Below are 548,183 nucleotides of genomic sequence, written 5' to 3'. Positions count from 1 at the left end.
GAATGGAGTGACTCTAAATTGCGCCCTGCTTGTAACTTTCATGTATGATTTGCTCCCTTGTTGTTTACCAGCCCTTTTAAAACTACATAGTAGAAAGAAAATATTTTAAACAATGTCACATCCAGACGGTGATTTCTCAAAGCTTCAAATGCAGGCTTTAATCCTTCTCCCAGGTTAGCCAGACTCAGGCTGCTGCACAGCACTGGGGCTTTTCAGACACATTAAGGATTCTGGACAGGCTTCACCCCAGACACCCTTGTGCTCCTTGCCATTCTAATGGTTGCGTTTTGTCTCTGGGTGGAATCTTCTCACATTTCATTTAGGGGAAGTGATTTGTTTCCAGGCTACAGCTTCCCAAAAGCTATGATCACATGGGTTAACCGACATTAATTTCCCCATGCATCCTGTTCTGTAGTCTATGGAGAAGGAAAGCAGATACTGCTTAGGTTTTCTGTCTTATGTCCTTTTGTGTTTTCATCAACTTTTTGTTGTGCAGGAAAAGATTAGGAAAGTGGGAATCAGGGTGGCAAGAAAAGGAGAATGAAGGGAAAATAAATTGCAGGGCAGGGCTTTTTCCTCATCTTTTTTCTTTTTTAAAATTTAGCCATTAGAGACATGAAGAAAGCTAACTCAAAATTCACCAGGGCTTTAGGACTGCAGGGCGAGGATTTAGGCAGCGTATTCCTTCAGGCTTTGCTATACCCACACATACCCTGAATTAAACATATAAACCAGGGGATGAAGATGTGTGAAATTACACAGACTCACGGAGGTTTCTCCTTCTCTTTTAGGGGCAAATAAATACATTACACCTAGAAAAGTCTTTTTTTTTTTTTTTTGGTATGTTTATTGTAACTTAAATATCCAAAATATTCATGTAGATTTCTGTACCCTTGGCCATAAGAAAAATCTGCTTGGCAGTAGGAGTGTAGAAAGAAAGATTCATTTTATAAAATCTGGGTCAGAAAATATTGATCAGAATTGTCAGAACTTGATAGTTTAAGATTTATTTTAGTGATCCTAACTAGTTTAAGATAGTTTCACTTTTTTGATAAGAAGTTTAGGGTTATGTAGTTTATTTTAGTTTTTAAGATCAAAAGCATATATTCCAATTTTAAAATTTTCCTTGCTTAAATTAATCATTTTCTTGGCAATAAAAGTGTACATTTGTGGGATGATTTGTATGACATGAATAGTCATTCACCTTAAATTAGGAAGCCAAAGCCCCAGTGAGACAGGCAGGGAAGGACTCTTGTTTCAACTTATTTTATCCAGTGAAAATGTCAGAAAATGAGATCCAGATTCTGGGTTCCTTAGCACTTCACCATCCACCCACCCACTTCACCAAGCACTTTTGTTTGTTTTAATACCTAGAGATTATCATCATAGAAAAGAGTAATGTAATTCTAAGTAGACTATCACTAATACTTTAGCCATAATTACAAATTAATATAATTATAGTCTTCTGACATCTATCACTCATTCATATATCCACTCACTCAACAATTATTAAGTGTCTATTCTGTGCCAGATTTGGAGCTACATACCAAGGAGAGAAATTGAAACAATTTCTTATCCTCAATAAGCACAGAGTCTTTTTCTATGATGCTGGCAAATTAATCAGAAGACCAAAATAGCAGTCAAAATATTTCATTCTCAATGTTTCTGATCGGACAATAGTTAATAATTCAATAACTCCAGAAATTAGGCAGTAATTATCCTAAAATCAGTTTGGTTTTGCACATGGTATTTTAACAGATCTAGACATGGAGAAACATACAGTTATTAATGGAATGGCACTTGAACATCTGTTGTGTTCCAAGGAGTTATTGGAATATTAAGTGTAAAAAATAATCAGGCATTATACATGTGTAAAATAATATTGGTACAGAAGAAAAGTCAATGGACTTATTGAAATTAGGGGTTCATATAATTCTTCTATTTCTCTGAGAGCTGAACATTCCCAAGAATAAAGGCTGTGATGAAACAGCGAGAAAACCTCTAGACTTGGAAACACGTGTTTGGGTGTGAGACCTAGGCTTTATCATTTACTCTGTAAGAGACTTTGGGTATGCAATGTCACATTATTTTGAATCTGAGTTTTGGATTTTTTTTAGTGGTCCTAACAATAACTACTTTATTAAGTTACAGAGAGAACAAGGTGAGGTGCAACAAGGGAAAGCACTTTGTAAACCATAAAATTGAAGAGATTACTTATATTAATAAACAATAAGTATAAGGGTATCTTATGAGCACATCTTTTTCCTGCACAGTCTTCTACAATGCACAAATACTCCTCCTTAATATTTTTTCATTTTCCCCTTCCCTCTAATGCTTGGTTAATTGCCTTAATTAAAATCTACTACCTGCCCGTTTTCTTCTCCATTCCTCTTCATTGTATTTGTAAGTCAAAATTTGACATTAGTTATCACTGATATATATAATCACAAGGTTAGCCATAAAAGTAAAATCATGACAATGTGAATTTTGGTGCAGTAGTGGAGATCTCAAATCCTAGAATCTTTGAAGATGTTTCTTCCTAATTCTCTCATATTTGGGTCTAATTAAAACTGTATTTCCACATACATTAGATTTTCACAGTAAATGAAAATCCTATTTACCAGTAATTATGAACTCCTTCCCTAATGTACTTGTATTGCAACATCATGGTTTTCTGTCAGTTTTTGTTATAAATATAGAATGTTTTCTAAATATTTTGGAAGAAGTAGATTATTCATAGGGCTACATCAGCAGTTTCTTTTTTAACTAACCTGAGAACCTCCCTCTCTGTTCTCTCAGCATTTTGCTTTTACGTTTGTTATAACATTTAGCACACTTGAATTACAAATTGAATGTTTATCTTCTTTTTTTTCCTTTACCTTAAAAAATTATTCAGGATAGAAATCAAAATCAAGTTTTTACTCATCTTTCTACCATCAGTGCTTATCCTAATGATGGCAATGATGTCCAATTATGTTTGTAAAGTAAGTTATTTTCACTGGCAATGTAAAATTCACGTACAAGTAGCTTTTCAATGACATTTTTAAAAAGTGGTTTTTTTTTTGGTAAATAGGAAGCTTTCTATATGGCTTTTTTGGTATAGGTTGACATTTATATATCATAATCAGATTATTTTACTAATAGTTATTGAATTCTTATTGGGTTTTAGTAGAGGCAGTAAGGAATTTACAATGAAATATTCACAATATTAAAACTACACAATTTTATTAACACACATGAGCATTTGTGCAGATTATTTCAGTTCTATGCTAGGTGCTCCATATAATAAACTTTGTTATAAGAGAATATTAAAATGAAACCTACAGAAGTCAAAGACTGCAAACTTTAGTAAACGATATAAAAGTTGACTTGGATAAATGAAAAAGCATTATGTATTATCAGAAATAAAGCCTCTATATTATACTAATATCAATTCTATTGAAATTTTTTCATAATATAATGCCATCCCAATCGACATTTTAATATGACTTTGGCAGAGGGTATTCTTCACAAAATGATTCAAAAGTTTATTTGAAATAGTAAATGAGCAAGAATAACCCCAAACTTTAAGTTTGTAACAAAGTACTGGGATTGCCAGGCGCGGTGGCTCACGCCTGTAATCCCAGCACTTTGGGAGGCCGAGGCGTGTGGATCACGAGATTAGGAGATCGAGACCATCCTGGCTAACACGGTGAAACCCCATCTCTACTAAAAATACAAAGAAAAAAATTAGCCGGGCGTGGTGGCGGGCGCCTGTTGTCCCAGCTACTTGGAAGGCTGAGGCAGGAGAACGGCGTGAACCCAGCAGGCGGAGCTGGCAGTGAGCCGAGATCGCGCCACTGCACTCCAGCCTGGGCTACAGAGCCAGACTCCGTCTCAAAAAAACAAAACAAAACAAAACAAAGTACTGGGATTTGTACTAATAGATAGTAAAACATATCATAATTCTAAAATCTTTAGAATAGAGTGGTATTACTATGAAAGAAGCAAAAAATAAAATATATCATAAAATCTAGAAAGAGAACCAAGTATGCTTGGTATATGATGAATATGTACGTTAGTATATTATAAAAATATGCTGCAAATTAATAGGAAAATTATATATACTTAACAACAAGATGTTTTCTCATAAAAATTCTATACACATAATTAAAAGGTAAATAGTTGTAATATACAGGACCTTTGTTAATAAGAAAAAGATCAATGTTCTAACAGATAAATATAATAGGCAAATAGCACACAGAAATTTGCAAAAGAAGAAATACAACTGTACCATAAACACATGGAAAACATGTCAAATTCCCTAATAATCAAATATATAAAAATTAAATTAATTATGATATATTTGAATATTAATAGCAATGTTTAAAAATAAATTCATTTGGGATTAGTATATATGTAGAAGGTGGGTTTGCTGAGCAGCTACAAAATATGAAGAAATTTAAACTCTTCACCATTTCTTGCTGCTTACAAAGAAAAGTAGTTTTTAAATGTAATATCAATACAAATAATGAAAAAAAGGCAAATGAAATGGCCACATTAAATAGAAACAAAAGTATGTGATAATGTTTTTCTGGAGAAAAAAATAAACAATATTTACTAAGATCGCTAAAAGTAAGCACTCTCATTGGTGTGTCCAAGTCACACTCCTAGGAAGCTTCCTTAATTAACTAATTAAGGATGAAGACAAATATTTATCTAACAAGATGTTCTACAGAACCTTGTTTATAATGGAGAAAAATAGAATCTAGTTAAGTGGGCATCCGTAGAGGGATTAAACAAATGATGGTAAAGCCTGCAAGGGAAAACTTCGCATTTAATGACATGAAGGGATATCTATGATATGATATGGCATCTGGAAAACAGTATTTATGCTATATAAGAATTTTGCAAAAAGTTTCATTACACTAGGGAAGGGAAGTATAATATACACAATAATGTTTTTGGTGATTATTTCTAGGTAGTAGTTAAGACTAGGTAAATATATGTATTTTCGAACATTTTTAAATTAAAAATGTATAATTGTATAATTAGGAAAAAGTCTATTATCTTTAAATAAAAATAAGACTGACTACTATAATTAATTTTTATTTTTTATGAAAATATTTGCTCTTTGCAAAAGTTCAGACAATGTATGTGTTGTTTTATGATTCCTGTCCCTAAGTTCTACTTCCCAGGGTTTATTATGACTAATTGCAGTATATGTACATTATATATACACTTATCAAAGCCATCATCCTCAAAGAAATTTTCTAATTGCTTATGTGTGCAAATAATTTGATAGGGCATACACAGGTTAGCCAAGTTGTAGACTGATAAAAAATTTAGAGATGGCTGCTTTCAATGTTACCCTTGATGTTATAGTCAAAAGTGTTATTGTGCTTTCCCTTACTCATATACTTCTCAGGCATCCCCTCAACCACAGAGCACACTCTGTCATTGTAGATTATATCCCTAGATGATAAAGTAAGCAGAATTTTTTGGGGGTGTGGGCTTCAGTCCTTCCTTTCATGACGTCTGTGTGCCTTTCTAGCACCTCTCTAGGAAACCAGTGCCCATATGAGTTAATCTCTTAAGCATGACCATCAGTCCTCTGCACCTGCTTTGACAACTAAGTCTTTTAAAATGTTCTGGAGAAATTTGCATTTCTCCAGAAATTCCCTGGGAGAAGCAACAAACTAACTAGTTTAGACATTAGCTGAAATCTGAGTAAATTATTGCTCACTATTACTTCACAGACGGCAATGAAGCCCAAATAACACCAGGCATGAAACAAAATGAGGCATTTTGTGGAGATGATAAAGTAAGATAAATGTAAAAAGAAAAAAAAAAAGGAAGAAAATCTTTGCTTTACTTCTATAAAATTGTATCTCAATGTCCATGAATTGTGACAGGATATAATTCTAAATTGCCAATGTAATTGTTCATTTATTAAAAATGAAAACTAGGGTGTTATTTAATGGGTATAATTTCATAAATGAGCAGCATTTTTACAAGTCAGCATTTGGCATCGTGTACTGATATTAGTGACTTGGCTGAAAAATGTAATGTATCTGGCAGCTTCAATTTAAAATTCACCCAGATTATTTTAGCACAGCCCAAGTAGATTTTTTTCTAGAAATTTATCTCTAGATTTCCCATTTATTTGTTAAGAGTTGTGGGTCTGATACAAAAACAAAGCACTGTACTACTTCAATACTGGACATGCCCCTTCCCCAAATTCACGTCTTAGATGAGAGTACCCGAAATCTTTCTAAAAAGTCAGCATCTTTAGTTCCCTGAAAATCAGGTCACTTTGTGGAAAGAAGATGCTGGAATGGAACATCTTGGCAATGAAAACGATCAATTGGCTTTGAATCAGAACAACATTTTCTCTTCATTTAATTAATAATCACTCTTGACTTTTCTTCAATGGCCTTTTTTATTTTTGTTTTTTATTATTTATTTTTATTTTTTTTTGAGACGACGGAGTCTCGCTCTTTGGCCCAGGCTGGAGTGCAGTGGTGCGATCTGGGCTCACTGCAAGCTCCACCTCCAGGGTTCACGCCATTCTCCTGCCTCAGCCTCCCGAGTAGCTGGGACTACACGCGCCCGCCACCGCGCCTGGCTATTTTTTTGTATTTTTAGTAGAGATGGGGTTTCACTGTGTTAGCCAGGGTGGTCTCGATCTCCTGCCTCGTGATCCACACGCCTCGGCCTCCCAAAGTGCTGGGATTACAGGCGTGAGCCACCGCGCCAGGCCCTTTATTGGCCTTTATATGGAAAACGCACCACTGAGCTAATCCAATGCCAGGTCTATGATGTAAGATGCTTTTATTATTCTGACTTTGTAGTAATATGAGGAGTGAGCAGCTACTTGTGAATTCTGAAGGAGGCAGTGTGCAAGCTTCCATTAACACCAATGAAGTTCCTGAAGAAAAGGAAATGTACTTAGTCTTATGTCAGGTAATGATGATGAATGGCACTCAGTCACACATTTATCTCTTTTAAAAATGGAACTTCTATCCAAAGGCCGAGAGGTTGTTCCTTTATAAAGCATCTACTATGTGCCTGGAACCCTGGACAAGGAACAGTGCAGACATGAAGGAGAATAAGATCCCCATTCCCAAGAATGTCACATAAGGCTGGAGAGAGGAAGCGAAATAATTGTGATATAATGAGATTTTTATTCTATTATAGATATAACGGCAAGTCTTTCACTGGGAAAGGGTTTAAGACATCTCCACCAAAGTGCTGAATAAATTGGGAAAAGGAAATGGAAAGAATTGGTGTTTTAGGCTATTGGAATCACATGAGCAAAGCCACTATTGAAAAGTTCTACTTGGTAGAAAGTAAACACTCTGCAAGACTTACCCACCTGAGTAGCAATGGAGCCTGAGATAATTGCATAGTTGCCAGAGGTGTATGGGAAAGCTCATGTTTATCTTCCCATGTTGCATATCAGCTGCATTTGCCTGTTACTTTTTGTGCATTCCCCCTGAGGGTTGAGTGGTCTCTCCAGTGTGCCAGATTTTTCTCTCCAGGTTTCTTTTATACTGCATTTTTGGGGATGGTTGCTGGTTGCAGTTGGCTTTCCTGCTCAGTGGTGTTTTTTTCTACCATGTTTGCTGGGGGTTGTGCCAACTACAAGTTCTGCTGCTTCTTAATTAAATTCTTAATCTCTATAGGCTTATAACAGAAAGTCTTTAGTTCTTGGCTGCAAGAAAAAAGAATGTAAGAACAGCAAATAAGACACAAAATGAAACCATTCATAATTGTTTTAAAAAAATGGGAAAGCTAGCAGCTGCTCAATTCCATTTATTTCTGTTATCTGCAGAATTTCTCATGGAAGGCAAGAATAATCACTATACTCAGCAGCTTGGGAAATGCAATTTTATATAATACACAGACTTCATAAAACTGCAAAATAACAGGAAGTTTAACCATATTTGAATGCAGGGAAAAACTGAGACTGGAGAAAAACAGTGTCTGAATTTGCCTTGAAATAGTAATATGTCCAAAAAGCTTTCAGTATTCACAGACATTCATCCATCATTGCTTGTCTTACTGAAGATTTTATTAGCCCCCATTCTTAGATGAGGAACTAAAGAATTCAACATGTTCAAGTTCATATAGCAAATCAGCAACCATAGTCAATAACTGAATTCTGATTTTACACTTCCCAAGCCCATGACTTATTCCCCCGTGTCACAGCTCTCATTTTTTCCCACACTGTGACCTACCAGATGGCAGCCACAGCTGAAGCCAATGTCTGAATACTCATGTGCGGTGTCTTTTTTTTTACATAGATGCAATGTGATATTGCCATTTCCTTTATTAATATGAGTGCTGCTTCTATTGGGAACATTTCTTTCTATCCACCTCCTAGGAATATTTTTCTAGTAAGATTTAGTGTTTTCTAATCTTGAGCATCCAGATGATGGAATACCCATCAAATTTTGTCTTCCATTTTCTATTACAGATATTTTCCATTGCTTTCCTTTTATGGGCTAGCGTCAGTGATTTTCTGTCACAGAGCCTTTTTTCCCCACATTTATCTGTTTTCCTTGTCCTAGCAAATATAAGAGCTTTATAATTAGCTTCTCCCCTCCCCCCTCCCCCTCCCCCCTTTCTTCTTCTCCTCCTCCTCCTCCTCCTTCTTCTTCTCCTCCTCCTCCTTCTTCTTCTTCTTTTTCTTCTTCTTCTTCTTCTTCTTCTTCTTCTTCTTCTTCTTCTTCTTCTTCTTCTTCTTCTTCTTCTTCTTCTTCTTCTTCTTCTTCTTCTTCTTCTCTTCCTTCTTCTTCCTTCTTCTTATTTTTGTGAGACAGCATCTTACCCTGACACCCACGCTGGAGTGCAGTGGCATGATCATGGCTCACTGCCCTGGACCTCCCAACCTCAAGTGATCCTCTCACCTCAACGTTCTGAGTAGCTGGGACTACAAGTGCATGCCACCATACCTGGCAAACTTTTTTGAATAGACAGGGTTTCGCCACGTTGCCCATGCTGGCCCTGAACTCCTGGTCTCAAGTGATCCTCCTGCCTTGGCCTCCCAAAGTACTGGGATTACAGGGGTGAGCCACTGTGCCTGGCTATCTAGCTTTTTCAAATACTATAACCACATCTAGGTATTTGGCTCTGTGTCCTGTTACCACACGCCACACTTCATCTATTTCTATATTTATCTACCTCTTCTTTTACCCAATCATCACTAGATAGTGCTTATACACAAGGAACTATTCCAGATGCTATGAAGGAGACAAAGATTCAGACACCAAGTTCTTTATTCTGTAAATTTACAGTCTGCTAGTTCAGCCAGGACATTTATTTGTCCATTCACTTATTCAATTATTCATTCATTCTGCAAATTTTTCTTGAGCAGCCAGTACATATCAGGTCCTGTGTTACATGGCAGTGAACTAAATAGTTGCTGCCTCTATCCATCATGGATTGGATAACAGAGTGAAAACCTATGGTTTTGTTGCCAGGCTGACATGGGAAGTAGACTTCTTAGGGAACTCATAGGAGTGGCACCTCCTTTGTAGATAGGGAAGGCTTCTTGAAACAAGATATGTCTGATACATGAAACATGAGCAGGAGTTAGCCAGTTGAAGGCAGAAATAAGTGCTGCAGGGAGAACATACATAAAGGCTCCGAAGAGAAAGAAAACTTGCTGCATTTGAGAATCCAAAAAAAGTTTAATATGGCTGCTTCTGGAGTGTGATGGAGGAGCTGGTGAGAAATAGGCTTCAGCAGAAAAGTGGGTTGGAATTAAAGAAGTATTTTCTATTTAAACTACTTAAGATATTAGAACTGTTTTTTCTCAACTATATATATTCACTGTATTGAGGAATTATTGCTATACAAAAAGCTATGCATATTTAATGTATACAACTTAATGAGTTTGAAGGTAAGTATATGCCTATGAAATCACCATCACAATCAATGCCATAAACCTATCCATCACCTCTAAAGGTTCCTTCTTCTTCTTTTATTATTGTTATTATTATTATTTGTGATAAGAACACTTAAGATCAACCCTCTTAGCAAGTTTTTAGGTGTACAATACAGTATTGTTAACTGTAGGCACCATGCTGTGTGGTAAACCTGTAGGACCTATTCATCTTGCAAAACTGAGACCTTGTGTCTTTTGACAGACACCTTCCATTTTCCCCTCCCCAGCAGCTGGCAACCACCATTCTACTCTCTACTTTTATGAGTTTGCCATTTCTAAGATTCTTCATATAAGTAAGTGGATTCCACAGTATTTATCCTGTGTCTGGTGTATCTTAGCATTATGTCCTTCAGTTTCATTCAGATTGTCACAAATGGCAGGATTTCATTCTTTGTTAAGGTTGACTAGTATTTCAATTGTATATGTATACCACATTTTTTTTTTAATCCTTGGGTCTGTATTTTTAAAGCTCTCTCTGTCTCCTGGGTAGAGAAAAAATTAGATCAGTGGTTTTCCAAATGTTTTTGGGACCAATAGAATCAGCATCACCTGGGATCTTGTTTGAAATGCAAATTTTCGATCCTCTAGATCCTCAGAATCAAAAACTGTTGGGATAGGAGCCCACCACTATGTGTTTTAAGAAATCTTTCAGATGATCCCAATGTATGCTCAGGTTTGAGAATAGCTAGACTAAAGAGGAACAAGATTGGGGGAAAAGAGACTATGTAGGATGCTGGGACAATGACTCATGTAAAATTTACCTACGCATAATTTTAATGTGAGCTAGAAGACTCCAGTGTCATGTCAGAGGCACAGATCAGCTGCCATGTTTGTTCAGAGAAAGCAGGTCAGGCTGAAGGACAGGCTTTTTAGAGAAGGAATCATTGAACTGAGCCTATAGTTTTAACTCTTAATTTACTGTCCTATGTGTTACCTTTTCTGACTATATTCGTAATCAAAGTTTTGAAAAATTGTTAACTGTCATTCCACTGGCTTGATATAACTAGTGACCACTGAGTTATGCATTATCCTAGTGAAAAATTTCCCAACTAAACATTCTATTGTCATGAAAATTTGTGCAAAATCAATTAACTTTTATATCCTTATGTACATTGTTAATAAAAATTACTAAAATATAACTTATGAATCATATCTGAACATTGCACACCTGTTTTTAATGGCTCATGTATATATAACCTAATAATGATGTCCTTGGCATTCACTGGAAACTCATGCTTGCTAGAGAAATTAATTGTAACACTGCTCGTGCAAAGCATTGTACCTGTTTTTTCTCCCTCCCTCCCTCCCTCCCCTCCTTCCGTCTTTCCTTCCTTCATTCCTTCCCTCACTCCTTCCCTCCCTCTTGTCTATTTGAGTTGTGATCATTATAAACTTTTAAGCAGAAGCTACTCTCTTTTAACTGTGTAGCATAGAATCGGTACAAAAAATATATTAAAAATTACATGCTATTTTTCTTGTGTATAGTAAGCTGGAATCTTTGCAAAGTTTGCATTTCTTTCATGCACCCATATTTTCTCTCTGGCTCGCCAAAATAAAATCTACTTTTTGCTTTTTATTCCACATAATTAGCACATATTTTAATAAACATTTCTGACATTTCTTAATGCCTCATTATACTTGATTTGTTATCAGCAGCATCTGCAATATTTATTTCTAGAAATAGTGACATTGAAGTTTGGATCATCCAAGTCTTAAAAAAGAAAAACTCTGGGACTTAATGATTGTATATGCACCATGTGTGTTTAGCTTTCTTTTTTTCTCAATTTAAATCTTCTAGTATAAAGTAAGACCAATGTAAAATATTCAGAAAAATCCTGTAAGAATTGAGCCTAGGAAAGCTGAACAAAGAGTGAACTTTGCCAGGCCTTTTAAAAAGCCAGCTGTATGCATCTGCTTGTTAACATGTAGCATTATTCTGAGCTGGGAATTGTGTATGCAATTCACAGTGTACATGGGCCGTTTGTCCTGGGAACATATATTGTGACTGCCAAAACTAAATAGAGTTAGCCAGTTCCCATGAGTGGAATATGATGGTCCTGAAACAAAGAGAAAAAACTGAAAATAAAAGTGACTGCTCTGATTGTTAGGGTGGAAAATGAACTGGAAACAGAAGAAAAATATGAACCGAAACTGTTTAACTATTTACAAAACTTTTAAATTTAATGATTGCTAACAATGACAAAATATTGCAGTGTACCATTTTTCATTTTGGTAAATACTTTGATAAATAACATATTTAGAATATTAAAAGTAATATATGATATTCAGTGATGTAGTATAACAAGCTATGTTATGAGTAAAAATATTTGTATTTAGTTTAAAATTATAATTAACACTTGTAATTGTTTATTTATGCTAAATATAGAATGAATCTTAGATTCTTTTGAATGACAGATTGATTAAGATTAGGTTCAGAGGCATACAGCAGAAACAACCAACCAACCAAAAAACCCAGAGAGTGCAGGCTTAAATAAATAAAAACCTAGATAAGCAGTCTAAAGTAATTGGCCCAAGGCTGGTGTGGCAACTCCAAGAAGTTTTCAGGGCCTCTAACTTCATACTCTTTATTCTTGACATCTCTCAGTTCTACTCTCTTCTTCAAGGTTGAAAGAAGCCTATGGAACTCATTATCAAATCTCTATTCTTGAAAATAGGATGGAAGAAACAAGAAATAAAGGAGCCCCCCTCCAACAATTCACACCCTTCTTCCCCTCATATGCAAATATTTGCAAATTACCTTACCCAGATGCAAATGTTTCACATAGCTGCAATCATATTGTATATGTAATATTGTACTTTCTTCTTAGTTTATAACCCAAATTTTTAATTTAATTCATAATTTCACCTATTAGTCAATCCTCATGCATTCAGTAAGTATTAATTGATTATGTTCCTTCTATGTAATGCTAGGTGTAAGTGGTGAATAAGATGTGGATTCTCTCCTCATAAAATTTACATATTTAGGGGTTAATAATCTATATAGATTACAGTTCACAGGGACATGACCTTGGACATAGAATGCCATGATATTGCAATGTGTGTTTGGCATTTATGTGTCAATTTTCCATGGATCCTGTTTGGGAAAATATGACTCCTAGTGAGAAAATGTTGATCATGAGTCTCCACTCAGTGGACGGGGATGGAATGATGCTTCAGGAAGAAATGATAAGCTCTGCTTCACAGGTCACACAGATCACACACAGAATGTATGCATTCATTTTACTAGTAAACAAGATGGTTTACTACTGATCAGCCAAGAACTCATTTCTGGGATTACCAGACTGCATTTGTGTTTTCTTATCATGTCCCTTAGTAACAATGACAGAGAGTTGCTGCAGTACCGATGATTGCCTTGAAGGCCTTCCTTGTTTTTCCCTTCCTGGGATAATTCCTTCAAATCTTTCATGATTTCTTGGAGTTTGTCTGCTTTTATTACTGCCTGCCCTTCCAATTATGACTGGGAGTTCTTATAAATGGTTCCACAGACTATGTGGAAGAAGATAACTTTGGATGATTATTAGAGAAAGTAAGGGATGTTGTTGTGCAAGTGAAACAATATTGTGTTTAAAGAATTTACAAAATTTATTTCAAGCTTAGCTGTAAAATAAAATACCTTTGCTTGTTATCTTTTGAGTAGATAGTGAACAAATAAACCAGTAATGAATTCTTAGTTTTCTAAGTTAATTTTTATTTTGGAAATTTTTTAAAAATTACAACATTCATAATTACTATAGAAAATCAGAGAAAGTTGCTAAATAGAGATGAAAAATAAGATTGCCTATAACTCAATTATTCAGGGAAAACCATTCTAAATATTTTAATGGTTTATATATTTTAACTACCTCCCTATATACATATAACATTTTTTAACACAAATTGCTTATAATTTGCCACCTGTATTACCTACTCTTATCAATCAAAATAAAACTTAGGCATCCTTCCTTACCAGCAAATATATATATTGTAGATTGTTATTTTAATGTCAACATTACTTTACTATTTGAATGAAACATTATTTATATATAGATAGCCATGTTTATTTTTTGTACTATAAATAAAACTTTAATGGAATACTTATAAATAAATGTTTACATACTTGTTAATATTTCCTTAGGAAATATTTTTAGAGATAAGATTTGTAGATTAAGGACAGCACACATTTTAGTACTTTAAAACATAAAACCAAATGGTTCTTCAAGAAAGTTGGACCAATTATAGCAATCACATCCTCAACATGGCATTTTGTTTAATCGCTGGGGATGTTTGAAAAATGTTAACTTATTTTAAAAAATTTTTATTTATTTAATATTAAGATTGAAGATACCTGCCTATTTTTGGCTACCTTTTTTGCAAATTGTTATAAGATTTATTTAACTATTAATTTTTAAAGTAATTTAGTCTTTTTGTGATAACATCAATATCATGCCTTTGCATAACAGGCAGTCCACGCATATTTACTTGAGAAGAAATGAAAACAATTGAGACTCTTATATCACTCTAAGGGTATCATTATAAAGAAAAACATTACTGAAAAGCTTTAGAACTGCCAATTAGTTTTATTGATGGCAGCACCCAAAAGGAACATAGCTCCAGATAGTTCCTGCATTGTTTAATGTCATTTAACTAGACAGTGAATAGAGTTATTTGTAATTTAATTTAGCGTAATACAACAGTACTGTAAGTTGGGGAAACTCTCTTAAAAGAAATTAGGACAGATAAAAGATGAAAAGATGAGAGTTTAGAATTTAATGTGAAGAGTAACTATCATTAAATGAAAAAATTATGGCATTGATTAAGTAGCTCCATTTTAGACTCTTGGATGGAAAACTCATGTACACATTTCTTGGATGTTATTTAATATGTTGGCACTTTCTACTATACAAGAGCTTTATAGGCAATTTAATATCCTGAGACGATTTCTGTGAATTTTATTTGTGACTGTAGTACTTGTTTTTCTATTGCCCGGAGACCAGCAGTTTTCCAAAATTATGCAATGATTGATACCACAGGATAATTTAGTCTTTCTTATTATGCATGTTCACTTAATATGTTACAAAGTTGCTCTTAGAAATGACCCTTGTGCCCGATGAGCTTTAGAAAAACATAAAACAATCACAATTTCTTTGAACTAGCATTTTAAAAACCACGTTTGGTTTCTATTAATTTTATTTTCAATAAGATAGATTTTCTTCCTGCTGTACATTTGATGATACATAAATTTACTAGCAATGTGACATACTAAGTGAATATGAAATGTAGCAGGTGATTACAAACCACCTGCTAATACATTAGGTACTATTAATACATTAGGTACTAGTACCTAATGTAATAACACTGGTATTAAAAATAATTGGTTTTTGGATTCATTTCCTTCAATAATGACTATATGTTGCATTTAATTCACTGTCAGTTTTCTTTAAATGTAGGTAATTGCTAACTCATTGAACCACTGCCTTTGTATAAAAATATGATGTTGTTAACTTTGGACTAGGAAAAAAAAAACATGACAAACATGACAGAGGAAACCTGGTTCTTGGAAATTCCCATGGGCCAGGTATGTCTGCTATGTATCCAGGTGAGAAGCCCTTGCAATCACATCAGTGCATATCACAATGTAAATAGGCAGCTGTTTGCTTTCACCTATAAAAGGAGAATGCTTGTTTGGTAGTGAAATGTTATACATTCATATTTGTTTATCCAATGTCCAATTTCACTTTTATTTTCATATTAGTGGAAAGCAATTTTGAGAACATTGAGAGTTATTTTGCTTTTTTTTTATCAGTTCATCTTGATTCAAACTATACTGAATTTTAAAATCAATTTATTTCATTTAATTTGAAAGCTGAAATTTGGTATATAAATTATTAAGAGCCATAGAACTATCAACTGGCCACTATGTCAAATTTTTCTTTAGGAATCACTTTATTTTTTCTAAAGACTGTAATTGAGATAAACCAGTAGAGTGTTTGGCTTTTTTAAATTCCTTCCTTGTGCTTATATTCTATAAAGTATCTAGATTTGCCTCCTGTTACATTTAAAATGCATTGCCATTAACTGTTGAGATAACGTGGATCAGTCTCAATCAGATAAGGGATATGGAATTTTCAAAAAGTTTATGGTATCTGTTTATGGTATTAAAGTACATTTGTGTTTCCAAAACTGGATTTGCAACCTTAGGTGCTACAGCCACAGCCCATCTTGTTAATATGCTCTCACCCTTATTGAGCCGTTTGGCTGGGAAATTGCTAATTTATCTCCCTGTGCACAGCTGGGTAACGTTCAGTGCAGAGAGACAGCCTGTGTTTATTGGTGATGGAGGTGAAGGAGGGAAGGAGCAGGTTTGGGGAACTCAGATCTACACTACTTTTGAAACTGTGTGGTATGCAAAATCTAAAGAATTTACTGGCCTGGTAGATTAACTACTTATACAGAGAAGAGATAATGGAGACCCGGCATGCTTTCCAGGAAACAGGCAGCTGGGAAAGAGGGAGTGACTACTCCCCAGCCAGCCTTGCTGAGAAGTGCCCTCACAGCTGAGGGCCATGCAAAGAGGATGACAGAGCTGAGTAAGGCAGATGGGATCTGTTAGCCACCGCTGACTCTAACAATAGGCCAAAAGGGAAAACTGCCACTGTGTTTCCAGACAGTGAATGAGAGGGGCTGGCTGGCACCGCAGTCCCTGCATAGAATTTTAAAGGAGGAGTGGGCTGATCTGTGAGGGAGGGATATCATAAGCACAACTCAATTCAGACTTGTGCCATTATCTTGGGCTGGTGGGCTGTTAATTTGGGTAAAGAGTCTGTGTTCACTGGTGATGGGTGTCAAGAAGGGAAAGATTATGTTTAGGAAAGTCAGATCTATGCTACTCTTGCTCTGCCTTGTACTCAATACCTACAAAAAAAAATAGTTTCCATGGACATCTACATCTGTTTATCCATCCATTCTTTCCTGAACATTTACTGAGTGGCCAGCCAATACTAGGTAAACTACTAGGCCTGCAGAACAAAAACAATAAGACCCAGCTCTGGCCCAAACCTCTCAAGATCTAGTAAAGAAAATAGACATATAAAACAACAACAAAATAAATGAATAAATAAAGTCAAAATGCAGTAAGTTGTACTAACTTCAAACCACAAACATGCTAGAAATCCTGACTATACCCTTATACCTTGTGCTTTTATTTGTAGACAATGATTGAGAGTCAGGTTTTAGTGGCTCCATTGGCTATTCATTGAAATAGCCCACCTGCCCTAATTATTGCCCAAGAAAACAATGACTTAACTAATTTCACTAATAAAGTGCCCTATAAATCTTCTAATACCACATGAGGTAAGAGACATGTATCCATGTTTGGACAGATGAGGACACAGAAAAGGTAGATAACTAGCTTAATGTCCCACTGCTTGTTTTATTTATTTTTTGAGATGGAATTTCGCTCTTGTTGCCCAGGTTGGAGTGCAATGGCTCGATCTCAGCTCACCGCCACCTCCGCCTTCCCCATTTAAGCAATTCTCCTGCCTCAGCCTCCCCAGTAGCTGGGATTACAGGCATGCACCACCACACCTGGCTAATTTTGTATTTTTAGTAGAGACGGGGTTTCTCCATGTTGGTCAGGCTGGTCTTGAACTCCCAACTTCAGGTGATCCGCCTGCCTCAGCCTCCCAAAGTGCCAGGATTAGAGGCGTGGGCCACTGCGCCTGGCTCCACTGCTCGTTTTAATAAGTTTGTAGGAGAGGATTGAAATGCATAATAATCATAAATACAAGTCAACATAAGGTGATGAGGACATTATTTTGCTAATTTTAGAGGAGCTGTTTCTTGCAATAAAAGCTTCTGAGTCAGAGAAGGATGATATTTCCCACTAGAGGGAATGGTGATGGGTAGATGGAAGTGGATGGAAGAGAACAGCACTGAGGCGTCATGTGCATGAGAATTGAGGGTGGGGGCTGGACACGATCCATAACAATTACTCTGTAGATGGTAAAAACCTCCAGATGATTTTTAAGAAGTCATGCTGAATAAAGTACCCTATAAATCCTCTGAGCTTTCCCTAAAGGAAAACTCACAGTAAAGATATATATTATTGCTCAAAGTTGTTTGACTGATAGTTCCTTACATGTGAATCAGTACAGAGATCAGGCCACAGGGCTGTTTCACTGTATGCCAGTCACATGAACATTGCTAACAGCATGTTGCCTGTAAAAAACAGTTTGGAAGTGAGAACACCCAAGTTACACTCCAGGTTCTGAGCAAGACATGTCCTCTTTCTGGGCCTGTGGTCTCATGAGAAGTTGGATTTTAAAACCTTGACAGAAGATTTCAGTGGCCATAGACAAGAAGAAAAGATAATCAGGCTAGTGACTCAGATCAGGGCTCATCTGGTGTGTGTTCTTTAATTTTCGTATTTTAGAATGCTCCCCTAATAAGCACCATATCTGAGCTGGAAAGACCCAAGCAGAGTCATCCCTATGCCTCCAGGGCTAGGCATAGTCATAGGAATATCATTTCTCCATTATAAAGTTCCAGTAGGAAAACACAATGGAATGAGGGTAAAGGACCACCTCTTCCAGGGATCTGGAAAGAATATGAAACAAGGGAAAGACGTGAGTCAAGTCTGCTTGACTCTGACTTTATAATATTATTCCCATCGAGTACATTTCTACGATGACACTAACAACAGCATTTTTTGTAGATATTATACTAAGCCTCCTTGCATTTGACCATGAATACTGCAAGATCTGGGGGCTTAGCAAAAGAGACTGTGTACACTGAGAGCCCATGCTGTGATGGACATGGTGCTACTCACTCATGGTGTCATGTGCTTTACTTACCTCTCAATTATTCTTTAATACTAAACACAGAAAGGGTAAGTAACTAGCTTAATGTCCCACTGCTTATAAGGTCAGATGTGATATAAAAACACTACCTTCTAGCCCTCAAGCCTGTGTGTGTTTGTTTTATATCATCCCATAAGAATGCTTTTCACATAAGGCTACTGCGTTAGTACCTATAGCGCCCACTGAGATTGTAAACTGAAGGAAAAGTTTATTAGGATACTATAGGATTAAAATTATCATGTACCTGTCAGTCAGATATTATACCCTGCTTGATGAAAAGGCACAGCAATTTTATTATGGAACAATATGAATAATTTATCACTACACAGTCATGTGTAAATATCATTCGTGCTTATTGCGTTAAATAAGATTTTCATGTCAGCCGCATCTAAGAACTATTCTCGAGCTCATTTCAATTTATGATCTTAGATGACCCTGCACAGTTATTTTAAAACCGTACAATCCAATAAATAAGTATATAGAGAAATTTCTTCCATGACCAGACTTTGAGAAGGAGGAAGGAAAAATCTCTGCACTATTTACATCTATATATCTCTAATTCTTAACACAGTGCCTGGAATCTTGGTGGTGACAAATATTTTGTTTTCATAAAGATAGAGGTTTGCCGGTTGCAGTGGCTCATACCTGTAATCCCAGCACTGTGGGAGGCCAAGGCCAGTGGATTGCTTGAGCTCAGGAGTTCAAGGCCAGCCTGAGCAACATAGCAAAACTCCATCTCTACAAAAAAAATTTAAATATTAGCTGAGCATGGCGGCACATGCCTATAGTCTGAGCTATTTCGGGGGCTGAGGTGATAGTATTGCTTGAACCGGGATGGTGGAGGTTGCAGTGAGCTGTTATTGTGCCACTGCACTCCAGCCTGGGTGACAGAGTGAGACCCTGCCTTAAAAAAAAAAAAAAAAAAAAAAAAAAAAAGTAGAGGTGGTGGTAGGGTGTGAGTGCATGTATTTTCTATCATGTTCTCTTAAATACGTTTAAATTAATGTCACTGAGAACAGATGCATTTGGTGAATAGCGTCTCACGTTAGGTAATCAGTACAGCAGTTTTTAAGAGTGAAGGCCCTGAAGTCAGACTGCCCGGATTTGAATCCCAGCTCTATGATTTAGGCAAGCCTGCTTGTTCCTTAGCCTGTGATGTGGGTTAATAATAGAACCAATGTTCTATCACAGAGTTTTTGTGAGGATAAAATGACTGATGCAAGTAAAATACTTAGCTGAGTGATTAAAACATGGTAGGCCTCAATAAATGTTCAATTTTTTATTAGGTGAAAGAATTAACCTTAGATTCACTGTTGGCCAAAGAAATGTCTCACAGTGCACTATCATTAAGGATATAGAGAAAAGTAACTTCTAGTCTGATCCAAAACATCATATTCTGCCCTTGTTTTCTGAACCCCATTTCTGAAAAAGAGACCATGGCAATGAGAAAAAAAAAATAGGGATTAAAGCATACTTTTAGGAATTATTACTTTTTCATTATTACTTCATTCTCCCTGATTTCTAAGTCGAACTAAACCCCAAACCTTCTCCAATCTTTTGATCAACTCTAAATTTAATCCTTTCCATTTTAGCTGGATTTGTTCTAAGAAAGGATTGTTGAATTTCAGAAGACAACTCAGTCTTCACTGAACATGAGGGTATTAGATTTTTTTTCTTTTCTTTTTCTTTAATTTCAGGGACTCCTCATATCAAAATATCATTCTGGAATTTGTGAAAGAATAAAAAGTAATATTTAAAACAAAAAGTGTCTGTCAAAAGTGATATGAGGTGGATACATTAATTAGCTTGATGAAATCTTTCTACAGTGTATACATAGATCAAAACATCACATTGTACCCCATACATATACACAATTAGTATCTGTCAACTGAGAAAAAAAAAAGTGATGTGGAGGTAAGGTGATAACTCCATGAATAGAAAAAAAATCTACCATGCTTTTAGCCTGTGATATGGGTTAATAGATGTATCAAGATGTAAAACAGCATCATTATCTTTTTATAAGAACCTCATGTTTCACAATGAGGAAATAAAGTACCCAAGAAAGCATTTTCCTGCCTAGAGTTTTTTATATAAATAAATATATTGCCCTTTTCCTGTTCTTCTCCACCAGAGTTAAACAATGGACACTTAGAAGGGAAATGATGTCAACACCCTTGATAAAAATCAAGCTATGCTGGAGGAAACACAATAGAAAAAAAACAGAGCTTTCTAGCTTCTGTAGTTTGTTATGGTAACTCCATGAACCTTTATTAAATGTAAAGCATAATTTCATTATAGCCCCATGCTGACTTAAGTTCACTATGGATGCACAGCTTTTGTATTCATATCTTTTAGCAAAGATAACTAGGATATCCAAAGCAAAGATAATTGTCTTTGGCAGCTAGAATTCGTAGCTTTGAATGTGTGTAACTCTTTTTTTTTTTTTTTTTTTTAAGTTTGAAATTTGACTAGCATTCCAATGCATTTCATAGCTATTCATTCTGGGAAAGGCCATTTCTGCAGAGTTTACAGAATGATTGTGGAAAATATCTTGAAGACCATTTATCAGTTTAATGATACCAAATAAATGCTTGGCAGAACATCCAGACTATAGATAAAAGATAGTATAAAATATGTGAAGATTGCAAATTTGCCAGTGGCAAATTTGCAGTGTTAGAGTGGGATGTATTGCAAATTAATCTTATTTTCAAGGAAGTGATTTCTTCCATGAATGTTCTAGTTCGTTGAATGAGCATAGAGCTAGATAACCTATTTTGCCGGTTCAGAAAACCAAGGTCAAATCTCTTTTTAGTCTTTAAGTTAATGTCTTGACTCCTCTCCTGCTCTTGTGCAAACTGTTTTGAAGAATAAACTATTATAATAGTGATAAGCTTAACATATTTTGCCATCAATATTTCTGTTATTAACTGGATGTAGTAATTGAAGGAAGCCCTCCATTGTATCTGAAATGAACTGTTTAAAATCTTTCATATAATCCCCACAACAAAGATTTAATCCTGGTAGTCACTGCTGTTTTTCAGGCAGAACAATGATGTAACCATGTGTTATAAAGGGAGGAGAAGGACATTGTTTAAAATGAATAGTACCATAACATCACCAGAGGTGAGGTACCATCACTCACTCACCACAAGTCCGAAGTATCCAACTGGGAGATGTAAAATGCTTTACATACTAGAACTCTCTATTCTTCATTGCATGTGATATCAGAGGTCTTATTTTAATCAGAGCCCAGGCAGTATGGAGGACTCAGTCTCCACTACAATATAAGAACTCAAGGAAGCAATAAAGGTAAGAAAACTACACTCTGAGGAGCTCTTTGTGTTAGTTTAACCAGATCTTCCTTCTTTCCAGCAGTCTTAGGTCATACAGAGTCTAAAACACTGGTTCTCACGACAAAAATAAAATGAAATATTGTCTTTGAGATAACCTTGGAGATTGCTCAGCTGGCTCAATCCTTTCTACGCATGAAGACAACAGGGTACAAAATAATAATAACAGCAATAACTATACATAATAATAACTTATGTGATAAATGGATTTAGTCTATTTATATAATGAATGAATGAGCAGTTAAAAGGAATAAAGAAAAAAGTAAGGCTTAATTCATGTCACATTCTGAGACTAAATTCAATACATTGTCTCTTATCCTACCTTGTTTTTGAGCTCCTTCAATTTCTGTTAAATCAATATATAATTATTTAATTATAGCCTCATACAAAGAGAGAGGGAGCAACAGACTTCACTATTGGGTTTTTGCCTAATTTAATTATGACTGTTAAGTTTCAAATCAGAAAAACAAAACCTAAAATATATCTCAACGTGATAATAAGAAAATTGAAAGAGGGGAAAAAGAGTTTGTATTAGAGTTCTCTAGAGGGACAGAACTAATAGGATAGATAGGTATATAAAGGGGAGTTTATTAAGTATTAACTCACATGATCTCAAGGTCCCACAATAGGCCATCTGCAAGCTAAGGAGCAAGGAAAGTCAGTCTGAGTCCCAAAACTGAAGAACTTGGAGTATAATGTTATCCCAGCATGAGAGAAAGATGTAGGCCGGGAGGCTAGATCAGTCTCGTTTTTTTCACATTTTTCTGCCTGCTTTATATTCGCTGGCAGCTGATTAGATTGTGGCCACCAGATTAAAGGTGGGTCTTCCTTCCCCAACCCACTGACCCAAATGTTAATCTCCTTTGGCAACACCCTCACAGACACAAGCAGGGACAATACTTTGCATCCTTCAATCCAATCAAATTGACACTCCGTATTAACCATCACAAGTTTATCCCTTGTCAACTTGAACCCATACACATCTCCTGAGATCATACATAATCTTCAAATAAAGACAATAATAAGGTAATAATTATGCCTAACATAATACAACAATACTTTGTACAACCAGAAACACACCAATCCCTAACCAAAATACTATTACATAAAGTTAACAATACTTAAATGCTGAAATGAAATCAATAAATGAAATCACATAATAAAGAAAAAAAGAAAAGAAAAAAATTTTTAGTGCAAACGTATACACGCACAAACATATTTTTAACAAAAGAAGAATAAAATACTCATGACAATTACAGTCCTCATTTCTGCAGCTAGTCACGTGTTTATAGCTGGTATTGATGACTACCCTCTTCTAGTACCCATTCTGTGTTCCCTTTGCCTTCAGCAAACACCTCAGCAGGTAGTGTTTTTTTTTCTGGTGGAGTGACCCAAACCTTCATTTCTGAAGGGTCTGGGCCATATGTAGTCCTGCCTGGATTGGGTTGTTGTAGTTTCCCATTGACCTTAATCACAGAGCATGGTAATACACTAGGAGTGATGGTGAGTGGTGCCATGTCCACTTCCACCCCTCGATTCCTGGACCCATGAACCCTGTCTATGGGAGATACAGTACCATATATTGGATGCTGATTCAGAGCATACAAGGCCTTCTGGAGAACTTTGCCCCAGCCCTGCAAAGTATTGTCATCTAGTTGCCATTTTAATTGTGACTTCAAAAGGCCATTCCACCATTCTATCAATCCAGCTATTTCAGGATGATGGAGGAACATGGTAAGACCAGCAGATTCCATGAGCATGAGCCCACTGCCTCACTACTTTAGCTGTAAAGTGAGTGCCTCGGTCAGAGGCAACACTGTGTGGAATACCATGATGGTGGATAAAGCATTCCGTGAGCCCACAGATGGTAGTCCTGGCAGAAGCATTGTGTGCAGGATAGGCAAACCCATATCCAGAGTAAGTGTCTATTCAGGCAAGGACAAACCTCTGCCCTTTCAATGATAGAAGAGGTCCAACATAATCAACCTGCCACCAGGTAGCTGGCTGATCACCCCAAGGAATGGTGCCATATTGAGGACTCAGTATTGGTTTCTGCTGCTGAAAAACAGGACACTCAGCAGTGGCCATAGCCAAGTCAGCCTTTGTGAGCGGAAGTCCATGTTGCTGAGCCCATGCATAACCTCCCTCCCTGCCACCATGGCCACTTTGTTCATGAGCCCATTGAGCGATGACAGGGGTGGCTGGGGAAAGAGGCTGAGTGGTGCCAACAGAACAGGTCATCCCATCCTATCCACCTGATTATTAAAATCTTCCTCTGCTGTGGTCACCTGTTGGTGAGCACTCACATGGGAAACAAATATCTTCACAGTTTTTGACCACTCAGAAAGATCTATCCACATAACTCTTCCCCAAATTTCTTTGTCACCAATTTATCAATCATGCTTCTTTTAAGTTCCTGACCATCCAACCAAACCATTGGCTACTGCCCATGAATCAGTATATAATTGCACATCTGGCCATTTCTCCATCCATGCAAAGTGCACAACCAGGTGCACTGCTAGAAGTTCTGCCCACTGGAAAGATTTTCCTTCACTGCTGTCCTTCAGAGATGTCCTAGAAAGGGGCTGTAGTGCTGCAGCTGTCCACTTTCTGCATATTGTGCAGAACCATGTGTGAACCAGGCCCTACCTAGTCTTCTCCTCCTCTGTGAACTGATCATAGGGAACTCCTCATGAGGCCATCAGTGCAGGCTGGGGGAAAGAAGGCAGGGTGGCAGAAGTGGAGACCATGAACATTTGAGACACTTTCTCATGTAACTTACTCATGCCTTCAGGACCTGCTTGAGTTTGATCACGTATATACTACTTCCATTTGATGATGGAATGCTGCTGTGCATGACCCACTTTATGGCTAGGTGGGTCAGAAAGCACCTAGTTCATGATTGGCAGTTCAGGTCACATGGTGACTTGATGACCCATAGTCAAACGTTCAGTTTCTACCAAAGCCCAGTAACAGGCCAAGAGCTGTCTCTTAAAAGGAGACTAGTTATCTGTAGAAGATGGCAGGGTCTTGCTCCAAAATCCTACAGGCCTCCACTGTGATTCACCTATGGGAGCCTGCCAAAGGCTCCAAACAACATCCCTATCTGCCATTGACACCTCAAGTGCCATTGGATCTGCTGGGTCATATGGCCCAAGTGGCAGAGCAGCTTGCACAACAGCCTGGATCTGTTGCGGAGCCTTCTCCTGTTCTGGATCCCACTCAAAATTGGTCGCCTTTCAGGTCATTCAATAAATGGGCCAGAGTAACACACCCAAATGAGGAAAGTGTTGCCTCCAAAATCCAAATACGCCCACTAGGTGTTATGCCTCTTTCTTGGTTGTAGGAGGGGCCGAATGGAACAACTTACCCTTCACCTTAGAAGGAATATCTCAACAGGCCCCACACCACTGAACCCCTATAAATTTTACTGAGGTAGAAGTTCCCTGAAATTTAGTCAGATTTGTTTTCTATCCCCTGGCACACAAATGTCTCACCAATAAGTTCAGTGTGCTTGCTAATTCTTGCTTACTGAATCCAATCAGCATAATGTCATCAAGGTAATGGACCAGTGAGATTTCTTGTGGAAGCAAAAAGTGATCAAGGTCTCTCTGAATAAGATTATAACACAAAGTCGGAGACTTGATATACCCCTGAGGTAGGACAGTAAAGGGATATTGCTGGCCTTGCCAGCTAAAGGCAAATTGCTTCTGATGGGCCTATGGACAGGAATGAAGAAAAAGGCATTTGCCAAGTCAATGGCTGCATACCAGGTACCAGGAGATGTGTTAATTTGCTCAAGAAATGAAACCACATCTAGTACAGCAGCTGCAATTGGAGTCACCACTTGGTAAAGCTTACAATAATCCACAGTCATCCTCCAAGATCCATTTGTCTTCTGCACAGGCCAAATGGGATAATCAAATGGGGATGTGGTGGGAATTACCACCTCTTCATCTTTCAAGTTCTTCATGGTGGCACTAATCTCCACAATCCCTCCAGGGATATAATATTGTTTTTGACTTACTATTTATCTAGGTAGATACAGCTCTAATGGCTTCCATTTGGCATTTCCCACCATACTAGCCCTCATCTCACCAGTCAGGAAGCCATTGTGGGGGTTCTGCCAGCTGCTAAGTATGTCTATGCCAATTATGCATTCTGGCACTGGGAAAATAACCACAGGATGAATCCAGGGACCCACTGGACCCACTGTAAGTCAGACCTGAGCTAAAACTCTATTAAGTACCTGACCTCCATAAGCCCCTACTTTAACTGGAGGACCACAATGATATTTTGGGTCCCCTGGAATCAACATCAGCTCAGGGCCAGTGTCCAGTAATCCCTAAAATGGCTGATCATTTCCCTTTCCCCAGTGTACAGTTACCTTGGTAAAAGGCTGAAGGTATCCTGGGGGAAGGATGGGAGAAATATTAACAGCATAATTTGTCAGTAGTGTAGTGGGGTCCTTCCTCAAGGGGACACTGCCTCCCTTTCAGACTATTCTGATGCTGCTTTGTCTCTGCTGTCCATTATAGTAGCTCTGCTCACCTTGCCTTTGATGGTTGTTTGCCACCACTTGGCCCCTGCCACCTCGGGATCCAATTATTCAAATTGTATTTAAATTTTGTAGTTGAGTGACTGTGGTTCCCACTGTTAGATCTGACATACAGAGAAGATCAATTACAGTACCCTTCAAAGATGCAGGTGCTGCCCTCACAAATCTATTTCATAAGGCATTGGTTAAGGGTATATCTTCTGGACCCTCCCACCTGGGATGAGTAGGTCTAAAATGACTAATCCACACTACCATCCCAGTCTCCCTAAGTCTTTGGATTCCTTCCTCTATATTAAAACAAAGGGAGATCAGGCATTTCCAGCTCACTCACAGTGGGCTATCTTTTAATCCATATTTCAGCTAACCAAGAAAATAAACTCTTAGAACCTTTTTTTAACTCCCTGAGCTGCAACATGAAATAGAGTCCATATTTATTGGGCCCAAATCAATAAATTCAGCCTGACCCAACTCTATGTTCCTTCCACCATTATCCTACACCCTTAATATCCATTTCCATGCCTGTTCTTCAGATTTTTGTTTATATAAATTAGAAAACTTTAGCAGTTCTTTTCAAGTGTAGTGCACCTCCTCATGGGTCATACTCTCAACCTCACCTCTAGGGCCTGCTGGGACTTCAATCTAGTTATAAATCTAGAAGCAAACAGGGATATTGGGGGTGGCTTCTGAGGAGAATCAACATTATCTTACCTGGCAACTGCCTCAGGGGAGGCCATCACTGTTGCCTCAGGCAGCCCAGGGTTTTTCTCCTCAGACAAAGGTGGAAAGTCTGATGGCAGCATGGGTGGGGGAGGGGATGTTGCCACTACCAGGGATGGGGAAGCTGCTCCTTCTGGCAAAAAAGGTTCATTGGAGTTTACAAGCTCAGTGTCCCCAACTTCATCAGGGTCTTCCCACATGTCCCCATTTCAAGTTGCAGGGTCCCATTCTTTTCCAATCAATACCCTCACCTTAACAGCAAACACCTGGAGAGGCTATGCATGCACCTTTCATTGCAGGTCAGCCACTCCCATGATAAGAGCTTGTGTCTCTTTTTCCACAATTTCAGCTCTTTCTCTACAGGAGATAAGACTCTCACTCAGGGCAATTTTGGCAGATTTGAGACTTAGTATCTGCTTCTGAAGCCAGGAAGTAGAATCCCTGAGTTCATCATTTTCTTTCATCACTTTGTCCACTGAACTTAGGAGCAATCAACCAGCTTCATTATGTTCCTTGGTTCTCCACATGTGGTCAAAAATATTATGTATAGGCTCACTGAACTCCTTGCCTCTCACAAGTGGTGAATCAACATTTCCAAATGTACTTATTTTGCATAACTCTCTAAACAGTTCATGCCAAGGACTGTCAGTGTTTTCCATACTGTAAGAAGTAGAGTCCTTATCATTTTGGGGTCTAATTATATTAAGCAACCAACTCCAGAAACCCCAAAAACAATGAAAAAAAAAAAAAACAAACCCATCCTTAATATTCTGTTCCTCTAGAACCATTCCTGCTACCAAAATCTGTATTAGTCAGAGTTCTCTAGAGGAACAGAACTAATAGGATAGATATAAAGGGGAATTTATTAAATATTAACTCACATGATCACAAGGTCCCCTAAGCTATCTACAAGCTGAGGAGCAAGGAAAGCCAGTCTGAGTCCCAAAACTGAAGAGCTTGGAGTCTGATATTCAAGGGCTGGAAAGGTCCAGCATGGGAGAAAGATATAGGCTGGGAGGCTAAACCAGTTTACTTTTTTCACATTTTTTCTGCCTGCTTTATATTCTAGCCACACTGGCAGCTAATTAGATGGTGCCCACTCAGATTAAGGGTGGGTCTGCCTTTCCGAGCCCACTGACTTCACATGTTAATCTTCTTTGGCAAACCCTCACAGACACACCCAGGATCAATATTTTGCATTCTTCAATCCAATCAAGTTGACGCTCAGAATTAACCATCACAGAACTCATAAAGGATCCTGGGACCATTCCTCATGGAGGTAAAAAGCTCAACTGCATTGCATCAGGGAATTTATTTTCTGAGTGTTATTATTGACTTAATCAATGTTTTGTTATTCTTAAGGAATTGGCTACTATACTACTATTGTAGCAAGCCTACAACCCTGAAACTCTTAGGACAGATTTACTGTGTCTGAATTTTCAAGAGACTCTCTTATTCATCTCCAGAGACTTTGAAATTGGAGAGAGAGAGATTGAGGATAATTTCATCCAAAACATTTTTTCCTAAACTATTTAGAAATACCTCTAGAATTATATAAAATTTATTTTAAAAAAACACACCATAAACCTGAAAATATATAGAAGTAGCATAACTTGGTGTGGAAGAAAGAAAGAAAGAAAAAAAAGAAGAAAAAGAAAGAAAAAGAAAGAAAGAAAGAAAGAAAGAGAAAGAAAGAAAGAAAGAGAAAGGGAGAGATGGAGGGAGGGAGGGAAGGAAGGGAAGGAAAGAAGGAAGGAAGGAAGGAAGGTAGGAAGGAAGGTAGGAAGGAAGGAAGGAAGGAAGGAAGGAAGGAAGGAAGGAAGGAAGGAAGGATGGAAGGAAGGGGGAGGGAAGGAGGAAGGGAAGGGAGAGGATAAAGAAGGAAAGAAAGAAGGAAGGAGGGAAAGAAGGAAGGAAGGAAGAGAGAAAGAAAGAAGTAGTATAGTAGCCAAAGAAAGGAAGAAAGGAAAAGAGAAGAAAGAAAGAAAAAAGAAAGAAGAGAGAAGAGCAAAGAAAGGAGTCATATAATCCCACAATTCAAAATGCTACTTGAAATTGGCATCTAATAAACCTGTGGTAAATTGCATTCCAGTTACTGGCCAGTCCTGTAATCTTAAACCTCAATCTACATCTGTCTGTGGATGAGAGGCAATAACCTCTCTTTGTTGTGGGTATTAACATAATACATGGAGATTGCCTCATATAGTGATACATTGGCTACATTGTAGCCTTTCAAAAGATAATTTCATTTTTGTTATTTTGTCTGCTACAGATATTCTGTAAGAGGGTAAAGATCCTCTAATTGTATATGTGTGAACATAGACAATGAAGACAAAGATATAGAGCATCACTCTGAGAACTCCCTTGTTTTTCAGATCATATTTGAAGCTTTTAGGGGTTTACTGATAGTCACATGAACTAAGGGAAAGCAGTGTATCTTTCACATCTAGTAAACATCTAATTTTAAAACAGAAAACCATGATCAATTCTTAAAAGAAAGAGAAATCAATGTAAGAATACATAGGAAACTGGTAACGTTGCCTCTAGGAAGGAGGAATGGGAGATAAACGTGGGGATGGTAGAGTCAATTTTCACTTTACTCCCTTTTATATTTTGGTATAGTCTGTACACATTTTGGCATAATTATTTTAAATGGTATTTTAAAAAAACCAGACACTGAAGAGAAATGGCATTTAAGTAAATCAGCACAATGTATTCCAAGCAGTCAGGTCTTCTACAGTTTTGGAAAAACTGTGCTTTGCAGGGAATCAGTTGGGAGTAGAAAGTTTTTCAAGCATATTTTTCACAGACATGCTTTTTTATGAATCAGAGTATCTCTTGTGTATTCAAGTAACACTCTAAACTGTCTTTAAAATTTATGCATAGAAAAGTATCATCAGAAGCAGCTAAGCAATGATTATTTAACTAAGTAGCAAATATTTTTAATAGAACAATATGCAAAGCTCTTGGCTAGTCCTTTGGTGGAGAGGTACTGGAAGGAAGTTGTAAAAGATACTATAAATGTGTTTAAGATATAAAATAATCTTGTTCTGGATTATGAAGCAGTGGGGAAGATGAACACATTTTAAAAACCACTATAAGGTATCCTGCAATATGTTTTATAAATTCATAGCATTAATAAATACTATATGACATGGAGAGAAAATGATATTTTTGTGTGTAGAGAAATTTAAGAAAGTGTCTTCGGAGAAGTTGTTAGAAGAACTGATACCTGATGGTTGTCTATGGAGTAAAGGGCCTTGCAGACAGTAAGAGCAGTTCAATTAAGGAGCTGAGGTTGGTGAGCACAGGGAGTGCTTAGACAGGAAACCGTACGAGGGTACCAGGGGAGGGCAATACATTAGGAGACAGGCCAGGTGTGGTGGCTCATGCTTGTAATCCCAGCACTTTGGGAGCCTCAGGCAGGTGGACCACCTGAGGTCAGGAGTTTGAGACCAGCCTGGCCAACATGGCGAAACCCCGTCTCTACTAAAAATACAAAATTTAGCTTGGTGTAGTGCCCGGCGCCTATAATCCCAGCTACTCAGGAGGCTGAGGCAGGAGAATCGCGTGAACCCGGGGGACAGAGGTTGCAGCGAGCCTAGATCCCTTTACTGTACTCTAGCCTGGGCAAAAGAGTGAAACTCCGTCTCAAAAAAATAAATAAATAAATAAAAATAGACAGACTCCAGTCAGGAAAGAGCCAAAGAGCCAAACCGCATCAGGATTTGAACATCAGGTTGAGGACTTTGAACTTTTTTCTAGGAAAAACGGGAACATTTGAAGATTTTTCAGCCAAGTTAACACTATCAGATGATAACTTTGTGTCAGTTTAACAGAGGAACTGGCATGAGGAGCAACTCAGGACTGTGAGATTAGAATAGGCTTTTCAGATGGTACCTGAATAGGAGCCTCATTATATGTCAATCATGGCTCTGACTGGTCCTGCCAAAGCAATAAAATGTGGGCCTACCTGGGGGGACAACTCCAAAACAGGCACGTCTCATGCCTCTTCCTTTCACATTTTTTTTTAATCTGGAATTTTTGTTAACATCATGAGGAGAAACACATGTCTGGCATCATTCATGATTACCTTAAGTGAAGAGGTGATTCAAAAGCAATTGACTCTGTTACACGGAGCATGACCACAATTATGCTGGAGGTCACGGCTATTTGAATCAATAAAAGAATATGAGTTGAGATGTTGCTCCCTTAGGAGTTTCAGGAGAGTCCATTTTCAATATCTACACTAAGGTTTCTTCTAATTAAGGAAGATTTTTCTTTTGAAACTGGGGTTTTGTATAACAAAATATTATGCAGTAGCTTCCAGGGATAATTTCCTAAGGTAAGGTTTTAGTTAGAGCTTATGACTTGTCTTATAAATTAGATATTTTTTTTTTCCCAATTCAAGAAGCTAAGAGTTACTTCTGGAATTCTTTGGAAGAGCTATACTGGTTAAGTGCCTGGCTCACAGTCTAAAAAAATGCTTTTTTTTTGTTTAAGGAAGCTCAAGCAGAAGCCCTCAGTTCTGATTTGCCCACGGTGTCAAACATCAGAGGAATTTTCCAATGGGCCTTTATGAGTTTTATTTTCGCTCCAATTAGGAAGATACCTGGGTGTTTAATGGGCACTTTTCAAGCTACCGGAGCAGAGCTAGAGCAAATGACCTCATTTACTTGGACAAATAAAGCAACAGTGTCACAGATGCTTCGTAAAGCTTCACATAATTGCAAATGGGAGGTAAGGGAAATATCAGAAGAGAAATTTGGATCAAAGAACATTACATCCATATATGTAGCTGTGTTTCTTCTACCACGAGCTTTCAAAACAATACACACTTACCAGCAAAGACAAGAGGAAAGCTATTTTCACAACAAAATATTCATTAAGAATATTCATTTTATTTAGCTGGAACTAGGTTACATTGTCAGTGGAATTTAACCAATTTCCAGCAATATGATTTTTCTGGTCATCAAGGGAAACTTTGTATTTGAGTTCTGATTTAGACCATGGATTCTTAAGAGAGGAGAACTTGAGTGTTCTGTTCATGTTGTTTTTAAAATATAGGCTATTTAAAAAGTCTCAAATCCCCTTAAGAATTAAGTTGCTGCCAGGGATTTCCAGAAAAAAACAAAAAAAAAAAAAACAGAAATAAAACAGTGAAGCTTGAAGAGCTTATAGAAAAAGTTACTTGGGTATAGTTTAGCTTTCATACCAGGTGGTCATTGTAAAGGATAGGACTCTCCTGGAACGGTGAAGAAGTAAGAGAAAACAAAGGCTTTACCAGAAAGAGAACTTCGGAGAGGTTTGGGCAAATCTGGGGAAGTAGTGCTGCCTATAGAAAAGATTTATGCACCCAGGTGGATATCTCTCTCCTACCTGAAGCTACATGGAGCAGAAAGCTGTAAAATTTTAAAAATCCAAGCAGAGTGAGCTAAGAGAACTCTGAAGGTAATCAGAAGTCCTAAGGAGGCAACTTAAGGTCTGGTTTCTGATCAGCTGTGAGTTGTACTTAAAAACTTCTCCCATTCAGAGAGTGCTTTCAGTGAGGCCTGATTGTGTCACAGCTGTGATAAAGCAATAAAGTGCCAGTGCCGTGAGTCCACAGTGTGTCTATGAATGATTTTAAATTTAGGAAGGCACCCTAAATGAGTTAGATTTAAATTTGCGCTTGTTGATAAGAATGAAACTTAATAAAACTTTTACTTCTTTAAAAGGGTTTTCAATATTAGCACTTATATAAGTAATATGAGTAAATGTTTAAAATGTTAACTGCTAACTGCTGTTTTGTTATTTTAACAAAGGTATTGGGTGGGTAGGAAAGGAATAGAAGTGACTAAAATTTAAGGCTGTGATCAGTGGTGCATGAAAGTATACTCGGTGCCCACTTTTATCCAGTGGCAGCCACCCATTTTATGCCTGCGGAATTTATGTAAAAAGTTGCTGAGTCTAATAAGCTCCAAATTATGGAGAGAGGGCCGAAAAACAAGACGTTATTTGGGACAAGTGTAAGAAATGGTAGCTGTAGCTATTCCATGTCTCTGAAGTGTGACAAAGTCTGAATTCCAAAGTTGGTCATTTCAAGTACTTCATCAAGCTGTAATTTAATCTCCAGGGTTTCTCTCTTTGCTTTTAAAGGACTATTCATTAAACTAAGCCTATAGCCATTCTGGAATAATCGAATTTGCTCAGGACACATCATGTATAATACTACCTCACTTTTTTCCCAACTCCTTTATATTGGTGTTAGGTTACTGACCCTCTGAACATCCCTGTAAGGCACATATCAATGGTCCCATATTAGTGTTGAAACAGTTAAATAACAGACAAGTTGGAAGGCTGTGCTACAGTAAAATTTATGACATATATTTTGTATATTTTGGGGGATGGATATTTTTCTCTTTTTTTCTTACTTAGCATGACATGATGCATGACAGAACAGAGAGAAGGGAAAGTAGACAAATTCATTATTTTTATTTAGTAGAGGCCATACTAAATCCCCACAAATTTCTAAACTATTTGCTTTGGTTTAGGTTTCCAGACTATGAAGAAACCTTACAGAATTGCCATATGAACAGCAACTATTTAAATGTTCATCTTTGTAGCCACTAATTAAAATAAAGAGGAAAAATTTAACAAACGTTTATTTTTGGAAAATACATTTAATCTGAAATAAATATGTAGCCTACTTTATTTTTTAAAAAATAGTCTTCTTAGGAAAATAAGTCAAATTATTTTTGTTTCCTATCATGCAGGGTTGAATTCAGGTTCCATAGGTAGTATGGAGGTTTACACAAGTAGAGATCTTAAAGCAAAGTAAAAGAAAATTACAAATACAATATGAGCTATATGCAAATATTTACTGAAAATAAGAAAAGCATCACAATAAATTTCAAAATTTCCCAAGGTCACAAATACAATCGGCATCAAAAATCCAGAAAAAGCATAACATTTGTATTAATTTATTGTCTGTCTCTAACTTTTTCTGTGAAATTTAACATTGCAGTAATGTGATATTTTCTATAAACAGAATAGAAAGAAACTTTTGTCTTTGCTTTATCACAGTTGAATGAGAATTTTTGTTCAGTCATTTGGAGAAGTTTCTCTTAGCTCCATAAATCATATCAATAATGTTATGTAGGATTGCTGTCAAGTACATGGAAAAATCTCTATCAAATGTCTTTCGTAGAAGAACTTGCAATTTCAGGTGCATTTTTGGGTTTCTTGTGCAGTGACTAATCTTATATGCTCTTTGAATGAGCATGATTGATGACAATCAAAGGACCTCCCTTTGAGTCCAGGAGCATTAGGAGGGTACTTGGAGCTATTTCTGCATTCCAACAGGTAGCAGTTGCTTACCTGTGCATTGAAGTGGTAGTGTGCCACATAAATGTATTCCACTAAACCCAAACTAAAAGTATCCCCAACTTAACTTCTGTTTAGCCAGATTCCAAATGTGAGTGTGGCCATTCCAAACCCCATGGCACTGAGGGAAGTCAGTATGGAAAGTGACAGCAGAGCAATTGTGGTTAAAATGTCTTATGATTGGAAATTTCACAAAAATTATAATGATCTTGTAAACATTGCTAGGGTACCCTTAATGGAGGAGCCTGCATAAGTGAAAGGCTAAAATCATTGTAAATTTACCTCTGTTAAATTTAACAAACTAATAAAGCTACAGATTTGTTTAGAGTAAAATTCAGAGTACTAATGTGGGTGAGAGTTAAGATATATACTGATGGGCATTCTTTTGTTATGCAATAAATAATGATGTGAGTTGATTCCAGTATCATATTTACTGTAGCAGTATGATATATGAGTGAGTGTTAATAACACTGAGATTTTTTAAAATTTTATTATTATACTTTAAGTTTAGGGTACATGTGCACAACGTGCAGGTTTGTTACATATGTATACATGTGCCATGTTGGTGTGCTGCACCCATTAATTCATCATTTAGCATTAGGTATATCTCCTAATGCTATCCCTCCCCCCTCCCCCCACCCCACAACAGTCCCCTGTGTGTGATGTTCCCCTTCCTGTGTCCATGAATAACACTAAGATTTTTATGAAGGGACAGTAATTTTTTTTTAAGCTCAGTGAATTCTAGTGTTAAGTAAGCCCCCCAATTTTTTTTTAAGCTCAGTGAATTCTAGTGTTAAGTAAGCCCCCCAAATTTAAGTGTTTTCAAAGGCATTATCTACAGCTGAGGTTAAGGAGTAAATGGTCAATTAAATAATAAAATGTTTAAATGTTTGTCTACAATAGTGAGAAATTTTGAGCATTTTTCTGAGTATAAAGTTAATCCTGAGACGGCAAAAAAAAAATTAAGAAAGTACAAGTAAACTATCAAAAGGCCAAATATACAAGGCAATATGTTTTGGGACCTCTATGAAGAAGATCACATAATGCCACTTGGTATATAGTGTTGCGGGAAGTCAGGGACCCCGAACGGCGGGACCCTGTGCTGTGCCGCGCAGTTAGGCAGCAGCAGCCATGGAGCAGTAGCCGCCGTGGGAGACAGCCATGAAGCACTAAGAGGTGGAGATTCTGCACGCAAAGACAGGGGAGAAGCTGTGTTTCCTGGACAAGGTGGAGCCCCACACCACCACTGCAGAGATCAAGAACCTCTTCACCAAGACCCCTCTGCAGTGGTACCCTGCCCACCAGTCCCTCCGCCTGGACCCCAAGGGCAAGTCCCTGAATGATGAAGATGTTCTGCAGAAGATGCCCGTGGGCGCCATGGCCACACTCTACTTCCAGGATGTGGGGGCCCAGATCAGCTGGGTGACGGTCTTCCTAACAGAGTACGGGGGGCCTCTTTTCATCTACCTGCTCTTCTACTTCTGAGTGCCCTTCATCTATGGCAACAAATATGACTTCACATCCAGTCGGCACATGGTGGTGCACCTCACCTGCATCTGTCACTCATTGCACTACGTCAAGCACCTGCTGGAGACGTTGTTCATGCACCACTTCTCCCATGGTACCATGCCTTGCGCAACATCTTCAAGAACTGCACCTACTCCTGGGGCTTCACTGGGTGGATGGCCTATTACATCAACCACCCTCTCTACACACCCCCTACTTACAGAGCTCAGCAGGTGAAACTGGCACTCGCCATCTTTGTGATCTGCCTGTGCTTGGCGACTTCTCCATCCACATGGCCCTGTGGGACCGGCGGCCCGCTGAGTCCAACACCCAGAAGATCCCATACCTCACCAAGAACCCTTTCACGTGGCTTTTCCTGCTGGTGTCCTGCCCCAACTACACCTACCAGATGGGGTCCTGGATCAGTTTTGCCATCATGACACAGTGTCTCCCAGTGGCCCTGTTCTCCCTGGTGGGCTTTACCCAGATGACGATCTAGGCCAAGGGCAAGCACCACAGCTCCCTAAAGGAGTTCTGGGACTACCCGCCCCTGCGCATGCCCATCATCCCCTTCCTGCTCTGAGCACTCACCCCTGCCGAGGCCCAGCCCCTCACCCTGGTGGCATTCTACGGGAGGAGTGGGGCCCACAGCTCTCCAGCACCCAGAATAAAGCCCGCCTGCCCCAGTAGTTTCAAAAACTAATTATATATATATATATATAAAATTAGCCGGACTACATGCCTGTAGTCCCAGCTACTTGGGAGGCTGAGGCAGGAGAATCGCTTGAACCTGGGAGGCTAAGGTTGCAGTGAGCCGAGATTGCACTTTGGCCTGGGGGACAAGAGCAGACTTCATCTCAGCCTCCCGAGTAGCTGGGATTACAGGCACCTGCCACCACGCCCAGCTAATTTTTTTGTATTTTTAGTAGAGAAGGGGTTTCACCACGTTGACCAGGTATGGTGGCTCACACCTGTAATCCCAGCACTTTGGGAGGCCGAGGCAGGCAGATCCCCTGAGGTCTGGAGTTCGAGACCAGCCTGGCCAACATGGTGAAACCCCATCTCTACTAAAAATACAAAAAAATTAGCAGGGCGTGGTGGCAGGCACCTGTAATCCCAGCTACTGTGGAGGCTGTGCTGCATGGGCTAGTGGAACCCACCCCCAATATTTCAACGTAGGTTCTTTCTATTTTCCCTAAGTGTTGGCAGATCTGAGAAATAAAGAGAAAGAGTACAAAGAGAGGAATTTTACAGCTGGGCTGCTGGGGGTGACATCACATATCGGTAGGTCTGTGATGCCCACCTGAGTGGCAAAACCAGCAAGTTTTTATTAAGGATTTCAAAAGGGGAGGGAGTGCAAGAACAGGGAGTAGGTCCCAAAGATCGCATGCTTCAAAGGGCAAAAAGGAGAACAAAGATCACATGCTTCTGAGGAAACAGGACCAGGGCAAAATCAGAAACTCCTGATAAGGGTCTATGTTCAGCTGTGCACGTATTGTCTTGATAAACATCTTAACAGAAAGCAGGGTTCGAGAGCAGAGAACGGGTCTGACCTCAAATTTATAAGGACGGGGTCTTTTCCCCACCCTAGTAAGCCTGAGGGTACTGCAGGAGACCAGGGCATATCTCAGTCCTTATCTCAACTACATAGGACAGACACTCCCAGAGCGGCCATTTATAGACCTCCCCTGAGGAATGCAATTCTTTCCCTAAGGTCTTAATATTATATTCCTTGCTAGGAAAAGAATTTAGCGATATCTCTCCTACTTGTGCATCCATTTATAGGCTCTCTGCAAGAAGAAAAATATGGCTCTTTTTGCCCGACCCTGCAGGCACTCAGACTTTATGGTTGTCTTCCCTTATTCCCTAAAATTGCTGTCATTCTCTTCATTTTCAAGGTGCACTGATTTCATATTGTTCAAACACACATGTTTTACAATCAATTTGTACAGTTAATGCAATCATCCCAGGGTCCTGAGGTGACGTACATCCTCAGCTTATGAAGATAAAAGGATTAAGAGATTAAAGTAAGACAGGCGTAAGAAATTATAAGAGTATTATTAGGGAAGTGATAAATGTCCATGAAATATTCAGAATTTATGTTCTTCTGCTGCAGCTCCAGCCGGTCCCTCCTTTTGGGGTCCCTGACTTCCCGCAACAATATAGATAAAAATCTTTTTGCTTGCCATTTAGTAAATAATGTCTTCCATGAGATGGAAAATATAAAATGTTTAATAATATAGTAGTCTGAAAATTACTACTCCCAAAGGGTTTTGCTCATTATTTTGTGTGATGTAAATATAAACACAAAAATGAATCAGATTACTATTTCTTTCTAAATATCCTTTTCATTTTACACTAATATATGTTCTAGAGTCTAAAAGGTCATCATTAGCCTCATTCTCTGACTTTTTTGGGGGGGCTTGTTGCTCATTAAAGGACAGTGAACAAGACAGGTAAGTACTAATTGCTCAATTTTCTCAGTGATAATTTTCTTATTTTGGTTTATTCCTCTCAAAACCCACGTCCTTTCATCTCTGCTCTACCTCAGACACTAGGATCATCAATGTGGAGGGACATAATAGTGTAGGGATGCCACCAGCTTAGGAATCAAACAGACCAGGTCCTGAATCTACCAGACTGTGGCCAAGGGCAAGTATCCTCACTTTCCAATGTTCTGTTTCCATGTTGGTTAAACTCTACTGCAAAGGGGATAAAAGAGGAATGCACATGTCCAACATAGTGCTTCCTGTGAAGCAAATGCTGAATGAATGAATGAATGAATGAACAAATTCACGTGATTTTTTTTCTGTTTATATGGTAAATAAACATCACCTAGGATACATTCATTAATCTATGCAAGTGTGCTATTTATTTTGTGATATGAAAGTGAAACTTATTTATTGTGTCTATAAGTATTGCATAATTTTTATTCAATAGTTTCTCTTCTAGTTCTCAGTGCCATATGGTTTTAGCAGATCAAATCACTGAAGCAAACTCTTTCTCTCCCACTCCTCTTTCTCTATCTCTTTTTCTCTATTTCTGAAAGCAAAAGGAGAGAATTGGAGTAAAAAATAAAACAGGAATATAAAAACTTTCCACAATTAAGAAAACAGCTAAAAGGTTTTATTTTCTTTTATTTGCCAAATTTGGACTTACAATAAGGAAAAGGAGTGCTGTTCTCTCAGTGTATTTCCCACATTAGTTGCCAGGGGTAACATAATGTGAGAAACAAACAGGAAATCAGTGGGGCACAGGCTTGCTCTTGTATCCTAAATCTTCCTTCCACGCCACATGTTTACAAACATGCTGTGTTCCTCTTGAAAAAAGCAGACACAGACACGCACCGACTTCAAGGCTTTCTATTGTGTGTGAAAAGGTTTCGTTGAGGAGCTCCTGCTGTCAATTTTCAGACAATGCCGAGGGGGAATGTCAGCTACTGACTACAAACTAGCTTGAGCAGAAGATTAGAAGTACCCCTCTAGTACTCCCAAAGGGGTATCTAATCTCTGCATACAAACTCTTTGGGTTTATAAATATATGTATTTTAAAATGAATAGGGACACAAGATTAGGATTTGTTATGGAAAGGGAAACTTGGCTTAAATGGCCATCATCTGGGCCAAAAGATATTGAAATTTAATGTTAGTGTCTTTGTTCCTTGGAGATCCTGCTGTGGTGCATTAGGAGGGATTTAGTCTCAGAAGTCAGTATGATAATAAAGGACAGCTTTGTTGAATGTCTGCTAGTCCTGTGACCGTTTACTGCTACTTACACAACAATGGCAAAATTCCTCTACAACCTGCGAGGATCCACAGTGTAAGAATTTTTATTATTTCCTTTCCTTGGGCTCTTCCAATTCAGGAGTCAAGTGTAAGTGGCACCAAAAAAAAAAAAAAAATCCATATTCTCTGCCTCAATGTTGTCCCTTAACTCTGTAGTCAGTTAATTAAATACTTATTAAAAGACTTGACATAGGTGCTTCTAGCAAGGTGCTCCTAATAACTTACCCATCCTTTTTCAGTCCCATGCACCCCACAGAGGTGTCTTCTGTGCTGCTCTAGGGCTGAATCCTCAGCAGTTGTAAAGCTTAGAGGGGCTGGGGAACCCAGAGGGTTAGCAATTCAGGCTTCGCTAAAATTCACCTGACATACTGCATTTCTAGTACTCCCAGAGGGGTATCTAATCTCTGCATATAGACTCAGAGTCCAGGTGACAATTCCTACTCTTCAGTATCAGGGCAGAGAAGTGGGGGAAGACAACTGGGAGGAAAGAATATTACAAGGTGGCCTTATGTAGAATTGGAAGCAGCCTTGACGGAGGTATTTTAGGGACAACAAAAAGAAATTAAACATTTTTTTCATGCTGCCAACAATTTTTCAATTTCTTTGGCTGAAAACTTTAATGTATGTATTAATTCAACAAAAATTTCTTGTACACATATGCCAGGCACTGCCCTAGACACTAAAGATGTAGCAGTAAAAAATGCCAAAAAGGTGTTTGTTTTAAAGAAGCATAATCAAATCGAATGACTTGAACAGTAAGTAAGCTGGATTTTTCAAGCAATAATATGTTATTGGGAGTGAATTTATTAGCTTTTCTTTAGAGAAGGTTTTAGGAGTAGTATAAGACAAAAATGAAGAATTGAGTTCTGAAATCATCTCTTGATATTTGAGTGAGTGAGTGAGTGTGTATGTGTGTGTGTGTTTATGAATAAAGGAGATTTGGAGTCTAGAGATAAATCCTTCCTTATTTGTCATTTTTATCAGGTCATTTATTATTTTGTCATTTTATCAAACCAAGCCAACAGAAGAGGTTGACTTTGGACTTCAGTGAGACTGATGAAAGCATAACATTGAAGATGGCAAATCTACACCGATGTCTACACTTACAGACACTTTTGAAAGAAAATATAGGATTCTTATTGGAAAAATAGCAAGAGACAAATTTGCTTCATTGCTACCTCAGAAATCAATGCTTAGCATTCCTTATATCAGGAATCCAGTTGATTTGTTTCTATGTCAGATGGTCTTTCTTTCACACTTGCTCCTTATAGTGAAAAGTGAAAATCCAGCAGAAAGTCTTAAAACTATAAATTTCGCACATTCAAGAGGAATTCATTTAACTCTGCCTATGTTTCTCCTTTCACTCTTGTAAATTGCATACATCTATGAAGTAGAGAAAAAAAAATTTTTCATTTTTAAATATAGACTAAAATGTTTTTCTTAAATTATTCAACATTTAAATGTTTTTACTAAAAAAGTTATAAACTAAATATTTACATAAGCAAGTAATTTTGAGTGAAGATAGCTAGTAGATTATATAACAGATGTTTTTATTGATGTTTCAGGACATAAAAATGGACTTCAACCACTGAAGTTTTAGAACTAAGGAGCACCAATTCTCCTTTTACACTTATTTTCTGTACCTTGCATTTTGTCATTTCCTCAAATAAGATTTAGACGGTTTTTTCTTTCCTATTTGTATTTTGCGACTGTTGAAAAAGATAGTATCTTTTGTAGATATTGTAAGTACCCTAAAATGAGACCATGACTTCTGTTTCCTTTATATTCCTCATAACTCCTGGTACTCAGTAAAACAGGTCACATTTGTTGAGTGAGTTTAAGTGAGTGAATGGAATAACTATTGTGATGCTCATGTGGAGACAGGACAATCAACTATAGCTATAAAACTGGAAGATTCTTCTAAAGTAAGATTTCCTGGGTTACAATTTTTAATCTTAGACATTTGAATCAATCATAATCACTTGAGCGACGTAACTATAGTCAACTAAACATATCACATGGAGCTTAAAGAAATCCAATTGGTGTTAAAATATGTAATATATAAGTTTTTCAGCTGTTCTTTTTCTGGAATTGGAGGTTTAGGTGAGTGGGTGTAAAAGGAAACAAAGCAACATTGCAGAACTTTAGGATTAGTAGTATGAAGAAATAATTTATGAGAATAAAATAAATAGAATATGAATTATCCTTTTGTGTTCCAAAGAAAATGCCTTAGAGAGGTTATGAATAAAGAATACTCATCAAAGCAGAAAAATTCAAAAGGATGCAAACTCCACAATTTCATTAACAGTGCACATGTTTTTATATCGGCTGATATTTTCTCTGCAGATGTTACTTTGAAAGTTTGGACTTCTGCTAGACCTTTGCCTCTAATGCTCATGACTTTGGTCTAATCACTGAGACATGGTTAGGAAAGACCAGCTGGAAGTTGTTTCTGGAGATGGAGCTTTATGTTTTCCCAAGGTGAGTGTAACTTTTTTGTTTTGGTATAGAAATGGTCTTTTGTAAAGCAACCCAGTGTAGTAAAGTTGTGGTATAAATCTGCTTGAGCATTCTCCTGGGAAATAGTAGAGCAAGCAGAATTAAGTTGACATGTTGTTTCCTCTACCTGCACCTGACATTTACTGACTTCAGCTCATATCTTGTTATGTTTATTGTTGTACGCCAGTAGACCCCAAATCATTAAATAATTGGTTGCTGCACACAGATAAAATGATTTGTGATTTCCCTACATACATGTCTCATCACTTCAATGGAACAAATTATCACAGAATTATTTCAATTTATTATAAGGTAATTGAATATTGATTGAGGAAATGTAATAAGAAGGAAAAAAATTAATAGGAAACATTTATTTTTAGAAAGAAAACTGCTTTCCTCCTACCAATGCGTGGTATATCTTCCCTTGTGGAATTCTGATCAATGGACAATTACACTGACTAAGACAAGAGGGTCTTGGTCATACCCTCTGTTGTGGCTACTATTTAACATTACACCCAGTACTATTGGTATCATGAATAACATAACAGCAACAACGAAAATAAAAATGGATGAACAACCAAGGAAATGCTGACAAGATTTTCATTCAAAAGTTAGTTGAATCACAAGGTTTGAATTCTAGCCTTGTGATTTACTAACTATGAAACCATGGGCAAGGTTTGTTCTATCAGTTTTCTTTCAGTTTTTTTTAATAGAAAATAAGAAGATAGAAGGTTAATAGCTATTCTTTATGCCTCAGAGTAAGTTCAATTTATATCACCAATGAGAAAAAAATCTTAAAAAATTGGCACATACCTGTAAAATATTATTTAGTATTTGTTACATGTAGTTAGTAAAATAAAATATAAAGTTTATAATTTGCAATATTAGCATCATACTTGCTGTTTTTCTAGGAAAACATAATCTCCTGATACTAATTAAGTCACTTAATTCTGGCATCTACAATATATTTGTAAAATAGAATACAACAAAAGAGTACATCCTATCATTTCAGAGACATCATTGCTATCATGTTTTTCTAAAGTGTCATTTAAATTATTTTTGGTTAGATTTAAACATGTTCATTTTTGGAGTTTCTTCTCATTCTAAAAATCCCTTTTCATGTGGAGGCTTTTATGAAAAAACTATATATAGTCATACACCATATACAATGTTTTGGTCAACAAGGGACCGCATATATGACAGTAGTTCCATAAGGTTATAATGGAGATAAAAAATTCCTGTCACCTAGAGACATTGTAACCATCATAATGTCATAGCACAATGTATTACTCACATGTTTGTGGTGATGCTGGTATAAACAGATCTACTGTGCTGCCAGTTGTATAAACGTATAGCACATACGATAATAAGCAGTACATAACACTTGAAAATAAACCAGAAACTATGTTACTGGTTTATGTATTACTGTACTATAAATTTTATCATTATTTTGGAATGTATTCCTTTTTACTTGAAAAGTTAACTGTAAAATAGCCTCAGAGGAAGGCATTGTTATCATAGGAGATGATAGCTCCATACAGGTTATTGCCCCTGAAGACCTTCCAGTGAGACAACATGTGGAGATGGAAGACAGTGATACTGATGATCCTGACCCTGTAGGCCGAGGCTAACTTAGTTAAGATGGGGCCATACTTAGTCCAATATGGCTGGTACCCTTATAAGATGGCCATGTGAAGACAGCGACACCAGAGAGAATGCCATGTGACAATAAAGGCTGAGACTGGAGTTGTGCCACTGCAATCCAAGGAACACTGAACACTGCCAGCAAATCATCGGAAACTGAGGAGAAGCAAGGAAGGATTTTTCCTACAGGTTTAAGAGAGAGCATAGCCCAACTGATACCTTTGTTTCAGACTGCTAGTCTCTGGAACTTTGACACAAACATTTGTTTTTGTAAGCTACCCAGTTTGTGGTATGTAGTTTGTTATGTCAGCCCTAAGAAACTGGTACCTGCAGCCACGTCAGTAACTAACATTCACTCAGTGCCAAGGTGTGTATCATGCGTTGAGAATTCTCTAAGTCCATAAGGCATTTCCTAGCATTAATTATATTCTATGGACTAAGACACTGAGACTAATAGAGGTACATTAGTTGGCCCAAATTTTCACATGTAGTATGTGGCAGAATTTCATCAGAGTTGTTTTTGATCCTTGAACCTGAGCACAGGAATCATTAGTCCAACTTTGAAGATGAGGAAATTGAGAGTCAAAGAGATTGATACACCCTTTGCCTTATCTTTCTGAGGTTAAATGTATTCATTTCCTGTGGTCTTTTTCTGGTGGCTATAGACCCAACATTTTTTTCTGTTACTTTTTTCTTTTTCTAAGCATATGCCCCTCATTTTTGGAACCTCAAACTTAGGGAATAATCTGATATAACTATAATCAGTGACGGGTTAGGAAGAGGATGACTCTGCTGTTCACACATGTATTTCTTTAAGCATTTCAGCACTTTTATGGGCCAATCTTGAACAGTGAGTGAGTTTAATGCCTGTTTTTTAAATGACATGAACAGTATGATTATAACAATAACCATCATTTATTGAGCACTACTAATGTACCAGGTTCTTACATACATGACTTTTTAAAAATCTAGCAAAGTCCCACAAGTTCATTACTATTATTTTATTTTTAATGTAAGAAATAATTGAAACTCAAGTTTCAGTTATTCTCCAAGGTTACATAGTAGCAAATGACCCAGAAGAGATTCAAATCAAGTTTAGCAGAATCCTAAAGTTCAAGTAACTGTTATTCTAATTCTCCTTCACTAAATAATATTACTATTCTTGTACTATTAACAAAATGAGACATGCATGGAAATTTTTAACTGGATCATTTTTAGACTCTAAATTCAGAGTTACAGCCATGTATCTGATACTGATCTGAGAGTGACATTGTGAGGGTGGTGTCTGCTGGAAATACCCGGACCAAGTTTGCAGGTCAAAATGTACATCAGTTTCTGGAACACAGAGGAAAATGATAAATCTATATTTTGCCCCAACACTGACCCTTGAGAACTAAAAGTCAAGAGTATGACTGCAGCCTTTCCCTTAACATTAGATCTGATGGAGAAGGTTTAATGACCCTGAAATTTAAAATGAAAATTTGTAAAACTCCAAGAGATGAGCAATGTCCATGTTTAGTAAAAGGAGAGGAGCGTTGTCAAAGAATATAGAAGAAGCTCAACTATGAGGGACTTCTCTAGCATATTGGTGTTAGAAAAGAATAACTAAGAAACGGAAAACTCAAAATTGTGCCTCTTACAACTTTTTATGCCTGCTGATAGAGTTTGTATGTTGTCCCCTCTAAATCTCATGTTGAATTGTAATCCCCAGTGTTGGAGGTGGGGCCTGGGGGGAAGTGTTTGGCTCACGGGGGTGGATTTCTCATGACTTGGTGCTGTCCTCATGATAGTGAGTGAATTCTTGCTAGATCTAGTTGTTTAAAGGTATGTGGCACCCCCCGCCCCCCACTAAACTCTCTCTCTTGCTCCCACTCCTGCCATATGAGACGCCTGCTCCCCCTTTACTTTCCATCATGATTAGAAGCTTCCTGAGGCCCTCACCAGAAGCAGCTGCCAGCACCATGCTTCTTGTACAGCCCGCAGAGCCAATTAAACCTATTTCCTTATAAATGAACCAGTCTCCAGTATTGCCTTATAGCAACGCAAGAATGGCCTAATATACCTGCAAATATCTTGAAACTTACTTGTATATACTAAGAGATATACCTACCTCACTTTGAAGACCACTGTATTAGAGGACTGGACTATCAAATTTATTGTGAGAGTTAAGGCGTCACTTAACTTCTTTATTCCTAAATTTTTTCATAAGTAATATGAGAATAATAGTTCACTTCTAAAATTTTCATTGGCATTAGATAACAATCAGAGAAAGTGCCTTTCTTTGCTTGTTTCATAGTGTGTTAGACCATTGTTGCATTTAAACAAATACCTGAGACTGGGTAATTTATAGAGAGGAGAGATTTAATTGGCTCTTGGTTCTACAGGCAGTACAAGAAGTATGGTGGTGGCATCTGCTTCTGGTGAGAGTCTCAGGCAGCTTTTACTTATGGCAGAAGGCAAAGTGGGAGCTTGAGAGTGGGGAGGAGGTGTCACACACTTTTAAACAACCAGATCTCACAAGAACTTTTTTTTTTTTTTTTTTTTGAGACAGAATCTTGCTCTGTTGCCCAGGCTGGAGTGTAGTGGTGAGATCTTGGCTCGTTGCAACCTCCATCTCCTGGGTTCAAGTGATTCTCCTGCCTCAGCCTCCTGAGTAACTGGGATTACAGGTGTGCACCACTATGTCCATCTAATTTTTGTAATTTTAGTAGAGACGAGGTTTCACCATGTTGGCCAGGCTGGTCTCAAACTCCTGTCCTCAAGTGATCCTCCCACCTCAGCCTCCCAAAGTGAGGGATTACAGGTGTGAGCCACCATGTCCGGCCCTCGAAAGAACTTACTATGGTGAAGACAGCACTGAGGCGATGGCTCTAAACCATTCACCAAAGATCCACCCTCATGATGCAAACACCTCCCACCAGGCCCCATCTCCAACACTCGGGATTACAATTCAACATGAGATTGGTAGGGACAGATACAAACTATATCATACAGCAAGTGTCCATTAAAAATATTATTTAATATTATTAGTATCATAAGGTCCACAAGTCTCTTTTTATAACAAACATAAGAATAGATACATAAATGCAGATGAAACAGGATGCATTACCATTCACACATTAGACCAGGTAGATTTTCACATTGATAGATTATTAGCTCACACAGTAGAGATTCATAAGAAAGGATTCAACCCCTTCAATTTCTTTTCATGATTGAAAATATTGGGTTGACACCATTAACTTGTTTTTCTCTTCTCATTGAATAATTCGCTATAATTGAGACTCACAATAGAGGTTTTACGACAATGTCTTTCAAGAGGCAGGTAAATACATTAATGATTGTGAGATCCAGTTATTGGTTTATGACAACATTTTTCAAAGTTAAATAAAAGAGAAAATCATATTAGAGTGTGTAACTCATGGTAAAGGTGAGTATTTTTTCATAAAACATATGTATTGATTATGTGTGAATATAACAAGGTAAATGTATCTCTTACAATTATTTTCAGTTAGAAAAAATCAAAGGGCTCTGTTTATAATCGTTTATGCCAAGGGGACCTAAGTAGAGTCACACAATGTATGATACATGTTCTCCTCACCTGAAAGCAGGAGACTTCCTCTGTGACTCTGGCCTGAGGCTTAAATAGTTTACATTGGTCACAAGATTAAGACAATGAAGACTGATATATATATATATATATATATATATATATATACATACTTATACATGTACACACATACTTGTAAATATGTAATACTAGATCCTTTACAGAGTATTTTCCTTTCAAATATCTCATTCTATTAACCCCATAACACATGCTAGGTGGGTCTGGCATCTACTGCATGCTTAGGAAATAAATTCTAGAGGGAAATGAATTACACAGGGCCACTTAATAAATCACTATGGGACCAGAACTAGAAACCAGACCTTTTGACTTCTACTGTAGAATTCTTTATACTAGTAGCTCTCAAATACTGGTCACCTAAAGAGTTACGTGAAGGGTTTTAAAAAATACAAAATCCTGAGTACTTTTAAGTTTTAACGGATGTAAGAAGAAGAAAAAACCTTGCATTTCTGCCTCACCATGTTTGAAGCATGAATGAAAATGTAAACTAACATTTATTCACCCATTGATTTTAAATTTTTCTCAAAAATTTATATCAAAACAAGGAAACATAAAAGTGATTGAGACATTTGTACCTTAAATTGTGACATATTCATTCTCAGAAGAGTCGTGACTCTTATCTTTGCATGTGCCTTGAAACAGTGTAGATCGATAGTGGGTAATAGAAAAGTTAAGTACCACTCTAGGAATGGACTTATTCAAGGGATTGCATAGGCTACAGAACACGTCCCTTCTATACTCTGTAAGCAGAGCTTATTGCCACAGTCTATGAGTTTGTCAAAGTGAATTTAAGCAGCAAATGCTCTTTGTTTCCCACCCAGCTTTCCTGCTTCCAGGGCTCAGCCTTTAATTCTTCATCCCCACAATATTTCATAGTTTTAGAAACTTGGCACACATAAAAAACATGCTAGAGTAAGTATTTTTTAGCAGTGTTTTTTCTTTTGATTATACAGTAGGAAGATTTTCACAGATGTTCAGCTCTTCACTCACTTCTGTTTCCTTCTGAACTCTTACTGCTAATTCAAATGCACATTCATCTATTGAAGTCACTTTAATTTTCTAACAAAGAACACACTTCAACAATTCTCCTCCTCATCATGCCCACACATTACAACTTCTCTGTTGAAGTGCATATTTACATGAAAACACCAAGTAGGGATTTTAATCTTGGTTTAGTTACTAATTTGTTGGGTGCTCTTACTCAAACTTTAAACTCATTATGCCTTAATTTCTATATCTGAAAAACGACATGTGTACAATAAAGAGTTTTTAAAGGTCTGTTTTAGTTCTAAAAATCCGTGATCCTCAGATTAGGAACTAACAATTATATTCTGAAATCTTACATTTGGTTCATATGTAGATTTAAGAAAGTATCAAAAACTATATAACAAGTAAGATAAGCTGATGGTTTGACAGGGATGAATAGTTGAATGGGTATGTAATAAAGCAAGTATAGTAAAATATTAATGGTAGGTGGAATGTACAAAAGCACTCACTCACTTTAATTTTTCTCTATGTTTGAACATCTTTACAATGAATCATTGAAAAATGCTATTGTTCATGTATATATATAATTAAATCTTTAATTCTCTGTATATTTTATATATATATTATATATATATATAATTAAATATTCTAAAAGCTACAGCTACTCACAAAGTCATATTTGGGATTCTTTAAAATAATTACACACACATGCTCTCCAAAGCATGTCTTTCCTGATTTGTCCAGCGTATTAAGAAATAAAAACTACAGTTTTTATTTCTTAGACTTTGCTCCATAATTCCAAGAGATCCAGAGGATTCCATGGTGATTTCAGAGCATGTCAAATTCACTGCAGCTGCAAAACACATGGTTTGGGCAGCTCACAGTGGCACTTTGAAATGTGATCTGAATTGATTAAAAACTTGTGATAACTACAAACTTTATTTTAGGGTTCATGATGTTTGGAATAATATGGGAAATAATATGATATTATATTGCTTACTGATTCCTATCATTTAAAAAATTTTCAACCACCCCAGTTGGGCATGATTAATTTATGTTTCCTCAATTTTTTTAATGGCATATGCATATCATTTAAGTTAAAGTGAACTAAATGAAACGTTATTTTGTGAATTGCAGCATTTTGTTGTCTGAGTAATAAGGCAGAGAGAAAGGCGGGAGGGAAAGAGAGAGAGAGCGGGAGAGAGAGAGAGAGAGAGGCATTCTCTGTACTAGTACATTGAACATGGTATAACTTTATCCTGTGGAGGTTCCAGAAAACAGCCTTAGCTTGCTGCCTTGAAAATGAAGCTTTAGATGCAGTGGAAATATTAGGGCTTTGCTGGTTTCAAGGCTTCCAAAGAGGAATGGCAGTGACATTACCTGAGAAGACTAAACTGTGGACATGATAATAGCCAGAAAGAGAGGCTAGTCTGCATGGCACAAGTAAAAATGCCAAGGAGAATTAGTGGGAATACCCAGCACAACTGAAAGCAGAGGCTGGGATATATAGTGTGACCCAGCAGAGGATGGCCACAACTGGAGGGCAGGAAAAATTAGCTAATACTGTGAGTCAGCTGAAAACACTTATTTATATTTCAGTGAAATAATCCTGAAGACATACTTGAAATATCTGGAAGTTGCAGGAATGAAATATGTGGCAATATTAGGAGGGACTAAGAACCAGTGATACAAAACATATGCGCACACACACACACACACACACACACACACACACACACCCTACATGCACATCTGTCTATATTTCTAATATTTAAAACAATTTTTAATCTGAAAATTGGCAAAACACATAGGCCATTACTGGATAGGTCCTTAACTGAGGCCATAACCTGTTCTTCAGTTTTGTCCTGTCTCTCCTACCTAATTTGTTCATATGTTCTTCTGAGTCTTCACCTAACACTTGTGCCTGGCAGTCCACGCAAGACTATAATTCTTTATTTTATAGCTGATTTCTCTTGCAGATAGTTCAGCTTCTTCATATAGCCTCAAACTTCAGGTGGACAAATATTATGTAAATGTTTTCTCACTCTCCCTCTTGAGGTTCCACTTGCTACTGCTCAGACGTGTACATTGCAAAAACTAGAGAAGGTATGATGTCTTTGAATATCAAGTTGTCTGCTGCCAAAAACGTCTCATCTTACTAATGTCCTCTATTCAGTGGAAAAGAGTTACTACTTGTCTATGGCTTTAGAAGGTAAAAGTAACTTATTTGGAAGAAAGGTTCAAAATGGCTGACTAGAGACAACTTGCACTCACCTCCTCCACAAAGAAGAACCAAATTAGATAAATAGTAGATTATCTTACTTTGAATAGCACATCTAAGAGAACACCGTGGAAAGCAGTAGAGACGGGAAATACCTGAGGCATGGCAGAAGAGCCAAGTAAGGCAGCCTGCTTACCCAGGATTGGCTGGGAGCCTGGAAAGTTTCCCCAGTACAGGGAAAGAGTAAGTGAGGGATCCCCAGTAGCCCATATTCCCATCATGGACTCATGCAATCTTATCCATTGGAGAGCCCCTCAACTCTCATGAGCCTTGAGACTAGTACAGGGAGCTGCCTGGAGTGCTCATGACAGCATTGCTCCGGAGGGGAAGCTCAATTGGGTTCTACACACCTGCCTGAGACTCAAGCAGCTGCAGTATGATGCCATTTGTCATTTTGAGAGTCCAGTTCCCACTAGACTATATACTGACCTGGGGCCAAATAGCCCCTTCCTCTCCATATCCCTGGAGCCTCAATGACTTACCTTTACAGCCACCCAGAACACTTCAGCCACACATTGCTGAATGAACCCAGCAGTGTGGCAGAGTGATATGGTTTAGCTGTGTCTCAACCAAAATTTCATCTTCAATTGTAGCTATGATAATTCCCATGTCTCATGGGAGGGACTCAGTGAGAGATAATTGAGTCATGGGGGCAGTTCTCTCCCATGCTGTTCCCATGATAGTGAGTAAATCTCACATGATCTGATGGTTTTATAAAGGGGAGCTCCCTTGCACATGCTCTCTATGCTCTCTTGCCTGCAGCCATGTAAGACATGCCTTTGCTCCTCATTTACCTTCAGCCATGATTGTGAGGCTTCTCCAGCAACGTGGAACTATGAGTCCATTAAAATCTCTTTTCTTTATAAATTATCCAGTCTTGGGTGTGTCTTTATTAGCAGCATGAGTACAGACTGATACATTAAATTGGTACCAGTAGAGTGGTGTGCTGCTGTAAAGATACAAGAAAATGTGAAAGCAACTTTGGAACTGAGTAACAGGCAGAGATTAGAACAATTTGGAGGGCTCAGAAGAAGACAGGAAGATATGGAAAGTTTGGAACTTCCTAGAGACTTGTTGAATGGCTTTGACCAAAATGCTGACAGTAATATGGACAATAAAGTCCAGGCTAAGATGGTCTCAGATGGAGATGAGGAACTTGCTGGGAACTAGAATAAAGGTGACTCTTGCTATGTTTTAGAAAAGAGAATGGTGGCATTTTGCCTCTGCCCTAGAGTTTTGTGGAACTTTGAACTTGAGAGATGATTTAGGGCATCTGGTGGAAGAAATTTCTAAGCAGCAAAGTGTTCAAGAGGTGACTTTGGTGTGGTTAAAAGCATTCAGTTTTATGTATTCACAAATATATGGTTTGGAATTGGAACTTATGTTTAAAAAAGAAGCAGAGTATGGAAGTTCAGAAAATTTGCAGTCTGGTAATGTGATAGAAAAGAAAAATCCATTTTCTGAGGAAAAATTCAAGCTGGCTGCAGAAATTTGCTTAAGTAATGAGGAGGCAAATTTTAATCACCAAGACAACGAGAAAAATGTCTCCAGGGCATGTCAGAGACCTTTGCAGCAGCCCCTCCCATCACAGGTCTAGAGGCCTAGAGGGAAAAAATGGTTTCATGCACTGGGCCCAGAGCCCCCCTGCTGTATGCAGCCTGGGGATTTGGTACTCTGCATTCCACCTGCTCTAGAACTGGCTAGAACAAGCCAAAGTACAGCTCAGGTCATGGCTTCAGAGGTTGCAAGCCCCAAACCTTGGCAGCTGCCATGTGATGTTGGGCCTGTGGGTGCACAGAAGTCAACAATTGAGGTTTGGGAATCTCCGCCTAGATTTCAAAGGATGTATGGAAACACCTGGATGTCCAGGCAGAAGTGTGTTGCAGGGGCAGAGGCTTTATGGAGAGCCTCTGCTAAAGTAGTGCAGAAGGGAAATGTGGGGTGTGAGTCCTCACACAGAGTCCCCACTGGGGTACTGCCTAGTGGAGTTGTGGGAAGAGGGCCACCATCTTCCAGACCTCGGAATGGTAAATCCATTGACAGTTTGCACAATGCACCTGGAAAAGCAAGACACTCAATGCCAACCTGTGAAAGCAGCCGGGAGGTGGGGCTGTGCCTTGCAAAGCAGAGCTGCCCAAGACCATGGGAACCAACCTCTTGCATCAATGTGACTTGGATGTGAGACATGGAGTCAAAGGAGATCATTTTGGAGCTTTAAGATTGACTGCCCCCACTAGATTTCGAACTTGCATGGAACCTGTAGCCCTTTTGTTTTGGCCAATTTATCACATTTGGAATGGCTGTATTTACCCAATGCTTGTATCCTCATTTTATCCAGGAAGTAATTAACTTGCTTTTGATTTTACAGGCTCATATGTGGAAGGGATTTGCCTTGTCTCAAATGAGACTTTGGACTGCAGACTTTTGAGTTAATGCTGAAATGAGTTAAGAGTTTGAGGGACTGTTGGAAGGCATGATTGTGTTTAGAAATGTGAGGACATGAGATTTGGGAGAGGCCAGGGGCCAAATGATATGGTTTGGCTGTGTCCCCACCTGAATCTCATCTTTAATTGTAGCTCTCATAATTCCCATCTGTTGTGGCAGGGAACTGGTGGGAGGTAATTGAATCATGGGGGCAGGTCTTTCCTGTGCTGTTCTCATGGTAGTACTTAAGTCTCATGAGATCTGATTGTTTTATGAAGCGGAGTTCCCCTGCATGTACTCTCTTGCCTGCTGCCATGTAAGACATGCCTTTGCTCCTCCTTCACCTTCCACCATGATGTAAGGCCTCCTCAGCCATGTGGAACTGTGAGTCAATTAAACATCTTTCCTTTATAAATTACCCAGTCTTGGGTATGTCTTTATTAGCAGTGTGAGAACAGACTAATACACATGGTCTGCAGCACTCTAACCCACAGAGTCCCACACCCTGGGGAACAGGCAGCAATGCACCAGGGAGGCTGCTCTCAGGACAAAGAGAGCCAAATCATGTGCTCCCCAGAGTCTGAAAGCCACCTTCCTGGGATCTCTGCCACTGACAGCAATCCTGCCACTCCCAGAAGCAGGATTGCCATACACTTGCATGTATCCCAAGGATGGGCTTTCCCTGCCCGCGACCACCACTGTCACTGCTGCCACTCAAGCATGCTGCCTGGATGCCTAGAGATTATTCTGCCCTTGCTAACACAGCCTGATGCCATGCACACCATTAGGTGGACCTGAGGACAGGCCTACTCAACCTAGCACTGCACCTTCCAGTACCTGAGCATGCTGCGTGGGGACCTGAGGATCACCCTGTTGTCAGTTACCCCGGGAACATGTGTGCATCACCAGAGGGTCTAACAATAGACCCCAAACACCCCCAGCACCCAAGCATGCCATCCAGAGGTGTTGGGATTGCCCTGCCGTGTCCACTATTGCCAGCATCTTTGCAGTCTTCCTAAGGGCCTGAGATAAACCCACTCGGCCTGTTGCTACAACGACCATTGGCACCCACCCACATGTACCACCTGGGGACCTGGGGACTGGCCTGCCCAGCCATCTTAGCCACTGCTAAAACCAGCATTACTGTCTGAGGCACAAGGGTTGTCCTGCACTGTCACTGCCATTGTCCATATCATGCATACTGCCCAGGAGCCTAAGGTTCTACCTGTCCACCTAGGCCACTGCTACCACTTCTGTCACCTGAGCAAGTAGTCTGGAGTCCCAATAATTGTCCCATCTGGACCTGCTAACACCTGCATATGCTGCCTGGGGGCCCAAGAACAGGCATACTTAGCCCACTGTTGCCACCACTGGGGCCAAGAACAGGCCCATTCAATATCCCCATCCAAAGCAAAGCCTCACCACAGCCTCCACTAACAACTATAGCCTAGTGCACTGAGGAAATCACAGATGGCACTGAGGAAATCACAGACAACACTGAAGCTGCTTGAAGTTGAAGAAATACTAAGACTACATTACTGCATGCACCCTATATCAAAGCTGAAGTACCCTACCAACCAATATTATTAGTACATCTTTCAAGAAAACAATCTATAAATGCCAACCCCCCAAAATGGAAAAAGTGACTGTTATACCAGAGGCACAAATATCAATGAAAGGACACAATAAAGAGGGAAAAAAAGGTAATATGAGAACTCCAAAGAAAAACAATAATTCTCCAGAAACAGATTCCAATGAAAAAGACATTTGTAAGATGCCTGAAAAATAATTTAAAAAAAAATGATATTAAAGAAGCTCATTGAGATACAGGAGAACAAAGAAAAACAATAGAAAGAAATCAGAAAAAAATATTCAGGATATGAATGAGAAACTTGCCAAAGAGATAACTATCATAAAAAGGAGCCAAACAGAAATCCTAGAACTGAAACTCAGTGAATGAATAAAAAATACAATTGAGAGCTTCAACAATAGCTTGAAACAGTAGTTTCAGAACTTGAAGATAGGTATTTGAAATAATCCAGTCAAACAAAAAAAACAAAAGAATAACAAAGAATGAAGAAAGCCTATATGACATATGGGACACTAAAAAAAGATCAAATAAACAAATTATTTATATTCCAGAAGGTGAAGAGAGAATGAAAGGGTTCAAAAACCTATTTAACAAAATGATAAATGAAAACTTCCCAAGTCTACCAAGAGATTTGCACATCCAGTTATATGAAGCCCAGCAATCCCCAAACAGATAAAATCCAAAAATGTCTCCACAGTACATTATAGTCAAAGTGTCAAAAGTCAAAGACAAAGACAGATTCCTACAAACAGCAAGAGAAAAGCATCTAGTCAAAGATAAAGGAAACTTTATCAGACTAACAGCAGATTTTTCAGCCAAAGCCTTACAGTCTTGGAGAGAATGGAGTGACATATGCAAAGTGCTGAAGGGATAAAATACTGATAGCTGAGAATACTACATCTAGCAAAGTTGTTCTTCATAAGTGAAAGATAAATAATGTCTTTCCCAGGAAAAGAAAACTGAGAGAATTCATCAGCACTACACTAGCCCTACCAGAAATGCTTAAGGAAGTCCTATACCTGGAAGTGAAAGGATAATATCTACCACCATGAAAACACAGAAAAGTATAAAACTCATTGGTAGAGCAAACATACATGATGAAGAGAAAGGAGTCCAATGTTACTATTACAGAGAACCATACAATCACATTGATAAACAGTAAGAGAAAAAGAAAGGAATAAAGACTATAAAAAACAACCAGAAAACAATTCAGAACGTAACAAGGATAAGCCTTGACATATCTAGAATAACCTTTTATGTAAATGAATTAAATTTCCCACTTGAAAAATTAGGACTGGCTGAATAGTTTTTTTAATGATCTAATTATATGCTGTCTACAAGAAACTCACTTCACCTCTAAAGATACATGTAGACAGAAAAAAAAAAGGATGAAAAAAGATATTCCATGCAAACAGAAGCGAAAAGCAGCAGGTGTATCTATTCTTATATTAGGTAAAACAGACTTTAAGTCAAAAATAGTAAAAAGAGACAAAGAAGGTTATTATGTAATGAAAAAGGGATCAATTCAGTAAGAGGGTATAACAACTCTAAATATGTATGAAACAATGGAGCACAAATATATATATAAAGCAACTATTATTTGATATAAAGGGAGAAATAGACTCCAATATAATAATAGTTGGGGATGTCAATAACACAGTGTCAATATTAGACAGATCATCTAGACAAAATATCAATAAAGCAACATTGGATTTCAATGGCACTTTAGACCAAATGGACTTAACAAACACCTACAGAACATTTTATCCAACAGCTACAAAATACACATTTTTCTTATCAGCACATGAAACATTCTCCAGAATAGACCATATATTAGACCACAAAACATGTCTCAAAAAACTTCAAAAAACCAAAATCACACTAAGTATTTTTCTCAGACAACAGCATAATAAAACTAAAAATCAACAAGGGCAACTTTTGAAACTGTACAAATACACTGAAATTTAATAGCATGCTTCTGAACAACCATTGGGTCAATTAAAAAAAAGAAATAAAAAACATTTATTGAAACAAATGAAAATGGAAACCCAACAAACAAAATCTGTGGAATACAGCAAAAGCAGTGCTAAGAGGGAACTGTATAGCAATAAATGCCTACATCAAAGAAGTAAACAGACTTCAAATAAATAATCTAATGATGCACTTCAAGAGACTAGAAAAGCAAGAACAACTCAAATTCAAAATTAGTAGGCAGAAAGAACAGAGTAGTATTTCTAAATGAAATTAAAAAAAGGAAAGGATCAACAAAAAAGGTTTTTAGAAAAGGTAATCAAAATAAATAAACTGCTAGACTAATCAAGAAAAAAGGAAAAGACCCAAATAAACAAAATCAGAAATTTAAAAAAAGAGAAATTATCACTGATTTTACAGAAATAAAAAAGATCGTCAAGGACTGTTATGCACAACTATATGCCATAAATACCTGGAAACATACAATCTATAAAGACTGAATCAGGAAGAAATAATCTGGACAGACAAAGAAAAATTAACAATATTGAATCAGTAGTAAAACGTTTCCCAAAAGAAAAGCACAGGACCGGATACCTGCACTACTGAATTTTACTGAGGAAAAACTATCATTAATTCTCCTGAAACTATTGCAAAAAGTTGAGGGGAAGAAATTCTCCCCTAACTTATTCTATAAGGCCGGAATCTTCCTGAAACCAAATCCAGACAAGGACACAATAGAAAAAGAAAACTAAAGGTCAATATCCCTGATGAACATAGATGCCAAAATTCTCAACAAAATATTGGTAAACTAAATCTAACAGCACACATCCAACAGATAAAACACCATAATCAAGTGGGATTTATTCCAGGGATGCAAGAATGGTTCAACATATGCAAATCAATCAGTGTGATATATCATATCCACAGAATGAAAGGCAAAAACCATATTATCCTCTCAACAGATGCAGAAAAAGCATTTGATGACATTCAAAATCCCTTCATGATAAAAACTCTTAACTATAGCTAGGCATAGAAATAATATACCTCAACATAATAAATGCCATATACAACAAATTAACAGCTTACATTCTACTGAATGGAAAAAAGCTGAAAGCCTCTCTTCTAAGGACTGGAACAAGTTTGCTCACTTTCACCACTTTTATTCAACATAGTACTTGAAGTCTTAGTCAAAGCAATCAGCAAGAGAAAGAAATAAAAGGCATCTAAATTGGAAAACAGTACTTCAAATTGTCTTTTTTTTCAGATAGTATCTTAGACTTTTTAAAAACCAAAGGAATCCTTAGGTTTGATAAATAAATTCAGTAAAGTTACAAGATACAAAATCTGTATACAAAAATCAGTAGCATTTCTACTGACCAATAATAAACTAACAACAACAAGCCAATACCATTTACCATAACTACACACACACACACACACACACACACACACACACACAGAGAGAGAGAGAGAGAGAGAGAGAGAGAGAGCTAGGAATAAATTTAACCAAAGAGTTGAAAGACTTCTACAAAGGAAACAAAAACACTGATGAAAAAATTGAAGAACACACAAATGAAAAGATATCACATGCTCATGGATAGGAAGAATTACTAACACCCAAAGCAATCTACATATTTAATGTAATTATTATCAAAATACCAATGGCATTCTTCCAGAAATAAAAAAACATAAAATTTTTATGAAAGTACACACACACACAAAATAACCAATAGCCAAAGCAATGATGAGCAAAAAGAATAAGGCTGGAGGCATTACAATACCCGACTTCAGTATGTATTACAAGGCTATGGTAACCATAATAGCATAGTATTGGTATAAAATTAGACACATAGACAAATGGAACAGAATATAGAACCCAGAAATAAATCCATGTGTTTACAGCCAACTGATTTTAAACAAGGCACCAATAGTATATACTGGGAAAATGAAACCCTCTTCAATAAATTGTGCTGGGACAATTGGATATCCATATGTAGATGAATGAATCTAGATTCTTATCTTTCACTTAAATGAATTCAAACTGGATTAAAGACTTAAACATAAGACCCAGAACTCTAATACTGCTAGATGGAAACATAGGGGAAATATTCCAGTACATTGGTCTAGACAGGATTTTTTGGCTAAGACCTCAAAAACACAGGCAACAACAACAAAAAATAGACAAATGTGGCAAGTGTAAACTAAGATTCTTCTGCACAGCAAAGGAAACAATTAAAAGAATGAAGAAACAACATGTTGAATGAGAGAAAATATTTGAGAACTACTTATCCAACAAAGGACTAATATCCAGAAGATTCGAGGAACTCAAACAACTCAACAGGAAAAAAATAATAATCCCATTAAAAAATGGGCAAAGAACATGAGTAGACGTTTCTCAAAAGAAGATGTACATATGCCAACAGGTATATAAAAATGCTCAACATCACTAATGCAGGGAAATGCAAATAAAAAGCACAATGAACTATCATCTTACCCCAGTCAGAATAGCTATTATAAAAAATACAAAAAATAGCAGTAGCTGGTGAGGATGTCGAGAAAATGAAACTCTTAAACACTGTTAGTGAGAATGTCAATTAGTACAGCCCCTATTGAAAACAGTATGGAGATTTATCCAAACAACTAAAAACAGAACTACCATATGATCCAGCAACCTCACTACTGGGTTTATATCCAAAGGCAAGGAAATTAGTATATCAAAACGATAACTCCACCCTTATGTTTATTGCAGCACCATTCACAATAGCAAAGATATGGACTTAATCTAAGTGTTCATCCATAGATAAATGAATAAAGAAAATGGGGTATATATACATAGTGGAATACTATTTGGCCATAAGAAAGACTGAAATCCTATTATTGGCAGTAACATGATTGCAACTGGAGGTCATTATGTTATGTGAAACAAGCCAGGCACAGAAAGAGAAATGTTGCATGTTCCCACTCATATGTAGTAGATAATAAAGTTGATCACATAGAGGTAGAGAGTAGAATCATAGATACCAGAAGCTGGGAGGAGTATGTGGGTAGGAGGAGGGGGATGAAGAGAGCTGGGTTAATGGGTACAAAAAAACAGTCAGATAGAAAGAATAAGTTCTACTATTCGATAGTAGAATGACTACAGTGAACAAAAATGTATTGCATATTTCAAAATAGCTGGAAGAAAGGACTTGAAATGAGCCCAATAAAAATGATAAATGCTTGAGGTGATGGGTATCCTAAAACCTTGATTTGATTGTTACAAATTCTATGCATGTAACAAAATATCACGTGTCTATAAATATCTATAAATATTATATATCAGTAAAAAAGCAACTTGCTTGGAACTGATTTTTTTTAAAAACAACTTATATTCTTCCAATCATACCATCTACAGCTGATAAGGGTCTATTTGCAAAAAAAAAAATAGTCTCACTATGGCTTTGTTGTTAAACAGAGTCATGACTACTATGCCTATATAACATTATTGTATATTTTGTCTTATTTGATCCTTACAATAACCCTGTAACAAAGGTAGATCACAGAGTGTGTTATTTCCTATTTAGTTGAAGAACAGAGAGTTCTGTGAATTTTCCAGGGTTACCTCAAATTTGCTACTTAGAGGTATTGGACTTTTAAAGATGTGGGCAGCTGGTTCTGACTATTGCCTTCCTGCTGGTGAGACAAGCTACTGTCTATGGCTGAGAATATTGATTGAAGGCTTGACAGGGAAATGAGTTATAACCACTGTTTTTTTTCACTGCTATTTATATGGTGAAAGCTGGAAGCCTGGCTCTTATGGCAAAAATAAAATAAAATAAAATAAAATAAAATAAAATAACTGCATACTTTGGGAATTCCTCTATTAGTTGACTCAAGGCTTCTCACTAGAAGTCAGTAATGTTTGCCTGTGTTCCTGAGTGAGAACCCAGGAGAAAGTGTGTGGCTATGATATGGGTAATAATCACTTTTAATGTCCAAAACTGGGGGACTGATATTCTCCTAAATAGGACTCTCGTTTTGTTTCCCATCTGAGAAAATGGTAATACTATTATTTTATTGCTCAGGCCATGATTCTTAGAGATATTCTTCACTCTTCACTTTGTTTTTATACTCAATGACTAATCCATCAGCAAACTCTGACAGCTGTATCCTGAAAATATATTCAGAATCTTACCAATTTTACTACCTTCATACTAAAATCTTGGTCCAAGACAATAATTATTTAAATGACCTCTTGAATGATGTCCTTGTTTCACCTTGATCTTCTTCACTGTGTTCCAGGCAGCATAGCCAGAGAGATCATGTTAAAACAATGGTCAGATCCTGTTTTTTCTCTGTATGAAACTAGCAAATGACTTCCTATCTCTCACAGAAGCCTGAATTCTAACAATGGCTGACAGCTTGTAGGTCATCTGCCTCTTCCACTTACCTATCCAAATTCATCTCCTACAGCTCTTCATCTTATTCACTCTTCACCAGGTGCACTGGCCTTCTCTCTGCCTCTAATATGCCAATATGCTTCTGCCTTGGAGCTTTGGTACACATTGTTCCTTCTGCCTGTAACCCTGTTGTACCAGATAGCTGCATGGGCCACTCCCTCACTTTTATCAGTCCAGATCTTTACTGAAATATGACCTACTCAGCAAACCTTTCCTAGTCACCCTACATAAACTTGCATCCACAAGCACTCACTGCTGCTCTGCTTTTACTCCTTAACATTTCTCATCACCTCACATATAGTTTCTTGCTTGTTTAGATTGTTTATTTTATGTCTCACCTAGTAAAATAGAAGTTGAATGAAGAGAAAAATATGGTCTGTATTTTTCACTGTTGCAGGCCCATCACTCAGCACAGTTCTTGTGCATAGTTGGTGCTTGATAATTATTTGTTGAATGAATGCACTTGTTGAATGAGGAATTAATCTTCCTCATTTGGAGAATTAGGGTCTTTATTTTCTTCAGACTTTCAAAATAACAAGCCAGATATAAAATGGACCAAGCCTATCATTCGTTGTCTTAGGTGCTGAGTAAAATTATGCCAAAGATAGGCATAAAAGAAACAATAGAAATATGGAAATTGGTGATGAAGATATAATATCATGTTAAATAATATTTTTTATCCATTTAGCCCTTAATAATTTGCAAAGAAATTTTATATGCATACTAAATTTAAATTTACCACTCTAAGATTTGCAGGAAAAATAAATTATTTCCTTTTTGTAAATAAGAGAATAAAAATTCAGAGAAATCAGATAATTTGTCCAGAATCATACTACTAATACATAGTAAAGCTAAAATGAATTCTTAGGATACACTTATCTTAAGGCTGAATCAGTGTTTCTTTCACTTTTCTCCCACATATATTTGAATTGCACATTTTAACATCAATGTTTTTGTGTCAGGAAAATTAAAACTTTTTAAATCAAGACCCAAAATGTCCTTAAAAAGATGGGTTAGTTCTCGCTGAGACCCATCACCGTGACTCTACATAAGACACACCACTGGGACTCACCACGTGCCATGTGTGAGTACATTTCAGTCCATATGGGGCAGGCAGGTGTCCAGATGGGCAATGCTAACCTGTTGGGAGCTCTACTGCCTGGAACATGAGATTCAAACTGATGGGCAGAAGCCCAGTGAAAAGACTATTGGTGAAGGGGATAGTCAACCTTCACCAGCTTCTTCTGTGAAACCAGTGCTAGAAAACATGTGTCCTGACTGTTTTGTGGATCTGGAGCCTATGGCCATTGATGAAATCTGAAATGGCCTATAACAACAGTTCTTCCACCCAGAGTAGCTCATCACTGTAAAAGAGGATGCTCTCAACAACGATGTCCGTGGTCACTATACCATTGGCAAAGAGATCAATGACCCAGTGCTGGACTGGACCTGGAAGCCGTCTGACCAATGCACAGGACTTCAGGACTTCCTGGTGTTCCACAGCTTTGACAGGGGCACTGGCTCTGGCTTTACCTCACTCCTAATGGAGCAGCTCTCTGGTACAATGGCAAAATCTAAGCTGTAATTCTCCAACTACTCAGCCCTGCAGGTGTCCACAGCCATAGTTGAGCCCTACAACTTCATCCTGACCACTCACTCACACCACCCTAGAGCACTCAGCTTGTGCCTTCATGGTGGACGACAAAGCCATCTATGACAATTGCTGCCACAACCTGGACATTGAGTCCCCAACCTACACCAACCTCAACTTCCTCATTAGCAAAGTAATCTCCTCCACTACAGCTTCTCTGCACTTTGACAAGGCCCTCAACATGGATCTGACAGAGTTTCAGATCAACCTGGTGGCCAGCACTCGCATCTACATCCCCCCGGCCATCTATGTGCCAGTCATCTGCAGAGAAGGTGTACCACAACAGCTGTTTTTGGCAGGGATCGCCAATGCCTGCTTTCAGCCTGCCAGCCAGATGGCAAAGTGTGATGGTATGGCACTTTAGGGAATATGGCTTACTGGTATGGCAAGTGTATGGCCTACTGCCTGTTGTACCACAGAGATGTACCCAAGGATGTCAATGCTGCCATTGCCACCATCAAGACCAAGTGCAGCATTCAGCTTGTGTACTGCTGCCCCACAGGCCTCAAGGTTGGTATCAACTAACCGCTGCCCACTGTGGTGCCTGGGGGTGACCTGGGCCAAGGTACAGTGTGACGTGTGCCTGCTGAACAACACAATTGCCATTGCCAAGGCCTGGGCCCACCTGGACCACAAGTTCAAGCTGATGTATGTCAAGAGGGCGTTTGTACACTGGGAAGCTGGTGAGGGCATGAAGAATGGTGAGTTCTCCAAGGCTCAGGGAGGATATGGCCACCCTGGAGAAGGATTATGAGGAAGTAGGCAACGACTCCTCTGAGGATGAGAATGAGGGAGAAGAATAGAACAACTGCCTGGAGCCTATTCATTATGGTTATTGCAAAATCCTTTGGAAATAAACAGTCTCCTTGCATGGTTTAAATAAATAAATAAATAAATAAATAAATAAAACAGAAGGATTTAGTAGCTTCAGCAAAACAGAACTTAACACCCAAAAGGATAGATATACATTTTAAAATATTTTGTAATTTGCATTGCTTTACACAGAGAAAGCATAGGAAAATATGTAGATTTTGCAAAGGGTAATTGATGGGCCTGTTTTTTTCATGTTGCTTTCAGGAATGTGTGGGCAAACAGCCTATCTCTAGTGAAAAAAACATGCAGACTATTGCTACATTAATATTCACATCCAGAACATGAAATCTGAAAACAAAATAACTATAAAATTATACCACACAGCAGCTAAATTAAAGAAGCTGAGTATACAGCTCCATATATGCTCACTATAAAGAGAATATTTTTGCAAATTAAAAATATGTGAATAATTGTCATGAAGAAGTAATTGCTTTTAAAGATAAAATAATTGGAGGCTGGTTTTGTTGTCAAATTACTCAGAACTTTGTTGGTGCTTCTAAGGATCAGAGCTTAGCAATGTTTTTGAACCTTTGCTCTTTCCCTATACCTTCAAAATGTTGTTCAGGACTTTCTATTCTAAATGCTCTGAGGAAAGTACTGTTGCTCCCCTTAAGGATCAAATGTAGAAAAAACCTGAGTGGCTGGTGACAAACTTCTACATCCCCACAACTATAAAAATTAACATGTGGCAGTAGGTTATACTTTATTACTTATCTTTCTGAATAATTGTTTTAAAATATTATTTAATGGTGGTCTTTTGTTTTATTTAGGAGTTTATTTTTGTATCCTAACATAGTAAACAGTAGCACATATAAATACACATAGAGTTACAGGGCGTAGGAGAGAATCAGACTTTATTGTCAACTAATGACTATACACTTGGTATGCATTATTTTATAATTCAAAACAATACTTTAATGTGGGTATTCATATCTGTATTTACAGGAGAGGAACGTGATATTCAGAAATTAAGTTTACATAGTTACTAAGGAACAGATACAGGGTTTGAAGTTCATTTTATCTCCAGAGTGATTAATCTTCCAAATATACCCTTTTTGATCCCATAGTGTTTGGAAGATATGATCTTCCAACCAACTTGGGAATGACTGAAACCCTTAAAGGCATCTTGGCAAATGACTCTTCAGCAAAACAAGTCTTATGACCAAGAACTTATTGAGGGCCAGAATATATTGTTAAAGCTAAAATAATTAACAAGTTCTTATGTATATTTAGCCTAATTTCATCTCTGCCAGTTCCCGTCTATCATTTGAGGTCATACACAACAATAACTCTTCTAGTTAATTGCCTTTCAACTAATTGAAGAGAGCTAGTTTTCTCTTCTTTAGGTTAAGTATCTACAATTCATTTTAAATAATTTCTTAGCAAATAAACTGCCAATCAATTATTATCTATATCTGATAGAAATTCTGATAGGAACTCTGAGAGGAACTCAGAGACAATTTTAATGTTAAACATTTAATGTCCATTTCACTGATGAAACAACTGAAACCCCGATCAACTAAGTAAATTTTAAATTAAAATTAGGCTACCTTTTCTCTAAGAATAAGAGTCTATTCTTGATTTATTTGGGTATATTACATGGCAAATTGAAGATCAGTGAATTCACATAGTGAAGATCAGTGAATGCCTTCTGAATAAAAGTTTTTATTAATAACCACGACAGACACTTTGAAATCAGTTATTATAATTCTAGATTATGTTTTCCCACTATTTCCTAGGGCTGCTGTAACAAATTTCTACAAACTTGGAGGGCTTAAAACAACAGAAATCCCTTCTCTCACAGTTCTAGAGTCTCGAGGTCATAAATCAAGGTGTAGGCAGAATCATACCCCCTCCTAAACTTCCAGGGTAGGATCCTTCCTCGCTTCTTCCACATTCTGGTGGCCGCGGGTGTTCCTGGGCTTGCAGATACAGCACTTCAATCTCGGGCTGCATCATCACTGATGTTCTCCCCTCGCGTGTCTGTCTCTGTGTCTCTTCACTATGACATCAGTCATATTGGATAAGGGCCCACTCTACTTTAGTATGACCTCATCGAACTAATTATATCTGCAGCAACCCTATTTCCAAATAAGGTCACATTCTGAGGTACCAGAGTTAGGACTTCAATATATTTGGAGTGGAGTGGAGGCCACAATTCAACCCTCAGTCAAAAGTTAATTTAGGATGTGGAATATGTAAGGAGGGAGACTAAGTCTGTTTCTCCAAATCATTTCTAGATTTCATAGACCATCATTTATTTAACTTGTAATGTAGAAAATTCAAACATCATGAAGGGCTCTTTACCTGAAGTACACTGTACCTTCTTCGATAGCTAAGTTTTAGAAAGTCTGAGCACTTCCTGAAACTCAATTAAGCGTGTCTGTGTGTCTGTGTATGTGTGTCTGTGTGTATGTGTGTCTGTGTGTATGTGTGTCTGTGTGTATGTGTGTCTGTGTGTATGTGTGCATTCTCATGAGACAGCATTTTTAGCTTTCGTCAGAGTCAAGTGGTCCACCACTCTCCCAAATAGGAGAATCTAAAATAGACAAATCAAGACAGCTCTAGGTAATATAATGAATTTTGGCAAGGACAGATCCCCATTACTTACCCATTAATTTTCCAGTTTTAACTTTCTGTTATAGGGGACTATGTTCCTTAAAACTTTTAATTTCAGTGCACATCTAGAGCCTGTGATTTCTTTCATTCTATGCTTTGTAACTTTTTAACCACTTTTCCTTTTTTCATGATATCTGTCTCATTATTCATTCATTTCCTCATAGTCATAAGCTCAGCTTTGCAAATAATAGTTAGATTTGTGATAATCAAACCTATAATGGAATTTAATACTTGACACTGAGCCAGTGTTATGTTTCATTCATCAAATATTTGGTTGGGCTTATTATGTTCCGTCTAGACATTGTACCGGGAAATAGAGATAGAAAAGATTTTTTTTTAATACTGTTCCTTTGACCTCGGGAACTCATAATTCATCCAGCATTTAAAACACTTTATGGTACATATGAATCATCTGGGAATCACGGTGAAATGCAAATTCTGATTCAGTAGGTGAAGAGGGAGAATTCTGAGATTCTAGGCATCCAATTAGTTACCAGATGGTGCCTATGCTGTTGGTCTACAGGCTGTATTTTATATAGCAGGGTTTGGTACAATCTTTCTCAACCAGACCTGGAAGAGAAGTAGGTTCTAATGTCCTAATAATATATTTTCTGTAATGAATTAATTTTATTTCAGTATGCCTAGAATGGTGTGTGATATGTACCATCCTTAAGAGAACTGTGAAAATAGTCGTTAAATCATGTTTTGTTTCTTCTGTGCTTGGGTTGAAGCTCATATCAATTAGGATTAAATTCAGGTTTAACCAACCAGAAGTCTGTGCAATGATTTAGATACACAAGAATTATCTATCTTAACAGAGAGAAGCAGGGGTTAGTAGTCCAGGGTTCCAGAGAATTTTGTTTTTTTCTTCTTCCGTTGTTCTCAGAGTGTACAGGCCAGGTCTTGTGTATGTTGTCTCAGGTTGTAACATGGCTGCTGCTCTGCAAGCTCACATCCACTATCCAGGCTGAAGCCAGAAGAAGTGGGAAGAGAAAAACCAAAGGACAGTGCCCTCTGTAAACCACTTTTAAAAAACGTTTCTCAGCAGGTAAGCTACTCAATCTTTGAGTGTAGAGCTGGATCACATGGTCAGGTCACTGCTAGCCAGAAGTGTGTGTGGAACCTGAGTATTTAAGCCCTATCTGTGGAGTTTTCACAGTAGAAGATGAGAAAGCAATTGTAAATGGTTCTGAAATAGGCAGTCCAGAACTATGAGTTAACTGCACTCATGGAATTGGCATGCTTAAAAGCTAAACAGGAATCACTCATGCTAAAATGTACAACAGTCATGTAAAACAGAAATTCTTTTAAAATGTTCAAGCTTTTTAGAACCTCAAAGTTATAATTTCAGGAACTGCCTATTCTGATTAGATACAGGTTTGGCTGTGTCTGAGACATCCACCTAATGCAAATAGAAGTGTGTTTCTCCTCTTGGTTTCCCAGAGTAATTTTCTTAGTTCTGCAAATTTTTTTGTATGTAGAAATAATACCTTAATTCATACATGAACACATATATTTCATTTTTTACCTATAAAATATCAAAATCTTACATAAGAACATGAAGTTGTAAATAATCTTAACATTGTAAGTACATTGTAGACAAAATATTTGGAATATGTTATTCTATTTATTTATTTATTTATTTATTTATTTTTGAGACAGTCTCGCTCTATCACTGCAGTGCGTTGGCGCAATCTCGGCTAACTCCAACGTCTGCCTTCCAGGTTCAAGCGATTCTCATGCCTCAGCCTCTCAAGTAGCTGGGATTACAGGTGTGTATCAGCACACCCAGCTAATTTTTGTATTTTTAATAGAGGCAGGGTTTCACCGTGTTGGGCAGGCTGGTCTTGCACTCTTGACATCAAATGATCTGCCCGCCTCAGCCTCCCAAATTGCTGGGATTACAGGCATGAGCCACTGTGCCTGGCCTGGAATAGATTATTTAAATATAGTTTTTCTTTTTCATTTTAAAATCAAGTTCTGATATTTATAGCTGGTTGTCTATTTGACTTTAAAAGTCCACAAAATAATAGTATCAATATATAATCTACCATGACTTAAATAATTAATGTATTTTAATACCATTTATCCTGCTAACCACCAGTTGAGGTCCTTATGTTTTCTATTTTCCTAATGAAAAAACTGAAGTTCAAAGAAGTTAAGTAACTCCTGAATAACACACAGTTACTAAATGTCAGAGCTGGATTTGAAACCACTTGGGTTTGAAACTTTCCAATGCCCCTCTCTCTTAGAAGGGATGTGTGGAATTTTCTCTTATTCTGCTTACTAATTACCTTCATGAAATTCATGTTATATGTGTGGAAATAGCAAGGACCCATTATTTGTGTGCATTCACTTTAAAATTAGACCTGATTTTAACAATTAAAAATATGAGCTAGGCTTACTTGTTGGAAATTAGAAATGTATATATTTCTTAACACTGTTATTAGTAATAAAAATTAGAGAAAAAAGGAAAGAGCAGAAGCATCAGGTAAGTAAACAGAGATGTGGGTGACATGTAAAGAAAGAAACTCAAATTATGAATGAATTGCCATCTCTATGATATATAAGTAAAATAACATTTTACTTTAAAAAGTAACCAGGACATTAGGACTAAATGAAAATGAGCCATCAGCAGTTCAAGCATTTTAGATAGTAAATGAAATGAAATATTTAAATTCACATTTAAAAATTATAATTTTTGGTGGTTTTAGGTACAGACATGGAGGAAATCTGAACAATCTGATTATACAGAAAATCTAAATTTTCCATATTTAAAAAATTTACCTCTACAATATAATTACTCTAATAATTAAAATAAATTTTAAATACACTAAATATTTTTCTCTTTCATTCCATTCCACAAAGAATCATCAAGCACCTACTATATTCCAGTCCTTGAACCAGGTGCTAAGGCTGTACTGAGATGTACATGGTCCTAATCCTGCCCTAATAATTCAGTCTACTCGGTCATGAGATGAGAAAACAATTCAAGCACAATTCATGGGGCCACTAGGGGAGCAAACAGGAAATTACTTATTTAAGTCACTTTCAAAAAATTAATAACCTTCAAAATTAGTAACCCATTTTTAAAATCCATTCCAAATGAATAAAATATAAGGCTTGAAGTCTATAAATGGGTAAAGTCCAATTTTCCTGAAAACTTTCCACTGCAAAATGAACACGCTGGAGGAATACAGACACTGAGGCCAGCCTTAAATGAGTTAAAAGGTGTTGCATTAAAAAAAAAAAAAAAAGAAGAAGAAGAAGGAAGTTTTGGTAGTTAAGAGAAAGGATAAACAGTTTATAGTTTCAAAGTTCTTCAACTTTAGAAGACAGCCATAAGAAGGGACATAAAAATTGGATGTGTGTGTGTGTGTGTGTGTGTGTGTGTGTGTGTGTGTGTATGTATACAGTTACATGTTTGAGCAGGAAGTTTGGCAGGCAGAATCTAAGAAGTGAGGAAGCGACTGATTGCCCCTGGGAGTTGGCAGGAAACACACAGGCCGAGGATAGGAATTAGAAGTATTTGATAGCTCAGAGGAAATCATGGCACAGAGAGGGAAATAGTGTAAACACAAGGGTCACGAAATAAAGACAGAGCGCTTGGCTCCCTGGTGGATGCAGGCAGGAACAGAGGCCATAATCCAATAACCCAGTGTACAAAGCACCTCCATCACCGAAGCAGCGGGCTTGGCAGGAAGCATAGATCATACCATTATGTCCTCATTTCTCTCCCCTGTCGGGAACAGACTTTATGACTAAACTTCAGATAGAAGACATTATAGGAAAAAAATTGTGGGGCACAGTTTTAGAAAAAGAAGGAAGATTGCCTTGAGCCCGTTTCACCCAATAACCTTTATGCTACAGATCAGGTTTTGAAGTTAATGGTATTTATTTTGGCTTTTCATGATTGGAACCTGTGATGTGAATTTTGATATCGATATCTAAAGAATAGACTGAGGCTTTTGACTTTTTTTTTTAATTAAAAACTGATTATCAGAGATAGTTATACCCTGAAGCTAATGAAGGTAAAACATCTGAAGGTAAAACATCAGGGTCTCTCACTTGAATTTGGTCTTACAAGACCCTATGCTCAATTTTGCATTTGTAATTTTAATTCCTTTTCAAATTGTATAAAGAATATCCTTTATAGAGAGATTGTTACAAATGCTCTACTTGGCTCATTTTGTCATTATTGACAGGTTTCGTGGGTGGGAACATTTTTTTGCCAGGTCAACGAACCCAAATTTCTACATTCAAAGTGAAAAGGACATGAAATTTCAACTACATTTCTAGAGGAATGAAAAGTATATTTTAATGTATTACATAAAGAAAACTGATCAATCAATTTTGAAATGCTGCAAACTGAAATTCAACAGGAATGAATACTTCAGTTGCTCAAATACATGAGGAGAACTGTGATTGATATTTGTTGGTCTCTGATGTTTTGGCACTACATTACCAGAATATATTTAATTTCTTGTACAAGCAAATATAATGTGTAAGAAATAATTTTGTAAATCAGTTTAAAAATCCTTACTTTGATTCTTATGCTACATTTTATTTTAATCTAAATGAATCTGATACCTCATTTGATTAAATATTCTATCACATAAGATGTTTTGGGCTGCAGGTAATAGAACACACAGGTCAAATGACATAAATTATAAGGGAATTTGTAATTTCACATAATAGGGTGCCAGATACGGCTAGATAGGTCTGTCACAGAGCCACAGTTTAGTGATGCCGTTGTTATTTTTTCATCTGAATTCCTCCCCATCATCAGCATTGTCACCCTCATGATCTCAATTCAGCTGCGATGGTTCCACAAGGCACAGGCAGGCACCACCAACCCAGTGAAGGAAAAAGAGGTGATTTCTTTTGAGTCTCTGTTTCTTTTAGTAGGAAAGCATTAACCCAAAGCCTCCTTCCACTCAGGTCCCAGTTGGTCAGCATTGGTTTCATGTCTTGCCATAGCTGCCAGCTTTCCCAGTGGGCTGTGCCTGGCATTTCCAACCTCTAACAGGGCAGGTGGGCTTGGCAAGGAGAGTCAGGGGAGTTGGGGAATACAGGGAACACAATCAAAGATTGCTACAATTTGCCTTTATTCAGGGGCAAAATTACTTATCCATTTGCTTAATTTTGGTTTGATGGGGTGAGATCTTTATTTTTTCTAGTCTTTTGGGAATATTCTTCAGCTTGCCAACATCTCTGTATTTTCCCCATCTGAATATTGTATTTTTTTATTTCACCACCTAGCAGCTCCAATGGCCACAAACCTTTTTCCAGATTTGTCTGAAATGTTCGGGCTTTTTATATTGATGAAAGTTCCTTTTACCTATAGCCTTTGGCCAAGCTATAACAAATCAACTAAAGTGTGATTTTATATCCCACTGTAGGCCAAGACAGTATGCTGCTGGTTACACAGCACAGGATGCTAACCATTTTACACACAATTGCTTGGACACAGGCCAGGACAATTGGCAATTCCTGTCTCTAGTTCAAATGCTAAGCTGCTTCCTAGAAGAGGTCACAGGAGGTCAGAGGATGTTCCCAAAGGACTTTCCTGTTCAGACTTATTGAGGAATATCAGACTAGCTCCAACTCCAGTTTAGGTGTTTAGCTGTATCTCCAAAGTCTCATATATATTCAAAATGTTTGGGCACTGCTCCTGCACCTACAGGTGAAGGTCCAGCTCCACCCCTTATTTCCTCTAGAAAACTTTCCACCAGCATAGCAGGCCTCACTCAGCTGACTTCTTCTGAGATTATATAATACTTTGTGTCAATATTACTCATTCAGCACTTAATCCTATACCACTCAGCAACACCTTTTTTCAGATATTTTATACTCAAGGATTTTTGTGCCCTTTCCCTAACTACATAATAAAAACTTTCAGATCAAAGACCACATTGTTCTATTTCTCATCATACTGTCTATGTACCTCATTGTCTAGCATAAGACATACATTTATTGAATGAGTGAGTACAGGTTGCAGTAAAAGATAACATAAGGAAAATGCTTTAAAGACTAACACAGTATCATGTGGCAAAACTACTAAGAAAAACTCAAAAACAACATATAAACAATAATTACTATGTATCTAGTCAGTTACTGTGCTAGGAAGGGATATGGTGGTGTCCTAAAGTGAGCAAGACCTCTGCTTCTGAGGAACTTAAAATCCAGTAACAAAGAAATATAATGAATAATCATGAGTAAAATGCAGAAATTAAAACTGTGATAAGTACTATGAGGAAAAGGAGTCTGTACCATATGTTGTACGGTAGGACCTAACCTAACCTGCGGGTGAGGAATGACTTTCCTGAGCAAGTACCATTTGACTTGATACCTGCAGTATGAGAAGAAGATAATTGGATTCAGGTAAGGTGTTCACATGCAAATGTAAAGTTGTGACTGCAATCAAGGGCAAGGTTGATGATGGTAGAAAATGAAGCTGGGAAGAAGGTGCACCAGAGATGACTAAACTAACTGTCCATCAGAATCTGTTTCCCCTTTGAGTAACAGCATATAGCTGCCCAGTCAGAGACTACATTTCCCAGTCTCCTTTGCATCCAATGTGGCCATGTGACTGGTTTCTCTCCAAGGAAACATGAGTATAAGTGATGTTACCACAACCTAGACAGGATTTCAAGGCAGCGGGTATATTTCCTCCACAGGCTCATTCTCCATTCTGTGAGCTCTAATGGTGAGAGCAGTGTGATGCTGGAAGGTGTGTGATCAAAGAGGTTTTACCATCTTCAGCTTGGGATGCTCAATGACATCTTACACATGATCCTCTGCCAACCTGGAGACCTTGTCCTGCTTTGTTATATTAGAGAGGGATAAATTTTCATCTTTAAATCATTGAATTTTGGAGAGATTTTTGCTAAGTTTGCTTATCCTAAATAATGCTAGGGAGTTTGGTCTTTGTACAAAAAAAAATGAGAAATTATTTAAAGATTTTAAACTGAGAGATATGTGATCAAATCAATATTTTGAAAAGATTTCTCTGCAAAGCCAAGGCTATATTGGGGAGCAGTGGGAGGGAGGGTAAGAGAGAATTAGGGGAAAAAATCAACAGAAAAGGTTTGCAGAAGTCCAGGTATGAAAAGTCTGGGGCAGCGGAAACAGAGAACTGGCTGAACTCAGTAGGTGTGAGGTGATATTGGTAGAATTAGGTAACATGTTGAATGGGAAAACTTGAGAGGGAGGTATCTACAAAGACTGCAGCTTTTTTTGGCTCTGAGCACTGGGCAGTCGGTGAGGGTATATTCTCAGAAGGGAAACACAGAGGAAGATCCTGAGTTAAAATTTGAACATATGCACAAATAGATGTTGTTATCATGTACAAAGCACACTCCCTCCTTCCACAAAAATGAAAGGAGAGTGGTGCAGCCTTTAGGAGGTGTCCCTCTGGAGCAGTGTGCTAGAGTGGTTAAAGTACTGAAGCTGGGTCAAATCAGCTCCTTAACTAACCAGCTGGCTCATCTAGGATTGTTGTTTAACTTTAGGTTCTTCAATTTTTATCTGCAAAATAGGGAAAATAATAGTACCCGTTGCATAGGTTTATAATGAAGATAAATGAAAAAATATGTATAAAGCATGTAGAAGGATACGTGCATCTTAGTAAGATTGCATTGCTTGTTACATCTTATGCAGCCCAGTCATGTGCTCTTATATTTTACCCTGGTTTGTAAGTATCATCAACATATCATATGCTATTTAGGTGACAAATATATATTCAGTTAAGGTATTGTTAATTTTAGGATGCATGCTCTATATCAATAATAAGTCTGGCTTGGTCACTGAATTCCAGCTGGACACTAATGACCCAATTTCTTGATACTCACACTCAGCAAGTTTGATTTCAGCCCTGATTTTTAGATGAACACAAATTCTTAGCCCTTTCATATAGGGCTCCACATTTAAGCCCTGTGATATAGATAACTTTTGGTCTTCCATAGTCACTTGAGTCTTACTTAACCTGCTTCCATCAATTCTAAACCCAATATCCCCTCTACAAATACTTTCTTTATCTAATGTCTTCACTCTTTCAACTTGGTTAACTTTAATAAATCTTTAATTCTTTTAGTTACTTTCTTCTTAAATGAATCCATAGTCGTTCCAATCTTCTTCTTGCAAGCAGCTTTATACACAGTATCTCATTCCCTATCATTCATCCCATTAGCTTTCTGTCTGGTGCAGCATAGAATTAGTCTCACCTTACATTCATTTCAGCATGATTAAGAGAGAGGAAGAAAGGAAGAAAAAGAGAACAACTAAGGGGGAAAAGCAATATATGCTTTTCATTAAAGTTATTCCCCTAAATCCAAACATTTCAATGCTTCATGAACATTGTAATATAATATTTTAAGGCTATTCACAGGGAACCCTTTTGAATTATCAGTGATGTTCCCCACAAAGCAATTCTCCACTTTTTCTTGGGAAAAAGGTTTTTCCAGAATATGTCCTAATGCAGATTTCACCTTTGTGACATACACCATTTTAGACTGCTGGCTAATTTTGTCCCAAAGTGTCACTTTTTTTCATTCACTGCATTCTTATTTTATACCCATATGAACTTTTAAAGGTATATATTCATGTAAGTAACATAATACAATTAAACTATCATAAAATTCCAGGGAGTTTATAAAGAGTGCAGATGGAGCAGAACAGGATCCATGTAGTTCTGATTACTTGACTACATATCCCCCTAACATCAGAATAATATCACATCTTCATAGCACAGCAAGATGTACTGATAAATAAATAATTTTTAATTTTTCTTTACAGAAATATTCTACAGGCACCTTTCTTTTTTGAAGGCTATAACTTGCAGAATTGAAGTATGCCAAATTCACTCACTCCTTAATTAACTCCTTCCATTCATTTGTGTAATTATTCATCCATTCACTCATTTTACCTAAAATAAAATACTATGCAGAGTGGGCTTCAAAATATGTGAGATATTTCCCTATTTTGAGGACTTCAAATGTATGTATAAATATATATACATATATATATATGTTTTGAGAATCCATGACATGTCAAATCCTGTACACATCACTCCACTAAGATAAATGTTATTTCCCCCGATTTTCTGGAGGAAGAATCTGAGGCTCAGAGAAGTTAAATAATTTATACAACCTCACCCAACTACTTTACTAAGCAGCAGAGTCAGGATTTAATGAAGCCATCTTGGTCTCATTCTAGAGTACATGCTCTTAACCAGCACACATTGCCTCCTACTTAAAAGTAAAGTTTTAATAAAATAAAAGTAAAGTTCAAATTTACAAAAAAATGTAGAAATGCTCACAGCAGATTCAAAAATCTGAATTCTTTATAAAATTCATTAATTGGTTATTTAATTATGTTTTATTTCCCTTTTTTTCTCTGGATATGTATGGTGAGAGGCATTATTTTCTGGTAGATGAATCTAATTCATTTAAGACATGTTTTATAATAGAACTTAGAATACTTCTCCTTTGTGCCTTTCACTCTTACATATCCTTCAGATTCCAGCTCAAAAGTCACTCTCTCTAAAATTTTCCCTGATCCCATTCCCAGAGAGCACAAATCCTTTCCTTCACCATGGAACCTTCACAGCATGAAGTTCAGGTGAGAATTATAGCACTAGATCATGCTGGGTCGGATTTGTGTCTGCCTGCATCTGTGTGCTTATCTTTCTAAAGTGCATATGAGCCCAAGAGGGTGAGTCATGTTAGAGACTCCTTCTTTCATAGCACCAGAAGCATTGTTTTCTATATAGTTCTAAGGAAAGGCACTAGTGGGCTTTTTGACAAAGGAAGGTTCCTGGGTCCAACTTGAGTGGGATGCCCTGGCTACTGTAATAAACCAAACTAAAATGTTAACCTCAGGAAGAAAGATACATTTGTATTATCTGCCTATACTTGCCTTGACATAAAAATGAGCATTGAGAAAAGATTATCTGATGGTTACATTTACTCCTGAGTATGAGTGTTGAGATAATGACTAAAAGAATGTGTATGCCTAGGAGAATGCTTTATACACAATTTAATAAAGTAATATAAACACAAAAAAAGGACATTAGAAAAAGTTGATTGTGGATATGGAAAACTAACGTAGGTTTATGTAAGGTATTGTTAAAACTATTTGTTACTTGACACTGAAAAGAAGAATGTCTTTACTTTTAACATGTTAAAGTTTCATATGTTAAGAATTCATGAGGTATTTTCTGTAATCAGACTGCCTGGGCTGCAATAATGTTTTACACTGCTTATTAGCTTAGAAATTTACTTCAATTTTCCATGTTATGCCCACACATAGTGTTGTTGTCAAGGATAAATAGAAATAATGTATGTAATATACTTGCTGAGCGCCTGGCGTATGGTAAGCTCTGCATAAATGTTAGCTATTATTAATGTAATTTTAAGTTTCAGGTTTAGTTATGTGGGTTACTTAGCATGCTGTTTGGAGGGTGAGATTAAAAACAAGACCTCATGAAGTTAATTAAACATCTACATTATGAAGGATGATCAAGTTATTGAAATCTTGGCAAGCAACATTTCACCTTTACTTTATGCTACTTAGCTTGATGTTCTTTTTAGTTTTGTTTAAATTTGGATACATAAAATGTAAAACTCTCTACATTTGGTAAGAATAGGTTTTGATGCTTCCTCAGGTCAGAAAATAATCAAGACTGAATGTTGAGGTGTTGGGAGTAATGTAGTAGAGAAAACAGTGCCTAGAGAAATATATCAAACTGCCATCCTCAAGCAATAATTTTTTATTCATTCATTCCAACACAGGTTTTACAAGAAACAGACTATTAGGGAGGCAGGATAATAAAAAAGGGATTGTACATGAGAATAAAGTCCAAAGCTTCTGAAATTAAGTAAACTCCAAAACTCTCCATGAAGAACCTGTAGCATTAGGAGTTTTTCTGCAAGCCAGGCATCCATTTATCTGGTGTATTAAGCAAATCTTTACACCAAATTGCAGAGTTAGAAAGAAAATGTTCTGAGAAATATGTAGATCTTCTGAGAGTTCTATATCCAACCTTTCTACTAGACCAGCTCTTTGCCAGTTATTAAGTGGTCCTAAAATAGAGCCCCATAAGTCATAATCAGGATAAACAGAAAACACTGATGGTGGGACCTCTAAGTATATGTGTCAAGACAATCTAGCAAGAAGCAAAGAATAGTAACAGCCATGAGAGAGACAGGAAATAGAAAAAAACAAGAAGAATTTCTTCATAAACTAGCTTAAATTTTTGACTGCATATTCTCTGTGAAGTGAAACTATTTCCTGTTGAAACCAAAACTCAAATAGAAGATATAAAATTCAAAGACAAATGGATGTACAGTACAAGGAAATCAAAATTGAATGTCAGACCATAAGGAATAATAATGATGCTCTGTGGAGATGGCAAGAGCCGCACTCAGGTGGTGACAATGGGGTCCCCCAGTGGGAGGTTACAACAGAAGAAAAAAGAAATGGGAAAGGCTGTGTGGAAGCTGATGGGATGTGTTGGGGAGCATTTGAACCACTCCTGGGCTCTCTCAAAGTTAACTATTCAGATTCTGAATTGGGTTGCATGTCCTGTGTTAGCAGTAAGTGATAAAAACTGGTTAAATAATGTTTACATTCAGTAATTCCTGAATAATATAACTGTTTTATTTAAAAGGAACATTCATAACACTAAAAAACGAAAACCAAAACAAACCATAGAATATTATACATTAGTCTTATTCATATGTTAATTTTGTCTTCCAAACATTGTTCATTAGTGGCTAGATCTAAATATCCAAATACAACATAAATTCTCGGATTCAGATAGGAAGTGTACATCTATATTAGACTCTGAATGAGATTTTGGTGACCACCTTATCGCAGTAAAAATTCACCCTGGGCACACACTTAGGAAAGGGCTGCTTCCTATATGTCAGAAAAACCTTTAATTAGAAGTATTTACTGCAGGCTCCTTGCTTCCGATTCTCTTTACGGAGGAAACACAAACCATGCAGCATTCGTATTTATTGGAGAAAAGCAAAGATTAGAAGCTTCTCCTAGTTCAATAGAAAAGGAAATAAGGAGCCAAAGACATTGACTGGCAGAAATTCAAATGAATGGGAAAGTTATGTTAAGAGATACAGCAGGAGGATGTTAAATTACAGAGAAATGCTTTTTTTGTGTTTATTTTTTAACAACTGAGATAGAGTTTTAAGAGAATAAAACATTTCCAGTTATTTAAATGTCCTTGGTGCATAGCCTTCATCTCCATAGAGATTATAGATTCTAGCCCCTTTCACGTTCAAATACTTTTCATCTCTTGACTTCATTTTTTGCTTAATTGTGTCTTTGAGAAACAACTAGAGGATTCTGAGGTTTCACAATGATATCTAGGTGGTGTTGCTGCACTGATATTTACCCATTGCAGTGAAACCTTTCCTCATCCATCATGAGGGTCATGGCCAACACTGCTACAACAAATGACAGGTTAACGAGAGGAAAGCATTCCAAATTTATTTAATCATAATTTTACATGACACAAGAACCTTCAGAACAAAGGCCCAAAGATACAGAGAAAACCGCCGATTTTTATGCTTAGATTTGATGAAGAGTGGATAGCTGTGTAGAAATCTGATTGGACAAAGAGGGTATGATCTAATAGTAGTATACTGAGTGGGAAAACCCAGCAAGGCCTGTCTGTTTGGATTTTTCTTGGCTTCTTTGTGTAACATTCTTTCCTCCTGGGTATGGATCAGTATCCTTTCTGGAATGGGGCTCTCATAACCTACTGTTCAACAAGGTAGGTCAGAAGATTTCTTTAAGGCCAGCTCTTAACAGAAAGGTAGTGGAAGATTACAGTAATACTTTAGGTCTTATTGCTGGCCTTGAGAAAATGGGGTTCGGTTTGTATTGCCTAGAGAAAGAGGAATTCTAGTTTCTATGGCTTGCCTAGAGGGGGAAATGAGGGGCAAGGGTCAGGAGGGCAGGAGAAAGTCAGAGAGAAACTGTTTCTGAGGCTTTCACTCTGAGGTTTTGTTTTCTGAACCCCAACATTCCACAGCAGTTGGTTATTAGAAATCAAAAGCCCGGTGTCAAGTTTATCTTTGTTTGTCTATTGAACAAACAAGTTCATACTAAAAGACTTAATTCTTGTAACCTTAGATTGTGAAGCTTAAACAAATGCATCTAAAAGTCTGAATTTTAAAATTCTGACCTTGGGTTAATAAGCTTGAATCTAGGTGAGGATGGTATTTTAAACATGCATGCAGCTTTGCAATCCCAAGTAGTCTTCAACTTTTTTAGTATTCTAGTGTTGCAGAATATACTCCATTTGAAAAAAGGGGCCATGACTTTGAATTTCATGTCTCCAAGCCAAATTTTACGAAGGTCCCTTATTAGCTCACTGCCCTGTGTGAGACCCATAATCTCTCCCTGTAGACTTGTTACATTTGAGAATATAGCAAGGACCACAGAGTCTGCCTAAAACATTTGAAAGAAAAGAAAATCATTTAAATGGGGTTGATATCTCATATCCATAAGACTTTGATTTAGTCTTATAAAGCCTCTCTTCTCCCAACCAATTTCCTTATTTTGTTCCTATTTATCATCCAGCTGCATCTTATTAATTATTTTTTAAGGAAAATATCCTGAAATGAAATTACTGGGTCAAAGAACTCACACTTTACATTATGATACATATTCTCAAACTTACCTCTAGAAAGTTAGGGGTGCAAAGTTAGACCCCAACCAACTTGATATGAGTACGTTTATCACCTTAAATTCTGCCTGCCAGGTGTGGTAGCTCACACCTGCAATGCCAGCTCTTAGGGAGGCAGAGGTGGGAGGATAGCTTGAGCCCAGGAGTTTGAGACCTGCCTGGGCAATATAGCGAGACCCAGTACTACCCCCCACCCCCACCAAAAAAAAGGAAAAAAATTCTGCCTATCCACAGATATTCGGAATAGTATTTCTCCTTCTAATGACTAGTAGTCTCCATCCTTTGCTTATTTTTGTAATAGGGGAGTCCACATTTTTTTTATTTTTAGAAACTCTTGATATAAGATTAATTAGGTCTCTGTCACATGTTGCAAGTGTTTTTCTATTTTGTTGCTTGCTTTTCTATTTTGTTTATAATTTTGTTTATAATTATGCTATATAAATGTTAATATTTATGTAATCAAATCTATCATTTTTTCTTAAGTATTTTCTCTTTCTGACTTTAATATATATTTAGAAAGTATTTTCCTATCCTCATGAATGTAAAAGAAATCCTTCACCCATATTTCCTTCTACTTATTTTATGATTTTTATGGGTGTTAGCATAGAATAATTGTTAAAAACATTGACATACACAAATTTGGATTTGAATTCTGCTCTATAATTTTAAGGTGTGGGAATTTAAGCACATTATTTTATACCTAAAATGGAGAAAATGATTTCTATGTCTTCTTGCTATGAGGGCATTAAAGGAATAACATCTATAGAATAGTTCATGGCCCAGCATATTATAAGTGCCTACAGGAAGATATTTTAGTATTATTATCCCTTATATTTGAAAATTTCATTCAGCTGTGATATATTTTCCGATGAAAAGTCAGAGGCATCTTTTCTAAAACAAAATACTTTTTCATCATAATTTTTTCTGATACCACCCTATGTTCTTTAGAAAAAAACTTAATTCTTACCTTGGCACGAACAATATTCATAATCTTCCTTCAATAGGAATGCCCAGTCCAGGTCTCCTGCAACTCCTTACTCCTATTTTATTCTCTCATTACACAGAATTATCTACTTCCTCCTGGACAAGACTTGCACTTTGACCCTTTTGTCAAACCCTTCACTCTGGGGTTTTGTTTTCTGAGCCCCAACATCCTATAGCAGTTGATTATTAGAAATCAGGAAACCAGGTGTCAAGCTTATGGTGATTGTCTATTGAATAAACAAGTTCAAACTAAAAGACTTAATTCTTGTAACCTTAAATTGTGAAGCTCAATCAAATGCATCTAAAAGTCTGAATTTCAAAATTCTGACCTTGGGTTAATAAGCTTGAGTGTAGACAAGGACGGCATTTTAAACATGCATGCAGCTTTGCAATCCCAAGTAATCTTCAACTTTTTAGTATTCCTGTGTTGCAGAATATACTTCATACGAAAAGGGGGCTGTGACTTCTCAAAATGATTTCCCTGGAATCCTCTGCTTTATTCCCTGGACATGTTAGAATCATCATATCAGGCCCAAATCAAGAGTCACCTTCTCTTGATGGAACTTTCCGTTGTGCCTCCCCCGCAACCAGGATTACCTGCTCCCTCCTCTGGTTTTCATGGAGAGTTTGCCTCTCTCCTATCTCTTATAGTACACATGGGCATCACTATTCCCCACTAGATCATGAATATCTTGTTGGAAAATATTCTGTTGTGCTTTTCAAACTTTTCTGCTCAGTGTCTGACACACAAAGTAGGAATGAAAAATATTTGTCAACTTCAATATACAATTCCTGCTCTATTTAAATACACCAACCACAATACTCAGAGATAGCTCTCTTATGGGAAACACATTGTATAAATGTGTGTCTAAAATTATGTATGTACATAATTATTCTATGTAAATATTCGCTCATTACATATGACACCTCGATAGGTTACATTTATCAATTGATTGCATCAATCATGAAAAATGTTTTTGGCAATTTCATTACGTCTTTTGGGCTACAGAAAATCAAGAGGTTTAACACTTTTAGAAACAGGTATATTTTGTACGAATTTTCAGTTGGCAAAAGCTTTAAGATACATGGAAAATGAATGCTGAGCTACAGTTGTGAGAATTTAGCCTTGTTGGCCTTGTGTTCAGATTACCGTGCCACTTCCACTATTGTACACTGAGATCTAAGATGAACTGTAACTGGTCTGCAGAAAAATCCAATTAAATTAACATTTAATGAACACCATTCTGTACCCAGACATTATCACATAGGTTACCTTTTCATTTTCTTTCTTTCTTTCTTTCTTTTTTTTTTTTGCCTGTACTTTCTGTGATGCTTGCTTGAGAGATAGTAAAAAGTTGTTTGTTTGTTTGTTTGTTTGTTTGTTTTCAAATAAAGGGATTCCAGGGCAAAATAAGTTTGGGACGTAGCATATCCTAATTTCTCTCCTGAGAGGCTCACTATCTCCTGAACACAATAAGGGTTCTGAGAAGTCTGACAGCTTATAGAACAATAATTTAACCCATTATTCCCCAAATATATTTGAAAGTTGAACTTTTTCTTTCTAGCGCATACATACTGCCTATATTGGGAAAGCCTGACAGAGATTATTTTCATTAACCTTTCCAGCAATTTTGTCAACAAGTATTGAACTGAAACTCCTGCCTTAAAAAAAAAAATGGAGAGCTTGAAAAATGTCACTTGGCTATGACAGAATAGAATCCAGGTCTCCTCATTCCTATTCTGAGACTCTTTATACTTCAGGTACCTCCTGCAAATTATTAAACCACTGTGGTGATTTTCTCATCTAAGAAAACAGGTTGTTGCTCTGGACATTCTCAAATATACTTTTCCAGGCTTTTATCCACCTGGAATAACCCCATCCACACCCCATCACCACCATCACCTTTTTATATTCTCATTTTCCCAACATCATGCTAGAGTCTTGTATTCTCCATGAGGTCTTACTGTAACAACTTAATCTTTTCTTGTATCCAAAAATCTCATGGAATTCTCTGAGTTCTTCATTCTGGCAGTGATTAGATATTGCCTCATGTAATATAACTAATTCATGTGTGCCTGCCCTATTTCTCTAATATCAGACAGTTTGTCTTAATCTTTGTGTTTATCTGTCATCATCATCATACACTCTATATAGCACTTATTGAATGAATGAATGAATTTGTGCAGAGGGAAATGACTAAGTGAATGATGGAATTGTGGACACATGACATGGACAAAGTGTCTTGAGTATGCATCCGTTTAATATTTCAATTATTAGTATTTTCACAGAGTGGGGAAAGTAGTGTACACTGGTAGGGAGCATGGACTTCTTACTAGATCAGTAGGTCTCACACTGTAGTATTTATCAGAATCCCCTATGGGGTTTGTTAAAACACAGATTGCTGAGTTCATTCTTTAATGCTGAGTTTCTCATTCAGTAGGTCTGGGATGGGCCCTGAGAATTTTATTTCTAACAAATTTCCAGATGATACCAATGCTGCCGGTCCAAAGCTCATATGTCGAGAACAACTAAGCAAGGATAAATTTAATTAGTTCAGCAGCTGAACTTGCTCCTTTCTGCCGTCTGACTGAGAAACGCTCTTAAATATTTAGCCTTCGTCTCATTATTTTATAAATGAGCTTAATATACTTAAGTTGCAGAATTATGATGATATCATATATTAGAATGGGCCAGACATAAAAAAGTCACTATTACATATGAGATTGCTTCCTTTCCTCCTTGCTGAGGAAGTGGCTGAGAGTGTTTCATATGGCAGTCCTTCCTTTTTCTTGTCTCCATAAGTTCTCAGAATTTATACTATACTATTCATTTATAAATGTGCCCATGTCCAGCAGCATTTGCCTTGGAACCAAGATATTGAATAACAGGAGCAATAACACAGACCTCAGGCACGGAATTCATTACTCACAGCCAACGGCAGTTCTTAGTTCAGACTACAGTCAGTTCCAGTTACAAATATTCCTTGCTGAAGCACAGGCTTCTGCTTCAAAACAACTCAGAGACACGGACTGCTTTCTGTTTTATCTCCTCATATAGCAGCGATAGTGCTTAAAGTTATCCCCAATCTGATGCCATTCCGTCTCACTCCATCAAAAGGCACAAAGGAGCCCTATCTTGGCTTTATTACGGCATCCTTTCAACAGACCCTTTGCTTGGGAAAGAATAGAGCTGAGCTTAAGTGATACTGCCTCACTTAGGAACTTGACCATTAGCAAAATTAATCGTAAAAGAGAAGCTATAGTAGTTTTAAAATTCTCTGATGAGAGATTTCTCTTAATTTTAAGTGGTTGGATTACATGAATATATGCCTCCTTTTAAGCCTGGATTATGAAAATGGTCTCCTTTAAAGTTTAAAAGAAAAAAACCTTCCTATTTTGTTGGGCTGTTTTACTGTCTAAATTATTATATGAATTATATATGTTTGACTCATTCACTCCTGACAATCAGAGACTATATTCACTCTGTTCCCAGTTGGGTTCTGAGGTTGAGCCTAAGATCTGAGTCATAATCATGCACATTAAAGTTCAATGCCATTATATTTTCTACATTCACAGAAGGCCAAAACTGGAAATGTCCATAAGTATCAAGTAGCCTTGCCTGACATTAAGTCTTTCAGGCTCCCCTAGGAGGAGTTAGAACAGTGACAGAAAGGACTTGGGGCTCCTGCCACATAATACAGTTTCTGAAGATCAGGTGTGACCTCCCTACTGCTCTTGGAGAGACATTTCACTCCCTGCTTGGGAAAATTAATTATTCCCACTTGGCTTAATTTTCTGAGAACTTTTCTCCTCAGATTTCTGGCAATTCTATCCCCACTCATCAGCACGACAACAGGGCTGAATAAGTCTGAAACACTGTCAGTGATAGATGAGTGGGCTTATATTTTGGTGACTTTGCTTTCTACACTTTGGCATACAGCTTCTTTTCATCAAAGAGGTAAAACAAACCATGGAGAACATGAAGAGAAAAACCTTTTGTCTCTCATCTGACACCAGATGGATCACCCCAGTCCCTGCCAGTAGCAAGATCGGTAGAATATGAGAAAGGGGAATCAGGATCACTCAGACCTTTTTCTCTGCTACTGGGCAGCCAATGCTTACTGGAGGAAATAATAAAATCATATGTATTGATTCATTCCAGATAAATGCTCTCTAATTTAAACTAAGCCTTCTAGGCTGATGAGTAATCATTTTATTTATCTCCTGTTGAATCATAATTTTATTTTCTTTTTTAGCTATTTCAAAGTGTCTTTACTCTTAATGTCTGTAAGCCTAGCCAAAACCCTTCAAATTGCTGAATAATTTTTCTCTAATTTATCAAGATTATTAAGACTATTTGAAAGATGTCTTCTCGGCTTTCCTTGTTACTATCCCTGTACTTTTTATTCACCATCTCTTTCTGCATTGTATTGGTCTATAAAATCATAAACTGTGTGGCTTATAAACAACAGACATTTATTTCTCACAGTTCCGGAGGCTGAGAAGTCCAAGATCATAGCAGATTCAGTCTGGAGAACACTTTCTCGTGCATAGATGATGCCTTCTTGCTATGTCCTTGCATAGTGAAAGGGCCAAATCAGCTCTCTGGGATCTCCTTGAAAAGGCACTAGTCCCATTCATGAGGGCTCATCATTTATGACCTAACCACTTCATAAAAGGCAGTGCCTTCTAATACCTTCACTTTGTAGGTTAGGACTTTAGCATATGGATTTTGGGGGCACACAAACATTCAGGCCATAGCATGCATATCTAACACACTTCTGAGGACAAACAGCATTCCCATTTTCTTTCCCATGGCTCTATGTGTGCTCTCAATCCAACCTTCTCATACTTTCTCTTTGACTGATTTGTTATTTTCTTACTTTGCTTTGTCCTTCTTTTTTTGCTCTTTACATCCCCATTTTTGCTTGGGAAAGAATCCAGCCGAGATTAAGTGCTGATGTCTTACTTAGGAAATTGATCATTAGCGAAAGTAATTGTGAAAGTGAAGCTATAGTAGTTTTTACTCATGATCATATCAAACTATCAGTCTTAAAATAATTTTCCTCCTTACTTACCTCTCTCTCAAGCTCTTCTTCAGTCTCTCTGCTTTCTTCCACGTCTAAAACTGATTTATGATCTAGCTTCTGCCCCCATTACTGTTTGATAACTGGCATGTTTTCCAGTCTACATCGTCTTACTCTCCGCTGAATTTAGCCATGTAATCTCCTAGCTTAAAAAAATTCTTTGATATTTTAGCATTTATTATTGCTTACAAATTTTCATCTCTCTTTTTTCTCATTAATGTATTCTTATTCAACATCTCATTTCCTAAATGCAAGTATTCCCTTAAGATTCTATCCTAATCCCTATTTTTGCCTTTCTTCACTTCCTCCTTTGATGAGCTCATTCATCCTCATTTTTTTGAGCCGTTTCTACTGGACAAGTAAAAGTCAGTCTCTCTGGCACTCCTCTCTGTTTAAATTCGTACCTCATGAGCTACTCTAACTCACAATGTTGTTAAACAAATTACATCTTTTTCAAGCAACCTCTTCTCTTGGTTTCTAGTTTTGATCATTCAATGCTGTTTTTCTGTTTATGTCATTATTATTTCTCTACTAGAAAGTAAGTTACATGAGGACTAGCATTTTCATCCCTCAATCCTAACAACTAAAATAATTCTGTTATGTGTTCATCACTACATAAATATATGCCAAATTACTGAATGAAAAAAAAAATAAATAAATCCTGATTCTCTAGGCTTGAAAATGTTCAGCCATTTCGACTCTTTTTTCCACTATGCACTAATCAAAACGGCAGCCAAGTTGCTTGAGTTTACTTTTATAGCATCTTTTGTGTCTGTACTTCAAATGCAGTTATTTTGGTGGTTGAAATTTTTTATTATCTCTTGCATAGCCCTTTGTTTTAGCCTTATAATTGGTCTTCCCAATAGTCAGAAAAAACTTCCTCTTCTCAAATTCTCTCATGCACTTAAGATATTTATTACTTGTGTTAGATAGCATAGCTATTACATGCACTTTATAATAGTTCTGTAAATTGCACTCTCATAAAGTCAGTTTTATCATGATAATCTCTTTATCTCTCAGAACACTTAATGTATGTTTCTTTATTTTTAAAACAAATAGTTGATGAGTAGATGTCAACGAGTAAACACCACTGGCAGAGTAAACTTCTTAAAGCACAATTATAATTTAGTCACTTTTTTACAGTTAGGGCCTTTAATGGTTCCTCATTGCCTCCTGAATTAAGTTTAAACTCCTCAATCAATAATTTAACCTCTTCCCTCGATTCTATAATATGGTCCAAAATGACCTTGCCAAGGTTATGCCTCTTTCTTCTCTTATACATCTTGTACTGTAACCATTCTGGGCTACTTCTCCAATTACAATCCTCATTTTGTTCAGATTGTTCCCTTAAATAACAACCTCATCTTTGCCTCTGCCTCCTAAATCCTGTCTATTCTTCATTTATCTTCAAGAATTCAGTACTTTGGAAGTAAAGGTGAAACAGATAAGAGTGAGAAGATAAGGAAAATAAAGAAATTGAGGACTTATTTCCTTGGATTTATCTTTTGCCAATTTCCTGCCTAAATCACTATTACTGTTCTACTCTTTGCTGTGGACCCATAGCTAGCTTTTAGCCTACACCGTGTTTAAAATACTCTAGTTAAAATTCTGTAGCCAATATCATGGCATACAGGTCTAGGTTTCTTCAACCTTAAATCAGTTACAATTTTGTAGGAGAGATTGGCAAGTAAAAAATAAAATGTAGTCTGCATCAGTGAACAAACATATAAATTGGGGTTGGAAGAATAGGATATGCATCTGGAAAACCTTTTTCTCATAAAATTTTATGTCCAATTTTCTTCCATATATAATTTTCCTGATTTTCTTTTCTATGAAAAACAAACAATATCTTTAGTCCCTGGGATGCTGGCAGCAGCATGAATCACTATCTTATCAATGAATTTTATCAATGTTAATATTGTAAATAAATTTTTACATAAATATGGGCAGTATCATCTGCTCTGAGGTTGCAAAAAATATACTCAGGGCATTGTCTATGCATCACAGATATTGATTTTATAGGATATAGTTTTAGAGTCAACTGGAAGCCCCATAATACATTAGTCAATAGTTATTTGTAAGTGGCCACTGAAGCATGGCCCTAGGTGGCAAAATGTCAGTTGCAAAAAAGGTAGGCTTTTTTGTTTAAGTGCTTACAACCTGAAACTTTAATTCACAGTCCTACTCAGGATCTGTTGTGATCAAAGCTCTGCATGCCAGTTCTCTACTCAGAAATCTGTTAATTAACACCTCTTCACAAGTAGAGCTGATTTTGATTTTCTATGAAGGAAAACATAGGTCATTCTAATTTTCCTTCTGCTTCATTCATTCTTTTGTCTTATAATCTTCCTGGCACAAACAGGTAGGATCAAAAGCTGCACCAGTTAGTTAACTTCCATACCACCTTAAGTCTGCCCAGATATTTATGTCTGCCTACCAGACAAGAATTTGCTTTCTACCTCACCCAAGAGTATATTCTATTATGTATCATAGCTACAAGGATGTAAGCTGACATTCTAGGTAGGATGCTAAACAATGTCAGAGAAATACTATAAAGCATCTTATTGAGAAAACCATATGCTTACTAAAGATTAGAATAGCATAGGCAAGCCAAGCATGGCCACATAAGAGAGGGTGAGTGACTGAGGAAAGAAAGAAGTAGAAATCAAATGACTTAGAGCCAATGAGTTACCTAAAGACAATAAAAATTAAACAGCACACATGAATGTTTGGCGATTATGTAAAAGGTGCAAAGCTATGTGTAAACCTAGAGCTTCTCCTATTCAAGTTTTCTTAAAGTGATCCGATTTATTTTCATGTGCTTGATTTTGAGCATAGTTGGCTCCTTTTCATTCATTTATAAAAAAGGCCCGCATAATGAACACTGCACTGTGATGACTAATCTGAGAAAGAAAAAGGGGCCACTGGCTTAGCAATGCCTACCAGATGGCAGCTGGACACAAACACCTCCAGGTATCACAAGGGAATACAAATAATAGTTTATTGCAGGTGATAATACCACTTAAATAATGCAATTTATGACTAACAGATTTGAGAATAATTTAGAGTTCTAGCATGGATGCCTATTTGGCATTAACTGAGACCTAAATAAACAAAAATCAACTTTGACTCATCAGGGGAAATAAATTACATTTAAATCCATTCTTCTAAAATGAGAGGAAGGCATTCCTAGATTATGGCTAGCACTTTTGTGCATCAGAAAAATTAGCCTGTAAGCTGCTCTGACGAAGCTCTGAATAACTCAAATGAATAGAGCCTCAGTTCAATTTGAAATTAAATGACCATTTACAGTTTTGCTGGCATCCACGCTATGCTGGTCTTTTGACAAGTGTCTATTTATTTATTTATTTACTTATTTATTTATTTATTTATTTAATGACTATACCATACAGCATGCCACACAATCAAATCTTCCTCCACCTCTGCAATGTAGAACTGTTACTGTCTAGGTTTATTGTGATATAAAGCTATCCAGGTCTTATCAAGACAATAGTTAGGGCTATTCTAACTCAAAGACTAGTTGAAGTAGTGCTTTAAACACATGACCATAATAATTGTTTTTCTTTAGTATATATAAAACCAAGAAAGAAAATATTTAAGGGTAAATTACTCAATTTCAGTCTTGTCTTTCTGTTTTGTTATCTTCTTTAAAAATAGATTCTCTTTTACTACTTTGATTAACTACAAATAAAATAAAATAAAAATGAGAATAAAAATATTATGTAACATTAATGTCTGAATTCAAAGAGATATCAATATTTTAAGTTTTTAAATTCTAATTTTTATGGGAGGGATTTGGGGATAAAATTGTAAAGACATTATTGAAAAATAGCGATATCAAATATTAACAAAATTCCTAATCTGTTCTGCAAATGTGTGCACCCTTGGTAAGCAACTTTACTCTGTTTATAGTTCAACTTCGTCTAAGTATATTACTTCTGGCTTCCACCTACTGAGCATGCCAGCATGAGTAATGAAAGTTATTGGTTTAAGAATGTTCACTGGAATGTCTACACTGGCAAAACTAACAGTTCCTGCAGCCTCATCTTCTGTGTATTTCGAGCTGAGTTTGTAAGCAGATCAGAGGGTCTATAAAGAGTTCAAACTACTCTTCTAATATTGTTTCCAGTTTGCACATTAAGTTTATCCAAATGTCTAAGCAGGCTTTGAGGCTCCCGATGAGATTTTTGCTTCTCTCTGTGACTATCCTTATGTCACAGTATAAAAAGATAATTATACCTCTCAATGAGCATGGCATTTCCTCATTCTCAGGCCTACTTTCCAGTTTCATAGAATGAATTTGTCAGCCTAGTAAACTAATACGGAAAGAAGTAGAATCCTTGAATTACATACTAAGTTCATTCCTTACTTCATAGAGGAGGAAATTAAGAGCTATAATGGTTCTGTAATTTGCTTACTTTTTGTTTATGTCGAAACCAGAATTGGAGTATATGTTTCTTAATTTTTAGTCCAAATTTATTTTCATCTTCCCTATCTTTCTCATGTTGTTTATGTTATTGTGATTTTATTTATTAGCCTATTTTTTATTAACAGCAGGAACATGTTCATCGTGAAATAATATTTATTAAAAACATGATTTATATTTCAGTCCAATCAGTCAAGCATGTCTGAGTAATTCAAGGTACAAATAAGGCAATTATGTATCCAAAGAAATGAAGCCAATTGTTTTCTTTCCCTGGGGAAATAGTTGTTCTTTTCAAAAATTACCAATTGCATTTAATTACAGAAAAAAAATTAAAAATATGACAAGCATGTAAGAAGAAAAAATGTATGCATAATCTACCTTTTAGAAAAAAAAAAAGAAAAGTTTGTTAAACTACTAAACTTTGCTTAGAGGAGAAACACTGCATGGTTTTCTTACTTAATGAGAGTTTAAAACATATATGGTGTGTTAGCGTCTATGGATGCCATAACAAACGACTATAAATTCAGTGGTTAAAGAAGACAAATTTATTTTTTTTCTTTTTTTTTTTTTTAATTATACTTTAAGTTTTAGGGTACATGTGCACATTGTGCAGGTTAGTTACATATGTATACATGTGCCATGCTGGTGTGCTGCACCCACTAACTCGTCATCTAGCATTAGGTATATCTCCCAATGCTATCCCTCCCACGTCCCCCACCCCACCACAGTCCCCAGAGTGTGATATTCCCCTTCCTGTGTCCATGTGATCTCATTGTTCAACTCCCACCAATGAGTGAGAATATGCAGTGTTTGGTTTTTTGTTCTTGCGATAGTTTACTGAGAATGATGATTTCCAATTTCATCCATGTCCCTACAAAGGACATGATCTCATCATTTTTTATGGCTGCATAGTATTCCATGGTGTATATGTGCCACATTTTCTTAATCCAGTCTATCATTGATGGACATTTGGGTTGGTTCCAAGTCTTTGCTATTGTGAATAGTGCCGCAATAAACATACGTGTGCATGTGTCTTTATAGCAGCATGATTTATAGTCCTTTGGGTATATACCCAGTAATGGGATGGCTGGGTCAAATGGTATTTCTAGTTCTAGATCCCTGAGGAATCGCCACACTGACTTCCACAGTGGTTGAACTAGTTTACAGTCCCACCAACAGTGTAAAAGTGTTCCTATTTCTCCACATCCTCTCCAGCACCTGTTGTTTCCTGACTTTTTAATGATTGCCATTCTAACTGGTGTGAGATGGTATCTAATTGTGGTTTTGATTTGCATTTCTCTGATGGCCAGTGATGATGAGCATTTTTTCATGTGTTTTTTGGCTGCATAAATGTCTTCTCTTGAGAAGTGTCTGTTCATGTCCTTCGCCCACTTTTTGATGGGGCTGTTTGTTTTTTTCTTGTAAATTTGTTTGAGTTCATTGTAGATTCTGGATATTAGCCCTTTGTCAGATGAGTAGGTTGCAAAAATTTTCTCCCATTTTGTAGGTTGCCTGTTCACTCTGATGGTAGTTTCTTTTTCTGTGCCTTCATGCTAAAAACTCTCAATAAATTAGGTATTGATGGGATGTATTTCAAAATAATAAGAGCTATCTATGACAAACCCACAGCCAATATCATACTGAATGGGCAAAAACTGGAAGCATTCCCTTGGAAAACTGGCACAAGACAGGGATGCCCTCTCTCACCACTCCTATTCAACATAGTGTTGGAAGTTCTGGCCAGGGCAATTAGGCAGGAGAAGGAAATAAAGGGTATTCAATTAGGAAAAGAGGAAGTCAAATTGTCCCTGTTTGCAGATGACATGATTGTATATCTAGAAAACCCCATCGTCTGAGCCCCAAATCTCCTTAAGCTGATAAGCAACTTCAGCAAAGTCTCAGGATACAAAATCAATGTACAAAAATCACAAGCATTCTTATACACCAATAACAGACAAACAGAGAGCCAAATCATGAGTGAACTCCCATTCACAATTGCTTCAAAGAGAATAAAATACCTAGGAATCCAACTTACAAGGGATGTGAAGGTCCTCTTCAAGGAGAACTACAAACCACTGCTCAAGGAAATAAAAGAGGATACAAACAAATGGAAGAACATTCCATGTTCATGGGTAGGAAGAATCAATATCATGAAAATGGCCATACTGCCCAAGGTAATTTACAGATTCAATGCCATCCCCATCAAGCTACCAATGACTTTCTTCACAGAATTGGAAAAAACTACTTTAAATTTCATATGGAATCAAAAAAGAGCCCGCATCGCCAAGGCAATCCTAAGCCAAAAGAACAAAGCTGGAGGCATCACACTACCTGACTTCAAACTATACTACAAGGCTACAGTAACCAAAACAGCATGGTACTGGTACCAAAACAGAGATATAGATCAATGGAACAGAACAGAGCCCTCAGAAATAACGCCGCATATCTACAACTATCTGATCTTTGACAAACCTGAGAAAAACAAGCAATGGGGAAAGGATTCCCTATTTAATAAATGGTGCTGGGAAAACTGGCTAGCCATATGTAGAAAGCTGAAACTGGATCCCTTCCTTACACCTTATACAAAAATCAATTCAAGATGGATTAAAGACTTAAACATTAGACCTAAAACCATAAAAACCCTAGAAGAAAACCTAGGCATTACCATTCAGGACATAGGCATGGGCAAGGACTTCATGTCCAAAACACCAAAAGCAATGGCAACAAAAGACAAAATTGACAAATGGGATCTAAAGAAGACAAATTTATTATCTCACAGTTTTGGAGTCTCACAGTCCAGAATGAGTCTCGTTGAGCTAAAGTCAAGGGCAGGGCTGCACTCCTGCTGGAGTCTATTGGGCAGAATTTATTTCCTTGTCCTCCCCAGGTTAGTCTTGAGAACATCTGCATTCCTTGGTTTGTGGCCCGCTTCCTCCGTCTTTAAAGCAAAGGCCAGTCGAGTTCTTGAATCACATCACTCAGACCTTCTCCATAGTCATATTTTCCTCTGATTCTGACTCCTCTTCTGTCTCCCTCTTTCACTCTAAAGACTCTTGTGATTACATTGGTCTTGCCCAAATAATCCAGTATTATCTTACCTAGGTAAGGTGAGCTTACTTCCATCTGCAGCCTTGACTCCTTTTTGATATTGATGTGGTTTGGCTGTGTTCTCACCCAAATCTCATCTTGAATTGTAGTTCCCATAATCCCCACATGTTGTGGGAGGGACCCAGTGGGAGGTAATTGAATCATGAGGGAAGTTGCCCCCATCCTGTTCTTGTGATAGTAAGTTCTCATGAGTTCTGATGGTTTCATAAAGGGCTTCCACCTTTGCTCAGTTCTCATTTTTCTCTCTCCTGTCACCATAAGGTATATACTCCTAGAAGGATGTATTTGCTACTCCTTCTGCCATGATTGTAAGTTTCCTGAGGTTTCCTCAGCCATGCTGAACTGTGAGTCAATTAAACTCTTTCCTTTATAAATTACCCAGTTGTGGGTATGTCTTTATTAGTGGCATGAGAATGGATTAATATACACATGTAACATAAGAAATTCATAGCTTGTGGGGATTAGGACATGGACATCTTTGGGGAAGTCATTATTCTGTCTACCAGAAAATGGGGTTCATGGACCAGAGGGGCACAAATAAATATTCTGAAGACTTATTAGTCTATCATAACTTCCACAAATTTCATAGCTTAAAACAACATAAATTAATTTTATCACAATTCTAGATGCCAGAGTGCTTAAATCAGGGTGTCAGCAGGGCTGCACTCTTTCTGAAGACACTAGGGGAGAATCCTTCCTTCTTTCAGTGTCTCCAGGCATTTCTTGACTTGTGGCTGCATAATTTCAATTTCTGCCTCTATGTTTATGCGGCCTTCTCTTCTCTGTGTGTCAGTACCTTCCGTGTTTCTTCTAAGGAGACTTATAATAGAATTTAGGGCCCATCTGGATAATCCAGGATGACTTCATCTTGAGATCCTTAACTTAATTATGTTTACAAAGGCTCCTTTTCCAACCAAGGTTACATTCATAGGTTCTGAGACATGACTGTATCTTTTGGGGACCCACTGTTCAATCTACTACAGAAAGTTATATTATATGTTTGAATGCAGGCAGGTCAATCTGACCACAATATGTAGTTGTCTTAACTGAACTGTGAATAGTGACAGAGGTCACCAAGCTATTGCAATGTTTCATGCAATGATAGCATGAAATAATTCTGTGGTGCAGAACATAATGAAGACGAGGGCCTGTATCTAAGATATATTTTGAGGTAAAAAACTACAATGACTTGAGGACCAGTCCGATTCCAGAAGTTTTCATTTCCTTTGGACATTTTTATTTCTTTCTTTATTCTATGAAAGACATTCACGAATCCCTCAGCCCACTGCAAATGACAGCAGAGAGAACATAGGTGGACAACCGAACAGAATGTAATAAGTGTCAGCAAAGACTCAGAGATCCAAAACCACTGGAACCACTCAATTTTATTTAAGTAATAGAAAAAGATTGAAGTTCTGAGACTGAAGTTCTTTCTTTATCCTATGTCATATCATATTTTCATTAGCAGACATATCTTGCATAAATCCATTACTTTAAAAAAGTGTAATATTATCTTTTTTGTTGTTATAAAGGCAATATATGAGATTGAGAAAAATTTGGTGAATACCAAAAGATTTAAAAAATTAGAATCACTGATGTTATAAGTACCCAGAATAAAACAATATTTTTATCTATAAAAATAAAAAAAGAAATCCCTCTCTATCTGTTTTCCAGTGTATTATCACATCATACAAAATAGCTGTGGAAATAGCACCAAATAGAGAGGGAATATTCACAATGATTTGAATTAAACTTCATCAGGACATATGTGAAATACACGATGGAGCACCTCACGTGGAAAGTCTAAAATAAGTTCATCATCCACATTAGCTAGAGCTTAGTTTGAATTTTCACCATAATTAAATAGGTTTCAAATAGTTTGAGTTAATATTATGGTCAAGTGGGATGTGTAACTTTGACTTGAAATCTCTGTGACACCTTGAAAGCTAACCCATCACCTTCCAGAGGCAGAAATTTATATGTAATGAGTAGGCCACATATTGTTAATCAGGAAGACACCTACCATTTAAAGCCATGGAGAGAATAAAGGTTTAAAACATTGGTTTAAAATTTCTTTTGAATGTGGCTAAACTTAGTGACTCATTCTGATGAACAGAGTGCAGAAAGAGAAAAAAAAGTGACGCTATAATAGGGAAACCAGAAGATAGCATCTTAACCAAGTGATCAAAGTTAGTGTCACTAGTAATAAATCTTGTTGATTTTGTGTGTTCCTTGATATCACCCAATAAGAAGAGCACTTCTTATTTGTAGTAGCCTTCCAAAAAAATCAGAACCCCAGTATAATCATATGAAATCATCAGACAAACCTAAATTGAGAAGCATTCAACAAAATATGAGAACAGTACTCTTCAAAAGTGTCAAGGTTATGAAAAGGAAGAAAACACAGTAAGACTGTCAAAATTGGAGGACACAAGGGAAATATGACAACTAGATGGAATAAGATATTGTGGAAGAGAAAAAGACATTAGAGGGGAAACTGGTGAATCCAAATAAAATATGTAGCATATATTTTAGTGCTTCACAATAATTTCTTATTTTCAATGAATACCTCATGGTTATGAAAGATATCAATATTACAATATGTAAGAACTATTTCCATTATATTTACAACTCTTCTGTCAATCTAAAATTGTACCAAAATAGAAAAATTTTAAGCAGTTTCTCTAAAAGACAACTTAATGTCATATGTACATGCATGGCAGAGTATAGAATTTATTTATTTCAAATGTATTTTTTTGGTTCTCCCAGGAAATTCTAGATAGGGTAGCTCATTTTGATGTATTTTCTTTCATATGTATACACAGATTTTTATTTTTATTTTTCCAATTAACATATTGAGAATGTTGTCCATGTTATTAAATGTTCATTAAAATTTCATTTTGATAGCAGGAAAATATTCTACTCTTGATTAAATTTTAAGTTATTTAATTCTATATAATGAGTATTCAGGTTATTTCAGTGTTTGCTTGTACATGGAATTAGATAAACTTTATTCTTTGCTATGACTTATTGGGAAGCAACAGCCCAATAGAGAAGTGATGCTGCTATCTCAGTCATATTACCTTCAAGGGTTTATCAAGACCCAGACATAAAGAGAAACTACCAGCTAAGTCAGATGGAAAAGGGCATGCTACTGTCACAGTTGTGATCATTTAAATATTATTGAGCAGAGACCTATTTCTTAAAACAAACAAACAAACAAAACAGGTCACAAGGGATAGGAAGGACTGTGTATCTGCAGAGGATCTGCAGAGGGGAGTGGAGTAAAAGGAAAGAATGCACTGGTAATGCGTGCTAGTGTGAAACTGTGAAGCTCTATTTTGCCAAGTGACCCTATCTATACCTAATATCTGCTTTTAAAACCAGCTATGATTTATATAGTTCTTCAAAATGTCTTACATATAATTAATCTATTTTAAATTGATTGACTTTATTTTGAAGCACTTTTATATTGACAGAAAAATTGAGCAGAAAGCACACAGAGTTCCCATATACCTTCTTTCCTCCTGTTCAAAGTTTTTGGTGCTATTGACACCTTGCTTTAGTGTAGTACATTTGTTACAATTCATGAACCAAATATTGATACATCGTTATTAACTAACATTTGTAGTTGACATTAGGATTCAATCTTTGTGTTGTACAGTTCTATGGATTTTGACAAGTATATTATTCTTTTTTTTTTTTTTTGCCCCATGAAGGTTTATCAAATGTTTTACCTGTGAAAACTCCAGAAATATATTTAAATTTTCAACAATATTGAAAAACCTCATAGTATTCAATCAATTAGTTAAACTGTGGAAGAGACTTTCATTAATTATAAAACTGAACACGCTGTATTGAGGAGCACAATATTATACAGGCATTGCCAGGGGAACAATACCACTGCGGCAGCCAGGAAGTCTGGGATAACCTTGAAAGAATGACTCCATACTCTAGACAATCCAGACAAATAAGAAAGTAGAAAAAGCTAAGTCATGTTTGATAAAGAAAACGAGGACTGAGATACTTAAAAGAGTATATCAATAAATTTAATATTATGAAATAACTTTCCAAATCAATGATATTAAGAATATAATTTAACAAATGCTGCTCCAATTGGTTATCTGTTAATATAAAAAGAAATCTTTTTTTATACAAACAATAAATTTTAGATTAAGCAAAGAAATTGTTTTACAATAGATGAACTACAAAACAATAAGAAAACAAATATTTACAAACTCTTTCAAAAGTAGAAGAGGAGAGAACAGTTCTCAACCCATCATATCAAGCCAGTATTATCCTGACACCAAAGCCAGATAATGACATCATGAGAAAACTACAGGCCAATATCTTTTATGAATACAGACATCAAAATACTCCGCAAAATACTAGTACATGCAATGTAACATTTTGTGTAAAGTATTATACATATGTACACATGGATATAGAGAGTGGAAAGATAGACATTGGAGACTCAGAATAGTGGGGGCAGAATGGGGATTGGTGATGAGAAATTACTTAATGGTTACAATTTATATTATTTGAGTGATGGATATACTAAAAGCCAAGACTTCATCACTGCACAATATATCCACGTAACACAATTGCACTTGTATCCCCTTAAATTTTTACAAAATTTTTAAAAGAAAAAAATAAAGGATTATACACCATGACCAATTTGGGATTTGTTCTGGGAAAGAAAAGTCGATTTAATATCTGAAAATCAATGAGTGTAATATACCACTTCAACAGAATAAAAGACAGTACATATTTAAATCAGAATCCCATTAAGACAGCATTTCATATCCACTGGGATAACTATAATAATTTTAAAATAATAATAATGTTGCCAAAGATGTGGAGAAATTGGAGCCATCTTTCACTGGTTGTAGAAATGTAAAACAGTGCAGCTGCTCTGGAAAACAGTCTAGCAGGTCCCCAAATGATTGAACACAGAGTAATCATATGATCCAGACATTCTACTCCCAGGTATATATACTGAAAACATATATTCCCACAAAACCTTGTACATAAATGTTTATAGCACCATTATTTATAATAGCCCAAAAGTGGAAACAACTCAAATATTCATCAGCTCATGAATAGATAAATAAAATGTATATCCATATGATGGAACGTTATTCAGCTCTATAAAGCAGTAAGTATGATAAGTGCTACAACATAAATGAACCTTCATGACATTATGATAAGTGAAAGAAGCCAATCATAAAAGACCACATAAATGAAAAGTTGCTGGGAAATTGAAGGCATGCAAACACATTATAATAGAAGTCATACTTTCTATTTTCCCCACGTAATGTGCTAATTTGTAATTCAGAGGAAGGAGAGGATATTTGTAGCTTAGAGGGGCCTAAGGCAGGGTTCATTGAAGAGTTGCAATCCTATGTGAGCAGGACAATAAAGGATGGTTAATATTGGAATGTGTAAAGGTAGGATAAAGGACCAACCAAAAAGAGAAAGCAACATGATTAAAGGGTAGCATATGTATCATCCCTAAGTTTGGTCCATAGGTCATGAAAGCAAATAGTATGAAATGAATTTGTAAATGTAAATTCACACCCAGTTAGGAGGTAATCTAGCTTTGAGAGTTAGGTCAAACACTGCCAGTATAGATCTGAAATCAATGGATAGCCATGGGCATTTCAAGATGGGAGCTGGGAGGTTTTACATGATTAGAACTGTGGTTTTGAAAGATAGACAAGGCAACTATGTGCCTGGGAGAAAAAGTTGAAAAACTGTGCACAGTAATTGCTATCAACCATGTTAAATACCCTACGTTGGAAGATCAGGCTAAATTGGACATGCATTAATGGTCAGTGCCTGTTCTGTTTCCATGAGGCTTTGAATAAGAATGGAATTTCTTTTTACATCAAGCAGTTTAAACAAATGAAATGTTGCAGAAAACAACAACAAAAACAAGGTCAGAAATTTTATTGAATCCCTAGACATCCACTAAATGGGAAAAGCAATGACCTTATTTTCTAAGACTTTTTCAAAACTTGCCAAGTGGAAAGCTTCAGAATATTCTAATTATTTGTCAAGAGCACAAAATTTGTTATTCGTAAAAAGATCAGTGTTATTTAATTGCTACAACTGGGACAGGGCCTAATAATATCAGGTAAATATTTTACAGTACAGAAAACATCTTTTTTTTATTGCTTTCTAACCTATTTGACACATTTGAATGAAAAAGAGGACCATTTTATTTCCTTTATTAGTTAATGCATTAGGGGCTTACCCGCTTAAAGAGTTTATTCTGTTGTTTATTTGTCTTTTCTTCTAAATGGTCTTACTTATATCTCTGTTTCTGTAGTTGTCTGCCTAAAATGTACATGGTGATATAGCCTAGAGTGAGGCCTACTTAAGGTGCTTATGAAGGTGATAACAGATTTATTAGAATGTAGAATATAATATTGTACATAAAGCTACCGAATTTTTCTTATTCAGGAGACTCTTCATTCTAAGAATGAAAATATGTGAAGATATTTTAGTAAATATAAGCTTTTATTGTTACTCTTTTTCAGGAGGGGAAATTTTTAGCTTTCATACATCTTATAAAATAATGCTAAGAGGGAAACAAAAAAGGGGACTTATGCTGTATCATAGATGATTCATAAATAATTAAAGAAATGGCTAAAACTCATCTACATTTTTAATACCTTGTTCTTCCAAATGAATATTTAGAAATAATAAACTCCAATGTAAAGTAAGTTTACTATAAAATTGTTAATAAGTTGTGTTGTTTCTTGAACCACAAGTGATACCAGTGTAATCTAATGTACTGGATGTTGATTATTTTCTGTTCTCAGAAGAAATGATATAAAATTTTTTATATTCGTAGTAATTAGCTCACATTTTTAGGCAATGAGCAAATAAAAGAAAGCTGACTTAATAATAATCACAGAAAAAATAGACGTTAAAGCAAAATAACTTTTTAGGGTTACTACATAAATGATCAGAATTTAAACTCACAGAAAACATGGAACAATTTAAATTCTATTGTCTAAAAATTAGCCTCAAATTATATGAATTAAAAAATGGATAGATTTACTGGGAAGCTTAAATAAATCTACCAATATATATAAAGAGATTTCAGCAGTCTTCTTTTATTCACTAATAGTACAAATAGCCAAAAAAAATTGAAAATATAATTTGAATAGTAAAAATATTGTTTATTGTAATAGAGATACACAGAATTTTGTGCCCCCAAATAGAGTAAATACACTTGTCTTAAATATTTATAGCTCATTCACAAAATTGATCATTTTCTATGCCATCAAGCAGGAAATAATAAATTTCAAAGTGCAGGTATCATGCAGATACATGTTTCTCAGGATGAGGAAATCCAGCTAAAAATGTGAAAGAACAACAACTAAAAAAGATAAATAAACCCCCTTATATTTGGAAATAAAAAAACTTGTAACAATTTATGATAAAAGAAGTTGACAAATTTCAAAACTAAAAAATATTTAGAAATAGCTAAATATGGCTGGGTGTGGTGGCTCACGCCTGTAATCCCAACACTTTGGGAGGCCAAGGCAGGTGGATCACCTGAGGTCAGGCTTTCAAGACCAGCCTGGCCAACATGGTAAAATTCCCATCTCTACTAAAAATACAAAAGTTAGCTGGGCGTGGTGGTGCATGCCTGTAATCCCAGCTACTCAGGAGGCTGAGGCAGGAGAATCACTTGAACCTGGGAGGTGGATGTTTCAGTGAGCCGAGATCACAGCTTTGCACTCCAGCCTAAACGACAGAGCAAGATTCTGTCAAACAAAAGAAAAAAAGAAAAGAAAGAAGGAACTAAATATAACCACATTGTACATCAAAACTCATGGGAAAATACAAAAACAATGCTTTGAAAGAAACATATAGCCTTAAATATTTATACTAGAAAAGAAAAATAGCTGAAAAAATAATAAACCAAATTATAAAAGGAACACAAAATAAACCCAAAATTAGAAGGAATAAAAGGAGCGGATCAATGAACTAGAAAGACTTGCATACCAAGGACAAGATTGTTCACACCACTGTCCATAATATCAAATACTTAAAAAACCACAAACACTAATCAATAGAAAAATATACACATAAATTGTGTTATAGTCAGAAATTCAAGTATTAAACAGCAGTAAATATGAATGAAAGAAAGCTACATACAGCGGATTGGAGAAATCTTGGTATTTAATCTGTCACATAGGATGAATTAGGGAGTATGTGAAAGGAAGAAAAAAAAAGCTACCAAAGACAATCTATAGTACCTACTACTACTATAACATTTAAACACAAGCATTACATTTTTAAATTAGAATTATGATTTTGAAATAGTTGTAGATGTACATACAAGTGTAAGAAATAGCACAAAAGTTCCCATGTACCCTTCATGCCATTTCTTCTATTAGTAATATCTTGCAAAACTGTAGAAAATCACAACCAGAATATTAAGGTTGTTACAAACCATCAATTTTATTCAGATTTTACAAGTTAACTTGTACTTATTCGTGTGTGTATACTTAGTTTAATAAAATGTTTTTACATGTAGATTTCTGCATCCAGGACTACAGTTAACATACAGAACAATTCTATCCCAAGGATTTCCTGTGTTGCCCTTTTGTAGCCATACCATCCCAGCCTCATCACTAAACCCTAGTAATCCCTGCTCTATTCTATACTTCCATAGTTTGTTATTTCAAGAATCTGATATGTAAGTAAGACCATGCAGTACGGAGGCTTTTGGGATTGGCTTTTTTCACCCTTATTCACCTGTATAATTCTGTAGAACTCCTTGATTCATCCATGTTGCTGCATGTGTCAATGATTTTTCTATTTTGATAGCTAGTAGTAGTCCATGGCAGAAAAACAACACAGTTTGTTTCATAATCACCTTTAAAGGGAATCTGGGCTGCTCCCAGTTTTCATTTATTATGAATAAAGTTGCTATTCTTCATAGATAGGGTTTTATTTTTCATAAACAAAAGTTTCCATTTCTCCGGGAAACATGTTTCAAGTGTGCAATCGCTGGGTTATATGGTTATTATGTGTTTAGTATTATATAATAGAAAAATGCTAAACTGTTTTCCAGAGTGGCTGTTTCATTTTACATTCCTACCAGCAATATACGAGTGATCCATTTTTCCACATCTTCATCAGCATTTGGGCTTGTCAGCATTTTTTATTTTAGCTATTCTGATAGGTGTATAAATGTATCTCATTGTGACTTAATTTGCATTTTCCTCAAAGCTAATGATTTTGAAAATCTTTTCATGTGGCAAATCTTTCATTCTTTTTTCTAAAATTTTATAATTTTACATGTGAGTCCATTATCTATTTGAGTTAATTTTTGTATAAGAGTGAGGTTTAAGTCAAGGTTTTTTTCTTTTGCTTATGGATATACAATTACTTCTGCATTATTTGTTAAAAAAAGAACAAGAATCATGTCAAAGATGGGATTCCCTAGAAAATAAAATATGTGAAGGAGATATCTGTATACAAAGTGAAAGAATAAGGAGTGACTGGAGTGAGATATAGTCTCAAAAATAGCCTTAATAGCCCCCAGAAAGAACTCGAGTTGGGATATCTCTGTAGACTGGTACTACATTGGAACACTAGAGCCAGAGCTGTATAACTCCCAGTGCCTCCCCATCCTCACGCACTGGTTCTATGCATGCTGCCTCTGAAAAAGGAAGTGACCTTGGATGAGGAGACTCTCAGGCAATTCCAAAAGGGGGAAACAAGAAGACCTGTCAATCACCAACACCACCAGCACTTGCCTGAATGAGTTCTTCTGTCTCGAGTAGATGATCCAGGCAGCTAATTTCAGCATCCACTGGAAATAATAAATGCAAAATTTAGAATAGGTTTTCCTCTGGAAGTGGGCACGATAGAGGAATGATTTGGTAGAGGAGCCCTCAGAACTGTTATTTATAAGGATCTAGTGTTTAGTTTGGCCAGTGGATTAATATTAATAGGAATTCATTATATTATTAAATGAGTAACTAAAAATGTGAATAAACCAAAGATTAATAAAAGAAGTTTATATTTAGACCAAAGATAATAGTTTGTCATGTACCAAAAATCAACACATCAAATGAAATATAATTTAGATAAATAAACTTGTTTGTGATTCTCCTTAAAGACAAATTTTAACTTTAGAAGCTGAAGCATTCCATTATTCAATTGAATTGCTTCCCCAACATATCTGGTGCTGAAGTAACTTTCCTATGTCTCATGTTTCCTCTCACCTTAATACCAGATGAAAGGGCTTTAACACATTCCAAAGATTTATACACAATATTTGCTATTTTCTATTCAGGAAACCCATCTCACATACAGAGACACACATAGGCTCAAAATAAAGGATGGAGGAAGATCTACCAAGCAAATGGAAAGGAAAAAAAAGCAGGGGTTGCAATCCTAGTCTCTGATAAAACAGACTTTAAACCAACAAAGATCAAAAGAGACAAAGAAGGCCATTACATAATGGTAAAGGGATCAATTCAACAAGAAGAGCTAACTATCCTAAATATATATGCACCCAATACAGGAGCACCCAGATTCATAAAGCAAGTCCTGAGTGACCTACAAAGAGACTTAGACATCCACACAATAATAATGGGAGACTTTAACATCCCACTGTCAACATTAGACAGATCAACAAGACAGAAAGTTAACAAGGATACCCAGGAATTGAACTCAGCTTTGCACCAAGCGGACCTAATAGACATCTACAGAACTCTCCACCCCAAATCAACAGAATATACATTTTTTTCAGCAACACACCACACCTATTCCAAAATTGACCACATAGTTGGAAGTAAAGCTCTCCTCAGCAAATGTAAAAGAACAGAAATTATAACAAACTGTCTCTCAGACCACAGTGCAATCAAACTAGAACTCAGGATTAAGAAACCCACTCAAAACCACTCAAGTACATGGAAACTGAACAACCTACTCCTGAATGACTACTGGGTACATAATGAAATGAAGGCAGAAATAAAGATGTTCTTTGAAACCAATGAGAACAAAGACACAAGATACCAGAATCTCGGGGACATATTCAAAGCAGTGTGTAGAGGGCAATTTATAGCACTAAATGCCCACAAGAGAAAGCAGGAAAGATCCAAAATTGACACCCTAACATCACAATTAAAAGAACTAGAAACGCAAGAGCAAACACATTCAAAAGCTATCAGAAGGCAAGAAATAACTAAAATCAGAGCAGAACTGAAGGAAATAGAGACACAAAAAACCCTTCAAAAAATTAATGAAACCAGGAGCTGGTTTTTTGAAAGGATCAACAAAATTGATAGACCGCTAGCAAGACTAATAAAGAAGAAAAGAGAGAAGAATCAAATAGACACAATAAAAAATGATAAATGGGATATCACCACCGATGCCACAGAAATACAAACTACCATCAGAGAATACTACAAACACCTCTACGCAAATAAACTAGAAAATCTAGAAGAAATGGATAAATTCCTCGACACATACACTCTCCCAAGACTAAACCAAGAAGAAGTTGAATCTCCGAATAGACCAATAACAGGATCTGAAATTGTGGCAATAATCAATAGCTTACCAACCAAAAAGAGTCCAGGACCAGATGGATTCACAGCCGAATTCTACCAGAGGTACAAGGAGGAACTGGTACCATTCCTTCTGAAACTATTCCAATCAATAGAAAAAGAGGGAATCCTCCCTAACTCATTTTATGAGGCCAGCATCATCCTGACACCAAAGCCGGGCAGAGACACAACCAAAAAAGAGAATTTTAGACCAATATCCTTGATGAATATTCATGCAAAAATCCTCAATAAAATACTGGCAAACCTAATCCAGCAACACATCAAAAAGCTTATCCACCATGATCAAGTGGGTTTCATCCCTGGGATGCAAGGCTGGTTCAATATACGTAAATCAATAAATGTAATCCAGCATATAAACAGAACCAAAGACAAAAACCACATGATTATCTCAATAGATGCAGAAAAGGCCTTTGACAAAATTCAACAACCCTTCATGCTAAAAACTCTCAATAAATTAGGTATTGATGGGACGTATCTCAAAATAATAAGAGCTATCTATGATAAACCCACAGCCAATATCATACTGAATGGGCAAAAACTGGAAGCATTCCCTTTGAAAACTAGCACAAGACAGGGATGCCCTCTCTCACCACTCCTATTCAACATAGTGTTGGAAGTTCTGGCCAGGGCAATCAGGCAGGAGAAGGAAATAAAGAGTATTCAGTTAGGAAAAGAGGAAGTCAAATTGTCCCTGTTTTCCGATGACATGATTGTATATCTAGAAAACCCCATCGTCTCAGCCCAAAATCTCCTTAAGCTGATAAGCAACTTCAGCAAAGTCTCAGGATACAAAATCAATGTACAAAAATCACAAGCATTCTTATACACCAATAACAGACAAACAGAGAGCCAAATCATGAGTGAACTCCCATTCACAATTGCTTCAAAGAGAATAAACTACTTAGGAATCTAACTTACAAGGGACGTGAAGGACCTCTTCAAGGAGAACTACAAACCACTGCTCAATGAAATAAATGAGGATACAAACAAATGGAAGAACATTCCATGCTCATGGGTAGGAAGAATCAATATCGTGAAAATGGCCATACTGCCCAAGGTAATTAATAGATACAATGCCATCCCCATCAAGCTACCAATGACTTTCTTCACAGAATTGGAAAAAACTACTTTAAAGTTCATATGAAACCAAAAAAGAGCCCGCATCGCCAAGTCATTCCTAAGCCAAAAGAACAAAGCTGGAGGCATCACACTACCTGACTTCAAACTATACTACAAGGCTACAGTAACCAAAACAGCATGGTACTGGTACCAAAACAGAGATATAGATCAATGGAACAGAACAGAGCCCTTACAAATAATGCCGCATATCTACAACTATCTGATCTTTGACAAACCTGAGAAAAACAAGCAATGGGGAAAGGATTCCCTATTTAATAAATGGTGCTGGGAAAACTGGCTAGTCATATGTAGAAAGCTGAAACTGGATGCCTTCCTTACACCTTATACAAAAATTAATTCAAGATGGATTAAAGACTTAAACATTAGACCTAAAACCATAAAAACCCTAGAAGAAAACCTAGGCATTACCATTCAGGACATAGGCATGGGCAAGAACTTCATGTCTAAAACACCAAAAGCAATGGCAACAAAAGCCAAAATTGAAAAATGTGATCTAATTAAACTAAAGAGCTTCTGCACAGCAAAAGAAACTACCATCAGAGTGAACAGGCAACCTACAGAATGGGAGAAAATTTTTGCAACCTACTCATCTGACAAAGGGCTAATATCCAGAATCTACAATGAACTCAAACAAATTTACAAGAAAAAAGTAAACAACCCCATCAAAAAGTGGGCAAAGGATATGAACAGACACTTCTCAAAAGAAGACATTTATGCAGCCAAAAGACACATGAAAAAATGCTCATCATCACTGGCCATCAGAGAAATGCAAATCAAAACCACAATGAGATACCATCTCACACCAGTTAGAATGGCAATCATTAAAAAGTCAGGAAACAACAGGTGCTGGAGAGGATGTGGAGAAATAGGAACACTTTTACACTGTTGGTGGGACTGTAAACTAGTTCAACCATTGTGGAAGTCAGTGTGGCGATTCCTCAGGGATCTAGGACTAGAAATGCCATTTGACCCAGCCATCCCATTACTGGGTATATACCCAAAGGACTATAAATCATGCTGCTATAAAGACACATGCACACGTATGTTTATTGCGGCACTATTCACAATAGCAAAGACTTGGAACCAACCCAAATGTCCAACAATGACAGACTGGATTAAGAAAATGTGACACATATACACCATGGAATACTATGCAGCCATAAAAAATGATGAGTTCATGTCCTTTGTAGGGACATGGATGAAATTGGAAATCATCATTCTCAGTAAACTATCGCAAGGACAAAAAACCAAACACCGCATGTTCTCACTCATAGATGGGAATTGAACAATGAGAACACATGGACACAGGAAGGGGAACATCGCACTCTGGGGACTGTTGTGGGGTGGGGGGAGTGGGGAGGGATAGCATTAGGAGATATACCTAATGCTAAATGATGAGTTAATGGGTGCAGCACACCAGCATGGCACATGTATACATATGTAACTAACCTGCACATTGTGCACATGTACCCTAAAACTTAAAGTATAATAATAATAAAAAAAATTTAAAAAAATATTTGCTATTTTCTAATTTGCTTATCTATCCTTTGAGACGCAATACAGAAACTTACATGTAATCAGATCTGTAGATCTTAAGAATTAACGAAGCAATGTATAATTTCAAAGCTTTATATTTTAGTATTTTCTTGCCTTTTCAAAAGCAAAATCATGGTTTGACTTTCCTGTTTCTTAAACATGAATTCAGCAAAAATGCATATGGGAAAATCACTGAAACTTTGAATAACCAAGATTCTTGCCGATAATTTCCATTACAGTCAAATTCCGTAAGCTTCAGTCTGCAAGTTTCAGTCTAATTTTTTGCTTCTGGTTGACTACAGTGAAAGCCCATGAACTGTCATATATTAGCTAACAGCAGTTCTCTCAGGAAAAAAGTCATTTGCTCTCTGAAGTATGACTCCTTAGACAGATGCTGCTGTGAGTGTTTACTCTGTAGTGTTATAGTTTTCCTGTTAGCTTGGATTTTTCTTTACTCAAACACTTGTTTGATATTGGGCTCCGGGGGAGGTGGGGAGAACGGAGACAGGATAAAGTTCAGATTACTGTGAAAACACAATTTTGACAAGGAAATCAAATTTAGTCATTTTCAATTCCACGTCTAGATTTGTCTAGAAACCCATATGCTATGAGCTCCAATTTCTGACTTTTCATTCTTTGAAGCCTATTTATGATTTGCAGACATACCGAGAGTGATCTGAATGTAAAACAGCTTTCAGAGTAATTGTTTCTGCAGTTGTTTTGTTCCTCTGTAAAATGCATCCCCCTGTACTTCGATTGTAGAGCCAATCAGGTGCTCCCCTAGCAGAGCACAGGCATGATAATGCTTGCCATTCAGCTATATGACATTTGATGGCAACAGACAGAATTTGTACAGAACCTCCACGTTTGAAGTTCCCCTAGTGCAAAGAACACTGCGGTTTAAGGCATTGCACAAATGTTACAGTAACAATAATAAAAGTATGCGATATTTCCCCTTTGAGGAAACATTAACAAATCTGCTAAATATTTTTATATAAGTAATTTGTTGTAATTTTTTTTCTATGGTTTGGAGCATAGAAGAGAAATGAGATTTTGAGTAGAAATCTGGTATATAACTCCCAATTAATTCTCACTCTACTACTATGCAATAGGTGTGATTATTGTCATTTTAAGAATGATGACTGAGGCTAGATAGGCTTTTTGAGGGGGAAAAGAGAATGATAAGGTTGCTAGTTTGGAATTCATTTTCTCTCTCATTAAACTAGGATTTTGTGAATTGTTACTGAATGACACAGATTTTAATAGGTATGAAAATACAACAAGGTTTAGTTGAATGATAAAATGTTTGAAAAGTCTAGGTTCCATGCTACTCATATTTTGCTGCAATACTTTAATAGTATGATACAGCTAAATGCAACCCATCTTCCAAAAAATGTAGGGTGCCCTTTTTTAACATCTAAAAATCTCAAGGCAATACTATTCCAAGGCGTAGAGTTTTGGAAAAGTGATGCTTCTAAAGTATACATACTTCTCAAGGAGGCTGTCTTTGAAAAAAAAATCAGCTGATTTGCAAAGCAGAGAGTCACAAAATCACTTTTTCCCCAAGGTATAGAGAAAACATTTACTTTGGAGTGACTGCAAGTATGTGCTGAGACTTGCATGTAGTTTGTTCTTAATATTTTTTTTAACCACAGGAAGGGATTAGGTTTCATATATCCTTTCAGATCTTCACATCTTTAAAGGAAGGCAGACAAAAATAGCAGGGTATGCTATGATTTATTCTCAAGTGGATTGCTATTTGAATTTTATAGCCATATTTGTTTTGGTATATAAGATTATACATACAATACCAAGAGGTCCAGAAAAGACTTCAGAACATGGCAGGGCCTTTGATAAAAGAAAGCCAAAGTGTTCCTCACAGTCCTTTTCATTATATATATATATATATATATATATATATATATATATATATATAGACATGCCTTTGTTGCTCATGCCTGTTTTCCTTTCACCTTCCATCCTCTCTTGCACAGCTACAAACATACATTCATACACATACAAACAATTCTTATGTGCAAATCAGTGAAATAAAATGTAGTTTTTGACAATATAGGTAGAATTATTTTTTGGGGTTTTGGGGAACAGTCGGTGTTTGGTTACATGGATAAGTTCTTAGTGGTGATTTCTGAGATTTTGAAATCTCTAGTTTTGAGCATTTTAAAGGAAGCTGCTACACATTTTTATCATTCTTATATATTTTATTCAATTTGACTCAATCAATACTTATCAAGCATCTACCACGTTCCAGGACTTATAGTAAAAATGAAGAGGTCAATTATGAACAAGACAGATAAAGTCCTGGAAGACCTAGGCATTAGGATTAAGCAGGACATTGAACTGAAATGGAAGTTTCAAATATTTTGGAAAAGATGAAATTCAATACACCAAGGCATTGAGTTAAAATGGAATTTAAAGCTGCCTAAAGATGAGGAAGACCCATTTAATTTATTCTTAAACTGACACAAAAGAATGAATAGGAATAGGATGAGGATGAAGTAATAGCATCCCATGCAAATATCCCCTAAACACAAAAAGTCCCAGAACTATATAATAAATTTCTTATATAGTGCTTGAAAACTGAAAGAAGTTTAGAAGATTTGTAGCATCAAGGACAAAGGTAAAGTTACAAAAGATGAAGCTAGAGCTATAAGGACCAACTGTCAGTAGTTTTTAAGGATTTTTGATATTAAGAAAATGGGAAGGTACTGTACAATTTTAAGAAAGCAAGAAAACAATGACATGATCAGATTTCTGTTGTTTAAAAGATCCCTCTGGCCAGGTGCAGTGGCTCACGCCTCTAATCCCAGAACTTTGGGAGGCCGAGGCGGGTGGATCATGAGGTCAGGAGTTCGAGACCAGCCTGGCCAACACAGTGAAACCCCGTCTCTACTAAAATTACAAAAAAAAAAAAAAAGAAAGAAAAAAAGTTAGCAGGGCGTGGCGGCATGCACCTGTAATCCCAGCTACTCAAGAGGCTGAGGCAGGAAAATCTCTTGAACCCGGGAGGCAGAAGTTGCTGTGAGCCGAAATTGCGCCACTGCACTCCAGCCCAAGAGACAGTGGGAGAATCCTTCTGAAAAAAAAAAAAAATCCCTCTGATTTCTGGGCCATGAATGAACTAGAGACAGCAATCATAGACATGAAGAGGGTGACTAGAAACTGTGTACAATGGTTGGCTGGGCTTGGTGCCTGTAATCACAGCACTTTGGGAGGCCGAGGCAGGCGGATGACTTGAGATCAGGAGTCCAAGACCAGCCTGGTCAATCTCTACTAAAAAATACACAAATTAGCCGAGTGGCATGGCGCATGCACGCCTGTAATCCCAGCTACTTCGGAGGCTGAGGCACAGAGGCTGAGGCAGGAGAATCACTTGAATCCAGGAGGTTAAGGTTGCAATGAGCCGAGATCACATCGCTACACTCCAGCCTGGGTGACAGAGCAAGACCCTGTCTCAAACAAACAAACAAAAACCTACAGTGGTAATTTTTTGAACTTCAGTGATGATGGCATAAGAAAGAATATTAATATTTCAGACATATTTCTGAGGTAGAAAAACCAATCTAATAAATAATTCAATGTGAAATATCAGAGAGAATGAAAACATTAAAGATTGCTTGACGTTTTGGGTTTGATTAGGTGGGGAAGGTGGTACTTATTGTAGTGAAAAGGAACACCGAATGAGAAATACACCTCTGTGAGATGAATTTGGTTGGTAAGATGTTGAATTTTAGGTTATTGACCTATATCCAATTTAACTAGTGCTTACGGAACCAATGAGAAGGTACAGGAGTGACTGTGACTCCCTCATTCATTCTCATTCTGTCTCTGATGCTATTCTCCACCCTGTCATTCTCCAAGGACTATTAGATTTAGGACTGTAACATCTGTTTTTATTTGATATTTGAGGCAGTGTTAATTCTGAATTGAATTCCAGTGCTGAGTATGATGTACAAGCACACAACTGCTTGTCATTCGTGAGTGCTGACACTCCCCCAAAAAATATCATAGAAAACCCGGTGTGACTAAGCAAACTCCAAGAAAATGCATCATTCTTTTTCTTCTAATCCAGTATTACTGGTATGTATGACATCTTGACTGAGTATCTTCTTTATTCTAAGAGGGAGAAAAAGGTAGATATTCTTTTACATTTTAGCTTTATTTTTCTTCGTCATAAAAAAGTTTGCATTTTGTTTAATTTTTCTTCTAAAAATATCAGATAACTTAGCAGGCATATGTACAGGTTTAACTTCATTTGAGGCTCCAAGGTGACCAGTCATGATTGTGATGAATGTACTGGCACAGGTTTAATTAACTTTGTGTCCTCTGCTGTCATTTATAAATTTAAACTAATATCTAATGGATGTAATCAGATAAGCTAAATTTGTCCAATTATATTCCAATCTGAGGAAAGCCCTTAAAATCAGGTGTTAAACAATTACCTCCAAGACAAAACCAGAAGTAGCGTGTAATTCGTAGGATAGGAAGTGGTAATACCGTCTTCTAGTAGCTGTAGTTCTTTACGTCAACTTCAGAACTATCTACTTTGCATTTAGGACGTCTGTGGTTAAGAAACTGCGGTTCCTTCTACATGGCCAAAGGACCTCTGACATTAAAGCTGCAGAGACTCAGTGAGAAACTTAAAAGAGAGTAACAAAACTAATGGAAAGAATTACTAGAGGTTGATTAGTTCTTATCTTTGACTTTTTCTTTCCAGGGCTTAAGAGATCTTTCCTTTTTTTATTGAATAAGAGATAGCAGTGGAAAAATAAATAAGAAAAGTGTAACGTTAGAGGAAATACTTCAGAATAAGAGAAAAGAAAAATAAAAAAACTTTTAAATATCCTACAGTTTTATCACTATACTATTATGTTCGAGTCCATAAAATGTGTTTGATGTTTGAAAAAATAGTGTCAACCGTTGGAGTATTTAGTAGACAATGTAAACTTGGCTTTACTTTGTCCCGGGACAGACTGAACTCATGTGAAGCCAAATTTCAGATCCAAGTACAACTGGAAAATTGGAACTTCAGTCTTGTAGCTAAGGCAGGTTATGAAGTCAGTTTAATTGCCTGCAGTAGTTGCTGTTTCTGTAACCTTGACGACAACCAGAAACAACAGTAAATGTAACCATTTAAGGCTTTTAAACCATCAAGCTACCAAGATTGTATGGAAAGATTGTATGGAAAAGTGAAACTTCAGTAAAGGAGACCAGAGTGGAAGAATTTTGGAGATGTAGCTCTTTTCTGATAGATACTGAACATTCAAACTTAGATTTCTTATTCAGAAAGATCTCTGGGGTTCTACCATCCACTGACTTCAGCTACATGGAGTATTTAATGTTGACATGAGCCTTTGATAGTATAGTGCTTTCTAAACTGGCGGCCCATTGCAAAGCAAAAGTTTTTTAAAAATCCTTACCTGTGTGACTGTGGAAATTTTTGAAGATAGACACCACTTATTTACCAAATAGATCAATCAAGATCATAAGGTTTTTACAGAACAAAAATAAACACTTGAGAATCCATAATTGGGACAATGTCTATGTTTTCAGTTAATTTTTAAAAATGTATCAAAAATAAGTGCAGAAAGTCACTTTTCTAATGTATCAAAAACCTTATAGTAAAGAGTGTGGTCACTAAACCCTTCTCTTCTTTCAGACATATTCTCCAGAGGAAATAATTTTAAGTGTTTCTTCTGGTAGTCATTTCTATGTTTCTAAATAATATACTTACATTGTTATTTAGTGATTATCAATTTGGGTATTTGTCTAATGACTCCTGTTATGCTAGATAAAGATATAGCACTCTCCTCAAACTGCCTTGCTCCATCCTCCCGAATTATTAACTAGTAATTTGTTAAATAATCATTGTTTATTTCAGCATCACCATATTCTATTGAATATATACACTATATAGAGCAACATATTCTACTATAATATTTTTAATTGTAAAATCTTTTGTTTTCCTTAAATTAATAATTCCCTCTTTTTCACGTATCTGGCTTTCTCTCCCTCTCTCCCTTATCCCGTCTCTTTTGTCTCCTCTTTCTCACTCTCTCACTCTTTTTCTCTGTTGGTAAACATCACCAAATCACCCACAATAATCACCAACAAATTATTTCTCATTTTATCGTGTACTAACTCTCATTTTCTTACAGCATCCCTCCCCAAGCTAAAACTGCCTTGGTTATTTTAGAAATTTACCAAACTTCCAGTCTTCTAAGACTTCTCTTAACCATTCTCCTGTGTTAATTCCACCCATTGTTGGACATGAGGTCTTTCTCTTGGTATACACCACTACTTCTAATCACTCCCTAATAAGAAGTGTATAGAGACAAGATTCATGGGTCCTTATATAGCTATATTGTCTTTATTCATTACATATACTTGAATCAAAATATGACTAATCTAGAATCATATTTTTCAAAATTGTCAAAGCAATTCTGAAGTTTGTGTCATTTACCTCCTTGTTTTTAATAATAATTGTATCAAACATGCTTGCATCTGTAAATAATTTGTTGCATAGTTTTGCCATTTTTGAATTCTAAAAAGTGGAAACATGAATTATTTTGCAGCTACCTCTTTTCTGTCAAGCTTGTTTTTGAGGTTTATCCACATTGGTGCATATAACTTTAGTTCTTGCTTTTAAAAAAAATTTTACTGAGGTATAATAATTCCAGTGTTTAAATATACAACAACTTATTTACTTATACTGGCATTCAAAGTTTGAGTGGACTCCAGGATTTTGCTATCACAAACAGTGCTGATCTGTCTACAATAGTACAACAGTATTGTAAATGTCTATCTTTAGTGTTTTCAGCATATATAAAAGAGTAGAATTGTGGGAACATTTGATAAATACATGTTGAACTTTAATAGGTAGTGTGATACAATTTCCAAAGTATCACTTATACGACCACCTGAAGTTTCTGTTGATCCACGTCTTTGTCAGTACTTGACTTTAGCTGATTTCTTAATTTTTCTTAATTTCGGGACATAGACATTGTCCCAAGTATGGATTCTCAAGTATTTATTTTTATTCTGTAAAATCCTGCTAATGTTTATTGATCTTAATAAAATGGATTTTTTTGTTTTAATTTGTATTTACCCATATGATAATGAAGTTGAGCATCTTTTCATGTTCCTGGGCTCTTTGCATATCCTATTATGTGAAAGATGTCTTTATAACTTGCTAGTTTCAAGTTATTAAATTGTCAGTTTTTTATTTATATGAGTTCTTTATTTTAGATATGACACAGTTGTCAACTAAATGTGTAGCATATTTTCTCTCCAGCATACAATTTGTTTTCATTCTCTTTATGTTACTGTATCGTGAAAAAATATTCTTTAATGTAACTTAATTATAATGGATTTAGTTAATTCTTTTAAAATAATCAATATGTTTCCTTATTATTTGCTTTATGACATTTTCCACCAGAACTTCTTCTTTATTCAAAGGTCAAAATTAGGATAAAGTCTTTTCAAAAAATAATTAAAGTTTTTTTTTGCTTTACTATTATATAGGCATACCTAGTTTCATTGCACTTCATCCAAACACACTCCACAGACACTACATTTTTCTTTCTTTTTAAAAAATTTTGGGTTTATGGCAACTCTGTGTTGAGTAATTCTGTTGACAGCATTTTTCCAACAGCATGTGCTCACTTTGTTTTTTTGTGTTATATTTTGGTAATTCTCACAACATATCAAATTTGTTCATTATTACTATATCTGTCATGGTGATCTATAATTCGGGATCTTTGATGTTACTATTGTAATTGTTTTAGGGCACCCGTATAAGAAAATGTGCTTAACTGATAAATGCTGTGTGAGTTCTGATGTTCCATCAATCAGCCATTCCCATCTCTTTCCCTCTCCTTACACCTTCCTGTTCCCTGAGACACACAGTATTGAAATCAGGACAATTACAATGGCCTCTGAGTGTTCAAGTGAAAGGAAGAGTTGCACATATTTTACTTTAAATCAGAAGCTAAAAATGATTAAGTTTAGTGAAGAAGGGATGTTGAAAGCAGGGCTTGGCCTAAAGCTAGGCCTCTTGAGCCAACAAGCAAGCTGTAAATGCAAAGAAAAAGTTTTTAAAGGAAATTAAAAGTGCTACTCCAGTGAACAAACAAATGATAAGAAAGCAAAACAGCCTTATTGCTGATATGGAGAAAGTTTGAGTGGTCTGGATAGAAGATCAAACTAACCACAACATTCCCTTAAGCCAAAGCCTAATCCAGAGCAAAGCCCTAACTCTCTTCAATTCTATGAAGGCTGAGAGAGGCAAGGAAGCTACAGAAGAAAAGTGGACACTAGCAGAGGTTCATTCATCACATTTTAGGAAAAAAACCCTCTCTACAACATAAAAAATGCACGGTGAAGCAGCAAGTGCTGATGTAGAAGCTGCAGCAAGTTATGCAGAAGATCTAAGATAACTGATGAAGGTGTCTACACTGACAACAGATTTTCATTATAGACAAACAGACTTCATTTGGAAGAAGATGCCATGTAAGACTTGCATAGCTAGAGAAGGGAAGCCAGTGCTAGGTTTCAAAGCTTCAGGGGACAGGCTCTTTTGTTAGAGGCTAATGCAACAGGTGACTTTAAATTGAAGCTAGTGCTATTTACCATTAAAAGAATACTGGAGTCCTTAACACTTATGCTAAATCTACTCTGCCTGTGCTCTGTTAATGGAAGAACAAAGCCTGGTTGACAACACACCTCTTTACAGCATGGTTTACAGAATATCTTAAGCCCCATATTGAGAAGTACTCCTCAGAAAAAAATTCTTTTCAAAATAGTGCTGCTCATTGACAATCACCTGCTGCCATTGACATTGTAACTGATTGACAATGTAGTTCATTGACAATGTAACTATGACAGAGAGGTATAAGCGATTAATGTTGTTTTCATCTCTGCTAACACAACATGCATTCTTCAGCCCATGGATCGAGCAGTAATTTTGGCTTTCAAGTCTTATATTTCAAGAAATATATTTTGGCCGGGTGCAGTGGCTCATGCCTGTAATCCCAGCATTTTGGCATGCCTAGGCAGGCGGATCACGAGGTCAGGAGATTGAGACCATCCTGGCCAACATGGTGAAACCCCGTCTCTACTAAAAATATGAAAATTACCTTGGCGTGCTGGTGTGTGCATGTAGTCCCAGCCACTCAGGAGGCTGGGGCAGGAGAATGGCTTGAACCCAGGAGGCGGAGGTTACAGTGAGCCGAGATCACGCCACTGCACACCAGCCTGGTGACTGAGTCAGACTCCACGTCAAAAAAAAAAAAAAAAGAAAGAAATATATTCAATAAGGCTATAGCTGCCATAAGATAGTGAATTCTCTGATGGATTTGGGCAAAGTCAATTGAAAACCTTTTGGAAAGTAGTCACCAGTGGAGATGCCATTAAGAACATTTGTGATTCATCAGAGGTCAAAATGTCAACATTAATAGGGACGTAGAAGTTAATTCCAACCTTCTTTGAGAGAGACTTCAGTGGAGAAAGTAACTGCAGATGGGGTGGAGATAGCAAGAGAATTAGAATTAGAAATGAAGCCTACGATGGGACTAAATTGCTTCAATATAATAAAACTTGAATGGGTGAGGAGTTGTTTCTTATGGATGAGCAAAAAAAGTGGTTTCTTGAGATGGGGTTTATTCCTGGTGAAGGTGATAGGAACATTGTTGAAATGTTCAAATCCTTTGAAACAACAAAGGATTTAGAATATTATGTAAACTTGTTAATGCAGCAGTGCCAGGGGTCTGAGAAGATTGACGCCAATTTTGAAAGTTCTGTGTGGAGGTAAAATGCTGTTGGTAGCATTGTGTGCTACAAACAACTGTTTCATAAAAGGAAGAGTCAATCAATGTGGCAAACTTCATTGTTTTATTGTAAGAAATTGCCACAGCCACTGCAACCTTCAGCAATCACCATCTGATCAGTTGGCAGCCATCAACATTGAGGCAAGATCCTCCAAGAGCAAAATTAGAACTCACTGAAAGCTCAGATGTTCATCAGCAATTTTAGCAATAAAACTTGTTTAAAGTATGTATGTTTTTTAGACATAATGTTATTGCACTCTTAATAGACTACAGTATGGTTTAATGTAAATTTTATACACATAGGGAAACAAAAAATTTGACTCGCTTCTCACTTTTTCAAAATATTCACTTTATTGTGGCCACCTAGAACTGAACCCACAATATATTTCTGAGGTATGCTCGGAATTCATTTAAAATTGATTCCTTAAAATAATATGAGATGAAAATCAAATGTTATTTTGCCTACAATGATAACCATTGTTAGCACATTTTATTGGATAGTTCATCCCTTCCCTCTACTCTGCAATATCTGTTCTGAATAAATGAATTTTTTCACATACAAATATTGGTTTGCTTCAGTACTCTGTATTTGTATTCTATTGGTCTAATTATTTCTTTTTTCACTAATAGCATTTCACCTTAATTATCAAAACTGTACAAGAGATTTTGCTTTCTGATGGAGTTACTTACTTTATATTCTATTTCTAGGTTTATATCTTGGTTATTTTTAAAACTTGATTCAAATTCAAATTTTAAAATCAGTTTGTTGAGTTGTACCAATGCACAGTCCAAACTATTGGGATTTCGACTGCATTGGGAATTGCATTGGAGATGTGGAAGACTTAGAAATACGATTTTATAATACTAAATTTTTCTTTTCAGCAAGACATTTTTTGGTATCTTTCAATAAAGTTTTATAATTTTTAAATAAAGAATTTAAACATGTTTTGTTAGATTTATTCACAGGTAATTTACTTTTTAAAATGCATCTAATAAATATTATAGTATTAAAGTACATTTTCTACTTGTTCCTGAAGTAACAAAATCTAATTTTTAACATTTTTAATTGAAGCATAATGTACATTTAGACAGTGTACATACAACACAATGAATTTCCACAAATGTAGTTCATCCGTGTACTATCTCCCAGATTAAGGAATAGTTGAGATCAAAAGCACCCAATAAGTTCCTTACATGTTTTCTTTCATTATTAGAAATGCTTCCCCACTTTCTGCTTAAGGATATCCACTATCTTGATCCTAAAGGGCATTTCTTAATGTTGGTTCTTTGTGTAGTTTATGTAATTGGAAATATGCTATATGTGTTATTATGTGTCTAGCTTCTGCTCAACATCATATTTTTGAGATACATGTTTACTGTTGCATCAGTGTTAGAGCATTTATCATTGTTGCAACACTGTTAACAACACTGTTAACAATTTAACAATGTTAAGTTGCTATACAGTATTTTATCCTGTGACTATATGAGAATTTATTCATTCTACTCTTGATAGGTACTTGGGTAGTTTTCAGCTATTAGACATAGTGCTTCTATGAAGATTCTAATACATGTCTATTTGTGATTTTTTGCTTGCATTTTGCATGACATACAAAGAATGGAATTGTTGCATTATAGGAAATGTGCATGTTACACCTGCAACAGCCGGTTTCTGAAAAATGTATACTAAATTACCTTCCCACCAACAATGTGTGATAGTATTGATTGTTCCTCATGCTCACAAACACTTTACATTTTCAAGCCTTTTCACTTTAGCAATTCTGGCAGGTGGGAAGTGCTATCTCAGTGTGATTTTAATTTGCATTTTCTGATAAACAGTGGTGAACATTTTTTCATGTTTGCCATCATTTGGATATCATTTCATAAAGTATCTTTCTGAAATATTTGGCCCATTTTTTCTATTTGGTAATCTGTGTTTATTTTTTTATTTATTTAAGAGTTTATTTAGTATTCTAGATCCAAATATTTTGTTAGATATATGTATTGTAAATATCTTCTCCTATGCTGTGGGCTTACTTTTCACTTTCTTACCAATGTCTGTTTATTAACAGAAATTCTGAAATTAATAAAATTCAATCTATAATTTTTTGTAAGCACTTTTTGTGTTATTTTTATTTATTTATTTATTTATTTATTTATTTATTTATTTATTTATTATTGAGATGGAGTTTCACTCTTGTCGCCCAAGCTGGAGTCCAGTGGCATGATCTCAGCTCACTGCAACCTCTGCCTCCCAGGTTCAAGCGATTCTCCTGCCTCAGCCTCCCGAGTCACTAGGATTACATGCATGCGCCACCATGCCTGGCTAATTTTTTGTATTTTTAGTAGAAATGGGGTTTCACCATGTTGACCAGGCTGGTCGTGAACTCCTGACTTCAGGAGATCTGCCCACCTTGGCCTTCCAAAGTGCTCGGATTACAGTTATGAGCCACCGTGCCTGGCTGTGTTCTTTAAAAAAAAAAAAAAAAAAAATTACCCACTCCCATACCATAAAAATGTTCTCCTATGCTTACCTCTGAAAATTACATAGTTTTACCTTTTATTTTTGTCTTCAAATCAACTAGAATTAATTTTTTTGTGAACAGCCTCAGGTAGGGATGAAAATACATTTTTTAAAAAGTGAATAGTCAATTGCACAAGCAACACAAAGTAAAAATATCAAACTATGCTTTTTCTCACAGTATTGAGGTTCTGGTCTTGTGTGCTTCTGTTTCTTAACTATTCTGTTCCATTGCTGAGTTTTTCTATCCTTGTCCCAATACCACTGGACTGTCATCACATCTGGTATTGTTAAATCTTCCATGTTTTTTCCTCAGTATAGCCTTTGTTGTTCTTGGCAACTTGCATTTCTATATAAATTTTAGAACTGTTTTGTCAATTTCTGCCATACGAGAAGCTGATATTTTCACTGGGATTGTTTTCAAAATGTAAATTAATTTAGAGGACAATTGTCATCATTATAATATTGTCTTTTAACTCATGAACATGGTATATCTCTCCATTTCAGTTTCAAAATTTTTTCTTAATAATGTTTAGAAGATTCAAGTGGAAATGTCTTGTGAAACTTGTGATATATTTATTCCTAGGTATTTGATATTTTTGTGCCATTTAAGTATTTTTATTTTAGTTTCCATTTTTATTTCTTAACAAGTACAGAAGGTAAAATTAGTTATATTTTGTATTGTGTGCAAGTCAAAATGTTAAGTTTGCTCATTAGCTCTAATAATTATTTCTAGTAAATACTCATAGATTTTGTAGGCTCACAATATCTCCAAATAATGACAATTTAACATTTTATTCACCAATGTTGATGGTTCATTTATACTATTTTTCTTGACTTAATTTACCAGCTAGAATTTCCAATGTACTGATGAATATAAGTTGTTATAGTAGATATCTTTGTCTTTTTCACTTTTTCAGACTCAGGGGGACTATTTTAAATATTTATAAATTGGTATAATAATTGCTGCGAATTTTGGTAGATATTTCTTATCACATCGAGGAGTTCTCTTCTTACTCAAGTTTACTCAACACTTTTTGGTTTATTTTTTAGAAATCATAACTGGTGTTAGAGGTTTGCTAAATTCTTTTGCTGCTTCAGTCAATAATCTCTTGATTGTATTTATGTGGTGCTTGAGATTGACTGATTTTTTTCAAATGTTGGACTAACCTTATGTATCTCACATATTGTAGCTACTCTTTAGAGGTATGATGGATCTCCCCACAAAGTCTGGTTCAGGTGTCAAGACCTACACACCAAGAAACGATGAGAAGAATTATCATTCACATGAGACTTTCTGGGGCAAGCAGAGTGGCTACCAAACAGGTCTTAAAATGGCTTGAGAAATCCAGGTAAGGAGATTGGCTTGAAATTGTTATGGTGATTAGGGGATGGGTCTAGGATGAAAGTTCCACTCATGGTTTGAATTTTATATCAGCATCAAAGAAGAAAAAAAGCCCTGGTTTTCTTATTAGCTTGTCCCTATGTGAGGCAAAGGGGAGAGAGGGAGGAGTGAAGCCTAAAATCTATGAAGAGTTAAACATCAGAAAATAGAGTCAGACTCTTTGTTACAACCTGGATATATCTCACTGATTCATGACATATTTTCCTTTTTTATAAACCAATTAATTCAATATGCTGAGAGTTTACTTACATTTTTAGCATCTTATGTTTAGAAGAGAGGCTGTTCTGCAATATTCCTTTCTTGTAAGAGCCTTCCAAATTTTAGAATTAAGGTAAACTAGACTCTTAAAAGGAATAAGAGATGGTTCTCTCTTTTTTTCTTCTCTAGAAGATTTGTTTAAGATTTATCTATTTTTGTTCCTAAAATGTTGGAAGAGTTCATAGGCAAAACCATAAAAGCCTGAGGTTTTAATTGTAGAAAGGTATAATAATAGTTTGAATTATTTTTGTTAGAAGACTAATATTAATATTTTTTACTTCTCTTTCAGCCAATATTGGTGAGTTGTATTTTTGTGCCATTTTTTTCAAATTAAATTTATTCATATGAAGTTGTTCATAATATTCTCCTGTTATATTTTAGCTATTTGTAGAATCTACATTCTTGATATTGGTAATGTTTTGTTCTCTACTTATACCTTGAACAATATTGCTTAGTTAGATCTTCATCAATTGTATTAGTTTTCCTTGGTCCAACTTTTGACTTTATTCATTTTCCCTTTTGAATACTTGTTTTCTATTTTATTAATTTCTGCTGTAATTTTGTATAATGTCTTCGCTTTTCCAAGTTTGAATTGCTTTTCTTTTTCTTCCTCAAGAACATAGTGTGTTTCATAAACGTTGTGATATGGTTTGGCTCTGTCCCCACCCAAATCTCATCTTGAATTCCTATATGTTGTGGGAGGGACCCAATGGGAGGTAACTGGATGTGGGGGCCAGTCTTTCCCATGGTGTTCTCTTGGTGGTGGGTGGGTCTCATTAGATATGATGGTATCATAAGGGGGAGTTTCCCTGCACAAACTCTTTTTTCTTTGCCTGCTGCCATCCATGTAAGATGTGACTTGCCCCTCCTTGCCTTCTGCCATTATTGTGAGGCTTCTCCAGCCATGTGAAACAGTAAATCCATATTAAACCTCTTTCTTTTGCAAACTGCCCAGTCTTAGGTATGTCTTTATAAGCAGCATGAATATTGACTAATATATGTCACATGTGTACTTGAAAAAATGTATGAATCATATTGTTATTGGATGCAATATTCTTCATAAGTCCATTAGGTCAAGTTTCAAATATTTTTGTTTATATATTGTATATTCTTTCTGATATTTTTTCCTACTTGGGCAGTTAACTAATGAGTGAGATATATTAAAGTCTAGGTGTCTGCTGATTTGTCTATTCCTCTTTTAGTTCTGTCAAATTTTGCTATATATGGTTTTAAGGTATGTTTTATGTGATTCAGATTTAGGATTATGGTATCTTCAGTTGATCCTTTTTCATTACAAAATGTCCCTGTTTTCCCATAGTCTATTTTGTCTACTATTATTACAGCTTTATCAGCTTTATTTTTGTTGATATTTGCTCGTGTGTTGTATTACTTTTATATTCAACCTTGTATATTCTTATATTTAAAGAGTAACTTTTCAAAGCACCATGAAGTTGGATTTTGTCTTGTTTATTCTAATCTGACAATCTTTGAGGACTACAAAGAGTAGTCAATTTGCTTCGAATGTAATTACTGACACATATAGAGTTCTATTTAGCCTCTTACTACGGTCTTTAATTTACCAGTTTTGAGTTATTCTTTCCTCTATTTTTGCCTTAATCAATCATTATTTACTTATTATGCTGTTAATTTTATTTATTTATTTTTAATTTTTTCTGTGATTATCCCAGAGATAATAGCATAATCCTTGCTCTAAAGGCTCATGGTATATCCTGCTGTACCATTTAGAGGTTCATAGTCCCTAATTTTTATTGAGAACATAAATCAAAAATAATTCCAAATAAACTGGGTTTTTTTCCTTGTAAAGTGAATATTTCATTAACATTCGGATTCTTTTAAATGGAAGTGTTTTGGCTAAATTTCCGATGAGTTAAATCTCTTCCTGTGGTTACCCAAATGTGATAATTGCCATTTTTTTCAAATTACATTTAAGTTGTTCATAATATTCTGTTATATACCCAAATATCACATTTGGGTAACCATGTGTGGTTTTCACATAAATTTTTAATATAAACTTTTTCATATAAAATTTTTTTCCTTATGCTTAGATTCCATTATTAAAACAATGAAGGGACTTCTATTTTGTAATACCGTTTTCTGTGTAATTTAAATTAGGTCCAGTAGAACTACAAATGTTATACCAAGTTTATACTTTTGATTCATGTAAAAAAAAAAAAAAGATTCCACTCTAATCCTGATTAGAAATAGTGGAATAAAATGATTTTTCAGTATTCAAGAATCTATTAATTTAAACAGAATATTTCTTTTAAATTTCTATTTAATTACCTAAACTCACATAGTTTCCAACAAAATAAATATTTCTCATCATAAAATGGTTCTAATTATGTAGCATATCCTAATCCCTTAGAAAAATAGTTTAACACTGTAGAAAAGATAAATGGCCATTAAAAAAGAGAAATGGAGGGTCCAAGATGGCTGACTAGGAGGAACTAGTGTGTACCACTCTCACAGAGAGGAGACAGAATGGCAAGTAAACAATAGCTCTAATGTGGGTTTTCCAGTGCTCCATGTTGGGTTTTATCAAGGAAGCAACAGTGACCCACAGAGAGCAGACAGGAGCAAGGCAAGACAGCTGCCCACCTGGGTTTGGAAAGAAGCCAAGGAAGGCTCCCCAACATGGGGAAGGGGTGAGTGAGCAAGAGCCCCCAGGGACCTACACTCCTGCCACAGACCTTTACAATCCTGGGCACAGACAATCCCCACTGACCATCCCCTGCCAGCCCGGAGGCCTCCAGACAGACACAGGGAGCTACTTGGAGTCTGGGCATAGCCACAGCTCAGGGCCCATGTGGAGCCCAAAGGGCCTTGGATCCCTGAGTACCCTGGTCCTAGCTGCTATAGGCCCATCAACAAGGGAGGCCAGGCTCTTTCATGGCCCTCATGACAGGGGCCGCATCCATGGTGGCAACTTGTGGAGGCACTGCAGGCTTCACCTGTGCTGCACCTCAACCAGGCAAAGCCCACAGGCCTGGGACTACAGCACAGCCATACCACCCCTATTTTAGCACTCCTGTCAGTCATGGCTTTTCATTTCTCTGGGACAGCTCCCAGAAGTGACCCATGGGCCCACTGCAATTGCTGCTGCCACAGGCCGACCACTACTACCCTCATGCTGGGGAGGGTGCAGAGAGCCCCAAAGCTATAATGAGTCTCTAGCAGGCGGTAGAAAAGCAGCCAGACTGTCTTCTATATGGGTACCTGCTCCTTTGGCTTCTCACTGGGCAGAGCCTCCCAACCTGGATCCCCAGCTGGATCCACAGCTGCCCTACATCCATCTGTTCTCTTTAGTCAGTGGTGGCTCTGCATCTCTGGGGTGGTATTCCCAGAGATAACCAAAAGGCTTTCTTCCCTTTGCCTCTGCAATGGTACACCCTTATTTCCCTCAGGCTAGGAAGGAAATAAAGACCCTGATCGCTTTGCTTGCACCTTCAGCATGCCACAGCTACCCTACAGAGAGGAAGTCAATCTCTTCCCTGAGAGCCCCCAACCCCCTGCTTTTCAGCAGATGAAGCCTCCAGCTTGAGCCCCCAACTGAACATTCCCTTTGGCAGTGGCTCTGTGTCGCTCTGAGGTGGATTTCCCAGAAGCAACTGATAGCCCCTGTGCTACTGACAAGGCCACTGTAGTGCTACCCACCCTTGCTGCCACCAGGCTGGGGAAAGATCAAAGAGCCTGAATGCTTTACTTGAACCTCCAGCACACCATAGCTGCCCTATGGAGAAGAGGCCAGACTATCTTCCCTGCAAGCCCCTCATACCCCTTGCACTTTACCAGGCAGCACCCTCCCCCGCTACCACCAGTTTGGGCCTACAATGCAGCCACCCCATCCCCAACTGAGTGTTCCAGTTGCCAGTGGCTCTGCATTTCACTGTGGTGGAGCTTCCGGAGACAAGTGACATGCCCTCTGCCATTGACATTCCCAAGGTTTCCACACTTGCTGCCCCCAAGCTGGAGAGAGAATAAAAAGCCTGAACTTTTTATTCAGTCCCAAGCTGAGGTCTGTGGCAAACACCTGAGTGGAAGAGGAACCCACACTTTCAGAGCACTGAGATGGAACGTAGTTGCAAATGTGAGGGAGTACACAGGAGTCGTGCAGCTGAGAAAGAGCCTATATACCAGCCAATACGAATAAACACCAACTATTGGATTGCAGCCCAAACTACAACATAAAAAAGTACTTTACTAATATATGCTGCTATGTAAAAGCAAGGGCAGGAATTCAGCCACAAATCCCCTGCACAAAGCCATGGCCCTCTGAAAACATCCAGAAACAAAATCAACTAATTATACTCAAATTACAACATAGTTAAAGGAACATCAGCCCACACAGATGAGAAAGAACTAGCACAAGAACTCCAGCAACTCTAAAAGCCAGCTTATCTTCTTACCTCCAAATGACTGCACTATCTCCCAAGCAATGGTTCTTAACCAGACTAAAGTGGCTGAAATGACAGACATAGAATTCAGAATCTGGGTGGCAATGAAGAACATTGAGTTGAGGAGAAATTTAAAACCCAATCCAAGGAATCTAAGGAATCCAGTAAAATGATTCAAGAGCTGAAGTACAAAATAGCCATTTCAAGAAATAACCAAACTGAGCTGATAGAGCTGAAAAACTCACTACAAGAATTTCATAATACAATTAGAAGTATTATCAGCAGGATTGACCAAGCTGAGGAAAGGATCTCAGAGTTCAAAGACCGATGCTTTGAATCAAGTCAGACAAAAAAAAAAAGAATTTTAAACAATTAAAACCTCAGAGAAATATGGGATTACATAAATAAACCAAATCTGCAACTCATTGGCATCCCTGAAAGAAAGTGAAAGAGAGCAAACAATTTACAAAACATATTTGAGGATATTGTCCATGAAATTTCCCTAACCTCACTAGAGAGGTCAACATTCAAATTCAGAGAGCACTTGTGAGATACTACAGAAGACAACCATCCTCAAGACACACAGCCATCAGATTCTCCAAGGCCAACATGCAAGAAAAAATATTGATGGCAACTACAGAAAAGGGGCAGGTCACCACAGGGGAAACCCATCAGGCTAATATTAGACTTTTCAACAGAAAACCTACAAGCCAGAAGGGTTTGGGGCCTATATTAAGAATCCTTAAATAAAAGAAGTTTCAACCAAGAATTTCATGTCCAGCCAAACTAAGCTTCATAAGCAAAGGAGAAATGAAATCCTCTTTAGGCAAGCAAATGCTAGGGAAATTTGTTACCATTAGACCTGCTGTACAAGAGGTCCTTGAGGGAGTGCTAAACATGAAAACAAAAGGCTGTTCCTGACCTCCACAAAAACACACTTCAGTACATAGACCACTGACACTACAAAGCAACTACACAATGAAGTCTACATAACAACCAGCCAGCAATACAAGGATAGGATCAAATCCACACATATCAATATTCACTTTGAGTATAAACAGTCTAAATGTCCCCCGCAAAAAACAAAGAGTGGAAAGTTGGATAAAGAAGAAAAACCCAGTGGGTCTTCAAGAGACCCATCACACATGCAATAACACTCATAGGCTCAAGCAAATAGGTGAAGAAAGGTCTATCAAGAAAAGACTGTTCAAACTTTAAACCAATAGCAACCCCTGCTCTTTTTGATTTTAAATCATTATTTAAACCTATGGTGATTAAAAAGGACAAAAGGGCATTACATAATAATGAATCATTCAATTCAACAAGAAGACTTAACTATCTTAAATATATATGCACTCAACACTGGAGTACCCAGATTCATAAAACAAGCTCTTAGAGACATACAAAGAGAGTTAGAAAACCACACAATAATAGTGGAAGACATCAATACCCCACTAATAGTATTAGATAGATCACTGAGTCAGAAAACTAACAAAGATAATTGGGACCTAACTCAACAATTGACTAAATGATCCTAACAGACATCTACAGAACACTCCATCCAAAACAACAGAATATACATTCTTTTCATCTACACATGGGAGATACTCTAAAACTGAGCACATGCTCAGCTATGAAGCAATTCTCAACAAATTCAATAAAAACAAAATCATGCCAACTATACTCTCAGACCACAGTGCAATAAAAATAGAAACCAATACCAAGATCTCAAAAAACTATATGATTACATGGAAATTAAACAATCTGCTCCTGAATGACTTTTGAGTAAACAATAAAATTAAGGCAGAAGTCAAGAAATTCTTTGAAACTAATGAAAACAATGAAACAACATACCAGAATCTCTGAGATACAGCTAAATCAGTGTTAAGAGAAAAGCTTAAAGCACTAAACCCGCAGATCAAAAAGTTAGAAAGATCTCCAATTAACAACCTAACATCACACCTAGGAAATTGGGGTGGCGGGGGGGGGGAAGAGCAAACCAACCCCAAACCTAGCAGAAGAGCTAAACTGAATAAAATTGAGATGCAAAAAAAGCATACAAAAGATCAATGAAACTAAAAGTTGGTTCTTCAAAAGAATAATTAAGATTGATAGATCACTAAACTAATTTTAAGAAGACAGAAGATCCAAATAAATATAATCAGAAATGACAAAGAAGACATTACCACTGACCCCACAGAAATACAAAACACCCTCAAAGACTATTATGAATACCGTATGCACACAAACTAGAAAATCTGGAAGAAATGGATAATTTTCTGGAAACATATGACCTCGCAAGATTGAACCAGGAAGAAATTTAAACCCTGAAAAGACCAATAACAAGTTCTGAAATTGAATTACTAATAAAATATCTACTAACTAGAAGAAGCCCCTTTCCAGAAGGTTTCACATCCAAATTCTACTAGACATATAAAGAAAAGCTGATAACACTCCTACAGAAATTATTTCAAAAAATTGAAGAGGAGGAATTCCTCCCTAACTCGTACCATGAGGCCAGTATCATTCGGATACCGAAACCTAGCAGAGACATAACTAAAAGAGAAAACTTCAGGCCAATATCCTTGAGAAATATCGATGCAAAAATCTTTAACAAAATACTAGCAAACCAAATCCAGCAGTACATCCAAAATATAATCCACCATAATCAAGTAGGCTCTATTCTTGGGATGCAAGGTTGATTCCACTATGCAAGTCAGTAAATATGATTCATCAAATAAAGAGAAGTAAAAACAAACAAACAAACAGGAAACCCACATGATCATCTCAATAGACACAGAAAAGGCTTTCAATAAAATTCAACATTCCTTTATGTTAAAAACCTTCAACAAACTAGGCATCAAGGGAACATGCTTCAAAATAAGAGCCATCTATGGCAAATGTTATACTGAATGGGCAAAAGTTGGAAGCATTCCCCTTAAGAACTAGAACAAGACAAAGATACCCACTCTCATCACTCTTATTAAACATAGTACTGGAAGTCCTAGCCAGAACAATCAGGCAAGAGAAAGAAATAAAAGGTGTCCAAATATGAAGACAGTAAATCAAATTATCTTTCTTCACAGGCAATGTAATTCTATACCTAGAAAATCCTATGGTCTCTGCCCAAAGGCTTCTATATCTGATAAACAACTTCATTAAAGTTTCAGGATACAAAATCAATGTACAAAATTAGTAACATTTCTATACACCAATAATGTTCAAGCTGAGAGCCAAATCAATAATGCAATCCCATTTGCAATAGACACAAAAAGAACTAAATGCTTAGGAACACAGATAACCAGGGAAGTGAAATATCTCTACAGTGAGAATTAGAAAATACCACTGAAAAAAAATCAGAGATGACACAAAGACATGAAAAGTATTTTATGCTCACAAATAGGAGGAATCACTATCATTAAAATGGCTATACTGACCAAAGCAATTTACAGATTCAATGCTATTTATATAAAACTACCAATGACATTCTTCACAGAACTAGAAAAAAATTATTTTAAAATTCATATAAGTCCAATAAAAGGCCTGAGTAGCTAAGGCAATCCTAAGCAAAACAACAAAGCTGGAGGCATCATGTGACACAAAAACAATATTATAGGGCTACAGTAACCAAAACAGCATGGTAGTGGTACAAAAACAGACACATAGACCAATGGAACAGGTTAGAGAACCCAGATATAAAAACACACACCTACAACCGTCTGTTCTTTGACAAAGCCCGTATTATCAAGCAATAGGGAAAAGGCTCCCTATTCAATAAATGGTGCTGCACAGTTGTTTAGCCATATGCAGAAGATTAACACAGGATCCCTTCCTTCCACCAAATACAAAAACCTACTCAAGATTGATTAAAGACTTAAATTTGAAAACCTAAAACTATAAATGCCCTAGAAGAAAACCTAGGAAATACCATTCTGGACATCAGTCCTGGCAAAGATTTTATGATGAAGACTCCAAAAGCAACTGTGACAAAAACAAAAATTAACAAGTGGGAACTAATTAAACTAAAGAGCTTCTGTGCAGCAAAATAAACTATCAACAGAGTAAATAGACACCCTACAGAATGGGAGAAAGTAAAGTATTTGTGAACTACGCATCCAACAAAGTTTTAATATCCAGCATCTAAAAGGAACTTAAATTAACAATTAAAAAACAAAACAACCAAATTAAAAGTGGGCAAAGGCCATGAACAGACACTTCTGAAAAGAGGACATACATATGGCCAACAAGCATATGAAAAAATGCTTAACATCACTCATCATTAGAGAAATGCAAACCCAAACCATAATGCAATATTGTCTGACACCAGTCCAAATGGCTATAACTAACAGCCACAAAATAACCCACACTGGCAAGGCTGTGGAAAAATGGGAATGCTTATATACTGTTGGTGGGCATGTAAATTAGTTCAGCTACTGTGGAAGGCAGTTTGGAGATTTCTCAAATAACTTAAAACAGAACTACCGTTTGACCCTTGCAATTTCATTATTGAGTATTTACCAAAGGAATGTAAATCATTCTACCCTAAAGATACACATGTATGTCCATCACAGCCCTATTCGCAATAGCAGAGACATAGAATCAGTGTAGATGCCCATCAATTGTAGACTGGATAAAGAAAATGTGATACACATACACCGTGGAATACTATAAACCATACAAAACAGCAAAATCATGTCTTTTGCAGCAACATGGGTGAAGCAGAAGGCCGTTATCCTAAGCAATTAACATAGCAACAGAAAGCCAAATACCACATGTCCTCAGTATAAGTGGGAGGTAAACACTGAGTACATATGGCCACAAAGAAGGGAACAATAGACACTAGGGCCTAGTCGAGGGTGGAGACTGAGAGGAATGTGAGGATCGAAAAACTACCTGTTGGGTACTATGTTCAGTACCAGGGTGATGAAATAATCTGTACACCAAATCCCCATGACATACAATTTACCCATGTAACAAACCTGCATCCTCTGAACCTAAAATAAAAGTTGGAAAGAAAAGAATTTTTAATAAAAAAAAATAAAAATAATTTAAAAATAAAAAAGAAATAATTTACTTCTGCAACTTATCTAGCATAATAAAAATCAAAAAGGCTAGTTAATCATAATTAGAACATTAATGCCTTTGGATCTTTAATAGATTCTACATTTTTATAATTATTCAAGGCCAGGTGTGATGGCTCACTCCTGTAACCTAGAACTTTGGGAGGACAAGGTGGGCAGATGACTTGAGCCCAGGAGTTTGAGACCAGCCTGGACAACATGGTGAAACCTCATCTCTAAGAAAAGTGCAAAAATTAGCCGTAGTATGCTCCTTTAATTCCAGCTACTCGGGAGGCTGAGGTGGGAGGATCATCTGAGGATAAAGTGAGCTGTGATTGCACCATTGCACTTCAGCCTGGGTGACAGAGACCCTGTCTCAAAAAAAAAAAAATTATTCAGGTATTCTTTATGTGCCTTAAGGTAAACCACTGGAGATGCTTATTTTATAGAAGTATAATATCAGCTTACATTTTATTTTATTTTAATAATTTATGTCTCATGAACAAATTTTTGAAATGTTGTATAGCTATTATTTTTTAAATTTTTTTTATTTATTATACTTTGAGTTGTAGGGTACATGTGCACAACGTGCAGGTTTGTTACATATGTATACATTTGCCATGTTGGTTTGCTGCACCCATTAACTCATCATTTACATTAGTTATTTCTCCTAATGCTATCCCTCCCCCATCCCCCGACCCCATGACAGGCCCCAGTGTGTGATGTTCCCCATCCTGTGTCCAAGTGTTCTCATTGTTCAGTTCCCACCTATGGGTGAGAACATGTGGTGTTTGGTTTTCTGTCCTTGACATAGTTTGCTCAGAATGATGGTTTCCAGCTTCATCCATGTCCCTACAAAGGACATGAACTCATCATTTTTTATGGCTGCATAGTATTCCGTAGTGTATATTTGCCATATTTTCTTAATCCAGTCTATCATTGATGGACATTTGGGTTAGTTCCAAGTCTGTGCTATTGTGAATAGTGCCGCAATAAACGTATGTGTGCATGTGTCTTTATAGTAGCATGATTTATAATCCTTTGGGTATATACCCAGTAATGGGATCGCTGGGTCAAATGGTATTGCTAGTTCTAGATCCTTGAGGAATTGCCACACTGTCTTCCACAATGGTTGAACTAGTTTACACTCCCACCAACAGTGTAAAAGCATTCTTATTTCTCCACATCATCTCCAGCACCTATTGTTTCCTAACTTTTTAATGATCGCCATTCTAACTGGTGTGAGATGGTATTTCACTGTGGTTTTGATTTGCATTTCTCTGATGACCAGTGATGATGAGGATTTTTTCATGGGTCTGTTGGCTACATAAATGTCTTCTTTGAAAAGTGTCTGTTCATATACTTTGGCCACTTTTTGATGGGGTTGTTTGATTTTTTTCTTGTAAATTTTTTAAAGTTCTTTATAGATTCTGGATATTAGCCCTTTGTCAGATGGGTAGATTGCAAAAATTTTCTCCCACTCTGTAGGTTGCCTGTTCACTCTGATGGTAGTTTCTTTTGCTGTGCAGAAGCTCTTTAGTTTAATTAGATCCCATTTCTCAATTTTTGATTTTGTTGCCATTGCTTTTGGTGTTTTAGTCATGAAGTACTTGCCCATGCCTATGTCCTGCATGGTATTACCTAGGTCTTCTTCTAGGGTTTTTATGCTTTTAGGTCTAACATTTAAGTCTTTAATCCACCTTGAATTAATTTTTGTATAAGGTATAAGGAAGGGATCCAGTTTCAGCTTTCTACATATGGCTAGCCAGTTTTCCCAGCACCATTTATTAAATAGGGAATCTGTTCCCCATTTCTTGTTTTTGTCAGGTTTGTCAAAGATCAGACAATTGTAGATGTGTGGTGTTATTTCTGAGGCCTCTGTCCTGTTCCATTAGTCTATATCTCTGTTTTGGTACTAGTACTATGCTGTTTTGGTTACTGTAGCCTTGTAGTATAGTTTGAAGTCAGGTAGCTGATGCCTCCAGCTTTGTTCTTTTGGCTTAGGATTGTCTTGGCAATGCAGGCTCATTTTTGGTTCCATATGAACTTTAAGTAGTTTTTTCCAATTCTGTGAAGAAAGTCATTGGTAGCTTGATGGGGATGGCATTGAATCTGTAAATTACCTTTGGCAGTATGGCCATTTTCACAATATTCATTCTTCCTATCCACGAGCATGGAATGTTCTTCCATTTGTTTGTATCCTCTTTTATTTTGCTGAGCAGTGGTTTGTAGATCTCCCTGAAGAGTTCCTTCACATCCCTTGTAAGTTGTATTCCTAGGTATTTTATTCTCTTTGTAGCAATTGTGAATGGGAGTTCACTCATGATTGGGCTCTCTGTTTGTCTGTTGTTGGTGTATAAGAATGCTTGTGATTTTTGCACATTGATTTTGTATCCTGAGACTTTGCTGAAGTTGCTTATCAGTTTAAGGAGATTTTGGGCTGAAGCAATGGGATTTTTCTAAATATACAATCATGTCATCTGCAAACAGGGATAATTTGACTTCCTCTTTTCCTAATTGAATACTCTTTATTTCTTTCTCTTGCCTGATTGCCCTGGCCAGAACTTCTAACACTGTGTTGAATAGGAGTGGTGAGAGAAGACATCCCTGTCTTGTGCCAGTTTTCAAAGGGAATGCTTCCAGTTTTTGCCCATTCAGTATGATACTGGCTGTGGGTTAGTCATAAATAGCTCTTATTATTTTGAGATACATTCCATCACTACCTAGTTTATTGAGAGTTTTTAGCATGAAGGGCTGTTGAATTTTGTCAATGGCCTTTTCTGCATCTATTGAGATAATCATGTGGTTTTTTTCTTTGGTTCTGTTTATGTGATGGATTACATTTATTGATTTGCATATGTTGAACCAGCCTTGCATGCCAGGGATGAAGCCAACTTGATCTTGGTGGATAAGCTTTTTGATGTGCTGCTGGATTCAGTTTGCCAGTATTTTATTGAGTATTTTCACTTCGATATTCATCAGGGATATTGGTCTAAAATTCTCTTTTTTTGTTGTGTCTCTGCCAGGATTTGGTATCAGGATGATGCTGGCCTCATAAAATGAGTTAGGGAGGATTCCCTCTTTTTCTATTGATTGGAGTAGTTTCAGAAGGAATGGTACCAGCTCCTTCTTGTACCTCTGGTAGAATTCAGCTGTGAACCCATTTGGTCCTGGACTTTTTTTGATTCGTAGGCTATTAATTATTGCCTCAATTACAGAGCCTGTTATTGGTCTAGTCAAGGATTCAACTTCTTCGTGGTTTAGTCTTGGGAGGGTGTATGTGTCCAGGAATTTATCCATTTCTTCTAGATTTTCCAGTTTATTTGCGTAGAGGTGTTTATAGTATTCTCTGATGGTAGTTTGTATTTCTGTGTGATCTGTGGTGATATCCCCTGTATCATTTTTTATTGCATCTATTTGATTCTTCTCTCTTTCTTCTTTATTAGTCTTGCTAGCAGTCTATCAATTTTGTAGGTCTTTTCAAAAAACCAGCCCCTGGATTTATTGACTTTTTAACAGGTTTTTTGTGTCTCTATCTCCTTCAGTTCTGCTCTCATCTTAGTTATTCATTGCCTTCTGCTAGCTTTTGAATGTGTGTGCTGTTGCTTCTCTAGTTCTTTTAATTGTGATGTTAGGGTGTCAATTTTAGATCTTTCCTGCTTTCTCTTGTGGGCATTTAGTGCTATAAATTTTCCTGTACACACTGCTTTAAATGTGTCCCAGAGATTCTGGTATGTCATGTCTTTGTTCTCATTGAACAAGAAATAAAGAACATCTTTATTTCTGCCTTCATTTCGTTATTTAGCCAGTAGTCATTCAGGAGCAGATTGTTCAGTTTCCGTGTAGTTGTGCGGTTTTGAGTGAGTTTCTTAATCCTAAGTTCTAATTTGATTGCACTGTGTTCTGAGAGAGAGTTTGTTGTGATTTCTCTTCTTTTACATTTGCTGAGGAGTGCTTTACTTCCAACTATGTGGTCAATTTTGGAATAAGTGCAATGTGGTTCTGAGAAGAATGTATATTCTGTTGATTTGGGGTTTGAGAGTTCTGTAGATGTCTATTAGGTCTGCTTGGTGCAGAGATGAGTTCAAGTCCTGGATATCCTTGTTAACCTTCTGTCTCATTGATCTGTCTAATATTGACAGTCGGGTGTTAAAGTCATCCAATATTATTGTGTGGGAATCTAAGTCTCTTTGTATGTCTCTAAGGACTTGCTTTGTGAATCTGGGTGCTCCTGTATTGAGGGCATATATATTTAGAATAGTTAGCTCTTCTTGTTGAATTGATCCCTTTACTGTTATGTAATGGCCTTGTTTGTCTCTTTTGATGTTGGTTGGTTTAAAGTCTGTTTTATCAGAGACTAGGATTGCAACCCCTGCTTTTCTTTGCTTTCCATTTGCTTGGTAGATCTTCCTCCATCCCTTTATTTTGAGCCTATGTGTGTCTCTGCACGTGAGATGGGTCTCCTGAATACAGCACACTGATGGGACTTGACTCTATGCAGTTTGCCAGTCTGTGTCTTTTAATTGGGGCATTTAGCCTATTTACATTTAAGGTTAATATTGTTATGTGTGAATTTGATCCTGTCCTTATGATATTAGCTGGTTATTTAGCCCATTAGTTGATGTAGTCTTTTCCTAGCACTGATGGTCTTTACAATTTGACATGTTTTTGCAGTGGCTGGTACCGGTTTTTCCTTTCCATGTTTAGTGTTCCTTCAGGAGCCCTAGTAAGGCAGGCCTAGTGGTGACAAAATCTCTCAGCTTTTCCTTGTCTGTAAAGGATTTTATTTCTCCTTCACTTATGAAGCTTAGTTTGGCAAATATGAAATTCTGGATTGAAAATTCTTTTCTTTAAGCATTGGCCCCCAATCTCTTCTGGCTTGTAGAGTTTCTGCCGAGAGATCTGCTGTTAGTCTGATGGGGTTCACTTTGTGGGTAACCTGACCTTTCTCTCTGATTGCCCTTAACATTTTTTCCTTCATTTCATCTTTGGTGAATCTGACAATTATGTGTCTTGGGGTTGCTCTTCTTGAGGAGTATCTTTGTGGTGTTCTCTGTATTTCCTGAATTTGAATGTTGGCCTGCCTTGCTGGGTTTGGGAAGTTCTCCTGGATAATATCCTGAACAGTGTTTTCCAGCTTGGTTCCATTCTCCCTGTCACTTTCAGGTACACCAATCAAACGTAGATTTGGTCTTTTTACATAGTTCCATATTTCTTAGAGGCTTTGTTTGTTTCTTTTTAATCTTTTTTCTCTAAACTTCTCACTTCATTTCATTAATCTGATCTTCAATCACTGATACTCTTTCTTCCACTTGATCGAATTGGCTACTGAAGCTTGTGCATGTGTTACATAGTTCTCGTGCCATGGTTTTCAGCTCCATCAGGTCATTTAAGGTCTTCTCTACACTGTTTATTCTACTTAGTCATTCGTCTAACCTTTTTTCAAGGTTTTTAGCTTCCTTGCGTTGGGTTTGAACATTCTCCTTTAGTTTGAAGAAGTTTGTTATTATTGACCTTCTGAAGCCTACTTCTGTCAACTCATCAAAGTCATTCTCCATCCAGTTTTGTTCAATAGCTGGCAAGGAGCTGCAATCCTTTAGAGGAGAAGAGGTGCTCTGGTTTTTAGAATTTTCAGCTTTTCTGCTCTGGTGTATCCCCATCTTTGTGGTTTTATCTACGTTTGGTCTTTGATGATGGTGACCTACAGATGGGGTTTTGGTGTGGATGTCCTTTTTGTTGATGATGATGCTATTCCTTTCTGTTTGTTAGTTTTCCTTCTAACAGTCAGATCCCTCAGCTGCAGGTCTGTTGGAGTTTGTTGGAGGTCCACTCCAGACCTGTTTGCCTGGGTATCACCAGTGGAGGCTGCAGAACAGCAAATATTGCAGAACAGCAAATATTGCTGCCTGATCCTTCCTCTGGAAGCTTCGTCTCAGAGGGGCACCCGGCTGTATGAGGTGTCAGTCAGCCCCTACTGGAAGGTGTCTCCGAGTTAGGCTACACAGGGGTTAGGGACCCACTTGAGGATGCAGTCTGTCCATTCTCAGAACTCAAACACTGTGCTGGGAGAACCACTGCTTTCTTCAGAGCTGTCAGACAGGGACATTTAAGTCTGCAGAAGTTTCTGCTGCCTTTTGTTCAGCTATGCCCTGCCCCAGAGGTGGAGTCTACAGAGGCAGGCTGGCCTCCTTGAGCTGTGGTGGGCTCCACCCAGTTTGAGCTTCCTGGCTGCTTTGTTTACCTACTCAAGCCTCAGCAATGGCAGACACCCCTCCCCCAATCAGGCATGCCGCCTCACATTTCGATCTGGGACTAGCTGTGAGCAAGTCTCCATGGGCGTGGGACCCACTGAGCCTGGCACAGGATATAATCTCCTGGTGTGCCGTTTGTTAAGATCTTTGGAAAAGTGCAGTGTTTAGGTGGCAGTGTCCTGATTTTCCCGGTAGAGCCTGTCACAGCTTCCTTTGCCTAGGAAAGGCAAATCCCCCAACCCCTTGCACTTCCCAGGTGAGGTGATGCCCCAGCCTGCTTTGGCTCACCCTCTGTGGGCTGCATCCACTGTCCAATCAGTCCCAATGAGATGAACCAGGTACCTCAATTGGAAATGCAGAAATCACCCGTCTTCTGCATCGATAACGCAGGGAGCTGCAGACCTGAGCTGTTCCTATTTGGCCATCTTGGAACAGACCTTGTGTAGCTATTAAATAAATTAATCATGAATCATGTTTATCAGTTCTATAAATGGAAAAATTTGAAAGTATTTGCTTCTCCTTTCCAACTTAAAGAATAGTGGTCATGACCTAATCCAGGTATTTTGTCTGAAAATGGAAGGTGTCATTTTAGTGTTTGTTTCTTGCATTTTTTCTAAGAGAAATATATCTGAATACAACTGTATTATAAACCTTTGTTATGTAGCAACTTTTCCTAAGGCTATCAGTAGAAATAAATATGATATGATAATATGATGTCATTTAAACTGAAAGTTGTCACCAGCTGGCACAATGGAAAAGAAAGGTTTTGTTAATCCTATGTTATTTACTTATTTTTATTACGGCTCACCCCCCACCTCATCTTATCCAAAAGAAACATCACAAGCATACAAACAAAATAGTCCCTCAGGCAGAAACGTTAAAATATTTGGACTTTTTTTCTTTTCCCACATGACTATTTTTTGGATGCTTTATAGTTGTCCTTTTTTTTTTTAGGAAAAGAGACTGAAATTTAAATCAGTCAGCTTAGAAAATTGTTAGTAGTGACAAATTCAAAAGAAATTCACCTTATTGCCAAATTCATTAGTGTTCCTGAGCCCTCCTTCTCTTGTTTCTTTAAATGATATAACTTTATTAAATACTTTTATTTTACCTTCTCTACCTTTAACATTTCATTATGCCAGTTTGCATTCTCTGATCATTCAATTTCTTTACTTTACTTAGATTCCAAAATATGGATAAGACACTAAGATTTTGCCTTTGGTCATATTCTCATTTTCTCTTTTCACGTGCTCTTCAGAATTTCTTATGGTCCTCAGTATCAGTTCTTCTGTTATCTGTGTTCCCTCTCAGCTCCTGCCCAGAATCATTATCTAGATAGTCCATATTAATCTCAAATTCAACCATCCTCAACAATTAATCATGTCTGCCACTCCTAATTTTAAAAATATTATTGTTCTTTTTTCTCTTGTTGACCTGTCTGCCCTCTGAACAAATAGGAATCCTGGAAATTTAGGCTAATTTTTGGCCCTTCCCTAATGGGTCATATTTCCCAACTTTTGTCAATTTTTATTACACAATTTCACTCAACTCCAGTTCTTCCTTTTGATTTACACTTCTTTGCCTAAGTTTAAGTCCTTCCTATAATTTGTCTGAACTATTATAATTGTCTCCTATCTGTTCTTGAAGATACTAATCTCTACCTTTTCATAGATGCTCCATGACATTACATTTTCTAAAGAATAATTTTAATAATGTCATTTTCTCTTCTGAAAACTTTAGGGGCTTCCAGGTACATGCTGAGTAGGTAAATATCATCTTATATTTTCTTGAAGGTACAGAAGCCAGAATCAACATTATGAGTGGCCTAATTCTACTCCAATTCCTGCGGTGGACTCTTTCTGGCCTGAATCAACTCTACAGATTTATTTTCCTCATCTGCTGAGAAATGTTGCAGTGTTTAGTACAGGAGATAGAAACCATTTTAGGCTTTTTAACAAAGAAGTTATTTATACAGATTATTAGATGCTTGTAAAATTTTTGGAAGGGCTAGAGACAGGGAGATCAGAGAGCTGTCACTAGGTGTCAGAGTAATAGCACTACAATTGTCATCCAGAGATCAGGAATCAGTGGAAAATGGTGATCAATTTAATGGCTGCCACCACTCCAAAAACCAGTGACTAGAGAATAAAATGTAGAGTACAATGTCCTCAAGAACCATTGACACAGGAAAGGGAATGGCTTCTGCCTTCCTTCTACCTTCCAAAATTTATATGGTTGGATCTCATTGGCAGAGAACCTCAATCATATTCATAAGGCTAGTGGTCAAGGAGTCTGGAAAATTTATAGTCTAACCTTTCAACCCATGCAATATAAAGGAAATATTAAAGATGGTCCACATGGATTCTGGATGCCAGAGGTCAATATCCAGACCATGAGGTTGGCTTGATGACTTTAGTATTCTGTTTCAAACATTCCTTACTTTAGAACAGCTAGTAACAGTTGTGCCAGCTGTGCTGTGCACATTCAGACACTACTGCCCAGCCTTCATTCTGGCTCTCTCAATATTATAGATGGAATTAATATAAAGAGAGGTCAAGTAATAATATTTTGAAAATATGTAATCCTAATGGTTCTATGTCAGCTTCTGTCCAGTAGAACTAAATGTAAGTTGCATAGGTACCTATTTAGTAGCCATATTTTAAAAAGTTGAAAAAAACAGATGAAATTAGTTTTAACAACATTTTATTTTAATTATGTATTTAATTCCAGTATATAATGTAACATAATAATGAAATATTTTACATTATTTTTTCATACTATTGATAATATAGTGTATATCTTACACTTAATTTTTAAAGTTTTTAATTTTTGTGGGTACATGGTAGGGGTATATATTTATGAGGTACATGAGATATTTTGATACAGGCATACAATGTGTAATCACATCAGGATAAATGTGGAATTTATTACCTCAAAAATTTATCCTTTTTGTTACAAACAATCTAATTACACTCTTAGTTATTTTTATATGTATAATTAAATTATTATTGACTATAATTGTTGTGCTATCAAATATTAGTTCTAATTCCTACTTTCTTAGTGGTAACCACCTCCAGTCTCCCCTCCCCCATTACCCTTCCCAGAATCTGGGAACTTTCCTTCTACTCTCTATCTCCATGCATTCAATCATTTTAATTTTTAGCTCCCACACATGAGTGAGAACATGTGAAGTTTGTCTTTCTGTGCCTGGCTTATTTCTCTTAACATATTGATCTCCAGTTCTGCCCATGTCTTCCAAATGACAAGATCTCATTCTTTATTATGGCTGAATAGTACTCCATTGTGTATATGTATCACATTTTCTTTACCCATTTATCTGTTGGTGATCATTTATTGTGAATAGTGCTGCAATAAACATAGGAGTACAAGTACCGCCTTTGCTGGGCAGAAGATTTTTAACTTGATGCGATCCCATTTGTCCATTTTTGCTTTGGTTGCCTGTGCTTTTGGGTATTACTTTAAAAATATTTGCCCACTTCAGTGTCCTGGAGAGTTTTCCCAGTGTTTTATTGTAGTATTTTCATAGTTTGAGATCTTACATTTAAGTCTTTAATCTTTCTTGATTTGATTTTTGTATGTGGTAAGAGACAGGGGTCTAGTTTCATTCTTCTGCATATGGATATCCAGTTTTCCCAGCACCGTTTATTGAAGATACTATCTTTTCTCCAAGCATGTTCTTGACACCTTGAAAATGAGTTCACTGTAGATGTGTGGACTTGTTTCTGGGTTCTCCATTCTGTTCCATTAATTGGTCTATGTGTCTGTTTCTATGCCTGCCCATACCATGCTGTTTTGGTTACTATAGCTCTATAGTATAATTTGAAGTCAAGTAGTGTGATTCCTCCAATTTTGTTCTTTTTGTCAGGATGGCTTTGGCTATTTTGTGGTTCCATATCAATTTTAGGATTTTTTTTTCTATTTTTATGAAGAGCATCATTGGTATTAATAAGGATTGCATTGAATCTGTAGAATGGACATTTCAATTTAATATTAATCCTTTCAATCTATAAACATGGAATATTTTTCCATTTCTTGTGTCCTCTTCAACTGCTTACATCAATGTTTTACAGTTTTCATCGTAGAGATCTTTCACTTCTTTGGTTAAGTTAATTCCTGGGTACTTAATTTTATTGGTTGGCTTGTTTAGCTGTTGTAAATAAGATTCCTTTCTTGACTTCTTTTTCATATTGTTCACTGTGGGCATAGACAAATGCTTCAGATGTTGGCATGTTGATTTTGTATTCTGCAACTTTAATGAATTTGTTTATCAGTTCCAACAGTTTTTTGGTGGTAGATTTTTCCAAATATACAATCATATCATCTGCAAACAAGAATAATTTGACCACTTCCTTTTCGATTTTTATGCCCTTTATGTCTTTCTCTCTTCTGATTGCTCTAGCTAAGACTTGCAATACTATGTTGAATAACAGTGGTGACAGTGGGCACCTTTGTTGTGTTCTATATCTAATAGGAAAGGCTTTCAGTTTTTCCCATTCAATCTGATACTAGCTTTGGGTCTGTCATATATGGATTTTACTATGTTGAGGTATGTTCCTTCTATATCCAGTTTTCTGAGATTTATTAATATGAAGTGATGTTGAATTTTATGAAATGCTTTTTCAGCATCAATTGAAATGATCGTATGGTTTCTGTCCTCCTTTCTATTGATATGATGTATCACATTGACTGATTTGCATATGTTGAATCATTGATTTGCATATGTTGAATTTATCCGTGGGATAAATGCTATTTGGTAATGATTAATAATCTTTTTAATGTGTTGTTGAATTTGGTTTGCTAGTATTTTGTTGAGGTTTTTTGCATCAATATTTATCAGCCTTGTTTTCCTGTACTTTTCTGTTTTATATGTGTCTTTGTCCATTTTTGGTGTCAGTGTAATACTGGCCTTACAGAATGAATTTGGAACTATTCCCTTCTCTATTTCTCAAAATTATTTCAGCAGGATTGGTATTAGTTATTATTTAGATGTTTGGTAGAATTTTAGCAGTGAAGCCATTGGGTCCTGGGCTTTTCTTTAATGGGAGAGGATCTCAAACTAACAGATTAGTTTGTACAGTTTTTAGATTTCTTCATAGTTCAATATTGGTAGGTTGCGTGTGTCTAGAAATTTATTCATTTCTGCTAGATTTTTCAGTTTATTGGCATATAGTTGCTCATAGTAGCCCCTAACGATCTTTTGAATTTCTGTGGTTTCAGTTGTAATGTCTCCTTTTTCATCTCTGATTTTATTTATTTGGATCTTCTCTCTTTTCTTGGTAGTCAGGCTAAAGGTTGGTCAATTTTGTTTATCTTTTTAAAGAACAATTTTTGTTTCCTTGATCTTTTTATTGTTTTCTGTTTTAAAATTTCACGTACTTCTGCTCTGATGTTTATTATTTCTTTTCTCCACTAATTTTGGGTTTGGTTTGCTCTTGCTTTTCTAGTTCTTTAAGATGCATCATGAGGTTATTTATTTGAAGTTTTTCTTCTTTTTTGGTGTAGGTACTTGCAAGTATAAACTTCCCTCTTAGTACTGCCTTTGATGTATCCCACAGGTTTTGATATATTTTGCTTCCATTATCATTTGTTTCAAGAAATTTTTCAATTTTCTTCTTAATTTTTTAATTGACCCACTGGTCACTCAGGAGCATATTGTTTAATTTTCATGTGTTTGTATAGTTTCCAAAATTTTCTCTTGTTTTGATCTCTAGTTTTATTTCATTGTGGTCAGAGAAGATGCTTGCTTGATAATATTTTAATTTTTTGAATGTTTTATCACTTGTTTTGTGACCTAACATATGGTCTATCCTTGAGAATGATCCATGTGCTGAGAAGAACATGTATTCTGCAGCTGCTGGAGAAAATGGTCTGTAAATATCTATTAAATCCATTTTGTCTATAGTGCAGATTAAGTCCAATGTTACTTTGTTGATTTTCTGTCTGGAAGATCTGTCTAATGCTAAAAGCATGGTGTTGAAGTCTCCAGGTATTATTGTACAAAGATCTATCTCTCTCTTAAGCTGTAATAATATTTGCTTTATATATCTGGGTGCTCCAGTGTTGTGTCCACATATATTTACATTTGTTATATTCTTTTGCTGAATTGACCCCTTTATCATATATAATGACCTTTGTCTCTTTCTACAGTTTATGTCTTGAAATCTATTTTGTCTAATATAAGCATAGCTACTCCTGCTCTTTTTTGGTTTCAGTTGGCATAAACTAACTTTGTACATCTCTTTATTATCAGTCTATGTAGGCCTTTATAGGTGAAGTGTGTTTCTTGTATACAATAGATAATTGAGTATTTTTTTTAAATCCATTTAGCCACTCCATGTCTTTGGACTGGAGAGTTTAGTCCATTTACATTCAATGTTATTATTGATAATAAAGACTTCTGCCCTTTTGTTATTTGTTTTCTGGTTGTTTTATGGTTTTCTCTTCCTTCTCTCCTTCCTTTCTGTCTTCCTTTTAGTGAAGGTGATTCTCCCAGTAAGACCCTTTTTTAGCTCTTAACTACCAGAATTGTAACATATTTGTATGGTTTTAAGCTACTATAGCTATGGTAACTTCTTGCAGCAGCAATGAGAAACTAATCCCTTAGTTTTGAAATTAGGTCTTACCAAGTTAAGCAAATTTACTAACTGTTATGACAACTGAGTATTCTAAAAATATAGTTCAGACTTCTAAGTCCTCCTAGTCCAGCCTCTAAGGAGCCTGGAAGTCATCACTTCATCCTAACAAGTTAAAACCTGAATTAACTGAAAAATTAATAACTCTTCTTATAACTATCAGAGAAGTGAGGTCACAGAGCCCAGACACCTTATATCCCGACCTCAGAAATCATCAGTACTCCAGTGTCTAGCCTTTGAACTTGTGACTCACATCTGTAGGCCCTCAGGATCTCAGATCTATGGCCTCAGACTGAGAGTTACACTATTCTATTCCCTAGTTCTGAGGTGTTTGGACTTGGACTGAGCCCCCGTACCAGCTCTCCTGGTTCTAAAGCTTACAGGCAATCTATTGTGGGATGTCTCAGCCTCCATAATCAAGCGAGCCAATTCCCCCTAAAAAATCTCTTTTTATATATTTCTCTATATATCCTATTGGTTCTGTCTCTCTGGAGAATCTTAACTAAAGTAATAGCCAATGCAATGTTGAAGAAGAAGAAGAAAGTTGGAGGACTCCACCTCCAAGTTATCCTCTCACCTCAACCTCCCAAGTAGCTGGGACCACAGGAATGTACCACCATGCCCACCTAGTTTTTGTATTTTTTATAGAAATGGAGTTTCATAATGTTGCTTAGCCTGGTCTCAAACTCCTGGGGGCAAGCAATCTACCTGTCTCAGCCTCCCAAAGTCATGGGATTGCCAGGGTGACTCACTGTGCCCAGTTTTAATAAATCCAGATTTTTGACCTAACATAGCTGAAGCACCATCTGTCATGATAGAAATTAATTTTTGCATATCCTCTTGAAATTATTCTTTGGCAGATGTAGGAAGTGTAAAATATCTATACTATGAATTTGATATTTTGTGCTGTGAATTGAACTTTCTTTATAAGACTGGAAGTGTTTTGACACAAAAAGCACCCAAAGTGTTAATTGGGCAGTACTGCTTTTATCACACAACTAATCTAAAGCTAAAGACACGTTCTTGCAAATTTTTAAACTTTGAATAAAAACACCATTGATATTGTTAGAAAATTTCTATAGGTTATTGGTTTAAATAAGGTCTTTCACTGTGAAACATCTTTTTTAAAAGAAGCTTCATAATTTCATTAAAAAATTTCTATAACTGAAATTACAATTTTATTTACCATCTCTCTATCTAAAAAAATGTTGTATTGCATTTGTCTGCAAAAATCTAAGCCATTTTCATCTGGCCAAAGTTACACTCTTAGTTCCTGTTAAAAATTGTTTAATATTTTTGTTAGACATTAATTCTGATTTCATGTGGTTGATTTTGTAGATTTTTTCTTTTTTGATATCAAGAGAAAACTTCACATCAAAGTTACTATCTACTTGTTGACATGTAATATTTCCCACTTTATTGTCTTTAAATTTTTTACACCACAATAGTATACTTTGGTTTGTTTGTTTTGCTTTCCTACAGCAAATTGCAATGGCCAATGGTTATGAAATATGTGCCATGCCTCCTTCCAGCATCTTTTTTCCTTTAGTATTCTGGACATAGTATTAGCACCACCATTTTCACTTGATTCTGTATCAGTTATATGTCTTCATTTTAAGTAAAAATAATTGTCCATATTTTTAAAAGTATAAAAATAAATTAACATATTTACTATATAAAAAGCATTAAAATTTGTCTACCACTTACAATTTACACGGATATCACTATATTTCATAAAGTCCTCATAAGATATTAATGTATAATAATATTAGGTGGTGATTTTCTATGGCCTTTTTATATATCTTGTAGCAGATTTTGTCCCAGACCATCTTTTCAAGGATGTTCACATAACAGACAGCCTTGGAAGCTAGAGGTAATGTCTCCCTCTGAGTGAGGGGGAAGATCTCTTTCCTGACAAAGATAATAGTTAATATTTCCCTCAAGGGCAAATGTTGGGCAAGTTTGCTAGCAGCCCCACTTTATAAGATTAGTAGTTTCCTAATCTCAGTGTTCCTCCGTTGGGAGACAGATCCACGGAGTGCTCAGCATCCACCTGGGCTTACTCTACATTGCCCCCAGGGACTTTGGCAACCAAAAGGGCCAGCGAGAATATGAAGCTCATGTGGTACCTCTTATGCTGTGTCTTTGGTCTCTGCAACTTTTCAGAAATCCTGAGAGCTATTCAACCTTTTCTAATAAATTCCGTTTCTACTTGAATTAGTCAAGGTTGTTTCCTGTCATGACTGAGAATCCTGATGAACAGAGCTCTAAAATGACAACCTTGAATTTCTTTATCAATATTCCACATATAGAGGGTGTGGGCCTCTACACTGCACACATATGGCTTGCCACTTTCAGGAAAGTTATTTACAAAAGATGAATGATCCTATTTAATTTTTTTAAGAGACATTGTCTTGATCCATCACGTAGGCTGCAGTAGCTAAGTGTGTAAATCCTTTTGGGCTTGTTGTTTTCTTACAGACCATATCTGTGGAAGTGTGGAAAGGAAACCCAGAAGGTTTACACAGTTCTGCTTAGGAACTGTTTGATTCCTTGACAAAAAACACATTGTAATGTTACAGTGTTATATAGAAAATGTAATTTAAACTGAACCACACTGCCGACACCAAGTACACCAATGATGTGTCTATGTGTAATGGCATCAATAACACACATGCCTATTATCTGCACTAAAATACACCAATAATATTTTAGACCATTCATGGCTAAAGGAAACAGTCAATGAAACAATAAAGTTGTGCTAAAAAGAAAAAAATTCACCCTGCTTTGTGTTTTACATTTAAATTTAAGCTTGTTAAAATTAAATAAATTTTAAAATTCTGTTCTTTACCATATTTGCAACATGAACTTAATAGCCATATGTGGCTACTGGGCTTTTATTGGATGGTATAGTTCTGAATTGTATACTCCTTACTCTAATTGCTATTATCTATTTATCTATCTCCCCCATACACATGTATCTATACACACATACGTACATGCAAATGTATATACACATATGTGCTCTTCCACCGTTTATCAATATCTTAATTTCATTAAGCATTATCAAACATTTCATGAGGTCGCTTTCATTTTATTTCAAGTCTTTAATTACAAGCATCTACAGACAGAATCATTTTTGGAATAGGAAGAACAAAACAATATAAGAAACGGAGTATGTCAGATTAACTGATAGGGTTCTTCAGATGTTGGTACATTGGTTTTTTAAATCAGGACATATCAAGTTTTTTTATACAGTCATATCAAGTTTCTATGGGAACTACATTTTGAGCCTGAATACATATTATTCTCAAATTTAAAAATCTTGCACATTTCTTATCCAAACAAGCAATGGATTCAGAACTAAATAGGCTCATTAAAACCATTCTATGCCTGTTTCCAGGCGTGGTGGATTAGAGCAATTGCAGCATTATTTGGTATTATTGTCAGAATAAACTGAAAACTACTCTCATGTCTCTACTTAACAACTCAGTGCTCTTAGTTTTATGTAATTAAATGCATGTTTAGTAATTAAGTAAGGTCTGGGCTCAGTGGCTCATGCCTGTAATCTCAAGTACTTTGGGAGGCTGAGGGAGAAAGATCACTTGAGGCCACAAGTTTGAGACCAGTCTAGGCAACATAGTGAAACCCTATCTTTACAAAAAGAAAAAAAAAAAATTAGCTAAGCATAGTGGCACATGCCTGTAGTTCTAGCTCCCTGGGAGACTGACGAAGGCAGATCCCTTAAGCTGAGGATTTCTAGGCTGCAGTGAGCTATCATCACCCCGATGCACTCCAGCCTATGTAACACAACAAGACCTTGTCAAAAAAAAAAAAAAAAAAAAAAGGAATTAAGCAGGACCACTCATCATTTATCAGTAAATAACTTTCCTGAAAGGAGGATGTGAAGCCATATATGTGCAATGTAGATGCCCACACACTATATGTGGGATATTGATACGGAAATTCCAAGATTGATGTTTCAGAGCTCTGTTCATCCGGATTCTTAGTCACAACGGAAGGCAACCCTGACTAGTTCAAGTAGAAAAGGAATTTATTAGAGAAGTATTGGGTAGCTCTCAACATTTCTGAAAAGTTGCAGAGACCAGGCTTGGGAGCGATTAAACCAGAAACCCAACCAAACCCATGCCAGAGAACTGATCTGGTGAGTTCAGCACGGACACTGTTGCTGGCACAGACAGGGCAGCTTTTCCCATGAGCCACAAACATTGACTGCTGTCCCTAAAGCAACTGTCACTGCCCCTGCCCTTGCCAGAATGAATTCTGCCTAGTCCAGCTTCCTAGTTCAACTGGCCTTTGAGTCAAAGTCTAGGATGGGTATGTCCGATAGGTTGCCAGTTTAGCTGCAAGAGATACAGATTTTCAGACTCAGTTCTGGGGTGCGGAGCCCAGTTTCATAATGTAGGGGAGTTCCCTAATACGGGAAGGAGGTTTAGATAGAAAGAAAGTAAAGAGAGAGAAAGAAAGAAGATAAAAAGAAAGACGAAAAGAGAAATCAAGAAAAGAAAGACATTTTTCATCACAGTGCCCTTTTTAAAAGATAAAAGAAAAGCTATTCCCTTAACCTTTATATCAGGATGATATGGCATAATGGTTTGAGATCCTAATGTCTCAAAATGAACTTACTCATGTCAAGTGTATTGAGTAAGGTTGTTTACTCCTCAAAGAAATAAACATGTGTAATGGACTGAGGTGATAACACCTGTTATTGCCCAGTACCACCAGAAACCTGAAATGAACCAATAGAAATTGAATTCAAGATGTGGCTGAGATGATGAGAATAGGCACATCTGCGGAGGGCCAGGCAAGCAGCAAGAATCTGACTTGTCCAAGACGCATTTAGACTCTGCTCATAAGAACTCTGATGCCTTCTCCCTACTTGGAGTCAGCAACCAGAGGCTCTGGCCAGAGAGAAGCAGTGACTTCCCAGCTGATTAGTGTCTGGAAGACTTTTGGACCCACTGAACCCCTCTGTCAGCATGCTGGTCTTCCAAGCCATCATTGTGGTTTGTTGCCCCCTTTTAAATTACTGCCTGTGTATTGAATATTAATTGCATGATTGACACTGTGTGAAAGTCTCCCAACAAACTGTGAATTTGAACATACCTAATTGGCTATTGAGTCATTGTGAAGCCTCTCAACTTTGGTAGGAGTTAGCACAAACCTAGCACAACATAGAAACATTTTGCACCACCAACTTTCTTGGATGTACAGTGTTCAAATATCAGATCTTGGAAGAAGGTGACTAAATTAGCCTCAGAGAACCTATTACTTCCACTGATGAGGCTTTTCCTTTACAGGAAATGGTCTACATTTTATCAAATCTATTTTTTTTAATTTTCTAAAGTAAACATAAATACCTTTCATTATATAGAAGTGTATCTACTTAAAAATATATAATTATTTAAATTTGTTCCTAGGCTTCTCTTGAATTAAGTTATTATGCATATGCCTTTTGTTAATATTTCAAAGAGGCAGTTTGGTTTCATGGAACAAAAAACTCAAGTCAGAAAGACCCACTCTTTATTGGCCAGATATATGACATGAACGGCAATTCTGTCAACTACAATGGGGGAAATAGTACCCATTCCCAAAGATTCTTATGAAGGCTAATTCACAGTGCACATACCAGGTACCAGCTCCTAGAGAGCTAAGAATGAGTAAGATACAATTCTCTCAGTGTTCAGAGTCTAGCAGGAAAAACAGGAATGGGTCCCAGCCAAAATGATGCTGGGACATAAGTTATTCCAGGAATATATATATATATATATATAGTTATACAGTAGTAATTTTCAAGAAGGAATGAGATAAAATTTAATTTCTCTGAAGAATGTGTAGGAGTCCCAGTTTGCTAAACAGAGACTATAATTCACTAAATAGAGAAATTGGTATGTAGGAAGAATAGGAAGATGGATTGATACAAAGAAGAAAAATGAGAATTCCAGAAAGGAAAGAAAGCAATCAAAGAAACCTTCAAGGAACTTTCAAGGAACATGTGGGGCTAGTTTGTGAAGGTTCTTTTTGTCATGTTTCACTAAAGCCTGAATACCAGGTAAAAAATAATAACAATTGAGTGAAGGAGAACATGCAATGGAGGCTGAGAGGGACAGTAGCCAAAGACTCGTGTGTGCCCCCACCTAAAGCGGGGATCACCTAATGCAACATAAGGCAATTGTTGCTCCATGAGGACTCAAGTCCAATACAGTCAGGCCTTCTGATTTTATTCAGAGAAACAGAAATATCTGGATATTTATGGGAGTTCAACAACTTGTCAAGAGTTAGCAACAAATTCACATCTTTTGAAAACAGCAAAGTATCAAATCTGTTCGTTGATTGAATCCAGTTTGAGGGCCAGCAGGCTTCAAACTCTGCTCTAGACAATAAATGTCATTGGGGCTTACAGCCAGGTACTGATGTGATCTCACCTTTGCCTAAGTTGCATGAGAGATAGAAAGAAATCATACTTGAATCAAGAGGATTATATCAAAATCTAAGGAAGAGCTTTAGAAGTGGCAGCAGAGCTAAGCAGAGGATAAGATACAAGGTATGGTTTGGAGGTCAAACCCATAAGACATCACAACAAACAAAATAGAATAGGTAAGAAGGAAACAAAGATGGGTCCAAAGTCCTGAGATTTAACTAACTGAAGCTATGTTGAAACTATCAACTATAAGAGTGAAATCAGCAGGAGAAGAAAAATTGAGATCCGGAAAAAATACACTGAGTCCATTATTTAACATCTTACATTTGAAATAGAGCTGCCCAGGTAGAGACATTCAACAACCAACTAGTAATAAAGGTTTGGATTTCAATAAAGAGATGAGGCATAAAATTTGATATTTTCATTAATTAATTTTAATTGAGGTATAATTAAATGGAGTAAAATATATAACTAGTAAGTGTAGAGATCAAGAGTTTTGATAAACACCCACAACTGTCTTACCAATATTCCTATCAAAATTCAGTACATTGCCATTAACTTTGAAGGTTCCCATTTGATCTTTCATAGAAAATCACCCTCTTCTCAGGGGCAATAGCTATTCCAATTTCTATCTCCATAAATTAACTTTGTCTGTTGTTAAACTTCATGTAAATGGAATCATACAGACTTCTTGGATCTGTCTCCTTTCACTCAACATGAAGTTTTTGATATTTAATTTGTGTATTAGGAGTTCATTCTTTAAATTAATGTGTTGCTGAGTAATATTCTGTTGCATGAATATACCACAATATGTTTATCCATTCTCCGCTTGATGGATATTTAGTTTGTTTCTAATTATTTGATATCCTAAGTAAAGTGGCAGTGAATAGTCTTTGCAATTACATGTAAAGCTGCAGTGAATATTCTCACACAAATTTTGGGAGGACACAAACATTTTCATTTCTTTTGAGTACATACCTAGTATCAGAATTGCTGTATCATAAAGTAAGTGCATTTCCAGCTTTGTAAGTAGTTGCCAACATGATTTTCAACATGACTGTATCATATAATATTCAGAAAAAATTAATGAGAGCACAGTTAATTTGTGCCCTCTGTAACACATAGTCTCTACTGTCAATCTTTTTAATTTTAGTCATTTTGTGGGGTGTGTTGAAGTAGCTCATTGTAATTTCAACTTATGTAGCTAATAACCAATTACTTTGATCATATTTTTGGTGCTTATTGGCCATTTATATGTCTTATTTTTTGAAATGGTATCTAGGTCTTTTAGCCACTTTTATTGTTTTAAAATTATTATTTATTTGTAGGAATCTTTTGTTGAACACATACAGAGAGAGACTATTTCCTCATAGTCTACAGGACTTTTTGTTTTTCTAATAATATATTCCAATGAGCAGGTTTTTAAAACTGCTATAAAACGAAGTTAATTCTTTTCTTTCACGTTTTGTGATTTTAAAATTTTGTGTAAGAAAACATTTGCCTTCCCCTAGGTCACAAAGATATTCTCCTATGCTTTAACTTGATAGTTTTAGCTTTTTCATTTGTTTATAATCTATCTCAAGTGAATAGTTTTATATTGTTAGGTAAGGGTCAAGGCTAATGCTTTTTTCACATATATATCCAGTTGATCTAGCATCATTTCTTAGAAAGATTGCCCATTAAATTGCACTGGTGCCTTTGTCAAAAATCAGTTGACCTTATATAGGTGAATTTATTCATGTACTTTCTATTCTCTTCCATTGATCTATTTGCCTATCCTACATCAATATCACACTCTCTTAATTAATGTAACTTTGAAAATATAGATTTTGTCATTGAGGTATAGACAAGCTAATATGTCTAGAAAAAAAACCCACAGGGAAGAGATGAAAACCAAGAAAGGAAAAAACACTGATGCTCATCAAAATAATATGGAGTAGCCAGAAGAAAACTTGCCAATAAAAAAGACAGGGTGCTCAGAAAGACAGGGGGAAACCACAAATGGAGTATGGATAAGGAAATCAAGAAAGAAAAGGGTTTTGAGAAGGAAAAGTTTCCAGAAGGTTTTCATGCTGCAGAAAGCTATACAGATTTTGACAGTTTTGACAAAAAGTCGTTGATAACCTAAGTGAGAGCAGTTTCAGGAGAGATGATGGCATCATGGCATATATTTATCTAATGAATATCTACTGCCTATGCATACTGCAAAGTACTACGAACAAGAAAGATATAGTGGCAGGCTTTCTGAACTTTATTGTCCTACAAATCCATAGATTTTATATTCCCATGAGGAAAGAAAAGAATAAGAGATGAAGAGAAAAACAAACCCAAGGCAGAAAAAATTTTTATAGGTCAACATGAGAGACAGAAGTAACATTTGGTGGTTTTATGTGAAACATGTTGAGAAAGGAATTTTGTTTGTTTCAGTTTCAAGGCAAGGAATAGTTCCATCAGGTTTTAGGCCAAGGGGAGGATAAGAGCAGGAAGAGGGGGATTGAAAAATATTCTGGGGAAAGTGGAGTAATGATGGATTGAGGCACATAAAGAACATAAGGTGAGATTCTCTCAAAAAAGCAAAAATAAGGATTGAGTTTTGAAAAGGAAGATTTATTTATTGCTTCCTAAGGCAGCTAGAAAGTAGGAAGGGCAGAGTAAATAGGAACAAAAGTAAAATTGGGAGGAAGAACATCATTCATGGGCTGTCTGTCTTTCAAGAAAGAATTTCACTGAAAGGTCTAAAGTGAGAGACCTACAGAGACTGATGAAGGGCTGAGAGAGCTCTTATGGGGAATAATAGAAGGAACTGATTGGCATAACAAAAAGGAATGGTAAAAAGTACTAAAGACTCACCAAAATGTAGACAGTGTGCACTAAGATGCAATCTTAATATGCAGATGAACGATTTTCTCCAGAGTCCATTACTGTCAGGGCAAAGGAATGGGAGAATTGGTGGTGCAAGGGAAGAGAGATCCTAGATCAGATCAGCTTTGAAGGGTATGTGTAGTACAAAGGTAGGAGCTGGAGAATTTGATTCTTTTGGGAATTGTATTTGAAATAATCGCCAATAAGATTTAATACAGAAGAAAAGTAAGTTAGGAGATCAACTAAGAGATATTTAAGGAACTTGGGGTTGGGAAAACAAAACAAAATGCCAAGAGAAATGTAGAAATATGAATCTATGATCCAATGGTGTGCTGAAGCCAGTCTGTACCAGCTAAAGAGAGCTGATTGTGGACCTGTCATCCCACCTCTGTAGTCAGTGACATTATGGTGATAACTTGCAATTAGCCCCAGTGCAAGTATTTGCCACATGATAATCAGCAAACATTATAAATCAGGCCCTTACTTTTCTATTTCCCTACCTCAAATACCAGTTGCTACAGGATACCCCTGCTGTTATCAGATAGTAGTATTTCCAATTTTCTTTTTCCCAGTGTAATAACTAAGTTAGGATATGATTAGGGGAATGGAGATAGTTATTATAAAATATATTTTTAGTTATAATTGTAAATATCTTATGAATAATGGCACTAAAGTCATCTAAGATGAGGTCGGGAGGAGAGGGTGGTGGTGAATTGAGAGTGAAGAGTCTCCAATGTGCGGGAAAGACCATGATGTCATTGAAAACACTCACGATGATGAAGAGAAGATAGGAGACTTCAATAACATGAAGTTAATAAAATGGAGAGGTTAATAATGGTGGTGGTCAGTGAAATGATTATTTGAAAGGCCACAATAATGAGTTAGAAATATTAATTGAGCTAGTATAAGTTAAATTTCACACTAAGTTCTTTTGCCAGTAATTTCAAAAGCGAGAAAAGGGATTATAACTTGAAACTCAAGAATATTTACTCCACTCAGACAAGATTTCTATCTTCTATTATAAACACTTTTCTCTTTAATTGTGGAAACTTCCCAACACTTGAAATAAGATAATCTACCACCCATTAAAAAGCTCAATTTTCACCCTTACATCTATTTTCATAAATCACTTCACGCCTGTAATTGGTACATTCTGCTTAGTATTGAAAATACTTTAATAATATTTAAAGATTATCATGTTGTCTGCTGACAGGCCTAACATGTTAAACAGAAAGTAGTTACCATCTGATAAGCTAATGAGAAATTAAAAGTCCAAGCATTAGAGCCATGAGATTCTCTTTCTTCTGTTATATTATTTTCCCTGTAAAAGAAACATTCCTCCAATGTTCTGTCTCATGTTAAAATACAGTATAATTTATTGAATAATGGGAGAGAACGATTCAAAAATTACCCACAAACTGGATTTGCTTGTGGAAAGAGAAACAGACATATTCATTTTCCCAAACACATTATTAGAATCTTAATAAAAACAATGGGGGAAATAACAAATAAAACCATGTACATCTTAAACATAAAATAGCTAAAGAAGAGTTCACACACATCCCCACGTGAATTATACTTCCTTAAGGACGTTGAAACACCTGGCAATTTGCTTGGAAATGGACATAAACAAAGGACATGCTGTTGGAATTTGATCTCAAGAAACCTTGAGAAAATGCACTTGGGAAAGCTTTTTGTACTTTTAACTATCTTGTGAAACTCACATAAATAAGACTCATTCAACAAAATTCCTAATATAATTATCTGATGTTCACTTGAACTTCTCACTGTCTTTGTGAAGCCCTCAGTCCCTTCAACCAAATGTTCTTAATAATCATTTCAATATACCAAGTACAAACATATGTGCATTGTTAGAATAAAACTATGCTTGTTCATTTCAAGATGGTGAAACAAAACCCACAAAATATATCCCTGAACTCCAGCTCATGTTTAATACAGTAATGTGTTTTTACACTATCTCCCTGATACATTACTCTTTTCTCTCCTCACTTCTGGGAATATGAAGTCTCAAGCATGCGGGAAAAGAAAGCTCCCACCTTTTTTTCCTGAGCCAAGTTTACATTCAGGACAAAAAGCAATGAATTGTTTCAGCCAGAAAATGTTCAATCTCCCAGCTCTAAACTTGTGGTTGTAGACAAGGGGTGGTCCATGCTATAATTCTTGCTAGAAATTTCCCAGCAAGATTTAATGAGTACTTAAACACTCTTTAAAAGTTTTTAACAGTGAGGCAGGTTGGGTCAGGGAGTAGAGAAAAAAGCATGGAAATAAAAAAGTCTCTTAATTTTTGCCAACCTCTATACTTCTACTCTACTGATTGCTTACTGATCAAGAACCCTAATTACTGAACTTTCAAAGCTTAACCTGAAGCTTAGAAGGCTTCTGAGCAGTAGAAATGCCAGACCCCAATACAGAGATGTAGAAGAATTCACCAGACCTCAGCCTACAAATATCAGTGAGTGCTATCCACCTTGACTGCACAGAGTAGATGTATGCAGCAAATTCTCCAGGGACCTTGGGCTAGCAGAGTATAGTAAAAGTAATACAGAACTAGGAGTCAGCAAGTCAAATATCTCTGCCACTCACTAATTACGTAACCATGGAGAAGTTACTTAGACTCTGTGCCACGCTCTAGAGGTATGAATTTGAACAATTAAAATAACAATTATGTTGACTATTGACTATTAATCTTTACATACTGATACATACATTTGTATGTATTTGTGTGTATATATGTGAGTATACATGTGCATTTGGTAGCTTTGGATGCTCTTTTCTCTAGTTTTCTTCTTATAAAACAATCTTCTAGATTATGTAATTTAAGACTCACAGCTTATAATTCACTCTTACACTATTCAAATTAACCTGATAATGATTTTATGGTAATAGTTAACATGGGATTGTTTTGATGAATAGAGTATTAGAAATGTTTTTCTTTTCGCAGAGATTTGAAGTTCAGGATAGAAAACAGCATCAATATTATCAGGTATAACCCTTATTTTTATAATATAGACCCATAATCTATGTTATAAAAAGGGGAAGTTGGTTCTGTCATGAAGTGGAGAACTATCTAGGTGTCTTAAACTGATAACACACCTTTGCCTCAAACATCTGTACAATTAAATTAAATTATTTTTAACTTATTTTTTAATGAATACCTACAAAGTAGTTTATGTGTTAATTTGGAAATCATCTGACTTCCTCCTTTTACTCCTGAATGACTATCCCATTATTTAAGAGATTTAGTAAGCTATGAGATGTTGGGAATTATTCTGTGCACTGGGGATTCAGTGATTGAAGAAGAGAAAAATTTTTGCCCTCATGAAGTAATTGGAGAATTGTCCTTGCACTTCCCAAGTACAGCTACTTTCTAGTTATTTAGAATTGTTCTAACATTTTGTACGTATCTCTATTAATTATTTTCAGAATGCACAAGCCACGAACCCCATTGCCAGACTGCTTGTTACATGGCAGGTACACAATTATATTTATAATATAAAAAATGAATGATTGAGCAAATAAAAATAAAAACAACTAAGAGTGGAGAATGATTAAGTCGCTATTTAGAGTTTTATTACAAATGAGTTGCAAAGTAAGTCTATGTATTATTTGGTGTCTAAGCTGAAAATTGAAGAGTTAGTAGGAGTTGTCCACAAAAAAAGAAGAGAAGGGAAGAAGGAAAAATTTGGGCAGAAGCCTGGGGTAAAATTGCCATGATCGAAGAATGTAAACTGGTTCAATGTGGCTGAAGATAGAGTAATTGGTGGTGATAGTGGTAAGGAATAGAGGTATACAGCCCTTTGCAAGAAGCTGGCAAATGAACACATAGTGACAGCAGAGTACAGAGATAGACGGAATCTGAATGTGGAAAAAAACACCCGAGATCTAGAAGGTCCAGAGAGACAAATTTCAAACAGATAAATAAGTATTTCAACATGGAGAAATTATTTAATTAGAAATATGGTGAAATGAGTGAAAATCCCATATATGCCTGTCCTGCTTGAATATATTTTATTGAGATTTTCCAGATATAATGCTCATAAATTCTTAGAATATCAGGATTTAATGGGACTAGAATGAGCATTTAATACAACTGCAGCCTTAGTCTAGGATATGATGGTACATTTTCAAGCAAATTATGTGTCCTTCAGGTGAATTACTTATGTAAAAAAGTGGAAGTATTTTTTGTCCTTAGTCATTTATTTGAACTACTTAAAACATTAGTAATATTTTTTCAAAATTACGTGTAAATTTATGAATTTCTAGTCCTTCATAATACATTTACTGAGAAGAGAAATACACATGTATCAATGCATTGACTCAAATAAACCTTCTAATCCTTCAAAGAAGTAGAATATAAATAAATTTCTCAGTGCAACTAGTAACATAATTTATTTTCTTATTAAAAAAACAAAGAAAAATGTTGGAAGTTTTCATGAACATGCATAACTTTTGTTAACATCTTATGAAGGAGTAATTCAAAATATACAATGTCATCCACAGCACTTCAACTGTTTATTGAATATATACATCACTATATATTCCAACCAGGTTAGTGGATTATGTAGAAGACAAAAAAAATCAAACACCAAACATTTGACAAGAAAAATGCATATTGTTAGATGTATGCAAACAAAGATCTCATAAATTCCCAAAAGCTAATAATTGCTTCAGTTACATAGAAACAAATAAACATTATCACATAATGAGCAACAGTCCATTATTTTAAAACTTGAGCCAAAGTCAATTGAAGTTATAATCTATCTTACATTGATATAGGCCATTGATAGTTTGAATTGAACATGAAAATTTTGATGGTGTGATTTTAATTTGATATAAATTTAAAAGCTCTGGAATTTTGGCCAGGCACGGTGGCTCATGCCTGTAATCCCAGCACTTTGGGAGGCCGAGGCGGGTGGGTCACAAGGTTAGGAGATTGAGACTTATCCTGGCTAACACGGAGAAACTCCGTCTCTACTAAAAATACAAAAAATTAGCAGGGCGTGGTGGTGGGCGCCTGTAGTCCCAGCTACTTGGGAGGCTGAGGCAGGAGAATGGTGTGAACCCAGGAGGCGGAGCTTGCAGTGAAGGCAAAGATTGTGCCACTGCACTCCAGCCTGGGCGACAGAGCAAGACTCTGTGTCAAAAAAACAAAAACTGAAGTAATTGATGGTAGAATTTAACATCTAAGTACTTGCTTTCTCATTTTACCCCAACTCTGAGAATAACGATTAGTTGTTTGGGTTAAAGAAACCAAAAGAAGGAAGTGTGAGCAAACTTAGAGTTTGCAGTAAAACTACATTGGGATAATTCTGAATATATTTTTGCCATTTCATTTAGTTTGTTGTCTGAAATGAATGCTAGTATAGCATTTGGCTGTTTAATTTCTTCTTCCCAAAGACATACCTTCGGAGATCAATTGGGTTACTAAATCACTCATGCATTTAATTTGTCTATTCACTTACTTAATAATTGAAAGGAGTACCTACTATGTGCCAAGGAGCAAGAAAACAGCAAGAGACATAGACAAATAATAAAAATAGAAAGTAATGTGTCCGGAATTGGTGGGTTCTTGGTCTCACCGACTTCAAGAATGAAGCTGCGGCACCTCGCGGTGAGTGTTACAGTTCTTAAAAGCGGCGTGTCTGGAGTTTGTGCCTTCTGATGTTCGTATGTGTTCGGAGTTTCTTCCTTCTGGTGGGTTCGTGGTCTCACTGGCTCAGGAGTGAAGCTGCAGACCTTTGCGGTGAGTGTTACAGCTCATAAAGGCAGCGTGGACCCAAAAAGTGAGCAGCAGCAAGATTTATTGCAAAGAGCGAAAGAACGAACGTTCCACAGTGTGGAAGGGGACCCTAGCGGGTTGCCATTGCTGGCTCGGGCAGTCTGCTTTTATTCTCTTATCTGGCCCCACCCACATCCTGCTGATTGGTAGAGCCGAGTGGTCTGTTTTGACAGGGCGCTGATTGGTGCATTTACAATCCCTGAGCTAGACACAAAGGTTCTCCACCTCCCCACCAGATTAGCTAGATACAGAGTGTCAACACAAAGGTTCTCCAAGTCTCCACCAGATTAGCTAGATACAGAGTGTCCACTGGTGCATTCACAAACCCTGAGGTAGACACAGGGTGCTGACTGGTGTGTTTACAAACCTTGAGCTAGATACAGAGTGCCGATTGGTGTATTTACAATCCCTTAGGTAGACATAAAGGTTCTCCAAGTCCCCACCAGACTCAGGAGCCCAGGTGGCTTCACCCAGTGGATCCCGCACCAGGGCTGCAGGTAGAGCTGCCTGCCAGTCCCGTGCCGTGTGCCCGCACTCCTCAGCCCTTGGGTGGTCAATGGGACTGGGTGCCGTGGAGCAGGGGGCGGCACTCCTTGGGGAGGCTTGGGGCCGCACAGGAGCCCACCGAGGGGGTGGGGAGGCTCAGGCATGGCGGGCTGCAGGTCCCGAGCCCTGCCCCTCTGGAAGGCAGCTAAGGCCCGGCGACAAATTGAGCACAGCAGCTGCTGGCCCAGGTGCTAAGCCCCTCACTGCCCGGGCCAGTGGGGCCGGCCGGCTGCTCCGAGTGCGGGGTCCGCCGAGCCCACGCCCACCCGGAACTCGCGCTGGCTCGCAAGCACCGCGCGCAACCCCGGTTCCCGCCCGTGCCTCTCCCTCCACACCTCCCCGGAAGCTGAGGGAGCCGGCTCCGGCCTTGGCCAGCCCAGCAAGGCGCTCCCACAGTGCAACGGCGGGCTGAAGGGGCTCCTCAAGTGCCGCCAAAGCGGGAGCCCAGGCAGAGGAGACGCCCAGAGCCAGCGAGGGCTGTGAGGACTGCCAGCACACTGTCACCTCTCAGTAACATGGTAAGTTAACGCTGTCTTGTAGAAAGGAGAATGAATTGCCTATAGTCCCAGCTACTCGGGAGGCTGAGGCGGGAGAATGGCGTTGAACCCGGGAGGCGGAGCTTGCAGTGAGCCGAGATCGCGCCAAAACACTCCAGCCTGGGCGACAGGGTGAGACATAGTCAAAAAAAAAAAAAAAAACAGAAGAATGAAGCAAGTAGGAAGCAATTCTAGAACTTCTTACAAGTTAATATGAAATGACAAAACATGCTTAATTATAGGCTTTTTACATTGCCTTGCTCTGTGACACACAGAATCAAATTTTTCCGGTGCCCTTTATAAACCTTTATAAATCCCTTTCCCTTCTCCTTAGCTTGAAGTTATACCATCCTACTTTACGGTTAATAACACAAGGAAAAGGCCTACAGGGAGAAGAGAGGGAGAAGACTGATTTTCATTAGTTTGTAAAATGATGTACCTAAATGGTTACTGAACCAGGGAGTTCTGCCTAATACTCTCTGGATCTCCTGATGGGGTAAATACTGGTGGAAAATGGAACACAGTCACAGACTGTTTCAGCACTTATGAATGATTGGACCTTTTCATTATTCTCCACTCCCCATAACACACACTCTCCACTCCCCACAACACACACACACACACACACACAGTTTATCATGCTATTAACACTATTTTTTCATTTAAAATATAGAAATAGTGTTAACATACAAATTCTTTATATATTTTGAACTCTTGTCTATGTTCTTCTAGCAGCTGGAGGCTTCTTCTAGCAGCTGGAAGGCAGATGGCTGCAAGGTCAGGGCAGCTGGCAGAGAGCCCAGTGAGGTGGCTGGGAGCATTGGCTATCTAAGCAAAGACAAGGAAGTCTACAAGGATAGCGATAATATTAAAAAGAGGGTTCAAAGAAGTAAAATGGGGTAATCGTATACAGGGGAGGGGTGGTGAGGAAGAAGGAAGGCGTAAGGAAAACATCTGGATCTTCAGCATGAAGAACTAGGTGAATAATGATTCCACCTACAAAAGAGTACAAGCAAAACAAGTTTTAGAAAAAACAAAGCCCATTTACAGACTTGGACTCTTAATTTCTCACAATTTGATAGAGCTAATGAATTCCACCCAGGAGAAATCTGTTTTCCAAAGGAGTAACAGTTATGCATAAACTTTCTCAGCTAACATTGAAAGGTGATACTTTTGTTGAGACTTCAATTCAGGGTCATTATCATACCTAAGTATTCAAAAATAAGAATGGAAGTCTAGGGAGAAAAATAGAGGGAGAATATTTAAAATTAAATATGCAAGTGGCCAAATAGGTATTGTTTGTCATCATCAATTTCCCAAAAGCTTAACCTGTAGAAGATGCTTCACATATAATGGGTGAGCACTTTTTTTTTACTAATAATAACAAACCTTCCACAGTATTTGCAATGGGTTGAGTTCAAAGTACCCACTCATTTTATCCTCACACAAATCTACATTGTAGGCACTGTTGTAATTAATATTTTACAAAGGAGGAAACTGAGGCCAGAAGTCACATACAGAAGTGGGCAGTTCTGGAATTCAATCCTTGACAATCTGACTCTACAGTCTGTGTTATTCACTATACACTAGAATGCCTTTCTCACATTAATATGGAATAGTCTTCATTTGGATGTTCATCTTGTGCTCTGACATCATCTTAAAATGGAATTCAATTGCAGTGGCAAAATTGATGTGGTAATATTAGGTTATTTTATATTTTAAAAATAGTAGGACTTGCAGTATTGATGGCCCGCAGACTTCATTCAGGTCTGGCTGAAGTCCAGCTCTGCCCCCAGACTAGGTGAGGTGGGAGTTCCACCCACAGCTCCTTGTTGAGTCTGCAGTACCAGACACACTTGCATTCAAAATTAGCTTTGGGTGACCATATGTATTGGGTCTCAGCTACCAACAGGGGCTTTCCATTTGTTCCTGGGCCACAGCTACTTTTTATTTGCTTTGAGCATTTTATTTATTTATATAAGTACAGTGTTATTATTTAAATACATATTTTATCTATTAATCTAATAGGTTTGAAACTGAAAGGAATTATTATGCATGGTTTCACTGTCACTGAAAAAATTGTGTCTGATGAAATAAAGCCTAGTTGGTCATTTAAGTAAATCCTAAACTACATAGAGTTAAATATATTTCATTGAACATGCATAGCGTTCATTTTTCAGGGGATTTGCAAAGCGCAGTACTAAACAAACTTATTACAATAGGTCAGGAAGCACATTTGGATTTCAGAAACTATCAAATCGCAGAAGTTGTTTGACAATCTAAGAAACAGTTCTAGTCATTGGAAACCTAAGGATGTACAAAAGTTTTACTATTTTAAGGGGGGTAGAGGGATGGTCTTCACAGGAATCCACAGATATGAAAACAAGACAAGGTTTCTGAACAAATTTCTGTCTAGGTGTTTTTGTTCTTCCTAATACAGACTTATCTACCACTATCTTCTATATTTGGAAGGCTTTAGAAATAGTAAAATAATAAAAGTTAATATTTATTGAGTACTTAAGTACTTTATAAGTTTTAATTTTCTTATTCTCACAAAAAGGTATACAGAAGTGTTAGTCCTCTTTACAAATACAGAAATAGACAATTAGGCAGTTTATATGAAATCATACATCTGGTAAGGAAATATTTTCAAAACGTTTAACTGACACCTTCTTCCTGTGGTGTAATTTCATTAAATTAAAAACATGGGCTATGTTTTCCAAAAAGATAATATAGTACAACTTAAACTATGGCCAACTTAATTTATTTGAATAAAGACCAAAACATACTAAAAGTATAGCAAGCACTCTTATTACTGGAAAAGTAATATGCTTGAGAAGTTTTATGAGAAATTGTTCTGCTGGAAATAGTGAGTACATTTTTTAATGTAAAATAAGAACACATGGCCTGAATTTAGGGTAGAACATTGAAGCAGATACTATTCTAAATTTTGAGCTGTGCATCTATCATAACCTAGAGCAACAAAATTATAAGGTTTACAATTCTAAGTTGTTTCATCCTGTTCATATGTTGATGAACTAAAAATCTTATTTGTTTCTTTCTTCTTCTCGTTAACTTACCCAATGATGTTTTAAGTTATTTAATGTATGCAAGTAGTTTAAAGGTAGTGACTATGGTTTTATCTTTGTTCCTCTAGAGCACATAGGAGACAAATTTGACACTGTGGTCCAGGATAGTGTATTCTTAAGTAGAAGAAAGTCAAAGTTTGTTTTGTTTTATTTTTTCCTAATTTAAGCAACTCAATGATATTCATTACTTTCATTAATATCCATAAAACAGAGATATGTACTTTATTACATACAAAGGAAGAAGTGGTATAACCAATTTTGAAAACAGCATGCCGGTTTCCTAAAAAGTTAAGCAGACACTTGTCATATGACAATTCCCCTTTACCAGCCCTTACCCTCTTAGCTTATACTCAAGATAAAAGGAAATACACATCTCTACAGAGATTAGTACACAAATGTTCATAGAGTCTTTATTTGTAATAATCCCAAGCTGGAAAAAAACCCATAAATCCCCATCAATAGAAAAATAGATAAACTATGGCATATCCAAACCTTGGAATATCACTCAGCAATCAAAAGGAATGAACTCATACATAGAACAATGTAGATGAATCTCAAAATGATTATTGAAAGGGAGAAGCGCTAGACGCACCCTCACCAAAAACAGTGTTCATATTGTATGAATCCAGATAGAAAATATGAACTAACTTACAGTGACAGAAAACAGATTAGCGGTCACTTCAGGGAGAGAGAAAACAGAGAATAATGGGGAGGGGAGGTATTACAAAGGAGCACAAGAAAAGTTTTAAGGGAGCACAAATTTTGTTGCAGTTATGTATGTGAAACTTATCAAATTATATGACTTAAATAAGTAGTTTATTAATGTTAATGATACCTAAAAGCTTTACATTTAAAAAAACTAAATTTAATGAAGAAGAATGACTGTGAAATCAGTAATTTAATATTATTTTTAATAGGCTGAACTGTGTATCATCTGTAAGCAAAGCTATTTCTTTGCCCCCTTAGAATAGCTACTAGAGTACAATTGTCCTATATTCACATTTTTTTCCGGAATGTACTTAACAGATTGTAACTGCCTGATGAATGCAATCTAAATAATTTTTAAAATGCGTTTCTTTTATTTGCCATGTGCTTGACTTACAAGTATATCTTAAAATGTTTTTTTGTTCTAATTTTCTTTTAAACTTCTCTTAAAGTGGATATTTAATACCCACTAATAAGAGAAAACTGCATTTCAACAGTTCTGCCAAAGAGCTAGCTTTCTTTGCCATAGTATTATTAAATTATTGATTGTTCTTTTTCAGAAAGTCAGTTTAAATTACTGTTAGTTTCCAGAAATGGGCTGATTGTACTTGCATTCTTTTATAAACTTGTACAGAAGGAAAAATGATTACCCCATTCTCGAATTTCCCCATTTCCTAATCGTAACCAAAGGATCGTCCTATATATCAAGCTAATGTCTCTCCCTAACAGTTAACAACACTGTGACTCAACAGCTAGAAAATACTTACCCCAGGACTACTTGAGGAGACTATCAAAAATCTTAGAAACCATGGGCTCCACCTAGTGGCATTTTCCCAGTTGATATTATGGTTTTAAATCTAGCATTTAGCTTTCTGCACAAACCATTGTTTTTATTTAAATTCATTTAATAAAATTATAAAATAACACTATTCTACTTAAGTATTATTATTCAGTAGATTTGTGGTTTTAGTCATTTTTCTTTTTATGCAACCTTACTACTATAGTGCTTAGTATCATGCTTTTGATTTGTTTGATTATTCTAAATGGAAATAAATGGGGATTATGTTTTAATAATAAGGAAGTAGAGAGATGTATTAATATATGATAGCATTTTCTAAAAAGGGAATCCATTAGCAAGTCTATATAATTTCTAGTATTATGTCTGAAGTAACTTATAAAGGAAACGAATCTAATGATTGTATCATATAAATTATACAAAGCAGTGATCTCATGATCGTAGTTTTAAGTTCTCTGCAGCTTTTTATTTGGAAACTATTCCTCTTTGAGACATTAAATTTCTTTACCAGAATACCATATTTTTACTTGAAGAGTTGTAATTACGCAAGACTAACATTTAAGCTGAAAAGTCATTCGTTAAATGCCAATTAAGATTTCTGAAGTCATACATTTTGCTTACCAGACAAATCAGAAGATACTCAGAGATTTAGATTGAGCAGCCTATCGAAAAAGCACATTCCATTTCCACTAGCTCAGACCATTAGGAAAATGTGGGTTACCTGACAAGTCAGGAAGGGCTTTTAAATACTCTACAAAACTTCTGAGAAGCATATCTTGAGCCAGGAACCGTGCACTCATCCTCAGTTCCTTTCATCTGTACTTTAAATTGCTTTACTTCCCTCCCTGATATTCCCTCAGGTCATTTGCCAACCCACATACATGTACCTGGGAGTGTTCATGGACACACACACACAGTTTTCCTAGTGCCTCTGATTATAGCTGAAATACATTCAGCCTTTTACCTCATACTAAGCAGAGGGATTGATGGAAGAAAATTCCAGGGCAACCAAGGGTGGAGGCTAGGGATTGGTAAAGACAACGTTCCTGATGGATGCATTTTTTTTTTTTTTTGAGATGGAGTCTTGCTCTGTTGCCCAGGCTGGAGTGCAGTGGTGCTATCTCGGCTCACTGCAACCTCTGCCTCCCGGGTTTCAAGTGATTCTCCTGCCTCAGCCTCCCAAGTAGCTGGGAATACAGGCGCACGCCACCATGCACAGCTAATTGTTGTATTTTTAGTAGAGATGGGGTTTCACCATGTTGGCCAGGATAGTCTCCATCTCTTGATCTCGGCCTTGATCCGCCCACCTTGGCCTCCCAAAGTGCTGGGATTACAGGTGTCAGCCACCCCGCCCGGCCCAATGGGTGCATTCTTTACCGCTTTTCAAAACTGGATTGAGCCTCACAGTCTGCTAAGGTTTTCTGGGGCTAGCAGCCATCCAGCCCTTGCTGCATGGCTCTGGGTGAGTAGAGGATGCAGGCAAATCTACCCTCCCAGGGCCCTGGTGATTGCTGCTGCTCTGAGTTATGTAACTCCTGCTCACAGGCCCAACCAAGCAGAGTGATGATGCTACAATCACATCAGAGATTGTAAATGATGGGGTGATGATGAACAGGGGTTGCATTTTTTTTTTCTGTGTGCCCTGTATAGTTGTAGTCGCTGGCATGTCAGGTGATCAGTAAAGACTGAAATAGAAAAAGAAAAGAAAAGGAACAATTCTTGTCCCCTAGTCCCTGCTCTACTACTGAGTTACTATGTAACATTGTGCCATTTGCGGTTTGAATTAAAACATAAAATTAACGTGTGTAAGTATTTTCCCCCAAAACTAGGATGTGCATGTAAAAAACAATACCCATAAATGTTAATCATTAATAGCTTAGAAGGTGCTTTTCTGAGAGTTGATTCAGGAGCATGCTGACTGCCTTTATGGATTTGAGGGCCTCCCCCACACTTTTTAGGAAGACCTCCAAGGTTTCACCCTGTGGCCAACCATGAAACTTTTGAATACATTCAAGACCTAGAAAGAGGAGGACAGTGCACGCTTTCTTCCCTTCCTCACTTGTTTGTTCAGGCTGATAACTAGGAAATCAAATGTAAACAATTCATGTATGAACTAAAACCAGTGCTCACAGTATTGAACATTTATTTGAGGAAGATGTTAAGAGTCATATATAAAATCTAATCATATGCATATGTTTTGTGGGACACACAGGAGCCATGTGGTTCTTATGGTTAGTAGGGATTTCACATGAGAGTCTAGAAGCTGAAGGCTTTGAATATGGTTGCCATAGAGACAAACAGGCAGTTTATAGAATCCCAAACCAGGAGGATTAATTTTAATAACTTCCATCAAGAAGCAATATAGCTTTATAGTTGATAGCACAGGCTCTGGTGCCAGGCTGCTGTGGTCCAAATCCTTACCGTCTAACAGATTATGTGTGTATACTCAGGACAGTTAATTAATTTTCCTTTACCTTAACGCTATTATCTATAATCTATAAAGCAAGTATAGCGTTAATCCAAACATGCATGGATTATTATGTGACTTAAGTGAATTGAGGTATTTTACGTATAAACTATACATTTATGTATATACATACAAACACATGTGCACACACATAAAAGAGCAACCTGAACCCAGGGAGTGCATAATACATATTATTTATTATTAGTCGACATAGTTATTAAGATTTGTAATGTTTTTTCACTTGTTGGGCAGAAGACAAAATGACTGCTTTTGTTCATCTGAGCCCTCTGGACACTGTATCATTATTTTCTCAGTATACAGATGAACACTGCTTCTTTGCTCCTTCTCCATCTTCTTGGCTCAAACAATTACTAACACTTGTTTCTAAGTAGATTCTAAATTGCAGAGAACAAGAGGCTTTAACTATTTTGGTTGTGAGATACCCCATGAAATGGAAGCTTGACATAAGAATATGGAAGTAGTAATGTGGAAGAAACACAATCTCACTCTTTCATCAACAGGAATTTTAGGGGCCTGTTATTGGCATGACTCTACTGTACCTTTGTTTTCTACTTCAATCTAAATGTCTTTGTCTTTCTGCCAATGGCTGGTTGATTTCTTCTAGTTTTCTGAACCCAAATTGGGAAGCTGAGAATAGCTTTGCTAAGTAATGATGCATCTGCGGGACAAGTTGGGCAATATACCCTCCTGTGGCCCATCTCCAGATTGGCTAAGCCTTGTCAAAGGCCAGCTGCCAGTGCAGGAGTTGTTAAAATTGATAGTGCATCAGAATCACCTGGAGGGGTTGTTAAAAGACAGATTGCTGGCCCCCACCCCTCACAGTTTTCAATTAGGAGGTCTATGAGTGGGGTTTGGGTATTTGCATTTCTCAGAGGCCTCCAGCTGATGCTTATGTCTTTATTCCAGTGACTACACTTTAAACCACCAGTCCAAAAGCAGTGACCCACTCTTTCTTAAGAAATGATTTAGGCTGCTTCCCTCTGCAGTGGAGGGGAGAATGTAAAAGAAACACTGTCCTTGGAAGAGGAAGTCAGTATGACAAAGTATCAAGTAAACTATACCTCAATAAAACTGATTAAAAATTAAAAGCTCGGTAAAACAGGCATTCTCTTTCTTCCTGTAATCCACTGATAGTTGCCCTCAATCAGAATCATGATCTCCTTCACTGCATTCCCTTGTCTCTGAACCAAGGTTATTTAACTTACATTTTTCTGATCTTTTTTTAGAAAATGACTCCATTCATCTACTCTCCTATTACACTTTATCTATTAGATCTCTCTCAAGCATATCTAGAAAGCACTTCAATATTGCAGAGTTTGGTGTAGTCACCTTAAAAACATAGATAGGAAAGTAACACTCTGTTAGTCATTTGTCAGTAGACACTAAAAAAGATGTATAAGTTGAAACATAATCGTTGTTAAAGTTTATAGGAGGCCATTGGTTTAAACTAGCCTCCTGCACTCAGCCCCAGTAGACCAGAATGGACCAAGCCAGAATGGAGTCACTTATGCTTAGTGCCACTTAATCAAACTGAACTTTGAAACAGGCCAGTTTTCCAAAAAACAGGAGATCCCAGTGCTACTACCCTTTACGTAGCAAGGTGACTCTTGGCAAATGTCTCTTCTGAGATTCAGTTTCCTTATCTAAAAATGAGATTAGAAATGTCCTGCTCAATGTACTGTTGTAATAAACTCAAGTAAACAAACGTCCCTGGGACATAGTCAGTTTCATAGTATTAGTTCCCTTCTCTCTTTATTCCCCCTCTGAATTTGAATTGGAAAGATTGTAACGTGCAGAAGCATCAAAGTTCACACTTCATTTTTCACAGCTATACAAAGGCCAAGATAAAGCAACGTAAACATGACACCTACAACTAGACTTCTCAGATTTATGTGTTAGTTTGGTAGGCTTTTTTTTTAACCTCTTATGTATTGAAATATGAAAACTCTTAAGATAATCTGAACATATGTCTTCCAGGGCACTTGAATTACTAAATTAATAAAATGGTTAATATTTGTGGATATCTATTATAGACTTAAAGTGATTTAAATGTTTAACATTTAAATTAAGAAATAGAAAAGAAAAACTCAAAATCAAACAACCTTACCAAATCATGTTGATAATGCACAGGTTTTCGGGAAATTCTCCTTTCTGAGCTACCCCCCACTCTTCCTCAAGCCAATGTTTCTCTGAGCATGAATACACCTCCTCAACAAGATTATAAAACAGGTCAAAAATACAGGAAGACATCTGGAAATGGGCAAGTGTTTCAATAAATTAAAAAATGTATCAATTTTATATTGGCACTTCTGTGTGGTTATTTTCACAGCTAAATGGCTATATTAAAACACATAGATAATAGAGATGAACACCACCACTGTGTAAACATTGAAAGCACACTTCCATGCTTGTAAAGAGCAAGGTCATTTATCTTTCCTGTCAGTTCAAGAGGAACACTCTTGGGTAAAACTTCTCTGCTCATGATGTCTGAAGTTTCTGAATTATGTTTTGAGGCACAGCCTGGTGCAAAATGAATTTGTAAAGTAAGTGACCTTTGTATTTGGTATGTATCAGCTACTACTGCATTTCTGCTCCTTTGCATTTGGAAGCCATTTTTAAACTGAGAAAGCATGTGTCCAGGTTCAATGTTCTGCTCTCTAGATGGAAAATGGAGACAAACAACATGCTTTTGCCCTTGGGGAAACAGACCAAGTTCATAATGAATCCTCCAGTTACATAACTTCAACTTCCTACTGTCATCTCCCATTCAGAAGCCCCTCAAGCTCCTAATATTCAACCTGCACTCAATTTATTCTGTTCCCAATGAGCCACCCCCTCTCCACCTTCAGCCTCACCTATATAATTGCCCTTCAGGAAATTGTGTTGCTGCGCTTTTAGCAGCTAAGCCTGGGAGCATCCCTGGGAACTCTCTCTTCCTCAGACTCTCTCATCAAACCTACTGCCACTTCCATCTCCTATATACCTCCTAAGAGTCTATTTTTCATTGTCAGTGCCACCACCTTTGAACAGCTTCCTAACTGTTCCCCTGCATTCACTCTGCAACCAGAGAGATCATTTATAACACACATTGCTAACAGTTTCCAATGTCTGTCTATTGTCCTGAGGATAGTCCAGTTTCTTTAGATCTGCAATAGGACTATGCCTGTCTCTTGCCTTATGCTTTTTCACTCCTTTCCTATCTTTCTCTTTCTCTCAATATGGAAATCTTCTGTTTATTTGAAAGCATGCTTTTCTCTCTCTTCTCTGGGCTCTTGTACTGGCTGAAACGTTTAACTAGAGGAATCTATATCAATTCATCTGAGTAGTCCCAGAAAAGCTTCCATTTTCAGCAAGATATTATTTCCCTAGGGATGCCTGACCCCTACTTCCTCCACTCAACCATCCCTATTGCCACCCCACTCCTATCCTTACCCATTCACGTCTCCCCATATGGTTAGATAATTTGGTTTCATGGCCTCATACTTAGAAACAAATCATATTTGGGGGTATTCATAATTTAAAGCACACTCCTGAAATAATATTGGCTCATTGTGAAATGTGTTCTGATCCTCTAGTCTCATCTCACATCCAGTCACTTTCCTACACTCTCACCACTTCCCATTTTTATATCGTTTGCCTGCCTCTTTTTACTAGCATTTTAAATACTTTCATTCCCTTTGCAACAGACACTGATGAAGGAGTGATGTTTGTAAAGTATTTCAAAACATCTTAAGATTAAACACAGCATACACAATACTATAGCAGAGACTAAACTTACTGCCCACAACCACTAACACCTATAGGAAGGTCATAGCAGTGATAAGGGTTAGATTCCTTTCTATCTATTGAGGACCTTTCTATCTAAATAGAAGACCTTCTGTATTAAAATCTTTTGTGCACCTCCACCCAACTACCAACAGTCTACAAATTATTTTCGAGGTTGGTATTCACTGACTATGTTGACAGAATTCAAGATTACCCATAGGGTGTGTGGGGCCCCAGACAAATATATTTGTGTGGTCTCTGTCTGTATAAATAATTTATTAAGAACAAAATTCATGGACCCATGTGCAATTTAGTAATTTACTGATTAAGGTTAAGAATAATGGGCAGAGAGACAATGTATTTACATATTTGTTTGTTGTCCAATCACTGCTCATGAAGATTCTTCATTGTGCCCATTTATTTCATTATCTCCTCCTCTTCCACCTCTCCCTTCTCCTTCTCCCTTCTTCTCTTTTAAACAATGCACCATTTCTGGCTAATTTCGTATTTCCTACTGCAAGAAAAAGTATCATGCCATTATTCCAATCCCATGGCTCTTTGGAAGTTGTCTGCATTGGAAACAATATAGCTCCTCATGCCACTACAGTTCCCTAATTCCATTTGGTTATTATTGGTTACATCATTAATCATGATGATGCACCATCCATAGTGCTATCCATGGATACTGGCTCCCACTGACTAAAAATTTGTTAGTCCACTTTATTGTCTATGCCCTCAAATGTAAGTGAATGTTAATTCATTTCTGGTCACATTAAATCTATTTTATAAAGTTTATAGCATAACTTAGAATAATATAATTATATCCATATTTTCTCTTGAATATTTTTGGCTATGATCACTACATTCTTTTTAAAAAATTATTTGTGTATTTATTTATTTAATTTTTATTTTACTTTAAGTTTCAGGAGACCTGTAGAATGTGCAGGTTTGTTACAAAGTCATATGTGTGCTGTGGTGGTTTGCTGCACCTATCAACCCATGATCTAGGTGGGGTTTTTTTTGTTTGTTTTATTTGTTAGTTTGTTTGTTTTATTCATTTTTTGAAATGGAGTTTCACCTTGTTGCCCAGGCTGGAGTGCAGTGGTGTGATCTCGGCTCACTGTAACCTCCATCTCCCAGGTTCAAGCAATTCTCGTGCCTCAGCCTCCTGAGTAGCTGGGATTACAGTTACGAACCACCACACCCAGCTAATTTTTGTATTTTTAATAGAGATGGTTGAGTAGAGTAGAGAGAGTAGAGCCATGTTGGTCAGGCTGGTCACAAACTCCTAACCTCCGGTGATCCACCCACCTCAGCCTACCAAAGTGCTGGGATTACAGGTGTGAGCCACAGAAGCCGGCCCAGTCATCTAGGTTTTAAGCCCTGCATGCATTAGCTATTTGTCCTGATGCTGTCGCTCCCCTTGCCCCTCCATGCTCTGAGAGGTCCCAGTGTGTGTTGTTCCCCTCCCTGTGTCCATGTGTTCTCATTGTTCAACTCCCACTTATGGGTGATCACTATTCTTAGAATGCGATCTGGTTCAATGTTGATTGTACCCCTGCCTCCTGTATCCCACCTTGTCTTTATTTGTGTTGCTATAACAAAACACCTAAGACTGGGAAATTTATAAACAACATATATTTATTTTCTCACAGTTGTAGAGGCTGGGAAGTCCAAGGTCATGGTGCCAACAGACTTGGTGTCTGGAGAGGGCTGCTCTCTGCTTCCAACATGGTGTCTTCTCGCAGTGTCATGTCCTCCTGACGGAAGGAATGCTGTGTCTCACATGGTGACAGGAATTGAAGGACAAAAATGGCTGAACACTTTGTGAAGCCTCATTTATAAATGTCTTAATCTCATTCGTGAGGACTCTACCCTCATGAAAACTTAATCACTTCCTAAAGGACTTGCCTCTTAATACTATCACATTATCAATTAAGTTTCAACACATGACTTGAGGGACATTCAGACCATAGTACTTCCCTAGTTAGGAGACTAAACAAAGACAGGAGCAAGAAGAGGAGTCTCATTTGCAGAAGAAATGTCTGTTTCTCACTTGGCATTGCATAAGACTTATCTGAGAGTGCCCAATGTCACACATCTATGGTAAGAAGAGAAGATACTGATCAGAAGGGCCTGGAGGCTTTATGAAGCAACAGTCTGAAAAGTCCTTGCAGGAAATAGGCAAGGCTATCCTGGAAGGACTCCTAGATACATGGCCTGGATACAGCAAGAGGTGAATGTCCTGGGTGCCTACAGCAGAGGCACACTTGGTAGTGTAGGCCTGCTATCAACCCTACACCCTTGAATCCTACAGACCATTGGCATGACAGCAGACAGATCACTGGCAGGCAAGATTTGATGGAAGAACCATGTATCCGCCGCAAACGCAAGACTCATCCGAGGAGCACTAGTAGCCTAGAGCCCTGAATTCATCCTGTGCCTGATGTGAAAGTCACCCAAAATCAACATTTCTGTACCATTCTGGTGGCCCAATCTCATATAATCACTTGAAAGGAATAGCACACTGACTAATCAAAGCCATCAGCTCATCAGCCACTGTTCCGGAATCGAGGTCCACCCATGGACTCCCAGAAGAACCCCTTAAGTATTAGTACTGGAACTCCTCTATGCACTTGATCCACATAAAGTACGTGTGTGTGGGCAGGGAGGGCTTGTAGAGGATCAGAAAGTGCCTTACAGGAGAGAAACAGAGACCAAGACTAGGGAACCCTTTCTGCTGGAGGGGCATCTAGACATTTTGAAGAAACACACGAAAGAATAGAGCCCCTGAGGTCACATCCAGATTTCAGTTTCTCTTCGGGAGTCTAAGAGACTGTTGTGAGCCCAGATTTTCACATTTTCTTCCTCTGGCTGAAATGGTTGGATTTAGACAGTGTGGAGGCAAACTTACTGTATGGATTAATAACTTTTGTGCAAGTAACAGATATTTGTCTAGCCTTCCTTAAGTCAAATAAGAATGTATCATAAGAGTGTAGAGATATCTAATAAAAATCCAAGGGCAGAAATATGGGTGGAGCACAGAAAAGAACTGGAACGAATGATTTAAAACTGTTCAGATATAGCTTTAGGTATTTCTCATCTCTACTCCTCTTTTGCATTTGTTTTCCTTTGTCCCTCTGCAGACTCTTTCTCTGCTCCTTTGTCCACATGGAAAAACATGGATCAAGCACAGTTTTCCAGTTTATATATTGGAGGTCCAGACTTTTGTAGCATTAGGTCCAAGTTGGAAGTGGTTCTAACTCTAAATTTCTGAAAAAGAGAGTCCGATTGGCTAAACATTGGTTAGTTGTCCACCTCTGGTTCAGTCAGCTGTTTCTAAGGGCAAGAGATGACATGGCAGGTTTATAACACCCAGGGCCACATTATTGTAAGACAATGGGAGGTTGTCACAGAGAAGTTTCTGGAGTCCCTCTTCTCACAGACTTTAGGCTTGCTCTACAAGGCCACCTGCCTTCCTGGTTCTCAGGTGGCTGGAAGTCTCTAGCCATGCCCAATGTATCTAGGTCATCACAACCATCTAAAGAACCCACTGTACTGTTGCAAGACCACAATTCCTCCAGCTTGTCTGTTCCATGAAATACCATTTATTTTCTTCCTTTCAAAAGGCTATAAATAGGAGAAAGTGGGGGGCTGTCTGTTAGCTCTCAAAAAGTATTATCTCCATTTCATAAATCAATGTGAATAGTTCCACTTTTATTTTTTATTCCTATTTATTATCAACCTCCCCTTTTTCCCCTCTAAGACTCTAGCACTAATCACTAATGAGCTAGATCAGAATTCAATCTGCCCTCACCTCTGGCCAGCCCAAGAATATTGTTCCCAAACTAAGGGTCCTTACCTTTTAGATCTCCCTCTTCCTGTAGGGGAACTATTTTCCTATCTGATATTCTGCAAAGTGTCCTAAACATGCTGGGAATGAATAGCACAATGGACTTGGCTATCAAAAGTTTTAAAATATCAAACTGCTATTCTTCCTGTTAATCTCTTCATTCCTTCTGATAGGATAGCTCTAGCAGGCCCATCAAAAACTGCCCAAGAGACAGGCCAGCGGCTCAACTGGCAGAGGTTACTAAGTTTGAACATTCACACAATAACTCTTTGTATGCTGTAATGAGGGGTGATGTGGCAGTCTTCTTTTCCATGCACTATTTTTTTCTTTTGTAATAGAATCTTTCTCTGCTTCTTTAAATTTGTATATCCACATATAACACTTCGGTAGGTAGGCAAAGTAAAGTTCCCTACTGTGGTCTCATGGTAATAATATTGTAAAACAATACAAACAAGAAATGGTTCTACCGTTTCTTCAGGTGGAGGTCTGAAATTTGCAGTGCTTTACTCCAGAACCATAACTTGATAAAATGCAGAGCTACTAGAGGAGCAGATCATCTTCCTAAAGTGCCTTGAAATTCAAGTCCTTTTTAATTGCCGAGAATTCATGTCACTTGTGTGACAAAGCTATAAACATGCATAATCATAAAAACACATTTTGACATCCTGAATAAAATCAATGCCATGTTATTGTTAATTTTTTAACAAACAGATGAGTTTTATTAATAATTTTAACAGTTCAGCCTATGTCTTAATCAATGTTTTCCTCCTAAAAAATTATTTTGCAAAACACATTGGAACATTTTCAACGGACGCTAGTAGAAATATGTCTCACATCATTCTGAAAGCTCAAATAGTATTTGTAAATTTCTTTTGTTTATCATCTACATCTTTTATACAATATCACACAAACATTTTAAAGTCAAGGCCTATGGCACGTACATCTTATGCATATACTCAAGCAGAAACATGAGAGACATCAAACTGGCCGGAGATTCACTTTGCTTGGTATTACATTAGTCTTTTGATAGTATTTCATTTTAACAAGGTAATGCAAACTTTTTGCATCCAGTTTATTGAAAGTTTTTCTTTAAACATGCTTTCTTTCCCACCAAAACCCAACAGCTCTGAGGTGAAGTTAAGGAAAACTGCCACTGCCAGACACCGCTCTCAGCAGCTGCAGAGCTGCCGAATTCTTCATAAATGCTGTGCTTTCTTTCATCACATGTTCTTCATCTTCCCTTTTCTTTCTCTTTCCAGACACTGAAATTTCTTCCAAAAGATATTTTCCGTCTTTGCCAAGCTTTCCATGTGTTAGAGAATAATTCCTTGAACCCTGGGGACTGGTTTTAAGCTTTAAAAATTTGCTAAGTAGTTTCTTTTTTATTTGTTCCCTCTTTTAAACAACTCGATACGGGCATCAATTTGTCTCCTTCCTCTCTCACTCTCGCTTTGTGATGTTCCATATGTGAAAACATTCATTAAGCACTGTAATTTTTTAGCTTCTGTTCTGTAATCCTCAAGTCCCACTTTTTCCAAGATTTCTGAAAATTATCTTATTTCATTCATGCATAAATCTTCACAGAATATGCTGAAAGCAATACAGAGAGCAGATGCTATTTGCTCAAGAAAAATGCAACATTTTGGTGAAATGTAATGCAACTTCCTTTGAAACCTTAAAAACAAATTTTTTTATTTCCCAATATATCCACTAGATGGCAGGGTAGACCTCCATTTTTGTGTCTACGAAAATGTGCTCTTTATGGCAAAGGATTACTTTTGTGTAGAGCATATTGTATTGCTCCGTTTGTTTTCATATTCTAGTCTTCTGATGCTCTCTAAAGTTATTACAAACAAGGACAACAAATGTGATCACCTATTGAGTATATGCTGTAACCAGACACCTTGCTAAGAATTGCCTTATGGTTATAGGCACATATACATTATTAAATAAATTATATTAGGACAAGTAATATATTTATTATATAAGAATGATGATAAGGCCAAGGAGAAATAAAATAATATTTCATAAAATGTTTCCATTTTATGAAATTGACAAAGCAATTTTAACTTTGACAGAAGATTCAGAAATGGCTACAAGCACTTTGATTGCTGTTTCTACTTAAAGGTAAAAGAATGTGCCAAACCAATATGTGGAGAGGGTAATGCTATTTCTGGGTCACATTAGCATTCAGCAGAACTTTGTATTCTCTTCATATGCAAAATGGTTACTTGGATTTTTAGAAATATGGCTTTTTAACAAGTTCGGTACTGCAAAATGTAATGCCTTGATTATATCTGTAAGTGATGGGAAGATGAACAATAGTTTGACTTTTCTGATAAATGGTGCTTAAATATTTTTTGAAGTTTCCAAAGCTGAAAACAGTTTATTATTTTTTAAAATAAAGTCCTGCCAGTGTTTCTTAGCATGTAATTCTAGACACTAAACCATACAAATACATGCCACTCCCCAATAGAGAGTAATTTACTAATTTCATTTAAATCTTAGCTCTAGTAGATTTAAAAGTGTGCCCTACGTAGTTCTGGGGATTCCACAGGCGGCCATGTGGGGTCTCCATAGGCAGTGGGAAGAAGGTCCAGGCTAAGCACTCTCTCCTTTCAGCAGGAGCATGAAGATATTCATCTCTTTCATATATATACTGCGTAACCCCTGTCATTTAAATAAAGAGTTCAGCTGGAGAAAGCACTTCTGCTGTGATTACACATAGGTCAAATGAAAGTTATTCAGTAAAGATTGAGTAAAGATTACTCACTCTAGAGTAAGGATTCTATTTTTGCCAGTGGGAAAGAAAAAAGACAGATTAATTTGGTAAAAATAAAATCAAATTTTTCTGCCAAAAAATTAAAACTCAATAGCAGTCATCATATAAAAAAGCAAACATTTAACTGGATTTGTTATGTTAACCAGTTGTTTTGTTGTCACAGCATGTGGCTATCAAATATCCTCATGACAAAGAAAACTAAGGAAAGCAAGAGATATAAGAAGCAGTCAAAAAATATACACTTATGATTGATAATGGGCCTGGTTCTGTAATAGGAGATTCAGAAGATGACTAACTTATACAAATACACCTGCTCATAGAGATGTATCGACATCCACCTATTCCATGTAATGAAAAAGACAACAGGTAAGTACTGGGGGCTGCAGGACATTGTCTTGAAGTTGACAGCTCCTTAATCCACATCTTTTAGGTTTTAAGTGTTTCTACTGTGCTTCTTTTACATAGTTCAGCTCAAGGGATGAGACAAATCAAGTCACTGCCATTATATTAAACAGAATGAGGTGGCAAGAAATGTACAAACAACATGCAGTAGAGTATGAATTGGCATAATTTTTTCAAAAAGGAAGAGATAGTAAATACCTTAACTTTGGGCCACTAATCAACATTGCTGTAATCGTATGAAAACATAATATGTAAACAAATGGGCTTGGCTATGTTCTCATAAAACTTTATTTACAAAAATAGGCAGACACAGAAGTTGGTCCTCAGGCTATAGTTTGCTGACATAGCTCTGGAGAATCAATTAACGAAAACATCAAGCCTGCTTGCCAGAACAATAATCAGAAAAAAGAAAGAAAACACATCCAAATTGGAAAAGAAGTAGAATTGTCTCTGCCTGCAGATGACATTACATTACATATAGAAAATCCTGAAATCCTAAATCATCCATCAAAAAATGTTAGAACTCATAAACATTTCAGGAAAGTTGGAGAATGTAAAATAAACATAAAACATTTACATTTCTGTATATTAACAATGACTGATGTGAAAAACAATTTAAGACTGGCAAAAATATAATCTTTATATTTAAGATTAGGATTGTATTTAAGAAAATAATCTCATTTATAGCATCAAGAAAATGAACTACTTGGGAATAAACTTAACTGAGGAGATAAAAGATCTATGCACGTAAAACAATGAAACATTGATGAAAGAAATTAAAGAAGATATAAATAAATGGAAAGATGTCCCATCTTTGTGGATTGGAAGAATTAATATTGTTAAAAAGCCCATAATACCCAAAGCAATCCACAGATTTAATGTAATCCTTATCAAAATTTTGAAAATATTTTTTATAGTTATAGAAAAAACATCATAAAATTCTTATGGAGCCGTAAACTATCTAGAATAGTCGAAGCAAGCTTGACCAAGAAGAACAAGGGTAGAGGCATCACACTTCCTGATTTGAAAATGTATTAGAAAGCTACAGTAATCAAAACAGTATAGTACTGGCATAAAAACTGACATACAAGTGGATAGAACAGAATAGAAAGCCTACAAATGAATCTACACATTTACAGTCAACTGATCTTTGACAAAGTTGCCAAAAATCTAGCTAATTAAAATAGCCATCACTTCACAGTTATCTTTTGTGTGTGGTAAGAACACTTAACCTTAGCAAATTTCAAGCATACAATACACTATCAACTATAATCACAATACTGCACATTAGATCTCCAGAATTTATTCATCCTGCATAACTGAAATTTTCTGCCCTTTGATAAACATGTGTCCATTTTCCCCAACCTCTAACCCTTGACAGTTATTATTCTACTTTCTGCTTCTAAATTTGACTTTTTTAGATTACACATATGAAATTAGGTAATGTTTGTCTTTCTGTGTGTGACTTATTTCACTTAATGCCCTGTAGTTTCATCCTTGTTGTCACGAATGACAAGATCGCCTTCTTTTTATGGCTGGATAATACATCGTGTGTATATCATATTTTTTTATCTATTTATCTATTGAGGGACACAGGTTGTTTTCATATCCTGAGTAATGTAACTAATGTTGTAATGGACATAGAAGTATAAATATCTTTTTGACATACTAATTTCATTTTCTTTTTTATATACCTAGAAATTGCATCGCAGGATCGTATGGTAGCACTATTTTTATTTTTATTTTTTCAACTTTTTCAGGAAGCTTCATTCTGTTTTCCATAATGGCTATAACAATGTACATTTCTACAAACAGTGTCTGAGGATTCTCTTTTCACCACATCCTCACCAACAGTTGTTATTTTTTATATTTCTGGTATTAGCCATTCTAACAGCTGTGAGGTGCTATCTCATTTTGGTTTTGATTGTGTTTTTCTGATAATTAATGAAGCTGAGCATCCTTTCATATACCCATTGGCTATTTGTATGTCTTTGGAGAAATGTCAGTTCGGGTTCTTTACTCATTTTTTAATCAGGCTATTTTCTTGCTTTGGATTGTTTGAGTTTTTTATATATGTTAGATATTAATCACTTATCAGATGTACAGTCTGCAAATACTTCCTCTCATTTTGTAAGTTTTCTTTTCACTCTGTTGATGGTTTCCTTTGCTGCACAGAGCATTAAAGTTCGATGCAATCTCACTTGTCTATTTTTCCTTTGCTTGACTATGCTTTTGTTGTCATATCCAAAAATCATTGCCAAGACCAATGTCAACAAACTGTCCCCCTGTTTTATTCCAGTAGTTTTACATTTTCAGTTCTTACATTTAAGTCTTAAATTCATTTTGACTTGACTTCTGTATATGCAGTGAGAAAAGGGTCCAATTTCATTCTTCTATGTGTGGATATCCATTATTTTCCACACCATTTATTGAAGAGATTATCTTTTACCCATTACACAATGAGTAAACACATTATACAATTACACCTTTGTCAAAGATCAGTTGACCGTAAACATGTGGATTTATTTCTAGGCTTTCTTTTCTGTTCCATCTGCCTGTATGTCTGTTTTTAATGCCAGAACCATATGTTTTAATTACTGTAGATTTGTAATACATTTTGAAATTGGAAAGTGTGATGCTTCCAGCTTTGTCCTGCTTGCTCAACATTGCTTAGGCTATGCAAGTTCTTTGTGGTTCCATACAAATTTTAAGAATTTTTTTTTTTTTTTGCCTATAACTGTGAAAAATGTCACCAGAATTTTGATAGGGATTACATTACATCTGTGGATCACTTTGGGTGGTATGGGCACTTTAACAATATTAATTCTTCCAATCCATAAACTTGAGATATCTTCCCATTTATTTGTTTCTTCTTCAATTTCTTTCATCAATGTTTCATAGTTTTCAGTGTACAGATCTTTTACTTCACTGGTTAAATATATGCCTAAGTATTTTTTCATGCTATTGTAAGGGGAATCTTTTGTTTAATCATTGTTAGTATATAAAAAGGTGACTTTTTTTGAGACAGGGTCTCACTATGTTGCCCAGGCTGGAGTGGCATGATCACGGCCCATTGCAACCTCCACCTCCTGGGTTCAAGCAATTCTCTTGCCTTAGCCAGCTGAGTAGCTGGGATTACAGGTGTGTGCCACAATGCCTGGCTAATTTTTGTATTTTTAGTAGAGATGGGATTTAGCCATGTTGGCCAGGCTGGTCTCAAACTCCTGAATTCAAGTGGTCTGCCCACCTTGGCCTCCCAAAGTGCTGGAATTACAGGCATAAGCCACCACACTTGGCCTAAAAGGTGACTTTTTTATGTTAATTTTGTATCCTGCAATTTTATTGAATTCACTTATTACTTCTAACATTCTTGGTGTATTATTTAAGGTTTTCTTTACATAACATCATGTCGTCTGCAAACAGAGATCAATTTACTTCTTCTATTCCAATTTGGAAGAGTTTTATGTCTTTTTCCTGACTATTTGCTCTAGCTAGGACTTGCAATACTGTGTTGAAAAAAAGTGGTAAGAGTGGGCATTCTGGGGCTGGGCATTGTGATTCATACCTTTAATCCCAGCATTCAGGGAGGCAAAGGCAGGAGGATAGCTTGAATCCAAATGCTTAAGATCAGGCTGGGCAACATAGTGAAAGCCCATTCTCCACAAAAAGAAGATTAAAAAAAGAGTGGGCATCCTGGTGGTGTTCCTGATCTTAGAGGAAAGATTTTTTTCTTTTCACCATTGACTGTAATGTTACCTGTGGGCTTGTTATATATGGCATTTATTATGTTGAGGTACACACCATCTATACCTAATTTGTTGAAAGTTTTTATCATGAAACAGTGTTGAATTTTTTCAAATGTTTTTTCTGTGTCTCCTGAAATGATCAAATAATTTTTTTTGGTTGTTTTGAGATGGAGTTTCATTCTGTCTCCCAGGCTGCAGTGCAGTGGCACGATCTCAGCTTACTACAACCTCTGCTCCCGGGTTCAAGTGATTCTCGTGCCTCAGCCTCCCAAGTAGCTGGGATTACAAGCCCGCACCACCTCACCCAGCTAATGTTGTATTTTTAGTAGAGATGGAGTTTGACCATGTTGGCCACGCTGTTCTCGAACTCTTAACTTCAAGTGATCAGCCCACCTCAGCCTCCCAAAGTGCTGGAATTACAGGTATAAGCCAGCATGCCTGATCCTGATCAAATGATTTTTATATTTCATTCTATTAATATGGTGTATTGAATTTAGTGGGTTTTGTATGTTGAGCCATTCACACATTCCAGGGATAAATCCCACTTGATCATCATGTATGATCCTTTTAACATGCTGTTTGATTCCATTTGTTAATACATTAGTAATGATTTTGCACCTATGAGATATTCATCAGAGATATTGGCTGTAATTTTCTTTTTTTAATAGTGTCCTTCTCTGGCTTTGGGGTCAGGAAAATATTGGCCTCATAAAATGAATTTGGAAATATTCCTTCCTCTACAATTTTTTTAGAAGGATTTAAGAAGCATTAGCATTAACTCTTCTTTAATGTTTGGTAGGATTCAGTAATGATGCCATCTGGTCCTGGGCTTTTATTTGTTGCGAGATTTTTGATTACTGATTCAAACTCCATAGTCTTTTAGTCTTTTCAAACTAGTCTTTGCAAATTTTCTGTTTCTTTAGTCTTTTAGTCCTTTCAGATTTTCTATTTCTCTATGATTTAACCTTGGCCTTTCTATGTTTCTAGGCATTTATTTACTTATTGTAGGTTATCCCTTTTGTTGGCTTATAATTGTTCACAGTTGTCTTTTATGATCCTTTGCATTATGTGGTATCAGTTGTAATATTTCCTCTTTCATTTATAATTTTATTTATTTGAGTCTTCTTTTTTGCTTGGTTAGTCTAAGTAAATGTTTGTAAATTTTATTTTTCTTTTTAAAAACTGAACTTTTAGTTTTCTTGATCTTTTCTATTTTTTTCATGTCTATTTCATTTACTTTTCCTCTAATCTTTATTCTTTCTTTCTTTCTGCTCACTTTGGGGCTTCATTTGTTCTTCTTTCTTTAGATTCTTAAGGTATACGCTTAGGTTGTTTACTTGAAGCCTTTCTTTTTCCTAAAATAGGCATTTATTGCTATAAACTTTCCTTTTAAAACTGCTTTTGCTGCATCTCAGTAATTTTGGTATGTTGTTTTCTAGTTTCCTTTGTCTCAACGTATTTTTAAATTTTTTAAAATTTTTTCTTTGACCCACTAATTGTTCATTAGTGAGTTGTTTGATTTCCACATATGTGTAAATTTTCTGAATTTTCTCTTTTTATTGATTCCTAGTTTTATACTATTGTGGTCAGAAAAGATAAATGATACGATTTCAATCTCCTTGTATATGTTAAGAATTGTTTTGTGGTCCAACATATTATCTGTCCTGGAAGGTATGCCAAGTCTGCTGTGGAAGAATGTCTATTATTCTACTGTTAGATAGAATTTTCGGTATATGTCTTTTAGGTCCATTAAGTGTATAGTATTAATCAAATTTGCTGTTTTCTTATTGATTTTCTGTCTGGCTTACCTATTCATTGTTGAAAGTGGAGTGTTGAAGTCCCCCGCTGTTATTGTATTTTTTTCTCCCTTCAGTTCTGTTAATATTTAAAAAAAAAAAAAAAACATTTAGGTGCTAAAATGTTAGATGCATCTATATTTATAATTGTTATATCCTTTGGTAATTTGACCCCATTATCTTTATATGAGGACCTTCTTTGTCTTTTTTTACAGTTTTTTGCTTAAAGTCTATTTTGCCTGATATTAGTATAGCCAATCCTGGTCTGTTTTGGTTATCATTTGCGTAAAACATCTTTTTGTATTCCTTTACTTTCAGCATATGTGCATTCTTCAAGTTAAAATGAGTTTTTTAATAAGCAACACACAGTTGAATTTTGGTCTTTTATCCATTCAGCCACTCTATCTTTCGATTGGATAATCTAATCCATTTACATTTAAAGTAATTATTGATGAGTAATGACCTTCTATTGCCATTTTGATAATTGTTTTCTGACTCTCTTGTAGCTCCTTAGTTCCTTTCTTTCTCTCTTGCTATATTCCAGGCTCCTACAAAGGTACACTCATCATCATAAGTGACAAGACAGTGGTAAGAAAATAAGGAGAGTTTTAAGAGTTGCTTTTATTTTTTCTACTCAGCAACTATTAAGAAAGGTTTATAGAAGTATGTATTGATCTCAGCTCTATGGCTTGTCCTCTTATTTACAAGGAGTTTTTATTTAAAAGTGAAGTTGGTGCTAAGATGACAGAATAATTCAATTACATATTTAGCAGATTAGTAGTTTACGAGAGCAAAACAATCCCTGGGGAGACTTTTTAAATTTATTTTAATGGCAGATTTAATGCAAGGTGGTTGCCTGAAGGAAGCAGCTGACTGCAAAGCATATAATTATAGATTTCCCATTTTACAGGTAACCTTAGAATCACACAGAAACCTCTCAGAATTTCTTTAAGACATGTAACGTGATGACAAGATTAATATTCTAGAGCTAGAAAAAGGTATTTTTATAAGAATTGTTGATCAAGGTTTTAAGGTAAGAATTTAGGACATGGCTGACCTATGAGTTTGAGAACTACTTTGAATTGTCATTTGATCTGTACTGCTTTTGTAATACATCACTTACAAACTTTTGTAAGCTGTGTTTACTCAAGCTACCACAGTTTGGGGGTAAATTAGCTACTTGTAAACAGATAAAACAAACATAATTATTCCATGACCATTTGATTTAGGTGTTAAATGATCCACACACTATGTGTGTGTGTGTGTGTGTGTGTGTGTGTGTGTGTGTTTATCCTCTGTATATATGCATTAATGAGTTGGATAACATTTTACCTCACTTTAGATTATGTAGTTTAATGATTTCCCAACTGAGTTACTAGTGTGGATTCCAAGAAGAGTCCTAAGGGCAATGATGCCTTGGAATCGGGTAACAGTGACTATGTAGGCAGGGTTGCCCAATGTTTTCTCAATACTTATTGCATTTCTGAATCAGCCTTCACTTATAAAGAGAAATCAGTTGCCAGAGAAGTTTGACATATCACTGCTTTAGTTACCCAGTGTTTCAATCTACAGATGAGGACCTAACTTCAGTTTGCTAAGGTATGCCTTGCCCAAGGGAAGAAAACTTTCGTTTTTAGGCATTCTCCAACTAGAAAGAATATTTTTAACCATCTTTAAAGAAAAACAAACACTTTAATAATAAGTGGACTCAGAGATTCAACTTTAATTTCATGACAAAGTAATTGAATGTATTAATCATAACGTCATTGGCTTCTAGATATTTATTTAACTTTTAAAATAGCTGTTCTTATATGAAAATTTTAAACATGCTTATCAAAGAAAGCTTTGAAACTTAGCAATTAGTTTTTAAAAATTCAGTGACTACATGTATTGTGCACATCATTTCATACGCAGAATGAATCGCATTCCTATCTCTGGTCTGTTTCCAAATCCATCCATTACACCACTCCCAGAATAATACCTAAAGAAAAAGTCTGACAAAGTTGCTCTTTCCTGCAAATTATCCTGTAGCTTTTGGTGGCCTATAGGAAGCAGACCAAACTCTTTAACACTGCCCGCAGTACTGTCTTTAATGTGGCTGCTCCTACATAACTCTCCAACCTCATCTCCTGCCACTCCCTTCATTGTGTTTTCTACTTAGGCTACAAAGCACCATTTATAATTTATTGTACACACTTTGCTATAATGGTTAATTGCATAGATTCTGAATCTGGCATACTATGTTCAAATCCTTGCACAGTGACATTTGGCAAGATAGTTAACCACTCAGTTTGAAGAGTAAATATGTCAATATATAAAGAATGAGGAATTTCCACTTCCGGCCATACAATTTTGAAATGAGTGTTAGCGAACTTGACATACTGCTGAAACAACTAGAAAAGTGGGGGAAATCAATTTTGAATATTGAAAAAATGAGCTGCACAGAATTGTGATATCTGTGAGAAGAAAAACAAAAAGGATGATACCCATAATCACCTCAGCTTTGTGCCTGAAGACACTAAATGGACCATGGCACAAAGAGATGAAACTTAAGTAGAGCAGTATAACCTAAATCATCTTATTCTGTTGGGAAGACAAAGAATGTTGTATGAGAAGGTGAAAGTTATGAGAGAGAGTGTCAGGCAGGAGGGTAGAAAACCTGAATAGGGGTCTCCTCATGTCTGTTGCTGAACATATTAATGCAAATAAATACACAGAATGTGATTCTACAATGCTGAACTGTGAAGCAGATGAACATAAACAATTCCTAGAATAAATGCATGGCTGGGAGATATTTGACTTCAGAGCAGACACAGTGGAAAGATTCCAATGCCTCAGAGACCCCAGAAAATTCAAATCTTGGTAGCAGTGTTAACTTAGACCTACTTCAAAGATTAATCTAGTTCTGCCCTTGGAAGGCCTAAAATTAAACCTTGATTAGATCAATAATATTTATAAGTTACTTAACTACCCCTGGAAACGGAATAAGGAAGAGAGTAAAATTCAATCAATATGGTAAAATATCAGCCATTCAATCAATGATTACTATACGAAAGAAGAAATAGAAAAAAGGTGGCCTGTAATCAAGATAAAAATCAATTAACAGAAAGAGATCAAGAAATGACAGAAATGATAAGATTAGCAGAAAGGGGGAATAAAACAACTATTACGAAAGTGCTTAAGAATTTAAACAAGAAAATTAGAAGAATAGAAAAGGAAGATAGGGAAAAAAATCAATGGAACTTCCTAAACTAAAAAAATTACAATATCAAAATGAAAAACTAACTGGATGAAACTGACATCAAATTAAACAAGGCAGAATAAAAGAACAATGAACTTAAGTACATAGCAATATAAGCCAGAAGAGGACAAATATCAAGTTGTAATCTCAGGTGGTAGGAATAGAAAAATGTCTTTCAAACAACATGAATCATACAGAGGATGTTTGTGACCAAAAAGTAATAAATTAAAAATAAATAAGCAAAAAATGAATAATTTCCAAGTTTTTAGAAATACTTCTAAATAATCTAAATACTTCTAAATAATCCATGGTCAAAGGACATATCACAAGACACTTAAAATATTTGAACTGCCCTCACTGACAGCACTCTTTCCATGTATTTCTACTAACGGTGTGTTTGAGGACATTTAAGTTTTCTCTATCATGTTCTTCAAAAATTTATTTCAGCCTGCATCCAGTGCCTGGTTCGAAAACAACTCCCAAAATTTTTCGGTGTTTGTTATAGCAGCATCAGACTTCCATGTACTAAAATTTGTATGAGTTATCTACTGCTGCATAACAATATTACCAAAAAATTAGCAGCTTAAAACCATGTACATTTACTATCTCACAGTTTCTATGTGTCAGGAGACTAGATACACCTTAGTTTTATGCTGCAATCCAAATCATTGATTGCAATGTATTTATTGCAACCAACATGTCAGCTGGGTTGTGATCTCATCTGAGGTTTTACTGGGGAAGAATTTGTTTCACAATTCATGCAAGTTGATGGCAGAATTCATTTCCTTTTGGTTGTTAAACTGAGGATTTCAATTTCTTGCTGACTGCTGGAAACCACTCTTGGAGGCCACCCATAGTTCCTTGCTATGCAAAGTGTTTCTTCCTCAAAGTCAGTAAGGGAAAGAAAGACTCCAGCATGACAAGTGCTACAATCTTTTACAACAGTCATATAATCATGTGCATGTAATTGCATATATCCCATCATCTTTACTGCATTTTGTTGGACAGAAGTAAGTCACAGGTCACACCAATAATCAAGGGGAAGGGCTTACATAAGAGAATGAGTATATATTAATATAAATATGAATTATACACAAGGAGATGGATATATCCATTTATTTATTTAGATTTATATGCCATATTTAGACAAGTATATGTGTATGAAAATGTATATATATTATTATTTATTTATTTACTTATTTTTTGAGATGGAGTTTTGCTCTTATTGCCCAGGTTGGAGTGCAGTGGTGCAATATTGGCTGACAGCAACCTCTGCCTCCTGAGTTCAAGCGATTCTCCTGCCTCAGCCTCCCAAGTAGCTGGGATTACAGGCATGTGTCACTACACACGGCTAATTTTGTATTTTTAGTAGAGATGGAGTTTCTCCATGATGGCCAGGCTGGTCTCGAACTCCTGACTTCAGGCGATCTGCCTGCCTCGGTCCCCCAAAATGCCGGGATTACAGGTGTGAGCCACTGCAACTGGCCTATTTGTATATTTAGTAATGAAAATATCTTCATAGTTATATCTTGACAAAATGCTTTATGCTTCTAATTTCAATCTGCCAAATGAAAGATTTGGGATTTTAATTGATTGGTTGATTGGTTTCACTGGTAAATACAAATGATTTAACATTACATATACATACATGTATACACACACACACACACACACACACACACACATATATATATAACTGCAAAGGAATGATAATGGACTCAGGATATGGCAGAATTCATTGTTAATTTATCATTTTGCTACTGGGAAATAATTGAAGGTAAGTGACTTCAATTTAGAAAAAAAAACTTTATGTGTCTGTTAGATGATATTCAATATTCTAATTAGAGAGTTTAAAGTAAAGGAGAAGCATAATTGAAGTGCAATTAAGACCAGGAAAATCAATCTCTTCATTGTAAGAGTATGAGAAGAGGTTGAGTCAGGAACCTACAAAGAGTGTTTACTAATTAGATAAGCAAATAATTGGCACATGTTTTTCCCTCTGAAGTTGTCACTTCTCCATTGGTCAAAAGATTTCAAACATGGCATGTGTGACTGTTATGCTGCTAATAACTATTCTGGAATTACTGACCTTGCTGATGAACTGGAAACTCGTTGAGTATGGTTTTGTATATCTACGTACAGTATATGTTTGAGGCACCCATTACCACTTAGTCTATCAGTTCACTTTTGATATTGAATGGTGAATGAAGGTATGCAGGAAGACCTCGTCCTATGGTCTACCATTTATGATTGGACCAGAGGCAGAGTCTCACTCTGTTGCCCAGGCTGGAGTGCAGTGGCACAATCTCGGCTCATTGCAGCCTCCACCTCCCAGGTTCAAGCAATTTCCTGTCTCAGCCTCCACATAGGTGGGATTATAGGCACCAGCCACCACGTCCGGTTAATTTTTGTATTTTCAGTAGAGATGGGGTTTTGCCATGTTGGCCAGGTTGGTCTCAAACACTTGACCTCAGGTGATCTGCCCACCTCGGCCTCCCAAAGTGCTGGGATTACAGGCCTGATCCACCGCACTCTGCCTGTATGAGAATATTTTAAGTTTAACTTTGTTAGATCATTAATATAGCCATATTTTCATTTCAGTTCTCTCTCTCTCTCTTTTTATCCTCTCACACACACATGAACACACCCACCAACACACACAATTAGGAAGTGGCAAGATACACAAATTTGAGAAATATATTCATAAGTATGATTTCTATAGTGCCTTGTATAGTAACAATAAATATTTGTTAAATTGATTGTTTTAAAATTTGGAAACTAATTTATTTTTATTATTGCTAACATTAGTTGAAGCTATTACCAAGATTTCTGAAGAACACAGGCAATATTAAAAACAAATAAGTGAACAAACAATAAACTTAAAGTTATGAATCACATTGACTTGGTGATTTCAATGGTCAAATATATAAACATCATAATTAGACTCCTTTTTCCTCATTAATTAGGAAGTATGTCAGCAATTAATGTGATTATGCTTAATATTTTATAAAGTTTTCAGAGTTTTAAAACATTTTTAAAATATTTAAAATATTTTTAAAATTCTTAAGTTTTAAAATATTTTCAGTTTTGAGTATACAAGTTGTGATTAATCGTACATTTTCTATTGACCTTGCAATATATTTTTAAAGCTTTATTAAAGTATACTTTAGATACCATAAAGTTCGTTCACCGTAAGTGAAAGTCAATACATTTTTAGTAAATTTTTAGAGTTGTGTGACTATTACCAATTTCCAACGTTAGAACTTTTCCATCACACTAAAAAATTTCCCTCAAGCCTCTTTTCAGTCAATCTCGGCTTCTACTTTCAGCCCTAAGCAACCATTGATCTGCTTTTTATCTCTATAAATTTACTTTTTCTGAATATTTTATATAAATAGAATCATACAATATGTAATCTTTTGCATCTGGCTTTTTTCACTTGTCACAATGTTTTTGAAGTTTGTTTATGTTAAAACAGTGTTTTATGTTGTATCTAAGAACTCTTTGCCTAACCCAAGGTCTTGACACTTTTCTTTAATGTTTTCATCCATAAGTGTTATAATTTTAGCTTTTACATTTAGGTCTATAAGATCCCTGTTAATCTTTCTGCATGATATAAAGAAAATTCTTAGACGAATATATCTATATTCAAAACGATATAAATTTGTATTGACTTACCTTGAAATGTATTTTTATTTTTTCATTTGTATATATTCAAGGCCAGTACACCAGAAATTCACTTAAACTAAGATAATTATAATTAAAAAAACAGTCTCGGGATAAACTGAGAAGTAGTTCTGTTGGCTTTGTACCACTCCTTATCTTTCTTATTACTTACTTTCTCCTTATTAACCTGTAGGAGAAAAAGAGATCTTCCGGCAGCTTGTTGTTAGTCAAAACCAATACAGAATTTTCTTCTTCCACACTCTCTCAATAGAACATAAAGGTATGTTCTATTTTGTTTCAGTGGAATTTCCTGCTAAAGACAAAATAAAAATTTTCTGAGTACTTAGGGATATTTAGAGTACTTGCTGTCAAAATAGCTATAGGAAGGAATACAACAGTGAAAGGACCTGGAGTAATAAATATAATTGCTAATTAAAATATGTCAAAAATGTATCCAATACTAATAATCCAAGGACAATGAGAAAATTGTCCTAGAAATTATATGACACTTATGAGATATTTTTCTCCTTGCTGCTAAGTGGAAACATTGGAAATTTTGAGGTTATTTTTCTTTCAACTAAGACCTAAGATTAGTGCTTCTTTACATAAGCAGCTCTCCCTTCTTAGTTTATGTCTCTTTTTATACAGGAACCTATGTTGTTAGAATTAATCTGAAGAGTCAATCATCCCACCCACTATAGCAGGAAAGAATGATTAGTAGATGGATTAATAATGGCTGTATTTACCTTTATGAGAGCTAATCATTATCATGCTGATAGGAATAAAGTCATTATTGTTCATGGATAAAAGTAAGCTATTTCAATGCCAATGACAATTTAGATTTACAGTAGCAGTAATGTAGTAATAAAGTACAATCAACATTTTATTGCTACCACTCACAAAATACATTAACTGTTAACCTAAGGAAGTTTCAAGTATGTAATTGTAATCATAATTTTAACTCATGAATTTATGCATTTTTATTCCTAGATATCAGCTGGAGTTATTTTATTTAATTGAAGAAGGACACTCAGCATTTTATTACCTCTTGAAAGTCTGAATAGTAAAGTATTTTCTACAGACGATGAATTCTTATTCAGTATAGCTTGTGGCTTACAAATGATCCATTCATACCATCCACAGCTATTTAAAAACAATATGTGCCTTTGAGTTCTCTGCTACTAAATCTAGGAGACATCAGGAAGAGCAAGATTTTCGATGCAGCTATACAGTCTTCTTTTAGAGTGATGGTTCTCAAAGTGTGGTACCTAGACAAGCAGTGTCAGCCCCATCACTGAAAGAGATCAGAAACAATGGGGGTAGGTGCCCAGCAAGCTGTGTTTTAACAAGTCCTCTGGGTGATTCCGATGCTTAATAAAGTTTTAATAACTATTAATTCTAAGTTAATAATTACTGAGAAATTCTTAGTAGGCAGGCTCCTCTTCTATAATTTGTTCCATATTCTCTCAGTCCTAAATGAACCAGCTCAGCTTCCCTTGGAAGTGATTGCATCTGAGTCTGCATCCTCCATGGGGATTGAGATGGAAAAGATCAGAGTCAGGAAGGAGTACCAAGATGCAGCTGAGGTAAAATGCTGTAATGCAGGAAGGATGATCAGGTTCTAAAATGATGGCCCCTGTGGAAATCCTTGTATTGAAACAGCCATGAATTTCACAACAGTGCATTTCAGAAACAGAGATGAGACAGGAAAGAAACTGGTGCTCGCAGAGGAGTAGTAGCTAAGTATTAATTAATTAGGTCAAGGTGTACTGTTCCCAAGGCCAGCTAGGATGCTTTCCAAAATGGTGGTCTAGTTGTCAGTCTCCAGAGTTTAACCCACGCTTACAAAGGGAACTGTGAGACTTTAACTTTCAGTGCCTGTCTTCTAGATTATTTTCAAACCCTCCCTTCCCACTCTGCCAGGCATACTTTGCCTTTGTTTACTTTCTAAACACTTCTACAGAAGAGTTTGAGTTATGTAATTTCTCTGTCTGAAAGCTTGCAGTGCTCTTGTTTTCTCACCAGCTATTAATATGTACATTCTTGCTAACTTGACATCTGAGGCCTTCTAAAATGAATGTCAATTACCCTTCCAATGTAACCTATAACTGCTTCCCAACATGCATCCTGTATTCACTAAGTTGGATAGTTTACCCTTCCTTGAATACTCTCAATAACCTCTCTATTGTTATTCTGCCTGATTCTGTTCCCTCCAATTCTCTTCTAGATGCCTGCCACATAATACTTTTTGTGGGATGTGGTCTCACTCTCTCACTTGGACCTGTCTAATTCTCTTTGTATTTACTCTACAACTCCTTGTTACAAATTCTACTTATTTGTTCATAAAGTGGTAACTACAGCATGATGGGAATTGCACATCAAGTTATTCAACACATAAAAATTGGGATTATAGAATCTACTTCAAAGACCTTTTCAAATATACTAATGAATGAATGCAATTTTATTGTTTATTAACTTTTAATAGTATTATTCACATAAATATAAGGACAATAATGTAGAAAGTATTCAAAACATAAATTCCAAAAATAATTATTGACAACTAAGTCTCTGTCAAGACATCTAAGATGTCTCTGTCATCACTGAATTCAGATTCTAGTTAGGAGAAATAGAGTAGATTTACGATGTTCCTAACACAAAGAAATGATAATGCTTGAGGTGTTGGACACCCCAGTTACCCTAATTTGATCATTACGCATTGTGTGCTTGTATAAAAATATCACACGTACTTCGTAAATATGCACAATGATTATGTATCCGTAACTAAACATTAAAAAATCAAAAAGAATAATTTTACAGAATGAGAATATATTAAGAAAATAGAACAAAATGATGAAAATCAGTGTGATTTTACAGGAGAGATACTTAAAGCTAGTTTTTCAAGCAAGGTCTCTCTTCAGTGATTTACTCATTCATTTGTTTGTTCATTTATTCAGTGATATATTCATTCATTTATTATGTTTATAGTAGTAAATATTATGTAAAAATAAATCATGGAAATGTATAAAGAATGACTGGTAAAGGTGGGCATTTTTATTTTAGATGAAGTGGTTGGGGATATCCTTCAGAGAGGCAATTATGGTAGCAGGCACCTGAATAATAAGCAGGAGTCAGCACGGATAATTTGGTAAAAGATGTTACAGTGAGCGGACATCTAAAAATAAAGAAAATTACCACAAAGATCAGGAAGTCTTCTAAGGAAATCTGCTTAAGAAATGTTCCTACCCAGCTGGGCAGGCTTTTAGACATTTTGGCTCAGTATCCATGTCCAAAGTTGTGCAGGCTTAAGCAAAACAACCCTCTCAGATTCGGGGGGTTTTGCTTGCCACATGTTGATGGTCAGAGGATGTGAGCGTGGGAAAGTTTCCCGAGTAAGAACACTGTGTGGTAACTGATGAATTCTGCTTCTGATGTGAGTGGATGCTTCCTTGACTTTGTGAGCTTTAAACTGATGCCAAAATCATCAAACTGCATGTATTTCTTTCTATTTTCTCTCCATTTTCCTTGTCTGCCAATGTTGAGAACATTCACATACATCATTTAACTAGACAAACAGGCCCAACAGTAGCCTGTTCTCTGTTACTCCTGTGACCAGATAATTTTCTTATTTGAGTTTCCTAAGTTATTCCCCAGTAAGAAGACACTATGTACTGCAGGCGAGAAGTGTTGGCTCACGCCTGTAATCCCTGCACTTTGGGAGGCCGAGGCGGGCAGATCACCTGAGGTCAGCAGATCAAGACCAGCCTGACCAACATGGTGAAACCCCGTCTCCACTAAAAATACAAAAATTAGCTGGGCGTGGTGGCGGGCGCCTGTAATCCCAGCTACTCAGGAGGCTGAGGCAGGAGAATCACTTGAACCCGGAGGCAGAGGTTGCAGTGAGCCGAGATAGCGCCACTGCACTCCAGCCTGGGCGACAGAGTGAGACTCTGTCTAAAAAAAAAAAAAGAAGACACTATGTACTCTAGAAAATGATCCTTTACAAAGGAATTTTAGTTTTTAGCTCTAATAAATTTAATTGAGATGAAAATAATGCTTCACTATGTTTTACACAGTGAGATCAAGAAATTGACATTTTACAGCAAAGTAAATGTCAGTTAAAATGCTATGGTATCAAATAATTCTTTTCCCATTTTAAAGTGAAAACATATAGGACAGATGTCCATTCTTGATATTTTGAAAGAAAAAAATCAGAAAAGAAAAATAAAAAAAACACTTTTAATTCTACTTAACATTCATTCATTGTGTAAGCAAATAGTATTTCAAAATATCTATATATAAATGTAAGTTTGTGCCCCCAAATGTTGATCCATCTCTCCTTCACTCTCAATTTATTTGTAAAGCAATAAAATTGCTAAAAAACTGCTGCTGCCAATACCAGTTCTCTGTTGGCAAATTTGATGTTATACTTTAAAAATAAGTGAAGAAGCAGCCAACTGAACTGGCAATAAAGCACTCAATAAATAGTTGCTCAAAGAATGACTGACTGACCAAAGCATTAACCACTGGACATTGGACCTTTTTTTCTGTCCCTCCAACACTTTGACCACACACAAATCTCTGGATAAGACTCTTCTGGCACAAATTTTTGGGTAAACCTCATCACATTAAAAGGCAGGAAAGGGGGTTTTTAGACCTACCTCTGCTACAGCAACTTGCACAGTCTTAGATAAGCTCAACCATTTTTGAACTCTATTTTAATGATTTTTAACAAGACGGCATGGTCTAAATGACATCCTGGTTCTCTGTGGTTTTAACATTCTGAGCTCGTTTTCCCTGGCCTGTTTGCATGCAGCTCTCCCTCATTGTGGCTGATTTATGAGGCACATTTACCTTTTCTTCATTTCCCTTCATTTCCAGGGTATTTGTAAATATAGAGGAACGAGCCCAAGGGAAGGAACTGGAGAGGAGAGGAGGGAGAAGAGATGACTCTGAAAGCAAAGTTACACACCTTTCACCACAACACTTAGGAGAAAAAAATTTGCTCTATAGTTTCCATTAAGTTTGAACGTGCAGGCAGGAAAGTATCTTCAGGTGAGAGTATTTAAAGAGGAACTGCTGCGTTCCTCCTACACTTTTAGAAGATTTCTTCAGGCTAACTGTGCAAAGCTCAAAACGTGTTGAAAGCTGCAACCAACAAAGGTTAAGGGTTTTTTTTTTTTTTTTTGAGAGAGCAATATAAAATCTAGAGAGGTTCAGTTTAGGCATCTATCCCAGAATGTAAATGTCTTTCTTTGGTGATACAGAAACAAATACAGCCCAGTGTTTTGAAGATTTTACGTTCATAGTTGGAATATTTAAGGTAAGCCTATAGGTCCATTATGTGTAAATATGAATCTTAATTATTTATTTATTTAGAGACGGAATTTCACTCTTCTTGCCCAGGCTGGAGTGCAATGGCGCGATCTCGGCTCACAGCAACCTCTTCCTCCTAGGTTCAAGCAATTCTCCTGCCTCAGCCTCCCAAGTAGCTGGGATTACAGGCATGCGTTACCACACCCGGCTAATTTTGTGTTTTAGTAGGGATGGGGTTTCTCCATGTTGGTCAGGCTAGTCTCAAACTCCCGACCTCAGGTGATCCGCCCGCCTCAGCCGGCCTTCCGAAGTGCTGGGATAACAGGTGTGAGCCACCGCACCTGCCATGATTATCAACCTTTAGCTGTAGGACTGATTAATGTGTAGTATCTTTTTCAATGAGTGAAAATAGATGCCCTCCTACCATCAGGAGTCTGGTGGGAATTAACTCTACTTAAGACCAGAATGGATCATTTACAATTTTGAGTTAATTTACTGCATTTAATAAAGTCAATTATAATGAATTGAGACAGAGGGTTTGGGGATTCTTAAAGGTTTTGGCCTGTATTCTTCGCACATATCAAATGTGTTCTCTATTTGAAAAAAAAAAATGTTTGCACATGGGTTTTTTTTTTAAAGAACATTTCATACCTGTAATAAAATGAAAAACCTATTGGATATTTGATGAGCTCTATAGCCTATATAATTATAGGAACTCTACACAGATCCATTTTAATTTATACCTCAGAATAGTGAAGAATTGCTAAGAGAAGACATCCACAGCATTAGGACTAGTTTTTCTTAGAGATGAATGGGCATTGCTCTAGGGATAAGATGGTATGCTGGGTTATAACATTTTGGGAAAATGGAAGAAGGTTTGGGGGACAGACTTCCATTATTAGCTTATTGCTCCTAAATTCTTCCTTAGCACAATGAGAATATATAGAGCGTGCTTTGGAAAGGTAGCAGAGTATACCTCCGAAATTCACTGACTTGTGAATCCACACAGGATCAACATGGGAAATCAGACATGGCATTATGTGTCACCCTGAATCACTTCTAAACATTATCAGTGAAGTGAAATGCCTACTTACTCATTACATTTCACCGCCTTAACATTTTCCTGAGAATCCGCGAGTCCCACAGTCTATATTCTTTGCTCTGACTCTACATGACAATAATTAACCCAGTCATAGTGGAGCATTCAGTTTTTCCTCCCTGCCCAACAAGTGAAACAGAATATCAATAGTAGAGTTATTAAATACAGCCCAAGGCAGGACATTTTGGCTGGCAATGTCAGATACCAAACATCCACTTCATAATTTTACTGGTACCAATCGCCTGTAGGTATTGTTGAGGTAGCCATGGTGAAGTAACCATAGTAAAGTAACCGATACTCATTCATTTGTTAATTAAGATTAAAAGTATAGCTCTTTATGCTTCATGAAAAGATAGTTTCACAACTCTGAGTTTATAAGAAATTCAATTCCTTTGGGGTAGAAATGTATTAGAACATAAGTCAATTTTTGTAGAAATCTTTTCAGGAGATCTAATTCAATCTATTCTGAACCTCAATATGGTATCTTCTTATTAGCCATAGAATTTATAAAAATAAATTGGAAGCTTTTGTCTTTAGTTATGGTTATATTTAATAACATCTTGTAACAATAGACATCTTTTGCTTCCAGAAAAAAACTTCAGTAACTTTTGAGCTTTTGCTTTTTCTATTTCAGTTTTATAATAGAATTTGTATGTAAAAACCATAAAACCTAACATAAATCAGGAAAAGGAAGAAAATAAAATCCTCCCTTGACTTTATGTTTCATTAGAGGGAAAACTAGATCACAGATATAGAGTCACACATACTAAAAAAAGTTACTGAAAATATATAATATTGACAGCAAGATGCAGAAGGGCCTCAATATTTAAGGCATGACTATTTATTAAAGTCTCCTTATATGAGTGCCTCCAGTGAGTATGAGGCCTGCAATTGTAACACATATCCCATTTTATTGTAATGTTTTTGTTATGTGAAGTTTCATGCTGACAACTTACTTGCAACCTTAAACTGAAGAACCCACACCAGAGCCCCAGCTCCCATAATAGAAATGTATTGGCAAAGGAGAAATTTGAAATACTATTGTCTGACCTCTTCATTTTACAGATATGGAGGTGAATACTCAGAGAAGTGAAATGAATTTCTATTACTCAAGTAATTCACTGATTTAACAAATATTTATTGAGTAAATTGTGTATGTAAGTCTTTGTGCCAGGAAGTTAAGTTAGAAAAATGAATAAGATAATATTTAAAGTAGAGACCCCTATACTGAACACTAAACTAATTGGGGTAAGAGTGAGGACAATAATAATTTCTAGGATAGAGGTAGGATACCTAGCCAGCTTGACATAATCAAGAAAAGCTGAGCAATCTGAGATGGGACAGGGAGCATAAGCAGGGATTAGCCTGGTGAATACAAGAGAAAAAGCATTCGGAGAGAGAGAGCACTATGAGCAATGGCATGATGTTAGAAACAGCATGCTTCCATGATTTTGATGCTTTGACTGAGTGGGTTTGCTTTAAGAAGGAAAAATGGCCAATTTTATAAAAATTCTACAGGTAGCTGCAAAAGAAGAGGCTGCTAAAAGAAGCATCATGTGATAATGAGAAATATTCTCAGAAGCTGTACATTTTCTGATTTGGTAGATAATTTTTTTTTTTTTTTTTTTTTTTAGATAAAGTCTTGCTTTGTCACCCAGGCTGGAGTGCAGTGGCACGATCTCGGCTCACTGCAACCTCCGCCTCCCATATTCAAGCAATTCTCCTGCCTCAGCCTCCTGAGCCGCTGGGACTGCAGGCACACACCACCACACCCATCTAATTTTTGTATTTTTAGTAGAGATGGGGTTTCAGCATATTGGCCAGGCTGGTCTCAAACTCCTGACCTTGTGATCTGCCCACCTCAGCCCCCCAAAGTGCTGTGATTACAGGCATGAGCCACCGCACCTGGCCTATATTTTTCTTTTTCAAATAACTCGTAAAATGTTTTCAGTGATCCACTTACCCTCACTATTTGCATTAGTTTTTCCACTCCCCATTCTTCTGGTGGAAGAAAGTCACTTGTAATCACTTTTAACTTTCTCTCCTCTTCTCTACTTCCCCAATCCACAGAGACTTGAAGCAGTTTTTAAAGAAAACACTTCAAATCCATTATTTCTCTTTAAAAGTTTGGAACTAGTTTGGAAATTCTTCTATCAGCCCAAATAATCAAATCTGAACAATGTCAGCACTCCAGAATTTGGAACATGTAAGAACAGAGCTTAGCATTACTTTACCTCATTCCAGTCAGGCTAGAGTAGCTACTTACTTCCCTAAGGAGACTATTGTTGAGTGATGGGTACATATGAATGGGATCTGGACATAGGTAGAAAGAACAGTTTTCATCATAAAGGATTCTGGCTTTTAATGTGCCTGATATAAGATTTTTGGAGCAAAGGCCCATGGAAGTAATTTCCTTCTTATGACCCTCCCCTAGAGTTTAAGATTTCCCAGGTGTATGGCTATTAAGACATGGATTTTAGTGTTGAAAGAAAGTACTTATGGCCTAGTTAGTAGGAAACATTGAAGCTGCCACTTAGGAGCAAACCCACTTAGTCATTCCTGCTTTTTGGTAGTGAACAATGAGGAATTAAGCACATGTAGTTTCTAGTATAAGGGCCTTTGCTGTATTTTTCATGATATTTTACAGCTCACTTTGAAGAACCATCACATTTAGTGCAGCTGGAGATCCATTGGCCTTCTATTATAATAATAATATCTATTATTTCTATTAAATTGGATTTTAAGTCACATTTAAAAGCAGGGCGTCTATTTATTTATCCATGGATCACATTAAAGTCTACGAGAGACATTACAGCAAAGATGTTAATAATGTTGGAATCAGAAAAACTTGAGAATGTTTTTTCTCTTAGTCACTTACTAACTCTATAACAATGTTTAAATTAATTAGACTATGTCAAGTTTGGTATGTAGGTTATACTAAATATACATAATTCTCTAGACAACTTTTCTCATTCTAGATATGTTATATTTGCTTTATATTTTGAAACCACATAATTAAGTACAAACAAAATTAGAATAGCAGCCAGACCATGTGGCTCATGCTTGTAATCTTAGCACTTTGCAGGGCCAAGGCCAGAGGATCACTTAAGGCCGGGAATTCAAGACCAGCTTGGGCAACATAGGGAAACCCTGTCTCTATGAAAAATAAAAAATATTAGCAAAATGCAATGGTGCTAACAGGTAGTCCTAGCTATTTGGGAGGCTGAGGTGGGGGCGTCAGTTAGGTCCAGGAGTTTGGGGCAACAGTAAGCCGTGATCACGCAACTGCACTCCAGCCTGGGTGACAGAGCCAGACTCTGTCTCAAAAATAAAAACAAAAACAAAATTGGAATAGTTATATCTACTTGATAAATTAATTAGCATAATACAGTGATGTATTTTTCATGTGATAATGCCTTATGCCTTAAAGTATGCTTTCTCTGATGTTAATATACTATTTTTTTTTTAATTATACTTTTAAGTTTTAGGGTACATGTGCACAACGTGCAGATTAGTTACATATGTATACCTGTGCCATGTTGCTGTGCTGCACCCATTAACTTGTCATTGAACATTAGGTATATCTCCTAATGCTATCCCTCCCCACTCCCCCCACCCCACAACAGGCCCCGGTGTGTGATGTTCCCGTTCCTGTGTCCATGTGTTCTCATTGTTCAATTCCCACCTATGAGTGAGAACATGCAGTGTTTGTTTTTTTGTCCTTGCAATAGTTTGCTGAGAATGATGGTTTCCAGCTTCATCCATGTCCCTACAAAGGACATGAACTCATCATTTTTTATGGCTGCATAGTATTCCATGGTGTATATGTGCCACATTTTCTTAACCCAGTCTATTGTTGTTGGACATTTGGGTTGGTTCCAAGTTTTTGCTATTGTGAATAGTGCTGCAATAAACATACGTGTGCATGTGTCTTTATAGCAGCATGATTTATAGTCCTTTGGGTATATACCCAGTAATGGGATGGCTGGGTCAAATGGTATTTCCAGTTCTAGATCCCTGAGGAATTGCCACACCAACTTCCACAATGGTTGAACTAGTTTACAGTCCCACCAACAGTGTAAAAGTGTTCCTATTTCTCCACATCCTCTCCAGCACCTGTTGTTTTCTGACTTTTTAATGATCACCATTCTAACTGGTGTGAGATGGTATCTCATTGTGGTTTTGATTTGCATTTCTCTGATGGCCAGTGTTGATGAGCATTTTTTCATGTGTCTTTTGGCTGCATAAATGTCTTCTTTTGAGATGTGTCTGTTCATATCCTTCACCCACTCTTTGATGGGGTTGTTTTTTTCTTGTAAATTTGTTTGAGTTCATTGTAGATTCTGGATATTAGCCCTTTGTCAGATGAGTAGCTTGCAATACTATTATGATTTTCTTTTTTAGTGTTTGCATAATAACTGTTTTGATCTTTTTATTTTCAAACTTTATGTCCTTACTTTGGAACACTAACTCCAAACTTAAACACTATTATGTATTTTTATTACACATGAAATGTGTTTCTTCATCTTCTAAGATATTATTTTCATTGTTCTGTATATCAAAAATGTATTTATATTTACCCACATAATTAATATTTTGGTTCACTTTTATCTTTCCTGCATCTTCATCTATTTGTTTTGAATAATATTTCATTCATTTGAAGAATATCTGCTGCTTAAAACTTGTTCAACATTTGTTTAAAATGTGTTTCACTCTCATTCTAGATGGATATTTTTGTTGAGTGTACATCTACATTTTGTTCTTTTTTTAAGATATTTTTCTTTTTTTTTCTTTCATAGCTGAACTGTGTGTGCCTGGGTGGATTAATTTTTTGAAAAGAAATTTTCTGCTTGGGATTATCAGGCTTATTGAATCTGTCACTTAATAAATATATTTCACAATTTCTCAAAATTGCCCATACATAATATCTTACAAGGTTACTTTTGTCCCATCTTTCCCTCTCCTCCTTTCAAAAAGATGTGTATTTTAGGTTTTTCAATGTATTTATCTATATTTCACCCTCTTTTTGGTCTTTTTCATCTTTTGTATTTCCACGCTTAATTGTAGATATTTTCTTCTGATTTACTTTTCATATCATTAATTTTCTCTTCACCTGAAGAGAAGCATCTGACCTGTTATTAAACCTCCCTATTTTATTTTATAGTAAGACTATTGTAATTTTTAGTTTGAGAACATATATTTGGTTCAATTTCCAATCTGCTATATCACCCTTTTATAATTTCCGGATACCTGCTGATAATTTCAAGCTTTGGTTCTATTTCTTTGGACACAGAAAGTATAATTCTTATAGCATGTATCTAATAATGCCATTATCTGTAGTCTCTAGAAGTTTTTATTGGAAAATATAATGCCTGTCTTCCCAAATAGTGCTCTTACAAAATTCTCTAGTGCTGCTGATTCTTCTGGCTTTTGCTTTGTTTGATTCCTGTCCCTTCATGTGCCTGGTTATCTTGGATTTTGTGCTGCATATTATGTTTAAATTTTATTTGTAGAATCTCTTTTCTAAAAACTATAAAAATTTGTGAAAGAAAATAAAGAAGTCTAAATAAATGGAGAGATATGCCATGTTTGTAGATTTGAACATGAAATAACAGTTACAAAGACAATTCTCTGAAAGTTAATCTATAGATTTAATGTAATCCCAATAAAAATCCTAGAAGTCTTTATATTTTGGTCAACATTGCTAGTAAATTATAAAATTTATGTAGAAATGCAAAGAAACTGGAAAGCAAAAGCAATATTTTCAAAGAACAAAGTTGAAGGAGTTTCTCTACCTTACTTCAAGACTTACTATAAAGCTATACTAATTAAGACAGTTGGGTTTGTTGAAATTATAGACATATGGATTGATGGAATAGAACAGAAAGTCTATAAATAGACCTAAACTTTTACTTCATATTGCGTACCAAAATCAACTCAAAATGGATCATAGATCTAAATAGAACAAGTGAAACTGTAAAACTTTGAGAAGAAAATATGAGAGGAACTCTTTGGGACTTTGGTGTAAAGTCTCTTAGATAGAACTAAAAAAAGGATACACCATCCAAAAATGAAAAATTGGACTTCAAAATTCAAATAACAGAAACACAAACTTTTGCTCTTTCAAAGACACCATTAAGAAAATGAAAAGGCAAGCCATAAGTGGGACGATCATGTTCACAGCATGCATATCTAATAAAGAAATATGTAAAGAATTCTTGCCACACAATAGGAAGAATACAAACAACCCAATCTTAAAATGGCTATAATTTCAAAACAGATTATAGGGAATGGGAGTGAAGACAAATTTAAAAACCACCCAAGTATAATGATGTCTTAGTCAGTTTGGGGTGTTATAACAAAATACCATAGACTGGTGGCTTATAAACAAAAAACAAAGCAAAACTTTTGTCTCACAATTCTATAGGCTGGAAGTCCCACAACCAGGGTGCCAGCATGGTTGGGTTTCGGTCCTCTTATGGTTTGCAGACTACTATCTTCTTTTCATGTCCTCACATGGCACAAGAGCAAGAGAGCTCTCTAGAGCACCTCTTATAAGGCACTAATCCCATTCACAAAGGCTCCACTCTCATGACCTAATTACCTTCCAAAGACCACCACCTCTTAGTTCCATCCTATTGGGGGTTAGGATTTCAACACATAAATTTTGAGGGACACAAACATTCAGTCCATTTCATTACTCCTCTGCTCCCCCACAAATTTGTGTCTTTCTCACATGCAAAATGCATTCATTTCAACCCAACAGCCCCCAAAGCATTAACTCATTCCAGTATCAACTCCAAAAACTAAGGTCCAAAGTCTTATCTAGATATCATCTACATCAAATATGAGGGAGGCACAAGTTATGATTTATCATTAAATTTCTCTTTAACTATGAACATGTGAAACAAAACAGTTACGTGCTTCCAAAATGCATTGGTCAGACAAGCATAAGATAAACATTCCCACTCCAAATACAGAAATAGGAAAGAAGGAAGAGGTGAAGGGTATCAAGTAAGTTCAAAACCCATCAGGGCTCAAGAATTAAACCTTAAGGTTCAAAATAATCCTCTGGCTAACTTCTCTGCCCTCCAGACCCCCTAGAGCAGTGGCCCCATTTCCACAGCTCTGCTGAGCAAGACTCATGTGTTCATGGCTCTTCTGGGCTAGAATCACATGCTGGTGACTCTGCTGGTCTTGGGTCATAGCACCATGACTCTGGGTGGTGACCTTGCCCCCTGGCTCTATTGGGCACAGCCCATGCAACAGCTGTGGCATGGAAGCCCATACCTAAGGCATTGAGTGTGAGCATTCTGGCCCACCTGAATCAGAGAGGATGCCCAAGCCTTTGAAATTGCTCTGTGCCTCTGGCCCTTGCACTCTGAGCCTGTGGTGAAGGAGGCAGCCCTGATTATCTCTGAATCACCTTGTGGGGTAAGTGGTATCATCCTTCTTTATTTTCAAGAACAATGCTTGGCTCCTGTTGAGAGGGCTATTTAGGTTTGTGGTTGAAATGGTCACTTGGCCATACTCCTAATCGTCTCTTCTCAACACACTTTCTCAGTGTTTTCAAAGTGGATAGGCTGAGAATTTTCCAAATCTTTAAATTCTACTTCCTTCTCAACATTTCTGTCTTAAAAGCATTTCTTTCTTCTCACACTTAACTATAATCAGGCAAGAGTAACCAAATTGCTCCTTCAATGCTTTGCTTAGACATTTCCTCGGTTAAATATCCAATTTGGTTGCAAGTTCTACCTTCCACAAAACAGTAGAACACAAACACAAGTCAGTTAATTTTTTTTGCTGCTTATTAATAACAAGGATCTCCTTTTCTCTATTGTCCCATGACATGCTCCTCATTTCCATCTGAAGTCTCAGCAGAATGGCCTTACCATCCATATTTTAGCCAACATTCTATTCATGTTACTTAGGTGTTCTCTAAGAAGATAAGCTTTCTCTATAGTTCTACCCTTTTCTTTCTGACAAGATTCACCTTTAAAATTTTGTTCATGGCTATATCGGATTTGTCTAGCATACACCTGAAAACTCTTACAGCCTCTACCCATTACCCATTACCACAGCTGCTTCCATATTTTTAGCAATTTGTTATAGCAGGACTCCCACTTTTTGATATTAATATCTGTCTTTATTAAATTACAATTTCAATAGTTCAGTAATAAGTAACAAGTTTTTGAATTGGGCAGTTAAGAAATACTAGAAATAAAAAAGCATGTTGAAGTATTTGCTGTGGTAAAGAATCAGGTTTGGCTTCCTGTATCATGACTTTAAGACTGGACATAGAACCAATGAGTAGAAAAGCCATATACTGGGATAGAGTGGAGGAAAGGAAAATAAGTTGAATTTTGAATATAGAGGCTTTAGGTACCTAATGCAACATTTACTGATTCTTCCTAGGGAGACTAGTTGGTGATTACTAAAAGGGATTTTTCAGAAAAACTAGAGAAAAACATGAATAGATGGTGTAAGGAAGTCAAGGAAGGAAGAAATGATCAGTAATGTAAAAAATGTTAAACACAGTGTTAATTCTATTTCTACAATAAAGAATAATTATAGAAATGTATTAATAATTTTAAGTATTTCAAATCCCATTGACATTTAGCTAGAATGCATTTAGTTAGAAATGAAATGGTTCATGTTTTGAGTAGCAAGTTTCCATTTTTAAGTTATTTATAAGTCATATGAAAACTAATCACTATATTTGACAGTCTATGGTTACTTGTATGGGATGAATTTCAATCGAGTGGAAGAACCAGAAATAAAACTGTGGCAGGTTTTGTGAATAAGATATGAAGAGACAGAAACAAGAAATATACATATACACTATTCTTTCAATGACATTGATTATAAGTGAGTTACAAAATGAATAAATTCAGTTTCTCTAGTAAGAGGTTATGAAGAAGATATTACAAGGAAAGACATCAGTATAAAACAGTGCTACAGAGATTGATAGGTCGCATAAAGAGAAGGGAGCTGATTATATTATGCTTGTGAATCTAAATCTGAAGATCCTCTTAGTGAGATTTGTCTCAGCAGCATACATTAACAATGAAAGTAGAAACAGAAGTTTAAAATCCACCAGAAATTCTCAGGCTGAGGCTTCAGACTCCCCTTTCTTTGATTTCCAGTGAACTCGAGATGAAAAGTAGAACAGATCTAAGCAGCTTTAAAGTGATGACTGGGGATTTATTTTTAAAAGAGTTGGGTATTAAATTTAAATAGCTCATTTAGGTGTTGATGCCTCCTGGAAATTTTCAAGATAACTATCCAACTTGTAACTTAATTACATAAATAATGATAATTATTTGACTTCCTTCATTATATTCTTAATTATAGAAATACAATTGACACTTTTATATATTTCAAATACCCTTGACATTTAGTTAGAATGCATTTAGTTAGAAATGGAATGGTTAATGTTTTTAGTAGCAAGTCTCCAATTTTTAGGTTATTTATAGGTAATATGGAAAATTTGTAATTATACACTAAGCTTTAAATTTTGTTTAGATATTCTTATTAGCTGTGTAAAAGCAAATAATGACCTAGTCCATTTTATTTAAATACTATATTTCTTGTGATTAAATAGTTTAAAAAGAAAAGAACACAAAGAAAATTTTGCAAGATAAGTAACAATTTCAGAGATTTGAAACAGACCTCTAATCTACTTCTTTATTTTGTATGTAATGAACCTAAGATCAAAAAATGTAAGATAAACCTTCAAAGTCTCCATAACCAATTATAGAAGGGAATGTCACATGAGAAATTCAAACACAGATCTTCAAAATCATGCTCTTTTTCTCAAATGTTAGATACTACTGATAGTTTATTTTTATTTTTGAGATGGAGTCTCAATGGTTTTTTTTTTAATTACATGTGTTACCAAGAACAGAATTATGATTTAGCCCCTGTATTAGTCCATTTTGCATTGCTATAAAGGAATACCTGAGACTGGGTAATTTATAAAGAAAAGAGATATAATTGGCTCCTGGTTCTGCAGGCTGTACAAGCATGTACAGCCTCTTCTGGTGAGGCCTCTGGAAGCTTTTACTCATGGTAGAAGGCAAAGGGAGAGCAAGCATGTCACATGGCAAGAGAGGGAGCGGGGAAACAGGAGGAGGTCCCAGGCTTTAAACAACCAGCTCTCACGTGAACTAACAGAGTGAGAACTCGCTTATCACCAAGATGATGGCACCAAGCCATTCATGAGAGATCTGCCCCATGACCCAAATGCCTTCCACTAGGTTCCACCTCCAACAGTGGGGATCACATTTCAATATGAGATCTGGAGGGTACAAATACCCAAACCACATCAGCCCCCATCCATTAAATAACATGAAACTCTCTAGACCTCACTCCATTAATTTGGAGAGCTATAAACAAATATATTGGAAGGATAAATTAATATAAGAGCATATTTCTCTATGAATCACCTGAAGAGAAGAGAAATATATAAATTACTTTGAGATTATTCAGCTAGTTTCTCAACTTTATCATGAAGTAGAAATATGCCATCAGCAACATCCTTAAGTGTTTGTCTGAAGCAAATCACAAATAGTTGCACTAAGGTGACCATCAGTATTAACTCCCCACATCCATCACACACTACCTGATTCTTCTGTTAGGCACAGTAGTTTTTTTGTTTTTGTTTTGTTTTGTTTTTGAGACGGAGTCTTCCTCTGTCGCCCAGGCTGGAGCGCAGTGGCGCGATCTCGGCTCACTGCAAGCTCCGCCACCCGGGTTCACGCCATTCTCCTGCCTCAGCCTCCCGAGTAGCTGGGACTACAGGCGCCCGCCACGACGCCCGGCTAATTTTTTGTATTTTTTTAGTAGGGACGGGGTTTCACTGTGTTAGCCAGGATGGTCTTGATCTCCTGACCTTGTGATCCGCCCGCCTCGGCCTCCCAAAGTGCTGGGATTACAGGCATGAGCCTCCGCGCCCGGCCGTTTTTTGTTTAACTTAAAATTAGCTCAACAATAAGAATGGAAAGTCTAGACCAAAGTGAATTAAAAAGAAAAAAAAGGAGAGACATGATTTTTTTTTCTTAAGATTGAACCACAGGAGGAGACTTGCAACCTCACGTAGAATTGCTCTTTGACACAATCTTACAACTATGAGGTAGACCAATATTGCTACCTATAAATGTCTGGATGGCAGAGAAGAGGAGGAGATAGAGCCTGGGTACTGGCTGACATTGTTGAGCAAATAAATGAATCACCCAACCCTGAAACCTGCCCTGCCCTAGTTGTCAAGCTGGATGAGCTAATAGGTATCCTGCTGCATAGGTTGGTTTGATACAGATTTTTAGTTACCAAAGCTAAAAATATCAAAGTAATCTGATTCCTTTTTCTCTTAACATCCTTATCTTACTGAATTGTTAATTTTAAAAAATATATCATGGGAAGTTATAATGGGGAGTGGAAAATGAATGAATGCCACAGAATGTCAGATAAAAGATGTAAGTATAAGGGATAGGATGGGCAGTTGTAGAAGGAAAATGAATAAAAGGGAAGAAGAGTTGTGGTCACACAACTGGCTCTAGTGTATCAGTCTAATAGTAGGGAGATGATTAAATTGAGATGAACTTCCTGGATCATTTTTAGCACTGTAACAGCAATAATGTCTCTGGAAACAAGGAAGATTGGCATCAAATGCAAAATAGATTCCTGGACCGGACAGGGTCCTGGCAGGAAAGAGATGGCGTACTCCAAGGCTTTGGCAAAATAATTTAATCAAGGAATGATTTACCAAAGTGTGGGCAGCATTGATGGAACCTGCAAAGAATGGTTACCTAGAGATGAGTAACAGAGAGAGAACCATATCTAGATCTGCCAGGCAAGGAAATGGAATGGTGAAACTGGGGTTTTATAGAAGCTGAGTGGTGGAAGAGGGCTTTCCAACAAGATCTGTAGCTATGCACAGCCACTGCCAGAATCATGGCAAGGGAGGGAAAGAGTGGGCAAATAAATGCAGTGAACTTCCCACTCCTCTGACATCATTGTCTCTGCCAATGCCACACATAGACCAAAATCACTTAAAGCCCAAAGACTCCAGAGGTAGACAGTGCTTAGGGATCAATCCCCCAGGACACAGAGCAGTGAATTGATCTGGGATAGGGCAAACAGAGAATCATCAAATATATGATTTAATATATGACCAAGCATGGCCACTCTGACTTTCTATCGGTTAAAAAAGGTTCTTTAGGGTCTAGTTGTGTTCAGCATTCTGGATAACTCAGAGTTGGCTTTAAAATAAATGGAGAAGATTTGGGGGAAAAAAATCAAGAAGCTTTATCTAGTCCTCTGTGTTACACTGCACTCCTTATAGGGTGATTATGGAGCCATTCTATGGAGTCATTTGATGCTCTATTCCTGTAATTTGTCATTAAAATTTATGGGAATATGGTAGTAACTAAAACTTCAGGGTTTTCTTTTTTTGTTTATCAGTACCCTTTCTAATCATTGAAGCAATAATCTAGTTTAATAGTTAATTATTTAGGGAGAGGTCCTTAAAAACAACCCCTCAAACTCTCAAAAATCTCTTTAGAGGGCAAAAAATAAAAAATAAAGGAACAAATAAACCTCTGTCATGAATACATTTTAGTCTGCATATAACGATGTCAAAAATGTAGATTTCTTTGTTTTTTCATTACTCAAGTAAATTTATTTAAGTCCACATTTAGTTTGTTAACTGAAAAATTATACAATTTATAATTTTGGAAAGGAGACTTTATTTCTTATAAAGGGTTACAGCCTACAGGGTGCCCATTGTGACTGGCTGGGAAGTGCAGCCTCTGGTGGAAGCTCAGAAGCATGGACTTGGAAGGAGGGAGGGGTAAGACAGAAATTTAAGCTGAGCAGGAGCAGGTTGGCTAAACTTGTAGATATTCAACAGGTTGCAGTAGGAGCCATGAATATTTACAAAGGGGGTCCTGATGCATGTGTATTGAACAAATATGCATGTTACATATGACCCATGTTCACTTCAGGGTGGAGATTTAACATTTAAATGTCTTACAATTGGCCTTGTATGTCAAAGATCTTTTCAGAACATGAAGGCATTCAAGTGTACAGCCTCTGTAAACTGGCCAGAACCAGTCCACAGTTGGTGGTTTTTGAATCAGGAGAAAGTTACTAAAATCAGTCTCTTGTCCAATCAAAGCTGTAGTGATGGCTTGTGAAACAGGGGCTCAGCCAGCATCTGGCAGTGAGCTACAATTGCTTTACTATTGCTTATCTTGAGGCCAGTGCTTGTTTAGTTGCTAGAGTAAAAAAATACCTTGTGGAAGTTACAACATAGTTTATTCTTTAAGTGTAGGAGTATATAACTTAATCATTGCCTGGCATAGCCTTAGGTCTTATTTATAATTTGGCGTCTTACTGCCACAGTGTCTGTTCTGTCCATCCTATGATCTCTGTTTCAACGTTAATACTGATCAGTTGTTGTGTCTAAACTGAAAAAGGGAGGGAGTATAATGAGGCATTTCTGACCTCCCATCCTGTCATGGCCAAGAATCCAGTGTTCAAGGTTTCTCAGGGTCCCCTTGGCCAAGAGGGAGTTCAGTCAGTTGAGGGGCTTGGGATTTTATTTTTTGTTTATGAGCCTTATTGTACAAGTAAGTATCATTTAATCCTCTGAGATGTCAGAAAGGTAATTCCTTTCAATGTAGAGTCTCTCCCAATCTCTGTAAATTCTGGAGCCATTTTGGAGAGACAAGCACCAGGCTCTGTATGGCAGGACCTGACCCACACTGTATTTATCTGTGTTAAAATCAGCCTTAGCTAAGATGCACACTTTCTGCTAGCCCTCAGTCCTTGTTGTACTCAGTCTGTTGTTGCATTCTCCATACCGGGCGATACGGTATCTCTTCCGTTCCTTGAGTGCTCAGTGCCGTATTCATACTACTTTCAGACATGTAGGGAAATATGTTCATACCATGCTGAAGAACAGGAACCCTCTCTGAGGACCAACTACCTGACAAACCCCAAACTGTGGCTACACTACATACTTATATCACAGAACAAGATTAGGTACAGGGGAAACCTAGGAGAATTGCAGTCTTCCAAATGACATGGACCACAATGGGTATCCCTGTTCCTGGGCACCTAAATCAGTCTGGAGAGTCTACCTTCTGTACTTCTAAGATTCAGTCTTATTTACTATTGAAACTAGGTCGTTCAGAGAGTGAAAAGAAGCACTCTAAATAATGTACCAGCACAACAATTAAAAGCCAGGTCGTAAGGGACAAATGAGGACCTATGGTCGGTCATCTTATTACGCAGGGACACATTTGTATTTTCTCTTTTGGTTTATTTTATTTTATTTTTATTTATTTATTATTATTATACTTTAAGTTTTAGGGTACATGTGCACAATGTGCAGGTTAGTTACATATGTATACATGTGCCATGCTGGTGCGCTGCACCCACTAACTCATCATCTAGCATTAGGTGTATCTCCCAGTGCCTTCCCTCCCCCTTCCCCCACCCCACAACAGTCCCCAGAGTGTGATGTTCCCCTTCCTGTGTCCATGTGTTCTCATTGTTCAATTCCCACCTATGAGTGAGAATATGCAGTGTTTGGTTTTTTGTTCTTGCGATAGTTTACTGAGGCAGGAGAAGGAAATAAAGGGTATTCAATTAGGAAAAGAGGAAGTCAAATTGTCCCTGTTTGCAGACGACATGATTGTATATCTAGAAAACCCCATTGTCTCAGCCCAAAATCTCCTTGAGCTGATAAGCAACTTCAGCAAAGTCTTAGGATACAAAATCAATGTACAAAAATCACAAGCATTCTTATACACCAACAACAGACAAACAGAAAGCCAAATCATGAGTGAACTCCCATTCACAATTGCTTCAAAGAGAATAAAATACCTAGGAATCCAACTTACAAGGGATGTGCAGGACCTCTTCAAGGAGAACTACAAACCACTGCTCAATGAAATAAAAGAGGATACAAACAAATGGAAGAACATTATATGCTCATGGGTAGGAAGAATCAATATCATGAAAATGGCCATACTGCCCAAGGTAATTTACAGATTCAATGCCATCTCCATCAAGCTACCAATGACTTTCTTCACAGAATTGGAAAAAACTACTTTAAAGTTCATATGGAACCAAAAAAGAGCCCGCATCGCCATGTCAATCCTAAGCCAAAAGAACAAAGCTGGAGGCATCACACTACCTGACTTCAAACTATACTACAAGGCTACAGTAACCAAAACAGCATGGTACTGGTACCAAAACAGAGATATAGATCAATGGAACAGAACAGAGCCCTCAGAAATAACGCCACATATCTACAACTATCTGATCTTTGACAAACCTGAGAAAAACAAGCAATGGGGAAAGGATTCCCTATTTAATAAATGCTGCTGGGAAAACTGGCTAGCCATATGTAGAAAGCTGAAACTGGATCCCTTCCTTACACCTTATACAAAAATCAATTCAAGATGGATTAAAGACTTAAATGTTAGACCTAAAACCATAAAAACCCTAGAAGAAAACCTAGGCATTACCATTCAGGACATAGGCATGGGCAAGGACTTCATGTCTAAAACACCAAAAGCAATGGCAACAAAAGCCAAAATTGACAAATGGGATCTAATTAAACTAAAGATCTTCTGCACAGCAAAACAAACTACCATCATAGTGAACAGGCAACCTACAAAATGGGAGAAAATTTTCGCAACCTACTCATCCGACAAAGGGCTAATATCCAGAATCTACAATGAACTCCAACAAATTTACAAGATAAAAACAAACAACCCCATCAAAAAGTGGGTGAAGGACATGAACAGACACTTCTCAAAAGAAGACATTTATGCAGCCAAAAAACACATGAAAAAATGCTCATCATCACTGGCCATCAGAGAAATGCAAATCAAAACCACAATGAGATACCATCTCACACCAGTTAGAATGGCAATCATTAAAAAGTCAGGAAACAACAGGTGCTGGAGAGGATGTGGAGAAGTAGGAACACTTTTACACTGTTGGTGGGACTGTAAACTAGTTCAACCATTGTGGAAGTCAGTGTGGTGATTCCTCAGGGATCTAGAACTAGAAATACCATTTGACCCAGCCATCCAATTACTGGGTATATACCCAAAGGACTATAAATCATGCTGCTATAAAGACACATGCACACGTATGTTTACTGCGGCATTATTCACAATAGCAAAGACTTGGAACCAACCCAAATGTCCAACATTGATAGAGTGGATTAAGAAAATGTGGCACATATACACCATGGAATACTATGCAGCCATAAAAAATAATGAGTTCATGTCCTTTTGGTTTATTTTATAAGGAAAGAAGGAAAAACTAGCATGGGGTAATTGACTAAATGTGTAATTTACTAAATCTATTCTATATCCTACAATTTCAGATATTAACAAATAAAAAAAATACTTCGCTGTTTGTATCAGCCCTCCTCAGAGACATAAATCAGAATGCCCACCCAATGGATTTTGTAGAATAAAGAAGATCCATTAATATAAGTTACCACAATAAAAGTGAAATGAGCTTATATGTAAAAATTTTACTACAGATTTCCCAAATTTGCCATTAACCATTTTTATCCTTTCAAAGGGTCTGAATCAACTTCTCCCATTTTCTCTGTATCCCAGATAAGATTCATACACTGGATACTGAGATAGCTATGAATGAGAAAGGGAAGAGTAAATAGCAGAGAATCTTTTGTCACATTTGACTTTCTCTTCTACCTTAAAAAAAAAAAAAGCTGCAGATATTCATTATGTGTCTCTTTCTTGATTTTTATTTTAAACTTATATTCTAAAGTTCAGGATTGGAGGTTGCTTCAATGTCCTTGTGTTTAGTAGTATTCATACTACTATTATACTAATATTGCCTTATAATGTATTTTCTACTTGTTTTTAGTTCATTTTCACGAAAAAAAGAAATATGAAACATATAGTTATATGTAATATATGTAACATGCTATTTATAATATAAAAAGTATAAATGTGTTATGTAAAACATTAATCTTATTAATATTTATATCATATAAAATATTAATATACATTTATAGATATAAATATACATATAAAAATGATTTTTTATTTAAAATTTTTAGATTAAAATATACCAAATCTTTTGGCTTAATTATATCAATAAGCAGGAGTCATTCTTCACTAAACACTAACATCTAATTAGCATGAATTTTGAAAACCTTAATTTGTTTCGGCTCATTTTCAAATCTAAGGTTCCTCTTTCTACTTTATGACTCATTTCTATGACATGAAATTTATGTTAAAATCAGCACGGCCTGCGCAGTGGCTCACGCCTGTAATCCCAGCACTTTGGGAGGCCGAGTCAGACGGATCACGAGGTCAGGAGATCAAGACCATCCTGGCGAACAAGGTGAAACCCCGTTTCTACTAAAAATACAAAAAAATTAGCCGGGCGTCGTGGCGGGCGCCTGTAGTCCCAGCTACTCGGGAGGTTGAGGCAGGAGAATGGCGTGAACCCGGGAGGCAGAGCTTGCAGTGAGCCGAGATCGCGCCACTACACTCTAGACTGGGAGACAGAGCTAGACTCCATCTGAAAAAAATAAAATAAAATAAAATAAAATTGGCACGTGGTTTTGATTGGATTTCCTTCATTATGGCAGCAAAGAATAATTTAAATTCCAATAGGAGAAGAGATTCTATATACAATCCAAGAAAAAAAAAATCCGCATTTCAGAAATCTGGAGTAAGTTTACATTTCAATTATACCAAAGCAAGTATCTTTAGACTTTGGACTGATGAATTAAATTTGCCCTCTTCTTATTCCTTCAGAGGGGGACAAAATTAGATTTCAGTTATTTTGTAAAAGTGAAATAACATCTTAGAACAAATGAACAACAAACAAAACCCCGTCAAAGTCTGTGAATCATAAATTAATATAAAAAAATTAGCCTCAGGTCGGAACCAGGGCATACCCACACCTTCCTTCACATTTGTGACACAGAAACTCTACTCACCAACAGGGAAGACAACACGCAGCAACACAAGATAGTGGCCGAGCCCTTCTGCGTTTCTTTCAGAGTTTCTGAAATACTTGGTTCATGGTGCTATTACTAGTGCTACCGCAGTATATAATTATCATAGATGGAAAATTGTAAGGTGAAATTCCCTTCTAATGAAGAGTTATGTAATTAGGGGAATAAATAGAAATGCTACAAGGTAAAATATCTTTGATTAGTTAGAGGTTACTGCTTTATGCCTAGTCTGAAATTTTTTTTCTTTTTTCTCTGTTTCACTCCCTCATTACTTGTGGTTTCTCCTTTTACCTATATATAGATACCACTTTTAAAATTTATATACAAAAATAATCTGCCAGGCAAGAAAGAAAAGTACAAAGTTTGAAATTAATTGCTAGTGACAAATCTATAGATTTCATTTAAGCATCACTTTTCTATTTAATTTTACCGTAGATAAAAATTAAAATATAAGGGAATTACCAAAATAAAATTACCGTTGAGAACATTACAAGCTAAAAATATAGGTTATGTTAATGGTAATAATCAATCCAAAATATATTTTTATCCTCTAGTATGTGCAAGGTGCCTTGCACATATAATTTAGCCAATAAAGCAACATACAAAATGTTTACAGTCTGAATTCATTTATCTTAAATATTAAATGACCATGAAACACTTGAGTATTTAATTAACTGTTTAAAGAAAGGTATATGTGAAGGTGCATTTTCTCAAAATAGAACTATATTTTGTTTATGATTTTACTTTCAATTACTGTTCTGAGGCATTTTCAAATTGTTTAAAACATTTAGTTTAGTATGTAACCTGACATGTTAAACAAGCAAACAAAAAGCCAAAAAGCTATCATCTCTTACTTTATAAAAAAAATTGTATAAAATCATGTTTTAACTACTAGGAACTGTATAAGAAGCCAAAATAAAAGTTAAGTTTTCTGAGGTATGCAAGATGGATATATTTTTCCTTAGGCCAATTCCTTTATATTTTATCCCAGAATGATGGTTAAAATACTGACTTTCTTTTTATATTTTTTCTGAATGTCTTTGTAATATTTGGTACAGGGATTTATTAAGCAATGGGTATTTTTAAAACTGCATATAACTTAGTAGACAAAATCCCTGGATTCTCTTATCTGAAGTCTCAGTAAACAAAGATTGAATTTTCTGCTGATTATGTGGTAATATGAAATAGAGGTGCTGCTTTTGAATCTAGGAATGTTAAAGTAAAATTGGTTATTAGCTACATGACATTGTTGGAGAAGCAGAAACAAATCAAGCTTCTTGTAACACTCTTTATTCCAAGCATCGTGCAACAGAATGAAGGAGAGCAAATACAGCTAACGTGGCTCAACATGCCTGAACAGAGTGGAGCAACAGCACAATGTGGTTTTATTTATTTTCAAGGAAAGGTGGGGAGAAGCACACACAGTAAATGTTCTCATCCTTCATGGGTTCCCCAAGGGAAAGAGAAGCTCCCTTCATCCCTAGCCCAAGTACAAAATCACCTTCATTCAGCCAAGTTTAAAGTAAATTACAAGAGGTGCTTTCTTAGACCAAGTTCAAATACCAGCATTTAAGAGAAGCTGCCTGCCAATCTGCCCGCCCTTAACAAGTTTATTCAATGAAGATGTAAGTGTAGCTTCCTGAAGCCTCAGGGAAGAAATAGAAAAGGCGTTTCTCAGCAAGTGTGTAGATATTACTTTGATGATCACCACTTTAAGTGTGTATGCAACACCATTTTTCTATGGAGAAGATACTAATTCACCCAGGGTTGGGTGGTTCACAAGACCTTATGGGTTGAATAATATAGATATTAAGACACAATATTGCCACTAATGTCATTGACTTATTCTGATATTTTATGTGATCAGAAGCCCCTAATTTTAACAAAGCATGTAGTAACCAATGGTGCTTAATTCATGATGCCCATTAGAAGCCTCTTCAAAATATCTATATTAGGATCCATCTTCAAAGTCTGAATTATTTGGTCTGAGATATAATTCTGACATCATGATTTTTTAAAAGCTCCCATATGATTCTAATTTCACAGCCAGGGTTGAGAATTACTGAATTAAATAAACTTACACGGTTCCCTATGCCAAATTTTTTTTTTTTATACTTTAAGTTTTAGGGTACATGTGCACATTGTGCAGGTTAGTGTGTGGTATTCCCCTTCATGTGTCCAGGTGATCTCATTGTTCAATTCCCACCTATGAGTGAGAATATACGGTGTTTGGTTTTTTGTTCTTGCGATAGTTTACTGAGAATGATGATTTCCAATTTCATCCATGTCCCTACAAAGGATATGAACTCATCATTTTTTATGCCCTATGCCAAATTTTATGCAAGATTCCAGAAGTGAAAAGAATAAGGAAAAAGCAATATTATGAGAATAGAAGATAAAGAGAAGTAGAAAATTTTAAAAAAATACTGAATATGTAGAATGTCCCCTGAAAAGACTGACTGAACAAGATTTAGTTACATGTTGAATGGTTTAGCTCAGGTTTTAGACCAAGCATTTTTGCTAGCAATTTTTTCCTGGTTGCTATAAGCAGTTCAGAGAAAAAAAGTGAGACTGTGGAATAAGCAAGGATCAAGTAACTTGCCAAGGTTATAAGCTTAACAGAAAAGAAATAGGTGTCCAAATATTTGGTTTTTTTTACCAGAATACTGAAGGTCTTTGTGAATTTTTTTTAAGCTTTTAAAAAAAATTTAGTGTTGGTAAGCAGGGAAAATGATAAAACAGGGCTTAACACCAGGAGAAATGTCAGCATCATAAGTGGAGAAATAAATGACATATATAAAACAAGAATAAAGGGCAGGAAGGCATCATATATCAGGAAGAAATATGAGAATATTTAAATTTAATAATTCATTTACAATTTCTGAATAGGAAATTTTATTAAATAGCCATGGGTACAAGTTAGTAAATTGGAAGATACATGCTACTTATTAGAGTTCATGAAGTCAAGAAATATGAAAACAAATAGTGTATGAAAAATCTGCAAGTATTTCTCAAGAATAAAAACAGAAAAATAAGTATTTTAGCTGGGCACAAGTTCTCAATTAACATGGCAAAGTGATCTGGAAGTCCAGAAACATCCATAATGGGAGGTGCTGAGGATAGAAAGGGTTGGTGAATGCCAAAGGATTTCTGATTGTAAACAATTCACCCGGAAAATGTTTTTTAAGTTTCCATCACCTCCCTCCATCCCTAAGTTTACTCTTGAGTGGAAGAGAGACAATGTAAAGAGAAGGGTCTAGAGAAGCAAGTAAGGGACAGAACACAAATGGCAAAAAATTTTGTCGTCTATCTTAGTGCAAAGAGATGCCAATAAAAAACTTAGAATAAGAGAGAAAACTGATCCAAAAATGTCATATTCTCTGACAGCTGTGTATAAATCAGATTGAGAATGGCAAGAATGAAAGTGGAGAGAATTAGGAAGCTATTCCAGTCATTCTGAAAACAGGAAACCTTAAAATAAAATGTTAGTGATGAACCTGGAGAAAAGTGGAGAGGTGTGAAATATGCTTTGTAGGTAGAATAGACAGACTTTGGCGATGGAATGGATGTGGATAGGAGAGAGGTCGGTGTCCAGGATTATTTGCAGACTTTGGCTGATGTACCTAGGCAAGCAGTGGGATCATTTACTGAGAAGATAAAACACTGGATTGGCTGTGGGAAGATCAAAAGTTCAGTTTTGAAAGTGTTAAGTGAGAGAGACAAGTGGAGATGTCAAGTAAGCAATTGCATGTATCAGTGTGAAACTCAGAAGGAAGGTCTTCCAGCATCTTTCCAGCTTAAGAAGGAATATCTTTTTTTGAAAGAAAACTTTGAAGTTGAAACATGTTTACATTTTCTTTGGTATTTTAGCAACAAACCTACCTATTTTTACAGTAGTTATCAGAAACTGAAATTTAATTATCATGTTAATGTTCCAAATTGAACCTTTGAAGACAATCACAGCTTCACCCAACGCAACTGTAGTTAATACAGTGCATTAAGCAGCCATCATCTTCTGGCTAATCAGAAGCCAATAACCAGTTTGGCACCTCTTCCAAATCCCTCAGTCTGCCAGATGGAAAGACACATATTTACATTGTGTGCTTTCTTTTGAAAGCTATCCCAGGATCTGGCCACCTGGTCTGTCATGTTGGAAGCTAATTGGCTACAGCCTGCCAATTGATGAGATTTGTAGGTTTGAAGCAGAAGTCATTCTGACTTCCTAAATGAATCTTCTCCTTCCTAATTAGGGAAAACAAAACCACTCATGGTATAAAACAGATTTTTTTTAACGTTTGCATTATTTGCCACACAATCCTGCAAGTAGTAACATGGCCAGAATAACTAGAATAAACTCAAAGAGAAACTTCTTAGTGGGGGAAAAAAAGATGTTTTTTTCTTTCTTTCTATGCAACTTAACATAAAAGAAGGAGGTTTAGAGACTGGTAGAAATTGTTTATGTCTTGTAGTCCTTCCTTTATCACCACATTGGCATGGCATTATATAGTGAAAAAGAGAGTTCTAATACTTCTAGTAACTAAACATCTTAAGACAGAAATCTGAAACTCATGCTATACCAAATTCTTCACTTTGAAAAGAAGGACTTCTCAGTGTTTACTTAGATTTATGGACTAGATAAATCTCTGGACACATAGAATTACTCTGAATTTTTCTTACCTGAAAAATTCTTCCCTATGCTGTGGCCCTCTGGCCTTTCCTATTCCAAGCGATAAAATCTTAGTTTCAAGACCACGTTAAAAAGTTACATTCACTCTGGAGCCTTCCCTGATTTTCCGAGATAAATTATTCCCCTTTCCTTGATCTGGTGGCATTATTTTAAGTATGTAAACTACAATATTTGTTTGTTTGTTTGTTTATTCTCTGAATTAGACCAAGAGATCTCAAAGTTGCAGTGATACTTCTTTAATCAGAGAATAGTTACTGATAAGAAAAAAATAGAATTCTTCAAGGAAAAATCATATGTTTATTAAATAATACAGAGGAATCTCATGAAAACATAGCTCAGAATATTCAATCAGGACTCATGAAAATTGAAGATTGGTCAACATTCTCTTTATCCTCTCTTCATGGTATACATGGTCTCTTGTCTTTGACTCTTTCATCATTTAAGTTCTTACAGTTCTATCAGCAGAAATGATTTTCCTGAATTCTCACACTCTTGCATATTCTCTATTTTTCGTGATGAGAAAAATAATTTGTTTGGTTCACCTTGTTTTAATTTTGCATTCCTGAAAAAGGTAATTTGGTTTCCCTAAAGAAACTAAAAATAACATTTTAACATATGTTCCTGAGTTCTTTTTCAGAAATCCAGACCCCCACCAGATGGCTCCTCTGGTATGTAGATCTCAGATAAGGAAAAACTGTGGACTGAATTCTGACAGTTGTTCTTTGTTCTAAAATTCTTTCTTAGGTGCCTGGAGGAAGTCACACCCATGGGCCAAGGCTTACATTCTTTTCTACTGACCACAAAATTTTAGACAAACCTTCACCTCTTTAACCAATTGCAAATCAGAATATCTTTTTTATTTTGTTTTGTTTTGAGACAGAGTCTCAGTCTGTCGCCCAGGCTGGAGTGTAGTGGCGCAATCTCAGCTCACTGCAACCTCCGTCTCCCAGTTTCAAGGGATTATCCTGCCTCACCCTCCTGAGTAGCTGGGATTACAGGCATGCGCCACCACGCCCAGCTAATTTTTGTATTTTTAATTGAGACGGGGTTTCACCGTGTTGGTCAGGCTGGTCTCGAACTCCTGACCTCCTGATCTGCCCACCTCTGCCTCCCAAAGTGCTGGGATTACAGGCGTGAGCCACCGAGTCCATCAGAAAATCTTTGAGCCCACCTATTCCCTGTGAATCCTGCTTTGAGATGTCCCACCTTTTGGGGTCAAACCAATATATAGCCTCTATGTATTAATTTATGACTTTTATTAATTTATGACCTTTGCCTCCCTGACTATAAAAACCCTTACGTGCAAGCCATCAGGGATCTCAGGTTTTAAGCATGAACTAACTGATTCTTGTTGCTTGATGTCCTGCAATAAATGCCTCATTGCAGTCCCAATGTCAGTGTTTCGCTTTACTGCACTGGGCAGCAGACCCAAGTTCATTTTAGTAACAACAGGTCATACACCTTGGTATTAGGCTGTTCACCAGGATAAAGGAGTATCCTGTGAAAGCCACACTGTAAACATCCATGACCACCTACCCTGGAATGCTGTCAGGGCAAGGCTGGAGTTTATAACCAATCTCAAGAGAAAGACCTCAAGCCCAAATTAAATAAAAATGCTACAATACTACAGAACAAAAGAGTTATGCACCATGTTTGAATCTTGCCCTTGAAATAACTGAGTGTGGACAGGCATGGTGGCTCACACCTGTAATCCCAGCACTTTGGGAGGCCAAGGTGGGTGGATCACTTGAGCCCAGGAGTTCAAGACCAACCAGCCTGGGCAACATGGTGAAACCCCATATCTACTAAAAATATAAAAATTAGCCAGGTGTGGTGGCATGTACCTGTAGTCCCAGCTACTCAAGAGGCTGATTCGGGAGGATCATTTGAGCCTGGAAGGGTGAAGCTTGCAGTGAGTCATGATTGTGCCACTGCACTATAGCCTGGCCAACACAGGAAGATGCTGTCTCAAAAAAAAAAACAAAAAACAAAACTGAGTGTGTACTTTGATGTTGCCTTTTCCCTTTCAAGTGGCTGGGAGCTAGTGAGAGCCAGAAAAACTTTCTTAAACCCATAACTAGAAGCCATTTGTTCAATGTGGCAGAGATGCCTATCCATCTTGGATCAACTGCCTGTATCTGGACTATTACATGAGAGAGAAATAAATGTTTATTTTTTTAAAAACAAAGTAATTGTATTTGACATCTATTTAAAATAAATATTTGTACAAGGAGGATGCTAGAGTACCTATAGAAGATTTATGCAATTTGGCTTAGCAGGAAAGCAGCAGATGTTGAGAATACAGAAATTACTGATTAGAAATCCAGTGATACTTATTATACTATGACCATTAACTGAATGTGGTGAAACTGTTACCTGTGATCATTTAAAAAGCAAATCAAATGTCCGGAGAGCCCATAACTTTAGTGGAACTCATCAGAAAAAAATCAGAATATTTGTGTGTGCTGGCTAACAGTTTGCATCTTTTAAACAAATCACTGGAGAGAAATAGAGAAATTCTGATGAGGGGTTCTCAAGCAGATGTGGAAAGTAATGTGTTCTGATAAGGTAAACTCTTTGCCTGCATCCTGTAATCTAAATAAACTGTGATGTGAGTCAAGTAATTTTGAGCCTTAAACAATGTTGGAGAGCCAAGGTTGCTAACCCCTAAACATAATGGGATAAGATTGAGACCTGAACTTTATTAGAGGGCCTTCTGTCTGACTCAAGAGATCTTGACCAGACAATGGAACTCAGCCCAGATCACAGATTAGATTAAATGAGTTGTTTTTCAATCCCTATTGCTTCAGATAGCCTCAAGGTAGTTGCTATTAAATTGAGGAAAAGACATGAGCCAGCTTAACAGGCCAGTAACTAAAAAGGATTTGGGTGGGTTTAAAAGTTATGAGGAGGCAAGATCCTTGGCTGTATTTAATGTCACATGAAACTGACTACAAACATATAGACTGAAAGCCTACTAGATTTTAGGTACTTGTATTAAAAAAGACATTGCCACTCTAAAGTACAAATGTTTATGATTAACCTACTCCTAAGTAAACCCCTGAATCTCCAACCTGCAAAATAAGATTGTGCAACCCCCAAGCATGTATACTCTCCAATGTGCATGCATGTGTATGCATGCAATGTGTATGCATGTGTATGTGTATGCATGGCCACGTCAAATGTGGCCAAAGACAACAATAGACAAGAAAAAGTCCCTCAGATCTCATGGAGGACAACAGATAAGGAAGTTCTTCCCAGAAAGTAGATACAGATGCTAACCAAAATAAGTACTCTATTGCCTTGACAGGGAATCTTCATAATTTCTGCTTCTTAGGACCCCTTTATTATTATGAATGTCATTTTTCTACTTGTCCTTTTTCAAAATGGAAAGTTGATAGCTATCTTATTTCTGGTCCACTACTAAATACGGAAGGCAAAGATTCATGGTAATTGTCTATTATTTTATACATTGCTTGATCCATTGTCCATACCTGGTGGAAAATTCTGCATATCACTCAAATAACATGGCTGGATAATAATTGACTAGGAATTATTTGAGTCTTCCTTGGGAAATGGTGAGTGAGTGGGAAGAATGATAACTATGAATATTCCCATAATCAGAGGTTTAGTGAAAGATCACTACTAGTCACCCAGAATCCTTTTTTCTCCTATTATGATACACTTTTAATCAGGCACAAATCTACACAACCTAATACTAAAATTTTGACCTATATATGTCCAAATAACAAACGTCTGGCCTGTGGAATTTCAGCAGAAATGTTCTGTGCCATCCAGTTTTTGTCTTTATTACTATTATCATTGACTCCCCAAAATATCACTTAAAATATTTGTTAATCAAATAAGGCTATGTTTATGAAACTTACTTCATCAAGAGACAATGTAATCTGGACAGTAGTTTCTTGGAAAGGAGAATTCAGTGAATAATATTTTTAGACCTTTAGGGCTTGGGATGAGTGATTTTAAGGTGAGTCTTGCAAGGCAGAGCATAGTTGAAATCAGACAATATTGATGACATGATAATTTTGGATTGAGTGCACCGAAGGTAAAAATATTAAAGCAAGCCTTGGCTAAAAGGTTTTTTCTTCATAAGTAAGAAATTTTAGGCTGGGCGCAGTGGCTCATGCCTGTAATTCCAGCACTTTGGGAGGCCGAGTTGGGCGGATCATGAGGTCAGGAGATCAAGACCATCCTGGCTAACACAGTGAAACCCCATCTCTACTAAAAATACAAAAAATTAGCCAGGCTTGGTGGCAGGCACCTATAGTCCCAGCTACTTGAGAGGCTGAGGCAGGAGAATGGCATGAACCCAGGAGGTGGAGCTTGCAGTAAGCCGAGATCGTGCCATGGCACTCCAGCCTGGGCAACAGAATGAGACTCCATTCAGCATAGCTGAACAAAAGGCACCAGAAACTTCTGCAGACTTAAACGTCCCTGTCTGACAGCTCTGAAGAGAGCAGTGGTTCTCCCAGCATGGAATTTGATCTCTGAGAATGGACAGACTGCCTCCTCAAGTGGATCCCTTACCCTCATGTAGCCTAACTGGGAGACACCTCCCAGTAGGGGCCGAATGACACTTCATACAGCTGAGTGCCCCTCTGAGACAAAGCTTCCAGAGGAAGGATCAGGCAGCAATATTTGCTGTTCTGCAATTTTTGCTGTTCTGCAGCCTCCACTGGTGATACCCAAGTAAACAGGGTCAGGAATGGACCTCCAACAAACTCCAACAGACCTGCAGCTGAGGGACCTGACTGTTAGAAGGAAAACTAACAAACAGAAAGGAATAGTATCAACATCAACAAAAAGGACATCCACACCAAAACCCCATCTGTAGGTCACCATCATCAAAGACCAAACGTATATAAAACCACAAAGATGGGGATACACCAGAGCAGAAAACTGAAAATTCTAAAAAACAGAGTGCCCTTTCTCTTCCAAAGGATCAATGCTCCTCGCCAGCAGCAGAACAAAACAGGACGGAGAATGACTTTCAGGAGTTGACAGAAGTAGGCTTCAGAAGGTCGGTAATAACAAACTTATCCGAGTTAAAGGAGGGTGTTTGAACCCACAGCAAGGAAGCTAAAAAGCTTGAAAAAAGATTAGACGAATGGCTAACTAGAATAAACGGTGTAGAGAAGACCTTAAATGACCTGATGGAGCTGAAAACCATGGCATAAGAACTACATGAGGCATGCACAAGCTTCAGTAGCCAATTTGATCAAGTGGAAGAAAGGGTATCAGTGATTGGAGATCAAATTAATAAATGAAGCGAGAAGAGAAGTTTAGAGGAAAAAGAGTAAAAAAAAACTGAACAAAGCCTCCAAGAAATATGGGACTATGTGAAAAGGCCAAATCTACATTTGATTGCTGTACCAGAAAGTGATGGGGAGAATGGAACCAAGTTGGAAAACCCTCTTCAGGATATTACCCAGGAGAACTTCCTCAACCTAGCAAAACAGGCCAACATTCAAATTCAGGAAATACAGAGAACACCACAAAGATACTCCTTGAGAAGAGCATTCCCAAGACACATACTTGTCAGATTCACCAAGGTTGGAATGAAGGAAAAAATGCTAAAGGCAGCCAGAGAGAAAGGTCAGGTTACCCACAAAGGGAAGCCCATCAGACTAACAGCAGATCTCTTGGCAGAAACTCTACAAGCAGGGAAGATTGGGGGCCAATATTCAACATGGTTAAAGAAAAGAATTTTCAACCCAGAATTTCATATCCAGCCAAACTAAGCTTCATAAGTGAAGGAGAAATAAAATCCTTTACAGACAAGCAAATGCTGACAGATTTTGTCACCACCAGGCCTGCCTTACAAGAGCTCCTAAAGGAAGCACTAAACATGGAAATGAATAACTGGTACCAGCCACTGCAAAAACATGCCAAATTGTAAAGACCTTCGATGCTAGGAAGAAACTGTATCAACTAATGGGCAAAATAACCAGCTAACATCATAATGACAGGATCAAATTCACACATAACAATATTAACCTTAAATGTAAATGGTCTAAATGCTCCAATTAAAAGACACAGACTGGCAAATTGGATAGAGTCAAGACCCATCAGTGTGCTGCATTCAGGAGACCCATCTCACGTGCAGAGACACACATAGGCTCAAAATAAAGGGATGGAGGAAGATCTACCAAGCAAATGGAAAGCAAAGAAAAGCAGGGGTTGCAATCCTAGTCTCTAATAAAACAGACTTTAAACCAAAAATGATCAAAAGAAACAAAGAGGGCTATTACATAATGGTAAAGAGATCAATTCAACAAGAACAGCTAACTATCCTAAATATATATGCACCCAATACAGGAGCACCAGATTCATAAAACAAGTCCGCAGAGACCTACAAAGAGACTTAGACTTCCACACAATAATAATGGGAGAATTTAACACCCCACTGTCAATATAAGACAGATCAATGAGACAGAAGGTTAACAAGGATATCCAGGACTTGAACTCAGCTCTGCACCAAGCAGACCTAATAGACATCTACAGAACTCTCAAACCCCAAATCAACAGAATATACATTCTTCTCAGCACCACATCACACTTGTTCCAAAATTGACCACATAGTTGGGAGTAAAGCACTCCTCAGCACATGTAAAAGAAGAAAAATCACAACAAACTGTCTCTCAGACCACAGTGCAATCAAATTAGGATTAAGAAACTCACTCAAAACCAGACAACTACATGGAAACTGAACAACCTGCTCCTGAATGACTACTGGGTAAATAACTAAATGAAGGCAGAAATAAAGATGTTCTTTGAAACTGATGAGAACAATGATACCACGTACCAGAATCTCTGGGACACATTTAAAACAGCGTGTAGAGGGAAATTTATAGCACTAAATGCCCACAAGAGAAAGCAGGAAAGATCTAAAATCGACACCCTAACATCACAATTAAAAGAACTAGAGAAGCAAGCAAGAGCAAACAAATTCAAAAGCTAGCAGAACGCAAGAAATAACTAAGATCAGAGCAGAACCGAAGGAGATAGAGACACAAAAAACCCTTCAAAAAATCAACGAATCCAGGAGCTGTTTTTTTTTTGAAGAGATCAACAAAATTGATAGACCACTAGCAAGACTAAAAAAGAAGAAAAGAGAGAAGAATCAAATAGATGCAATAAAAAATGATAAAGCAGATATCACCACTGATCCCACAGAAATACAAACTACCATCAGACAATACTATAAACACCTCTATGCAAATAAGCTAGAAAATCTAGAAGAAATAGATAAATTCCTGGACACATACACCCTCCCAAGACTAAACCAGGAAGAAGTTGAATCACTGAATAGACCAATAACAGGCTCTGAAATTGAGGCAATAATTAATGGCCTACCAACAAAAAAAGTCCAGGACCAGATGGATTCACAGCCGAATTCTACCAGAGTTACAAAGAGGAGCTGGTACCATTCCTTCTGAAACTATTCCAATCAATAGAAAAAGAGGGAATCCTCCCTAACTCATTTTATGAGGCCAGCATCATCCTGATACAAAGTCTGGCAGAGACACAACAGAAAAAGAGAATTTTAGACCAATATCCCTGATGAACATTGAAGCGAAAATCCTCAATAAAATACTGGCAAACCAAATCCAGCAGCACATCAAAAAGCTTATCCACCATGATCAAGTTGGCTTCATCTCTGGGATGCAAGGCTGGTTCAACATATGCAAATCAATAAACGTAATACATCACATAAACAGAAACAAAGACAAAAACCACATGATTATCTCAATAGATGCAGAAAAGGCCTTTGACAAAATTCAACAGCCCTTCGTGCTAAAAACTCTCAATAAATTAGGTATTGATGGGATGTATCTCAAAATAATAAGAGCTATTTATGACTAATCCACAGCCAGTATCATACTGAATGGGCAAAAACTGGAAGCATTCTCTTTGAAAACTGGCACAAGACAGGGATGCCCTCTCTCACCACTCTATTCAACATAGTGTTGGAAGTTCTGGTCAGGGCAATCAGGCAAGAGAAAGAAATAAAGGGCATTCAATTAGGAAAAGAGGAAGTCAAATTGTCCCTGTTTGCAGATGACATGATTGTTTATTTAGAAAACCCCATCGTCTCAGCCCCAAATCTCCTTAAACTGATAAGCAACTTCAGCAAAGTCTCAGAATACAAAATCAATGTGCAAAAATCACAAGCATTCCTATACACCAATAACAGACAAACAGCCCAATCATGAGTGAACTCCCGTTCACAATTGCTGCAAAGAGAATAAAATTCCTAGGAATCCAACTTGCAAGGGATGTGAAGGGCCTCTTCAAGGAAAACTACAAACCACTGTTCAAGGAAATAAAAGAGGACACAAACAAATGGAAGAACATTCCATCCTCATGAATAGGAAGAATCAATATTGTGAAAATGGCTATACTACCCAAGGTAATTTATAGATTCAATGCTATCCCCATCAGGCTACCAATGACTTTCTTCATAAAATTGGAAAAAAACTACTTTAAAGTTCATACGGAACCAAAAAAGAGCCCACATTGCCAAGATAATCCTAAGCAAAAAGAACCAAGCTGAAGGCATCACGCTACCTGACTTCAAACTATACTACAAGGCTACAGTAACTAAAACAGCATGGTACTGGTACCAAAACAGAGATATAGACCAATGGAAAAGAACAGAGTCCTCAGAAATAACACCACACATCTGCAACTATCTGATCTTTGACAAACCTGACAAAAACATGAAATGGGGAAAGGAGTCCCTATTTAATAAGTGCTGCTGGGAAAACTGGCTAGCCATATGTAGAAAGCTGAAACTGGATCCCTTCCTTACACCTTATACAAAAATTAATTCACAATGGATTAAAGACTTAAATTTTAGACCTAAAACCATAAAAACTCTAGAAGAAAACCTAGGTAATACCATTCAGGACATAGGCATGGGCAAGGACTTCATGACTAAAACACCAAAAGCAATGGCAACAAAAGCCAAAATTGACAAATGGGATCTAATTAAACTAAAGAGCTTCTGCACAGCAAAAGAAACTACCATCAGAGTGAACAGGCAACCTATAGAATGGGAGAAAAATTTTGCAATCTACCCATCTGACAAAGGGCTAATATCCAGAATCTACAAAGAACTTAAACAAATTTACAAGAAAAAAATCAAACAACCCCATCAAAAAGTGGCAAAGGCTATGATCAGACACTTCTCAAAATAAAACATTTATGCAGCCAACAGACATGAAAAAATGCTCATTGTCACTGGTCATCAGAGAAATGCAAATCAAAACCACAATGAGATACCATCTCACACCAGTTAGAATGGTGATCATTAAAAAGTCAGGAAACAACAGGTGCTGGAGAGAATGTGGAGAAATAGGAACGTTTTTACACTGTTGGTGGGAGGGTAAACTAGTTCAACCATTGTGGAAGACGGTGTGGTGATTCCTCAGGGATCTAGAACTAGAAATACAATTTGACCCAGTGATCCCATTACTGGGTATATACCCAAAGGATTATAAATCATGCTTATATAAAGACACATGCACGCATATGTTTATTGCGGCACTATTCACAATAGCAAAGACTTGGGACCAACCCAAATATCCATCAATGATAGACTGGATTAAGAAAATGTGGCACATATACACCATGGAATACTATGCAGCCATAAAAAAGGATGAGTTCATGTCCTTTGTGAGGACATGGATGAAGCTGGAAACCATCATTCTGAGCAAACTATTGCAAGGACAAAAAAACAAACACTGCATGTTCTCACTCATAGGTGGGAATTGAACAATGAGAACACTTGGACACAGGGCAGGGAACATCACACACCAGGGCCTGTCGTAGGGTGGAAGTCTGGGGGAGGGATAGCATTAGGAGAAATACCTTACGTAAACGAGTTAGTGGGTGCAGCAAACCAACATGGCACATGTATACATATGTAACAAACCTGCACGTTGTGCACATGTATCCTAGAACTTAAAGTATAATTAAAAAAAAAGAAATTTTAATTGGTTCACCACCTTAACCTTGAGAAGTAATTACTTTCTGAAGCGATGTATTAATTTATTTGTTTCTGGTCCCAATATTGTTTAGTGTAGAACCAGGAATATATGTTGACTTAGTTCATTTTGTGCTGCTGTAACAGAATACCACAAATTGAATAATTTATAATGAACAGAAATTTATTAGCTCATGACTCTGAAGGTTGGGAAGTCCATGATCAAGGGGCTAGCATCTGGTGAAGGCTTTTTTGATGCTTCATCCCATGGCAAAAGAACAAAGAGAGGGTGAGAGAGAGTGACAGATGCAAAAGAGGCCAAACTCATGTTTTATAAGGAACTCAGTAACACAGTAATCACTCTACCTTCACAGGCTGATCACCTCTCATTAGGCCCCTCCCAACAAAGTTTCACTGGGAACTAAGTTTCCAACACATGCTTTACGGGGAATATATTCAAACCATAGCATAGCATAGCATATATTTAGCCTTAGAATTGTTTGCCACAGAGATAAGAAAGCATGTCATTTCAATTCTCAGTAAAATTGGAAGAACGTGTCTCTAGTCTTCTTCCCACTTTGTGGTGATTAGGAAATTATGCACCACTGCAGTGACATCTTGAATCCATGAGTAAAAGCCAAATGTTGAGAATGGTAGCGCCACCTACTCATCTTGATTCTCTAGCCACCCTCAAGATTATGACATAGAAGAAAATTAAACGATGTCCTATGTAAACTACACTATTTTTAATATACTTCAACAGCACATCCTCTACTCTAATTAAGTTGTTAATATTTTTAGAAATGTTTATTTAAGGAAAAATTGAAGCAAGCAAACATTAGAGGAAAGGAAAATGATTTGAAGTTTGGAAATTGACCCAAAGGCAGAATGGCAAAATCAGGCTCAAACTCAATTCAAGGTATTATGGCAACTAACAGATTAGAATAATATGTATCAGCACCTACTCTTCATTATCTATATAAAATACATAAAGAGAAAATAAAAATACATATACTATTAAAAAACATAATAAATAGTTCTTTGCACTAGAAATAGAACTAACCTGCAAAATGCAGTGTGGTACTAAACTACAAGCCAAGAGAGGCAACGCAGCTCTTAGAGGCAATGAGAACTAAAAGTGTTCCACATGACAAAGTTACAGGATCCAAATTCACAAAAAGTATTCAGGAGATGTGAAAGTAATTTCATTAATCTCTCATAAAATCAGGTCAAAGAAACCACTGCTAACTGCCACCTAAAGCCACTGTTTTGGGTAAGTTGCAAGCCTGAAGGGGCAAGAGGAAGCAGACATAGCCTTATAACAAAGAACTGAACTAAACCACCCATTGACTTGAAGTCATCTTCAGCATAGCCAGTATAATCACCAACAGGAACATTGCCATGCCACTAATTGCAAGTTGTGGTTCTCATTTGAGGGTCTAGTTCCTATGCAGGGAGTGGAAAAAGAGAGAATATGAACAAATAAAAATACTTCTCTGTCAAAATGAGCCCCCAAACCAAAATTCTAAAATGTAAAAAGAAATAGAATGTTAATACATACAGCAAAAATTTTCTAAAATCAGAATATTAATAAAATATGTTTCACATAAAAAAGTTTTATGTTTCACATTAAAATATCGTATGAAATAGACTGATTTTTCTTTTTTTCTTGAGACAGGGTTTCACTCTGTCACGCAGGCTGGAGCGCAGAGCCATGATCACAGCCCACTGCAGCCTCAACCTCCCGGGCTCAAGTGATCCTCCCACCTCAGCCTCCTGAGTAGCTGGGACTACAGGGGCATGCCACCATGCCCAGCTAATTTTTGTACTTTTTGTAGACAGAGTTTTGCCATGTTGCCCAGGCCAGTCTCAAACTCCTGGGTAATTCACCCACCTCAGCCTCCCAAAATGCTGGGATTACAGGCATGAAATTCTTTAATAAGTGTGTTTATGTTCTCAAAACGATAAATGAAGGAATTCATTCTATATGTAACATCTTGTTCAAGAGTAAGACATAAGAAATTAAGGCAAAAACAAAAAAAGAAAAGATACCAGTTTAAGATCGTGAATGTAAGCCTTGAAATAAACACATATACACACTTAATGGGGAGTACACTCTAGAGAGCTCACAGCAGATGAGAAAATCAGTGAATGTATGATAGTAAAGAAGCCACCTAGAACAAAACATAAAGAGATATAAAGATATAAAAGTAATCAATCAAGACATATTAAAGGTAGATTAAAAATCAAAAATTAACTGGTATTTCAGAAGAAATGGATATTTCAGAAGAAAAGAGACAATGACAAAGAAGGAATTACATTTATCTAGAATTAAAGAAAACTAAGAATTCTAAAACTAAAAGCATATTTCAATTACTAAGCAAAAGGAAAATATAGACACATCACAATACATCTGGAAAGCATTGAAAACAAGAGGAAATACTTTACAAGCTAACAGAGAGAAAAGACAGACTACCCATAAAGTAATTGGAGTTAAACTAACAGCAGTCTTATAAACAGAAATAATAGATGCCAGCAGTAAATGAAAAAATATATCCCACATGCTGAGGGAATATATTGTTGTTTTAGAGGTATAGAACAGGCCAAATTACCGTTAAAGATATTTGGGGGGGGCCGGGTGTGGTGGCTCACGCCTGTAATCCCAGCAGTTGGGGAGGCTGAGGTGAGCGGATCACCTGAGGTCAGGAGTTCGAGACCAGCCTTTGCTCCTCTGTCAATGATGAGTTGACTGTATTTGTGTGTGCCTATTTCATGCTCTGTTCTGTTCCATTTATATATGTGTCTGTTATTTTGTCAATGTCAGGAACTGCCTTGATTACTATAGCAATATAGGAAGTCTTCAAATCAGATAGCACGAGTCCTCCAAATTTGTTGTTCTTTGTCTACAACATCGTGTTGGCTCTTCTAGATTTTTTACCTTTCCATATCAAAAATAGCTTTCTGGGGTTTTGATTGGGATTGTGTTGAATCTACAAATCAATTTGGGAAGAACTGACATTTTAACAGTAAGTCTTCTAATTAAGGACATGGAATATTTCCTCATTTATTTAGATATCCTTTGGGTTTTTTTCATCAGAGCTTTTGTAGTTACTGTTTACTGTTTTTGAGCATTTGTGTTATTTCCAATTTGAGGCTGTTATATTATGAAAATTATAATGTCTTTGGACAAACACATATGCTCACTTGCCCTATGTCCAGAAGTGGGAATGCTGTGTCATAAGATAGGAATATATGTAGCTTCAGTAGGTATTGCCAGTTTTCCTAAGTAATTGTAACAATTTGCTCTTTTCACCAGCAATGTGTGAATAGGATACAAACAAAAAAGACCTTACACCTTATACAAAAATTAGATCAAAATAAATCATAGACATAATTGTAAAGTGCAAAATTTTTAAACTTCTAGAAGAAAACACAGGAGAATATCTACCTAGCATATGAGTCTTTGGTTTGGCTCAAACCATATGACTCATTGGTTTGGCAATGAGTCTTTAGATACAACAGCAAAGCCATGATCCACAAAAGAAAAATTAAGTTGGACTTTACTAAAATTTAAAATGTCTGCTTTGCAAAAGACAGAATAGACGGTTAAAGAGTCAGGTAAGAGAATGAAAAGAAGTCACAGACTGGGAAGAAATATTTGCAAACTATATCTGATAAAGGTGTATCAAGATATACAAAGAACACTTAAAATTCAATAGTAAATAACCCAATTAAAATATGAGTGATGGATCCAACAGACATCTCACTAAAGACATTACGTATGGCATATAAGCATAGGAAAAAATGTTCAACATCATCAGTCACTAAGGAATTGCAAATTAAAACCTCACTGAATTACCACTACATAACTATTAGAAGGGCTAATATCTAAAAAACTGATAATACCGAATACTGACTAGGATATGGGGCAACCAGAAATCTCACTCATTGCTGATGAAAGTTTATAGCAGCTTTCTTAATAATCACTGAAGAGTGTCAGCAACCAAGATGTTATTCAATAGGTGAGTGGATAAATAAACTGTGATACCCCCATAGAATAAAATGTTATTCGGGGATTTTAAAATGAGCTATCAAAATACAAAACAAAATGAAGGAAACTTAAATTCACATTGCTAAGTGAAAGAAGCATGTCTGAAAATATTATATACTGTTTGCCCAATAGTTGACATTCTGGAAAAGGCAAAATAATAGAGACATAAAAAAGATTAGAGGTTGCCAAGGATTCTAGAGGAAGGTTGAAGAGGTGAAACAGGAGATTTTTAGGGTGGTGTAACTATTCTGTATAATACTGTGATGTTGGATACATGATTTTATGCATTTATCAAAACCCAAAGAGCTTTACAGTACAAAGATTGAACATTAATGTATGCAAAGTAAAAAAAAAACAAATCATTTAGGGGGTTGGGGAGCCCAGATGGCATCCAGACTGTGATAAGAGAATATATTATAAATGTATGAAACAATCTGACTGAAGGGAATAGGAGCAAGAGATGTGGACCTAAGTATCTTTGGAAATGAAAGGTGTCTGTAAGATTTAAGGCAGAAGGAAATGGGCATAAGCACTCCATTCTAGCTGACAACCTTTTTTCTGTGGAGATATAGGTTAACAGCTCTAATACTGGTACATATGCTCCTGGAATTGAACAGTTAACCAAAGGGATAGCAGGTCATGAGAGCCAGATTTTTCACTGTTGAAGTGGGAATTTACAGATAAGCAAGGGTAGGAGGCTAGGATAATCCACATGGTTATAAATTAGTTTGAGACATCAGTATATACTCATATTTAGCTTAATATAGATACCGACGGACATTGCCTTAGTCCATGTGAGTTGCCTATAACAAAATACAATAAACTGGGTGGCTTATAGGTAACGGAAATTTCTCTCACAGTTTGGGAGGCTGGGAAATCTAAGATTAAGGCACTAGTATGGCCAGGTTATGGATGAGAGCCCTTTTCCCAGATGCAGACATCTCACTATGTCCTCACGTGGTGAAAGGGGCAAGGCAGCTCTCTCGGGGCCCTCTTTTACAAGGTCATTAATTCCATTCATGAGGGCTCTGTTCTCACAATCTAATCAGCTCCCAAAGGCCCCACCCTCTAATACCATCACTGTGGTGATTAGTATTTAACATATGAATATGCGGAGGGAAACATTCAGACCATAGCAGCTACATATAAATATAACACATTTGTATACACACATGATCTTTCTTGCTTTGTTGGCTGAAAGGCTTAGAAGCAATGACGCCCAGTGGCAAAGACCACACCTAATAGCCCAAGGTCTGAGCTGAGCTGCTTGCCCATCACTCCAACAGAGCCATTGCCGCCTTTCCTGCCTTGCTTTCCTTAAGCTACCTGGTTAATGTTTACAATACAGCAATAAAAATAAAATGGCTTTGTGTTCCTCCTCCCTAACAAAACTTGATATTAAAGTGAAATTTTCAGTATTTCATCCAAAGATATTCTGGGACTTTTATCCACTAAGATATCAATGATGGAATCACTAGTTTTGAGCTGGATAAAAGAATGAAGTTCTCAATATCTTTAAATCATACTACTTCCAAATTTTATAGATCTTACTTTGGTTTCAGGATAAATTTGATAAAATACACTACATATCAAATGTTGGGCCAGACATAAATATTGAATAATAAGTATAATATTTTAAAATGAAATCGCAACATAGTAGGAGGAATGATAGCACTACTACCTATATTTTATTAAACTCGCTATGTTTATTAGTATATACTTATATATTTACACATGACTTCAAAAAATAAGCAAGTAAAGAAATCTATGCAGTAATAATTATCCAGAAGCAACTTTTGCAGTGCTAGTACTAGCATTCCATTTTCATTGTTAGAGTGAACTTATTACATACACAATCACTCTAAATTCTTGCACAAATTCTATTCTTATAATTATTCATACTATTTATTTTTTAAATAATTAAAACCAAGCACTTATGGCCTTAATACTCACAAGCCCTGTATAATATAGTGCCATTATTTCCATCTCCAATTTACTGATTAAGGCATTAGTGTGATTACATGATGATCACATGGTTTATCAATGGTAGAAATGGCATTAAAACACACATCTAATGTCAAAGCCCAGGAATTTTACCTTTCCTCCATGCTGTCACCATAACTTATAACCAGTGTCTTTAGTAATTAGTGTTCTGATATACAGAGGAAGAAAGGAAGAAAGGAAAGAAGAAAGAAAGAAGAAAGAGAAAGAAAGGAAGGAAAGAAAGAAAGAAAGAAGAAAGAAAAAGAAAGAAAGAAAGAAGAAAGAAAAAGAAAGAAAGAGAAAGAAAGGGAAAGAAAGAATAAAGGGAAGGAAAAGAGAAAGAGGAGGGAAGGAAGGAAGGAAAGGAAGGAAGGAAAGGGAAAAGAAAGAGAGAAAGAGGGAGGAAAGGGGAAGCAGGGCAGAAAGAAGGAGGAAGAAAGGAATAAGAGAAGGAAAGAAACTTATTTGTATGTGTTGTTTTTCATATTACTCCCTGCTATCTGGTTTTTTACAAATGTGAATTGTTTGTAATAATGCGTTCAGCAGAGGTGAACTTTCGCCTAGTTCCATTTGAATAAACACAAATGCTATATTTTATTCCTGGATTCACCACTGACTCATTGCATTTAATTGGATAAAGGCACTTCAATTTTGGGAGCCTCAAATTTGACTTCAATAAAATAAGGAGGTTGTACTGTATCTAATGTCTGAGGTCACCTCACATTTTAAAAAGTTGAAGTTCATTCTAACTCTATATAGACTTAGGTTTCTCCTTTAGTGGATATGATACATCATTGAATTGAGATCATCTGATGGGGAAAATTTTGAGGTTATTACTCTTCTAGCATTAAGTCTCCGTGTACTTTTGCAAGGAGTCTCGCAGTGCCTCCAGATTCCATCTGCGTCCCTATTGATGCAAGATGCAGGGACCAGGAGAGGGCAGTAGAACTCTACCAATGAAAACGAAATGCTTGCGCTAGCACTGCACAAGTGGCTTCTGGATAATTATTATTGCACAAATTTCTTTACTTGCTTATTTTTTTAAAAAGTCATGTGTAAGCATATAGATATATGTGTCCTCAGTGAGTAGAAATTAGTTATGATGATTATTATAAATATTTGCTACATCAAATATTTATAATATAATCATAGCTAATTTCTAATTACTAAAATAGTAATTAGAAAAATAGAAATTAATAGTAAAATAGAAATTAAAATACTAATAACTAAAAACAAAAATTAAAAATATTTATCCAACTTGCTGTTGTAGAACTCTATAAAAATGAGTTCCTTTTTAAAGAAATCAAATTATTTCAGTTACGAGATAATAAAATTGATTGTTTTCATCAAATAAGGAAATAAGAATGTTCATAATTGTAAAAGAAATAAAATTCAAAACTACATTACCTCTTGCTAGGAATTTTTTTTAAGTTTTTCTATTATTTTATATCATCTGTGAAGAACAAAAATTAATGAGGGAGCAAAAATAAACCATCTTAGGGCTATATCTCAGAGAACTAGTTAACTCTGTAATGGTGTCGCGTGTAAATTTGGGGAAATAATTTTTTTATTTAATTTTATTTTTTATTTTACAGCCTTATTGAGATATAATTTACATACAATAAAATCTAAACATTTTCAATAATTGTATTCACCCAAGTAAAAAGTTATGGGCTGTTTCTATCACCCCAGAATGTTCCTACCTGCTCCTTTACAAAATAGATTTATAGTTCTGAAATTTTATATAGATGGAATTATACGATGCATACTCTTTTGTGACTGGTTTCTTTTGCTATTTATATATGTCGTATCGTGTTGAGTTAGTACCTACGTATGACTGAAGAAAATTTCTTTATATAAATATACCACAATTGGTTTATCCATTCACCTGTTGTTTAATATTTGGACTGTTTCAGTTTGAGGTATTATGAATCAAGGTGCTAGGAGTATTTATGCCAGGATCATTTATTTTGGTTGGACATAGATTTTCATATCTTTTGGATAAATACCTAGAAGTGGAATCACTGGGTCTTGTTGAAAGAGCTCATCAACTGTGTTAGAAACTGCCTGGTTGTGTTATATAAGTACTTGTACCACTTTTCATCCCCACCAGCAGTGCATTAGAATTCCAGTTGCCCCACATTCTCACAGACACTTGGTATTGACAGTTATTTTATTTTTAGCCATTCTAGAATGTGTTAGTGGCATTTCATCATGTAACGAAATTACACTGATTTCATTGTAGTTCTTTGACTAATGATGCTATATAACTTTTCATTTTGGCTATTTGTTTACCTTCTTTTGTGAAGTGTTTCTTCAAGTCATTTGCATAGTTTTTTTTTTTTAATTTGGGCTACTTGTGTTTTTATTGAACTGTAGGAGTTCATTATGTATTGTGTATACATGCTCACACGTAAGTATTGTGAATTTTAAAATATATATTTCAGATACAAGTTCTTTGTAATGAATACTTTCTCCCTATCTGATATCATAACTTTCCATTTTCTTAAAACCATCTTTATAAGAACATGAATTAATATATTTGGTACAGTACACATCATAAAATTTTTCTTTTTTGGTTCTTGATCTTTGGTGGTCTGATCTAAAAAATCTGCTTAGTCTATTGTCATAAATATTTCTTCCTATGTTTTCTTTTTGAAGATTTAGACTTTGGGGTATTAACATTTAGTACCGTGAACTATTTTGAATTAATTTTTGTGTAGGCTGTGAAGTAACAGCTGAAGTGTATTTTTCTCCATATGGATAGCCCGTCGTTCTAAAACCATCTGTTGAAAAGATTGTTCTTTCTCCTTCAATTATTGTGGCACCTTGTCAAAAAAAATCAATAGATTCCGTGTTGGTCTATTTCGGCCCTATCTATTTTGTTCCAGTGATCTTTATTTTTATCCTTATACCAACATGAAGCTGTCTTAATTATGTAGCTTTATAGCAGAGGTTCTTACCCGGGGGAGATTTAGACTCCAGGGAATATTTGGCAATGCCTGGAAACATTTTTAGTTATCACAATTAGAGGGTGTGGCGGATACTACTGGCATCTAGTGGATAGAGGCCAATGATGCTGCCCACCATCCTGCAATGCACAGGGTAGTTCCCACAAGAAAGAATGATCTAGCCCTAACATCAATAGTGTCTAGGTTGAGAAACCCTGATTCATAGGAACTTTTAAAATCAGTTAGTGCAAAGTCTCCAACATTGTTCATTTTCAAAATTCTTTTGGCTGTTTTAGGCTTATTGCATTTTCATATAAATTTAAATCAACTTGTGCATTTCCAAAAAAGAAAAAGAAAACAAAGTGAAATTTAAATAGAGATTTTGTTAAATCTGTAGATCAGTTTAGGCAGAACTGACATACTAATCAGATGGAATCTTCAATCAAAGAACATGATGTCTGTGTGTGTGTGTGTGTGTATGTGTGTGTGTGTGTGTAAAGAATACATATATATGTATATATACATATGGAGAGATACATCATTCTTTGGTTGAGATAAATTAAAGAGGTATATATACACTTTAATTTATCTCAACCAAATAAATTTAGCTTGTAATGTACAAGCTTTACAGATATTTTATTAAATGATACTAAATATTTCAACTTTTCCATGCTACTTAGGGCATATTTTCTTTTACATTATTTCATTCATAAATAGTTACAATATTCCTACAGAGTAAAATACAATTCCCTTTTTGGATTGACCTTGTATCATTTGACTATACTAAATTCACTTTTTGTTTCTGAAAAATTTTAAGTATAGTTCTCAGGTTTTAAAATGTTTTCTGAATATCAAGATTGGATATTTTTTCAATCTCTTCATTTATTGTTTCTTTCCCTTGCTATATACTACATTAGCTAAAGCCCCTCATTCCTATTGATCATGAATAGAACTGATTATCTTATTCTTGAGCTTAGGAGAAAACACTTGATATTTCACCATGAAATATGACATTAGCTGTAATTTTTCCATAAATATGATAAATTATAATGATTTATTTCAGAATGTTAGACCAAATATGCATCTCTGGGTCACAATGTGTTATCATTTTTACATAGTATTAAATTTAGTTTTCTAAAATATTGTTAAGGGCTTTGTGTCTATGTTTATGAGATCTGCAGTTTTCCTGTAATGTTTTGGTCTGCCCTGGCATCAAGATAATGCTAGCTTCAAAAAAATTAGTTACAAGTATTTTATTTTCCTTTGTTTTTGCATGGGTTTGTGTAAGATTGGTAGTATTTCTTCCTGAAATGTCTATTAGAATTCAACAGTGAAGTCATCCTGGTCTGGAGTTTTCCTTGTAGGAGGGTGTTACTTGTGAATTTGATCGCATACATATACTATTTAGATTTTCTACTGCTTATTTATATGTTTGATTATTTTAATCTTTTATTTGTCCATTTCAAGTTATAAAATTTATTGGGATAAATGTTTTCATAATTTTCTGTGACAAAGAGTTTGACTTTATGTTTTTTAATTTGAGTGCTGACAACTTTTAAACCTCACCTCTCTATCTTTCCTTTATGTCTCCCATCTGGGAGAAAACCAATATGAAGGCCTTTATGCCCTCTCTTTTGATACCAAAGAGAGTTCCAAATCATGCAAACCCCTGCCTGCACAAGGGAATCCCAGCCCCATCCACAACCACAATAAAAACTCCAAGTCAACCTCCTTTTCCTGATCAATGAAACCATTTTCAGATAACTTGGATGCCTGCTGTGATCTCCCCCAAAAGCCTTGTTATATATAAGCAATAAGCATTTTCATAACTTCTTGGTGTATATGTTGGCAAAATCAGTCTTGATATCCAAAAAACATTTTGTGGAATGATGTGTCCTGATTCTGAAGAGTGGTTATAATACATTTACTGACTATTTTTAATGCCTATTGAATTTCTAATGATGTCCAGTTTTTCTTTTTTTACTCCTGGGCTCAAGTGATCCTCCCACCTCAGCCTCCCGAGTAGCTGAGACACAGGTGTGGACCACTGCAGCTGGCAGATGTCATTTTAAAAATCCTCACACTGATAATTCTTCTTAATTGGTCTACCCAGAGATTTATCAATTTTATTGCTCTTTGTAAAAGACAACTTTTGGGATTTATTTTCTGTATTAATTGCCTTTTTATGAGTTAACTGCCCACCTTTTTCTTTTATTATTTCCTGCATTTTTTTTTACTTTGAGTTTACATTGTACTTTCTTTTTTTTCACTATTTAAGAAGTAATCTTAATCTTTAATTTTAGGTTTTTCTCTTTTCTGACAAAAGCAATTATAGTATTATAGTTCCTCTATGTTCTGCATTAGCATTATCTCACAGATTTGATTATATTGCATATTAAATTCATTCCATTCAAAATATTTTCTAATTAACTGTAAAATTTTAGAGCCATGGGTAGGTAAGTCAGAAGTTAAACAGGAACAGCTGTTTAATTTTAAAATATTTGAATATTTCCAATATAGGTTTCAAAATATTTTGTTACAAAAATATGTTTAATACTATTTAAATTTATTGAGAACTTTTTATGCCCCTTCATATGGCCTGTCTAGGTAAATGTTCCAGATGCACTTGAAAAGCATGTGTACTCATCTCTTGTTAATTAAGTATTTTATATATCTCAACTAGTTCCAGGTGGTTGATAGTACTGTTTAAATCTCCTGTATCTTCACTGATTTTTCGTCTACATGCTCATCAGCTGCTGAGAGGAGAGTGTTGAAATCTCCAACCATAATTGTGGATCCTTCTATATGCCCTTTCATTTATGTCTAAATACATTTTTTCTTTCATGTATTTTGAAGCTCTGCTATTGGGTTCATGTCTTTTTAAGACTGTTGGTTTGTCTTGATGAACTGAACTTTTTATCATCATGAAATATATCTCTTTGTGTCAGGTACTTCTTATCCTGAAACCCACAGTGTCGGATATAATATAACTACTTCACCTTTGTATGTCTAGTGTATGTATGTCTCTTTTTTTTTTTAACCAGGCTTTTACTTTTAACCTATCTGAGTCTTTAAACAATATTTCAAATATGTTTCTTATAGATGGTGTATAGTTATATCTTGTATTTTTATAACCAGCTAAAAATTTCTGCCTTATAATTTCAGAATTAAGACCATTTATGCTTAATATAATTACTAATATGATTGGGATTAACCATACTATTTTGCTGCTGCTTTTTCACTTATCATATACATTATTTTTTTCTTTTTCTTTTTCTATTTTTCTGAGTACTTTCGGATTGAGTGTTTTTAGTTTTCTCTTTTATCTTCTCTATTGAGTCATTAGCTACGATGTTTTATTATCTTAGTGATTACTCTAGAATTTATAATATTAATCTTTAACTTGGTAGTCCATCTTCAAATTATGTTTTATTCTTTCATCTATAATGTGGAAACTTCCAACAGTATTCATAAATCATTTCTTTCCTTTATGCTAATGTTGTCATAAACCTTTATAGCTATATAATTTATAAAATCCACAATACATTACATTCATTTTTGCTTTATGGAGTCAATTGTTTTTTAACAATTTTAAAATAAAACCCTTGCTGTATTTATCATTTGGATATTTTTATTTCCTTTTGTAGATTAGAGTTTTTGTATGATATGCTTCTCCTTCAACCTTATATTACAGGCAGTTTTGTTACTTGTGGATCTGCTTGAGGCTAAGATTCAATGTTAGGCTTTATTAGGGCATATCTGGAACAGCCTTTACTCCAGAACTAATTTAGCATCAAATTGTAACCATTGGGGGCTGTCTGCTGAACACCCTGTGTATTTAACTAGCTTTTTCTACTCAACTCAATAATCACTCAGTCCTTTGAAAGCCATTGTAATTATTGCACTTAGAGTTTTCTGGTAGTTGTTCTTTCCCTGCTAGTTGTTTTTTTGCCTGGCTTCATGGTGTCTCATATGACAAAACGCTGCTTAGAATTTAGCCAAGGCTTCAAGGAGAAACTTACAGATTTTTTGAACTCTCTTTTCCATAATCACCTACTCTGTGTTACTCTCTCCTAGCAACACCCACCAATGCAACCTCCCTGAATGCCAGTCACTGTCTCCTCAACTCACTGAGAGTGACGTGCTCTGCTTGGTTTGCCCTCCACTACAATATGGTTATAGGTGCCCCCAGGGGGAAATATAAGGAAAACATGGCTCTCTTTTTTTCTTCCCCTTTTCTCAAGGATAACAGTCCTGCTCTTCATATTGTCCATTATCAAAATATGGTTGTTTCATATATTTTGTCCACCCGTATTTCAACATAGGCATTAGGAGGTGGGACCTTTGAGGGGTCATGAGTGTAGAACCTTCATGAATGGGATTAATGCCCTTATAAGAGAGACCCCAATGAGCCTCTCACCCTTTTTCTACGATATGAGGACACTACAAGAAGTGGGTACTCTGCAGCCCAGAAGATCACCCTCACCAGAACTTGACCATGCTGGCACCTGATCATGGCACTTCCACCCTCCAGAACTCTGAGAAATAAATTTCATTGTTTATGAGCCATCCAGTCTATGGTAATTTGTTATAGCAGCTGGAACTGATGAAGACAGGATTATCCAAAATATCTGTTCTATACATGGACATTTAAACTTGATAAACACAATTGTGAGCTTCTTTTTCATTGATTAAAATAATAAAGTTTTTTTATTTAAAAAGTTACGTTGATGCTAAGATGAATGGAAAGTTATAAGCTTTCATAATCAATAATGAACTAATCTGGTGCTTTCATCTAGCAATTGAGATTGTACTACATGTAGAACCTTCATATTTAAAAGTAGTTTTAACTGCTTCAATTAGTTCAGGCTACAGATATTCTGAGGCAAATAAAAAACCTTGGATATTGCATCAAGATATAGGATATCATCAGTATATGCCTTTGCTTTTTGCATGTATATAATATCTTAGGCTATTGTAGGAATATCAGGTAAAAAAACTTGGGAAAAATTAAAGCTTATAATAATCTGAAAAGACTTATCTGGATTCTTATAAACTGTTTCCCACTTTTTCTGTCTTTTGTCTGTGGAGCCTCTGAGATCAGAGCCCCTTCTTTGGTTGCTTCTTGAATTATACATAGTGTAGGTATACTGATGTCCAGATCAGCTATAATATGAAACTTCTAAAAATAACTCCTGTGCAGTAAATTTTATCTGGTAATTCTATTTGAAAAGTAGACTCCTACCTATTTATTACATTTGCAGGGTTTGTGTAAGGGAAAAAATTGTGTTGTTCTCATAATAGCAATCTCAAAGTAATAATTGTATGTTGGCAGAAAAGGATTTAGAATTGTAAAAATTTTCAGTATTTGAATGGTTTATGTAAACCAAGGCAAAGAATGTTTACTTCTCCTGAAGGGTTTTACCTGTTACTCTACACATTCAAAGCTTTCTTTTACTATCTTCTGGGCCAAGCATACATTTTTACTTTAAGCAAAACTATATTTTGTTCCATTTTATTATTACTACACCATTACTATTACGGTTGTTTATGAGCCATCCAAAGTCAATTTGCTTAATTTCATGAGTTTTAGATAATTTGAAAGTTTAGTTTTGAGGACTCTAATGTTCTGTGGTAGTTGGATTAATAAAATATTTAACACCCATATTAATGAGAAAGATGTATTAATGTCCATCTCAATTTACAGATATTTCCCCTTGGGAGTTTAGAAGAAAACAGAATTGTGGAACACTAGTCTCTCCCTTGGAGTGAAATCATAGGGCAGCGTTTGGATAGTCACCCACCACTTCTTAGCAAGTGTGGAACGTTCTTTCTTCTAACAGTACTTCTTTTGTCATTTCTACTTGTGTCTCTTCCTAGGTTCTCAATTCTAAGGATCAGAGAATCTTTTGGTTTTATTTTTGTTTTGGGAGCTGGTGGTTCTATCTAGCTGGTAGCCATAATTGATTTTAATTTTTAGCTTGTTTACTTTACCTGTGGCTCATTGAAAATGTCAGCAAATGCTGGAGTGCATCTAGCAGTTTCCTACTATAATTTTAGATGTAAACCTTGTTATTAAAAAAAAAAGAAAACAGAAAAAAAACCCTCCATTTACTTTGTTTCTTCTATCTACTTCAGAATATTATCTGAAAATGTATCATCTAATTGTAAAATCTCCTCTGATTCAGCTCTATTTTGTTTATAACTTTGGATCTTTGTCCAATTTACTTTAAGGGAGAGAATTCTGAAATGGCCTTATATATGAAATATATTTTAAATATTTTTTTTTTGCTCTTTCAAGAATATTTTTAAAATCATGCACAGCTGTGTTACTAAAATTTCTTCCTAGTGTTTTTCATCTTATTAATTCTTATTATATTTCCTTATCTGAGAGGATGACTGTTAACTTGCTGATACATAGCTGGTGGCACCTAAAGCAATTCTGATTTTTTTTTTTCAGAAAATTTCTGCCTAAATTCCTGAGGTTCAAAAGGAAAACTTAATTTATGAACTCCAAATTGGTTCTAGATCAAAGTTTATATTCAGCTTCTATAGATGAGCCTTCTGGTCTTATAATTTCAAGGGCATATTGTGCAATGCAATTGTTCTTTTTCTGAGAAAAAAATGCTGAGGAAAAGATAGCACATGTGAACAGTTAGAATAAGAAGCAAAAGGATGTAAGCATAGAGAAGAAATTCAAGGAAAGTATATTTCAGAAGATTTGAGCAGGAATGAACTAGAGAGTTTTTTAAACAAGCTATTCTGGAGTCAATGTTTGGTTTTGTGGCTTTGGATATTAATTAAAATACTGATAATTGCATATTTAATATTATTAATTTTTTCTTTTTCTGAATTTCTTAAAAATGTAATTATGAAATATTAAAATTATTCAAAATGATAAATTAAAAATTTTTTAAAACATTCACCAAAGAAGACACAACAGCTGTGAATATAATACAAATTTATGAAAGATTCACAGATTTTGCCAGGAAGATGTTGCAGTTTTGATTTGGACAAACCCATAATAAACAAAAAAGAACCTCTAAAATCTGTTACATCTGTGTTTTTATAAATGATGTTCTGCATTACCCAACCCAAGCCAAGGCCAGGAAGAGGTGGTGCAACAATGACCCAATAATCACTGGCCTGGAAATGTGAAGTAGAGTGACCTTGTACACAAATTGACATGACAGCAAGTCTCTTCATGATTTTGGAGGTGAGCCAAGACACAATTTGATCAAACATCTCAGTATAAATTACCTGTAGCATAATGGGGCTGCAACAGTGATACTTTTAGGCTGGTTTGGACTACATTGGAGGTTTATCCAACTGATACCTCCATCCATTTTCTAGGAACCACTCCCTGACTCAAGTCACCAGAAACAAGACAATCCATATAAAGCCATGACACAAATCTTTCTCACTAAGAGAAAGACAAAAATAAAAAGCAAGCCAAGTCGCTGAAGTCAGCATGTTAGTGGCAAAAATATTTAACAAATAGTGCACCACCAAACCAAAGCATCTAATATACTAATACTACTTAGCAACAAATTATAACAACATAAATTTTGTAATAAGAGCTCAATGAAATAAGTTAGAGTTGAGATCATGTTGAACCAGTTGCACCTGGCAGGAAATCTGAAGGACAAAGGAAACTGGCGTACAAAAGGGCTGGGTAGATTTATTGGTCAAAGATACTATATTACCCTGTTGGAGAAAACTACATTGTTAAAAAAAAAAAAAGAGAGACCTCTATTCAAAACTCAAATCAATAAGCTTGATTTATTGCTGATGGAAGTGAAAAAAAAAAAAAGAGCTACGTTGATCAGATGAAGCCTCACTGAGCATTGCAAACTACTAATTTTACATAGGGTGCTGGGGAAGAGCTTGAGATTGATTCAGGTTGTGTTTATATGGGAGCAAGAATGGATTGATATCAGCTGTAGAATCATATTTTGTGTTAATTGTAGAGGCAGGGTGGGTTGTCAATCTTAGAAGCCTAGTTTATTATTTTTCAAAATAGTTGTTCCATGTCAGCCTTAGAAACATGTTCGCTGGAGTGAGTTGACTGTCAGTGGGGTGACTTTCAAGGCATGAGTTAGTACTAACTGACTGGTCTTCAGGGACATGTTCACTGAAGCAAATTGTCATTGCTCAATTGGACAGATTTAAATCTAGTTCTGAGTTTTACTTGTTACCTTGGCTATGGAACATTGGTTGATTAGACAGGTATAAAACAAGTCCTGGTAGTTATTTTCCCCATAGCAATAACATAATTTGTCTTTTGTTAACATTTTTTGAAAATGTCAACATTATACATAAAAACCCATCCAATTTTTGTATTTCTACAGGTCCCAGATAATAATTAGGAAAACAAATCAGGACCGAAACTCCAGAGAGGTAAGAATAAGAATCAGTAATAGAATTGAATACTTATATATCAGGCAGTGTTCTAAACACTGTACATGTATTACCTAATGCAATTCTCATAGAAACCCTAAGAGATAGCTATTAGCAACATTTTTCTACATGTGATATGACTGGACCACAGAAAAGCTAAACAATTTGAACAGGTTCTCATAGCCATAAATGGTAGAAGTCAGGATTCAAACTTGGAAGGTTTAAAACCAGAGCCTCTTTTCTTATCCACTTGAGAATAGGGACTATTTTAGTTCGTGACGCAAACTAAAGAGGTAGTCTCTCCTCTTTTTCCCAATCTCTCTCTCACACATACAAACACACACACACACCCATGCATGCACAAAGGCCCCTTAATTGTTAAGGTAATTAAAATATCAAAGTCACTCAATATTATGGCTAAAATCTATATATTCACTACTCATATGAGACAAGTATTTAATCATAGTAATATCAACTTTTAATAAAATATTTACTTAATGAATATTGTGTTTCAGATGTTCCATTAGGTACTTTATGTATACTACTCCAATTCTCTATACCTTTAGGAGTTAAATATTATAATAACCATGTTTGTTCATGAAATGAACTATAGATAACTTGGCCAAAGCCATCCATAGCTCGAAAAAGGAAAACCCAGATTTACTATGTTTTGTCATTCATCACTTGGCTGTATGCTCAGCGGGAACCAGGGTGGTTTCTATCTTGTTTAATGCTTTATCCCCAGAATCCAGCATATATGTTCTTCCACAGTAGTACCCCATACTATAAAAATAGTATGTTCTCAATTAACAAAGATTAAATGAATAAAAGTGTCCCAAACTCTTGTTTTTCACTAATTACTAATGTTGTTTTCACTAATTTCACTAATTACTGATTCTATGAATAGGATAATGATTATGAAGAAAAATGCAAAAGTACAATCTCTTGAGCTGAAGAAAAAAATACAGAGTAAACATGCTCCTCATAAGAATACTGTCTAAATCGAATGACCAACAAGACTGATTTGATGTTTGGTTGCAGAGATACTAGTCAAGTTTATTTTAATTCTTCCATTGTATTTTATTTATGTAAAAATATAATAATTCAATGGCTCCTCCTTGCATATAGAATCCAGTTTCCCCTGCAGCATGGCTTCTAGCCTGGCCTTTCTAACTTTGTACCTCTAGCACTACAGCAGTCCTCTAATTCCTAGAATGCACTGATATATTTGTGCATGTGATTTTTCCTTCTGAGATACTCTCCTCCACATTCCTCTCAGATCTCTCCTTCCCATCCTGCAGATTACATGCTAAATATTCTCCCATTTGTCATGTATTTTTAAAATAGACTTTATTTTTTAGAGCAGTTTTAAGTTCATAGCCAAACTGAGATTTCCCATATACTCCCTGCCCCCACACATGCCTAGCCTCCCTCATTACCAACATCCTTCACCAGAGTGGAACAATTATTATGGATGATGAACCTACACTGACACATCCTTGTCACCGAAGGACCATTGTTTACCTTAAGGTTCATCCTGGTGTACATCCCATGAGTAAGTCATTTTTCCCACTTCATTTTACACCTTGTTATTTCTTCTAATTATTTCTCCTCCTCCCGCTCCTTCTTTCAGTTTTCACTTCTGAGATGTTTGCTGCACTTAATACTGGATTGAGTAAATTTATTATATACATTATTGAGTTGAATAAATGAAGAAGACTAGAGCTATATACTATAAATCTGAGAGATGTCAGTACCTATAAGTAAGACTAAATGGCCCTAATTGAGTTGATTGGAAGAATTCAGGAGACAGGGAGGCAAGAATTCAGTCTCATCTTTTTATAGGATTAGTAAGAAATAAAATAAAATGGTAAAAATATTGCTGTATTGGTATTGTCTACCTTCAATTGGATTTCAATATTACAAATTAGTTTTTTAAGATGCAAATTTACTGATTTATCTTTGCTGGTCAAAATCTATTAGCCACCCTTAGCTCTAAGATAGAGGTTTTTGGTGTTTATTTGTTTGTTTTTGAGCTTAAACAACAGGAATTTATTCTCTCACAGTTCTGAGGACTAAAAGCTAAAATAAAGTTTTAATTTCTTAACTCATGTAGAAGCTTTTCCTATTTGATCTTTATCCTCTCCCTCAACATGCATATTGTCATTCATTTTTTGTATTTAAACAATATCAGGCAGCACAGAGTTATTTGGGCTAAATAAACGTGCTCACTTTTCAGTAGAGTTAATTTTGCATGGAAGCTTCTTCAATGAATGCTCAGTTACTAAATGATTCATTTGTTAAATCACTCCTAATATTATTCCCCTGCTGATAAACCCACTCCTACATTAATAATCTTTTAAGCAGATCTTCATTGTACTATCATTGTTGATTTCCATGCCTCTTTCTGCTGCAAACTCCCTGAGTGGATTGGTGTGTGTGTGTGTGTGTGTATGCATTCTCAGCTCTTGCTATGATAATCTGACAGTCTCTAGGCGTACAATAAATACATTTTTATACATGGGTGAATTTAGATATTTCATAATTACATATTTGTTTTGTTCTGATGAACTTATTTTTCTTAGCGTATTGATCTTAAGCTTCCACAGATTAATAACTGACAAATAACCTTGATTTAAAATAACTCATACATTTTGAAAATTAGTCGATTGGGATTTTTCATTGTATGTACTATATACCTATTTATCTATAAATTGAATGGTTTTAATCTTTCAGTAAATATTTACCTATAATTATATCTCATGCACAACCATCTGTAACAATATTTACATATTATTTCACTACATTTAAATATAGAACTAGCACACACCTATGGTCCCTGCTACCTGGGAGGCTGAAGTGTGAGGATCGCTTAAACCCAGATGGTCAAGGCTTCAGTGACCCATGATTGCACCACAGCACTCTATCCTGGGTGACAGGGTGAGACCTTGTCTCAAAAATTAAACTGGATAAAGAAAATGTGGTACATATACACAGTGGAATAATTTGCAGCCATCAAAAATAATGAGATCATGACCTTTACAGAAACATGGGTGGACCTGGAGTCCATTATCCTTAGCAAACTGATGCAGGAACAGAAAACCAAATACTGCATGTTCTCATCTATAAGTGGGAGCTAAATGATGAGAACACATGGACACACAGAGGGGAACAACACACAGTGGGGCTTATCAGAGGGTGAAGTGAGGGAGGGGGAGGAGGGAGAGGATAAGAAAAATTAACTAATGGGTACTAGGCTTAATACCTGGGTGCTGAAAACATCTGTATAAGAAACCCTCATGACACAAGTTTACCTATAAAACAAACCTGCACATGTTCCCCTGAACTTAAAATAGAAGTTAAAAATATATACCTTTATATACACATATATTCACACATACATATGCACGAATACACACATATACATATATAACTTAATATTTCAAAGTATTAAATTCTACATATACATTCAGCCATAAGCTGTGGCCCTTCTCATCAGGCATTTGCACCTGCTCTTTCCACGTTTTAAACAGCGTCTTCATGTCTAAGATTGGTAATAAAAACTTTCTTATACTTCAGATAAAAGCTTAAGTTTTTTCTTAACTTGCCTGACTAGTCAAATCCTTAAGGCACTTTATGCCACCTTTGCATATTATTGTACCAGTTGCACTTTTACATGCTTATTTGATTAATATCTCCTCAAAACTGTGTAATCTTTGTGGTGGCGATGTACAGTGAGACATTAAGCTGGAACCACATTTCCCAGAATCCCCTTTGCTGAATGTGACCAGAATATGACTGACTATTAGAAAAAAATTTGTGTGAGATTTGGAATACCCAAGTAAAGCAGAAATCATTTTCTCTGAAGATTGATATAGGACCAGGCACCTTTGTAGCACAGACACATTACTGCTGATCTGCTAGCTTATCCTGTTGACATGGGGAGCAGCCAGCGTTTCAACTCTCCAAACCCGGGGCCAGGTGTATCTCCATGGTCAGTGGTACCAGAAGCTCTTTCAGGTTCATGATGTAGCCCAATTTGGAAGCAATGAGAAATAGATAAGTGTGGGAGTTTGGTAAGAAGTCTATACGAGATCTGATCCGTAGAATAGTTCTTTATAGTTCTTTATTGTATATCATTAATAGTATTTTTTTTTTTTTTTTTTTACATGGAGCCTTGCTCTGTCACCAGGCTGGAGTGCAGTGGCACAATCTTGGCTCACTCCAACTTCCAAGTCCCTGGTTCAAGCGATTCTTCTGCCTCAGCCTCTCAAGTAGCTGGGATTACAGGCATGCGCCACCACACCCGGCTAATTTTTGTGTTTTTACTAGAGATGTGGTTTCACCATGTTGGCCAGGATGGTCTCGATTTCCTGACCTCCTGATCCGCCCACCTCAGCCTCCCAAAGCTTTTTTTTTTTTTAATTGAAACCTAATGCACCTATTCAATTTGAGGAGCCTGACCCATTTTGATCACTGGTGAACTCACAGGACTTTGCACAGTTTCCTGCATACAGTACCTGTTCAATAAATATTTTTGCTGCAATAAACAAATTCATACTTTCTCCTCTCTAGTATTTGTAATGGGCACTGAGTAAATACTGTCAATCCCATTTAACTAGCTCTATTTCAGTCAAGATCATCTCATGCTTCTGGAACCTGATTATTGAAAGTCAATGGAACAAGAGTAGAAGGGATACTGGAGATGAGGGATGGTGTGACCACAAGATCAATGTCTCCTTTCTCCTTGATTGAATTGCCTCAATTTCCATCTGACTCTAATGACATTGACATTTCAGTTACCCTTTTGAAGCTGATTTATCTTTAAATGTAAATTGACTATACTATACAATGACTGTGTAGGATAGAATTGGGCATGCTGTTAAACAAGTTAAATTTGTTCATGAAATGCAACTTTGAAAGTGAGATGTGTATTTTAATGAATGACAGGGCTTAGGATGAACTTTATGCTGAATATGTAATGTGAATCTATGGCATTTTTCTTTTTGAAAAACACAGAAAGAACTTGAGTAGTCATTTTCTTTGAAATTAATGCCGTGGTGAACATTATCATTTTCATCACCACAAACACTTAAATCAAATTAGAAATGAGAAATAAACTTTACCCATTGTATTTCTAATTGAGTTTAAAACATTGAAACTGGAAGCATAGTTTGAAGCACATAAATACAGGTATCAAGTGGAATGTCTAAGCATTTTCTGTCTTTGGCTGATGTAAGTATGCATTTTGGTATCTAAAAGAAAAAAATAGCAGATATTTGCTGGGTTCAACAATCTTCTTTTCCAGGAATACATGAAATGAGTTTCTCCAGGGCCTCCTTTTCATGGACGTATTTCCATCTCAATAAATATAGTTAATAAATTACTTGGAAAATGAAAAACTAACTCAATTAACCAGTTATCCAGATTATTTATGTCTCATCATCTCCACAGTTATGTTGAGGAGAATCTGCCAGAAAACCAAGTCTGGTAGCATTCTGAAATTTTTTCCTATGTTAAAAATTCCTTAATAAAAAGGAGGGGCTCATTTTAAGCCTTCTAGGACAGATGGATATATGGAGAGAATAAATGATTTCTATTATCCATTGTTTGTAGTATATTAAATGTTATCTATTTTGAGGACATTGTAGGTTAACATAACAATGAAGAATTGTTATACTAGGCCGGGAGTGGTGGCTCACGCCTGTAATCCCAGCACTTTGGGGGGCTGAGGCGGGCAGACCACGAGGTCAGGAGATCGACACCATCCTGGCTAACACAGTGAAACCCCGTGTCTACTAAAAATACAAAAAATTAGCCGGGCGCGGTGGCAGGCACCTGTAGTCCCAGCTACTCAGGAGGCTGAGGCAGGAGAATGGCGTGAACCCGGGAGGCGGAGCTTGCAGTGAGCTGCTGAGATAGCACCACTGCAGTCAGGACTGGGCGAAAGAGCAAGACTCTCTCAAAAAAAAAAAAAAAAAAAATTTATTATAGTAGTGATTTAAATTTTCTGTGAAATATGCCTCAAACTCAATCTTAAGTAAACACCTCAAAAATACAGTTCAAATCAATTGATTTATTAACAAATAATTCAAAAGTTGTCAAGATTTGATGTGACGCTAAAACTAGCATGTAAATTTCTCCTGACCTACTCAACATAAAAATATATTTAATAGAGGCCAGGAACACAGGAGTCATCCTAAACTTCTTTCCTTCACTAACATCTCTCCCACCCATCTGATCATTCATTACATGATGCTTGTTTTGTATACTAAATATTTCTCAATCCTCTCATTTCATTTCCAGGAAAACTATCCCAACTGTTATGGCATTAATTAAGGTCATGAATATATCTTTGTGCTACAAAGTATCCTGACTAGTATGTGGTATTTATGTTCTCCTTACATCAATAATCTCATAGCTGGAGAGACTAGCTAACATATAAATCTGACTATATACTCTCTGTTTAATGGCTCTGTATTAAGAATAAAGTTCAGATGGCTTTACATATTATAGGAGGCCTTCTGTCACCTGGTTCCTACCTAGTTGTCCAGTTTCACCCTGTCATACACTTTACTATGAAAAGCACTGCACTGTTTCTTGTTTTTCTTACACACCACTGTATTTCAACTTTCTCTGCTCTAAATGGATGCCCCTCTTCTCCTGCAATAAGATAGATTATGTGGGTGAGGGTGTGAGGCTCACCATTTCTTCACTGTATACATTGGCTTTTGGAATTTGACTGTTGCAGAGCCAAGTGGTGCACTTCTATTCATAGATTTACATCTGCTTGTTTACATAGGTTTGAAGAGCTCTAAGATGAAACTTACCTCAAGGAAAGGAGTCTACATCAGAAAGTCCCTGTCTTTACCACAGTTTTATGGGCAAAGCCAGTTCTCATCAAAAAGTGGGATGGAGGGTGCATGCCTATCTAAACACAGCTTCCTGCCAAATTGACATGAATGTAGCCTAGGGAAAATGGTTGGGTACTAATCCAATGTCTTAGTTCTTTTGTGCTGCTATCCCAAAATACTTCAGACTAGGTAATTTACAAAATTTATTTCTCACAGTTCTGAAGGCTGAGAAGCCCAAGATCAAGGCACCAGGAGATTCAGTGTCTGGTAAGGGCCTCTTCTTCCAAGAAGGCACCTTGTTGTTTCTTCTAGAGGTGATGGACACTGTGTCCTCACATGGTGGAAACAAGAGAGGAACGGGGCCTAGCTAGTTTCCTCCAGCCCTTTCATAAGTCTCTAATTTTATTTATGAGGGCTCTGCACTCATGACTCAATCATGTCCTAACAGCCCAATCTCTTAATACTATCGCATTGGCCATTAATTTTCAACATGTGAATTTTAGGGGACACATTCAGACAACAGCACTTCACCTCTGATCCCCAAAGTTTATGTACTTCTCATTTGTAAAATATAATTATTCCATCATAATAACTTCAAAAGCCTTAATTCACCCCATCACCAACTCAAAAGTCTGAAGTCCAGGGTCTTATCTAAATATCACCTAAATCAGATATGGGTGAGACTCAAGGTATGATTCATTCTGAGGCAAATTTTCCCTTCAGCTATGAGCCTGTGAAATCAAACAAGTTATGTGCTTCCAAAATACAATGGTGGGATAGGCATAGTATAGACATTCCCATTCCAACAGACAGAAATAGGCAAGAAGAAAAGAGCAACAGCTCCCAGAAAGTCCAAAACCCCACAAGGCAAACAACATCAAACTTTGAAGCTTGAGAATAACCTTCTTTGTCTACATGTCCCACTTGCCGAACACACTGAGGCAGAGTTGGGCCCCCCAAGGCAACCAGCAGTCCTGGTCTTATAGCTCTGCTGAGCATAGCTGATGTGGCACCTCTCATTTGAGTTGGAGTCACATGCCTGTGGCTCTCCCAGGCTAATGTTGCACACTGGTGGAGGTCTGTGATTGAAGGGGTGGTCCTGTATCCATGGCTTCACTAAGCATTATCATAATTGCGGTTCTCTGTGGCTGCCACCACCCCATGGTTTTGTTGAACATTGCCCTATCAGATGTTCTCTGCAATGGCCTCACCCCTGTGGCTGTTCTGTACCTGGGCTCTGAGGCTCTCTGAGGCATCTCTTGAAATCTAGGTGAAGTTAACATGCCTTCATAGCCTATGCACTCTGTGCACCTATAGAGTTGGCACCACTGGGACACTGTCAAGATTTACCACTTCCTCCAGCGTGGTGGCCTCAGCCACACCTGGATTTATTTGAGCAATAGTTGGGGTGGCTAAGGAGTGCTGCAACAGAATGCATGGAGCAGAAACTTGAGGCAGACCTGGGAAGTGAGTCCAAGATCCCACAGGAGCCTTGGGCCCATCCCTTGGAACCATTTTTCTCTCAAGGCCCTGGCACTCTGGACCTGTGATGGGAGTGACAATTTTGGAGATCTCTGAAATGTCTTTGGGATCATTCCTCCACTGTCTTGATAAATAGCATCTAGATTAGTTCTATGCATACTAATTTCCTTATCAAACGTTTGTATGGCCACTCCTTTGGTGTTCTCTCCAAAACACACTTGCTCATTTTTCACAGGCTGAAAATTCTCCAGCTTTTTACTTGCTTCTCTTTTAATTATAAATTCCATATTTAATTCACTTTTTCCTTCTCACATTCTACTATAAGCAGTCAAGAGAAGCCATGCAACATCCTGAATGCTTTGCTTAGAAATTTCTTTTGCCAAATATCCTAGTTCATTTCTGTCAAGTTCTGCTTTCCACAAAACAATAAGACATAAAGAACAGCCAGGTTCTTTGCTACTTTATAACAAAGATAATCTTCTCTCAAATTTCTAACACTTTTTTTCTGATTTCTATCTAAGACTTCATCATAATTGCCTTTACTATCCATATTTCTATGATCATTCTGTATGTAATCTCTAAGAAGATTCAGACTCTCTCTACAGCCCCCCTCTTCTTCCAAGCCCTCATCAGGATAACCCTTACCCATTACCCAGCTCCAAAACTGCTTCCATATTTTTAGGTATTTGTTAGAGTGACACTCCACTTCTCAGTACAAACTTCTTAGCTCATCCATGCTTCTATAACAATATATCTGAGACTAGGTAATTTATAAGCAACAGAAATTTATTTCTCACAGTTCAGGAGGATGGGAATTCCAAGATCAAGGCAGTTTCAGTGTTTGGTGAGAGCCTGGTCTCTGCTTCCAAGATGGCACCTTGAACACTGCCTTCACATGGCAGAAGGGATAGAAAGGCAAAAAAAGGACCTAGCTAGTCCCTTAAGTCCTTTTATAAGGACATTAATGTCATTCATGAAGGCTGTGCCCTCATGACTTAATCACCTCCTAAAGGCCCCACCTATTAATATTATTAAATTGGCAATTAAGTTCCAACATGTGAATTTTAGAGAACACATTCAGACCATAGAAGCCAGTAAAGCTAAAACCATGGGACTGTGGAAGTGAGAAGGGATAAGAAGGAAGCTTTTTCTCTTCCTCCCTATTTCAGAACCATTTTGCTTCACGAAAACAAAGGTGATCTGTACTGAACCAGAGGAAAGAGGAAACACAAAGCAGCCAAGGAACATTGTGGGCTACCTGGTCATCAGGGAATCCTTGGGCTTGACATTACAGACATATACAAGCAGGGTTCCCAGAAGCACTAAGGGTTGCATAATTTGGCTTTAGAGATGTCTTGAGCTCTGTCTTCCTTCTAGGATTTTTAAGGTTTTAGGTCTTATGTTTAAGTCTTTAATCCATCTTGAGTTAATTTTTGTATAAGGTGTAAGGAAGGGGTCTAGTTTCAGTTTTCTGCATATGGCTAGCCAGTTTTCCCAACACCATTTATTAAATAGGGAATCCTTTCTCCATTGCTTGTTTGTGTCAGGTTTGTCAAAGATCAGATGGTTGCAGATGTGTGGTGTTATTTCTGAGGCCTCTGTTCTGTTCCATTGGTCTATATATATGTTTTGGTACCAGTACCATGCTGTTTTGGTTACTGTAGCCTTGTAATATAGTTTTAAATTGGGTAGCATGACGCCTCCAGCTTTGTTCTTTTTGCTTAGGATTGTCTTGGCTATGCGGGCTCTTTTTTTGGTTCCATATGAAGTTTAAAGTAGTTTTTTCCAATTCTGTGAAGAAAGTCAATGGTAACTTGATGGGGATAGCATTGAATCTATAAATTACTTTGGGCAGTATGGCCATTTTCACGATATTGATTCTCTCTATCCATGAACATGGAACGTTTTTCGATTTGTTTGTGTCCTCTCTTATTCCCTTGAATAGTGGTTTGTAGTTCTCCTTGAAGAGGTCCTTCACATCCCTTATAAGTTGTATTCCTAGGTATCTTATTCTCTTAGTAGCAATTGTGAATGGGAGTTCACTCATGATTTGGCTTTCTATTTGTCTGTTATTGGTGTATAGAAATGCTTGTGATTTTTACACACTGATTTTGTATCCTGAGACTTTGCTGAAGTTGCTTATCAGTTTAAGGAGATTTTGGGCTGAGACGATGGGGTTTTCTAAATATACGATCATGTCATCTGCAAACAGAGACAATTTGACTTCCTCTTTTCCTATTTGAATACCCTTTATTTCTTTCTCTCGCCTAATTGCCCAGGCCAGAACTTCCAATACATGATGAGTAGGAGTGGTGTGGCAGGGCATCCTTGTCTTGTGCCTGTTTTCAAAGGGAATACTTCCAGTTTTTGCCCATTCAGTATGATATTGGCTGTGGATTTGTCATAAATAGCTCTTATTATTTTGAGATACATTTCACTGATACCTAGTTTATTGAGAGTTTTTAGCATGAAGGGCTGTTGAATTTTGTCGAAGGCCTTTTCTGCATCTATTTAGATAATCATGTGTTTTTTGTCACTGGTTCTGTTTATGTGATGGATTACATTTATTGATTTGGGTATGTTGAACCAGCCTTGCATCCTAGGGATGAAGCCGACTTGATCATGGTGGATAAGCTTTTTAACATGCTGCTGGAATCAGTTTGCCAGTATTTTATTGAGGATTTTCGCATTGATGTTCATCAGGGATATTGGCCTGAAGTTTTCTTTTTTTGTTGTGTCTCTGCTAGGTTTTGGTATCAGGCTGATGCTGGCCTCATAAAATGAGTTAGGGAGGATTCCCTCTTTTTCTATTATTTGAAATAGTTTCAGAAGGAATGGTACCAGCTCCTCTTCGTAACTCTGGTAGAATTCGGCTGTGAATCCGTCTGGTCCTGGAATTTTTCTGGTTGGCAGGCTATTAATTACTGCCTCAATTTCAGAACCTGTTATTGGTCTATTCAGGGATTTGACTTCTTCCTGGTTTAGAATTGGAAGGGTGTATGTGTCCAGGAATTCATCCATTTCTTCTAGATTTTCTAATTTATTTGCGTAGAGGTGTTTATAGTATTCCCTGACGGTAGTTTGTATTTCTGTGGGATCGGTGGTGATATCCCCTTTATCATTTTTTATTGTGTCTATTTGATTCTTCTCTCTTTTCTTCTTTTTTAGTCTTGCTAGTGAGTCTATCTATTTTGTTGATCTTTCCAAAAAACCCGCTCCTAGATTCATTGATGTTTTGAAGGGTTTTTCCTGTCTCTATCTCCTTCGGTTCTGCTCTGATCTTAGTTATTTCTTGTCTTCTGCTAGCTTTTGAATTTGTTTGCTCTTGCTTCTCTAGTTCTTTTAATTTTGATGTTAGGGTGTCGATTTTAGATCTTTCCTGCTTTCTCTTGTGGGCATCTAGTGCTACAAATTTCCCTCTACATACTGCTTTAAATGTTTCCCAGACATTCTGGTATGTTGTGTCTTTGTTCTCATTGGTTTCAAAGAACATTTTTCTGAATTTTAGGCATATAAGAAACTCAAAACAAAAACCAATAAATAAATATTTCAGAGTAGATATTCCCTCTTGAGAATCAGAAATGTTTAAGGAGAAGAAAAAATTGAATTTCTGAGGCTGGGCGCGGTGGCTCACGCCTGTAATCCCAGCACTTTGGGAGGCTGAGGCGGGCGGATCACGAGGTCAGTAGATCGACACCATCCTGGCTAACACGGTGAAACCCTGTGTCTACTAAAAGTATAAAAAATTAGCCGGGCACGGTGGCAGGTGCCTGTAGTCCCAGCAACTCAGGAGGCTGAGGCAGGAGAATGGCGTGAACCCGGGAGGCGGAAGTTGCAGTGAGCCGAGATCACGCCACTGCACTCCAGCCTGGGCGACAGAGTGAGAGTCCGTCTCAAAAAAAAAAAAAAAAAATGTTGAATTTCTGATTCCGAGATAGGAATCGTAAACTGAAACAATAATGAAAAATACCTCATTGCTAATTAAGGTCAATTACACCAAAAAACCTCCACTTTCCTGGAATGTTTTGCCTGCCTGATCTGCCTTGCCTAAATATTACTCATTTTGAGGCATTATGTCTACAATAAATTCTGCAAATTAGCTAAATGCTTTACCTATGGTGTCCCACAAAGATAATAAAGAAATACTGAAGAAAATACGGAAATAAGGAATTAATTCATTCCCTCCTCTTGTGCCCTAAGAATACCATTGATCCACTCTTGGGAACATCTTTTTATGAGATTCCCTTGTTCTCTGGGGCACATGTGGCAGGCTTCCTTCTCCATCATTGCTGGAATTCTACTGCCTAACTCTTAGGTTGATGATCTTTTTTTTTTTTTTTTTTTTTTTTTTTTTGAGACGGAGTCTCGCTCTGTCGCCCAGGCTGGAGTGCAGTGGCAGGATCTCGGCTCACTGCAAGCTCCGCCTCCCGGGTTCACGCCATTCTCCTGCCTCAGCCTCCCAAGTAGCTGGGACTACAGGCGCCCGCCACTACGCCCGGCTAATTTTTTGTATTTTTAGTAGAGACGGGGTTTCACCGTTTTAGCCGGGATGGTCTCGATCTCCTGACCTCGTGATCCGCCCGCCTCGGCCTCCCAAAGTGCTGGGATTACAGGCGTGAGCCACCGCGCCCGGCCGATGATCTTTTTTTACAACAGGCACTCTTCAGATTTCAGCAACAATCTTTAAAATTTATTTTTTCTTTCTATTATATTTTTTGGTTATCTGTACTCTGAACTTCAGCTACTTTAAAGCTTGTTATCATCTCTTAATAACAGTTGCCTGGAATTTGCACAAAAGATAATCTCTGTCAGAAAACAATAGAATCCATGAGATTTCAAACTACAGCAATGACTAAAAAGTATTATCTTTAATGGAAAAACTGAAGCTGGGCAAGGATAGGAGGCTAAGGATCCTTTGAAAGTGGTCAAAGTCCTCCTGCCGCACTAACCACTCCCCCACTCCCTGTCCCCGCAACACACACGGACAAATAGGAATCAAATCATCTTAACTCTTACTTCAACAAAATCTCTGACAGACATTTTGAAAATGTAATCTTTTTATTTATTGACATGAACCGGAGGGTAATTGTGATGAAGTCAAAGAGTTGCAGAACTTTTAGAAGATATATTAATTGGTAGAATTGATTTCAAGTTGTTTTCCAAGTATGCTGAGTTCGTAAAATATATAAATGGCAGTGATTCAAGGATTGTAGCAGTGAAGGTTGTCCCATCAGCACCATGTGGCCATTATTAACAGTTTGTAAAGGATTTGATAGAAATATATTTTATATTCTCAGAGGGGATCGTTATGCAATGAAAAATATATACATCAGCTTTCATGGTTACAATTTTCCAACTTTTAAAATTAAGAACCCCCAATTTTACATTATAATGGCCTTTTTGAAGAATAACTTTTAGTATAGGAGCATACAGTTTTTCGAGAAACTATTTTACCTCCTCCTCCCCCCAACACCAAAAGCTCCTGAAAATAAAGTAAATTTTAGCTGATTTATCTTTTTTCTGATAAGCATATAGGCCATGTAATCATGTCCTATCTCAGTACCTATGCTATAATACCTCTAAGTACAAGTGAGTTTTGTTTTGTTTAATGCATGCTTAGCACTCAGCACAAGGATCTTACAACTTGTGGATGCTTAGCAAATATATACTAATCATGATGATACTTGTCTGAGGCAATAAATCCAGTCCTTTAACAGTCTCATATTACTGACAAAGAGACTGAGACGCCAGGATGTTATACAACTTACAGACATTTCAGGGCCAATTTCAACCATAATGCTAATACATATTTGTTTATAGATTGCTAATGTTCATATACATTACAAACCTAAAGAAGATTATTTCATAAGATATTTTATTTCAATAGTTTTAGTCAAAGAATTTGCAGCCAAATTTTCTTCTGGAGTGTTAATGTCTGTTTCCAAAGTATATCTGTCAGGGTCCCAACAGGAAACAGATTGTACATTCAAATTAGAGTAATTTGAGGAATGCTTATTTACAAATAAACTATTTACAAAGGTGTGGTATAGGTATAAGGAAACACTTGAGTAACTTGGAGTTAGTTGCAGTGAAGCAGAAACAGTTGATACCCAAGCCTTAATAAGAAGAGGAAACTCAGAAGAGAATATTAGAGAGAAGGTCACCTGGAGAAGCACAGCAGCATTGTTAGGTGCAGGAACACAGCAGCCCTCAAAGTGCAGTAAAGGAGATTAAGTGAACACCCTGACCTCACTCGCACTTCTCTTCCAATCTAGGGCCAGGATATCCCAATACATCAATCCAACAGGAAGCCTTTGTTCCTTGGGGTGCACAAGGTCAGTCTCCCAAGGCAGAAACTAGGATGAATAACTGGGCAGAATGTGGGCATAGGAGGCAAACAGAAGATACCTGGCGCACAAGGAAAGAGTTGAGTGCTGGGGTGACATTTTAAATTATACTGTTTCAAATGAAGAATTTGAGTTAGCACATTTGACTCTAACTACATTTCAGTTACTCATTTTTTACAATGAAAAAAATTGAAATTAAGTTGAAAGATACCATAATTTGCAGTACACATTTAATTCAGATTTAAAATAGAAAAAATAAATGTTCATCTGTACAGCCAAAAATATGAAAAGAACAAATTTCTATGGGTTTGGGGTTATAAATTTAATCTAACGTAGATTTGGGGAAAGTGGTTCAAGGAAGAGAAAGATCCATAATTTATAACTAGAAGACTACCAACCAAAACCACAAAACTATGGCCCTAGTATACAGCTTGAAAATTGTTCTCTGGGGAAATGAAGCAAAATGACTAAAAGATGCCAGGGTAATTTTATACATTTTTCCTTTTCAGATTAAAGCCATACTTATTTCAGCATTAGTAATGAGGGATAATCCAGGCTGCCTGCGCCTTGTGAACACACACCCAAGTGATGATTAGCAGTCTCAGTAGCCTATAAACATGGCCAAGTTATACAGTGAGACTTCAAGTCAGAGAAAAGCCTTTGGAGTAAAAGAATCTGTAAATTAACCAGCCTAGCCATTTGTTCATAAATACGAATGAACCCATAAGGATCACTCAATGTTTGAGAAAACCAACAACAAAAAAGAAAGAATAGGCAATTGGAAAAAACAAAACAAAACAAAACTGATACTAAGGAAAACAGATATTTTAGAGAACACAAAAAATAATTCTATTTGATATAGTATGATGTTAAATACATAAAAGAGAATAGAATCCTTTGATAAAAGGCCATTTAGAGAGTTAAACAGATGTCAGTAAAAATGTAAAAGCTGAAATAAAAAATGTAGTGGAAGATTTGTCAAGAAAAGTAAAAGAAATTTTCCAAAATATAAAAGAAAGTAAGAAACCTTCAAGAGAAAGGTTGAAACTGAAGGAAGAACAATGCAGGATTTTGACATTCATACTAGGAAAACAGAAAGAAAGAGCAAATGACTAGGGAAGTAAACAATCAAAGAAATAATTTTTAAAAACCATCTTCTGGAACTGAGGAAAATCATGCAAATGCGGAACCAACCTCATGAACTTTTCTCATGTCAAGGATCCTAGCACCTCATGACCTGCTTGTTTCAATTGCTGTTTAATACTTTACATCTTTTATAGTTGTTTTCAGTGGGAGGTAACTTGATGGGCACTATCCTATCATGTCCTGAACCACAAGTCCATTAGTCATTATCTTCTTTTACCTCCAATACTTAGTTAAATTTACAGAACATTTTACCATATGATTAGTTGCCTCTGTTTCTTCTTATATTCATTACTTCTTTCCCAGTCCCAGTCCTTCTTGTTGAAATACACTCTTCAGTAGTTTTTCATCATGTGCCATGAGTTAAAAAAAATACTAATGTTTGGAATGCCTGAAAATAATTTTATTTTTACTGTCATTATAAAGTATCTAAGTGTAGTAATTTTACTTTTTTAATCTTGCTTGGACCTCAGGTTTTTTCTTTTTAATCTAACAATGCATATCTTCCTTTAGAACTATATCATTCATCATTTCCCTGAATATTTCCTTTTTCCTCTTTCCCTTTCCTTTTGTAACTCTGATTAAATGTGTGTTGGTCAACCCATGTTTATCCTCTTTTTCTTAATTTCCATCTCTATACAATGTGGTTTCAGTCATTCCTTCAGACCTATCTTCCAATTCTCTCTTCTGCTCTGTCTACTTTAATATTCAATCTATTTTAATGACTATATTTCCATTTCTGTAATTTTAAAAATTATTTTGCAAACCCACCTGTTTTATTTCCATAATGTCTACCTTTTGCCTTATGGATTCTATGCTTTTATTTATTGTTATTAAAAAATTGTAGATGATTAAAGTCTGTTTTTCAGAGAGTCTCTAATATCTGTAATTCTTCATATGTAAATTCTTCCATTTTTGTATCTATTGTCTCTCTCATGGCAGTTTGTAAAATTTTACTGAGCTTACCTTTGGAGAGTTTTAGTGATATTTACAGGTTCTCTAGAATATGGAGTCATTCCTATTATGTGGTTTTACAATTGTCTTTTTAAGGACCTAACATATTTCACTTTAAGACAAATAAGGTTTTTATGGTTATTGACATTAATTACACAGTTTGAGATTACTGCATTGCATGAAGAATTTTGGCTTTGAGTCCATTTTCTCTCTGAATGAGTGATTCTTTCGCCAGCTATTACTCTAAATAAAAGATAAGCTGTCTTCCTTGTTCCTTGCAGCATCTTGGCACTACTGGGTGAAATTTTTCTGACTCCTGTTTCATGGAAAATAAGCGACTATCTTTATGTAGAGTACTATTGTTTAGCTCCTGGTCATAGACAGGGCAAAAACATTATCTCTGAGTTACATGAGTTTAATAATACTGAATTAGGAATATTTCACAACTCCAAAGCCAGAACTTTTATTTGTGAACATTTGTGCATTACTCAAGCACTTTTCAAGGCTGCACTTTGTATACCTGATTTCAAGGTACTATGAGATACTAGGCTTTAGGTATTTCTCATTATTCAGATTTTACTTTCTTTTTTGTGTCTGCAATCCAGGAATTTCATGTTCTTAATTTATACATCAAGTACTTATTTTTAAAACTTTTGGTACATTTTATCTTCCATTTCTGCATGTTTAGTAGAGGAGTTATCCTCAATCATGTCTCAGACTGCTGGATTATGTTGCATGACACGTTGTAAAGGTAGAACAAAATAACTTCTCATTCTTTAATTTTTTGTGATTTTTTTATCTCTGGCATACAAAAATAAATTGTAAGGTTTCTTTTATAAATATTAAATAGTTTGTCTCTGTTTTTTGTTATTCTTATAAATATAATTCAGGTGAATTTTACTTTGAGGTTTAAAAGGGCTGCGCATGCTGTATTACACTCACTTGGCAAAGTGATATTTTCTATTAGCTAATAGATTGGCTAAAAAATGTTCAGTCTTCTCATTGATTAATTTTTAAAAAATTTTCTCCATATCTGACCTGTGTAGAATGTATAGAAATTTATAACCCTGAAGCAACCCAAAAGTACAACTGTTTCAACTTTAAAGATATTAGCATTAGGTAGAACATCATATAAATAAAAAGTAAAAATAAATATCAATAGTCTTCATTATGTAATCTTAGTCTATAAAATTGTTTTCTTCTGAAATAAATTCTAACTCAATCAAACATATATTCAACCCAAGAAATTTTTTTTGGATTGCTTTAATTCCAATTTTGATTGTATTTGATTACTTATTTATGCATGTAAAATGTAAGCATTTATTTATTTATTTATTTATTTTGTATTATTATTATTATACTTTAAGTTTTAGGGTACATGTGCACAGTGTGCAGGTTAGTTACATATGTATACATGTGCCATGCCGGTGTGCTGCACCCATTAACTCGTCATTTAGCATTAGGTATATCTCCTAATGCTATCCCTCCCCCCTCCCCCCACCCCACAACAGTTCCCAGAGTGTAATGTTCCCCTTCCTGTGTCCATGTGTTCTCATTGTTCAATTCCCATCTATGAGTGAGAACATGTGGTGTTTGGTTTTTTGTCCTTGTGATAGTTTATTAAGAATGATGATTTCCAATTTCATCCATGTCCCTACAGAGGACATGAACTCATCATTTTTTATGGCTGCCTAGTATTCCATGGTGTATATGTGCCACATTTTCTTAATCCAGTCTATCATTGTTGGACATTTGGGTTGGTTCCAAGTCTTTGCTATTGTGAATAGTGCCACAATAAACATACGTGTGCATGTGTCTTTATAGCAGCATGATTTATAGTCCTTTGGGTATATACCCAGTAATGGGATGGCTGAGTCAAATGGTATTTCTAGTTCTAGATCCCTAGGAATCGCCACACTGACTTCCACAATGGTTGAACTAGTTAACAGTCCCACCAACAGTGTAAAAGTGTTCCTATTTCTCCACATCCTCTCCAGCACCTGTTGTTTCCTGACTTTTTAATGATTGCCATTCTAACTGGTGTGAGATGGTATGTCATTGTGGTTTTGATTTGCATTTCTCTGATGGGCAGTGATGATGCAAGGCTGGTTCAATATACGCAAATCAATAAATGTAATCCAGCATATAAACAGAACCAAAGACAAAAACCACATGATTATCTCAATAGATGCAGAAAAGGCCTTTGACAAAATTCAACAACCCTTCATGCTAAAAACTCTCAATAAATTAGGTATTGATGGGACGTATCTCAAAATAATAAGAGCTATCTATGACAAACCCACAGCCAATATCATACTGAATGGGCAAAAACTGGAAGCATTCCCTTTGAAAACTGGCACAAGACAGGGATGCCCTCTCTCACCACTCCTATTCAACATAGTATTGGAAGTTCTGCCCAGGGCAATTAGGCAGGAGAAGGAAATAAAGGCTATTCAATTAGGGAAAGAGGAAGTCAAACTGTCCCTGTTTGCAGATGACATGATTGTATATCTAGAAAACCCCATTGTCTCAGCCCAAAATCTCCTTAACCTGATAAGCAACTTCAGCAAAGTCTCAGGATACAAAATCAATGTACAAAAATCACAAGCATTCTTATACACCAATAACAGACAAACAGAGAGCCAAATCATGAGTGAACTCCCATTCACAGTTGCTTCAAAGAGAATAAAATACTTAGGAATCCAACTTACAAGGGATGTGAAAGACCTCTCCAAGGAGAACTACAAACGACTGCTCAATGAAATAAAAGAGGATACAAACAAATGGAAGAACATTCCATGCTCATGGGTAGGAAGAATCAATATCGTGAAAATGGCCATACTTCCCAAGGTAATTTATAGATTCAATGCCATCCCCATCAAGCTACCAATGACTTTCTTCACAGAATTGGAAAAAACTACTTTAAAGTTCATATGGAACCAAAAAAGAGCCCGCATTGCCAAGTCAATCCTAAGCCAAAAGAACAAAGCTGGAGGCATCACACTACCTGACTTCAAACTATACTACAAGGCTACAGTAACCAAAACAGCATGGTACTGGTACCAAAACAGAGATATAGATCAATGGAACAGAACAGAGCCCTCAGAAATAACGCCACATATCTACAACTATCTGATCTTTGACAAACCTGAGAAAAACAAGCAATGGGGAAAGGATTCCCTATTTAATAAATGGTGCTGGGAAAACTGGCTAGCCATATGTAGAAAGCTGAAACTGGATGCCTTCCTTACACCTTATACAAAAATTAATTCAAGATGGATTAAAGACTTAAACGTTAGACCTAAAACCATAAAAACCCTAGAAGAAAACCTAGGCATTACCATTCAGGACATAGGCATGGGCAAGGACTTCATGTCTAAAACACCAAAAGCAATGGCAACAAAAGCCAAAATTGATAAATGGGATCTAATTAAACTAAAGAGCTTCTGCACAGCAAAAGAAACTACCAACAGAGTGAACAGGCAACCTACAAAATGGGAGAAAATTTTTGCAACCTACTCAGCTGACAAAGGGCTAATATCCAGAATCTACAATGAACTCAAACAAATTTACAAGAAAAAAACAAACAACCCCATCAAAAAGTGGGCGAAGGATATGAACAGACACTTCTCAAAAGAAGACATTCATGCAGCCAAAAGACACATGAAAAAATGAATTTATTATTATAATTTATATTTTAAAAGACTTCCATCACTCTCTGGAAATCAATATGTATTTTCTCCTGGAGGAAATACATGCTCGTATTTATTAATCTATGAAAAGTATAATACAATGTCTACTTTTCATTTTGTGTTACTAGCACATTCATATTTCTATAAAATTTTTTCTCTCTCAGGATAGCAGTACTAAGTTTATTGCTCCCTATCGTATTCCTAATAGTAGTAAATAATTTTATGATTATACTGCAGATGGGAACATTTATTTACTCTTTTCCAGGTACTTTGACCTACTTTTGTGATTGCCACAAAACCTTGAAATGTGTTTATCTCCCAATTTTGCTCATCAGGGCAGAGAGCTTGGAAAGGTAGTTTCTTGCAGAAGATCACAAAGCTAGCAGATTGCCAAGTGAAGTCCCTAATGTAGGCCTTCTATCTCCAAAGATCACACTCTTTTCCTTATAGTGGGATGCCTCTCATGTTTACCAATTAAAAATGCTACACTTTGGTGAAATCACGTCTTATTTATCTTGCCTAAGTTAAATTCTAAATCACAATTGTGATTCAAATAATCAAGTTATGCCACGGTCACAACCCAAATTATTTTGAGTGGGTGGGTAGATGGTGTTAAAAGTGGGAATTTTGTTTGATTTTGTTTTTATTGTCATAATGTGTTTTCTGGCTATTGTTACAAGCTTATGAATTATCATAATTACATCTTGTTTTTGGCAAAAATAAAAATAAAAATCCAGTGACAAATTGGAAACTTGAAGGATGAGCTTACAGCTGTGCCCCATGCATAGCTGACCGAAGATGTCAGCTAAAGACCACTGGAAAATCTGCCTCATTTCTTTTAAAAGACAAAAACTTTCATTTAGAGGGCATGTACAATGATCTAGTAATAACAGGATGTTTCTTGGTGGACCAGATTTTTTTTATTAATGTGATGTGTTGCTAAAGATTATTCTTCACATATATGTTTCGTTTTATTGGGAACTATAATGACACTATGGAATGCTCCAAGAATGGCAAAACAAAGTTTATAATTTCAGATCTTTCAGTATTTCTTTGTTGATTTAAGTGAATCACAAGACCTGGTAGTTTACTTAGTCCTGCAGTACCAGATTCAAATAGTTGTAGGAATTGTAAATACCAAGTGCTTACCTTTCTGAGCTTTTGGATTCCTCATGCATTGTCTTTCTTATGTAGAACTCGAGACTAAGGGGGCATGAAATCCAGATTAAAATTAAACCAATATATGCCTGACACCCAAGACTACAGCTTCCATTCTAGAATTTCATTCTAGAAGCATCTCAGGAAAGAGCAATTATATTCTATGCCACTATATACCAAGCACTGTCCAAGGCTCTTTCTTTATGGTGACTTCATTTAATTCCCCAGTAAACCAATGAGAGAGGTAGACTACAGCAAAAGATACTAAGGCTCAGAAAGTTAATAGCCCATGCAAGATCACAAAGTTAGTAACTGGAGGAACTGAAATTCAAACACTGTGCAGAAATAACTTGTATGCCTGTGTACTGCTAAGCTTCTATCATTTGTTTTCCAAATACCGAACAGAGTTCATTACTACAATGTCTTGGGCATCATTCAAAATAAAATTTGGTAATGTACTTTGATACTTTGTAATAGTTATTCTTCAAACCTTAGCTTTTGTTTGAGGAATGGACTTTTCTCTCTCTTTGGAAATAAGAAGATAGATGCTCATAGGAGGAAGGGTTCCATTTCTCCCACAACAAAAAGAATACACAACAGGAAAAAGATAGTCTCTTCAATAACTGATGTTGGGAAAACTGGATACCCATATGCAGAAGAATGAAATTGGGTCTTTATTTTACACCATATACAAAAATACATTTATTTTCCTGTGTACCAGCTCCTTAGTTTGAAGTAATCCTGTTTGTTGATTTTTGTTGCCTGTGCTTTTGGGGTCAAATAAAAAAAAATTATTGTCCAGACCAATGTTGTGTAGTTTTTCTCCTGGGGTTTTCTTATAGCAGTTTTACAGTTTCTAGTCTTATGTTTCAGTGTTTAACACATTGTGAGTTTATTATTGTGCACTGTGTGATGTAAGGATCCAATTTTATTGTTCTACATGTGGATATCCAGTTTTTCCAACACATTTATTGACAAGACTATCTTTTCTCGTTGTGTATTCTTGGCACCTATGTTGAAAATCAATTGATTGTACATATGTTGGTTCATTTCTGGGCTTTCTACTATGTTACATTTGTTGATGTGTCTATTTTAATGCCAGTAACATGCTACTATAATTATTATAGCTTTGTAGTACAGTTTGAAATCGGCTAGTGAGATACCTCCAGCTTTGTTCTTTTTGCTCATGATTGCCTTAACTATTCAGGGATTTTTTTTGTTTGTTTCATATAAGTTTCAGAACTTTTTTTTCTATTTCTGTGAAAACTGTCATTGGAATATTGATAGGGTTTACATTGAATTTGTAGAATGCTTTGTGCAATATAGTCATTTTAACAATATTAATTCTTCCAATCTATGAACAAAATCCATTAATTTTTGTCTTTTTCCATTCCTTTCATCAATGTTTTATAGTTTTCAGTATACATGTCTTTTACCTCCTTGGTTAAATGTATTCCTATTTATTGTAACAATTGTAAATGGAATTTTTCTCTTCATTTCTTTTTCAGATAGTTCATAGTGTATAGAAATACTACTAATTTTTGTATGTTTATTTTGTGTCATGCAACTTTATGGAATTCATTTACTAGTTCTAACAGCATTTTGGTAGAGTCTTTAAGGTTTTCTATATATGAGATCATGTCATTAGCAAACAAGGACAATTTTACTTTTGCTTCTCTATTTGGATGTTTTTTATTTCTTTCTCTTGCCTAATTGCTCTGACAAGGACATCCAATACTATGTTAAGCAGAAACCGTAAGAGTGGGTATCTTTATTTCAAATCTTAGAAGAAAGGCTTTCAATTTTTCACTGTTGAGTATGTTACTTGTGGCCTTCTCACATAGGTCCTTTATTGTGTTGAGGTATTTTCCTTCAACCCCTAATTTGGTGTGTTTATTTTAAAAGGATATTGAACTTTGTCAATACTTTGTCTGCATTTAATCAGATGATTGTGCGGTTTGTCCTTCATTCTGTTAATGTGTTATAGCACATTTATTGATTTATGTGTGTTGAAAACCCATTCCATATCACAGGTAAATCCCATCTTTTTAATACACTCTTGAATTTGATTTGTCAGTATTTTGTTGAGAATTTTTGCACCTATGTTCATTAAGGATATTGACCAGCAATTTTCTTTTCTTGTGGTATCCCTATCTGGCTTTAATATCCAGAAAATGCTGGCCTTGCAAAAAGGAGTTTGAAAGTATTTCTTGCTCTCAGTTTTTTGGAAGAGTTTAAGGATTGATGTTATATTAATCTTCTTTAAAAGTTTGGTAGAATTTAGCAATAAAACCATCAGGTCTTGGGCTTTTCTTTGATGGGAAACTTTTCATTACTGATTCAATCTTCTTACTCATTATTGGTGGTGTGTTCCAATTTTCATTTCTTCACAATTCAGCCCTGGTATTTTGTTTCTAGAAATTTGTCCATTTCTTCTAGATTATCCACTTTGTTGGTATATGATTGTTCATTGTAGTGTCATGATTTTTTTTGGTATCATTTATAAAGTCTCCTCTTTCATTTTTGACTTTATTTATTTTAATCTTTTCTCTTTTTTCTTATTTTAGCTAATGGTTTGCTGATTTTATATTTTCAAAAAACGAACTCTTAGTTTATTGATCTTTTGGATTGTTTATCTAGTCTATGTTTAATTAATTCTGCTTGGATCTTTATTGTCTCCTTCCCTCTGTTAACTTTGGGCTTAGTTTCTCCTTTTTTCCTACTTCTTTGAGGAATAACATTAAGTTGATTGTTTGAAATCTTTCTTCTTTTTTAATGTAAGTTTTTATTGCTAGAAACTTTCCTCTTAGGACTGTTTTTGCCAGAGTTGTTATTCCATAAATTTTAGCATGTTGTGTTTTTATTCTTTTGTCTCCAGAAAAAATTTAACATTCCCTTTTTTTATTGAACCATTGGTTATTCAGCAATATGTTTAATTTTCATGTATATGTGAATTTTTTTGAAATTCCTCCTGTTACTGATTTCTAGTTTCAGACCATTGTAATTGGAAAAGCACTTGACATTCAATCTTATTTAATTTATTAAGACTTGTCGTGTGACATGCCATATGAACTACCTCGGAAAATGTTCCATGTATGCTTGAGAAGAGTGTATATTCTGTTTCTGTTGGATAGAATGTTCTGTATGTGTCTGTTAGGTCTATTTAGTCTAAAGTGTTGTTCAAGTCAGTCCAGTGTTTCCTTATTAATTTTCTGTCTTGATGGTCTGTTCACTGTGGAAAGTGGAGTATTGAAATACCCTACTAGTATTATATATCTCTCTCTCCCTTCATGTTCTTTAATATTTGTTTAATATATTTAGGTGCTCTGATGTTGGGTGCATATATATTTACCATTGTTATATCTTCTTGATGAATTGACCCCTTTATTATTAGATAATGTTCTTTTTTGTCTCTATTTACAGTTTTCTCAACTTAAAGTCTATTTTGCCTGATAAAAGTATAGCTATGCCTGCTTTCTTTTGGTTTCCATTTATATGGAATATCTTTTTCTTTCCCTTCACTTTCAGACTATGTATGTCTCTAAAAGTGAGGCGAGTCTCTTACAGGCAGCAAATAGTTGGATCATGTTTTTTGATTCATTTAGTCAGTCTATGTCTTTTTATTAGAAAATTTAATCCATTTACATTCAAGGTAATTATTGATAGGTAACTACTTAATACTGCCATTCTGTTCATTATTTTCTGGTTATTGTATAGATATTTTGTTTCTTTCTCTCTTGCTATCTTCCTCTGTGGCTTGATGGTTTTTTGTAGTGGTATGCTTTGAATTTTTTCTGTTTTTGTTTTGTTCTTATACTAAACATTTTGGCTTTGTGGTCACCATGAGGCTTACCCAGAACTTATAACAGCCTGTGTAAAACAGATAGTAACTTAATTTTGATTGCATGCAACAAACTCTACATTTTTACTATCGCTCCCTTTTATGTTTTTGATGTCATAATTTACATCATTTTGTAATGTGCATCTCTTGAAAATTTATTTTAGCTATAGTTGATACTCATAGTTTTATATTTTAATCCTTGTGCTAGAAATAAAATTGCTTTACATGCCATCATTACAATCCTAAAGTATTATGAATGTGTCTCTATATGACTTACATCTTTGAGTTTCATGCTTTTGTATGTCTTATGTTATTAATTAGCAGCCTTTTTTCAGCTTAAAGAATTTTCTTTAGTTATTTCTGTAAGGTAGGTCTGGTGGTGATGATCTTCCTTAGCTTTTATTTGTCTGGTAACATTTTTATTTCTTCCTTATTTCTGAAATACAGATTTGCTGCATAAAGTATTCTTGTTTGTCAGGGTTTTTTTCCCCCTTGAGCTCTTTTAATATATGATTCCATTGTCAACTGGCCTGCAGAGTTTCTGCTGATAGTTATATTGACACTCTTTTGTATGTGATGTGTATTTCATTTCCTGCTGTCCTCAGATTTTTTTCTTTGTTTTTTTTTTGTTTGTTTTGATTATTATGTGTCTTGGTGAACACCTCTTTGGGTTGAGTTTCATTGGAGACTTCTATGCTTCTTGTACTGGGGGCAGGGGAAGATGTTATGGGGTAATCTATAAATTAAAAGAGATTTAAGACACATACAAATTAGCAATAAGGTATGGAACTTACTTGATCCTGTATCAAACTAATCAACTTTTAAAAATAAATTTTGAGACAATCAGGGTAATTTGAACACTGATAAGATACTTTATGATATTAAAGAAATATAATTTATTTAGGTTCATATTGATATTGTTGCTATGATTTTAAGTCTTTATATTATAGAAATACAACTTTAGAAATACAACTATAGAAATATTTATAGATGAAATGTCATATTGAGTGAAATTTGTTTTCAAATAATATGAAACAGGAAGGGAAGATTGACCATGAATTGGAAGCTGTGCACAAGGGAATTCCTTATGTAATTGTTTACTTTTGGATATGGTTGAAATTTTTCATAAGAAGAAATTACAAAGAAAACAGAAGAGTAAAATTGTTTGATGTGCCTATTTGTAAGCCTATTTTTGCTTCAATGTAATGAATGAATGTTAATATCCTGGATGAATGAAAAGAGTAGCAGAGGAGATTTGGGAGACTTGGTTGGTAGGCTATTGATTAACACACATCCCCTGGTCACATTACATATTAGGAAACATCTTTCACTTTTCCTTATGAATTTGGATTGTGTAGTCATTACACAGAAAGACTCTGGAGTTAAGGAGTTAAATAAGACTTGGGTTCACATTCTAGCTCTTATACTTAGTAGCTATTTGGCAGCTTCCTGATGGCAATGTATGGCAATGTAGGGCAATGTAGTTATGAGGTTAAACTCATAAGGATCTTTTACTCTGAGCCTAGTCACAGTATATAACAGAAAAACAAAGTTTCCTTTTTATAGATTATGAGGTTAATCTCATTAAGATGAAGAATAATTTGGTGATGTTGTACCCTGAATCACACACACACAGGTTGCTCAAACTTACACCCTGGAAAATATAAATTTGACACATTTAAGTTGTCAAATAGTACAGGGGATTGTAGCTATTGTTAAAAATCCTTCCCTTAGTTTCTTCTATTATTTCAAGGTTAACTCAGTACCCTAGGTAATGGTTGTGGCCAAGACTATAAGTTATCCCTTAATTTTGATTATTACAGCAGCTCATTTTGCAACCCTGTCTTTTGCCATTGATCCCATATTTCCTCATTCTTTAAATAAAGTAAATATCTGGAAAGTACAGGAAAGAATTTTTTTTTCTTTTTGAATTTGGCAAGTGGAATAAAATGAAAGCCAAAGAAAAAGTCTGTCAAAAATATTTTCTTCTCAGTTTCATTGATGACATTCCTGTCAGGTTTTTGGAAAGGCCATAACATACAGATGTTAACTGCTTACTTGGAATTGAAAATACATGTCCATTCCTTGTGGTAAGGAATGAATCAAGCAGTCTGTCTGCAGTCTTGCCCTGATTTTTATGAAACTGACCATACTGAGTTTTACATTAAGTTTTACATTGAGCAATAAATAAGGTCAACATCACCAAAGCTTTGCTGCGAAATAACTCTCAATGTTGCTTTGTGTGACTCAACAAGAATTCACTTTTAATGTCTAGTTCAGTTAGAGACTGATGTGGAAAAGTAATCAATGGCTCTATAATGGAAAATAAAAATTACTACTAATTGTGTGGGACAGAGTGCTGAAACCATACAAGGACCCTGTTTTAATAAATTTTGAAAAGTGGCAAGTATACTGATTGCACATGGGAAAACTCCTGAAGAAAATATCTAAGAAAGAAATAAATCATAAGATTCAAAGCCACACTCTAAGCACTGCCATTTTTAATATCTACATAGTGACTTCAACCAAGATAGAGAACCAAAAATTGCATGCCTCATGGTAACCATCTCTAGCCTGATCTAAAGGTTTCTAATATTCTGCATGTATGCAAACTTCTTTATGACTTTTATTCTCTTTGAAAAACACTGCATGAAGAAGTTGAGATTCCTTCTTCCCTGAGCTTATTTATACTGAACTTATTTATACTGAGTAAATCCATCCAGGGAAATTTTTAAATGAATATTCAATTATTGAGAGCTATCAGTTTTTTTTATTGTGTAGATGAGTATGTGTACAAAGTTAATCTGTACTAGGTTTACAGAGAGATGGGTCATCTCAATATGTGTGCTAGACATCCTTGACAATTCAGCCTCCCAGTCAGGACAGCCTCACTGCCCAAGAATCTCTGCTTCCATTTTCCTTATTCCATCAGCACTTGGCAACCGTGCTTTGGTTGTATTTGCTTGATCAGGTACCAATGATTCTGTTAAATGGAGTTTTTCAAGAATGTCAGTAGGTTTTAGAAACTACCATGTATTAAAACTTTTTCTTCAATTTTTCACACAAAAGTAGAATTTATAAAAAGAGTGCTACTGTTACATTCAGTCATGAAACAAAAAGAGGGATGATTAATTTTGCTTGACCAGATCAAGAAATTCTTCACTGATTTGAATCTTGAGGATTAGAATATAATTATGAGTCTTAAGTGAGGGGAAAAATGAAAGAGAAAGTGCAAAATTTGCTTGATTACTTATGCCCCAGGCCTTTCCACATAAACTAATAGGTGTCAATTAGTTGTCTTATCCCTATCATTCACCTGGACACAATTGTCTCAAGAAGAGACAATTAAAAAGAAAGATATTATTAGATCTATGGAAATGTAGAATGAAACAACATCTGTCAGTAATGTGATTGGTTGACATTTCATAATGGCAACAAGGTGAAATGCAGGATACAGAATTTATTTCAGTTAACAATATGCACAATCACCCAATATTTCTGGAAGAAACCTGTTTGCAGGGATTAATTGAAAGAGAGAAATCAATGCAACAAATATTATTTGAGTGGGTAGCATGTAGATATAAGTAAGGAAGCAATAATTAAATTTTAGAGAGTCAGAATGTTTTACAGAGGTAGCAGGTACCCTGGGTACATTGCTGAGACATGATTTCATTTTTTAATTTTTCAAATGAGCTCAGACAAGGTGTGTTTATGAATAATTAACATCAAAAAATTTAATTCTCGAGGGTCAAAATGATATGCATTGATGTCATTACAGTTATTTTCAACAAAAATCTACATTGTAGTATAATAAATGAGAAATTAGAGTTGATACCTTGACTTTTAGGCATTGTAATGAACACCATAAAAGCCTTCAATAAAAATATTTTATGCAGAAGGTGGAGAAATATAAATAAAATATATATTTCAATTCATTTTATATAAATAGATCATTTCTTATCTCTTGATGTGCAGGTGAGTGGAAGGCAGAGTACAAAAATATTTCAATTCATGAATATTGCTAGTAAATTCCTCTTCTCATTTTCTCCAAGAATGCAACTTGATATAAAATACTTGTCAAAAAATTTATATAAATTCACCAAACTCATAACACATCTGGCCCAGTTATCTTGTATATTAGTTAGAATTAAGTTTGGTTGTGGCAAAACTCTACCTTGTCTGTAACATAAGAAGAAAACAGTAGCATAACTCCTCTTATAGGAAAGTCTTTGTAGGCATTCAGGTGTTGTATAACACTTTTCTGTTACTGTTACTCTAGGCATTGCCTCTACTCTCAATCTACACTCATCTTGCACCAAATCAAATACACTTCCTAAGTAAGTTGGTGTCTCCTGTTCATCCATCACACTGCTCCCTCCTCTTTAGGAATGTGTATCCCTGTAGTTGCCACTTTATATGTGCTTTTATCTTTTTGGCTCAAAATAGCCCCTGGGCTACATCCAGCTTCAAAGGAGACAGGGAAACAGTATTTTTTCTGGTCAGCCATGTGCCTAGATACTCTGCCTCATTCAAGCTAGCTGTGTAAAACATAACCATCAACAAAATCTTAGTGGTCCTTGCCTCAAGGAATTTGTCATCTCATGGATTTGATGAACACATAGTCATATTATTGAGCTCATACTGTGTACTAGTTTTCTGTGGCTCCTGTAACAAGTCACCACAAAATGTGTTGCTTAAAACAACAAAAATTTATTCTCACAAAGTTCTGGAGGCCGAAAGTCCAAAATCAAGGTGTCATTAGGACTCCACACCTTCTGGAAGCTGCAAGAGACAATCCCTTTTTTGCCTTTTCCACCTTCTGGTGGGGGTTGGCATTCCTTGGCTTATGGCCACACTGTTCTCCATTCTGCTTCTATCTTCACATCTCTTTTCTGTGTCTTTTCCTGTTTTGTCTAAGTTTCAGTCTTCTTTTTTCTTACAAGAACACTAGTCATTGGTTTTAGGGCCCACCTGGGTAATCCAGGATGATCTCCTCATTTCAAGATCCTTAGATGAATTACATCTGCAAAGATACTTTTTCCAAATAAAGTAACATTCACAGGTTCCAGGGATTATGACCTAGATATTTCTTCTTGGGTGCCACGATCAATCAACCCATATGTTTTTTCAACTACATATGAAAAAACAATTACATTTTTAAGCTCACTTATACTTCCAGCACAAATTTCAGATAAAATTGTTTTTCATCACTATATATATACACTTTCCTAGGTCTCATGAACTACAGATAGTGAACAATTATACAACCTCTTCCCCTGAGATGTATTATAAATGTTAATAAGTGAAATAATCACGATGAAGTAAATTTAAAATGTTAAAATATTTTACCATTTCTTTTCTTTCAACTTCCTAAAAAATAATTTCAAACAAAAAGGGAGTTCTGCATTTGGGAGCAGAATGCAATCTGTATATATTTCTTTTGTGTCAGGCAAATACATACTCTGATTTATTGGACCTTAATCTGGGATATTTTAGATTCCCAGCACATAACTTGCACTAGATGCAGAAAACATTTATTTATTATTACTTTTAGCTGAGAAAGAGAGATCTTGAATCTACTCAGTAAAGCAAAGTAAATTAAGGTTTTTTGATGCGGGGCATAGGGAGACAGAGAAGAGAAAAGAGTTTCATGAGGCAAAAATTCCCAATTTTCTTTGCAAAATATTTGGTTAGGGTAAGATAAAATTCAGAAAATAATAAAAATTGGAACAAAACTTCCCATTCTACAAATAAAGTGGAGACAAATGATTCATAAAACAGAATATTGACATAGTATATTTTACCTTGAATTGTCCCTTGTACGGTACATACTATTATGTAATAGCACAGTAATCATGTTATATGAGAGCAAAATGAAAAAACAAGACAGCCATATCTCTAAATTTTTATTATATAAGCTTGTACAAATAACTTTTTTGATTTATCTAATACTAAAATTTTTGGTGATGTTACATGAAGTATAAAAAATACAGGTAATTATAATGTGGGAAATAAAAGCTATACCTAATTTAACTAACTATAAATATTTATTTTTAACTAAGATTGAACATGAATATTCTTTGGACCTGTATAACATATATTTAACCTATTGTGACAGCATGTTCTCCGGTAAAGGAATTCCTCATGGTAACAGTCAGGTTGGTGACTTGGTGAACTTCTCATCTCTGAAAAGAACAGAGATGACTGGGGTAATTGTAAGGAAGATTTGTGACAAATCTAAGATTTTACAATTCTCAGCAAATAGATGTGAATGTATAAACAGAATTTAGCTTGGATTGAAAATACTGTGCATTGGAAGTGAATATTTTGAAGCAAAGGATAGTGAAGAAAATATTTGAGGAATACTCAATTCTCAGTTGTCTGCAGAGGTAGCACATTGCAGGGTATGCTATCTATCCAGTACAAGCCAAAGGCTTCTACCCTAGCTCCCTGCTGTTGTAACTGGGAAATATCAGCTACATTTAACTACCTAATTTAAACTTCACTTGAAAGGGACATCTTCTGTATGAAATCATAATAAGCTTATGAATGTCAAATATTTGGAACTATCTATTATTTCAGAATATCAGCCCCCTCATGTCTTTCATTGAGTAATTAAGGTTTGACTACAGTTTTATGTCTTTCTCTGTAAAAGGTATTGCTTTTTGACAGCTCCTTAAATTATCATGTGGAATGCAACTGTTGAATGCATAACTGAAACGGAGATATAGGATGTGAAAAATCACACACTATAATTTTCTAAAATGCAAATCACTTATATTCTGCAGCTATTATGGAATAAAAATCCTAGTAAGAAAGTTGCACAGGAAGTTTCAGACAGAAGATGGAAAAAACAGATTTGCTCCCTTTCTGTCTGTCCCTGTTAGTGATTTTCCAGACACAGTATAGAGGTTCTGGTTTGAAACAGTTTTAGGCAGAGCTTCAGAGAGGTTTTATTCCATAAAAGCACATTATTTCCATTAAAGTCCACAATAAGAGCTGAAGGATATGCCATTCTTTCACGAGAAGCAACACTCATAAATCTTAGTAACATAAGCAATTCTGAAATAAAATCATATTGGAGTGCAGAACCATTTGGGGGCTGCTTTTCACATTTTTTTTTTGAGGAGGCAAAGATTTTCAAAGAAATAGGACTGTGTTTTCAGCCTGCATACTATCTCACACCAGTAATATCTGTTGTCTTTAACCTTTACTTTGTCTAAGTGATGTGTGAACATAAAGTCACCTGAGTGACCCGTTAACGCACCGCAAAAAGTTTTGTGATAACATAAGCAGACTGGGTTCTTGTGAACCAGTAATGAAAATTGCTTCATCAGACTTCTTGATCTCTATAATTTTTCAGGGTCCAAAAATGAAATGTGATTTATAGTTCTATAAATTTCATTGCTTCAGAGTTTTGGTTCTCTAATCTCAGCTGTGAAAGGAGAGCTCAGAAGTTCCTTCACAGATTTTCTTTTAACCAAAGAAATGAATGCATAAATAAACCCCAGCTAAAACTTTCATGTGTTTAATGTCCTAGAAGAGCAAAGTGATTGGCTCAGAATTAAAGGGAAATGTAATGGTTTTTGATACGTTTTGCAAGATGAATAATGAAAAGATTGTGTAAAATAGTGTATGGTGTGATGAAAAAGAATCCCCAAAGTAGTATATCCAATGTCAACATTTTCCCATGGGCTTTGTATTAAGCCCAGAGAAATCCTTTGTGTATGCTTTGTAATTTTTAACTGGAAAGAAAAAGTGAAAGAGAAATATGTTACTTGGGCCACTAACTTGGTATGTCTATTGATTTCTTATAAGTAACCTGGAGCCTAGAGATTGCTGTAGTCAATATATATATAGAAAGAAATACTCAACTGGTGGGATTTCTTTATTAAGCAATTACCCTCTACCTTCTGCAGAGTAAACGCCAATGCTGCATGAAATTAACAGAATTCCACAGCTAGAATTGAACAGAATGATTTGATACTTGTGCTTGGTATTTCTGGAAGGGAAAGATTTTACGAATTTTCATTTCAAGACAGACCAAAATTTAAAACTTGAAGAAGGAATCTGAGTTACTTTGGTTGAAACATTACTGTCTGCAAGTGTAGCAGTAGGCTTTGTTTTTTCTCAGCCTGTGGCAATGGGATGGGTTTTAATAGTAGGTAGCTAACCGCTTCAGTGGAAGTGGGAATTATTTTGTTATCAGTTAGCCATTTGGCAAATATTGTGAAATTAGCAGGGCCTTGAACATTAAAAAGACATTATCATATCTGAAAGTGAATAATGAATGTGATTTTGGCTACATAAAAATTTATTTAAATAAACAACTTCTAGGTTTTTTTGTGTGTGATATGACAGATGTGGTTTCTCTGACATTCTTTTTTTTATTATACTTTAATTTTTAGGGTACATGTGCACAACGTGCAGGTGTGTTACATATGTATACATGTGCCATGTTGGTGTGCTGCACCCTTTAACTCATCATTTAACATTAGGTATATCTCCTAATGCTATCCCTCCCCCCTCCCCCAACCCCACAACAGTCCCCAGTGTGTGATGTTCCCCTTCCTGTGTCCATGTGTTCTCATCGTTCAATTCCCACCTATGAGTGAGAACATGTGGTGTTTGGTTTTTTGTCCTTGCGATAGTTTGCTGAGAATGATGGTTTCCAGCTTCATCCATGTCCTTACAAAGGACATAAACTCATCCTTTTTTATGGCTGCATAGTAATCCATGGTGTATATGTGCCACATTTTCTTAATCCGGTCTATCACTGTTGGACATTTGGGTTGGTTCCAAATTTTTGCTATTGTGAATAGTGCTACAATAAACACACATGTCCATGTGTCTTTATAGCAGCATGATTTATAATCCTTTGGGTATATACCCAGTAATGGGAAGGCTGGGTCAAATGGTATTTCTAGTTCTAGATCCCTGAGGAATCGCCACACTGACTTCCACAGTGGTTGAACTAGTTTACAGTACCACCAACAGTGTAAAAGTGTTCCTATTTCTCCACATCCTCTCCAGCACCTGTTGTTTTCTGACTTTTTAATGATTGCCATTCTAACTGGTGTGAGATGATATCTCATTGTGGTTTTGATTTGCATTTCTCTGATGGCCAGTGATGATGCTTCTGCACAGCAAAAGAAACTACCATCAGAGTGAACAGGCAACCTACAGAATGGGAGAAAATTTTTGCAATCTACTCATCTGACAAAGGGCTAATATCCAGAATCTAAAATGAACTCAAACAAATTTACAAGAAAAAAACAACCCCATCAACAAGTGGGCGAAGGATATGAACAGACACTTCTCAAAAGAAGACATTTATGCAGCCAATAGACACATGAAAAAATGTTCTCTAACATTCTTAATGTGATATTCAACAAAAAATTCCAAAAGTTAACTCTGAAGTAGATTTTAGGAGGCAAATAATTGCAAGTATTTTAAATTAAATTTGTTTTCTTATAAGGACTGTGTAACAAGTAAATATACATAAAAGATGCTCTAACAGAGTTTTAAGATTTAAAGCAATATGTTAGTGAGACCCAAAATTTGAGGGATATAGCACATTTCTAAAATTATAAGTCAAGGATAACAGAGTCTAGATATAGGAAAGTCAGATATTCTTGCTTTGACCTACCATCTATTAACTATTACTGAATAATTCTATTTTTCCAGCCCTTACCTGGTAAAAAAAATTGCAATGAGTGAATTATATTAAATGACCTTAAGTTTTCCTTCTATCACTAAAATGTTTTAATTATGTTGATTAAGAATAAAACATGATTTAACACACAATATTTACTTTTCTACATAACCCTTAAAATTTGGGCAATTTGTAAAGCAAAGTTAAATACATGAAAACTTTCATAGTGTAAACCATAAAGATTCTGAGACAAATCCCAATCAGTTTAGAACTTTATTTGGTCAAGGCTGAGGATGCATGGGAGACAGATCTGTGCCTTTCTCCAATGATGATTTTGAGGGCTTCAATATTTAAATAGGAAAAGCAGGCTGGAGGGGAAATAGGGAGGGTCTGGTCACATTACTAAATCCACATGTTGCAAGATAAAAGAAGTAGTATGGAAATAGTCAATTATGTATTTGTCTCACCTTCAGTAAATTGGCATTTTACACAAGATAAGGTGAACACAGAGTGGAGATATTTGACCTTTTATCTGTAGCTATCTGCTCAGGAACAAAAGCAAAGTCAGTTTCTTGCATGACTCAGCTTTCAGCTTAATTTTTTCCTTTTGGCATAGTGAATTGGGGTCCCAGTTTTTATTTTCCTTTCACAATAGAGATTACAGAAATACCTCAATTCTACTTTGGATTATCATTAATCCAATTATTCATTTAATGTGTCAGACATTTGGTATTATAGGCAGGATCTTGTAGTTGAGTCAGAAGACATTCTACAAATAAATAATTACATGCAACGTAGTAGATGATGCATTAAAGACAATTTAGTATAGTGCATAAGAGCACAGACTTTGGAGTCATTCAATCCCTATGTCTGCCATCTACTTGCTGTGTGAACCTGGTCAAGTTGGTATACTTCTCCAAATCTCAATTTCCTAAAATGGGGATAATAATGATGATTAAATGAGATAATGCATTGTCTCATTCTTAAGAAATGTTTAATATATGTTAAGCATTAAGCTCAATTATGCTCTTAGATGTGCTATAGGAGCATTAAAGGGAAAAGCCAATTGCTATCTGCTTAATTCCAGGAAGAGGAGGTCCAGGGAAGTGTGATATTTGAGCTGGCTTTGAAATAAGAGAGTGAGTTAATTGTGTAGATTAGAGTCAAGGGAAGTGCAACCAAGATAAAATACACACACAGTTACTGAATTAAAAAGAACACATTCTAAGTTAAGGGAATATAAATGGTTTCTTGGCTGGAGAAGTATGTATGTATGTATGTATTGGTATAAAAAGAGGGGGTTTGGAAATTGAGGCTAACGCTTTAACGTAAATGTGAAATGCTATGAAATACCTTGTGTACAAAGAATTTAGAGTTTAATCCTTCTGGAAACATCAGTGAAACACTCAAGGTTTCCACATAGTAGTAGGATGACACTATCAACAGACTTACTGATGTAGGAAGGTCATGTTCAAGACAGTGTGGAAAACCGATGAATGCAATTGAGATTGGTAGCAGTGAGATGCCAGTTAGAATATTCCAGGCAAAAACTGATAAAGGCCAAACCCAAGGTTGAAATAGTAGACATGGAAGGAAGAGAGATTTAAGAGAGAGTTCTGAGGTAAATAGATGCATGTATTAGGGTTCTCCAGAGAAACAGAACCAATTGTATGTGTGTGGGAGGCAGGGAGAGAAAGAGACAGAGGGTAGAATTTATTTTAAGGAATTGGCTCACATGATTATGGAAGCTGTCAAATACAAAATCAGCAGGATGAAACAGCAGGCTGGCAACTCAAGAAAGAGCCAGTGCTGCAGTTCAAGTCTGAAAGCTGTCTGCCAGCAGAATTTCATCTTGCCCAGGGTAGGTTGGACTTTTGTTCTATTCAGGCCTTCAACTGATCATATGAGGCTCACCTACGTTATGCAGGGCAGTGTGCTTTACTCAACATCTACCGACTTAAATGTTAATTTCCTCCAAAAACACCCTCACGGAAACACCCAGAATAATATTTTACCACATATCTGGGCACTGTATCCCAGCCAAGTTGACACATAAAATTAACCATCATGGGCATGTGTTGATGATGAACTGGAAAAAACAAAAATGAGGAGAGCAAGAAGCTGAAAATGAACAAGGTTTCCCCCTTGGTATAGGAAGAAGCATTATCTGAAGTAAGAGAAAAGGAAGAGACAGACTGTGGATGGAAGAGTTAGAGTTGAATAATTTTGATTGATTATATTGAATTTGAAATGACCGTGGATAATCCAAGTGAAATGTTTCTTAGAAAATTTGAGGTATTGGTCTGAAGTTTAGATAAGAAGCCAGGGTTAAGAATAAAGACTCAGACTAATATCCAGCATCTATAAGAAACTTAAACAAATTTACAAGAAATAAACAAACCCATTAAAAAGTGGACAAATACATGAACAGACATTTTTCAAAAGAAGACATACATGCTGCCAACAATGCTACAGAAAAAGCTCAACATCACTGATCATTAGAGAAATGCAAATTAAAACCATAGTAAGATACCATCTCACACCAGTCAGAATGGCTATTACTAAAAAGTCAAAAAATAACTGGTGCTGGCAAGGTTGTGGAGATAAAAAGGAATGCTTATACACTGTTGGGAGTGTAAATTAATTCCACCATTGTGGAAAACAGTATGGTAATTTAATTAGCTAAAAACAGAGCTACCATTTGATTTATTAGTGGATATATATGCAAAGGAATATAAATCACTGTATCATAAAGACACATGCATACATATGTTCCTTGCAGTACTATTCACAATAGCAAAGACATGAAATCAACCTAAATGCTCATCAATCGTAGACTGGATAAGGAAAATGTGGTACATATACACCATGGAATACTATTCAGCCATAAAAAGAATGAGATCATGTACTTTGCAGGAACATGGATGAAGATAGAAGCTATTATCCTTAGCAAAATAATGCAGGAGCAAAAAACCAAATACTGCATGTTCTCACTTATAAATAGGAACTAAATTATGAGAACACATAGATATATAAAGGGAAACAACACACCCTGGGGCTTATTGGAGGGTGAAGGCTGGGAGGAGAAAGAGGATTAGGAAAAATAACTAATGGGTACTAGGTTTAATAGTTGGGTGACGAAATAATCTGTACAGCAAACCCCCCGTGACCCAAGTTTACCTGTGTAACAAACCTGCACATTTACCCCTGAACTTAAAATGAAAGTTAATAAAAAGAGAGTAAAGACTCAGAAACCAATGGTCTTTCAGCTGAGAACATAGATAAAATTTATGAAAGTAGTGATTCTCAAACCTAAAGCTCATAAGAATCATCTGTGAAGTATTTTAAAAATACAGATTCTGGTCCCCACCCTTGGAAACATTAAGTCAGAATTTTCAGAGCTGTAGCTCAGGCATTCAATTTAGAAAGTCCCATAAATGCAGCCAAGTTTGAGAGACTCTAGCTTGAAGTTTGAAGACTGCTGGCTTAAAGAACAGATCATGAAGCAAAATAAGAGACTAAGGAAAAAGGATAAAATGTAGAGAGTAGCACATTTTAAAAGGAATAGATTAGGAGAACCCATAAAAGTAATCAGCAGGAAATCAAGGAGGAGGAACCTTATCTGGAAACCAAATTAAGGAGAGCTGGGCTAACAGCATCGAATGTGGAAATGATGTCAGTAAAGATAAGGAATGTGAAAGACATTCAACTCAGTTTTCCTCAATTAAAGCTCATTTTGATCTATTAATAGCAAAAGGAGCATTTGGGTCTTAGGAGTAGTAAACTCCATTTTCTATTTCCCAGTCCCATTTGCAGGTTCCCCAGAGCCAAAAGCAGCTGTTTTACCAGATGGCTGCTGGCCAGAACATTTTTTTTGTTTGTTTCACTGAACTAGGAAGTAAGACAGGCACAAAACAAGATATAAAAATCAAAGAAAAAGACTGAATAAACCATGTCATAGACGTCAGCCTGATCATTATGTTTAGAAACCAGCAGGATGACACGAAAAAGTCACTGTATGTATCTTCCAGCTGGAAAATGTTTCTAACTAAAGAAAGGAGGCCAGAGAATTTTCAAAAGAATTGTTGAGACTATAAGCAGTAAAGGGAATGTCACAAGTCCTACCTCAATGTCACTACAACAAATATCAGCCTTATGTCAAAAGTATCCTGCATTCACTTTGCCTTACATTAAGACTTTGCCTCACAGCCAAGCCCTAAAGGGAAGATGCTATGGAACCACAGCTACAATATAGTCAAAACTTGACTCTGAAAGCTTAAGTCCATGCAATTAAACTTCTCAAAGCCAACCTAGGAAACAGGCCATTGTCTCCTCTGCAGGGGAACAACCACTGATAACATTTCGCCCTCATTCTGGTAGGCCAGTAGTGTCTGCATTACTTCAGTCAGGAAATTAATAGGAATTCACTGGAATTGAACACATAATTGCACTCTGATCCACTAGGTTCTACCCACTGAAGTAACTAGTACCTTTGAAACATTACTGGGACATTCAGAAAGCTGTCCCATACAGAAAGCTGGGTCACCTGTACTTTCCTAAATCTTTAATTTGCTAATTTAGAGGCATATATATATATATAAAAATACATATTATATACAAATATATACAGTTGAGAAGTCTCTTGCTTGAAAAAAATGAGTGAAGAGGACCAATCCCATCTTCCACCTTTTGTGATATATATTTTTTTTTAACTGAGATGGAGCTTCGTTCCTGTCGCCCAGGCTGGAATGCAATGGCGCAATCTGGGCTCACTGCAACCTCCGCCTCCCGGGTTCAAGCGATTCTCCTGTCTCAGCCTCCCAAGAATCTGGGATTACAGGCATAACCCACCACACCCAGCTAATTTTTGTATTTTTAGTAGAGACTGGCTTTCACCATGTTGGTCAGGCTCGTCTCGAACCCCTGACCTCAAGTGATCCACCCGCCTCAGCCTCCCAAAGTGCCAGGATTACAGGCATGAATCACCACGCCCGGCCTGTGATAATTAATTATATTGGAAATATTTCCTGCTTTGGAAGACCATCTAAAACAAAATTTCACCAATAGTAATATATTAATGAGAAAACGTGGCTGGTTTTAATTCAGAAGACTCTCATTACTGCCAATATTTTTATTATATCAGTCAAATTAAATGGTCCTGGAAAGCATCATCAATCCACTCTTTCAATATTTCTCTAAGTCAGTCAAACATCTATTTCCTTCTAATTTAGTTCTTCTCCTATGTAGTAGAGGCATAATGCTGAAGCTAATGCTTTCTGTATACCAGAGTTTAATCAAATAAGCAACATTCAGGTACTGATTTGAAAATCGGGATCTTGCCTGATAAAATGAGCTCCTCCTCACAATTCAAGATTGCCCCATTCACATTCTATAATTTCCCAATTTACTAAGAATAAGACCCATACACATGGGGTAAACTCCTACACAAATGGTCTTTGTTTATTATCCATTAATGACTGTCTTAAATTTCAACCCACCAGGATGTCACTGCAGATTAAAATTGACAGCCAAAGGGGGCTTTGGTGGTTAATTCAAATTTTTGAATTCATAGATTTGAATGAGAGAATTGAAATAGAGAAGTACCTTGTCCAGCATCTCACATCCAGTAAGAGATAGAGCCAGGACTTGAATTCAGATCTTGAGTACACATAAGCTTTCTTTTTCCTACTATGTCAAGGTACTGCTATAATTCTCTAAGCAATTTATGACTTCATGCTTCTTCCCTGTCTGACAAGTTCACACTGCCCCAATTAGGATACATTTTTTCTTTTTGTGCAGTTCCTTAGCATCTGCCTTTTCATTTTGCCTCTCCAGCAACTCCTTTCTCCATCTCTTCAATGTGATTTATTTCTCAGTATGTCCGAACACATTTACATTTCTATCCCGAACTTCAACCCTGTCATCAAAAAGAATATTTTGGCTAGTTCTTTTCTCAGAGGCAGATCAGTTTTATAGGGATCTGAGGTAATCTGCACTTAAAGTTTTACTCTGGGGTGACTCTAGTCTCTGCAAAAACATATTTTCTATCTTGGTCTTTGGGTTATGAAATTCTTAGTGGTATCATGGGAAGATTCAGGAAAGCTGAGAATTTATCATGGATTTTATATATTTTAGCATGCCCCAAAATGCAGAGCCATGTTATATTTAGACTATTGCCATATAAAATAATTGTTTATTGCTTCATATAATGTATATGTTATATGCCAACTCCGATTTGAATGGAAGTCTATTTGCTCCATGATAGATGTTCTCCTGATTCCAGAACTCTAAGAAAGAGAATATGACATGAGCAGCTACTTACCTCTTAACTTCCAGAAACTTGTTCATGTATATTACAGGGTTCTGTTGAGCTGCAAGTGACAGTAGAAACAGACATACATATATTGGTTCACCTGGATATAAAACATAAGCAAACAGTAATATACATTTATACTATTTAATTATAAAAGCAGGTTTTTTGTTAATTTTACATTAACTATCCAGAAATATCCAAAGTATTGTTACTGAAATCTCAGTTTTAATTATTAAATAGTTAAAGAGTATAAGGCTTATGTATTTACACAATTTCATTCCTGTAATCTAGTCAGAAAAGGATAAGGGACCGATGGCTGAAAGCTTGGGAATCCTTGCATCATCCACAACTGGCTTACGACAAGAAATCAAACAAGGTAGCTTATAAAAATCAAGAGTGGAATTTTAAAAATAAAAACTAAATAAGTTAAAAATATATTCCTTTTAAAAAAGGATAGACCTTCACGTTCAATAAAATCCGCTTACAACATTTTTATTCAGTCACTTGAAATTCACTGTGGGAATGTTTCATGTGTAAATCCTCACACTTTCTCTCACTACATACCTCTTAAAAGAAGCAAAACAGCAACAGCAAACAGAGGCCATGTGTACATCCTGGAAAGCAGCCTTCTCCTTGGTCTTGATTGATGATGGCAGTTCAAATCTACCTGAATCTCTCCCATCACATTCTTAATGCTGAAGAGCTGCTTGTATGTTCCCTTAACCCAGCCACAGGAGATTTATGGGTGTGCACACCCATAAAACAGAAGGTTGAAAAAAACAGGTTTGCAGTCCCGTGTAAAGGCAGCAGATGCAGTTGTAGGCACCATGGTTAGCATAAACAAGCACAGAAAAAAAAATTTCTATTTTCCTGCAAAGCTGAAGCGCAGACTGAACAAGATAGACATACAGATAAAGAAGACCAACCACAATAGGAGTGTACCAGGAAATATATTAGGTGCCCATCCAATTGTCTTACGTGGTCAAATACAAAAGTAATCCACGTACAGGGTCAATGGTGGCCTTCATTCCTGATTTTTTCTGGTGAGGTTTTCATTGAAACCTGAGTACTCTTCCCACATTAAAATGTCCGCTTTTGAAACTAAGTTACTACTTAAATGGAAACATTAAAGAGGCATTAGCATGAAAGAGGGAAAAGACCATTATGTCATCCAGCTCACTTCCTTGCCAAGTAATGAATATTGCCCTCATTTCTCTTCCCAAAGTGTTGGTCAAATCCTGTTTTTAAAGCCTCAGAGATGGGCATCTATCCTCTCCCTCAGAGGATATTTATTCCACATTTTAATAGTTTTCACAATTAGGAAACTTTTCCTGAAAGTCTGTCCAATTTTTCTTTGCTTAATTTCTTTCCATGGCCATTTAGTAATGGCTCAGAGTTCTGAAAATCTTTCACAGGCAGTTGATCTGGAAAAGGGTGGCTTCAAGTGTGCATGATGAGACTGGGGGAAGCATGCCTATGAGGAGCATCTGAAATCACTTGAATTTCCTCTATGACTTCTGTGTTTACCTTATCACATATCATATCTATATGTAAAACCATGAACTTGAGTTTGTAGAAATTATCTGAAATCTTCCATAGAACACTGTTTTTTGGTTTGAAAACAAATTAACACAGGTCATAGAATAGTACTAAGGAAAAATCAGTTATTTGTAGCCAACTTTACCAAGTTTGTGGTCCTATTTTTTTTTCCACTATAGTGGGTGAAGGTTGGTGAGGGCATTAAAGGAATGAGTAAACCAGAGAAATAATTTACTCCTCAAAACAGTCTTAAATATCAATTCAAGGAAATCAAAATTTGTGCCGTTGCTATGGAAATCAGTGAATAGTAAAGGTAATTACTTTAATAAATTCTTTCATAGCACATTCACTGCAAAATACTTCTGTCTCTAAATAGTCTGAGGTATTTGGTTTCTCTTGGAACGTTCTCTAAAATGTTCTAAGTATTTAAATTCCTTCTCTCTTGCCCCTAACCCTCATACTGGACATGATATTTATTAATAAAAACAATAAATTAGATACTCTCAGAGATTCACAGTTAATGCTAAATGAACCCTGTCCTTTTATATGTATGTTTAACTCTGAACAAACTAATACTTTGACTCTGCTTCTTACATATTCTGCAGCGCAGTTTAATATGTCTTCCCAGTCAATTCACAGATATTGCTGAGTGGATGGGGTTGAGGTAGGTACACATAGTAGATATTCATTTTCTGCAGGAAATTAGCCTAGCCAAATACTTAGTACTAGATAGTTATTTAGTGTCTTCTTTTTATAATTTGGTTTTATTGTTACCTTTCTAATAAAATACTTGTTCTTTCACATTGATTTTATATTATAAACATATAAAGGTTGAAGAGTGTTTTATGGACTTCATGACAAATAAGCTATATTAAATTTATACAATATCTTTTAAAGTCGTATCTGTTTAAATGTTTCATATATTTTTTTCCTGCTAAATAGAAAGGTTAATTGGTTAAAAAAGTTCTGATAGATGAGAACACTACTGGGAGGCTGGCCTTAGAGGTAGAATAATAATAGCAGTAGTCTGAGAAAGCTATAAAGAAAGCGAGGTATTTTCTTACCTATACTTCTTGGTCCACAACAATCAGTCCTGCCGTGTACATGTAGAAACCAATATGTTATGAGAATTATCAATGATCATGTGAAAAGTAAGCATTCATGATGATTCACATTTTTTTAAAGCATGTTCTAACATTTTACTTTACAAATTTAAAGAAGGAAGATCTAGATGTTTCTGTTGTTCTCTAAGATATTTTTTAATTGTGCTAATATAATTAGAATATGGAGTTTTAATAGATAATTACAATACGTATTTAATACTCCTGTCAAAGATTCATTATCCTCAGGATTCTAAAAGGAATTTTATAGTTCGTATGTAAAAAAAGAATTACAAAACAAGTTGTGTTCATTCACTCAAAAAGTATTTATAGAGCCTTTATAATGCAGTATGACATTAGTGTGAGGACGTATGTTGAGTAAAGTTATCACGCTGACTTCCACCTTCATGGGGCTTTCAATTAGGGAAGATCCTCATTAATTACATGATCACATAAAAATGTACAATTGCAATTCTGTGAAATACTCTGAGTATGTGTCATGCAGTTCAAAGTCCCTGGGGAAGGAAGAAGTATAAGGAACTAAAGTAAACCAGTGAGGCTGAATCCCAGAGGGCAGAGTTTTGGAGAACAGGTTATAGCTTTGTATAAATGTCCTGTAAGAGATAAAAAGCACTGGAATTATTAAGCAGAAGAAACACTGGATTTTTCTTTTGAAAAAGTAATTCTGGCTGCAGAATGGAGAATGCCTTGGAGAGAGAAAGACCGAAGGCTAATGCGGTAGTTCAGATGAGAGACAACCAGGTTTTAATCTACTCATCTCCATTAGAACTCTTTTTTTTTGTGCACATAACTCCATGGCCTTGCTGCCCTAGGCAACAGTCAGCAGACCGCCAAACATGTGAGTGAGCCACAAGAACAACTTGGCCCAACCCCACATAAATTGTTGACCTATAAACGTAAACTAAATACATACATTTGTTTAACGATAAAAAAATTTAAAAAAAGTAACTCCTCTTTTTAAGGTCACTAATGACTAACACATTGATTAATCACATGGTCAAGCATTCGTCATATTACCCAACCGCTCAGGGGCAGTTGATGTAGTTGATCACTCCTTCCTTCTTATTTTTTTTTTTTTTTGGTTGGTTTTTTTTTTTTTTTTTTTTTTGAGAGAGAGTCTCACTCTTTCACCTGGGCGGGAGTGCAGTGGCTGCAATCTCGGCTCACTGAAACCTCTGCCTCCCTGGTTCAAGCGATTCTCCTGCCTCAGCCTCCCAAGTAGCTGGGATTACAGGCACCCGCCACTACTCCTAGCTATTTTTTTTTATTTTTAGTAGAGACGGGGTTTCACCTTGTTGGCCAGGCTGGTCTCAAACTCCTGACATCGTGATCTGCCCGCCTGGGCCTCTCAAAGTGCTGGGATTACAGGCGTGAGCCACGGCGCCTGGCCGACTCCTTCCTTGTTGACATTGCTTCCCCTGTCCTGCTCTGATCTTCATTGTTGTTCCTCTCAATCTTGGCTGGTTCTTCCTGTTGTCCTTGGTAAACTGCAGTACTTTAGGGCTTTTTATTTTTTCTCATATATTTATCTTCTCTCTTTATACTTTTCTTGGTAATCACATCCAATCCCGTGATTTTTAATACATCGACACACTGACAAATTTTAACTTCATTTCTAATCTTATCTAAACTAAAGTTGTATCATATGCCAGCCATGCCAAAATATATCTTGAATCTGATCCCCACTGCTGACATTTTATTTCAATCATTTAATTGAGATAACTTCCTACACTGTCTTCCTTTTCACCCTTGCTTATATTCTATCTTCAATACAGCATCCAGAATGAGCCTTTTAAAATATAAATCATCAGGCAGGGTCTTCCCCACCCTCCCCACCTCCTGACCCTCTGGCTGAAACCCACAGCGCAGCCTTCTCTCCTGTGTCGGTTGTGCTGATTGGTTGCAGCTCTGCATCTCTCTGGGGTGGAGCCCCAAGAGAAAAGTAAAAGACCCTTGGCCACAACCACTGCCAAGGTGCCTTCCTCTGTTGTCTCCAAGTTGGGGAGGGAACATAAACCCTGAGATTGCCCCAGAGTTGTGGTGGGCAGCCCAGGAGTGCCAAGCCATGAACTCAGCCAGCTCTCAAGTCGGGGAGGAACCCACATTTTCAGAACATTGATAGGGAGCATGGCTGCAATTGTGAGGAAATGTAAGGGAGCCACAAGACTGAGCAAGAGCCTGCTGACTGACCATTATGCCTAAGCACCACCTAGTGAATGACACCCCAAAGCTTCAACACCAAAAGTACTTCGTTAGCATACCTACCTGTGTACCAAAGACAAGAAGTCAGCTACAAATAAAGACCCTGCACAAAGCTTTGGCCCTCTGGAAACATCCAGAAAATATAAATCAAATCATATTACTCTTTTGCTCAAAACTTGCTAAAGACTTTTAGTCTCCTTTTTTGTTTGTTTGTTTTCTTTTGAGACAGACTTTCCCTCTTGTTGCCCAGTCTGGAGTGCAGTGGCTAAGATCTCCACTCACTGCAACCTCCGCCTCCCAGGTTCAAGTGATACTCCTGCCTCAGCCTCCCAAGTAGCTGGGATTACAGGCATGTGCCACCACGCCTGGCTAATTTTTGTGTTTTTAGTAGAGACAGGGTTTCACCATGTTGGTCAAGCTGGTCTCGAAAACTCCTGACCTCAGGTGATCCACCCTCCTGGGCCTCCCAAACTGCTGGGATTACAGGCGTGAGCCACCGCGCCCAGCCTTCTTTTACTTAGAGTCTTACAAGTAAAATCCAAAATTCCTACCACAACCCACAAAGTCTTAAATGCTGTGTAATCTGATATCCCTGTATCCTTTGTAATCTCTTCCTTGCTAACTCCATTCCTTGTTAGTTCTGAAAAAGCTAAGCAAGCCCAGGGATTTTGCATTTGCTGTTCCCTTTACCTAAAATGTCCCTTTCCTCCAATGTCACAAAACCATTTCCTGCAATTCTCTCATGTCTTTCCTCAAATATATTTACACGTAAACTTTATCTACCACTCTTGATAAAATCATACCCCATCCAAATCACTTCCTAATGCTCTTACTTGTTTTTTTCATGAAATTTATGCCACTTTTATCTTACATGGAATTTATACCTCACTTTATGTATTTATTTGTTTATTTTATGCCCCCTTCCTTAAGATTATGAGCTCTGTAAGACCAAGGAGTTCATTTTAGGTGTTACTCTAGGAGACAATATACATTGCAGGCATCTAATGTAATGTCTGTTGAATAAATAAATGAATATACATATGAAATCAGGTTAAACATAAATTGCTGAGGATTTTTATACTTGCATAAAGTGTACACTCAAAAGATTAGAGTTATAAATAATTATCCATACATATTATTATATTTAACTCTCAAAAGTCCCCAGGAGGTAAAGAATATTAGTCTGTTTTGCAGATAAGAAAATTGAGGCTCAAGAATAATTGGAAATTTGTCCAAGATTCCATAGAATGCATGTGTTTGAGTATAAGACCTATGTCTTATAGTTCCTTTTCGCACTGTCTCCCGTAAACAACCTGAGTATTGCAAGCAGTTTGACTGACTTTGTGTATTCAGATAATTACATTTAAAAATCCTGGCACGAAAGTAAGGTAATTGCTTGTGGAATATGATAGGGATAGAGTCAGAAAAACTTCCTGTAAAATTCTGGCTCAAGCAATAACCCAATTTGTGACTTGAACGCACCTTTCACCTCTCAACTTCAATATTTGCCTCTATAAAATGATAATCTTAAAATGTGCATATTACACAGTGGGATACCAATGATTAATGGTTACTGCCTGCAAAGAATTATCTAAGTGCTAAATAATATTATGATTACTAACAGGCTTGGAATTCTGGTTTGGAACTTTTGGCTGCTTATTCAAACCTTATCTAAACTATCTTAAAATCTTGAGTCTTTAAGACTGGCCTTACTAAAGCTTTCTCCTTGCTTATAGTCTAAAGTGATTTCTTAAGAAAAGAATTAATATTACGAATCTTGTGAAATTTTCAAATTTCTGCTTTTAAAGTCATCCTTCAAAAGGAAGATAAGAGGCATTTATTAGGAAAGCAAAACAACCTACTGAATAAGGGATTGCTTTTGACCTTGACATTGGTCTCAGCATCCCATGGTAGATGCTGCTAATTTTTTGAATCAGCGGTTGAGCCAAATTTCACAGTGTCAGTAAAATTTCTGAACACTTTCTGCTTAAAGGAATACAAAATCCAGGTACAACAAGCAGGAGAAGAACCACTAGGAAATGGGAAATTTTAAAAAGCATTCAATGTAGCCATTCAGTAACTTTCCTTTATATGGATTTTAGATAATTCATTGTGGTGTCAGTGTAAGCACTATTTTTCTCAATGCAGAAATTATTTTGACAATCATATCATATCACATATGTCACATATCATTTACTTAGATATTTACTGATTGCTTAATGGATGGCAAGGACTTGTTAGACATTGGACATATAGAAATAAAGACATACCACTAACATTACATAAAAATGTCAATGGAAGTAAACACAGGAGCTGGAATGAAATTACCCAATTTAAACTGAGAATATAGCTCCTTTGGCTTTTGAGAAACACAACAGACTTAAGTAACAGAGTCAAGCCAAATTGCCTGGTTCAAGTTCCAGCACTGCCACATATTAGCTGGGTGTCTTTGGACAAGTTATTTAATTTCTCTGTGCCTATTTCTCTATTACAAAACAGAGATTTTAATAGAATTTACCTCGTAGGGCTGTTGTGAAGATCAAATTGGTTAATATGTGTAAAACACTTGGAAAATCTTAGCAGAAAAAAGATTTTATATAGCTACTGGTTTTTATTATTATTTCAAATATAATGGTCTTTCCATGGTAGCAACATATAATCCAATGTCTTAGTTAAATATAAGTTGGGATAACTATATAATATCTCTAAGTAATTGATAGTGTTAATAAATTATTAACATGACTGAATATTTATGAGTTTTATTTGGGACTTAACCACTTATAAGTTGTGTGAACTTGGACAAGTTACTCAACCTCTCCATACTTCCATTTTCTCAACTGCAAACAGGGGGTAATATTTGTACTTAGCTCCCAAAGTTCTGATGAAGGAGGATTAAATTAATTAATAAGGTAAACCACTTTAAGAGAACCTGGCACATCGAGCCACTGTGTTGGTTATTGTTATTATTGCTAATGTCAGAAAATATATTACAATCAAAAGGAAAGAGACCAGAGTTGCATAAGTAATTAACAATAATCATCAAATATCAAAGTACGAAATGCTTCATCTGAGACAAACATAATTATTAGTAAGGAATAATCAATGAAAAATAAATATTTGTTACACCTATAGCCAATGGAGTAATAAAAAAAACTTACCAGCTGACAGTTAATATATAGTATAATCTTTTTGGAGTATCTTTTTGTACAAATTTCTCTGGGTAGACATCAATCTTTTTACATTACCTAGCACCTACCAACTAGCCTGAAGCCCTTAACAAGCTGTTACGTGGGGTGGTTTAAAACAGTAACAAGAAAAGGAAAAAATAAAAAAAAAAAACGAGAAGGAAAAAGTGCATGCTGTTTTGCTGAGTTGCACAACCTGGCTGATGGCCTAGGAACTACACTGGAAGTTGCTGAGTCTTGTTTAAATGTTTAACTCCAAGTCCCAAGGAAGTTAGAGAATCCAATGTCTACCAATATTTTAACATAACTTACATAAATCTTTAGCAAACATCAAATATGTTTGGGAGAGATAAGTTTGATTACTTACTGGCAATGTGTAATAACAAAATTCTCCTTATATTTTCACAAATGGAGTTATTAGAATGATCACTTCCCACGCTGATGTGTGTAGAAATGATGACTCCACTTATAGCCCTATTCACTCACCTCTCCTGTTGTTTCTAAACTTAATATATCCTTGTTTATAGCCTCTCACCCTCCAACATATTACTGGCCTACTTTTAGCTCATTCCTAAGAGGAGATAGTATTCCAGATCTGTGCACACTGAAGATATTCCAAACATATTTTACCCTTGTTAAGTCCAGGATGATAGAAAATTTCCTAATATTGCAGTAAATGCACAGGCTTTTATTTACTCATCATGCTTGATGACAGCCATTTCATGCTGGAATGGACATTCTAGGGGTGGCCTGGCTCAGAATCTGAAGGCAGAATAGCTTTTGTGGGGCAGCACAAATCTTGCCAACTTATGTGTGCTTTCCCCTAAAAATTGTTTATTAAAAGTCTTACCAATAGCGAGGTGTAACCCAGAGACTTTGGCAATGAAATTCTACTCATACAAATCATAGAAATATGTGTCTTTAGGATTTTTAAAAATAAAAATCTCAAATCAGTTTATATTTTTGTTGCATTTACACTTGTTAAAAAAATTTAAAAAGGTAATCAAAGCCTCTTTATTGTTACACAGCCAATAACGGTTATGGTCAAACTAGTTTTGATTTAGATAAAAGGCAAATTGCGTCTCCATGTCTGGGATAAGCCTGTAAAATTCACGAGTGTAGCAGAAACTAATCCTTGATCTGCCTCTCTTCCTTTCTTGTACTGCTGGGATGAAAACATAGCAGCAGTTATGTTAAAGAAAGCTGTGTGGAGTTGACAGAAAACTGCTAAAAACCTTATATATATATGTTTATAAAGGCATATAAAATTATAAACCTATATATGTATATATGTTTTTGGTTTTTTAAACTTTCTTGGTTCCTCAATTTCTACAAACTCTCAGTTTACTTTAAATTAAGAGTTATCAACAACAACAAAAAAATGGTAACCCTGTACTCCTAGCTAAGTAGGTTTTTCTACTCCTGAGATTATTTTGTCAGTGATAACTCACATATTGCTGTTTGATAAAGTAATCTATTCCAGACAGCCACTTGGTGACAATGAAACCATTTAGAAAGAACCAAATAGATATGTGGAAAAATATTCAAGAAAATGTTTAAAAGAAAATAATTAATGTTTCTTAGTAATAGAGAAGTTGGCTTTGAAAAAAAAGATGAACACATTATTTTGAAAATGTAACTTTAAAGTATCTAAGTGCAAGCTATCATTATGGAAGAGATCTAATTAAAAAGATTAATGTTTACAGTGATCCGTGCAATAGGTGCCTTGCTAAACAATTGCATATAAATTGAACTTCTGAAAGTTGAGTGAATGTATAATTTCTATTTACAGCAGGAACTTTTAATAAAAGAAGGATCTTTCTTTGTTGTTCTTGTTTTTGTTATTTTCTGTGATAATTTTCTATGAGAATATTTTAAAACTAGGCATTTCTATAATATAAAAATAATAAAAATTATGGGAAAAATCCATGTTATAATATCCATAACCTATCAATTAAGTGATTATGATAAAGGGTATCTAAAATTGGAAATGGCTGGAAAATTTTTCTTTGAGCTTTTAATCTCATAGAATTTTCCATCTTCGTTCACAGAAGGCATTTTGAAGTTGATGTGGTTTTGCTACCTATGAGCAGCTCCAAATTCCACATGACAGTCCCCAAGCTGCTTTCTTGGAAGGGCCTTTAGAAATGGTTTCTGAATAAACAAATGTTGAATCTCTTGCAAATAATGGGCCAAACCATTATTCTCACCTGCTTGCAAATAGAAGTTAATGTGTTTTCCATAAGGACCCAGTACAATGGCATTAAAAAAAAAATAAGCCAGCATTATGGTATTAGGAAAATAAGACATTTTTCAACACTGGTAATGTTACTGTAACTTAGATCCTTTTTTCAGATAGTGACAGAATGTACTTTTACTCCAAGAAGAATTCATAAAAGTGTAACAGGTACAAAGAAATATAAAACACTGTATGTTTTTCAGGGTGCAGCTTTTACAAGATTGTGTATACTAAGGGCATTTAATCACCGTAAGTATAGAAGTACTTCCTTTCCTCCTGGCAATTTGGGCCAGAAAAACTATAACAGTAATTGGAATATGAGTCACAGGATGTACTTTAGGTCAAGACAACACTTTAGGAAGGCCAAGTCAATACTTTTCCGACTGTGAAGGTTTGGGGATTTCTTTTCTTTTCTTTTCTTTTTTTGGTTTGCTTTCATTTTTTAATGCATTGATTTTATGTTTTGGCTTAAAGTTCTTCATGCTCCTAGAATTCAGGCTAGCACGCACGCACGTGCACACACACACACACACACACACAAACCCAAAAAATGAGAAAGAAAAGCCCTGACCTTTTTTGCTATTATTTTTTGTAATTTTAGAGAATTCTCTTATGTGTGCATATGGTCTAGTCTTTCCTTGATCAAAGGACCTCATCCAAACTTCAAGATTAAAAAAAAATTTCCAACTAGAGCACATTTAGGAAATTGTGGCCACAGCATATTTTATGGAATAAATTTTATTCAGCAGTTCAAAATTACTTAAATTATGTTTCTAGAAATCTTCTATTGAATTTTACTTTGAAAGTCAGAATTCCTAAGATTGGAAAGCCTTTTTACTCATCTTACTGATCTGAGTCAATATGCAAAGAACTTTCATGGTAATTGTCAGGACATGTATTACGTTTAGAGGCAAGTGTGGATAAGATATGTTGTTGGCATGATAGGAGATTTGAAGTCAGGGATCAACATTACGGCTGGTAACATCTCCTTTATTTTCCAAGGCACCTATCACCATGATTATCAGATCTGTAAACAGACATATTAACTTAAAATCTATACATAATATAATGAATCCTGTTGCTGCAGGATGCAAGAACAGGGAAGGAAAGGAAGAATATTTGATGATTGGAAGAGGCGACTAAAAGTGAGCACTTTCCTTGGTCTCTGGCTTCCCCGTGATGGTATATCTTCTCTAAACAGCCTAATCTTGGTTCTTTGGAAAGGGTTAGGTATTGGCAATCAGAACACAGGCCAGGAATTCTAAGTGCATTCAGTAAAAATTATTGCAGTTGGTGGTAGTGGCTCATCGCTTTGATTTTCAGCATCTCTATTTTGGCAGGCTAGGGTCAAGCTGGAATGTACAGAATAATATATTTGCATAAATTACAATATAGTAGATTTAATTCTATTTTAGAGAAAATGAGCTCTTTTCACAGGGTATTGACAAGAAATCTAGGATATGTTATAAAATCTGTATTAGATAATATGAATTAGTAGTGTCATCTGTATTAGTAGTTTATCAATTACAATTTTAGAGTGGACAAAATCAAACATTTTATTTAAATAAGAAATGACTAGAGATTATTGTTTAGTCTCCCATAAAGAAGAAAATAAAATTTGTCCATGATTATTTGCTCATCATGAATATTTAGTGATTGCTAAATTATGTCTCTCTACTTGTTCCATAATGTCTCCAGATATGTGGAGGCAGTATGCATTGAAGGATTGCCTGAATGAAAAAAATATTCGTTCATAAATGAATAACCTGAAGTAAGTCTCTTGATTTTCTCCTCACTCAGACCCAGGTAGAGCCATATTGAGTTTCCTAATCTCCAGAATTTTCCTTATCATCTTATTTTGAAAAATGAACTGTCTTTAATTTCTGTGAATCTAATATATAACAAATACTAACCTTTGTTTCAAGTTGAAGGAAATGAATTTAGATTGACATTTTTTGTTGTATTCATCCCTCCTGAAGGCAGAGAAAACTTCTGTACTTTATGTTCCTTATGATGTTCCTTCATTCATTCTCTTGTCCATAGAATGATTGAGGGAATCTTCCACTGTACCCAAAATTCTAGTTAACAAACATCCTATCCAGGACTTTGTAATCATCTTAACTCCCTGTTTATAAATCTTCCCTAAGCATGTCATTTCAAAAGTTTGCCTCAGTTCTTCTTGCTAGCATTTAACACAAGAAGGCCCTGCTCATAACATTAGTCTAGGTAGAATAATGATGGGGATTTACTCATTGTTATGAATATTTCTATTTTATATGCCCAAAAAATTTCCTTTCCTCTAAGAAATCATTCCCCTTACTAGGAAATAATGGAAACTTTCAATTGTATAAGTAATACAAACTCAAAATAGAAAATCTGGTTTAAAAAAGTAGAAAAAAGAAATTTTTTTAGAAACCCAAGTAAGTCTACCTAGAGACAATCTTTTAATTTGTACCTTTCAATGAATCTTTTTAGATAAAAATTAAAATATTGTATTAATACAAAATATGCAACATATAATTTTGCATCTTTTATTTCTTAACTTATGTTATCTTCTTTTCTATGTTGTTAAATATTCTCAGGAAATATATGTATATATATTTATATATTAATTATATATATATATATATATTGTGACAGGGTCCTACTCTGTTGTCAGGCTAGAGTGCAGTGGCACAATCATGGCTCACTGCAACCTCAAGCTCCTGGGCTCAAACAATCCTTCAATGCACTTAAAACTACAGGCACATACCAATCACACCCAGCTAATTTTTAAATTTTTTGCAGAGGTGGCATCTCACCATGTTGCCCAGGCTAGTCTCAAACTTGTGGCCTCAAGCAATCCTCTTGCTGAGCCTCCCAAGGTACTGAGATTATAGGTATGAGCCACTGTGCCCAAACAAGAAATATTATATTTCATTATATTTAAATGAATATAAAATCACATTGTTTAGATACAGCATACTTTTAATATGTTTTAATAATTTAATTTTTGCATCTTATCATTAAATACATTTGAGATTTATTTTGCTATGTAATGAAGTGAGGATCTAACATGAACTTTAAAAGAAGTGTTTTCAACCACTTTCTTTTAAATATACTCTTCCTAAGTGGTTTCATACAACTTTCTTATCTTTGTATCTGACATTCTCAAATCTGCACTTATTCTCCTTTAATCCATGGCATTAACAGAGTGATCTTTTTAAAATACAAATTTGATTATATACTACATTGTCTGAGCAATTCATGGGATATAAACAAGATGGCAGAAAGGGTGGATTTTGAATAGAAATAAACCAGTATATCAGCTTTGAAAATTTGAGTTGCTCATTAGATTTCCATATAGAGATGCTGATCTTGGTGTTAAGGAATGGGTAACACAGATAATTTTTAAAGTACATTACTGTATTGAAAACTTTTCAGAAAAGTTCAGGGCCTGAGTCCTAGAGCACTGCATTGCTTAGAGGTAAGGTAGTTGAGGAAGAGCTGACAAAGGGGTTGAGAAGGAGCAGCCCAAAAAGTAGAAAGAGAGCAAACAAAGTGATGTCCAGAAGCCAATGGCAAAATGCTCCAAGAAAAATAAGGTACCAACTGTGGCTGCTTAAGGAAAAGTATGATGAAGTCTAAGAATTGACCCTTGGATTTAGCAACCTGATAGCTGGCGAGCTTGGGGCATTAAGCATTTTGGTAGAATGACATTGAAAAATCGATTGGAGTATGTTTAAGAGATCAGGGAGAAGATTGGCAAAATGATTACAAACCCTTCCAAAGAATACTGTTGTAAAGGTAAACAGATAAGTGGAGTGATAGCTAGTAGAGTTGGCTATAGAGTAAAAAAAAAAAAAAAAAAAAAAAAAGCACTTTCTTTTTTAAAATGAAAAATAAGGCATGTATGTATTCTAATGGGAATGATTCAATTAAAGGGAGAAAATTAGGATGCAGAAAACTAGAATGAGTAAAGGGGCACTTTGCTGGGAAAGAGACCTAAAATAAGTGAGAAGTGATAGAATCTATTATACTGGTGAGGAGCTTGGCCTTAGATGAGGAAGAATAGTTTACATAATGTAAGGAGGGAAGCAGAGCATATGGGTGGCACAGGCGAGTAAGTGTGAAGATGTGCTGGTGGGGCGCGTGGAGGATGCTTATGATTACCTAATTTAATTTTGGTCAAGTATAAATCAAGGTCATCAGCTGAGAGTGAAAATGGTGAGGATCTATTGGAGATTAGAGAAGATGTAAGGTCCTGAGACTAACTGGGAGAATAGAATAAGGATGTTCAGCTGATAGCTCTATGAGTACTCCAAATCTGTGTCAGCAATTTCAAGTAAGGCCATTCAACATAGTTTTGCCTTTTTACACTATTCTATTGCATGGCTATAGAAATTGAGTAGGCAGAGAGCTGGATTTAACCAGGGTTTAGGTTTTGCCAGGCAGTTGTGGCAAAGGTATGGGGAAGACAGGAGTTGGTGGTGTACAGGCATGATTATAATGATTGGTGCTAAAAGATAAGCTGAGGAAGAGGGAAAGTGGTACTTGGAGAGGGAAGCAAAAATGCTTCATGGAACATAGGTTGCTGGAGAAGCAGAATAATTGTCTACATGTGTTGGAGAGAGTGAGATAGAACAAGTAGGAAGTAGGCGGAGAGTGAGATTTCCAAATCTGAGGTCCCACAAGGAATGTAGTTTCAGTAATTTTACATCATTATTTTTGAATATTGGAGTGGATGCTTGTTAAGGAACTAAGAGGCCAGGGTGTGAGAGGTATCATCTATGTGAATATTGTAATTTCCAAAAATCAAGAATCATGCGAGGAGAAGTATTGAAGAGAATGGTGGTAAGCCAGCTATGATTAATTCTCAAGGAGTTAGAGAGGGGTGACCTAGAGATCTGTTGAGATCATCTGAACTGTGTTATTTGAAAGGTTGTTTAGATATTTTTCTTAGCTATGTATTTAATTTTTCCATTGGCTTCAGTCTCTTTTTCAATCTTCGTAAACCATGTTATCATTAACATTTTTGTCATTTTCCAATTAATTCAAGGAGAGTTTCTTATTATTGTTCTTCACCTTGCTAGTATCCTCTAATGCCATTTATGTTTTTCATTACCTCAAATGGAGATTTGAATTCTGTTAATCTTGAAATTTTACCTTTATGAGTTATCATCATTTTCTTCATTTTTTCTCACATTTTCGTTTCTTCTCACATTTTCATTTCAACTAGTCCTCAGATTACACTTTTCTTTTCCTGTTTCATAGAGTCCAGGGCATCTTGTAAAATATGGAAAATGAAGAACAGCTTCTGAAATATTATGCACATCTCTATAGTGAATCCTTTTTGGAGATAAATTCCCCTTGAAATGTTTGGATGATGTTTCTTTTGCTTCCTTCTGTAGGACGACGTCATAGGCTCCAGGCAAGTTTTCTTTAATCAAGTTGTCCTCATTGAGAAGGGAGGTCCTATACCCAGTTCTGTCAGCAGAATAGGTGACTAATTGAATATGTCTTATTGAGTAAATTTACTAAATTACCTTCATGTCAGCTGGATCAAAGACCAAAATGTTTTCTCCAATTGCCAGTTTAAGACATTTTTTAACAAGCACATGAAAAATTGCTCAAGATTATTAGCCATTAGCTAAATGCAAATAAAAACAAAAATGAGATACCACTTCACACTCACTAAGATGACTTTACTAAAAAAGATGGATGTTAACATGGCACATGTATACATATGTAACAAACCTGCATGTTGTGCACATGTACCCTAGAACTTAAAGTATAATAAAAAAAGGATGGATATTAACAAGTGTTGGTGAGTATACAGAGAAATCAGAACACTCATGCCAGCATAACTTGTTTTATCTTGCTTCATTTTATTGCATTTTGCAGATAATGTTTACTTTGGATTTTTTTTTTAACAAATGAAAGGTTTGTGGCAAATGTGTCAAGCAAATATGTCAGTGCCATTTTTTTCCAAAAACATGCGCTCACTTCATGTCTCTGTGTCACATTTTGATAATTCTCACAATATTTAAAACTTTTTCATTATTACATATGGTGATTTGAAATCAGTGATTTTATGATACTATTGTAATTGTTCTGGGGTACTTCAGACTGTGCCCATAAAAGACTGCAGACTTAGTCAATAAATGCTGTGCCTATTCTGAGGGTTTCGCCATCTAGCTGTTGCCCCATCTCTTTCTCTTCTTGGGCCTCCCTATTCCCTAAGACACAACAATATTGAAATGAAGCCAAGTAATAACAAGATAATGGATGCTAAGTGTTTAAGTGAAGGGGAGAGTCTCAAATCTCCCACTTTAAATCAAAAGGTAGAAATGATTAAGCTTAGTAAGGAAGGCATATCAAAAGCCGAGATAAATAGGTTAGATGAAGCTAACACAACATTCATTCTGTAGCCCATGAATCAGGAAATAGTTCCAACTTTCAAGTCTTATGATTCAAGAAATACATATTGTAAGGCTATAGCTGGTATAGACTGTGATTCCACTGATGGATCTGAGCAGAGTAAATTAAAAATCTTCTAGAAAGAATTTACCATTCTAGATGCCATTAAGAACATTCATGATTCATGAGAAGAAGTCAAAATATCAGCATTAATAGTAGTTGGGAAGAAGTTAATTCAAACCTTCATGGATGACTTTGAGGAGTTCAATATTTCAGTGGAAGAAGTAGCTGCAGATGATGGAAATAGCAAGAGAACTAGAAGTGGGGCCTTAAGATGAGATTAAATTGCTGCAACCTTATGATCAAACTTTAACAAATGAGAAGTTGCTTCTTATGGATGAGCAAAGAAAATGGTTTTGTGAAATGGAACCCACTCCTAGTGAAGATGCTGTGAACATTGTTGAAATGACAACAAAGGATTTAGAATATTACATAAACTTAGTTGATGAAGCAGTGGCAGGGTTAGAGATGATTGACTCCACAATTTTGAAACTGTGGATAAAGTGCTATCAAACAGCATTGCATGCAACAGAGAAATATTTCACAAAAGGAAAAGTCCATCGATGCAGCAAACTTCATTGTTGTCTCATTTTAAGAAATTGTCACTGCCTCACCAGCCTTCAGCAACCACCACCCTGATCAGTCAGCAGCCATCACATTGAGGCATGAGGCAAAACTCTCAGTTAAGACTCACTGAAGATTCAGAGGCTCATTAACGTTTTTATCATGAAGTATTTTTTAATAAAGGCACATAAACTATTTTTTAGGCATAATGTTATTGCACATTTAATAGACTATAGTATAGTATAAACATAACTTTTATATTAACTGAGAAGCCAAAAACATTGTGTGACTCACTTTATTGTAATACTCACTTTTTTTGCAGTGGTATAAAACTGAACCTGCCATATCCGTGAGATATGCCTGTACATTGCTGATGGGAAAGTAAAATGATGTAGCCAGTTTTGCTTTTGACAATCTGACTATAACGTGTTTCAGTGTGGCTCTCTTTTAAATTTATCTTACCTGGAGTTCTTTGAGTGTCTTGTATGTTTAGAGTCATGTCTTTCATCAAATTTAGAGAACTATGACCATTGTTTTTAAAATATTCTTTTTGCTCTTTTTTCTCCTCTCCCACAGAACTCCCATTATTCATATGTTAGTGAGCCTGATAATGACCTGAAAATCTCTTAGATTCCATTCATTTTCTTTATTTTTATTTTTTTGGCTCCCTGGAATAGATAACCATAATTAATCTGTTTTCAAATTTGCTGATTCTTTCTTCTTTTTGCTCAAATTAGCTATTGAATTCCTCTAGTGAACTTTTCATTTCAATTATTGTATTTTTGGCTCCAGAAAGTTTATATGGCTCTTTTTAAATAATTTTTATCTATTGACATTTTCTATTTTGTGAAGCATTATTTTCCTGGCATCCTTTCATTCTCTCTCCATGGTTTCATTTAGCTATTTCAACATATTTAAATAGTTGATTAAAATCTGTCTAGCAAATCTAATATCTGGGATTCTCCAGGAGGCTTTTCTACTAATTTATTTTTTCCTGTGAATAGGTCATACTTTCTTCTTTCTTTGAATGCCCTGTAATTTTTTCTTGAAAACTAGACATTTTGAATATTATAATGTGACAGCTCTGGAAATCAGATTATCTTCACTCTCAAGTTTGTTGTTGTGGGTTTTATTTTTTAGCAGCTTTTCTAAATTATGTTTTTATAGTCTGTATTCTTTGTCTTGTGTGACCACTGTAGTTTGTGTTTTATTAGCTTAGTGGTCAGCTAGCATTTTAACAATTTTCTTAAACTTCAGGAGCTAAAAAAAAAAAAGAAAATATGCTTTTTTAGTCTTTATACATCACCTGTTTTTTACAGTCCTTCAACTCTTTGGCAAACTGTTTACCACTCTGCTTCAGCCATCACTTCCTGACTGTGTGGTGCCTGAAGGTGAGCCAGAGGTAAAAACTTAGGGTTCTCTCAGGCCTTTTCCCTTTGATATTTCAGGCTGACTGATGTAATAATTTAGAAATCAAGTTATTGTTAGGACTAAAGAGCCTGATCATTGCTTAGCAAGCCCTTTTGCTTTTCTGCTGCATAAAAACTATCACCTCAAAACTTAGTGGCTTAAAACAATTTATTATTTCTCATGAGTCTCTTAATCAGCTGAGTGATTCTGCTGATCTGAACTTGTCTCGGCTGATCTTGTCTGGGTTCACTCAAGTGTCTATAAAAAGCTGACAGGTAATCTAGGGTTGATTGGTTTAGAAAGTCCCAGGAAGGGAAGCATCACATCTACTATAAGTGATCTGTTACTCTTTAGCAGGCTAGCCCAAACTTGTTTTGGAGGTGATGGCAGGGTCAGGAGAGAGAAAGAGAAAGGGAGAGAGAGAATGTAAAAACAAGCTAATTTTCTTGAAGAGTGAAAACTGGCAGAGCATTCTATTGGCAAAATCAAATCATAAGGCCAGTCCAGATATATATATCCGGATATATATATATCCAGGGACTTTACAGACCCTGAGTTACAGATATATATCAGGGAAAAAATGTGCTATTTCTGTAACTCAGGGTCTGTAAAGTCATGCAGCAGAGTATAATGCTCAGGGGGTAGAGAACATTTTTATAATCAATTTACCAAATGAACTGGATAAAGCTACTTACTGAACCTGCAAAATACATGATATCCAAGTTCACTAGTATTTCTTTGTATCCAATGATACTCTAGAAGATTCTGAATTCCCCTTGAAAGATATTTTAGAAGACTCATATTAGAGCATTTAATACTAATTATATATCTCACACTGAATAAATCATGCTGTGGCTGGGCACAGTGGCTCATGCCTATAATACTAGCATTTTGGAAGGTGGAGGCAAGAGGATTACTTGAAGCCAGGAGTTTGAGACCAGCCTGGGAAACAGAGTGAGACCTCATCTCCACAAAAAATAAAAAATTAGCTAAGCATGGCAGCATGTGCCTGTAGTCCTGGCTACTCAGGAGGCTTAGGTGGGAGGATCTCTTGAGCCCAGGAGTTCTAGGTTACAGTAATCTTTGCATGCACCAATGCCTGCCAGCCTGGACAACAGAGAGAGATCCAGTCTTGAAAAAAAAATGTGATGACAGAGTAATTTGAAACTGGCTAATTCAGGGTTAATTTCCAAACAAATACTTGGTAGTTAAAAAAAAGTGCAGGTTTCATAAAGAACAAATATTCTGAGTTTTTGGGAATTCAGTCTGTCAGTCCTGCCAAATTTTGCTCTGACACATTCCATGTAGACAGACAACTATAGCAGACTTGAGCAGGTGCTATTTGTGAAATATAATAGGATTAATTCTTTGTAGTTTAACCAGCACACTCCATATTACAAATCAAGTCAACTCAATGTCAGTCTTCTAAGGAAATATTTAGCTTTAACAAACCATAATGTGTTGCTAAGAGAGATAAAATAATAATAACAATTACAGCAGTGAAATGTTGTAACCTTCTGACAATGACCTTATTAACATTTCAGTTTCTTCCATGAATTAAACTTGTCAAGTTTATGTAGACAGCATTTGAACTGACTACATTACACATGTGCTATTGTAAAGCTTATGCTATATTTTTTAAATAAAACGTAAAGAAGTGTGTCAAACAAGGTGGAAAATCCTGGAAGGATATGTGCTAAACACTCATAATAGGTCAAAACAACAGCTTTAACTATCTCATTTTAGTGATATAAAACTCAAGACTTAAATGGAAGACAGTTTATAATATAGTTCAAAGTTATTTATTTTTTCCAGTTTTAACCAATGTTAAAGATTCAACATACTTCATTGAGAAATAAGCTATATAGTATATCCTGTAGCTTTACAGAGCCAGCAGTATGCTCAGAACATTTTTCTTGTGGAAAAATAAAGAAAGTATACATACTGAAGGTGATTAAATTGAAGACTGACAGACTTGCAGCCTTCAAGAACAGATGATTGACCACCATTTACCCTTGGTATATTACACACAGGATATGCTTCAAGTGTTGTCTAAACAAAGAGAAATTTCACAGTGCTCAACAGTGTCATATTTAATACAATCTTCTGGGGTAGAGGCTAAGCAACTGGATTGCTATCAAGAACAGAATGTGTTACCTCTAATGAATGTCCTAGCCAAGCACGTGGTTACAAATGGAACCCAAGATTACTGTGTTAGGACTGACCAGAAGAAGATGAAGTTTCTACCAAAAGTCAGAATGATTAAGTGAATAAATTAGAAATAGCCTGAAGGATTGGTGGTTTCACTTTTAAAAGCTTTCTTAACAATAAATGCAATTGATATGTTCCATGCATTAGTTACTCTTCTGCATAGTTAGGCCAAATAACTAAATGGTCTCATGACTTTGAAAATGCTGTTGGTTATACTCTTGGCACTATCAGACGCTGTACCCTTTTTCTGTTAAATACTACAAAAATTGTCTATAACCTCAATACCAAGCATGTTTTCCACTTATTTAAATAATTGTTCTTCACTTTGATTTACCACTGTGTCTCATCTTTTCTGTTGACTTACAGTTGTCAGGATTGAACTACAAAGGGGCCAGGAAATTATAATAAATGGGAATACACATGCAATAAATAGCATCTGTTTTAGAGAACAATCCTACCACTTGGCTAGTTTTATTTCCTGAGAAAATAACTATAATCTTTTTATTATAAACCTTACCAAACTCATGTTTAGGCAGCTATGAATTTGTATATTTGCTCCACTAAGGGATAACTTATTAACTATGTAATTTATCTCCTTTCTCCAGCTCTTCATGGCAATAGAAAAGGTTTCAACAAAACACCTAGTAACATAATGTTCAAGTTTTAAAACTCAAGCCTAAAAGTAGTCACAAGAGTCTGCTGTGCGATCGTTGTGAAAGCTTGTCCTTGGCTGCTTGACTTTCAATTATACATGTGATCTATAAAAATACAAGAATTTTATTTGAATAAAGAATTGTAAGGTCATTCAGATTTGTGTATAGGATTCTTAAATACTTCCATTTGTTCTGTGGAATTGAAAGGAAAATGGAAACAGGACAGGATTCTAAAAATAGCACATCATATGCCCCTGCACAACTCCTATTTATGAATGCTGCCCCCCCAAAAAAAACAAAAAACCAAGTCTGTATCAAAGCAATATGATTTAACTAGTAATTTTTTTCACATAAGAAAATTTGTAAGAAGATATTCATGTATGCATTATAGTTTACTTAAGTTTGCTTGTACTTTAGCAAACTGAAATTGAATAAAAGTATTAAGTGCTTTTTCAGTAGCTTTGTAATTATGACATGTTTTATATACCATAGTGCCATAGTTTCACAGTACTTCAGCCTGGGGCATCCTTAATATAAACACCAGGCCATTTCAAGAAACCATTTCTGCCTTCAGTTATGAATTATATGTTTTAGTAACTCGACTCCCTCTTTCTTCCTAGTAATTCCCAACAATCTGTACACTTACTCAAAGGTTTGTTCAGGGAGAGTCCAGTTATGTTAGTACTCTAATTCTCTCTGGGTTGTACTCTAGTCATCATTCTCGCAGAGCACCACTGATGAACAATTGTCTTTCCCCACAGTCTGAAATTGGCTGACCATGGAACACCTAACCCGAAAATATGCATATCCCTTTCAGAGGGCAAAAGTAAGTAAAGGGTCTTATATTGTCTGGACTGCTCACTAAATCAATTTTAACTTTAGAAGTAGAATGGGGTATCATAGCAAAGAACCATGGTAACATATGGCCATATGGCATGTAAATGTTAGTGTTTAATTAACAATGAAATTACTATTTCAGAAGCTTCTATATGTGGAAGTATTTTCATTTTAACGGACAATATACTGATTTTCCACTAATACATTTTGATTTTGTTACTTCCTTTATTATTTTAAGAAAACTGGTATGTTATATTTTGTGATTACTTTTAAAAATTCAAACAATAATTTTACTCAGTTTGAAATTTATTTTCCTAAATGCAATTTGCATATCAAAGTGATCTCCAGGGATAAAACAATTCATAAATTAAAGTTTTGTACTAACACCTAATAAGGAAAATTGTTTCTTCTAGCCTAACACTAAACTTACTTATTTTTAAAAGATCACCACTATATATTTATTTCATATACAGTTGGGTCTCCATATCCATTGGTTCCCCATTAATGGATTCAATCAACCACTGATTGAAAATCCATGGGGAAAAAAATGAATGGTTCCATCTGTAGTAAACATGTACAGACTTTTTCTTGTCATTATTTCCTAGAAGTGTAGCATAAAAACTATTAACATAGAATGTACATTGTATTAGGTATTATAAGTAATCTAGATGTGATTTAAAGTATACAGGATAATTTACATAAGTTATATGCAAATACGACAACGTTTCATATAAGGAACTTGAACACTGGTGGATTTTGGTATCCATGGGGGTCCTGGAAGCAATTCCCCAAGGATACTGAGGAAAGACTATATATTGATAGATTTAAGTGAAAATGAGTAGAAGTATACTTAGTTATACTTACATATTAATTTTATGAAAATTGTAAATCAGAGCTGAATTTTAATGACTGATTGATTTCCTCTTTCAATCATCTTCTCAAAATAAATACCTCAAAATCCATTTGCATTGCATATCGCATTTTCTTGTTTATTCTATCCTAAGACTAAATAATTAATGCAGTCATTTTATTTTGAGGTTTTGAGAAACAATTAGATTAAAAGTTGAGAAACATGAGTTTTATTTTGCTTTTTTAATGAAAGTAATTCAGTCTTTTGAAACTCAGTTTTTCAAATGGGTAGAAAGTGTTTTAGAAAACAATTTTAAAGCACATTTTCTCTACAGAGTCCCTGCGTTTTATTTATTTATTCGCATAACAGGATTTTTACATCAGTATTATAAAGTGAGAATGGGTATGTTACTTTCTAAAAGCTAAACCAAATCAAACAAACTATGAATATCCCTTAATGACCTTAGCATAAGGTCAAGATACAAAAATAAAGATACTCAAAATCTAGTCCAGGAAATCCTGAACTACTGTAACTTCTTGGTGATCTTCCTACTATTTGTATGAAACTTTTTGAAGGTAAGAAGCCATTAACCTTATAGGAAAGAACTGTTTGTTCTTTATCATACCAACAAATAACCACCAGAACCAAGCTGTTAAACATTCAAGTAAATATGTATGTGTCAGTCCATTTTGTGTTGCTATAAAGAAACACCTGAGCCTGGGTAATTTATAAAGAAAAGAGGTTTATTTTGCATATAGTTCTGCAGGCTGTACAACAATGGTACCAACATCTGCTTGGCTTCTAGTGAAGCCTCCAGAAGCTTTTACTTGTGGCAGATGACAAAGGTGACCAGATGTGTCACATGGTGAGAGAGGGACCAAGAGAGAGAAGGAGGTTCCAGGATCTTTTAAACAACCAGCTCTAATGTGAACTAATAGAGTGAGAACTCAGTCATTACCGTGAGGACAGCACCAAGCATTTCTGAGGGACCCACCCCCATGACCCAAACAGACCCACTGCCAACACTGGAGATTACATTTCAACTTGAGCTTTGGAGGGGACATACATCCAAACCATATCAAAGTGAAATCTTGCTTCTGTAACCGCGCCATAGAAAGGCAACCACTAGTGAAAATCTGTTATTTCTGAGGTCAGCCAATTAGCGGTAACCTTACTGAGTAAATATATTTCTGCAAGTCAACTAATCAGTGATAGTCTCACTCAAATAACCAGTTTCCTAGCCAAAAATAATCAACCAATTCCTAAATATTTCTGCTTCTGACAGTTCATCAATACTTGAACACCAAGCTTCCCAAACCCCTTTGTAAGCTCTTGGTTTTCTCAGAAAGACTGTGCCTTAATAGTACAACTACATTCAGATTTTGTGTTGGGTACTGATTGATTGTCTTTTTTACACCTATAATTATGATAAGACAAGGTGGGAGGTAATATCACTGACCCTTTAGGAGTAGTTATAATGAGGCTTAAATAAGTACAGACTTTTCTATTTCTCTGGTAACAAGGAATCTAGAAGTAGAAAGAACTAGGTTCGTAACGGGATCAATGAAATAATCAAAAGTCCAGTCTCCTTCTATTTCTCTGTACAGTAATCATTGCTGATGTCTTAGTACAAAGAAAGAAAAGAAGAATGAATTTGGGATAGGCAACTAGAATAGTAGTGACTGCCACAATATTATAATGGTTAAGAGTCTGGTCTCTATAGTTATATTCCCTGGGTTAAATTTTGGTTTTGCAACTTAAGTTGCATGACATTGGACAAATTATTTAATCTTTCTCTAAAACTTACTTTTGTTTGTAAAAGGACCTACCATAGAGAATTATAGTAAGAATAAATTATATAATACACATAAGCCATTTAAAACAGTAATATTGATACTGTTATTGCTATATAAATATACTTACGTTCACTTCTATTGGTTTTTCATGAAAAGTGGCATCACAGGTAATTTTCTGTTGTAAGTTTTCTATGTAGAAAAGAAGATCAAACTAAGATTTTTTTTTTTGGCCTGCCAAAAAGGACATAAAACTTTTCTTAAAAGTGTAAAGAAAATTTGCACCAGATCGTATTTATAAAAAGTAAGCATAAGATTGTCTGCATTTTACCTCCTTTGGCTTTCATCTGCATGTTTTCATTTGCAAAGAAATCTAGTCCAAACATGGTAAAAATTATTGGATAGTCCTACTTCCCACCCCCTTCCAAAAAAATCAGCCCACATTGATGAAAGTTTATGAACCTTGGCAAAACTTTTGCTGAACCAGTCTGAGTTTCACATTTACTTGAAACTGAAACCAGGTGAATCTCAGATTTTGTTATGAATGCTTCACAATGTTCTACAAATAAAACATGATTTACGTAACAAGAAGTATTTGATCCTTGCCTGTTTGTAAGTCTTCAAAATTTCTTAGTACTTACACCTGAATTTTATGCTTTACACAATACTTTTCAGCCTGAATCCTTCTTATATATTTTTAAGCCTTATCATTGGAAACAATGACAAATATATTCTAATACAATAAATATATTTTTGTAGTAAACGAGTCTGACAATTCCTAGAAATTCACTCTTTTCCGAAGAAGTGTGTCATCGAGTAAGGGTTTGTTCCTCTTAAACAACCTTTGATAAAATTTTATATAATATTTTTCAATCTTTATGCTTACAATTCCACATTTATTAGTCTCAAGTATATCAGTTGAGATTAATAAATGTGGAATTCTAAGCATAAAGATTGAAAAATATTTAGGGTTGTTAATTCTCATGAGCTCTCTAGACTGGTTTTATACATTCTTGATTTCTTGATAAATATCATACTGATTATTTACTGACACATCTTTTTTTATTTTAATATGAAGGGAAGAGAAAGAGCAACAAATGTGTCATAATATATATTTTTATTTGTTCAGTAATCTTGTGTTATATAAGGCCCAGAGACAAAAAATATTTTATTTTTTATAATAATGTGTTTATTTCTATATTAGAACAAATTAATGAGTAATCCTTGTGAATACAGATTTTATAATTATGTTAGGTGAGTACCTAAATTTTCATGGGCTATAAAATTTTCCTCTCCTAAGTAATATGATATAGGCAGGAAGAGAGCATACTTTAGTAATTTAACAGCTATTCAGTGGATGGATTTTCTGTTGTGAAATACATGGTGAGAAGGACAGAGGCTCATTTAAAGCCCTTGAAAGGCAATAGTATAACTTGTATGTTAGAAAATAAATCAGTAAGGATGAAGTTGTGTAATACAAATTGGATATGTACAAAGAAAATATAGTCTAAAAGCAGGAATAAAATCAGTTTGATTAAGTTGCATTAAAAAATTATCTGTCTCATTAAAAAGTGTTCCTGTATTTATTTTTTCAATGATATAATCTAAGGCTTTTTGCTGAAGGATATATATATAGACAGAAAAAAGAACAATAAAAAATGTAAGGCTCAATGAACCCTCACAACGTGAACACTCCCACTTACCAAGCAGTGAAATAGAAATAGAATCGTACCAGCTTCTTAGAAAGTCCCCTTGAGCCTCCTCCTGATTAGTACCCATCCCTTTTTCAAAGAGTAATTACTGATGTGATTTCTCATATCGCAGATTTGTTTTCTCTGGTTTTGATATGTACATATGTGGAATAATTCAGCGTGGACACATTTTGCATCTGATTTCTTTTACTGATCATTGTGGTTTTGAGATTTATGTTTGGAATGTGGCATTAGGTTTCTTATTCTTGTTTTTGTAAAGTATTCCACAGTTGCTTTATCTATTCTATTGTTGATGGATGTTTGCATTGTCTTTTGATGGATATTTATGACTCTCTATTGTGTACTTACCTAAAGTAGAATTGCTTTCATAAGGCATGCATATATTCAGCTTAGGGAATACTGTCATAGAATGCGTTGGTACAAGTGGGTTTTACCAATTTCATTCTCACTAACAATGTATGAACATTCCTCCTGTTTAGTGTCCTCTCTCACATGGTCTGGAATTTTCATCTTAGCCATTCTGATAGACAGATAGTAATAGTCCATTATGTTTTTAACTTGAGCTCCTTTTCGTATGTTTATTGGTCATTGAGATATACTTTGTTATGCAATGCCTGTTAATCCTTTGCCTGTTTTATTAACTGGGTTGGCTACCTCTTAAAATTAAATTTTAAGAGAACCTTTCATATTTTGAATATAAGTCCTTTGCCAGAAATATTAATTGCAAATATCTCCTCATTCAATGTGTCTTGAAATTTCACTCTCTGAAAGTTGTTTCCTAATAATTGGAAGTATTTAATTTTAATATAGATAATTAAGCAAAATTTTCTTAATGATGAAAGCTTTTCTATATCCTTATTCATTTGTTTGGCTCAAGCCATACAACATAAACTATCCTGATGATTAAACAAGTGGGCAGATAGTTTGTGAGTTCTGCTAGGCAGTTAGCAAAAAGATTGAAGTGCATTTAAAAGAGAAATATAGTCAACATTTTGTTTTAGATAGACTAATGATATTGACTATAAGAGATTTGTAGGAGAGAGACTTACATCTGGTAGATTGATTAGAGACTATTTCAGTCATTTGTGTGAAAGATAACAAGTCTATAAGGTAAGGCAACAGCAGGGAACTAGGGAGGAGAAAATTAATTCCAGAATAATTTAGATAATCAAATTAATAAGACCTGGTGGGACCAAGGAAAGGGAGAAAGAGAAATCATGAATGATCCTGGGTATCTGGCCTGAGTGATTAGTTAGACAGCAGTATCATTAACTAAGACCGGAGTCTATATTTTGAAGGGAAGATTTGGGAATATTAATAGTTTAATGTAGGCTATATTGAATTTGAAATGCCTATGAGATATACATGTGAAGATATTCTATTCAAGTATGAAATACCAGTGTATTAGTCCATTCTCTTGCTTCTAATAAAGACATACCTGAGACTGGGTCATTTATAAAGGAAAGAGGTTTAATGGACTCACAGTTCCACATGGCTGCGAAGGACTCATAATCATGGTGGAAGGTGAAAGAAGAGCAAAGCCACGACTTACATGGTGGCAGGCAAGAGAGCACGTGCAGGGGAACTCCCATTTATAAAACCCAGATCTCATGAGACTTATTCACTATTACCACAACAGTATGGGGCAACCACCCCCATGATTCAATTATCTCCACCTGACCCCACCCTTGACACATGGGGATTATTAGAATTCAGGGTAAGATTTGGGTGGGGACACAGAGCCTAACCATATTAACCAAACTAGGTAATTGCTTTTTCTTTTTTTTTCTTGTTTTCATTTTCTATTTTTTAATAATAATTAACATACTAAATTGGTAATAAGACCAACAAAACAAAAAAAATGCATCTTCCTCACTCCTCCTTCCATCCAGATAGTAGAATGTGAAAATGAGTAACAGCTCACCGTCCCAGGATCCTGCTATTTAGTTGTCACTTCTGGAGCCCATGTGCCTGAGGCCTACTCACACCTTCTTCATGGATGATCAGATTCAGGATCCATGGCCCAGCAATTGGTTGTTTCTGTGCAGTTTTTGAGGCTAAATAATCAGCAAATCCTTGTCATTTTCATGCACTAGGAAGGCTTTGGCCTCATTCTCCTGGTTTGGTCTTCTTTGTTGCCTGGTCAATGTTTCCAGCTCTTTCTAGGTCTGTGGCCTCTTCATGAATTTGTTTCCATGTGGCTCATTGTCAACTTCGTTCTTATAAGCTCCCTCCTCTGGGGTTTAGGATTGTCTCTCATCTTCATAAAACTTTGAAGAAGTCAAAACTAAATATTTGCCTACAAATGGGCTTTTTGTTATAACTCCCTGCCTACTGTTTACAAACCACAATGTTGAATGTTTAATGTCTTTTATGTGTAGCATTTCACTAATAATTTACATTAGTTGCTTGTACCCTTTAGCCATTTTGACGTGTTACTCCATCAAAGCCAATACAATAAAGAAAAAGAGCCATTGCAGCATAAATTATAAATTTAAAGAAAACTGTCCAGCATTGTTAGCACATGAGTTGTCCAGTTACTAAGTTGACACTGCTACATTGAGCAAAACCATATTTCCTGATGAAGCTGCACAGAGGAAGGAGTCAGATTCAATTAGTTCTGGGAAAATGGTCATCCTCAAGAGAAAACTGGTGATCTATGTAGTCTCAGAAATACTAATTTCTTCCTGCAATAAAAATAAATATATTTCCTGACGCTTGGAAAAGCACAAAATAGAGGAAACAAAATAAGAAATTTGGAAGAATCTGAATGGCCCTGTGGAGGAGTATTTCAGTGAAAAATGTTGAGGGAAAATGATAAATAGTTGCCTGAATTTTAGGGTTGTGATACCTTGGCCAAGATATTTTATAGTAGGTATGTTACCCTCAAAACATTGGAAGAGGCCAGGTGCAGTGGCTCACGCCTGTAATCCCAGCACTTTGGGAGGCCGAGGCGGGCGGATCACGAGGTCAGGAGATCGAGAACATCCTGGCTAACACGGTGAAACCCCGTCTCTACTAAAAAATACAAAAAAAAATTAGCCGGGCACGGTGGTGGGCGCCTGTAGTCCCAGCTACTCGGGAGGCTGAGGCGGGAGAATAGCGTGAACCTGGGAGGCGGAGCTTGCAGTGAGCCGAGATCGCGCCACTGCACTCCAGCCTGGGAGACAGAGCGAGACTCCGCCTCAAAAAAACAAACAAATAAACAAACAAACAAAAACATTGGAAGAAAACAATGCCCTAGACTCTCCCTTTATTTCATGTGTCACCCCATTCCATCCCTGACAACAGACAGAGAAAAGCATTATCCTGTGATCTTGATAGATAAGGATACCAAAAATCTTGACCCTCAACTGCTGGTGCCCTGGGCTACTGCAGAGATCTGTGCAAGTCATGCCCTGCCCAAGTCTAAAACTGCCATTCACCTGTCCTAGAGAAGGACAGTCACTAACCTGCCAACTCTGCAGCCTTGCCAGTGTGAATTAACCCAGACCTTTAAGAAATGACATTAAACCCAAATTCTTCCATGGCATTGTCATTTTTTACTGGTATGAAGATATAATTCATTGATTATCATATAGTAAGAAACATTGCAAATAAATGCTTAGGCCAGTTGAGTTGGCAATACTCTTTCTTACTTTCCTACTCCCAACTTCTACTTTCTTAACTTCAGCATTTTTATTCCTTTCTCATATGTTTCAATTAGCAGTAACAAGAACTTTGAAGCAAAACAGCTTTAGGCTTCCAGCCATCTCAACTTACAGGAAACACTTTTAGCCAAGGTTTCCCCTGTGTCTCAGAAAAAAGCCGGCATCACACCCCGCTCCCCGCAGGTCGTACTTTTCTCAAGGGTTTGGTCTGGTTGGAAGGCAGCACCTGGCATCTGACCTTCATATTGCACATGTACACAGGTGAGATTGAGAAAGAGAGGTGAGCAGACCTGCAGACTGGATCAGAAGTAGGAAGAGAAAGAGACAAAAACAGTTTGGGATCCAAAGAGCCTAAACCCTGTTTGCTTTGGCCTTCAGACATGGCAGCTCAGCAACAGGAAATGCCAGTTCATTAAAGCCTTCACATGGCATCATCAGATGACAGCCATCAGCCCCCTTGGCAAGATTCTCAAGATCACACAGAGGGGGAGAAACAGTAGGAACCAACACGAATGTCTGGATTTCCCTTCTAAGACAGGAGTGTTTACTAGGCTGGCTGACTTACCAAGCTGTTAGCAGAATTAATGTGATTGCCTTGGCAAGGATGAGAGGATGCAGATCTCCCAATTTTGATGCCACCTTTGAATTCCAGTGATTATCATGTATGCCATGGACCTAATGTCATTTGGGAGATGAAGGTGGCTTGGGTTGGGGATTGAAGAAACATCACCAAAAGTAACCACTACTGATTAACATTGACCATTTATAGGTGTAAGGGGAACAGGTGTTAGAGACAGGCAGGAGCCACCCCTGGACACATAGCTTTCTGGATCCAGTTTCCAAGAAGGTGTATTTATCATGCTTGTCACATCTTTGAATATGTCACTTGGGTTATCACCTTCAGTAGGGGATCACTTTGCTCTAAAAACTTCTGGCTAAAAGCCTTCCCTGTGAGGGGATGGATTCTACTTATCTACAGCTCAGAGTCTGTCGAAGAATTTGTTGCATTAACAAAACTTCAGTTTCTTGTTTCCCAGGGGGAAGAGGAAGAATACTCACCTCTGGTGCTACTTACATGGCACCATGGGGCTTCATCCTCTGGGAAGGAACAGGACACTGAAGTAGCGACACATTTGTAAACTGCATGAAACTCACCACTGACTAATCTGTGTGCTTTTGTTTCCCTTGGCCCACTTGATCAGTAGCTTTGCTAACCAGTTTCCACAGCCTCTGGAGTCTTGTTGCCATCGAAACCCATAGCCAAACGTGAAATGAAGGCACAAATAGAAATCACTACAGTCTGTCTTCAGGAAGATTTTTATGATATTCCCCAAATAGCTTCCCCAAAGAGGCTAAACTTCATTGTGAAATGCATGGCAGAGAAGCAGCAGACACACAGATTCATTCACCATTGAGGAACTTGCCTTTGCTTTCAACATCCCAGCTGGCACCCTTAACTCCTCTTGGCATCTATCTCTTTTAATCACACCATGCTTGGGCAGTGAGGCCAGGCAGATTTAGGCATCCAGAAGGCCCACCGGGATCTGCTAGATGCAAGTAGTAGGAAAGGGAGGGTGTCTATGACTAAGCAGGGACTTTTAGCCTCAATTTTATCCCAGGTGTATGCAAAGCTTCCTCTTACCTACTGAGCTGCAGTGAACTGTGATCCAATTGTGAATTTCTCAAAGAGGCTAAACTTCTAAGGCTTTGGTTATTACTGCACAAGGCATCCTAGGTTCTAAAGTACATTTGAAAATACAATCCGCTCCTCCAAGAGAAATGTACCTCCTTTATTTCACACAGGTCCACCTGTCTAAGGATACCTTCTCAGTGCTGTAACAATGGCTACCGTTGTAAATCTGCTCAAATACCCACTACTCCTTGTTTGTTTATATAGAATTGGTGGTAAGGCAAGGATTTAGGATATATTACAATGGATGATTTACTTAACAATATGAGTCATATTCATTGTTGTTCACTCAGCAAGAGTATTTATGTGACTCACACTGTATGTGCAAGTCACTATGCACAGGCAAAAGGAAGATCGATTAAGAAATGCTTGAGTAACGTTTCAGGTACTGTTTAATGGAAAAGCTAAATTAAATATACTTTCTCTTAAGAGGCTAAACTACTGAAGATTGAAATAAATTTTGATGTTTATTCTTCATTTGGTGGGATCTATACATTGATATATGAGTCAAGTGAGTAACAGAAACAATCTCTGGGTAACTAATCATAATAAAGAAAGTAAAGTAAATAGGATAGCTCACACAACTTCCAGAGGGGGCACATAACTAGGTTTGGAGGCTATGCTGTCAGACATGACACTATAATAATGTGCAGAATTGTTCAGTGAAACCACCACTGTTGCCATTACTGAGCAGACACTGGTGCTGTCACTAGAACTCCAGCTACCCCTGGAAATTAAGGAGCTACTTCTTCCCACAGAAGAATGAATTGTCCATGGTATCTGCTTCTTTTGATCATTAGATTCTAAACCAAAGTCTGCAATAAAAATATCTGATTGACAGAACCTAACTTATATGCACACATTCTACCTGCATATAGAGGTGGAAAGCCTCTATATAGTACTTCAGTCTCTAAACTGGGAGATGGACACTGCCAAAATTGAGAGAAGAAGAAGGAGAGAAAGATAATTATTTGTTCCCAAACCCAGAGCCTCTGCTGCTATTATCCTATCAGGGTTTTCTGCAATCTCTATGGAGATCCTTATCTGCCATAGACCCATTAGTAATATTAATTCCCTAAAATATAAGTAGCATGAGCAGCTGGAACCAAGTGGAAAAACTTCTGCTCTGAGCTTGACTGAAAGTTGGTAGCTTTGTGGGTGAGTCAATCATCAGAGAAACATCCCCAAATGAGGTATATGTGCCCTCCAAAATCTAAAGATGTTATTTAAATGCTGTGCTTCTTTCTTAGTTGTAGGGGTGTTGGGTGCTGCAGCTCACCCTTTACTGGGAAAGGAATATTTTGAAAATTCCAGACCACCAGAGCAGAATTACTGATTTTTCCTTTTGCTTCAGTCTCCAATATGGCTCAGCATGGTATTATTAGTGATGTTATCTTTAGTTAAAATTTTGATTTTTTTTCATTATGGGTTTTTCACATTAACTTTTCTTCAATTATTGCATTTAAATATTTTCTACCTTGATAAGGTTTTTAAATTGTGTGCCCTTGACAAGTGCTGTGCTAGTGCTGGCCCAAGTTCAGGTGCATCCTCAGGTGTTCAACTTCCCTGTTTTCACATGCCTCTGGTTATGTTAGGGGAGACAGAGCATACACTTCAGAGAGAATAAAGTTCTAGATAGGGGTATGTGCATGTAAAATAGGTTAGCAGGAAAAATCTCACACAAAAAAGTGACATTTGAGCAAAGCCTCAAAAGAAAGGAGAGAAGCCTAGATTTGAGTTTAAACAGATTAGGTAGATCTTAGAGGAGTACTCCTTGATATGGGCTTTGGGACTTAGTGATTGAGTGACCATTACCAGACATCTCTCAGAATCACACATTGGGATTATTATCAGCTTTTCCTCCTTGCCTCAGCAACTAAGGTCTCCGCCTCATTGCTTGGCCTCTGATACTCTGGAATTCTTGTCTCTCCACTGAAATTCGGTAGCCAATTTAATACATAAACTTTCACCAGCATCTCTAGCCAACATAAAACACCCGTACTCATCCAGAGTTAGTTTCTAGGACACCCTGAGGGGCAATTACAAAGTTAAATCTGAGAGAAAGGGGCTTAGGTATTCAAAATAACAACAGATTTTATAATAGTATATAATATAAATATTATATATATGTAAAAATGCTTATATAATATCTGAAGGATACCTGTGAGAATACAGTCTTAGAGAACTAGACTAAATAGGGAAGAACATAAATTCAGACTGATCTGAGTTTATCAATATACGTGTGCACGTACCAGAGTCCGAATTCAGTGTGTGAACTGGAGCAGTTAGAAGTGGTTCTAATGTGCTCGCCTGAATGCTTTTAGTAAACTTAGGACTCAATAGTGATCTCCAATATAAAAAGTGGATATGTCATAAATGCCTTGAAATAGTGTGAGAGAAGAATCCAAACACTTAGGGATTCTATATATTGGAGTGAATTTATCATATGTAATATACACACCCACCTCTAACATTTCCCCTCAAGAAGGCCCTGAACACTGTCCTTTAAGACATTGAGAAATAGATTTTTAGGAGACATATTGTTATTGTATTATGTATATATATATACATATATATATATCTGTGTTATGTGGATATGTTCAACAGACTTGAATAGAATTACTATTGTCTGAAGAATGTCGTTTGTTCCAAAACTACATTCAAGTTATATCAGAAAGCTAGACACAACAATGATATGAAAGAATTTGTCCCAGGATACAACATTGCAGAAAGAAATCAGTGTGGAAAATTAACTCTCTGGCTTTAAGAATTGGTGAGATCTCTCCTGATAACATTTTATGTACCTTAGTGCTTTCATTGTAAAACAAGATTAACTTGTTTTAATTAAACAAGATCAATTTATTTTTGCAAAGGAGCATAAATTGAAAGGATTCTCATTGCAATGATTTCCAAAATCTTAAAAGAATGAAAAGCTTTCCAAATAAACAGCTTTTAGTACTAAAAAACATCTATGTTACAAGGCAGACATTTAAACACTAAAATAAATTCTAAATAAATTTGTTGGACCAGTAAGAAACTTAAGTAAAAAATCCCAGTTTTCTGGTAGACATATTTCTTGAATCTGTCTTAAATTATCTAAGACTGCTTGCTTCTGCTCTAATTGTTTCAAGAGTTCACTATTGGGATGCCCAATTACCACCTTAACACCCCCGACCTCACCTCTTCAAAAGCTGAAGCTAGGCTCTCAGGTCACACATATGTTACCTGGGTCTAAAGTCCTCATCACCTTAAAGGCTGTTCCCACAATTTTGAATCACTGGGCTTGTATTCGTGCTTACCTTTTCATTTTTTATAATGCTTTGGCACATTCATCCTATTACTTGTAATCATATTTTTGATCAGCAGTTTTTCTAATTCTGCTGACATAATCACCACCCTATGTGCCCTTATTTCACTTTTCCCTTGACAGTTAAAGTAGATTTCTATATAGTCTGGTGTCCTCACTCTTTTCCCTGTCTACACAGAATCATCTTCTTTAAAATACATCTCAACTTCAAATCTTTGCAGTTTAACTACAGTGGTACTCCACTGCCAGGCAATTACATTAAATACTTCTGCTTGATATTCAAGGAAATCCAACAACTTGTTCTCTTTATTCTTTAATATGGTTTCTTGCTTTGATCAAGAATATGTTTCTGTCAACTCTTACAATAGTTTTGAGTTTTTAAGGGTTCACTTGCCTGTTCCTCCTTGCATCTACTTGAAATGTTTCCCCTTGACTTGAATCTACCTGTATCCTTTTCCTCTTTCCCACTGGTGTGGCTGTTCTCTGTCCCCTGATACGTATAATTTGCATTTGAGCTCATGATACACCACATTGAAGCATTCTTAGGTCTTTTCTATATGAGTGTATGCTGTGCCTTCCATATGAGATTATCGCTTTCCTAAGAACAGATGTCTCCTATTTATTTTCCTAACACTCTAGTAATGTTAGATGTGAGAATCAAACTTCACTGTGTTACCTTATAAATCATTGATTCTAGTATTTAATGTAAATCCTGTGGACCCCAGAGAGTTAATGGATAAACTTCAAAAAATTGATGACATCCCCTCCCCAAGATTGTGTTCCACAACATAAAATGTTAAGAATACTGTTCTATTTGAACAAGAATAACTTCACAGATGAAGAAACTGAAATCCAAGGTCAGAAAACTAACTTGTTTGAGGAGAATAGACTTTCAAGTCCTTGTGCCTTTTAATTTCTGGACTCAATTACATATACCCTTGGGGATATAAAATTCCATGAAAGGTCTTCAAAATCCATTACTCTGCCTGCAGGAAGAATTTGTCATAAAGATTGCAGCAGATGCAACCCATGACACTATTAAAGATCTCCTGGGAAAGGAATTTTATAATTTCCTTCAGTTTACTTTCACGGAAACATAAAACCAACCTCTTACAGCAACCACTACATTATATTACTTCACTTTCTTATATCGTGAAACACACACACACCCTAGGGCCTTCTCTTTAGGAGGAGATCAAATAAAAAGTGTAATTTACCTCACTTATACTCTCTACCAAATATTATTTTAACTTGAGCTTCATTTGAATATGAAAATTAAACAAAAGTAATACCAAATTAGTTTTTTTTAAACTGTATATTTTATTTTATGTTAGGTTCTCAGATACACGTGCAGAATGTGCAGGTTTGTTACATAGGTAAACGTGTGCCATGGTGGTTTGCTGGACCTATCAACCCATCACCTAGGTATTAAGCCCTGCATGCATTAGCTATTTTTCCTGATGCTCTCCCTCCCCACAACAGGCCCCCAATAGGCCTCAGTGTGTGTTGTTCCCCTCCCTATGTCCATGTGTTCTCATTGTTCAGATCCCACTTATACATGAGACTATGTAGTGTTTGGTTTTCTGTTCCTGTGTTAGTTTGCTGAGAATAGTATCTTCCAGCTGCATCCATGTCCCTACAAAGGACATGATCTCATTCCTTTTTATGTCTAAATAGTATTCCATGGTGTATATGTACATGTTTTCTTTATCCATTCTATCATTGATAGGCAATTGGGTTGATTCCATGTCTTTGCTATTGTGAATAGTGTGCTGCAGTGAATATATGCATGAATGTATCTTTGTAACAGAAAGATACACATGCATGTATCTTTTATGGCTGCATAGTATTCCGTGATGTATATGTACCACATTTTCTTTATCTTATCTATCATTGATGGGCATTTGGGTTTATTCCATGTTTTTGCTATTGTGAATACTGCTGCAATGAACATATGCATGCATCTATCTTTGTAACAGAATGATTTATATCCTTTGTGTATAAACACAGTAACGGGATTACTGGGTCAAATGGTATTTCTGGTTCTAGGTCTTTGAGGAATGACCACACTGTCTGCCACAATAATTGAAGTAATTTACATTCCCACCAACAGTGTAAAAGTGTTCCTATTTATCCACAGCCTCACCAGCGTCTGTTGTTTCTTGACTTTTTAATAGTCACCATTCTGACTGACATGAGATGGTATCTCATTGTGGTTTTAATTTGCATTTCTTTAGTGATCAGTGATGTTGAGCGTTTTTCTCATATGTTTGTTGGCCACATAAATGTCTTACTTTGAGAAGTGTCTGTTCATGTCCTTTGCCCACTTTTTAATGAGGTTGTTTGGTGTTTTTCTCGTAAATTTGTTCAAGTTCCTTGTAGATTCTGGATATTAGACCTTTGTCAGATGGATAGATTGCAAAAATTTTCTCCCATTCTGTAGGTTGTCTGTTTACTCTGATGATAGTTTCTTTTGCTATGCAGAAGCTGTTCAGTTTAGTTAGATCCCATTTGTCAAATTTTGATTTTGTTGCAATTGGTTTTGGCATTTTTGTGCTGAAATCTTTGCCGGTACCTATGTCCTAAATGATATTGCCTAGATTTTCCTCTAGGATTTTTATAGTTTGGGGTTTTAAAGTTTTTAATCCATCTTGAGTTAATTTTTGTATAAGGTGTAAGGAAGGGGTCCACTTTCAATTTTTGCATATGGCTAGCCAGTTCTCCCAGCACCATTTAATAAATAGGGAATCTTTTCCCCATTACTTGTCAGGTTTGTCAAAAATCAGATGGTTGTAGATACATGGTCTTATTTCTGATTTCTCTATTCTGTTCCATTGGTCCACGGTCTGTTTTTATACCAGTACCATGCTGTTTTGGTTACTTAAGTCTTGCAGTATAGTTTGAGGTCAGGTAGTGTGATGCCTCCAGCTTTATTCTTTTAGCTTAGAATTGTCTTGGCTATATGGGCTCTTTCTTGGCTCCATATGAATTTAAAGGTAGTTTTTTTTTTCTAATTTTGTGAAAAATGTCAATGATAATTTAATGGGAATAGCATAGAATCTATAAATAACTTTGAGCAGTATGGCCATTTTCATGATATTGACTCTTCCTATCCATGAGCATGGAATGTTTTCCATTTGTTTGTGTCCTCTCTGATTTCCTTCAACAGTGGTTTTAGTTCTTCTTGAAGAGGTCTTTCATTTCCCTTGTTAGCTGTATTCCTCGGTATTTTCTTCTCTTTGTAGCAATTGTAAATGGGAGTTCATTCATGAGTTTGCTGTCTGCTTGTCTACTGTTGATGTATAGAAATGCTTGTGATTTTTGCACATTGATTTTGTATCCAGAGATTGCTGAAGTTGCTTATCAGTTTAAGAAGTTTTTGGATTGAGATGATGGGGTTTTCCAGATATAGAATCATGAAATCTGTAAACAGAGACAGTTTAACTTCCTCTGTTCTTATTTGAATACACTTTATTTCTTTCTCTTGCCTGATTGCCCTGGCCATAACTTCCAATACTATGTTGAATAGGAGCAGTAGGAAAGTGCGTCCTTGTCTTGTGTTGGTTTTCAAGAGGAATGTTTCCAGCTCTTGCCCATTCAGTCTGATATTGGCTGTGTGTTTGTCATAAATGGTTCTTATTATTTTTAGTCATGTTCCATCAATACCTAGTTTATTGCGAGTTTTTTACATGAAGGGATGTTGAACTTTATTGAAGAACTTTTCTGTGTCTATTGAGATAATCATGTGGTTTTAGTCTTTAGTTCTGTTTATGTGATGAATTACGTTTATTGATTCGCATATGTTGAACCAGCATTGCATCCCTGGGTTGAAGCTGACTTGATCATGGTGGATAAGCTTTTTAATGTGCTGCTGGACTCAGTTTGCCTGTATTTTATTGAGGATTTTTGCACTGATATTCATTAGGAATGTTGGCCTGAAGTTTTACCTTCTTTTTTTGTTGTTGTATCTCTGCCAGATTTTGGTATCATAAAAAGAGTTACAGAGAAGTTCCTCCTTTTCAATTGTTTGGAATAGTTTCAGAAGAAATGGTACCAGCTCCTCTTTGTACCTCTGGTAGAATTCAGCTGTAAATCCATCTGTTCCTGGGCTTTTTGTGGTTGGTAAGCTATTTATTACTGCCTCAAACTCAGAACTTATTATTGGTCTATTCAGGGATTCAGTTTCTTCCTGATTCAGTCTTGGGAGGGTGTATGTGTCCAGAAATTTATCCATTTCTTCTAGATTTTCTAGTTTATTTGTATAGAGGTGCTTATGGTGTACTCTGATGGTTGTTTGTATTTCTGTGGGGTCAGTGGTATTATCCTTTTTAGCATACTGTATTATGTTGATTTGATTTTCTCTGCTTCTTTATTAGTCTAGCTAGCAGTCCATCTATTTCATTACTTTTTTTCAATAAACCAGATCCTGGATTCATTAATTTTTTTATGTTTCTTTTCATGTCTCTATTTCCTTCAGTTTTGCTTTGATCTTGGTTATTTCTCATCTTCTGCTAGCTTTGTAGTTTGTTTGCTCTTGGTTCTCTAGTTCTTTTAGTTGTAATATTAAGATGTCAACTTGAGATCTTTCTAGCTTTTTGATGTGGGCATTTAGTGCTATAAATTTCCTTCTTAACACTGCTTTAGCTGTGTCCCAGAGATTCTGGTTCACTGTCTTTTTGTTCTTATTGGTTTCAAAAAACTTATTGATTTCTGCCTTAATTTCATTATTTACCCAGGAGTCATTCAGGAGCAGGTTGTTCAATTTTCATATAGTTGTGTGGTTTTGAGTGAGTTTCTTAATCTTGAGTTCTAATTTGATTGAGCTATGTGGTCTGAGAGACTGTTTTTTTATGATTTTAGTTGTTTTGCATTTGCTGAGGCATATTTTACTTCCAACTGTGTGATCAATTTTAGAGTACGTGCCATGTGGCACTGAGAAGAATGTATTTTGTGTTGATTTTGGGTGGACAGTTCTGTAGATATCTATCAGGTCTGCTTGAACCAGAGCTGAGTTTAAGTCCTGAATATCTTCGTTAATTTTCTGTCTTGATGATCTTTCTAATATTGACAGTGGGGTGTTAAAGTCTCCCACTACAATTGTAAGTCTTTTTGCAGGTCTCTAAGAACTTGTTTTATGAATCTGAGTGCTCCTGTATTGGGTGCATATATATTTAAGATAGTTAGCTCTTCCTGTTGAATTGAACCCTTCACCATTATGCAATGCCCTTCTTTGTCTTCTTTGATCTTTGCTGGTTTAAAGTCTCTTTTCTCAGAAACTAGTATTGCAACCTCTGCTTTTTTCTGCTTTCCATTTGCTTGGTAGATTTTTCCTCTATCCCTTTATTTTAAGCCAATGTGTATCTTTGAACATGAGCTGGGTCTCTTGAATACAGCACACTGATGGATCTTGACTGTTTATCCAGCTTGCCATTCTGTGTCTTTTAATTGGGGCATTTAGCCCATTTACATTTAAGGTTAATATTGTTATGTATGAATTTGACCCTGTCATCATGAAGCTAGCTGGTTATTTTGCAGACTTGTTGATGCAGTTACTTCATAGTGTCAATGGTGTGTTACTTCAACGTGTTTGTGTAGTGGCTGGTAATGGTTTTTCCTTCTCATATTGAGGCTTTCTTCAGGAGCTCTTGCAAGGCAGGCCTGGTGATAATGATTTCCCTCAGCATTTTCTTGTCTGAAAAGGATTTTATTTCCCCTTCGCTTCTGAAGCTTAGTTTAGCTGGATATGAGATTCTGGGTTGGGAATTATTTTTATTAATAATGTTAAATATTGGCCCTCAATCTCTTCTGGCCTGTAGGGTTTCTGCTGAGAGGTCCACTGTTATTCTGATGGTCTTCTCTTTGTAGGTGACCTGGTCTTTCTCTCTGGCTGCCCTTAATATTTTTTCCTTCATTACAATCTTGGAGAATCTGATGGTTATGTGTCTTGGGTTTCATCTTCTCATGGGGTATCTTACTAGGTTCTCTGGATTTCCTGAATTTCAATGTTGACCTATCTTGCTAGGCCGGGGAAGTTCTTGTGGATGATATCCTGGAGTATGTTTTCCAACTAGGTTCCTCCTTCCCCATCTCTTTCAGGTACCCCAATCAGTCATAGGTTTTGTCTTTTTATATAATTCCATAGTTCTTGGAGGTTTCATATTTCCTTTTTATTCTTTTTTCTCTAATCTTGTTGCCTGTCTCATTTCAGAAAGATGTCTTCAATCTCTGAAATTCTTTCCTCCACTTGGTCTATTTGGCTATTGATACTTGTGGTTGCATTGTGAAGTTCTCATGTTGTGTTTTTCAGCTTCATCAGGTCATTTATGTTCCTCTCTAAACTTGTTATTCTGGTTAACTGCTCCTGTAATGTTTTATCATGGTTCTTAGCTTCTTTGCTTTAGGTTTGAACATGCTCCTTTAGTTCAGAGAAGTTTGTTATTACCTATCTTCTGAAGCCTACTTCTGTCAGTTCATCCATCTCAGCCTCAGCCCAGTTCTGTGCTCTTGCTGGAGAGGTGCTGTGATCATTTGGAGGAGAAGGGCACTCTGGCTTTTTGAGTTTTCAGCATTGTTTCATTGATTCTTTCTCATCTTCCTGAGTTTATCTAGCTTTGATCTTTGAGGCTGCTGACCTTTGGATGGGATTTTTGTGGGGACTTTTTTGTTGATTCTGTTGTTGTAGCTTCCTGTTTATTTTTCTTTTAACAGTCAGGCCCCTCTTCCATATGGCTGCTGTGGTTTGCTGGGGGTCCACTCCAGACCCTGTTCTCCTGGGTCCCTTCTACCCCTGGAGGTGTCACAGTGGAGGCTGCAGAATAGCAAAGATGGCTGCCTGCTCCTTCCTCTGGGAGCTCCATCCCAGAGGTGCACCAACCTGATGACAGTGGGAATACTCCTGTATAAGGTATCTGGTGACCCCTGTTGGGGCATCTTACTGAGTCAAGAGGCACAGGATCAGAGACCCACTTAACAAAGCACTCTGGCTTCCCCTTGGAGGAGGGAGTGCGCTGTGCTGGGGGAGTTCCACTCGTCCAGAGTGCCCGGATTCCTCAGAGACAGCAAGGAAAAAGACTAAGTCAGCTAATCCACAGAGACCATGGCCACTTTTCCCCCCAGGGGCTCCATCCCAGGGAGATCAGTGCCCTGTCCATAAACCCCTGGCTGGAGTTGCTGAAATTTCCACAGCGAGGTCCTGCACAATGAGGAGGGATGCATCCAGGTCAGGCCTAAAGCAATAGTCTGGTCACAGTCTGCCACAGCCACTGTGCTGCACTGTGGGGAATTCCTCCTGGGTTGAAACTGCCCAGTCTCCCAGTATCGGCAGGGGAAAATTGCAGACTGGAGCTGCAGTGATGGTTGCCAGCCCTACCCTCAGGAGCTTAGTCATCTTAGGCAACAGGCAGCCAAAGTGATGGCAGCCACCCCTCCTGCCAGAACTCAGTAGTCTTAGGCAGTCTCAGCCAAGCAGCCACTAAAAATCTGCACAAGTCAGGTTGCACAGATCCATGTTTTAAGCATGATTTCCTGGCCAAGGTAGCACAATCACTCACCACATCCCTTGGCTGGGGGTGGGAGCTCCCCTTGCCCCATGTGCCTCCCGGGTAGGCCATCACTCTATCCTGCTTCTCCTCACTTTCCATGGGTCGCTCCAACTGCCTAGTCAGTCCCAGTGAGAGAACCTGGATACCTTAGTTGCCAGTGCAGGATTCACTCTGTTTTTGTTCTTCTCAATGGGAGCCTCCAAGAGCTGTTTCTAGTCAGCTATCTTCCCAAATTACCTTTTTTTCTTACATAAAAACTCACATTGAAAAACTCACAGTTATCCAAAAACCCCTCAACCAAACAACTATTTATGCTTGTTAAAAGAAAAACTTCAGCTAAAATACATTTAAAGGAGTTTAATTGAGCAATGAACAATTCACAAATTGGGAAGCCCCCAGGATCACAGCAGATTCAGAGAGACTCCAGGGGTACCTCATGGTCAGAACAAATTTAGAGACAAAAAAGTAAAGTGATGTACAGAAATCAGAAGTAAGGTATAGAAACAGCTGGATTGGTTACAGGTTGGCATTTGCCTTATTTGAATACAGTTTGAACACTCAGCAGTGTATCAGTGGTTGAAGTACGGTTGCTGGGATTGGTCAAGACTGAGCTATTGTTACAGGTGCATACTACTAAGTGAGGTTTTCAATCTTGTCTACCTAGTAAGTTACGCTGCAGTTCATCTAAAAGGATTCAAATATAGAAATACAGAGTCCTTCTCAGGCCATATTTAAGCCTCAACTTTAACATGCTGTTAGCATGTCATGTTTGTTCTTTGTTTGTGGAATTGAAATTAGAAATGAAAATCTCTGCCTTGACCTATGCTCATGGAGAAATAGCTACAGTAGAAAAGTCTCTGACCAAGAGATAGCACCCTTAAGCCATCTCAGGACTACAAAGGACTTCTTATTGGAGATGGACATGATTTATCTTTTTCTTAAGTTTAATGCCTCCTCTAGTGCCCAGGAATCTCTATCCTTCCCTCGTAGCCCTTCAAACAGTTTTTTGTCCTTACTCTACAGCAAGAGCAGGATTTTGAGTGATTTGCACTTTCTAGGTTCAAGTGAAACTATTTCAAATAATCCCTGTTTCCATCTCCAAGTATCTGTGGTGCTGGGAAACAAATAGAAAAGACTGAAAATGATGGTTTCCAAAAGCAATCTCCCAATAGTATTCTTCCTCAAAATAATATTTTATAAAATAGGTGGCTATTTATAGGTCCATTTATGTACAGAATCAAAAGGCCTGAGTATAAAAGTAGCTAATCATTTTTGCTTTCCTCCAGCTGAATTATTATTGATATTAATGGGAGAAAAATAAACTGTTTAAACAAGAGTGATCCTCAATGAACAGGGCTAAAGTGAAAAAATAGACAACTTAGGAATTGGATTAATAAAGGCTGAGGAAGATGGATCAAACAAGTTCTAGCTATTGCTCAGAAACAATCCAGATGACTGTTTGAGAATTACAAAGTTCAAAAGAGGAATTCAAGCTTGACCTGTAATAACTTTGAGAAAGGATGTAGAGCAAGCTGACAGCATCATTGTTAGAGAGGGTTGCTTGAATATGGATATGAGACCAAGAAGTTGAATAAGAGAGTTGGCATGGATAGATGGTTGAAAATAAAATCACGTTCCCCTTCAGCAAGTTTCACATGCAAGGAGAAAGGTGTGTGAGTAAAGATAAAGCAGGCTTTTTTCCTTTCCAAAGGGAGATTCTTCTTTGAGAGATCTGCCAGTCTGCCTGCCTGCCTGCCTGAGGTCCTGACTTCTCTAGGAAATTGTTTAGGGTCTGCATTGTTATATTTTGGAAGATTGTCTACATTCTGAAAACACCATGATGGAGTGCTGCCCAAGCACTGAAGAGTGGGTAGTCAGAAGTTGCTGTTCCTTTCCCAGGGTTATTTCTCCACGGGGGGTGCAAAAGTAGCCATTTTCCTTTTTCAGTGGCACTGTGGTTGACTGGACACTTATGACATAAGAACTATACTTCTTTGGCCAAATGCTATTCTTATTTCAAAGTGTTTTTTGAATAGGGCTTGGTCTGAAAAAGGGAGATAGAGAAGTCTTAGTATGAAGAGGCAGTCTGTGTTTTGATCATTCTTCCTATTTCTTGTGCATGGGGTGAGAAGTCTTTTCCTAACAGAAAGTCAAAGGGCATTATTGTTTCTTCCTCATACATCAGTCCCCTACCAAATTGTGTAGAAAATTGGTAGCAAAAGAGAACTGTAGGGGAGAGAGAAGGAAGAGGGAGAGAGTGACATTCTTGTGTATTGTCAAAGACATATATGCGTCGCAACAGGAGGGCGATGATTCCTTTGGGGTTTGAAAGATAAAAAAGGATTTTGGTTTTTTTTTAACATTGAAATATGACTTGTTCTTGAAATTTCTCAGAATACTTTTTAAAATCTTTATTGCTTCACATGTGTCATTTCTGTCCATGTAAAATCACAAGAGTTTCTCTGAATTTTAGCAGACTAGGTAGCACACAGTAGGTCAATAAAACCTTGAAACTTAAGACTACTCTCCAATGAAATTGGTTTTCCTAAGCCACTTATAAATTAAGCAGAGAGAAAATGATTTCACAAGTTTTTACAGACAAGATGGCTTTTCATATTCCATTAAAGCTCTGGTGCTAACATAAAAATAAATTAAAACATATTATATTAATATGTATTGGTTTTTGTTCATTTTTATATATTGAAGGTGAATTGAATTATTACTACATAATAAAACATACATTTTTCAAATGAAGCTTTATTTGTAAGTTTGATGATTAGACTTCTAAATGTGTTTTTGGCTTCTTGCCTTTAAAAATAAATGACTATGATAGGAAAAAAAAGAAAAGAAAAGAAAGTTTATTCTTCTTAAATTGCTTAAAGCAAAGGAACATTTCAACTTTCAATATGAAACATGGCCTGAAAGTTAAAATGAAGAAAGGTGAAGAAAGAGATTGATTTAAAATGATGGTTTAGAATTTATAATTTTGTATTCAAAAACAAAAATGGTAGAAAGAGGAATAGAAATAATGCTTTCGTGACTTTGCTAAGCAAAACTCACACTTCTATAATTACAATTGTAGAAAAGAGTTATTACAAGAAATAATTAACAAAATAAATACAAAATATGAAAGTAATAAATTACTCAAGAGCTTCTGAATAATCCTACAACTAAGGAAGAGTAATAAGAATCTGTTGTCTATCTTAAAAGATATTTTTAAAAATAATATACATGAAAAATACCTGTAACGTACTGCTTTTTAATAGCTTAGAGATGAGTAAACGTAATTTTTAAAATCCGAATTAAATCTTGATAAATTCAAAGTCATTTGCTTTTTTTCTATATAGCTTTTCCCTACTAAATCAGTGTGCTGAAAAATCTATTTCAAGCCACACGTGTATTATTTCCATATCACCTAAGTGAAGTACTTTACAGAATTTTTTTTTCCTTTCAAAAGTTTTTGGAGTACAAGTGGTTTTTGGTTACATTGATGAATTGTATAGTGGTGAAGTTTGAAATTTTAGTCCGGATATCACCTGACTACTGTACATTGTACCCAATATGTAGTTTTTTATTCATCGCCCTCCCAACCTTCTGAGTCCCCATGGTCCATTGTATTACTCTGCACGCCTCTGCGTACCCATAGCTTAGCTCCCTCTTATAAGTGAGAACATACAGTATTTGATTCGTCATTCCTGAGTTACTAAGTTTACTTTAAAGAAAAAGTGACAAGCGCTTCAGCTTGCACTAACACTAAAGTTTATATGAATCATCCACATGTAGGAAAATATTCATAAAAGATCACAAAAAGATTACTGAAGGTGGCTCCCATTAGATATCTTATTTAAATTGAAATCAGTGTGCCAATTGAAATTTTAATTTAATCTGATAGCTACTACACTCTAAGAATCACTCATTAGGGAATGATTTACTATCTAATTAACTCAAAAAGGCATAAGTCATAAAAGTACATTTATTTCTTAATTAACGCATTAGTTGTGACAGGAATCCCTGTATGTTTTACATTATGTTACCAACATAACCCAGGGGAAATAATTTTAATGAACATGTATTAATAGCCTTTTGAACATAATCTTCAATGGAGTAGTTCAAACAAAGCAAATGACTTAATCATCTTCAACATTTTTAATTACTGTTTTTGAATTCAAAGAGAAAGAAAAATTATTTAAAGTTATGGTTATGGTTTCCTTCTAATTATATTTTTCTTTGTCTTTATTTCTAAGAGCCATGGGGTATGAGAATCTCTAGTCTACAAAAAATATTTCTTTTTGTCAAAATTATCAATTTTCATGAATATTTTTTGAATGACATCTGTGAGCCCAGAATGAAATAGTATTTTTAGTAAAATGAAAAGTATAAGAGCAGACCAGCATATGGTCACAACGTAAGAAGCTTAACATTTATTTTAGAATACAAGTCTACTTATATGAAAATGCTTTAAAGTAAAAAGTATACATTGCATGAAAATTTTTAAAAAATATATTTCAAAATGTAAAATAAAACAACATACAAAACGAAAAGAGGAATAAATTCCATGGCTTCAGATAAAAATATTTCAAGGGAACTGGAAAGACTTAAATGAAATTGATCTCATGAAGAAGAAAGGGGAACATCATATAAAAACAGAAATGATAGAGTGTGTTGTCATATCATTTTAATATCAGAAGGGATTATAAAAGTGATCTAACTGAGATACCTACTCAATATCATGCCGAAAGTCAAATGCTGATATCAATCTAGTATGGGTGCTTGTGCAAGAGAAAGAGAGAGAGAGAGAGATTTACTAAATGCTAATTATATGTCAAGGACTCTTCTAAGCACTTTAAATATTATTTTATTTAATCCCTTCCAAATTCTATGAAGGAAATAGTTTTTTTTCAATTTGACATTGTTTAAGAAAACAAAGATCAGAAGGGTTAAGTAGCTTGTTTGATTACACAGTAAAAGTCTAAGCCAACATGTGAACCCCAGCTGGTTAATTCAAATAACATAATATTGCATATTGCCTATAATATTGCAGGGTCATATGGGATGGTCTGAAGGCATGAGCTCTGGATCAGGGCTACCTGGGTTTGGATCTCTGCCCCACTTTTTGCTTGCTCTGGGTCTTGGAATGAATCACTCAAAAGCTCTGAGGCTCAGTTTCTTTGTCTGCAAAATGGGAAAAATAATGATACCTAACTCATTGGACTGGTAAATGAATAATATATAAAATAATAAAATAGTATCTGGTTTATACTAACTATTTAAAATATATTAATAGTAGTGGTAACTGTACTGCTATACTAAACCTTTGTAAAAGGATATGTTCCGCCTATGAAGGAATTAATTGAAAGCAGGGTTTTGTTCCTAAGGTGAGCAATGTTTACCATGCCCCCAGAATGTGCAGTATTGTTCCTATTTGCAAATCTGTCTATCTTTTTTTATAGAAAAATATTCATTAGCCAGATGCCACAGTCAACTCTACTGTTTAGTAAGCTCAACTGTCTTCATTTGGACCAAATGGTGGGCAGCATACTGGAAACCTTTAGTGAAGCTCTGCTTGAGTCCATTAGTACCAGATGACAAAGACCTTTTTTTTTTCTTTTTTTTCCATTATTTTCAACTTTTATTTTATGTTGAGGGATACCCATGCAGGTTGGTTATGTAGGTAAATTACATGTCGTGGAGGTTTGGGTTTCACATTACATTGCCACCCAGGTAACCAGCATAGTACCCGATAGGTAGTTTTTTGATCCTCACTGTCCTCCTACCCTCCACCCTCAAGTAGGCCCTGTTGTCTGTTGTTCAGTTTTTTTGTGTCCATATGTACTCAGTGTTTAGCTCCCACTTACAAATGAGAACATGTAGTGTTTGGTTTCCTGTTCCTGTGTTAGTTTGCTTAGGATAATGTCTTCCAGATCCATCCATTGCTGCGAAGGACATGATCTCATTCTTTTTTGGCTGCATAGTATTCCATGGTGTATATGTACCACATTTTGTTTATCCAGTCTACCATTGATGGACAGTTGGGTTGATTTCATGTCTTTGCTATTGTGAATAGTGCTATCATGAACATACGTGTGCATGTGTTGACAAAGACCATTCTTGCAGGAACCTTTGTCTCATGTCTCCACCCAGTGGCATCTCACATGTCCATGTCTATTCCATAGTATAGAATTGATATAGAAACTATATCCAATCCTTATAGTTCTGTTTATTCTAATATGCATGAGTCACAAGGGGGCTTGGTAAGGAGGAATCCCAGCAATAGTTATGATTCTAACTCATACCTCGCTCACTTCTGATGGTCAGTCCCAATGTTTATCATAAGGCCAAAGCCCCTCTTTTTTTCGTGATGGTCTCTCTTTCAGAATTCCCTGAAATCAGGCTTTCATGTTTATTTAGCACCAACCCTGACTTTCCTAATGATACATTTCTTTGTTAGTTTGTTTGTTTTACTTGTGATACCTTTATATTTTATTTTACTTGTGTCTCTTTCTTCTTTGCTTCAGCCTTAGTTGTTTCTTATTGATAATACAACTTATATATGTGTGAATTTAAAGATTCTATTTTCACATCATAACACCAGCTAATTATGAGTAAACTATAGTGAAAATCAGGTTTTCCAGCATAATTTTAATTTTTAAATGAAAGTTTGCAATCTTAACATGAATAAAATATATCTTCCTCCAACTTCTCATATTCTGCCAGTATTATTAAGTTTTCTCAAAAGAAAACAGAGCAAAAGCTAATGAAATATTCATGCTAACAAAGTGTCTTTGTTAGGGTATTTGAAGGTAAATATCTTTAGGGAAATGTATAGTCAAGAAAAAAAGTCTTTTTGTTTGCTCTGTCACCCAGGCTAGAGTGCAGTGGTGCGATCTCAGCTCACTGCAACCTCCACCTCCAGGGTTCAAGCGATTCCCCTGCCTCACCCTCCCGGGTAGCTGAGACTACAGGACATGTCACCATGCCCAGCTAATTTTTTATATTTTTAGTAGAGATGGGGTTTCACTGTGTTAGCCAGGATGGTCTCAATCTCCTGACCTTGTGATCCACCTGCTTCCGCCTCCCAGAGTACAGGGATTACGGGTGTGAGATATCGCGCCCAGCAGAAAAAATGTCATTTTTATCCTTTTTTCTAACTGTATTTATTATGGGAAGAAATGTTGTAAGCACAAAGAAAAAACAAAAAGCAATTACTCATAATATAATCACTTAAGCTAATGAACATTTAATGTTCATATATCTGATCCCAGTTCATATCCATGATATATACACAGATTTATATGTGAGAAAATGTAGTATACATAATATTATTAAGATGTACTGAATGCTTGTGCTTCACCTGTCTTTGTTATGCCTGTGCGTTACTACTTCTACCCAACGAGGCACTGTTTACCAACAATTCCCGAAAGCGTTCATGTGAACTGTAACAAAATTGTTGAAAAACAAGTGCAGCCAAGACAACCACAAAAAATTGGAATGGGGGTTTATACAAATCTACAAGGAGTCCATTTTCTTTCAGATTGCTTTTCTACTGTTTTCAAGTTTTTTCTGTACTTTAGAAAAACATTGGAAGTCTTAGATGATGAATTCATTCATTCATTCATTCATTCATCCAGGAGTTTGATCATTTAGCAAATATTTATTGTGCACTTCAATATTGTCGGGACATAAGTCCTGATAATCAGCAACAAACAAGGCCATCAAAATTCTAGCCCTCAGGAAGCTTACATCTAAGTAGGGGAGACAGACCATGAATGTATAAATATACAATATATTTGGTAATGAGGTAAAAATCAGTGTCAACCAATAAAGATAGATTGGAAGGATGTGCTGTTCACAAAGGGTGCTCAGTAAAGGCCTACTGAGAAAATTGCATCTCAGCAAACACCAAAAAGAGGGAAACTAATCATGTGTCTCTGTTAGGGAAGAGCTTCCCACACCAAGGGGACGGTGTGTGCAGAGTGCCTGGGCTGAGGGCTTGCTGGGTATATTAGTCCGTTCTTATACTGCTAATAAAGACACACCCGAGACTGGGTAAATTATGAAGGAAAGAGGTTTAATTGAGTCACAGTTCAGCATGGCTGGGAAGGCCTCAGAAAACTTACAAACAGGGTGGAAAGGGAAGCAAACACACCCTTCTTCACATGGCAGAAGCAAGGAGAAATGCTAAGCAAAAGGCGGAAAAGTCCCTTATAAAACCACCAGATCTAGTGAGAACTCACTCACTATCAGGAGAACAACATGAAGGTAACTGCCTCCATGATTCAATTACCTCCCACTAGTTTCCTCCCATGACACATGGGGATTATGGGAACTACAATTCAAGATGAGATTTGGGTGGGGACATAGCAAAACCATGTCGCTGGGCCAGGGAGGCCAGTGAGGCTGGAGAGCAGGGCAGAGGGGAGTGGGAGGAAGTGAGGTCAGAGAGCCAGACAGAAGCCCAGATCACACACAACTTGGCAGAACACCAGAAGGAATTTCGGTATTATTTTGCAAGAAGTAAAAGTCATTAGAAATTTGAGCAGAGTGGCCAGATCTGACCTCCTTTTAAAGAATCACCTTGGCCACTGGGTAGAAAAGAAAGGTCCAAGGTGAAGGCCAGGAAGCTAGTTAGTGGACTAAAGTGGTAGAGATGAAGTGGTGAGAAACGGTTGAGTTCTGGATACATCTTGGAGTTTTGCTGAGGGACAAGATTTAACAATTACTAGCAAGTTTTGTGACCCATGGCAAAAAGAATATAGTTTGTATTTTTATCATTATTATTCAGAAAGGATGAAACAGAAGAAGTCCCTACTTAGAAAAAATTATCCTATATCAAAATATTGGTGAATAATAATACATTTTATGCTTACAGTGAAAATTAAAATTTTAAAACAGATATGTCTTTTATAGCAATTACTAGAGTTGGCTAAGTCACTCTCATTACCTAAATCAGAATTTCTCAACAGTGGCACTATTGACATTTTGGTCTGGACAATCTGTTGTAAGGAGCCACTCCTATTAGAATCCAATCCCATTAGATAAGAATTTTCTCTTATTTATTACTGCTTATCATACAGTGTAGAAGGGGTGCATTGTTAGCGTTATATTTGTGGAGCAGATGTTAAGTAACTTCAGAATGAGTTTATTTAGTGAAGTTAATATTTTTCTAGCTTTTTGTCACTTTTTTTCTCTTTCCTCATGTAAGAAAAAATATCACAAAATAAACATGCTTTACTTTTCCATCCATGAATGCTGCTTCACTCAGCTGTTGTTGAAAAGTTACAAGCCCCTGTTATCACCACCCCTTAACTCACCCCTTTTCACCATGCTCATGCTCCAAACCACACCAAAATCAATGCAGATATATGTTGTAAAATTATACTTCTATAAAAGAGTAAATTAAATTAAATTCTATTCAGGTTAAAAAAAAGTCCAAGTGTCCAGGGCCTTCTGTCCTCTATAGGGAAGAGGTTGTTTATATCTCACAAACACTCAGGAATTTGCACAGTGGAAAAAAGGGTGAAGATTTAGAAAGTAACTGGGCAACTACTGGGAAAGTGAATAGAAAGGACAGCTGTCTGTATGAGACATCAATAGCTTCGATAATTCCCTGTAAATTCCTGAAGCCTTGGTACACTCCAGACAGGGTGTGAGAGCACTGCAAAGTCATCTGAAGGTCAGAGTGACAGCACCAGAAGAAGAGAGTAAGGAATGAGAATGATCTGGAGATAATGGTTTCTAATATTAGCCTTCCGTAATTCTCTTAGAACATTATTTACTGTCAGGTAAGTTTTAGTTATGCAGTTATAGCAAACCTAAACCTGAAGGAAATAAAAGTCCTGTCATCACTGTGTTATTTATGTTCATATGGACAATGGCTGAAATATTGGCCTATAGGATAAACTTGATGAAGCCACAGGGAGCAATACTGAAACTGATCCACTGAGAAACATATTCCTATATAAATTGTTTTTGTTGTATTCATTTCCACTCTAGCTGCCATAGCTTAATAACTGTAACAGACTCATAATATCATGTTGTTTCCAAGAACTGCTTCCCTTGAAGGTTTACAGCATACAACTAAACTATTAAGCGTGTGAGAGTCATGCATGAGCTATAAAAAGCAGAAGCGAATTAGCATCAACACCAATATCTTGGCTGAGTGTCTAAATGTTATTATTTGACAGTGGCAGCCTATTAAACAATTTTTAAATATGACATTTTCCCACCACAATGAAAACATTCATTTATAGGGATTTTATAACTTGGGATTTAAGTCTTTAAAAGAAAATATACTGTCTGTACCATGAATTATCTAAAGGCATTGGAGAGACATGCCAATACAATTGGTTTGAGGTTGGAAGGTTTGGACCTATTTTTAAGTAAAAAATAATGTCTAAGAACAAATGAATCATAGACAAAAAGCAGAATCATCTTATTCTGAAGAAAGTAGGGAACGTCAAAGACCAAAGACTACATAAGAAAACATAAATAAAAAGGAAGCAAATGAAAGATTACTTTCTTTCCACTGACCTTTGCTATTATGTAACATAATCTTAAACACTTCAGTTCTACTTTATTTGATACTAAGATTCAAGTGCTTTGTGAGCCAAGCTAGTCTTCCATGGCTGCCCATTAGTCTGCTAAATACATTTTACAAAATAATGTGTACCAAGTGTTCTGCTATAGGCAGAGCACTTACAATACACTCTCACTACCTAAATCAGAGTGTCTCAACAGTGGCACTATTGACATTTTGGTCTGGACAATCTGTCGTAAGGAGCCTCTCCTACATCCTTGTAGAATGTTTAGCAGCATCCCCAGCCTCTCCTGCTAGGTGCCAGTAGCCTCCCCAACTTGTGACAACCTAAAACATCTCTAAGCGTCGTCACATCTCTTCTAGTGAGTAAATTCACTACCAGCTGGGACCACTGATCCAAATCAAGAAGTTAGAAAACAAAATTTGCCATGTATCTATTTATACAGTGTATGTACTTGTCCAATTTTACCTCTTCCACAAATGTTTAAGATTTCATAGCTTAATACAATTAATTCATATTGTACTAAGTACACCTTAGTATGACATTAAGATGTCTTATGTGGTCATACAGTTAAATAAAAGAGCGTCTCTGTTCTAAACAAACAGAACTTTATAAGTTGCCTCTATTTATTAAACTTAGGTTGCATGGGCTCAAAAGGCCTCCAAATGACCATCGGCTCTAGAATCCAAGAAAGATAAGTTAAGATAGTAGGATAAGATAATAAGAAGGAGGTGGAAGCTATGAGAGCAAATAAAAGTAAAATTAAGAACTTGAATGAGGAAAGGATGGTAGAACTGTTAAATCAACAAATTGGATGGTAATCAGAGGATAATGTTGGAAAACTCTTCCTGGGATGTAAAGATGCAGCAGATTTAACATAACCTAGAAATATTGTCCAAGTCACTTATATATGTTCCTCTAAAGATACTGTGATATCTGCAATAAAAAATTTAAAAAGAAAAAAACAGAAAGAGGTTTGCAAGAGAATATGGTACTTATACACATGGCTTATGATGCAAAGTTCCAAGAAGTCTCTGGGGCTTAAGGATCTTTCTCCTTCTGAGAGAACTCTCCATAGATTAATAATATTTGATATAATTTTAGTATGAGAATAATTTGGATAGTATTTAGAGACACAGTGTCAGAGAGATGATATCAATTTTTATATAAATTATATGTAAAATTTGTTTCTCCATTTGTCCATTAGTCTTACACTCTCAAAGACAAGAGTATGACAAATACACAAAAACAAAGAGAGACTGTACTGAATATGCATCATTCCCAGAGACAGAGGCAAACCGATCTCTTGGACACCAAAAGTAATGGGGGGCTGTGGTAAGCTATATATAATGGAGACTGCTAATTCAGACCAAATACTCTCTTCAAGCACAACTGCATCCCTTGGTTGAGATCTACTCCATTCCCCCCATCCCCAGTCATTAATCTTTGATTTGACTAAACTAAACCAAACCAAATGACAGTAAAGAGAGATTCTATTTCTTAGATTTATAGAGGACTTTTACAAATGAATTTTATGGCAGGGTGCCAGATGGATGAATTTAGAAATAAATAAAAGACATCTAGCTACAGAGTAGATAGAATCTATACTGAGTTTGGAGATAAAACATTAAACAAAAACATTGAAATGTGATTTTCTCAAAACTGTGAAAAGATAATTCACAGGAAAATTGGGGGCATAAGAGATTATGATCAGTTTAAAAGGTCATCACATGAAACGGCCCAACTACTGAAGTTGAAGCTGTCAGTTATGTTTCAAGCAGGACACTTTGAGGTTTATTTTGATATAGTGTGGGTGAAGGGAAAATTGGGGGGGACGATTTTCATGCAGACTTCACATTAGGACTCCAGGGTCATCTTTCTGGGCCACAGTTTCCTTATCTGAATAATAAGGGTGGTAGACTTGGATCACTATTTCTTTTTTTTTTTTTTTTTTTTTTTTAATGTTTTTTTTTTTTTATTATACTCTAAGTTTTAGGGTACATGTGCACATTGTGCAGGTTAGTTACATATGTATACATGTGCCATGCTGGTGCGCTGCACCCACTAACGTGTCATCTAGCATTAGATATATCTCCCAATGCTAACCCTCCCCCCTCCCCCGACCCCACCACAGTCCCCAGAGTGTGATATTCCCCTTCCTGTGTCCATGTGATCTCATTGTTCAATTCCCACCTATGAGTGAGAATATGCGGTGTTTGGTTTTTTGTTCTTGCGATAGTTTACTGAGAATGATGGTTTCCAATTTCATCCATGTCCCTACAAAGGACATGAACTCATCATTTTTTATGGCTGCATAGTATTCCATGGTGTATATGTGCCACATTTTCTTAATCCAGTCTATCATTGTTGGACATTTGGGTTGGTTCCAAGTCTTTGCTATTGTGAATAGTGCCACAATAAACATACGTGTGCATGTGTCTTTATAGCAGCATGATTTATAGTCCTTTGGGTATATACCCAGTAATGGGATGGCTGGGTCAAATGGTATTTCTAGTTCTAGATCCCTGAGGAATCGCCACACTGACTTCCACAATGGTTGAGCTAGTTTACAGTCCCACCAACAGTGTAAAAGTGTTCCTATTTCTCCACATCCTCTCCAGCACCTGTTGTTTCCTGACTTTTTAATGATTGCCATTCTAACTGGTGTGAGATGATATCTCATAGTGGTTTTGATTTGCATTTCTCTGATGGCCAGTGATGATGAGCATTTCTTCATGTGTTTTTTGGCTGCATAAATGTCTTCTTTTGAGAAGTGTCTGTTCATGTCCTTCGCCCACTTTTTGATGGGGTTGTTTGTTTTTTTCTTGTAAATTTGTTTGAGTTCATTGTAGATTCTGGATATTAGCCCTTTGTCAGATGAGTAGGTTGCGAAAATTTTCTCCCATGTTGTAGGTTGCCTGTTCACTCTGATGGTAGTTTCTTTTGCTGTGCAGAAGCTCTTTAGGTATTTCAAAATAATAAGAGCTATCTATGACAAACCCACAGCCAATATCATACTGAATGGGCAAAAACTGGAAGCATTCCCTTTGAAAACTGGCACAAGACAGGGATGCCCTCTCTCACCGCTCCTATTCAACATAGTGTTGGAAGTTCTGGCCAGGGCAATTAGGTAGGAGAAGGAAATAAAGGGTATTCAATTAGGAAAAGAGGAAGTCAAATTGTCCCTGTTTGCAGACGACATGATTGTTTATCTAGAAAACCCCATCGTCTCAGCCCAAAATCTCCTTAAGCTGATAAGCAACTTCAGCAAAGTCTCAGGATACAAAATCAATGTACAAAAATCACAAGCATTCTTATACACCAACAACAGACAAACAGAGGGCCAAATCATGAGTGAACTCCCATTCACAATTGCTTCAAAGAGAATAAAATACCTAGGAATCCAACTTACAAGGGATGTGAAGGACCTCTTCAAGGAGAACTACAAACCACTGCTCAAGGAAATAAAAGAGGACACAAACAAATGGAAGAACATTCCATGCTCATGGGTAGGAAGAATCAATATCGTGAAAATGGCCATACTGCCCAAGGTAATTTACAGATTCAATGCCATCCCCATCAAGCTACCAATGACTTTCTTCACAGAATTGGAAAAAACTACTTTAAAGTTCATATGGAACCAAAAAAGAGCCCGCATCGCCAAGTCAATCCTAAGCCAAAAGAACAAAGCTGGAGGCATCACACTACCTGACTTCAAACTATACTACAAGGCTACAGTAACCAAAACAGCATGGTACTGGTACCAAAACAGAGATATAGATCAATGGAACAGAACAGAGCCCTCAGAAATAATGCCACATATCTACAACTATCTGATCTTTGACAAACCTGAGAAAAACAAGCAATGGGGAAAGGATTCCCTATTTAACAAATGGTGCTGGGAAAACTGGCTAGCCATATGTAGAAAGCTGAAACTGGATCCCTTCCTTACACCTTATACAAAAATCAATTCAAGATGGATTAAAGATTTAAACGTTAGACCTAAAACCATAAAAACCCTAGAAGAAAACCTAGGCATTACCATTCAGGACATAGGCGTGGGCAAGGACTTCATGTCCAAAACACCAAAAGCAATGGCAACAAAAGCCAAAATTGACAAATGGGATCTAATTAAACTAAGGAGCACTATTTCTTAATGTATGTTCCATGGAGTAGTATCCTCAGGAGAAGCTCCATGAAAGTGTTCCTAGGAAAATAGACACACACTATATTCTCTATATCTTTCTTGGAGGTTTAGTGAGCACATTAGAGTACTACAGTTTTTTTAAACTGTTTTTAGTGAAGAAACTTGTTTAATTTCTAAATCCCAACATTTCCCAAATTTTATCCCCCAAGGAAATCTCTTTATCTTCTTACAACATATATTTAGATTCTGCAGAACACTGAAAAATATAGGTTCAGTTACATCTAATATCTTTTCAAGCTTTATCATATTATAAGATCAAAAAGAAGTCTGTCAAGAAGCATTCTTATATAATCTGTTCAGAGAAAATAAATAGATCTTTCATTCTCGCCATGAGTGTGCGGTTCTTCAGCCTTGAAACTGGATATTGAGAGTGAAATGAACACACTTCGTGTCCAGTAGAATAGTACTGAAAAAGGATCACTTAAATAGTAATGCAGCTTGTGTCCAAGGGAACCCACACAAAAGGCTGTGCTTACAGATGCCAGTAATTATGCAGCCGGGAGAAAACCCTCATTCCGTGGTCGACAGCTCTTCCGGCCCTCTGCCGACTTCCCCAATGTTGCCATGCTTTCCAACTTTGTGGTTGAAAGCACTGAAGTTTTAAGAAAAACTGGACAAATTTTGCTTTTGCTAGCTTTTCTTACTGCTAACTACCATTAAGCTTAAAAAGTATATAGCACATGTAAACCCACAATGTAAGTAAGATATGAAAAGCACTTACAACTATATAAATGATACCATACATGGAGAGCCCTTCAAATAATGCTAACACACAACTAGAGCTAATAAGGTGTAATAGTATGAGGTAATGTTGCATGCTTATATATTACATGGTTTTTTATCCACCCAATGCCGTGGTATTATTATGCACATTTACACATTAGCAACTTGATCAAGACCACACTATATATGAGTGAGGAACAGACCCAGTACTGACCAAATACAAGCTTGTTATTCTGAATCACTACCCTCCTTGGAAAATCTACCTGATGAAAGCTCAGTTCCAGCTTGAAGCCTAGTGGCTCTCCCCCACCCTCTTTATATCTGGCTGCTTGAGGGCATGACAAAGGATTCTGCTCCCCTCCCATTCAGGGTCTCAGTGATCAGTTATCGTTGATTCTGTTTTCAGTTCTTCTGAGAGGAAAAAGATAGAGGTGGGGTGATTTTTTAAATTATTTCCAAAGCCTACTCTTCTTCTTTGCAGAGTCATTTTTATACACAAATAAGTTTTGAAATAAATAGAACCAAAAAAGAAAACACCACTATGCCATGTTAGCATTTTGCAGTTTATTAAACAATTAAATATCCATCTTGGTTTTTTTTTAATCCTAAAAACAGTGTAATATTTATATTAGTAGGGCAAGCATGCATATTATTCAAAATATGCAGAAATTAAAGCTAAAGAGACATCTAATAGTGCACAAATTACATTTACAAAATGGGGACATAACCTAGACTACTATGTGTCATGAAAATTAGTGGGGATCTGCCATACAAATAGGTTTCTTTTTAGAAATTTTAAGAACTGAGAAAATCTGTTTTGAATAAGTCTTTCATTTCCCCATTCATTCTTTTAAAAATGTAGACTTCCAAGGAAATTCCAAGGCAGTTGGTCAGAATTCAATGTCTTACAAGTTGGCCATTTCCACCATCGTTGTTTTCTGAATGAATGAATCTTTTACTAATATAATAGGATGCTGAGTCCTCTGAATTTGGAAACTAAGGCCATGAACTGGAGACAACATTTTCTAATTATTCTACAATCTACAGAAAGCCACAAATAACTTCCTCCTTTACGGCCACCAGCCAGCATATCAACCTCCATTCTCCTTTCTCCATTTATATGACCATCATCAGTAAGAAGCCTTGAAAGAATGATTCAGCCTGTGGGGAAGATTGCAAATCCAAGCCGAGAGAGTACTTCACAAGAATCACTTGTAATCTTCCCTACACCTCTGAGAAGGGGAATAAAAGATTGGACTGATTTCAGGGTGGAGAGAGCTGGCCACTTCAGAGCTGGCCAGCAATAGGGGAAGGGAAAGAATGTAGTCAGTTGCTCAGTGACTAACTTTAGATTATGGAATACTTACAACTTTTTGTTTCCAGTAATGGAGAATTATATATCAAATATAATATTAATATCAAATATAATACTGAAGTTATAAATTAGAATAGACTCTTTTATTCTTTATATTTAATTTATTTTTCAATGGACAAAAATTGCATATATTTATCAAGTACAACATGATTTTTAAAATTTGTGTACATTGTGAAATGGCTCAATTAAAGATAATTAGCATGTTCACTAACTCATATATTTATCATTTTTTGTGGTGACAATACTTACAATCTACATTCTTAGTTATTTTCAACAACAAAATACATTATCTGTGGTCACCATGTTATACAACAAATCTCTTGAACTCATTCCTCCCATATAACTGAAACATTGTATCTTTTAACTAAAATTGTGATTACTAAAATTGCCTAAGAAGTTATCAAATCGTCCCAAAATGTTTTCCAACAGAGAAGGGAGATTTTGTTATAGCACCTCTGAAGGTGGTAAATGGTTAAAGCATAAAATAATCTTACGTTTATTGAGTCTCCTCAGTAAACAATGATACCACTTAAGGATTAATGCCCCTTCTTAAAGGGTCAATTTCTCTTCCCTGTATTTATCACAGTGAGAGCCCTTTTTTCCCCCCTGGAAATTCATTATGCTTTGTTTCTTTCACTACCAAAATGAGAAAGTAAACATATCAGAAATTGACATTTTTTACAATACTCACTAATTTCTATGTGTTTCTGTAAATTTGGATTGAAAGTATTCAAAATATTGAATCAACATAACTTCAGTGATCAAATTCTAAGCAGAGAGTCATTAAGAAGGGTGATTTTTAACTTCTTCATTAAAGCTAATTGTGGAACTGGGTGGAGTAATTTTCTAAACCAAAGGAGTGACAGCTAAAACCAATGCACACCAGGGAAAAAGAGCAGGTGAGGTGAAACACATGTGCAATACATATTTAAACATTTAGATGCCTAGAAAATCTGAGTTGGGTTAGTCCTTGCCAAATCTGGTTCAATTGCAATTAAGATTGAAACTTGTTATTGGGTAGATTTGGGGTCTGTTTTGGGCTGAATTGTGTTCCTTCTCCAAATTCCTATGTTCTAGTCCTGACCTCCAGTGCCCAAGACTAATGTGACTATATTTGGAGACAGGATTTTTAACAAGGTAATTAAGTTAAAATGAGGTCATTAAGGTGGACTCTAATCCAATCTGATTGGTGTCCCTATAAGAGGAGGAAGCAAGAACACAGAGGCACACAGGGAAGACCAGGTGAAGGCACAAGGAGAAGATGAGCATCTTCAAGCCAAGACAAGAGATCTCAGAAGAAAACTGCCCTGCCAACTCCTTGATCTCAGATTTACAATGCCCAGAGCTGGGAGAAAATAAATTTCTGTTGTTTATGTCACTTAGTCTGTGATACTTTGTTATGGAAGTTCTAACAAATTAATACAAAGTCTGTACCATAAGATTCTCAACACTTCGTAGACTTGCAATTTTGACAAGACCAGATCATTCAATCAGACAGGAATGCAAAAATGTATTACCCTGGGAATTAAATATACATCACACAAAATGTTAATAAAAATAAGTTTTCTAATACTCTCCTGTCTGCAATACATTTTAAAATTTAGAAGTAAAATTTATCCTCTTAATATTTTAGTGTTATACTGTCTTCATGCACTTTCAGCTTTTAGAAGTTTATTTTCCCAAGCATGATAAAACTTTTGAGAAAGAGATTTTCAAAAGAACTAAGAATAGCCAATTTAGACAATTGCCAAATCATCAACACTTATATGAAATTTGTGGGAAAATTAATCCAATTTTTTATAAAACCTTATGTCTTTAAAAAATCAGATAGCTACATGTGACTTATGTTTATGAATCTAAGCTGAGATACAGAAAATGGTTAAAACCATTTGGTCAATGAATTGACCTTACAAAAATACTGTTTGGTTTTAAGAACTTAGCACTGGCATGGATAAAAGTTTTCACATATACCAGGTGCTCATTATTAATATTATTATGTGTATTTAATAACAGCACTTCTCCCACATTAGTTAATAACTTATCCAAGTTCAAGATGCAGCAAGGAATTATTCCCATACATTCAGGGAAATGCTGAGCTTGTTCTAGTTGTTTGGTTTTTGGTCTCCTGGAGTTCCTTCTCTTAATGTTATATGAAAGGCAGTTTAGGATAAATTTAGAGAATCTAGATTCACATTTTGATTCATAAATAAGTATTAACAGAGACATAGCTCTTTTTACACATTTTTATTTCCTCAGACTTCCTGCTGGATTCAGCCCCACCTTCTATGGGAGTTGGGAGTTGGAGAGTATCTCTTATTTCCAAGCAATAAGTCTATCTACTTAACTGCTTCACTGACAAGGAAAGAAAGATATTTAATAAATAAATACATATGAGAATAAAGATAGAGTAAAGGAAGGAATGAAGGGAAGAGAAAGAGAGGGAGGAAGGAAGGAAGGAAGGAAGGAAGGAAGGAAGGAAGAGGGAGGGAGGGAAGGTGGAAGGAAAGAAAGAGGGAAGGAAGGAAGGAAAGAGGGAAGGAAGGAAGGACAGAAGGACAGAAGGAAGGAGAGAAAGAAAGAGGGAAAGAGAAAGGAAGGAAAGAAGGAAGGGCCTTTTACAAAGAAAAGAAATGTCAAGCTCATAGCTATCTCTAATGAAGTTCTTTCCCAACATGGTGGCCCATTTTGTCCTTGATCTGTATCACAGCTTTTTCAAAGAAGGTACATTGAACAGAGAACTCTCCATTCTTCCACATCAATTCTAATTGTATCCAAGATCCAATGGTAACTTCATTGGTTATGGGAAAAAAATAACACGTCTACATTTCTAAATGTGCTTGACCATGTAACTCACTTATCTCACAGAGCGTGCTTTAGAAATATTATGCTGCGGTTTGGGAGGCTGAGGCGGGTGGATCTCAAGGTCAGGAGTTCAAGACCAGCCTGGCCAAGATGGTGAAACCCCGTCTTTACTAAAAATACAAAAATTAGCCAGGCATGGTGACAGGCACCTGTAATCCCAGCTACTCGTGAGGCTGAGGCAGAGAATTTCTTAAACCAGGAAGTGGAGTTTGCAGTGAGCCAAGATCGTGCCACTGCACTCCAGCCTGGGTGACAGAGCGAGACTCCATCTCAAAAAAAAAAAAAAGAAAAAACAAGAAATATTGTGCCTGGAAATAGTGTGAAAATGTATCAACGAGATGCAGCAAACAACCTGAGAGACTGGAGAGAAAGTCAATATTCCTAGCCTTGCAAAATTGTGGTTTTATTTTGTTAAGAAAAATTATATAAAAGTTGAAAATAAAGCAGAAAAAAATAAAAGAAGAGGCATTTTTTTCAATGGCACAGGCAAGAATTACTTAAATGCTTATGAGAACATACTTTTTTCAGTTCCCTGTTTATAACTGATTAAAGTCTCAGACTTACTAAAGTTAACTTCTAGATTTTTCCCTGGTAGATATACAAACAATTTCTATAAAAATGAAAAGATAATCCTAGAGTTTAAGGATGTTTGTCCTTTAGGAGATTAGCCAGCATTGTACCTAAACTTGCAATCTTATCCAAACTGTCCTTTATTAAATTGTTTTCAGATATTCATCTTCTCAAAGCTTTTTGAACCAGTCTTAGTATTTCTCTGGTTCCCTCATTATGAGTTGATTAATGAGTTGAATAGAATTGTTGACCTGTGTTCATTTTTTATTTGTGGAAGAACTGTGTTTTAACTTTCAGAATATTACATTTTAACACCTTATAAAAATGGTCCTGTTAGAAGGAAGAAGTATTTTATGAAGTAGGACTTCACTTCTAAATATATTGCCTTTGAGGTGTTGGAAATATCTTTCTTTTGGACCAATGTCTTCATGATAGCTCTCTTTTGCTCAAAGCATACATGCCTATAAAAAATAGACTTCAAAATTGTAGTTAATTTATTTGAGAAACTTAACAATCCACACAGAGAGAATTGCTATGACATCCTTTGTGATTCTGCCTTTCCATTTTCTTCTACCTATGTTGAAATTTGTAATTCTGTATCAGTTCAAAAACTTCAGGACTTACACAGCAAAAGTCTCATAAACCTCTAGATAAAAAATTTCTTGGTCTTACTCACTATATAAAAATGTATTCCAAAGCTTATTGCCCACTAAATTTCTCACTATAAGATCTGGTTGGAAACAAAATATGTCTCTCAACTTCCCTCACTGATATTTAAAAAAAAGAACTCAAAAGTTATAATGACTAGAAGTCACTTCATTGTTTTTCTGTAAGTTAATTTTATTGGCCAATGCTAACCCTGGGATTATATATATATTTTAAACTTCAGCAAATAGTATCTTGCACAGGCAAAAAGCAATAACATGATTTTCTCAAAGCAATTGTTGTTTTTAAGAACTTCCTAGCTTAATAAATGAAATAACCAAAGGCTAAATACATGCCATACTGATAACATTTTGCCGGAAAAGTCCAGTGCCTCTGGTTTTTTGTTTCAGAGCCAAAAGTAGTTCTATTTCTGGGCTGTAGTTGCAGCTCTGAGACATTTCTCCTATAAGAGATAAGAAGTAAAGATCATAAAATAACAGGCATATAAAAATAACTAATCAAAACTACATGAAACTGCCCCAGTCAAGTAATAGAAATAATCTATGATTGACAAAACAACTATTTTTTAATAATATAGTGAAGATTGGTGGATAGTTTCTTATGTATAAAGCTGTTTCTTAATTTAATAAAGCCAACCATATTAATCTGGCAATACTACTGGGCTGGATTGAGACTCAATTATGAAAGTGGCTGTGGATCCCTTTTAGATGTCTTTGGTAACGGCAGGGATGTTGTCTTCGAAGCCCGAATATGTACAATATGCACACACACACATAAGAACACACACAAGTGCACTAATTAAATAAAACATTTATTTTTGGTGCTAAAACCTTATTGTAGCTTTGTTTCTACCCTTCATTTAGTCAAAAAGCAGTAAGTATAAACCAAAAGTAGAGGGTTAAGTTAAAATTCTGATTCTACCTCAAAGCAGTATCAATACTGAACAGTGGCATCCATGTCTAGTTTGCAAATCATTTGGCCTTCGTAGCCAAGGATGACAAAGTACTTGACCTGGCACTTGAATTTATCATTTAAGCTAGTACTTCTAGAGATGAGTAAATGAAAAATATACCTTAGATTGTTGTAATAATTATCATTAACATTTTTGAATACTTCAATGTGCCAGGCACTTGTTTGAACACTTTATATCATTATCTTATTTAATCTTTATTCTAACTGTAGGAAGTAGATACTCTTATTTTATTCCAGTTTATAAATTAAGATATTGAAGTCTAGAAAAATTAAGGGACATGCCTAAAATCACACATCTGCTAAGGTAAAAGTGGAATAGAAACTCAGAGTCAGATTCCAAAAGTAGATCTCTGAACACTAGGTTTTGGCCTTTGGAGAAGGACAACCATTTGGTGCCTGTGGAAGCTAGTCCAGGTTAAGAAATGCAAAAACATTTAGTTACCCTGTTAACCAACATTCGCTCTCACTGCAAGGCTTGTGATAACTACACATAATTAACCGAGCTCCTGTTCAAGCCAAAAGAAAAGTACAATAAGAAAGAGAAGCCTAAACTTTACCATAATTAATTTACAACTAGTCATTTCTTATAGACATTTATATAATTGTTTTTTTCTGTTTTTAAGTAACAAAAGGAAGTTCAAAATTCATGATTTTTCTCCTTACCCTACCCATACTAAAGCCTCATGCCTTTAAGAAATTAGTAGTATTTTTTTTTAAATAAAAATAAGTATGTTTTAAATTCCAAGAATTCTTCTAGGGTCCAATTCTCAGTTTTATTTACATTCTAATTTTATTTACAAGTTCCATTTCCCTATATATTTTTTTAAGATGAAAGATAATTGAATTATCAACTTCTTTTTATTATGTGCTCTTCAAAATACATTTCTTACTTTAGATAGCTAGAATCATATTAAAGAGAATCAATAACCTTTTAATACACTTCTACCCCAACTGGTACCGAAACTTCCCATGATCTGGGCCCTCTCAAAGCTTTTGTTGTAGTTTCTTTTTGAAGTTTTTGAAAGTTATGACTTCCTACACACCGGTGCATTGGCATAATACCCCATGCCCGCAGGTTTCTGTGTCATTGTTACCACTGTGTTTTGTTGGGCTCCACACTCGGAGCTCTCCAAGGATCCGTGACTGAATTGAATGAAACCTTTGCTACTTGGCAGGGGTAGTAAGAACACATAAAACCTGCCAGCTGTCAAGGATGTAAATGGTGATTTTGTTTCACTTTTTAATGAATTAAAGCAGGATTGAACTCAATCCAAAGACAGCATGTTTGGCCATTTAAAGGAAGAAAAAATGAAAGAGAAGGATGTTTTCTTCTCTCCTGGCAATGGTGTGCAGTGAAGTGTTGATGATTTAGTATGGGTAGTCAACACTCCAGGAAAGCTATCTAAAGGCTGTTTTGTTGTTGGTTTCTTTTCCCTCTAATCAAATGCACCCTATTGGCTTGAGGCAAACAGACCACTCCCCATTCTTTCTTAGATAAACTTTTATACCTCTGCCCTTTCCCAACCCAAAACTAGAATATTTCCTTAAATGCTATTATCTCAAAACATTTATAGAGGTGGATTGGGTGAGAATACACTAATAACTATATATTTTTAAGTTTGTTTTGTTTCATTTTGCTTTCTTTCCCCAAAGACAGCAATGTTACATTTATCAGTGTCACTTTGATTTACTGAACTACAACAAACACTTAGAGTAACTGACAAAGCACAAGTGCACATCTCACAAATGCACTCAGAAATACATTATTTTGTTAGTCTTACAGGGTATTTTGTTTACACAGGATTAAGTATTATCCAATCATGTGTTCACCTATATAAGAAAATGTGCAAGTTTGCAATTTCATTGTGCCTAAGTATGAGGATTTTTGAATCTTCATACTTTAGCTTTTTGTTTTTAGTATGAAAACTATCTTGTGTCGGCATCCTGGCCAAAAAAAGAAAAAAGAAAAAGAAAAAAGAAAACGAATGATATTATCGTCATCCAGTCTTCATCTGCAGTTTTTCTCAATCACGTAATATGATGGATTTTGCATTTTCCCATCTTCTTGCTACAAACATAATTCCATAATGTTTGCTTACCCTGTTCCTCTCTGGAGTTGTCAACTTTCTCTGTATTAAAGATGCCAGTCTTCTTTTGCCTCTACATTTGTGACTAACCTTAGGAATCATTAAGGGTTAATCCAACCTTCACCAGCAGAAAGAAAACTATGGTTTAATATGACATGCACCCCTCTGAAGCAATGGCTCAAGCTGTACCTTGTCCTCTTTTAGCCACAGCTGGGACACAGGGCATCAAGTTCCAAGGCTGCACAAAGCAGCAGTGGGGCCCTAGGTCTGGCCCATGAAGCTATTTTTCCCTTCTAGGCCTCCATGCCTGTGATGAGAAGGGCTGCCACCAAGATCTCTGACATGCTCTGGAGACATTTTCCCCGTTGTCCTGGTGATTAACAACTCCTCATTACTTATGCAAATTTTTGTAGCCAACTTGAATTTCTCCCAGAAAATGGGATTTTCATTTCTATTGCAATGTTACACTGCAAATTTTCCAAACTTTTATGCTCTGCTTCTTTTTTAAACATAAGTTCCGATTTCAAACCATCTATTTGTGAATACTTATAACTGAATGCTTTTAAGAGCACTGAGGTCACATCTTGAATGCTTTGCTGTTTAGAAATTTCTCCCACCAGATATCCTAAATCATTTCTCTGAAGTTCAAAGTTCCACAGATCTCTAGGGCAGGGACAAAATGCCACCAGTCTCTTTGCTAAAGCACAACAAGAGTGACCTTTGTTCCAGTTCCCAGTAAGTTCCTCATCTCCATCTGAGACCACCTCAGCCTTCATTGCCTATATCACTATTAGCATGCTTTATTTAACATGGAGGAGATAAAACAGAGTCAGGAAATTTTACTGTCATTGATAACATTCTCAATGAACCTTGAGCTTGTGTATTCAACCTTGCCTCTTAAAATGGCCTTGAGCCTAATGGGTATAGAGTTGAAATAGTGAGGGCCCTGAGTGAAGAAACCAGAGCTATTGCTTCCTGGAGAACTGATCATAGTCAACAACAACAAAAATATCTTGATGGCAAAACTGTGGCTGTACCCTCCCTACACAATAATCAACTGGAGGCTCCACAATGGGCCAAATCAAGCACTCTTGTAACCATCTAATTCTCAACCAAAGCCAGTTAATTACTTCTGCCAGCCTATTGTGGGACCTTGGGATCATGTAAGTTGATACTTAATAAACTCCCCTGTGTGTGTATATATATATATATATACACACACACATGTCTTATTAGTTCTGTCCGTCTAGGGAACCCTAATACACTTGGCCAAACCCTTATTCTCGCATAAACAGACTTTCTCATTTTTTCCAATATGGCTAGGCTTAGAAATGTTCAAACTTTAAAGTTCTGCTTCTCTTTTGATTAACAACTATGTCTTCAACTCATTTCTTTCTTCTGGCATTTTATAAGAAGCAGTCAAGAGAAACCAGGCTGCTTCTTTAACACTTTGCATAGATATTTCCCCAGCCATATATTGAATTTCATTGCTTGTAAGTTCTACCACAAAACAGTAGGACATGCACATAATTCAGCCATGCTCTTTGCCACACGATTACAAGGATCACTATATCTTCGTTGTCCAATATCATGTTTTTCATTTTTGTCTGAGACGTCACCAGAATGGCCTTGGCTCCCTGCAACCTCCGCCTCCTGGGTTCAAGCCATTCTTACTGCCTGAGTCTCCCAAGTACCTGGGCTTACAGGCGCCCACCATCACGCCCAGGTAATTTTTGTATTTCCAGTAGAGATGGGGTTTCACCATGTTGGCCAGGCTTGTCTTGAACTCCTGACTTTAGGCAATCTGCCCACCTCAGTATACCAAAGTGCTGGGATTATAGACTTGAGCCACTGTATCCCGCACTTTGTTCTTTTTCTCTAGGTCTTCAAGGCATAGATTTAGGTTTTCTATTTGAGTGCTTTTCTTTTTTATTGCTATAAAGTTTCTTCTTAGAATTGCTTTAACTGCATTTCATAAGTTTTGGCATATTATGTTTTCATTTTGTTTATTTTAAATTTTTTTCATTTTTTTCACTTCTTTTTTGATCCATTGGTTTTTCAGACACGTGTTTAATTTCTACATATTTGTGAATTCTCCAATATTCCTTCTGTAATTTATTTTTAGTTTTATACCATTGTAGTCAGAAAAGATATTTGATATGATTTCAATCTTCTTAAATTTCTTAATTTCCTTTGGAGAGGAAAGAAGAAGGTAGTTAAAGAGGAGATGACAAAAGGCAAAAGAGAGAATGCATAATAACTGTTCTATTTTATGGCCTAAAATATAATTAATACAATGTTTTGTGTGCACTTGAGAATATGTATTCTGCTGCTGTTGTATGGAATGATCTGCACAGATCTGTTAGGTTCATTTGATCTATTGTTCTATTCATGTCTGCATTTTCCTTATTGATTTTCAGTCTGGAGGGTCTATTCATTGTTAAAAAATAGATTTAAACTCTTGTGCTATGATTCTATTACTTGTTTCTCCCTTCAGTTCTGTTAATATTTGCTTTATATATTTAGGTGCTCTAATGTTGGGTGCAAATATATTTACAATTGTGAATTGACTCCTTTCTCATTATATAATGAAAGTCTTTGTCTCTTTTGACAGCTTTACTTAAGGCTGATTTTTTTCTGGTGTATATGCCCACCTGTCCTCCCTTTTGGTTGCCATTTGCATGAAATATTTTTTTTAATCCCTTTATGTTCAGCCTATGCACATCCTTAAAGCGAAAGTGAGTCTCATAGGCAGCATATAGTTGGATCTTATTTTTTATTTATTCAGCCACTCGATGTCTTTTGATTGGATAATTTAATCCATTACATTTAAAGTTACTACAGATAGATTAAAAACTTATTATTGCCATTTTGTTAATTGTTTCCTGTTGGCTGCTTGTATTTCTTTGGTTCCTTTCTTTCTCTCTTGCTGTCCTCCTTTGTGATTCAGTAGTTTTGTGTAGTACTATGTTTTCTTTTTATTGTATATAGCTACAATAATTTGCTAAGTTATAAACAATATAAAAAGATGCAAATTGTGACATAAAATTATAAAATGTAGTAGGGGAAAAGTAAAAGTCTAGAGCTTTTTATATGCAACAGAAATTAAGTCGTTATCAACTTAAAACAGATTATTATAGGCAAATGAATCAAAGCATAGTACTACAAAAAACTGTTGAATCACAAAGGAAAACAGCAAGAAGACACTACATATATATATAATATATGTTCAACAGTGGACATTAATATATATTATACATAACACTATATTATTTGTGTGTATAGATATAATATAACCACTATATTACATATACATATATAAAAATAACCACTATATATATAGCGGTTATAGGTTTTTGATGTTATGATATTGATGTTTTTGTTTTTGGTGTTACATTTTTTGTTTTGATGTTACAATTTGCATCTTTTTATACTATGTATCACTTAGCACATTATTGTAGCTATAGTTATTTTTAACAGTTTTGTCCTTTAACAAAACTTACATTCAGTAGCAACTACGTGGTCTGAATATAGGATGCACAGTATTGTCAATCCTGGAAATAGTCTTTTTATTTTCATAAGATATATAAATGAAGTGTTGGTGTCTTTACCTAGAGGTGACACTAAAGGCTTCTAAGGGAATAAATGTATATAGACCTCCTAATAAATAACTTTTGCATATACATATAGAAGATCTTTCTTGAGCTTACACAGCTGTATATAAATGTAGTTGATATTAGCTATGCCTGTGTCAACACTTTGGATTTTTTTGACTTGTACATGGGGACTTTTGTTTTTCTTTTGGTTGATTAAAGATGCATATGCTAGGTGTGTAAATGAAATATATATATAGTTATATAAACAATATAATATATATTTATATATATAATACTTATATTTTTTTTTCAGAAATTAATTTGAAAACTACTTGTCTTTTTTTTTTTTTTGAGATGGAGTCTTGCCCTGTCACCCAGGCTGGAGTGCAATGGCTCTTGCAGTGATCTTGGCTCACTGCAATGTCTGCCTCCCGGGTTCAAATGATTCTCCTGCCTCAGTCTCCCAAGTAGCTGGGATTACAGGCACACACCACCATGCCCAGTTAATTTTTTTTGTATTTTTAGTAGAGACTGGGTTTCACCATGTTGGCCAGGCTCGTCTGAAACTCCTGACCTTGTGATCCACCCGCCTCGGCCTCCCAAAATGCTGGGATTACAGGGGTAAGCCACCACGCCTGGCCAAACACTACTTGTCTTTCAAAAGTACTTATTATGCAGGAACTAAAATCATTTCCTTTTTCAACACCAGCACTGTTATTTCTAAGTACTACTTTGGAAGTTTTTCATGCAGAACATTGCACAATAGCAAGACTTAGATTGGTGAGAGGTATGACTTTGCAGAGGAAAACAAAAGATAGGTGTATTAGTCCGTTTTCACTCAGTTGATAAAGACATACCCGAGACTGGGCAACTTACTGAGAAAGAGGTTTAAGGGACTTACAGTTCTGCATGGCTGGGGAGGCCTCACAATCAAGGTGGAAGGCAAGGACGAGCAAGTCACATCTTACATGGATGGCAGCAGGTAAAGAGAGAGAGCTTGTGCAGGTCATTATAAAACCATCAGATCTTGTGAAACATATTCACTGTCATGAAAACAACATGAGAAAGATCTGCCCCTCCATGATCCAATTACCTCCCACTGGGTCCCTTCCATGAGATGTGGGAATTGTGGGAGTTACAATTCAAGATGAGATTTGGGTGGGGACACAGCCAAATCATATCAATAGGTAAAGAGGAGATGACAAAAGGCAAAGAAAGGATGCATAATAACATTTCTAATAAGTTATCAGGGAGTTAGATTTGAGGAAAGAATACATACAAAATTCGAGAATCTGAAAAATCAATTCTTAGCTAATTAATCTTTGAAGACTTTTACACCCCCATTAAAAGATTTTTGAAACAATAAATATAAAGAGCCTATTGCCCGAAAAATGGAGAATATAATCTTTCAAGTACTCAGGCAGCAGGTTTAAAAATTTTGTCATTTTTAAATTTTTATTTCTGGGGTTAATATAAGCAGATTTCTTACATGTATATATTATAGAGTGGTGGACTCTGGGTTTCTAGTGTACTCATCGTCCAAATAGTGAATATTTTACCCAATAGGTAACTTTCAACCTTTGCCCCTCTTTCACTCTCCCACCCTTTGTAGTCTTCAGTGTCTATTATTCCACTCTGTCTATATGTACCCATTGTTTAGCTCTCGCTTGTAAGTGAGAGCATGTGGTATTTGACATACATATACATATGTATGTGTGTATATATATATATGTATATATGTGTGTGTGTGTGTGTATATATATATATATATAGAGAGAGAGAGAGACTATATTTTAATCCAGTTCTCCATTGATGGACACTTAGGTTGATTCCATATCTTTGCTATTATGAATAGTATTGTGATAAACATAAAAGTAGAGATGTCTTCTAAATAGAATGATTTCTTTCCCTTTAGGTATATATCCAGTAAGAGGGTTGTACTAGTTTACATTCCCACCAACAGCATATAAGCATTTCCTTTGCTTTGCATCCTCACCAATAACTGTTGATTTATGACTTGTTAATAATTGCCATTTTAATTGGTGTCAGATGGTATCTCATGGTGGTTTTGATTTGCATTTCTCCGATGATTGGTGATGCTAAGCATTTTTTACATATGTTTCTTGGTCACTTGTATGTCTTCTTTTGAAAAATGTTCACATCTTTTGCCCACTCTTTAATGGGCTTATTTTTTTGTCATTGTTAAGTTGTTTGAGCTCCTTGTAGATTCTGGTGTATTTGTCAGTTTTCACACTACTATAAAAATACTACCTGAGACTGGGTTATTTATAAATAAAAGAGGTTTAATTAACTCACAGTCCCACATGGCGGGGCAGGTCTCAGGAAACTTACAATTATGGTGGAAGGCAAAAGGGAAGAAGGTACCTTCCTTACATGGCAGCAGGAGGAAAAAGAGAGCACAGGGGAAACTACCACTTTTAAACCATCAAGATCTCATAAGAACTCCCCCCACTATCACAAGAACAGCATGGGAGAAACTGCCCCATGATCCAGTTACCTCCCACCACGTTCCTCCCTTGACACATGGGGATTACAATTTGAGATGAGATTTGAGTGGGGACACAGAGCCAACCCATATCATCTGGGTATTACCTCTTTTTTTGATGCATAGTTTGAAAATATGTTTTTCCCATTCTATAGGTTATCTGTTTCCTATGTTGATTGTTCCTTTGGCTGTGCAGATTTCTTCATTTAAAAAGGTCCTATTTGTCTTTTTTTTGGTTTTGTTGCATTTGCTTTTGAATACTTGATCATAAATTATTCAGGCAGCATTTAAAAAAACCACAACTAGCCTATAAATCAAGTTTCAATTAGTTTTTAAAAATACATAATATACAAAACATTCTCTGACTAAATCATAAATAAAGCGGAAACAAAAATGTATACTTTGTAAAAATTATACTAAAATAATAAAGAAAAGACACATTTCTAAATAACTCAAGCACCAAGGAATAGAGTATAATGGGAAGTAGAAAATACATAAAAACTTCAAAAAATGAAAGGATAACAAAAATAGCATCAGCTCAATTCTATACTTGCAAATATTTTCTGTTGATTGTATAGAATTCATTGTTTCCAAGACTTTATGTTATTTATTTAGACATTTCTTTATTTAATTGTATATTAAAAGTAAGCATCCAATCTTTCCCAAACTCTTGGCCAACTTTCTAAGGAATATTTATTGAAAAATTCATCTTCCTCTCGGAAGTTTTTTTTTTTTTTTTATCACATAGTGACTTCTTTTATACATTTAAGTTTGTTTCAGAAGTATAGTTATTTTCCTTTGGTTTGTTACATCACAATTTTTTAAATTTTAATTTGTATAACATTTAAATAAATTCTGGGTAAATTCCCTTGTTATTTCTCTTTTCTAAGAAGAAAACGGTTATTCCTATCACCAGTGCCCAATTGTTGACATCTTTCCAAATTTTACTTTTCTCCTCTATGAATATTTTAGTTATTTAAACACAATTTTATGCCTCGGTATTAGTTTTATTTTTCTAAACACATTGCACATATTGTATTTCCATTTATTTAGCTCCTACTGGATAACCTTCTCCTGTAGCAGCATTCTTGCTTGGTTCTGGTAACCATGCCCTTTCCTTGCCTCTTCAGGTATAGACATAGTAGTGTGTTCCTGGTGGTGCTGACCCGGGGCTTTTCCATTCTCAATTGCTGGTTTCCTTTGAACTGTGCTCACAATCTTGTAAAGAGGCTCTTCATTAAATTTGCTTTCTTTAACACTATTGAATATGCTTCTTTTTTCCCAGTAGTCTGACTGTTATGAATTGATTAAACCCAATTTCTTCTAGAGAAAGTGATGGTCAGAAATGTGTAGTAATTTTCTAAGTTTGCACAGCAGGTAAGGGAGGTAAAAATCCAGATCTGAACTCAACTATCTTCCAAATGTCAATATCCATAGTTGTTGCCATGTGGGGTGATAAAGACTGAACTATAGATGATACTAGGACTATAGAAAAGTTTCATATACTGAAACATATTTTCGTAATGTTTTAGAACAGGCAATGACTATTATGAAAATATTATATCAATATTAAAGGTTCTTGGCTATCTAGCAGCAGCAATATTTTTTTGAGAGCTAGCCACATCACAAGATCTGGGACGTTTCAAGGGTGAGATTAAGTACAAGAGGCAGATATCAGCAATAGTATATTTTAAAATGACAACTTCAAGGAGAATGCTTCCACAGAAAAGAGAGCCCAAGAGGCTGCAGTCATTAGCCTTCTTTCCAAGTTCCATAAATCCAGAGCAAAATTGCCAAAATCTCAATGACATAATTGATGCAAAGAGAAACATGTGGTGGTAGACGGGAGAGAATGGGTAACCCCCACCCTGTAATACTTGGCTAGTTTTCTGGAAAATAACAATACATTTGCCAAACTTAATCTGAACTTGCTCAGTTCTGCTGAGTCTTTCATCCATTATTAATGTGAAGTTTTCACCATCATTGCAAGGTCCACATATCTTAATCCTGCTTTTTTTGTGGTTTGATGATTAAAAACCACAGACATTCACAAGTGCACAGGAAATTCAATAGAGTCTTTTTAAAAGGTTCTGGTTTTGTTTGGCATATAGATTTTGCAGTCTGGAATAGGACAAAACCAAAATTTCAAAGGAAGTTTAATGAGTTAATACTGCAAGAATCAAAAGTCACTAAATCAATTCAACCAAGTTGATTCAAGTTGAAACTACCAAACACACAATCCTGGTTATAATTCTGCCATTTACCTGTATTTATATTGAAGATCTTCTTTATTCAAAATTTTGTATAACCAATTCAAAACTCCACATTATTAAAATGACTTGGTATTTTAATAGGCTATATTTGTTTTAATCACATATAAATCTCAACATATAAACAGTTGAGTTTTCCTCATAAACAAAGATATTTTCATAAAAATAAGCTATCCATATAGTTTATTTTATTAAACATTTTTAAACAGTTAATACACTCACATACTACAATGTTCAAATATTACTAAGGAGATTAGAGAGAAAAGTATGTTTTCTTTCTACCCTGTTCCCTAGCCATGAGCTCTACTCTTTGGAGGCAAGATGAATTTTCAGTATGCGAGTATCCTTCTAAAGCCAGTCTAGGCGTATGTAACAAGCAACTATATATGTGGGTACGTACATACATTTAGGTTTTATTTTGATTTCAAACAGATGGCAGTATGCTCTATAATGCTTTGGACTTTGGTTTATTCCCACTTAAAATACATCTTAGATATAATTCTATAGCATTGTTTCATTCATGTATAAGAGATAGACAGAATTCATTTGTATCACTGTATCATAATTATAGTACCAGCTAATATGTTTAAACATTTAGTTGAATTCTTCTTCCTCCCTCCCTCCCTCCCTCCCTCCTTTCTTTCTTTCTTTCCTTCCTTTCTTTCCTTCTTTCTTTCTGATGGAGTCTCACTCTGTTGCACAGGCTGTAGTGCATTGGCATGATCTCAGCTCACTGTAGCCTCCACCTCCAGGGTTCAAGTGATCCTCCCACCTCGGCCTCCCAAGTATCTGGAATTACAAGTGTGCATCACCATGCCTAGATGATTTTTGTATTTTTAGTAGAGATGGGGTTTCACCACATTGGCTAGGCTGGGGATTCTGGTACTTTTCTAATACTCTAACAACTTCAATTCTTAATGGTACAATTATTAAACCCATTTTACATATAAGGAAACTGAAGGACAGATAGATTCATTAACTTTGCACAAGATTACAGAGATAGAAGACATCAGAGGTACCCGAGGTGAGATAGTTTATTTCCAGATCCTGAGATTTTTGAGAGAGAATCTCCATGTTTCTCTCATGTTGCTGCAAATCTTATAAACAGATGTACTGGCTGTTTTTGTGACAGACTATCTTTTCTAGAATGTTTGTATAGCAAACTTCCTTGAAAAACAGAGATTGTAAATCTCTTCCAGGCAGAGGAAAGATTTCTTTACTGTCCAAAGAAAATAAAGATAGCATCTCTCTATGGCAAAAAAAAACAGATTTGTTTGCAGTTGATTATGAAAGATTTGAGTTCTCTAACTTTGAGGTTCATAAGCCATGATGCAACACGACTGTATGTGCAGGATCCATATGATCTCCTGTACCTTGTCTCCACAGAAATGGGGGACAAGGTGAACCTATGCATACATGATGCCCTTGCCTGCTGTCTTGTGAATAATCAAGTGCTTTGTCTTTGATCCAAGAATCTCATGGCTTCCATCCATGAAACTGTGATTGACTAACTTGATAGTTTTTAGGTGAAGTAAATCTCAGAACTTTCACCATCCTAAGCAGAGTTCTTAACCTATTCTTTGTTGCCTATGTATTTAATCATAATTTATTAAAATAATTTCCCCTATTGGTGGATATTTACATTAATTTCCATATTATGTTGAAAACATTGGGAGACTTTCATTTCTGATCCAATATATAAAGAACTTGAAAGTTGTCACTCCCATCCTCACATACACACACAAAAATTGTAAAACTGTAAAATTGTAAAATTAACAAATCTTAGATCCATGAAAAACTGATCTCCAAGACAAGCTGCTGTCCCCCAAAATGGAAAACAGTGAATAAAGAGAAGCACAGCTTCCCAGGAGCAAAAGTGGCAAGCTGTGCTTCTCTTTATTCCCCTGTCTTCCATTTTGACCTTGAGTCAATACCAGTAGAAACACTTAACCTATAGTTGGTCAAATGCTGGAGACTCACTGTGGACAAGCTAGAGAGTTAAAAATTCCAAAAAATGAGGGGATTATCAGGGGAAATCAGACTTTCATGAGTTTTTCCTCCCAGAGCCTCAGGAAGTTCTTACTGTGAAGATCAGAGTAAACTATCCTTGTTCTTCTAGCACAAGGAGGAGACAAATAACCATCCTGAAATGCACTAAGAGCTCTCTGATCTCCTTAGTATAGCTTGCCCTCAAGGGAAATTATTTTGCCAGAGGTTAACTAGCTTAGAAGAAGGGAAATACCCAACTTCAGCCCTATATCCTTCAATATGGGGAAAGGGAAGCACTCAACACTAGTCCCTTTCTAGTGTTCCATGTGAGAGAAGAAAAATACCCAACTCCACCTCAACTCCTGATCCCTCCAGCCCAAGAGATGTGGGGAGGAAACATCAGAAACACTTGTGAAGATCACAAACCAGGAATATAGGCTCAAAAGAAGACAGAGACCTAAGCACAGAATACAGAATACTCCTCCTCCTCCTGCACATTTCCACTGAATCAATATGGCACTTATATAACAGGGATTACAGCAGAAAAGAAAGAGAAAGCAAGAAAGAAGAGAGGGAGGGAGGGATGGAGGGAAAAGAAAGAAGTAAGCCTGACACCCTATTAAAGAAGAAGTCTCTAAGAAAACTCAAAGTCAACAAAGGAGACAAAAACAAGAATACTAGAGGAAATTTTCGCTACAGCAAACACTAAACAGTCTGACTCCTAGTCAGATAAACATAAAAGTTTTCACTAAAGGTCTATTCATTCCAGTAATTTTTTTTTTTCCAAATACGTCATGTCTGGCTGTCAACATAAAGTTATAAGGCATGCAAAAGGCAAAAAAAAAAAAAAAAAAAAAGCACAGTCTGAAGAGACAAAAAAGCATGCATCAGAACCAGTCAACTATAGCAGATTTTGAAATTATACTGGGAATTTTAAACAACTATGACTAATACACCACATACCCCAGTGGAAAAAGTTAATAACACACAAAAACAGTTGGGTAATGAAAGCAGAGACATGGAAATTCTAAGAAAGATTTAAAGGAAATACTAGAAATCAATATCACAATAAATGAAATGAAGAATGTGTTTGATGGGCTCATCAATAGACTATACGTGACTTAAGAAAGAATCACTGAGCTTGAAGATTTGTCAATAGAAACTTTCCAAACTGAAAAGCAAAGAGAAAAAAAATGAAAAAAAAAAAAAACCCAGAATACCCAAGAATTGTAGGACAATTACAAAGGTGCAAAATATGAATAACGGGGTGTGGAGCCAAGATGGCCGAATAGGAACAGCTCCAGTCTACAGCTCCCAGCATGAGCGACGCAGAAGACGGGTGATTTCTGCATTTCCAACTGAGGTACTGGGTTCATCTCACTGGGGAGTGCCAGACATTGGGTGCAGGACAGTGGGTGCAGCGTACCCTACGTGAGCCGAAGCAGGGCGAGGCATCACCTCACCTGGGAAGCACAAGGGGTCAGGGAATTCCCTTTCCTAGTCAAAGAAAGGGGTGACAGATGGCACCTGGAAAATTGGGTCACTCCAACCCTAATACTGGGCTTTTCCAACGGGCTTAACAAACGGCACACCAGGAGATTATATCCCGCACCTGGCTTGGAGGATCCTACACCCATGGAACCTCACTCATTGCTAGCACAGCAGTCTGAGATCAAACTGCAAGGCAGCAGCGAGGCTGGGGGTGGGGCACCCGCCATTGCTCAGGCTTGAGTAGGTAAACAAAGCAGCCTGGAAGCTCAAACTGGGTGGAGCCCACCACAGCTCAAGGAGGCCTGCCTGCCTCTGTAAGCTCCACCTCTGCGGGCAGGGCACAGACAAACAAAAGACAGCAGTAACCTCTGCAAACTTAAATGTCCCTGTCTGACAGCTTTGAAGAGAGTAGTGGTTCTCCCAGCACGCAGCTTGAGATCTGAGAATGGGCAGACTGCCTCCTCAAGTGGGTCCCTGACTCCCGAGTAGCCTAACTGGGAGGCATCCCCCAGTAGGGGCGGACTGACACCTCACACGGCCGGGTACTCCTCTGAGACAAATCTTCCAGAGGAACAATCAGGCAGCAGCATGTGCAGTTCACCAATATCCACTGTTCTGCAGCCACTGCTGCTGATACCCAGGCAAACAGGGTCTGGAGTGGACCTCCAGCAAACTCCAACAGACCTGCAGCTGAGGGTCCTGACTGTTAGATGGAAAACTAACAAACAGAAAGGACATCCACACCAAAAACCCATCTGTACGTCACCATCATCAAAGACCAAAGGTAGATGAAACCACAAAGATGAGGACAAAACAGAGCAGAAAAACCGGAAACTCTAAAAATCAGAGTGCCTCTTCTCCTTCAAAGGAACACAGCTCCTCACCAGCAACAGAACAAAGCTGGACGGAGAATGACTTTGATGAGTTGAGAGAAGAAGGCTTCAGAAGATCAAACTACTCCAAGCTAAAGGAGGAAGTTTGAACCAATGGCAAAGAAGTTAAAAACCTTGAAAAAATATTAGATGAATGGCTAACTAGGATAACCAATGCAGAGAAGTCCTTAAAGGACCTGATGGAGCTGCAAACCAAGGCACGAGAACTACATGATGAATGCACAATCCTCCGTAGCCGATGCAATCAACTAGAAGAAAGAGTATCAGCGATGGAAGACTAAATGAATGAAATGAAGCGAGTAGAGAAGTTTAGAGAAAAAAGAATAAAAAGAAATGAACAAAGCCTCCAAGAAATATGGGACTATGTGAAAAGACCAAATCTACGTCTGATTGGTGTACCTGAAAGTGACAGGGAGAATGGAACCAAGTTGGTAAACACTATGCAGGATATTATCCAGGAGAACTTCCCCAATCTAGCAAGGCAGGCCAACATTCAGATTCAGGAAATACAGAGAACACCACAAAGATACTCCTTGAGAAGAGCAACTCCAAGACACATAATTATCAGATTCACCAAAGTTGAAATGAAGAAAAAAATGTGAAGGGCAGCCAGAGAGAAAGGTCGGGTTACCCACAAAGGGAAGCCCATCAGACTAACAGCGGATCTCTCGGCAGAAACTCTACAAGCCAGAAGAGAGTGGGGGCCAATATTCAACATTCTTAAAGAAAAGAATTTTCAACCCAGAATTTCATATCCAGTCAAACTAAGCTTCATAAGTGAAGGAGAAATAAAATACTTTACAGACAAGCAAATGCTAAGAGATTCTGTCACCACCAGGCCTGTCCTAAAAGAGCTCCTGAAGGAAGCACTAAACATGCAAAGGAACAACTGGTACCAGCCACTGCAAAAACATGCCAAATTGTAAAGACCATCAAGGCTAGGAAGAAACTGCATCAACTAACAAGCAAAATAACCAGCTAACACCATAATGACAGGATCAAATTCACACATAACAATATTAAGCTTAAATGTAAATGGGCTAAATGCTCCAATTAAAAGACACAGACTGGCAAATTGGATAAAGAGTCAAGACCCATCAGTGTGCTGTATTCAGGAAACTCATCTCATGTGCAGAGACACACATAGGCTTAAAATAAAGGGATGGAGGAAGATCTACCAAGCAAATGGAGAACAAAAAAAGTCAGGGGTTGCAATCCTAGTCTCGGATAAAACAGACTTTAAACCAACAAAGATCAAAAGAGACAAAAAAGGCCATTACATAATGGTAAAGGGATCAATTCAACAAGAAGAACTCACTGTCCTAAATATATATGCACCCAATACAGGAGAACCCAGATTCATAAAGCAAGTCCTTAGTGACCTACAAAGAGAATTAGACTCCCACACAATAATAATGGGAGACGTTAACACCCCACTGTCAACATTAGACAGATCAACAAGACAGAAAGTTAACAAGGATATCCAGGAATTGAACTCAGCTCTGCACCAAGTGGACCTAATAGACATCTACAGAACTCTCCACCCCAAATCAACAGAATATACATTCTTTTCAGCATCACACCATACCTATTCCAAAATTGACCATATAGTTGGAAGTAAAGCTCTCCTCAGTAAATGTAAAAGAACAGAAATTATAACAAACTGTCTCTCAGACCATGGTGCAATCAAACTTGAACTCAGGATTAAGAAACTCACTCAAAACCACTCAACCACATGGAAACTGAACAACCTGCTCCTGAATGACTACTGGGTACCTAAGGAAATGAAGGCAGAAATAAAGATGTTCTTTGAAACCAATGAGAACAAAGACACAACGTACCAGAATCTCTGGGACACATTCAAAGCAGTGTGTAGAGGGAAATTTATAGCACCAAATGCCCACAAGAGAAAGCAGGAAAGATCTGAAATTGACATCTTAACATCACAATTAAAAGAACTAGAGAAGCAATAGCAAACACATTCAAAAGCTAGCAGAAGGCAAGAAATAACTAAGATCAGAGCAGAACTGAAGGAGATAGAGACACAAAAAACCCTTCAAAAAATCAATAGATCCAGGAGCTGGTTTTTGAAAAGATCAACAAAATAGATAGACCGCTAGCAAGACAAATAAAGAAGAAAACAGAGAAGAATCAAATAGACGCAATAAAAAATGACAAAGAGGATATCACCACCGATCGCACAGAAATACAAACTACCACCAGAGAATACTATAAACACCTCCATGCAAAAAAAACTAGAAAATCTAGAAGAAATGGATAAATTCCTCGACAAATACACCCTCCCAAGACTAAACCAGGAAGAAGTTGAATCTCTGAATAGACCAATAACAGACTCTGAAATTGAGGCAATAGTTAATAGCTTACCAACCAAAAAAAGTCAAGGACCAGATGGATTCACAGCCGAATTCTACCAGATGTACAAGGAGGAGCTGGTACCATTCCTTCTGAAACTATTCCAATCAATAGAAAAAGAGGGAATCCTCCCTAACTCATTTTATGAGGCCAGCATCATCCTGATACCAAAGCCTGGCAGAGACACAACAAAAAAAGAGAATTTTAGACCAATATCCTTGATGAACATTGATGCAAAAATCCTCAATAAAATATGGGCAAACCAAATCCAGCAACACATCAAAAAGCTTATCCACCATGATCAAGTGGGCTTCGTCCCTGGGATGCAAGGCTGCTTCAACATACGAAAATCAATAAACGTAATCCAGCATATAAACAGAACCAAAGACAAAAACCACAAGGTTATCTCAATAGATGAAGAAAAGGCCTTTGACAAAATTCAACAACCCTTCATGCTAAAAACTCTCAATAAATTAAGTATTGATGGGATGTATCTCAAAATAATAAGAGCTATCTATGACAAACCCACAGCCAATATCATACTGAATGGATAAAAATTGGAAGCATTCCCTTTGAAAACTGGCACAAGACAGGGATGCCCTCTCTCACCACTCCTATTCAACATAGTGTTGGAAGTTCTGGCCAGGGCAGTCAGGCAGGAGAAGGAAATAAAGGGCATTCAATTAGGAAAAGAGGAAGTCAAATTGTCCCTGTTTGCAGATGACATGACTGTATATCTAGAAAACCCCATCATCTCAGCCCAAAATCTCCTTAAGCTGATAGGCAACTTCAGCAAAGTCTCAGGATACAAAATCAATGTGCAAAAATCACAAGCATTTTATACACCAATAGCAGACAAACAGAGACCAAAATCATGAGTGAACTCCCATTCACAATTGCTTCAAAGAGAATAAAATACCTAGGAATCCAACTTACAAGGGATGTGAAGGACCTCTTCAAGGAGAACTACAAACCACTTCTCAATGAAATAAAAGAGGATACAAACAAATGGAAGAACATTCCATGCTCATGGGTAGGAAGAATCAATATCATGAAAATGGCCATACTGCCCAAGGTAATTTGTAGATTCAATGCCATCCCCATCAAGCTACCAATGACTTTCTTCACAGAATTGGAAAAATCTACTTTAAAGTTCATATGGAACCAAAAAAGAGCCCGCATTGCCAAGTCAATCCTAAGCCAAAAGAATAAAGCTGGAGGCATCAGCTACCTGACTTCAAACTATACTACAAGGCTACAGTAGCCAAAACAGCATGGTACTGGTACCAAAACAGAGATATAGACCAATGGAACAGAACAGAGCCCTCAGAAATAATGCTGCATATCTACAACTATCTGATCTTTGACAAACCTGATAAAAACAAGCAATGGGGAAAGGATTCCCTATTTAATAAATGGTGCTGGGAAAACTGGCTAGCCATATGTAGAAAGCTGAAACTGGATCCCTTCCTTACACCTTATACAAAAATTAATTCACGATGGATTAAAGACTTACACGTTAGACCTAAAACCATAAAAACCCTAAGAAAACTTAGGCAATATAATTCAGGATATAGGCATGGGCAAGGACTTCATGTCTAAAACACCAAAAGCAATCTTAACAAAAGCGAAAATTGACAAATGGGATCTAATTAAACTAAAGAGCTTCTGCACAGCAAAACAAACTACCATCAGAGTGAACAGGCAACCTACAGAATGGGAGAAAATTTTTGCAACCTACTCATCTGACAAAGGGCTAATATCCAGAATCTACAATGAACTCAAACAAATTTACAAGAGAAAAACAAACAACCCCATCAAAAAGTGGGCAAAGGATATGAACAGACACTTCTCAAAAGAAGACATTTATGCAGCCAAAAAACACATGAAAAAATGCTCATCATCACTGGTCATCAGAGAAATGCAAATCAAAACCACAATGAGATACCATCTCACACCAGTTAGAATGGCAATCATAAAAAAGTCAGGGAACAACAGGTGCTGGAGAGGATGTGGAGAAATAGGAACACTTTTACACTGTTGGTGGGACTGTAAACTAGCTCAACCATTGTGGAAGTCAGTGTGGCGATTCCTCAGGGATCTAGAACTAGAAATACCATTTGACCCAGCCATCCCATTACTGGGTATATACCCAAAGGATTATAAATCATGCTGCCTCAAAGACACATGCACACATATGTTTATTGCGGCACTATTCACAATAGCAAAGACTTGGAACCAACCCAAATGTCCAACAATGATAGACTGGATTAAGAAAATGTGGCACATATACACCATGGAATACTATGCAGCCATAAAAAATGATGAGTTCCTGTCCTTTGTAGGGACATGGATGAAGCTGGAAACCATCATTCTCAGCAAACTATCGCAAGGACAAAAAACCAAACACTGCATGTTCTCACTCACAGGTGGGAACCGAACAATGAGAACACATGGACACAGGAAGGGGAACATCACACACTGAGGCCTGTTGTGGGGTTGGGGGAGTGGGGAGGGATAGCATTAGGAGATATACCTAATGCTAAATGATGAGTTAATGGGTGCAGCACACCAACATGGCACTATGTAACAAACCTGTACATTATGCACATGTACCCTAAAACTTAAAGTATAATAATAATAAAATAAAATAAAAAAAGGAGAGCTTTCCATCTCACACACTGCTCATGTTGGCTGCAGAACTGGAGGGTGTCACAGGCATCTAATGGACATCTGCTCCCTGGGCACCACACACTGGGCCCTTGACCATGGCTAGAGCGTGGAGGAAGAGGTTTGGGGGGCATGATGAAGAAAACCTGACTTGTTGTATTCATTAGTGCTTCCATAAGTCAAGTTTCTGTAAATGGCTGCATAATAAATATGTTAAATGGAAAAAAATATATATATGAATAATGGGAATACCAGAAAAAGAAAGGAAGGAACAGAGAAAATATTTGAATATTAGATTTTGTTACTCATTTTTCTCAAAATGTCTAGGGGCTTTCTTTCTCACTCAAAATAGGATACAATTTGTCTCTTAGGGCTTATAAGATCTTCTTTGATATTTCACCAAGGCTACACTCAAATCTTGTCTTCTTCCACTCTTTCCTTCTATTACTCAGCACTAATCACACTGAGCTCTTTTTTTTTGTCAAGTGTGTCAAACTTTACCCGATATAGTGCTCTTAAAATTCTCTTTTCCCTGCTTATATTACCCTTCTGTTAAACATTCCCATGGCTCTCTCCTTCACTTTATGCAAGCCTCTGCTTAAATACTCCTTCCTCAGAAAACCTCTCCTGATCATCTCATCTAAAATAGACATTTCCAGTTTCACTCTCTATCCCTGCACCTACTTTACTATTCTTTTTTTCTTTTCTATTCTGTTTGTTTAATTGACATGTGATAAGTATACATATTTATGGGATATACAGCGGTGTTTCAATGTACATAATTTATACTGATCAAGTCAGATTAGCATATCCATCACATCAAACATTTATTATTTGTTTGTGTTGGGAATATTCAATATCTTCCTTCTAGATATTTGAAACCATATAATATATTATTGTTAGCTATAGTTATCCTACAGTGCTATAGAACACTAAAAAGTATTCTATCTAGCTGTAATTACTTTACTATTCTTAATAGCACTGATCACTATGTGACATTATTTTTCCTTGCTTATTGTCTGTCTCTTCCACTACATTATAAGCTGTATAAAAGAATAGATCTCTCTTTCACTCCAAGGACCTAGGACATTACTAAGCATATAGTTGGTGTAAAAACACACACACACACACACACACACACAAACTTTATTGAAGAAATGAATGAATGAGCAACTGAAGTACTGAAGTAAACTTCTCAAATAAGACCATTTCTCTAAATTCAATTTGTTGGACTGATATTATCTAAATTAAATATAGAAGAAATTATATTTTTATATTTGGAGACTCTTCACTTTCCCTGAACACATAAGTATAATAAGACTTACTTAATCTGAAGGTTTTCTTCTCCTAAAGTATGTTCTGTAATCCGTATTCCCATCGCATTTGCTTCTCTTATTTTTTTCATGATTTAATATGTAAATAAAACTAAAGTTTTCTGAAGAAATGCAGAAAAGAATCACTAGGTGATGAGGATGCAATTTATTAATTCAATCTCTTCTCCCAGAAAGTTAATACAGAAGGAAAAAAATGGTATGTGACACATACAGAATGGAAGTTTTTATAAGGAAAGGAAGCAAAATCAAATAAAATTGTTGTAGAGCTCTATGTTTTGGGTACATACACATGAATTTGATATAAACATAAGAGTAGAGTTTTATTTAAAAGTCCCCAAAATATCCATGTTATTTGTAGGATAAAGTTTCTAGTGGCTGTTACTTTTTGCTTAAAATTGCAGGCTCTTATATCTTTTCTTCTGTTCCTTTTTCCCACATCCAATTTGTCTATGTCGTCATTAAATGTAAACATTTTTGACCCAGTCAAATATGTTTTACCTTTAATCCTGATGAACTTTTGACCTACATAAATTTATTCTGATTACACATATTTCCATAGCACTCTCAAATTACTCTAGTACCCTAAGCCTACTGGGATGTCACATACCTAACATTTACTTGGCATCTGCCAACTTTACTTACTCATACAAAGTATAGTTAAAAAGTGACATTGAAAAGCATCTATATATATAATGTGTAGAGATAGATACACACATACATGTGTGTGTATATATCCTTCAAACTATTCTATTAATAATAATGCTGATTACTTTTCTCTTTCCTTTTGTTACTATCACATTATTTCAAGCCATCACTATTTCTTTTCTTTTTGATGAAAGGAGCTTAAAGACAGAGAAAGAAAAGTCTTCCATATTATGCTTAGGTAAAGTTGAATAGTTTCAAGTAAACTAAGAATGAGTGAGGGTTTAAAAATACACGACAAATGTAATTGTGTGCATACGAATATGTATATTGTCTTTTTGTCAAAAACAGCAAAAGAAGAACAGACAGAGAGGCGTTGTTTTGTTGAGCCACAAAGCAATACTTAAATGTATTCCCTTTGAGTCATTTTCAAATACCATGAATGATTGTTAGAAGAGAGAAGAGCGTGGGAAGACAAATGAAGCAATCAAACAATATTAAGGTAGTAGGGATTTGTATATATGAGTAGGTATTTTTAACATATTTTCAAAAAAAGAGAATGGTCTAGTGGTTGCACAGAAGAACAGGAGTAAGAGAGTCCTCTGGCTGAATTCCCCTCACTTGCCAATGAGTTTTCAAGGTGAGTTCCACAAGTGACATTGCCTCAGCGTTGGCCTCTACCACTCCAAGCAAATAATGCCCATGGAGCCCATAAGGACTAAGCCAGGAGAAGCTTAACATAAATCTATCTTTCAGCTGTAGCAGAAACAAATCAAAAAATATTTTTCCAAAGAAAATATGAAATTAATTAATCATTAGGCTTCCTATAATAAACATATTTTATTTTGCCTGTCTTATTAAAATATCCTTTTAAAGAAAAATTTGAGTATTTGAATCTTGTGTTGACCAGATGTCTTATAAAAATGCTATCCATTATATTATGGATAAATGCTATCCATTATATTAATGTTATTATTATTCTTATTTTCATTTGGTCACAGTGTCAATTTTTCATTTAAAATGTTCTGAACTTTGTATATGTCTCTTAAAATCTGAAAGAGCTGTATGCCTTTAGAATTTACCAGGTTAATCTATTTTTTAAGACTTTGACTTAAGATTACTAAAATGTTGACCTGGATTTCTAAATTTTCTTTTTGAAAATAATGTCACCTTAAATTGTATGAACATATTAAATGTAGCTGAACTAGTTGAATATGTTGAATATTTTAACAGCAACAAGTCAATACCTACATACATTCCCTCGGAGGCCATCAGAGTAGGTACTTTGCAAATGCTTAGCCATGCCAAAGCCTTCTCTAAGCAGAAAGGAAAACACGTACGCAGATTTATGTCCTACTCTCTGAAATGTCCTATGGAGGAACCTCAGGTTAAAATAAACTCGCAGAGACCAATCACCATTCTCCAGTTTGACTGTCCAAGGAGAAGGATCAAAATTGGGTTCTGTTTTCCAAGCCACTTCGGAATTTGAGGAGCATCTTCCTAAAATGGCTAAGTGGGTATTTTATTCTGTCCTTGTACCCAGCAGTATAGTAAAAATAGCTATTTCTACTGTGGAGCATTGACTAATTCTGATACAAGATATTCATTTTATCTTATCCATTTTGTTCTGAGACCAAGTAAAACTTTATAAATAACCACAAATATAAGATCAATAAACACAATAATAAAAAGCAATTAAACATGTCTGTCACTTTGCAAATTCTGTCATTATGTATTTAAATTCATTAATTCAAAAAACACTTACTGAGGACCTTTTCTGAGTCAACACAACCAAATGATGCAATTACTATTAAATTCCAAATTTTATGGATAAAGATAGAGTTTTAAAGAGAGTTATATGTTGCACAAGATCACACACTAGACAGATGAGCCAAGACTTCACCTCAGATGTGTCTGATGCCAAAGACTGAAGGTTAAGCTCCTTCATCATTAGCTGCCAAGCATGTTTTCCCAACCTCACCTAGCTCTCAGATACACTTCTTTTGCTTTTTTGGAACTAAGCCCAGCCAAACATTCTCTGTGACAATGTAGGGAGGTCAAGGTTTGGAATGTATTTTTTTCATACAACTTCTCTCAAACCAGTTTGCAAATTATTGCACAAGGTGCCATGATATTCTCTGACTGTACCAGAGGCAACTTCTTGATAGATTCAATTCCTACAATAACAGCCATAGGTCAGAAAATGAGGGAGTTATGGAATGAGTGGTTTTGGGCCTGTGTTTTTTGGCCTGACACTGGTGAGCGTGTATAATCTGGATAGATGTTAGCTTTCTAAACAAACATAACCTCTGATTGCATTAAAGGGGGAAATAAAGTTTGAACTTGTTTCCTTCATTAAATAGCTCTAAAAACTGGCATTTGTTGAGTTCAAAATGGGGAATTAGTTCTGATGTGCAAAAACAATTACAGGAATGATGGAGCTACCAGAGTAAAGTCTTCAGTTTTCTCAAATAATCACAGAGACATTTCATCAGAAATGTGTCTCAGACAGCTCATTTAAATATCAAGTAAGAAGTGCTAAATTAGATGTGTCTGTGAAAAGTTCCTCAACTATAGTTGGTTTTGACACTGGACTGGGTTCATTCTTCATTTTGGAGACTCCTGTTGACCAGATACTACCAATGTGAAAGCATTAATTTGCATGTATCACTTTTGTTATTCAGAATTTCACAAATTCAAGGAGAAAAATTTAAGAAGAAATCACTGAAATGAGAAGAAACTGCCATTTTATTGATGGTGAACAGCTGGCATCAAGGAATATTATGAAGCACAGTAGGCTTTAATTGTGATCTATGTTAAAACATATTACAATATGGAAAGAAACCATAGGGTAAAGCAATTGGCTCTATTTGTATTCAATGTAAATTCATAACATCATGAAAAGATATGAGAAAGAATAATTACTAACATAAAGTTGCCTTTCATTCTCAAATGCATAATGCAATCTATAACTAGGACAAAAATTAATTCTATGAACTAAAATAAGATGTAATGTATATTGAAAATATTTTAGACAAAACTTATGGGCATGCAAGTATACTATTTTTTTGCTAATTGCATTAACAGTTTTCTGCACTTCAAAAATTACAGTTTCTGCAATCATACTATTACTATAAAGGCAATAGCCTAATTAAAGAAAAGATGGAGAAAGACACAAGAGTAATTTGTAATGCGTCACAAAATGACTGTATTCTGGGCTAGGCTGACATCAAGTAAAGAAATCAAAAGTCTCACATGTTCAGTACAGGGCTTTTTTTTTTTTTTTTAACTAAATCTAGCATTGAATGATATCTAGATAGTGATAAAGACTTAGATCTTCTCAGGTCACTTATGCAACTGAAATATTTATAGACCATGCAAAATATAACTGATTTTATAAAGAACCTACTTATTAGTAACTTTATTCATATAAAATGAAACTGAAAATGCTGCTAAAGAACCACTTACTACTAGTGAAAGAAGAAAAAACGTGGTTGAAGATTTTAGAACAGGTCTTTCTGTTACAAATCCTATATATATTCTTTAAAAATTTGTATTGTAGAAAATCATGCGCTAAAGTTAATAGGCCTTAGGTGGATAACAAAGTTATCAAATCTTCATTAATTTATATCTCAATTATTAAACTAGAACAATTTAAATAACACCGCTAATACAGTTAAATCTTCACAGACATTTGTAACCAGAATCAAACGTCCACAGTTGGTTCCTCCACCCTTAAATTCTGCGTTTGTGCTTTTTCTTTTAGATGAGGATACTAGAGGTATTTTACTGAAACCAGTATTGTTAACACTAAAATCTGAACCGAAAGATAGGTTTCTACATTGTTTGATTTTTTAAACCTGGGGAGTGTCTTCACAGCTTCTCCATTTATACCACAAACTTCCACAGTTAGCTTAATTCTGGGAAATTTAGCAGTTTTTGAGGCACATTAAAAAACACAAGTTGTACCAAAAGAAAACAGTTCAACATAATGTATTGGAAAGAGAGTTATCTTTCACACAGGCTGACTAGCTATAAAAAGTTAGTTTTGTTTTGCTTTGTTTAAATCAACTTTATTACCCTAATTTAACATACAAAAAATGCACAGATTGTAAGTTGATGAGATTTGACAAATATATTACACTCGAGTAATCACCATCCCAATCAACATCCTTTAAGTCCTTTAAGTTTTTGAAGGTAGCATAGTCTTTGGCATGCTCCCCTGGAATGATCTATTGGTTTTGATTTGCTACCTTGGTGAGTAAACCGGGACTGTTTCAAGGGTTTTTCCTTGCTCTCTCCCACTACAATAGCTCTTACTCCACAGGTTCAGGGACCAATGGTAAGGGTTTTGCCAACAGCTCACTATATCCATTCTGATTATACACTTAGAAACTGGGGAAATGCCCAGCAGGCCAGTTGGTGAACCCAGTAGTATCAAGGTAAGATGGACCTACGTAAAGATTTCATATATAACCTGACCCTTATATATCTCTTCTATAAGAGGGATGCCATGACAGCATATAGAGGCACATGGTATCATAAGCAACTCAGATGCAGCATCCAAATGCACAGTTACTCAAGTAAATGGTCATAAGTCTGTCTCTCTGTAAAAAGACTGAGGTGATCACTACTGTATAAACTTGTCATGGTGTCACAGGGTGCTTCCTCATGGATATCTGGACTGTCCTTAAGTTGACAGGTTCTGTGTCTAAGAACTAGCTCTGGAAACTGGCCAAGGGTGGTGATTTTCTGCTGAGATGGGTGACCTCAGTCCCCTTCCTATTTGTTTTTGATCTCTTTCAATTATATAGTTCTGTAGGTTAGCCTCCCCTTGGTGCCACTGTAATCTTGCTGCCTTGAAGGTAATTCCACCTCTGTTGCTTCTGATAGCTAAGTGCCGCCACATGGCTTCTCAAATTCTGTGATCCCATCATCCCATTGCTACCAGGGAGCACAGTTTTGTAACACCCTCTCCTGTCAGTCTTGGAGAGCCAATACTGAACAAATATCCTCCTCACTAACACATTCAATGATCAATTTGATAAACTGAGTATTTTTTTAAATTATTTTTTGAGACAGAGATTTTTGCTCTTTGTTGCCCATGCTGGAGTGCAATTGCGCGATCTCAACTCACCACAACCTCCACCTCCCAGGTTCAAGCGATTCTCCTACCTCAGCCATCCAAGTAGCTGGGATTACAGGCATGCACAACCACGCCTAACTAATTTTGTATTTTTGGTAGAGAAGGGGTTTCTCCATGTTGGTCAGGCTGGTCTCGAACTCCCGACCTTAGGTGATCCACCCGCCCCGGCCTCCCAAAGTGCTGGGATTACAGGCGTGAGCCACCTTACCCAGAAATAAACTGCGTATTCTTTATGGAATCCAAGGAACATAGTTAGTAAATATTCTGGTCTAATATAGTAGACATATTCCAGCATGACTACTTCTTTAAGACTTTTAATCTTTTCCTTTATAATTTGGCATGATTATTCTGGCATCTCTCCTTCATTGAATGTGGGTCATCACTTTTTCCAAGCTTCCCAGTGCCATCCTATCATGAATTAATACTCTAATGGCAACGTGAGTTGTTATCCTTGGGTCCTTGCCAGGCTGTTAAATTCTGAATCATAAGAAACTGCCCTATATTGACCAAATATCCATTTTCTAGTTTTGTGTTCTATTCTCCTCAATGCAGTACCTTAAGAATCCACTCCTGAGCACATGTCATCTAGTCCTACAGGTCCTATGGCCCACAGTTTCTCTTCTTCCTTGTCAGGTCCAGTGATTCTCCAATTGGGTCGTGCTAAGACTTGTCCGATTATCAATCTAGTGGTCAGGATGAAAGGTTGGGGTAGATACTGAAGAGAGCAATTATTATGGCACCTGCCTTATTTGCCTCTGCATAATCTCCCCATCAAGGGAATGGGCCACTTGTGCATCACAAAAACACACAGGTATCTATATGTGAACATAAATCTAAAAATGTCATCAGGGCAGGTTTTTTGTTTGTTTGTTTTGAGACGGAGTCTGGCTCTGTCGCCCAGGCTGGAGTGCAGTGGCGCAATCTTGGTGCTCACTGCAAGCTCCGCCTCCCGGGTTCACGCCGTTCTCCTGCCTCAGCCTCCCGAGTAGTAGCTGGTACTACAGGCGCCCACCACCACGCCCGGCTAATTTTTTGTATTTTTAGTAGAGACGGGGTTTCACCATGTTAGCCAATATGGTCTCCATCTCCTGACCTCGTGATCCGCCGCCTCGGCCTCCCAAAGCGCTGGGATTACAGGCGTGAGTCACCACGCTCCGCAGGGGCAGGTTTTTATCACCGTCATGTCTCACTCAAATATAAGTGCTATGAAAATCTCCTAAATCCCTTTGCCACTACCACCTCTCTGGATTTCAGTGGGGTTGACATATGCTTGTCCTGGCTCTCTAAATGTGGCTGTCCACTTGGGCTAATTTAGATGCATGCAGCTCGGCCAAGCAATGTCACAGGCAAATATTGATTGCTTCTCCCACTACACATTTTTAAATCTTTTGCTGAATCAAAACCTCTATGCCTTATCCTGCTCAGGTTTGAAACTTTGGACTTTCGAGAGCCTAGTCTGGGGAGAAAAGGTGCTTTAACTGTTTCATTTTCTTTACCTTTCCTTTATTACAATTCGAACTCTATTCAAAGAAATGTGTTTGTTTCTAATTTGCAGAGACATGCAGAAATAAAAAAAAACACACAAAGATAAATATTTCAAGATACTATCTTATTCCGTGTGTGTGTGTGTGTGCACCTGTGTGCCTGTCTGCATTTTTATTTATCTAGTTAATACCCTGAATTTATTGCAAAATTCTGAAAGGAGAAAAGATGTTAAGTAAACAGGATATTACTATAACAGAAAAACCTCTCAGTTAACTGTACTTAATTAATTATCCTTTTAGCACGGTTTAAGCTGTCTGTGCTAAGTCTACAAGAAACATGAGAATATTCTGGTTACAATCACCTCTTACTCTCTGATTTGCACTATTTCTTTCACATACATTTTCAGTCTTTCTCCTTATGAGTCTCTGAATCACTTCCTAATAACTGCATATTTTTAAGATGGTATTTGCAAATGAAAATAGCATAAATTATTCTTTGTTACTTATCTAAAAAATCGTACAGTTGATCTTTGAACAATACACGGGTTAGGGCACCAAATCCCCAGGGAGTAAAAAATCTGCATGTAACATTGGAGCCCCACAAAAACTTAACTGCTAATAGACTATCGTTGACCAGAAGCTTCACTGATAACATAAGCAGTCAATTAACACATAGTTTGTAGGTTATATGTATTATATATGGTATTCTTACAATAAGATAAGCTAGAGAAAAGAAAATGTTAAGAAAATCATAAGCAAGAGAAAATATATGTACTATTCATTAAGTGGAAGTTGATCAAAAAATTCTTCACCTTCATCATTTCACATTGAGTAGGCTGAGGAGGAGGAGTTGGAATCGCTGTCTCTGGTATGGTGGGGCGGAAGAAAATTCACATATAAGTGGACCTGTGCCGTTCAAATGTATGTTGTTCAAGGGTCAATTGTAATGTGAAAAGTTTTCAGAAAAGGATGATTGCATATATGCATTTACATAGACAGCTGCATATAAACATACACATTACAATGTTCAAATTAGTTCATCAGATTGGTTGATACTCCTTTAGAACAGTGGTCTTCAAAGTGGACATGCACTAAATGATCCACAGATGTGCCAGAATGATAAGAAAGTAGTAAAATGTTCTAACATGTAATATAAGATGGATACTGTTGCCCCACTCTGTCAGTATGCCAGAAGTAACATATCACACATGAGGGGAAAGAGGGCTAGCTAGTCCTCACTCTCAGAAGTAGATAATGGTCCTTTTTTTCCATTCCTTGCTTTCAGAATATGGTCATTTATGAGTACTGTTAAGTGGATTTTCAGATTTAATTATTTAAAATAACAGAGTCCCATAATACTTTGTATCAGATGGAAATAACAATAAAACATTCTCTTTTTTAACCATATGTAGGTTCCTTGATTATCTAAAGCCTTTTTTTCCTCTTTACCTCAAATACATAGCTTTGGGTTAATCGCACTCTTCTGTTTATGATACAATTGTCATTGATCCATAGAACAAATGTCCCCTCTTTTGTATTATTTATTTACACCTTTTTATCTCCATGCCATACCATCCATTGTAAGCTACTTTCCTAATGCTTTTGATGTAGTATTTTTTCTTGTACAAATTCTCATAAAATATGTATTACTATTTTGTATTTATATATGTATTTTAATTTATATAAATATGAATTTTTTTACTTAACTCATCACTATGTTTTTAAGACTCACCCATGATTGTTTCTATTTATATATCCAGTATGAGCCTTTCAAGTGCTGCTACAATATTCTAAAGCATGCACCCACACTATTTCACTAACCATTCTATCAGAGAAGTATGCTCAAATTCCAAAAATTCTGGAAATTTTTGTGCATATCACCATTTGTACATATAACCTTTATTTCCATAGAATATTAATCTGGGAGCAAGACTGGTGAGTAGTGGAATATGCATTTCCTCTGTTTAAATATTGCCAAGTTATTCTCCAGAATGGTTGTCTGAAAGGTAGGAATCTATACTCCCACCTACAGTGCATGGAGGATACCTATAACTCTATATAGCTATGAGTATCTCACCTTTCAAGATTCTGCTAAACTGATGGTAAAATTCTATAGAGTTTTACATCTACAATTGTTGCTTTTATTTGCATTTTATTTACCAATGAGCTTGAGCCTCTCTCATTTACTTTTTAACCTTTTGCAATCTTCATCTGTGAACTGTCTCTTAAACTCTTTGCACATTATTCTACTGAAATTTAGATTTTTTTCTCCATAGAAGTATCATATATTCTTTATTAAGTAAATTTATGAACACTTTATATTTCTCAGTTGCTTATTAGTAGAACAGATAAATGCTACTGTTTTTTTTTCTTAGTCAATCCTGTGCCCAGAAACCTTGCTGAATGCTCTTATTCTATTTTTTTCTAATGATTCCTTTGGTTTTTCTTTATAGGTAATCATACTGTATGAACATAATATAGTCCTCTTTTCCTTGAGGACTTACACCTCTTATTTCTTCTTTTTAAATTCTTTGAGTGTTGAATGAAACCTAGTCTTATGCTAAATAGTGGCAATGATAGAGGATAACTTTGTTTTATGTGTACCCTTGATGTTAAAGGAAATATTTTAAGCTTCTCCACTAAGGATGCTATTTACTGGTACTTTGATATAAAATATCTTTCAAATTAGGGAATATTTTATTTCTACATTTCTAATTATTTATTATAAATATGTTAAAATTTATCAAATTACTATTTGCATCTTTTAAAATCCTCATATTTTCTTTCTCAGTTTATTAATGAGAGCTTTAATATTGAAAGAGTTTCTCATGTTTATCATCTTCTCATTTCTGGGATTAAAAATACCATTTGATTTTGGTATATTTTTTAATATGTTAGATTTATTTATTTAATATTTTGTTTTGGATATTTGCCTCTAGGTTTCTAAGGCAAATATCCCAATAATATCCTTACTGTTTTTTGTTCTTGCTTAGTTGTGAAATCAAGATTCTACTAACCCTGTAGAATAAGGTGGACAGCTTTCGCAGTTTTCTCATTTCTAGAAACACATATAATATAAAAAATAACTATTTCTTAAATGTTGATTAATGTCAAATATAAAACAATCTGGGTTTGAGCAGTTGTGGGAGGCTCTAACACTTTGATTATCAGTTCAATTGCACTGTTCTGTTTGAGTGTTTTATTTCTTCTTCTACCTTTTTGACATTTAATACTTTTTCCCATAATTTACCCTGTATATAAGTATGCAACTTTACTAGCAAGTTCTTGATTATAATGCTCTTTATTATTTTCTTCTCTCTTATTTTTTTGAGTTAATTTTTACTTCCTGAAGAATGTTACTTTCTAAAGCTCAAATTTTTAAGTACCATTTATGTCATACATGCATTTTCTTTAAGTTTTAAATATTTTATAATTTTCCTCATTATTTCCTTTTTGAAATCTAAAACACATATTATTGTTTTTATAAATACAAAATTTTGTTAGCTACATTCTAATTTTATAATATTATGGCCAAAGAACCTAGTCAGTATGTTATTTGCTTTTTTGGAATTTATTGAAGATTCCTTTGAGCAATAGTAGAAGTCAATTTTTATGAATTATCAATTTATAATAAAAATGCATATTTTATCTTTGTTAGGTTTACAGCTGTATAAATATCTAATAGTTTAAACTTGCACATTATGTTTTTTACATATGCTATGTTTGCCTTTTTTCTTTTTTTCTTATGTTTGATTTCTTGGTTTCTGAAAGGTAATGTTAAAAATCTCTAACTACAATGGTTAATATATCTATTTCTCCATGCATTTCTGTTAGTTGTGACGTTATATACTTTGAGGTTTTATTATGGAATACATCCTCATGATGGTTATGTCTTCCTTTATTGTTTCCTTACCAGTATATAAACATCATCTTTGTCTTTTTCAATCATTTCTGGTCTTGAATTCTATATTCTGAGATATTAGCAGCTAAAGATGAACTGTGCACTTTCCTGTAAAAAAAGGCCTGTGATCTAAATATGCTGACAACTCCTGTGAAATCTTTTAAGTAAATGTGCCCTGTTAACAGTGACTAAGACAGTAATTGCTTTTTAAAAACAAATGTGTGCTATGAGGAGAGAATCTTTCAAATGTATACTTAGAAATGTTGTTTGTTGTTTTAGATTTGGGCTGTCTGTAATAATGTAGAAGGAAACCTTATTCCCAAGAATCACCCTCGTGACTTCTTTCCAGCCCCCACTCACCCTTTTCCATGGGAGAAGAAAGTATTTTCCCACTTGTTGAATGTGGGAGAAAAGAAAGGGCATGCATAGACAGCTTCTCTCTATTTGGGGGATCTATCCTTGCAACAAGCTCAGCAAATACACCTGAGTTTCCAGGGGCTAATTGAACTCAGGAGGATGTAGAAGAGCTAGCTGATTTGACTGCTTAGTCACATTTTTATTTGAGGTTTATTAGAAATAAAGCATTTGATATATCTTTCACCAGAAAGTGCTTCTATTGGAGAGAAACTATGTATTTAAGAAAGCAATACCTAGGTTTTATGAGTGAAATGTCTTAATTATGGAGATGCTCTCTACATCTTAAGGTGGAATTATAGAAAAGAAGTAAGCACTAATATTCCTGACAAAAAGAAAAATATACGTTTTGAACATTTAATTCCCATTAATAGTGACTTTCATTCTCATTGGGAGAGAGTCTTTCTTTTCTAAGATCAGATATGGTGCTAATACATAACTCCTCCCCCTGCTGCTTAGTTCTGAGGTTCAAAAGACTGCCAGGTGGCTTTTATCAACCCATGGAAAGCAAAGGATTTTTGCCTCAATTAAATGGTACTTTTCCAAATCTGTTTGTGAGCGGATTTAGGCATTGAAGCCCCAAAGTCACTTTAATAGGTGTGACTAGATTTCCATTTACCAATTAAAAATTTACCTTTTCAGCTGTCTGAACACTGACTCATAGGGTTTTGATTTTCTGTTAGAATAGAGTGACATAAAAAGTCAAATAAATGTTTCATGGTTAGCCAGTTCCAACTTATTACATTGCTGTGTTAAGAAGTCATGCAAACAGAATGTCCATCCGTCCCCTTGAGACATAAATTACTTTGTGATTACTCCAAGTGGCCACTAAAGGTCACTCTTACTCCATTTTCCCAGCCAGTTTTGAAGCCTGGCTCAGGTATAAAATTTGTGAAGCCCCTGTCTTTGTACTAGCAACAGACAGACTTGAGATAGAATGTTTAGGGGTCAAGAAGCACAGTTTCCATACCTATTCAGTTTCAGGAGGATGCCAAACCTGCCTGTCTAAGTGGTTTGAGTCAGAAAGTTTGTGTTACATCTCCATGTTAATGCATTTCTAGAAAAGTTATCAAAATTTATAAAAAGTTCATTTTAAAGTAAATACAGGGTGAATATAAACTTCAGTCATTATATTCTGGCCCAGAGTAAAAAGTCCTTTTTTTAAAGAAGAAATAAGTCATCTTTAGGAAACACATTTAAGACTGAAACTCTTACTGAGCTGATAAATTATAACTGATCCTATATGAGGAAGGGGGAAGGAAGGTTGAAAATAACACTTGCCAAGAATTGAACAGCTTAAATCATCTGTAAAAGTAGTGACATTACATGTAGGAGCCATTTCCTCCTTATACATAACTGTTTGGAATGTTTAGAAAATGCTCATATTTAAAAGTCTTGGATTTCTTAGGTAAGAGAGACGTGTGTGTGTACAATTTACACGAGTGTCTAAGTAAACAGTATAGATACTTAATATCACTAATAATAGGAGGAACATAAACTAAAACAAACAACTATCTTTTAACTTATGAGGACAAAAAATTAAACAGGAAAATAAAGTAGTAAGGTTTTAGAAAAGCAAGGTCATTTGCTTTTCACATTTTGGTGAGATTTTAAATAGGAACTGGCATTTGGCAATAACTAGTAAAAAGAATGTGTATTCTTTTGGACCTAACAGTTTTACCTCTAGAATTTACCTTAGGGAAACACTTACTCATTTGTTCAAGGACATATGTAAAATAAGTTACAGTGAAAAAAGTAGCACAACCCAAAGGTTAGTTATTGAGAGAATGGCTTATTTTATGCCTCAGGATATCATGTATTAATTAAAAGAATTGTTTTCTAAGACATTTGATCAAAAACTCAAATTCTATTAGATAAGTAGAGTATAATGGTATTTATTTTTTAAATGCAAATATTAAAATGCTACATTGAAACACATGAAATTGCTGATATTCACCTATTTTTAATCTACAAGGAAGACAATTTCATATGGTCCAATCTATATATACAAATAATGAGAAAGTAAACTGATTTTTTTCCCCAGAACTCAGGATTGAGGGTGATGATATGAGGGGATTTATAGATAATTTGAAAATATATTTTGTAAGAAGAATATATTCAAATACTGTGTAAATAAAATGTATTAAATGTATATTTAATTTTCCCCCAAATTTTAATATTTTAAATCTTCATTTACCTATGAAGTTCTTAAATTATCAAGATACCTGCAAAAGAAAGTACTTGTACTATTTCTCATTATGCATTAATACTTTTCACATGTACACTACAAACAAATGGGTATGAAGAACAAACACACTGCAATCTGTTACTCATACAGAGTAAAGAATCTGAACTAACCCTGACAACTAAAGAAATTTTATATTTTATATGACTTGACAGAGTAAATCCTTTAGGAAAGCAATGAAGAATCAGTCAAATACTCTTAGACTTACTTAGAAAAATCATTGAACATGATCAATTTAGTAATTCTTTTTTTGTAAGGAATTAATTCATTAAAGTGAATATAACAAATTTTTAAAATAGGTATAATATATTCTAATATTCTTTGCAATAACAATATATGCAGTTATAATATTAAACAATACCGTACATGTGAACCCTTGCTGATATAATAAACTGCCAAAGCCATAGGGATTATTAAATTTTAAGTTGATCATCCCTCTGTATCTTCAGAATGGCTGCCGTAACAGTGATTTTTTTAAATTCTGTTTCCATTCTTGCTGCCCTAGTTCTAACACACATTTTTTTATTCCAATACCCTCTCTCTATATAAAAATATATGTATTATATATGAATAAATATTTATGTATTAGCATGAAAGGCAAAATATTAGGTATTGCTGTTAGCAGATATCAACTGAATCAACCTGGCAATATATTGGATAAGAGTAGCCGGAAGTCCTAGTTTGGGTCCTGCAGTAAACCCAACCTTCTCTTCGAGATATATATGAAAATTAATAGGGCTGACTTCACATAGTCACACTTCTAACTCAGATCTTGTGCTAAATTATTTTAGTTATGTCTTAAACTTTTTGGCAGCAAGAAATGGATTTTGGTCTTTCTCTCTTATACTTAGGCAAAAATCCCAACAAAATAACATAAACTTTGTAGGTCTTCCTGATGATTTAGAAAGGTAGAGGGTGTACATCACAACATGTAATTATCTTTAAATAATATTTTATATATTCCTTAAAAGTTTCCTTTTAAAATTCTTCCCACTCAAGCTTCAACTTCTCCATTTCTCACTCCTCCTTCCAGCAAACTTTAGGAATCATCACTAAGAGTCACAATTACCTGCCATTCTATTAGGTGAGCAATTCAGTTCTCACCAAAATCTCCAATTTCAACCCAACCTTTTCTTATCTCCAACCTTCCAAGATTCTCTGATGAACAACAGTGTCTTTTCCATTTTTCTTTCGCCAAAATAGTTCTAAAAATCTGAGCAAAGGATTCTACTATAATAGTGATGTAACCTGTATCTCAGGCTTTTTATTCTTACTGATCAAGGAACCATTGAAGATATTATGTAATAAAGTGTCTAAACCAATCAGAAATCGGAGAAAACGAAATGTGCTCTGGTGTAAACTGGCTGATAACAACAGAAACTACTGTGAGATGTATTTTTGTAAAATCCTGAACAATTATACAAAGTGCTGCAAGAGTTAGTATTACAGATATAGAAGCTAAAGCAGAGAGGAGGTTAAGTAATTTGCCCAGTATTATACAATCAGTGTTCGACAGAGGTTGGACTGGAACCCAGGCCCCTGACTTCAGAATCTACAGTCATAATCATTACGGGGATTTACATGCAAATGCTTACAGAGGCCAGCCAGGCAGCAATAGGTCTGTGAATTGGACTGGCCAAGTCTAGGGTCTAAGGTAGAGAGTTATTGGTATCTCTGACAACTCTAAAAGGGCTTGGCCAACTCACTGACAAATCATATTAGTAGTTGGAATACATTCGAGTGAGAACAAATCTCAAAATCTCACACTTAATCTATGTGGCTTATTTACAGATACAGAAACAAACCTCTCTTTTCCAAGTTTCCTAAAATATTTAGTCCCTCCTTTTACTTCTAAACTTGGTGAAGTTCTAAACTTCTTTGAAGACTCAGATACAAGGTTTCTGCAGGTTCTGAAGGTCCTAAGTTTCACCTGAATTATATCCTAGCTACTTTGAATGGCTATATTTTCTTCTTGAACTTTTTCTTTCCAGGAATTTGATTAAGGATATTTATACTTGTTTTTTCCCCATATGTCCCTTAACTTTTCTTTAAGTTTTCTATTTATTTATGCTTCCTTGTTTCTTTCTGGAATGTTTCCCAAACTAATCTTTAATTTTGTAATTCACTGATTATTTATTTATACTACCTAGTATATTCTTTATTTCATCTATTGTCTTCACACATAATCCTATTTGGATCTTCTTATGCTTTCTTATTCTTATTGTATATATTTAATAGCTTCCTTTTTTACTTATTATGCTTACTCTGTATTATTTGTTTCTTAGTTATATTTTCTCCACTTTCAGTGAAATACAATTTCAATTTGTAGTTTTGAAATAGTTGTACTCTTTAGGTCTTTTTCTTTGTCTCTTCTGGTGCTTATGAGCTAATATTCTCCTCCTTATGCCTTTCTAAATAGATTATACAATAACTTATTGTATATAAATATATAATTATACAATATACAATATAATACAATAAGTTATTGTATATCTGTTTAGAAAGGCATAAGGAGGAGAATATAAACTCATAAGCACCAGAAGAGACAGAAAAAAAGATCTAAAGAGTACAACTCTCCAGGAGTTATTGTATAATCTATTTAGAAAGGCATAAGGAGGAAGGAAAGTAGACGTTGAAGCTTCTGCTGGTTCAGCATTTTGGTAGAAATTGGGACTGAAACCTCCCTTGTACCCCTTCTACTCTATTTTCCAGATATGATAGAGACCATATGCTCTAACCACAAACCAAGAAATTCAGAAGTTAATAATAAAAAGATAAGTCAAATTATCTTATATTTGAAAATTAGAAAAAAATTTCCAAATAACTCAGGAGTTAGAAATAAATCAATATGAAAAATTCAAAAGACCTAGAGGTGTATAATAATGAAATACTACATGTCAAAATGTATAGGGCTGCATAAGACACCCGTTAAGGGAACATTATATTTTTAAATGCATACATCAGAAATTCAGAAAGGCTAAGAATTAATGAGCAAAGTATCTAACATTTAGAAAATAATAACCAAATATACCCAAATATAACAGAAGAAAAGAAACAATAAAAATAAAAGCATAAATGATAAAATAGAAAATATACATTAGAGTGATGAAAACACAATAGATGGATCAATAAAACCAAAAAGTGGTTGTTTAGAAAAATGACATCAAAATATGCAAATAGTTAACAAGACAATTAAAGACAAAAAGAAAGAAAGCACAAATATTATAAATGGAAAATATGACCAGACTACAGATGAGGCATAAATAAAATTAAAAGATAACAGGAAAATAGTCTCAAGAGACAACAATTTTGAAAATTTATTCAAAATGGACAAATACATTGAAAACTATAACTTACCGAACCAGAATCAAGAAGCAACTAAAAGCCTGAATAGTCCTGCTACTACTAAGGACTTGAAATAGTAGCAAAACAGAAACATTTCCCCAAATTAAACTTCAGGCACAGAGAGTTTTATTTTATTTTATTTAACTTTCAAAGAACAAATTATCCCTAACACATAAAAATTAAAAGTCCACACTCCTAGAATAAAAGTCATTGTTCTGTAGACATTTTAACAAGTCAATGTAAGAAATGTGGCTTTTAACATATTTTGCTGATCAATGACAACGCTTTTCAGTCAATCCGTGTCTAAAAACCAGCCAATCAGTGACAGCCCTACATTTTGAACATCAGCTAACCAGCAATAGACTCATTACAAACCATGCTTCTAAAACTAACATTAACCGAGTTCCACCTGTATGGTAAACAATGACAAACATACTTCAGTAAATAACAGAAAACATTTCAAAAACTAATAGCAACCCACTCCTGCCTCCATGGACAACATAAACCATTCTCTAGGAATGACAACAACCTACATCTGCTCCTATGCCCAACACAAAACAAAACAAACTATTTTTCTAAACTGTATATAAGATCAGAAGATTCTTTTCTCAGTCAAAACTAGACCAAGAATGAGTTCCATAGCCCTTCACTTGGTAGTATTCTGTGGCACCCTCAGACCAATAAGCATGCTATCCTTATACCTTGTGCTCAAATTTCATTTGACCTTCAAATTTGCTGCCAGTTGAGCTTGATTAGAAATAAGCACTGACTTGATTTGTTGCTATTTAATTTTGTTACCAGAGGGTTCATAACCAATAGGTCTTTATATATGTCAATTAGACCTAAATCATGGTATAATATAATTAGGCCTTTTTCTAATTTTCTTTACCATGGATATAGGCCTTTGTATAAAGTAATTAAAACTTTCATTGCAATATTTGATAATTTTTTTTTACTTAAACTTCTTATTCTTTTTCTTCCCTTTTGTTTGACTATTTATCTAAATTTTAGTCTCATATGTTTTTGTTTTAACCTGGATTGTTTTGTGTTGAACATATAAGGGAGTGCTTCTTAGGGAAGCTAGAAGACAAACTTTAGCAGATCGTTAATCTTACCAGGCTGCAATACCTAAAGTATTTAAATAAGGACCTCTCATAGAGCAGAAAAACAAATTCATGGAAATGTTCAGGATTTGCTCCCAAATTCTGAAAAGAGACACTGAGAACAATCTAGTTGTAAGATTCATGAGATTAAGATAACATTAACTAATTTCAAATGGACACTTGACAAACTCTTCCATGAGGCAACCTATCACAGTTGGAACACACTGGCCTTCTTAGTAAACAAACATTAAAACTATATATTTTCTATGATAGCAAAGGACATAATCAATTTCCACTCACATAGTAATTATATTTCTTTGATAGGCCTAGGAAATCTTCCAGATAACAGTCCCTTTTTAAAAATTTAATTTAGATCTTGCTCCATAGCTCAGACTAGAGTAGAGTGGCATGATTATAACTCACCGCATCCTCCACCACTTAGGCTCAGGCAGTCCTCCCACCTCAGCCTCCCAAGTAGCTGGGACTATAGGCATGTGCCACCATGCTCGGATAATATTTTTAAATTACCTTATTTTTTTTTCAAGATAGTGGATTAGAGTCTTTCAGCATGCCTCAACCATTTGGAAATAGCAAGATAATACATAAATATCAACTCTGTGAGCTTTAATTCAAGAAGGAGAATGGGCATCTACCAGAATTGTGAAGGACATCCCAGATTCCAGAGAGAAGAAGGCTAGCATACAGCCACCATGACAGTGAGTGAAGGCCCCGTACGTGAGAGAGGCAGAGCTTCCTTCTATGACTCATCTTTCCACTGGGTATCCAAGCAACCCAGGCCAAGTAAGAGCACTTTGCTTTTCCCAAACCCTGGAGTTAACTTAGGGACAGGCTCAGAGATGCTGTGAGGAAAAGACACCAGGAAAAGCTGCAGATACTTTCCCAGACCTAGGACTGAAATCAGGACACTATTTTTAATTTGGGCACATAAAAAGTCAACTATTCTTTGGTGACCCAGCAGTGTGGCTGCACAGGCATTTCAGTCCCAGGCCAGAGATTGGAGCATCTCCTCTGGAGTGGTGTAGGGGCCTCCATAGCCAGAACTATGGAAAGTGCCTCAGCAGTAGGCACTGGAATTGTGCTCTCCCCTGTAACAAGCCTGAGGCAGGAAGAGAGCTACTACAACTGCAGTTTCTCCTGGATGACAAGACTTGCAGCCAGAGCCAGCTTAGCAAAGTGGAACTGATCTGCATGTGCCATTCCTGGATGCCCCACGCTGCTCCCCTGAGATTGTGGTGCAGCGGGGCCCTTTCTTCTCTACTACTAGGCAGAAATCCAGTCATTTAGAGTACCTGTTCATCTGGTTCAGTAGCCTGAGCCTCCACACCCTTCCTGTGCAGAATTCTTGGTTCAGAGTGCTCCTCTTTGCTCCATGCCCAGGCAGATCACCAGGCATTAGGAGCATCTGCTTGTCTGGCTCAATAGCCTGAGCCATTCTACTTTTCCTGGACATATATCATGATGTAGCAAAATCCTCCCTGTTCTATGGCCAGGCAGATCTCCAGGCATTTAGAGCACCGGCTTTCCTGGTCCAGCAGTTTAAGTTGCCCCACTACTCCAGTATGGAGATCTTGGTGCAGGGGTGCCCTCTCTGCTCCACACCCAGGCAGGTATCCAGGCAACTGGAGCACTCATCTTCCCCCAGTCCCCATGCAGATAACTTGGAACGGAGGAGATTTCCCAGCTCCATGCCTTGGCATACCTCTGGGTGCCTGGTCATCACACACTGGATTCTCCCTTGGTGCTAGTGTTTGTGCCTTCCGTCAAATCTGCAGATGGACCTTCACAGTCTGACACCACCGTTTGTGGCTTCCATGTCCCAGGCTTCAGCAGAAAGCTCAAACCACTGTGTTTCCCATGAATCAGCCCTTTGCCTGAGGCATCAGACAGCTTCTGCCAGTAAATAAGGATCAAGTATATATCCAGCTATGTTGACTGTAGCCAGCTCTTAGCTGTAAGTGCCGTCTAGGGGCTTATAGGACAAACTGCACAGCCCAATATAAAACTTTCTAAAAGAAGTGCATAGGGTACAGAAACAAAGCCAAAAGACCCTACCCAGCATTCTCTATAGTCACATGCCCTAGAGACAGGGGGAAAAAAAAGGGAGAATAAAAAGATAATAAAATAATAATAATAATAATAATAATAATAATAACAACATTATAGGAAAATTTTAAAAAGAAAAAATCCTATCCACACAAAAATAATTACAACAATTAGAAGTACCAGCATCTACAGATCAGAAGAAACCAGTGCAAGTATTCTGGGACCATGAAAAATCTGAATGTCATGATAACACCAAAGGATTGTACTAGTTCTCCAGCAATTGTCCCTAAACAAAATGGACACTAAAAAATGACAGATAAAGAATTCAAAGCAATAATTGCAAAGAAGCTTATTGAGATCCAAGATAAGGTTGAAAACCAACACAAAGTAACTTCTAAAGCAATCCAGAGAATGAAAGAAAAGATAAACATCTTAAAAAGTAATCCATCAGAGCTTTGGGAATTGAAAAACTCACTTAAGGAAGTTCAAAATACAATTGAAAGCTTTATCAGTAGACTGGACCAAGCAGAAGACAGATTTTCAGAGCTAGAAGACCAGTCTTTTGAACTAACCCAATCTGACAAAAAAAAGAAAAAATAATTTTGAAAAATTAGCAGTCTTCAAGAAATATGGGATTATGTAAAGCAATGAAACTCATGAATCATTGACATTCCTGACAGAGAAGGAGAAAAAGCAAACAAACTGGAAAATATATTTGAGGGAATATATCGGTGATAATATAATTTGGTGATAATATAATTCTATACCTTGAAAATCCTAAATACTCCACCAAAAGTCTCCTAGAACTGATTAACATCTTCAGCAAAGTTTTGGAATAGACAATCAATATACAAAAATCAGTAGCATATCTATACACCAGTAACATTTAAGCTGAGAGACAAGTCAGGAACACAATTGCATTTACAATAGACACACACAGACAGACACACAGACACACACACACACACCTAGGAATACATCTAACCAAGGTAAAAGATCTCTACAAGGAGAACTACAAAACATTGCTAAAAGAAATCAGAGATGACACAAACAAATGGAAAAACATTCCATGCTCATGGATAGGAAGAATCAGTGTTATTAAAGTGGCCATACTGCCCAAAGCAATCTACAGATTCCATGCTATTCCTATCAAATTACCAATGTCATTTTTCAGAGAATTGGAAAAAACTATTTTAAAATTCGTATGGAACCAAAAGAGAGGACAAATACCCAAAGCAATCCTAAGCAAAAAGAACAAAGCTGGAGGCATCACATCACCTGACTTTGAACTATACTGTAAGACTACAGTAACCAAAACAGCATGTACAAAAACAGACATAGAGACCAATGGAACGAAATAGAAAACTCATAAATAAAGCTGCACACCTACAGCCATTTAATTGTTGACAAAGTCAAGAAAAATAAGCAATGGGGAAAGGAATTCCTATTCAGTAAATGGTGTTGGGATAGCTGTCTAGCTATATGCAGAAAAATGAAACTGGACCCCTACATTTCACCATATACAAAAATTAACACAAGATGAATTTTAATGTAATACTTCAAACTATAAGAAATCTGGAAGAAAACCTATGAAACACCATTCTGGACATGAGCTTGGAAAAAGAATTATGACTAAGTCCTCAAAAGCAATTGCAAAAAAACCAAAAATTTACAAGTGAAATCTAATTAAACTAAAGAACTTCTGCACAGCAAAAAAAAAAAAAAAACTATTAGGTTGCTGCAAAAGTAATTATTTTTAATGGCCAAAGTAATTAGATTGGTGCAAAAGTAATTGCAGTTTTTGTCATGAAAAATAAGTACTTTTGCACCAACCTAATATATACAGGGTAAACAGATGGCCTACAGAATGGGAGAAAATATCCACAAACTGTGTATCTAACAAAAGTGTAGTATCCAGAACATATAAAGAACTTAAATGATTCCACAAGCAAAAAACAAATAACCTTATTAAAAAAGGGACAAAGGATATGAACAGACACTTCTCAAAAGAAGACATACAAGCATCCCATAAACATGTAAAAATGCTCATCATCACTCACTAATCAGAGATACCATCTCACACCAGTCAGAATGGCTATTATTAAGGCCAAAAACAAACAAACAAACAAAAAACAGATGTTGGTGAGGTTGTGATGAAAAGGGAATGCTTATACAGTGTGGCGGGATTGTAAATTAGTTCAGTGCCTATGGAAAGCAATTTTCAGATTTCTCAAAGAACTTAAAATGAAACTACCATTTGATCCAGTACTCTCATTACTAGGTATATATCCAAAAGAAAACAAATTGTTCTACCAAAAAGACACATGTCCTCACATGTTCATCCCAGCACCATTTACAATTGCAAAGCCTTGGAATTAACCCAGGAGGCTATCAAAAGTGGACTGGATGAAGAAACTGTAGCACATATACACCATGGAATACTATGTAACCATAAAAAAGAATAAAATTATGTCCTTTGCGGGACATGGAAGAAGCTGAAGATCATTATCCTAAGCAAATCAACAGAGGAACAGAAAACAAAGTATTGCAAGTTCTTACTTATAAGTGGGAATTAAACATAAGGTACTCATGGACATAAGACAGCAACAATAGATGCTAGGGACTACTAGAGGCGGAAGGTAGAAAGAAGGTCAAGGGTTAAAAAACTAACTGTTGGGTACTGTGCTCAGTACCTTGATTACAGGATCATTTGTACCCCAAACCTCAGTATCATGCAATATACCCAGGTAACAAACTTGTACATGTACCCCCTGAATCGTAAATAAAAGTTGAAAAAGAAAAGAAAAAAATATATATTTTTTAAATTTAGAGACAGGGTCTTGCTGTGTTGTCCAGACTGGAGTACAGTGGACAACTATAGAGTGGAGCTATAATCATAGCTCACTGCAGCCTCAAACTCCTGGGCTCAAGTGATCTTCCCACTTTGGCCGCTTGAGTAGCTGGGATTACAGATATGAGCCACTTTGTCTAGCACTCCTTGTTATAATATTTTAATTCTATCTACTTTCTCAGAGTCAGCTAATGTTATCCAATAATGTTGTTTAAAATATTAAATGATTCTACATAATCATTGTCCTGAGAGATGATACAACAAAAGACTCCAAAACCAAAACAGAATAGAATCAGACTGATTGAATGAAGATAAATAGCAAATCAGACTTCTTCAGACAAAACCCAAGGGAAATCAACAAAAATGGTGAAGAGCTGGGTAGTCCCTGATGGTCTCATGTGCAGCTTTGCTTAATGGAAAACAAAATCCTTTGGATGACCAGAGAATTTTAAAAGCCTCCAAACTACTAAGAAATTGTTGATTATTCTATAGAACATAGCTGTAGCCATGTGAAGTAAAATAAAAAATATGTATTTGGTGTTTGCTCTCCATTCCCGGCACAGTGATTCAAAAACCCTTGAAATATCCTGAGGGGTAGGTGCATCTTTTGCTATTCATAAGGAACCTCTTTCTGTTGTGAGTTTATGCTGAGGAAGCGATCTCTGGCAGGCCTATGGAACGTTTAAAGGGAATGGCTTGTCACTCACATGATTAGAGGATTGGAACTTTCAGCTCCACCCAGCAATCTCCAGAGAAGAAAGGGAGCTGGAGATTGAGTTTAATCAGGTAGCAGTTATTTAATCAGTCATGCCTATGTAATGAAGCCTCAATAAATACTCTTGAACAAGGAAGTTTAGGGAGCTTTCAGGGAACACATCAATGTTTTGAGAGGGTGGCATGCCTAGATTCTGTTAAGAAAAATCGTGCAAGCTGTGAACCTCCTCCCCACTGCCCCACACCTTATCCTATTTCTTGCTTCCCTTTGGCTATTTCAGAGTTGAACTCTTTGAAACAAAACAGTAATTTTAAGTAGAGTGCTTTCCTAAGTTCTGTGAGTTGATCTAGCAAATTTGCAGATATAAAGAAGAGGTCGTAGGAACCCCTGAATGTATAGCCAAGTCATAGAGAAGTGCAGGTAGCCTGGGGACCCAGGACTTGTAAATGGTATCTGAAGTGGGGACAGTGCTGTGGGGCTGAATCCTTTTACTTTTGTGATCTGTGATAACTCTGAAAAGGTCAGAATTCAATTGAATTAAGGACACCCAGTTGGTGTAAGAGAATTTGTTGTTTAAACCAGTTTAATTAATCAAGGACAGCTCACTTCTGTGAACACACATTTGAAAGCTAACTAATCAGAGATAACCTCACATTATGAAAGTTCGCCAATTTTCAGTGGACCCTAAGTGATATCTCTAGGACTAATAGTAACTCACTCCCTCTTGTGTTACACAAACTATGCTTCCGTAACTTTGAAATCAATTAAATCCTGTCTGTTTATCCAGCATAACCCAAAACAAATCTCCTCCAAAAAGCCATATATCGTCAGCCACTTGTTTGGTTCAATGCAACTTTACCTGGCCACCATAGCTCTCCGTTAGTTAAATAAGTTATACATTGCACAATTATTATGTGTCAATTAAAAATAATACAAAACTTAAAAAAGAAAAAGGTACAAGTGAAAATAATATGATTAAAACATTATAAACATGTAAATCTACATAGATTAACATTGGAAGGCATCTTTAGAAATAAAGTTATTGTATAAAATAAATAAATAAGGCATACATTAAGTGTTTGGCTAGAGATATTGAGCAGTTGTATGGTGTTTTACAAGTAAACTTTCATAAATGGTGATAGAAAGAACACTTTTCAGCTTATTCTAAGAGGTTGATATAATTTTCAAAATAAAATACAGGAAATCTTGGTAAATTAGAGTAGGAAACAATTCTTGAACTTGATAAAATGTATGAAAATCCTATAGCAAGCATGATCTCAAGTGGGGAAATTTTAAAAACATTTCATTTAAAAATGGGCCAAGCAAGATACTATCATCACTTCTATTCAACACTATATTTGACCTCAAAATGCAAAATACAAGAAAAGAGCATCACTATCATGAGGAACAAAAATGAGAAAATAAAAATGTCAAAATTGGTAGGTGATATAATTCTTTATATGAAAAACCTGAAGAACTACAAATATATTATTAGAAACAATAGGAAAGTTTAGCAAGCCACATGGATATAAGATTAATTAGTAAAAATCGATTGCATTTGCGTACACTGGTTGTTAGCAAGACACCACTAATACGTAATTTTGTTATTAATCACTAAATGATTTCTAGAATATATAGGTTAATATGTGTGGCATTGCAATTTTTAAATCCTACTTCCGTTTCTGTGTACTTATCTGTTCAAATTAGGTTTTGTAAAAAAATAATAAAAATGTACGTTATCTCATTAAAAATGCATTTCCAATACAATTTTACTTATATTTAATATTATATAGTATATAAATGTAATAATGTCAGAGGAAAAGAAGCAGAGTTAGAGTGTCTTGCAGAATGGAGAGTCCTGAGATTTATTTGCATATTTTTGTTTGCAATGCTTACAGATAAAATGAATTGGCTCCAGAATATTAGGTCCTGAAAATTGAAAGAGACTCTCATGCTAGAAATTGAGATTTTGGAATTATTGTCATAAAGTCACATTTTGGAGTCCTTGAAGAGGATGAGATTACCTAATTACAGACAGTATAGTAAGGTAAAGAAGAGAACCTAGAGGAAAGTCTTGATGAACTCCAATATTTCATTGTTATTGGAGTAGGAGGAATCAGAGAAGAAGAGAAAAAGTAAGGAGAGCAGAAAGGTAGAAGAAAGACTGTGAAATGCAATTTTTTATAAGAGCCCAGGGAAAATTATTTAAGAAAGAAAATTGGTCAACTTTATGTAAATGTGCAATGAGACAAAGTAGGACAAAGACTGAAAGGAGCCTACTGGATCCAATAGAGTGCAACAGCCTTGAGAATATTCAAATCGTGATGCTAAATTTTCAGATGGGAGTATGGAGAATCAGAAGGGACAGTGCCACATGCAAGATTGCTTTGATAGCACAACAGGCTGTGGTCCAAAGCACACAGCAAGATTAACCTTAGATAGGAGGGGGTTGGCAGAATTGCTCCTAGTGGGATTAAAAATAGCTTTCTTTAACCTTCTTTAATCCACTGATGTGTCTAGATATAATAGACAACACATTAACATCAAGTACATATTTTTTAAAAGGGGGAAACTAGTCTATTTTTTGGTTGAAAAAGATAGGGAACCTCTTCCTATGCCTTTTATTTTCTCACCCTGGTACCAGTACAGGATGTCTTAATGTCCCAGACATTCATTCCCTGGTTGTTGTGCCTGAAGTTAGATGGTATGTTAGTAATGTATCTTGAATGTTGACTTCACCTTGCTGGCTTTTTGCTAAGCTTCTATTTAGAGAAAGTCACAAGGGCTGGGTTAGATCTAAAGGCATTGTTCAAATAAGAAGAAAGCGCCAACTACAGCAGTCTCACCCCATTATAGCTCTCTTGTAAAGTTCTCATCCTCCCTTTCTCCTTTGTCCCTGTTAGCTCATGCACTTTGGAGCAAGTCATGTTTTCCAATAGCTCCATCTCTCCCAAGAGTGTTACATCAGAAGTAGCTCATTTCTCATTGACTCATTTCCCACTCCAGAAAGCAGAGAAAATAATCATTATTGGCTCAGCAGATTAATTTTGCTGCAGGAGCCAAACTTTCATAAATAGCAAGAATAAAATAATTATGCCAGATATTTTAGGATTTATTTAAGTTCAATGTATTTTAAATCAAATGTGTGACTTTTGTATTCTTCTTTACATATTTTATGTAAAGAGAGCACAAATGCATGCATTTGTTGACGAAAAATTTCAATAAATTCCATTTCATAGCTACTCTCTTCTTTATGCAGTAGGAAGCAAGATAATTTGCTAAAAACTAAGAAGGTTGAGGTGTGATACTGAAATTGAAGAGAGCTGTGCAAGTTTGAAAGCCACTTCCCGAAGTTAAGAGAGACATATGACTAGAAAACAGTTGGGGAGTAGTTGACATTGCTCACAAAAATTATATTAATACCAATCTGCTGCATATTTTCTCCCAGAGGTGCTCAGTGGCCTGAAAAAAGAAAGAACATAATTGGAATAATAAAAAGTCAAAATTTTCCAGGTGACGTCAATGAAAGGATACACTGGCAACGTGGTTTAGGGTATTGACTAGAAATTAGTAAAGACAAGAGAGGGATTCTGCACCTGGTGCAAGTTAAGTGGCCAAGAAAGGGGTAAGGTGGCAGGCAGGCGAGATTAACAGGCAAGATGGAAGAATATACGAGTATATGGGAGTGGATGCTAAGAACTGTAAAGAGGCTGAGATTTTACCCTAGGTGCAAGGTAACTAATTAGCCTGCCACACTTTTATAGATGTACGTAGAAGACGGTTGATTACTCACAGAAATAGAATTAGCCAGAATGTTACTAATCTTGCTCCAGTTCTCTCAGCTCTAATTTCCATAAGGCAACACAGTGCCACAGATGACACCCACACATTCAATGGGTTAGTTATAGGAGAGAAATTTAAGTTTAGGGAAACCAAACATTTTATAATGATCAATAAGCACACCTGCCCTTTGCTCTAGTGGAAGCCATTATATTTTTTACATTGGAGAGTAAATACAATTGCCCTTTGCTCTGGAGGAAGGCACTGTGTCTATCTTCCAAGGTTGTAAGCAAACATGCCTTTGTTCTGGAGGGAGGCTCTCTTTCTTTGAAGTAATTTCTGTATGTCCATCTTTTTAAAGATTTTTTACAGCAAAGGGTAATCAATACCTTACCTTCAAGATGAGCAGACATGTGAGACACCCATGGAGAATCGTCTCCTGACAGTGGGCATCTGATTTATGGATTTTGTGAGAGGAATAATTTCAGGTGATGACAACTTCCTGGCTTTGTTTTTGAGAGTTCATGGCTGAGAAGGTAAATGAACCAGGAGCTGGATATGTTGTTCTTTTGAAATTTCCTAGGATAATAGCAAAGGTTTGAGTTGAAAGAAAAATAGGAATGGAAGTCTGCAGCACAAACAGGGCACACTGTTGGTAAACAACAGCAGTTAGAAAGACAAGAATGTCATTATAACTAGATAGTATAACCTGAAACAAACTGGGATTTAAGACAACGAATATAGTTGCCAACATGAAGAAAATGGTTTTTACATTGAGAGAGTTAAAGGATGAGCCAAAAAAAAATGTTTTTTGAAATGTCACCATTGTCCTAATTCTCAAACTTTTGGAGGTTATTCCTAATAGAGATCACTGAAGATAGTCATTTGGGAATCTGATGCTTAACACTGAGCACGTCATCTTGTATCTAAAAACTGAAGTAGATTCAGCTGAAACACACGTGCAACAATGACTGGAAGACATGCCAAATCCACCAGACTCTAAAGCATTTCTGGAAGGTTTCCACGTTATAATCATTCCCTATGTACTGTTTGAAAAAATAATTGAATAATTTTCCCCATATAAAAAGTAAAGCTATATCTACCTACTCTACTCTATATCTACTCTAAATTGAAGACCAATTTATTTTATTTGTTAAGAACCCAGGCTTTGAAGTTAGGCAGAATTAAACTTTAATCCTAGATATTTCACTTCTTCTTTATATAACCTAGAGCGAATTAATTAAATTATTTACATTTGATTTCTTTGTCTATAAAATGGAATGATGAAGAAGAAAATGATGAGAACAACAATTAAGATGTTTTTGAGTTAAATGCAATTAAACATAAAGGTCTCAGCAACTAGAAAACAATCCATAAACTATAATTATTATCATTGTTATTTTATTACTAAGCTGACAAATGTTCATTTTGTCAACAGACAGATATACCTTCACCATTCAAATCAGAAGATTAGGTATTTGTCTCTAAATAACTTAAGTCATACCTGAAATGTTAGTGGTTCCCCCTTAATAGATAACTTCGAATACTACATTAGCATTTCCATCTCAATTTCAATCAGTTCAGGTAAACTCAACAGTTTAAACAATTTTTAAGAGCCTATTTCTATTCTGGGATTTTGGAATAAATATATGAAGAAGTTGCTGTCCGTCTTAAAGAACGTAGTGTTGCACATGGTATGATACAGATTTTACCTCTCAGACTACCTTTAGAATGATAGTAATTGCCTGAAAAGTATTCTAAGACCATATATAGATTCAACAGAAAAGTTATCGTGATTTTTTTGAGACTATTGCTGAAGATCAAAGAAAGTTGAATGCATCCTAAGCCATAAAGAAGCAGAATGAAGTACGATTTAATTTTGCCTACTGAGAATGGCTTGAGAGTTTGACATTTGAATTGAGCATGGAAAAAAAATGAGTAGGATTACAGAAGAAAAATTGGGAAAGCATTTCAAGCAGAGAGACAATAATGTAAAAAGACATGCATGAGCTGGAAAGGATATGACTTGCTTGGGCAATAGTGTTTTGGAAAGTGAGTAGGTACCTGTAGCACTAGGAGGAGTGGCAGAAACGTAGAATAAATGGTCTTGAATTACAGGCTAAGGTTTTGGACTCTATCGTGAAGTTACGGGTGGTATCAAAGCAAGTTAAATAATAAATACATGAACAGCGAAGTCTTTTGCCTAAGATTACTGGCAAAAGAACATGTAATACATTTAAAGAAAGCGAAACCCAAAATGAGATTAAATGCTAAAATATTCAGGTAAGAGATGGACAGGATCAATCAAGTGATAAGAGTTCAGACTTGAGGGAGATTAGCAGACCGTTGCGATGTGGGAAATACAAAGGAAAAGGAAGATAAAGACATTTTTAAAACATTCAATGAAACAAAATAAGTAGATAACAATGGCATTAAATAAATTTGCTTTGAACATGTTGAATTTTCAATTTCCTGTTGCAATTATGGAGAGTTGACTATGTTCTAGGTCAAATGTTAACAAACTTTTTGTTAGAGTAGAAGATAGTAAATGTTGTAAGTTTTGTGGCCTATACAACTTCTGTCTCAACTATTCAATTCTGCTATTGAAATGAAAAAAACAAAAAGCCATAGACAATGAATTAGCATGGCTGTGTTCCAATAAAACTTTATTTACAAAAACACATGGCCAGCTTACAGATCTGTAGTTGAAATGATGCCTGAAGATGTGTATTTGGGAAAGTTCTCCAAGAAAATAACACATTTAGGGAAGGAAACCGGAGATTTTTGTGGAAGATTGAGAAGAGGAGATAATTAAAAATACTAGAAGAGAGTAGTCAAACATGTAAAAAATTAACCAGCAAAGAGCTGATTATAGAAGGGCAAATAGCATTTCCAGAAGAAAGGAGTCACTATTGTCCTGTGTTCTAAAACTGCCAAAATTACTCTACCAGGGAATGAATGACCCAGTTAGTCAAATTATGTCATATTTCCTAAAATAATCCAAAATAAAAATCAATTCATTTATTTATTTTTAAAAAACCAATTTATAAGCAATACACTTAGTTGTTCTCAATTAATGGAATATGTAATAGTAAATCTCCTCCCAGCATTTACCATATAATATACAAAATTAAGAGAATGGAGAGAGAAGGTAGTATGCAAATATTGTTTAATATAGTTATGTGATGCTTCCTTGGTGACCAAGTGATCTAGTACTTTCATGGTGAGGGTCAACTGGCTGTTGCTAATTTTGTGATTGTGTCCCACAACAGATCAAAGAGATGCCATTAGGAAATTTCCAATACAAACAGCACTATTAATTATTTGGTGTAAACTCTTACGAAATTATTTAGGAAATATTTGATAAATTTCTCAAGCATTCCCTAAATAATATTGCTTTTTTTCCTGAAGCTATATTCTTCCTGCTTCTTATTTTTCATGGTGGAACAGAACTCAGAGAACTTATTTGGAATAGCAAATGAATTAATACTTTTTTTTCTAGAAATAATACACTGTAAAAATGCTTGCAAGTGTTAAACCCAACTGGAGAAAGATAAAATAATTTCTTAATCAGTAATCAAGAGCTGATTAAAATTATATGTATTTCCTTCCTGAAAAATATATCATTTCTATTCAAGATTTCAAAATGTGTATTGTACATGTAAAGAAAGACATAACCCTCCATCCTATTTGTGGTAATACTTTCTTGGGAACCAAAGGCAACAAATAATAAGCAAATAACAATTCTGATTGCTTCATATTCCAAACCTTATAAAAAATGAGTATTATTCACTAAGGTTTACTTAGCCACAACTCCCATTGGCTTTAATGGGAGTTTTGCCATGGCTGAAGACCACAAATAAGGTCCATGTTTCTGGTAATAAAAAGACTGCCCTGTTACTGTGGAGAAACTGTTAAACCACAGAGTAAAAGAAAACAATTTCATGTCACTGGAGAAGTCTCCAAGTTGACTTCCATTAATGTGTAACCTTATAGTAGGATGTGGATGATTAGAAAGTACTTAGGATAAAGGACAAAGGTTACCTTCCCAAAAGAGAAATTGTGTTTGAGTCAACGGAGATGTAGATGGGAAGCCTAGGGATACTGGCTCCTTTCCCGTTCTAACACCTATTTGACTTGTCTTCTTTGGCAACTTACATGCATTTCCTCCTTCTCCCCTTGCAGCTGTGCCAAATTCTAGCTCCTGGCCTTGGTCATCACACAGCTGGACTACTGTTACCTTTCCTTCCTACCTTCCTCCTGCATTTCTCCTCTCCAATCAATCTAATGCCATCCTGCTCATATTATATGTATTCCTTGTCATTCAGTCCATGTTGCTTGTCTTTCTAAAAGCTCTCAGTAATTTCCTAATCTTATTTTCATAAAAGCCACTTTTCTCATTTTTGGCCTTTACTTCCTCAATGACCAAAATGTACTGTCTGTTTATACTCACCAAACTGATCTGTTCAAGTGGGAACACTAATAAATCCAACAGAGAACATGTGCTGAGGTAACTCAGCCCTTCTGAATTCCAGGGGTTTGAAAAATATGTGTCTCAATCAGTTTATGATTCTATCAAGTAGGAAAATAAGATTCATGAAGCCATTTCTTTGGGGTTTTTCTCTTTATTTTTATTTTAATGTCAAAGAAGAAGAGTTTCATTTAGATTTGATTACCCAAAGTCCTTCTTTGTCTCTCTACATAATTAAAACCATAAAGTTTTTGAATTTTGAAATTATCTAGTCTGTGGTTTGAAAACTGTTATTGTTTTCATAGCCAAATTAGTTATTAAAGACACACTGTACCATTAACCTGGGTGGGGTGGGAGTCCCTGACTACTACTCACCCTATCTCCTGTACTGGTCCTTAGAGGTTGCTTAGGGCCATAGGACACCACCAATATACTCCAACCTCCTCATTGTAATATATTAGAATCCTCCTCGTTGTAATATATTGGAATCAATCAATCAAAGTGTCTCGATTCCAAGACTAGGTTCTTCCACTCTGGATTTTAAAACCATTCTTCTTTATTGTTTGTTTGGGAACCTATCCATCAAGGTTAAATGGTTCTGTTATTATTTTCAGCATAAATGAGGGGAATAACCATATTGCCTCCAATGGAGTTCTATGAGGTCTCTATAAAGTGGCCCAGATTTTCCCTGATCACCAAGCCGTTAACATACATTTGGAAACTTTCTTGAGTCTATTAACTGTCTTAGCTAACCTAATGATAGAAATGAAAATCACACGTCTTCACCAAAAAACACCATAAATAAATATCCTATCTATATAAGTCTAATGGATTGAACTTATAGGACTACTTGATAATTATTTTCATGGTTGAGAAAAAGAAATATTTGGGTAGGAATAGTCTCTAGTCAGGCCCACCTCTAATGTTTGTGAAAAAAGGGCACAGGGTGAGACTACATAAGGAGATTGATGTATCATGCATCTAAAGATTTTAAAGCTGTAAGTCAATCTAGGCCCACAGCCATGTCCAGTTCCTGTCCTCCCACCCATAGTTACCCTGCTCCCAAAGGACTGCTGTCATATTCCCGGGCCTTGAGGAGTCCTGGGCTCTTGATCAGCCCTCATTTGCTAAGTGAATCTTCTAGTGCAGGACAGAGCAGAAAATGAGGCTGAGCCCAAGATCCCTGGATGATGTGCAGATTCATTAGAACCCAAAAAGAGACTGACCTGGTTTGGCTCTCAGTGATATGGTATAGAGAATTTTCTCTCTTCACGCCTCACTTCTCTGACTCAAGACCTTCAGGTTAAGCACCTCCTCAAACTGTCACTTATTCTGCAAATCTTGATTTTTCACATTTGTTTTCCAAGCAGAATTCAGTCAAAAGAATGATGAATTCAACATGTTCAATAGCCATTCCTAGACGAGAAAGTACTAGAGGTTTTTGTAGTTTAATTGATGCTAATATTTTACATTTACATACATTTAGTGGAGTCTTGTATGTGTTGCAAAGGAAGGATCTGACCCTGTCTGATTAAGAGTGAATAAGCCAACAAATAACCAAACACCTTGTTGAAGGAAAACTTTCTAGTTATGTGGTTTTGGAGCCAGAATTTGGAGGAATTTTCAGTTTGGGAGCTACAAAGCAGTATAGGCGCAATTTAGAAAATAGCTTGTCTGTTAAATGTTTCCTCATAATTGAGGTAAATAATTGCTTTAAAAAATACAATTTGGGTTTATAAAAGAAGTGATATTCACTATTAGTTTCTCCTTACCTTACCAAATCATATGTAAGATTCTTATTCCAATTGAGAATGACTATAATATGCAGATTTTATAAAATCATTCACTTCTGAAATCATGCTATTGAGTAAGAAATGAATGCCTTCAACCATCCGCTGAATTCTGTAGCTAATACGGGCATTGACAAAAGTTTAGACACACCAATGCACGGTGCTTCCACATTAGAAATCGTTTGGCATCTGTAGTGCTTCCACGCCTGCTGTTATTTTCCATTGACAGGTAAGAGTGAGGTTTTGACACTCTTAATATAACATAGGGTGTTAATCTTATAATCACCCTGTCAGCACTTTCTGTCAGAGTGTTAATGGCCACCTTTCAGCCACTCAGCGGCTCTTGCCAAAAAAAATAATATCGGCATCCAGCCAACCAGAAGTTATTCAGCTCCTTTTTTTCTCTTCATTTTTTTAAGAGCAACGAATAAATTAAAACACACACAGACACACACACACCAAAAACCACCCTTAGAGATGGAAGTCAACCTCTATGCCCTGCTTGCCTACTTCTGTGGTCAACCCCCTGCCTGGTAATAAAATTCAAGCTTGGTCTGAGTCCTTGCAATACATTTGAACTATTGGAAGTGTTTCTTCATTTTTATATAAATATGCCAAGGAAAAGGCCTATCTTGACTGAAAATGTAAAGCATCCTTTCAACCAGATTGAAGCTACAGTTACTAATATACAATTAAGAAACACCAAAGAACTAGGGCATTGGAAAGCAACTAATATTCATATAGGTATGTTTATTACACCATGGAAATCTCTAGAATCCATTTCATGTAGAACTTGGAAATGAAAGAAATTAAAGGAAATTATAATTACTAAATTTTTATGTTTTGGATTTGATCACTTTATTGGATAAAAAAATGGTCAACAAATTCTGCCTTTTGCCTTTTTTACTAATCAGCTAGCAAATACAAGACTAGGAGGTAAAAACGAGAGTTGACTGTGTAGGGAAAGTGTTTTGACATGCTTACGGTTTGGTTTCCTGATATTCATTTCACTCTTTTGACATTTCTTTCTTCCCTTACCTTCAAAAAAAAGTCCATTTGGGTTTGAGGACTTCCATTCTCTGTTAATTGCTATCTTTCAGCTCATCTAACCCGAACACCCTGTGTTTAGAAGTTCTAAATTAGTGCTTTTTTGTGGCTATATGTGTTTGTAATATGTTTGACAAGAAAGTAGCTCTATTATGCATAATCTCTTTTTGAAATATCAAGATATTTAAACATCAGAAATGCACTTCTCCCAATAAAGTGTCTACTCATAAATCTACAATTTATTATAATCACAAAAACAGTATAAAGGTCTAACATACAATGAACTGAATTTCTCACATTTTGTTTTAGCTGCTGTGCCTTTTTTTAATCTCTCATGTGTTAAGTTTTAAAAGAAGTGGCATGTATGCAGTAGTACTATGAGTAGAATTGATTAAAACCACAAAGAGTTTCTTCAACAAGTTGACTGATTTATTGTATGTTAAGAATAGAGATGTCATCCTTTTCTTTTTAATCATAATGCTTTTAGTGCTGTTTTATTTTTCCTAATGGCAGACTGCATATGAAAAATATATTTTCAAGAAATAAAATTCCAAAGAAATTCACATTATCCTCTTCTCATTGAAAAATAAGTGAAATGTATCAGCAAACCTTTCATTGGGTTTGGCTGTCAAACAGGAAAAACAAGGAAGTAACAAGTATGGAAACTCAATTTTATAGTACATGGGTCACACACTTTTCTAAAAGAAATTCCCTTTCCAAAATGCTGATTAAAACAGGCTGAAACTACAATTTGAAGCTACAGAATCTGACATTAGTTTTTTTAAAAAGAATGACAAGTTAATCAAGATTTATTTGTATTATGTTTTGCTGAGAGACAGAAAGTAGGAGCGGAGGGAGAGGACAAAGTAAAAAATTAAGCTAAGAGATAAATTCAACTGAACCTCTCTCGTTAAGCCATTATAATTGTCTCAAAGAAATATATTGAAATCTAAATTAGTTCTAAGACTCACTTGTCTCACATGGTAGAATTTCAGTGAAATTGTGGTATATAAAAATAAAGTGGTTTCTAAGTTATTTTCTAAAGATTACTCCTTTTTAGGTGAATGAAGATACCAATGTAATTTCCTATAAATCCTTAATTTGATCTGTTAAACTAGATTAAATTAGATAAGGATTCTCCCACTTCCTCCAGAAGAGGATCTAGTTTTAACTTCTGAAAGTCTTCAGTGTTCTGGAAAAAAGGGTTAGAGAGTTATGAAGATTTAGGATGAGGCTTGGTAGAAACAGATATGTGGCCCAAACCACTGGGATTGGTCTCTGACACCAGTTGTTTGCCCTAGCAATCAACTGTATTAGACTTAAAGTACTGTAGAACATGATCAACTACTTGAAGACACTCTATTTAATGAACTCTAAGTTTCCATAATGTTGTCTTAAACAACAATTTATTTCTCAAATAAGTTTTATGTCTACAAAGTATATATTACTTTTTCTAAAAACATGTAGAAAATTTTAGTTTCTTTCTTTTCCAAGTCATTTTTAAATTGTAGTAATTAAATTGTATTTTAATTTACATTTTCATTCACTACTCCAAATATATAATCATAATCTGAGTATGTTCTTAGCAAAGCGTTATACACTTAAAAATGAAGCACCTTCATATTCTTTGTCTTTCTTGCTATTCCACAACTTTGTCATCCTCATAATATGAACAGACTCATTTTCGTGATCACTCATCTTTTTCTTGCTTCTGGATAGATAGTCCAGCATTCTGAGTATCTCACATTCACCTGAGTTAGGTTTTCCAGACACCAGGACACATGGCATAATATTAGAGAGGTTTCTTTGCAGTTAATACAAGTAAATACAAGTTAAATAATTTTCCCTGAAATATTAAATAATAGGAAAAATTATATTTAGTAATAAAAGGCACCACTTAGCTTTGTTCTTATATTGGCACACAAGGAAAGAGACAATTACAAATAATCGTGAGTACATCACAGAAGTGGTCTGTTTGCAAGCAAAAAATAATAATGACTTTAGGGTGACTTTATAAAGAGTGACTCCCTTTGAAGAGGATGGAGCTCACAGTATTACAAGGAAGGCTGAAGATGAACAGTTTTTTAACCGTCCGGAACCAGAGAAACTCAGAGTGTCTCAGCGGCGAGGGTTGCTTGATAATCTTAGGAAAATGGATTAAACCCACGTCATCCTTTTGGCCTTGCTTTACACTGCTCAAGCTTTAAAATCCTTAGCTTTGCTAGTGTGGTAAGATACAGAAAGCATTCCTAGTAATTTGAAGGTAGCTTCTGAAGTAGGAGGGCAGTCTCAAGGACTTTATGTTCCACCAAGATGGCTTTCAAAGAGAGGCATATCTCAAATTAAATTGTGGTGCTGGGTGGCCAAAATATTAAAATCCATTACAGTAGTATTTATCTTTACAAGTGAAGCACTACAGTTTCCCAGCAGTGGCAAGAAAAACATATAAAAATGTGATGGTTAGGCAATAAGAAGAGAAAGGGGAAAAAAGAGCTTACTTTTATAGATAGTTTAAAACCAACCAAATGAAGACTTATGTTAACATACCCTAATGACCCAAAACATTAATGACTTAGAAGTTGCAGTTTTAAGTCACTAGGAGTTGACTAAAAGAAACAAGTGTTAAGACATTTACTAAGGCTGATGACAGTTTGCTACTAATAAAATCATTAACAGAGGATTCTGAAGCATTTTGGCAGTACTCAACATGCTCGAATCACTTTCTCACACCTAGTTTAAAGGAGTTCTCTTGCTTCCTTTTTATCATTAAACAAGCTTTTCTTAATTAGCAGTTACCCTCTGAAGTTTGCCAAACACAGCTTGGCACTTAGTCTAACTGAATATGGGATAGACTTAAGAACAAACTTTAAGAAAATTACTTTACGATCTTTTATTAAATGTAGCAGATGAAAATACAAATGAAAACAAAACAAATTTTTAAAATATCTCTACAAACATATCAAAAATATTTTTTTAATTTGGGAACACTCAGGAAAAAAATAAAAATGTAAACTGAGGAATTGTATGCAAATGAGGATTAAAAACGGTATAGATAATATCAATAGCTAGTGTATCCTCCCACAGAGAAACATAAAAAATTTGAAATAAACAATAGTAAAATCCAACTGGTTTTTAGTTATACTCCAAATTGTTTCACTGGAAGCAGAAAACAAAACTATCCTCCCTTAACTGGTTGATTTAACTAAAGAAAACTTAAACCTTCCAATTCTCAAAAGCTAGTTTTAAAAACATATTATAAGGAAGTTAAACTGACCTATGAAACCAGTAACTGAAAAGCAAAAGAGAACAGCTTTTTTTTTTTAATTGGCCAATCAATGGACATCTGCACAGAAAGAGGATTCATGTTGTGAGGCAAGGAGATAAATGGAAAATGATTCCTGTTCTCAGAATTTAAAATCCATTTCAACGAGATAAGGACAATTATGCAGGAAACTGGTAAGTAAAAAAAACAGAAAGTGCTTATATTGTGCAAGAAAGCAGAAAATTCAGTTGAAACTTGAGGATGAGAGTTCTGGAAGAGAAGGGGCAGGATCCCATGGTGTGGTGTAGGTTGGTGTTGGTGACACAGAAGATTCACCTGGCCAAGCCAAGAAATGTAAAGAATGTTGATTAGGAGACCATATTAAGGGAAGCCTTAAAAGGCATACAGAAGAAATGTAGAGGTATTTGTACCTAAACCACAGCAGCTTGATAAGCCTATGATGTAAATCAGAGAAAAGTCTGGAAGAGATTTGCAGGAAGGATATATCTGTCTCTATGCTTCTTCGACATGATAAACACCAATAGATTTAAAATAGAAGCTGAAATCAACTAAATCATAGAGACCAGAAAATGTACTGCCAAGAAATGGAAAACCCACAGTTACATCAATGATGTGACTCAAACGAACAAAAAAATAAGATTTTTTTTAAGTTAGGAGCATTATTTAATCAAGCAACTGAATGCAAATGTCAGCCCCTACTTTATTCATGCTGCTCAGCTCTAATCATCCAGGTCTTTAACCTCCACCCTCAGGGCAGCCTAATCTGAAGCCAATTCTGCATAGAGCAGAGAGCGTATTAGGATCCATAGTCTGTGTGTCTGGTTACACATCAAGACATCCATGTGCATTTATCACTTCTCCCTTTTCAAATTCTGCTAAGTTATCAGAAAGTAAAAGAGGGAAAGAAAGAAATGAAAAGAGAGGAGAGAGAGAAAGGAAGGCAGGCGAGGAGCCAAACACAGACTAGTAATTTCAACTACAGTACCTAATTACTTTTTGAAAGAGAAGGCTCATGGAAGGGTAACTATCTTAACTGAGGAGAAGTTGAAAACTTAGTGTGTGCAGAGAGGAATACCAAAAAAGAGGAGATAATTTTCTCCTAAAGAATGCTGGGCTTGGAGGTAATAATTGGTCAGAGAATACAAGATACAGTATAAAAAACAGAGAATGCTTGGAAAAATCTGTGTACGGAACAATTGTCACGCCCCTCTTGAACACATTCATCATATTTTCCAATGTATAGAGCAGTCTCTGGACTCCCAGAAAGCTGTGCAGAGAAGTAGCTCCACTAGGGCATTAAAACAATAACATGGAGTCAAATGGATTTGATCACAAAGCAGATATCATTTTATTTATATTTTTAAAATTCATTTTTAAGCTTATAAATTCTCTGAATCCATCACTTATCTGTGTATTCCTTCTGAAATATAAATTCACTGCTTCCACATCAGTGAAACCTTCAGCAGCTCTTTGTTAAATCCTAGAGATAAAAAGTGATGAAAATAAAGTTATATAAAGCTTAAGAATTTGCTGTGAGATATATTTATTTATGTTCTTTCTGGAAACAGAATGGTTAACTAAGATACTTTTAGTTGGACATTTTAATTTATCCAGTTCCAAAATGCCCTTTAAATATGATTGAAGGTATAATAACAATGAATATAATCATATTTTTCTTGGAATTTATCACCACTTTTAAAATAATTGGTATTTAATTGGTATTTTATTTATTTTCAAGAAGTTTTAGTTTTCTATTGTTACTTGGAGGAAGTAACACATTAAATAGGGTGGAAACAAATACTTTTGTTTCATTGGCTGAGTTTACCCATATTTGTCATGTGCTGCCCATCTGGATTTTAAAAGTTCGAGATTCATGTTGAACTGGAGAAGAAAGATCTGTGCAACAAAAGCAACGAACGCTTATTTTCCAAGGAGTTCCATTTGCAATTACAAATGTTCATCTTCTTCAAGAATGTCATTAAATGTCATTTTTTGTCTTTTTTAAAGCAATAAAAGCGTGTAGTCTTTATTTTCCACTTAATAACAAGCTTAAAATTGAGAAAAGTGTAAAATCTCAGCTTACCTCCTTAATTCCTTGGCCATTTTCTATCACTTGAATTTGACACATTGAAAGTTAATTAGGACATAACCGGATCACTCACAGAGAGTTGTATTTTGGCCACTCTCAGTCATATTTTCAATCTTAAAGCAGGCCGCTTCTAGGGCGGCGAGCTGTATGCATGTGTGAATGCCATTAGGAGAGCATCAGTAAGAGACTGGACTGAAAGGGCACACTCAGGATGTGTTCCACTCCAAAAGCACTCTAAAAATTTGAAGTTTGAAAATTGATTCAATATGTGGAACACATAAATATGTAGTCTTCTAAAAATCACACACAGATTTATTTTTAGTAGTTTTTTATCTTTTAACAAACTTGTGCAATAGTATTATATAAGATTTATGTGAAGAGACACTAAAAAGATATATACTGTATTGGTTGGGATTAACAACTTTCAGCATTATTTAATATTAAATTATTTTTCACAGTTAAGCTATCCTTTGCATTATTTTCTTGTCCTGGTGTTTCATTTTATAAAGAGTATAGTATTAACTCTTTATTAATTTTTAAATAATTATAATAGCTACGTTTATTGAGTACAAGCACCATGTTAATTTGTGATGTTTAATCATCTCGTTTACTCTTCAACTTTCCAGAAGTTTGTGTTTGGTTTATATAGAATCCCATTTATATAATCTATTTGCCTTTCTAGACAATTTATATCTTTATCATGGGTCACCCAAAAAGCAATGGTCAAAATTATACTCCATATTCCAAGTGAAATGTGACAGAATATTTGCACAAACAAAAGCATTGTATTAGGTTTATGATCGTTTTCTTGACTATCAAAAATTACAAAGCCAGCATCCTCAGGAAATAGAGGAGTATAGGCTATAAACTATTTGATTATTTCTCTTTCAATACTTTACATTTGTCATGAATAAAATGTACTTGTCATTATAACAAATTGAAATTTTGGATTAAGAAAGTTACTAGCCTGTGTTCATAATGGGGTCTTTTACTGCTGCCATTTTTCTTCTCATTTTTTCAAACTGTTGGTACGCTGAGGATGACATTCATTTATTCTGTACCTCAAGAAATTTCTTTACTTGAATACCTAGTACCTAGAACTTACCAATCGAATGAGCAAGTCTACCTAGGTTGAGAAGATGGTGAAAACAGATTAAAAGTTATCAAGGCATATTTAGCACAGGTCTAAGCTTTCTATTACAATAAAAGACTAGAGTTTGTGATTGAGTTTCATCTTGTCTTACCTTTTACTAAGTGTGAAGCTTCCTTCTTTAATCTGTCAGGTCCAGTTGTATGAAAGAGAAAATACCATAAGCATTTCAAAAGGAAAAGGACTTATTATAGATAATTAGATGTTTACAAAATCATTGGAAGAGCTGGAGGAATGGCAGCCAGGGGTCAACTGGATTGAAGGTAGAAAATAATTTGTAAGAACCAACCACATTATCTATTGCACTTACTCAGTCTAGCCATTCAGACTTTCAAGCCCACTTGAAAATCCCACATTAAATAAAAGATCATGTATAAAAGCAATCAACATTTAGTATGAAAATTAATAAGCTCTTAATCGATTATCTGGTACTAGTTAAATATCCTCTTTAAAGATACTTTTCCTAAATACGTGTTTTTCCCCAGGGTTTCAGATCGATATCCGGATATCAGGTTTATCACAGATCTGGAAATTAATATCAAGAGATAATATGTCCTTTCATATCCTCATGAAAATCTCCCTAATGCCAAATATGGGGGCAGGAAGGGTTAGTTCATCAAATACAGTATAATGGAAAGAATATAGATTTTTACACCAGTGTTTGAGATGACCATGAGCTCCAACTCTGGCTTCAAAATTTAACAGCCATGAGATCTTCTACAGATTACTTATCCTCATAGGCCTTTGTCTTCTTATTTAAAAAAAAAAAAACACTAAAATACTCCATAGGGTTGTTTTGAGAAGTAAATAATATAATGTGTTTTAGTGTGAATAAATGGGAATATTGATTGAATTACCTATATAGCAATGATATTGTGTCACACTTCTGCCTCCCTTTGTCTATTGTGATATTTAGGAGATAAGCAAATTACCAGTTTCATTATCATAAAAAGAGAGATAAAGAGAATGCAATGACTACCACAAAATATGGAGAGAGATGATAGATACAATTTGGTATAAGGAAATGCATAAGGTGAACCAATTTTTCTTTTGTAGTAAAAAACACATAGCATAAAATTTACCATCCTAATTAATTTTAAGTATACAGTTCAGTAGTTTTAACTATATTCACATTGTTGTAAAACAGATCTTCAGAATGTTCTCATCTTGTAAATCTGAAACTTCATATCCATTAAATAGCAATATCCCTTTCCTCCCTTCCCCCAGGCCATGGTAAACATTATTCTATTTTCTGTTTCTATGAATTTGACTACTTTAGACAACTCATATAAGTGGACTCTTAGAGCATTTGTCTTTTTGTGACTAATTTATTTAACTTAGCATAATGGCCTCAAGTCTCATTCATGTTGTAGCATATGACAAGATTTCCTTTCTTTTTAAGGCTGACTAATATTCCCTGGTGTGTGTACACCATATTCTGTTTATCAATTCATCTTCCTTCGGACATTTGGGTTGCTTCTACCTCTTGATCGTTGTGAATAATGCTGCTGTAAACATGAATATGCAAATATTTTTTCAAGATCTTACTTTCACTTATTTTGTTTATATATCAAAAGTTGGATTGCTAAATCATACATTGGTTGTATTTTTAATTTTTGGAGGCACTTCCATACTGTTTTCCACACTAATTGTACCATTGTGCAATCCCACTGAAATCCATATGGGTCCCAATTTCTTCATATCTCTCAAAACACTTGTTTTTTTTTACTTTCATAGTAACTATCCTAATGAGTGTGAAGTAATATCTTATTTTGGTTTTAGTTTGCATTTTTCTGATGATTAGAGATATTAAGCATTTTTTATATGCTTGTTGGCAATTTGTATATCATCTTTGAAGAAATGTCAATTGAAGTTCCTTGCCCATATTTTAATTGAGATATTTGATTTTTTGTTGTTGAGTTGTGGGAATTCTATATATATTCTGCATATGAACTCATTATCAGATATGTGATTTGCAAATATTTTCTCCCATTCTAAATACACTTTCAATTTGTTGATTGAGCCTTTTGATGCAAAAAAGGTTTTAAGTTTGAAATAGTCATATTTGTCTATTATTGCTTTTGTTGCCTGTGCTTTTGGTGTCATAGCCAAAAAAATCATTGCCAGGTTTAAAGTCATGTAGCTTTTCCCTGATGTTTTCTTCTAGGAGTATTAGTTCTTACATTTAGGTATTGAATCCATTTTGAATTAATTTTTGTATATGGTGTAAGGCGAGGTTCCAACTTTATTATTTTGCATGTGGATATCCACTTTTCCAAATACCATTGTTTGAAGAGACTAGCTTTTCCCTGTGGTATCCTTGTTAGAGATCATTTGACCTTATACCCAGGGGGTTATTTCTGGGCTCTCTATTCTACTCTATTAGTCTATTTGTCCCTTTATGTCAGTACCACACTATTTTGATTACTGTAGCTTTGTAATATGTTTTGAAATCAGAGCATATGTCTTCCAACTTTGTTCTTTTTTGAAATTGTTTTTGCTATTCTGGGTTTATTTAAATTACACACGAAATTTAGGATGAATTTTTCTATTTCTGCAAAAAAAAAAAGCCATTGACATTTTGGTAGAAATTGCATTGAATCTGTAGATTTCTTTTGGTAGAATGAACGTCTTAACAATATTAAGTCTTCCAACCCAAGAACACAAGATGTTATTTTTCAATTTATTTGTCTTCTTCTTCTCCTTCCTCTTCCTCTTCTTCTTCTGCTTCTGCTTCTGCTTCTGCTTCTTTTTTTTTTTTAGCATGGAATGTGACATACTGCTTCACCATGCATCTGTTGGGGAGTCAGGAGCTAAAGCATCAACATAGTAGGACAGTTTTCCTCTCTATGGAAAGTATATAATATTATAAACACTAAAGTTTTAATAGAAAACCATACCTTACTTTAAATTTGGGGCCTTTATTCAAGTGCTCTCTAAAGAAGGTTTCTGTGCTCCACTCAAAGGACTTTGGCCAGTTAACCCTATATGGTATTTTATTCCTGCTCAAACTGGGCACCATCTGTGGCCACAGGATTAGCAGTAATGGTTTCTGCAAACAGAAACATTAGTGATGATGCCATCTACCAACAGAAACATTAGTGGTAATGCCATCTACAAACAGAAACCGTTTTACTTCTTTCTTTCTGATTTGGGTGCCTTTTATTTATTATTCTTGCCTAATTACTCTGGCTAAGACTTTCAATACCATATTGAATAGGAGTGCCATGGACATCTTTGCCCTGTTCCTGATCTTAGAGGCAAAGCTTTTAGTCTTTCTCTTGAGTTTGATGTTATCTCTGGGCTTTTCATAAATACCCTTTATTATGTTGAAGTAGTTCCTTTCTATTACTAGTTTGTTGAATATTTTTATCATGAAAGAGTGTTAAATCTTGTCAAGTGCTTTTTCTACATGTATTGAGATGATCATGTGGCTTTTGTCCTTCATTCCGTTAGTGTTGTATTTGACATTGATTGATTTTCATATGTTGAAACATCCTTGCATTCCAGAAATAAATTCCATTTGGTCATAGTGTATAATCTACTAAATGTGCTGTTGAATTCAGTTTTCTACTGTTTTAAAAGGATTTTTGCATGAGTAGTCATCAGTGATATTGACTCAATAGGTTTTTATTTTCCTTAGAGTGTCTTTGCCTGGCTTTAGTATCAGGGTAATGCTGTCTTGACAATGTGCTTGGAATTCTCTATGAAGCCATCCAGTCCTGGGCTTTTCTTTGTTGAGAGGTCTTTGAATACTGACTCAATCTCCTTATTCATCATTGGTCTGTTCAGATTTTCTATTTCTTCATGATTCAGTCATGGTAGGTTGTATATTTCTAGGAATTTATCCATTTATCATAGGCTATTCAATTTGTTGGTTTATATTTGTGCATAGTATTTTCTTATAATCCTTTTTATTTCTGTGCTATCAGTTGTAATGTTTTCTCTTTCCATTATTGAAAGGAGTGTATTAAAGTCTTCAACTATTATGTTGCTATCTCTCCCTTCAATTCTCTCAAAGTTAGCACTATATATTTACTAGCTCTAAGGTTTGGTACATAAACATTTATAATTGTCATATTGTCTCAGTGAATTGGCCCTTTTATCATACAATATCTTGGTTTCTTTTGTGAAATTTTAAAATTTGAAATCTATTTTTTTATTTATTTCAAGCATTGCTTTATTTTTTTCTTTTTTTAAAAAATTTCTTCTTAAAAAAATAAAAACAGGATACATGTGCAGAATGTTCAGGTTTGTTACATAGGTATGTGTGTGGCATGGTGGTTTGCTGCACCTAATGACCCATCCTCTAAGTTCCCTCCCCTCACCCCCCAACCCATCAACAGGCCCCAGTGTGTGTTGTTCCCCTCTCTGTGTCCATGTGTTCTTATTGTTCAACTCCTACATATAAGTGAGAACATGCAGTGTTGGGTTTTCTGTTCCTGTGTTAGGTTTGCTGAGGATGATGGGTTACAGCTTCATCCATGTCCCTGCAAAGGACATGATCTCATTACTTTTTATGGCATCATAGTATTCCATGGTGTATATTTACCACATTTTCTTTATCCAGTCTATCATTGATGGGCATTTGTGTTGGTTCCATGTCTCTGCTATTGTAAATAGTGTTGCAGTAAACATATGTGTGCATGTGTCTTTATAGTAGAATGATGTACATTCCTTTGGGTTTATACCCAGTAATGGTATTGCTAGATCAAATATTATTTCTGGTTCTAGCTCCTTGAGGAATTGGCATACTGTCTTCCACAATAACTGAACTAATTTACATTCCCACCAACAGTGTAAACACATTCCTATTTCTCTATAGCCTCACCAGCATCTATGGTTTCCTGACTTTTTAAATAATCTCCATTCTGACTGTCACAAGATGGTATCTCATTGTGGTTTTGATTTGCATTTCTCTGATGATCAGTGATGTTGAGCTTTTTATCATATATTTGTTGGCCACATAAATGTCTTCTTTTGAGAAGTGTCTGTTCATATCCTTTGCCAACTTTTTGATGGGGTTGTTTGTTTTTATTCTCGTAAATTTGTTTAAGTTCCTTGTAAATTCTGGATATTAGACCTTTGTCAGATGGGTAGATTGCAAAAATTTTCTCCCATTCTGTAGGTTGCCTTTTCACTCTGATGATAGTTTTATTTGCTGTGCAGAAGCTCTTTAGTTTAATTAGCTAACATTTGTCTATTTTGGCTTTTGTTGCAATTGCTTTTGGCATTTTTGTCATGAAGTCTTTGCCCATGCCTATGTCCTGAGTGGTATTGCCTTGCCTAGGTTTTCTTCTAGAGTTTTTATGGTTTTGGGTTTTACACTTAAGTCTTTAATCCATCTTGAGTTAATTTTTGTATAAGGTGTAAGGAAGCGGCCCAGTTTCAGTTCTCTGCATGTGGCTAGCCAGTTTTCCCAGCACCATTTACTGAAGAGGAGATCCTTTCCCCATTTCTTGTTTTTGTCAGGTTTGTCTAAGATCAGATGGTTGTAGATATGTGGTGTTATTTCTGAGGTCTCTGTTCTGCTCTATTGGTCTATATATCTGTTTTGTACCAGTACCAGGCTGTTTTGGTTACAGTACCCTTATAATATAGTTTGAAATCAGGTAGCCTGATGCCTCCAGCTTTGCTATTTTTGCTTAGGATTGTCTTGGCTATCTGGGGTCTTCTTTGATTCCATATGAAATTTAAAATAGTTTTTTTCTAATTCTGTGAAGAATGTCTATGGTAGTTTGATGGGAATAGCATTTAATGTATAAATTACTTCGGGCAGTGTGGCCATTTTCACGATATTGATTCTTCCTATCCATGAGTGTGGAATATTTTTCCATTTGTTTGTGTCCTCTCTTATTTCCTGGAGCAGTAGTTTGCAGTTCTCTTTGAAGAGGTCCTTCACATCCCTTGTTAGCTGTATTCCTAGGTATTTTATTCTCTTTGTGGTGACTGAATGGGAGTTCATTCATGATTTGGCTCTCTGCTTGTCTATTGTTGGCATAAAGGGATGCTTGTGATTTTTGCACGTTGATTTTGTATCCTGAGACTTTGCTGAAGTAGCTTGTCAGTTTAAGGAGTTTTTGGCCTGAGATGGTGAGGTTTTCTAAATATAAAATCATGTCATCTGCAAACAGAGACTATTTGACTTCCTCTCTTCCTATTTGAATTCCCTTTATTTCTTTCTCTTGCCTGATTGCCCTGGCCAAAACTTCCAATACTATGTTGACTAGCAGTGGTGAGAGAGGGAATCCTAGTCTCGTACCAGTTTTCAAAGGAAATGCTTCCAGCTTTTGCCCATTCAATATGATATTGGCTGTGGGTTTATCATTAATAGTTCTTATTAATTTGAGATATGTTCCATCAATACCTAGTTTACTGAGAGTTTTAACATGAAGGGATGTTGAATTTTGTCAAAGGCCTTTTATGCATCTATTGAGATAATCATGTAGTTTTTGTCTTTGGTTCTGTTTATGTGATGGATTACATTTATCGATTTGCATTTGTTGAACCAGCCTTGCATCCCAGGAATGAAGTCAAGTTGATCATGTTGAATAAATTTTTTGATGTGCTGCTGGATTTGGTTTGCCAGTATTTTATTGAGGATTTTCACACCAATGTTCATCAGGAATATTGGCCTGAAGTTTTCTTTTTTTAATTATGTTTCTTCCTGGTTTTGGTATCAGGATGATGTTGTCTTCATAAAATGAGTTAGGGAGGAGTCCTTCCTTTTTTATTGTTTTGAATAGTTTCAGAAGGAATTGTACCAGCTCCTTTTTGTGTTTCTGGTAGAATTCAGCTGTGAATCCATCTGGTCCTGGGCTTTTATTGGTTGGTGGGCTATTAATTAGTGCCTCAATTTCAGAACTTGCTATTGTTCTGTTCAGGGATTCAACTTCTTCCTGATTCAGTCTTGGGAGCCTGTATGTGTCCAAGAATTTATCTATTTTTTCTGTATTTTCTAGTGTATTTGTGAAGAGGTGTTTTTAGTATTCTCTAACAGTATTTTGTATTTCTATGGGGTCACTGTGATATCCCCTTTATAATTTTTTATTGTGTCTAATGGGTTATTCTCTCTTTTCTTCCTTATTAGTCTAGCTAGTGGTCTATTTTGTTAATTTTTTCAAAAAAAAACAGCTCCTGGATTCATTGATTTTTTTTCAAGGGTTTTTCATGTCTCTATCTCCTTTAATTCTTCTCTGGTCTCAGTGTCTCAGTTATTTCTTGTCTTCTGCTGGCTTTTGGATTCATTTTCTCTTGCCTTTCTAGCTCTTTTAATTGTGATGTTAGAATGTCAATTTGAGATCTTTCTAGCTTTCCGATGTGGGCATTTAGTGCTATAAATTTCTTTCTTACACTGCTTTAGCTGTGTCCCAGAAATTCTGGTATGTTGTGTCTTTGTTCTCCTTGGTTTCAAATAACTTCTTGATTTCTGTCTCAATTTCCTTATTTACCCAGGAATCATTCAGGAGCAGATTGTTTAATTTTCATGTAATTGTGTGGTTTTGAGTGAGTTTCTTAATCTTCAGTTCTAATTTGATTGAGCTGTGTGGTCTGAGAGACTGTTTGTTATTATTTCCATTCTTTTGCATTTGCTGAGGAGTGTTTTACTTCCAATTATGTGGTCAATTTTAGAATACGTGCCATGTGGCACTGAGAAGAATGTATATTCTGTTGATTTGGGGTAGAGAGTTTTGTAGATGTCTACCAGGTCCACTTGATCTGGAGCTGAGTTCAAGTTGTGAATATCCTTGTCAATTTTCTGTCTCATTGATCTGTCTAATACTGACAGTGGAGTATTAAAGTCTCCTCCTATTGTGTGTGGGAGTCTAAGTCTCTTTGTAGGTCTCTAAGAACTAGTTTTATGAATCTGGGTGCTCCTGCATTGGGTGCATATATATTTAGAATAGTTAGCTCTTCTTGTTGAATTGTTCCCTGTACCATTATGTAATGCCCTTGTTTGCCATTTTCGAACTTTGTTGGTTTAAAGTCTGTTTTGTCAGGGCTAGGATTGCAACCCCTGCTTTTTTTTTTGCTTTCCGTTTGCTTGGTAAAATTTCCTCCATCCTTTTATTTTGAGCCTATATGTGTCTTCGCAGGTGAGATAGGTCTCCTGAATACAGCACACCAATGGGTCTTTACTCTTTATCTAATTTGCCAGTCTGTGTCTTTTAATTGGGGCATTTAGCCCATTTACATTTAAGTTTAGTATTGTTATGTGTGAATTTGATCCTGTCATCATGCTGCTATTTGGTTATTTTGCACACTAGTTGATGCAGTTTTTTCATAGTGTCATTGGTCTTTATATTTTATATTTTGGTGTGTTTCTTCAGTGGCTGGTACAGGTTTTTGTTTTCCATATTTAGTGCTTCATTTAGGAGTTCTTGCAGGGCAAGCTTGGTGGTAATGAAATCCCTTGGCATTTGCTTGTCTGAAAAGGATTTTATTTCTCCTTTGCTTATGAAGCTTAGTTTGGCTGGATATGAAATTCTAGGTTGAAAATTTTTTTCTTTAAGAATGTTGAATATTGGCCCCCAATCTCTTCTGGCTTGTAGAGTTTCTGCTGAGAGGTCCACTGTTAGTCTGATGGGCTTCCCTCTGTAGGTGACCTGGCCTTTCTCTCTGGCTGCCCTTAACAATTTTTCTTTCATTTCAACCTTGGAGAATCTGATGATTATGTGTCTTGGGGTTGATTTTCTCGTGGAGTATCTTAGTGGTGTTCTCTGCATTTCTTGAATTTGCATGTTTGCTTGTCTTTCTAGGTTGGGGAATTCTCCTGGATAATATCCTAAAGTGTGTTTTCCAGCTTGTTTCCATTCTCCTTGTCTCCTTCTGGTACTCCAATCAATTGTAGGTTCAGTCTTTTTATGAAGTCCCATATTTCTTGAAGACTTTATTCATTCCTTTTCATTATTTTTTCTCTAGTCTTGAATTGCATGACTTATTTTAGCAAGGTGGTCTTCAAAGTCTGATATCCTTTCTTCTGCTTGGTCGATTTGGCTACTGATACTTGTGTATGCTTCACGAAGTTCTCATGCTGTGTTTTTCAGCTCCATCAGGTCATTTATGTGTCTCTCTAAACTGGTTATTCTAGTTAGCAATTCTTCTAACTTTTATCAAGGTTCTTAGCTTCTTTGCATTGGGTTAGAACATGCTCCTTTAGCTTAGCATAGTTTTTTATTACCCATCTTCTGAAGCCTACTTCTGTCAATTCACCCACCTGATCCTTCATCCTGTTCTGTGCGTTTGATGGAGAGATGTTGCAATCATTTGGAGGAGAAGAGGCATCCTGGCCTTTTGGGTTTTCAGCATTTTTTCCTTGATTCTTTCTCATCTTCATGAGTTTGTCCAGTTTTGGCCTTCGAGGCTGCTGATCCTTGGATGGAGGTTTTGTGGGGGCTTTGTTGTTGTTGTTGATGCTATTGTTGTTTTCCACTTGTTTGTTTTTCTTTCAATGGTCAGGTCCCTCTTTTTTGGGCTGCTGCAGTTTGCTGGGAGTTCACTTCAGGCCCTATTCATCTGATTCGCTCCCGTGTGTGGAGATATCACTCAAGGAGGCTGGAGAACAGCAAAGATGGGTGCCTGCTCCTTCTTCTGGGACTTCTGACCTTGAGGGTTACCAACCTGATGTCAGTAAGATTGTGCCTGTGTAGGGTCTCTGACAACCCCTGTTGGAAGGTCTCACCCAGTTGGGTGGCACAGGGAATAGGACCAATTTAATGAAGCACATTGTCCCTTGGTGGTGGCAATGTGCCTTGCTAGGGGAAAACCCACTCCTCTGGGCTACCTGGAATCCTCAGAACTACCAGGAGGAAAGGCTAAGTCTGCTAGGCTGCTGAGACTGAGGCCACCCTTCCCCATAGGGGCTCAGGCCCAGGGAGATCTGGGTTCTGTCCCTGAGCCTCTGGCTGGAGTTTCTGGAGTTCCTGCAGGGAAGAACCACCCAATGAGGAAGGATGGGTCAGGGTCAGGCCTGAAGAGGCACTCTGGCTGCAGACTGCCACAGCTGGTATGTTGGGCTGTGGGGGACAAGTCTTGGGACCAAGCAGTCCAGCCTCCCTGCATACAGCAGGGGAAATGCATAGCTTGAATCTATAGAGATGGATAACACCTTTTCCCCACCCAGGGAGCTTAGCATGTTAGGCAGTTGTGAGTCCCAGTGCTGTAAAAAGCACAGTTTCCCTGGCTGGGTAGCACACTCATGGCCTTCCTTGGCTGGGGAGAGGGGGTCCCCTGCCTCATGTGGCTCTCAGGTGGAGAGCTGCACCACACTGCACCACACTGTTCTTCCTTTTCTCCATGGAGTCATGCCAGCCTCCTAGTGAGTTCTGATGAGAGAACCTGAATACCTTGATTGCCAGTGAAGGTTTCACATGCTTATTATGTTTTTTTGTGATAGATCCTCCAAACACACTGTTTTTAGTCAGCCATCTTGGCCCTGCCCCCTTGAAGTCTATTTTATCTTATATTTGTGTAGTCACAAATGTGACTATCTTTTATTATCCTTTCACTTTCATCCTGTGTGTCTTTAGATCTAAAGTGAGTCCCTTGTAGATAGCATAAAAGTGGAATTTTTTTTGTTTTTATTCACTCAGCCAATCTATCTTTTTTTTTTTTTTTTAATAGACAGGGTCAGGGTCTTGCTGAGTCACCCAGGCTGGAGTGCAGTGGTACAAACATAATTCATTACAGCCTCAAACTCCTAGGCTCAAGTGATTCTCCTGCCTTAGCTACCCAAATATCTGGGACTACAGGTGCATGCCATCATGCCAGCTAAGTTTGAGAAAATTTTTTAGAGACTGGGTTTCAGGCTGGTCTTGATCTCCTGGCCTAAAGTGATCCTTGCATCTCGATCTTCCAAAGTGTGGGGATTATAGGTGGAAGCCACTGTGCTTGGTCCAATCTATGCCTTTTAATAGGGAAGTGTAATCCATTTGTACTTAAGGTAATTGCTGATAGGAAAAGGCTTATTATTGCCATTTTGTTCATTGTTTTCTGTTATTCCATGGGATTTTGTCCCTTCTTTTCTCTATTGCTGCCTTCCTTTGTGTCTTATTGATTTTTCTATAGTGATTTTTATTTCCTTTCCATTTCCATTTAAGTTTGGCTATGATTGCAATTACATAAAACACTTTAAATTATAGCATTCCATCTTAAACTTATAACAAATTAACTTTAATTACATACAAAACTTCTATCTCTTTACAGCTCCGCTCTTCCAATTTATGTTACCATTTTTACAAATTACATTTCTATATACTGTGTACCCATTAACATACAATTGTAGTTTTTAAAATGCTTTTGTCATTTAAATTATTTGTATCAAAATTGCAATAGTACAGGTTACTATATTTGTTCATGATTTTATCTTTATGGGAGAACCTTATATTTTCCTACAGCTTTGTGTTATTGTCTACCGTTTTTTGTTTGTTTGTTTGTTTCAACTTGATTTAGTTGCTTCACCATTTCTTGCAGAGCATGTCTAGTGGTAATATCTGTCAGGTTTTGTTTCTCTGCAGAAAATCTTGATTTATCTTTCAATTTTGAAGGATTATTTAGCTGGATACAGTAATCTTGGTCAACAATTGTTGTTTGCCCCAGTACTTTAAAAATATCATCCCACTGTCTTTTAGCCTGCAAAGTTTCTGCTGAGAAATCCACAGAGAGTCGTATTGAGATTCCCTTGTATGTGACAAATCATTTTTCTCTTGCTGTTTTCAAGATTCTCTCTTTTGCCTTTGATTTTAGACTGTTTTATTTCACTGACAGTTCATTTCTTTCCTCAGATTTGGGAAGTTTTTAGTCATTGTTTCTTTAAATACTGTATCTCACCCTTTACTCCCTCTTCTAATTCTAGGATTCCCGTAATGTGTATATTGGCCCCGTTGATAGTAACTCATAAGTCCCAAGGCTCTTTTTTCTTTTCTTCATTCTTTTTTCTTTATGTGCCTCTAATTTGATGATTTCAAATGACCTATTTTCAAGTTAACTGATTCTTCTGCTTTATCAAATCTGCTGCTGAAATTTTCTAATAAATTTTTCAGTTCAATTTCTGTATTTTTCAGCTCCAGAATATTTGCTTGGAGCTTTGTAATAGCTTCTGTCTCTTTGTTGATATTCTCATTTTGTTCATGCAGTTTTCCTGTTTCCATTTAGTTGTCTATCTGTGATCTTCTTTTTTAAAGTTCATTGAATGTCTTGAATATCTCTATGATGACTATTTCAAATTCTTTATGAGGCAGCTCATAGATCTGTATTTCTTAGGGTTGGTTTCTTAGGTTTTATTTTGTTCCTTTGTGTGGTCAAATTTCTTCTTTCTTTGTATGTATTGTAATTTTTTCCTGGGATTTGCTCATTTGAAAAATGACCACCAGTCCCAGTCTTTGCATACTGACCTTGTGCAAAGAAAGATTTTCACCAGTTGGGCTAACTGGAGGTTCTAATCCTCTCAAACTTTTTATGATTTTTTGCTCACCCTGGCATTTGCCTGCAGAACTGCAGCATGTTACTTACTTCTGTTTTCAGTGGCTTTTATACTCTGACACTGGTTGCATCTGAGTCAGGTGAGATAGAAACCAGTCTCTTGGCTAGAGATATGGTTTGGATTTGTGTTCCTGCCCAAATCTCATGTCCAATTGTAGTCCCCAGTGTTGGAGGTGGGGCCTGGTGGGAGGTGATTGAATTATGGGTGGATTTCCACCTTTGATCCTGTTCTCAGGATAGAGTTCTCATGAGATCTGATTGTTTAAAAGCATGTGGCACTTCCTACCTCTATCTCTTCTTCCTGCCCCAGGCATGTGAATTGGTCACTCCCCCGTCACCTCTAACCATGTTTGTAAAGTTCCTGAGACCTCCCAAGGAGCTGAGCAGATACCAGCATTATGTTCCCTGTATAGCCTGTGTAGCCATGAGCCAATTAAACTTTTCTTTATTAATTACCTGGACTCAGGTATTTCTTTATAGCAGTGTGAGAATGGACTAATACAGGCAGTCCCCAATAAGCCAGAGCATTAGATTCAAGGTGCACCCTTTTGTTTCCATTCTAAGAAAGGACCATGGTATAAGAGGTTTTCTTCTAATTGTTTTTGCACTAGCTATGCAGAGAAAGGGGCATAAATGGGCATGACAAATGCTACAAATTTTTTAACCCTTTCACTGGATTTCATCTTGATTTTACAGTGGCCTGGGCACTGTAGCCTTTTGACTGACCTCTAGAATTCTTATGGAGGTATTCTGGTTCATCTATTGTTGTTACTCAGTGTCTCTGTGAGGAAAAGAGAGCGTAACTTCCTAGTCTTTCATCTTGCTGACATTACTCTGAATTTGTTCTTAAAATAATATTTTTAAATTATTCATCATAATCCATTTGTAGATATAAAAATTAGTGGGTAGTTACCAATGATTTTTAATGAAAGAATAGATATGATTAGAATAAAAATATCAGAGAGGATTTCCTGTTGTAAGGCTAAGTACATTATTATTTTGTAATATTCTTAATAGGTGTGTATATGTGTGTGTTTACATGCACATGCACATAGTTTGTACTGGATTAAAATGTTTCTAATGGTAGATCACAAATGAGAAATTTAAAACCCACTATCTTCCAATATAAACTAGTTGGTTTATCTGAAATTCAAACTTAACTTCACATTTCATATGAAGGGTATTTTCTACCTTTGTTAATGCAGGCTCTCCTCTTTTGTTCACATGACTAACTGAAACTAACTGCTTTCACCCTTAATCTTCTCCAATCTTTCCTAAACACTACTGTCAATATGCTTTTTCTGGAATATGATTTTGGTTTTTTGATCCCCTGATTGAAATACATTAATATCCACAGCATTTTCTTCAATGTGTTCTATGAATTTGACAAGTAGCATCATCATTCCTTCTTTGCTGTTCCCTCTCTCTGGTGACCTTATTGAACTTCTGTTTCTCCAACATTCTTTTGTTCATTGTGCTCCAGTGCCCACTCCTTCTCTGTTTGTGGAGCAGGCCAATCTCTTACCTGCTGTAAGGACTTTGCACTTACTGTTTCCTGCAGTATCCTAGCTTTTCTTATGGTCATTCTCATCCTTCATATCTCACGTCAGGCTTTCTACCCTCAGTGAGATAGCCTAGACTTACGATTGACAGAGGTATTAGGCTGATTCAAAAGTAATTTGGTAATTGCTTTTAATGGCAAAAACTGCAATTACTTTTGCAGCAACCTAATAACAAATAAAAATACAAAACACGAAGTTAAGTTTGAATTTCAAATGAACTAGGTATTTGACATTTGCACAGCTTTCATATTCCCCATCCCCACATCTCCCCAGTCTTGGTTGGGTATTGACTCCATGAGTGTTAACATATGTATAGATTCAATGCTCCTTTTATTTAAAAATAAATTATAAGTCACTTCTCTTTTATGATTATAGGTGTGCTTCATTAATATAATGTTTTTTAAATTTATTGAGATGTGTTGTTTGATCTTTAACACTTAAAATATTAATAATGTTTAATATTTAATTGTAATAGTTCAAAATATACCAACTAATAGCACACTACAATTCTTAAAAATGTATATATGTTTCATAAAATGTGTAACATATTAAATGTATACTTGTGAGTAGAATTTCTACTCATTACTCCAATAATTGCTTTCTGCAAGCACTTTGTATCACATACACCACACTGCATTAAAAGTTTCATTTCTATCTCTGTTACCAGTGTAAAGAAAGAATTTTTTCTTATTCATCTTTCTTTACTTAACTTAGTACTTAACATATCTGACCTACAGTAGATTCTCAGTTAAAAAGCTGAATTGAATTACTCTATTTTACTAGCCTTCACAATAAGTAAAAGGAATACATTAGTATAACAGTGGAAATAAACAAAATATATGTAGGAAAATTTTGCAAAAAAAATCAAAACAAAAATAGAATATGGTGGAGAAAAATTTTTTAAGTCAAAATGACATAAAATTTTGCTATAGGTTGTTTATTATAATATTATAAACAAGTTAAATGGAATTATAATCAGCTACACATGTAATTTGAGAAATGGTGTAGATAATATTTCTATGTTTTAAATGAAACAAAGCAGTTGATAAAATGATATACATATTCAATATACAAATACATATACCGTATGTACCTGGAGGATATACATCAAAATATCACCTCAGGTTGGTGAAATTTTAGGAGTTTCTTTATAGTCTTTTTTTATTAGTCCTATTTTATGAATTTTATATCATGAAACATATATTGCTATGTAATAAGAAAAATTATCAATTTTCAAAAATTGAAGCTGAAATATCAACTTTTGCAGCACAAAAGATGGTAGAACTCCCAAAGGAAAAAGAAAAGTCAGGAAAAAATGTAGATATAAATGGAAAGTTAATGAGTTCTTATTTTTGCTTTTTCTCCCTCTTTCTATTATGAAATATTTTTAGCATACAGAAATAATGTTTCCATCTCAACAGCCAAAGAAAGATTTTCTTATTTAAAAATAAACTCAAATCAGGGATGTTCAACAGCAATTTAGACCTTTAATACTTTTTTTGTTTTTAAAAAAAGGAGGGGTGGGGGAGAGCAATTTAAAATGGAGAACAACCTGAGAATCACCCTCATGTGATAGGTCAAAACAAGAAGCAAATGTAGAAAAAGAAATAGATTATTTTCAGGCTAAGCAGTTTGCTTAGTCACTTTTTATATATTGACTCATCTGGTCTTCAAGCTAATCCTATGAAGTAGATATTACATCTAATTCACCGGTGTTGAGACAGGTTCACCGTGGTTAAGGGGCAGCAGCTCCTGTGATTGTTTATAGTAGTAGAAGAAATATCAGAGGGAGAAATATTATCTACTACCATCCAGTGAACAATAATATGTGCAAAGACAGTGCCAGAGCTTTGAATGTATTTGCTTTAATACATTTAATGAAATTAATAAAATGTTTAAATAAAAGCCTGTAGTGGAAGAAGAGAATTGAAAATAGGATCTTAAGGAACAGCCCATTTTGGGGGATAGGAAAAAGAGGAGTCCGAAAAGTAAAGGACCTGATGGTTGAAAAGTAAAAGACAAACCAAACAAATGCCAGAGTTTTCATGAAAAAGGAACTGATGTAAACTGCAATAAGATTGAGGAAGATGCAGCTGAAATTGTTAATGATTAAATCTTGGACTTTCCCAAACTACAGTGTTGGTTGTCTCCACCCTCTATCTTGATCATTCTTATAAACTTCTGGGTCCTGGCTAAAAATGATTCTCTCATTCATTTGGGCTCAAAATGTTTATTTATACTCAGCAATGTCTTTTTTCTCATGACATATCTGGCAAAGTAAGAATAACTCTTTTCTACTTTGCAACATCCAGTTATAACTTTTATATAGATGAAATATGATACTTTAGGTAACTGGTCATCATATTATTGTACCTACTTATACAGCCTTATCAAATCGTTCTGAAATGTAGCTACAAAACTGCATACTTTGCTTCACTGAAGAGCTTAGTTGTGACTATGTCATCCTTATCCAAATCATTATAACAACTATAAAATTAGACATGTTCGGTACCAATCCAATGAAATCTCACTGGCAATATTTAACCAGCAAAGAAATATTATTCATGTTTTACATACCCAATGTTTAACATTACATTTCCTCTAATCCATACTGAATCTGTTAAAAGAAGTACAATATTGGGTGTTGATATGGTTTGGCTGTGTCCCCATTCAAATCTCAACTTCAATTGTATCTCCCAGAATTTCCACGTGTTGTGGGAGGGACTCAAGAGGAGGTAGTTGAATCATGAGGGCTGGTCTTTCCCGTGCTATTCTTGTGATAGTGAGTAAGTCTCACTAGATCTGATGGGTTTATCAGAGACTTCCGCTTTTGCTTCTTACTCATTCTCTCTTGCTGCCGCCATGTAAGAAGTGTCTTTTGCCCTCCACCATAATTATGAGACCCCCCCAGCCATGTGGAAGTGTAAGTCAAATTAAACCTCCTTTTCTTTCCAGTCTCAGTTATGTCTTTATCAGCAACATAAAAATGGACTAACACAGGCGTGATCTGGAAAAAGCTTTTCAAAAGTATAAATAATTTTCACATAACAATTGAAAGAAAATTGGTAAGTTCTTACCTATTGCACATTGGACATGGTAACTAAGAGACATTTCCTTTTTAGTTTTTCTCAATGGTCCTTGCTGATTGAGATATCTAATAATCCTATCCTTTATTATCATTGTCTCATGCTTTGTTCATGACTGCTTTTCAGAGATTTCCATGGAATGATATCATTCTTTATGTTGATTAAATGGCAGCCCATGTAACTTGATTCTCCTAGCCTGCCTCACTCCAGAGGATTTCCAAAGTTAATGCTTTCAGAGTTACTTAGAGTTTAAAGCCTTTTCTTCCCTCTGGGGCCTCAAACTGTTGTCAGAGTATGCAAACTACAGCTAAACTATCTCAACAATTTTCAAACCTATCAGGTCTTTTCCAATTTGGGAGATAACTTCTTGGTAATTAACTCACCTTCCACCAGACTTCCTATCTCTTGTAGTTCCTGATTCTATGCCTCTTGTGTATGAATCAAGTAACATGTTCTTGGATTCTTATCAAAGACAGCCCCATCACCCTCAAGGACTTGCTGAACTACTCTCCAGCATTGCTAGTAAGCTCCTGAAAACCAAGGTCCCTCAATGCTAAGCTTCAGTTTCCTCACAGACCATTTTCCACAATCTCCCTCAAGAGCCAGATCATTGTTTCCTCTTTTAAAACTCTCAAAGATACACAAAGCTGGACGTTAGTTAAAGTGTTGAAAATATTGTATTCTCTAACTACTGACAGTAAGGAAAAGAGCTAAGCTTCATTCCAATTTGCTGAAAGATGATATGGAATTTTAAAGGGAGAATGGGGTGTAGGGAGGGAGAAGAAGAGGGGACTCAATTGAAAAATTACAAAGTGTTGGTCAGTACAAATGTGATTAGGGAAGCTCTGTCTGCTAGTTGTCAATTATGGAAGTTAGGATTCTATCCTCCCCCAGAGACTGTGAGACAGAGGCCCTGTCTTTCCCAATGATTATATTTCAAAGGAATGGCTTTCGGATCCTTAGAAAGACACTCTTGAGTTGTAGGAGATACATATACATCTCAAAAGGACAGTGGAAAATTCAATATTGTAAGCCCCTTTCAGCAAATGCTAAGAAAGAGAGGTCAGGGACCTATGGTCAGGTATTGCCTAAAACAAACACTAACTTCTTTTGACAGCCTTGAGATTTTCAGACAGACTGAAACTTGAAATGGGGGCTAGGTTGTTCCAGCAAAGTGGCCTTAAGCTACCGGAAGTTGTGTTAAAATTTGGTCAAGTCTCTTAGTGTAGGGGTTCAAATGGGATATTCATGCAGAGAGTTTTTGCAGTTGTCAAAGCAAGCCATTCAAGGAATATCTATCCCTAGAAAGTGCTGTCCTTCATTTGTCTCTGCATTCACAAGTTGGAGAACAGTGAGAATGGTCTTCAAAGCCTATTGTTCTAGGAAAGCATATTTCTGAAGGAGCAGAGAATCCTGCTATCCTTTAGAATGTACACCCAGATTTTGAAACAGCTGATTTCATATTCTTTTATAAAAACTTAAAATTAATTATCAGTAATATTTTATCTGGGAATAGTGAGAAAGCATTACCGAACCAACCAGTAGAGAAAGGAAATCCAATGCAGAGGGCTTATAGATGACCAAAGTGACAGAAGATGCTTTGATTTGTATCTGTAGTTGCCAGGATAATAAATCTTAACATTTATCTTAACAACCCTAACATTTTGGTTGATTTCTTTTCAAGAAGCCATTTATCATTTGTACCTGTTATCTACCAAATTTTCTTTTAGCACATGCTTGCCAACAGTTTAGTGTAATGTCTAATTCTGAAGTGTTGGGATTCAGCTGGTGTCATCTGAGTCCCACACACTACCTTGGCCATAATATAACATGGGCGATCTATTAACCATTCGTATTCAGAGTTAGGGGTCATAGGAAATATGTGGTAGGCTATGACTCTTTTAATACTCTATAATGCAAGAAATTAAACTTGTCCTTTTTCATTTCTTCAAAGGCTGGGTTTAAATTAAATCTTAACCAGAAAATTAATATAAAGCTGATAAAATGTGGAACAGTTCTGGCAAAAATTGAAGGAGATATCCAGATCCTACTTACTCATCAACAGAGAACACCCCTCTCCCTATGGAAATCCATCATACAATTCTGTAAACATATAAGATTCTGTAGAAAACTTTGCAAACTACTGGTTAGGTGAGAACCACTAAGTTTCACTGTGTGTAAAGGCACACGGGGCTGATACCCAGCAAGGGCAGAGACCTTCAAGCCTGGTATCCTTCCAAGGCTATGTTTTCCCAGAGAAATGCCTCCCAGGCTGCAGACCCAACATCTTTGAGGCTCTATGCCCTGAAAAGGAGCCCTGAAGTCATCTAAGGTTTCCCAGCTCTAAAAGTTTTCCTCTTTGGATTAGGCCCTTCACCTAAATTTAGTGCTGGACCATTCATAAACTTTCTCTCTATTATATTCTCTACTTGTAAATTCCTCAGTATGCAGTCATTTGTTGATTAAATAAATGTTTAAATAATGTTATAACACTGTGATAGACTCTGAATGTTTACCTTTCATATGAACATTGGAGCCTCATTTAAATATACCTGATGGCTATAATTTAATGTATTTCATACTTCAGGAACTTGGTGAACAGACTGTTCAATAGATCTTCTTTTTTGTTATTTAGTTTTTGTTTCAGAATTATAAACTTAATTCTGCAATCCAGCTAAGCATGGAAGGGAATAAGGAAAATATGGAAGCCAAAGGGACTGCAGTGAGAGCACAAAGATTCTAGGACCCTGCGAGCAAATGAGGTGGAGGGGCGCTCTCCTGAGTTGTAGAAATAATGATTTGGTGGTTAAGATAAAACACAAGTCAAATTTATTAGAGTTGTCCACAGTCAGCAATGGCGATCTTCTTGCTGGTCTTGCCATTCCTAGACTCAGAGCGCTCCATGGCCTCCACAATATTCATGCAATCTTTCACCTTGCTAACGACCACATGCTTGCCATCCAACCACTCTGTCTTGGCAGTGCAGATGAAGAACTGGGAATCATTTGTGTTGGGTACAGAATTTGCTGTGGACAAGATGCTAGACCTGTATGCGTCAAGTTGAAGTCCTCATCAAATATCTCCCCATAGATGGACCTGCCACCAGTGCTATTATGGCATGTGAACTCACTACCCTGACACATAAACCCTGGAATAATTCTTCAAAAGCAGGAACCCTTATAACAAATCCTTTCTCTCCAGTGCTCAGAGCACTACATATTTCTGCTGTCTTTGGAATTATTTCTGCAAACAGCCCGAAGGAGTTGGGGCCCAAGGGCTCACCAGGGATGGCAATGTAGAAGAATACGGTGGGGTTGACCATGGCTGGTAACAGGGGACTCTGGTTGGCCAGTGGCATCGGTAAAGCCTAGATTCTTCAATAAATCTTACATTTTAAACACAATACTACTATTTTAGAAGTACAGATGGTCACTGACTTACAATAGTTACTATTTTTCAACTTTATAATGGTGAAAAAGCAAAATGCTTTCAGCAGAAACTGTATGTTGAGTACTTATACAACCATTCTGTTTTTCACTTTCAGTATAGCATTCAATAAATTACATGAGATATCCAACAGTTTATTATAAAATAGGCTTTGTGTTAGATAATTTTGTCTAACTACAGGTTAATGTAAGTTTTCTGAGCTCATTTAAGCTAGGCTAGGCTAAGTTATGATGCTCAGTAGGTTTGGTGTATTAAGTGCATTTTTGGCTTAAAGATAGAGACTTAACCCCATCAAGTAAAGGGGCATCTGTATACAAAATCAATTTTATAAAAAGTATCATGAAAGAGTAATATAGCAAAGACATAGCTTATTTTTTTTTTCAGAAAATGAAGAGATTCTATTTTAACAGTCCTGAAGATCTAATTGTTAAAGTATTCTTCATAGCTTCCCCTTACTGAATCAGAACACCAATATTCATCGCTGTTTAAAAGAGTCAAATCTGTTTTAAACAAGTTAACAAGTATTAAAGGAAACATGCATATTATTTTATATTATTTTATACAATTTGCAAGTATACAGATATTCTTATGTGGGAAATACAGCTACCACATGCCCTGCTTGTATATCAGATAGAGCTCAGAATAGTTAAAAATTCTGGTAAGTTCACTACAGTTCAAATGAAAAGGTCTAAGAGTCTTATCCAAGCAGCTGTGGTTCCTATTTGAATTTTAGCCTAGATTATTAAAACCTCAAACCACAAAATCCCCCTAGGAAATCTTGCATAAGCATTGTTCTTATTGAAAAAGCCTGGGATCAGAAAGGAAACAAGAGGTTTATGCTTTAGTTGGCTTTAAAACATCAAAAAACAAGTGGTCAATTCTCCTTCAGATGTGTGTTCATAACCCCTTTTAGAGGCAATGAAAATTATATGTGTGGATTTGGGGAGAATACCCCCAAGTAAGCAAATTAAGAAATGCCAAGAACAACCAAAGATTTTGCTTCAAAAAAATTGGCTTAAACCACAGTTATTTAAAAAAATAATTTTATGCAATATGTCAAGTAAATATATTCATCTGTGATAGAATTTCTGTGACCAATTTGCAGGAAATATTTTTAAAATACCTTAACCATATTTCTTTTCTGATTTTGACTAGAAAAAATACAGTTGCTAACCTATTTTTTCAAAAGCCATTGTTTATGTTTCTCTGAATGAAGCAAATATCTCATAATTCAAAAACTGGTTATTTTTCTACCAGGGCCTGATGGGTACATTTTCAATTTGCTGCTAATGACAGAGCATGTAAAATAGCCTTTTTGTGGAAAGAGCTTCTGAAACGGTAATGTTTTAGATATAGATTTTTATCACCATGAGAGGAGGTAATATTCTTGAATATCACTAAGAATGCATCTGATAGACAGTATTAATTTAGCAGAGGACGTAAGGAAGGGAGGAATGGACAGGGGAGTCATTATTTTTGAGGAAGTGGGTAGGGAGTTCTGCCGAAAATACTCCTCACTGTATCCAAACCACAAAGGTTTACTAAACAGAAATTTAAATCAAAAGGCAAACAGGATGTTCATCTGGGACACATATTTGGACACATACTTTTAATACCACATAAAAGCTGCACCAGCCAGATGTGAAAGCAATGAAATTTAAACAAAAAAGCAAACAATAAAGTAAGAAGTGAAATTGGATGATAGCCCTCAACATAGAGCACTTCCTCAGTGAAGTGACTGGATCACAGACGGTGCAATTGACTCTGAGGAAGAGGTGGGGCAGGTTCTGCAGGCCTGTGTTTTCTCACAATGGAAGAAGTAAAATAGCAATCTGGTTTCAGGAAACAGTGAGCTTTGGCAGCCTCTGCTTTCTGGTTTCTTACATTATCTATTTTAGACTGAAGTGGAAACTTATTAAAGCCAGCACTTTAATATCAGATCAGCTGCAGGAAGGAAAACAGAGAAAAAAGTGTTGGTACATATTGTACCCTGAACATCATGAAGCAAGAAATGAATAACAATTTCTATGAGCTATCTAAGGCTAGTCATTCTATCACAAATACAGAATGATAATGTCATGACTACTCAGAACACTTAAGAATTTGGAACTAGCAAAGTCTTGTTAAGACAAGAAAAATAGGAGAGGTGATAGTAACATGAAACTGTTGTATTTTTCACACAGTTGGAAGAGAAATTTTTAGGGTATCATTTATTTATTTCCAATATTCTTAATTTTAATATTTTAAAACTACAAATGAGAGGTAGTTAGGCAGCTATAAAAGTCATTACTTCAGTTTCATGTGTCCTAAAATAGCAAATTTTGAGCATTTAAATTCTCCATACTTTTTTTAAGTAAATAAAATTCTCATAGTCCCAAGCCCAATGTAACAGTCTCTGGGTCTCTTCTCCAAGTTGTGATCAACCCTGACAGATTCTATCTACCAAATTTCCAAATAAGGTGTCTGTTACATCTGAATTTTTATATTGAACATAACAGTCTAAAATATGTATAGGCCATTTTTAATTTTTCCCTCTGATAAGTTTTGGAAATCAGGAATTAAAACTACTAAGTGTTTGATTGCTTCAACATTTCTTTTCTTTAAGCTTTATTCTGCTATATTCTTAAACTTAAGTTGAAAAATTCTTAAAGTAAATGTTAGAAGTTATTTTTTTATATTGACCCAATCAGATGTTTAATATCCTGTGAAAGGAAGAAATATGTTTGGGAAAGGATCAATATAAGACATAATTATTTTAGAGAAGCTGATTATTGATATTCAGTGTTAAATAATATTAGAAGTAATTGAAGTTTGCATTATTTCTCTAAAAATTATTGCTTGTTTTGTATAACTTTTATTTATTTTTGACATATTTTTGCTTTTCTAAATAAAATAGAGATTGAGCTGCCATGGTTTGTAAAACAACCATAACCATAAAGTACTTTAAAACAGAGCAGTGAATGAATACTGATTTAAACCCAAGATAAACATGGTTGCATTTTCCTTTATTTTCCATTTCATTAAAATGAATATATAACATTGCTATTCATTTTCATTCATTCAGTTGATTTATCATGTATTTTTCTCATAACAATTTGTTGGTCATTTTTTGGAACCCAAATTATTTAAGATATCATAGGTTTTATTTTCCTTTAATGCTTTTAAGCTTTGCCTTTCAAAAGTTAATGTATTTATTTGTTCTCAAAATTCAGAAGTTTATAGCAAGTCTTGTCATATTAAACAGGTTGAAGAGGCACCTGCAGTCATTTTATACTGATGCATAACATATTGCCACAAACTTAGCAAGTTTTAAAACATCACGTATTATCTTAAAGTCACTGTGGATCATTAAGTACAGGCTCACTTTTACTGTATCATTGGCTCAAACTCACAAGGATGAGAAAATTAAGGTGAGTGCCAGGCTACATTCCTTTCTGAAGCTAAGGGTCTATTCCAAGCTCACATGAGTACTGGAAGAAATCAACTCCTTGTGGTTGTACGACTGACTTCACCATTTTCTTGCTGGCTAGAAACTGGGGCTACTCTCAGCTTCCAGACCACCAAGGTTCCCTGTCAGGTGATGCTCTCACAGGCCCTCTCATAACATGGCATATTAGTTTTTCAAAGCCAGCAAGGGAGACACTCTGGCTCTAGTCTGCTAAAAGAAGTCTTATAAAGCATAGTACAAACATGGGAGTGATATCCTATCACCTTTGCCATATTCTTTTGACAAAAAAACAAATCATAGGCCCTTCCCTCACTCAAAGGGAAGAAATTACATGAGGCATAACACCAGGATGGAGATCATCAGGGCATGTTTTCAAATCCTGTCTATGTCATATAGTAATCTCCATAGGTTTACTAATTTTAAAAGACATGCTTATGAGAAAATATTTTAGACATTCAAAATATTACTATAAATCTGGGAGATGTTTACTTTCCTTTACACATGGAAGTTATTTGTATCTTAATTTTAATTTGATATTATTCAATATAATTAACTACATGGCACATTTAAAGAATGAAAAACACAGATACAATTTGGCTCCCTATAAAATCAAAATGCCACACTCAAAAATTTGCTTCAAATCATTTATTACATTTCATAATAAGATACTTTTGCTATAAAATAATATATTATAGCTTTCCTCCTTTGTACTATTTTGAAATTCACTTCTTTGTAGCATTTTGTTTAAAAAGATTGAGACTTTTCTAATTTCTTTTTCCATTTCTCCTTTCAACAAATATATATTGAGTCTCCTCTACATTTTATGCTTTTTATTAAGTCCTGAGAATGTAAACTAAAGAACAGTGAAGAGTTGTTACACGTCTGCTAATTACTAGCAGTTTAACATTCAACAAATTGCTTAACCCCTCGGAACCTTAGTTTACTCAACTTTCAAATAAATATATATATCTCTCTCTGATGTCATTTAATTTGGTAAAATAATATTTAGTTTCTACAATAGTCCAGTCATCATGGAAGTCCTGAATATCCTGAGATAAAAGATATAGCAAATGCCTTTTGAAAGTCTGTTTAGTGAGTAAGACAGAGTTAACACTGTTACCACTAGGAAGAACACAAAAAAAGACATGGGAAGAGGTAAAATCTGAGATGAATTTTGATGGATCAGTTAAAGTAAGCCAATGGTGTTAGATGAATTTAATAGTAAACACAAACAGGTGCATGAGATAGCATGTGTATTAGGGGAACTGCAAATAAATAAGTTAGATGAAATGTGGTATGTAGACACAGAGTTGTATGGTAATAAAGTATCTAGATAAGCACAGGCCAGATCACACAGGTCTGGCTGAGAAGCTCACACTGAACCCTGAAAGTAATGAGACACATAAAGATGTTAAGCGAGGAGTAAAACAATTACCTTTATGCTTTGGAAAGCTTACTGTGCATGATGTAGGAAACGTAGAAAGGAAACCCCATGCAGATGAATTAGGAAGGCTATTGCAGGAAGCAGGACAAAGGGATAAAAACAGGGCTGGTAGAGATGGTAAGGATGGGATAGCCGTGAGACATGAAAGCCAGAGTGTATCTAGGACTTCATGGCTAACTGGAGAAGTGACTTGAGGAAAACAAAATTAATCAGTATTATCTAATAATAGAAATGGAGGGGCAAGAGAAGTTTGGAGAAAAAAGGGAAGATGAGCTTAATGTGGGGAATATTAGTTTGAACTTGAGATACCTTTGGAACATATTTCCAGCAGATAATACGATATGTGATTCTAGATCTTAGGAGAAATCTGTACAATAAGGTATAAATTAGGGGTTTATCAATGTTTCTGTATCTAGAATATTTATAGGTTTATCCAGGGAAAGTAAAAAATGTAAAAGGAAAATGAGACTGTGAATTTTAAAAGGTCTCTAAGGTGTGTCAGAGGAAATAGAATAAATAAAGGACCCTAAGAAACACTGGACAGAGTTGTGGGTAAAAAGCAGGACACAAAAATATCGCAGAAACTGCACAGCTAAAGAGAATCAAGAAAGAAGTAAGGAATCACATACCAAATGCATAGGAGATAGAGTCAGAATAAAGACCAGAAAAGAGACTATTGATAACACCTGTGGTGACTTTGACAAGAAGCAGTTACAGGGAACATTAGGAAAGGAAGCCATAGATCAGTGGAGTGGGAAGTGGAAGATAGGGGATGGAATGGGAAAGCAAAAGTAAGCCGTGCTTTCAACATGTCTAGCAATGGCAAGAAGGATAGGAAATAGCATAGTTTTTTATGCAGAAATGAGATAGGTGGAAAGCATTCTCAATGTATGTTCATGGGGTTTGTGATTTACTTATGCACTATAAAAACAGGCAACAAAAGGGGAGGTATGAAATATTAACGTATGAGCTTTGAGGCTGGAATGCCTGGGTTTTAATCCCAGGTCTACCACTTACTGGTTAATATTGGGCAAATTACTGAATCTCCATATACCTCAGTTTCCTCACCTGTAAAATGTAGGTAATAATGGTATCTATTTTATTAATATTGCCAATGTTAATTATTTGCAGTAAATAATACATGTGATGTGCTTAAACCAGTGTATAGTACATAGTAAGCATTGGATACATTTGACTCTTACTAGCTATAGTTCCTAGCTACCTAAGATGAGCTTAAATGGAAAAGGAATTTTTAAAACATTCTAGGTGGCTCCTAAAATATGGTTACTTCAACAACAACACTCTGCCATGACTACTCAGCATTAGTAATGATAATGAAGTCTGCACTGATGTTAGAGACCCACACACAGTTCATGCCAACAAAAGCAGGGCCTGATGTCAGAAGCTCTGTCACAACTGCCTCCAAAAAACCAGATGCTACTGCTGCTGTGTTTGTGGCACTTTGCTCACTTTTGTGTTTGAGCACATCTGAGAAGAATCTGCACCTCAGTAACAAGGAAACCTGGCAGAATCAACTCTGGCTTCCTTAGGCTGTGCTAGAAATGTGACAAGCACTCCAAATACAAGACGGGTATTCCACAGATATTTAATATCCAAAAATATTTGATAAATACCCAGTGTCTCACCCCATGGGTTAATGGAGGCAAAAGTTTAACTGAAACTTGCCACATTAACCTCAGTCTTAGGTAACCTAAACAGTTTCTTTTTATATAAAGTAGTCTTATGGATAAAGAAAGTTGTTTCCCATCAACACTGTTTTCTACTTCCCTTCATTCTTCTGAAGATAGCATTTAGGCTGGGAGAAAACATATCCCTCATGCAGTTGGGCAAAAGCATCCCTCTGGCCTCCTGCTGGCTACTAACATGCTGATTACCAATAGAGAGAGCCTGGGCTGGTCTTTGATATGGCAGGAACCTGCATATGGAACCTGCATATGCATCTCCTCCCAGATTCTAAACAGGAAGTGATATCAACCTTGCCCTTTTCTGTGCATTTTTTTCCTACTTAGTAACATGGGTCATGTTTGGAACTGTGGCCTACAGAGGGGCAACCAGGATGTGCAGGTCTCACCATAAACTTCGTCCACCCCTGACCTGGTAATAGGACTGGAAAGATTTCCCACCTCCCCTTATGACACACCTACTTCATGACATCCCTTGACTTTTCATCCCTGGTAATTAGAAAATACCTACAACGTAGGGTGGTAAGGCAAATACTTAATACATCAGTGGGAGGTAAATTGTTTTAGGGTTTTTTTTTCCCTCCCAGCCAAGCCTGGCTTTCAAAACTTTTGGTCATGCTGTAGACTCAAATATTTTATTCTGAAGTCAAAAGCCGAACAGTGATGGCCTCTGACTCAATCAGGTCCAGAGTCAACAATTCCAATTCTCCCAAAGTCAAACAGTTGACTCTGGCAGGATGAGGGGAAAGTCCTCCTCAGGAAATGCAAAAAAGAACACTCATCTCTTTTTAAAATATTGCTATGGTTGTACATGGAAGAAACTTAGCATGTTTATATATCAAGAGTAAAAGACAAGTAGATAGAAGGAGCTTAAGTCATACCAGAGGAAGCCAATTTGTAGGTTGTAGTGACCATGGTGGAGGGTCGAGTATCAAAGCACAGTTAAAAGGATCTGTCTTCAAAGAAGAGAGAGCTCCTCCACTGAAACAGAAGAGAAAGGCGAGAGGTTTTGAATCATAAACCATTGCTAGACTCCCTCCCGCTCTCAAAATTTTCTGATTCTGTTTTTTTAAATTTATTTTGTAATGGTTAAATGACTCTAACAATGAGTGAATTATAATGTTAAAAATGTGAATGCTGTGTAAGATGATTTGAAACAGCTAAAGATGGGAAGAATGAGGAGCTATAATATACAACAGAGTTACTTTAAATGGAATGCTATTGCTGTAAGGAAACTTCTCATCCTTCTGTGATCCTCCCTTCAAACAAATTTAACTCATTTTATTAGAAAAATAATAAGCCTGTCCATTTGCGGCACCAGTACAAGTGTCTTATTGTTTTTGTTCCAGATGAGAACATTAGCCAGACCCAAAGTCACCAAGTGGCCTATTCTCTGCATTAACTGGTTTGGGTTTTAACCAGGACAGATGCCTTGTCTTGTATAATATTTTCTTTCACTGTTTCCTTTTATTATGTTTCCTCTAATGCATTTTATTATTCAACTTTAGAGATGGAATATGGCAACCAGATTTTAGAGTATTAGCTCATTCAATAGGAAATGTATATTCCTGTTTCAAAACGAGCATCTGTCTGTTCTCAGGAATTTTAAATAATAACAATAGAACAACTACAGAGCAGCTTAAGATAGGAAATGAAAACCACCACTGTGTTCTGGAATACTTGGAAGGACACTCTAGGCAGAATGTAATTAAGTAGTTGGAATTTGTGGTTTAGGCCACCAGGGTTAAAACTATGCCTCCTGAACAAAGTGCTTTAGATTTTTCAAAGATCAGAAAGTTTGGTGCCATGTAGAATAATCAGAGGATCCTCCCTCCAGGCATCTCTACCATAAATACTGATACTTTGTGTCTTACTGTAGACCGTTCGCTCAGCTAAAGCCAAAAAGGAGAAAATATGTCTTCCTCGGACAAGAGAGAAGACTGAAGAGAGTCCTCTTTGTCTCTCATTCCAGGACAGATACTGCAGTTCCTAGGACAGCCATCTCTCCATCTCATCTGCTTAGCTGAGAAAAACAAGCTCACCATATTGTACATATCTCTGGTGGGAAGATATAAAAGTGAGAATAGCAACATGGAAAGAAACCTTGCTGGAGAACCATTTTCCCAATGCAACTATATTTCCTGCTTATCCCAGGGCCACATCACCAAAAATATACATTGTGAGATGGATCATATAAAAGTATTATAAAATAAAACAAGGGTTATCTCTCAAATACCCAAGGGAAAAATTAATGCTAATATTGTGGTATTACTATATATTTTAGGCTGAATAGTGGCCTCCAAAGTAACCAGATCCTAATCCCTGAAAACGGTGAATGTGACTTTATTTAACTAAAGAGATTTGTAGATGTAATTAAGTTAAGGATCTTGAAATGGGAAATTATCCTGGATTATCCAGATGGGCCATAAATGGCATTACAAGTATCTTTATAAAGGTAGATAGAAAGAGATTTGACTACAGACAAAAGAGAAGGAGGCTATATAATTGAAGCCAAAGGAAGCAGAGTCAGAGACTGAAAAATCTTTGCCACTGGCTTTGCAGATCTGAGGAGAGGCTACAATCCAAGGAATGCAGGGAGCCTGTAGAAACTGGAAAAAGCAGACAAATGAATTCTCTCCCAGAGCTTCCAGAGGGAATGTGGTGCTGGTGACACCTTGAGTTCAGAAATTCAGTGACCTTCAGAACTGTAAGAGAATAAGTTTATGATGGTTTAAGCTGTACAATTTGTGGTAATTTATTACAGCAATCACCAGAAACCAGTATACTCTTTATGACAGTGATCTCTAAGTACAGTAGAATAAATATGTTGGCAGCTCCATAAATCACTTAACCCAAGTTTGAATATTATCACTGTATTCCATAAAATGATGTCCCTGCTTATGCCATAGGATGCTTCAGAATAGAGAAGAAAATTTATATGACAGTGTTATTTAATATAAAATATTATTACCTTCAGAATAGCTTAATCTGAATTTTAAACAAAAACATCCCTGATTGAAATTGCCTTTCAGGAAATTGAGAAGAAAAATCCTCAAGATGGTAAAAACAAAGTCAAAACAAATGAATTTTAAAATCCTGTGTATTCCAAACTAATGCTATGGAAACTTCTCTTTCACCTGCCTTGACTTCTCTCTCTGCTCCCCACCCTCCTCTTCCCCCTCTTCCCCTCCCCTCAAGGTGCCCCACATCTTCCCCTTAGCCAATTCATTGCCAGTCCCACCTCCTTTCCTCTGCCTTTCTTCCCCCTCAGCCCCTTGATCAGCCTTCCTCCTTTGGCTCACCCATCTGTTGCCTTCCTTGTGCTTCTCTCCCTTTCTCCTCCTCCTTTCTTCACCCTCTTTTCTTCTACACCATTCTGTAATCCTCTGCCACCCTCCTCCTTTCCCAGCCTTTCCCCAAACGCTTCCACTTAAACACCTACTCTCTTTTTATTTAGCAAATTCCCCTAGGTTATTAATTCTCTAAACATTCTGAGTACTTGGCTTCCTATCTGACTAAAGCCTGTGACTTCTTTGGGGTTACCTTACCTTCTCTCTAGTTCTCTCATGTGGACACTAATGGTCATCTATGTGCCGATTATTCCAATCTCTATGCCCAGCTCAGTTCAGTACTTCAAACCTCCAGACTTGTATATCCAACTACCTATGCAGCATCTCTATTTGGATGATTAACAGATATCTTAAAATTACCACGCCTCAAACTTACCATGTTAAAGACATAAGTTTTGATCCTCCCTACCCCCTTGTCCCCCTCTTAAACATAACCTCTATCTTCCTTGTGTCAGTAAGTGATACTAGTATTTATCCATTTGCTCATGGTGGATCACTGAATCCCCTCTTTCCGTCATCTCCGACCCAATTTACTTGCCAGCCTGTGAGACTACCTCCAAAATATATCCTAAACCCTTCAAGCTCTTACTTTCTTTCCTCTACAATCCTGGTCCAAACCACTGTTATCTCTCACTAGACTTCTGCACAAGCCTTCTAATTCATTTCATTCTCACCAACCGACCACCATGACCTACATCCTTTTCAAACCATTTTCTAGACAGGAGCCAGAAAGGTCACTTAAAACTATAAATTTTATCATATTACTCCACTCCATATAACCCTCCAAACATTTCACATTTAGAATGAATCTAAGTTCTATATGTTGCATAAAAAGTCCTATGTGAACTGAGCCTGCCTTTCCACCTTTCACTCTGATATCCATACCACTCACTTTCTTACTCATAATTCTCAACCACCTTGACCTTCTTTCATGTACTTACATATCTAATTATTTCAAGCAATTACAATTTTATTTCCTTTAAGACACATAACATTTTCTGAAATCATCATATTTATATAATTATTTAGTTTATGTTCTCACTTTTTTACTGAGAGCAGGGACTTTTCCCATACCTACTATAGCCACAGCAACTATGGGGGTGTTGACAAGGAGTAGACACTCAGCAAAATATTTAAGGAATAAATAATCATTATTTCTTTACTTTGATTTATGTTGCAACCTAAACTCATGTGCTAGGTCAGGAAAAATAGCATTTTAATTTTTTTGTTACAATTTTCTAAACTCAACAGAAATAGCATTAATATCTTTGGTAGCCAAAGAAAATATGGTAACATTGAAAATCTTAAATATAAGTCAAAACATAAATATTTCGCTCAATCATAGGCAGATCATATTCTAAATGCTATCTACCTGATGCCAACATATTTGATGGGCAGTAAAAATAGCCATAACTTATTCTTTTCCTCAGTGATATCAAATAATGATCAAATTGATATTTTTATTCATATAGGTTTGGTCTAACAGATGTGAACATAAACATAGAGACATTTAATCAACTTCAATTGATTTAGTCAGTAGAAAACAATCTAACTTGCTTTAGTTTTTCTCTTTATCAATGCACAAATATATAATCCATGTTTTCATTATTGTTCTTACTCTTTATATTTTACTTGCTTGTTTGCTTTTTAAGTTTTATTGATCACTCAATTGTATTGGATCAAGTAAAACTTCCAAAATTCATCAGTTTGACATATTTTATTGTATATTTTTCAAATATGTACATACACTTAATATATTTCTCTGATCATATTCCCAAATATGATTTTCAGGAACTCTACTAAATTTATTTCAATGTGAAAGAAATTCACTTCACATCAACTGAATCACTATACTAACTGCATAAAACATTCTTTAATACATTTATTTAATGAACATTTCTCTCTATTTGAGACTTCTTTTTTCTCTCTAATTATTTTATTTCAGACTTCCACAAACTCTTACTTAGGTTAAAAAAATTCCCAACTGGTCATTCTCCACTGCCTTTTCTTCAATCAATTTCTATCCCACTTTCAGAGTAATCTCTCTAATCACATTTCTATGATTGGTAACCTTCAATCACTCTGTGTTGTACTCCAGATTAAATCACATCTTTTAATACGTCTTATAAGGACCTCCACGAATAATATCTGTCCTGTCTCTCAAAATTTATCTTTTTGCCTTTCTTCAGTTTAACTCAAAATGAAACAGTCTTATGTCCTCTAAATTCACAGTTGCCTATGGTCTCTGCACAGTTTTTCTGCCTGGAAGTACTTCTTTAAAATAAAATATCTAGTTGTGGTTGGATATACACATCTCCAAAGTCTCCAGGAGATGAACCTGAGCTGGAGTCTTCTGGGTAAGTGGACAGATGACACTGCAATGTAATGGATACAGATGACATTACTCATACAAAGTATTTAAAGTAAGAAGAGGTTGAGGATAAAAATCTAAGAAACACTGTTGCCAGTGGCTGTAAGAAGAGAAGAATGAGGAATTTTCCTTCAATGGGTATAAAGTTTTTGCCATACAAGACGAATAAGTTCTACAGATCCATTGTACAACATAGTATCTATAGTTAATAATACAATATTGTGCACTTTAAACATTTTTAAGAGGATAGAATTCATGTTAAATGTTCTTACCAAAACAAACAAAACTACATGCAAAATGACACAAGAAAATTTATTTTTGAAGGTGATGGGTATGTTTAGTACCTTGGCTGTGGTGATGGCATCATAGGTGTATGCATATGTTCAAACTGATTAAAATATCTACTTTAATGTTTGCAATTTTTATCTATCAATTATGCCCCAATAAATCTTTTTAAAAAAGAATAGTGGGGAACATATGCTCATGAAGGGAATGAAACAATGAGCTATCAGAAAGGTGAAAGAAAAAAAAATCCACAATAGTATGGTGTCATAGAAGCTGATGGAAAAGAATGTTCCAAAGATGAAGAAGTTATCAAACCAATTAAGAAGAACCTAATAATTTCAACTGGTTTAATGATAAAGGTATTGTTACACTTACAAAGGAATAATAAAGTTGGAAAATTGGAGTATGAGGCTGGGAATTGGGAGCTGTGAGTCCAGATTACAAGATTGGAATGCAAGAGATAAAGACAATGAAAAGTTAAAATATAAGTTTATACCATAAATTTTGAAGCCATCTTGATAAGTCAAATTTGGGATGAAGAGGAAAGCCATGCTAAACCTTTCACTTAATGGGAAAGACTGACAGGGAGTCAGTAAATTATAGATCTAAGAAGAATGAGAGAATAATGTAGCTGATATGTGAGCCTACACAGAACAGAGGGATTTACATATTCATAAAAGCCAATAACTTGACCTTGTAAATCATGAAGAAGGAGGATATCAATCCTGTTTTCTGACCTAGGGAAGAGGGACCAATAAACATTCATGAGCTCATCTCTACTGTCTTAGTCCATTTTTGGTTGCTATAAAAATACCTGAGACTGGGTCATTTATTTAAAAAGGAAAATAAAAGTTTTATGTTAGGTCATGGTTTTGCAGGCTGAGAAGTTCAAGGGCATGCCCCTTGCTTCCAGTGAGGGCCTTTGTACCACATCACAACATGGCAGAGAAGGTCAAAAGGGAAGCAGATATGTGTGAAGAGGGGAAAACCTGAGAGGTGTTCTGGCTTTATAACAACTCACTCTCATGGGAACTAGTCCATTCCTATGATAAATAATCCAGTCTCACTACAACAAGAACTCAACTCATTATCATGTAAACAGCACCAAGTTATTCATAGCAGATTTGATCCATAAGCAAAATACCTCCCACGAGACTCCACCTCCCAACACCACCACATCGGGAACAAAATTTCAACCTGAGTTTTGACAGGGACAAGCAGATCATATCCAAATTATAACACCTCTCCTTGAATTTTATTTAAGAATTCCTTTCTGGAATGTAAATTGATATAGCCATTATGGAAAACAGTATGGTGATTCCTCAAAAACTTGAAAATAGAACTACTATATAATCCAGTAATCTCATTTCTGGGTATATACCAAAGGAAATAAAATCACTACCTAACAAAGACATCTGAATTTCCATGTTCATTGTGGCATTATTCTCAAAACCAACATATGGAAACAAACTAAGTGTTATTGACAGATGAATGGATAAAGAAAATGTGATCTATATATACAATGAAATATTACTCAACCTTAACAAAGAAAGAAATATTGCAGTTTGTGACAACATAGATGAACCTGGAGGACATTATGCTAAGTAAAATAAACCAGAGACAGAAATGAAAATACTGCTTTATTTCACAAATATGGGGAATTTTTTTTAAAGTCAATTACATAAAAACAGAGAGTAGGACAGTAGTTATTGGGGCAGAAAGAGAATGAAAATGGGGAGAAGTGGTCAAAGGGTACAAACCTGCAATTACGTAGCATGAATAAGTCTAGAGAATGAATGTACAATATGAGGACTATAGTTAATAATATCATATTGTATACTGAAAATTTGCTGAGAGTAGATTTTAAGTTCTCATACTGAATAAACACACTAAAAGTAAATACAGGAAGTGATGGATAGGTTAATTTGCTTTATTGTACTATTAATTTTACTATATATATGCATATCCAAACATCATATTGTATACCTTGCATACATACAATAATTTTTTAAAAAAGAATTTCCCACTTTGGGAGGCTGAGGCGGGCAGATCACGAGGTCAGGAGACCAAGACCGTCCTGGCCAATATGGTGAAACCCTGTGTCTACTAAAATACAAAAAAATATTAGCTGGGCATGGTGGTAGGCACCTGTAATCCCAGCTACTTGGGAGGCTGAGGCAGGGGAGTCGCTTAGACCCAGGAGGTGGAGATTGCAGTGAGCTGAGATCATGCCACTGCACTCCAGCCTGATGACAGGGCGAGACTCCATCTCAAGAAAAAGAAAAAAAGTATTTCCTTCTGGCATAGAGTATGTTTCATTTTAGAGTTCAATTTGAAACAAAATGCACTCAAATTTTGACTAATATATTCATGGCAGTTATCAATTATCTTTCATATTCTCAAGGAGACACTTGAAAGTAATGCTTGCCTGCAGGTGAAGAGTTTACTGCTTGACAGTTTTTCTTCTGTCATGTATACAGAGCAAAAGTACAGAGATGGTGCGTTGTTCTGTGGCATTCAGAAGTGTTTTCTACCATACTCCTCCTTATAGGCTAAGTATTTCTGAAAAAAAGGTGTTTCCAAATCGTACAAGAAGACTGTATAGCAGGTCCATTGGAAGCCAGACTTAGAAGTTGGTCTGGATTTGAAGGTACAAAGTATATTAGATAAGCCGTTCAACTTTTCAGAATCTTAGCTTTTCTCAATAAAATGAAGCTAATAAATTTTATAGTTGTAAAAATGTGCAATGTTTTTAAATGAAGCAGTGTTTTTAAAATGCTTAGCACAATGTGTGACATGTAAATATAACTTTTGTCTTATAAACTTAATCATACCTACTTTTAATTTTTAATTATTCAAAACTAAGAAAATACTAATCAAGAAATGTCAGGGAGTTTCATCTATGACATGTGTTCATGAGGATATTGCCTAGAGAACAAACATGTTAAAACAAATTTTTTCAGTGGGTGAAAACTGCTCCCATGCTATTATTCCTGCACACTACCATATGCACTGCTTCTTTCTTTGCCAGAAAATAAAAGTTGCTCTTACATAGACACAGTCATTTACTTTTATTCAAATTTCTGTTGACATGTTCACTTTTAAGGACACTTTATTTTGTGATTGGTCAACACAGATCTGTTTTTTTATGTTGTTGGTGTTTGCTTGTTTTTGCCATGGGTTTCCAGAAGTCATTGTCATGCCACGCTGCACTTAAACATTAACAGTCTTTCTTTTGTTTATATGTGCCTATCTGCCTTTTCATCTATGTTTCTTGGACTCTAATGTTCCTTCAGTTTTCTCAATCTAGTGAATTCCTACATTATTCTCAAGACTCAGAATAAAAGATGTCCCAGAACAAATGTTGTCTCCCAGCTTGAGTTAAAATTTCCATCCTTTTAATGCCAGAATCATTTTTATATGACTAGGAGATGAGTATGTCAGACTCAAAGTAAAATCTTTTAAAACTCATATCCATGAGAGTCACGCAGTCAATCATGTATGTTTTAAGAAACATTGATGAAATAAACTTTCATATATTTCTGTTGCACAGCCCTGGGTAGGAATCACTCCTCTAATATAATATCTGTAAATATAAACTGTTTATTAAGTCTTTCTTTTCCACCATACAGTTAGGTCACAGAAGTGAAAGACCTGCTTCTGCTTTTATTTATTCCTCAAACCCAGCACAATGATCTATTTTATTTAGTAAATGAATAAATAGAAGCTAATTTCAACTCAATAAAGCAATCGTTTGGATATAAAGTTATCATTACATAATTAAGAAGAAAATCAGCAAGGCCAAGATAACTGACTAGAAACAGCAGTGGTTGGAGAGTCTCACCGATAATGAAAATGGTAAGTAAATCCTGCACTGGCAACTGAAGTATCCAATTTCTCTCAATAGGATTGACTAGGCGGTTGGTGCAATCCACAGAGAATGAGGAAAAGCAGGGTGGAGCAATGGCTCACTTGGGAGCCACACGGGGGAGAGGGGAGCTACTACCCCCAGCCAAGGGAGGCAGTGAGTGATTGTGCTACCCTGCCGGGGAAACCATGCTTTTTCCATGGATCTGTGCAACCCACAGATCAGGAGATCCCCCTCATGAGGTCATGCCACCAAGGCCTTGGGCCCCAAGCACAGAGCTGTGCAGATTCTCAGTGGCCGCTCAGCTGGAGTCTGCCTAAGATAACCAAGTTCCCAGAGGGAAAGGTGGCCATCATCATTGTGGCTTCCTGCTGCCTAAGACAACTGAGCTTCCTAGGGAAGTGGCAGCTGCCATCACTGTGACTGCCTACTGCCTAAGACTACTGAGCTCCTGAAGGGAGGGGTGGCAGCCATCACTGCAGCTCCAATCTGCTGTTTTTCCCTTGCCAGTGCTGAAGAGACTCGACAGTTTGGACACAGGTGGAATTTCCCACTGTGCAGCACAGTGGCTGTGGCAGATCATGGCCAGACTGCCTCTTTAGGCTGGACCCCAACCCATCTCTCCTCACTGGCTGGGGTCTCCCTGCCTGAATTTCAGAAACTCCAGCCAAGCGTTTAGGGATACAACTCTGATCTCCCCGGGACTGAGCCCCTGGGGGAAAGGGTGGCCACAGTCTCCATGAATCAGCAGACTTAGTCTTTCTCCGGGCTGGCTCTGAGGAATCTGAGCAGTCCAGAAGAGTGAGATTCCTGCCAACACAACACACCCCCTCTGCCAAGGGGCAGCTAGAGTGCTTCATTACACAGGTCTGGGATCCCGTGCCTCCTGCCTGGGTGAGAGCCCCCCAGCAGGGGTCACCAGACACTTTATACAGGAATGTTCCCACGGGCATCAGGTCAGTGCCCCTATGAAACAGAGATCACAGAGGAAGGAGTAGGCAGCCATCTTTGCTATTCTGTAGCCTCCACTGGTGACACCTCCAGGTGCAGGAGGGACCCAGGCAAGTAGGGTCTGGAGTGGACACACAGTAAATCACAGTAGCCCTGTGGAAGAGGCCCTGACTATTAAAAAGAAAAACAAAGAAACAGAAAGCAACAACAACACCAGCATTAACAAACAAGACCCCACAAAAACCCCATCCAAAGATCAGCAGCCTCAAAGATCAAAGCTAGATAAACTCACAAAGATGAGAAAGAATCAATGAAAAAACTCTGAAAACTCAAAAAGCCAGGGTGCCTTTTTTCCACTAAATGATTGCAAAACCTTTCCAGCAAGGGCACAGAATTGGGTGGAGGCTAAGATGGATGAAGTGACAGAAGTAGGCTTCAGAAGGAGCTGTTAACCAGAATAACCAGCTTAGAGAGGAATATAAATGACCTGATGGAGCTGAAAAACACAACAGGAGAACCTCACAATGCAACCAAAAGTATCAATAACCAAATAGACCAAGCAGAGGAAAGAATTTCAGAGCCTGAAGACTATCTTGCTGAAATAAAACAGGCAGACAAGATTAGAGGAAAAAAAGAATGAAAAGGAATGAACAAAACCTCCAAGAACTATGTGATTATGTAAAAAGACAAAACCTGTGACTGATTGGGGTACCTGAAAAAAACAGGGAGAAAGGAACCAAGTTGGAAAACATACTTCAAGATATCATCCAAGAGAACTTCCCCAACCTAACAAGACGGCCAACATTCAAATTCAGGAAATCAGAAAACCCCAGTAAGATACTTCTTGAGAAGATCAGCCTCAAGACAAATAATCATCAGATTCCCCAAGGTCAAAATGAATGAAAAAAAAAATGTTAACAGCAACCAGAGAGAAAGGCCAGGTCACCTACAAAGGAAAGCCTATCAGACTAACAGTGACCTTCTCAACAGAAACCCTACAAGCCAGAAGAGACTGGGGGACAATAGTCAACATTCTTGAAGAAAAGAATTTCCAACCCAGAAATTCATATCTGGCCAAACTAATAAATGAAAAGGAATGAAGGATAAATAAAATCCTTTTCAGACAAGCAAATGCTGAGGCACCAGGCCTGCCTTGCAAGAGCTCCTGAAGGACAAACTAAATATGGAAAGGAAAAACCATTAGCAACCACTGCAAAAACATACTGAAGTACAAAAACCAATGATGCTATAAACATCAATAAGTTTGCAAAATAACCAGCTAGCATTATCATGACAGGATCAAATTCACACATAACAATACTAACCTTAAATGCAAATGGAGTAAATGCCCTAATTAAAAAATACAGAATGGCAAGCCAGATAAAGAGTCAAGACGAATCATTGTGCCGTATTCAAGAGACGCATCTCACATGCAAAGACACACATAAGCTCAAAATAAAGGGATGGAGGAAAATCTACCAAGCAAATGGAAAGCAGAAAAAAAGCAGGGGTGACAAACCCAGTTTCTGACAAAACAGAGTTTAAACAAAGATCAAAAAGACAAAAGAAAAATGCATTCCATAATAGTACAGGGATCAATTCAACAAGAAGAGCTAAATATCCTAAATAGATATGCACCCAATAAAGGAGCACCCAAGTACATACAAGTTCTCAGAGACCTAAAAAGAGAATTAGATTCCCACACAATAATAGTGGGAGACTTTAACACCCCATTGTCAATATTAGGTCATCAAGACAGAAGATTAACAAGCATATTCAGGACTTGAACTCAGCTCTGGATCAAGTGGATCTGATAAATATTTACAGAACTCTTCACGCAAAAACAACAGAATATACATTCTTCTCAGTGCCACATGGCACTTACTCTAAAATAAATCACACAACTGGAAGTAAAAAACTCCTCAGCAAATGCAAAATAACCGAAATCATAACAAACAATTTCTCAGACCACAGAATAACCAAATTAGAACCCAAGATTAAGAAACTCACTCAAAAACTTCACAACTTCATGGAAATTGAACAACCTGCTCCTGAATGATTCTTGGGTAAATAAACAAATTAAGGTAGAAATCAAGAAGTTCTTTGAAACCAATGAGAACAAAGAGACAACAGACCAGAATCTCTGGGACACAGCTAAGGCAGTGTTAAGAGGAAAATTTATGGCAACAAATGCCCACATCAAAAAGGTAGAAAGATCTTAAATTGATACCCTAACATCACAAATACAAGAACTAGAGAACTAAGAGCAAAACAACCACAAAACTAACAGAAGACAAGAAATAACCAAGATAAGAGCAGAACTGAAAGAGATAGAGACATGAAAAACCCTTCAATAATTCGGGAGCTGGTTTTTGAAAATATTAATAAAATAGATAGACCACTAGCTAGACTAATAAAGGAGAAAAGAGAGAAGAATCAAATAGACACAATACAAAATGATAAAGGGTACATCACCACTGACCCCACAGAAACACAAATAACAATCAGAGAATACTATAAAAAATCTATGCAAATAAACTAGAAAATCTAGAAGAAATGGATAAATTCCTGGACATATACACCCTCCCAAGACTGAACCAGAAAGAAGTTGAATCCCTGAATAGATCAATAACAAGTTCTGAAATTGAGGCAGTAATAAATAGCCTACCAACCAAAAAAGCCCAGGACCAGACGGATATACAGCTGAATTCTACCAGAGGTACAAAGAGGAGTTGGTATCATTTCTTCTGCAACTATTCTGAACTATTGAAATGGAAGGACTTTTCCCTAACTCATTTTATGAGGCCAGCATAATCCTGATACCAAAACCTGGCAGGATTTGTATCCTGGCAGGATACCAAAAAAAAGAAAACTTCAGATCAATATTCCTGATGAAAATCTGTGCCAAAATCTTCAATAAGTTGCTGGCAAACCAAATCCAGCAGCACATCAAAAAGCTTATCTACCATGATCAAGTTGGCTTCATACCCAGGATGCAACACTGGTTCAACATACACAAATCAATAAACGTAATTCATCACATAAACAGAACTAAAGACAAAAACCACATGATTACCTCAATAGACACAGAGAAGGCCTTCGATAAAGTTCAACATCATTTCATGTTAAAAAAAACTCTCAATAAACTAGGTATTGAAGGAACATGCCTAAAAATCATAAGAACCATTTATGAAAAACCCACAGCCAATAGCATACTGAATGGGCAAAAGCTCAAAGCATTCCCCTTGAAAACCAGCACAAGGCAAGGATGCACTCTGTCACCATTCCTACCCAACACGGTATTGGAAGTTCTGGCCAGGGCAATCAGGCAAGAGAAAGAAAGAAAGTGTATCCGGATAGTAAGAGAGAAAGTCAAACTGTCTCTGTTTGCAGATGACATAATCCTATATCTAGAAAACTCCATCGTCTCAGCCCAAAAGCTTCTAACGCTGATAAGCAACTTCAGCAGTCTCTGGATACAAAATCTATGTGCAAAAGTCACAAGCATTCCTATACACCAATAATAGGCAAGCAGAGAGCCAAATCATGAACTCCCATTCACAATTGCTATAAAGAGAATAAAATGCCTAGGAATACAGGTAACAAGGGAAGTGAAGGACCTCTTCAAGGAGAAATACTGCTGAAGGAAATTATAGAGGACACAAACAAATGGAAACACATTCCACGCTCATGGATAGGAAGATTCAATATCGCGAAAATGGCCATACTGCCCAAAGTAAATTATAAATTTATAAATGCAATGCTATTCCCATTAAACTACCATGGACATGCTTCAAAAGTTAGAAAAAAACTAACTACTTTAAAATTCATATGGTACCATAAAACAGCCCACATAGCCAAGGCAATCCTAAACAAAAAGAAGGGGGCATCACACTACCTGACTTCAAGGCTCCAGTAACGAAAACAGCGTGGTACTGGTACAAAAACCGACACATAGACCTATGGAACAGAATAGAGATCTCAGAAATGAGACTGTGCATCTACAACCATCTGATCTTTGACAAACCTGACAAAAACAAACAGTTGGGAAAGGATTACCTATTTAATAACTGGCACTGGGAAAGCTGGCTAGCCATATGCAGACATTTGAAACTGGAGCTCTTCTGTAGTACAAAAATTAATTCAAGATGGATTAAAGACTTAAATGTAATATCCAAAACTATAAAAACCCTAGAAGAAAATCTAGGCAATACCATTCAGGACATAGGCACAGGAAAAGAGTTCATGATGAAAATGTCAAAAGCAAATGCAACAAAAGCAAAAATTGACAAATGGGATCTGATTAAACTGAAGAGCTTCTGCACAGCAAAAGAAACTATCATCAGAGTGAACAGACAACCTAAGAATGGGAGAATACTTTTGCAATCTATCCCATCTGACAAAGATCTAATATCCAGAATCTACAAGGAACTTAAACAAATTTTCAAGAAAAAAACAAACAACCCCATTAAAAAGTGGGCAAAGGACACGAACAGACTCTTCTTAAAAGAGACATTTATGTGGCCAGCAAACATAAGAAAAAAGGTTTAACATTACTGATCATTAGAGAAATGCAAATGAAAACCACAATGAGATACTATATCATGCCAGTCAGAATGGTGATTATTAAAAAGTCAAGAAACAACAGATGCTGGCAAGGCTCTGAAGAAATAGGAACCCTTTACGCTGTTGGTGGGAATGTAAATTAGTTCAACCATTGTGGAAGACAGTGTGGCAATTTCTCAAAGACCTAGAACCAGACGTGCTATTTGACCCAGCAATCTCATTACTGAATGTATACACAAAGGAATATAGATCATTCTTTTATAAAGATACATGCACATGTATGGTCATTGCAGCACTATTCACAATAGCCAAGACATGGAATCAATCCAAATGCCCACTAATGATAGACTGCATAAAGAAAATGTGGTACATACACACCATGGAATACTATGCAGCCATAAAAAGTAATGAGATCATGTCCTTTGCAGGGACACGGATGGAGCTGGAAGCCGTTATCCTCAGCAAACTAACACAGGAACAGAAAACGAAACACCACATCTTCTCACTTTTAAGTAGGAACTAAACAATAAGAACACGTGGACACATGGAGGGGAACAACACACACTGGGGCCTGTCTGGGGTCAGGCGGAGGGAGAGCATCAGGATAAACAGCTGATGGATGCATGTGGGGCTTAATACCTAGGTGATGGGTTGACAGGTGCAGCAAACCACCATGGCGCGTGTCTACCTGTGTAACAAGCCTGCATGTCCTGCACATGTATCCTGGAACTTAAAATAAAATTAAATAAAATTTAAAAAAAGAAGAAGAAAATCTGTAGTCTTTCCAATATTACATACTCAGTTCAAAATACATAAATGGAGACTTTTATCCCAATATGACAAATAAAATTTGAAATTTGCAAATTACTTTGCAAAAGTTAATTTGGCTTTAATTAACATAAAAGATCATTAACTGCCAAGTCCTGTATTCAAGGCTACTATTGACAGATATTATTGTTGGCCCTGTCTAATGACTATAGCATGGCAGAGAGTAAGACCACACAGGCTGACAATAAAAATAGATGTCATTGTCCAAGAAGTCATCACAAAATGAGGTCCTCTGAATAGATTTTTACTTTCTGAAACTTTTTAAATATCACAAGCCAATGAATTTGATGGCTTTCCCTTTTTCTCCTCTTTTTCTTGACTCCTGAGAGGAGTTGTATCAGCTCTTCTGTAGTATTGGCTGTATTCAGTGTGTAAAGAAGAAATAGCAACATAAATGAGTATATTTTGTGTTATCTCTTTATCTTAAAGACTGAAATTTGAGCAACTGGTAAGTTTCTTATTTATCAATTGGTATTCATTTATGAAAGTAACCAGCTCCGCATGGATCAGCATGGAATTCCAGAAACCAAAGGAGAATCAGAGATATCAAAGAATAAGGAGAAAAGAGAATCAAATTACCTAGGCAAAACCAACGTAAAATCAGTTCTGCTAAAGAGATCTGATAAAAGATTTTAGCAATACTCTAGTAATGGAATAATTGATAATAAATACCTGTACTATTTTGTAGCTTTGTCTAGTATGTATGAGAAGCATATTATGAAAAGTAGAGTTGTGACAGGGCTTTGATTTTTTTTTAAGAATCAAGAAAAATATTACATTTCTTCTTTTAAAAATAAAGACATAAATTTCCTTTTAGGACATTGTTTGTTTGTTTGTTTGTTTGATTGTTTGTTTTGCTTGAGGAATTAAATGACTTATCTATATTCAGGCTTGTGGTAGAATGATATGGGAATATCAAAGCTTCCTGGAGAAGTTATTCCATGGCCAGAAGAAAGGTCTCCGGTAGAGACATTACTTGGATTCATAAAACATGTAACCATTCCAGAAAATAATCTGAACACATACACACACACACACACACACACCCCAAATGACTTCCCAATATCTATAGAATGGTGCCTCAAATCACGATTTGAAAAAGTATGAAGGAGCGACCCATACAAGCTGCACAAATCTGGGTTAAATATTATTTATGCTTATTAATTATGTGGTAAGCCACAAACATTTTATTCCACAAGGTACATACACACATGGTCAACTAAGTCTTTGGTTGTTTTTATAAAGTCTTGATTTAATAGTTCTTCTTTCATAAGATTAAGTGAACTGAACTGAAATTGCTATCATTTTTTCCTAGTGACTAGAGTAGGTAGTCCAGTTAGGCAGAAACACCAAATAAAATCTAAAAATGCTCGTGGCAACTAAGGTGTGACACATGGAGGGCTATCATTCTAGGTTAATATGAACAACCTCAGGAGATGGAAAAAGTGTAAGGCATTTTCTAATCACATAACACGACAGAACCACATCACCCAGAGATGGCATATTCCAGCTAATCCACAACATCCTTGGATGTATCACTGAAGACAATGAAGCAAAATGAGGAGTTGAATAACCAACCAGTAAAGCCTTAATTTTAGGTAACTTTTTTTTAACCCAATGATGAAAATGAAACAAACAATATCAAAATAATTTCCTTTGCTTTGTTTTCCTACTCTTTGATTATACACACTTGTAATGAATTCTTCCTGTATTACTATTAAGTTTTATCATCATAACAAATTATGAGTTCTTCAAAGTCAACAATCGTGTATTTTACTTCTCATGCATCACAGCAACACCATTCCTCTATCAGTCACAGTTTAATTATTTGGCAATAATTTCTGATTTTTAGAAGTATATGTATTTTTGTAAGTCACAAAAATCAACAGAAAGAGAAATAAATCAAGAAGGCCACTTTCTGTTTCTGCTGGAAAGAAATAAATTGCCTTGTGAATTGGGTCTCAAAATAAATGTGCTTTTAAAGTAACTTGTATCCTTTCCTAAAGGCATAAATTTGTTTGGATGTACTAAAAAGTTTTAAGAATGATTTGTTCTCTTATTCCAATTATGTTGATATGTACAGTGAAAGCTCAAGTCATGTGGCATAACTGAGCTTAGACATGCAAGGGATGGCCTCAAGCCTTCCCACTTGCCAAATTGTATTTCACTCTAAGATGTTGCTTAATATTTCAAGGTAATTGGCTTCATTTTATTTTTGTTTGATTTGAAAAGCTAAACACTGGTTATTAACAATTTAGTAACTTATTTGTCCAAAGTTTTTAAAGCAAATAAATGAATACATAAACACACATGTGCAATGCTAAAACTCACTTAAGAAATTTTCTCTGGTGATAACATAGTAAACAGAAAATCAATAGGCATGCATTGCAGATGGTAAGGTTAAGGTAGATGGGCTTCTAGAGGATACGGGACATGACATTGAATGGCAGTTCAGTATGGAAAGGAGACATCATAGAAAAAGAGAGAAAGAAAATGGTAACCAGAAAGGGAAAACCTCTTTACCCTGTGATGAGATTGGCAAGGTTTTGGCAGGGCTTTCAGAGTTGTCAATAAAAATGAAGTATTTGACCCCATGGGAAAACAATAAGTCATTTAGGGAGAGATATGTTACAAAAGCCCGAAGAGAACTACTTCCTTCTACAAGCTGCAACAGAACTATCAACCAACCCTTCCAGCCATCATAAAGGTAAAAGAATATGATGGTTAATTTTATATGTCAGCTTGATTGTGGTAAGGGAGGACCAGATAAATGGTGAAACATTATTTCTAAGTGTTTCTGTAACAATATTTCCAGAAGAGACAACATTAGGATCAGTAGACTGAGTAAAGACCTACCCTCACCCATGTGGGTGAGCACTATTCAATCCATGGAGGGGCCAAATAGAACAAAAAGACAGAGGAAGGGTAAATTTCCTCTCTCTCTTCTTTAGCTGAGACATTCATCTTTTCATACCCCCCAGCATTGGATCTCTGATATAGGAACCCCTCAAAGCAAAGAAAGGGCAAATGTGACAATTCCTTAAAATGAACAGCTTGAGGAAAATCAGGCTATTATATATTTTCATGGTTGTAAAATAGTGCAGCCACTATGGAATACAGTATGGGGGTTCCTCAAAAAATTAAAAATAGAGCTACCATATTATCCGGCAATATCACTTCTGTGTGTATATTCAAAGGATTGAAATCAAGATCTGTAAGAGATACCCATATTTCCATGGTCATTCTATTTAGAAATTGCATTGTTGTAATTTGCTGTACAAGTTAGCCAATTCAGAAATAATGTCAAACAAAAAGAATCCTATAGACTACACATATTTCAAAGAGAGATTTAATAGACATGACAAAGATTGGCTTTTAGTCTGATTCATAAAAGAATTTATTAGAAGTTATCCTTTCCAAGGTTATTCTGAAAGTGACATTTTAAAATTATTAAATCGAATAATTTAATACAAACTCAAAATTTAAAGTTCAATAAGCTGCTAACCAGCCCTTCATCTCAAACATAGTGTTGTAGCAGTATTTTATCTCTATATTTTATTGAGAAAACAATAAATATTAAGATAGTATTCTGTATATACACAAACAATTATTATTGTTCCTTCTTACTTGAAGTCTAGAAAATAATACATCTGTTTAACATCATGGCTCATCTGGAATTCTCATTGAAAATTTATTTAACAGAGTATTCCAAGAACATCTTTTGTGTCCGCTTACTGTGTAATTTTAAATCCACTGTAAACAATGGAAGGTTAGTGTTTTCCTCCCCTAGTTGTTATTCTTTCTAATAAATCAAGAAGCAGAAACATCTTAAATGATATGTTTGTATATCAGACATTTAGTTTATCAATTATGTCTTCCCCTAGTCATTTCCAGAAATAAACTGGATATTGACACAGACATGATACATTTTTTGTCAGCAATTTTACTGTTAATTTGCACATGTGCTTAATTGTACAGGATGTACTGAGTGTTGCTGCTATTTTTGTCATGGTTTCTTTGTTGAAAATAGGATCTGTTTTTTGTGAGGTCTAACCACTCATACCAATTAACTAAAGAAACTTGTTTGCTTGAATTTTGCCTAATATTTCAGTACTTTTACATTGCCTTAATTATTCACAGTTTTTCTCAATTGTCCTACCAACTGGTTGCTCCTTTTAAAAGATTAGATCAGGCCAGGAGCTGTGGCTCATGCCTGTAATCCCAGCACTTTGGGAGGCTGAAGAGGGTGGATCACAAGGTCAGGAGTTTGAGACCAGCCTGGCCAATATGGAGAAACCCTGTCTCTACTAAAAATACAAAAATTAGCCAGGCATGGTGGTGAGCGCCTGTACTCCCAGCTACTCGGGAGGCTGAGGCAGGGCAGTTGCTTGAACCTGGGAGGCGGAGGTTGCAGTGAGCCAAGATTGTGCCACTGCACTCCAGCCTGGATGACAGAGTGAGACTCTGTCTCAAAAAAAAAACAAAAAAAATTACATCAAAATATAGTAGACAACCTTTTAGCATGGTCTTACCAGAATCAAGATGGTCTACAAACTAATATTCACTCATATAATTTATATAGCATCCAAAGTGAAAGAAATAAAATATGATTTTCTTCTAACCTTTCTTGTAAGATTTCACAGTTGTTCACAGCTTTCTTTCCCTGAAGGTTTAGTGTATCCTTTTTTATTCTCTAAGAAAATTCTATGTGTTTTGACTATTATATGACTTGTATATATTCATATGTAATCACTCTTTAGATTTTAGCACTACCTAATTTAACACAATTCTGATAAAAGTCCTCTTCAAAATTATTAAACTGTTAAATGATGTATAAAGCTACATTTATAAACTCATGCAAATTGGTAACAGTGTAGCTTTATGCCAGTGACATTCATATTGTATTTTATGCACAACCTTCCCAGTAATGATGGATATACAATTAATCAAACATATTTTGAATAAATTGTTGCATACCAAAAGTAAGGGTACTGATGTATAAGCTTGGTGATTAACCATGGGATGACTGAAAGCCCGTGCACTTCATTGTACCTCCTGCTTTCCAGGTTGTTTTATGAGAAGCTACCTGGACACCACACAACATTTACTTGAAAAGCCATTTCCAGTACAGTGACATTAGAGGTGGCCTATACACTAAAAGATAGAACAGCAATGCAGTGAGTGTCTTGTTGAGTTGTAGGATACACTTTCTCCAATTGCAAATCAGATTCTGGCACCAGTGGTTTCTCTCAATGCCTATAAGAGAGGCAATTATATTCTTCTTTGAAAAATAAAATTTTATCTTTCCACTTTAAAAAAATCGCATCATAGAAATTTAAAATGTCTACAAGTAAATGCTACCCTGAAGGAATGAGAAGATTAAAACCAAAATACCAAATATGAGTGTATGTGGAAGGGAAAACTCATAAATGCTTCAGAGCAAACCACCATTTAAGGAGACACCGAGAGTGCTAATTCCTCTTCAAAGGGAAGAAATTTCCAGACAGTTAGAATCATGGAAATAAAGGCTAACCCTAAAAATCTCTTCATTTAACTCATTGTGAAAATAAAATTAGGATGTTTAATTTAGCTATTAACCAAAGAAATCTGATTTGAAAATCAGACTTAGAACCAAAGTATCTGTCTTCTAAACAGCAACAACAAAGAGACATAAAATAACTACAATTTTAAATATTTTGAATATGTTTTTTCCAAATGTTTTATGGAATATCACCAGGTTTTTGTTGCATTGAAGCAAAGAAAATTTACTTATTGTTAACATAAAAACGTGCCTGTGTTGGAAATTTAAATATGCATTATACATTATTTGCATTACAACCTTATTGACAGGTATATCTTTCAATTTAATTATTGTTGCATTAAGATCATAATATAACATTTTAGTTAACTTCTTGTACGATTTTAAATACATAATTTTTTAAAAAACATTTTTATCTTTTTTATTCAGTGATCATGAAAATATAACATAAAACAACCAAAAAGAAGAAGAATAACATGCAGAATGCACACAGTGTGAACATTGTAAGCAAACTTTGGCTTATTTGAAGTACAATTTTATTGTACAAACACAAAACAATAAAGACAATTGATTTTATAAGATATTTTAAACAAGCATTTTGAGTTCTTTACTATACGTAGCGGTTATTGCAAAGCAATTCACAGAATTGACTTTTTTCCTTTAAATAACCTCACAATTAGGTACGACTGCCACGCCTGTTTTGTTTAAAGTCCTATAAGGACAACCAGACTCAATCTGCATGGAGCTAGATATATAATGTTATTTGTTAAATCAATGCTACGAGTGTAAAATTTGCTTGGCTAATATGATGGTTAACAATTATTAGATAGAAGTGGTGTAATTTAAAGGCTTTCCAGTGAGCAAAACAGTATTTATTATTCACCATAATGTGTTCTGTTTTCTCTTCTAGCTTCTTTGTTCTGATTTTTTATGCTTTCTCCTTTAGACCTTATAATAAATATATTCTGAGATCACAGATAATTATTTAATTGAACATTTCTGCTCTGACTCATACTCTACCAAGAGTGGAAGCAAAGGATGAAGATAGGGTTGACTGACTTTCCTCCAAAAAGAAAAAAGAAGGGAAATGAAATATAAACATAGCCATTCAAAACATTGTGGATTTATGTACTTTTGAAATCCAGGGAAGAGATGAATTCCATACAGCATCCCTGGACAGTGTTTGCCAGTGATTTGTACAAGGCTCATATATGAAATACTTCTCTTTAGGTGGCAGGACTTGACTAGAAACATTATATCTGCCAACTCTCAATTATCCATAGACTATTATTAAATTTGAAAATTAAACAGGCCTGTATCTTTCCCTTCTTTTTGCTTCCTTTTGTTTTTCTTAATGCTTTGGCAATTTCACTGCCCCAAGTTTTCCACTAAAAGATCTACCTGGAAAAGTACAAAGAAAAAATTAATCACTTCGAATCCTGTTAATGGACCATGTAAAAATATTTCATTAGAGAAAAAAATTAACTCATATAACACCCACAGATTTCCTAGGAAAATCTTGTCATATTCTGAGGAGCACAGTTTATTTAAAAAATCTTCCGTTTAGGAGCCCTGAAATTTTTTTTAAACTCAAAATGCCAGCCAATATTAAGTAAGTGAGAGTGCATAATATTTACTGCCTGGTGGAAGTTAAATGCAGTCTTGCAAGTGTAGAACATATATGTTATAATCTAGCAGACATTTTACTTGCAATATTTTATTTTTTCCCAGTTCAACAGGAGAATTTGGCAGCAATAAAGAGTTTTATGTGTATGTTACTTTCCAGAAGTTTGGCAAAGTTACTATCACAATGAAATTTCCATTGCATAGAAACTTTACAGCATGTTTTCCAAAAGAACACGATGTTTAGAAACAAAATATATAGTTCAGTATTTTATTAAAGTGACTCAAGTGAAACTGTTTTCTTCTATTGCCTGAAGGGCTGTATATGAAGAAACTAGATTATAACTTCATGCTTTATTTTTCTAACTAAAAAAATACTCTTCTTTCCTCTTCTCACAAAGGTTCAAGAGGGCCCACTCTAACAGTGTGTTTTCATAAGAAGCCCCTCCAATTCCTACCATTCCCATGGTATTTTTAGGTTAGCTGTAACCTGAGGCCTGTCATATAAAGAGGGAAAAAAGTCTAGTCCATGATAGTTTACCCAAATGAACAATCAAGAAACCTGTGCCATTTCTCATTTCAATCCAAATGTTTGGCACCATAAAAACACAGACATAATCTTAGAATAGGTGACATAACTATCCCCCAAAAAACCCTTTCCAATCTCTGTTAATGAAGAGTAAATGAAAAAAGATGCTTAGGAAATTTTTACTGTTTCTCTGTGTCTGACTTTCTCTGACAAATATTTATAATGTGCTCAGTTTTAAGACAATAACCAAAATATTGCTAATTTTGACTCAACACTATAGATATGTTTCTATGATGTAGAAATTGTTTCATTTCCTTCTTGTTTAAACTTTTTATATAAACCTATTTTTAACGAATTTTTCTCTAGTTGATACTGTTTTTTTAAAAAAATCTCCTATGTGCCTCAAAATATGTTAAGCATTGTGATGACATTAAAATCTAGTTGTGGGTCAAATAAGCTACATCCTAAATAAAAATCACCTGAAAATAGTATAAAATACACATAATCTAGTCAGAATACACAGGAACTTGAAAAGGGAAAGATCTTGCTAGAAGTTAAAAAGAACACTTTTTATTGAATAATCCTAATAAGTCTCATTATTATGTTCCCCACACAGCATGTGACACTTGGTAAGTGTTCAAAAAATATTTATTGAATGAGTAAAGCAGTTTGGGGATGGGATAATATGATCTACATAATATATCATATATACTGGAACTTGAATATAAGGATTATATGATAAGGCATTTTATCACCCACAGATATATGGGGATTGCTTTCTGCTGATAAAGACAATAGATTCCAGACCAATATCAGAGACATTTTCTAGGACCATTCTGATGACAAATCCTGGCCAATCAGAAGGACTAATGAGCATGAGCACAGGATTTCAGAAGTTCAAACAATGTCTCAGATTAATGTCCTGTCTTAGGATCCCTGAAGAATTTTAAGGGTGACACAGATGGACTGATTCAAGAGCAGAAAAAAAGCAGCATGTCTGTCATTCAGTATATAAAGTTCCGTGACATTACAACAATATATATTTCTCAACTTTTTTTTTCTTTTTAACACATTCTTCTCTCTTTTTCTTTCCTATCCTGTTGTCATATTTTTCCCCACCACCCCCCATTTCACTTACACAGGTAAAACCAGTATTCAAAATTCTAGAATTTGAAAACAACTTCTCTGACAGTAAAGTGAATGCTACTTAGAAAAGTATAATCAAGGCTTTTTTGTTCTGGCCTAACTGAAGATAAGAAAAACATTCCATGCAGTAAAACTAGTTTTGTCGGCTCAAAGTTTGGGGAATGACATTTATCCAAAGGCCAAATGTCCCATCTTCAGAGCAGAGGCATCATACAGCTATGGCCTCATCACAGAACGCAGACCATCTGGAAAAGTGGCCACTCACCACACCCTTTAGGCCTTCCCTGACAGAGAGAGAGCACGTGTAATGCTGGATTGCTGTTTCACAGCTGCTGGCTCCAGATATTCCCCAATGGAATTCTTTAATTAGTTAGCTCTCTCTAGCCTATTCCCCATGGAGGATGAAACAAACAAACAAAAAAGATGCAAAAGGCTAGCACCTGCAGCCTTCCTGTGCTAAGACTGAATAGAACATAGGCACTGAGAGAGTCCTCTAAGCAAATGAGGGTGAAATAATGCAGCCAGGAAGCTTAACAGAGTCTGCCAATAGGAAGAGTTTCCAGTGGCTTAAGTGTTTGGACAGTTAAATTATGACTGAGGAAATATTAGAATAAAATGTGTATTTAATTCCCACTGCAGGGTTGACCTGACACACCAAAAACTGTCTTGTGTTGAGGAGAGCAGAGTAGAAGTAATTCTATCAGGTCAGTTTGGGTAATTTTCATTTTCTCTTTGAACAATTATCTTCAGAGAAGTGACTTGCTCTACCATAATTAAACTGAACTTAAATTCCCTATAATCCCAGCACTTTGAGAGGCCAAGGTAGGCAGATCACCTGAGGTCAGGAGTTCAAGACCAGCCTGGCCAACATGGCAAAACCCCGTCTCTACTAAATACACAAAATCAGCCAGGTGTGGTGGCACACACCTGTAATCCCAGCTACTTGGGAGGCTGAGGCAGGAGAATCGCTTGAACCAGGAAGGCAGAGGTTGCGGTGAGCCGAGATCACACCACTGCACTCTGCCCTGGGTGACAGAGGAAGACTCCGTCTCAAAAAAAAAAAAAATTGTGATTGAACATTAGATTTATCTTTATTTTCAACAAATTATCCACTTGAGGCCAGGAGTTTGAGACCAGCCTGGGCAACATAGCGAGACCCATCCTTGCAAAAAATTTAAAAATTATCCAAACATCCTGATGTTCACTGTGGTTCCAGCTACTCAGGAGGCTGAGGTGGGAGGATCACTTGAGCCTGAGAGGTTGGGGCTGCAGTGAGCTGAGGTCATGCTACTGCACTCCAGCCTGGGTGACACAGTGAGACCCTGTTTAAAAAAATACACACACACACACAAACACATATACATATATATACCTAATCTCCATTAGTAGTAGTAGTAGTAGTAGTAGTAGAAAATTTTTAAAATTTCTGTTATAGGATGTCAGAAAATATTCATTATGACATTAATTTCATTATTTAACAATATAGGTTTATAGCCAACTATGTTTAATAAATAGCACAATTTTTTAAATGAGAAATATTTAAAGAGTATAAAAATAATTTCATAGAATATTAAAATATACATATACACAAAGATTCTAAGATTGTAATTTTTGAGAAGCCCCCAAATGTTTGGAGCCTTTTAAATTTTTGTAGTATGTTCTATTTTTGTCTCACATGTACTTCTTGTTCAAATTATACAAAAATTTGTTCTTTGTTTTTACAAATACTGGTTGGTGAATCATATGGTGATATACTGGGATTTGAATATTACCTTATTTTTTTCTGTTCTTCTGATAAGTACTCTAACAAGGAGCAAAGTGATCAAATGTAAAACACTTAGACAAAGAAGAAAATTCTGGAAAAGGAACACCCTGGGTCATTTATTTCTGAATAACTGAGGGTTGGTACATGTTCATTACATTTTCTGAATGGTCTACAGGGACTCTTTTGTCTTTGGGTACACTAAGCCCACTGTTTGAAATGCTCTCTAGTTTTAGGGAAACTCTGCTGGTTAAATAAAAATACAAGCTGATTTCTCAGTTTATATAACAAAAATAATGTGTGCTGTCCCAGGTTCAGGTGTTCTGGGTTTTTAAAAAATATGCAGTAAATTTGATAATTAACTTTTGGATTAAGAAAGCATGCAGGATATAGAACACACTTCAGGAAGAAAAAAAGGACGTGTGGTGTTAGCTGAATGGGAAGGCTGCCCAGAACATGTCCCCTGCTATAAGATTAGTTTGGGAATTAGGGATTTACAGTGCTTACCCCCATCTAGAGGAGACTTGGCAATATTCCCTAGGACTGCAAAGATAAATTGGCGGGAGTGAAAGAAATAAGTAAAGGCCAGGAGCTGCTGGAAAGCAAGCTTTCCTGTCACTAAGCCGTGATGTTGTAAAGAGTTCTGAAGTCAACTTTGAGATCCTAGCCTGGGGCAGAGAAAGACAGTTTCTACATGGTAACAGCAACAGCAACTGGCCAGTTCTGTCTCCACATGGTCAGCCTGAGAAACATACTATAAAGCTCCACTACCGAAGAGGAAGTGGATCGTACCTAAGTGATGGTGGGGTCATCCACTCAGCTTCTTGCCCAAGATCTCCATGGCGTATCATCTCACATAGTGTCCTGCATCTGGCGGAGTCTTGAGAATAAGGCTGGATGATGGTGATAACGAGAATGAATGAAGATGGTGAAATCTGGAATGGTCTAGTTGTCAATATTTTAATGTAGCCAACATAGGTAATTTATTGTTGCTCACCTTTCTTTCTTCCTTCTTCCACTATTTTCAGTTCTCTCCATTCATGCCTTCTTTCTTTTCCTCCTCTTCTCTTTTTCCTTCCTGCTCTCCCTAATCTATCTTCTTTCCCTCTCCCACTTCCTATATCCTAGAAAAGGTCCAGCCAGGCAAAACAGCCTGGATTTCCTCAAGCCAAAGACATTCTTTTTGTAGTGCTTCTCTTGGAAATACAAGAAAAGGAAAAGAAAACAAAAATACAGACTCAAACTCCCATAGTTGCCAATTTGATCCCGGCTCTCCTGACTGCCAGCCTCCTCAGTTTGCTGTTTCTCACCTCTCAGAAACATAGATTTCAGGCTTCTGGGATTTTTCTTCTTCTTCTTCATTCTTTTCTAATATCATAGCTGAAGTGTAAAGGAAATTTGTGTATTGTCAAGCAATAAATGCAGGAATCATATCTGCTTATACTGAAAAGTACACCATGCTACTGAAGGAAAAATCCATTAAATGCTTTTTAAATGTTCAGTGCAAAGATTTCTATGATTTTTTTTAATTTTCCAGGTAACATCATTTGTATGGAAGTAGCTTATATTGAAGTCATTGTTGATCATAATAGGCTTTTTTAAATCACAATAGACTTTTAAAAGTATTATCTTTGGTATATTTAAGTCAGGTGTTTCTCTGGCTCAAGAATTAAACTGCCTTGTAACAAAATGTATATAATGTCAGCCTGGGATTGAGTCCTGGACTCTGGTCATCTTCCTTCAATCAACTCAGTATGTAATTTCAGTGAGTTTTGAACCCCATAACCTCTCAGTACTAAATGTCAGAGAAGGCACAGACGGTCCTCATACACTGACACCTGGAATAGACCCAATGGCCCAATGACAAATAGGACTGGATTTGTGTGACTATGGCACAGCATGAATTTCCTTAGATGCAAGCAAGAGGAAATTATGAGAGCTGATGTGCACTCCCCCAACTCCGACCACTAAAAACAGGTTAAAAGGCAGATCTGTGTTAAAATATCTCATCTTCAGCTCTTCACCCCATGTAGGGTTGCCAGATAAAATATGGGCTCTCCAGATATATTTGAATTTTATATAAACAATTATGGATTTTTAGTATACTTTGTCCCATGCAATATTTGGGCCATACTTATGCTAAAAAATGTTATTTATTGGAAAATCAAATCTAACTTTACATCTTGAATTTTTTTCTTTACTAAATCTGGCTATCTTACAACTCTCTCAATTATTCCCTTATCCTACTTTGCCTTCTTTGCACTTATCATACTGTCTGGTAATACTGTTTATTCAGTTTTTACTAGGTTATTGTCTGTGTTCCAGCACTGAAATATTAGCTCTGTGGAAGTGAAAATGTTTCCATTTTATCTCTTGCTGGAACTCTAGCACCTAGAACAATGCTCAGCACATAGTAGCTGCTCAATAAATGTTGAATGAATTTATTGAATGAATGAATGAATGAAACATCTATATCAAAACCATGTTGCTTGTCCATTAATTCTGCAAAAAGTTCATATGGATAATTAAATCTACAATATTTACTGTTTATCTTTACTTTTTATTTCTTTTTTTCTAGTCAGATTGCAACATTTTCAAAGATATGAATGATGCTAATATTTACATATTGTGTACTTACTATGTGCCACCATTCTGAGTCATGCACACTTAATACTCACAAAAACCTTATGAAATAAGTACAATTTTTACTCCCACTTTGGCAATTAGAAAAATGAAGCTGAGCATATAATTGTGTTAAAAATAAGCCTATTATGAAGCAAGTCTTGAGACCTCATTTAAAACTGTTTATGTGTTAAAATATTTTCTGAATGTGTATTTTATGTTGTTATGTCTTATAGTAATGGTAACTTAGCAAACACATAAACAATATTCTTGTTTTTTATGAGAATGTGTTTTTTACAAATCCTGCCAAAAAATAAGAAAGGAAAATTACCAGCAAGCAACTAACTTAATTAATCTTTGCTAAAATATTAAAAGCAATTTATTATTACATTTTTCAGAGATGAAATTGTATGGATTTTAAAATTAATTTTTATGCACAAGTTTTAAATAATTAACATAGTATTAAAGAATACGCTTTCCCGAGAGTTTTCATTCTTGGTTTCACTAGTGCAATTCTACATACATTCAGAGAGAATGAGAAGAGAGGGCGGCAGTATGTTTTCTTATGTTATTCAATCTCTTATAGGCTTCCGTCCAAACGAAGCAACTAAAATGAAACACAGCTTCCCTTCCCAAGAGGGTTTCACTTGTTCCTTTTCTTGCCTCATTCCCTCTACCTCTCGTCTTTCCTCATGTGCTTTTTTGACTTTCCTCCTCTTTCCTTCCACCCACAGGCACTTTTGAAGTGGCCTCCGATGCGAAGGTGAGATCAGAAATACGCCTGTGGAACCCTCTACATGCGGATCTGGCAAGCATTCAACACAAACGCAATTAGAGGGCTTACCCTTGCATGAAATATTTGCTTTCCTGATAGTCACTAACTTTAAACTTTAGGAATGCCAGGGCATAGTGTTTCTGTATCAGAACTAGAATCCTCTACTTCACTTTCTTCAGCTATTATTTTTGAAGTTTGCATATCGTATTAAAGTCCCACCAAACAATAAATAGGAAAGCATGATTTTATTAAAATCCTCTTGAGACAACCGCATCTGCCCTGGCTATTCTTTGATCAGGGTCTGAGAGGTTGCAGCATGCACACTCACCCAGAGGTACTTGAGAGCATTGTTCACGTATTCAATGAATATTGAATGCTAGAGTGAATCTACACTGGGCTTAGATCAGCATAAATCTCCACAACTCACCTTCAATGGTGGACACAGGCAACTAACCAGGAAATTACAAAATCATTCATAAAAGAACCTGATCTTCCATATCCCTCCCTCTTGCAAAATTGCCACAAATAAAGGAAGGCTAAATAGGAATATTTGTTTTACTTTGAGCAAGATGAAAATATTTCAAAGGCACACATTTGCTCAACTCATTGATTCTTACAAAGAAATATCTATATATACCACATATTATATAGTTAAGTATTCAAGTTCTGAAACCTGAAAAAAAAAGTAACTGTTTTTTTTTTCTTTCACCCTGAATAAATTAAAAATGACTGTAGTGTTACATAGTCATTGAGGTCAGTCAACATTTTTTATTCTGTTTGGAACCTAATTGTTTTAGTCTATTCCTGCTGCTATAACAAAATACCACAGACCGGGTACTTTCTAAACAGTAGAAATGTATTTCTCACAGTTAAGAAGGCTGAGAAGTCCAAGATCAAGGTGCCAACAGATTTGGTTTCTGGTGAGGGCTGCTATCTCTGTTTCAAGGTGGTGCTTTGTTGCTGTGTCCACACATGGTGGAAGAGCAAAAGTGAATGCACCCATTTTCTGATGCCCTTTAATGAAGGCCCTAATCCCATCTCAGGATCTGCTCTCATGACTTTATCACTTCCTACAGGCTCTACCTCTTAACACTATTACATTAGCAATTAAATTTTAACATATAAATGCTGGAAAATACATTCAGATTATAGCACTAGTCTGTAAGTAGATAAGTAGATGGTGCACAATAAATAATAACTTTTTTTCAAGATGGAATCTCTCTCTGTCTCCCAGGTTGGAATGCAGTGGCATGATACTGTAACATCCGCCTCCCAGGTTCAAGCAGTTCTCCTGCCTCAGCCTCCTGAGTAGCTGAAATTACAGGCACCTGCCACCATGCCCAGCTAACTTTTTTGTATTTTTAGTAGAGATGGGGTTTCACATGTTGGCCAGGCTGGTCTTGAACCCCCAACCTTCAGTGATCTGCCCATCTTGGCCTCCTAAAATGTTGGGATTACAGACATGAACCACTGCACCTGGCCCACAATAAATAATTGTTAAATTGAAATTCTAATCATAAAGTATGTAATGGCCAGTGATGATGAGCATTTCTTCATGTGTTTTTTGGCTGCATAAATGTCTTCTTTTGAGAAGTGTCTGTTCATTTCCTTCGCCCACTTTTTGATGGGGTTGTTTGTTTTTTTCTTGTAAATTTGTTTGAGTTCATTGTAGATTCTGGATATTAGCCCTTTGTCAGATGAGTAGGTTGCGAAAATTTTCTCCCATGTTGTAGGTTGCCTGTTCACTCTGATGGTAGTTTCTTTTGCTGTGCAGAAGCTCTTTAGTTTAATTAGATCCCATTTGTCAATTTTGGCTTTTGTTGCCATTGCTTTTGGTGTTTTGGACATGAAGTCCTTGCCCACGCCTATGTCCTGAATGGTAATGCCTAGGTTTTCTTCTAGGGTTTTTATGGTTTTAGGTCTAACGTTTAAATCTTTAATCCATCTTGAATTGATTTTTGTATAAGGCGTAAGGAAGGGATCCAGTTTCAGCTTTCTACATATGGCTAGCCAGTTTTCCCAGCACCATTTATTAAATAGGGAATCCTTTCCCCATTGCTTGTTTTTCTCAGGTTTGTCAAAGATCAGATAGTTGTAGATATGTGGCATTATTTCTGAGGGCTCTGTTCTGTTCCATTGATCTATATCTCTGTTTTGGTACCAGTACCATGCTGTTTTGGTTACTGTAGCCTTGTAGTATAGTTTGAAGTCAGGTAGTGTGATGCCTCCAGCTTTGTTCTTTTGGCTTAGGATTGACTTGGCGATGCGGGCTCTTTTTTGGTTCCATATGAACTTTAAAGTAGTTTTTTCCAATTCTGTGAAGAAAGTCATTGGTAGCTTGATGGGGATGGCATTGAATCTGTAAATTACCTTGCTCATCATCACTGGCCATCAGAGAAATGCAAATCAAAACCACTATGAGATATCATCTCACACCAGTTAGAATGGCAATCATTAAAAAGTCAGGAAACAACAGGTGCTGGAGAGGATGTGGAGAAATAGGAACACTTTTACACTGTTGGTGGGACTGTAAACTAGTTCAACCCTTGTGGAAGTCAGTGTGGCGATTCCTCAGGGATCTAGAACTAGAAATACCATTTGACCCAGCCATCCCATTACTGGGTATATACCCAAAGGACTATAAATCATGCTGCTATAAAGACACATGCACACGTATGTTTATTGCGGCACTATTCACAATAGCAAAGACTTGGAACCAACCCAAATGTCCAACAATGATAGACTGGATTAAGAAAATGTGGCACATATACACCATGGAATACTATGCAGCCATAAAAAATGATGAGTTCATGTCCTTTGTAGGGACATGGATGAAATTGGAAACCATCATTCTCAGTAAACTATCGCAAGAACAAAAAACCAAACACCGCATATTCTCACTCATAGGTGGGAATTGAACAATGAGATCACTTGGACACAGGAAGGGGAATATCACACTCTGGGGACTGTGGTGGGGTCGGGGGAGGGGGGAGGGATAGCATTGGGAGATATACCTAATGCTAGATGACATGTTAGTGGGTGCAGCGCACCAGCATGGCACATGTATACATATGTAACTAACCTGCACAATGTGCACATGTACACTAAAACTTAGAGTATAATAAAAAAAATAATAATAATAAAAAAAAAATAAAGTATGTAATGCAAAGATATCTTACGCAGTATTAAAGTATATGCAGAAGTCATTGATCTTCTTCAAAATAAAGAATAAAGTAACTTTTATTGAATGTTCAGGATGTGCCAAACATATTCTAAGGATTCTGCAAACATTAAGTCTTTAGATAATGCTGTGAGATAAGGAAACACTTTACGGATGAAAAAACTGAGGCTTGGAGAGATTAATATAATTGCCCCAGATTACACCTAGTAAGGAGTCTATATTAATTACTTGTAGCTGCTGTAATAAAGTAACACAAACTTGGTGGATTACAAAAACAGAAATTTATTTTCTTTAATTATTGGAGGCCCAGAGTCTGAAAACACTATCGCTGTGCCAAAATCAAGGGGTGACAGGGCCGCCCTGTCTCCAGAGGCTCTAGGAGAGATTCCGATGCCTGCCTCTTCCAGTTTTTGATGGTTGCTAGTATTTTTTGGTTTGTGGACACATTACTCTCATCTTCAAGGCCAGCATCTTTGAATTTCTCATTACTTAATTGAAAGGGTTTGGCTGTGTCCCCAACCAAATCTCATTTTGAACTGTAGTTCCCATAATCCCCAGATGTCATGGGAGGGACCTGGTGGGAGGTAATTAGATCATGGAGGCAGTTTCCGCATGCTGTTCTCACGATAGTGAGTGAGTTCTCAGAAGACCTGATGGTTTTATAAGGGGCTTCCCCCTTGGCTTGGCACTCATTCTTCTTCTCCTTTCTGCCACCATGTGAAGAAGAACATATTTGCTTTCCTTTCCGCCATGATTGAAAGTTTTCTGAGGCCTCCTCAGCCATGCTGAACTGTGAGTCAATTAAACTTCTTTCTTTATAAATTGCCCAGTCTCCAGTATCTCTTCATTAGCAGCATGAGAACAGACTAATACATTTATCTTCATAGCACCTTCTCTGAGATGTGTGTGTCTAATCTCTCTGTGTCTGTCTTATAAAGACACTCTTGATGGCCTACGTTAGTTTGTTAAGGTAGCCATAACAAAATACCAAACTTGGTAGTTTAGACAACTGACATTTATTTTCTCAGTTCTGGAGGCTGGAAGTCCAAGCTCAAGATGTGGAAAGGTTTGGTTTCTTCTGAGGCCTCTCTTCTTGGCTTGCAGAAGGCTGTCTTCTTGCTGTATCCTCACAAGATCTTTCCTCTGCCTAAACCCATCCCTGGTGTCTCTTTATGTGTGCTAATCTTCTCTTCTTATGAGGACACTAGTTATATTAGGTTAGGTGCCAACCCAACAGCCTCATTTAAACTTAGTTATCTTCTTAAAGGCCTTCTGTCCCAATACAGTCATAATCTGAAGGACGAAGATTAGGATTTTACCATATGAATCTGGGGGAACGCAATTCAGCCTATAAAAGCACCTGATAGGATAATCCAGAATAATCCCCTCATCTCAACAGCCTTCATTTAATCACCTCTGTGAAAACTTTATAAGGTAACTCACTGGTTTCCAGAGATTACGACCTTCTGTCTTTTGAGGGCCATCACTCAACTCAACACAGGGTAAACCTAGGATTAAACAGGCAGTCTGTGTCTCGGGCCTCTGACATTTACCGCAATAATATACCTCATCTGCAATATGTAACTTTTGTCTAGCTACAAAGAAAACACTATGGATAAAAATGTTAACAAAATGCTAGACTATGATAAAATGCAGATTAGACTAAAATAAAAATACATATATATGTATATGTATACATATATATTTTGTGTGTGTGTGTGTGTGTGTGTGTGTATGCTGGACATTTTAAGGAAGGGAGAGAGAAAATGAAACTGGTATTTTTGGAGGGTTAGTTGTCCTGTGGTTTGGAGTCTGGTGTAAATAGACACCTGAGATTGGAGTCTAGGACGGCGAGTAGGAAACTATTACAGTAGTTTATTCACAAAATGGTAAGGGCCTGAGCCAGGGTAATGGTGAGAGGAGAGGAAAGCTTGGGCAGGAGAAATGAAAGAAATGCCAAAACCTGTGACTGAGTGGGTCAGAAGGACAACAGAGACAGAAAAATGTTCACCCCTTCAACAACATTTATAAGCACCATCTGGATGCCATCCATTGTTTGGATCCAAATATGGAGAGTTAAATCACATTTCTTAACTTCAAAAAGTACATAGTGTAATGAAAAATGAGAGCAAATAAACAAATGCTTAAAATAGGGTGTGATGAGAACTCCATGCAGGAACACAGTATAAAAGCACTGCATGGAATGGGTGTGTACATCAGGAAAGGGGTTTTATGTTAGGTTCTTCCAGAAGCCAACTCAAAGATTTCATTTCAAGCAAAAGGTGAGATGAATAAATACAACTGGAGTAATAGGGAATTGAGTAGTGGGAGAGAGGGAAGCCAATGAAGGATTAATTTTCAAGCAAGTTATCAGTGTGGGTAACTGGAGCTCAGTCAGTCCTGCCGGGGAGCTCTGTGGGGAGCCAGTGCAGAACATATTCAGCATTATCTCACCCAGGGGTGAGGGAGCTAGGAGATTTCTATATGAGAGTCACAATGAAAAACTAGAAAACGTAGTGGTAATTGTCATAGAGATGCCATAGGATCTGGCTAAAGAACAAAACTCATCTTTCACATTTAAGTCTTAATTTAGTAGCCCTAATTAAGATTTCAGTCATGGGGAAATGTTTCTGTTTTATATCACCAGAGAAGAAAAAGATTTGGTTAATACTTAGAATGCATCAGAAACATTCAACCGAATAATTACATATTGATGTAATAACAGAGTATCCACCTCTCAGCATGAAGCGTGTATGTGTTTTTTTCTGGTTCCTTAAGATGCTCCATACACAGGATCTGCATTTGCCACCTTCTATAGTTCAGGATTCTAATTCTTACAAATGAGTTGACTGTGCAAATAAGGCAGCATATCTCTGTGTTAACATTCATTTCTCTTTTACTTCATTTCTTTAAAGGTTTCATAGAAATCTTTTTTTTTAACAAAGGACTATTCCACAATATGACAATAAACTGGATTTCTATAGTCACAGGAATAAAAGAAAATCCACTGAGCTTATAGAGACAGCTCTTGATTTCCACCTGAGCTTGTTTTCCTTGCAGCAGCCTAGATTATAAATCACTCAGAACTTCCCTGCATAAGCGCCTCCCTTCACCGTGACTTCCCACTCCCTTATACTGCGTGCACTCAGTGCCTTATCAAACTCTTAGAGTGCTAACCCATCAGGGATCTTATCACCTGCAGTTTTTATGGACTGTTCAATAATGAAAATAGAGAGGAGTTTGAACTCCTTGACATGGAAACCTTCAAGAAGCTATGGAATGTGGTCACTGGTATTTCTGGTATCTTTTAAATGTCAAGAGAGCAGAATTTCTCTTGTCAGTTGTCACAGCAAGGCTAACAATTAAAGCCATCTGCTCTTCATTTCACTCCCCAAGGGCTTCTTTCATTTTTCATCAACTTCCTGTTGTTGACAGCACAGTTCCTCCCAGTTTCTCTCTGAAACTGTGAGGTCACCACCAGGCTCAGGCCATTCCGTGAACTGCTGATTTGGTTCCAAACTCCAGAATGCCCTTTGGCCCAGGAGCTCCAGCCTCCAGTAACTGGAACCCCAGGCATATCCAGATCTGGAAGAATGTCAGCCTTTCCCTAAGCAATACAATGAGGGCAGTGGGGATGCCAATGCCAGAACCTGCATCATGGCAGATCCGGCTTGGCTTGGGACCTTTTTCTTTAAGAAAAAAACAGAAAGAAAGGAAAAGAAGAAATAGGGAAAGAATAAAGGAAGAAAGGGAAAGAGGAAGGGAAGGAGGAAGAAAGGAAAGGAGGGAGGGAGGAAGAAGGAAAAAATGCACAGGAAGAAAACAGAAAAAAAAAGGAAGAAAACAGGGAAGGAAATGGAAAGGAAAGAGGGAAGGGAAAAAAAGGAAAGGGAAGGGAAGAGGTAAGAAACGAAAGAGGGAAGGAAAGACGTAAGGGAAGTAAAGAAGGAAGAGAAGGGAAGGAAAGGGGAGGGGAAGAGAGGAGAGGGGAGGGGAGTGGAGGGGAGGGGAGGGGAAGGGAGGGAAGGGAAGGGAAGGGAAGGGAAGGGGAGGGGAGGGGAGGGGAGGGAAGGGAAGGGGAGGGGAGGGGAGGGGAGGGGAGGGGAGGGGAGGGAAGGGAAGGGAAGGGAAGGGAAGGGGAGGGGAGGGGAGGGGAGGGGAGGGAAGGGAAGGGAAGGGAAGGGAAGGGAAGGGAAGGGAAAGGAAGGGAAGGGAACTAAGAAATCTCAAAGGTGAACTAACTATAATGATTCAGACCAATGATTTTGCTTATTAATGTACTCAAATGAGATCTTTGTTGTTACTGTGTTGTTACTTTGTTGTTACTGTGAAAGTGCCACAAAATGATAAGAAAAGTAATCCCATTACTGAGAAGGAAAGCGTGTTACAGTTCTGGGGATAGAGTTGTTTTTCTGCCTGATATCTAAGGTCATTATATATAATTGATATGCTTATAAAACTTGTGAATTCATAATATAACATTTAAATAAACTCATTTTTCAACCCAATCCAGAAAAAAAAACACAAAGTTTCTAGAAATTCTATTGGAATAAAGATCATGTATAGCTAGGGAAATAGTCTTTATTTCAAACAGAAATTCTAAAATACCTTATCACAGTTGTTAATAAAATTTTCAGTTTTATTTTTACATTTCTAACCAAAGCTAACAAATACATATTAATGAATAATTCTCTAGCTCTGTAGATAGCAGAATCAAACAAGTCATTTCAGGGCCCCACACATGTAGTATTTGCCTGGTACGGGTGGAGTTTCATTTATTTTGGAGTAGCAAATTAGTCACTAGAGAGATGCACGAACTTAGGTCTCTAATGTACTGTTTAGTAAATTGCTGCTGTAGTCTTTCATAATGTAATGCCTCATGTGAAGCACTGAGTAGTTAGCCTGCTTGGCTCATTAAGAATAGAGTTGTAGTAAATATCCTTCATGTAATTGTCCCTGGATACCCGTGAGCTTATAAAGCCACAGTGCCAACACCATGTGTGAGTTTTAAGTTCATGTCAAATCGCGTCTGCTGTATACATTTTTTTGGAAAGCACAGAGTGTCTAAAATCACAAACGTCAATGAGGCTTCCAAACAGCTTCTGTCCTACGGGGACATTCAGAATGGTGAGAGGCTTGGACAATGTTGTTTCCTAAGAATCATCACGCTGTAATTCCTTTGAATGTTCTCTTTCAGAAGCTAGATCAAAGTTATTAAAATTTGTTTTCTAGATCCTTCTTCAGCACATATCAAATAAATATCAGTCTAATAAGGAATAAAATTTTCTTCAGCATGTCTGGAGACACACTTTTGAGTAAACTACTTCACTGGGGACACAGCACTATAGCAACCTTGGGCTCAAACTTAAGCTACGTAGCTATTTATGTTGATACATCTGTTTTTCTCACCTTCTGTTTCTGACAAAATGACAAAATAGTATGGCCTCTTCCCTAAGATCTAACCTTAGGAAAGTGAGAAATGCAAGCCAGAGGTTAATGAATTATGAAAATAAATGAAAAAAGAAAAGAAAAAAAACAACTCTGGTGGGTGCCAGCAGTGTGGCATAAAATGGGAGCAGGCATTTGCATAAAGGAGAAAACAACACTCACATATCAATAATACCAAAAAATAAAATCTAAAAGGCCTTGCATGGAAAATGATGATAGCTGGCCTTGAAATGATGAGTGTGATTAACTTACCTCTCTGCACTTAAGGGCCAAAGAAAGTAAAAATAAAAATAAGAAAGAGTCCAAGGTGAACGACGGAGCCCAAGTTTACCTAAGTTTACTCCTAGTATCAAGTGAAAATAGAAAAATAAGAGTAAAATAATATTAGTGTTAGAAAACAGGAAGGGATTTTTAGTGAAATTTATGGAAGTTATGAATCAAATGGAATCAAATTAATAATTAAAAAAACAACACCTGGAATAAAGATCTTCTGATCAACAGAAACTTCAAGAGAGAGAGAGCATCATAATTTTTTCTATTTCAGTCCTGTAAGGAAAATCCAAATGCAAACAAGCAGAGGCTGGAAATGGGTGAAGGCCATGGGACTGTTGGTTCCATAATATAATGATTTCTCTACCAACATCAACAAATGTGAAACATCCAGCCACAGTGTCAACTTCAAGAAAAGAAAGATTTCAAAGTAGAGTGGGAGAACCACCATGAAGATTCTCAGCATAAGGCCAGAGAGAAAAGTAGCAATATTATCTAGGCTACTGTTATGGATTAAGTGTTTTTTTAAAAAAATAAAAACAGGAAAAATCTCTGCAGAGCAGTAAAATTCTCTGAACCTGTTTTATCTCCAGGATAAACCTTTTTCTATTTCTCAATTGAAAGGGTCATCGCACAGTCATCTTGTTTCCTGCTTGTGCAATGCAAACTCAGGTTCACCTGTCCATACATCCTTACCTCCACTCAATAGCTGGGGGAAATCCACATGGGGATTCATGTACCTAGAGCAAGAGGGCTGCCACCACACCCTGATATGGTCAAAGTCAAGGCATCAACCAATCTATCAATTTATGTCTTTAGAATGTCACAAGACACAATCTATCTGGCAGGAGAACATTAATGAGTTTTAACACACTAAGCAACAACTGATAATAATATGTAAGAATGGTTAGATTCATGGAAAACAAAACTTATCAATGGATGCTGAAATGACAGTAAAATGTAGTATTTATTCCTCATCACAGACCCATAGTAAGCTAACATGAAAAAGACTTTTAGCAGGTCAATTTTCTGTTTTTTTTTCACAGTATTTCTATGTTTATTATGATATAGAGTAGTATTTTACATATTAGTTCATTTTATAGTGAAACATTTATGTACAACTCTAGAGAAACCACTGCACAGATAGCTCCAAAATAAATTAGAAAATATTTTCTCTATAGAAAATAATAAAAATCATAACATTTACCAAGCTAGCCCAACAAGTTCATTTAACTTTCAATGAGTAGTTATCAAAAACTGGCATAAAATATTATACTTAAGAGTGAAATGGTAAGGACACTTATTTTACTGTGTTAGTCTGGTTTTACTGACTAAATGAAGGCACATATTATGTCTTCTTGTTAATTAATCATTGTATTTCTACTGTATTCCCACTAGCAGTACATCTCTAATACATAGTAGGTGTGCTAAATATATTTGTTAAATGAATGAGAAAATAGAAAAATTTGTGAATGAATAAATTTGCTACTTATTGTTGCTTCCAGAAGGAAATTTAAATATCACATGAATGCTGATCTAAGCTAGTTAATGTAAAAACTGAGCAAAAACTGCTGGATATGCATAGCTTTCTTTTTGTATACTTTTTTCTACTTATGGCCAGAGAGGTGAGTTCACCATATTGCCAAAATCATTTTTCCTTTATGCTCAAGTTAGTTTGCTGATTAAGAATGAAGAAAACAAAGAGGAGCTGGAAGAAGCTTAATCCTCTCAACTCTCCCACTGCCTCCTGATGCCTGATGGGCCTGATCCTAGATCCTCAGACTAATTATGATAATCATCGCACCACAGTAAAACTCCTAAATTTCCATATTCCCAAGAGTTGCTGGGGCTGCAAGCAATGGAGCCTCCATAAGACCGCGCTTTCCAGGGCCAATCTGGGGACTCAAAACACTTCCTCGAGAATCAAGATGGGCTGCAGCATTTCGTAAATTATTATTATCCTTTCACACTGCCTATATTTGAAATACCTACTTCTCCCTGCCTTCATTGCAAACATTTTTTCTTCTCATGTGATATTTTTCACTCAGCAAAATTTTCTCTAGCTGGTTTTTCTGTGGCAGAGGCTCATCACCAAGACAGATTTTAGAAAGAGGAGGAGAACGCTCCAAGGTGGCCAAATAGGAACAGCTCTGGTCTGCAGCTCCCAGTCTGATCGACTCAGAAAATGGGTGATTTCTGCATTTCCAACTGAGGTACTGGTTCATCTCATTGAGACTGGTTAGACAGTGGGTGCAGCCCACGGAGGGTGAGCCAAAGCAGGGTGGGGTGTCAACTCACCAGGGAAGCACAAGGGGACAGGGGATTTCCCTTTCCTAGCAAAGGGAAGCTGTGACTGACTGTACCTGGAAAAACAGGACACTCCTGCCCAAATACTGCTCTTTTCCCAAGGTCTTAGCAACTGGCAGACAAGGAGATTCTCTCCCATGCCTGGCTCGGTGGGTCACAGGCCCACAGAGCCTTGCTCACTGCCAGCACAGCAGTCTGAGATCAAACTGAGAAGTGGCAGCCTGGCTAGGGGAGGGGTGTCCACCATTGATGAGGCTTGAGTAGGTAAACAAAGTGGCTGGGAAGCTTGAACTGGGCAGAGCCCACCACAGCTCAGCAAGGCCTATTGCCTCTATAGACTCTACCTCTGTGGGCAGGGCATAGCTGAACAAAAGGCAGCAAACAACTTCTGCAGACTTAAACGTCCCTGTCTGACAGCTCTGAAGAGAGCAGTGGTTCTCCCAGCGCGGCATTTGAGCTCTGAGAACGGACAGACTGCCTCCTCAAGTGGGTCCCTGACCCCCATGTAGCCTAACTGGGAGACACCTCCCAGTAAGAACTGACAGATACCTCATATAGGCGGGTGCCCCTCTGGGAAGAAGCTTCCAGAGGAAGGATCAGGCAGCAATATTTGCTGTTCTGCAATATTTGCTGTTCTGCAGCCTCTGCTGGTGATACCCAAGCAAACGGTCTGGAGTGGACCTCCAGCAAACTCCAACAGACCTGCAGCTGAGGGACCTGACTGTTAGGAGGAAAACTAACAAACAGAAAGGAATAGCATCAACATCAACAAAAAGGACGTCTACATCAAAACCCCATCTGTAGGTCACCAACATCAAAGACCAAAGGTAGATAAAACCACAAAGATGGGGAGAAACCAGGGCAGAAAAGCTGAAAATTCTAAAAACCAGAGTGCCTCTTCTCCTCGAAAGGATCACAGCTCCTCGCCAGCAGTGGATCAAAGCTGGATGGAGAAGGGCTTTCAGAAGTTGATAGAAGTAGGCTTCAGAAGGTCTGTAATAAACTTCTCAGAGCTAAAGGAGCATGTTCTAACCCATTGCAAGGAACCTTGAAAAAAGGTTAGATGAATGGCTAGCTAGAATAAACAGTGTAGAGAAAACCTTAAATGACCTGATAGAGCAGAAAACCATGGCACAAGAACTTCGTGACACATGCACAAGCTTCAGTAGCCAATTTGATCAAGTGGAAGAAAGGATATCGGTGATTGAAGATCAAATTAATGAAATAAAGTGAGAAGACAAAGTTAGAGAAAAAAGAGTAAAAAGAAAAGAAAAAACCTCCAAGAAATATGGGACTATGTCAAAAGATTAAATCTATGTTTGATTGGTGTACCCGAAAGTGATGGGGAGAATGGAACAAATTTGGAAAACACTCTTCAGGATATTATCCAGGAGGACTTCCCCAACCTAGCAAAGCAGGCTAACATTCAAATTCAGGAAACACAGAGAACACCACAAAGATACTCCTCTTAGAAGAGCAACCCCAAGACACATAGTTGTCAGATTCACCAAGGTTGAAATGAAGGAAAAAATGTTAAGGGCAGCCAGAGAGACAGGTCAGGTAACCCACAAAGGGAAGCCTATCAGACTAACAGCAGATCTCTTGGCAGAAACCCTACAAGCCAGAAGAGAGTGGGGGCCAATATTCAACATTCTTAAAGAAAAGAATTTTCAACTGATAATTTCATGTCCAGCCAAACTAAGCTTCATAAGTGAAGGAAAAATAAAATCCTCTACAGACAAGCAAATGCTAAGAGATTCTGTCACCACCAGGCCTGCCCTAAAAGAGCTCCTGAAGGAAGCACTAAACATGGAAAGGAACAACTGGTACCAGCCACTGCAAAAACATGCCAAATTGTAAAGACCATCGATGCTAGGAAGAAACTGCTCAACTAATGGGCAAAATAACCAGCTAACATCATAATGACAGGATCAAATTCAAACATAACAATATTAACCTTAACTATAAATGGGCTAAATGCCCCAATTAAAAGACACAGACTGGCAAATTGGATAGAGTCAAGACCCATCAGTGTGCTGTGTTCAGGAGACCAATCTCATGTGCAGAGACACACATAGGCTCAAAATAAAGGATGGAGGAAGATCTACCAAGCAAATGGAAAGGAAAAAAAAGCAGGGGTTGCAATCCTAGTCTCTGATAAAACAGACTTTAAACCAACAAAGATCAAAAGAGACAAAGAACGCCATGACATAATGGTAAAGGGATCAATTCAACAAGAAGAGCTAACTATCCTAAATATATATGCACCCAATACAGGAGCACCCAGATTCATAAAGCAAGTCCTAAGGGACCTCCAAAGAGACTTAGACTCCCGCACAATAATAGTGGGAGACATTAACACCCCACTGTCAATATCAGACAGATCAATGAGACAGAAAGTTAACAAGGATATCCAGTACTTGAACTCAGCTCTGCACCACGCAGACCTAATAGACATCTACAGAACTCTCCACCCACCACAAATCAACAGAATATACACTCTTCCCAGCACCACATCACACTTATTCTAAAATTGACCACATAGTTGGAAGTAAAGCACTCCTCAGCAAATGTAAAAGAACAGAAAATCAAAACAAACTGTCTTTCAGACCACAGTGCAATCAAATTAGAACCCAGGATTAAGAAACTCATTCAAAACTGCACAACTACATGGAAACTGAACAACCTGCTCCTGAATGACTACTGGGTAAATAATAAAATGAAGGCAGAAATAAAGACGTTCTTTGAAACCAACAAGAACAAAGACACAACATACTAGAATCTCTGGGACACATTTAAAGCAGTGTGTAGAGGAAATTTTATAGGACTAAATGCCCACAAGAGAAAGCAGGAAAGATCTAAAATTGACACCCTGACATCACAATTAAAAGAACTAGAGAAGCCATAGCAAACACATTCAAAAGCTAGCAGAAGGCAAGAAATAACTAAGATCAGAGTAGAACTGAAGGAGATAGAGACACAAAAAAACCCTTCAAAAAATCAATGAATCCAGGAGCTGGTTTTTTGAAAAGATCAACAAAATGGGTAGACTGCTAGCAAGACTAATAAAGAAGAAAAGAGAGAAGAATGAAATAGACGCAATAAAAAATGATAAAGGGGATATCACCACCAATCTCACAGAAATACAAACTACCATCAGAGAATACTATAATCACTTCTATGCAAATAAACTAGAAAATCTAGAAGAAATAAATAAATTCCTGCACACATACACCCTCCCAAGACTAAACCAGGAAGAAGTTGAATCTCTGAAGAGACCAATAACAGACTCTGAAATTGAGGCAAAAATTAATAGCCTACCAACCAAAAAAAGTCCAGGACCAGACGGATTCACAGCCGAATTGTACCAGAGGTACGAAGAGGAGCTGATACCATTTCTTCTGAAACTATTCCAATTAATATAAATAGAGTGAATCCTGCCTAACTCATTTTATGAGGCCAGCATCATCCTGATACCAAAGCCTGGCAGAGACACAACAAAAAAGAGAATTTTAGACCAGTATCCCTGATGAACATTGATATGAAAATCCTCAGTAAAATACTGGCAAACAAAATCCAGCAGCACATCAAAAAGCTTATCCACCATGATCAAGTGGGCTTCATCCCTGGGATGCAAGGCTGGTTCAACATACCCAAATCAATAAACATAAATCATCACATAAACCAAACCAACAACAAAAAACACATGATTATCTCAATAGATGCATAAAAGGCCTTTGACAAAATTCAACGGCCCTTCATGCTAAAAACTCTCAATAAAATAGATATTGATGGAACATATCTCAAAATAATAAGAGCTATTTATGACAAACCCACAGCCAATATCATACTGAATGGGCAATACCTGGAATCATTCCCTTTGAAAACTAGCACAAGGCAGGGATGCCCTCTCTCACCACTCTTATTCAACATAGTATTGGAAGTTCTGACCAGGGCAATCAGGCAAGAGAAAAAAATAAAGGGTACTCAATTAGGAAAAGAGGAAGTCAAATTGTCTCTGTTTGCAAATGACATGATTGTATATTTAGAAAACCCCATCATCTCAGCCCAAAATCGCCTTAAGCTGATAAGCAACTTCAGCAAAGTCTCAGGATACAAAATCAATGTGCAAAAATCACAAGCATTCCTATACACCAATAACAGATAAACAGAGAGCCAAATCATGAGGGAACTCGCATTCACAATTGCTACAAAGAGAAGAAAATACTTAGGAATCCAACTGACAAGGGATGTGAAGGACATCTTCAAGGAGAAGTACAAACCACCGCTCAATGAAATAAAAGAGGATACAAACAAATGGAAGAAAATTCCATGCTCATGGATAGGAAGAATCAATATTGTGAAAATGGCCATACTGCCCAAGGTAATTTATAGATTCAATGCCATCCCCATCAAGCTACTGATGACTTTCTTCACAGAATTGGAAAAAACTACTTTAAAGTTCATATAAAACCAAAAAAAACTTGCATTGCCAAGACAATCCTAAGCAAAAAAACAAAAAACAAAGCTGGGGGCATCATGCTACCTGTCTTCAAACTACAATACAAGGCTACACCAACCAAAACAGCATGGTACTAGTACCAAAACAGAGATATAGACCAATGGAACAGAACAGAGCCCTCAGAAATAACACCACACATCTACAACCACCTGATCTTTGACAAACCTCAGAGAAACAAGAAATGGGGAAAGGATTCCCTATTTAATAGGTGGTGCTGGGAAAACTGGCTAGCCATATGTAGAAAGCTGAAACTGGATCCCTTCCTTAAACCTTATACAAAAATTAATTCACGATGGATTAAAGACTTAAATTTTAGACTTAAAACCATAAAAACTCTAGAAGAAAACCTAGGTAATACCATTTAGGACATAGGCATGGGCAAGGACTTCATGACTAAAACACCAAAAGCAATGGCAACAAAAGCCAAAATAGACAAATGGGATCTAATTAAACTAAAGAGCTTCTGCACAGCAAAAGAAACTACCATCAGAGTGAACAGGCAACCCACAAAATGGGAGAAAATTTTTGCAATCTACCCATCTGACAAAGGGCTAATATCCAGAATCTACAAAGAACTTAAACAAATTTACAAGAAAAAAACAACCCCATCAAAAAGTGGGCAAAGGATATGAACAGACACTTCTCAAAAGAAGACATTTATGCAGCCAACCGACACATGAGAAAAATGCTCATCATCACTGGCCATCAGAGAAATGCAAATCAAAACCACAATGAGATACCATCTCACACCAGTTAGAATGGCAATCATTAAAAAGTCAGGAAATAACAGATGCTGGAGAGGATATGGAGAAATAGGAACGCTTTTACACTGTTGGTGGGAGTGTAAATTAGTTCAACCATTGTGGAATGCGGTGCGGCGATTCTTCCAGGATCTAGAACCAGAAATACCATTTGACACAGCCATCCCATTATTGGGTATATACCCAAAGGATTATAAATCATGCTACTATAAAGACACATGCACACCTATATTTATTGCGGCACTATTCATAATAGCAAAGACTTGGAACCAACCCAAATGTCCATCAATGATAGACTGGATTAAGAAAATGTGGCACATATACACCATGGAATACTAGGAAGCCATAAAAAAGGATGAGTTCATGTCCTTTGCAGGGACATGGATGAAGCTGGAAACTATCATTTTCAGCAAACTATCACAAGGACAGAAAACCAAACACCACATATTCTTACTCATAGGTGGGAATTGAACAATGAGAACACTTGGACACAGGGCATGGAACATCACACATCAGGGCCTGTCTGGGGGTGGGGATCTGGGGGAGGGATAGCATTAGGAGAAATACCTAATGTAAATGATGAGTTGATGGGTTCAGCAAACCAACATGGCACATGTATACATATGTAACAAACCTGCATGTTGTGCACATGTACCCTAGAACTTAAAATATAATAACAAAAAAAAAGAAAGGAAAAAAAAAAGAAAGAGGAGGGGCCCAAGAGTGAAAAAGAAAAATGGAAAGAAAATAAATGGTCTTCCCTTTAATATTAAGCTCTAACTCTCATTAGAGTCATCTTTTAAAATTTATTTTAGTCCCTGGAAACATAGATCAGCAGTTATTTTAATAGATTATCTAAATCATACCACTGCCTCCAAGAAGAATAAAATCTAAATCACACAGATTTAGATTTATTTAGAATAAAATCTAAATCTAATAGCTCAGCCTATTCTTAAAATTGTCCAAAGAAAGATATTCCACAATTTTCTTCTCCAAATTCATATAAATAATTTTTTGCTATTATGTTACATTCTATTCTTTCTTTATTTCTTTCTTTTTTTGCTATTTTTTTTCTTTTTCTCCACTTGTGCTAGTCTGCTCAGGCTGTCATAACAAAATCCCACAGACGAAGTGGCTTAAAGAACAGAAATTGATCTTCCTATTGGATTAGGACTACACCCTTAATTACCTCTTCAGTCTGTCCATCTCCAAATATAGTCATATTGTGGGGGGGCAGGAATTCAACTCAGGAATTTTGGGGAGCACAATTTAGTTCTTAACACCTCTGTAGTCAGACAAATCTGGATTCAAATTCCTACTAGCTAAGTGACTTCAGGCAAGTTATTAAATTCCATCAGTTGTAGTTTTCTAATCTACAAAATAGAAACAACGAAACTGAACTTTTAGAGGTCCTTGTAACAATTAAATAAGATAAATTATAGCACCCCAAAATTTAGCTAGAAATATATTGAATATCTCAAAATTATAATGACTTCCTTCAGTCTTTTTCAGTCAATATAACAAAAATTCCTTTCCCATTTCTTGAAAAAGATGCTTGTCTAATAGGTTCATGTTTTCTTTCATTGATTCAACAGTTGTTAGTTGCTTCCTTACTATATGCCAGGCACTATGCTAGGTACAGTCTATACAGTGCTATGTGAAAAATTTCTGCGCTCATGCAGCTTACAGATTAAATGGGGGAATTGACATGCAACTAATGAACAAGCCGATCACATGCAATTTGTTGCCGGATAGGAGCAATTTTAGAAAAGGTTGGTTTATTATGTCTGAAAGGACATTAATATATGAGGAATGGAGGAGAGGGAAAGCCTCATTTTTAATTGCCCTTATTTTTCCTCCCTAGACTTTCTTAGATTCTTTGTAATTCATCCAGGTTTTAGAAAATAAAATCCATACCAAAGGTTAAAATACTTCAGGTATCAGTTATAATAAGTAAAATGAAAAATTCTAAAGTCCCAGGATTTTTATAACTCATACATCTGAACTAAAGAAGGAGAGCTCTTGTTGCCCACTGAGTAATCGACTCACAGACAGACCAGATTTTCAAACAGATTATTATTCAATGGTTTAAATCAAAGAACACTAAGCCTAAAATAGGTACTTACTTGAAGAATCTTCTCATGTCAGAGAAAAGACTACAATGGCCTAATAATACAAATAATATGATGGCCAAGAGTACAAATATTTAAACCATAATACGTAATTTTAATTTCAAAAATTCTGTGTGCATTGCAGAAGTATCCATCTCTAAGTAAGTGATACATAAAACGTTTGTTTAAGAATATCTGTTAAAGTCCATACAAACACAAGAATTCCTTATTTTATTGTGCTTTGATTTATGAAGTTTTAGATATGTTTTTTACAAAGGTTTGTGACAACCCTGGATCAAGCAAGTCTGTTGGTACCATTGTCCAACAGCATGTGCTCACTTTCTGTCTCTGTCACATTTTGATAAGTCTCGCAATATTTTAAATCTTTTCATTATTATTATAACTTTTATGGTAATCTGTGATCAGTAATCTTTGATGTTACTATTGTAATTGTATTGGGGTACCACAAACAATCATACATATAAGATGGCAAACTTGATTGATCAATGTTATGGGTGCCCTGACTGCTCCTTTAACCGGCCATTACCCCATCTCTCTCCCTCTCTTTGGGCCTCCCTATTCCCTGAGACACAACATTATTGAAATTAGGCCAGGGAATGTGCCTACAAAGGCCTCTAAGTATTCAAGTGAAAAGAAGAGCTGCTCATCTCCCACTTTAGACTGAAAGCTAGAAATGGTTAAGCTTGGTGAGGAAGGTATGTTGAAAGGTGAGAAGGGGTAAAAGCTAGGCCTCTTGCACCAAACAGTTAGCCAAGTTATGAATGCAAAGGGAAAGATCTTGAAGGAAATTAAAATTGCTATTGCCATGAGCATACAAATAAGAAAGCAAAACAGGCTTATTGCTGACACAAAGTATAAGCAGCCTGGATAGAAGATCAAACCAGCCACAACTTTCCCTTAAACCAAGACCTAATCCAGAGCAAGGCCGTAACTCTCTTCAGTTCTATGAAGGCAGAGAGAGATGAAAAATCTGCAGAAGAAAAGTTGAAAGGTAGCAGAGTTTGGTTCATGAGGTTTAATGAAAGAAGCCATCTCCATAACATAAAGATGCAAGGTGAAGCAAGTGCTGATGTAGAAACTGCAGCAAGTTATCCAGAAGATCTAGGCTGATCTCACTGGTGAAGGTGGCTACAGTAAACAACAGATTTTCAGTGTAGACAAAACAGCATTCTATTGGAAGAAGATGACATCTAGGACTTTCATAGCTAGAGAGGAGAAGTCAGTGACGGGCTTCAAAGCTTCTAATGACAGACTGACTCTCTTCTTAGGGGTTAATGCAACTGGCCACTTTATGTTGAAACTAATGCTCATTTACCATTTGGAAAATCCTAGGGCCCTTAAGAATTATATTTAATCTACTCTGCCTGTGCTCTATATATAGAATAACAAAGCCTGGCTGACAGCACATCTGTTTACAGTGTAGTTAGCTGAATATTTTAAGCCCGCTATTGAAAACCACTGTTCAGAAATATTCCTTTTAAAATATCACTGCTCATTGATCATGTACCTGGCCACCCAAGATCTCCAATGGAAATGTTCAAGGAGAATTAATGTTGTTTTTATGCTTACTAATAACATTTATTTTGCAGCCTATAAATCAAGGAACAATTTCAAGTTTGATGATTGAAGAAATATATTTTGTAAGACTATAGCTGCCATAGATAGGTATTCCTCTGATGTATTTGGGCAATGTAAATAGAAAACCTTGTGGAAAAGATTCACAATTCTAGCTTCCAATTAAGTACACTCATGATTTATGGGAGGAGGTCAAAATATACACATTCACAGGAGCTTAGAAGAAGTTTTTTCCAACCCTCATGCATGACTTTGAGGGATTCAAGACTTCAGTGGAGGAAGTAACTGAAGAAGAGATGGAAATAGAAAGAGAACTAGGATTAGAAGTGGAGCCTGAAGGTATAACTGAATTGCTATAATGTAATAAACTTGAACAGATGAAGGGTTGCTTCTTATGGATGAGGAAATAACATAGTTTCTTGAGATGGAATCCACTACTGGTGAAGATGCAGTGAACTTTGTTGAAATGACAACAAAGGATTTAGACTATTACATCAACTTAATTGATAAAGCAGTGGTGGGGTTTGAGAGGATTGACTCCAATTTTGAAAGAACTTTTACTGTGGGTAAAATGTTATCAAACAGTGTCACATGATGCAGAGAAATGTTTCATGAAAGGAAGAGTCAATCAATGCAGCAAACTTCATTGTTGTCTTATTTTAAGAAATGGCCACAGCCACCCAAACTTCAGCAACCACCACCTTACCTTAATCAGTCAGCAGCCATCAACATGGAGGCAAAACCCTCCACCAGCAAAAATCTTGCTGAAGGCTAAGATTACTGTTAGCATTTTTTAGTAACAAAGTATCTTTAAATTAAGTCCTGTACATTATTTTTTAGACATAATGCTATTACACACTTAAGAGACTACAGTGTAGTGTAAACATAACTTTTATATGCCCTGTGAAACCAAAAAGTTCATGTGATTGTTTTATTGTGATATTTGCTTTTGTGCAATGGTCTGGAGCCATATCCACATTATGCCTGTATTCTTAGCACAGAACACTTGCTATCTTCTGGATGACCTAACTTAAAAGTAGTCCAAAGTCAAGATAGGATGTTTCCAAAAAAAGAAGGAAAAGAGAAAAATCACATTAAAAGATGTAATTGCAACGGCACATTCAATATAATAAGGCTATTTTCAACTGCCTTGTAATATCCATAGTAACCATGCATATTGATGAAGAGTAAGCTAACATAATTGTTGTGAAGATGATATGTTACTGTTTTTATCCCTTCAATTTTCAATCTATATATGAAAGTGTTGGAGAGTTTGAGGAGATACGGATGTTACAGATTATTTAATATGGCTCCTCTCGATTTAGAGTTAAGAATGTTGAGTCCTAGAAACGTAAGGGACCCCCATGCCTTGGAACTTAGACCTTCACATGCCAGAAAAAGTTCCTTCCTCCCTCTGTTCAAAAATCCTCTCATTTTCCACCCAAGGATTAGACATGTGCTGTGATAATTCCCACTGAAATATTTATCATTTTGCCCAGCGGTTCTTACTGAAATTCAAATAATGTATCATTGAATATTAATAAGTACAATTTTCCGAGGTCTAGGCATGTATTATCCTTATGTTTATTGTATAGCAGTATAGATGAACACGATTTATGCTAATAAAATCTTACACGTGTGATAATACAAGTACATTTTGACCAGTTGCTGGAGAGTTTGAAGTAAGCAGAAAGATAACTCTTTCAGAGAAAAACAAGAAAAATATTTGAGGTTAATACAAAGTTATATTGTGAAAATCTTAAAAATCACTGAAAGTAAAATATTCATACATCTTCTGGATAATGCATGCAATTTAAGATAATAACAGATTGCTTGAAAATAAAATTAAAATTATGAAATATTTATAATGATGTATTCATCATTTTTCACTCAAGAGTATTATTATCACTTAGTTATTAACATTTTAATGATTGAACAGGTTTAATAAAATTATATCAAAATGTATTAAATAATTTCTCTATTACTGGACTTTAAGATTTTTTCCAATGTTTTTCTACACTTAGACAAATTTCCATACTTAAGTAAAATCGCAAAAATATTATAGCTTTTTTGGTATTTTTTTAAATTATAGAAGAAAAATTTCAACTGAAGGAAAAACTTAAGACATTAATGAAAATATTTAAATTGTATATATCCCCGGAATCCAAAGTAATTACTATTACTATCTTGGCATATGACCTTCAAATATTGTATGCATGTACATATGCATATACATATAGTGTACATGTATACATATATGTCTATGCACACATATATAACATATGATTATAAGAATTTTTTAGATTTTTTGATGGTTTGTACCATAAAACAATGTCTCTAAGTTAAACGGAATTCTAAGAAATAAATTTTGCACTTCTTAATCATTTCCAATGCAACACTTCTGTCACAAACACAGGATTTTTAAAATTACAAATTAAAATATTTGTATTATTAAATCATTGTAGCCTATTCTACAATCTTTGAAAAGACTCTTACAAAAGATGCATATTTAGCTGATAGACTTTTTAAATTTAAACTGACAAACAAAAATGCATTCAAACATCTGTATATAATAACGTTTTTAATACTATATTATACACACTGTTTTGTCCTATGCTCTTCTTACTTAGTTCTTTATGCTCAGTATTTTGCATATAATTTCTACAAATTATATTACTAGAATTCAATGGCCATGTGATAATCTGTTCAACCAGAATCCTAAATTAGATCTCCAAGCATTATTTACTATTATGAATACTTCTGGATGAGTGTCCTTCAATTTAAATATTGTCCATATTCTTGATGGAATTATCAATATCTGATTAAGTTTTTTGCATGTACATGAATATTCTTGACTACCTTCCTTATTTAATACATTTATATTGTTAATGAAACATTAACATTTGTTTATCATTAAACAAGTAGCATTCCTCTAAATAGCCACAATACTTATGCAATTATCAAATAAAAAATTATGGATATAACAAGTTAGATTTTCCTATTGTTTGCAAAACTACTTAATCAAATTCTTGAAAAGTGTAATGGCAGGATCTCAACTCACTGCAACATCCACCTCCTGGATTCAAGCAATTCTCCTGCCTCAGCCTCCAAAGTAGCTGGTATTACAGGTGTGTGCCACCACGCTCAGCTAATTTTGTATTTTTTTTTAGTAGAGATGGGGTTTCTCCATGTTCATGAGGCTGGTCTCGAACTCTTGACCTCAAGTGATCCATCCGCTTCCCAATGTGCTAGGATTACAGGTGTGAGCCACCGCTCCCAACCAGCATCTTGTTTTATATGTAAGTCTCCAGTGCTACCTCATGGGATTTCTAAGTCCATGTCTTTAAAATAAATTTTAATTTTATGAAGCTTGAGATTCCCACAGTGTTTCTAGAACTTCTAATTTTTGTATGGCCGGCATCAACTAACTCATCGTTCTGCCCTTATACTATTTTGGCCTGATCTGTTAACATTATTGCAAATTTATTCATGCCCTAACAGTATCTCATCATCATTTTCCACAATTAACTGTGATACTAGCTATAGGATTTTTATAGACACTCTTTGTCAAATCGAGAAGGCTGCCTTTTAATGTTGGATTTCTGAGAGTTTCTATTATAAATGAATAATGAGTTGTATCAGATTATTTAGTCATTTAATAAGATTGCTATGTGGTTTTTCTAATTCTGTTAATATATTATATTGTTCAATTTTCAATGTTATATAAATCTTTTATTCATAAGATAAAACCAATGTCATGCTGGAGTCACCTTGTACCAATTCATGAAAGCTGATTATTAAGTTTTCCGGAATTCTGCTAGCCAGTTTTTAAATACAGACATTATTAAATTTTAAATTATGTAAACTTATAATTAAAGAGATCATACTAAAAATGAAATAATTAAATACTCAAAACCCATCATTTCCTAAATATCTTATTACATTTTACTATTACCTCTGCTCTTGAGCATATCACCTGTGCTCTACCTCTATTTTATCTGTCTTATGGAAATACTGTGCAATAGCATACTGTCCATTTCTTCCCTATTCTAGCTTAATGATGTAACATTGATAGCTTAAACTCTTATGCTGGAAGTATTTGCACCATGAAAATAAGCAAATGCTACAAATCAAGGCCAGATTTATTGTTTTGTTGATTGTCTATACTTAAGAAAGTGAGGAAGAAAAAGCTGATAATGTAGTGTAAACATAAATGTGTTTTGCCCATTGTCATTACATTGTGAATACTACAAAAATTGGTTAAATAATCTTAAAGTTATATATTAAATTATAGTTACATTATTAAATTATAAATTATATAAATTTATAATTAAAGATATTGAAAAAGAACTAAATCTTCAAAATTCACTTTCTAATTATCAGCAAAGTATTACTACACTATACTAACTTCAAAATTGTGTTTTATTTAATAATTACATCAATCCTCTGAATTACATTTATTGTTTTCCTCCATTTTATTGATTAATAAGAAAATTGAGGATTAGAAAACAAGATAATTGATTTGCCCAAGCAGTACTAGCTACTAATCAAATGACCTAGTAAGTGATAGAAGTCCTTACAGCATAATTTGATTAATAGTCCACTGCTATAAACCTACTAACAATATTGGGATAAGGATTACTTAAGATGCGGTATGTAAAGCAGAGTGTCTGATACAAAGCTTGCACCAAAATACATGGTTGCTTTTGTTTTGTTGATAGTAACTCTGCTTTTAGCATTTATAAAACATAATTTTTTTCTCAGAAAATTATGGAGATAAAGACTTACCTTAATTTATCACACAATTATGAACAGAATTTTTATCTACAGGAATGTAAGATGATACATTTTGAAGTGGTGCAGGATACGAAACAATTTTTTATTTTGTATGACTAATATATTCATTTTAAGAAAGCATCCCTAACCTCTACCCACGAAATGCCACAAACATTTAGTTTAGCCTTTTACTTAAATCAGTATGTTTCAACCCTGTCATGCCCAATGCTTCTACTTTTTATAAAAAATAGTTTATAATACTTTTTTATCCTGAGATTAACTTTCTAGATAACATAATCTATCTTCACAAATACATTTCAATGTAATCTATAATGTAAAGATGAAAGTCTGTATTATGGATTTCCATATGATCATGACTACACTGTAAGACATAATGAAACAGTCAAATACTTATTTCTATGCTTAGAATATCATGAAAGTGACAGAAATACAGACTAAAGAAGTACCAGCAAGTTAAATATACAAGGATCATTAATATCAGTGATGTGATTTTCTGACATGATAACCTACTCTTGGTAAAGACCCAAACCCAATCATCTCTTAATGTACATGGTAGTTGCACTTTTGGATAACACAATGCATATTAAAACCATGCAAAAATATTTGAAATTATTTTTAACCCAGGGTTAGATATTAGGCTCAGATAATTTTAAACAGGTTTTTCATACACATGAATATAGGAGGAAACATTTCAAAAGTCATGAGGAATATGGGACAATCTTTTGTTGTGCAGGATGGCCCTGTGCATTACAGGACATCTAGCAATCCTGATTAATAACTTGTAATGGCTATTCATTGACTTCATGATAAATTCTGTGGGCCAAGCTAAAAATCAGAGGAGAGGATGATGAGAATGGATCTGGTGGCATAAAACTAATATTCTTTGACATAGTTGCCTCTTTGGCTACCCAGACAGACATTCATATTTTACCCATTCATGGAACATATCCACTCCATGCCCAAGATGCAACCCTGAAGTCTATCCAATACTGTGTCCAGCTCCAATTCTAGGATCTCTGGAGCTGCTTCTAATGGTTTGATGATTTATAAACTAAAATGCAAGGTATTTTCCTTCAATGTACCCAATACAAAACAGTAGAGAAAAAACGAAATGATGTTAATAAAGCTACTTCCTCAATTCGATAAAGAAATAAATATCACTTTGGTGCAAGCAGTTTTGCCTAATAGAAAGCATACAATAGTCTCTGATCCATAGCAATTATCAAATTTTGCTAAGCAGGAAAAGCAAAGACTGCACACCCTAATGGTGAAGGAAACATCTTAGACCATCTGAAAGCCCTGTTACTTTCTGTGGAAAGGCTGTCTATGGCAGATAGGCTGTAAAGCTGTCCCAGTGATCCCTGCCTCTTAGTGGTCACACCATTTTATGATCCTCTTCCTTTGAATGTGGGAAGGATCTGCGACTTGCTTCTAGCCAAAAGGATAGGTATAGCAAATGTGATGGAATAATGTCACTTCTGTGATTACACTACATTTTATAAGCTCCACTTTTGTTAGCAAAAGTGTCCTCTCTCTCTGTTGCAAGCTGTCATGAAATGGCCATGTTGAAGAAACCCATATGTCAAGGAATTGTAAGCAGCCTCTAGGAGATGAAGGCAGACCCTAGCAATAACTAAAACTGTCAGTCCTGCAGCCATAGAGAAATAAATTCTGCCAACAACCTGAGGGAGATCAGAAACAGATTCATTCCAAGTCAAATCTATAGATGAGAATGCAGCCCAGCCTACACCTTGATTGTGGCCCAGTTAAGCCATCCATGGTCTCCTGACCCAAAGAAAATGTGTGCTAATGAATGTTTGTTGCTTAAGCCATTAAGTTTTCAGTATTTTGTTAAACAGCACTGAAAACTAATATACTCTCGTTTTCGATTGTCCCTGAGACCGAGCCTCCTGGCTCTGCCCTAAGGAAGATTCTTGCTTGTCCACATCTGAGGCATGCATTAAGTAACCCGGGCATATGACTGCCGCTCATTTCTTGAAGCCTAACTGCTGCAGCTGTAAATTCAAGCCCAGCTACTCCTCATCAGGCTCCAGGCTTGTTTTTATTTTATTATTATTATTATATTTTTTCTGAATGATTTGTTTGGGGGGTTGTTTTTGAGAGGGACACTAAAATTGTCTCCAAAATGCAGTACATTTCTTGTTCAATTGCTTCAAGTCAGTTTCATGTTTAAATACTCACAGCCAAGGATCTTTCTAGAAATAGATTTAAACCATGAAGACACTTGTCTTTTACTTAATGGACTCTGTTCTCTCATTCTGCCAGCTGCTCAGTGTACTGACTGCTGACTTAAGACTTCCTGAAACAATGGTTTTGAGTGGGGAGGCAACACAGTTAATTTCATCTCTCCCCATAAATTGCTTACTGCCTACTTTTATTTCTTCAGTTTTATAGTCATCCTTTGTAATTGCTTCAGCTTAGGGTGCAAAAACAGCTGGATTTTTCAACCTCATAAGAATTCAAATTATAGGACACTTGGGCAATTTAGATATCAGGCCAGAGTCAGATAGTGCCCCAGCAAAATCACATTTCCTGCTACTTAAGAGTCAATTAAAAGTTAAATGAGGTCATAAGGGTGGTGTCTTAATCCTGTGACTGTTGTTCTTATAAAAAGAGGAAGAGACACAAGGGATGTACATGCATAGAGGAAAGGCCATGGGAGGACACAGTGAGATGGTGGCCACTTGCAAGTCAAGGAGCAAGACCTCAAAAGAAACCAAACCTGCCGACCCCTTGATCTTGGACTTCCACCCTCTAAAACTGTGAAAAAATATATTTCCATTGTTTAAGCCACCTAGTCTGTGGTATTTTGTTGTGGCAACCTCAGCAAACTAAGACATCCACCAAAATAAAAAATAAAAAATAAATTTGGATTTAGTAAGAAAAAATTGGTTGGTAGGGTAAACTTCTTGAAAAATGGGCTCCCAGTTTTAGGGTTTAGATTCTCTGTCTTGTCATCACTCTTTACTTTGGATAAAAGTTTTGACACTTATCATTACACAGATGACCTATGGCATAAAAATGTGGTTACCAGGAAATTATTTGTGTCTAATTAAAATAATTAACTTAGATTAAACTAGCCTTCATCACATTTTCTCATAATTTTTAAAGCCTTGGCCATTATTGAAAGCAAGGCTGTGCCACCATTTAAACTGCTGTAACAAAGGGAGAGCAGTTGGGTAGAAAATGTTTTTTCTGGTTGCCAGTGGCAATGGGAAACTGTCCGGCTGTGCCCTGTGTGTCCTGCCCAGCAGGTGGCCTGCCTAAGGCCTCTTGTCTTCCAGACATTCTGTTTTCAAAGAGAGCAATCCTGTTTTGCAAAAGGCCCCAAACTAGCAGAATTAGTCTCCTTTGATGCACCTATTTCGTCTAGGTTATATTTACCTAAGAAATTTTATGCACAGAAAGAAAAGAATGAAAAGGATATTCAGCTAGAGATGGGAATGAGATTTGTGTTGTCACTTCCTTTTAAGTACCTTGAAAACAAGGCTGAATGAAGAAGGATTATAGGGCAGTGAAATACTGTTTAAAATATTCCATGTCTGAATAGCATGAGACATTTATCTTGAAAGTAACAGTGAAACACTCCTTCACTGAATGCAGCTTTACCCACCCTTAATTCCTCATCAGATATATTGCTGTGAACAGTCTTCTAATAAATGATGTTGTCATGGTCATAAACCTTTTTACCATTGCTGACTTGGACGTTCTGTGCATTAGTGTAAAAATTATTTGTCACTAGAATTTTATTGTTAACATTTTTAGTAATTTTTTAGAAATAAGTCATTGCAGTTTAGTCATCTATTTTGAATTTCTATTATGGTCAATTTAGTTTTTACAGTCTAAACTCTGAACATGTTGATTTTATTCATTAGGTCCAGAAAAAAATACTATTTTTGTTATAATATTCTAACTTGCAGAGTCATGTCTGCAAGTTAGGATAAGGTATGGGTATTATTTGGATTAATTAGATTATTAGTCAACAGAAAAAAAGAGGAAAGAAGCAGTGTGGTTTGTAATTCTTCTTTTTTTTTTTTAAGTGAGATCTAGAGTTAAAAAAATTAAATTCTAGTCCCAATACAATTAGTACCAATTATATGCCATTAGAGACGTCACTTTACCTCTTTGAATGTTCTTCACTGTCCATTGACAAGCTTCTAAGATTGTAGTGTGAATCTGTAAAAACTTATTTTTAGTGTTTTCCACATAGGAGAAAGACCCAATAAAATGCTTGTTGGTGGAATGAGGTCTATGCTGTCAAGGAGCAGGTGGGAGAGGCCTCCACCTTGGTTCAAGAAGATGAGCCTGCCTGAGAATTTGGTGAGGCAAAGCCACTAAAATGCTTCTGCATGCACAACCAAGGAATCTTTCCAGAAAGAATTCCTCCTACGAGAGGGGAGAATGAGGCATCTGACCCAGGGTGAATCATCTCTCATTTGTCAGAGGAGGCAGGTTCTAAGTATATCCTGACTCTCCCATGACCTTACATCTAAATCCTAACAAAACAATGGGCTACGTGTGAAAAACTGATCAAAAAACAAACAGAAAAAAACATAAGAAATTCTTGTAAAATGTTTGGAGATTAAATGGTGGTTTCAGTGAAATAGGTACAACATATTTTCAATTATGGAGAAGGAGGCATTTTCCCCAACTCTGCATAGAAAGTATCACAGTGTCAATGCATGGAAGGCTCTGGCAATAAGTGGGGGCTTAGTGCACCCAAGGTTCTTCTTCCCCAGTAGCAGCAATGGAGGTGAGCCTCAGCCCCATGAGAACACAGTTCCCTCAGCACAGACATCAAGTTCTCATGGTGGACCCTGACAGCATTGACACCCTCAGACCAGTTTAGACTCACAAACAAAACACTTCAGGCAAGTGGACATAGAAATAGCATTGGTAATAGAATATGCTATATAATGTAGTTTCTCAAGTGTTTATTAATTCAGAGTATCAGAGAATCAGGCCAGGCAGGGGGTTTGGTGAGGCGTATTCTACCTCAATGGAGCAAGCATGTTTGATATTTCTGTTTCTCAACTTTATTCTATGGAGCATTAATTTCCCACAAGATATTATTAGGTGCTCTATAAGGAAAATAAAAGCTCTGAATTCACAATACACATTAGCATATGTCAACTCTAAGATGTTTGAGGTAAAGAAACTTGTTCAAGTCAGTTTGCCACAGTGATTACTAAAATTACTTCTCAATGGACTGCTCCCTTCCCCGCCTTTTAAAACCTGTTTTATTATCATCTTACAGAAGAAGAATGTTTTGGGGGAAAACAAAGCTTGGGAACCATTCCTCAGGAATAATTCCTTCTGGAGGGAGGGCTGAGCTAGCACTGCATCTCTGAAGAAAACAGAATGATTTCCCAAATTGACAGAGAGAAATGGGTGCAATTCATTCATTGCCCACTAGCAAGCATCAAGTATGGCTTATCTGGCAGGTATGGATTTTGCCATGTTTGAAGTGAATAAGGAAGAAAGTACTCATCAAGAACTTACAAATAAAACTGAAAGAAAGGAAAAGGAAATCATCTTGAGATAAGTAAGAAGAATAAATAATTATTTACTTCGGGATAAGGAAAGTATTCTAAGAAAATGGCATTTGAGCCAGCAACCTCCGTAAAATAAGAATACTAACCTTTAGAGAATACTAACAGGGTGGGTTTAACAGGAGTATACATTAAATAAGAAAGGACTTAAGAAAATAAAAATAAAATAGGAGAATTACAATACACAGTGAAGGTAGTGAAGAGCAAAATGAATACAACTGAAAATAAAATCATTGAATTTGAAGGCAAGTTTGAGAAACTTCCCCAGCATGTTAGGAAAGATGAGGTGGAAAAGGTTGAAATAGATGATAAACCTAAATGGCAAAAGAATGGAGAGAAAACTGAGAATTATAGCTATTCCTGAGTGGAGAAATGAGAATAATTTGAACAGAAGAAATAAAAAATAATGAAGGAAAGCTTATCTGAATGAAAAAACATAGCCTTTTAATATGTGCTCTTACCAGGCATCCTGAATTATCTCATTTAATTTCTTAAATAATCCTCTGAGCTAGTATGTATTAGTCTCATTTAGAGAGGAGAAAACTGAGCCTTAGAATGGTTAAGTACTTGTTAAACTGTTCCTAGGACTGTATGACAGAAAACAATATGTCCTTAATGACTATATACTATTTTATGCATGTATATTGAAAGAGCTTTCCATGGACTCTAGAAATAAATATTTACACCTAGAAATAGGCCAAATTTTTGTATTATTACACATAAAAGTATTAAAAGCATCCAGCAGAGCTAGTTAATTGATTATAAAGTAAAAATATCAAGCTGTCTAAGACATCTTCTATAAAACACAAAATACTGACCAGGCACAGTGGCTCACACCTGTAATCCCAGCATTTTGGGAGGCCAAGGCAGGCGGATCACCTGAGGTTGGGAGTTCAAGACCAGCCTGACCAACATGGAGAAACCCAGTCTCTACTAAAAATACAAAATTTGCCGGGCATGGTGGCACATGCCTGTAATACCAGCTATTCGGGAGGCTGAGGCGGGAGAATTCCTTGGACCCAGTAGGTGGAGGTTGCGGTGAGCCAAGATCATGCCATTGCACTCCAGCCTGGGCAATAAGAGTGAAACTCCATCCCCCGCTCCCCCAAAAAAACCACACACACAATACTGAAAAACAGATGGATGGAGCAATGACTGCCTAGTCATAAAACATATAGCACAGGTGGTCTTTCAAAATATGAGGACCTAGAGATGAATAAAAATTAAGAACTGAAGGATGTGGATGACATAATTTAATTGAAAACAGTTAACCATACTGTTAAAACTAAACAACTGTAAATCTAGCTACAAAACTAAAGGCAAAGTTTTTAAAAAGTTGAAGAAAATACGTAATTCCAAATTTAATAGTTTAGTGTATTCATCTGAATTTAAAATAGTAATATTTTTCATGTTACATGAAAGAAAGTCTAACATTAATTTTTTACAACACAGGTTCCTCAAAGGTTATAGAGCGTGGTTAAAAATGCAAGCTAGAGAGAGATTTATTAAGCAAAGGCAAAGGTTATAATAGCAATTCAGACAAAAGTGATTTCAAGGTAAAAAAACTCATTAAAAAGAAAAAAGTTATCTAATATTGATAAGAAATAACAGCTATGAAACTTTATTAGCAGGATAATATTTTATAGAGACATACAAAGTCAAAACTGTTAAAACATGAATATATCTACTAATATTGTCATGGGAACTTTGACATATATTTAAATACTTTTATGACCTACATAGGCCCAAAATAAATGAAAATATAGATCTCTTTATAATCTAATTAAGATAGCTTAATAACAGATATGCATAGGATTTAGTACATTCCAAATTGAGTAAACTATTTACTGAGGTCCTATGGTATATTTACAAATGTTATTTTGTCATAAAAGATCTCAATTAATGCTTAAATGTTGAAAATATATATACTACATTTTCAAGTAATACTGAAAAAAATCAAAAAGTTAAACATAAAATATCCACAACAACAACATAAGAGCCAACATACATAGACTGGAAAATAGTCCCTAACTTACTTTTGTGTCAGTGAGGTACATAAAATTGCAGCTAAAGAACATTTACACACTCAGGTTAGAGTGCTACATATCAAACCTATGGGTTGCCCTGAAGCCATGGGCAGAGAAGAAATCATAACTGTAAATGTGTTGGCCATTAAAGAAGCCTTTGAGCAGGCAACTATAATCCTATTTTTGAACTGCTCTTACTCCCTCCTCCTACTTGACTAGGTCATTTTTCATCGTTATAACTAATTCCTTAGCATCGGTTAGATTTCTGCTCAAAAGTCATTTTCACAAGGAAGCCTGTCCTACTGAAATGTGATAGTTCCCTTGACCCCTGCAAAGGAGTTGACTCATGTACTCAGCTCAAAGCTCTCAACCTCTTGTGGGAGGGGGAGCATGCAGGTGAGCAGGTACAGAGGCCAGAATGAGCACTTCTGGCAGAAGAACTCTGTGCAGGCCCATGGCAGCATCTTGGGGTTGTCAGGGACCCCTGGAACCCCAGAGGGTATGTGTTAAAGTGTGTTCTTTTAGCTTTGCCATCCATGGATGGCTTAAGTGTTAACTCAGTGGAGGGTCACTGTGACAACCTCTTGAACCCACACTCAGGTCTTCATCTGGCATCCAGGATGAATCAGGTCATGCAAAGAAGTTGAAGGATGGTAAATGTGGAAGATTTTATTGAGTGGTGGAAGTGGCTCTCAGTGGGATGGGGAGCTGGAAAGGGGATGGAGTGAGAAGGTGGTCTTCCATGGATTTTGGCCATCCCTGGCCAAACTCTTCTCCAAGGTCCCACCATCAAGCCATCCCTCTGAATTCAACCTGCTTCTCTCCAATATCCAGCTGCTTCTTCTCTCCTTCTTGACTGTTCTGCCACTCTGCTGGTGGGGACTGGGGTTTTTATGGGTACAGGATCGGGGGTGAGGCGGGCCAGGGGTGGTTTTGGAAAAGGCAACTTTTGAGCAGGACAAAAAGAATGTACGTTCTCACTTTGGGCCATGAGTCCAGGCTTGACCATGTGGCCCTCGCCAGGGACCTCTCTCTTCTACACAGTATTTCCCTGCCTCCTGTCCATATCATTACCTCCCAGACCATATCAATTCCTAATTTTATATATTTTCATACTATTATTTGTAATATATTTTATTTATTTTGATTCCTGATATATTAAGTAAAAGTAGGTTGCTATTTAAAAAGGAGCAGGGAAAAAGGAATTGATGGAAATTAAAACTACACTTGCCAAGCCTTAAAAGTAAAAACAAGAGCTAGAAGATATCATTTGAGAAACTCCCTTCCAACAAAGACAAAAAGACAAGACAGAAACACAAACATAAGACAATTCAACTCAGAAGACCCAAAACCTAACAATTATGTCTCCCTCAAAGAGGGAAAAGAAAAAAATTGGGAAGAAGTGGCTTGACAGAAGAAAAAATATAATGAAATTTTCCAAAACTGAAAAGGATAACCAGTCTTACACTAAAACTTTTAGATGTTAACCTCTGAGGAAGGAAGCTTGAGTGAGGGGAAAATATTAGTTTTTACTTGTATCCTTTTATACAGTTTGATATTTTTAGTCCACAAACAGGATTAAATTTTAAAGTTGATTTTATATAAATTTGAAAACAATATGAATGGGAACATTAAAGATGAGATGAAGAATTATGTACACGTTTTCTTTTCTTTTTTCTTTTTACCTTTTATCTTTCCAAAGATAGTGCTTGGAAACGTCTGCCCTGTTCTCCTGCCTCCAATCCAAACCCTAGTTATTCCCCTGAGTTAGGAGAGTCCCCAGAGTGGCCACAGCAGGAAGGATCTGGAGGAAAGGGCTGGGACAAGGATGAGGCAAGTGGGGAACTCCCCTTGGATACAAAAGTTAAGTGGTGCCACAAATCTCAGTAAGTAGGATAAACAATATTTTAATGCAATATTTAAAAAAATCAAAATTAATGAAAAATCCATGATGAACAAAATAATAAAATTTTGAGATGAAGGAATGATCACCATTATTGAATATTATTGCCTCAGTTTCCAGGATGGTTCAGTACACTCCAGCTAATGCACATGAGCAAATTTCAGAATCCATTGTATTCGTTCCCCTTCTTGGGAGCAACCAAAGCAGACTTGAGGTGAGGATCAGAACAGAGTGTATCCTGCAAAAAGATGCTCTGAGGGGAACTATGTTCCTATGAAAAGAAGAGGGCATGCTGTTTCTCATGAGAGTTTTTTTTTTTTTAAAGAATCGGCCCTTATCTCTGCCTCCACAGATTCTTTCACTAGGGGTCTGGGTAGGTTGATTGAGGCCAGGAGAGTGCTAGCACTTGAAGTTGTGGTGAACAAAGAACACAGAGACATCCTCAAGGGACCTCAACAGGATACTGACTACTTCTTGACCAATACATCACCTTCCCCAATAGAAAAGACTGACACCTTTACCACTATCCACAAGGTGGCTGCCTCTTCTGCTTCCAGGACTAAGCCCAATGAATAGGTACAGAATAACTGTAATGACCCTAAAGGGACAAAGTACTTAGCAAAAGGAAGAACAAGCACCAGACCCAGAATAGGCGTCTCACAGTGAAACAGCACTGTTAGAGGAAAGAGAAGACAAGGGGCCCATGAAATAATAACAAAAATACAGAAGTTCATGATAGTGCATGCATACACACACACATACACGTTACAACTTTTCTAAACTTAAAAAAATAAGATTCTTTTTAAATTAAAAAGAAATCATGGTGTATCGAAGAGGAAGGAATTACAATGAAACTGAATGATCAGGTAGTTCAAAGGTCTGGTAATATAGAATAAGAAATATAAATAAATGGCAAACATACCAAAAACATATTAGAATTGTAGGACAGATTCAGGAGGGCATGGAGACTATTGATAAATACTCACAACTGGTACAATTGACAGAAAGATAAAGCACAGAAGCCAAAACTGCTTGGGTAAATCAAACAAGTTGTTTCCATCTAAAGTGTTCAGAAAAAAGGCAGAAGAATTCAAATACGCAGCAGCAAGATCAATTACACTCTCCAAGGGAGGTGCAAATATTCTGGCCTCTAAGGTCTACAGAGTTGCAGTTAATAGCCCCCAAGTAAATCACATTCATTGTCCAAGATCATACCTGTCCCCTTTTAAGTCGGCCTTATGTGTACATAAGCCTAGATCATTCCAGGATGGTATCTTGTCTGGAAAACTGCTGGGGAACTCTCACCTAGGCCAAGTGTATGTCATCAGTCTTGAGGTATGCAATGCACAGTATGATTGCTGGGGCACAATAAAGAGCTTGTCATGCATCAGGTGCGAGCTCCACAGCCTAACACAGCTTGATTCAATTACCTTCTTGCTATAGGGCCTATCTTGCAAGGAGAACTAAAATAGGAATATAGGAGTTCCAGAAGAAGGAAAAATGACAGATGTTGGAGAGGAAATCATTGAAAATATAACGTTTTAAAATTCCTTTGAGTAGCCTCTTAAAATAAAAACTTTAGACAAATTAAATTTAAGAATTTACTTGAGCAAAGAACAATTCATGATTCAAGCACTGCTTAGAACCAAGAGAGCTTCAGAGAGCTCCACCAAAGAACATGGGCAGGCAGTATTTATAGACAGACAAAGGAAGTGATGTAAAGAAACAGACTGATTGGTTATAGCTCCGTGTTTGTCTTACTTGGGCATGGTGTGATGAGGCATTTGTCTGATATGGACATGATCTAACCAGCTGGTAGCCTATGATTGGCTGAAGCTCAGCTGCTGTGATTGGCTGGGACTAAACTATTTGTTATAAGAATATATTCAAGTTAGGTTGCAGTTTGTTTGCATACTAGGTTAGGTTGCAAGTCACATTACAAAAGCAGCTTTAGGCCAAATTTAGTTATTTAACAAGAGGGATGACTTGAATTTTCAAATTAGAAAGGCTCACTGAGTTCCAGGAAGGTCTCTGAAAAAAAAGACACATGTTAATATTGCATATATCCTGATAAAACCCTGAATTCCAAGGAAACATCGTAATACGCCTCCAAACATAAAGAAGTGGTTATTTACAAAGGAATACAGAAAATAATATTTCACATTGACCTTATCTGCAATACAGGAAATGAGAAGAGAATTGAACATTTGGCAGCATGAAAAAAAAAAAGATATGTATCAATATCCAAGGATTCAAAAATGTTTTTAAAACAGTATACTCCATTGGAGATAATTGCTAGATAAAGGATTCTAATCAAACAAAAATAATAATAAGTAGAACAGAAACCTCAATAAAGGAGAAAATAAGAGGAGAAATTATTGAGGGCACAGATTTTGAAATTAGGGACGACCCCATTTAACTAATTTGGGGCCACTGGGATATAAACAAATGAAATGTGTTCAACTTTTCTCTTAACTCTTTTTAGAGAAATGTGTTTGCCCTGGGCTTCATCTTTCATTCTGCTAGATGGCTATAAAATGGAAAAATTAGAGAAACTTTGAAAGTCTTATGTTGAGGATAAGAGAGTTGCTTCATAAGCCATGAGCTAATCATATCTGGACTATTACTTGAAAGATAACTAAACTATACTGTTTGATTCTCTGTATTTAATGTCTCCTTGAAACAGCAGCTTAGCTCAACTAATATACTATGCTGAAGCATATAAAATTGCTGATGTTCAATGTGTTAACCTTGGCAAAATGGCAATTTAAATTTCTGTATGTTAAACTTGAAAAGCTCCTGTATCTGTTCTGGTCTCACTGTTTTCTTCAAAGAGACTTTGAATGAGGCCCTACAGCATGAGGCCCTACATTATTCTTTCAATACAGGAGGATTTCTTTGTAAACAAGAAGTGAGTAAACAAAAATAATGGTGGAAAGGAGAAATAACACAGTCGATTATATTCCGTCAGAGGGTATAAGGAGGGTCGGGCTTTGAATATTCAGAGGACTTTGTTTTCTCATATTTGCTTCAAAAATAGGAGAAATTTTTTGCAGGTATCTTTGTGTTGTCTGTTCTTCCTTCTTGTTCTGCTCTTGTGGTTTTTTTCCCCTTTGTATGCTTTGATTATTTTTTCAAGGTGTTGGGGGTTACTTATTTGTAACCAATTTTGAAGCCTAAGGTTAAGGCAGATGCCTCCAAAAAACATTCACGTTTGTTTCTGCCAGGTACCTGGAAACACTACCAATCATTTAAATAATTAAAGAATTGCTGAAAATTAAATCACAGTTTACACTGCATGATAAATACAGATAGTGTTAATTGTTGTTATAAATCCATGAGACAGCTGGCAGTCATTACAACATCTCAGGAAGTTGTTTTTTCCTCTAGCTTGGCTCAGGGTTGAGGCCAATTTCTTTGCACTCTTCTGGGGTGAGACGGATGGGGATAGTTTAATTCCTGTTCACCTTTATCCTGAGGATATAGCTTTTTGCTACTTCAGCTTTCAGGGAAGAGCTGCTACTTGACTCCTCGCCCTGGGCAGACCCTGAGCCTTGACTTCAGAACTTTATGTTCTAGTGGAGACCTCAAAACTGAAGGTCAAGTTTACCGAGTTCAACAAAGGCTTTCAGGATAAAAATGGCTTCAGTAATTGCCTTACTGCTCCAGGTTCCCGCTTTTTGTTAGAAGTTGTCCTGTGAAGCCTTTTAATGTTCCCACTTATTTGGTGCTTTCAATAATTTTTTGAAAACTTTTACCCAGTATTTCTTATTTGTTTCCAATGGGAATGTTGATTCAGATCACCTAATCAGCTATATTACCAGAAATAAAAGTCATCAGTAAATGTAAAATAATTATTTTCAACTATTACATTTGCAAAAGTATTGTGGAAGTTAGAGATGGATGTCTCTGGCACATTGATGTTTACACCACTTCACCTGACCATGCCCCTCATTATTTTATTTATATCATCTGATTCACATGGAGACTCATGAGCCAACTTGAACATGTCCACAAGGTTCAAATAGTATTTTTGAAATTAAAATTCTTGGGTAAGCACTCAATGGCTCTTGATTTCCAGACATTTTATTGGATACTTGAACTCCTCTACTCTACATCAAGACATTTCTTTATTTCATATCAAACCAAACCTCCAAAATTTGTCTCAAATACTTTTTGATTGATGACTGAAATCTTTCAAAGACAGGAATTTGAAAAAACGCACAAAGTAATTATAACAGGAAGAACAATAAAATGAGAACACATCTCAAACTATAAGTACAAAGGAATGTAGATCCTGGTCTCAAAAATATGTAGTACAAAGTTAAAATATTAGTCAAAGATCAGGAATGCAAAACAGTCTTGTTGTTTCTGTGAGTACAATGTGAAAGTTATAGTCTTTGCACAGCCTTTTTCTTTCCTTTTTCATTAGTTCTTACTTTGAGAGAATGTACAAAAGAAATTCTTTGCTCATGATGTCTACTTCATGGACTGTTAAGAGCATTGGCATCACAGAGGCAAAACGTACTATAAAACATTCCTTTGTATTTTACATAGTTCCATGGGAAGGAACTTATGCAAATTATAGTCACAGACAAAACATATCCTGGTGACATCATGATTTCACTGAAAACTTTCCAACACTAAAAAAAAAACATTGTTTTTTTTCCATCATTACCATCCCCACCAGTGGCAACAGGCACATCCAGCTGTTGTTTGTACAGAGAGAAGGCTGTTGAAGCCCCGCCCTATTTTTGCTGGTCTCATCCTTCAGCATATTTTCAGAATGCTAAAATTATTTCCTCATGTTATGACCAAGGCTGGAGTTCTTTGTTCTATAACTTCTTTCTGATTAAGATTTTTCAAGAAGTTATTAAGAATAATAAACAAATAATTCAGAGCAAATATTAAGGAATACACATATCCTTGCTTGCCATCCTGACAAAATACTAATCAGCTGCAAGCTGTTATAAAAATGAATACATAATTAAAATCATAAGCCAAATAAATTAAAGCCAATAAGAATTTCATCATAATAACCTATATCAAATTCAAAACAAGATTTTTAACTGATTTTGGTAGGAAAACCAAAAATGTCACACTTCCTAGCTTCATCATTGTGGTTTTAAGCAGAAATTATTTTGGCCAGGCAGGTTAAATATAGTGAATGCAATTATTATTTTCTTCTTAGAGGAAAATATTGGCACCAGTGCCATCATTATTATAGTGCCTAGTAACAAAATCTTCACCACTTCTGCCAAAAACACTGAAGAAAGGTAATGGAAATGCAGAAAAGTGTTTTCTGAATATATATAGGGCTGGTATTTGGCACTATACCCTCCAGGCACAGAAAGTTTCTGCGATCCCTAAAGCAGGAGACACAAGTGCCTAATATAGTGTTGGGTAATATTGTTTTACCATATATCTTGTCACATGGATAAATCATTCACCCTTAATTTGAATATGTAGGATTATTGGAGAAAAAGATTGCTATGTTATCTCATAGTCATCTTTTTGCATAGTCAAAATCTCTATCTGAAAATAACCATGAGTCTGATGCCAAAATATATTTTTCACTAGACATGTATTATATAGCAATTAATTGGGCTAAAATTCAGAAGGTGAATTTCTATTCCAAGCCTCTTAATTTGCTAATTTCTTTAAATAACCATCACAGTGATAACTTAGTAACAATGTGTTGAAGCTGAGTTAGAAGACTCAGCTTCAGGCGGAAATACTAAAATATAAAATAAATAAAAGCAGGGCTTAATCCCTGGTGTTCCTTTGGGCCTTGGGTCAATTTTCTTAACTTCTATTTGGCTTCTTTTTCTGTAAAATTAGAGAATTAGACTTAATATGGTGGCTTTCCAATTCTTTTGGAGCAACCACCCTTCGAAGTGCCCTGACAGAAATGCTCCAACAGCAGAGCTGCTGTGTTTGAAGGGGAGTGGCTATCAAAGCCCCGCTGTGGGCCCTGCTTCCCTGCAGCAGCTGCTGATGATGCTCCTGAGCACAGTTTGATAAACAATGTGCTAGGCAACGAAAAGACTCTGGACCCATTTATAATTTTACAAGCAGAAAAGAAGTAAGGAAGGGAGGGGGGAGGTAGAGAAATAAAAAAAAAAAAAAAGATGTCAAATTTGTGCTTATCTCAAAGTTTAAAATACTTTCTTAAATTTACTCATTCCAATATTTTGAAACAATGGTTGAAATTTTTTCACTGCCATTTTTTCCAAGTTATTTTCTCATAAAATAGAGCTGGAAAGCTTTTATTTTCTCTGTGCTGTAAGTATTTTCATTATATCTATCCCAGGGAGGCAGTTGTGGTAACACTACTTGGTGCAAGCCAACATCTTTTTCTCCCTCTTTCTTTCTAGCAAAGCTGATTTTTTTCAGCATGGTTATGTGCCCAGTTCAAACTAATCACTTCCCCAGGTACTTCAGCACGTTGAGATAGTCTCGAGGCAGATTTATGGCCAATCAGATGAAAGCAGAAGACTACTAGATGAAGTCTCTGGAAAGCTATTGTTTGCTTAATTTTTGAAAAGATTCATTTTTGTTGTTGTTGTTAATTTGTTGAGTGAATTGTTGGCATAAATCCTTTGCCCTTCATCCTTCCTACTTATTTCTGGATGGACTATGGGCATGATTCCAGAAGCAGAAGAAAATATTTATTTGCATATACAACATACATACCTACATATTTGCATATACAACATACTCAATGATGAGTAACTTAGAAGGATGGTTAGAATTAGGGGTTTATGTACCTAACCTAGTAGGAAAAAGGAGGGGGGAAAGGCTTCTATGGTTTCTTTAGTTAAGACAAATGGGTTTTTTATATTTTACTGATTTAGATTTGCTTCCTGGCATCACTATTCTTTTTATATACACCATCATTATAACACATACAATATTGCTTTTGAGCCAAAAAAAAAAAAGTTGGAATTTAGCAGCTTTGAAAAACTGGGTAAGAAAATGGAAGAGTTAGGGAAAGAGACAGGGTGTTATCTCTCTCTTATCCACTTGACATTGGCTTCCTTGGAAAGAAAGTATAGATATAGAAAGTCAATAACTGACTCTGTAAAGCAACCATTGGATTTCTGGACAATGCTTTTACAAACTTGGGCAGTGAGTTCCTAGCTAGGAATCATAATCATCTCATAAGACCTATGAAGATCATGTTGGACTGAGGAAACTTCAACCTACCTGAACTCAAAGCTTTAAATTAAATTTAAAAAGAAAGAAGTTAACTTATAGGTGTGAAATAAAGTGAATAAAGTGAAGGACATATAATAATTCTCAAAAGAAAATAATATGAAATAATACAAAATAACTATATGTGTTTTTGGTTGATATACCAATGTAAAGTGTATTGATAAGAAGAAAAAAAACCTTGATATTTTAATGTAAAGTATTAAATACAATGAATTTGGTGATAACAATCAGATCATATTTCTCTAAAATATTTAGAGACTAGAATATTTTTCTGAAAGACTATACTTTTTTTAAATAAACAAATTGGATTGAAAGAGTAGGAAGAAGTACTCTATGTCTAGAAAACATACAATTGAGTGGATATCCACACCATAGAAAACATTTGGGTGATAATTTTTAAAAGTGAAATTTTTATTAGCATATATCCTGTCCAATCAGATTGACAACTATGGATAATGCAGAATTTTCACAGAGACAAGATAATTTAGGAACTTAAATACTGAAACCTCTGCCAAAAGTCTCATTCTGCTCTCAGGAAAGCATGAGATATACTTAATGTTGTTGATGTTTTCAGTATAAAGATACTCAGAAACTCGTGTGATACCAAGTCAACCATAAGAAAATCTGGTGAATTATTTCCAGTTTTTTAATATTACTGATACAGACAGGAGGCAAGGAAACACTAGGTAGAGAGGGCGGTTCCCCAGCAAAGCCCCCACCCTCAAGCCTGGAAACTGTGGCCCTAAATGAGAACAGTTATTCCTGTTTTCGTGCCCAAATGTTGCTTTTTTCATAATCACCCTGGCCCATCACGCCCCTGCATCCTGTACCCTCAGAAACCCCAAAGTCCACTGGCAGAGGAGCAGAGTTGTGCAGTAGAGGAGAGAAGGGAAGAAACATCTGAATGTTGAAGAGGCAGCTGGACTGCTGGAGAGGAGTTTGACTGGGGACAGCTGAACTACAGGGGAGGATAATCTTCCCACTCCATCCCTTTTCCAGCTCCCCACCCTGCTGAGAGCCACCTCCACACTCAATAAAACGTCCACATTCACCATCCTTCAAGTCCATGTCACCTGATTCTTCCCGGATGCCAGACAGGGACCCCAGTACCAAGAGGGATGAGTGTGAAAGACTGTCACCCTGACTCTCCACTGAGCTGGTTAACACTTAGCCATCTGCAGATGGCAACTGCTAAAAGAGCATTAATTGTAACTCATGTCCTCTGCTGTAATCATGGAATATATATATATATTGTAATACATATTCTATATATATACTATATATCACAATATATATTCATACTCTGCTATTTCATGTAATTTGCTACATGTTTTACCTAGTAAATAGAAACAGTGAATAGATGTGTACATAGTAATATGGGTAAATATTTAAACAATGTGTAATGAAAAAGAAACAGATATTTAATATGCTATTTATAAAATGTAGATAAAATATAACAACCCATTTACATAAATTAAAAATACTCAGAAAGGAGCACACATTTTATAAAAATACATAGAATCAAAAATGTACATTACATAAAATTGAATGTTAAGACAAATGGTTTTTATATTTGTAGTGCATGTAGTGGGGATACTATGAAAATGGGAGTGGAATATAGGAATAAAAAGGAATAAACTTTCAGTAAAGTGAGAAAATCAATGATAGTATGGAATAAACAGGGTGATTAACTTAACCCTTTGTGTCTAAGATCCAAGAACACTCTGTTAATGATTTTTAATAAATACAGTTTAACAAATCATGATTTTAATAATCTTGATTTTTATAATACTGTTTTTAAGGTGGTATAATATTAAACTAAATGGATGTGACATAAATTCTTTAACCTTTTTCTACTGCTGAATATATATACTTGCTTTACTGTTTTTATCTATATAAGTTGCGCTACTCTGAACACTTTTTTATGAACATATATTTTTCCCATATTTTGGATGGTTACTTTTTGATATATTATCCACAATAAAACTAACTTGTTGAAAGCATATGATATCATTACCACTCTTTGTATAAATTCAAAAAGATTGCTTGAATTTACAATGCCAAAAGCAACCAACAGAAATGCCAATTTCTACATACCCTAAGGAGCAGTAGGTCATGTTGCCTCTATCTGTCTGGCTACCTTTATATACTTTATCTATCCATATTTCTGCCCATTTGAAAGGCAAAAAATGTTGTCTCATTGTTGTTCTGCTTCTTTGTTAATCTAATAAATGTCTGTGGACTATCTACTAGTTTCCAAAGTTATTCTTAGTATTAAGCTGCATTTATTTGAGTATAAGATTATACATGGTCTGCATTTTTTTTTACTAACTTCATTTCCTCCTTTGAATCAAACAACATTTTTACTTTTTTTATTGACAGTTACTATGAATGTGGGTTTATTCTGACTAATGAAATAAAGTCATGGTCATCTTGAAGGAAAACTCATTATGTGATCTTATGTGATCTTAGCATCAATAAGTAAGAAAGGAAATGGAAATTCAGCATGGTTCCATGCATCTTATTGCTATCTGTACCCACAAGGATTACAGCAGCTCTGAATATAAAATACATCCTCAACATATATGTCATTTGCTTTAGTTGTAACCCTCTTTGATCCACTTTTTCCTTGTTCTGAGCCTCATTTTCTTATTCATATAATGTGGATAAAAATAATGCCTGTCTCAAAAGGAAGCATCAAGGACAAAATGGGAATGTTCATTTTATCACCTAAACTGCATTTCAGGAATGCGAGGGATGAATAGCAGGAAGTTGTGTTCATATTTTTATTCTCAGTGCCTGAATACATGATGGTATCTGAAAGACTTGCCAGTTTTCTCGCTGGATTTTTTTATTGAATAAAATAGTCTACATGATGGAGGAGTAGGCATTTCCTGGACTGAATTTAAAAAAATGAATTTGGTAAACATTTTTATTTTCCCAGAATTTGGTCTCATACAAAAAACAGATGTCCTACATTGGATCAAAAGGGATAAAAAGAACAACAGGTAACACCATGAATTACTGGAAATGACAGATAAGTCTGTAGCAGGCACCTGACAATGGTAATTTGAAACAGTAAAAGACTAAGCATTAATTTAAACTGTTTCCATGAAGTAAGTCTTCCATAAGCCTAAATAATTCATATTGATCCTGCTTGATCATTTTGTATTATGCTTTTATTGTGGGATTTGACACGCTACTATTTTGTTAGGAATTTTATGAAATAAATCAGTCTACAATTTTCCTTTCTTGCAATGTTTTTGTCAAGTATCACAGTTATACTGCCTTCACAAGATGAGTTGGAAAGTGTGATTCCCTTTTCCATTTTTTTGAAAAAAAAATTGTATGATTCGTATAATATCTTCTTAGACTTGAGGTAATTTACTATGAAAAAGATGTAGGCCTAGAATTTTCTTGGTGTTAAGGTTTCTGAAAGAAATTCAACATTTCTTTTTTCTTTTCTTTTTTTGAGACAAAGTTTCGCTCTTGTCGCCCAAGCTGGAGTGCAATGGCATGATCTCAGCTCACTGCAACCTCCACCTCCTGGGTTCGGGCAATACTCCTGCCTCACCCTCCTGAGTAGTTGGGATTACAGGCGTGCACCACCACGCCCAGCTAATTTTTTGTATTTTTAGTAGAGATGGGGTTTCACCAGTTTGGCCAGGATGGTCTCAAACTCCTGACCTCAGGTGACCTGTCCACCTCAGCCTCCCAAAATGCTGAGATTACAGGCGTGAGCCACCGCGCCTGGCTGAAATTCAACATTTCTGATACATAAGGCATTTGAATTTTGTGTTTCACCAGGTATCAGATTTGGTAAGTTGTGTGTTTCAAGGAATTTGATCATTTCATCTATGTTGGCAGAGTCATACACATAAAACTGTTCAAAATATCTCTTCAAAATCCTTTTGATTTTTCTAAGATCTAGAGTAATATCCCATCTTTCAACCCTGATATTAGATTTTTGTGATTTCTTTCTTCTTATCTTCATCTGTCTTGCTAGAGTTTATAAATTTTATTAACCTTTTCAAAAGTCACCTCTTGGTTTTGCAAACATTTTCAATCATGTCTGTTTTCTACTTCTTTTATTTCTGCTGTTATCATTATTACTTCTATCTATTAGGTTTAACTTTCTCACCTTTTGCTAATTTCTTAAAAATTCTTATGATTATCTTAGTGTAATTACAATGGCTTATTACAGTAGAAAATTAGATCATTAATCTTAAGGCTTCCTTTGCTTCTGATAAAATCATTTAAAGCTATAAATGTCATTCTAGGTACCATATTAGCTGCATACCACAAATTTTGATATGCTGTTTTTTTATCAGCCTTCAGTTCAAAATTCTTTCTAATTTCTTAGTGATTTCTTCATTTATTCATTGGTTATTCAGAAGCTGATTTGTTAATTTTCAAATGTTAGAACTTTTCTACATATCTTATTGATGTAAAACTTAATTTTTTATGGTCACAGAGGGTAATTACTAGTACTATCTAGTCCTTTGAAATTCACTGAGACTTGTTTTATGGTCCAGCATAATTTATCCTGGTTCATAGTTCATGTGCACTTCAAAACAATGCATAGTCTGCACTTGTATGGGGGGCTCAATAAGTGTCTGTGAGGTAAAAAATGGTTGACAGTATTATTTATATTTTCACTTCTCTTGCTTTATTCTTAATTTTACTATCCATTACTTGGAGAAGTGTGTTAATAGCTCAAAATATGATTATGGATTTTTCTATGTCTTCTTTTTTAATCTATCAGTTGTTGTTTTATCTATCAGTTGTTTCACATATCTTAAAACTGTTTTAGGCACATTCACATTTAAATGAAGTCTTTTTAATGCAGTCACTATTGTTACTTATAGCATATAGCTATTTAGTTTTATTATAAATAGTATTTGCAAAGTATAGCATTTTTTATCCTTTTTACTTTCAAGCCGTTTGTGCCTTTTTAGTTAAAATGTATCCTTTGGAGACAGCATATTTACCTTGCTCTTACTGTTTTATACAGATTAACACTGTTTGCCTTTTTATTGAAAAATTTTGTCCATTTACATTTAATGAACTGATTGCTGTGGTTGAATTTAGGCCTGCCATTTTTTCTTTCTTTTTTCTTTTTTTTTAAATCTGTTATTGTTGTTGCTTATTCATTTCTCCTTTCCTGACTTCTTTTGGGTTAATCAATTACTTTTTGAATTCTATTTTGATTTCTTTGTTGACTTTTCAATATATCTCTGCATTTTTGGCAGATGCTGTAAAAATTACAATACCTATTTTTAAGTACTAACAATATATGTAGAGTACTACTTTATATAAAATATATAGGAATCTTTAACAATGTAATTCAGTTTACTACCCCATATTCTCTATGCTTTCTTGATATATACATGCATATGTAGATAATATATTATATATGTGTGTGCGTGTGTGTGTGTGCATGTGTATGTGTATAAGACCCAGCCTACTGGGTTTTAATTTTTTTTAATATGATCACATTTTTTATTAAAAGTTGTTCCCTAGCATAAATAGTATATATTTTAATGTTTCTATGTATTCATTGTTTACTTGATGTGCAGTGGATAACATCCATTATCAATAGCTTTATTTGGGGTTACAATTATGTAAGAAATTGTCACTTTTTACTTTATATGCTTATATTGTTTGAATACTTACTAAAAACCATCACAGGTCCTTAAAAAGTACATAAATAAATAAACAGTTGTTCTCAACCAAGGCCAATTTTGCCCTCTGGGAGAAATTTGGCATTATTTAGAGACATTTTTGATTGGAGGGGGTGGGGTGCTGCTGACAACAAATGGGTAGAGGCCAAGAGTGCTGCCAAAAATCTTACGATGTATAGGAGAGTCCCCCAAACAAAGAATTATCTTCTGCAAAATGTCTGTATTGACAAAACAATGAAATTTAAACATATAGGTCTAAGTCCAGTTTACTTACTTACAGCTAATTAAGGACATTTGTTAAAAAAGTTCAAAGTTCCAAAGTCCCTCCAGATACAACATTTGTATTCAAACCTAAAGAGCTACACTCTCTAAGCTCATTTGAAGTACTTATTAGCTGATGATGAGTCATTGAGTTTGTTAAGTGAATTAATCATGTTGTGTGATTCCACGTGAGCGATTTAAAGGCCACTGGAAAAAAAGTCAGAGCTTCAAACAAGGGAGTCTCCACTACCAGCTGTTTTCTTTTCCCTTTGTTTCTCCTGGCATGCAAATACCATCAAAGTAATCATTGCTGGGTTTTCTTTGTTTAGAAGTATGAGAGAAAGAGGTTAAAAAATAATTCCAGTACAATTATATTTGCCTATTAAATAAATCCTAATAATTCAAATCCCTTCAGATAAAATTACCACACATTTCTTAAAGTACAATGTCTGGTTTCCATTTTCAAAGGATCTTTTCAAGCTTTATAAAACACACTGTTAAAATGATAATAAAGCCAACTTTGGCAAAGAACACAGGATTTCAAGCTACACTTGGGTGTGAATCTCAGTATTCACCACTTCCTAAATTTGTGATTACTGTCCTCCCAGACCTCCTTCAAGTCTCATTACTATAGTTTTTTAATCCATAAAATATAGGTAATACTGATCTCAGGTGGTTGAGAAACACTTTGCACGAAATCAAACACAAACAAGGTGTTTAGCTAATCCAAAGCTTTATTCTATCTTGAGAAACTGATGTGTCAACTCTGTGACAGCCTCTGTGGATGAGGAATATATCCCCAGTAAATTGGCATCTGTGCTGAGCTATCTACTACAGGTGACAACATTTGTGCCCCTGGAGACACAGATGCAGTTTGTCACAGATCACTCATTTTAATTATGCCTACAGTGAGTAAGGGAAATAAACGGTGGCTGCAACACTCTTATTATCTTCCCAAGGAAATGCAGTGAATTCATCTTGGAAAAGACTGGTTTAGTAACCTTCAGTGAGTGAACTCTTTATCCAGAAGTCTTTGAGGCCTGCAGCTCACAGACCTGATTTGCTCAAGAAAGTCCTGGCTTACTGGGTATTCTGAAACCCATGAAAAAAGAAGGGTCCAGACAATAAACCCACTATTTTACAGGACAGCCTCAAAATTGCCAGCAATACTAAAGTCACTTTCATACCACCCTCAAAGATTTACTAGAGAGGCCTCCTCCAGTCCTCCAAGAACAATCAAATCAAAACACACTCATGCGTGCGCACACACGCAGACACACACACACACACACACACAGAGAGATACTCTAACAAATGGCATATCTTCCACCTTATGCATTGACTGCCACAGCTGCTCCCCCGACAGGGTATTCAATCATGCAAATGTCTTGTGTTTGAAGGCTGTTTCCACTTCCAGTCAGGCACGTTGTTTTCAGCACATCTGACAAAATAGGCCAGATCTGCACAGCAACTTTTGAGAGGAAGTGCAACAAAAGACATCCAGCTGTGCTGAATTAAAAGGTCGTCATTCATCACCTTCCATCAGTCAAAAAGCAAAAGGAGGCTGACGTTATTTGTAAGAAATTTAAGGGTGTTATTATTCACCTGTAATTAAAAAGAATGGTTTGATTTGGCTTGTAGCCTAGAGAAGTATGAATGCTTTTATTTTGCCAGGTTATGAATTTTTCCAAGTACTGAATAGGTCTGAGAATGAGGCAATAAGATGGAGGGACTTTGTAAAGTAGAATTTTCCTCAACCTGTATTCACTTGCATTTTGTTTGTTTTTTAATTGACTGTTTCTTTATCTTTGCTTTTCTGCTTTAGAGAAGTACTGCCAGAAAATAAAAATCAAATGGAATTTTGAGTCTATCAACATGAAAAAGTCCATGCTAAAGGTTTTAGATTTCCCCAAAAGAGAAAATCTGAGAAAATGTATTACAGATGAAGTTGCTTTTTCCGGATATGCTACATATTCAGAAACAGTAGAGAGATCATGGCTTTTGTGGTATAAAGTAAAAAAATATATATGCATGGCAGGCATAGTAGAGATAGATAATTTTTAAATATTTTTATGTATCTGAAGTTCTGGAAGATGAATATAAGAATTTGTCAAGAGATTTTTAAAATGAATTCTCTTTCAGCCCTTCTTTTTATTCCAGGAAGAGTTTAGGGCAACTTGAAGACACATTAAAACACAATGTTAATATTAATTGCATGAGAAAAACAGAACAAAAGGAAAAGCAAAGAAGAAAACATAAGATGAAGCTAAGATTGAGGCATACAAACCAAACATATATCAATGTATTTACTAGAGCTAAGCTACACATGTGGCCCTGAGTTTTCTAGCAGCCAATTCAAAGAGGGAGCTGAGATTAGTTATGTGATGTGTAATGCCCACAAAATTAAAACAGAAGAGGCATATGTATTATTTGGGTATGTAAATGAGCATGGTGTCATAGGTCTGGAATTTGTTAGTAAACATGTTTTCTAAAAATATGTCCTGGGAAAGTTATCAATTTTCTGTAACAATTATAAGCATTTATGTGTTTTTCTGACACCAATAAGAATAAAAACAAAAAAATTCCTTCAGCGTTGCCTAAATTGTTATTGCAGGCTAATAGAGAGTATGTGCACTCCATGCAGGTCTTGGTCAATGTCTTCATCTGTTTGGGCTGCTATGCTAATACCATGGACTAAGTGGCTCATAAACAACAAAAAATTTATTTTTCACAGTTTTGGAGGCTGCCAAGTCCAAGATCAAACCACCAGCAGTTTCAGTGTCTGGTGAGAGATCACTCCTGGTTCATAGATGGATGGCCATCTTTTCACTGTGTCCTCACATGGTGGAAGGAGCCAGGGAGCTGTCTTCACTAATTTCATATAAAGGCACTAGCTCTATTCATAGAGGCTTTGCCCTCATGACCTAAGCACATCCAAAGACCTCATTTCCTCATACCATCACATTGCGAATTAAGATTTAACATATGAATTGGGGTAGGGGGCAGGGACACAAACATTCAGTGGATAGCAGCCAGTAGGAGCAGCACAAAAGAGCAGTTTCAGGTAAAGGGCTAGGAGCCCTGAGATCTTGGTTTTATTATATCTCATTGCATTCAGTAGTAGACTGAAGTACAGGAAGGGAAGGAATGGAGGGCACTGAAATTTAAGCTGCTTGGATGCCCTATATAATATTTGGTATTCTGAAAACACTTTACACTTGCCAGTAAGTGAATCCAGATGGTATTCAAATAAGTTTAGCCAACATGATTATCTTGACTTGCTGATGTGGAAAGCCAGGACCTGATTGATTTGCCCAAGGCCTTTCAATTCCTAAGGAGACACCATACAGCTTTTACCACTTCCTGTACATCCAGTAGGCCAAAGAGAGTCGAGTCCTGGAAGAAAACACAGACTTTCATATTTCTTGTTCTTGGCTTGGCTCAGCAGATCACAGACCCTTCTAAACAAAGGGGAAAATGTCTATCATCATAACTTGGCTGGTCCCTTTTTCAATGATTTCCTACAAAGCAACCCATAGCCAATTTTTCAGATCTACTGCTTAATTCGTTTAGGTCCATTTTTATTAGTACTCAAGTTATTTTCCTGAATAATTACAAAGAAAACCTTTTCCCCCTTACTCATCAGAAATAGAGCTATATAAGAATAGCTGGAACCCAGAAAAGAAAATATACAATTTCAAGTTTGCATGGATGTATTCTCATTTCTAAACAATACAAAAAAAAATTGTTAAATTTTGCTATTTTCAGGATGGACATTGTACATTTATTCTCTGGGGCAATTTTTCCAAACTTTCCTGCTGAAGAAAATTACCTCATCTTCCCTATTTCTTTCAAAAAGTAGTTTCCCCAGCCCCACTCAGACTTGCTGAATCAGAATCTTTCAAGAAGGTAAAGGTCTGTTCAGGGAAATTATGTCAACAAAGACTCTGGACCCTGGTCAAGATTCAATTCAAATCTCACTTCTGCCACCTATGAGCTGTGTGAATTTGGCCAAGTGGCTTACCCTCCCTGTATCTCTATTTCTTCATATGTGAAATGAAAATCTAGCCCCTTGAGGAGCCCAAATTTAAAGACAGATTAGTAAATGAAAGTTCAGCAAAGGAAATCAAAGAGGAGTCAAAGACAATCTTTGAATCAGTCTATTTCTTTTTTATATATATATACTTTAAGTTATAGGGTACATGTGCACAACCTGCAGGTTTGTTACATATGTATACATGTGCCATGTTGGTGTGCTGCACCCATTAACTCTTCATTTACATTAGGTATATCTCCTAATGCTATCCCTCCCCCATTCTCCCACTCCACAACAGGCCCCAGTGTGTGATGTTCCCCTTCCTGTGTCCAAGTGTGGAAAGACTGCCTCTTCAAGTGGGTCCCTGACCCCTGAGTAGCATAACTGGGAGGCACCCCCCAGTAGGGACAGACTGACAGCCCACACGGCTGGGTACACCTCTGAGACGAAGCTTCCAGAGGAACGATCAGGCAGCAACATTTGCTGTTCAGCAATATTTGCTGCTCTGCAGCCTCCGCTGCTGATACCCAGGCAAACAGGGTCTGGAGTGGACCTCCAGCAAACTCCAACAGACCTGCAGCTAAGGGTCCTAACTGTTAGAAGGAAAACTAACAAACAGAAAGGACATCCACACCAAAACCCCATCTGTACTTAACCATCACCAAAGACCAAAGGCAGATAAAACCACAAAGATGGGGAAAAAACAGAGCAGAAAAGCTGAAAATTCTAAAAATCAGAGTGCCTCTTTCCCCTCCAAAGGAACGCAGCTCCTCACCAACAATGGAACAAACCTGGATGGAGAATGACTTTGATGAGTTGACAGAAGAAGGCCTCAGACGATCAAACTTCTCCAAGCTAAAGGAGGAAGTTCAAACCCATTGCAAAGAAGCTAAAAACCTTGAAAAAAGATTAGACGAATGGCTAACTAGAATAATCAGTGTAGAGAAGTCCTTAAATGACCTGATGGAGCTGAAAACCATGGCACGAGAATCAGTCTATTTCTTAAGAACTGAATGATGTTGAGAAAAGTCACCTGACTTCCCAAGGTTCTATTTTCTGTTAGATTCATTCAAGCTCTACAATTGGTGAGAATGAGAATAATTTTCAGAACAAGGATGCATTCTCATGCTTTTAGATATTAGATGAAAGTGAACATTAATCCAAATCACCTTAAAATTTGAGTACAATTTAGAAAGAATAAATTACAAATATGTCATTTTATTATTATACACTATTCATGCTTCCAAATATTTCTGATTTAAAATCCAAACATATACCTAACAATGAGACTTTATAAAATGTTTTAAGTAATGCATCTTTAAATAGCTTACCAAATTGCAGAAAAGGCATCCATTCGTTTCTTATGAAAAGAATTTTCTACTCAAATTAACTGCAAAATTATCTTAAGAAAAACCTTCTCAGAAATGACGTGCTCAAGAAGACACAGGCAGGATCTTGATCTTGACTAATCAGTGGAAACATTGGGAAATATATATTAGAATGAATAACAGATTCTAACAGATAGTCAAAATGCATAAATAATGACTACATTTCTTAATTACTCCACTGAAACTGGTTGCTGACAAGCCAGATGGCACAGGTCATTAGTGCCTTTTGGCTCTGGCATCCCCGCCAAAGAAACCCAGGACTGGAATAGCACTGCTATTGTTAGAGCCCCTCAAAGCACAATACACTAAAAAGCCCTCCTCATTGCTGGGGAACAATGCCTTAAAATTCTTTTGTTATTCTGCAATGCTTCAAAATTTGTTAAGTCTTGTCCTCTTTTTCCCTAAGGGACTTTGGAGACTTAATTAAGTTATTGTTTGCAGACATGGGATAAATTCAGTCACATCACAAAAGAAACAACACAGTTCCAAATGTTAATACACACTTTCCTCTAAACTGTAAATCAAGACTCAAGCCATAATTGGAAAGAGCAATGTAACTGTGGGTCTCTTTCTAAATAAAGGGGACACAGTAATAATATTAAAAGAACAAGGATAGGAAGAATCAATATTGTGAAAATGGCCATACTGCCCAAGGTAATTTATAGATTCAATGCCATCCCCATCAAGCTACCAATGACTTTCTTCACAGAGTTGGAAAAAACTACTTTAAAGTTCATATGGAACCAGAAAAGAGCCCACATTGCCAAGTCAATCCTAAGCCAAAGGAACAAAGCTGGAGGCATCACGCTACCTGACTTCAAACTATACTACAAGGCTACAGTAACCAAAATAGCATGGTACTGGTATGAAAACAGACACATGGGCCAATGGAACAGAATAGAGCCCTCAGAAATAATGCCACACATCTACAACTATCTGATCTTTGGCAAATCTGACAAAAACAAGAAATGGGGAAAGGATTTCCTATTTAATAAATGGTGCTGGGAAAACTGGCTAGCCATAGGTAGAAAGCTGAAACTGGATCCCTTCCTTACACCTTATACAAAAATTAATTCAAGATGGATTAAAGACTTAAATGTTAGACCTAAAACCATAAAAACCCTAGAAGAAAACCTAGGCAATGCCATTCAGGACATAGGCATGGGCAAGGACTTCATGACTAAAACACCAAAAGCAATGGCAACAAAAGCCAAAATTGACAAATGGGATCTAATTAAACTAAAGAGCTTCTGCACAGCAAAAGAAACTACCATCAGAGTGAACAGGCAACCTAGAGAATGGCCGCTTTGCAATCTACTCATCTGACAAAGGGTTAATATCCAGAATCTACAAAGAACTCAAACAAATTTACAAGAAAAAAACAAACAACCCCATCAAAAAGTAGGTGAAGGCTATGATCAGACACTTCTCAAAATAAAACATTTATGCAGCCAACCGACACATGAGAAAAATGCTCATCATCACTGGCCATCAGAGAAATGCAAATCAAAACCACAATGAGATACCATCTCACACCAGTTAGAATGGCGATCATTAAAATCAGAAAACAACAGGTGCTGGAGAGAATGTGGAGAAATAGGAACCTTTTTACACTGTTGGTGGGAGAGTAAACTAGTTCAACCATTGCGGAAGTCAGTGTGGTGATTCCTCAGGGATCTAGAACTAGAAATACCATTTGATCCAGTGATCCCATTGCTGGGTATATGCCCAAAGGATTATAAATCATGCTATTATAAAGACACATGCACGAATATGTTTATTGTGGCACTATTCACGATAGCAAAGACTTGGAACTGACCCAAATGTCCAACAATGATAGATTGGATTAAGAAAATGTGGCACATATACACCATGGAATACTATGCAGCCATAAAAAATGATGAGTTCATGTCCTTTGTAGGGACATGGATGAAGCTGGAAACCATCATTCTCAGCAAACTATCACAAGGACAAAAAACCAAACACCGCATGTTCTCACTCATAGGTGGGAATTGAACAATGAGAACACTTGGACACAAGAAGGGGAACATCACACCCTGGGGCCTGTTGTGGGGTGCGGGGAGAGGGAGGGATAGCATTAGGAGATATACCTAATGTAAATGACGAGTTAATGGGTGCAGCACACCAACATGGCACATGTATACATATGTAACTAACCTGCATATTGTGCACATGTACCCCAGAACTTAAAGTATAACAAAAAAAAGAAAAGAAAAAAATTACAATAAAAAAGATGTAAATGAAAAAAAAAGAACAAGGATTTATAAGCTGTTAATTGTATTATGCAGTGTGTTCACCAAACTCTGATGCTTTTGTTTAAAGTATAAAAACAGCCGATGCTTTTACATAATTATTAATAAACTATAAGAAAGTTAAAGACTAAGGGTAAATCTTGAGAGTAGGGCATTCCATCTTTCTGAAGCCTCTCCCTAATGTCCAGCCCTATTCCTTCGGATGTCCTCCAGAACCTCTGATGGCTGGTAAAGATGTTGCTGCTAAGAAGCTCTAAAATTGATCAAATCACTTCAGTAACGAAATCATAGTCAAGATTTTATTAACAATCAATGAAAGAAACAGGAGCCTTGACTGTATTAGTCAAAAAAGATATTAATAAAGTTTTAATAACTTATTAATCAAGTTTACCAGTTTTATTTGAAGGAAGTCATAATTTGTGTCATGAAATATCTCATGTCATGGTTAAAGTTTATGTCATGAACCAATCTGGGGCAACGTGGAACCTTACAGTAGGAAGTGATACATGGATCAGCAAAGGCCTCATAAATTCCAGGGTATGCTTTTCCCATTTTCTTTCTTGGCTCCAAAGAACAGAGAAGGCAATGCTAAACAGTGTTTCCTTCCTGGAGTTGACACTAAGAGTGTCCTGAAGATGTGCCCAAAAACATGGCAAACACAGCCAATGGTGGCTCTGTCCCCTAATGTCTGTGCATAACAATTCTCTTTATGAAGCCCATGACCGCTCATGGACAGCCACACAGGTAGCATCTGAAAGCAAGCTTACATCTTGGCTAAGGTCTATTAGCTCTTTGCCCACTTCCTAAGGCTCTCCTAGCCCTCTCAGTTTTAGCTGCTGAAGCTTTTAAGACCCACCTTTAATAAGGCTTGCTTCTTTGCTTAAGACTCACTGCCTCTACAGAAATTGATACTTGCCTGTAATCATTACCATAAACTGCAATGATCTGTCTAGGTGAAAATCCCACAAGGCTTATGCCTAAATCCTAAAGCCACATGCAAACCCAGCCACATTCCACCACATAGGTCATAACACACTGTCCAAGTTAAAGGTACGAATCCACCTACTAAAATCCATGGTTGAAAGCCCTGACCCTACCCCCAAGTTTCTTCATGCATATTTTTCTCTAAAATTATATGCTGTGTCTTCTAATTAACAAGGTTCTCAATAAATGAACCAAATATCTCAAGATGAGCATGAAGGGACCTAATAAACATTACCCTTCTCAATGACATAGGTTCTGTACCAATTGGAAAATAAGACAAGAATCAGCAAATGGAGACTCAAACTAATATTTTATAAATGTTAAGTTGGAAAAGATGGGGTTTTGAGGTAGAACTAGCTCCCAACTTTTTGCTTTGGTCTTGAAAAAGTTACCCAAAGAAGATTTTGAATTTGCAAACACTTACCCAGGTCATTGACTCTCTCTGGACCTGGTGGAGAGAGGAGAAACAAGAGACCCAATCCCCATTCATGAGAATCTGATAGATTAGTCCAATCCAACTGAGAAGCAATATTACAATGTCAGATGCACCTAATGGCAGATTACTAAAGACAGGCAATTCCTTTTACCTCCCTTGCAGTAAAGGATTGAGTGCGCTTCACCAATGTGTGTCCCTCCAAACAGATAGAAACATTAGGCATCAGAGTTAAGCATTTCGATCCAAACACTTAAGACCTATAAAAAAGTATTTCTTTGCTTCTTATAAGGAATTAGTCATGTAAATATTATACTTTTTGTTTTTTCCAGAACTTTGGAAAAGCTTGAAGCTAAGTATATTTATTCAACTATAATAGTTTTCTCTGCTATAGCTATTTGCACTTAAATACAAAGAACGTATCAAATAAAATAGCAATTCCTTTGTTTTATAAAATTTAAGCTTTCCACATTTCAATGAATTCTAAGACTTGCTTTACTCTAAGTCATCAATTTAGTGTGATTTACCATGATGACACATTTCAGAACAACACTTTAGTGGCATAGGTATCCCAGCAATACAAAAACAGCCCACTGATTTTACAAAACTACTGTTGTCAAATCCTAAAAATAGATAGATGCATACGTTTTTTAAAGTTTAGACTTCGTATTGTCATAAATCAGGGCTATAAGTAAAGGGAAAGTTGGAAGAAATGATCAATAGTTTTGAGTTAAAAGCTAAATCAGTTTCACAAGTGTTTTTCTCAGTAAAGTTTCTTTGGAGATTACAAGAAAATCACAGGTGAATTAAAGATATAAAACTCCTTCCTCTTTCATTGCAGGACTAGTTTTTTTTTTCACATCATTAAGTTCATTCCTTTCCAAAAATGGCTCAAAATTATTTTTTAAAAATCACTGATTTTTCCAAACAGAGGGGATGGACAGGAAATTATCTTTAAATAAGTATACTCTATTTAGTGCTCTGTGTTGGTTAAATGTCAGTGTGGGGAACAATATTTAGTCTTTCCAAAATTCTTCACAGTTTGATCCACTGACACGATAGTTTTCTTAATTTCCTGACCAATGGCATTGTATGCAATTTTTGTACATGGCCAACAGCTGGTGCCTTTAACCCAGCAGATGTTTTTGTGTCTGAATTGTAATCACTGTACAGGCAGAGTCCAGAATTTTGTTTTCTTTCACACTCTTCTCCCATATGCAGAAACTTCATTTAGAAGACAAAAGGAATGTGCATAAAAACACACCACAGGGTGTGGACGGGTTTAATAGATGCAGTCCCCAGTGTATAAAGAGCCTAAATCTTTCCCAGTACAGTGGGATTACACAACATCCACTGAGGTCATTTAAAATGGTTCCTAAAAGACCAAAGCCCACAGCCAATGGAATCACAAAATCATAGAACCCCGAACTTAGATGGGACCAGTACAGTGTGTATCAAAGCTGAGTAATGGGTGTTTTTAAAGGAAAAAAATGACTTAAGCTTAGCCTCCCTCCATGTTGATTTAAACTGCTTTTGTCATAGTGTTACTTAAATATGTACAACCATAAAACAAGATGCAAGCTTCTCATACCTCTAGTTTTCATCTTCCTGGTGATGTCAGAGACTCTGGTGTCATGATACCTTGGTGTGGTCCCACCTCCACTGCTCACTAGCCATGTCAAGTCAGACAGGTTACTAAGTTTTCAAATGCTTCATTGATAATAGCAGAACCCCACCTTACACACCGTGCAAGTATATGAAATATATATATAATAATACATATCACATAACACTTAGTAAATGATAGCTATTGTTCTCCTTATTATTTGTTTTCAAAACCAAATAACCACCAAAATTCAAAGCTTACTTACTTTAATGTGATGCACGTGATTTAAATGAAACTATAGGTATGGAGCTTTTTTGAATGGAATAACCAGCCCTCATATGTAATTGAAACTCCTCCTGTTAGCAGTTTTAAAACCAATTTTAATAAAAGTGTGTGTTTTTTTTTTTTAGACGAAGTCTCACTCTTGTACCCCAGGCTGGAGTGCAATGGCACAATCTCGGTTCACTGCAACCTCCGCCTCCCAGGTTCAAGCTATTCTCCTACCTCAGCCTCCTGAGTAGCTGGGATTACAGGTGCCCACCACCACGCCCAGCTACCTTTTGTATTTTTAGTAGAGACAGGGTTTCACCATGTTGGCCAGGCTGGTCTTGAACTCCAGACCTCAGGTGATCTGCCCGCCTCGGCCTCCCAAAGTGCTGGGATTACAGGCATGAGCCACCACACCTGGCCAAAAGTGACATTCTTAAGTTGTCTTAATCACTTCAAGATAAGGTAAATATTGTAACATTATTGAAATCCGTAAGTCCATAGCTAGCTTAACCACTTCTGCATTGATGAGGAAAATTATACTCTGCCTATTTAGTGTTACTATCACAACCAAAGAAAATTGAAGTTGGTATCAACAACAAAAAGGAATCCACTCAAGATTCACCCATGCTAATAGCACAACTGCTATGAAACAGACGTTTCTGAGACAGTGGGCCTGAATTACCTGCTATAGACTTAAGTTTTCCACCTTTTTACTCTATTTGAACTACTTTAAAATATTAATTTCCAATGAAGAATATGTCTTTCCACCTTTACTTGGAAGCTAAAATTTTTTTTAGTATTTGGATGAACAAGAATACATTTGTATTCATTTTTAAGTGAATGCTCTTAAATGAAAAAGCAAACTGTAGAAATTCCTAGAGAAAGTCTTCAGACTCCTGATAATATATCCATAAACCAGTCTGAAAATCTCTATACACTTACCTTTATATATCCATATAGATATAGTTTCTGCCTTATTTATACATATTATGCTCAGTATTTATTTTCATTTACAGCCTAAAGAAAATTTCAGCACAGTAAACTTTAATTTTGCATGCAGTATTTTTTAAATATTGTATATTTCATCACACAATGTATTTTTATGATCTGCACTTATGTGTTCTCGGCCAGTTTAGTTGGCTGATGGTGACAATGGTTACTGTTTTCTAATTTCCTGCTCCATAAATTTTACCCAAAATTGGGCATCTCAGTTTTAATGGTGGTAGCTGGAGAAAAGGTGTTGGTGAAAGGTGATGCACAAAAAACAAACAAAGAGAGAAGTGAATAATGGAAAGGGATGGGAGAAATTATTAGTAAGCCATCATTCCCAGAGGTTAGAACTTCTAGTTAGAACAAACCATTTTTGTGAATGGAACATTCACTTCATTTTGTATGAAAAAGCCCTGAAAAGAAAGTTTAATAAAATATTTTTAAAAGGAACACGATGCAACAATATTTTCCCTAAAAAAGTCATCAAATATTCTGAGGTTTTTGAAAGAGTAGTCTAAAGAAAGAAAACTATTTTACAAAGAGAACTCACAGAGAATAGAATTGTTAAAGCTCATCTCCCTTTTCCATTCAAAAGGAAAACTCAGTGCTCTGAAGTTGGGAAGGTTCAACCTGATGACACAACTTTCCTCTCTCAATAATACTGATATTAAGAGCTAACTAAATTTTTAAAATATATCTTTTGTTTTCATTTTGAGCAATTTACAGCAATCATAACTCAATCATAATTGTGCAATTATGGATATTACTCTCCATAATTCTTATTGATATTTTGTTTAAAAGACTGCCTTTAATAGATTTGTCAATAAGATTTTAATAGTATGAGACTATCTATCAATGAGTTCAATATCTGTGACCTTAAAAAATCACAAAGAAGTTTCAGAGCATCTGATACTCAGTTCCCTTTCTAAATGTAAAGTGCTTGTATTGTGTGAAAGGCTGAAAAATCTGCACATCACAAAAAGAAATAGCAGTTTGATAACTCTGTGATGTGTCCTAAAATAACCAGGTTAGCTTTCTATGGATGATAAAGAAAACGTTTCTACCTACCACAAAAGTGATAACTGTATATTTTTAAATAAATACCCATATCTATGTCTAATATTTCTTTGGCTAAATTTTATTGGATAGTAAACTATTCACTTATCCTAATCATAGCAACTGACTGATATGATCCTAGATCTACAAGAAATAGATTTCAGAAGACCAAATTTTCTCTTTTATTTCTATGTGATCTAAAATTAACTTAATATAAACACAAAGCCTTTTCTTGAATTCAGATAAATAAAGCATCCCTTACATTTTCAGAAGTTTCCATCATGTGAAGTAGTTGTATTACAATGTTCACATTTACAAGTGAATGTTTTTCATAACAACAGTGGATCATTTGCATCAAGGATCCTCACATCAAATCTTTTCCACAATGAAATCTTTCCCTAGCTACTTAAATACATTTCAAATGCATTTTCCAAATTCCCAATCACTAATATTTACATCGTTTATTTAATGCTCTCTAAGAATACAAAAAAAAACCCCTGTATTTATGACAATAAATTGCAACACGTAAAAGGTGAATTTGAAAATAAACCTTTGAAAGGAAAGCTTCTTAGGCTAAAGGAATTGATGTTTATAAAATGGACTGTTAACTAGATAGAGTTAAATGTGAATTATTTAAACAGCGATGAGAGGAGACAGAGCTTATACTTTGAGGCTCTTCATGTAATGTGAGCATATATATGTGTGTGTGTGTGTGTGTGTGTGTATACACATTTAAGTATCAATCATATTTATTTCATAGACTTCTCTCTCTTTCACTCATGGTATCAGTTAGCATTTGCTGAGTAACAAACCACTCCACAATATAATGTAGTTAGGCGACAACCATTTACTTAGCTCAAAATGCAGGAGGTCAGCAGTTTGGGCTGTTTTCAGCCTGGCAGGCCTACTGATATGGTCTGTGATGGCTGTTCTCAGCAAAGCTCTTTCAGGGGTCTTGGCTAGCATAGCTGTACCAGTGAAAGCTTTTCTCCACATGGTTTCTCATTCTCCAGCAGGCCAGCCTGGTTGTTCACAGAGTGCTGTTTTAAGCTCAGTGAGAGAGATCCCCAGTGTGCAAATGCTTTTCAGGCCTCAATCTTCTGCTGTCCCGTTGACCAAAGCTGGTCACAAGGCCAGACCCCAATCAATAGGGCAATGAAAGGCTTCACCTCTAACTCAGAGGACCTGCAAATATTGTCACCATTTTGACATCCACCACATCCACAGTATTTTCCCCTCTATGTTCTTACCATTTTCTGCCTAAACGTCTATCAGATTCATCCACTTCTCCCTCCAGGGTGACTTCCTAGAAGAAGCTTTCATGGTCTCCCATGGTGCTACTGCAACAGTCTTCTAACAGGATTTCCCCCAACCATGCTTACTGCCTTACAAGAAGGCAACCAGGCAATTTTTTAAAAACATAGATAGTATTAAAACCTTTCCATTGGCTTTCGGTTATTTAAAGATAAAAACCCAAGTCCTTACTATGACCTATAAGGCTCTCCATGATCTAGAGTATACACTTCAAACATAGCTTGTGGCATCCCATAATGATGAGTGAGAACATGTACAATAACACAAGGGTGCATGGCCAGAGACCTGGCCTAGTCTGAAGGTATTCTAAGAAAGGAGATTTGGTCTGAGGTTTAAAAGATCTGTAAGTGGTACCTGCAATGAGTTGGAGAAAGGGAATGAGTATTTACAAATCAACATTTGTAATTTCATAATTATTTTTATGATTATATCAGTTTTCCTCACCACAAAATCCTTTGTGCCTATCAAAGTGACTGAAAAGTGGCTTCCTCCAATAAGAAATTTTAAGACAACAAGAAACTTGGATACTTAAGCAGACTAAAATTTTAGACTTATATGAACCCTCCCACATTTCAGAATCAAACTTCATTAATGTTTGAAACCATTGTATTTAATACATATGGTATGTTTCTGGACTTCATGTAAATAATAAGGAAATCTGGATTCTAGGACTAATTCAGGCATTACCTGTCTGTTAAACATTCTTGGTCTCAGTTTTCTCATTGGAAAAGTGAGAAAGTCTGTGGACATGGTATTTAAAGTTCTTTCTAATTTTTTTAAATATTATGTGATTCCACAATTCCAAGACTCAAAAGCAGCAGAAAGTTTTAGCACAGCGATAGCCTCCTGTTGTAAGTGAACACACTCTCCATTTATTTTTCTTAATTTGATTTACATATACAATGTGTCTTCAGTTTAAATAGCCAAAGGATATAATTATATATAAAAATTAAATTGCTTAAAATGTTAAAATGTAGTGACTTTTAATAATTCAGACAAATGAAAAAACAAAGCATAGAATAGGAAATGGATTAAACAAGTAATATGTAAACAATGGAATATAATAGAATTAATCGTCTTATCCCAGTAATAGACTAATTGCCTTAAATTTGTGAACTACTTAGATGCCTCACATTGAGAAACATGCTGAATTTCCACAAGTTTTAACACATGGGACCTACTTAGGAAGCATCTGGAAAATCCCAAAATCAAAACATGCATTTCAACAGGACAATTTCAAAAGAGTATAACCTAGAGGCTATGTCCTCCAAGCTGAGTATAGCAGGAAACAGTTGGGCCCCCACATGTCAGGACAAAATTTTTGCAGCATTTCTCAAAAGGGCATTTAAAAAGAGAAAAGCAAATAGACAACACAGCAGTAGGTATGTTTTAATATGAGACAGGTTTTGCTTAAACAACATATGAGATTCTGAAGTAATTCTATAGTGAATCAAATATGGGATTTTGAGCTTCTTAATATACAAAGTAATGCATTTTATTTTCCTAATTTTCTGAGGCTTCTGAGGTAAGTTCCAGTTTATTTAGGAACGTACCTGATGTAGGGTATTAGAAAAGTAGTGTTCAACTTCACTTATATGATGCGACCTTAATTTCTCAATCTGCAATGAAAATGGAAACAGGTGTTAAAAGAATAAACTCTGGAGGTTTACCATCTAGGCTTTAATTCTAAATCCCCTTCAGAAAAATGTCTTAAATAACTTTGGGTTTGATAAATTAAGTGTCATGTATTTCGTAGCATACCTACTAAAGAATAAAAAGTTATGAATTTCAACTAGAGGATAGAAGAATACGCAATGACAAGAATTAACACAAACACAAAAAAGGGCAGACGAAAACAAGAAAAAAGCAATATAGAACAGGTCATACAAATAGGGCAAAAATGTTAGTAGAATTTAAGCCAAAATATATCAAAAATTACATTAAACATAAATGGGAGATATGTTGTAATTAAAAGGCACAGGTAGATGAAAATGCAAACACCCAACAAACACTTTTTATTAATAATGCATATAAAAATAAGAATACAGAGATTATAAATTTTAAAATTGGAAATATATTTACCTCATAAATATTAACACTTTCTCCTTAAAAATAGAGTTTTAGTTATAGCAATATCAAAGAAAGAGAGATGTTACAGCAGAAAGTATTATTGTATTTCAACAGGGTCATTTCATAATGAATAAAGATGAAATAGACAACTGATCACCAGTTACTTTTATTTTTTCATTTTTAATGTATTTAGTAAAATAGCAAATATTGATAAAACCAGAAGGATAAAAATATACATAAAACATCAGAGTCAGAGATTTTTCTCTATAAGGATATAATGGAAGAAAAAACAATAAAGATGTAAAAAACTTGAATAGCACAATTTAAAAATTGACCTAGCAGACTTCTATAAACTATTCCATTCAACAACTACAGAATTCATGTTCTTTTACAATGTGCATATTTATAAAAACTCACTATATCCTGGGCTAAAAAGTAAATTTAACAATTTTTAAAGAAGTTAAATCACATAGACCATTTTCTATGACTAGAAATTAGAAATCAATTTAAGAAACTGGAAATATTCTGTAAGTTTGAAAATTAAGAAATGTCTCTAATGATCAGTAAGATTAAGCATTTTTTCATATGTTTGTTGGCCACATAAATTTCTTACTTAAAGAAATGTCTGTTCATGTCCTTTGCCTACTTTTTAATGGAGTTGTTTGTCTTTTCTTGAAAATTTGTTTAAGTTTCTTGTAGATCCCAGATATTAGATCTTTGTCAGATGAATAGATTGCAAAAATCTTCTCCTTTTCTTAGGTTGTCTGTTCACTCTGATGATAGTTTTCTTTTGCTGTGCAGAAACTCTTCAGTTTAATTAGATCCCATTTGTCAATTTTTGCTTTTGTCGCATTTGCTTTTGACGTTTTCGTCATGAAATCCATTCCCGTGCCTAGGTCCTGAATGGTATTGCCTAGATTTTCTTCTGGGGTTTTTATAGTTTTGGGTTTTACATTTAAGTTTTTAATCCATCTTGAGTTAATTTTTGTGTAAGGTTTAAGGGAGGGACCCAGTTTCAATTTTCTGCATATGGCTAGCCAGTTCTCCCAGCACCATTTATTAAATAGGGAATCCTTTCCCCATTGCTTGTTTTTGTCAGGTTTGTCAAAGATCAGATGGTTGTAGATGTGTAGCCTTATTTCTGAGATCTCTATTCTGTTCCATTGGCCCATGTGTCTGTTTTTGTACCAGTACCATGGTGTTTTGGTTACTGAAGACTTGTAGTACAGTTTGAAGTCAGGCAGCGTGATGCCTTCAGCTTTGTTCTTTTTGTTTAGGATTGCCTTGGCTATATGACCTCTATTTTGGTTCCATATGAATTTTTTTTTTTTTTTTGAGACAAAGTCTCACTCTGTCACCCAGGATGGAGTGCAATGGTGTAATCTCGGCTCACTGCAAACTCCACCTCCCTGCAAACTCCACCTCCCAGGTTCAAGCTATTCTCCTGCCTCAGCACCCTGAGTAGCTGGGATTACAGGTGCCCACCACCACGCCCAGCTAATTTTTGTATTTTTAGTAGAGGCAGGGTTTCACCATGTTGGCCAGGCTGGTCTCAAACTCCTGACCTCAGGTGATCCTCCCGCCTTGGCCTCCCAAAGTGCTGGGATTACAGGTGTGAGCCACTGTGCCTGGCCCCATATTAATTTTAAAGTAATTTTTTTCTAATTTGTGAAGAATGTCAATGGTAGTTTAATGGGAATAGCACTGAATCTATAAAGTACCTTGGGCAGTATGGCCATTATCACGATATTGATTCTTCCTATCCATGGTCATGGAATGTGTTTCCATTTGTTTGTGTTCTCCCTGATTTCCTTCAGCAGTGGTTTGTAGTTCTCCTCAAAGAGGTCCTTCACTTCCCTTGTTAGGTGTAGTTATTTTATTCTCTTTGTAGCAATTGTGAATAGAAGTTGATTCATGATTTCACTCTCTGCTTGTCTATTGTTGGTGTATATGAATGGTTGTGATTTTTGCACACTGATTTTATATCCTGAGACTTTGCTGCAGATGCTTATCAGCTTAAGAAGCTTTCGGCTGAGACAATGGGGTTTTCTAGGTATAGGGTCATGTCACCTACAAACAGAAACAGTTTGACTTTCTTTCTTCCTATTTGAATACGATTTCTTTCTTTCTCTTGACTGATTGCCCTGGCCAGAACTTCCAACACTATGTTGAACAGGAGTGGTGCTAGATTTCAAGAGGAATGCTTCCAGCTTTTGTTCATTTAGCATGATATTGGCTGTGGGTTTGTCATAAATGGCTCTTACTGTTTTGAGGTATGTTCCATCAATACCGAGTTTATTGAGAGTTTTTAACACGAAGGGATGTTGAATTTTATTGAAGGCCTTTTCTCCACCTATTGAGATAATCATGTAGTTTTTGTCTTTAGTTCTGTTTATGTAATGAATTATTTTCATTGATTTGCGTATGTTGAACCAGCCTTGCATCCCAGGATTGAAGCCAACTTGATCATGGTGGATAAGCTTTTTGAGGTGCTGCTGGATTTGGTTTCCCAGTTTTTTATTGAGGATTTTTGCATCAATGTTCATCAGGGATATTGGTCTGAAGTTTTCTTTTTTTGATGTATCTCTGCCAGGTTTTGGTATCAGATGATGCTAGCTTCATAAAATGAGCTAGGGAGAAGTCCCTTCTTTTCAATTGTTTGGAATAGTCGCAGAAGAAATGGTACCAACTCCTCTTTGTACCTTTGATAGAATTCAGCTGTAAATCCATCTGGTCCTGGGCTTTTTTTGGTTGGTAGGCTATTTATTACTGCCTCAATTTCAGAACTTGTTATTGATCTATTCAGGGATTCAACTTCTTTCTGTTTCAGTCTTGGGAGGGTGTATATGTCCAGGAATTTATCCATTTCTTGTAGATTTTTTAGTTCATTTGCATAGAGTTTTTTATAGCAGTCTCTGATGGTTGTTTGTATTTCTGTGGGGTCAGTGGTGATATTTCCTTTAACATGCTGTATTGTGTCTATTTGATTCTTCTCTCTTTTCTTCTTTATTCGTCTAGCTAACGGTCATTTTATTTTATTTTATTTTATTTTTTTAAAAAAAAGCCTGGATTCATTGATTTTTTTTGAAAGGGGTTTTTGTGTCTCTATCTCCTTCAATTTCATTCTGATCTTTGTTATTTCTTGTCTTCTACTAGCTTTATTGTTTGCTTGCTTTTGGTTCTCTAGTTCTTTTAGTTGTGATGTGTAGGGTGCTGATTTGAGATATTTCTAGCTTTTCGATGTAGGCATTTAGTACTCCTAATTTCCCTCTTAACACAGCTTTAGCTGTGTCTCAGAGATTCTGGTACTTTGTCTCTTTGTTCTCATTGGTTTCCAAGAACTTCTTGATTTCAATTAGTGAAATTCACTATATTAATATATTTAAGAGAAAATATTATACTATCATCTCATGAATGCAGAAAATATATTTGATAATATTTAACATTCACTTTTAGAAATTTAACATAATACATAGTATTTGTGAGAAACATAAAGATAATTTACTTTAATGAGGAAAAATTGAAGTGTTGCTTTTGTGATCAGAAAGATGACTGAAACAAAAATGTATGTTTTATCCAAGATTTTACATGTGCATTACATAATAAATGATGAAAAAATATACCAGCCATAGACTAGATGAAAGTATTTGTGGCCAGTGCAGTGACTCATGCCTGTAATCCCAGCACTTAGGGAGGCTGGGGCAGGCGGCTTACGAGGTCAGGAGATCAAGACCATCCTGGATAATATGGTGAAACCCCGTCTCTACTAAAAATACAAAAAAATTAGCCGAACATGGTGGCACGCCCCTGTAGTCCCAGCTACTCGGGAGGCTGAGGCAGGAGAATCACTTGAACCTGGGAGGTGGAGGTTGCAGTGAGCCAAGATTGTGCCACTGCACTCCAGACTGGGCGACAGACAGAGTGAGACGCCATCTAAAAAAAAAAAAAAAAAAAAAAGAGTATTTGCAACGACTATAACAAACAAATGAATATTAACTAGAATATAGAGAGCTCTTGTACATGAGTAAGGAAATGACAATCAATAGAAAAATAGGCTGAGAACATAAACAGACAAGTCACAAAATAGGTAAAACAAATGGTTAAAAACATGTAAAGATTTTCAACCTCAGCAATAATCTAAGAAATTCCAAGTAAACATAATGACAGCATAGTATTCCCATTTCCATCAAATGAGAAAAAATTTATCTTATTTTCTAAAGGCAAAAAAGAAAAAAAAAACCAGTGACCTATAGCAAACATGGTAAAAAGTTAATATCTTTTAAACTTGGAGGTCTATGTTGAATGCTTACATATTTCGAGGTATATATGTTGGATGCTTTTATATTTTGTCTTATTTCCTGGGTTTGAAATGATTCCTAGTCTGAAATTTAAAACTATTTCAATATAACCTTACAAAATGTTTTGTTATTTGAGGTGAGAGAGACTTAATTGTGACTCTATATTCACTATATGTGTAAACTTTTATAAATTTTATAACTTCTCTAAACCTTCATGTTCTCATTTATTGAATTGGATACATATCTGCCTTATATGATTATTTGTAAGCATTAAAAAGAAATTAAAATGCTAACAGTGGCAGGCCCCAAGAGGAATAGCTGTCAAAAAGTGACATTCTACAAATATTTTCCTTTATTTTTCATAAGAAATTATTGAAAGCGGATTATTTTGCAGCCCCCTCAATTTTCAGCATCTCTTCATTTCTTCATCCACAAAATGGAGTGATAATATTCTATTCACCTACACTAGGTAGCTGTGTGAACCTGCTATGAGACTGCCTTTGGCTGCTCATTTCATTCAGAGTAGAAGTGATACAGGATTTTTCTCAGCCCCTTTTCTGGACTCCCAGCAAGGGTGCGCTGCCTACTTAGCCCATCATACTCAGCCTCTTCAAGAGGAAGCACATGAATGAGTGAGTGTGGGATTCGGCCGGCCACTCAGCTGACACAGGAGCAAACTCCAAGCAGGGCCTATAGCCAGACCAGGCATTTCGTCTTGAGGGGAACACAGTGGCACTCAGGCAAGGGTGCCCGTGACCCCAAAGCCCCAGAGGTGGTGTTAGTCTGCTGATTAGCTCTTTTAGTTCCACTGTCCACAGCCCAATGAACAGCGGCATGTTAGCAGCTCAGTCAGCCCCGACCCTGTTGCGTGAGGTGGCTGCCCTCCACCAGCAAAGGCAAAGGGCCAGTGTGACAGCCTTTCTGAGTACTCATACTTGGTGGGTCCCAAGCTCTTGTCCAGCATCCAAGAAGAATGAGGTCACACTTGATTACTGAAGAATGGTGAGGGCAGATAATTTTGTTGAGCAATGAAAACAGCTCTCAGCAGAGAGGGGAGCTGTAGAGGGGATGGGAAAGGCAGGTCATCTTCCCCTGAAGTCAGGAGGTCTCTTCCCTGACGTCAGGCCATCTCCTTCCCATGAGACCATCACCACTCTACCAACGGAGTCTGGGTCTTTACAGGCACAGGGTGGGGGCAGCGTGGGCCATAGGTAGTATTGGAAAAGGCAACATTCAACTGGTTAAAAGGTGTTATTCAGAAAGAACCAATCGGGAGAGAGCAAGTAAACAGGAATAGAAGTTCTCACTCTGGTCTGCAGGTTTCAGGATGTTTTGGGCTTGAAAGTGGGGTTTCACCAGGGACCTGCCCCTGTTTGCCTAGGATTTCTCTGCCTTCTGCCTCTATTAGAAGTGGGTCCTCACAATGGCTGACAAGTCCCTCCCTCTCCCTGAGCTGCCCTCTCCTCCACACTGTTAATCTGTCAACCTCTTCTCCTCCTCCTCCTCCCTGCCCTTGGTCCCAGCCACACTGGCCTTCTTGCTGCCCTTTGTACATTTCAGGCAAGTTGTTACTTAAAACTATTTCACTGCTGTTATCTCTGCCTACAACACTTCTCAAACTATCCACATGGCCAACCCTCTCACCTCTTTCAAGTCTTTGCTGAAATGCCAACTTTTCAAGTACACTTATCCAAATCAGCCTATTCAAATTACAACACTGCCCACCCAGCTATTCACTGTTTTGATTCCGCTTATATGCTCCGCTTAATGTTTTTTCCACAGCACCTATCACCCTCTAACAGACTGTATGACTTGCTTATTTATTATGTTTATTGTATATAGTCATCCTTTCCATGCTACTACATAACCTCAATAAAAGCTGAGGCTTTTGTTTTCCCAATAATGTACTTCATGTAACCTGAATACTTCCCGACACTTGATAAATATTTGTTGAATGAATAAATATATGTGAAAAGCATATTCTTTGGGGGAAAAAAAAACATGACCTTAGAGCTTTAAGCAATTTGAACTTTTATTGGACAAATAAATATCTCTTGTCTGTCTTTATGATTTATGGAATTGCAGATAATTTTGTAAATAGAAATACAAAAAAAATTCACAGAAAGTTCCTACAAATGCACACCATCAACATATACAATTCTTTAATGTGAATCTAACTACAAAAATACCACTTGTGGAAGAAGATGAAGTATTCTTAAGGAACTGTGATATTTGCCAGTAAGTAGTCTTGTCAGAATCTTATGCTATCAAGAACAGAGAAAGGTGGTTTGGGTGTGTATAAGAAAAGATGTAAATAACATGTCAAGTGACAAATCCTCAAAATACTGTCCCAAGTTTCCAAAAATAATTGTTACCTGATAAGTCATAGATTTGTAGTTGATGAATAATTGACTCCATCTGTCGGAGGCATTTGAACCAGAGCAACTCCATCTTGAATAGGTGCTGAGTAAAATAAGACTGAGACTTACTGGACTGCATTTCCAGGAGGTTAGACATTCTAAGTCACAGGATGAGATTGGAAGTCAACACAAAATACAGATTGTAAAAACCTTGCTGATAAGACAGATTGCAGTAAAGAAGACGGCCAAAACCCACCAAAACCAAGATGGTGGCAAAAGTGACCTCCGGTCGTTCTCACTGTTCATTATGTGCTAATTACAAAGCATTAGCATGCTAAAAGACACTCCCAGCAGTGTCACGACAGTTTACAAATGCCATGGCAATGTCAGGAAGTTACCCTGTGTGGTCTAAAAAGGGGAGAAACCCTCAGTTCTGGGAACTGCCCACCCCTTTCCCAGAACACCCATGAATAATCCACCCTTTGTTTAGCATGTAATCAAGAAATAACTATAAGTATCCTTTGTCCAGGAGCCCAAGCTGCTGCTCTGCCTATGGAGTAGCCATTCTTTTATACCTTCACTTTCTTAATAAACTTACTTTCACTTTACTCTATGGACTCTTCGATTCTTTCTTGCAGGAGATTCAAGAACCCTCTCTTGGGGTCTGAAATGGGACCCCTTTCTGGTAACATCTTAAAATTATATTTCCAAAAGATTTTCTGGATAATTGCTGCAACAAGTAATTGGAATTGTGTTCTATAACCATCCAGTGGGAAAAATGCACTCACAGATGTTTATTTGTTTGCCAGAGTGTTGTACCCTTTTTTGTTTGTTCAATTGACTTAAAATATATATAGCTACTTTGCATGTCAAATTACATTATAAAATGTCAATATAAAAATAAATTTAAATAGGACAGTCTACTATAATTTTAAACAAGTGTTTGAATCCCATGCCAAGTTTGAAGTGAGGACAAAGCTGTAAACGATTACTTGGTGACATCACTTGCAGTGTGGCAGGGAGTGCCCAAGCCATCCCCAGCACACATGTGGTCACTCAGGCACCAGTCTGCTGTGTCCTCATTTTTCTGTGATCCAGCAAAAAATCCAAGCATCTTGATCTTATTCATTTATTCTGCTTCTACCCGCTGTGACAATTAGAGATGCCCTCGTGGTTGAATCAGAAGATTTTCCAGCCAACAAAGTACACATCATTGCTGCAATTTGTCCAGAAAACTTTTTTGTCTGAGGTATGTGTTTTCTAGGTTCAGGCATCTGAGAAGGACACTGATAATGTGGAATCAAAGCAAACTATAACACAGTGGGCATGAATTTAGAAAGAATTGACTGACTATAAGGCTGTAATTTGTCTATGGCTTTCCATTCCACATGGTTCTCTGTAAATAGACTTAACGAAAATTAAGTATCCCACTAACTGATATAGAGAGATAACAAGGAAGCAAAAGATGTTTCTTTCTACCTTCAGTGCATTTACAATCTTGTTTGAGAGAAATTACATGAGCACTTATATTTTTAAGAAGACAACATCTGATTAATAATTTCTAAGTAAATCACAGAGGTAGTCCACAGAAAGATACACCAAAATGGACGAGCACGCTTTGTGAAGGAGCTAGATTGGAAAGGAGGTAGCAGAAAACAAGCTATTCCACTGCTGGTGTTGGAGGGAAGACAAGCATGCATTTTTAGCCGTACCTCAACATAAAGGAATGTAGCATCCTGCCAGCAGTTCTTTGTTTTATATTGTGTATGCACATATATGCAAATTTCAGGTGGCTCTTCTCCATAGTAAAGTGACCTCATCTTGCCTATCTCTCATCAAATGGCTTTAATGTCTGCTACTCAACTATCTCATGATTAGCACCTCCCAGTCCTGCATCCTCACCACACCTTTTAAGCCCTATCTAGGCTCCACAATTAGAAATATTAGTGCACTCTACTACTCATGAGAACCAGTTTAGCATACTGGTTTTTCTCATAAAATAGAAAACATAAAGTCACTATAACAATGGGTTTCATCTTACCAGCTTATCAAGGAGCCAAGGAAGAGACAGCTGGTGTGGTGGTTAACTCCCTGGTTGCTTAACCCAGTAAGTCATACTCCCTGGGTTCAGAATGCTGGGTGTGCCCTTTCCTGGAGCTCTGACACTGAGCAAATTTCCAAAGCTCAATGTGCTCATTTATAAAATGGAGGTAATAATGGTACCTCACAAGGTAATTGTGAAGATTTAATTGGTTAATACCTCTAAAATGCTTTGAGCAGGGCCCTATCTAAGCAGTTGCACTATTTCTATTAATAATTTTATTACTGAGTGAACTGAGAAAAGAGTCATATGGCTTACTTAAAACATCAACCTCCTTCCATAGAAACATTTTCAGTTTTTAAAATTTATAATGTCAGTTTAATTTGTCAAAACTAAGTACTTTAACATAAATCTTCAGCCCATGCCAGCCAAGGGCGAATTCGGGGATACCTTAAGGCCACTGAAAAACCAGACAGCACCCTCAAACTATAGGTCTGCCATACTGCCATACTTGAAGGCCGGAACTCTGGTCACTGCCTCCAGGCCTGGCCAATGCTGAAGGCAGAATGTGCTCAGAGGTTATAGGGATCTCCAAAGCCATTAGACTGTTGGGAATTTGAAGATTTTCTTTTCACTGTCCCTAAAACACTGGGAGTTAACAAAATGTTTTTGGACCTCTCCTTGCTGCCTGAAATGGAAAGCCCACTGAAGATTGGAGACTTATTTCCATGGCAGTTTATCATTCAGACACACATGTCATAAGCAACTGTAGCTCCAGCAAAGTGTTATGCAGAGGCTGCAACAGAAATTGCTAGCTGGCCACCAAATTTCTCTACTTTTCTTTCCCAGTGTGCATTAGTTGCTGAGAAGCAGCCTCTTCCCCTCCCCCAGGAAGGAACATTTTCCAAGACCACTTACATCTGGGTAGAGACATGAGGCTAAATCCTGGAAAATGGAAAGTGGGCAGAAGTGATATTTTGAAAATATTTTCCCATGAGATTTCCACTCTTTCTCTATTCCCATCGGCAGGCTGGATTTTGAGGCTGAGTGATTTTGGACACTGAGTGTTTCATAAAACTGGGTCCCTGTGAGCTGCAGAGAGTAGAGCCCCAGCTGCCACTTCAGCTTGATATGAGTGAGAAATAAATTTACATTATGTTAAGCCACAAGGAATTTGGGGTTTATTTGTTTCAGCATCTAGCATTACATTGTTGTTAATGAAGGGGTATAACTT

At 36.2% G+C, this 548,183-nt stretch overlaps 4 long non-coding RNA genes and 3 pseudogenes across 11 annotated transcripts, besides 3 other annotated features; 5 read left to right on the top strand and 2 right to left on the bottom strand.

Annotated features, from left to right (window-relative positions):
* Positions 16,261-16,791: an enhancer, noted in NCBI's record as "OCT4-NANOG hESC enhancer chr4:125404098-125404628 (GRCh37/hg19 assembly coordinates)". NCBI's record gives its function as "activates a minimal SCP1, AML or CMV promoter by ChIP-STARR-seq in naive H9 embryonic stem cells {active_cell/tissue: H9 hESC(naive)}" and the evidence as "EXISTENCE:reporter gene assay evidence [ECO:0000049][PMID:30033119]".
* Positions 35,874-36,976, top strand: TECRP2 (trans-2,3-enoyl-CoA reductase pseudogene 2; annotated as a pseudogene).
* Positions 37,813-38,013: a silencer, noted in NCBI's record as "peak5101 fragment used in MPRA reporter construct". NCBI's record gives its function as "represses an SCP1 promoter by STARR-seq MPRAs in K562 erythroleukemia cells {active_cell/tissue: K562}" and the evidence as "EXISTENCE:reporter gene assay evidence [ECO:0000049][PMID:32103011]".
* Positions 39,349-39,916: an enhancer, noted in NCBI's record as "OCT4-NANOG hESC enhancer chr4:125380973-125381540 (GRCh37/hg19 assembly coordinates)". NCBI's record gives its function as "activates a minimal SCP1, AML or CMV promoter by ChIP-STARR-seq in primed H9 embryonic stem cells {active_cell/tissue: H9 hESC(primed)}" and the evidence as "EXISTENCE:reporter gene assay evidence [ECO:0000049][PMID:30033119]".
* On the top strand, positions 62,549-64,061 carry TUBAP10 (tubulin alpha pseudogene 10; annotated as a pseudogene).
* On the top strand, positions 79,396-122,694 carry LOC105377408 (uncharacterized). Its single transcript, XR_001741822.2, has 3 exons — positions 79,396-79,472; positions 121,855-122,013; positions 122,614-122,694. It is a non-coding gene; the product is annotated as an uncharacterized LOC105377408 (long non-coding RNA).
* A 63,320-nt stretch (positions 122,695-186,014) lies between these two features.
* On the bottom strand, positions 186,015-315,181 carry LOC105377406 (uncharacterized). 8 transcript variants are annotated; one of them, XR_001741813.2, is made up of 5 exons: positions 314,375-315,178; positions 289,746-291,813; positions 289,191-289,281; positions 191,391-191,531; positions 186,015-189,113 (listed from the first exon to the last, which is right to left on the bottom strand). It is a non-coding gene; the product is annotated as an uncharacterized LOC105377406 (long non-coding RNA). The 8 variants fall into 8 exon arrangements; XR_001741821.2 differs by lacking the exon at positions 314,375-315,178 and having other exon boundaries at positions 289,191-289,239; positions 289,746-289,894; XR_001741814.2 differs by lacking the exon at positions 314,375-315,178 and having other exon boundaries at positions 189,001-189,113; positions 191,391-191,528; positions 289,746-289,894.
* Positions 247,554-466,297, top strand: LOC105377407 (uncharacterized). Its single transcript, XR_939176.3, has 5 exons — positions 247,554-247,742; positions 311,526-311,590; positions 446,519-446,663; positions 449,539-449,663; positions 466,144-466,297. It is a non-coding gene; the product is annotated as an uncharacterized LOC105377407 (long non-coding RNA).
* PPIAP76 (peptidylprolyl isomerase A pseudogene 76) lies at positions 436,744-437,272 on the bottom strand (annotated as a pseudogene).
* Positions 466,298-471,649: 5,352 nt separating the features above from the next.
* Positions 471,650-474,439, top strand: LOC124900776 (uncharacterized). Its single transcript, XR_007058265.1, has 2 exons — positions 471,650-471,752; positions 474,131-474,439. It is a non-coding gene; the product is annotated as an uncharacterized LOC124900776 (long non-coding RNA).
* The last annotated feature ends 73,744 nt before the right edge of the window (positions 474,440-548,183 follow it).

The sequence above is a fragment of the Homo sapiens genome, chromosome 4 (genome assembly GCF_000001405.40).
Source record: "Homo sapiens chromosome 4, GRCh38.p14 Primary Assembly".
In the NCBI taxonomy this organism is placed as follows: Eukaryota; Metazoa; Chordata; class Mammalia; order Primates; family Hominidae; genus Homo; species Homo sapiens.
The sequence above is the reverse complement of the archived record's forward strand: the minus strand, read 5'-3'. Positions and strand labels throughout refer to the sequence as shown.